The sequence below is a fragment of the Ranitomeya variabilis genome, chromosome 1, assembly GCF_051348905.1.
Source record: "Ranitomeya variabilis isolate aRanVar5 chromosome 1, aRanVar5.hap1, whole genome shotgun sequence".
NCBI classification, from domain to species: Eukaryota; Metazoa; Chordata; class Amphibia; order Anura; family Dendrobatidae; genus Ranitomeya; species Ranitomeya variabilis.
The window spans coordinates 3332134-3898347 of record NC_135232.1 but is presented as its reverse complement, the minus strand read 5'-3'; the positions used below and the strand labels follow the sequence as shown (position 1 = coordinate 3898347).

Sequence of the window (566214 nt, the reverse complement as noted above, 5' to 3'; positions counted from 1 at the left end):
GGTGGGAAAACCTTCTCTCCTCCAGACGCAAAGAATGCCCCCTTGTGCCCGTCACCTTCCTTGGTATAAACAGATCCTCGGAGAGATATTTGTATTGTCCCCTTATATACTTATACATTGTTATTAGATCGCCCCTCAGTCGTCTTTTTTCTAAACTAAATAATCCTAATTTTGCTAATCTCTCTGGGTATTGTAGTTGTCATGGATCGGGGTGACCTTTGGCCAGCACACGGCTATCACATGTGCAGGGGGGCTTATCTTAGTTATCCCTCCACTGCTACAATGTAATGAAAACACAAACAAGGCTATTGACCTATCAATTTACCGCAGGGGCTTATGTTAGTTATCCCACTGCTGCTACAGTATATCACGAACTGCAGGGATTTATGTATATCCCACTTTACAGTTCCACTTCGGAACTTGCAGCTCCCCCTTACCCTCAGGTCAATCAGGGAACTACACCTGGGATAATTAGTCGCCGGACAGGCCGCTTCACTGTGGACTGGCTAGCAGGCACTCTGCAGCGAGGGAATTATAAATGCTCAGGCCGCAGCCAGACAATAGCTTATAAAACCCTGTTCCGTCGCTGCCAGCGTCACCCATCTAGCCCAGAACACACTTCGCTGCCACCAGCTCAGATTTCTCACAGAGAGGGGTACGAGCCAACCCAAATTAGTAGCGTAATTCGCATAGAACATGAAGAAGACGAACTAGTAGTTTTATATTTTACTACGAAAAGGTAGGCAGTGTTTACAAAAGGTCTATTAAGGTTTTACAATATGAGACAAAGTATATACAAGGCAAACACAAAAGAAACAGGGATTAAAACAGAAATTAACACTCACATTTGCTCAGATCATCCTAGCTAACCATGCTGGTGGGCGGAGTCAAATGTCCCAGTTCATCAGAGAGTATTCGAGGTGTGAAGTCCCAGGCAAGAGTGAGTGCTGGACTCACTGGCAGTAACTTATACTGGTAGGCTGTGACATCACTAAAGGGGTTGAGTTACCCTGGCCCTCCCCTTTTCCTCCGAGTTATAGATTTATCAGCTGTAATTGGGTCTACCGTGCTGGAGTACCTCTTTCAGTACCACCCCATGTTTCAGGAGGTCCACTCTGCTTTGGCTGGAGTCTGAATGAAGGACGCAACGGGGTCTACCGTGCTGGAGTACCACTTTCAGTACCACCCCGTGTTTCAGGAGGTCCACTCTGCTTTGGCTGGAGGCTGAATGAAGAACGCTGGCTGGAATTGCTTGATTACATGGGCGCATATAAAAGATCACTGCTTCTCCACGTATTTCCAGTGTGGCAACACTTTACTCACAGGACACAGAATATATCACACAGATACAGAGGGCGGGCCAATTGAAAAGCGGCAGGCCAGACATACATTACAATAGCCGCAGGTGGCCGGAGCCTGCCGATATTTACTGTGGGAATTACAAAGGTGGGGGAGGTCAGAAGGGGGATATCTTGTCCCCTCTGCTCAGGGGCGCAGCCTGAGGGCTGATGCATTAGGGACATGCATATCACATGGAACCTATTATACATACATATAACTGCACAACATATTCTGGGTAGTGGGGGGTTCCGTAACACGGCTCCCCTTTTCAGCGACGCGATCGGCATAGACAGTCTGATCCTTAACGGATCGGTTTGGGGATGACCGAAGTTTATGGGGTTGGTACAAGTTCCGTTTGTCGACTTAGTCCATCGGCGTTACCATTTTGTTTGCCGGGTCTGTAGTGGATGGTGAAGTCCAGAGGTTGTAGGGCTAATCTCCACCGCAGTAATCTGGCGTTGTCTCCGGAGACCCGATTAAGCAGACTAGGGGATTATGGTCCGTTAGGAGGGAAAACTGTCGTCCATACAAATATGGTGGCAACTGTTTGAGTGCCCATACTACCGCCAGGCACTCCTCGATGGCCGCATAGCTTACGTCACGGGTCAGTAGTTTCCGACTTAGGTAAGCTACCGGGTGTTCTTGGCCGTCCGGCCCGACTTGGCTCAGTACTGCCCCAATCCAAACATAGAAGCGTCTGTGTGAACAAGGAAATGTTTAGTTGGATCGGGTGCGGCCAATACAGGGGTATTGGTGAGGACTAGGGTTGAGCGAAACGGATCGGTCATTTTCATAAGTCGCCGACTTTTGGCAAAGTCGGCGTCTCATGAAACCCGACCCGACCCCAGCGTGGGGTCGGCCATGCGGTACGCGATCTTGGCGCCAAAGTCGCGTTTTGAATGACGCCTTCCCCGCCATTTTTTCAGCCAATTAATTGTGGGCAGCGTGATGACATAGGTTCCGGCCCGGTTTCTGCGGCGTCATAGAGCCATATTACCGTTTGGGCTGCAGTGATTTCCGGAGTCAAATACAATATATGCATGGAGGGGAGAGAGAGAGAGAGAGAGATTTAAAAAAAAAAAAAATCTTCACTGGGTTTCGTGTTTCGGCCGAAACTCGAGTTTCCACTGTGGTCGGCCGATTTCACTCGACTCGACTTTTAAGACAGTCGGGTTTCACAAAACCCGACTCGACCCTAAAAAACTAAAGGTCGCTCAACCCTAGTGAGGACGTCCTTTAGCTGGCGGAAGGTTTCCTCACACTCAGGTCCAGGTTACCTGGCGGGGTTGGTTCTTACGGGTCAGATCAGTGAGGGGCTTGGCTACGCTGCTGTAATTGGGAACGAATTTCCTGTAATACCCCGCTGTCCCTAGAAACGCCATGACCTGGGTTTTAGTGCGCGGGGTGGGCCATTTGGCTATTGCCTCAATCTTGGCTGGTTCTGGTCGCTGTTTCCCACTTCCCACCCAATGCCCTAAATACTGAACCTCTGCTTTGCCCACGTGACACTTGTTTGGGTTCAGGGTGATTCCGGCCTTGTGGATCCTGTCCAATACTGTCTCTAGGTGATTTAGATGCTCTTCCCATGTCGCGCTGTAGATGGCGATGTCATCCAGGTAGGCACAAGCATAGTCCTGGAGACCATCTAGAAGCCGGTCAGCCAGCCTCTGGAAGGTCGCCGGGGCATTCTTCATCCCGAATGGCATAACTCGAAACTGGAATAAGCCGAACGGGGTGACAAATGCCGACTTGGGAATACCATCAGGACTAAGGGGAATCTGCCAGTAGCCTTTGCATAGATCGATGGTGGTCAAATACTTTGCCCCCGCCAGCCGGTCTAACAACTCATCCACACGCAGCTTGGGATACGCATCCGTCACCGTTTTCTCATTGAGCTTACGATAGTCTACACAAAACCGTGTAGTCCCATCCTTCTTGGGCACTAACACTATGGGGGATGCCCAGGGACTATCCAACTCTTCAATGACCCCTAAACGCAACATCTTGTATCTCTTGTCGCATCCCTTCTCGTACAGACTCAGGGACGCGGAAGGGGGGTTGTCGCAGGGGGGTCTGATCCTGGGTCTCAACCTTGTGTTGGGCCAGGCGAGTGTACCCTGGTCTCCCCGAAAACATCCTCTGTCACTGCCTCAACAACGCCTCCGCCTGCTGTCTCTCCCAGGGACCTAGGTCTTCAACCAAGTGTACCTGGTCCCATGTTTTAGACTGAGTCCATTCCCCTAAGACATCAGGCTAGGGAAGTCCGGCTAAATCCTCTGCTTCAGGTGCACAGATGGCCACTACCTCTTCAGGGCGCTCCCGGTAGGGCTTCAACATATTCACGTGGAACATGCAGATAACCCCAGGGTTGTCACAATCGGCAACATTATAGGTGGTGTCGGCTATTTTCCCCACTACCTGGTAGGGCCCCTGCCATGCAGCTTGGAACTTTTTCTGCCTAGTGGGCTCAAACACCAGGACCTTCTGTCCTTTTTCCAAGGTGCGTTCTCTGGCCCTCCGATCGTACCATACGCGCTGGCACCGCTGGGCCACCTGCATGTTCCCACATACAGCCTGGGTCAGCTCCTGTAGGCGGTCCCGGAATTCCAGCACATAGGGTACAATAGGTACCCCTTCTATGATGCCCTCCCCTTCCCAGTGTTCTAGCACTAAGTCTAGGAGACCCCTTACCCGCCTCCCATATACCAGTTCGAACGGGGAGAAGCCCGTGGATTTTTGGGGCACCTCCCGATAGGCAAACAGGAGGTGTGGCAAGAATTTCTCCCAGTCCTTGTAGGTCCTGGTAAAAGTCCCAATGAGTTGTTTTAACGTCCCGTTAAAGCATTCACACAACCCATTGGTTTGCAGGTGGTATGGGGCGCTTCTAATGGACTTTACGCCACACAGCTTCAACAGTTGTTTAGTCACCTCTGCTGTAAACTGGGTATCCTGGTCCGAGATAATCTCCCGGGTAAATCCAACCCGTGAGAAAACCTGGAGCAGGGCAGCCGCCACCGTCTCTGCCAGTATGTTAGGTAACGCAACTGCCTCTGGATACCATGTGGCATAATATACCACTGTCAATATATACCTTTTCCCTGACGGACTGGGTTTGGCTAACGGCCCTATCAGATCGACCGCTACTCAGCTAAATGGTCGCTCCACAATGGGGAGGGGGTGTAATTTGGCCTTGCATCGATCTCCCCTCTTGCCAATGCACTGGCAACTGTCACAGTGTGAAGGAAGAAATTAAGAAAGATTCTCCATTTTGTGCTTTTCGACTCCATTTTGTTGTTTTGATATAAATTTTGTTAGTAGGCTAAAGTTTACAGCTGTTATGAGACCTTGATTGTTGCAATCTAAATAGAACATGAGACTGAGGGTGTATTGTTCTACAAAACTTTGACGCACAGACTGTTCCTGTATTCTTATAGGTTAAGAACTGTGAGCATGTTCATATGCTGATTGGTTGAAGTATAATTTCTATGACTATGAAAAGTCATGCAGAATAAACGGGGGCCAGAGAGATCAGCTTGATCCCCCCCAAACAGAGACACACGTCTCCGTCTGGTCATTTTCAGTTGCCGGCAACACCTTGTAGATTAATTTGGAAATCACTGAGTTAACCGTGAAGGATCAATTTAGATCCTCCCTCAACAGTTGGCACCCGAAACGTGGGGCCCCAAGCAGGAACGACTCTGCCCCCCAGAGGACAACAAGACAAAGGACCCTCGGAGCGGATGCAGGCACTGGAAAATTGGGACTGATCATCCCCCACAACAACCACGGTAAGTTGGCAGTTATACTGTCCAGACTGACCGTTTGGTGTGGTTTTCCTGTGTTTGTTGCTGCAAAGAGGATCTGAGGTTTGTCCCCGAAGGTGGGATGATTTTTGGGTGGAATCATATAGAGGTGTAGTTCCGTTGGGAGCCCAGTGCTCGAACCGTACCTCATAAGGGACAGACACCCCGGATTGACCAGTGATGTAATTCTCTTTACAGTCAAAATATCCTGAATTCCTGATCACTGTTAGAATCAGGCGCGGTGAGGTGATCGAAGATTGGGTAGGATGCGTAACTCAGGTATATATTGATATAAATATATCCAGAGGTGTCCGGAGGGAAAGTCTGAGACGCCCTCCTCCTTTCGCTGAGTACCGCGATTTTGGGTTGTCCCAGCGGGGGACAGGTAAACCCTAGTGGAATAGACTACACGGCCGCTCTAGTACTATGCACGACTAAGTAAGGATATTTAGCTCTAAAGGAGAATCAGTTTCCGTGGAAGAAGAAGACTTTGAATTTGTGTGATGAATTTGATATTGTTAGCCCAAAGACAGGGAAAGAAATCTGTCAGGAATGCAGGGAAAATATTCTCAATCTGGCATGTGAATTGTGTGATGAAGATTTTGTAGAAATTAATTAAGTCTGAGAACTGCTGTATTCCGTTTCTGTGTGAGATTTCTGAGATACCCGATGGGAGGGGTCAAACAGCTGCGCTATTGCTTTCTCCTTTCTGTGCTGAGGAATGTTGCGATTTTCTTATCTATGCTGTGTCTCTGGTGTGGAGGGGGCATGTGGCTGCGCTCTTACGTTTCTCTGTATTTTCTTGGTGTAGTACGCGTTGGTAGATCTGTGTTTTGTTTAAAGCGACAATATTGTTTTGAAGTACAAAGAAATATTGTAAATTGAAAGTGAAATCTAGTGCCTAGTTTTAGAAGGAAACTTGCAAGTGATTGTTTGGTTATCAGTGTGATTGAAAGATTGGTAAAAGATTCTCCTGCTTCAAGTTGAGTGGTTGATATATAGCAAATTGAGGATCAACAGAGGAAGTGAATTCTGATTGTTTTTGTCACGTTGAAAAATGAAAGTTGTCTATTACTATGACAAAAAAACCTGAATGTTTTGTGGTGCAGGAAGGAATTGAGAAAGTGATTGAGGGTAATGTGTTAGAAAGACAAATAATTAAAAATAATAATCTGAAACAGGGGGGCTCCCTGTTAGATGATATGGTCCCTCCCCAGGAAATCAAGCCTCTCCTCCCGACTGTAAGTTCCGTGCCCCTCAATCCCAAAGCACCAATATATACTGGGTTGCCAAAACTTAGTGCGCCCCCACCCTATGATCCTGCCGGGTGGATTTTTGATGTATGCGGAGTTACTAATTCTCAGTGGAGAGAGGTCTGTTACAATTATGGAGCGAGGAGATCCGTGGTCGTAGTCCCCACCTTTCCCTTGCTAAACGCTGACGGTATCTATTATCGGCCACCGCCAGCACCAACTCCTGTTATGCCTAGTATTGCTAGTGGTTATGAGTATCCGCCCCCACCTACCTTAGTCACTCGGTCAGAGACAGGATATACAGAGGAGATAGAAGATTTCCAGGAAATGTATTCTAATGTTATTCCTGGACCCCACCGTCATGATGTGCTCTTTAGGATAGGGACAGGGGATCTCACAAAACAATATGTTGGGGCCATAGTAAATGCCGCAAATAATCAACTCCACCATGCTGGAGGACTGGCTGCAGTGATTTCACAGAAAGGTGGACCCATGATACAGGAAGAATTTAATTTATATATACAAACTTATGGCCAGGTAGAAACAGGACAGGTCGCAGCAACCAGAGCAGGACAGCTTTCGTGTCAATATGTAATACATGCAGTGGGGCCACGGTATAATCCTACCAACATTCCCAGGTTTTAACAGTTGCTTACTGGCTGTCCAGAACGCAATCCTGTATGCCTCCTCCGTTCCTCCCGGTACGTTGCCTCAACGTACAATGTCCATACCATTAATCTCTGCCGGTATCTTCCAATATCCCAGGAAGGATGCCGCCATGGTGATAGTATCAGCAATAGAGCGCTGTATACAGGAAAACCCCATAGAATTGGAGGAGGTCCGATTTGTCCTTGATAGCCGCCTAACGGCCCATCAGGCAATACAATCTCTAACTGTAGCAGAGCCTCCTGCCCTGCTTCCGCAGCAGATGCCTCTTGTGCCCGTACTACCGCCACCTCCTCCCGCCCCCGAGTCAGTAATATCAGAGTTTGAAGAAGATGATGTGAAAACTACTCCTGACGGGCCAAAGTATACCCCCTTTTCTCCGTCGCAGAAAGACACCCTTTGTAACCAATTACCCGACCCAGAAACCTCCCTCACAGATGTCACACAGGACAAGGGGGAGACTGCCGAGAAGTTTTATGGGCGTCTTATGGTAGTGTTTAAAGATTTGGGATTCTCATTGTATAATAAAGCCCATTCACACCTTTTTGTGGCAGCTTTAATGTCCGGCCTTAAATCTGAATTGAAAGAGGCAATAATGTCAGTCAGACCCGACACTGAGATTTCCACTCCAGACGATGCATTAAAAGTAATTAAAAGTTTTCAGAAGAATTTAGCACGTTCTGCATCAACAGGGAAATCAAAGGTTAAAACTGTAGCTGCAGCAATCTCTGCTCCAATTCCAGCCCCCACCCCAGGTACAAGCACGCAGCTGGTTCCTTATCAGTGGCCTGCCCAGCAGCAAACGCTAATTCCAGCCCTCCCACCTTATACGAATTCAGTCCCCTACTCAAATACTTCTTTTAACCCTATGTCTGGAGGTATCGCTCCCCAGCCCCGCAACACCAGTTCTCGCTTGCAGTGTTGGCGCTGTGGCCGGCCCGGTCACTTTCAGAGAGATTGTCACACCCCTGCTGACAGATGCTACCCACAAGTTCCCCCTTCCAGTCGCAACCTGAATACAGGGAACCCCATAGGATACCCCAATTACAGACAGCCTCAAAATCCTGATAATCGACCATACTGAAGGGGTGGCCAACCAGGGTCTGCCATCACAATGTCCTTCACCAAACCTGGGGCATGCTCATCTGTCACGCTTCCTGTTGGGGACACCCTTGTTAAGTTCATGGTAGACACTGGGGCGGCCATCTCTATAATCAGGTCATCAGAGGTACCTACGGATATCCCTTTTCAATTCTCAGACCAAGAGCTTGTTTTAATTGGAGCAGAAGGCAGACCCAATAAATATACTCTTATAAAACCTATCCCTGTGGGACCTTTCCCTGAAGTTACTGCTCAGTTCGTAATCTCTCCCTCATGTCCGGTAAATTTACTGGGGGCAGATTTATTATCACAGTTCCGCTCCAGAATATAATTCCAAGATGATGGTCAGATGGTCCTTACGTTATATAACCCCTATGCAGATGAACATAATGAGATGTGTATCCTACATGCCCTTCCTACGGTTATGATGGTCCTGATAGACCCAGATTCTCCCCCAATAATGCCTGTAGAACCAGTAAAAGTGTTTCTCAAACCTGGTGCCCCTTTTTCTAAAGTCCATCAATACCCTTTGAAACATGATCAGGAGCAGGGTCTCAAGGGGCAAATACAAACGTTATTCCATAATGGTGCCCTGGTACCCTGTGTTTCCCCATGTAACACGCCCTTGTTTCCCGTTAAGAAAAGCCCCCACCCGGCCAACCCCCTGTGTACCGGCTGGTACAAGATCTACGGGCAGTTAATGCAGCTACCGTTCTGGAAACTCCTGTGCCTAATCCACATACTCTTTTGTCCCAGATATCTCAGGATGCTGCTTGGTTCACAGTCATCGACCTTGCCAATGTCTTCTTCAGCATTCCATTACACCCAGATTGCCAGTTCTGTTTGCATTCACTTATCAGGGATGACAATTGACACGGACAGTTATGCCACAAGGGGCCCAAAATAGTCCCAATCAGTTTGCAAAAAATATAGGCGAGTGTCTTGTACCCTGGCAGTTAGAACACCCCTATGTTACGTTGTTTCAGTATGTGGCTGATCTTTTGTTGTGTGTACGAACAGAGCAGGAAGCCATTGTTGCCACTGTTAGCCTTCTCAAGTATCTGGCAGATCTGAACTGTCGGGTTTCGGCCTCGAAACTTCGGTTCTGCCTTGGTCATGTGATATTTTTGGGTCACTGTCTCCTTCAGGGTGTCAGACACCTCTCAAAAGAAAGAAAAATAGCCGTCAGCTCCCTTCCTTTTCCAAAAGATGAGACTGAACTCACAGCGTTTTCTTGGACTATGTACTTATTGTCGTCAGTGGATACCGGACGCATCCCGTATAATGCAACCTTTCTACAATGCCCTGAAAGACGGTTCAAGATATGCTGATGAGTTTGGCAGATTCCACACCGGATACGCTGTTACTACGGAAGACACTGTGGTGCCCGCAGCTGCACTCCCTCCCTCCCTCACTGTCAGCACAAGAAGTAGAACTTCAGGCTCTGCCTACTGCATGTGTTCTGGCCAAAGACAGGCGGGCTAATATATACACGTACTCACAGTATGCATTTGGTATTGCTCATGATTTCGGAGCCCTATGGGCCAATCGAGGGTTTATTACCACCGCTGGGACTCCAGTGAAGAATGCTGAGGCTGTTAAAAACCCTCATGGACTCAATCAAATTACCTACCCAGGTGGCCATTATCAAAGTTAAGGAGCACGGTCCTAGGAACAGTCCACAGACTGTTGGTAACGCCTTTGCAGATATGCAAGCAAAAGCTGCTGCTCTCCTACCCGTTGAACTGACCATACCATGGTGACCACACGCTCTCAGCGTAAACAGTTACAAGAAACACTGACTCTACAGGAAGCTGATGATCTACGCCAGACTGAGGTTTTCTGTCGGACCCCGCGAGACCGCTTAATGACGATGCAGAGAATGTCCCCAAAGGAAGAAGTGAAGCAGTGGAAGGCAGATGGAGCACGTATGGACATGGTCTCTGGAAAAGGACCAACTTGTGTGTCTCCCTAAGCGGATGTACCCTGCTATTGCTATGTGGGCACATGGGCCGCCCACACATCGAGGAAAAAACCAGGCCCTAGCCCTGGTACAAAAATTCTACTGGGCTCCAGGTATTTCTACAGTCCTGACAGCACTCAACCGTGCATGTAATATGTGTCAGACCTGCAATCCCGGTCAACTTCAACGTGTACCCCCGAGGCACCTTGCTAAGCCCGACTATCCTTTCCAAAGGCTTCAAGTGGACCACATCACGTTGCCTAAGTCTGGAAGGTATGAATCTTGTCTGGTGGTTGTCGACATGTTCTCCAGTTGCCCAGAAGCATTCCCCGTTACCAATATGACTGCAGAAACTACAGCAAAGAAACTGGTGATGGAAGTCATATGCAGATATGGTGTTCCAGAAGTCGTCGAAAGTGATCAAGGCCCGGCCTTTTCTTCTTATGTGTATCAGGTTTTGATAATGCTTGGATCCACTGTAGCCCTCCATACTCTGTACTATCCACAATCCAGTGGGAAAGTTGAAAGGCTGAATGGCACACTGAAGAGACAATTGACCAAAATGATGCAGGAGACTACGGCTCCATGGCCAGAGCTCCTACCCATTGTACTGTACCACATTCGTACTACCCCTAAGGCAAAACATGGCCTGTCCCCATATGAGATATTGTTTGGGGCCAGGCCCCCAGTTGCAAATTTCCAGTCTCAGTAGTTATCAGAAGAAACTGACCGTGCTGTTCAATATGTTATTCAGTTTAGTAAAAATCTTGCTAACATCTATGTTTTAGTTTTTTTCTTCCCTTCCAGATTCAGCAGAAACCGACACTTGTCACAATTTAAAGTCTGGTGGTTTCGTGGTCGTGAAAAGCCATGTCAGAAAACACGGACTAGAACCCTTGTATGACGGTCCCTACCAAGTCCTCCTCATCACCCCTATGTCAGTAAAGCTGGAAGGAAGGCCGACGTGGATCTACGCATCGCACTGCAAGCTGGTCAAACAGACTAGTAGCAAATAAGGGGACATAATGTTTTGGTTTTTCGTATTTCCATATAATAATATTGGTAACCACATGGGACAGCCTAAATTCCCCAATATCCTTGAATAATAAGTTTGTCCAATATCATGAAAGATTCGTAGTACAGATGGGTATAGCCAATAAAATTGTCAGTTCTATTTTAATTTACCCTATGATTACACAAATGTGGGATACATTGGTTAGGGCCACAGATTATTTAGATGATCAAATTTGGGATATATTGGATATACTTAATACTACTGTTGCTGTCCAAAACCAACTTATCATAGTCACTAATCAATATACTGTAGTACTGAATTATTTAACAGCAGCACAGGGTGGTATGTGTCTGGTTATTGGACCCGCATGCTGTCATTATATAGATCCCAATAGCACTATGAAGTTTAAGTTAGAGGATATTCAAAGACTCAGCGATCAATATGATAAAGACAATGACCATAATAAGGACAGTTGGTGGGCAGACACCTTCTCCTTTCTTAATCCAGCAAATTGGTTTAAGGGATTTGGGGGCTGGATAGCTGGAATCTTGCAAAGTTTGTTATATATTGTTGCCTTTATCCTTGTTATGTATGTAATACTAAAACTTGTTTTTTGGTGTATTTCTGTGTGTATTAGGAAATTCTGCACTAAGACAACTAATGATGAAACCAAAAGCGTTGCCACCCCTGCTCTTCTCTACACCGATTTCACAAAGTTATCTGACGAAGATGTTGAAGCCAAGTGCATGGCTATCTTCAAAAGATCCCCACTACTGTTATCAATAATTGTTATTCGTAAATTCTAGTATACAGGGGGGACGGGTACGCCGCAACAGCCATGGCTGGTAACAAGGCACCAGCCATGTAAAGACCAGTACCCCTCGAGCTTATAGCTTGGGATAGTACCTCTGATGCTGGACATTAATTACCAAAATTTATCTAGGGGGGAATGTGAAGGAAGAAATTAAGAAAGATTCTCCATTTTGTGCTTTTCGACTCCATTTTGTTGTTTTGATATAAATTGTGTTAGTAGGCTAAAGTTTACAGCTGTTATGAGACCTTGATTGTTGCAATCTAAATAGAACATGAGACTGAGGGTGTATTGTTCTACAAAACTTTGACGCACAGACTGTTCCTGTATTCTTATAGGTTAAGAACTGTGAGCGTGTTCTTATGCTGATTGGTTGAAGTATAATTTCTATGACTATGAAAAGTCATACAGAATAAACGGGGGCCAGAGATCTGCTCGATCCCCCATACAGAGGCACGTGTCTCCGTCTGGTCATTTTCAGTTGCCGGCAACACCTTGTAGATTAATTTGGAAATCACTGAGTTAACCGTGAAGGATCAATTTAGATCCTCCCTCAACAACAGGTCTGGCAGTACTAACGAACATCATAGGTTACCCCCGGCCAAAAGAAGTTTTGTGTCAGACGATGCCTGGTGCGACTGACGCCGAAGTGCCTGGCCAAGGGTATGTCATGAGAATTCGCAGTAACTCCTGCCTATACTTCTTGGGAACTACCAGCTGTCATTTTATAGTGGGGCTCGTCCCTGTGTGGTGCTGCTCTGTGATCCGGTAGAGGAGCCCCTGCTTCCATACAAACTGTTCCCCTTCCAGTACCCCTCTCCCCTCCTGTGCCTTCCCACGATATCCCTCCAATGAAGGATCCTCAAGTAACTCCCTCTTAAATTCAGCTGGGTTGGCCCAAGAAATGTGTCTAGCTATGGGAATACGTGTAGGGCTGGGATGTCTTACCTTAGCCTCCTCTGAGTGTGATTCCGCCTCCGCAGCTCGAGCTTGTCTCCGGGTGGTCACAGGATATGTCTCAGCCAGAGGGGCAACCGAGAAGGCAGACAACATGGGCCCCAAGTCATTTCCCAGCAAGACGTCTGCAGGCAAATCCTCCATCAAGCCGACCTCAACAAGGTCATCCCGACTCCCCAGTTCAGGTGAATCCTGGCAGTGGGCAGTCGATGTATTGCTCCCCCTGCTACACGGACTGCCACTGTCTGGTCCGTCTTCTTTTGGTCCCGGACGAGATGAGGCTTCACAAGGGTCAAAGTTGCCCCGGAATCTCTTAGTCCCTGCATACGTTTCCCATTAACCCACACAACCTGTCGATGCTGTTGTCGATTATCTGCCCGGGCTGCCTGCACGGGGTCTACTTCATGCAGCAGTTCCTCCATCTCTTCCACCCCGTGGTTAGTCGTAGCCCCCAATGCCGGGTCAGCTTTGCCTTGGTAGCAGTGTACAGCAGCCCGGCTGAAGTTAGCTGTTCCCGCCTTTGGCCACTGGGTATGCTGAGTCCGGTTGGGACATTGTCTTTGCAGGTGGCCCAGCTGATGGCAGGTGTGGCATCACGCCCCAGAGGGACTGTGGTAGGCCGGGTTTTTAGCTGGTCCCCTTACAATCTTCGGTGGTTTGGGGGCCTCCAGGTCCATGGGCGGTCCCCTAGTGACCATCTTTGATCTGGACAACTGAGGCCTCCTGGCATCATGATGTTCATCGGCCAGACGAGCGGCCTCCTCAAGAGTCGTTGGCCGCCTGTCCTGAAGCCATTCCTGTGTCTCGGGGGTTAGTCCATTAAAGAATCGTTCTAACAAGAAGAGCTGGAGGACGTCCTCGTTAGTGGTTGCTTGGCTCCCTTGTACCCACTGTAGCAGTGACTGCTGTAATTTACAGGCCCATTCAGCGTGGGTATCGGTTACTCGTTTTATAAGTCCGGGGAACTTTTGGCGGTATGCCTCTGGTGTCAGCGCATACCGGGCCAAGATCACGTCTTTGTTCCGCTCATAGTCCATATAGTCCTCATCAGGTACCGTGCGATAGGCGTCCGCTGCCCGGCCTGTCAGCTTGCTGGCCAGAATCTGAACCCGTTCCTCCGGCTTCACTTGATGAAGGGCACACTGCTGCTCAAAGTCCTGCAGAAAGCCATCAGTGTCTTCCTCTGCCTCTCCCAACTGTCGGAAGGCATTATACTGGATCTTTTTGTGGCTTACTGTTGAAGGTGTCTGGGCAGAGGACAGAGCTCCCCCTGCTCGCTGACTCTCCATCTTGGCCAGCTCCACTTTGGTCCGCTCTGCCAACTCTATCTTGGCTAGCTCTATCCTGGTCCGCTCGGCAATCTTTTCCTTCAGATCAGTACGCACATCAGCCATCACCTCTCTATGTTCTCTACTGCAGGGTTTGAGCCATAGAACGCCAGTCTATTCTTTACCTCCCTCTGGAATTCAGTCTCCTCCACATTCACATTGGGGGGCGCTGCACTGTCGTGTTCCATGATGGCTGCTTTTGTTTTGTTGCTGGCGATTAACCCTCGGGCTTCCACCAGATCTTTTAATGTAGTCCTCTTTAACTTCTGGTAGTTGTTTTCCATTCATTCCTTTCCTCCTGTAGACGGGGTATCACATCCTGCTGTCTGCCACCAGTGTAACGGTGTCTACCATGCTGGAGTACCTCTTTCAGTATCACCCCGGGTTTCAGGAGGTCCACTCTGCTTTGGCTGGAATCTGAATGAAGGACGCTGGCTGGAATTGCTTGGTTACATGGGCGCATATAAAAGATCACTGCTTCTCCACGTATTTCCAGTGTGACAACACTTTACTCACAGGACACAGAATATATCAAACAGATACAGAGGGAGGGCCAATTGAAAAGCGGCAGGCCAGACATACATTACAATAGCCGCAGGTGGCCGGAGCCTGCCGATATTTACTGTGGGAATTACAAAGGTGGGGGAGGTCAGAAGGGGGATATCTTGTCCCCTCTGCCCAGGCGTGGAGCCTGTGGGCTGCTGCATTAGGGTTATGCATCTCACATGGAACCTATTATACATACATATAACTGCACAACATATTCTGGGTGCTGGGGGGTTCCGTAACAGTCCTGCTGGAAAAAACAGTCCTCAGAGTTGGGGAACATTGCCTGAGCAGAAGGAATCAACTGTTTTTCCAGGATAACCTCATATGCAGCTTGATTCATATGTCCTTCACAAAGATTAACCTTCCCAATTCCAACCTTGCTGAAGCATCCCCAGGTCATCACCGATCCTCCACCAAATTTCACAGTGGGTGCAAGACACTGTGGCTTGTATGCCTCTCCAGATCTCCGTCTAACCATTAGACAACCAGGCGTTGGACAAAGCTGAAAATTAGACTCATCAGAGAAGATTAACTTACTCCAGTCCTCTATGGTGCAATCCTTATGGTCTTTGGCAAACTTCAGCCTGGTTCTCCTTTGCTTCTCATTGATGAAAGGCTTTTTTCTAGCTTTACATGACTTGAGTCCTGCCTCTTGGAGCCTATTACGAACTGTTCTTGCCATGCACTTCACCCCAGCTGCCATTTGCCATTCCTTTTGTAGGTCACTTGATGTCATCCTGAGGTTGCTGAGTGACATTCAAATAAGATCACGGTCATCCCGGTCAGTGAGGAGTCGATTTTGCCCTCTGCCAGTCTGTAGCTTTGTTGTCCCCAATGTCTGCTGCATGACCTTGTTGTAATGGACTGCCATATTAGAAATTTTAAAGATGGAGGCAACATGACACTCACTATGTCCCTCTGCTAGTAAAGCCAGAATTGAGCCCTTCTTTTCCTCACTCAAGACTTTTCTTTTCAACTCCTTTGGCATGGTTACAAGTTATTTTTTCATTCCTATTACTTTTGGGATATTCCTATCACTTGTTTTGCCATCCAGCTTGTCCTATTGCAAGAGGATTGTGAACACCACAGCAGTGTTTTTTATACTTTCCTTCGTTAAATAAGATTTGGTTCAGGTGATCACCTAATCAGAAGCACATTAGGTAGAATGAGGTGTACTCTGGTTGGAATTCAACTGACACTGGAATGGAATGGCTGTCAGACATGTAGTGAAGCTGATTTTTATAACTGTGCAGTGGTCTCTTCATTTTTGCCAGAGCTGGAGATGCATCCTGGGCCACCAGTAGTGCCGTCAAATCAGCTCCATGGCCCTCTTTAGCCCCGCATGACCAGCAAGCTTAGACAAATGTCCCCACAGAAGTACACTTTCCTGTCCGAGACAGGGACGAGCATCTTACCCGAAGGTGGTTGCAACAGCAAGACCGGTTCTACAGTGATCGTTTTAGACGGATCAATGATGTGGCGTGGTTCCTCATTCTGGTCATCGGAGATAAAAGACCTGGATAAAGCATCAGCCTTGATGTTGTTTTCAGCTGAATGGAAGTGGAGGCGGAAGTCGAACCGGGCGAAGAATAATGACTATAGAGCTTGACGAGGGTTGATGTTGTGAATTCCGCTATTGGGCTCCCTCCGGTGGTTATAAGTGGTAATGTTGTGAGTTCTGATCTTGGGCTCCCTCCGGTGGTTATAAGTGGTACTGCTGCTCCTTTGGATTTCAGCAATTATCAGGTGCGTCCACTTATTACCAGTTCTGATTGGGCTATTTAATCTGGCTAGACTCTTTCCTTAGTGCCAGTTGTCAATTGTTCTTTGGTGGATTCACATCTCTGCTTGGATTCTCCTGCTATTCTGACCAAATCATCAAAGATAAGTCCTGGCTTGGTTTTTTGCAGTCCACATGCTGTGGACTTAATAGTTCAGTGCATTTTATGTTTTCTCTTGTCCAGCTTTGTCAGTATGGATTTATTCAGTTAAGCTGGAAGCTCTGGAGAAGCAGATTTACCCTCCACACCTTTAGTCAGGTGTGGAGATTTTTGTAATCTCTGTGGTGGATTTTTCTAGTATTTTAATACTGACCGCACAGTATTCTGTCCTGTACTTTCTATCTAGCTAGAGTGGCCTCCTTTGCTAAATCCTGGTTTCATTCTGCATTTGTTATTTTCCTCTCCTCTCACAGTCAATATTTGTGGGGGGCTGTCTATCCTTTGGGGATTTTCTCTGAGGCAAGATAGCTTTCCTGTTTCTATCTTTAGGAGTATTTAGTCCTCAGGCTGTGACGAGGTGTCTAGGCAGTGTTAGGAACATCCCACGGCTACTTCTAGTTGTTGTGTTAAGTTCAGGGTCTGCGGTCAGTACAGGTACCACCTCCTCCAGAGCACGTCCCATGTTGCTCCTAAACCACCAGATCATAACAGTACAACTGGCCAACAATGAGTTAAATGCATCTCAAAAGAAGGAAAGAAAAGTTCTGAGCCATTTTTTTTTCTGCAGTCTGTTATGTCTTTCCTTTCCTCTTAATCTCTGGGTGGTTCAGGACTTTGGCGCTGGCATGGATGTTCAGGGTTTGTCTTCTCGTGTGGATCAACTTGCTGCAAGAGTACAGAGTATTCTAGATTATGTTGTTCAGACTCCGGCTTTAGAGCCTAGAATTCCTACTCCTGATTTGTTTTTTGGGGACAGGTCCAAGTTTTTGAACTTTAAAAATAACTGCAAACTGTTTTTTGCTCTGAAATCCCGTTCCTCTGGTGATCCCATTCAGCAGGTTAAAATTGTCATCTCTCTGCTGCATGGTGATCCTCAGGACTGGGCATTCTCCCTTGAATCAGGGAATCCGGCATTGCTTAATGTAGACGCATTTTTTCAAGCGCTAGGATTATTGTATGACGAACCTAATTCAGTGGATCATGCAGAAAAGACCTTGTTAACCCTGTGTCATGGTCAGGAAGTGGCAGAATTATACTGCCAGAAATTTAGAAAATGGTCTGTGCTCACTAAATGGAATGAGAATGCTTTGGCAGCAATTTTCAGAAAGGGTCTTTCTGAAGCCGTTAAAGATGTTATGGTGGGGTTCCCCACGCCTGCTGGTCTGAGTGATTCTATGTCTCTGGCCATTCAGATTGATCGACGCTTGCGGGAGCGCAGAGTTGTGCACACTATGGCGTTGTCCTCTGAGCAGAGTCCAGAGCCTATGCAGTGTGATAGGATTTTGACTAGAGCTGAGCGGCAGGGATTCAGATGTCAGAATAGGCTGTGTTTTTACTGTGGCGATTCTGCTCATGTTATTTCTGATTGCCCTAAGCGTACTAAGAGAGTCGCTAGGTCTGTTTCCATCAGTACTGTACAGCCTAAATTTCTCTTATCTGTGACCTTGATCTGCTCATTATCGTCATTTTCTGTCATGGCATTTGTGGATTCAGGCGCTGCTCTGAACGTAATGGACTTAGAATTCGCCAAGCATTGTGGTTTCTCCTTGCAGCCTTTGCAGAACCCTATTCCTTTGAGGGGTATTGATGCTACACCTTTGGCCAAAGATAAACCTCAGTTTTGGACACAGCTGACCATGTGCATGGCGCCAGGCCATCAGGAAGATTGTCGTTTTCTGGTGTTGCATAATTTGCATGATGTTGTTGTACTGGGTTTTCCATGGTTACAGGTACATAATCCGGTGCTGGATTGGAAATCTATGTCTGTGACTAGTTGGGGTTGTCAAGGGGTTCATAGTGATGTTCCTTTGATGTCAATTTCCTCTTCACCCTCTTCTGAAGTTCCTAAGTTTTTGTCGGATTTCCAGGATGTATTTGATGAGCCCAAGTCCAGTTCCCTTCCTCCACATAGGGACTGTGATTGTGCTATTAACTTGATTCCTGGCTGTAAGTTCCCTAAGGGCCGACTTTTCAATCTGTCTGTGCCAGAGCATGCCGCCATGCGGAGTTATGTTAAGGAGTCTTTGGAGAAAGGTCATATTCGGCCATCTTCGTCACCATTGGGAGCGGGATTCTTTTTTGTTGCCAAGAAGGATGGCTCCTTGAGACCCTGTATTGATTATCGCCTTCTTAATAAGATCACGGTCAAATTTCAATACCCTTTGCCTTTGCTTTCTGATTTGTTTGCTAGGATCAAGGGGGCTAGTTGGTTTACTAAGATTGACCTTCGAGGGGCGTATAATCTTGTTCGTATTAAACAGGGTAACGAATGGAAAACTGCGTTTAATACGCCCGAAGGCCATTTTGAATACCTTGTGATGCCTTTCGGGCTTTCTAATGCTCCATCTGTATTTCAGTCCTTCATGCATGATATTTTCCGCAATTATCTTGATAAATTCATGATTGTATATTTGGATGATATTTTGATTTTTTCCGATGATTGGGAGTCTCATGTGAAGCAGGTTAAAGGATGGTATTTCAGATCCTTCGTGATAATGCTTTATTTGTGAAGGGGTCTAAGTGCCTATTTGGAGTTCAGAAGGTTTCTTTTTTGGGTTTCATTTTTTCTCCCTCGTCTATAGAAATGGATCCTGTTAAGGTCCAGGCCATTCATGATTGGATTCAACCCACATCTGTGAAGAGCCTTCAGAAATTTTTGGGCTTTGCTAATTTTTATCGCCGTTTCATTGCCAACTTTTCCAGTGTGGTTAAGCCCCTGACCGATTTGACGAAGAAAGGCGCTGATGTGACGAATTGGTCCTCTGCGGCGGTTGCTGCCTTTCAGGAGCTTAAACGCCGATTTACTTCTGCCCCTGTGTTGCGTCAGCCGGATGTTTCTCTTCCTTTTCAGGTTGAGGTTGATGCTTCTGAGATTGGGGCAGGGGCCGTTTTGTCTCAGAGGAATTCTGATGGTTCTTTGATGAAACCGTGTGCCTTCTTTTCCAGAAAGTTTTCGCCTGTGGAGCGCAATTATGATGTCGGCAATCGGGAGTTGTTGGCTATGAAGAGGGCATTTGAGGAGTGGCGACATTGGCTTGAGGGAGCCAAGCACCGCGTTGTGGTCTTGACCGATCATAAGAATCTGATTTACCTCGAGTCTGCCAAGCGGCTGAATCCTAGACAGGCTCGATGGTCCCTGTTTTTCTCCCGTTTTGATTTTGTGGTCTCGTATCTTCCGGGTTCTAAGAATGTTAAGGCTGATGCCCTCTCTAGGAGTTTTTTGCCTGATTCTCCTGGAGTCCTTGAGCCGGTTGGCATTCTCAAGGAAGGGGTGATTCTTTCTGCCATCTCCCCTGATTTACGGCGGGTTCTTCAGGAATTTCAGGCTGATAAACCTGACCGCTGTCCAGTGGGGGAACTGTTTGTTCCTGATAGATGGACTAGTAAGGTAATTTCTGAGGTTCATTGTTCTGTGTTGGCTGGTCATCCTGGGATTTTTGGTACCAGAGATTTGGTTGCTAGGTCCTTTTGGTGGCCTTCCTTGTCGCGGGATGTGCATTATTTTGTGCAGTCCTGTGGGACTTGTGCGCGGGCCAAGCCTTGCTGTTCTCGCGCTAGTGGGTTGCTTTTGCCTTTGCCGGTCCCTGAGAGGCCTTGGACGCATATTTCCATGGATTTTATTTCAGATCTTCCTGTTTCCCAGAAGATGTCTGTTATCTGGGTGGTTTGTGATCGGTTTTTTAAGATGGTCCATTTGGTACCTTTGCCTAAATTGCCTTCCTCCTCTGATTTGGTTCCGTTGTTTTTTCAGCATGTGGTTCGTTTGCATGGCATTCCAGAGAATATTGTGTCTGACAGAGGTTCCCAGTTTGTTTCTAGGTTTTGGCGGGCCTTTTGTGCTAAGATGGGCATTGATTTATCTTTTTCTTCAGCATTTCATCCTCAGACAAATGGCCAAACTGAACGAACTAATCAGACCTTGGAAACCTATTTGAGATGCTTTGTGTCTGCTGATCAGGATGATTGGGTGGCTTTCTTGTCGTTGGCCGAGTTTGCCCTTAATAATCGGGCTAGTTCGGCTACTTTGGTTTCGCCCTTCTCTTGTAATTTTGGTTTTCATCCTCGTTTTTCTTCAGGGCAGGTTGAGCCTTCTGATTGTCCTGGTGTGGATTCTGTGGTGGACAGGTTACAGCAGATTTGGGCTCATGTGGTAGACAATTTGACGTTCTCTCAGGAGAAGGCTCAACGTTTTGCTAACCGTCGTCGGTGTGTTGGTCCCCGACTTCGGGTTGGGGATCTGGTCTGGTTATATTCTCGTCATGTTCCTATGAAGGTTTCTTCCCCTAAGTTCAAGCCTCGGTTTATTGGTCCTTATAAGATTTCTGAGATTATCAATCCTGTGTCTTTTCGTTTGGCCCTTCCAGCCTCTTTTGCCATCCATAATGTTTTCCATAGATCTTTGTTGCGGAGATATGTGATGCCTGTTGTTCCCTCTGCTGATCCTCCTGCCCCGGTGTTGGTTGAGGGGGAGTTGGAATATGTGGTTGAGAAAATTTTGGATTCTTGTTTTTCGAGGCGGAGGCTTCAGTATCTTGTCAAATGGAAGGGTTATGGCCAGGAGGATAATTCTTGGGTTGTTGCCTCCAATGTTCATGCTGCTGATTTGGTTCGTGCTTTTCACTTGGCTCGTCCTGATCGGCCTGGGGGCTCTGGTGAGGGTTCGGTGACCCCTCCTCAAGGGGGGGGTACTGTTGTGAATTCCGCTCTTGGGCTCCCTCCGGTGGTTATAAGTGGTAATGTTGTGAGTTCTGATCTTGGGCTCCCTCCGGTGGTCATAAGTGGTACTGCTGCTCCTTTGGATTTCAGCAATTATCAAGTGCGTCCACTTATTACCAGTTCTGATTGGGCTATTTAATCTGGCTAGACTCTTTCCTTAGTGCCAGTTGTCAATTGTTCTTTGGTGGATTCACATCTCTGCTTGGATTCTCCTGCTATTCTGACCAAATCATCAAAGATAAGTCCTGGCTTGGTTTTTTGCAGTCCACATGCTGTGGACTTAATAGTTCAGTGCATTTTATGTTTTCTCTTGTCCAGCTTTGTCAGTATGGATTTATTCAGTTAAGCTGGAAGCTCTGGAGAAGCAGATTTACCCTCCACACCTTTAGTCAGGTGTGGAGATTTTTGTAATCTCTGTGGTGGATTTTTCTAGTATTTTAATACTGACCGCACAGTATTCTGTCCTGTACTTTCTATCTAGCTAGAGTGGCCTCCTTTGCTAAATCCTGGTTTCATTCTGCGTTTGTTATTTTCCTCTCCTCTCACAGTCAATATTTGTGGGGGGCTGTCTATCCTTTGGGGATTTTCTCTGAGGCAAGATAGCTTTCCTGTTTCTATCTTTAGGGGTATTTAGTCCTCAGGCTGTGACGAGGTGTTGAGGCAGTGTTAGGAACATCCCACGGCTACTTCTAGTTGTTGTGTTAAGTTCAGGGTCTGCGGTCAGTACAGGTACCACCTCCTCCAGAGCACGTCCCATGTTGCTCCTAAACCACCAGATCATAACAGGTTGAGCCTCAGAGCCGACTGAAGGTAGGACAAGGTCTTATGATAGGTGTAGATAATAACCAGATGAACTGCACCCTTCAGAAGGTAACGCCATTCCTCCAAGGCCAATTTGACTGCCAACAACTCCCTATCACCAATAGAGTAATTACGTTCACAGGGCGAGAACGCTTTAGAGAAGAACTCACAAGTCACCATCCTCCCGGAAGGAATTTTCTGCTTGAGTATGGCTCCGGCTCCAGAAGAGGAAGCGTCCACCTCCACGAAGAACTGCTTATTGACCATCGGCCTATGGAGAGTGGGAGCAGTAGAGAAGGCCTGTTTAAGAGACAAAAAGGAAGACTCTGCTTCTGGAGGCCACTCCTTAGGATTGGATCCCTTTCGAGTCAGGGCGGTGAGAGGTTTGGTCAGATTGGCGAAGTGCGATATAAACTGCTGGTAGTAATTGGCAAACCCTAGGAATTGCTGAATAGCCTTAACTCCCACAAGATGTGGCCACTTGAGAACAGCAGACACCTTCTCAGGATCTATTTAGAGACTCGTGTCAGAGATGATGTAACCCAGGAAGGGCAGAGAGCTCCGCTCAAAGAGGCACTTCAAAAATTTGGCATGCAGACCATTCTCTCTCAGCTACTGGAGCTCCTGGCAGACATTTCTTCAATGAGTAGGAAGGTCCGGAGAAAACACCAGGATATCATCCAGATATACAACTACACAGACGTAGAGAAGGTCATGTGTTGTGATCCGCTTTTTGGGCTCCCCTAGTGGTGGCTGGTGGTACTGGAGACTTGTGTGTTCTTTTCTGCCTCAGCTCACCTGCTTCCATCAGTTTTGGGAGTTCCCTATTTAGCCTTGCTCTCCAGTCACTTCCTTGCCGGTCATCATTGTAACCTGAGTCTTTCAGTTGCATGTTCCTGCTACCAGTCTGCTGATCAGCTAAGTGGACTCTTGTCCTTTTTGTTTTGTATTTTTTGTCCAGTTTACAGTTTGTCATTTCCTGTTACTGGAAGCTCTTGTGGACTGAAATTGCCACTCCTGTGTCATGAGTTGACACAGGAGTCTTAAAGTAATTTCAGGATGGGTTTTTGAAAGGGTTTTTCAGCTGACCGTGAAGTCCTCTTTTGTATCCTTCCTCTATCTAGTAAGTGGACCTCGCTTTGCTAAATCTACCTTCATACTGTGTATGTCTTTTCCTCTGAACTCACCGTTAATATATGTGGGGGCTACTATCATCTTTGGGGAATTTCACTAGAGGTAAGCCAGGTCTGTTCCTTCCTCTTCCAGGCGTAGTTAGTTCTCCGGCTGGCGCATGGCATCTAGGCAGCCGTAGGAATGCTTCCTGGCTACTGTTAGTTGTGTGGTAGATTTAGGTCACGGTCAGCTTGAGTTTCCATCACCCGAGGGCTAGTCTGTTATTTTGTGTTTCTGATGTTCCCATGCCATTGGGGAATCATGACTGTTGTGAATTTGGATTCTGGGCTCCCCCGGTGGCTACTGGTGGAATTGAACTGGTGTCTTCATCTTCTCTGTTCACCTGTTCCCATCAAGATGTGGGAGTCGCTATATAACCTTGCTTCTCTGTTAGTTGCTTGCCGGTCATCAATGTTATCAGAAGCCTCTCTGTGCTTGTTCCTGCTCCTAGACAACTACTAGATAAGTTGGACTCTTGTCCATGTTTGTTTTTGCATTTTTGTTCCAGTTCACAGCTGTAGTTTCGTTACTGTGTCTGGAAAGCTCTTGTGAACAGGAATTGCCACTCTGGTGTTATGAGTTAATGCCAGAGTTTTAAGGTAATTTCTGGATGGTGTTTTGATAGGGTTTTCAGCTGACCATGAAAGTGTCCTTTCTGTCTTCTGCTATGTAGTAAGTGGACCTCAAATTTGCTAAACCTATTTTCATACTACGTTTGTTATTTCATCTTAATTCACCGCCAATACATGTGGGGGGCCTCTGTCTCCTTTCGGGGTATTTCTCTAGAGGTGAGCTAGGACTAATATTTTCCTCTTCTAGCATTATTTAGTCCTCCGGCTGGTGCTGGGCATCTAGAATCAACGTAGGCATGCTACCCGGCCACTGCTAGTTGTGCGTTAGGTTTAGTTCATGGTCAGCTCAGTTCCCATCTTCCAAGAGCTAGTTCCTATATATGCTTATGCTATGTTCTCTCGCCATTGAGATCATGACAGTTTGACCGGCCCACTAAAGGGTTAAAATCCTTGGCTGAGAAAGGAGAGAAATTAGAAGTCTGCTGAGATATTTTTTTTTTTTTTTTCTCCTTCTAATCTTTGAATGGCTCTGTGTCCACCTGTTTGTAATGGATCTTCAGAGTGTAACTGCAGGTTTGGAAAATCTCGCCACGAAGGTACAAAATTTGCAAGATTTTGTTTGTCATGCACCTGTATCTGAGCCGAGAATTCCTTTGCCGGAATTTTTCTCGGGGAATAGATCTGGGTTTCAGAATTTTCGAAATAATTGCAAATTATTTTTGTCCCTGAAATCTCGCTCTGCCGGAGACCCTGCACAGCAGGTCAGGATTGTGATTTCCTTGCTCCGGGGCGACCCTCAAGACTGGGCTTTTTCATTGACACCAGGGGATCCTGCGTTGCTCAATGTGGATGCGTTTTTTCTGGCCTTGGGGTTGCTTTATGACGAACCTCATTTGGAGCTTCAGGCAGAAAAAACTTTGATGTCCCTATCTCAGGGGCAAGATGAAGCGGAAGTTTACTGCCAAAGATTCCGTAAATGGTCTGTGCTTACTCAGTGGAATGAGTGCGCCCTGGCGGCGACTTTCAGAGAGGGTCTCTCTGATGCCATTAAGGATATTATGGTGGGGTTCCCTGTGCCTGCGGGTCTGAATGAGTCCATGACAATGGCTATTCAGATCGATAGGCGTTTGCGGGAGCGCAAACCAGTGCACCATCTGGCGGTGTCCACTGAGAAGTCGCCAGAGAGTATGCAATGTGATAGAATTCTGTCCCGAAGCGAGCGACAGAATTTTAGACGGAAAAATGGGTTGTGTTTCTATTGTGGTGATTCTACTCATGTTATATCAGCATGCTCTAAGCGCACTAAAAAGCTTGATAAATCTGTTTCCATTTGCACCTTACCGTCTAAGTTTATTCTATCTGTGACCCTGATTTGCTCTTTGTCATCTATTACCACGGACGCCTATGTTGACTCTGGCGCCGCTTTGAGTCTTATGGATTGGTCCTTTGCCAAACGCTGTGGGTATGATTTAGAGCCTTTGGAGACTCCTATTCCTCTGAAGGGGATTGACTCCACCCCATTGGCTAATAATAAACCACAATACTGGACACAAGTAACTATGCGTATTAATCCGGATCACCAGGAGATTATTCGCTTTCTGGTGCTGTATAATCTACATGATGATTTGGTGCTAGGATTGCCTTGGCTGCAATCTCACAACCCAGTCCTCGACTGGAGAGCTATGTCTGTGTTGAGCTGGGGATGTAAGGGGGCTCATGGGGATGAACCTGTGGTTTCCATTTCATCATCTATTCCCTCTGAAATTCCTGAGTTCCTGTCTGACTATCGTGACGTCTTTGAAGAATCCAAGCTTGGTTCGTTACCTCCGCACCGAGAGTGCGATTGTGCCATAGATTTAATTCCGGGTAGTAAATACCCAAAGGGTCGTTTATTTAATCTGTCTGTGCCTGAACATGCTGCTATGCGAGAATATATAAAGGAGTCCTTGGAAAAGGGACATATTCGTCCATCGTCATCTCCCTTAGGAGCCGGTTTTTTCTTTGTGTCAAAAAAAGACGGCTCTTTGAGACCATGTATTGATTATCGGCTTTTGAATAAAATCACTGTTAAATATCAATACCCATTGCCGTTGCTGACTGATTTGTTTGCTCGCATAAAGGGGGCCAAGTGGTTCTCTAAGATTGACCTTCGTGGGGCGTATAATTTGGTGCGAATCAGGCAGGGGGATGAGTGGAAAACCGCATTTAATACGCCCGAGGGCCACTTTGAGTATTTAGTGATGCCTTTTGGTCTTTCAAATGCTCCGTCAGTTTTCCAGTCCTTTATGCATGATATTTTTCGCGATTATTTGGATAAATTTATGATTGTGTATCTGGATGATATTCTGATTTTTTCGGATGACTGGGACTCTCATGTCCAGCAAGTCAGGAGGGTTTTTCAGGTTTTGCGGTCTAATTCTTTGTGTGTGAAGGGTTCTAAGTGTGTTTTTGGGGTACAGAGTATTTCCTTTTTGGGATATATTTTTTCTCCCTCTTCCATTGAAATGGATCCTGTCAAGGTTCAAGCTATTTGTGATTGGACGCAGCCCTCTTCTCTTAAGAGTCTTCAGAAATTTTTGGGCTTTGCTAACTTTTATCGTCGATTTATTGCTGGTTTTTCGGATATTGCTAAGCCATTGACCGATTTGACTAAGAAGGGTGCTGATGTTGCTGATTGGTCCCCTGATGCTGTGGAGGCCTTTCGGGAGCTTAAGCGCCGTTTTTCCTCTGCCCCTGTGTTGCGTCAGCCTGATGTTGCTCTACCTTTTCAGGTTGAGGTCGACGCTTCTGAGATCGGAGCTGGGGCAGTGTTGTCGCAGAAAAGTTCTGACTGCTCCGTGAGGAGGCCTTGTGCCTTCTTTTCCCGTAAATTTTCGCCCGCTGAGCGGAATTATGATATTGGGAATCGGGAGCTTTTGGCCATGAAGTGGGCTTTTGAGGAGTGGCGCCATTGGCTTGAGGGGGCCAGACATCAGGTGGTGGTATTGACTGACCACAAAAATTTGATTTATCTTGAGACCGCCAGGCGCCTGAATTCCAGACAGGCGCGCTGGTCATTATTTTTCTCTCGGTTTAATTTTGTGGTGTCATACCTACCGGGTTCTAAGAATGTTAAGGCAGATGCCCTTTCTAGGAGTTTTGAGCCTGACTCGCCTGGTAACTCTGAGCCCACAGGTATCCTTAAGGATGGAGTGGTATTGTCAGCCGTTTCTCCAGACCTGCGGCGGGCCTTGCAGGAGTTTCAGGCGGATAGACCGGATCGTTGCCCACCTGATAAACTGTTTGTTCCTGATGATTGGACCAGTAGAGTCATCTCTGAGGTTCATTCTTCTGCGTTGGCAGGTCATCCTGGCATTTTTGGTACCAGGGATTTGGTGGCGAGGTCCTTCTGGTGGCCTTCCCTGTCACGAGATGTGCGAGGCTTTGTGCAGTCTTGTGACGTTTGTGCTCGGGCCAAGCCTTGTTGTTCTCGGGCTAGTGGATTATTGTTGCCCTTGCCTATTCCTAAGAGGCCTTGGACGCACATCTCGATGGATTTTATTTCAGATCTGCCTGTTTCTCAGAAGATGTCTGTCATCTGGGTGGTGTGTGACCGTTTCTCTAAGATGGTCCATTTGGTTCCTCTGCCCAAGTTGCCTTCTTCTTCCGAGTTGGTTCCTCTGTTTTTTCAAAATGTTGTTCGTTTGCATGGTATTCCTGAGAATATCGTTTCTGACAGAGGGACCCAATTCGTGTCTAGATTTTGGCGGGCATTCTGTGCTAGGATGGGCATAGATTTATCTTTTTCGTCCGCTTTCCATCCTCAGACGAATGGCCAGACCGAGCGGACTAATCAGACCCTGGAGACATATCTGAGGTGTTTTGTGTCTGCTGACCAGGATGATTGGGTTGCTTTTTTGCCATTGGCGGAGTTCGCTCTCAATAATCGGGCCAGCTCTGCCACTTTGGTGTCCCCGTTTTTCTGTAATTCGGGGTTTCATCCTCGATTTTCCTCTGGTCAGGTGGAATCTTCGGATTGTCCTGGAGTGGATGCTGTGGTGGAGAGATTGCATCAGATCTGGGGGCAGGTGGTGGACAATTTGAGGTTGTCCCAGGAGAAGACTCAGCTTTTTGCCAACCGCCACCGTCGTGTTGGTCCTCGGCTTTGTGTTGGGGATTTGGTGTGGTTGTCTTCTCGTTTTGTCCCTATGAGGGTCTCTTCTCCTAAGTTTAAGCCTCGGTTCATCGGCCCGTATAAGATTTTGGAGATTCTTAACCCTGTTTCCTTCCGTTTGGACCTCCCTGCATCCTTTTCTATTCATAACGTTTTTCATCGGTCATTATTGCGCAGGTATGAGGTACCGGTTGTGCCTTCCGTTGAGCCTCCTGCTCCGGTGTTGGTTGAGGGTGAGTTGGAGTACGTTGTGGAGAAAATCTTAGACTCCCGTGTTTCCAGACGGAGACTCCAGTATCTGGTCAAGTGGAAGGGATACGGCCAGGAGGATAATTCTTGGGTGAATGCATCTGATGTTCATGCCTCTGATCTGGTTCGTGCCTTTCATAGGGCCCATCCTGATCGCCCTGGTGGTTCTGGTGAGGGTTCGGTGCCCCCTCCTTGAGGGGGGGGTACTGTTGTGAATTTGGATTCTGGGCTCCCCCGGTGGCTACTGGTGGAATTGAACTGGTGTCTTCATCTTCTCTGTTCACCTGTTCCCATCAAGATGTGGGAGTCGCTATATAACCTTGCTTCTCTGTTAGTTGCTTGCCGGTCATCAATGTTATCAGAAGCCTCTCTGTGCTTGTTCCTGCTCCTAGACAACTACTAGATAAGTTGGACTCTTGTCCATGTTTGTTTTTGCATTTTTGTTCCAGTTCACAGCTGTAGTTTCGTTACTGTGTCTGGAAAGCTCTTGTGAACAGGAATTGCCACTCTGGTGTTATGAGTTAATGCCAGAGTTTTAAGGTAATTTCTGGATGGTGTTTTGATAGGGTTTTCAGCTGACCATGAAAGTGTCCTTTCTGTCTTCTGCTATGTAGTAAGTGGACCTCAAATTTGCTAAACCTATTTTCATACTACGTTTGTTATTTCATCTTAATTCACCGCCAATACATGTGGGGGGCCTCTGTCTCCTTTCGGGGTATTTCTCTAGAGGTGAGCTAGGACTAATATTTTCCTCTTCTAGCATTATTTAGTCCTCCGGCTGGTGCTGGGCATCTAGAATCAACGTAGGCATGCTACCCGGCCACTGCTAGTTGTGCGTTAGGTTTAGTTCATGGTCAGCTCAGTTCCCATCTTCCAAGAGCTAGTTCCTATATATGCTTATGCTATGTTCTCTCGCCATTGAGATCATGACACATGACAGTATGACCGGCCGCTGTTGAAGTAATTGGCAGAAGAAAGGAGAGTAAAAGAAGTCTGTAGATTTTTTTATTTTTTTTTTTCCTCACATGTTTGCTACTTAGTTGGCTCAGTTGTATTTCTGCTCTATTTACAGCCTTGCCTTTCTCTCCTTCTAATCCTTGAATGGCTCTGATCTCTCCGGTTTAAGGATGGACTCTCAGAGTTTGGCTGCAGGTTTAAATAATCTTGCTACGAAGGTTCAGAATTTACAAGATTGTGTTATACGTACTCCTATTTCTGAACCTAAGATTCCTACACCAGAGGTATTTTCCGGAGATAGATCTCGGTTTCTGAATTTCAAATGTCATTGTAAATTATTCCTTTCTCTCAGACCTCACTCCTCTGGAGATCCTGTTCAGCAAGTTAAGATTGTGATTTCTTTGCTGCGAGGTGACCCTCAAAATTGGGCATTTTCATTGACACCAGGGGATCCTGCGTTGCTCAATGTGGATGCGTTTTTTCTGGCTTTAGGGTTGCTGTATGAGGAAGCTAATTTGGAGATTCAAGCTGAAAAAGCTTTGATAGCCCTGTCTTAAGGGCAAGATGAAGCTGAGATATACTGCCAAAAATTTCGTAGATGGTCTGTGCTTACTCAGTGGAATGAGTGTGCCCTAGCGGCAATTTTCAGAGAAGGCCTTTCTGATGCCGTTAAGGATGTCATGGTGGGGTTTCCTACGCCCACAGGTCTGAATGAGTCCATCACAATGGCGATTCAGATTGATCGGCGTTTGCGGGAGCGCAAACCCGTGCACCATTTGGCGGTATCTTCTGAAGGGACGCCAGAGAAAATGCAATGTGACAGAATTCTGTCAAGAAGCGAGCGGCAGAATTATAGGCGCAAAAATGGCTTGTGCTTCTACTGTGGTGATTCCGCGCATGTTATATCAGCATGCTCTAAACGTACTAGGAAGGTTGACAAGTCTGTTTCTATTGGCACTTTACAGTCTAAATTTCTTCTGTCTGTAACTCTGATTTGTTCATTATCAGTTATTACCGTGGATGCCTATGTGGACTCTGGCGCCGCTCTGAGTCTCATGGATTGGTCCTTCGCCAGGCGCTGTGGGTTTGATTTGGAGCCTCTGGAAGTTCCTATACCTCTGAAGGGTATTGATTCTACACCTCTGGCTTGTAATAGACCACAGTTCTGGACGCAAGTGACTATGCGTATGACTCCAGACCATCAGGAGATGATTCGCTTCCTCGTGTTGCATAATTTACATGATGTGTTAGTGCTTGGATTACCATGGTTGCAATCTCATAACCCAGTACTGGACTGGAAAACTATGTCTGTGTTAAGCTGGGGATGTCGGGGGGCTCATGGGGACATACCTTTGGTTTCTATCTCGTCATCTATTCCCTCTGAGGTTCCGGCATTTTTGTCGGATTTTGGGGATATTTTTGAAGAGCCTAAAATTGGTTCTCTCCCTCCCCACAGAGAGTGTGATTGCGCCATAGATCTGATTCCAGGCAGTAAATTTCCAAAGGGTCGTTTGTTTAACCTATCTGTACCTGAGCATGCTGCCATGCGAGAGTATGTTAAGGAGTCCCTGGAAAAGGGACATATTCGTCCTTCTTCATCACCTTTAGGAGCTGGGTTTTTCTTTGTCTCTAAAAAGGATGGCTCGCTGAGGCCTTGTATTGATTATCGACTCCTGAATAAAATTACTGTCAAATATCAGTATCCGTTGCCGCTGCTTACTGATTTGTTTGCTCGCATAAGGGGGGCTAAGTGGTTCTCCAAGATTGATCTCCGTGGGGCGTATAATTTGGTGCGAATTAAGCAAGGGGATGAGTGGAAAACCGCATTTAATACGCCTGAGGGCCACTTTGAGTATTTAGTAATGCCTTTCGGCCTTTCTAATGCACCTTCAGTTTTTCAGTCCTTTATGCATGATATTTTCCGTGAATATCTGGATAAATTTATGATTGTGTATTTGGACGATATTTTAATTTTTTCTGAGGACTGGGAGTCTCATGTTCAGCAGGTCAGGAGGGTTTTTCAGGTCTTGCGGGAGAATTCTCTGTGTGTAAAGGGTTCTAAGTGTGTTTTTGGGGTTCAGAAGATTTCCTTTTTGGGGTACATTTTTTCCCCTTCTTCTGTTGAGATGGACCCTGTCAAGGTTCGGGCTATTTGTGACTGGACGCAGCCTACTTTTCTAAAGGGTCTTCAGAAGTTCTTGGGCTTTGCTAATTTTTATCGTCGATTTATAACTGGTTTTTCTGGTGTTGCTAAGCCTCTTACGGATTTGACTAAGAAGGGTGCTGATGTTGCCAATTGGTCCTCTGCCGCTGTGGAGGCCTTTCGGGAACTTAAGCGCCGCTTTTCGTCTGCCCCTGTGTTGCGCCAGCCTGATGTCTCTCTCCCCTTTCAGGTTGAGGTCGATGCTTCCGAGATCGGAGCGGGGGCGGTTTTGTCACAGAAAAGTTCCGATTGCTCAGTGATGAGACCTTGTGCGTTCTTTTCTCGAAAATTTTCTGCCGCCGAAAGAAATTATGATGTCGGTAATCGGGAGCTTTTGGCCATGAAGTGGGCATTTGAAGAGTGGCGTCATTGGCTTGAGGGTGCTAGACATCAGGTGGTGGTTTTGACTGATCACAAGAATCTGATTTATCTTGAGTCTGCCAGGCGCCTGAATCCTAGACAGGCGCGCTGGTCGTTGTTTTTCTCTCGGTTTAATTTTGTGGTCTCATATCTACCAGGTTCTAAGAATGTGAAGGCAGATGCCCTTTCTAGGAGTTTTGAGCCTGATTCCCCTGGTGATTCGGAACCTACAGGTATCCTTAAGGATGGGGTGATATTATCCGCTATTTCCCCAGATCTGCGACGTGCTTTGCAAGAGTTTCAGGCGGATAGACCTGATCGCTGTCCACCTGGTAGACTGTTTGTTCCTGATGATTGGACCAGTAGAGTCATCTCGGAGGTTCATTCTTCTACGCTGGCGGGTCATCCTGGAATTTTTGGTACCAGGGATTTGGTGGCTAGATCCTTCTGGTGGCCATCTCTGTCTCGAGATGTGCGTGTTTTTGTGCAGTCTTGTGATGTGTGTGCTCGGGCCAAGCCTTGTTGTTCTAGGGCTAGCGGGTTGTTGTTGCCCTTGCCTATTCCGAAGAGGCCTTGGACGCACATCTCGATGGACTTTATTTCTGATCTTCCTGTCTCTCAGAGGATGTCTGTTATCTGGGTGGTGTGTGACCGTTTTTCTAAGATGGTTCATTTGGTACCATTGCAGAAGTTGCCTTCCTCGTCTGAGTTGGTTCCTTTGTTTTTTCAAAATGTGGTTCGCTTGCATGGTATTCCTGAAAATATCGTTTCTGATAGGGGTACCCAGTTCGTTTCTAGATTTTGGCGGGCATTCTGTGCCAGGTTGGGCATTGATTTGTCTTTTTCGTCTGCCTTCCATCCTCAGACTAATGGCCAGACGGAGCGAACTAATCAGACTTTGGAGACGTATTTGAGGTGTTTTGTGTCTGCGGATCAGGATGATTGGGTTGCCTTTTTGCCGTTGGCGGAGTTTGCTCTTAATAATCGGGCTAGTTCGGCCACTTTGGTTTCCCCTTTCTTTTGCAATTCGGGGTTTCATCCCCGTTTTTCTTCTGGTCAGGCGGAGTCTTCGGATTGTCCTGGAGTAGATGCTGTGGTGGATCGGTTGTATCGGATTTGGGAACAAGTGGTGGACAATTTGAATTTGTCCCAGGAGAGGACTCAGCGGTTTGCTAACCGCCAGCGTCGGGTTGGTCCTCGCCTTCGTGTTGGGGACTTGGTGTGGTTGTCTTCCCGTTTTGTCCCAATGAGGGTTTCTTCTTCTAAATTTAAGCCTCGGTTCATCGGTCCCTATAGGATTTTGGAGATTATTAAACCTGTTTCCTTTCGTTTGGACCTCCCGGCATCTTTCGCTATCCATAATGTGTTCCATCGGTCGTTGTTGCGGAGATACGAGGTGCCGGTGGTTCCTTCTGCTGAGCCTCCTGCTCCTGTGCTGGTTGAGGGTGAATTGGAGTACGTTATAGAGAAGATCTTGGACTCCCGTATTTCCAGGCGGAGACTCCAGTATCTGGTTAAATGGAAGGGCTATGGTCAGGAAGATAATTCTTGGGTAACTGCCTCTGATGTTCATGCCTCGGATTTGGTTCGTGCCTTTCATAGGGCTCATCCAGGTCGCCCTGGCGGTTCTTGTGAGGGTTCGGTGCCCTCTCCTTAAGGGGGGGGTACTGTTGTGATCCGCTTTTTGGGCTCCCCTAGTGGTGGCTGGTGGTACTGGAGACTTGTGTGTTCTTTTCTGCCTCAGCTCACCTGCTTCCATCAGTTTTGGGAGTTCCCTATTTAGCCTTGCTCTCCAGTCACTTCCTTGCCGGTCATCATTGTAACCTGAGTCTTTCAGTTGCATGTTCCTGCTACCAGTCTGCTGATCAGCTAAGTGGACTCTTGTCCTTTTTGTTTTGTATTTTTTGTCCAGTTTACAGTTTGTCATTTCCTGTTACTGGAAGCTCTTGTGGACTGAAATTGCCACTCCTGTGTCATGAGTTGACACAGGAGTCTTAAAGTAATTTCAGGATGGGTTTTTGAAAGGGTTTTTCAGCTGACCGTGAAGTCCTCTTTTGTATCCTTCCTCTATCTAGTAAGTGGACCTCGCTTTGCTAAATCTACCTTCATACTGTGTATGTCTTTTCCTCTGAACTCACCGTTAATATATGTGGGGGCTACTATCATCTTTGGGGAATTTCACTAGAGGTAAGCCAGGTCTGTTCCTTCCTCTTCCAGGCGTAGTTAGTTCTCCGGCTGGCGCATGGCATCTAGGCAGCCGTAGGAATGCTTCCTGGCTACTGTTAGTTGTGTGGTAGATTTAGGTCACGGTCAGCTTGAGTTTCCATCACCCGAGGGCTAGTCTGTTATTTTGTGTTTCTGATGTTCCCATGCCATTGGGGAATCATGACAGTCATGGAAGACGTCATTGACAAACTCTTGAAATACCACAGAGGCATTACGTAACACGGAAGGTATTGCCTGGTATTCATAGTGACTGTCACGAGTTTTGAAGACGGTCTTCCACTCGTCCCCGGAACGAATTCTAATGAGATTGTAGGCTCCTCGAAGGTCCAATTTGGTGAAGATCCTGGATCCCCGAAGGCGATCGAAGAGCTCTGGAATAAGAGGCAGAGGATACTTATTCTTCACTGTGATAGCATTGAGACCTCTGTGGTCGATGCATGGACCCAAAGCCCCGTCCTTCTTTTTCACAAAGAACAACTCTGCACCAGCCAGGGAAAAGGATTTCTGGATGATCCCCAGAGACAGTTTTTTAATGCAGTCGCTCATAGCTTGGGTCTCAACAGGCGACAGAGGGTAAATCCAACATCTGAGAGGAGTAGAACATGGAGTGAGATCAATGGGGCAGTCATAAAACCTATGTGGTGATAGAGTGTCTGCCTCACATTTGTCGAACACATCCACAAAGGACCAGTAGGTCAATGGTAACGCGAGCAGGGCTGAAGGAGGTCACGGAGTGTGACCTGGTTGCACAGGTGTGAGACAGGGATGATGACACGACGGACACCAATGAAGGAAGTCTCCTGTCCACCAATCCAGGACCGGTTCATGGGTACGAAACCAAGGAAGACCTAACAGAAACAAAGGAGAGAGGTTTGGTAGTACATAGAAGGCGATCTTCTGTTTATGGAGAGCCCCAATCTGAAATTCCACCTCCTCTATGATGCCTAGGATGGAATCTTGCAAGGGTCTTCCGTCCACGGAAGTGATGAAACGAGGATGCTGCAAAGGAACAACCTGAATCCCAAACTGATGAACCACAGCTTGTTGCGCAAAGTTACCTGCTGAACCGGAATCCAAATACACCATCTCAGGAAATCGCCTGACACCAGCCGACACCTGTATAGACACATTAAGGGATTTAGAGGATTCACTCAGCAAGACCTCTCTTTCCAGACCTAGGTGAAGTTTTCCAGCCTCTTGGGACATCGACAGCAAACATGGGTAGCACTCCCACAGTATAGACACAGCCTCCTGTCAAACCTTTCCTCACGTTCTCGTTCACCCAACTTGATGTGGTCGACCTCCATATGCTTGGGAACTGAGGTTGGGGCTGGATCAGACAAGATGAGGGGTCTTTGGAAAGATGGAGCTAAACGGGGAAATTGCCTCTCATGGCTCTCTCCTTGGTCCGTTCCTGAAGGTGGAGATCAATTCGGATGGCAAGGAAAATTAAGTCATCCAGGGTATCAGGAACATCCCAAACCACCAATTCATCCTTACGTCTCCCGGATAACCCCCGTCAGAAGACTCCAATTAAGGGTTCGTCGGACCACTGTAACTCAGAAGCCAGAGTACGGAACTGGATGGCATACAGCCCGACCGAGAGAGACCCTTGTTGTAGATTGAAGAGAGCTTCCATCGATTACGCCACTTGTCCTGGTTTGTCAAAGAAGTTGCGGAAGGTGTCCAGGAAATTTTGGAGATGGGACACAACAGGATCATTCTGCTCCGCTCTCTCTCCAAGTGGGGGGCAAGGAATGCCACTTTAGCTACGTCCGTCAGATACTGATGGGACAACAACCGAAAATGCAGCTGACACTGGTTCAGAACCCCCTGCACAACTTGGGATCACCAGAGTACCGAGTGGGTTTGCAGAGATGAGGAAAAGGACAGGATGCTGCTCCGACCTCCAGATGGAGCACTGGTACAGGTACAGGAGAAGGAGTGGGCACCCTTTGCATGCTGGTTAGGCATTCATCCACAGAAGTCAAGTAGTTCAACATCCGAGTTTGCATCTCACGTTGCCGGTCAAGTTCCTGATGCAGATCTGCAAGTTGTGTAGCGTTAGTGGGTTCGGCAGCCTGAAGAGAACTGAGATGGGCATCCAGAGTCTGCTGGAAAGTCACCAATTGGTCTTGACTTTGACAAAGACTGGCTAGTTCCCTTTAGGCGGAGAATCGGGTATCAGCAGGATCCATGGCATGGGCAAAATCTGTCACGCAAAGACAGGCAGAGCGAGGTTAGTGAATCCGCTTGAGCACAGAGGACACTGTGGAAGTTGAACCCTAGGAACCACCCGGACAAGGACCTCAGATGAATTGCAAGGCTTTATTTAGACTCTTAGCCAGGAGATTTTACAAGGGAGAACCCTCTGAACCGAAACACCAAATTCCCCCGAGGAAGCTCCGGCGAGCGAACCCCCTATAACAGGGATTGACCCTGAACAACCAGGGAGCCTCAAGTGCAACAGCTCCAAGACCAGAGGATCAGACCCAAGAGGAACAGTAGAACTGAGCGGAGGTGAGTGAGAGATCCAGGGAGCCGGAGTAGGTGAACCAGAAGATCCAGAGGGTACCGTCAGAGTCAGCAGGTAGATGGCAGGTAGGCAGAACCTCAGCACTAGAGGAAAACACTGGATATTAGTATAAAGCGAGACAAGGCAGAACATGCAGGCGCTGGTCTGGGATCTGAGAACAACAACATAGAACAAAGCACAAATATAGACAGGACTCTCAGTGATTGGCTGAGACGTGATTACAGGAAAAGGAAGCAGAGGTCCTTTAAATCATTTGACAGCTGCGCGCGTCCTATGCTCGCTCCTCCGCCACCTGGAAGTGAGGAGGCAGAGAAGACGACACAGCCCAAGGGAACATCGTGGGAGCGCGGACAGGGTAAGTAAGATTGCAGGAAACAGAGGAATGCTTGCAGACGGAGCCTGATCTCCCGCTGACCTGGTTGTTACAGTGATAGAGTGAGGGCATGTTATGGTAGCACTATGTGGAAGGAGTGATCGAGTGAGGGAACAGTATGGGGCATAATGTGAAAGGAGTGTTTCATGATCCAAACCGGGTTGTGAGTCCTGTCTTCCCCTTTTTCCGGTCTGGTCATGCCATGGGGTTAATTTATCCCCGCTGTTTCCTATAGCTTCTGCCTACGGCATGAGTAGCTGACTCCATTTGCCTAGAATTGTCCTGCTGCTTGCCTACTGAACCCTTGTCTGTTTATCCCCTCTTCCCTTTCCAACTCTGTGTTTCCCTTTCGTGTATTGACTTTCTGTTTTTTTTTTACCCTGACCTGTTGTTTTGTCTCTCATTTTTGGCATCGCTCCTGACTGGTACTGACCCATTTGGCTTGCTATTGACTCTGTGTTTGCTTATTCCTTTTGTACTGCGCTACAGTCTAATATTTGACCCGGCTTGTTTTGACTATTCTGCTGCCACCTGGTGGCTGCCTCACTGTTGCATTGCAGATCTGGTCCTGCTGTGTGCAGTCCACCCTCCACTCTATTGCCACCTAGTGGATCTTGCAATTACGTGTATTGCAGTGGCCTGACAGAGTGATAGTGTGAGGGCACAGTATTGGGGCAGTATGTGGAAGGAGTAATAGTGTGAAGGCAGAGTATGGGGCAGTATGTGGAAGGAGTGTGAGAGCACAGTATTGAGGCAGTTTGTGGAAGAAGTGATAGTGTGAGTGCACAATTTAGGGGAGTATATGGAAGGAGGGATTGTGTTAGGGTGCAGTATGGGGGCAGCATATAGGAGCGATAGTGTGAGGGCACAATATTGGGGCAGTTGTGGAAGTAGTGATAGTGTGAAAGCACAGTATGGAGTCAATATGTAGAAAGATTGATAGTGTGAAGGCCCAGTATGAGGGTAGTACAACCCCTGGCAAAAATTATGGAATCACCGGCCTTGGAGGATGTTCATTCAGTTGTTTAATTTTGTAGAAAAAAAGCAGATCACAGACATGGCACAAAACTAAAGTAATTTCAAATGGCAACTTTCTGGCTTTAAGAAACACTAAAAGAAATCAAGTACAAAAATGTGGTAGTCTGTAATGGTTACTTTTTTTAACCAAGCATAGGGAAAAAATTATGGAATCACTCAATTCTGAGGAAAAAATTCTGGAATCACCCTGTAAATTTAAAATCTCCAAACTAACACCTGCATCAAATTAGATCTGCTCGTTAGTCTGCATCTAAAAAGTAGTGCTCACACCTTGGAGAGATGTTGCACCAAGTGGACTGACATGAATCATGGCTCCAATGCGAGAGATGTCAATTGAAACAAAGGAGAGGATTCTCAAACTCTTAAAAGAGGGTAAATCATCACGCAATGTTGCAAAAGATGTTGGTTGTTCACAGTCAGATGTCTCTAAAATCTGGACCAAATACAAACAACATGGGAAGATTGTTAAAGGCAAACATACTGGTAGACCAAGGAAGACATCAAAGCGTCAAGACCAGAAACGTAAAGCAATATGCCTCTAAAACAGGAAATGCACAACAAAACAAATGAGGAACGAATGGGTGGAAACTGGAGTCAAAGTCTGTGACCGAACTGTAAGAAACCGCCAAATGGAAATGGGATTTACATACAGAAAATCTAAACGAATGCCATCATTAACACCTAAACAGAAAAAAAACAAGGTTACCATGGGCTAAGGAAAAGCCATCCTGGACTGTGGATGACTGGATGAAAGTCATATTCAGTGATGAATCGCGAATCTGCATTGGGCAAGGTGATGATGCTGGAACGTTTGGTGCCGTTCCAATGAGATTTATAAAGATGACTGCCTGAAGAGAACATGCAAATTTCCACAATCACTGATGATATGGGGCTGCATGTCAGGTAAAGGCACTGGGGAGATGGCTGTCATTACATCTTCAATAAATGCACAAGTTTATGTGGATATTTTGGATACTTTTCTTATGCCATCAATTGAAAGGATGTTTGCGGATGATGAGATCATTTTTCAAGATGATAATGCATCCTGCCCTAGAGCAAAAACTGTGCAAACATTCCTTGAAAAAAGACACAAGGTCAATGTCACGGCCTGCAAATAGTCCGGATCTCAATCCAATTGAAAATCTTTGGTGGAAGTTGAAGAAAATGGTCGATGACAAGGCTCCAACCTGCAAAGCTGATCTGGCAACAGCAACCGGAGAAAGGTGGAGGCAGATTGATGAAGAGTCCTGTGTGACCCTCATTAAGTCCAGGCCTCAGAGACTGCAAGCTGTAATAAAAGCCAGAGGTGGTGCAACAAAATACTAGTGATGTTTTAGAGTGTTTTTTTTTTTGTTTGTTTTTCATGATTTCATAATGTTTTCCTCAAAATTGAGTGATTCCATAATTTTTCCCTATGCTTGGTTAAAAAAAGTAACCATTACTGACTACAACATTTTTGTACTTGATTTCTTTTAGTGTTTCTTAAAGCCAGAGAGTTGTCATTTGAAATGACTTTAGTTTTGTGCCATGTCTGTGATCGGCTTTTTTTCTACAAAATTAAACAACTGAATGAACATCCTCCAAGGCCGGTGATTCCATCATTTTTGCCAGGGGTTGTATATGGAAGAAGTGATATTGTGAGAGCATAGTATGGGAGCACTATGTGGAAGGAGTGATAGTATAAGGGCACAGTATGTGTCAGTATGTGGAAGGAGTGATAGCGTGAGGACACAGCATGGGGCAGTACAGTGGGTACGGAAAGTATTCAGACCCCTTTACATTTTTAGCTCTTTGTTTCATTGCAGCCATTTGGTAAATTCAAAAAAGTTTTTTTTTCTCATTAATGTTCACTCTGCACCCCATCTAGGCTAAAAGAAAACAGAAATGTAGAAATTTTTGCAAATTTATTAAAAAAGAAAAACTGAACTATCCCATGGTCATAAGTCTTCAGCCCCTTTGCTCAGTATTGAGTAGAAGCACCTTTTGAGCTAGTACAGCCATGAGTCTTCTTGGGAATGATGCAACAAGTTTTTCACCCCTGGATTTGGGGATCCTCGGCCATTCCTCCTTGCAGATCCACTCCAGGTCCATCAGGTTGGATGGTGAACGTTGGTGGACGCCATTTTCAGGTCTTTCCAGAGATACTCAATTGGGTTTAGGTCAGGGCTTTGGCTGGGCCGGTCAGGAATGGTCACAGAGTTGTTCTGAAGTCGCTCCTTTGTTATTCTAGCTGTGTGCTTAGGGTCATTGTCTTGTTGGAAGGTGAACCTTCGGCCAAGTCTGAGGTCCAGAGCACTCTGGAAGTGGATTTCATCCATGATATCTCAGTACTTGGCCGCATTCATGTTTCCTTCAATGACAACCAGTGATCCTGTCCCTGCAGCTGAAAAACACCCCCATAGCATGATGCTGCCTCCACCATGTTTCACTGTGGGGATTGTATTGTGCAGGTGATGAGCACTGCCTGGTTTTCTCCACACATACCGCTTAGAATTATCACCAAAAAGGTCTATCTTCGTCTCATCAGACCAGAGAATCTTATTTCTCAGTCTGGGAGTCCTTCATGTGTTTTTTATTAAACTCTATGCGGGCTTTCATATGCCTTGCACTGAGGAGAGGCTTCCGTTGGGCCACTCTGCTATAAAGGCCCGACTGGTGGAGGGCTGCAGTGATAGTTGATGTGGCGACATCACATTTAATCTGAATTACCCAGATATATTATTTCAGTAGGCCCAGGGACATGAGCTAGAGTTCATGTGAAAATGACTGTTGGTCCTTATTGTAGTGAATTCACTGGTTGTCATTTATTGACTGTCTGCTGATTAGCTATTGTATCTGTCCTAGTATTGTTCTGCTATCTTTGGGAAACAAAGGTGCAGTGTTTGAATGTTAGTTAATATGTTAACAACCCATTGGTGCTCTGCAATATGAAGGACAATCTATGCATGTTGTTTACACACTCCTGCAGTGAGGGATGGCTTCCTACCTCCTTCCCCCAAGACTGTGGTGGAATGACTGAATGAGAAGTTGTGACCTATAAAAAGGAAGATCTGCCTGTGTTCAGAGAGTCTACATTACAGAAGTCATGGCATCATCACTCCAACTGAAGAAATTCAGAGCTGCTACATTTGATCATCTCTGAACCATGGATACGTTTGTAGAAAACTAGGATTGGGACCCGCTGGTCGCCTGGTTCCATGGAGACATTTAGAGAAGCCAGGTTGTGATTCTCGGATCAACTGGCCTTGTACCTTGTAATGATTCAGTGGCCTGTCATCTTCCTACGCTTGGTGTTACCTCCTCTCTGTGTGTGTGCCACGGGTGGGGTAGTGGCTCCACACTTGATGGCAACAAGTGGGATACTACTCAGCCTGCAGAAATCGGGGGAGCTGCAGGGGACTGGTGTTCATAGATACCGTCTAGGGCTCCACGACCAGGGAGGCATATAGACAGACCCAGCAGACCATTGATGAGGCATGCACAGCAGGTTTCGGATGCTACAATGTCCAACCCCACCAACACAGCCTTGGGAAGAGGACCAGAGTGGATGTATAGCCGCAACAAGAAACGTCATCTACAGGAGATGTGCCAGCTTCGACGGGTTGAATACCGGACCACCGTCACTCAGTCGAATTTGATCAAGGAATTGGGATGCCCAAAATGTCATGGATGATGATGAAAACTCCGCTGAAGTAGACCCAGTGGAATTAAGCTGCTTTCCAAATCCAGGATTCAGTGGTAGTCTGGAATCTAATACCCAGTCACCAGCAGCCCAAATCTAGGAATTGTTGATTGCATTGGGACCCAGAGCCTCAAGTAAGGAGAGTGCTTGTGTTATTGAAGCAGTTTTGGGAGTTCAAGTACCCCTACCACCAACACCGGATGCTATCTCCATGATGTCCCACCACCAAGGAAATCATCTTCGCTACAGAGACGTGCCAGTGTTTAATGAGTCCAACACAGAGGTTGATGAACATTTACAAGATTTTGAGACTCTAATGCTGATGCACTTGGTGCCCATAGATGACTGGGCTAAATACCTGTGGACTACTTTGGTCGGGCACGGGATGCTGCCTCAATACTGCCTGGACTATGGAACTATTAAGGACACCCTGCTGGCACTTTTTACCATCACCCTGAGAGATATTATTATTATTATTATTATTATTTATTGTTATAGCGCCATTTATTCCATGGCGCTTTACAAGTGAGGAGGGGTATACATAATAAAAACAAGTACAATAATCTTGAACAATACAAGTCATAACTGGTACAGGAGGAGTGAGGACCCTGCCCGCGAGGGCTCACAATCTACAAGGGATGGGTGAGAATACAGTAGGTGAGGATAGAGCTGATCGTGCAGCGGTTGGTTGATCGGTGGTTACTGCAGGTTGTAGGCTTGTCGGAAGTTCAAGTTCAAGTTCTGGACATTGTCTCGCCAGAGGGTCTCATGTAGAATTTGGCAGCCAACTTTGGAGACACTGCAACCGCTGGCTCGACGGTAGGGCTGCCCACTCCGCTGAAGCCCTTCGGGACATGATCGTGGTTGAGCAACTTATTGAGAAAATGGCCCCAGAAATTCGAGAGTGGGTAGCCGACCAGAAGCCCGACACCCCAGAGCAAGCAGTCCAATTGGCTGAAAAGTTTGCAGCCAACCGACCCCACTGGAGACCCAATATGCCCACCGATCCCAGAAGACTCATCAACCAAAGATTTGACCAGCCAACAGTTACTCATGCAGGATTTTCCCGCTTCCCAGCAGAAAACCCACCAGGACAAAGGGTTATTAACAGTACCAGTGATTTGCCTCACTCACAGTGCTGTTATACATGCGGGCTCCTTTGACACATTGCCAAAGATTGCTCCCAGGGTCGAGGCCCCATGCCTGGAGCCCATCTTCCAGCTAGTCCAGTCAATGTCTGTCAAGACGAGCCATCAGGGTCTGAGGGGCACTACCCTGGGATACACCAGCAAAGGATGAAGTGATATACCCTGTTCACATTATATGGCAGGTTGACCACTCTACACCAGCCAACCTCCATAGCCACCTCCAGTTAGTCAAGTTCAATGATATCAAGGCCCAGGTACCTCAGAACGCTGGGTCTTCCATCACCCTAGCCAGCCCAAATATTGTACAACCAGAACACCATTTACCAGGCAGCCAAGGGGCCTTTTCCAGGACTGGGGGTCAGCACTTGGGAAATGGGCGCATTTTTGTGGGCAATTTACCAGCCAATGTACGAGAGAAGCAGCTGGAGGAGCTGTTCCATAAGTATGGGAGGATCCGTACCATCGAGCTGAAGAATCATGGGGGAGGCGGTGCCACACCATTCGCCTTCATCACCTTCAAGTATACGCGGGCGGAGGAAAATGCCTTGAGTGGAAGCAATGGGTACGAGTTCGGTTCTCGTCGTTTACTTGTGGAGTTTCCCAGGTCAAGCAGAAGACCAGGAGGTGGTGATGGAGGACTCCACTAGAGGAACGGGTCACTTTCTCGGTGAACTGAATACAGAGTCCTTATCTCAGAGCTTCCCCCCTCGAGAAGTTGGCAGGATCTGAAAGATCATATGAGAGAAGCAGGAGATGTCTGCTAAGCTGATGTACACAAGGATGGCACCGGGATTGTGGAGTTTGTTCACAAGGGCGACGTGGAACATGCTTTGAGGAAACTGGATGAGCCAAAGTTTCATTCTCATGAAGATGAAACTCCTTACATACGTGTTTCTGCTTAAATACATTCTAACAGATTGTCCCCAATAAGTGGAGAAGGGTTATTGGAAGTCTATCATGTCTGTCTAATTAAGATGGGGGAGGTATGTGGTGACATCGCATTTAATCTGAATTATCTAGACATATTATTTCAGTAGGCCCAGGGACATGAGCTAGGGTTCATGTGAGAATGACTGCTGACCCTTAGGCTATGTGCACACTGAGCAAAACAGGACATTTTCTGCAAGAAATCCGCATGCGTTTTTCTCACGTTTTTACCGCGTTTTTGGTGCGGTTTTTTTTGCGGATTTTTTCGGAGGTTCCCAATGCAATAATATAGTGGGAAATCTGCAAAAAATCCGCAAAATTAATGAGCATGCTGCGTTTTTTTTACCGCGATGTGTTTTTTTTTTGCTGAAAAAAACGCATCATGTGCACAAAAATTGCGGAATGCATTTATTTATTGCTCAGCCTGGACGGCCAAGTCTAGGAAGACTTCTGGTGGTCCCAAACTTCTTCTATTTAAGAATTATGGAGGCCACTGTGCTCATAGGAAACTTGAGTACTGCAGAAATTCTGTTGTAACCTTGGCCAGATCTGTGCGTTGCCACAATTCTGTCTCTGAGCTCCTTGGCCAGTTCCTTTGGCCTCATGATTCTCATTTGGTCTGACATGCACTGTGAGCTGTGAGGTCTTATATAGACAGGTGTGAGCTGTGAGGTCTTATATAGACAGGTGTGCGCCTTTCCAAATCTAGTCCTATCAGTTTAATTAAACACAGCTGGACTCCAATGAAGGAGTAGAACATCTCAAGGAGGATCACAAGGAAATGGACAGCATGTGACTTAAATATGAGTGTCTGAGCAAAGGGGCTGAAGACTTATGACTATTTCAGTTTCTCTTTTTTAATAAATTTGCAAACATTTCTACATTTCTGTTTTTTTTCAGTCAAGAAGGGGTGCAGAGTGTACATTAATGAGAAAAAATTTACTTTTTTGAATTTACCAAATGTCTGCAATGAAACAGAGTGAAAAATGTAAAGGGGTCTGAATACTTTCCATAACCACTGTATGTGGAAGGAGAGATAGTATGAGGGCACCATGTACTAATGGTGGTTCAGATTCTGTAGTAATGTAGATGTAGTGATCTTTAATTTATCCGACTTGACAATACATCATTAGTCAGTGTCCTATTTATTGGACATATATATTTATTGACTAAAGCCCCCATATTATATACATAGCAATTGGTAAGCCATTATAACAGTTCAATCTGTGGAAACTTGGTATAATGGAAATCACATCACAAGAAAATACAGAGAAAGAAAGTGAGATAAGCAAAACGGATCATTTATTAAATCACAGAGAAACCCTAGTGATGTAGCTGATGTTATAGGAAGTGTCGGTCCTGAGCTCTATGACATCACAGTAATGATGTAAGGAGAGGGGTCGCTCGTGTGATCTATAATGTCACAGTACATAATGATGTCAAAACAGACATCAAATCAGGCACGTATGTCATCACATGTCAGTCCTGTGCTCTATGACATCACAGTGATGATGTAAGGAGAGGGGTCAGTCCTCTGCTCTATGACATCACAGTGATGATGTAAGGAGAGGGGTCAGTCCTGTGCTCTATGACATCACAGTGATGATGTAAGGAGAGGGGTCAGTCCTCTGCTCTATGACATCACAGTGATGATGTAAGGAGAGGGGTCAGTCCTGTGCTCTATGACATCACAGTGATGATGTAAGGAGAGGGGTCGGTCCTCTGCTCTATGACATCACGGTGATGATGTAAGGAGAGGGGTCGGTCCTGTGCTCTATGACATCACTGTGATGATGTAAGGAGAGGGGTCAATCCTGTATTCTATGACATCACAGTGATGATGTAAGGAGAGGGGTCAGTCCTGTGCTCTGACATCACAGTGATGATGTAAGGAGAGGGGTCAGTCCTGTGCTCTATGACATCACTGTGATGATGAAAGGAGAGGGGTCAGTCCTGTGCTCTGACATCACAGTGATGATGTAAGTAGAGGGGTCAGTCCTGTGCTCTATGACATCACGGTGATGATGTAAGGAGAGGGGTCAGTCCTGTGGTCTATGACATCATGGTGATGATGTAAGGAGAGGGGTCGGTCCTGTATTCTATGACATCACAGTGATGATGTAAGGAGAGGGGTCAGTACTGTGCTCTATGACATCACAGTGATGATGTAGGGAGAGGGGTCAGTCCTGTGCTCTATGACATCATGGTGATGATGTAGGGAGAGGGGTCGGTCCTGTGTTCTATAACATCACAGTGATGTAAGGAGAGGGGTCGGTCCTGTGCTCTATGACATCACAGTGATGATGTAGGGAGAGGGGTCAGTACTGTGCTCTATGACATCACAGTGATGATGTAGGGAGAGGGGTCAGTGTTCTGCTCTATGACATCATGGTGATGATGTAGGGAGAGGGGTCGGTCCTGTGCTCTATGACATCACTGTGATGATGTAAGGAGAGGGGTCGGTCCTGTGCTCTATGACATCACTGTGATGATGTAAGGAGAGGGGTCAATCCTGTATTCTATGACATCACAGTGATGATGTAAGGAGAGGTGTTATGGTTCTCAATGGCAAGAGAACATAGCCCAGCAAACATAAGTACTAGCTCTTGGAAGGATGGAAACTAAACTGACCATGAACTAAACCTGCCGCACAACTAACAGTAGCCGGGTAGCGTTGCCTACGTTTTTTATCCCTAGACGCCCAGCGCCGGCCGGAGGACTAACTAATCCTGGCAGAGGAAAATATAGTCCTGGCTCACCTCTAGAGAAATTTCCCCGATAGGCAGACAGAGGCCCCCACATATATTGGCGGTGATTTTAGATGAAATGACAAACGTAGTATGAAAATAGGTTTAGCAAAATTGAGGTCCGCTTACTAGATAGCAGGAAGACAGAAAGGGCACTTTCATGGTCAGCTGAAAACCCTATCAAAACGCCATCCTGAAATTACTTTAAGACTCTAGTATTAACTCATAACATCAGAGTGGCAATTTCAGATCACAAGAGCTTTCCAGACACAGAAACGAAACTACAGCTGTGAACTGGAACAAAATGCAAAAACAAACGAGGACTAAAGTCCAACTTAGCTGGGAGTTGTCTAGCAGCAGGAACATGCACAGAAAGGCTTCTGATTACAATGTTGACCGGCATGGAAGTGACAGAGGAGCAAGGTTAAATAGAGACTCCCACATCCTGATGGAAACAGGTGAACAGAGGGGATGATGCACACCAGTTCAATTCCACCAGTGGCCACCGGGGGAGCCCAAAATCCAATTTCACAACAGAGAGGGGTCAATACTGTGCTCTATGACATCACAGTGATGATGTAAGGAGAGGGGTCAGTCCTGTGGTCTATGACATCATGGTGATGTAAGGAGAGGGGTCAATCCTGTATTCTATGACATCACAGTGATGATGTAAGGAGAGGGGTCAGTCCTGTGCTTTATGACATCACGGTGATGATGTAAGGAGAGGGGTCAGTCCTGTGGTCTATGACATCACGGTGATGATGTAAGGAGAGGGGTCGGTCCTGTATTCTATGACATCACAGTGATGATGTAAGGAGAGGGGTCAATACTGTGCTCTATGACATCACAGTGATGATGTAGGGAGAGGGGTCAGTCCTGTGCTCTATGACATCATGGTGATGATGTAGGGAGAGGGGTCGGTCCTGTGTTCTATAACATCACAGTGATGTAAGGAGAGGGGTCGGTCCTGTGCTCTATGACATCACTGTGATGATGTAAGGAGAGGGGTCGGTCCTGTATTCTATGACATCACTGTGATGATGTAAGGAGAGGGGTCGGTCCTGTGCTCCGACATCACAGTGATGATGTAAGGAGAGGGGTCGGTCCTGTGCTCTGACATCACGGTGATGATATAAGGAAAGGGGTCGGTCCTGTGCTCTATGACATGACTGATGATGTAAGGAGAGGGGTCGGTCCTGTGCTCTATGACATCACAGTGATGATGTAGGGAGAGGGGTCAGTCCTGTGCTCTATGACATCACTGTGATGATGTAGGCAGAAGGGTCGGTCCTGTGTTCTATGACATCACGGTGATGATGTAAGGAGAGGGGTCGGTCCTGTGCTCTATGACATCACTGTGATGATGTAAGGAGAGGGGTCGGTCCTGTGTTCTATGACATCACGGTGATGATGTAAGGAGAGGGGTCAGTCCTGTGCTCTATGACATCACGGTGATGATGTAAGGAGAGGGGTCGGTCCTCTGCTCTATGACATCATGGTGATGATGTAAGGAGAGGGGTCGGTCCTCTGCTCTATGACATGACAATGATGATGTAAGGAGAGGGGTCAGTCCTGTGCTCTATGACATCACGGTGATGATGTAAGGAGAGGAGTCAGTCCTGTGCTCTATGACATCATGGTGATGATGTAAGGAGAGGGGTCAGTCCTCTGGTCTATGACATCATGGTGATGATGTAAGGAGAGGGGTCAGTCCTCTGGTCTATGACATCACGGTGATGATGTAAGGAGAGGGGTCAGTCCTCTGGTCTATGACATCATGGTGATGATGTAAGGAGAGGGGTCAGTCCTGTGCTCTGACATCACACTGATGATGTAAGGAGAGGGGTCTGTCCTGTGCTCTATGACATCACTGTGATGATGTAAGGAGAGGGGTCAGTCCTCTGGTCTATGACATCACATTGATGATGTAAGGAGAGGGGTCAGTCCTCTGGTCTATGACATCACGGTGATGTTGTAAGGAGAGGGGTCTGTCCTGTGCTCTATGACATCACGGTAATGATGTAAGGAGTGGGGTCAGTCCTGTGCTCTATGACATCACGGTGATGATGTAAGGAGAGGGGTCAGTCCTGTGCTCTGACATCACAGTAATGATGTAAGGAGAGGGGTCGGTCCTGTGCTCTATGACATCACGATAATGATGTAAGGAGAGGGATCGTGTTATGATCCGGTGACCTTGGAGCCGCATGAGAGACTTTCTCTGGAGTAGGTGGTACCTGTACTGACCGCAAACCCTAAACTGACACCGCAACTAGAAGTAGCCGTGGGGTATACCTAACACGTCCTAGACACCTCGACATAGCCGGAGGACTAAATACCCCTATAGATGGAAATGGGAATTCTATCTTGCCTCAGAGCAGAACCCCAAAGGATAGGCAGCCCCCCACATATATTGACTGTGAGTATAAGAGGAAAGACACACGCAGGCAGAAAACAGAGTTTAGCAAAAGAGGCACTTCTAGCTAAATAGAAAAGGACAGGACAGAATTCTAAGCGGTCAGTATTAAAACCCTAAAAATATCCACAGCAGATAATACAAATATTCTACATCTAACTAAAGACATAGAATGTATATCTGCATCTCCTGAGAATCCAGCATGACTGAAAAATCCAAACGAAGTCTAAGCTGGACAAAAACACAATGAATTGCACTGAATTGTAAAGCACACTGCATGTGCGCACAGAGACAAAAAAACAGACACTTATCTTAGCTGAATTGACAGCAGGGCATGAGGAGCCAGACAGAGATGCAATCCCTCCAAGAACAATGGACAACTGGCAAGGACTAATGGATCCTGCACACCTAAATACCTAGTAGAGCTGCAATCAGCAGAAACACCTGCCCTGGCTTACAACCCAGAGACAACTGCACTACCACCAACAACCACCGGAGGGAGCCCAAGAGCAGAATTCACAACAGGATCGGTCCTGTGCTCTGACATCACAGTGATGATGTAAGGAGAGGGGTCGGTCCTGTGCTCTATGACATCACAGTGATGATGTAATGAGAGGGGTTGGTCCAGTGCTCTATGACATCACGGTGATGATGTAAGGAGAGAGGTCGGTCCTCTGCTCTATGACATGACGGTGATGATGTAAGGAGAGGGGTCGGTCCTCTGCTCTATGACATCACGGTGATGATGTAAAGAGAGGGGTCGGTCCTCTGCTTTATGACATCACAGTGATGATGTAAGGAGAGGGGTTGGTCCTCTGCTCTATGACATCACAGTGATGATGTAAGGAGAGGGGTCGGTCCTGTGTTCTATGACATCACAGTTATGATGTAAGGAGAGGGGTCATTCCTGTGCTCTGACATCACGGTGATGATGTAAGGAGAGGGGTCGGTCCTGTATTCTATGACATCACAGTGATGATGTAAGGAAAGGGGTCAGTACTGTGCTCTATGACATCACAGTGATGATGTAGGGAGAGGGGTCAGTCCTGTGCTCTATGACATCATGGTGATGATGTAGGGAGAGGGGTCAGTCCTGTGTTCTATGACATCACAGTGATGTAAGGAGAGGGGTCGGTCCTGTGCTCTATGACATCACTGAGATGATGTAAGGAGAGGGGTCGGTCCTGTATTCTATGACATCACTGTGATGATGTAAGGAGAGGGGTCGGTCCTGTGCTCCGACATCACAGTGATGATGTAAGGAGAGGGGTCGGTCCTGTGCTCTGACATCACGGTGATGATGTAGGGAGAGGGGTCGGTCCTGTATTCTATGACATCACTGTGATGATGTAAGGAGAGGGGTCGGTCCTGTGCTCCGACATCACAGTGATGATGTAAGGAGAGGGGTCGGTCCTGTGCTCTGACATCACGGTGATGATGTAGGGAGAGGGGTCGGTCCTGTGCTCTATGACATGACTGTGATGATGTAAGGAGAGGGGTCGGTCCTGTGCTCTATGACATCACAGTGATGATGTAGGGAGAGGGGTCAGTCCTGTGCTCTATGACATCACTGTGATGATGTAGGGAGAGGGGTCGGTCCTGTGTTCTATGACATCACGGTGATGTAAGGAGAGGGGTCGGTCCTTTGCTCTATGATATCACTGTGATGATGTAAGGAGAGGGGTCGGTCCTGTATTCTATGACATCACGGTGATGATGTAAAAAGAGGGGTCAGTCCTGTGCTCTATGACATCACGGTGATGATGTAAGGAGAGGGGTCGGTTCTCTGCTCTATGACATCACAATGATGATGTAAGGAGAGGGGTCAGTCCTGTGCTCTATGACATCACGGTGATGATGTAAGGAGAGGGGTCGGTCCTCTGCTCTATGACATCACAATGATGATGTAAGGAGAGGGGTCAGTCCTGTGCTCTATGACATCACGATGATGATGTAAGGAGAGGAGTCAGTCCTGTGTTCTATGACATCACGGTGATGATGTAAGGAGAGGGGTCAGTCCTGTGCTCTGACATCACACTGATGTAAGGAGAGGGGTCTGTCCTGTGCTCTATGACATCACGGTGATGATGTAAGGAGAGGGGTCTGTCCTGTGCTCTATGACATCACAGTAATGATGTAAGGAGTGGGGTCAGTCCTGTGCTCTATGACATCACGGTGATGATGTAAGGAGAGGGGTCAGTCCTCTGGTCTATGACATCACGGTGATGATGTAAGGAGAGGGGTCAGTCCTCTGGTCTATGACATCACGGTGATGTTGTAAGGAGAGGGGTCGGTCCTGTGCTCTATGACATCACGGTTATGATGTAAGGAGAGGGGTCAGTCCTGTGCTCTATGACATCATAGTGATGATGTAATCAGAGGGGTCGGTCCAGTGCCCTATGACATCACGGTAATGATGTAAGGAGAGGGATCGGTCCTGTGCTCTGACATCACAGTGATGATGTAAGGAGAGGGGTCGGTCCTGTGCTCTATGACATCACAGTGATGATGTAATGAGAGGGGTTGGTCCAGTGCTCTATGACATCACGGTAATGATGTAAGGAGTGGGGTCAGTCCTGTGCTCTATGACATCACGGTAATGATGTAAGGAGAGGGGTCAGTCCTGTGCTCACACATCACAGTGATGATGTAAGGAGAGGGGTCGGTCCTGTGCTCTATGACATCATAGTGATGATGTAATGAGAGGGGTCGGTCCAGTGCCCTATGACATCACGGTAATGATGTAAGGAGAGGGATCGGTCCTGTGCTCTGACATCACAGTGATGATGTAAGGAGAGGGGTCGGTCCTGTGCTCTGACATCACAGTGATGATGTAATGAGAGGGGTCGGTCCTCTGCTCTATGACATCACGGTAATGATGTAAGGAGAGGGATCGGTCCTGTGCTCTGACATCACAGTGATGATGTAAGGAGAGGGGTTGGTCCTGTGCTCTATGACATCACGGTGATGATGTAAGGAGAGGGGTCGGTCCTCTGCTCTATGACATCACGGTGATGATGTAAGCAGAGGGGTCGGTGCTCTGCTTTATGACATCACAGTGATGATGTAAGGAGAGGGGTCAGTCCTGTGCTCTGACATCACAGTGATGATGTAAGGAGAGGGGTCAGTCCTGTGCTCTTTGACATCACAGTGATGATGTAATGAGAGGGGTCAGTCCTGTGCTCTTTGACATCACAGTGATGATGCAATGAGAGGGGTCGGTCCTGTGCTCTGACATCACAGTGATGATGTAAGGAGAGGGGTCAGTCCTGTGCTCTTTGACATCACAGTGATGATGTAAGGAGAGGGGTCTGTCCTCTGCTCTATGACATCACAGTGATGATGTAAGGAGAGGGGTCAGTCCTGTGCTCTGACATCACAGTGATGATGTAAGGAGAGGGGTCGGTCCTGTGCTCTGACATCACAGTGATGATGTAATGAGAGGGGTTGGTCCTGTGCTCTATGACATCACGGTGATGATGTAATGAGAGGGGTCAGTCCTGTGTTCTATGACATCACAGTGATGATGTAAGGAGAGGGGTCAGTCCTGTGCTCTATGACATCACAGTACATTATATTTTAAGGAGAGAGGACGGTCCTGTACTCTATGACATCACAGTACATTATAATTTAAGGAGAGGGGTCAATAACAAATGAAGTTTAGTTTTAAATCACAGCATTGATGATTCCAGGTGAAATTCTTATTTGGGGCTATGACAATGCACATATTGGTCGAAGGATCATCTGGCTCATTCTCTCCCCAGTTCATGTAGTCTGTTGGTTCCTTGTCTGTCCAATACAAGTGGCCCCAAATTCGGTGCCGGCGGAGTCCGATCCACAGGCCAGCAGTTTGTCCATTAATGTTGTCTAGTGCACTGGCCACCATGCGTTGGGTGCGGTTGTTTGGGACGCTGAATAAATCTGTGTAGTAATGGCGACAATATCGCAGGGCATCCCACCAGGTCAGAGACATCATCACCAAGTAAATATCTCCTGAGTCACCTGTCAAAGATAATACAGATATCCAACAGAGTTTCATGGCAGCAAATCAAACTGGTTATCAAGGCACACATTTTGGAGATGCAATTATCTAAGCATCCACTATTTCATACACATTTTGTGTAAATGTGTCACAACAGATCTAAAATTAATTAAAAATAGTGGAAGAAGAGCAAAGAAGTTGTAGAAAGGAAATAAAGGAAGGGAGGGAGGAGTCTTGAGGAGAGAGGTACATTGAAGACTCCAGGAGAGAGGAACTGTGGAGAATGGCTGTGGGAGAGACTCTGGAGACATGGAAAGGTAGAAAATGGAGAAGCCTGGATTAGGGAAGGAATGAGGAGTTGTGGGGAGAAAGGAACTGTAGAGACAGAGAGGCAGAGCCTGGAGGAGAAAAGGACATAGGAGCCTTGGGGAGAGAGGGACTGTGGAGACTGGGAGAGACTCTGAGAGGGAGGAGATGGAGGAGACTGGATGAGAGAAGGAATGAGGAGCTGTGGGCAGAAAGGGACTGTAGAGACAGAGAGGCAGAGCCTAGAGGAGGAAAGGACATGGGAGCCTTGGGGAGATATGGAGGAGCCTTGATGAGGAAAGTAATGAGGAGCTGTGTGAAGACAGGGACTTTAGAGACTGGGAGAGGTAGAGCCTGGAGGAGAAAAGGACATAGGAGCCTTGGGAAGAGAGGGACTGTGGAGACTGGGAGAGACTCTGAGAGGGAGGAGATGGAGGAGACTGGATGAGAGAAGGAATGAGGAGCTGTGGGCAGAAAGGGACTGTAGAGACTGGGAGAGGTAGAGCCTAGAGGAGGAAAGGACATGGGAGCCTTGGGGAGAGAGGGACTGTGGAGACTGGGAGAGGGAAGAGCCTGGACAAGGGAAGGAATGAGGAGCTGTGGGGAGAAAGGGACTGTAGAGACTGAGAGAGGGAGAGCCTGGAGGAAAAAAGGACATAGGAGCCTTGGGGAGAGAAGGAGAGACTGTGAGAGGGAGGAGATAGAGGAGCCTGGATGAGAGATGGAATGAGGAGCTGTGTGAAGAGAGGGACTTTAGAGACTGGGAGAGGTAGAGCCTGGAGGAGAAAAGGACATAGGAGTCTTGGGGAAAGAGGGACTGTGGAGACTGGGAGAGACTCTGAGAGGGAGGAGATGGAGGAGCCTGGATGAGAGAAGGAATGAGGAGCTGTGGGCAGAAAGGGACTGTAGAGACTGAGAGAGGTAGAGCCTGGAGGAGGAAAGGACATGGGAACCTTGGGGAGAGAGGGACTGTGGAGACTGGGAAAGGGAGGAGCCTGGACAAGGGAAGGAATGAGGAGCTGTGGGGAGAAAGGGACTGTAGAGACTGAGAGAGGTAGAGCCTGGAGGAGAAAAGGACATAGGAGCCTTGGGGAGAGAGGGACTGTGGAGACTGGGAGAGGTAGAACCTGGAGGAGGAAAGGACATAGGAGCCTTGGGGAGAGAGGGACTGTGGAGACTGGGAATGACTCTGAGAGGGAGGAGATGGAGGAGCCTGGACGAGAGAAGGAATGAGGAGCTGTGGGCAGAAAGGGACTGTAGAGACTGAGAGAGGTAGAGCCTGGAGGAAAGGACATGGGAGCCTTGGGGAGAGAGGGACTGTGGAGACTGGGAGAGGGAGGAGCCTGGACAAGGGAAGGAATGAGGAGCTGTGGGGAGAAAGGGACTGTAGAGACTGAGAAAGGGAGAGTCTGAACCATGAAAGGACATAGGAGCCTTGGGGAGAGAAGGACTGTGGAGACTGTGAGAGGGAAGAGATGGAGGAGCCTGGATGAGGGAAGTAATGAGGAGCTGTGTGAAGAAAGGGACTGTAGAAACTGGGAGAGGGACAGCGTGGAAGAGGAAAGAATATAGGAGCCTTGGGGGGAGAAAGGGTCTGTGGACACTCGGAGAGAGAGAGACTATGGAGACTGGGAGATGGAAGAGATAGAGGAGCCTGGATGAGGGAAGTAATGAGGAGCCATGGGGAGAATAGAACTGTAGAGACTGCGAGAGGGAGAGCCCGGAGGAGAAAAGGACATAGGAGCCTTGGGGAGAGAGCGACTGTGAAGACTGGGGGAAGGAGAGACTGTGAGAGGGAGGAGATGAAGGAACCTGGATGAGGGAAGTAATGAGGAGCTGTGTGAAGAAAGGGACTGTAGAAACTGGGAGAGGGACAGCTTGGAGGAGGAAAGAATATAGGAGCCTTGGGGGGAGAAAGTTTCTGTGGATACTCGGAGAGAAAGAGATTATGGAGACTGGGAGAGGGAGGAGATAGAGGAGCCTGGATGAAGGAAGTAATGAGGAGCTGTGGGGAGAATAGAACTGTAGAGATTGCGAGAGGGATCTGGCTAAGTAATGGTGGATGAACAGCGATTGCAGGGGTACATCCAGCTGCTGGAGGGCCGGTTGGCGTCTCTCGAGCGTGCAACCTCGGCGGTGGATGTTACTGCAATAGCTGCTCAGGCTGCTAGCGTAGCTGCAGCAGCTTTACCCACTGCCACCTCTGTTCCGACCTTATCTCACCTCCCGTTGCCTGAAAAATTCTCTGGGGACAGTAAGTCCTGTAGGGGTTTCGTGAGCCAGTGTGGTATAGATCTCGAGCTCCTGGCTGCACGTTTTCCCACAGAGTGGGCAAAGGTGGGATTCATAATTTCTCTCCTGTCGGACAGAGCTTTGGAGTGGGCTACGCCGCTGTGGGAGTGCAATGATCATGTGGTGCGGAGTGTTCCTCAGTTTCTGGGCACTCTGAAACAGGTCTTTGTAGGACCTCAAGTCACCCATGATACGGCGCTCCAACTGCTGGCATTGACTCAGGGTTCGACCATGGTCAGTCATTTTGCCGTCCACTTCCGGACGTTAGTGTCTGAGTTGGAGTGGCCAGATAAAGCCCTCATCCCTGTATTTTGGTGGGGGCTGGCTGACCATGTGAAGGACGCTTTGGCCACTAGGGAGATTCCCGCCACACTGGAGGAGCTCATAGCTGTATCAACTCGCATAGACCTTCGTTTTCACGAGCGAAGGTTGGAGCGAGCCCAGTGTAGGCAGAGGTTTTGGCTGGCTCCCACCTTTGCCAGACCTATGGAATCTCCGGTCCAGGCGCCCGAGTCACATGAGGCCATAGAGGTGTCACGAGCGGGGTCCAAGCCCCGTTCCGCTCGTGCACTTAAGGTCTGTCATGTTTGCCGGCAGTCAGGACATCTTGCCTCCAAGTGTCCTCAGCGGTCGGGGAAACGTCAGCGTCTAGTGGCAGTTGGAGGAGGTACACTAGACACGGCGACGTTTGCCTCTAAGTTGTCCTTCAAGGGGACAATTACCATAGGCCGATCCACTCTTATGGTAGAGCTATGCGTGGACTCTGGGGCGGAGGGCAATTTTATGTCATCCGCTTTCGCCCAGCGACACGCAATACCCCTGGTGATGCTCGCCAAACCAGTAACCGTTTGAGTGGTAAATGGGTCGACACTACCCTTACAGATTACACACCAAACCATTCCTTTCACTCTTTCTGTGTCTCCATCACATCAGATTATCTCTCTATGAGTCCTTCCTGAGGGAATTGATGAGGTCCTGTTGGGGATACCATGGCTACGCTATCATTCTCCTCATATAGAGTGGTCCTCAGGGAGAATTCTGGGATGGAGTAAATCATGTGAGGGTAGATGTCAGAGGGAGTGCATTCAGGTTGCTACAACAGAGGTTTTTCACAGAATTTTTTAGATGCAAGCGTCCTAATTTAAATAATTCACCAACAAAAGACACTAATATACGATAAAGTAAATGACACAATAAAACTTAACATTTACTTGCTATAAATAAAACAATCCAATACAACATACATGACCTAAAAACACGTATGGCTGCAGACAAAGATACAGGGTGCACTAACTCCCTAGAGGGCCCACTATCTGTGCCCTACCTTGCAGCAGAGGTTGGCACCCTATAAACCTTCGCAATGGCGCCCCTGCTCAACGTAGGCTCTCCCTAACTGTCCCTAATAGGCCCTACCGCGCAGAAGATAGAAAAACAACACTCAGCAGACCATACACTACAGACAGAAAGAACAGTGTCACTAGACAAAAATATGTGCAAAGTAGTGTGCCTTAAATATATCGCACACTTTATATGATATATTGCACATGTAACAGAAAATTGGGATATATAATATAATAATAAGGCCTGTGCAAAAAGTGTGTTTTCTAATTGATTAGCAATATACACACTGAAAGAATATATTGCACATTTATTAACGGCCTATATTGAGGCAAATTAGCCTATACCCCTGCACTGAACCTGGATACGCTCTACCTGCCTGCGGGGGTTGGCACCCTATGTTCCTGCGCAATTGGCGCCCCGCTCTAGCCGACTGTCCCAACCTCACCCTATATAAAAAAGGTTTGGACAATATAGCTAATGGCAAGAAAAAATCAAAACAGGAAAATAAGGCAACAGTAAAGTGCAAAAAACAGTGCAAAACAAATACACCTAGATGCCCAGTGACATAAAATTGCTCCGCTCATATAAAGAAATATGTACAGTTCATATAGACAAGTATGTTCAGCTCGACGCGTTTCCCCTTTGTAGGTTCATCAGGAGACATACTTATATTCTAGCCAGGTATAAAAGCATAGAGACTGATCTGACTGCAATCAGGGGATGATTCACTAGAGCGGTATGCCCACAATGTCCATCCAAAGACTGCCGGACTGTATCAGCCTTGTAGTAAGTGCGCTTACCATACTTTTTATATCCTCATGTGGCTCATGACCCACGCTAAAATAGAGCTTCCGGGTAACGGTTATAATCCATTGCGCGCCGGCTCAGAAGTGAGACGCAGATGCGTACCACATATCGCATGCGCAGTAATAATAAACCCGCGCATTGCTTCTATAATCCGGCTCAGAGGTGAGACGCTATGCGTTCCATTTAGCACCTGCGCGGAAGTATGCACACGCGCATTAGAGCGTTCCCTCACACAGGCGCAGTGCCGATAAAGCATTTCCACGCCGATTATAAGTCCAAGAATGTGCAAACCTTTGCGGTATGCTAATAACAATAAAGATGATTCTCCATTATGCTCCTTGTATGTTAAACACTTACTAACAAAACACTCCCTCATCCTTTATTGGGCCGTGGTAATGACAACGATATTTAAAAAAACATATATCATACTGTAGATCTAGATAATGACCTCATCCTATTCTGGACCAATGGGTCAACGGGTTTAAAAAGACCACCCGGGACTTTTCAGGGAATTAGAGGCAATATTATTAGACAAAGCAACCGAACTGCAGCTGATCATTAAGACCCTTTGGTTTACTGCTCTTCATTCGGAAAATCCTTTTTGCTTCCTTCTGAAGGATACGCCTATCCCAATCTCCACCTCTCACTGATGAGATAACCACCTCAATCACAGAGAAACTACAGCAATTCAAATCACCGCCATGCACACTGCTCACATGGTTAGAGATGGGGGTATCTCTTCCATTCAAAATATCCCCGATGTGTTCCCCCATCCTTCTACGCAGCTCCCGTTTAGTTTTACCCACATAATCCATGGGGCAACTGCATTGAAAGAGGTAGACAACACCCTCGGTTTTACAATTGGCAAAGTGTCTCATCTCATACGTCTTGTTCGTAGTGGAGCTTACAAAAGTACTGACCCTGGAGACATACACTATTGGCACTATGTACCAATTGGTCTCAGATCGACCTCCCCCTCCTATATGTAATAGATGGAACATCAGGGATTACATCATTTAAATCCTGTCCATCTTCAAAATACCCCAGTACTTTTTAATTGTCTCCCTAACTCGATGTGCCTGATCGTCAAATGTGCCTATAATTCTCAGATCATTTTTCTCCTCCTCCTTAGTCTTCTTTACAACCAATGAAGACCTTTCCTTTGCACTTGAATCTTTAAAAGCCTCATTCTGCACCCCCAAGGGATATCCTCTGTCTACAAATTTATCTCTCAAATCCCTCGCCTGAGGAAAAAAACTGGAATCAGTAGAACAATTTCTTCTCATCCGTAGGTACTGCCCCTTTGGGATACCTCTTTTTAAACTTTTTGGGTGATGGCTCTCCCAACGTAATAAATTGTTTGTTGCTGTTGGTTTATGGAAGGTTTCAGTCACTATATGACCGGTATTACTCCTTGAGATCCTCAAATCAAGGAAATTAATGAATTCATATCTGAACTCATGAGTCAGTCTTAGACCAATTTCATTGTTATTCAATTCCTCCACAAACCTTGAGAATGATGCCACATCCCCCGACCAGAGTATTAGTATGTCGTCTATATATCTGCCCCAGAATAATATCTGGGGCTTCCACTAATAGGCATCATCCTCACCAAACACTGACTGGTCCTCCCACCAGCCCAGGAACAGGTTTGCGTACGTGGGGGCACAGGGGCTCCCCATCGCAGTGCCCCTGAGCTGGTGGAAGAAACCGCCTCCAAATGCAAAATAGTTGTGTCTCAACACAAACTCAAGGAGTCCCAAAACACACTGATTATGTTGGAATAAGTGTGTACCCCTCGATCGCAAAAAATGATTGACTCCCTGTAGTCCCTTATCATGCGGTATATTACTATATAAAGCCTCAACATCTATGGAGGCAAAAAATACATCATCACTGAGGACTATGTCCTCCAATTTGAGAAGAAGATCAGAGGAGTCCGTTATGTAGGAGGGCAATGAGGTGACAAACAGTCTCAATATTCTATCAACATACACGCTTGTATTTTGAGTGATTGAGTCGATCCCGGCCACTATCGGGCGACCCTTCAGAGGATTAAGGCCCTTGTGCACCTTTGGCAGGGAGTAGAAAACCGGCACCACTTGAAAGACAGGCAACATGAAATCATATTCGTTTTTGGATATCAGGCCGTAATCTCTTGCCTCTACCAAAAGAATCTTAAGGGAGTCCAAAAAGTCCCCAGTAGGGTCCTTTTTTAATGGTTTGTATGTTGATGTATCCTTAACCCCTTTACCCCCAAGGGTGGTTTGCACGTTAATGACCGGGCCAATTTTTACAATTCTGACCACTGTCCTTTTATGAGGTTATAACTCTGGAACGCTTCAACGGATCCCGGTGATTCTGACATTGTTTTCTCGTGACATATTGTACTTCATGATAGAGGTAAAATTTCTTTGATATTACCTGCGTTTATTTGTGAGAAAAATGGAAATTTGGCGAAAATTTTGAAAATTTCGCAATTTTCAAACTTTGAATTTTTATGCAATTAAATAACAGAGATATGTCACACAAAATACTTAATTACTAACATTTCCCACATGTCTACTTTACATCAGCACAATTTTGGAACCAAAATTTTTTTTTTTAGGGAGTTACAAGGGTTAAAAGTTGACCAGCAATTTCTCATTTTTACAACACCATTTTTTTTTAGGGACCACATCTCATTTTAAGTCATTTTGAGGGGTCTATATGATAGAAAATACCCAAGTGTGACACCATTCTAAAAACTGCACCCCTCAAGGTGCTCAAAACCACATTCAAAAAGTTTATTAACCCTTCAGGTGTTTCACAGGAATTTTTGGAATGTTTAAATAAAAATGAACATTTAACTTTTTTTCACAAAAAATTTACTTCAGCTCCAATTTGTTTTATTTTTGCAAGGGTAACAGGAGAAAATGGACCCCAAACATTGTTGTACAATTTGTCCTGAGTACGCTGATACCACAAATGTGGGGGTAAACCACTGTTTGGGCGCATGGGAGAGCTTGGAAGGGAAGGAGCGCCGTTTGACTTTTCAATGCAAAATTGACAGGAATTGAGATGGGATGCCATGTTGCGTTTGGAGAGCCACTGATGTGCCTAAGCATTGAAACCCCCCACAAGTGACACCATTTTGGAAAGTAGACCCCCTAAGGAACTTATCTAGATGTGTGCTGAGCACTTTGACCCACCAAGGGCTTCACAGAAGTTTATAATGCAGAGCCGTAAAAATAAAACAAAAATTTTTTCCCACAAAAATTATTTTTTAGCCCCCAGTTTTGTATTTTTTGCGAGGGTAACAGGAGAAATTGGACCCCCAAGGTTGTTGTCCAATTTGTCCTGAGTGCGCTGATACCCCATATGTGGGGGGGAACCACCGTTTGGGCGCATGGGAGGGCTCGGAAGGGAAGGAGCGCCATTTGGAATGCAGACTTAGATGGAATGGTCTGCAGGCATCACATTGCGTTTGCAGAGCCCCTGATGTACCCAAACAGTAAAAAACCCCACAAGTGACACCATTTTGGAAAGTAAACTCCCTATGGAACTCATCTAGATGTGTTGTGAGAGCTTTGAACCCCCAAGTGTTTCACTACAGTTTATAACGCAGAGCCGTGCAAATAAAAAAAAAATTTTTTCCACAAAAATTATTTTTTAGCCCCCAGTTTTGTATTTTTCCAAGGGTAACAGGAGAAATTGGACCCTAAATATTGTTGTCCAATTTGTCCTGAGTACGCTGATACCCCATATGTGGGGGGGAACCACTGTTTGGGCGCATGGCAGAGCTCGGCAGGGAAGGAGCATCATTTGGAATGCAGCCTTAAATGGATTGGTCTGCAGGCGTCACATTGCGTTTGCAGAGCCCCTATTGTACCTAAACAGTAGAAACCCCCCACAAGTGACCCCATATTGGAAACTAGACCCCCCAAGGAACTTATCTAGATGTGTTGTGAGAACTTTGAGCCCCCAAGTGTTTCACTACAGTTTATAACGTAGAGCCGTGAAAATAAAAAAATCCTTTTTTTTCCACAAAAATTATGTTTTAGCCCCCAGTTTTGTATTTTCCCAAGGGTAACAGGAGAAATTGGACCCCAAGAGTTGTTGTCCAATTTGTCCTGAGTATGCTGATACCCCATATGTTGGGGTAAACCCCTGTGTGGGCGCATGGGAGAGCTCGGAAGGGAAGGAGCACTGTTTTACTTTTTCAACGCAGAATTGGCTGGAATTGAGATCGGATGCCATGTCGCGTTTGGAGAGCCCCTGATGTGCCTAAACAGTGGAAACCCCCCAATTATAACTGAAACCCTAATGCAAACACACCCCTAACCCTAATCCTAACGGTAACCCTAACCACACATCTAACCCAGACACACCCCTAACCCTAATCCCAGCCCTATTCCCAAACGTAAATGTAATCCAAACCCTAAACCTAACTTTAGCCCCAACCCTAACTTTAGCCCCAACCCTAACTGTAGCCTTAACCCTAGCCCCAACTCTAACCCTAGCCCTAACCCTAGCCCTAACCCTAGCCCTAACCCTAACCCTAGCCCTAGCGCTAACCCTAACCCTAGCCCTAACCCTAATCCTAACCCTAATTCTAACCCTAATCCTAACCCTAGCCCTAATGGGAAAATGGAAATAAATACATTTTTTACATTTTTTTTATTTTTCCCTAACTAAGGGGGTGATGAAGGGGGGTTTGATTTACTTTTATAGCGGGTCTTTTAGCGGATTTTTATGATTGGCAGCCGTCACACACTGAAAGACTTTTTATTGCAAAAATATTTTTTGCATTACCACATTTTGAGAGCTATAATTTTTCCATATTTGAGACCACAGAGTCATGTGAGATCTTGTTTTTTGCGGGATGAGTTGATGTTTTTATTGGTAACATTTTCGGGCACGTGACATTTTTTGATCGCTTTTTATTCCGATTTTTGTGAGGCAGAATGACCAAAAACCAGCTATTCATGAATTTCTTTTGGGGGAGGCGTTTATACCGTTCCGCGTTTGGTGAAATTGATAAAGCAGTTTTATTCTTCAGGTCAGTACGATTACAGCGATACCTCATTTATATCATTTTTTTATTTTTTGTCGCTTTTATACGATAAAAACTTTTATAGAAAAAATAATTATTTTGGCATCGCTTTATTCTGAGGACTATAACTTTTTTATTTTTTTGCTGATGATGCTGTATGGCAGCACTTTTTTTGCGGGACAAAATGACGCTTTCAGCGGTACCATGGTTATTTATATCTGTCTTTTTGATCGCGTTTTATTCCACTTTTTATTCGGCGGTATGATAATAAAGCGTTGTTTTTTGCCTCGTTTTTTTTTTCTTTTTCTTACGGTGTTTACTGAAGGGGTTAACTAGTGGGACAGTTTTATAGGTTGGGTGGTTACGGACGTGGTGATACTAAATATGTGTACTTTTATTGTTTGTTTTTTTTTATTTAGATAAAGAAATGTATTTATGGGAATAATATATTTTTTTATTTTTTCTTTATTTAGGAATTTTTATTTTTATTTTTACACATGTGGAAATTTTTTTTAAAACTTTTTTACTTTGTCCCAGGGGGGGACATCACAGATCGGTGATCTGACAGTGTGCACAGCACTCTGTCAGATCACCGATCTGACTTAGAGCACTGCAGGCTTACCAGCGCCTGCTCTGAGCAGGCACTTGGTAAGCCACCTCCCTCCCTGCAGGACCCGGATGCCGCGGCCATCTTGGATCCGGGACCTGCAGCGAGGAAGGAGGTAGGAGACCCTCGGAGCAACGCCATCACATCGCGTTGCTCCGGGGGTCTCAGGGAAGCCCGCAGGGAGCCCCCTCCCTGCGCGATGCTTCCCTATACCGCCGGCACACCGCGATCATGTTTGATCGTGGTGTGCCGGGGGTTAATGTGCCGGGGGCGGTCCATGACCGCTCCTGGCACATAGCGCCGGATGTCAGCTGCGATAGGCAGCTGACACCCGGCAGTGATCGGCGGCGCTCCCCCCGTGAGCGCCGCCGATCGCGCTGGACGTACTATTCCGTCCTTGGGAATTAGGGCCCACCCCACATGGACGGAATAGTACGTCCAATGACAGAAAGGGGTTAAGGATGTCCTCACACATCCTCTGGTATTGGCTCAAATTCAACACCACCAAATTACCCCCCTTGTCTGAGGGTTTAAATATACAATTTTTGTTTACGGCAAGACTTTCCAGGACTTTCCTTTCTTCTTTTGAAAGGTTGGAATGTTGCCCTCCACCCATGGTACCAATTCTCTCCAAATCCTCCACCACTAATTTCAGAAATACATCAATATTGTCATGGCCATCCTGAGGAGGCATCCTTCTACTCTTGGGCTTAAGGTCTGTAAACGGTCCTAATTCTGTAGGTCTCTCATTCTCCCTCAGGAGTTCAGTGAGGATTCTAACACTCGGTAAATCCTCCTCACTCACACCCAAGGATTCGCATTCTTCATGATCATGCGTCTTAAAAAACTTTTTCCATCTCACTTTTCTTATACACAAGTTAAGGTCTTTTACCCAACTGAATTCATCAAACTTGTTAGTAGGAACGAATGAGAGACCTCTGGACAATACATTCAATTCGATGTCATTTAGGGGATAGGAAGAAAGGTTAATGATTTTATTTTTAGCCATCACTTTTTGTTTTTGGTATCCTCCTTCCCCTTTGAAGGATCTGTCCCTAATGTTAGCTTCTTTTCTAAAAAAGATAAGGAGGAGGAAGAGGAAGCTCCCGAGGGAGACGCCTGCCTTCTGTAGCTATTTCTTGTCATCATATATTCTCTGCGTTCCTGTCTTACCCATTTTTGTCTGTTGTTTTTTCTACGTGTACCTCCAAAAATACCTCTTCCCTCCAAAAAACTCGGAGCCCCTCTGTACGTATCTGATGAATCAATATCAGAGGATGATATGTCCCTTATGGGTTGTGTCCCCCTACCTTCTTGCAGGAAAGTGCAAACCCTTTTCTCCTTGAATTCTTGAATGTCTCGGGTAAACTGCTTATGTTTCCTAGCCTTAATCTCACTTTGAAAATGCTCCACTGTTGTTTGAAGACTTGCTTCTCTCCTAGCAAAATCAGTATGTGTCTTAAATTTAAGCACCTCTTCAATCAGACCCGTTAATTTCTTAGAGGAGGCTTCAAAGGTTCTTTTCTCCTCCTCCAATAAAATTGTCATAAACCTCAAAGAGCTTTCTGTAAGTTCCACCTCCCACTTATTCAATAGCTCCTCTGATCTCGCTCTCCGTGCTGCTGTGATAGGAATTCTAAGTCCCTTAGGCACTATCTTATTCTTTATGTAGTTCTCTAGTGATTGTATTTCCCACCAGGATCGGATATTATCCTTATAGGATGCAGTTAGGCTATTAAATAAACTCTTCAAATCAGTATTTTTTGTATTACTCCCCTGCTCTACCTCTGAGAAGGCATCAAGAGCATCTGCTGCCCATGTTTCCCTATCTATCGTCCCGGATAGAAAACCCGCCATCAAAATAAGTTCAAAAAATTTTTCACTGAATTTTTTAGATGCAAGCGTCCTAATTTAAATAATTCACCGACAAAAGACACTAATATACGATAAAGTAAATGACACAATAAAACTTAACATTTACTTGCTATAAATAAAACAATCCAATACAACATACATGACCTAAAAACACGTATGGCTGCAGACAAAGATACAGGGTGCACTAACTCCCCAGAGGGCCCACTATCTGTGCCCTACCTTGCAGCAGAGGTTGGCACCCTATAAACCTGCGCAATGGTGCCCCTGCTCAACGTAGGCTCTCCCTAACTGTCCCTAATAGGCCCTATCGTGCAGAAGATAGAAAAACAACACTCAGCAGACCATACACTACAGACAGAAAGAACAGTGTCACTAGACAAAAATATGTGCAAAGTAGTGTGCCTTAAATATATCGCACACGTTATATGATATATTGCACATGTAACAGAAAATTGGGATATATAATATAATAATAAGGCCTGTGCAAAAAGTGTGTTTTCTAATTGATTAGCAATATACACACTTAAAGAATATATTGCACATTTATTAACGGCCTATATTGAGGCAAATTAGCCTATACCCCTGCACTGAGCCTGGATACGCTCTACCTGCCTGCGGGGGTGGGCACCCTATGTTCCTGCGCAATTGGCGCCCCGCTCTAGCCGACTGTCCCTAATGCACCCTATATAAAAAAGGTTTGGACAATATAGCTAATGGCAAGAAATATATATATATAGATATATAGACGACATACTAATACTCTGGTCGGGGGATGTGGCATCATTCTCAAGGTTTGTGGAGGAGTTGAATAACAATGGAATTGGTCTAAGACTGACTCATGAGTTCAGATATGAATTCATTAATTTCCTTGATTTGAGGATCTCAAGGAGTAATACCGGTCGTATAGTGACTGAAACCTTCCATAAACCAACAGCAACGAACAATTTATTACGTTGGGAGAGCCATCACCCAAAAAGTTTAAAAAGAGGTATCCCAAAGGGGCAGTACCTACGGACGAGAAGAAATTGTTCTACTGATTCCAGTTTTTTTCCTCAGGCGAGGGATTTGAGAGATAAATTTGTAGACAGAGGATATCCCTTGGGGGTGCTGAATGGGGCTTTTAAAGATTCAAGTGCAAAGGAAAGGTCTTCATTGGTTGTAAAGAAGACTAAGGAGGAGGAGAAAAATGATCTGAGAATTATAGGCACATTTGACGATCAGGCACATCGAGTTAGGGAGACAATTAAAAAGTACTGGGGTATTTTGAAGATGGACAGGATTTAAATGATGTAATCCCTGATGTTCCATCTATTACATATAGGAGGGGGAGGTCGATCCGAGACCAATTGGTACATAGTGCCAATAGTGTATGTCTCCAGGGTCAGTACTTTTGTAAGCTCCACTACGAACAAGACGTATGAGATGAGACACTTTGCCAATTGTAAAACCGAGGGTGTTGTCTACCTCTTTCAATGCAGTTGCCCCATGGATTATGTGGGTAAAACTAAACGGGAGCTGCGTAGAAGGATGGGGGAACACATCGGGGATATTTTGAATGGAAGAGATACCCCCATCTCTAACCATGTGAGCAGTGTGCATGGCGGTGATTTGAATTGCTGTAGTTTCTCTGTGATTGAGGTGGTTATCTCATCAGTGAGAGGTGGAGATTGGGATAGGCGTATCCTTCAGAAGGAAGCAAAAAGGATTTTCCGAATGAAGAGCAGTAAACCAAAGGGTCTTAATGATCAGCTGCAGTTCGGTTGCTTTGTCTAATAATATTGCCTCTAATTCCCTGAAAAGTCCCGGGTGGTCTTTTTAAACCCGTTGACCCATTGGTCCAGAATAGGATGAGGTCATTATCTAGATCTACAGTATGATATATGTTTTTTTAAATATCGTTGTCATTACCACGGCCCAATAAAGGATGAGGGAGTGTTTTGTTAGTAAGTGTTTAACATACAAGGAGCATAATGGAGAATCATCTTTATTGTTATTAGCATACCGCAAAGGTTTGCACATTCTTGGACTTATAATCGGCGTGGAAATGCTTTATCGGCACTGCGCCTGTGTGAGGGAACGCTCTAATGCGCGTGTGCATACTTCCGCGCAGGTGCTAAATGGAACGCATAGCGTCTCACCTCTGAGCCGGATTATAGAAGCAATGCGCGGGTTTATTATTGCTGCGCATGCGATATGTGGTACGCATCTGCGTCTCACTTCTGAGCCGGCGCGCAATGGATTATAACTGTTACCCGGAAGCTCTATTTTAGCGTGGGTCATGAGCCACATGAGGATATAAAAAGTATGGTAAGCGCACTTACTACAAGGCAGATACAGTCCGGCAGTCTTTGGATGGACATTGTGGGCATACCGCTCTAGTGAATCATCCCCTGATTGCAGTCAGATCAGTCTCTATGCTTTTATACCTGGCTAGAATATAAGTATGTCTCCTGATGAACCTACAAAGGGGAAACGCGTCGAGCTGAACATACTTGTCTATATGAACTGTACATATTTCTTTATATGAGCGGAGCAATTTTATGTCACTGGGCATCTATGTGTATTTGTTTTGCACTGTTTTTTGCACTTTACTGTTGCCTTATTTTCCTGTTTTGATTTTTTCTTGCCATTAGCTATATTGTCCAAACCTTTTTTATATAGGGTGAGGTTGGGACAGTCGGCTAGAGCGGGGCGCCAATTGCGCAGGAACATAGGGTGCCAACCCCCGCAGGCAGGTAGAGCGTATCCAGGTTCAGTGCAGGGGTATAGGCTAATTTGCCTCAATATAGGCCGTTAATAAATGTGCAATATATTCTTTCAGTGTGTATATTGCTAATCAATTAGAAAACACACTTTTTGCACAGGCCTTATTATTATATTATATATCCCAATTTTCTGTTACATGTGCAATATATCATATAAAGTGTGCGATATATTTAAGGCACACTACTTTGCACATATTTTTGTCTAGTGACACTGTTCTTTCTGTCTGTAGTGTATGGTCTGCTGAGTGTTGTTTTTCTATCTTCTGCACGGTAGGGCCTATTAGGGACAGTTAGGGAGAGCCTACGTTGAGCAGGGGCACCATTGCGCAGGTTTATAGGGTGCCAACCTCTGCTGCAAGGTAGGGCACAGATAGTGGGCCCTCTAGGGAGTTAGTGCACCCTGTATCTTTGTCTGCAGCCATACGTGTTTTTAGGTCATGTATGTTGTATTGGATTGTTTTATTTATAGCAAGTAAATGTTAAGTTTTATTGTGTCATTTACTTTATCGTATATTAGTGTCTTTTGTTGGTGAATTATTGCTACAACTGAGGTACCCGCAGATCTTTCCTCTCTCCCCAAGCACTATTGGCCCTATGCATACGTGTTCTCCAAAAGGGCTGCGGAGACCCTTCCGCCTCACCGCCCCTATGACTGTCCTATTGACCTCTTGCCTGGTGCTGAGCCTCCCCGGGGTCGAGTCTATCCATTATCTCTCCCAGAGACGAAGGCAATGTCTCAGTACATTCAAGAGAATCTGGCAAGAGGATTCATTAGGAAGTCAGTGTCACCTGCAGGGGCTGGGTGCTTGTTCGTGCAGAAGAAGAGTGGAGAGTTACGTCCATGCATAGACTACAGGGGTCTTAATGCCATCACCGTTAAGAACAAGTACCCACTACCCCTGATATCTGAGCTCTTTGATAGGCTACGGGGAGCAAGGGTATTTACTAAACTAGATCTGCGGGGTGCTTACAACCTGATTCGTATCCGTGAGGGGGACGAATGGAAGACAGCTTTTAACACCAGGGATGGGCACTATGAATATCTGGTGATGCCCTTCGGGCTCTGTAATGCCACAGCCATTTTCCAAGACTTTGTGAACGATATCTTCTGGGATATGCTCACCACCTCGGTCGTAGTCTATCTGGATGATATTCTCATCTACTCTCCAGATATTGACTCCCATCGGAGAGATGTTCACAAAGTCTTCGACCTCTTACGGGCAAACTCCCTCTACGCCTAGTTGAAGAAGTGTGTGTTTGAGCAGGAGTCCTTGCCTTTCCTTGGATATATCATCTCTGCCCAGGGTTTGGCTATGGATCCTGCCAAGCTACAGGCTATGATGGACTGGCAGGAACCCCATTCACTTAAAGCGCTGCAGCGCTTTATGGGGTTCATTAATTGCTATCGCCAGTTCATTCCACACTTCTCAACTTTGGTAGCTCCCTTGGTTGTCCTCACCAAGAAGGGAGCAAATCCCAAGTTGTGGATGGAGGATGTCTCCAAGACCTATCTCTCGATTAAGTCACACTTCGCTATCGCTCCCATTCTACATCGCCCCGATGTAGATAAGCCATTTATCATGGAGGTGGATGCCTCATCTGTTGGTGCTGGAGCAGCCCTTTTCCAAAAGGATGCTCAAGGTCGGAAGCATCCTTGCTTCTTCTTCTCCAAGACCTTCACACCGGCGGAGATGAATTATTCCATCGGGGACAGGGAGTTGCTAGCCATGAAGTTGGCTTTCTCAGAGTGGAGACATCTCTTGGAGGGTGCTCGCTTTCCCTTCCAGGTATTCACTGACCACAAGAACTTGGTATATCTACAGACGGCCCAGCGGCTGAATTCTCGCCAGGCTAGATGGTCCCCTGTTCTTCTCCCAGTTTCATTTTACTCTCCACTTTCTCTCCGTGGAGAAGAACATTCGTGCCGACGCTCTCTCCCGTTCCGTAGTGTCATCTGAGGAGGAGGAGGAGCCTCGGCTTATTGTGCCTTCTGAGAGCCTGAGAACTGTGGCTCCGGTTTCGCTAGAGTCCGTGCCCCCGGGCAAGACTTTCGTGCCAGCGAATTTGCAACCGGAGGTTCTCTCTTGGGCTCACTCGTCCAGAGTGGGTGGGCATTTTGGGACCAAAAGGACATCTGAGCTTTTGGCGAGGATGTACTGGTGGCCGCATATGGCCCGTGACGTCGGGGACTATATTCGGGCGTGCGTTTCCTACGCCCAGAATCAGTCTTCTCGGCAACGGCCTGCTGGGTTGCTTTACCCCCTGCCGGTGGCAGACAGGCCCTGGGAGATGGTCGGAATGGACTTCGTGGTGGGCTTACCCAAGTCTCATAGCTGCACCGTTATCTGGGTTGTCACCGATCATTTCTCTAAGATGGTGCACTTGGTGCCGCTTCCACGGTTACCTTCTGCACGGGCCTTGGCGGCATTATTCATTAAGCATATTTTCCGTTTACATGGAATGCCTGATAAAATTGTCAGTGACCGGGATCCCCAGTTCGCGTCTCAGTTTTGGAGAGAGCTCTGCCGTTTACTTAGCATAGAGTTGAATCTCTCCTCTGCATATCATCCCGAGACGAATGGGTTGGTAGAGAGAACATTTTGTCTCTGCTAGGCAGGATGACTGGGCATCTTTGCTACCTTGGGCGGAATTTGCCTTGAACAATGCCGTAGCCGATTCCACTGGGCATACTCCTTTTCTCCTTAATTATGGCCAGCTTCCGCGTGTCCCTGTGCCCATGCTCGTGTCTTCCACCGATTCTAGGGTGGCAGACTGGGCGGTGGAGGCATGCGACATTTGGGACCACACACAGGATGCCATCTGGGCCTCCGAGGAGAGAATGAAGGTTTCTGCTGATACACACCGGCGCCCCACTCTGACCTTTGCTCCTGGCGACTTAGTGTGGCTCTCCGCCCGTAATATCAGGCTGCGAGTTGAGTCCACTAAGTTTGCGCCTCGCTACATTGGCCCGTTCAAGGTTCTGGAACAGGTCAACCCTGTGGTCTACCGTTTGGCCATTCCTCCGCGCCTTGGTATCACCGACACTTTCCACGTCTCTCTCTTAAAGCTCGTCCATTTGTCCCGGTTTTCCGAGTCACCTGCCAGGACGTCGGGTTCATCCACGGATGAGTTTGAGGTGAATGCTATCATGGGGTGCAAGGTGGTACGTGGCAAGAAATTTTATCTGGTGGACTGGGTCACGGCCCAGAGGACAGAACCTGTGGAGCACATTCGGGCTCATTGCAGCTTTTGAGCGTAGCGAGGCTCAAGGAGGGGGGGCCCTAGGAGGGGGGGGGGTAATGTTAGGAGTCTAGTTCCCGCCACTGCACAGGGGGAATCTCGAGCCATGTCTGCTGCGGTTTCCCATTCTGCATCAGTTGCAGTGGAGCCTGCTCAGAGGAGACGTCGGTCCCAGCGTCTCACTGAATCTGGTACTGTGCTGGGTTACTGCTGCCTCTCCAGGCTCTGGTATTGTACCCTGCACTGGTCTGCGGTGAGCAGGCAATTCTGGGACTAAGTCCTGCTTTGCACACACTGAGCATGCCCAGGGTAAGATCTCTCAATGGAGATCAAGGGTCACATGCTCAGGTACTGCAACAACTTCCATTGGTCCTCCAGGAAGGTCATGTACCTGATCAAGTTCTGTGGAAGTCTTCCATTGGTCCTTCTTGGAAGGTCCTGAAGTTGCTGCAGCTATAAAAGGTTCTCATGACCGCACGGCCATGCGCTAGTGTCAATTTATGTATGAGCTCAGCGCCAGTGTGGTCATGTGTGTGTGTGTGTGTGTGTATTCAGGGACCCGGCTGAAATAAGCCCCTAGAATGCTGGCACCTCCGGTGAGGAGTTTCATGTGTGTGTATTCAGGGACCCGGCTGAAATAAGCCCCTAGAATGCTGGCAACTCCGGTGAGGAGTTTCATGTGTGTGTATTCAGGGACCTGGCTGAAATAAGCCCCTAGAATGCTGGCACCTCCGGTGAGGAGTTTCATGTGTGTGTATTCAGGGACCCAGCTGAAATAAGCCCCTAGAATGCTGGCACCTCCGGTGAGGAGTTTCATGGGTGTGTATTCAGGGACCCAGGTGAAATAAGCCCCTAGAATGCTGGCACCTCCGGTGAGGAGTTTCATGTGTGTGTATTCAGGGACCTGGCTGAAATAAGCCCCTAGAATGCTGGCACCTCCGGTGAGGAGTTTCATGTGTGTGTATTCAGGGACCTGGCTGAAATAAGCCCCTAGAATGCTGGCACCTCCGGTGAGGAGTTTCATGTGTGTGCATTCAGGGACCCGGCTGAAATAAGCCCCTAGAATGCTGGCACCTCCGGTGAGGAGTTTCATGTGTGTGTATTCTGGGACCTGGCTGAAATAAGCCCCTAGAATGCTGGCACCTCCGGCAAGGAGTTTCATGTGAGTTGATTCAGGGCTGGTGTATAGCCATAGAATTCCGGCTCCACCGGAGAGGAGCTGCGTGTTTGCATTTGACTGCATGAAAACCATCTGCTGTACTAATTAGCTGTGTTCCCCTGTGAAGCTAACAGGGTACTGCATTCTCTTTACTAACGGACTCTGTGAAGTAACAGAGTTAGTTTATACTACTATATTGTACCGCCATCTCTAGCAGCAGGTTCTTTCCTGCACGGTAGATCCCGGGTTGCGAACGCACCAACTACTTCTAATAAATATATATTCGGTGCGTTCCGCCAACCCTAACAGTAGATTTATAGATTTACTTCAGGAAATATAGGCAGTGTTTACAAAAATACAAAAGATGTTACAAAAAAGACAAAACACAGTATGTACAGATAGTTACAAAATAAAAGGGATTAAAATATGAAACTTATACATCTCAGTCACTGACATGCCATGTGGAGGAGGGGGAAGGGGAACCTTCCAAGAGCAACAGGTCAAAATGCACAACTTTCCATAGCCGATTCCCCAGGCAAAACTTCCTACTCCAGCACCCTGGTATTATACCTTTCCTCGGCTGACCTCACTGGGTGGGCGGAGCTAGGGAATGTACTCCCCTTTTGAGAGTTACTAAACACTTATAAGTGCCATAACTCTGATTGGAAACCTCACAATGAGACCACAGGAGTATCATTCATCTTATTACACAATTACCTTTCTTTTGATACCAAACATCATATATCATATATCTAACCATGCAGTTTCCAAATATATAAGTTTCCTGCCTATATGAATATTCTGTGTTATTATATTCGATCCTGAATGAACGAAGGAACTTTCAAATCTGTGTGCTACAGAACTGCCCTTAACCAGTTAGGGCCATAAACAGATCCTGTGTTGCTGGACCGACCATGGTCTCACATTACATCAGCTTGTAAAGCAGGAGGGAGGGGGCGAATGGACATTTCAATAGGGGGAGAAAAGAAGGGGGGGTCCGTGAGCTGAGCCTGCACAGGAAGCTTTGTGTGTGCACAAATGTAATGGGGAGAGGGGTAGCGTGCCATTCAAAAACCAAGGAGCTGCAGCCGATAACTCTGTATGAGTAATCAAAACCATGGAAAATGAGTCATATCTTCCTGACAACTGGCATCTGAAGACAATATAAGGCTAATACAAAACCAAAGAATCTGAAGAAAGGTAAGGACACCTGGTGAGGATAGAAGGAACACGAGAACAGAACAGTCTGAGGGTATATACATGGCACTGGAGGGGAATAGATGGTTGTACACAGTCTTGGACTGGGGTGCCAAGAGCCAACCAGTAACACTGATTTTTTTTTATTTTATTTTTTTTGGGGGGGCACTTTCCACCAGCATACAAATATTACACTACCCTATCACAAATTTACCTACATCTTTATAGAATAATGAACTGGGTGGTTTGATTAATGAATGATGAGATGCTGCTTTTTCTGTACAGAGTGAATGAAGTGAATTATGCTAAGTACTGCCTATATAGTGGGGTTGGGGGCCAAGATATTTACAGGGCCCACCGGGGGATTCCCGTTACCCTACAGACCAATCCGCGCCTGGTTGTACAGGAGAACAGAGGCACCTGCAGACAGCATTGGGATTTTAAATTGGTCAAGGGGATCTGAAAAGAATAAGAGATTTGTAAGGGGCTGTCATGAATCCACACCGCTGCCACCAATTGGTCACGATCCACACCGTGACCGTCACCCCTACGTCACGGATCGGGGTGACTTTAGGCCAACAGACGGCTATCACATGTGCAGGGGGGCTTATCTTAGTTATCCCTCCGCTGCTACAATGTGATGAAAAAACACACACAAGGTTATTGACCTCTTGATTTACAGCAGGGGCTTATTTTAGTTATCCCACTGCTCTTCAATATACCAGGAACTGCAGGGATTTGTGTATATCCCGCTTACAGTTCCATTTGAAACTTGCAGCTCTCTGGCGCCCCCCTTACTCTCAGGTCAGATTAGGTACTGCACCTGGGGTAATTAGTCGCCAGAAAGACTGCCTGCTATGTACTGGCTATTGGGCACGCTGCAGCGAGGCGATAACTACTCCCACTCAGGCAGGAACAATAATTATCAAAGCCGCAGTCGCTACAACGACATCCAAAGGCCCCGCACACGGTATGCTGCTACCAGCTTCGATTAAACGGGTCCGAAGCTAACCCAACACAGTAGCGTAATTCCCTTCAGAAGGCTTAAGGTACGTTTTAGAACAGGAGAACGAATCTAGTATTTTAAATATTTTACTCCATTAAAGATTAAGGCAGTGTTTATAAAAAGGTATAAAAGATGTTACAATATGAGACAATTGAAAATATGCAAGGTAATTATAAAATAAAGGGATTAAATGAGAAAAGGTAACACTCACATGTTCTCAGGACATTGCAGGCAAACCCATGCTGGCAGAGCAGAACTCCCAAAAGTCCCAGTGCATCAGGAGGTCTGGATAGAAACAGCTCCTCAAGTAAAACTCTGCTGACTACTGCCGGCTGGGTTAAGAGTAGAGACTTATATACTCTAGCCTCGGGGCATCACTAAAGGGCTGGTTAATTATATTCACTGAGGTCAGAGATCTTTATGTTCTGAGACTCCGGAGTCAAAGACATTCCTGACTGAGAAGGGAGCGACCACAGGTGGCTTTGCAGGATTGGTCACCTGCAGTTTAAAGCCACACCCTGCTCACACACTAGCTTCAAATTACCCAGTGTCTGCCATGTGTTTTTGGGACCATGGTCAGAAGTGCAAAAATCCGTCAGCTATGGTTTTTACATTATCGTGACATACATTTTCCTCACAGGGGCAAAGAAGACGATAAAGTACACCATAATGTATAAGGTCAAAGGAGCCGGAAGATGGACAGACCTGTACAGAGACAAAGCAGAAGCATTAATAGAGCAGAAGAGTCTGACAGACGAAAGAGGCATCTGGAGAGAATAAAAAGGGTCTAAAGGGGGACAGTCTTCCAAACATAACAAAGAAGGGGAGCTGTTGGGTTTTGTTGTCATAGCCCCTGCTAAGGGTATGGTGCAAGCAAGCACAAACCATCCTGAAAGCCGACATACACAGTGGACATCATGTGCGGATATTGAAATAAGGAATATTCCAATCTTATGGAAGCTCTTGACTGATAACCATAGCACAAAAAGTATATCAAATGGTTAAAGCCAGAATACAAGCAGAAGCATTGGCTGCAGATACTGCAGGAAACTGGGTGGAACATTTGTGCACTGTTTACCTTGGCAGAGTCTGCTGGTTGGGTTTGTATATGTGGAGGTCACAGTGGGGGTGCTGCTCATAGATAAAGAGACTTCACAGGAACAGGCCACACTTGGTCCATAGAAGTTAAAGTAGTCAGATGTGTTCCCAGCCGTGGTGTCAGTCACAGTAATATTACCTAAAGAAACAATAGAACAGTATCATTAGTCCTGGCAAGCATGTATGAGAAGGATCCCATCATCAGGGATCGCCATAAGCCATGTCTGGTATGTGGCAATCAGATGAAGTCATCAGAGGAGCTTCATCAGCTCAGCTAAGTGGCTGCAACAATCCCTGAAGAATTAAAGCCTGTAAGTCAAAATAAATTATACCACCATAAAAACAAAAATCCGAGCACTGACCAAAGGAGACCAAATGTTACATGAGCATTTCCTGGCTCAAAGATAAAAACTCATGGATATATGGAAAGTGTTAAAAACATTCACATACCTGAGATGGTGAAAAATAGCCTCAAAACTGAAGACAGTGATGAAAAAGGTATGAGAAGTGGGCTACGTCCCCTCCGATGACCTGTCCTACACATTCTTCTAACCTCCTCTTATCTGTCCTACACATTCTTCTAACCTCCTCCTATCTGTCCTACACGTTTGTAAAGAAACCAGATTGTATCTTAATTTCCCAGACAACCATGTTTTTGCAAACCAAAAGAACCAGCTTTTTATCTGTATATTGGCTTGTGAATTTAAGTGTTTATGTCTGGTGGGGGTCAAGAAGACAGACTTGCCAACTGATATACTATCTAACATACTGTGTAAGTCTGTAATAGTGACTGTACATAGAGTGTGATAAGCTTTGTTTATTGATGTGTGCTGATATGCTAATAGTGCTACCTTGATCCCATCACCATTGTTTACCTTATCTTGATGTTGGACTGAAGGACCCTGGGTAATTCTAAAAATAGCTTACATGCCTTGGGTATAAAAAGACTCAGAGATCACATCCTGGGAGACTGAAGTAACACAGAGCTACCTGCCAGACATTCTGCAAACCACCCAACAGACAAGAGAAAGGACTGCAGCCAATTCATCATGCACCATCTCGAGGGACACTGATCTATGATTCTATAGGAAACAACCTAGGGGTTTTCGGCTCCGGTTGGAAGGACACAGATCTGATTCAGTGACCATCTCTGAACCATGGATATGTTTGGAGAAAGCCAGGTTTGGGACCCGCTGGTCGCATGGTTCCATGGAGATGGTCAGATAAGCCAGGTGGTGACTCTCTTGTCAACTAGCTTTGGACCTTGTATGGACTGTTATGATCCGGTGGCCTTGGAGCCGCATGAGACCTTCTCTGGAGAAGGTGGTACCTGTACAGACCGCAACCCTAAACTGACACCGCAACTAGAAATAGCCGTGGGGTGTACCTAACACATCCTAGACACCTCGACACAGCCGGAGGACTAAATAACCCTATAGATGGAAATGGGAATTCTATCTTGCCTCAGAGCAGAAACCCCAAAGGATAGGCAGCCCCCCACAAATATTGACGGTGAATATAAGAGTAAAGACACACACAGGATGAAAACAGGATTTAGCAAAAGAGGCACTTCTAGCTAAATAGTAAAGGATAGGACAGAGTACTAAGCGGTCAGTATTAAAACTCTGAAAATATCCACAGCAGAAAATACAAAAATTCCACATCTAACTAAAGACATAGAATGTATATCTGCATCTCCAGAGAATCCAGCATGACTTAAAAAATCCAAACAAGTCTAAGCTGGACAAGACAAAACAATGAATTGTTCTGAACTGAAAAGCACACTGCATGTGTGCTGCAGGAAAATAAACCAGACACTTATCTTGGCTGAATTGGCAGCAGAGCAGAAGGAACCAGACAGGAATGTAAACCCTCCAAGAAGAATGGACAACTGACACTGACTAATGAATCCAGCACACCTAAATACCTAATAGAGCTGCAATCAGCAGAAACACCTGCCCTGGATTACAACCCAGAGACAACTGCACTATCACCAACAACCACCGGAGGGAGCCCAAGAGCAGAATTCACAACAGTACCCCCCCTTGAAGAGGGGTCACCGAACCCTCACTAGAGCCCCCAGGCCGATCAGGACGACGAGCCAGATGAAAGGCACGGACCAAATCGGCAGCATGGACATCAGAGGCAAAAACCCAAGAATTATCCTCCTGGCCATAACCCTTCCATTTGACAAGGTACTGAAGCCTCCGCCTCGAAAAGCGAGAATCCAAAATCTTCTCAACCACATACTCCAACTCCCCATCAACCAACACAGGGGCCAGAGGATCAACAGAGGGAACAACGGGCACCACATATTTCCGCAATAAAGATCTATGGAAGACATTATGGATAGCAAAAGAGGCCGGAAGGGCCAATCGAAAAGACACCGGATTAATAATCTCAGAAATCCTGTAAGGACCAATAAACCGAGGCTTAAACTTAGGGGAAGAAACCTTCATAGGAACATGACGGGAAGACAACCAGACCAGATCCCCAACCCGAAGCCGGGAACTAACATACCGACGACGGTTAGCAAAACGCTGAGCCTCCTCCTGAGACAACACCAAATTGTCCACCACATGAGCCCAAATCTGCTGCAACCTGTCCACCACAGAATCCACACCAGGACAGTCAGACGGCTCAACCTGCCCTGAAGAAAAACGAGGATGAAAACCAAAATTACAAAAGAAGGGCGAAACCAAGGTAGCCGAACTAGCCCGATTATTAAGGGCAAACTCGGCCAGAGGCAAGAAAGCCACCCAATCATCCTGATCAGCAGACACAAAGCATCTCAAATAAGTTTCCAAAGTCTGATTAGTTCGCTCGGTCTGGCCATTTGTCTGAGGATGAAATGCGGAGGAAAAAGACAAATGCCCAGCCTAGCACAAAAGGCTCGCCAAAATCTAGAAACAAACTGTGAGCCTCTGTCGGACACAATATTCTCCGGAATACCATGCAAACGAACCACATGCTGAAAAAACAACGGAACCAAATCAGAAGAGGAAGGCAATCTAGGCAAAGCCACCAAATGGACCATCTTAGAGAACCGGTCACAAACCACCCAGATAACCGGCATCCTATGGGAAACTGGAAGATCTGAAATAAAATCCATAGAAATATGCGTCCAGGGCCTCTCAGGGACCGGCAAAGGCAAAAGCAACCCACTAGCACGGGAAGAACAAGGCTTAGCCCGCGCACAAGTCCCACAGGACTGCACAAAAGAACGCACATCCCGCGACAAAGAAGGCCACAAAAAGGACCTACCAACCAAATCTCTGGTACCAAAAATACCAGGATGGCCAGCCAACACAGAACAATGAACCTCAGAAATCACTCTACTAGTCCATCTATCAGGAACAAACAGTTTCCTCACTGGACAGCGGTCAGGTTTGTCAGCCTGAAATTCCTGAAGAACCCATCGTAAATCAGGGGAAATGGCAGAAAGGACCACCCCTTCTTTCAGAATGCCGACCGGTTCAAGGACCTCAGGAGAATCAGGCAAAAAACTCCTAGAGAGGGCATCAGCCTTAATATTCTTAGAACCCGGAAGATACGAGACCACGAAATCAAAACGGGAAAAGAAAAGGGACCATCGAGCCTGTCTAGGATTCAGCCGCTTGGCAGACTCGAGGTAAATCAGATTTTTATGATCGGTCAAGACCACAATACGGTGCTTAGCTCCCTCAAGCCAATGTCGCCATTCCTCAAACGCCCACTTCATAGCCAACAACTCCCGATTGCCGACATCATAATTGCGTTCAGCAGGCGAAAATTTACGGGAAAAGAAGGCACACGGTTTCATCAAGGAACCATCAGAATTCCTCTGAGACAAAACGGCCCCTGCCCCAATCTCAGAAGCGTCAACCTCAACCTGAAACGGAAGAGAAACATCCAGTTGACGCAACACCGGGGCAGAAGTAAATCGGCGTTTAAGCTCCTGAAAGGCAGAGACAGCCGCAGAGGACCAATTCGTCACATCAGCGCCCTTCTTCGTCAAATCGGTCAAGGGTTTAACCACACTGGAGAAGTTAGCAATGAAACGGCGATAAAAATGAGCAAAGCCCAAAAATTTCTGAAGGCTCTTCACGGATGTGGGCTGAATCCAATCATGAATGGCCTGAACCTTAACCGGATCCATCTCAATAGATGAGGGAGAAAAAATGAAGCCCAAAAAAGAAACCTTCTGCACTCCAAAGAGACACTTAGACCCCTTCACAAACAAAGCATTATCATGAAGGATCTGAAATACCATCCTGACCTGTTCCACATGAGACTCCCAATCATCGGAAAAAATCAAAATGTCATCCAAATATACAATCATGAATTTATCAAGATAAGTCCGGAAGATGTCGCGCATGAAGGACTGAAAAACAGATGGAGCATTAGAGAGCCCGAATGGCATCACAAGGTATTCAAAATGGCCTTCGGGCGTATTAAACGCAGTTTTCCATTCATCACCATGCTTAATACGAACAAGATATGTCCCCCGAAGGTCAATCTTAGTAAACCAACTAGCCCCCTTAATCCTAGCAAACAAATCAGAAAGCAAAGGTAAAGGGTATTGAAACTTGACCGTGATCTTATTCAAGAGGCGATAATCAATACAGGGTCTTAAGGAGCCATCCTTCTTAGCAACAAAAAAGAATCCCGCTCCCAACGGTGAAGAAGATCGCCGAATATGCCCTTTCTCCAAAGACTCCTTAACATAACTCCGCATGGCGGTATGTTCAGGCACAGACAGGTTGAAAAGTCGGCCCCTAGGAAACTTACAGCCTGGAATCAAGTCAATAGCACAATCACAGTCCCTATGCGGTGGAAGGGAACTGGACTTGGGCTCATCGAATACATCCTGAAAATCAGACAAAAACTCAGGAATTTCAGAAGAGGAGGAAGAGGAGATTGACATCAAAGGAACGTCATTATGAACCCCCTGACAACCCCAACTAGTCACAGACATAGACTTCCAATCCAACACCAGATTATGTACCTGCAACCATGGAAAACCCAGCACAATAGCATCATGCAAATTATGCAACACCAGAAAACGACAATCTTCCTGATGGGCTGGCGCCATACACATGGTCACCTGTGTCCAAAACTGGGGTTTATTTTTAGCCAAAGGTGTAGCATCAATGCCCCTTAAAGGAATGGGATTCTGCAAAGACTGCAAGGGGAAACCACAACGCCTGGCAAACTCAAAGTCCATTAAGTTCAAAGCGGCGCCTGAATCTACAAACGCCATGACAGAAAATGATGACAATGAGCAGATCAGGGACACAGATAACAGAAATTTAGGTTGTACAGTACTGATGGTAACTGAACTAGCGATCCTCTTAGTACGCTTAGGGCAGACTGAAATGACATGAGAAGCATCGCCACAATAAAAACACAACCTATTCTGACATCTGAATCCTTGTTTTTGTGTTCTAGACAGAATCCTATCACACTGCACAGGCTCAGGCATCTGCTCTGAGGACAACGCCACAGCGCGCACAGCTCTGCGCTCACGCAAGCGCCGATCAATCTGAATGGCCAGAGACATAGAATCACTTAGACCGACATGCGTGGGGAAACCCCACCATAACATCTTTAACGGATTCAGAAAGACCCTTTCTGAAAATTGCCCCAAAGCATCATCATTCCATTTAGTTAGCACAGACCATTTTCTAAATTTCTGACAATACAATTCTGCCGCCTCTTGACCCTGAGACAGGGCCAACAAGGTCTTCTCCGCTTGATCCACAGAATTTGGTTCATCATATAATAATCCTAGAGCCTGAAAAAAGGCGTCTACATTAAGCAAGGCCGGATTCCCAGATTCCAGGGAAAATGCCCAATACTGAGGATCGCCACGTAGCAAGGAGATGACAATTTTAACCTGCTGAATGGGATCACCAGAGGAACGAGGTTTCAGAGCAAAAGACAGTTTACAGTTGTTCTTAAAACTCAAAAATTTGGACCTGTCCCCAAAAAACAAATCAGGAGTAGGAATCCTAGGCTCTAAAACCGGAGTCTGAACAATATAATCTGCAAAACCCTGTATTCTAGCAGCAAGCTGATCTACACGAGAAGCTAATCCCTGAACATCCATACTAGCACCAGACTCCACAGCCACCCAGAGGAAAAGAGGGAAGGAGAGACAAAGCAGACTACAGAAAAAAAAATGGCTCAACACCCTTCTTCCCTTCTTCTGAGATGCATTTAACTCATTGTTGGCCAGTTGTACTGTTATGATCCGGTGGCCTTGGAGCCGCATGAGACCTTCTCTGGAGAAGGTGGTACCTGTACAGACCGCAACCCTAAACTGACACCGCAACTAGAAGTAGCCGTGGGGTGTACCTAACACATCCTAGACACCTCGACACAGCCGGAAGACTAAATAACCCTATAGATGGAAATGGGAATTCTATCTTGCCTCAGAGCAGAACCCCAAAGGATAGGCAGCTCCCCACAAATATTGACTGTGAGTATTAGAGGAAAGACACACGCAGGCAGAAATCAGGATTTAGCAAAAGAGGCACTTCTAGCTAAATAGTAAAGAGCACCCACTGACCCCGTTTCTCCACAACGTTCATTTAACCTCCTCCTACCTGTCCTATAAGTTTTTGTAATCTCCAATTACCTGTCCTACACATTCTTCTAACATCCTCCTACCTGTCCTACACATTCTTCTTACCTCCTCATACCTGTCCTACACATTCTTGTAACATCCTCATACTTGTCCTACACTTTCTTCTAACCTCCTCCTACCTGATCTACACTTGCTTCTAACCTCCTCTTACCGGTCCTACAATTTCTTCTAACCTCACCCTACCTGTCCTACACTTTCTTCTAACCTCCTCCTACCTGTCCTACACATTCTTCTAACATCCTCCTACCTGTCCTACACATTCTTCTTACCTCCTCATACCTGTCCTACACATTCTTGTAACATCCTCATACTTGTCCTACACTTCTAACCTCCTCCTACCTGATCTACACTTGCTTCTAACCTCCTCTTACCGGTCCTACAATTTCTTCTAACCTCACCCTACCTGTCCTACACTTTCTTCTAACCTCCTCCTACCTGTTCTACGCTTTCTTATAACCTCCTCCTACCTGTCCTACACTTTCTTCTAACCTCCTCCTACCTATCCTACTTTTTGTTCTATCTTCCTCCTACCTGTCCTACACATTCTTCTAATTTCCTCATACTTGTGTGCATGTTCTTCTAACCTCCTCCAATTACCTTATCTTCACGTTCTTCTTACCTCCTCATACCTCATACCCGTCCAACATTTTCTTCTAACCTCCTCATACCTGTACTAGACTTTCTTCTAACATCCTTTTATCTGTCCTACACTTTCTTCTTCTTCCTCCTACCTGTCCTACATTTTCTTCTAACTTCCTCCAAATACCTGTCCTACACTTTCTTCTAACCTCCTTTTATCTGCCCTACATGTTCTTCTAACCTCCTCTTACCTGTCCAACCAATTCGTCTAACCTCCTCATACCTGTCCTACACTTCTAACCTCCTCCTACGTGTCCTACACTTTCTTCTAACCTTATCCTACCTGTCCTACACATTCTTCTAACCTACTCCTATCTGTCCTACAAGTTCATTTAACTTCCTACTACCTGTCCTACACGTTTTTCTAATCTCCTCCAATTACCTGTCCTACACGTTCTTCTTACCTCCTCTTGCCTGTCCTGCACATTCTTCTAACATCCTCATACTTGTCCCACGCTTTCTTCTACCTTCCTCCTACATGTTCTACACTTTTTTCTATCCTCCTCCTACCTGTCCTACACGTTCTTCTATCCTGCTCCTACCTATCCTACACTTTCTTCTAACCCCCTCCTCTTACCTGTCCTACACTTTCTTCTAATCTCCTCCTACCAGTCCTACATGTTTTTCTATCCTCCTCTTACCTGTCATACAATTTCTTCTATCCTCCTCCTACCTGTCCTGTTATGATCCGGTGGTAGGATCTCAAAACTGACCTGACACATATGACCAGAATATAGGACAAGTTCTGGGGATGTGGAAGCTATACTGACCGCAATCCTGATCCTATCCACAAACACTAAAGGCAGCTGTGGAGCGTTCCTAAAATCCTAGACGCCTCGTTCACAGCCTGAGAAACTGACTACCCCTAGAGAGAAAGCAAAGACCTCACTTGCCTCAGAGAAATAACCCCAAAGTTTAGATAGCCCCCCACAAATAATAATGGTGAGTTAAGGGGAAAACACAAACGTAGAAATGAAACAGGTTCAGCAAATGAGGCCCGCTAACACTAGATAGACTGAAAATAGATAGGAGTCTGTGCGGTCAGTACAAAAACTATCAAAAATAAACCACGCAGAGAATACAAGAACCCCCACACCGACTCACGATGTGAGGGGCGCACTCTGCACCCCAGAACTAACCAGCAAGCGAAAATCACATATAAGCAAGCTGGACTGAACTCATCATATACAGAGAAACGTTTTCAAGGAAATAATGAGCAAAATGAACAAACAAACTTAGCTTCTCCAGCAGGAGACTGGTCACAAGGAATATTCAGGAGAGCTCAATATCAGGACTGAATACACCGACAGCAGGCAACAAATGAAGGGCCAGGTGAATTAAATAGGCCCAGCCTAGCAGGAAATGAAGAAGCTGAGCCCAGCCAAGACCAGCCATATCGCTAAAGGCCACCAGAGGGAGCCCCAGAACAAACTCACACAATACCGCTCATGACCACAGGAGGGAGCCCGAGAACGGAATTCACAACACTGTCCTACATGTTCTTCTAACCTCCTGTTATCTGTCCTTCACATTCTTCTAACCTCCTCCTACCACAATGTGGGGTGGAAATATAAATGGGAGTTTTATCGGATAGACCAGAAGGAAGCAGAAATTAAACTACCCAAAAACAAAACATTTTTCAATAGAAATAACTCATCATTATTAGGTAAAATATAAAAGACACAAAATTTAAAAATGAATTAAATGGATTGTTGTACAGACATAGAAATAATTAGATAAATCCACAGTTCTACAGTATTAGATCATGAACAAATATATACAGAAAAGATATATATATCCTTGTACCATGTTAGCCAGTAGATAGAACAATATATACAATCATATCTGTGAGGCCTACTAAGAGATTCAGGCCGAAGTCAAGTGCTAGGGCTTCATCTAAAGGTCATGTGCAATAGTGTCATCAATTATGTATGTCCCATGAAAGTATGCCTATCAGGGTTAAAATGACAATAAGTGCAACATGTGCATAAAATATTACATTAATAAATATATATATAGCAGTGGTCCCCAACTCCGGTCCTCAAGAGCCACCAACAGGTCATATTTGCATCACATGGACAGAAAATAATTCCATCACCTGTGCAATACTCAGGAAATCCTGAAAACATGACCTGTTGGTGGCTCTTGAGGACCAGAGTTGGGAAACACTGACATGGAGCAAAATAAGTAGCCAACAGTGCATCTCATCCCAGCAATAAAGGTAAGAAGAAGATTATTGTGTAAGCAGCATAATCTAGAGGACTGGACATCCTAAATGAAAATGGAGGCTGCAAAGTGCTACCAAAGCCATGCCAGCAGGATATCGAGAGATTAAATATTTACCACTGTCCCCTCTTGCGCTCAGAGAGGATGGAGAAGTGCTTCCAAGTTTTATTGATAAGGGTTTCACACAAACCCGAGAGCTGCACTAATCAAGGCCTGGTGAGTAGTTCCAGGGTGAATGGAGGGTCTCTACAAGGGTGGAGCCCTCACAAGTGAAGTCTGAGGAGCACATGTCACATTCTGCCCAATAAACCAATGACACCGGTGGTTAATCTATGCGCCATCCTATTTCCCACCAAGGTTCATACTGATAGGGCGATAGGGACACACCCCTACTAAATCACTGGTCTACAAAGAAAAACCCGGGGTGTGTGCCAATCAGGGCTCAGAACAAGTGTACCCCACGTGGGTGGATGCATCTGTGACATCCCGGGAAAGGCGGGATCAAGAAAACAACATCCCGAGAAACTCCGCTCCCGGCACCTCGTATTGGTCGGCTCATTGTCAACAAGTGTACCCCACGTGGGTAGATGTACAGTACAGAGCAAAAGTTTGGACACACCTTCTCATTTAAAGATTTTTCTGTATTTTCACGACTATGAAAATTGTACATTCACACTGAAGGCATCAAAGCTATGAATTATCACATGTGGAATTATATACTTAACAAAAAAGTGTGAAACAACTGAAAATATGTCTTATATTCTAGGTTCTTCAAAGTAGCCACCTTTTGTTTTGATGACTGCTTTTGAGATGCAGATAAGAAGAGCGAGCCAGTGATCGGATGTGGGGGGTGAATGATAGCTCGGAATCAAGGATGACCCTAAGGCAGCGGGCATGTTGCTTTTGGAGTAATGGTGGAACCACACACGGAGATGGCAATGTCAGGCAAAGGTAGGTTAGTAGAGGGAGAGAACACGAGGAGTTCAGTTTTTGACAGGTTCAGTTTCAGATAGAGGGAGGACATGATGTTAGAGACAGCGGTAAGACAATCACTGGTGTTTTCTAAGAAGGTCGGAGTGAAAGCAGGAGAAGAGGTGTATAATTGGGTGTCGTCAGCGTAGAGATGGTACTGGAAACCAAATCTACTGATTGTTTGTCCAATAGGGGCGGTATACAAAGAGAAGAGGAGGGGGCCTAGGACTGATCCTTGAGGAACCCCAACAGTAAGGGGAAGGTGAGAGGAGGAGGAACCATCAAAAGATACAGTGAAGGATCGGTCAGAGAGATAGGAGGAGAACCAGGAGAGAACGGTGTCCTTGAGGCCGATGGAGCGGAGCATAGTGAGGAGGAGCTGATGATCCACAGTGTCGAATGCTGCGGAGAGATCCAATAGAATTAGCATGGAGTAGTGACCATTAGATTTAGCTGTTAGTAGGTCATTAGAGACTTTAGTGAGGGCAGTTTCAGTAGAGTGTAAAGAGCGGAAACCAGATTGAAGAGGGTTGAGAAGAGAGTTATCTGAGAGATAGCAGATAAGACGGGAGTGGACCAGGCGTTCGACTAGTTTAGAGATGAAGGGAAGATTAGAGACAGATCTATAATTAGGGGTACAGTTTTGATCGAGGGATGGTTTTTTAAGTAATGGATGTATGATGGCATGCTTAAATGAGGAGGGAAAGATACCGGAAGAGAGAGAAAGGTTGAATATTTTTGTTAGGTGAGAGGTGACAGCCAGGGATAGGGACTGGAGGAGAAGTGACGGACTGGGGTCACTGCTGCAAGTGGACAGGCGAGAAGATGTAAGGAGTCTGATTACTTCTTCTGTTACTGGTTCAAAGTCAGAGAGTGAACTAGATGCAGTGGGGGAGGGAGGACAGTGCATGGTATGAAGAGATTGGGAGATAATTTCCTGTTGAATGTGGTCAATTTTTTCTTTGAAGTAATTGGCCAGATCGTCAGCTCGGAGATCTGTGGTTGGGGCCTGCTCTCTTGGGTTGAGTAGGGACTGGAAAGTGTCAAAGAGACGTCTAGGGTTTATTGGACAGCGAGGTGATGAGGGTGTTGAAATAGGTTTGTTTGGAGAGGTGAAGGGCAGAGTTGTATGCTTTAAGTATGAACTTATAATGGATGAAATCTTCGGGTAGATTAGATTTTCTCCACAGACGTTCGGCGCACCTGGAGCACCGCTGCAGGAAATGTGTTTGCAGCGTGTGCCACGGTTGTCGCCATCTGTGCTGAGTTGTTCTATGTATAGGAGGTGCAGCTTCATCCAGGGCACTTTGCAGGGTTTCATTGTAATGCTTCAGAGCAGAATCAGGACATGAGATTGAGGAGATTGGGGCCAATGAGGACTGCAAGTTCTTCATAAGTTTCTGGGTGTTAATGGCCTGTATGTTTCTATAAGTGTGGAAAGTGGGGGTGACCTGAGCGGGATGGCAGTTCTTGATAGAGAATGAAAGAAGGTTGTGGTCAGAGAGCGGGAGAGGGGAGTTTGTGAAATCATCCAGTGAGCAAAGCCGGGAGAAGACCAAATCAAGGGAGTTTCCATCATCATGTGTTGGAGAGTTAGTATGCTGCGAGAGGCCGAAAGAGGAGGTTAGAGATAAAAGGTGAGAAGCAATGGGGATGTTGAAATCACCCATGATGAGGGTGGGGGTGTCACAGGAGAGAAAGTGTGGAAGCCAGGTGGCAAAGTGATCCAGGAACTGATGAGAGGGGCCGGGAAGACGATACACCACTGCCACTCGCTTGGAGAAGGGGATGTAGAGTCTGACAGCATGGACTTCAAAAGAAGGGAAGACAAATGAGGGTACTTGGGGGATAACTTGGAAGGTACATTTGGGTGAAAGGAACAGACCAACCCCTTCACCTGCTCTGTTGTCCGATCTTGGGGTATGAGAAAAGTGTAGTCCACCATATGAGAGAGCAGCAGCAGCGGTAGTGTCTGACTGCTGGATCCAGGCTTCAGTAAGAGCCAGGAGGTTAAGAGAATTAGAAAGGAAGAAGTCATGAATGAAGGAGAGTTTATTACACACAGAGCGAGAATTCCAAAGGGCACAATTGAAAGAGACAGAAGGCATGCAGGGGATATTAATAAGGTTAGAGGGGTTTCTGGGTGTAGCAATTGGGAGGTTTGACTGGCTATAACATGGGGGGTCGGGGTTGGGAGAGAAGTCTCCAGCGACTAGGAGAAGGAGGATAGAAAGAGTCAGCAGATGGTTAAGTGATTTGTGAGAGCGTCTCTTGTGTTGGATGGTGGGACTGAATGCATCTGCGCTGTTAAGCAATGTGAACAGAGCATGAGTGCTATACAGAGGAGAGGCAGGGACAGAGGGGCCGATATGGATGGAGTGTAGAGAGTTAATGCAAGGAGGGGGATGTGAGTGAATGCAGCAGCCAGGATATAGATTATACAAATACATATGGTGAGTATTTGTTCTGTTCCTAATGAACAGGGATTGGATTTAGATCGTCTTAAGGTACCGTCACACTCAGCGACGCTGCAGCGATATAGACAACGAGACGATCGCTGCAGCGTCGCTGTTTAGGTCGCTGTAGAGATGTCAAACACAGCAGCTCCACAACGATGCAGGAGCGATTCTGTGACGTAGCGGTGACTCACTTATCGTTCTCGCTGGTTGTTAGCTCCATGTAAAACATTGCTGCCATCGTTGCCTTTGCTGTCAAACACGACGATACACGCCGACCTGACGACCAAATAAAGTTCTGGCCTTCTAGCTCCGACCAGCGATGGCACAGCGGGATCCAGATCGCTGCTGCGTGTCAAACACGACGAGATCGCTATCCAGGACGCTGCAACGTCACGGATCGTTGTCGTTCTCGTTGTAAAGTTGTTTAGTGTGAAGGTACCTTTACCTGTCTCCTGCCCTGTCTAACTGCCATGTTATAACTACCAGTACTTAGAAAATGTATTTTGAATAATTGTACACGAATAATAGTGCACAAATGCGTCCCCAAAGTATGTCTACATTTATAGAAGGCTAGCTCTTAGATCTCACTTTTTTTTTTCCCTCTCGTTAGCAATCAATCTAACTCAGTTGAGACAGCAGGACACAATAAATGTAGTGAACAGACAAACAAATGTCCAGGTCTACATGGATCATAAACCACTTTGAAAACAGTTATGTGATCTCTCTGCATAAGGACAAGCAGAAGTGAGTTACATATCTATAAACACAAACAATTGCTTACTAAGATGGCTAACAAATCTAGAAACATGCAGAATTCAATGCCAAAGATAGAATGACTCAGATACCATTCGGGCTGCTTGCTGTCAGGGACTGGAGCAATAGACATGCAGGTTGTTTCAGTTCAGAGAATGAATGATAAGTTTATCATTCGGCCTGCTTGCTGTCAGGGACAGGCATCACTGCAGTGTGCCCATTAGCCAGTACATAGTAAGGCAGCCTTTCTGGCACCTAATTATCCTAGGTGCAAAACCCTGTCTAACCTGAGGGTAAGGGGGCGCCAGAGAGCTGCAAGTTCCAAACCGGAACTGGAAAGTGGGATATAGATAAATCTCCTTCAGAAAAGAACCGGGGCCAACCAAACACCCCTGGTTCATGACATATTGGTGTGAGCGGTGGGGATGATAAAGTTATCCCTCTGTGATTCGTGAGATCCTCCTCTTACCTGTCCTACACATTTTTATCTCCTCCTCTTACCTGTCCTACATATTTCAGGTCCTCCTCTTACCTGTCCTACACATTTTCATCTCTTCCTCTTACCTGTCCTTCACATTTTCAGCTCTTCCTCTTACCCATCCTACACATTTTTAACTCCTCCTCTTACCTGTCCTACACATTTTCATCTCCTTTTACCTGTCCTACACATTTTCATCTCTTTCTTTTACCTGTCCTACAGATTTTCACCTCTTCCTCTTACCCGTCCTATACATTTTTATCTCCTCCTTTTACCTGTCCTTCACATTTTCATCTCCTCCTCTTACCTGTCCTACACATTTTCATCTCTTCCTCTTACCTGCCCTACAAATTTTCACCTCTTCCTCTTACCTGTCCTTCACATTTTCATCTCCTTTTACCTGTCCTACAGATTTTCACCTCTTCCTCTTACCTGTCCTACACATTTTCATCTCCTTTTACCTGTCCTACAGATTTTCACCTCTTCCTCTTACCCGTCCTACACATTTTTATCTCCTCCTCTTACCTGTCCTACACATTTTCATCTCTTCCTCTTACCTGCCCTACAAATTTTCACCTCTTCCTCTTACCTGTCCTTCACATTTTTATCTCCTCCTCTTACCTGTCCTACACATTTTCATCTCTTCCTCTTACTTGTCCTACACATTTTCTTCTCCTCCTCTTACCTTCTTCTCCTCCTCTTACCTGTCCTACACATTTTCATCTCCTCCTCTTACTTGTCCTACACAGTTTCATCTACCTGTCCTACACATTTTCATCTCCTCCTCTTATCTGTACCTCCTATTTTCATCTCCACTCACATGTCCTACACATACTTTTGTGCTGTCCAGTCACTCAACAGTGAACATATGATTATTCAGGAACAAAGAGAACGCTGCTTACAACTGGTATTTCTTATAGCTTAGGATCTTAGCATCTGGTCTGCCAGCATGTAAAGTGAAAGTACAATGTTCTCCAGCTACACACAGTGAGCAGTTCATAGTTTCTTATTTTTTAACAGTGTTTTACTGACAGTATAACTACACAAGCGGCATCATGGCCGCTCATGGAAATGTTATGCTTGTGCGCGACTTACTCTGGCAGCGTTAGGTGTACGCTTCCTGGCTTCCGAGGAGAGCACTGTGCATGACCGGAAGTTTAGAATATGGTGCTCGCTTCTGAAGCTGGGAAGTGTACACCCGGCTTCAGATACGCAGCCAGAATTAGCGGCGCGCCTGAGTTGTATGAGCAGTGTTACACTGGCCACGGAACAGTTGTGTAAGCGCATGTTCACACTGGTCACTGTAAATAAATAAATAGCATAGTGCATGAAAATAATATACGGCACTTAGTTACTATGTTTTTATGCTGTTTATTTACTGCAGGGTATATAATCACTATTAGTGATGAGCGAACATGCTCGCCACTACTCGTTACTCGCCCGAGTATCCCTATGCTCGGCGTACTCGGCGAGCACAGAGCTTTTCCTGGATTATTCGGCGGTAACTGGTGTCTCCACCCAGCATTTTTGGTGGACTTTAGAGACCCAATCACGGTGCAGGGATTGTCTGCCAGGCCATGGAAGGCCGCAGCCATATTTGTTGTGGTCATGCAGTGATTGGCTGGCCGCACAGCATCATCCTGAGTATAAGAGACCTGGCGCCGCCCTGCTCGCCGCATTCAGCTCCGGATTCAGCGAGAGTAGGGAGAGCTGCTGCCGAGATCGGGTCAGAATCGTGGTTTTAGAGGTAGTGTAGGTCTGCAACTTACATCCACAACTCCTGAGAAGTCAACAGTCCTTTTTAGGGCTAATTTGTGGGTCCCGAGATTGCAGCACTAGGCAGGCAGGGCACAGCATATCCACATCAGTGCAAGGCCTGCAGGCACTGTATGTGCGTCCATTGCTCCCACTGCATCCCTCCCAAAGCTCCATAACTGCTGCTGCAGCTTCTTTACTATATACCTAGTTGCATTTTTTTTTTTCAAAAAATTAACCCCCCCAAAAAAATGATACAGTCTGTTCTGTCAGACTGAGGCCTGTTGAAAAATCATAGTCAGGCATACGTAGCATATTTGTGTGTGCTAGCCTTGTGCCATTTTTTTTGTGTGTGTGTTTTAAATTCACCGAAAAAGGCCTCATATCTGCGTTCTTCAACTTTGGCCATTGTAGGCCCTTGTACTACTTTTTTTGCTGTCTGATACTCTAATTCTTTACAGCACTATTTTGCATTTAAAAAAAAAACAAAAAAAAAAACAGGCCACATTTTTGCCAGTGTGGTATTTCTGTGACAGCCCTCATAGATCTGCGTGTTCCAAGTTTGGGCATTGTAGGCCGGCGGACCCCTTTTTTTGCTGTCTGTTACTCTACTTATATACAGCACTATTTTGCATAAATTCACTTCACAAAAAAGCCCCCAAAAATTGAATACAGTCTGTCATATCAGGCTAAGGCCTGCCTGGTGTTTGGGTTTGAAAAATCGTAGATTTGCAGGCATACTGATCAGATATTATTCTAATACTATATACTATTATTATTATTATTATTTATATAGCACCATTAATTCCATGGTGCTGTACATGAGAAATGGGTTACATACAGGGTTATAGATATCATTTACAGTAAACAGGTTTACAGTGACACACTGGTACAGAGGGGAGATGACCCTGTCCTTGCGGTCTTACAGTCTATGGGGTAGTGGGGAAGAGACAGAAGGTAGGGGTGAGGCGGCGGCTCTGGCGGTGGTGAGGCGGCGGCTCGGTTATTGTAGGCTGTAGGCTTTCCTGAAGAGATGGGTTTTCAGGTTCCGTCTGAAGGATCCGAGGGTGGTGGATAATCGGACGTGTTGAGGCATGGAATTCCAGAGGATGGGGGATATTCGGGAGAAATCTTGGAGGCGATTGTGTGAGGAACAAATAAGTGTTGAGGAGAGTAGGAGGTCTTGGGATGAACGAAGATTACGTGAGGGAAGATATTGGGAGATTAGTTCAGAGATATAGGGAGGGGACAGGTTGTGGATGGCTTTGTAGATCAGTGTTAGTAGTTTGAACTGGATTCGTTGGGAGATTGGGAGCCAGTGGAGGGATTTGCAGAGGGGAGAAGCAGGGGAGTAGCGAGGAGAGAGGTGGATTAGGCGGGCAGCAGAGTTGAGGACAGACTGGAGTGGTGCAAGAGAGTTGGTGGGGAGGCCACAGAAGAGGGTGTTGCAGTAATCGAGGCGGGAGATGATGAGAGCATGCACAAGCATTTTAGTAGATTGTGGGCTGAGGAAGGGACGGATTCTGGCAATATTTTTGAGTTGGAGGCGACAGGAGGTGGCAAGAGCTTGGACGTGAGGTTTGAAGGACAGGGCAGAGTCAAGAGTTACCCCGAGGCAGCGGATTTCAGGAGCGGGAGAGAGCGTGATGCCGTTTACCATAATAGATAGATCGGGTAGGGGGGATACGTGAGGTGGGAGAAAGATGATGAATTCAGTTTTGTCTACATTGAGTTTTAGGAAGTGAGAGGTGAAGAAGGAGGATATGGCTGACAGACACTTCGGGATTCTGGACAGCAGGGAGGTGACATCTGGGCCAGAGAGGTAGATCTGAGTGTCGTCTGCATACAGGTGGTACTGGAAGCAATGGGACTTTATGAGTTGTCCTAGGTCAAGGGTATAGATGGAAAAAAGTAGGGGTCCTAGGACAGAGCCTTGAGGGACTCCAACAGAGAGAGGGCGGGATGAGGAGGTAGTGTGGGAGTGGGAAACGCTAAATGTGCGGTTGGATAGGTATGAGGCAATCCAGGACAGGGCGAGGTCTTTGATGCCAAGGGAAGAAAGTACTATACTAATATATAATAAATAAATATATTTGTGTTGAGCATTTGAAATAGTGCAGTAGTCCATTTAAAATGGGAAAGGCAAGGGGCAAGGGACGGGGAAGTGGACATGATGATGATGGTGCATGCAGAGGATGAGGCCGTGGCCAAGGTGAAAGTGGGAAACAAAGGCCCATATCTTCTCGCTCGACCTTCCTGTCCCAGTTTCTAGGTGACTGCAGCACACCACTATTGAAGCCAGAGCATTGTGAAATGGTCGTTGGTTGGATAGCAGATAATGCTTCCAGTCACTTAGCCACCACCACCACCACCTTGTCTTCCACTCGATCAAGTCTGAGTAGCCGTGAGTGTAGCCCCGATATTCCTCACCCTGATCCTTCTTCCTCCCACCTGCCGAGTGCCCTGAGACAACTGATCCCACACTGGGACACTCTGAAGAGCTGTTCAGTTTTCCATTTCAAGATTCAGAACTCTCGGCTGGTCAACTTGAAGTGGGGACAGATGAGATCGCATGTAAAGATACCCAAAGCTTTGACTAGCCCCGGTCATGTGAAAGCGATGGTGGGAAAGTGTCAGAAGAGTTGGACGATGATGAGACACAATTGCCAGAAAGTCAGGAGGAGGAGCAGGGTGCGGATGTGGAAGACGAGGTGGTGGATGACTATGTGACTGACCCAACCTGGCAGGAGGACATGCAGAGCGAGGGCAGCAACACACATAGGGAAGGAGGCATATCACCCCAACAGGCAGGAAGAAGCCCTGTGGTGGCCACAGACAGAAGGCGTGGATCAGTTCCCCGTAACACCAACATGAGGGAAGTTGCCATTCCAACTGTTAGACCTTCCCGAGTCTGGCTATTTTTTAAAGACTCTGCCGATAACCCCAAACAGGCCATTTGCAGCACCTGCCATGCGCGCATCAGCAGGGGTAGCAAAACAACCAACCTGACCACCACCAGCACAGCATGCTCAGGCACATGGCAGCAAAGCACCCGACTTTGTGGGCCGAACCGCAGGCTCCAGGATCACTGCCTGCAGGTCACACCACTGATTCTTCCACTGTTTTGCATAGAAGACAATCCCCAGTACACCGTGCATGTGAAGATGCCTCTAGCCCTTCACCTGTTGTGGCTTACAGTCAAGCAGCACCATCATCAAGCCCATCCACATCCTTGTACCAGCACAGCCTTCAGTTGTCTTTAACCCAGTCTTTGGAACGCAAGCGGAAATACCCAGCCAACGCCCCACAGGCCACAGTCCTAAATTCTAATATCTCTCTTCTGCTTGCGCTAGAAATGCTGCCTTTTAGGCTCGTTGAGACGGAAGCTTTCCGCAACCTGATGGCGGCGGCCGTCCCAAGGTACTCTGTCCCCAGTTGCCACTATTTCTCCCGGTGTGCCATACTGGCATTACACCAGCATGTGTCCCACAGCATTACCCGTGTCCTCAACAATGCTGTACAACATTTCAGGTACAACCTCCACACTGCCTAACCAGCACCACAGATGAAGGGTGAGACAGGCTTGGACACAGGTGCACAATCAAACGAAGCCTAGAGCAGGGCAGGGCTGCTGTAAGTGTGTACATGAAATGTCTATGTCCACACCTGGTCGACCTTTATCTGTGCTGTAGTGTTCAGCATTCCGATACTGCAAATATCGGGTATCGGCCGATATTCGCTGTATCGGAATTTCGATACCGAGTTCCGATATTTTTGTGATATCGGAAATCGGAATCGGAAGTTCCTAGGCGTGTGCAGTGCATATGGTTCCCAGGGTCTGGAGGAGAGGAGACTCTCCTTCAGGCCCTGGGATCCATATTCATGTAAAAAATAAAGAATAAAAATAAAAAATATGGATATACTCACCCCTCCGATGGACCCTGGACCTCAGCGGTGCAACCGGCAGCCTCCGTTCCTAAGAATGCAGTGAGTGTATGACCTGTTGTGAATTCCGTTCTCGAACTCCCTCCTGTGGTCATGAATGGTACTTCGGTGAGTTCTGTCCTTGGACTCCCTCTGGTGGCTGTGAGTGGAGCTGCTGGTTCTGAGATTCCTTCCCCAGCTGCCCTCGTTTAGGGCTAGGCTAGGATTCTCTATTTAACTCCACTCAGATCGTTACTCCATGCCAGCTGTCAATGTTTTAGTACTGGTTCAGATCTCTCCTGGATCTTTCTGAGGACCTGTCTACTCCAGCAGAAGCTAAGTTCCTATTGTTCATTTGTTACATATGGTTTTTCTTGCTAAGTTCTAGTCCAGCTTGCTTTCATGAAACTGCCTGGCTAGCTGGAAGCTCTGGGGGTGCAGAGTGGCACCACCGCACCGTGAGTCGGTGCGGGGGTATTTTTTGCACACTCTGCGTGGTTTTTGTAGTTTGTTGTGTTGACCGCAAAGATCCCTTTTCTATCCTCAATCTGTTTAGTTAGAATGGCCTCCCTTTGCTAAAACCTATTTCATCCTGTGTTTGTGATTTCCTCTTAACTCACAGTCAATACTTGTGGGGGGCTGCTTTTACCTTTGGGGAAATTTCTCTGAGGCAAGTGAGGCTATGTTTCCTTTCTTTAGGGGTAGTTAGCTCTTAGGCTGTGAAGAGGCGTCTAGGCAGAGTCAGGCACGCTCCACGGCTATTTCTAGTTGTGTTGATAGGAGTAGGGTTTGCGGTCAGCGGAGTTCCCATTTCCCCAGCGCTCATCCCGATTCCGTGTTTAACTATCAGGTCATTCCTGGTGCACCTAACCACCAGGTCCATAACAGTACAGCTGGCCCACAAAGTGTTAATGCATCTCAATAGAGGGAAAAGAGAAGTTCTGAGACCATTTATTTTTTTCTCTGCAGTGTGTTTTGCCTTTCTTTTCCCCTTAAACTCTGGGTGGTTCAGAGCTCAGGTGTGGATATGGACATTCAAGGTCTGTCCTCTAGTGTAGATCAACTCGCTGCAAGGGTACAAAACATTCAAGATTATGTAGTTCAGAATCCTATGTTGGAGACTAGAATTCCAATTCCTGATTTGTTTTCTGGGGATAGATCTAAATTTCTGAATTTCAAAAACAATTGTAAACTGTTTCTTGCTCTGAAACCCCCGCTCTTCTGGTGACCCTTTTCAGCAAGTAAGAATCATTATTTCTTTGTTGCGTGGCAACCCTCAAGACTGGGCATTCGCCCTGGCGCCAGGAGATCCGGCATTGCGTAATGTAGATGCGTTTTTTCTGGCGCTAGGATTGCTTTATGATGAACCTAATTCTGTGGATCTGAGCAGAGGCCTGAGCCTATGCAATGTGATAGGACTTTGACCAGAGCTGAACGGCAAGAACACAGACGTCAGAAAGGGCTGTGTTTTTACTGTGGTGACTCCACTCATGCTATCTCTGATTGTCCTAAGCGCACTAAGCGATTCGCTAGGTCCATCACCATTGGTACTGTACAGCCTAAATTTATTTTGTCCGTTACTCTGATTTGCTCTTTGTCATCCTATTCTGTTATGGCATTTGTGGATTCAGGCGCTGCCCTGAATTTGATGGACTTAGAGTTTGCCAAGCGCTGTGGTTTTTTCTTGGAGCCCTTGCAGCATCCCATTCCTTTGAGGGGAATTGATGCTACGCCTTTGGCCAAGAATAAGCCTCAGTACTGGACCCAGTTGACCATGTGCATGGCTCCTGCGCATCAGGAGGAAATTCGCTTTTTGGTGTTGCATAATCTGCATGATGTGGTCGTGTTGGGTTTGCCATGGCTGCAGGTCCATAATCCAATATTGGATTGGAAATCAATGTCGGTGTCCAGTTGGGGTTGTCAAGGGGTACATGGGGATGTTTCATTGTTGTCAATTTCTTCCTCCACTCCTTCTGAAGTCCCTGAGTTTTTGTCAGATTACCGGGATGTATTTGATGAGCCCAAGTCTAGTACCCTACCTGTTGTGAATTCTGTTTGTGGGCTCCCCCGGTGGTGTTTTATGGTAGTGCCACTTATTTGCCTTCTTCTATCCTTGATCACCTGTTGACACCCATTAGGGGAGTTTCCTATTTAAGGCTGCTTGGCTGCTGGTCCGATGCCGGCCAACAATGTATCAGTAGCATTCTGTTGCATTCTCCTGCCTCAAGATCCTGTTCAGCTAAGTTGAATTTTGTTTCTAGTTTATTCTATTTTTGTCCAGCTATTTGCAATGTGACTCTCTGTAGCTGGAAGCTCTCGTGGACTGAAATTGCCACTCCAGTGGCATGAGTTGTCACTGGAGTTTTAAAGTAATTTCAGGATGGTGTTTTTGAGTAGTGTTTTGAAGTTGACCGTGAAGTGACTCTTTCCTGTACTTCTGCTATCTAGTAAGCGGACCTCACTGTGCTAAATCTGCTGTTCATCCTACGTATGTCTTTTCCTCTTGACTCACCGTCAATATCTGTGGGGGGCTGCTATCTCCTTTTGGGGTTCATCTCTGGAGGTAAGGCAGGCCTGTATATTCCTCTGATAGGGGTAGTTAGATCTCCCGCTGGCGCGTGGTGTCTAGGGCATCGTAGGAAACACTCCCCGGCTACTTCCAGTGTCGTGTCAGGTTCAGGTCACGGTCACTTTAGTTCCCATCACCCGAGAGCTAGTTCGTTGTTATTTTGATTTCCCTGCCATTGGGAAAATCATAACAGTTTGGCCGGCCCACATGTGTTAAAACTATGCACTAAAGCAGGAAAGGATATGAAAAGGTTTTTTTTTCCTTCTGTGTTTGGAAAGTGCACCTTAGTGCTTATTTGTACTCCTTGCTTAAACTGCAGTCTTCAGCCTTTTTTTTTTTTTTTTCCTCTCCTCTTAATCTCTGAATGGCTTTGGTTACACCTGTTTGAATCATGGATCCACAGAGTTTGGTTGCAGGTCTGAATAACCTGGCTACAAAGGTCCAGAACTTACAAGATTTTGTTATACGTGCTCCAATGTCTGAACCTAAGATCCCTATGCCTGAATTTTTTACCGGAGACAGATCCCGTTTTTTTAATTTCAGAGAGAATTGTAAATTGTTTTTGTCTCTGAAATCTCACTCTGCTGGTGATCCTGCGCAACAGGTTAAAATTGTTATTTCTCTATTGCGGGGTGACCCACAAAGTTGGGCATTTGCATTGTCGCCAGGGGATCCTGCGTTATTAAATGTAGATGCATTTTTTCTGGCTCTGGGGTTGCTTTATGAAGAACCTAATTTAGAGATTTTGGCTGAGAAAGCCTTGATAGCTCTTTCCCAAGGGCAAGATGAAGCTGAGATATACTGCCAAAAATTTCGTAAATGGTCGGTGCTTACTAAATGGAATGAGTGCGCTCTAGCAGCTAATTTCAGAGAAGGTCTCTCTGATGCCGTGAAGGATGTCATGGTGGGGTTCCCTGTGCCTACAGGTCTGAATGATGCCATGAAATTGGCTATCCAGATTGATCGGCGTTTACGGTAGCACAAATCTGTGCACCATATGGCGGTATCTTCTGAGCAAAAATCTGTGCACCATATGGCGGTATCTTTTGAGCAAAAACCTGTGCACCATATGGCGGTATCTTCTGAGCAAAAACCTGTGCACCATATGGCGGTATCTTCTGAGCAAAAACCTGTGCATCATTTGGCGGTGACCTCTGAAAAGGCACCAGAGCATATGCAATGCGATAGTGTATTGTCTAGAGGCGAACGACAGAATTACAGGCGCAAAAATGGGTTGTGCTTCTATTGTGGAGATCCAGCTCATGTTATATCAGCATGCTCTAAACGCATAAAGAAGGTTGATAAAGAGGTTGATAAATCTTTTTCTATGGGTACCTTGCAGTCTAAATTTCTTTTGTCCGTGACATTGATTTGTACTTTATCATCTGTTACTGTGGATGCTTATGTGGATTCTGGCGCCGCTCTGAGTCTCATGGATTGGTCCTTTGCCAAGCGTTGTGGGTTTGATTTAGAGCCTCTGGAGGTTTCTATTCCCTTAAAGGGTATTGATTCTACACCTTTGGCTAGCAATAAACCACAATATTGGACACAAGTGACTATGCATCTTTCCCCAGACCATCAGGAGATTATTCGTTTCCTTGTGTTATATAATCTACATGACGTATTAGTACTTGGATTACCATGGTTACAAATTCATAATCCAGTCTTGGACTGGAGATCTATGTCTGTGCTGAGTTGGGGATGTCGGGGGATTCATGGGGATGCACCTTTGGTTCCCATTTCTTCATCTACTCCCTCTGAGATCCCAGCATTTCTGTCAGATTTTTATGATGTCTTTCAGGAGCCTAAAACTGATTCTCTCCCCCCTCACAGAGAGTGTGACTGCGCTATTGAGTTGATTCCCGGTAGTAAATTTCCTAAGGGTCGCTTGTTTAATTTGTCTGTACCTGAACATACTGCTATGCGGGAGTATATCAGAGAATCTTTGGAAAAGGGTCATATTCGCCCCTCTTTGTCTCCACTGGGGGCAGGGTTTTTCTTTGTGGGTAAAAAGGATGGTTCATTGAGACCTTGTATCGACTATCGACTTCTGAATAAGATTACTGTTAAATACCAGTACCCGTTACCTTTACTGACTGATCTTTTTGCTCGCATAAAGGGGGCGAAGTGGTTCACTAAGATCGATCTACGTGGTGCGTATAATTTGGTGCGGATTAAGCAGGGGGATGAGTGGAAGACCGCATTTAATACGCCTGAAGGCCATTTTGAGTATTTGGTAATGCCTTTCGGTCTCGCGAATGCCCCTTCCGTTTTTCAGTCCTTTATGCACGATATTTTCCGTGAATATCTGGATAAATTTATGATTGTGTATTTGGATGATATTTTGATTTTTTCGGAGGACCGGGAATCTCATGTTCAACAGGTCAGGAGAGTTTTTCAGGTTTTACGAGCTAATTCTCTATTTGTGAAGGGCTCAAAGTGTATTTTTGGGGTTCAGAGAATTTCCTTTTTGGGATATATTTTTTCCCCTTCATCTATGGAGATGGACCCTGTTAAGGTTCAGGCTATTTGTGATTGGATACAACCTACTTCTCTAAAGAGTCTTCAGAAATTCTTGGGATTTGCTAATTTCTATCGCCGATTCATAGCGGGTTTTTCTGCCATTGCTAAACCTTTGACTGATTTGACCAAGAGGGGTGCTGATGTTGCTAATTGGTCCTCTGCGGCTGTGGAGGCCTTTCGGGAGCTTAAGCGCCGCTTTTCTTCTGCTCCTGTGTTGCGCCAGCCTGATGTTTCGCTCCCGTTCCAGGTTGAAGTAGATGCTTCCGAGATCGGAGCAGGTGCAGTTTTGTCGCAGAAAGGTCCTGACTGCTCAGTGATGAGACCATGTGCATTTTTCTCTCGAAAGTTTTCGCCCGCTGAGCGAAATTATGATGTTGGAAATCGGGAGCTCTTGGCCATGAAGTGGGCATTTGAGGAGTGGCGTCATTGGCTTGAGGGTGCTAGACACCAGGTGGTGGTCTTGCCTGACCACAAAAATCTAATTTATCTTGAGTCAGCCAGGCGTCTGAATCCTAGACAGGCGCGCTGGTCGTTGTTTTTCTCTCGATTTAACTTTGTGGTTTCATATCTGCCTGGGTCTAAGAATGTGAGGGCGGATGCCCTCTCTAGGAGTTTTGAGCCTGACTCGCCTGGTGATTCCGAACCTACTGGCATCCTGAAGGATGGGGTGATATTGTCAGCTGTCTCCCCAGACCTGCGGCGCTCTTTGCAGGAGTTTCAGGTGGATAGGCCTGATCGCTGTCCGCCTGGTAGACTGTTTGTCCCTGATGACTGGACCAGTAGAGTTATTTCGGAGGTTCACTCTTCCGCGTTGGCAGGTCATCCTGGAATTTTTGGCACCAGGGATCTGGTGTCTAGGTCCTTCTGGTGGCCTTCCTTGTCTCGAGATGTACGTATTTTTGTGCAGTCTTGTGATGTTTGTGCTCGGGCTAAGCCCTGCTGTTCCCGGGCCAGCGGGTTGTTGTTGCCCTTGCCTATTCCTAAGAGGCCTTGGACGCACATCTCTATGGACTTTATTTCTGACCTTCCTGTTTCTCGTAGGATGTCCGTCATCTGGGTGGTGTGTGACCGTTTTTCCAAGATGGTTCACTTGGTACCTTTGCCCAAATTGCCCTCCTCCTCTGAGCTGGTCCCTCTATTTTTTCAGAATGTTGTGCGTTTGCATGGTATTCCTGAGAATATAGTGTCTGACAGGGGTACTCAGTTTGTGTCTAGATTTTGGCGGGCGTTCTGTGCCAGGATGGGCATCGACTTGTCTTTTTCGTCTGCATTCCATCCTCAGACTAATGGCCAGACTTAGCGTACTAATCAGACCTTGGAGACTTACTTGAGGTGTTTTGTGTCCGCTGATCAGGACAATTGGCTTGATTTTTTGCCATTGGCAGAGTTTGCCCTTAACAATCGGGCCAGTTCTGCCACTTTGGTTTCTCCATTTTTTTGTAATTCAGGGTTTCACCCTCGCTTTTCGTCCGGTCAATTGGAGTCTTCGGATTGTCCTGGAGTAGATGCTGTGGTTGATAGAATGCATCAGATTTGGGGACAGGTTGTGGACAATCTGAAGTTGTCCCAGGAGAAGACTCAACAGTTCACTAATCGTCATCGGCGTGTCGGTCCTCGTCTTTGTGTTGGGGACCTGGTTTGGTTGTCTTCTCGATTTGTTCCTATGAAGGTCTCGTCTCCTAAGTTTAAGCCTCGGTTTATCGGCCCTTATAGGATTCTGGAGGTTCTCAATCCTGTGTCCTTTCGTTTGGACCTCCCAGCATCTTTTACTATTCATAATGTTTTTCATCGGTCATTGTTGCGGAGGTATGAGGTGCCGGTTGTTCCGTCTGCTGATCCTCCTGCTCCTGTGCTGGTTGAGGGTGAGTTGGAGTATGTGGTGGAAAAGATCTTGGACTCCCGTGTTTCCAGACGGAAACTTCAGTATCTGGTTAAGTGGAAAGGCTATGGTCAGGAGGATAATTCTTGGGTGACAGCATCTGATGTTCATGCTCCTGATTTGGTTCGTGCATTTCATAGTGCTCATCCAGATCGCCCTGGTGGTTCTGGTGAGGGTTCGGTGCCCCCTCCTTAAGGGGGGGGTACTGTTGTGAATTCTGTTTGTGGGCTCCCCCGGTGGTGTTTTATGGTAGTGCCACTTATTTGCCTTCTTCTATCCTTGATCACCTGTTGACACCCATTAGGGGAGTTTCCTATTTAAGGCTGCTTGGCTGCTGGTCTGATGCCGGCCAACAATGTATCAGTAGCATTCTGTTGCATTCTCCTGCCTTAAGATCCTGTTCAGCTAAGTTGAATTTTGTTTCTAGTTTATGCTATTTTTGTCCAGTTATTTGCAATGTGACTCTCTGTAGCTGGAAGCTCTCGTGGACTGAAATTGCCACTCCAGTGGCATGAGTTGTCACTGGAGTTTTAAAGTAATTTCAGGATGGTGTTTTTGAGTAGTGTTTTGAAGTTGACCGTGAAGTGACTCTTTCCTGTACTTCTGCTATCTAGTAAGCGGACCTCACTGTGCTAAATCTGCTGTTCATCCTACGTATGTCTTTTCCTCTTGACTCACCGTCAATATCTGTGGGGGGCTGCTATCTCCTTTTGGGGTTCATCTCTGGAGGTAAGGCAGGCCTGTATATTCCTCTGATAGGGGTAGTTAGATCTCCGGCTGGCGCGTGGTGTCTAGGGCATCGTAGGAAACACTCCCCGGCTACTTCCAGTGTCGTGTCAGGTTCAGGTCACGGTCACTTTAGTTCCCATCACCCGAGAGCTAGTTCGTTGTTATTTTGATTTCCCTGCCATTGGGAAAATCATAACACCTACCTCCTCATAGGGATTGTGATTGTGCTATTGATTTGATTCCTGGTAGCAAGTTCCCTAAGGGACGACTTTTCAATTTGTCTGTGCCAGAACACGCCGCTATGCGGAGTTATATAAAGGAGTCCTTGGAGAAAGGGCATATTCGCCCGTCGTCGTCACCATTGGGAGCAGGGTTCTTTTTTGTGGCCAAGAAGGATGGTTCTCTGAGACCATGTATAGATTACCGCCTTCTTAATAAAATCACGGTCAAATTTCAGTACCCTTTGCCTCTACTGTCTGATTTATTTGCTTGGATTAAGGGGGCTAGTTGGTTCACCAAGATAGACCTTCGAGGGGCGTATAATCTCGTGCGTATTAAACAGGGCGATGAATGGAAAACAGCATTTAATACGCCCGAGGGCCATTTTGAGTACCTGGTGATGCCATTCGGCCTTTCTAATGCTCTCTCTGTGTTTCAGTCCTTTATGCATGACATCTTCCGAAAGTATCTGGATAGATTCATGATCGTATATTTGGATGATATTTTGGTCTTTTCGGATGATTGGGAGTCCCATGTGAAGCAGGTCAGAATGGTGTTCCAGGTCCTTCGTGCTAATTCCTTGTTTGTGAAGGGATCTAAGTGTCTCTTTGGAGTTCAGAAGGTTTCCTTTTTGGGCTTCATTTTTTCCCCTTCTACTATCGAGATGGATCCTGTTAAAGTCCAAGCTATTTATGATTGGACTCGGCCTACATCTGTGAAGAGCCTTCAGAAATTTCTGGGCTTTGCCAATTTTTACCGTCGCTTCATCGCTAATTTTTCTAGTGTTGTTAAACCGTTGACTGATTTGACCAAGAAGGGTGCTGATGTGGTGAATTGGTCCTCTGCGGCCGCTGAAGCTTTTCAGGAGTTGAAACGTCGTTTCTCTTCGGCTCCTGTGTTGTGTCAGCCAGATGTTTCGCTCCCTTTTAAGGTCGAGGTTGATGCTTCTGAAATTGGAGCAGGGGCTGTTTTGTCTCAGAGAAGTTCTGATTGCTCTGTAATGAAGCCATGCGCTTTCTTTTCGAGAAAGTTTTCGCCTGCTGAGCGTAATTATGATGTGGGCATTCGAGGAGTGGCGACATTGGCTTGAAGGAGCCAAGCATCGCGTGGTGGTCTTGACAGATCACAAGAATCTGACTTATCTCGAGTCTGCCAAGCGGTTGAATCCTAGACAGGCTCGTTGGTCGCTGTTTTTCTCCCGTTTCAATTTTGTGGTTTCGTACCTTCCGGGTTCTAAGAATGTGAAGGCTGATGCCCTTTCAAGGAGTTTTATGCCTGATTCTCCTGGGGTTCCTGGGCCGGCTGGTATTCTCAGAGAGGGGGTAGTTCTGTCTGCCATCTCCCCTGATTTGCGGCGGGTGCTGCAGGAGTTCCAGGCTGATAGACCTGACCGTTGTCCAGCGGAGAAACTGTTTGTCCCTGATAGATGGACTAAGAGTTATCTCTGAGGTTCATTGTTCGGTGTTGGCTGGTCATCCTGGGATTTTTGGTACCAGAGATTTGGTGGCTAGGTCCTTTTGGTGGCCTTCCTTGTTGTGGGATGTGCGTTCTTTTGTGCAGTCTTGTGGGACTTGTGCTCGTGCTAAGCCCTGCTGTTCTCGTGCCAGTGGGTTACTTTTGCCCTTGCCGGTCCCGAAAAGGCCCTGGACGCATGTTTCCATGGATTTTATTTCAGATCTTCCTGTTTCTCAAAGGATGTCGGTCATCTGGGCGGTTTGTGATCGCTTCTCTAAAATGGTCCATTTGGTACCCTTGCCTTAATTGCCTTCTTCCTCTGATTTGGTTCCATTATTTTTCCAACATGTGGTTCGTTTGCATGGCATTCCGGAGAACATCATGTCTGACAGAGGTTCCCAGTTTGTTTCAAGGTTTTGGCGGTCCTTTTGTGCTAAGATGGGCATTGATTTGTCTTTTTCTTCGGCTTTCCATCCTCAGACAAATGGCCAAACCGAACGAACCAATCAGACTTTGGAAACTTATCTGAGATGCTTTGTTTCTGCGGATCAAGATGATTGGGTGACCTTCTAGCCATTGGCTGAGTTCGCCCTTAATAATCGGGCCAGTTCGGCTACTTTGGTTTCGCCTTTTTTTTGTAATTCTGGTTTTCATCCTCGTTTTTCTTCAGGGCAGGTTGAGCCTTCGGACTGTCCTGGTGTGGATTCTGTGGTGGACAGGTTGCAACAAATTTGGACTCATGTGGTGGACAATTTGACCTTGTCCCAAGAGAAGGCTCAACGTTTCGCTAACCACCGTCGCCGTGTTGGTCCCCGACTTCGTGTTGGGGATTTGGTTTGGTTATCATCTCGTTATGTTCCTATGAAGGTTTCTTCTCCTAAGTTTAAGCCTCGTTTCATTGGTCCTTATAAGATTTCTGAAATTCTTAATCCTGTATCATTTCGTTTGGCCCTTCCTGCTTCTTTTGCCATCCATAATGTGTTCCATAGGTCGTTGCTGCAGAGATATGTGGCGCCTATGGTTCCCTCCGTTGATCCTCCTGCTCCGGTGTTGGTTGAGGGGGAGTTGGAGTATGTGGTGGAGAAGATTTTGGATTCTCGTATTTCGAGACGGAGACTTCAGTACTTGGTCAAATGGAAGGGCTATGGTCAGGAGGATAATTCCTGGGTTGTTGCCTCTGATGTCCATGCTGCCGATTTAGTTCGTGCCTTTCATTTGGCTCATCCTGATCGGCCTGGGGGCTCTGGTGAGAGTTCGGTGACCCCTCCTCAAGGGGGGGGGGTACTGTTGTGAATTCCGTTCTCGAACTCCCTCCTGTGGTCATGAATGGTACTTCGGTGAGTTCTGTCCTTGGACTCCCTCTGGTGGCTGTGAGTGGAGCTGCTGGTTCTGAGATTCCTTCCCCAGCTGCCCTCGTTTAGGGCTAGGCTAGGATTCTCTATTTAACTCCACTCAGATCGTTACTCCATGCCAGCTGTCAATGTTTTAGTACTGGTTCAGATCTCGCCTGGATCTTTCTGAGGACCTGTCTACTCCAGCAGAAGCTAAGTTCCTATTGTTCATTTGTTACATATGGTTTTTCTTGCTAAGTTCTAGTCCAGCTTGCTTTCATGAAACTGCCTGGCTAGCTGGAAGCTCTGGGGGTGCAGAGTGGCACCACCGCACCGTGAGTCGGTGCGGGGGTATTTTTTGCACACTCTGCGTGGTTTTTGTAGTTTGTTGTGTTGACCGCAAAGATCCCTTTTCTATCCTCAATCTGTTTAGTTAGACTGGCTTCCCTTTGCTAAAACCTATTTCATCCTGTGTTTGTGATTTCCTCTTAACTCACAGTCAATACTTGTGGGGGGCTGCTTTTACCTTTGGGGAAATTTCTCTGAGGCAAGTGAGGCTTTGTTTCCTTTCTTTAGGGGTAGTTAGCTCTTAGGCTGTGAAGAGGCGTCTAGGCTGTGAAGAGGCGTCTAGGCAGAGTCAGGCACGCTCCACGGCTATTTCTAGTTGTGTTGATAGGAGTAGGGTTTGCGGTCAGCAGAGTTCCCATTTCCCCAGAGCTTGTCCCGATTCCGTGTTTAACTATCAGGTCATTCCTGGTGCACCTAACCACCAGGTCCATAACAAGGACCTGCGATGACGTCGCGGCTTGTGATTGGTCGCGTGACCACTCATGTGACCGCTCACGTGACCGCAACGTTATCGAAGGTCCTTCACTCTGCATTCTTAGGAACGGAGGCAGAAGCTTGCAGCGGTGACAGCCAGGGCTCGTCCAAGGGTGAGTATAACCATATTTTTTATTTTTATTCTTTATTTTTTACATGAATATGGATCCCAGGGCCTGAAGGAGAGTTTCCTGTCCTTCAGACCCTGGGAACCATCGAGGATCACTCCCTATTACGTTCTGATATTTGTGTCCCATTGACTTGTATTGGTATCGGGTATCGGTATCGGCGATATCCGATATTTTTGGGATATTGGCCAATCCAATCCGATACCGATACTTTCAAATATCGGAAGGTATCGCTCAACACTACTGTGCTGCTTTTTCTGGTGCCATGGGAGTGATTCAGAAATGCTTCAGGTACAGTTTGCATTGAATGTGGTCTTGCTTTTAATACATTTAGGAGGCCGTAATGGCACAGCGAATATAAAAAATGTAGAGTAGCCCTGCCCCATTATGAGAATGCCGTGACGAGGCGGCTCAAAGAATTGATCAATTGTTTGCTAAATATCTCATTTTTGAAATACAGTTAGAAATCAATATGTGCATGTGCACTTTATGTTTTGCGTTCTGACCATAAGCAGCGCTAGCTTCTCCCCTTTTTTACTTTGAGCTCACACATGTACCTTGCTTGGCCCATATGCTTAACCTTGTTGTTCAACGTTTTCTGAAAAGCTCCCCATTTTAGAAAGTCAGCTACAGCTTAAGCCGGCCTTGCCGTGCTTCAGCAGCGCTTGCAACTTCCAGATCACCGGCTGGTGTGTGATGTCCCCACGCGCTGGAACTCTACGCTGCATATGTTGGAAAGGATTTGTCAGCAGAAGAGGGCTGTTGTTGACTACCAACATCAACAAGGCCGTCAGTATTCAGTTCAGACTCCACACATAAGACCTCAGGAGTGGACATGGATGTCTGACATATGTACCATCCTCCAAAACTTTGAGGACTGCACCAAGATGGTGAGCGGCGATGACGCCATAATTTGCGTCACCATCCAACTTCTCAGCATTCTGAAAACCTCTCTGCTCACAATTAAAGAGGATGCATTGCAAGCAGAGCAGGAGGACATGGAGCAAGGAAACATACAGGGGGATTACACTCAGCCCAGCCTCATGTCTTCTCAACGTGAATTAGTAGGCAATGAGGAGCAGGAAGAACAGGGGCTACTTTCATGTGCTATAGATGGTACTACAAACACAGCTGTCATACTGTCTGTTCAGCGGGGATGGACGGAGGACTGGGAGGTGGAGGATGAGGAGGAGGAGGACAGCATGGTCAGTCGTCCTGTTGATGAGGACACGGAAGTCTTGCCTGTTAGCAGTCTGGCAAGCATAGATGACTTTATGTTGCGCTGCATTTCACGTGACCCTCGGATTATCAAAATTTTGGGTGACACTCATTACTGGTTGGTGACACTTCTAGACCCACGCTACAAGGAAAACTTTCAATCTCTTCTGCCTGAGGCAGAGATGTGTACAAAAATGTTGCAGTACCAGAGGGTCCTTGTAGTGGAATTACTTAGAAAATTCCTATGTGAGAATGCTGGCAGCAGACTTCAGAGTTTATTATACAGCCAAGGAGTCCAAGCGAGAAAGACAGAAGTACAACCCAGCTCAGGCAGGGGAACAATGGCAAAGCTCTGGGACAGTTTTCTCAGACCCTCCCATCGTGCCGGCAAAGAGGCAAGGGGTACTGTCACAAGAAGTGCAATGTTTATGAAGATGGTGAGGGAGTACGTTGCAGATCATACAAACGTCCTCCGGGATTCCTCTGTGACTTTTAATTATTGGGTATCCAAGCTGGACACGTGGCATGAACTGGCTCTCTACGCCTTGGAGGTCCTGGCCTGCACGGCTGCTAGCGTTCTGTCAATGCGGGTTTTTAGTGCCGCTGGGGGAATTATAACAGATGAGCACATCTGTTGTGAATTCCGCTCTTGGGCTCCCTCCGGTGGTTTTAAGTGGTACGGCTGCTCCTTGGATTTAGCAGTCAGCAGCTGCTTCCACTGATCGTCTATTCTGGCTCGGCTATATAGCCTGGCTCTATCCTTCAGCCAGTGCCAGTTGTCAATGGTTCCTGCTTGGATTCACATCTCTGCTTGGATTTCCCTGATATTCTGACCAGTTCTGCAAAGATAAGTCCTTGCTTGTTCTTTTGCTGTCCACATATTGTGGACTTAATCGTTCAGCACATTCTATGTTTTTTCTTGTCCAGCTTGTCACTATGGATTTATTCAGTTAAGCTGGAAGCTCTGGATAGCAGATTTACCCTCCACACCTTTAGTCAGGTGTGGAGATTTTTGTAAACTCTGTGGTGGATTTTTCTAGTTTTTATTACTGACCGCACAGTATTCTGTCCTGTACTATCTATCTAGCTAGACTGGCCTCTTTTGCTACATCCTGGTTTCATTCTGCGTATGTCATTTCCCTCTCCACTCACAGTCAATATTTGTGGGGGGCTGCCTATCCTTTGGGAATTTTCTCTGAAGCAAGATAGTTTTCCTGTTTCCATCTTTAGGGGTAGTTAGTCCTCTGGCTGTGACGAGGTGTCTAGGGAGTGACAGGAACATCCCACGGCTACTTCTAGTGTTGTGTTAAGCTCAGGAACTGTTGTCAGTACAGGTACCACCTCCTCCAGAGCTCGTCCCATGTTGCTCCTAAACCACCAGGTCATAACACACATCCGCCTGTCAACTGAAAATGCTGACAGGCTGACTCTTTTAAAAATGATTGGGAAAGACTTCTGTACACCACCAAGTGAAAACAGCGAAACATAACCTCAAATACATTCTCTCTTTTGGGGAGGTGTATTCTCATGCACCTCTTCACAACCACACATGTGTATACGCTTCCAGATTTGGTCTGTTTGCTGTTATCCTCCTCCTTATCCTCCTCCTCCTCATCCAGAACCACTCAATGACCAGGGTGAACGTGCTCTGTAAGGTGAATTTTGGGCACAGGGGTCTGTGATGGCACTATTTTATTTTGTAAAAAAGGACCCGACATTGGGGAATTGGGCATGACATTACATTGGGCCTACTTCTTAACTCTGTCTCCTCCAAAGTGTCCTTTACCTGCCACTAGATGACCAGGGTGAACGTGCTCTTTATGGTGCATTGGGGAATTGGGCATGACATTACATTGGGCTGACTTAAGGGTACCGTCACACAGTGCCATTTTCATCGCTACGACGGCACGATTCGTGACGTTCTAGCGATATCGTTACGATATCGTTGTGTCTGACACGCTACTGCGATCAGACATCACGCTGAGAATCGTACGTCGTAGCAGATCGTTTGGAACTTTCTTTCGTCGCTTGATCACCCGCTGACATCGCTGGATCGTTGTGTGTGTTGTGATCCTAGTGGTAGAGGATCTCAAATGTACAAACTAAGTCTGCTAACACAAAACTAGCTCATAGGGAGGTGGTAACTAGGCTGACCGAATATCTGATCCTAGCACACAACTAACAGTAGCCAGGGAACGTACCTACGTTGATTCTAGACGTCTCGCACCAGCCGGAGAACTAACTAACCCTTTCAGAGAAAATAAGACCTCACTTGCCTCCAGAGAAGGGACCCCAAAGATGAAATACAAGCCCCCAACAAATAATAACGGTGAGGTAAGAAGAAAAGACAAACGTAAGTATGAACTAGATTTAGCAAAGTGAGGCCCACTAAATAATAGCAGAAAATAGAAAGAGAACTTATTCGGTCAGCAAAAAACCCTATCAAAATATCCACGCTGAAAATCCAAGAACCCCCGCACCGACTAACGGTGCAGGGGGAGAATATCAGCCCCCTAGAGCTTCCAGCAAAAATCAGAATCACATTGTAACTAGCTGGAACAAAATATCAGAAATGCGGATAAACAAAAATAAGAAAGCAGGACTTAGCTTATCTTGCAAAAAGCAGGAGACAGGAGCCAAAAGACTAGACTGGTAACATCGATTCCAGGCACCATACTGAGTTTCCAGGAAGACTAAATAGGAACACCCAGGCCAAACGACCCAGGTGAGTAAAAACCTGGAGACAGACAATCCAAGTGTCATACCGCTAGAGAACACAAGAGGGAGCCAAGAAATACAATTCACAACAGTACCCCCCCTTTAAGGAGGGGACACCGAACCCTCACCACGACCACCAGGACGATCAGGATGAGCCGCGTGAAAAGCACGAACCAAATCGGCCGCATGAACATCAGAGGCGACCACCCAAGAATTATCCTCCTGACCATAGCCCTTCCATTTGACCAGATACTGAAGCCTCCGTCTAGAGAGACGAGAATCTAATATCTTCTCCACCACGTACTCCAACTCGCCCTCAACCAAGACCGGAGCAGGAGGGTCAACCGCAGGAACCACAGGCACAACATACCGCCGCAACAAAGACCTATGGAACACATTGTGAATGGCAAATGACACCGGAAGATCCAAACGAAAAGAAACTGGATTAAGGATTTCCAAAATTCTATACGGACCAATAAAGGGAGGCTTAAACTTAGGAGAGGAAACCTTAAGAGGGACATACCGAGAAGACAACCAAACCAAATCCCCAACACGAAGTTGGGGACCCACACCGCGGCGGCGGTTGGCAAAACGCTGAGCCTTCTCCTGTGACAATTTCAAGTTGTCCACCACATGACTCCAAATCCGCTGCAATCTATCCACCACGGAATCCACCCCAGGACAGTCAGAAGATTCAACATGCCCCGAGGAGAAACGAGGATGAAAACCAGAATTGCAGAAAAATGGCGAAACCAAAGTAGCGGAACTAGCCCGATTATTGAGGGCAAACTCAGCCAATGGCAAAAAGGTCACCCAATCATCCTGATCCGCAGAAACAAAACATCTCAAGTAAGCCTCCAGCGTCTGATTAGTTCGCTCCGTTTGGCCATTAGTCTGAGGATGAAAGGCAGATGAGAATGATCAATCAATGCCCATCTTAGCACAAAAAGATCGCCAGAACCTGGACACAAACTGGGACCCTCTATCAGACACGATATTCTCAGGAATGCCATGCAAACGAACCACGTTCTGAAAGAATAAAGGAACCAGATCGGAAGAGGAAGGCAACTTAGGCAAGGGCACCAAATGGACCATCTTGGAAAAGCGATCACACACCACCCAGATGACAGACATACCTTGAGAAACCGGAAGATCTGAAATGAAATTCATGGAAATGTGTGTCCAGGGCCTCTTCGGGACCGGCAAGGGCAAAAGCAACCCGCTGGCACGAGAACAGCAAGGCTTAGCCCGAGCACAAATCCCACAGGACTGCACAAAAGAACGCACATCCCGCGACAAGGAAGGCCACCAAAAGGACCTAGCCACCAAATCTCTGGTACCAAAAATCCCAGGATGCCCTGCCAACACCGAGGAATGAACCTCAGAGATAGCTCTGCTGGTCCATTTATCAGGAACAAACAGTCTATCAGGTGGGCAAGAGTCAGGTCTACCAGCCTGAAATCTCTGCAACACACGTCGCAAATCAGGAGAAATGGCCGACAAAATTACTCCCTCTTTAAGAATACCAGCTGGCTCTGAGACTCCCGGAGAGTCAGGCACAAAACTCCTAGAAAGAGCATCTGCCTTCACATTCTTCGAACCAGGCAGGTATGAAACCACAAAGTCAAAACGGGAGAAAAACAACGACCAACGAGCCTGTCTAGGATTCAGGCGCTTAGCAGACTCGAGATACATCAAATTCTTGTGATCAGTCAAGACCACCACACGATGCCTAGCTCCCTCGAGCCAATGACGCCACTCCTCAAATGCCCACTTCATGGCCAACAACTCCCGATTACCCACATCATAGTTCCGCTCCGCAGGCGAAAACTTCCTAGAAAAAAAAGCACGAGGTCTCATCACAGAACAACCAGAGCCTTTCTGCGACAAAACAGCCCCTGCACCGATCTCAGAAGCGTCTACTTCAACTTGAAAGGGAAGTGAAACATCAGGCTGGCACAAAACAGGCGCCGAAGTAAACCGGCGCTTCAGCTCCCGGAAAGCCTCTATGGCTGCCGGAGCCCAATTAGTCACATCAGAACCTTTCTTGGTCATATCTGTCAAAGGTTTCACAACGCTAGAGAAATTAGCAATAAAACGACGGTAGAAATTAGCACAACCCAAGAATTTCTGAAGACTCTTAACGGACGTAGGTTGGGTCCAATCATGAATAGCTTGGACCTTGACTGGGTCCATCTCCACTGTAGACGGGGAGAAAATGAAACCCAGAAAGGAGACCTTCTGTACTCCGAAGAGACACTTTGAGCCCTTCACGAACAAAGCATTATCACGCAAAACCTGAAACACCATCCTGACTTGCTTTACATGAGAATCCCAATCATCAGAAAAAACCAGAATATCATCCAGATAAACAATCATAAATTTATCTAGATACTTCCGGAAGATGTCATGCATAAAAGACTGAAACACAGAAGGGGCATTAGAGAGCCCAAAAGGCATCACCAAGTACTCAAAATGACCTTCGGGCGTATTGAACGCAGTTTTCCATTCATCTCCCTGCTTAATGCGCACAAGGTTGTACGCACCACGAAGATCTATCTTGGTGAACCACTTAGCACCCTTAATCCGAGCAAACAAGTCCGACAACAGTGGCAAAGGATACTGAAATTTGACCGTGATTTTATTCAGAAGTCGATAGTCTATACAAGGTCTCAAAGACCCGTCCTTTTTGGCTACAAAAAAAAATCCCGCACCAAGAGGGGAAGAGGATGGACGAATATGTCCCTTCTCTAAAGACTCCTTTATATAAGAACGCATTGCAGCATGTTCAGGTACAGATAAATTAAATAAACGTCCCTTAGGAAATTTACTACCCGGAATCAAATCTATAGCGCAGTCACAGTCCCTATGCGGAGGAAGAGCACTGGACCTGGACTCACTAAATACATCCTGATAGTCCAACAAATACTCCGGAACTTCAGAAGGAGTAGTAGAAGCAATAGACACCGACGGGGAATCACAATGAATTCCCTGACAACCCCAACTTGACACAGACATTGCCTTCCAATCTAAGACTGGATTATGGGTCTGTAACCATGGCAGACCTAAAACGACCAAATCATGCATTTTATGCAGAACAAGAAAACGAATCACCTCCCGATGTTCAGGAGTCATGCACATGGTCACTTGTGTCCAATACTGCGGCTTATTCTCCGCCAATGGCGTAGCATCAATTCCTCTAAGAGGAATGGAATTTTTTAAAGGCTCCAGGACAAAACCACAGCGCTTGGCAAATGACAAGTCCATAAGGCTCAGGGCAGCACCTGAATCCACAAGCGCCATAGCAGGGTAGGAAGACAATGAGCAAATTAGAGTCACAGACAAAATAAACTTAGGATTTAAATTACCAATGGTGACAGGACTAATCATCTTTGTTAGGCGTTTAGAGCATGCCGAGATAACATGTGTAGAATCACCACAGTAAAAACATAACCCATTCTGACGTCTATGATTTCTTCGTTCAGCTCTAGTCTGAATTCTATCACATAACATTGAGTCAGGTGCCTGTTCAGACAGCACTGCCAGAGGATTAGCAGTTTTGCGCTCCCGCAAACGCCGATCTATCTGAATGGCCAAAGCCATAGAATCACTCAGACTTGTAGGAATGGTAAAACCCACCATCACATTCTTAATGGCTTCAGAAAGGCCATTTCTGAAAATTGCGGCCAGAGCACACTCATTCCACTGAGTGAGCACGGACCATTTCCGAAATTTTTGGCAATACACTTCAGCCTCATCCTGGCCCTGAGAGATAGCCAGCAACGCTTTCTCTGCCTGAATTTCAAGATTGGGCTCCTCATAAAGTAAACCGAGCGCCAGAAAAAACGCATCAATGTTTGCCAATGCCGGATCTCCTGGCGCCAATGCAAAAGCCCAATCCTGAGGGTCGCCGCGCAAGAAAGAGATAACAATTTTAACTTGCTGAGCTGAGTCTCCAGACGAACGCGGTCTCAAAGATAGAAACAATTTACAATTATTCCTGAAATTCCTAAATTTAAATTGATCACCAGAGAAAAGTTCAGGAATAGGTATCTTAGGCTCTGACATAGGACTGCTAGTAACGAAATCCTGAATGCCCTGCACTCTTGCAGCAAGCTGATCCACACTAGTAATCAGAGTCTGAACATTCATGTCTACAGCAGAGCTTCAAGCCACTCAGAGAAAAAGGGGAAGAAGAAAAAAAAACAAAAACTCAGAACTTCTTTTCTTTTAATCCCGCTTCAGCAATGCATTAATGGCCTGGAATACTGTTGTGATCCTAGTGGTAGAGGATCTCAAATGTACAAACTAAGTCTGCTAACACAAAAACTAGCTCATAGGGAGGTGGTAACTAGGCTGACCGAATATCTGATCCTAGCACACAACTAACAGTAGCCAGGGAACGTACCTACGTTGATTCTAGACGTCTCGCACCAGCCGGAGAACTAACTAACCCTATCAGGGAAAATAAGACCTCACTTGCCTCAAGAGAAAGGACCCCAAAGATGAAATACAAGCCCCCAACAAATAATAACGGTGAGGTAAGAAGAAAAGACAAACGTAAGTATGAACTAGATTTAGCAAAGTGAGGCCCACTAAATAATAGCAGAAAATAGAAAGAGAACTTATTCGGTCAGCAAAAAACCCTATCAAAATATCCACGCTGAAAATCCAAGAACCCCCGCACCGACTAACGGTGCAGGGGGAGAATATCAGCCCCCTAGAGCTTCCAGCAAAAATCAGAATCACATTGTAACTAGCTGGAACAAAATATCAGAAATGCGGATAAACAAAAATAAGAAAGCAGGACTTAGCTTATCTTGCAAAAAGCAGGAGACAGGAGCCAAAAGACTAGACTGGTAACATCGATTCCAGGCACCATACTGAGTTTCCAGGAAGACTAAATAGGAACACCCAGGCCAAACGACCCAGGTGAGTAAAAACCTGGAGACAGACAATCCAAGTGTCATACCGCTAGAGAACACAAGAGGGAGCCAAGAAATACAATTCACAACAGTGTGACACCGATCCAGCGATGTGTTCGCTTGTAACCAGGGTAAACATCGGGTAACTAAGCGCAGGGCCGCGCTTAGTAACCCGATGTTTACCCTGGTTACCAGCGTAAACGTAAAAAAAACAAACAGTACATACTTACATTCCGGTGTCTGTCCTCCGGCGTCTCAGCTTCTCTGCACTGTGAGCGCCTGCCGGCCGGAAAGCGAGCACAGCGGTGACGTCACCGCTCTGCTTTCCGGCTATGGTGCTTACACAGTGCAGAGAAGCAGAACGCCGGGGGACAGACACCGGAATGTAAGTATGTACTGTTTGTTTATTTTACGTTTACGCTGGTAACCAGGGTAAACATCGGGTTACTATGCGCGGCCCTGCGCTTAGTAACCCGATGTTTACCCTGGTTACCCGGGGACTTCGGCATCGCTCCAGCGCCGTGATTGCAAAGTGTGACCGCAGTCTACGACGCTGGAGCGATAATCATACGATGCTGCGACGTCACGGATCGTGCCGTCGTAGCGATGAAAATGGCACTGTGTGACGGTACCCTAACTCTGTTTCCTGCAATGTCTCTTCCTTATCTCCGACAACATGACCTGGGTGAACATGCTTTGTATTGTTATAGGCCAGTAAAGTTTGGGTAAGGGAGGCTGTGATGGCAATAGTATATTTTTAAAAAAGGTACCCCCCATTGGTGAAACCACATCCTTGTTGGCAAAGACTTCATAACTTTTGTGTACCTTAAAGAGCTCACTTACAAAGCTCCTTTTTGTGTTGCCTGGTTGCTAACATTGGACACAATACACTTCATATAAATTTGATAAAGCAATGCTGTTAGTTTGGTTCAGTAGTTCATTAAAAATATTTCTTTGTCCACTATATTACTTGAGAGCCATAACTTTGGCTGCTTCAAATATACAAATGGCAAATATACCAATGGCAATTTGGAATCAAGATTGAAATACTGTATACTGAATGAATTCAGACAATCACATAGCTGCATTTCTTGTAAAACATTTACAGATGTGACAGATAGGGTTGAGCGACCTTAACTTTTATAGGATCGGGTCGGGTTTCACGAAACCCAACTTTCTCAAAAGTCAGGTCGAGTGAAATCGGCCGATCCTATAAAAAAGTCGGGGTCGGGGTCGGCCGAAACACAAAACCCAATGCACTGCAATGGGATACTATGGTTCACAGGGTCTGAAGGAGAGGAAACTCTCCTTCAGGCCCTGGGATCCATATTTAAGTGTAAAATAAAGAATTAAAATAAAAAATATTGATATACTCACCTGTCCGGTGCCCCCTGCAACTTACCGAGGGAACCGGCGGCCTGCTTTGGTTAAAATGAGCGCGTCCAGGGCCTTCCGTGACGTCACGGCTTTGTGATTGGTCGCGACGGCCCATGTGACCGCCACGCGACCAATCACAAGCCGCGGACGTCATTCTCAGGTCCTAAATTCCTAGAATTCTAAATTGTAGGAATTTAGGACCTGAGAATGACGTCCGCGGCTTCTGATTGGTCGCGTGGCGGTCACATGGGCCGTCGCGACCAATCACAAAGCCGTGACGTCATCTTAAGGTCCTTCACGCGCTGATTCTTAGGAAGGAAGGCTGCCGGAAAGAAGCAGGGCGCGTCCGAGGGTGAGTATATTCCTATTAGGTATATACTCACCCTCGGCTTCTTTCCGGCAGCCTTCCTTCCTAAGAATCAGCGCGTGAAGGACCTTAAGATGACGTCACGGCTTTGTGATTGGTCGCGACGGCCCATGTGACCGCCACGCGACCAATCACAAGCCTCGGACGTCATTCTCAGGTCCTAAATTCCTACAATTTAGAATTCTAGGAATTTAGGACCTGAGAATGACGTCCGCGGCTTGTGATTGGTCGCGTGGCGGTCACATGGGCCGTCGCGACCAATCACAAAGCCGTGACGTCACGGAAGGCCCTGGACGCGCTCATTTTAACCAAAGCAGGCCGCCGGTTCCCTCGGTAAGTTGCAGGGGGCGCCGGACAGGTGAGTATATCAATATTTTTTATTTTAATTCTTTATTTTACACTTAAATATGGATTCCGATACCGATTCCCGATATCACAAACATATCGGAACTCGGTATCGGAATTCCGATCCCAGATTCAGAAGATCGCCGACCTCATGGCCGACCCCACACAGGGGTCGGGTCAGGTTTCATGAAACCCGACTTTGCCAAAAGTCGGCGACTTCTGAAAATGGACGACCCGTTTCGCTCAACCCTAGTGACAGACAATGCTCATATTGACACAATCTTGATAAATGTTTGTTTATTTACTTCACAAACAGTTCGAAGCCTCTATATGTTTGCTGTTTGTCATTGTAAAACATTAAGGTTTACTGAAACTATGCCAGTGGTGGTTTCATCTAAATCCTTGTGGCTTTCATTTTCTAGGGGTTTATGGCCCCTCGTCTGATGAGTCCATGATATCTGATATCTCAGTTTCATCCAACCTTGAAAGCTGGCCACTTGAAGCTGTGGGTGAAACTAGAGTTACAACATAGTGTAAGTCACTATATAAGACCAGAGAAACATGACTAAGGGTAAGTTCACACAGGACTTTTTTGCTGCTTTTTTTTGCTGCTTTTTTTTATGCTAATTTAGGTGCGTTATTTTGGTGCGTATTTGGTGCGCTTTTTGCTGCAGATTTTTGCTGCAGATTTTTGCTGCAGATTTTTGCTGCTTTTTTTATGCCAATTTTCAGCTGCTAGGACACCTCACAATGGCTCTTCACACCTTACTACCAGGAACTCCCTCACAATAGATCACAATCAGGACACCTCACAATGGCTCACAATGGCTCTTCACACCTCACTAACCACACCCCTAAGCTCTTGGCTGTGAGATCACTTCCTGCTGGCCATGATTTTCTGCACAAAAAACTCAGCAAATAATGCTACATGCGTTTTTTCAGCGTTTTTGCAGCGTTTTTTTCATCACCCATTCAAGTCAATGGGTGAAAAAACGCTGCAAAAACGCAGCAAAAACGCTGAAAGAAGTGACATGCCCTATGTCCAAAAAAAGCAGCAAAGCAGAAAATACTGATCAAACAAAAAACCAACGTGTGTGCATGAGATTTCTGAAATCTCATAGGCTTTACTGGTACTATAAAAAGCAGCTGAAAATTAGCATAAAAAAAGCAGCAAAAAAAAGCAGCAAAAAAGTCCTGTGTGAACTTACCCTTAGACAGATGTCAAAACTGGGGTACCTGTACATGTACAGTGTGCTGATACCTGCATAATTGGGGACGCCCATGCAGTGTAGGTAATCTCCCAGGGGTTCTCTGTCTTGGTGTTACTTCTCTGATATTCCAAATGGATTATGTTTAAAAGCCTCTTGGTGATGATCTAAGTATACTGTATGTAGTTAATCTTCATATATACGTAATCAGTATATGTATTTAATCGTTATATGTACTTATTAACCTAAAACCTGACCTAACCTAGACCTAAACCTAACCTAAAATTGCATTGGATTGCAAGTATTAGCCTTATTTAAAGCCGTATCTGAACCTAGGGGCTCCTTCTCACTTGCGTGAAATACGGCCGAGTCTCGCAGGTTAAAACCCGGCTCTGCCGCCGGCACTCCAGAGCGGAGCATGCGGCCGCACAGCAATACATGGGGCTACACGCTCTGCTCCCAAGTGCTGGCGGCAGAGCCGGGTTTTAACCTGCGAGACTCGGCCGTATTTCACGCAAGTGAGAATGAGCCCTTAGTGTTAAAAACAGGGCAAATAAAATTGTCAAATTCTCATGTAAATAATTCTGCAAAGAGGGAACCATCATACCATTAAAAAATACGTGTGGATTTTCATGGGCACATCAAAAATGTGGATTCCAAGGCATAATGTGGTGCATATGACTATGCAGCAGGGCTCGCCTTGCTGCCAATGTGTAAAACAAAGGAGTACAGGAGTACAAAATGCACATTGTGAAGTGGATTTTCCTGTGGCCATCCAGTGCCTGGGTCCAAAGGCTTATTGAATGGCATATGACTTGATAGCAGGGCAGGCCTTGCATTCAATGCAACATTTTGTGAGGAAGCCTTCCTGTACTTCTCGTGAAAGGAGTATTGTGGTGCATCGTAATTCTTGGCAGCCCAGCCACTCACTGCATAGGCAATAACAGCTTAGGAGACCCACTGTGTAATAATGGCCCTTTAAGAAGATTAATGCCGCCTGATGCCCCTCTAAAAATAGGCTCTGTGACTTTAAAAGTCGCCCCTTCATAAATGAAACAAGATGGATGGGTCTGCGTATGTGTCACAGACCACATGGCCAGCTAAGGTTGTTAAATGTTTAAAGCCTTAAAGGTCTCCAGAATCCGACCTTTTCTCACCTTACTTACCTTTCGACTCTTACTGTCGCTCTTATTCATTCCCGTCTGGACTACTGCAACTCTCTTCTAATCGGTCTCCCTCTTACCAAACTTTCTCCTCTCCAATCCATCTTGAATGCGGCAGCCAGGGTCATATTTCTGTCCAGCGGCTTCACCGATGCCTCCATCTTGTGCCAGTCATTACACTGGCTACCCATTCGCTACAGGGTCCAGTATAAACTCATCTCTCTCACCCACAAAGCTCTCCACAGTTCTGCACCGCCTTATGTCTCCTCTCTCATCTCTGTCTATCGCCCTACACGTGCCCTCCGTTCTACAAATGACCTAAGGCTAACATCCCCCGTAATCTGAACCTCGCACCTCCGTCTCCAAGACTTCTCTCGTGCTGCGCCAGCTCTCTGGAATACACTTCCCCAGACGATCAGACTGATACCTAGCCCCGACCTATTCAAGCGCGCTCTAAAAACCCATCTCTTCAAACAAGCCTACCACACCAACTACTCAGTAAACTAACTGTGCCCAGTTCACTCCTTCCAAATATTATTCTAAATCTGCACCCTACTATTCATCTGTCTCCACACCCTCCATGCACATGATAACTATACTTGATACTTGACTATTGCACTTAACCACACGGGCTGATGACCGGATCATGCAGCTTTTATATGAAAATCCCTATTTATTATAATTGTCTAAGGGTACTTCCGTCTTTCTGTCACGGATATTCATTGGTCGCGGCCTCTGTCTGTCATAGAATCAAAGTCGCTGATTGGTCCTGGCAAAACAGCCACGACCAATCAGTGACGGGCACAGTCCGGCGGAAAAATGGCTGCTCCTTCCTCCCCGGAGTCAGTGCTCGCTCCATACTCCGCTCCAGTCTGCCCTCACACAGGGTTAGTGGCAGCGGTAACGGACCGCGTTATGCCGCGGTGTAATGCACTCCATTACCGCTGCTATTAACCCTGTGTGACCAACTTTTTACTATTCATGCTGCCTATGCGGCATGAATAGTAAAACAATCTAATGTTAAAAATAATTAAAAAAAATAAAAAATCGTTAGATACTCACCGTCCGTTGGCCCCCGGATCGACAACAGGCCTTTCCCGCTCCTCCCAAAGCTCCGGTGACCGCTCCATGCTGCGATCTCGCGAGATGATGATGTAGCGGTCGCGCGAGACCGCTACGTCATCATCTCGCGAGACCGCAATGCACTCTTGGGACCGGAGCGGGCGAGGAGCGTCGCTTGGATCCGGGGGCTCCGGAAGGTGAGTATATAACTATTTTTTATTTTATTTCTTTTTTTTAACAGGGATATGATGCCCACATTGCTATATACTGCGTGGGATGGGTAATATACTACATGGGCTGTGCTATATACTACTTGGCTGTGCAATATACTACATGGGCTGAGCAATATACTACATGGCTGGGCAATATACTACATGGGCTGTGCTATATACTACGTGGCTGGGCAATATACTACATGGGCTGTGCTATAGATGTGTCAATATAATACATGGGCTGTGCTATATACTACGTGGCTGGGCAATATTCTACGTGACTATACAACGAGGCCTGCGCAACATACAACATGGGCTGCGCAATATACAACGTGGGCTGCGCAATATACAACGTGGGCTGCGCAATATACAGCGTGGGCTGCGCAATGTACTGCGTGGGCTGCGCAATGTACTACGTGGGCTGCGCAATATACAATGTGGGCTGCGCAATATACAACGTGGGCTGCGCAATATACAGCGTGGGCTGCGCAATGTACTACGTGGGCTGCGCAATATACAATGTGGGCTGCGCAATATACAACGTGGGCTGCGCAATATACAACGTGGGCTGTGCAATGTACTGCGTGGGCTGCGCAATGTACTGCGTGGGCTGCACAATGTACTGCGTGGGCTGCACAATGTACAACGTTTGCTGCACAATGTACTATGTGGGCTGCACAATATACTGTGTGGGCTGCACAATGTACAACGTTTGCTGCACAATGTACTATGTGGGCTGTACAATGTACTGCGTGGGCTGCGCAATGTACAACGTTTGCTGCACAATGTACTATGTGGGCTGCACAATGTACTGCGTGGGCTGCACAATGTACTGCGTGGGCTGCACAATGTACAACGTTTGCTGCACAATGTACTATGTGGGCTGCACAATGTACTGCGTGGGCTGCGCAATGTACTGCGTGGGCTGCGCAATGTACTACGCATACATATTCTAGAATACCCGATGCGTTAGAATCGGGCCACCATCTAGTTTATTATAATTGCCAGACCTGAAATAACAAGCACTTTTCACCTATTGTGTCCCCCCATTTCCTTGTAGATTGTAAGCTTGCGAGCAGGGACCTCACCCCTAATGTCACTGTTTAAATTGTCTTAACCTGTATTGAATTTGTCTGTACAAGTCCCCGCTTAATTGTAAAGTGCTGCGGAATATGTTGGCGCTATATAAATAACAATTATTATTATTATTGTTATAAATGTTACAATGACATTTCCCAGTGAATGCATTTGTAGTGGTTGAATGCAATGTTAAAGTTGAAAAACGCTTCAAAAACGCTGCGTCTAAACTAAGCCTAAGAGGGAGAGGAAATGTTCGGTCTGGGGTGAAATATTCGGCCTTACAGGCAAGTCATGAACCTGCCATGGATGGACCTTGTCAGATTTTCAAGCAAAACCTGTTTTGGTATTGTTTTAGTATGGTTTTGTGGCACCGGGAAAGTTGGCCTGAATCTTGGAAAACAATGACTACAGCTGTGACCTAGGAGTCAGGAATGCTTCCAGGGGCGATCCCCATGAGGTCCCTGTGTCATTTCAGCAGTGTTTCCATCATTGTCAGACGTTTTTAGACCTTAAAAAGACCCCGAGGGGGGGATCGATCGTGGTAAAAATACTCGGGTCTCCCATAGACTTACATTGGGCTCGTTGTTCTGGCCGAGTACCCGAGGATTCCAATCTGCTCGACCCGAGCAACGAGCACCCGAGCATTTTAGTGCTCGCCCATCACTACTCATTAGGCTGTGTGCACACCATGCAGATTTGCTGCAGATCCGCACTGTCATTTACAGTACAATGTAAATCAATGTCTAAAAATAAAAGCTGTGCACATGGTGCAGAAAAATCAGTGCGGAATTGCTGCGGATTTCAAAGAAGTGCATGTCACTTCTTTTGGGCGCATCTGCAGCGTTTCAGCACCCCTCCATGATAGAAATCCGCAGTGGCAAAAAATCCGCACAAAATCTGCATCAATTCCGCGGAAAATCTGCGGCTGCGGATTCTGCCAGGAGATGCAGATTTTGTGCAGAAAATTCTGCACCACTTTTCCTACGTGTGCACATGCCCTTATGTTTCTGTCTTTGGTGTAATCTGAAGTCAGCATGAGGTAGGTGATAAAACACTGAATTCAGTGATGTGTCACTTACCAAGCTGTGTACTGTTATTTACTTACAATGAAGGTTTTATCACCAGGACCTTATCACTGCTTGGACTACAGCAGTGCATGAGACTTAGTCTAACTCCGCCACCTCTTGTGATAGGCAGCTCACGATCTATAGTCTATAGACAATGTACATACAGAGCTTGGTGTGGACGGGGTAAACTGTGGTGTGGACGGGTAAACTGTGGTGCAGACGGGGGCAACCTTCTGAGCTCTGCTTCATCCTATTTCTAAGAACAATGATTGTGTCACAACTTCTGCCCCCAAGAAACTAAGTGACACAGCCCTGGAATCATGGTGTGTATCTTGCAAACAACCGCCAAACTGGGCACATGGCGGGTGAAAGTTCAACTATGCCATGAGGATGAACGCGGGTGTCATGTAAAAGACAGCTATGCCTTACAGTCCCACCAGGTCTGTCCTGATGAAGAGGTCCGGCGTAACCTTGAAACACGTAGATTTCTAAACCTGTTACATAAATGTCTTGTTTTTAAGGATATTCCTCTCGGCAGCCCATTAGTGATACCGCCTCGATTTTCCTTTCACCAAGTGTCGTCTTCCCGACCGGTCACAGCAGCGGATGTATGCTATTCATGTGTTGCCATTAAGCATCTCAGCAAGGTGAGTGGATCTCTCCTTTCCCTGACACTCGTGTGTTCTGAGATAAGACCCTATTGCGCTTTGTTTCTTCCTAGCTCCTTTCCACAGCCCTGGAATCCTGGTCCCTCACCTTATATTATGCTACTGTGGCAGCCCAGGAGTTCAGGTACCACAGTGGTGCTGCCTTCCTCTCGGGGAGGGTAATGCCATGCCTGGAGACAGGAGGGATCCCTTTGGCAGGTAAGTTGTACATGCAATTCTGACTTCAGGCCAGGAGGGGGAGCTCAAAACCTGGTTTTAGGGGAACTTCCCTATATCTATCCTGGTCTGGAGGAGGAGTTAGTTTAGTCTGGGAGAGACATGAGAGAGTGAGGGAGCACAGAGGAGTGATTAGGAGCTTGAGGAGAGCCGTGATTGAGCCCCTCAGAGCTGAAGCGCAGAGGCCGGGCACCGGGAGCCCGAGGTCATGTTGTTCTCCAGGATGCACGGCAGAACCGGAGGGCATAGGACTATACGTAAATCGCCCACACCACACCTGAGGTACAGCAGCATTCTAGAGCCTGAAGTCACCGTACAAAGAGACCCCAGAGGAACGGCTCAAGCTGCCTACCATGCAGGCACTGTCCCAGGACAGGAGAGAACGAGGTCCTTGTTAGGACACTACAGATAGCAAGGCACTAAAAGACCAGCGCAAAGTGGAAGGCTCCCAAACTGACCTGTCAAGGGGGTTTCTACCTGTCTTCAGGCTGCCTGGACTCCATCTACACCTGTTGCCTGTACCCTGGTCTGCTACCATCAATAAACCAGGTAAAGACTGCAACCCTGTGTCCTTAGTTTATTTACTGGCAACCCACCATCCTTGCCCACTACACTGGGAGCCCTGGGGACCCCGCTTCACCTGTGGGAAGCATCACCATCTTGCTGCACTAACATCACCCCAGAGGACCCCATTAAGCAGCGTCGGTCCCCTCTGACCGAGAACCACAGGTGGCGTCATGAATACAGACTTTACTCACCAAACCCTTAAAAGACTATTCCCCTTTTAGCTTGAGTGCCCAGGGCACGGACCGGGTCGCAGTCACTGTGACATCCCCTTTAAGTGCGACCAGACCCGGTACCGAGTACCCCAAGCCCTGGTGGGTGACTCACTACCATCAGATTACATACCAAAAACCTGGAGACAGAATCCCTTTAAGGATCAGCTGAAATTGCGGGAATCTATGGTACACTCCTCAGGTGTATTATGGATCCTTGTGTATATTGAATGTAGGAATATAAAGCAAGACTTACCAGTAAAGCTGTAGGACATCGCCCAAACCTCTTTTTTCGAGAGCTGCTGGATGTAGTGAGATCCCATGGAAACTGTCACTTGCACCCAGGAATATTTCCAGGGTTTGAACATAGTGTCATCCCAGGTGGCATTTGGTGGGAATGAAAGTCCATCCATTGTCACTCCGCGTGTTTGACCAGAGATGGAAAGTACCTGCACCAAGGTGGTCAAACGTGAAGGAGCGTGCACCAGCTGGCTTGTTTGGAACATGGAGATCGGCATCACAATGGACATGAAGGGTTTAAGCAATGTTCCTCCATAATCAGCACTTCCAGAACAGATGATGACAACCATCACATCATGGTCACTGTCTATGTAGAGAGCAGAGGTGCTGATCGGCTGCGTTAATACCTCTCCCTGTCCTAGGCTCTTGCTGGCCACTACACCAGACGTGTTATAAACCTTCACACTAGTGGATTGAGAAGCGATAACATAGATGATATCGTCTTTTCGGAGTGGAACAGAAGGTGGAGGAACAAGATAGGACTTATCCCAGCTGGAGACTGGAAGCAGCTGCTCGTACATGTAGCCGTAGTTATACCGGGGATAACGCTGAAATATTTGATGTCCACTTAAAACCACAATAGGTTTGTCGGCCTGGATGAAGGATCCTGTAAGGTCGCCCCCATACATCTGGAATTGAGCAGCCTGGAACACTGGGAGTTTAAAGGTCATGGAGCTGCCAGAGGACAGGGACATTCCTCCGAACATTACTGGCCCACCTTGTAAAGTGACAGTCACCGAGGTTTCTGTGTTCAGGCTCAATATGGCAAATTGTGAGTTACCGGGAAGCGCAGAGTCAGGGGTGATGACATAGTACTGCAAATCTAGAAGCTCCACTGGGTACATGTAGGCATAGTCATAGCCATCAGTGGCCCACACCTCACTGATAACACAAATGCTGTCATTGGCAGAGATAAGAACGATCCCAGATGGGGAAATATCACTGCCAGCCAGCATGGCAGAGCTAGGCAGCGTGACATTCATCATCTCACCCTGCTGAAGGGTGTAGTTTTGGTAGAAGCTGGTGCCCTTCACTGTGATGTTCACCAATGTACAGCAACTGAGACCATGGAGGACAAGATTAAACTGGGTGTAGTAGGTTCCTACTGGTAGCACTTCCAGGAAACTGGTAACAAACTGCTCCCCCATGAAGACTGAAGATGAACCTGAAAAGAGAGAGCAGAAAGACACAACTGTGAACTGGATGCCATCAGCAGCCGAAAATCATCATCTGAATCTGCCATCACCACATTGCGCTGATCATTAATGTAAATGTCATTATGCAGTATGACATTAATCCTGAGACCCCGATCAATCGCACAAATCACCATTTTTCAGACCCTCACAGGAAATCAGTGACATGGAGGTCCATAACATCAGCCATATCCTCACAGGAGGTCAATAACATCAGCCATAATCTCACAGGAGGTCAATAACATCAGCCATAATCTCACAGGAGGTCCATAACATCAGCCATATCCTCACAGGAGGTCAGTAACATCAGCTATATCCTCACAGGAGGTCAATAACATCAGCCATATCCTCACAGGAGGTCCATAACATCAGCCATATCCTCACAGGAAGTCTATAACATCAGCCATATCCTCACAGGAGGTCAATAACATCAGCCATACCCTCACAGGAGGTCAATAACATCAGCCATATCCTCACAGGAGGTCCATAACATCAGCCATATCCTCACAGGAGGTCCATAACATCAGCCATATCCTCACAGGAGGTCAGTAACATCAGCCATATCCTCACAGGAGGTCCATAACATCAGCCATATCCTCACAGGAGGTCAATAACATCAGCCATAATCTCACAGGAGGTCAATAACATCAGCCATAATCTCACAAGAGGTCCATAACATCAGCCATATCCTCACAGGAGGTCCATAACATCAGCCATATCCTCACAGGAGGTCAATAACACCAGCCATATCCTCACAGGAGGTCCATAACATCAGCCATATCCTCACAGGAGGTCAATAACATCAGCCATATCCTCACAGGAGGTCAATAATATCAGCCATATCCTCACAGGAGGTCAATAACATCAGCCATATCCTCACAGGAGGTCAGTAACATCAGCCATATCCTCACAGGAGGTCTATAACATCAGCCATATCCTCACAGGAGGTCAATAACATCAGCTATATACTCACAGGAGGTCAATAACATCAGCTATATACTCACAGGAGGTCAAAAACATCAGCCATATACTCACAGGAGGTCAGTAACATCAGCCATATCCTAACAGGAGGTCAATAACATCAGCCATATCCTCACAGGAGGTCAATAACATCAGCCATATACTCACAGGAGGTCCATAACATCAGCCATATCCTCACAGGAGGTCCATAACATCAGCCATATCCTCACAGGAGGTCCATAACATCAGCCATATCCTCACAGGAGGTCCATAACATCAGCCATATCCTCACAGGAGGTCCATAACATCAGCCATATCCTCACAGGAGGTCCATAACATCAGCCATATCCTCACAGGAGGTCCATAACATCAGCCATATCCTCACAGGAGGTCTATAACATCAGCCATATCCTCACAGGAGGTCCATAACATCAGCTATATACTCACAGGAGGTCAATAACATCAGCTATATACTCACAGGAGGTCAAAAACATCAGCCATATACTCACAGGAGGTCAGTAACATCAGCCATATCCTAACAGGAGGTCAATAACATCAGCCATATCCTCACAGGAGGTCCATAACATCAGCCATATCCTCACAGGAGGTCAATAACATCAGCCATATCCTCACAGGAAGTCTATAACATCAGCCATATCCTCACAGGAGGTCAATAACATCAGCCATATCCTCACAGGAGGTCAATAACATCAGCCATATACTCACAGGAGGTCCATAACATCAGCCATATCCTCACAGGAGGTCAGTAACATCAGCCATATCCTCACAGGAGGTCTATAACATCAGCCATATCCTCACAGGAGGTCAATAACATCAGCTATATACTCACAGGAGGTCAATAACATCAGCTATATACTCACAGGAGGTCAAAAACATCAGCCATATACTCACAGGAGGTCAGTAACATCAGCCATATCCTAACAGGAGGTCAATAACATTAGCCATATCCTCACAGGAGGTCAATAACATCAGCCATATACTCACAGGAGGTCAGTAACATCAGCCATATCCTAACAGGAGGTCAATAACATTAGCCATATCCTCACAGGAGGTCAATAACATCAGCCATATACTCACAGGAGGTCAGTAACATCAGCCATATCCTCACAGGAGGTCAATAACATCAGCCATATCCTCACAGGAGGTCCATAACATCAGCCATATCCTCACAGGAGGTCCATAACATCAGCCATATCCTCACAGGAGGTCCATAACATCAGCCATATCCTCACAGGAGGTCCATAACATCAGCCATATCCTCACAGGAGGTCCATAACATCAGCCATATCCTCACAGGAGGTCCATAACATCAGCCATATCCTCACAGGAGGTCTATAACATCAGCCATATCCTCACAGGAGGTCAATAACATCAGCTATATACTCACAGGAGGTCAATAACATCAGCTATATACTCACAGGAGGTCAAAAACATCAGCCATATACTCACAGGAGGTCAGTAACATCAGCCATATCCTAACAGGAGGTCAATAACATCAGCCATATCCTCACAGGAGGTCCATAACATCAGCCATATCCTCACAGGAGGTCCATAACATCAGCCATATCCTCACAGGAGGTCCATAACATCAGCCATATCCTCACAGGAGGTCCATAACATCAGCCATATCCTCACAGGAGGTCCATAACATCAGCCATATCCTCACAGGAGGTCTATAACATCAGCCATATCCTCACAGGAGGTCAATAACATCAGCTATATACTCACAGGAGGTCAATAACATCAGCTATATACTCACAGGAGGTCAAAAACATCAGCCATATACTCACAGGAGGTCAGTAACATCAGCCATATCCTAACAGGAGGTCAATAACATCAGCCATATCCTCACAGGAGGTCAATAACATCAGCCATATCCTCACAGGAGGTCAATAACATCAGCCATATCCTCACAGGAGGTCAATAACATCAGCCATATCCTCACAGGAGGTCAATAACATCAGCCATATCCTCACAGGAGGTCAGTTACATCAGCCATATCCTCACAGGAGGTCAATAACATCAGCCATATCCTCACAGGAGGTCAATAACATCAGCCATATTGTCACAGGAGGTCAATAACATCAGCCATATACTCACAGGAGGTCAGTAACATCAGCCATATCCTCACAGGAGGTCTATAACATCAGCCATATTCTCACAGGAGGTCAGTAACATCAGCCATATCCTCACAGGAGGTCCATAACATCAGCCATATCCTCACAGGAGGTCAATAACATCAGCCATATCCTCACAGGAGGTCAATAACATCAGCCATATACTCACAGGAGGTCCATAACATCAGCCATATTCTCACAGGAGGTCTATAACATCAGACATATACTCACAGGAGGCCAATAACATCATCCATTTCCACACAGGAGGTCCATAACATCAGCCATTGTCATGTCGGACGCTGTTCAGACCAGGTCGTTCGACAGATAGCGGTAATTCCGCTTTTGACCACTATTTGCTCATTGGCGTCGGCTACATTTTGTCTAGCTGTTCCGGGGTTAATTTACCTGATCCTCGGATTGGAGGCTGGGCCATGCCCATTGCCTTTAAATAGTTCTCCTGATCATTGGGCGTCACCGATTATAGCTTCTGTCTTGTGCGTTGTTATCTCGGTCTGAAGTGGAGAGCTGGTTGGTGGAGATTCGTTGCTGGTGGTGTATTTTCCTTAGTCTTATTTACTCCTTCCTATATTTGTATTTATTTTGCCCTGCACATTTATAGTGTATTCCTGAGTGACTGCGGCGTGGTGTATATTTTCCTTTATCCTTGTCTGTGCTAACTGTGGGTATTGGTGTATTACTTCTTCACTGGGTGGTGGGCAGAGGTTTCAGCCTAGGGTTGAAACAGGAGACAGGGCGAGGGTCGAGGCCTAGACATGCACACCATCAGTGTAAGCTCCAGGTAGAGGGTCAGTCAGGATTTCCCTAGTCTGAGGGAAATTGCAGGGGCCCGGGTTATTAGCTCTCGCTCACCTAGTCTTCCCGTGACATTATAATCGGCCCAACAACAAAAAATAAAAAAAAAAAAAAAGGGATTTCTTTTTTTTTCTTTTGTCATGGATCCCATGACTTCCATAACCCGCCAGTTGGAGGCACTGTCCCTACAGGTCACTGAGTTGAGGGGGGCAGTTCAGCAACAGGGACTAGCAGTATCTAATGTGCAAGCTGGAGCGACAGGAAGAGTTGCTGAGCCTAAATTCCCTTTGCCTGAAAAATTTTGGTGGGGAACGCAGTAAATTTGTTTCTTTTCGTGAAGCTTGCAATTTATATTTCCGTATGCGCCCGATCTCCTCGGGTAATGAGGCTCAGCGTGTGGGCCTGGTGTTGTCATTGTTAAGTGGGGATCCCCAAGCATGGGCGTTTTCTTTGCCATCTGATTCTGCTGCATTTGACTCTGTGGAGAGTTTTTTTTCCTCTCTTGGAAAAATCTAGGATGAACCTGACAGAATGGCTCTAGCAGAATCTAAGATACGCACTATTCGCCAGGGTAGTGAAACCAACCACCAAAGATAGGCACCCACCAGAAAGTAAATGAGCATGGGAATGAGTTTAAAAAATGCCTTTATTAATACAATTGGCAACAATTACATAATAATAAAATATATATATTGTATAAAAATATATTAAAATTACATATAACTTGTATTCACACGGTCCAGGAAATATACGCTCTTAATTGCACAACCCCCAATGTAATAGTTTATCTTTCAGACTATGCATATCATAAAGTGCCAAAAGTAGAAAAATGGTGTTACACCCAATAAATAAATAAACTATGTGCAAAGGTGCTGTGCAAAAAAATGCAAAGGATGATACTTAAAAATGCTGTGCCATTAGTGCAAAAAAAGTGCCAAATAACGAGGGGTTAAAACAGCCCTATAAAAATGCTAAATGTGCCTGTCTGTGATCAGACCAGGTAGTGCCCAGCCTTTAGTAAATAATAAGTAACACAACAATGTGTGAGCAAAAATAGATTTTATATATACCTGGGGGTATGGAGACCTGGACCTGTGTGCGCCCGACGCGCGTTTCGGATTTGTATCCTTCGTCAGGGGTACAAATCCGAAACGCGCGTCGGGCGCACACAGGTCCAGGTCTCCATACCCCCAGGTATATATAAAATCTATTTTTGCTCACACATTGTTGTGTTACTTATTATTTACTAAAGGCTGGGCACTACCTGGTCTGATCACAGACAGGCACATTTAGCATTTTTATAGGGCTGTTTTAACCCCTCGTTATTTGGCACTTTTTTTGCACTAATGGCACAGCATTTTTAAGTATCATCCTTTGCATTTTTTTGCACAGCACCTTTGCACATAGTTTATTTATTTATTGGGTGTAACACCATTTTTCTACTTTTGGCACTTTATGATATGCATAGTCTGAAAGATAAACTATTACATTGGGGGTTGTGCAATTAAGAGCGTATATTTCCTGGACCGTGTGAATACAAGTTATATGTAATTTTAATATATTTTTATACAATATATATATTTTATTATTATGTAATTGTTGCCAATTGTATTAATAAAGGCATTTTTTAAACTCATTCCCATGCTCATTTACTTTCTGGTGGGTGCCTATCTTTGGTGGTTGGTTTCACTATTTTATTACAGTGGTTTCCACTGGTAATACTTCACGGTATACCCTGACCACGGTTATAATTTTATTGAGAATATTTTTTATAATTATTTAATTCTGTGGATCATTGAGGGGAGTCTGTGTTTAACAAACTATTCGCCAGGGGGAGCGAGTTGCAGAGGATTACTGTTCTGAATTTCGTCGCTGGGCGATCGATACACAATGGAATGATCCAGCATTGCGGAGTCAGTTTATTCATGGGGTTTCTGGAAGGGTTAAAAAAGCCCTTCTGATGTACGAGACTCCTGCTTCTCTAGATTCCGCTATGAGTCTGGTTGTCCGCATTGATCGCCGTTTGCATCAGGGGGAGCATGAGACACCGCCTATGGGAGAGGGTTTAGGTTCACGAGAGGTTGCTGCAGGTGAGCTCACGGAGCCTATGCAAATCGCAGGGGTGTCACATGTGAAGCGTCGAGCCCCTGAGCTCAGGAAGCAGGGAGCCTGTTTTTACTGTGGTAAAACTGGTCATTTTATTAACATCTGTCCTCTGCTGTCTAAGAAAAATGCAAAGGCGGAAAACTTCTAAGCTCAGAGGGTGTGGAGGAGACCAATCTGAGCTTATGTATATCCTCCATGGTTGTTTCTCAATACATGCTCCCTGCTAAGGTGTCACGATATGGTATGAAATATCATATAAGTTTAGTTCTCTTGCTAGCATGCGGTGGGCTAAGCCCCCCTTCTTGGAGTGATTCTGCAACAGCTTGTAGCTGCAAATTCCTGACTTTCAGCTCACAAGCCCTCATCCCCCTCGCCAAGGTATTTACGACTGGCATTTCCTGTAGTGGAAAGTGACCAGCTTTAACTGGATTAGAAACTTCCAGAATCCATGAAAGTCCTTTGTTCTGTTTTTGTAAGATATTAGGCCAACCATTTAAGATAGGAACACGAAAATATATATTCTTAATCTCCATCGGAGCATCTATCCAGCACTCTAAACATGAGCTTCTAACTCCATCAGGTAAAGAAGTAGGGATTTCTCTGTAAATATACATCCCAAATACGACATATTTCATCTCACTAGAATGCCAGCGATACTACGAGATGAATGCTGGGTGTGGTATGATTATGACATGTTCTGGAGCGAAGTTACGGGCCTCAGATATATTTAATGCACAGTTAGTAAAACTGAAGAGGTAGGAGGGTTTGGAAAAGCCAGCCCTTTCTGTGATGTCACAGGCTGTAGGTTTTAAGTTGCAACCAGGCTTCCAGGAGTCAGTTTTCCAGTTTTTTACCTGAGCTGTCTGTCTGCTGTCTATCCAGACCTACTGATGCATTTTGACGTATGGGAACTCCACTAGCCTGGTTGCCTGCAATGCTTTGAACACATGTAAGTGTTATTTCTCATGTAATCCTTGTTTTTTTATATAATTACTTTGTACATATTTGCAATTGTCTCATTTGTAACATCTTTGTAAAATATACCTTTTATAAACAGTGCATAAACTTTATGAGTATAATATTTCATACTAGTTCGTTCTTCCTGTTCTAAAACGTACCCTAAGTCTCTGAAGGGAATTACGCTACTGTTTTGGGTTAGCTTCGGATCCATTTAATCGAAGCTGGTGGCGGCACTACCGTGTGCAGGCCTTTGGGTGGCCTTGTAGCGACTGCGGCTTGATAATTATCATTCCTGCCTGAGCGGGAGTAGTTATCGCGTCGCTGCAGCGTGCCCAATAGCCAGTACATAGCAGGCAGCCTTTCTGGCGACTAATTACCCTAGGTGCAGTACCTAATCTGCCCTGAGTGTAAGGGGGGGCGCCAGAGAGCTGCAAGGTTTAATTGGAACTGTAAGCGGGATATTCATAGATCCCTGCAGTTCATGGTATATTGAGGAGCAGTGGGATACCTAAAATAAGCCCCTGCTGTAAACAAGAGGTCAATAGCCTTGTGTGTGTCTTTTTATCACACTGTGGAGTGGAGGGATCACTAAAATAAGCCCCCTGCACATGTGATAGCCGTCTGTTGGCCTAAAGTCACCCCGATCTATGACGTAGGGGTGACGGACACGGTGTGGATCCCAGACATATTGGTAGAAGCGGTCAGGGGTTCGTGACATAAGGTTTTTATCGCTGGCAGTGAGCTGCCAATTACTGTGTTTGTGGATAGTGGTCCAGCCACAAATCTCATTGATGAGGAGTTTGCGCGCACAGCAGGTTTTAGGATTGAAAAACTGTGTCATCCTATCCGCGTGGTCACCATCAATGTAGAACCAGAACACATGAGCTGCGCGCACAGTGAACAAGCCAGTAAAGACATGTTCACACCACCAAGAGACTTGAAAACACAAAAAAAGCACAGTAAAACCAAAACCACTCTGTTGCAAAAAAAATCACAGTGGACAGCAAGTGCTAGTAAAAAGATGGAAAAAACAGGGTATTTGGTTGATACGTTTTTTGCAAAAAATGTATATTAAGCCGCTGTACCAATCGCCAAGGTATACCCATATCACAGCAGTCCTAACTAATGAATGTAATCCCTATCTGATGTATTTAAAACCTGGTCATATGTACAATACCTGTATGAGCAGGATTCAGAAAAGGAATGTCCATGTGGACACGTTGGACAGAACGGCTCCTGTGCGCACAGCTCAAACAAGACTGGGGAGGCCTCCACCCCTCTTTTTTTGAGCTGTGCGCACAGGAGCCATTCTGTCCAACGTGTCCACATGGACATTCCTTTTCTGAATCCTGCTCATACAGGTATTGTACATATGACCAGGTTTTAAATACATCAGATAGGGATTACATTCATTAGTTAGGACTGCTGTGATATGGGTATACCTTGGCGATTGGTACAGCGGCTTAATATACATTTTTTGCAAAAAACGTATCAACCAAATACCCTGTTTTTTCCATCTTTTTACTAGCACTTGCTGTCCACTGTGATTTTTTTTGCAACAGAGTGGTTTTGGTTTTACTGTGCTTTTTTGTGTTTTGTGGTCACCATCAATGCTGCTCCTCTCTCTCAGGGGGAGATTACTGAATTTGTGGCTGAGGTGAAACTCCACATTGGGGTTCTACATTTCGAGCGGGTTACATGTAAGGTGCTCAGGAATCTTCCTGCCCAGGTGGTTTTGGGTTTTCCTTGGTTGTCCATGCACAACCCGGTAATTGACTGGAAAACTCAGGACATAATTCAGTGGAGCGAGTTCTGCCAAGAGAATTGCTTGGCCACATGTGTGGCTGCGGTGACTTCAAGCGTTCCGGAGTCACTTCTGGATTTTGTGGATGTGTTCTGTGAAAAGGGTTGTTCAGAGTTGCTGCCATATCGTCCCTATGACTGTTCTATCAGGTTTAAACCAGGGGCCAAGTTGCCAAAAGCAAGGATGTTTACCATCTCCGGTCCGGAGAGACAAGCGTTAAAAGATTATATTGCTGAAAGCTTGAGCAAAGGGCACATCAGGCCGTCATCCTCGCCGGTGGCAGCAGGGTTCTTCTTCGTGAAGAAGAAAGATGGCGGATTACGCCCGTGTTTGGATTTCAGGGAGTTGAACCAGATTACGGTTCGTGATCCTTACCCTATGCCACTGATACCAGATTTGTTCAACCAGGTGGCGGGTGCCAAGTGGTTTACCAAGCTTGACCTCAGGGGGGCGTACAACCTCATAAGAGTCCGTCAAGGTGATGAGTGGAAGACGGCTTTTAATACCCCTGAGTGTCATTTTGAAAATTTGGTGATGCCCTTTGGGTTATATTGTGTCTGCTTCTGGTTTTAAAATGGTCGCCGCTAAGGTGCAGGCGGTGCTGCATTGGGAACGTCCTGATAACATGAAAGCACTTCAGCGGTTCCTTGGGTTTTCTAACTACTATAGGAAATTTATCAAGGATTTTTCCATCATTGCTAAACCACTAAATGACTTGACTAAAAAGGGTACCAATTTCTCCGTTTGGCCTGAGGCTGCTGTGCGCGCATTTGAATTTCTTAAGAACAGTTTTGTTTCAGCCCCCATTCTTGTGCAGCCAGACGTATCAAAACCCTTTGTTGTGGAAGTCGATGCGTCTGAGGTTGGTGTGGGGGCGGTACTATCTCAAGGCTCATCTTTGAGTGGTTTGCGTCCGTGCGCCTATTTCTCCAAGAAACTGTCGTCCGCCGAACGTAACTACGATATCGGCAGCAGGGAGTTGTTGGCAATCAAGTTGGCCTTTGAGGAATGGCGACACTTCTTGGAGGGGTCGGTACATCAGGTTACTGTTATTACCGATCATAAGAATCTGCTGTATTTGGAGTCAGCCAAGCGTCTGTCCCCCAAGCAGACTCGCTGGGCATTGTTTTTCACGCGGTTCAATTTTGTTGTCACTTACAGACCAGGGTCTAAAAACACTAAGGCGGATGCTCTGTCCAGGTGTTTTCTGGGGGGTGAACCTCGGGAAGATCCAGTACCCATCCTCCAAAAGGGTGTTGTGGTTTCGGCTCTCACTACCGAGGTTGAGGCTGAGATTGCCGAGGCTCAGGAGGAGGTACCATCTGAGCTTCCCATCAACAAATCTTTTGTACCGCTTCATCTCCGCTTAAAGATTTTGGCGGAGCATCATGATGCTGTCCTGGCTGGACACCCAGGGGTTAGAGGTACCTTGGAGTTGGTGTCACGTCGGTTTTGGTGGCCCAAGATCCGACAGGACGTGGTCTCATACGTGTCAGCTTGTACCACGTGCGCTAGGGCTAAGACGCCCCGCTCCCGTCCTGTTGGCACACTACTTCCTCTTGAGGTACCTAGTAAGCCATGGACGGAAATCTCCATGGATTTCATCACTGATTTGTCCTCCTCAGCTGGAAACACGGTCATCTTGGTGATTGTTGATCGGTTTTCAAAAATGTTGCACTTTGTGTCTTTGCCTTCGTTGCCTAATGCTAAGACTCTGGCTCAGGTGTTTGTGCAGGAGGTGGTCAGACTTCATGGGGTTCCGTCTGACATCGTGTCTGATAGGGGTACTCAGTTTGAGGCAAAGTTTTGGAAAGCATTTTGCTCACGGCTGGGGATCAAGTTGTCTCATTCTTCGGCGTTCCATCCTCAGTTGAATGGTCAGACCGAGCGTATGAACCAAAATTTGGAACAGTACCTACGCTGCTTTGTCTCTGATAACCAGGAGGAGTGTTGTGAACTGTGTTTCTGGGCTACCTCTGGTGGTCACTAACGGTATTGTGTTAGGTATGTCTTGTTGCAGGCCTGAGCTCCAGCTGTGTCGTTAAGCAGCGGGTGTTTCCTATTTGAGTCTCCTCTGGACTCAGTCTCTTGCCTGGCATCGTTGTATCCAGACCTATTTGGTCTCCTCCGGATTCCTTTCAGTCTGCCTCATGCAAGAAAAGCTAAGTCTGTTTTGTACAATTTGGATCGTTTGCATTATTCAGTGTTTTTGTCCAGCTTGCTTTACATTTGATTTTTGACTCGCTGGAAGCTCTAGGGGGCTGATATTCTCCCTCCACACCGTCAGTCGATGTGGGGGTTCTTGAATGTTCAGCGTGGATGTTTTGTAGGGTTTTCTGGTAACCGCATAGTCCACTATCTATTTTCTGCTATCTAGACTATTGGGCCTCACTTTGCTGAATCTAGTTCATCTCTATGTTTGTGTTTTCCTCTTGCCTCACCGTTATTATTTGTTGGGGGCTTTCTATATCTTTGGGGTTCAATTTCTCTGGAGGCAAGCGAGGTCTTATTTTTTCCCTTTAGGGGTAGTCAGTTCTCCGGCTGGCTCGAGACGTCTAGAACCAATGTAGGCACGTTCACCGGCTACTTTTAGTTGTTTGTGTCAGGATCAGGTATGCGGTTAGCCCAGTTTCCACCTCCCTAGAGCAGTATTTATATTTTTGCTTTCTTGCCGGAATATCAGAGATCCTCTGCCATTGGGATCATAACAGAATGCCAGGCCAAAAGAAAATGTTTAATGCATCGCAGAAGCGGGATTAAAAAGAAGTTCTGAGTTTTTTTGTTTGTTTTTTTTTGCTGCAGTTTGCCTAGCTTCTTCCATCCCCTTTTTCTCTGAGTGGCTGAAACTCTGCTGCAGATATGAATATCCAGACTCTGACTTCTAGTGTGGATCAGCTTGCTGCTAGGGTGCAAAGCATTCAGGATTTTGTTATCCATAGCCCTATGTCTGAACCTAAAATACCTATTCCTGAGCCGTTTTTTGGAGATAGATCTAAATTCCTGAATTTTAGGAATAATTGTAAATTGTTTCTGTCTCTGAAACCTCGTTCCTCTGGTGATTCCGCTCAGCAAGTTAAGATTGTTATTTCCTTCTTGCGCGGCGACCCGCAGGATTGGGCCTTCTCTCTGGCGCCAGGAGATCCTGCATTGGTGAATGTTGATGCGTTTTTTCTGGCACTTGGACTGCTTTATGAGGAGCCTAATCTTGAAAATCAGGCTGAAAAGATGTTGCTGGTTATCTCTCAGGGTCAGGACGAAGCTGAGGTATATTGCCAAAAATTTCGGAAATGGTCCGTGCTTACTCAATGGAATGAGTGTGCACTGGCCGCAAATTTCAGAAATGGTCTTTCTGAAGCCATTAAGAATGTGATGGTGGGGTTTCCTATCCCTACAGGTCTGAATGATTCAATGGCTCTGGCCATTCAAATTGATCGGCGTTTGCGGGAGCGCAAATCTGTTAATCCTTTGGCGGTGCTGTCTGAACAAACACCTGATTCTATGCAATGTGACAGAATTCTGACCAGAGCCGAGCGGCAAAATCATAGACGTCAAAATGGGTTGTGTTTTTACTGTGGTGATTCAACACATGTTATCTCAGCATGCTCTAAACGTTTAAAAAAAGAAGTTAATCCTGTCGCCATTGGTACTTTTCAGCCTAAGTTTATTTTGTCTGTGACTTTAATTTGTTCATTATCTTCTTACTCAGTTATGGCTTTTGTGGATTCTGGTGCTGCTTTAAGTCTGATGGATTTGTCGTTTGCCAAGCGCTGCGGTTTTGTTCTGGAGCCTTTGGAAAATCCTATTCCTCTTAGAGGAATTGATTCTATGCCATTGGCAGAGAATAAACCTCAGTATTGGACGCAGGTGACCATGTGCATGACTCCTGTACATCAGGAGGTGATTCGTTTTTTGGTACTGCATAAAATGCATGATGTTGTCGTTTTGGGTCTGCCATGGTTACAGGCCCATAATCCAGTTTTAGATTGGAAAGCTATGACTGTGTCTAGTTGGGGGTGTCAGGGGATTCATGGCGATTCTCCATTGGTGTCTATTGCTTCTTCTACTCCTTCTGAGATCCCTGAGTTTTTGTCAGACTTTCAGGATGTATTTAATGAGGCCAGGTCCAGTGCCCTTCCTCCTCATAGGGACTGTGATTGTGCTATAGATTTGATTCCTGGTAGTAAGTTTCCTAAGGGACGACTCTTTAATTTATCTGTGCCAGAGCACGCCGCGATGCGGAGTTATATAAAGGAGTCTTTGGAGAAGGGACATATTCGCCCATCCTCGTCCCCTCTTGGTGCAGGATTCTTTTTTGTGGGCAAGAAAGACGGGTCTCTGAGACCTTGTATTGATTATCGTCTTCTGAATAAGATCACTGTTAAATTTCAGTATCCTTTGCCATTGTTGTCTAATTTGTTTGCTCGGATTAAGGGATCCAGTTGGTTCACCAAGATAGATCTTCGTGGTGCGTATAACCTTGTGCGCATAAAGCAGGGAGATGAATGGAAAACGGCATTTAATACGCCTGAGGGCCATTTTGAGTACCTGGTGATGCCTTTCGGATTATCTAATGCTCCTTCTGTGTTTCAGTCCTTCATGCATGACATCTTCCGGAAATATCTGGATAAATTTATGATTGTTTATCTGGATGATATTTTGTTTTTTTCTGATGATTGGGAGTCCCATGTGAACCAGGTCAGGATGGTGTTTCAGGTTCTGCGGGAGAATGCTCTATTTGTGAAGGGCTCAAAATGTATCTTTGGGGTACAGAAGGTTTCTTTTTTGGGTTTTATTTTTTCCCCTTCTACTGTGGAGATGGACCCAGTTAAGGTCCGTGCCATTCATGACTGGACTCAGCCCACGTCTGTTAAGAGCCTGCAGAAGTTCTTGGGCTTTGCTAATTTTTACCGTCGTTTTATCGCTAATTTCTCCAGCGTGGTTAAACCTTTGACGGATATGACCAAGAAGGGTTCTGATGTTGCGAATTGGTCTCCTGCGGCCGTGGAGGCCTTTCGGGAGCTGAAGCGTCGGTTTACTTCAGCACCAGTCTTGTGCCAGCCGGATGTCTCTCTTCCCTTCCAGGTTGAAGTTGATGCTTCTGAAATTGGTGCAGGGGCTGTTTTGTCGCAAAAAAGTTCTGATGGCTCCGTGATGAAGCCATGCGCCTTCTTTTCAAGGAAATTTTCGCCTGCTGAGCGGAACTACGATGTTGGTAATCGGGAGTTGTTGGCCATGAAGTGGGCATTTGAGGAGTGGCGACATTGGCTCGAGGGAGCTAGACATCGTGTGGTGGTCTTGACTGATCATAAAAATCTGATTTACCTCGAGTCTGCCAAGCGCCTGAATCCTAGACAGGCCCGTTGGTCGTTGTTTTTCTCCCGTTTTGACTTTGTGGTCTCATACCTGCCTGGTTCGAAGAACGTGAAGGCTGATGCACTTTCTAGGAGTTTTGTGCCTGATTCTCCGGGAGTCTCTGAGCCGGCTGGTATTCTCAGAGAGGGAGTAATTTTGTCTGCCATTTCCCCAGATTTGCGACGAGGGCTGCAAAAATTTCAGGCTGATAGGCCTGATCGTTGTCCATCAGAGAGATTGTTTGTCCCTGATGGATGGACCAACAGAGTTATTTCTGAGGTTCATTCTTCGGTGTTGGCGGGACATCCTGGGATTTTCGGTACCAGAGATTTGGTGGCCAGGTCCTTTTGGTGGCCTTCCTTGTCGCGGGATGTGCGTTCTTTTGTGCAGTCCTGTGGGATTTGTGCTCGGGCTAAGCCTTGCTGTTCTCGTGCCAGCGGGTTGCTTTTGCCCTTGCCTATCCCAAAGAGGCCTTGGATGCACATTTCCATGGATTTCATTTCGGATCTTCCGGGGTCTCGGAAGATGTCTGTCATCTGGGTGGTGTGCGATCGTTTTTCTAAAATGGTCCATTTGGTGCCCTTGCCTAAGTTGCCTTCCTCCTCTGATTTGGTGCCTTTGTTCTTTCAGAATGTGGTTCGTTTGCACGGCATTCCTGAGAATATTGTATCTGACAGAGGATCCCAGTTTGTGTCCAGATTCTGGCGATCCTTTTGTGCTAAGATGGGTATTGATTTGTCTTTTTCGTCGGCTTTTCATCCTCAGACTAATGGCCAGACCGAGCGAACTAATCAGACGTTGGAGACTTATTTGAGATGTTTTGTTTCTGCTGATCAGGATGACTGGGTTACCTTTTTGCCACTGGCCGAGTTTGCCCTTAATAATCGGGCTAGTTCTGCCACCTTGGTTTCGCCCTTTTTCTGCAACTCTGGTTTTCATCCTCGTTTCTCCTCGGGTCAGGTTGAACCTTCTGACTGTCCTGGGGTTGATTCTGTGGTGGATAGGTTGCAGCGGATTTGGAACCATGTGGTGGACAATTTGAGATTGTCACAAGACAAGGCCCAGCGGTTTGCCAACCGCCGCCGCGGTGTGGGTCCCCGACTTCGTGTTGGGGATTTGGTTTGGTTGTGTTCTCGGCATGTTCCTTTGAAAGTCTCCTCTCCTAAGTTCAAGCCTCGCTTTATCGGTCCTTATAAGATTTTGGAAATCCTTAACCCGGTGTCTTTTCGCTTGGACCTTCCAGCGTCTTTTGCTATTCATAATGTGTTCCATAGGTCCTTGTTGCGGCGGTACGTGGTGCCTATGGTTCCTGCTGTTGAGCCTCCTGCCCCGGTTTTGGTTGAGGGCGAGTTGGAGTACGTGGTGGAGAAGATTCTGGATTCTCGTATCTCTAGACGGAAACTCCAGTATTTAGTTAAGTGGAAAGGCTATGGTCAGGAGGATAATTCCTGGGTTGTCGCCTCTGATGTTCATGCGGCTGATTTGGTTCATGCCTTTCACGCTGCTCATCCTGATCGCCCTGGGGGTCTTGGTGAGGGTTCGGTGACCCCTCCTCAAGGGGGGGGGGGGTACTGTTGTGAACTGTGTTTCTGGGCTCCCTCTGGTGGTCACTAACAGTATTGTGTTAGGTATGTCTTGTTGCAGGCCTGAGCTCCAGCTGTGTCGTTAAGCAGCGGGTGTTTCCTATTTGAGTCTCCTCTGGACTCAGTCTCTTGCCTGGCATCGTTGTATCCAGACCTATTTGGTCTCCTCCGGATTCCTTTCAGTCTGCCTCATGCAAGAAAAGCTAAGTCTGTTTTGTACAATTTGGATCGTTTGCATTATTCAGTGTTTTTGTCCAGCTTGCTTTACATTTGATTTTTGACTCGCTGGAAGCTCTAGGGGGCTGATATTCTCCCTCCACACCGTCAGTCGATGTGGGGGTTCTTGAATGTTCAGCGTGGATGTTTTGTAGGGTTTTCTGGTAACCGCATAGTCCACTATCTATTTTCTGCTATCTAGACTATTGGGCCTCACTTTGCTGAATCTAGTTCATCTCTACGTTTGTGTTTTCCTCTTGCCTCACCGTTATTATTTGTTGGGGGCTTTCTATATCTTTGGGGTTCAATTTCTCTGGAGGCAAGCGAGGTCTTATTTTTTCCCTTTAGGGGTAGTCAGTTCTCCGGCTGGCTCGAGATGTCTAGAACCAACGTAGGCACGTTCACCGGCTACTTTTAGTTGTTTGTGTCAGGATCAGGTATGCGGTTAGCCCAGTTTCCACCTCCCTAGAGCAGTATTTATATTTTTGCTTTCTTGCCGTAATATCAGAGATCCTCTGCCATTGGGATCATAACAGAGGAGTGGTCTACCTTTCTTCCTTTGGCTGAGTTTGCCATCAATAATCACCGCCAGGAGTCGTCTGGGGAGTCTCCGTTTTTTTGTGTTTACGGGCTACATCCTCAATTTTGTACCTTGAGTCAGAGGGGCTCTTCCGGCGTTCCGGAGGAGGATCAGTTAGGAGCACAATTGTCATCAGTTTGGAGGAGAGTTAAACAGCGCCTGTTGAGTGTGGGTGCTAGGTACAAACGTGTGGCTGACAGTAGGCGTGTGCCAGGTCCGGACCTGAGTGTGGATGAATGGGTGTGGTTATCCACAAAAAATATAAGACTCAAAATACCGTCCCTTAAATTGGGTCCACGGTTTATTGGTCCATTTAGGGTCACCGCCATCATTAACCCAGTAGCGTACCGATTGGAGCTCCCTACGGTGTATAAGATACACGTGTTCCACAGGTCTCTTCTAAAGAAGGTGGTGGGTTCTGTGGACGCGGCGCCTATGCCACCTCCAGTCTTGGTGGATGGTAATTTGGAGTTTGAAGTCTCCAAGGTGGTTGACTCTCGTGTAGTGCGTCACACTTTACAGTACTTGGTACACTGGCGTGGTTATGGGCTTGAGGAGAGGTCCTGGGTAACAGCCTCGGACATTCATGCGGATCGGCTGGTCAGGTTTTTTCATCGTCGCCATCCAGACAAGCCGGGTCCTATAAGCTATGAGGGCCCTGGGGTCCCTCAGAGAAGGCAGGGTACTGTCATGTCGGACACTGTTCAGACCAGGTCGTTCGACAGACAGCAGTAATTCCGCTTTTGACCACTATTTGCTCATTGGCGTCGGCTAGATTTTATCTAGCTGTTCCAGGGTTAATTTACCTGATCCTCAGATTGGAAGCTGGGCCATGCCCATTGCCTTTAAATAGTTCTCCTGATCATTGGGCGTCGCTGATTATAGCTTCTGTCTTGTGCGTTGTTATCTCGGTCTGGAGTGGAGAGCTGGTTGTTGGAGATTCGTTGCTGGTGGTGTATTTTCCTTAGTCTTATTTACTCCTTCCTATATTTGTATTTATTTTGCCCTGCACATGTATAGTGTATTCCTGAGTGACTGCGGCGTGGTGTATATTTTCCTTTATCCTTGTCTGTGCTAACTGTGGGTATTGGTGTATTACCTCTTCACTGGGTGGTGGGCGGAGGTTTCAGCCTAGGGTTGAAACAGGAGACAGGGTGAGGTTCGAGGCCTGGACATGCACACCATCAGTGTAAACTCCAGGTAGAGGGTCAGTCAGGATTTCCCTAGTCTGAGGGAAATTACAGGGGCCCGGGTTATTAGCTCTCGCTCACCTAGTCTTCCCGTGACAGCCATATCCTCACAGGAGGTCAATAACATCAGCCATATACTCACAGGAGGTCAATAACATCAGCCATATTCTCACAGGAGGTCAATAACATCAGCCATATTCTCACAGGAGGTCAATAACATTAGCCATATACTCACAGAAGGTCAATAACATCAGCTATATACTCACAGCAGGTCAATAACATCAGCCATATCCTCACAGAAGGTCAATAACATCAGCCATATACTCACAGGAGGTCAGTAACATCAGCCATATCCTCACAGGAGGTCTATAACATCAGCCATATCCTCACAGGAGGTCAATAACATCAGTCATATCCTCACAGGAGGTCAATAACATCATCCATATCCTCACAGGAGGTCAAAAACATCAGCAATATACTCACAGGAGGTCAATATCAACAGCCATATTCTCACAGGAGGTCAATAACATCAGCTATATACTCACAGGAGGTCTATAACATCAGCCATATATTCACAGGAGGTCAGTAATATCAGCCATATACTCACAGGAGGTCTATAACATCAGCCATATCCTCACAGGAGGTCAATAACATCAGCCGTATCCTCACAGGACGTCCATAACATCAGCCATATTCTCACAGGAGGTCAATAACATCAGCCATATACTCACAGGAGGTCAATAACATCAGCCATATTCTCACAGGAGGTCAATAACATCAGCCATATTCTCACAGGAGGTCAATAACATTAGCCATATACTCACAGAAGGTCAATAACATCAGCTATATACTCACAGCAGGTCAATAACATCAGCCATATCCTCACAGAAGGTCAATAACATCAGCCATATACTCACAGGAGGTCAGTAACATCAGCCATATCCTCACAGGAGGTCTATAACATCAGCCATATCCTCACAGGAGGTCAATAACATCAGTCATATCCTCACAGGAGGTCAATAACATCATCCATATCCTCACAGGAGGTCAAAAACATCAGCAATATACTCACAGGAGGTCAATATCAACAGCCATATTCTCACAGGAGGTCAATAACATCAGCTATATACTCACAGGAGGTCTATAACATCAGCCATATATTCACAGGAGGTCAGTAATATCAGCCATATACTCACAGGAGGTCTATAACATCAGCCATATCCTCACAGGAGGTCCATAGCATCAGCCATATCCTCACAGGAGGTCAATAACATCAGCCATGTTCTCACAGGAGGTCAATACCATCAGTTATATCCTCACAGGAGGTCCATAACATCAGCCATATCCTCACAGGAGGTCTATAACATCAGACATATACTCACAGGAGGTCTATAACATCAGCCATATATTCACAGGAGGTCAGTAACATCAGCCATATCCTCACAGGAGGTCAATAACATCAGCCATGTTCTCACAGGAGGTCAATACCATCAGTTATATCCTCACAGGAGGTCCATAACATCAGCCATATCCTCACAGGAGGTCCATAACATCAGCCATATCCTCACAGGAGGTCAATACCAACAGCCATATCCTCACAGGAGGTCAATAACATCAGCCATATCCTCACAGGAGGTCAATACCATCAGTTATATCCTCTGTTGTGAATTTGGATTCTGGGCTCCCCCGGTGGCCGCTTGTGGAATTGGACTTGTCATCCTCTTTCCTGTTTCACCTGGTTCCATCAGTAGTGGGTGTCGCTATTTAAGCTCATTTCTCTGGTGGTTTCTTGCCGGTCAACAATGTTATCTGATGCCTCTCAGTGCTTGTTCCTGCCTCTGACAACTACTAGATAAGTTGGACTTTTGTCCATGTTTCGTTTTGCCTATTTGTTCCAGTTCACAGCTGAAGTTTTGTTACTGTGTCTGGAAAGCTCTCGTTGATCAGGGATTGCTACTCTGGCGTTATGAGTTAATGCCAGAGTTTAAGGTAATCTCTGGATGGTGTTTTGTTAGTGTTTTTCTGCTGACCATGAAAGTATACTATCTGTCTTCTGCTATCTAGTAAGCGGACCTCAAATTTGCTAAGACTATTTTCCTGCTGCGTTTGTTGTTTCATCTGAACTCACCGTCATTATATGTGGGGGGCTACTGTCTTCTTTGGAATATTTCTCTAGAGGTGAGCCAGGTCTTATATTTCCCTCTGCTAGCTATTTAGGTCTTAGGCCAGAGCTGGGCATCTAGCAATAAATAGGAAATGCTACCTGGCTATTTCTAGTTGCGCGGCAGGCTTAGTTCATGGTCAGTATAGTTCCATCTTCCGAGAGCTTGTCCCTCTATAGGCTTGCTATGATCTCTGCCTGCAGAGATCATGACAGTTTGACCGGCCAATAAAGTGTTAAAGACCCAGGTTGAGAAAGGAGAGTTATAAGAAGTCTGCTGGAATTTTTTTTTTTTTTTTTTTTCCTCCAGTTTGCCTTGTTGCAGTCTCACAATCCAGTCTTGGACTGGAGAGCAATGTCTGTGTTGAGCTGGGGATGTAAGGGTATTCATGGGGACTTACCTTTGGTTTCTATTTCGTCGTCCATTCCCTCTGAAGTCCCTGAGTTCCTCTCTGATTATCAAGACGTCTTTGACGAACCCAAGCTTGGGTCGTTACCTCCGCACCGTGAGTGCGATTGTGCCATAGATTTGATACCGGGTTGCAAATATCCAAAGGGTCGTTTGTTTAATCTGTCTGTGCCGGAACATGCTGCTATGCGGGAATATATAAAGGAGTCTTTGGAAAAGGGACATATTCGTCCATCTTCTTCTCCCTTGGGAGCTGGGTTTTTCTTTGTCTCAAAAAAGGACGGCTCTTTGAGACCATGTATTGATTATCGGCTTCTGAATAAGATCACTGTTAAGTACCAATACCCATTGCCATTGCTTACTGATTTGTTTGCTCGTATAGAGGGTGCTAAGTGGTTCTCTAAAATTGATCTTCGTGGGGCGTATAATTTGGTGCGGATCAGGCAGGGGGATGAGTGGAAGACCGCATTTAATACGCCCGAGGGCCACTTTGAGTATTTGGTCATGCCTTTTGGTCTTTCTAATGCCCCTTCAGTTTTCCAGTCTTTTATGCATGATATTTTCCGCGATTTTCTGGATAAATTTATGATAATATATCTGGATGATATTCTGATTTTTTCTGATGACTGGGACTCTCATGTCCAGCAGGTCAGGAGAGTTTTTCAGGTTCTGCGGTCTAATTCTTTATGTGTGAAGGGGTCTAAGTGCGTTTTTGGGGTCCAGAAAATTTCCTTTTTGGGGTATATTTTTTCTCCCTCTTCCATTGAGATGGATCCCGTCAAGGTGCAAGCTATTTGTGACTGGACTCAGCCCTCCTCTCTTAAGGGTCTTCAGAGATTTTTGGGCTTTGCCAACTTTTACCGCCGATTTATTGCTGGTTTTTCGGATGTCGTTAAACCACTGACTGATTTGACCAGACATGGCGCTGATGTTGCTAATTGGTCCCCTCATGCTGTAGAGGCCTTTCAGGAGCTTAAGCACCGTTTTGCCTCTGCCCCTGTGTTACGTCAGCCTGATGTGAATCTGCCTTTTCAGGTTGAGGTTGACGCTTCGGAGATCGGAGCTGGGGCAGTGTTGTCGCAGAAAGGTTCCGACTGCTCCGTCATTAGGCCTTGTGCTTTCTTTTCTCGCAAATTTTCACCCTCAGACTAATGGCCAGACCGAGCGGACTAATCAGACCCTGGAGACATATCTGAGGTGTTTTGTCTCTGCTGACCAGGATGATTGGGTTGCTTTTTTGCCATTGGCAGAGTTCGCCCTCAATAATCGGGCCAGCTCTTCCACCTTGGTGTCCCCGTTTTTCTGTAATTCGGGGTTTCACCCTCGATTTTCCTCCGGTCAGGTGGAATCCTCGGATTGTCCTGGAGTGGATGCGGTGGTGGAGAGATTGCATCACATCTGGGGGCAGGTTATGGACAATTTGAAGTTGTCCCAGGAGAAGACTCAGCGTTTTGCCAACCGTCATCGTCGTGTTGGTTCTCGGCTTTGTGTTGGAGATTTGGTGTGGTTGTCTTCTCGTTTTGTCCCTATGAGGGTCTCTTCTCCTAAGTTTAAACCTCGGTTCATCGGCCCTTATAGAATATTGGAGATTCTTAATCCTGTTTCTTTCCGTTTGGACCTCCCTGCGTCCTTTTCCATTCATAACGTTTTTCATCGGTCGTTATTGCGCAGGTATGAGGTACCTGTTGTACCTTCAGTTGAGCCTCCTGCTCCGGTGTTGGTTGAGGGTGAGTTGGAGTACGTTGTGGAGAAAATTTTGGACTCTCGTGTTTCCAGACGGAGACTCCAGTATCTGGTCAACTGGAAGGGTTACGGCCAGGAGGATAATTCTTGGGTCAATGCATCTGATGTTCATGCTTCTGATCTTGTTCGTGCCTTCCATAGGGCTCATCCTGGTCGCCCTGGTGGATCTGGTGAGGGTTCGGTGCCCCCTCCTTGAGGGGGGGGTACTGTTGTGAATTTGGATTCTGGGCTCCCCCGGTGGCCGCTTGTGGAATTGGACTTGTCATCCTCTTTCCTGTTTCACCTGGTTCCATCAGTAGTGGGTGTCGCTATTTAAGCTCATTTCTCTGGTGGTTTCTTGCCGGTCAACAATGTTATCTGATGCCTCTCAGTGCTTGTTCCTGCCTCTGACAACTACTAGATAAGTTGGACTTTTGTCCATGTTTCGTTTTGCCTATTTGTTCCAGTTCACAGCTGAAGTTTTGTTACTGTGTCTGGAAAGCTCTCGTTGATCAGGGATTGCTACTCTGGCGTTATGAGTTAATGCCAGAGTTTAAGGTAATCTCTGGATGGTGTTTTGTTAGTGTTTTTCTGCTGACCATGAAAGTATACTATCTGTCTTCTGCTATCTAGTAAGCGGACCTCAAATTTGCTAAGACTATTTTCCTGCTGCGTTTGTTGTTTCATCTGAACTCACCGTCATTATATGTGGGGGGCTACTGTCTTCTTTGGAATATTTCTCTAGAGGTGAGCCAGGTCTTATATTTCCCTCTGCTAGCTATTTAGGTCTTAGGCCAGAGCTGGGCATCTAGCAATAAATAGGAAATGCTACCTGGCTATTTCTAGTTGCGCGGCAGGCTTAGTTCATGGTCAGTATAGTTCCATCTTCCGAGAGCTTGTCCCTCTATAGGCTTGCTATGATCTCTGCCTGCAGAGATCATGACAATCCTCACAGGAGGTCAGTAACATCAGCCATATTCTCACAGGAGGTCAATACCATCAGTTATATCCTCACAGGAGGTCCATAACATCATCCATACACTCACATTGTATTTGACACAAGATTGTGCTGTGAATTTACCTTACTAGACTCTCACAGAAGTTCAGTGACATCAGTCAGACTCTCAAAGGAGGACAGTGGACCCATTCAAACTCTCACTGAACTTCAGTGATGCCACCAAGACGCTCCCTGGAGGTCAGTCACATCAGCCAGATCCTCACGTAGAAGGTCAGTGATGTCACCCAGCACTCACAGGAGGTCAGTAACTCTACCCTGACACTAAATAGAAGTCGGTGACATCATCTAGACCACATATGTCAACCTCTGGGCAGCAGCATATTTGGCTTATGATGCCAGGCAGGTCCCCTGAGTATATTTGACCAGCGAGGCCAGGGCAAGCCTCCCGCTCTGCATCGCATTTTCAGCTATATCGGCCTCCTAGATACCGATACAGGTGAAAGCAATGATGGAGGAGGGAGTGTCAACATACTGTGATGCGGTCACCATTCTTTGTCGGGGGATTAAGTGAGGGAGGTACAGCAGGGTCATCAAACCATGAATGGGGGGGGACGTTGGAGGAATTCACTCTGGGGGTATCATACTGCGTTTGGGGGCACTTTTGTTTACATCATACTTTATTATTCAAGTTTTTTATCCTTTATTATTACATATTTATATTAGTCCATTGGGCCATATGGTTATCACTGCTCTCATATAACATTGTATTATTCCAATATTTTACTCTAACATCTATTCATTACAATGGACGTTGCTCGTGGAATAACACCTTTAATTTTGTTTTCATATGAAAAAGGTCATGGTTATTTTTAGTGGTAAGGAAAAACTTCCTCAATTGTAGACATTTTTAAATAAATATCACGGTTGGCCAGGGACTTTGTCCAAGTTTGTAATTTTCTGTATTTGAGTTTGACACCCCTGACCTAGACCCTCACAGGAGGACAGTGAGATACCCAGACACTCTCAAGATGTCAGGGACATCCTCACAGGAGGAAAATGATGTCACCCAGTTCCAAGGGGGTCCGTGATGTCATAGAAAAGTCAAAGTCCCCCAAGGCCACTCCAGGGAGGGGGCATTAACACATCTCCTCTCTGGCACAAAATCCAAAGAAGGCGTTTACAGTAGAAAACCATTTTAGAAGTAGAATCACATGTCTAATATGAGGGAAAGAAACAAACTTAGTGGTAAGAAGTGGCAAAAGTACCTGATTTTTTTAATTCTAAAAGGCACTTTTTTTCCCCCAAATTTGGCACCAAGATCTTGGGAGATGAGATCTCAGCTCATCTGCTGAGATCTTGGTGCTGAGATCTCCATCTGCGAATGCGCCAGCCCTGCAGCCATTTTCCCAGGGTCCACCACACAGGAAACCATGTAACTGCGGGGGCTATGGGCTTTCACAAAATGTCAGCAGAGCTCCCGCACCACCGAACACCGGCGCACATCCAAACACCCCCTCATCCCGGCCTGCAGCAACGCTCCGCTCTTGCCTCCTCCAGCAGCGGCCCTGGGACCCCGCTTCACCGCAGCCACCGCCCCCAGTAACCAATAAGATGCATGGATCAGAAGAAGCACCACCATTTTATTCAAACAAAGTTGTTTTTTCTATTTTTCTCCTCAAAATTTGGGAGGCATCTTATAATCCGCAAAATATGCTAAATAAAATTCCCTTGAAATCCAGACTCCATGGGGTGGACAGGTAATTTGGAATGGTATGTAAGCTGGGCTTGGACCTGACGCCTGGGGTTTGTTCGTCTCCAGGCTGAGCTGCTATGGTGACAGAACTTCCTCAGACTTTGTGACTCCAATGTACAGTTACGAATATTGGAGACAGGATTGTTCATATTTATGGGATACGCATCTTCAATTTCAGGACTAGATGATTCATGCCAATACTGATACGTGCCAATCAGCCCCAAACCGATAGTGGCCAGATCGCTGACATCAGCCATACCATGTTTCTGCAGCGCCCCAGAGTCCTGGTCGTTGCAGTACTGTGGCTCCGCCGCTAAGGGGGGCTATGGTACGTCTGATGGCACTGAAGGAGTTCATCTGACCAGGTATCACATACACCAATACACTTCACAGTCTGGCCTCCAGGGGGAGCTAAGGGTGCTATGTATTAGGCCACTCCTCACAGTCTGGTAAAACTGGGGGTCAGGCAGGAAGTTAGGGAGAACGCTGACTGGGTTGGAACCAGGCAACACCTTGTGGCAGAGGGTGTTGCAGGGGGAAGATTCGGTAGGGTCTCTGTCAGGGGTGGGATCCTGACAGAGGCCTGGCAATCAGAGAGAAAGCTACGGGACCGCGCCTGCACTTCATAGCGGCGGTGCCCTAAGAAAGGACAAGAAGCGAGATTTATTGTGCTGAGTGAGAAACGAGATCAAAGCAAGAAGGAGAATACCAGTAGGAGTCGTGCTGTAAGATCGAGGCACAACATCCTACTGAGGTGCAAACAACCGGCGGCCGGAACGCCGAGGAGGTACAGAGCTCTAAGCCATACTTCAAACCAACGGCAGGACAGTCAGTCACAGGCGGGCTGTCTCACCTAAATCACCTACGCAGACATAGGGGGCAACCTTTGGAGATAGAGCTCCGAGCCTACCCGTCATACGGGTGCGTCCCAACCATAACACCAGGGAGGGACGGAGGATTAGCAGAAGATCATCTAATCGAGTTGTGAGGGAACACGAGAAACAGACACAACAGTTGTGGGGACTATCCCGTAAGCTCAGCAGGGGAGGACCACAACACATAGCGCTAGTAGGAAGGCACAGATTTCCACCTGCGAAGGGAACTCTGGAGGTGCCATCGGACCGGCCGGACTTGCGCAGCCTGGTTAACCGTATTCCGGATTGAGGACTTTGAGACCTTCAGTAAAGAGGTAAAGAGACTGCAACCTGGTGTCCTCGTTATTAACTGCGACCGGCACTACACCGCACTACCAACACCATCCACACCTATTCTCTATTTATTTGGGCGCCCCTCAGCAGGGTCACGGACCGGGCCTAGCCGCCGTGACAACCCCAGAGCAGAGACTCAGAGGCCCGGAACCGGGTACCCCTCGGCCCTGCGGCAGTGGGGGCGCTGCATTTCCTATCCATGAAAAGGTAAAAGGACAAAATGACGCAGATATCGAGTTCTTGGAGTGAAGGAATAGTGAATGTTGGGAATTTTCACCAGCCCTGGTCCGAGTCATCACGGGGAGGTGTGTGGCTGTATCTTAGGAGGTGATAAAAAGTCAAGACCAATAATGAGCTGTGTTCAATGTCAGAAGATACATCGCCATGTAGGCTCCATCCATGGTAACCAGACTTTTCCAGTCGGATTGCTTCCATCCACTAAGCTCTGATGATAATGCAGTGACGTCAGGTTTAGTCATGTTCTTTTGTTTATTCTTTTATTTTCTGTAATTGTATACCCTGTACTGTTTTGTCCCCTTTGTAAAATATTTTGTACATTTGTTTTTTATGATCACTGCCTATCTTTCTGGATTAAATATAACATTGAATAGTTCTGTTCTTTTTCTGTAAACTACAGTCCTAAAAGACATATGCTACCTGAAGCCAGGTGTCCAAGCGGCCTGTAAACGATTGGTGGTAGCAGCGAGTTGTTAGTTTTGTTATTGCAGAGCAGGCAGTGACTGTACCGGGGGTACACATATATTCCATGCGTTGGAATCGAGGTGTATATACCATATGCTATTAGTTCTCCAATAATCGGCCTATTAGTGGTAATAGTTGCAGTTTCCTCCATTAACCCCTTTACCCCCAAGGGTGGTTTGCACGTTAATGACCGGGCCAATTTTTACAATTCTGACCACTGTCCCTTTATGAGGTTATAACTCTGGAACGCTTCAACAAATCCCAGTGATTCTGACAATGTTTTCTCGTGACATATTGTACTTCATGATAGTGGTAACATTTCTTTGATATTACCTGCGTTTCTTTGTGAAAAAAATGGAAATTTGGCAAAAATTTTGAAAATTTCGCAATTTTCCAACTTTGAATTTTTATGCAATTAAATCACAGAGATATGTCACACAAAATACTTAATAAGTAACATTTCCCACATGTCTACTTTACATCAGCACAATTTTGGAACCAAAATTTTATTTTTTTTAGGGAGTTATAAGGATTAAAATTTGACCAGCGATTTCTCATTTTTACAACACCATTTTTTTTTTTTAGGGACCACATCACATTTGAAGTCATTTTGAGGGGTCTATATGATTGAAAATAACCAAGTGTGACACCATTCTAAAAACTGCACCCCTCAAGGTGCTCAAAACCACATTCAAGAAGTTTATTAACCCTTCAGATGTTTCACAGGAATTTTTGGAATGTTTAAATAAAAATGAACATTTAATATTTCTACACAAAAAATTTACTTCAGCTCCAATTTGTTCTATTTTACCAAGGATAACAAGAGAAATTGGACCCCAAAAGTTGTTGTACAATTTGTCCTGAGTACGCTGATACCCCATATGTGGGGGTAAACCACTGTTTGGGCGCATGGCAGAGCTCGGAATCGAAGGAGCGCCATTTGACTTTTCAATGCAAAATTGACTGGAATTGAGATGGGACGCCATGTTGCGTTTGGAGAGCCCCTGATGTGCGTAAACATTGAAACCCCCCACAAGTGACACCATTTTGTAAAGTAGACCCCCTAAGGAACTTATCTAGATGTGTGGTGAGCACTTTTACTCATTAAGTGATTCACAGAAGTTTATAATGTAGAGCCGTAAAAATAAAAAATCATATTTTTTCACAAAAATGATTTTTTGCCCCCAATTTTTTATTTTCCCAAGGGTAAGAGAAGAAATTGGACCCCAAAAGTTGTTGCCCAATTTTTCCTGAGTACGCTGATACCCCATATGTGGGGGTAAACCACTGTTTGGGCGCACGGCAGAGCTCGGAAGGGAAGGAGCGCCGTTTGACTTTTCAATGCAAAATTGACTGGAATTGAGATGGGACGCCATGTTGCGTTTGGAGAGCCCCTGATGTGCGTAAACATTGAAACCCCCCACAATTGACACCATTTTGGAAAGTAGACCCCCTAAGGAACTTATCTAGAGGTGTTGTGAGAACTTTGAACCCCCAAGTGTTTCACTACAGTTTATAACGCAGAGTCATGAAAATAAAAAATCCTTTTTTTTCACAAAAATTATTTTTTAGCCCCAAGTTTTGTATTTTTCCAAGAGTAACAGTTGAAATTGGACCCCAAAAGTTGTTGTCCAATTTGTCCTGAGTACGCTGATACCCCATATGTGGGGAGGAACCACCGTTTGAGCGCATGGCAGAGCTCGGAAGGGAAGGAGCGTCATTTGGAATGCAGACTTAGATGGATTGGTCTGCAGGCGTCACATTGCGTTTGCAGAGCCCCTAATGTACCTAAAGAGTAGAAACCCCCCACAAGTAACCCCATATTGGAAACTAGACCCCCAAGGAACTTATCCAGATGTGTTGTGAGAACTTTGAACCCCCAAATGTTTCACTACAGTTTATAACGCAGAGCCGTGAAAATAAAACATCTTTTTTTCCACAAAAATTATTTATTAGCCCCCTGTTTTGTATTTTCCCAAGGGTAACAGGAGAAATTGGACCCCAAAAGTTGTTGTACAATGTGTCCTGAGTACGCTGATACCCCATATGTTGGGGTGAACCCCTGTTTGGGCGCACGGGAGAGCTCGGAAGGGAAGGAGCACTGTTTTACTTTTTCAACGCAGAATTGGCTGGAATTGAGATCGGACGCCATGTCGCGTTTGGAGAGCCCCTGATGTGCCTAAACAGTGGAAACCCCCCAATTATAACTGAAACCCTAATCCAAACACACCCCTAACCCTAATCCTAACGGTAACCTTAACCACACCCCTAACCCTGACACACCCCTAACCCTTATTCCAACCCTATTCCCAACCGTAAATGTAATCCAAACCCTAACCCTAACTTTAGCCCCAACCCTAACCCTAACTTTAGCCCCAACCCTAACTGTAGCCTTAACCCTAGCCCCAACCCTAACCCTAACCCTAGCCCTAACCCTAGCCCTAACCCTTGCCCTAACCCTAGCCCTAACCCTAGCCCTAACCCTAACCCTAACCATAGCCCTAACCCTAACCCTAACCCTAACCCTAATGGGAAAATAGAAATAAATACATTATTTTAATTTTTAAATTTTTCACTAACTAAGGGGGTGATGAAGGGGGGTTTGATTTACTTTTATAGCGGGTTTTTTAGCGGATTTTTATGATTGGCAGCTGTCACACTCTGAAAGACGTTTATTGCAAAAAATATTTTTTGCGTTACCACATTTTGAGAGCTACAATTTTTCCATATTTTGGTCCACAGAGTCATTTGAGGTCTTGTTTTTTGTGAGACGAGTTGACGTTTTTATTGGTGACATTTTAGGGCACGTGACATTTTTTGGTCGCTTTTTATTCCGATTTTTGTGAGGCAGAATGACCAAAAACCAGCTATTCATGAATTTCTTTTGGGGGAGGCGTTTATACCGTTCTGCGCTTGGTAAAATTGATAAAGCAGTTTTATTCTTCGGGTCAGTACGATTACAGCGATACCTCATTTATATCATTTTTTTATGTTTTGGCGCTTTTATACGATAAAAACTATTTTATAGAAAAAATAATTATTTTTGCATCGCTTTATTCTGAGGACTATAACTTTTTTATTTTTTGCTGATGATGCTGTATGGTGGCTCATTTTTTGCGGGACAAGATGACGTTTTCAGCGGTACCATGGTTATTTATATGTCTTTTTGATCGCGTATTATTCCACTTTTTGCTTGGCGGTATGATAATAAAGCGTTGTTTTTTGCCTTGTATTTTTTTTTGCGGTGTTCACTGAAGGGGTTAACTAGTGGGATAGTTTTATAGGTCGGGTCGTTACGGACGCGGCGATACTAAATATGTGTACTTTTATTGTTTTTTTTATTTAGATAAAGAAATGTATTTATAGGAACAATATTTTTTTTTAGGGGGGGAAATTTTTTTGGGAATTTTTTTTATTTTTTTTACACATGTGAATATATATTTTTTTACACTATAACATTGCCCCGGGGGAGGGGCATCATGTTATAATGTAAGATCGCCGATCTGACACTTTGCTGTGCACTGTGTCAGATCGGCGATCTGACGTGTACTGATCCAGGCTTCCCGGCACCTGCTCTGAGCAGGCGCTGTGAAGCCACCTCCCTGCAGGACCCGGATGCTGCGGCCATTTTGGATCCAGGCCTGCTGCAGGGAGGAGGAGGTAAGAGACCCTCGGAGCAAAGCGATCACATCGCGTTGCTCCGGGGGTCTCAGGGAAGCACGCAGGGAGCCCCCTCCCTGCGCGATGCTTCTCTATACCGCCGAAACACTGCGATCATGTTTGATCGCAGTGTGCCGGGGGTTAATGTGCCGGGGGCGGTCCGTGACCGCTCCTGGCACATAGTGCCGGATGTCAGCTGCGATAGTCAGCTGACACCTGGCCGCGATCGGCCGCGCTCCCCCCGTGTGCGCGGCCGATCGCAGGTGACATACTATCCCGCCGGTGGTCAAACGGGCCCACCCCACCTCGACGGGATAGTACGTCTAATGTCAGAAAGGGGTTAAAACTCGGTCAATTGTGTAATTGTCAGGACAATTGGGGGCAGCAGAGGACTGTCCATCGCAAATAGGTGACAGCGTGGTGGGTTCAGCGTGGCCCCCTGGCTGTGATCTTAGGCTTAACTGAATAAGTCCTTACTGCTGAGAAAGAGTGTTGGCAGATATGCAACAGATACAGCCTTATTTGTGTGTGCAAGAGGAGTTTACACTTTTCTGACAGTAGATGGCGATGTTGTTACTGTTATATGCTTAGTTGAATGTAATGCATATACTTGTTGTACTTTGATTTCACTTTCTCTCTGGTAAAAAGGTCTTTTAGACTTCCTGTTGTGCTGTATTAAGAAGCTGATGCATGTACCTCATGTTCTGTGAAATTAAAAGTTGAATTACCCCATATAATCTACTCTCACAAGTTTCTTCTGTGACCAAACTGTGCAACAACCCAGACTCTCACAGGGGGTCAGTTAGATCAACCAGACCCTCATAGGAGGTCAGTGATGCAAACCAGACCCTCACACGAGGTCAGTGATGTCACCCAGATCATCAAAACAGGTCAGTCACGTCAGCCAAGTCCTCACTGGACAGTGATGCCACTCAGAATCTTGCAGGACCTTGCAAACATAAAATATGAAAATTGAACTACATTACTGCACTAGAAATATGAAAAATTGAGAGTGGTTAGTGCATAAATTGGCCAATTCATGTGTATCTGGCAGCCACGTTAAGGTGTTTCTCGTTGCCAGGACCTATTGCCAATCCTCTCTTAGACAGTCTACATTTCTCTGGGAACCTAATGTGAATCCTCACTTGGACTGAAGTCTATATCTCTGTGGAGGGGTAGAATCCTGCTGCAATTAAAAACACCTAATGCTAAGGGGCGGAGTGTTCAGTCAGAAGGCTAATACAAATATCAAAAAACCTGACCATCACAACCAAACATCAGTGACATCAGCCAGACCTTCGCATCACAGGAATATAGGGACATGAACCAGATTCTCAAAGAAGGTCAGTGATGTCACCCAGATCCTCCCAAGAGGATAGTGATGTCATTCAGATCCTCACAGAAAGTCAGTGATGGCAGCCTGATTCTCAAAGGGCTACTGTGATGTCAGTCATATCCTCACAGGTCAGTGATGTCATTCAGACTCTCACAGAAATACAGTGATGCCAGTCAAATCCTCAAAGAAGGTCAGTGATATCAGCCAGACCATCACAGGAGGACAGTGACTTCAGCCAGTTCCTCAGAAAAGGTCAGTGAAGTCAACCAGATGCTGACAAGAGAACAGTGATGTCAACCAGATCCTCCAGAAAGTCAGAGATTCCAGCCAGATCCTCACAGTACAGTGATGTTACCCAGACCCTCGCAGGAGGTGAATGATGTCACCTAGATTCTCACAGGAGGTCAGTAACATCACCCAGATCCTCACAGGAGATCAGTGACGTTACCTAGACACTTCCAGCAGGTCAGTGACATCAGACAGATCCTCAGAGGAGGTTAGTGATGCAAACCAGACCCTCAAATGACATCAGTAATGTCACCCAGTGCATTGCAGCAGGTCAATAACGTCAGCCAGATCCTCACAGAAGGTCAGTGATGCCATCCAGACCCTTGCACAAGGTAAGTTATGTAAGGTAAGTGACGAAAACCAGAACATTACATGAGGTCATTGGCATCACCTAGACCCTCATAGGAGGTCAGTGACATTAGCCAGATCTTCACAGGAGGACAGTGATAACAAGATCCTTGCAGGAGGTCAATGATGTCCACCTGACTCTCACAGGAGATCAGTGATCCTCATAGAGGGTCAGCCAGATCCTCACAGGAGGTACACTGCCTTGCGAAAGTATTCGGCCCCCTGGAACTTTTCAACCTTTTCCCACATATCATGCTTCAAACATAAAAGATACCAAATGTAAATTTTTAGTAAAGAATCAACAAGTGGAACACAATTGTGAAGTTGAACGAAATTTATTGGTTACTTAAAATTTTTGTGGAAATTCAAACACTGAAAAGTGGGGCGTGCAATATTATTCGGCCCCTTTACTTTAAGTGCAGCAAACTCCCTCCAGAAGTTTATTGTGGATCTCTGAATGATCCAATGTTGTCCTAAATGCCTAATGATGATAAATATAATCCACCTGTGTGTAATCAAGTCTCCGTATAAATGCACCTGCTCTGTGATTGTCTCAGGGTTCTGTTTGAAGCACAGAGAGCAACATGAAGACCAAGGAACACAACAGGCAGGTCCGTGATACTGTTGTGGAGAAGTTTAAAGCCGGATTTGGATACAAAATGATTTCCAAAACTTTAAACATCCCAAGGAGCACTGCGCAAGTGATCATATAGAAATGGAAGGAGTATCATACCACTGCAAATATGATACAATACGATACACTTTATTGATCCCGTGGGAAATTATGGTATCACAGCAGCACAACTTACATCATGAGAATCATAAAATGAATTACTTAATTGACATGACAGTTTGTTGACAGAAGAACATTATACATTAGAATAGGACATACACAACGAGTGGACTGAAATGTAGAGAAATAAAGTAGACAATCCCCTTTATGATTTAACCCTCATGTTATTGTTGTACATCCCCATAGCAGTTGGCACAAACGATTTCCTATATTTTTCCTTCTTACACCTCAGAAGTATTAGCCGGTTACTGAAGGTGCTCTTCTGTCTCATGAATAGCTCATATAGTGGACGTGCATTATTGTTCATGATTGTCATACACTTCCTCAGAGTTCTTCTCTCCACTACCTCCTCAGGAGTCCAGATTGCAGCCGACAGCAGAGCTTGCCTTTTTGATAAGCTTATTCAGCTTATTAGCATCAGAGGCCCGCACACTACTACCCCAGCATATGATTGCAAAAAAGATGGCACTTGCCACTACAGATTGGTAGAACATTTCTAACATTTTGCTGCACACATTAAAAGACCTCAGTTTCCTTAGGAAATACAGTCTGCTCATCCCCTTCTTGTAGACAGTCTCTGAGTGGCATCTCCAGTCCAGTTTGCTATCCAATGGACCCCCAAATATTTATAACTCTCCACCTGCTCTACCTCCTGACCAGCAATAGTGATCGGTAAGCATTCCGTCTTTATCCTGCTATAGTTGGCCACCAACTCCTTGGTTTTCTTAACATTTAGTTGTAGATAGTTACCATTGCACCAATCCACGAAATTCGACACCACCCTTCTGTATTCCTCATCCCCCTGATCTCCCCTAATATATCCCACAACCACGGAGTCATCCGAACATTTTTGAAGGTTTCAAAGTTCAGATTTATACTGAAAGTCCGATGTATACAGTGTGAAAAGAAAGGGCGCAAGCACCGTTCCCTGGGGGGCACCTACACTGCTCAATAATCTGCTCCCATCTGTACAAACTGTGGCCGATCTGATAGGTAGTCAGTTATCCAATTTCTCATCCCCACCTCCACTTTCATATCAGTCATCTTTTTGTGTAGTAAAAGTGGCTGCAGGGAGTTAAATGCACTCGAGAAATCAAAGAACATCGCTCGCACCATGGTTCCGTCAGTCTCCAGAAATGAATGTACACTATGTAGCAGGGAAAGAATAGCATCATCCACCCCCAATCTATGTCGGTAAGCAAACTGAAGGGGATCAATAAAAGCATTGACCCTTGGTCTTAAGGTACCTTCACACGAAACGACTCTACAACGAGAACAACAACGATCTGATCGCTGCAGCGTCGCTGTTTACATCGCTGTAGAGATGTCAAACACAGCAGCTCCAGAACGACGCAGGAGCGATCCTGTGACGTAGCGGTGACGCACTTATCGTTCTCACAGGTCGTTAGCTCCATGTTTAACATTGCTGCCATCGTTGCCTTTGCTGTCAAACACGACGATACACGCCGATCTGACGACCAAATAAAGTTCTGGACTTCTAGCTCCGACCAGCGATATCACAGCAGGATCCAGATCGCTGCTGCGTGTCAAACACAACGATATCGCTATCCAGGACGCTGCAACGTCACGGATCGTTGTCGTTCTCGTTGTAAAGTCGTTTCGTGTGAAGGTACCTTTAAGTGAGCAAGCACTAATCTTTCCAAGGCCTTCATAGCGTGAGATGTTAAGGCTACAGGACGATAGTCATTTAGGGTTGCAGGAGAAGAAGTCTTGGGTACCGGCACCAGACAGGAAGTTTTCCATAACACAGGTACCCTCTGTGTTTGTAGACTTCCATTAAATAGGAGTGTAAAGACAGTGCACAGCTGGTCTGCACACACTTTAAGGACACGTGGACTGAGTCCATCAGGTCCAGCAGCTTTACCAATGTTAAGTGACTTAAACTGCCTCCTCACATCATTTTCGGATACTCTAAAATTAGTCTGCTCCTCCTCCAATATTGATGTTGCAGAATTTGCACCCAATTCCCCTCCACTTCCAGTTGGCAGTGCACATGTACTGCTAAACCTATTGAAATACTCGTTCATCTCATTAGCCTTGTCCAGTTTTCCTCCCCCGTGATCAGACCTTACCTGAAGCCCAGTCAGTAATTTCATTCCTGACCAAACCTCCCTGGTATTATTGTGGGACAGTTTCTTTTCAAGTTTAATTCGGAAGGCTTTCTGGGCCTCCTTTATTTTATGCTTCAATTCATGCTGTATCATTTTAATTTCCTCTTTGTCGTCTAATTTAAATGCCTTTTTTTTCCTGTTGAGCAAATGCTTCAATTCCTTTGTTATCCATGGCTTGTTGTTTGCAAAACACCTAATCTTTTTAGCCGGCACCAACATATCAGTGCAGAAGTTAATGTAGTCAGTCACTCTACCAACCACTACACTAACATTTGTATACTCGTCCATTGTCCCAAGCAACACATCCCAGTCTGTAAGATGAAAGCAAAACTGCAAAGCCTGTTCATTTGTTGGATTCCACATTCTAAGGGTACCGTCACACAGTACCATTTTAATCGCTACGACGGCACGATTCGTGACGTCGCAGCGATCGTATGATTATCGCTCCAGCGTCGTAGACTGCGGTCACACGTTGCAATCACGGCGCTGGAGCGATGCCGAAGTCCCCGGGTAACCAGGGTAAACATCGGGTTACTAAGCGCAGGGCCGCGCTTAGTAACCCAATGTTTACCCTGGTTACCAGCGTAAACGTAAAAAAAACAAACAGCACATACTCACATTCCGGTGTCTGTCCCCGGCGTTCTGATTCTCTCCACTGTGTAAGCGCAGCGGCCGGAAAGCAGAGCGGTGACGTCAGACGTCACCGCTGTGCTCGCTTTCTGGCTGGCAGACGCTCACACAGTGCAGAGAAGCTGAGACGCCGGAGGACAGACACCGGAATGTGAGTATGTACTGTTTGTTTTTTTTACGTTTACGCTGGTAACCAGGGTAAACATCGGGTTACTAAGCGCGGCCCTGCGCTTAGTTACCCGATGTTTACCCTGGTTACAAGCGAACACATCGCTGGATCGCTGTCACACACAACGATCCAGCGATGTCAGCGGGTGATCAAGCGACGAAAGAAAGTTCCAAACGATCTGCTACGACGTACGATTCTCAGCAGGGTGTCTGATCGCTGCTGCGTGCCAGACACTGCGATATCGTAACGATATCGCTAGAACGTCACGAATCGTACCGTCGTAGCGATCAAAATGGCACTGTGTGACGGTACCCTAACTGTTTTAATCATAGCAGGCTGTTTTCTAACAACAGGTTGGTAGACTGGTGACAATAGTATAAGATTGTGATCAGACTTCCCCAAGGGCGGCAGGGTAGACGATGAATAAGCATTCTTGACATTCGCATAAATCTACCAAGACCCGGCCGTCCCTCTAAACTTTCATCTCAAACAAGGAGAAGACTGATCAGAGATGCAGCCAAGAGGCCCATGATCACTCTGGATGAACTGCAGAGATCTACAGCTGAGGTGGGACAGTCTGTCCATAGGACAACAATCAGTCGTACACTGCACAAATCTGGCCTTAATGGAAGAGTGGCCAGAAGAAAGCCATTTCTCAAAGATATCCATAAAAAGTGTCATTTAAAGTTTGCAACAAGCCACATGGGAGACACCAAACATGTGGAAGAAGGTGCTCTGGTCAGATGAAACCAAAATCGAACTTTTTGGAATCAATGCAAACAATATGTTTGGCGTAAAGGCAACACAGCTCATCACCCTGAACACACCATCCCCACTGTCAAATATGGTGGTGGCAGCATCATGGTTTGGGCCTGCTTTTCTTCAGCAGGGACAGCGCAGATGGTTAAAATTGATGGGAAGATGGATGGAGCCAAATACAGGACCATTCTTGAAGAAAACCTGTTGGAGTCTGCAAAAGACCTGAGACTGGGATGGAGATTTGTCTTCCAACAAGACAATGATCCCAAACATGGAATGGTTCACAAATATGACGATCTCCATCAAACCTCACTGAGCTCGAGCTGTTTGCCAAGGAAGAATGGGCAAGAATTTCAGTCTCTCGATGTACAAAACTGATAGAGACATACCCCAAGCGACTTGCAGCTGTAATCGCAGCAAAAGGTGGCGCAACAAAGTATTAAGTTAAAGAGGACAAATAATATTGCACACCCCACTTTTAGGTTTTTGAATTTCCACAAAAATTTAAAATAAACAATACATTTCGTTCAACTTCACAATTGTGTTCCACTTTTTGATTCTTCACCAAAAATTTACATTTGGTATCTTTATGTTTGAAGCATGATATGTGGGAAAAGGTTGAAAAGTTCTAGGGGGTCGAATATGTTCGCAAGGCAGTGTAAATGATGTAAACCAAACCCTCACAGGAGATCAGTGATGTCATCCAGGCCATCAATGCAGAAGAGTGACATCAGCCAAGTCCTCACAGATCAGTGATATCACTCAGAACCTTGCAGGAGGACAGAGATGTCTCTCAGACCTTCACAGGAGGTCAGTGACATTAGCCAGATGCTCACAGGAGGACAGTGATAACAAGATCCATACAAGAGGTCAATGAAGTCTCACAAACCCACACAGGAGATCAGTGATGTCATTCAAACTCTTGCATAAGGTAAGTGATGTAAGGTCAGTGACGAGTTCGCATCTCGGCTTCAGGAAAATGGCCGCCGCGATCTCCATCTGCGCACGCGTGGCATTCTGCGGCCATTTTCCTGAAGCCCCGTGCAGCAGAGCACTCCATCTGCGCACGCGCGGCCTCAGGAAGATGGCCTCCCCCACCGATCACCAGGGGAATAGTGCAGATCGCGCTCTTTTCCCTCAGCTGCGCAGTGGATTCGCCAGTTGGACATGCGCAAACCACTACGCCACCAACGGACAGATAAGCAAGATCTGGGGGAAGAAACAGCGATGTCACTACGCCCATTTGACCAGACCAGCATGAGTGACAGCCCAAAACGGCGACTTTACAAAGGTATTTCGGCAGCATAGCTGGGGAATAAAGGCACAAAAAAGACACTAATGTAAAGCCCAGCTCTGCCCCTATTTAACGCTATTTTTATCTCATCTTTAAAAAACGGGGTGACAGGTTCCCTTTAACCTGACCCTCGGAGCTAAACTGCCCAAGTCCACACTATACAATCTATCTGGTCCTGAGAGACAAGCCATGAAGGCTTTTTCCTCGTTAAAGAGTCATTTTGACACTGCACCTGTACTCAGTCAACCTGATGTTTCTCAATATTTTGTCGTAGAAGTGGATGCGCCTGAGGTCGGGGTTGGGGCTGTGTTGTCTCAGGGTCCATACCTTGGTAAATGGCATACGTGCACCATCTTTTCCAAAAATGTATCATTGCCTGAGAGAAATTATGATATGGGTAATAGGGAGCTTTTGGCAATTAAATTCGAGGAGTGGTGACATTGGTTGGAGGGGGCTGTCCATCCTATTTCTATTATCATGGACCACAAGACTTGTCATATCTTCAATCCGTTAAATGTCTCAACCTTAGACAAGCTACGTGGTCCCTGTTCTTTACTAGATTGAATTTTGTGATACTTTGTCCTGGATCTTCCCTGGTGGTGGTGACTAGAAGGACCCTGCCTCAATTTTGCAGAAGGGGGTAGTCGCCTTGGTCTTATACCCTGACCTCAAGGGTGAGGTGTTGGGGCCCAAGGGGACTCCCTGGCCTCCTGCCCTTTGGGGAGGTTATTTATACCATTTGATTTGCACCGTAAAGTAATTAGGGAACATCATAACTCTGTAATTGCTGGTCATACAGGTCGAAAAAGCAAGCATGGACCTCCTTTCTCCTTGTTTTTTGTGGCCGGGGTGTTGAACAGGTGTCTGCTTGCAGTGTTCTAAAGTATCGCATACCTGTCTGTCTGGTCCTCTTCTTCTACTACCCATTCCTAACAGACCACGGACACACTTGTCCATGGATTTTATTACTGACCCAGCGGTATCTGGAGACAAGACTATGGTTTTGGTGGTTGCAGATAGGCTCAGTTAAATGGTTCACATTACCGGCACTTCCAAATGCCAGGACTCTTTCTCAGGTTAATGAGATCGTGAAGCTTCAAGAGGTTCTCTCCGATGTGGTGTCAGGTCAACGGACCCAATTTATTGCTACATTTTAGAAAGTGTTCTGTACTCGACTGGGGATGCAACTGTCCTTTTCTTCTGCTTTCCATCTTCAGTCGAATGGACAAACCGAACACTTTAATCAGATTTTAGAGACTTACCTCAGGTGTTTTATCACTGAAAACCAGGAGGATTGGGCATCTTACTTACCGTTGGCCGAGTTTGCAATTAATAATCATCGCCAAGAATCTACCGGCAGATCACCATTCTTTGGTGCATTCGGTTACCATCATCCACAGTTTGGTACTTTTAGAGGAGAGGGGCTTCGGGAGTTCCTGAGAAGGAACGTTTTTCTTTGTAGCTCTCTTCAGTGTCATGGGGAGTTCAGAGCAATTTGAAGATCATGGGAGGCAGGTACAAACATATGGCTGACAGGAAACATTCGCCAGGTCTGCACCTAAGTGTGAATGAATATGTGTGGTTGTCTACCAGGAATATCAAGTTGTAGATTCCTTCCTGGAAACTGGGACCTAAGTTTATTGGTCCTTAAAAAATAACCGCCATCATTAACCCTGCAGCTTTTGGTCTTGAGTTACCCTAGGCTCTTATAATTCACAATGTATTCCACAGGTCTCTGGTCAAGAAGTATGTTAAACCTCTTCAGTGCTCTTCCCTGCGGCCGCCCTCAATCATTGTTCATGGTAATTTGGAGTTCCAGTTTTCAAGGATTGTTGATTCTCGTCTTCAGCGTCGTTTCCTGCAGTACTTGGTGCACTGGAGGGGTTATGGTCCAGAAGAGAGGATGTTGGTTTCACCATCAGAGGTGAATCACCCTAGACTGTTCAGTTCATTCCATACCTCCCTTCCTGAGAAACTGGGTCCTGGGTGTCCGGAGGCCACTCGTAGAAGGGGGCGTACTGTCATGCTTGTGTCAGGTGTGACATACAGTCATCCTGGATCCAGCTGTAGAAGGACTTTGCGATTAGCTCAAGCACCTTCTTGATATTTGCATCTTTGTTATGGAGCAATATCCCTCTCCTCCTAGGACCCAAAAGTTATCTCAATCTTCTGCTGCCAATTACACACCTGTGCTGGAAGCTTAAATACTGTCTAGTTGGAAATACGGGTAATCAATCTGGAAGTTACGTGGTTAGTATCCGTGCTGCTGAAAAGATGAATGTCCAGACGTATTGAAGATAAAGATGAAAGTTTATTCTCAACGCGTTTCGTAGTTACTAGGACTTTTTCCTCAGGAGATGAAGGAAGAAGTCCTAGTGACTTCGAAACACACTGAGAATAAACCTTCATCTTTATCTTGAATATGTCCGGATATTCATCTTTTCAGCAGCGCGGATACTAACCACGTAACATCCAGATTGATTACCCTGACTCGGTCACGAGCTAACCTAGTGCATCTGCGGCAGCTGTCCAAACTCTGATGAGTTTGTTATGTGGCTTTCTACAATAAGTAGGTGAGTGCAATCTTATTGTACTTTTGAAATGCTCCATCGGATAAGACCCTATTGCCCTTTTATTTTTTCCTGTACAGTGCCTTGTGAAAGTATTTAGCCCCCTGGAACTTTTCAACCTTTTCCCACATATCATGCTTCAAACATAAAGATAACAAATGTAATATTTTGGTGAAGAATCAACAACAAGTGGAACACAATTGTGAAGTTGAACGAAATTTATTGGTTATTTTACATTTTTGTGGAAATTCAAAAACTGAATAGAGGGGCGTGCAATATTATTCGGCCCCTGTAACTTAATACTTTGTTGCGCCACCTTTTGCTGCGATTACAAGTCGCTTGGGGTTTGTCTTTATCAGTTTTGTACATCGAGAGACTGAAATTCTCGCCCATTCTTCCTTGGCAAACAGCTCGAGCTCAGTGAGGTTTGATGGAGATCGTTTGTGAACAGCAGTTTTCAGCTCTTTCCACAGATTCTCGATTGGATTGAGGTCTGGACTCTGACTTGGCCATTCTAACGCCTGGATACGTTTATTTGTGAACCATTCCATTGTAGATTTTGCTTTATATATGGCATCATTGTCTTGTTTGAAGACAAATCTCCGTCCCAGTCTCAGGTCTTTTGCAGACTCCAACAGGTTTTCTTCAAGAATGGTCCTGTATTTGGCTCCATCCATCTTCCCATCAATTTTAACCATCTTCTCTGTCCCTGCTGAAGAAAAGCAGGCCCAAACCATGATGCTGCTACCACCATGTTTAACAGTGGGGATGGTGTGTTCAGGGTGATGAGCTGTGTTGCCTTTACGCCAAACATATCGTTTGGCATTGTTGCCAAAAAGTTAGATTTTTGTTTCATCTGACCAGAGCACCTTTTTCCACATGTTTGGTGTCTCTCCTAGGTGGCTTGCTGCAAACTTTAAACAATACTTTCTATGGATATCTTTGAGATATTTGGCTTTCTTCTTGGCACTCTTCCATAAAGACCAGATTTGTGCAGTGTACGACTGATTGTTGTCCTATGGGCAGACTGCCCCACCTCAGCTGTAGATCTCTGCAGTTCATCCAGAGTGATCATGGGCCTCTTGGCTGCATCTCTGATCAGTCTTGTCCTTGTTTGAGATGAAAGTTTAGAGGGACAGCCGGGTCCTGGTAGATTTGCAGTGGTAGGATACTCCTTCCATTTCAATATGATCGCTTGCACAGTGCTCTTTGGTTTAAAGTTTTGGAAATCATTTTGTATCCAAATCCGGCTTTAAACTTCTCCACAACAGTATCACGGACCTGCCTGTTGTGTTCCTTGGTCTTCATGTTGCTCTCTGTGCTTCAAAAAGGACCCTGAGACTCTCACAGAGCAGATGCATTTATACGGAGACTTGATTACACACAGGTGGATTATATTTATCATCATTAGGCATTTAGGACAACAACGGATCATTCAGAGATCCACAATGAACTTCTGGAGTGAGTTTGCTGCACTGAAAGTAAAGGGGCCGAATAATATTGCACGCCCCACTTTTCAGTTTTTGAATTTCCACAATAATTTAAAATAACCAATAAATTTTGTGCAACTTCACAATTGTGTTCCACTTGTTGTTGATTCTTCACCAAAAATTTACATTTGGTATCTTTATGTTTGAAGTATGATATGTGGGAAAAGGTTGAAAAGTTCCGGGAGGCCGGATACTTTTGCAAGGCACTGTCCTATATCTACAGCATTTCCCTGATCCACCCAGTCAGTGATTCTGTCATAGAAGAAAATTAAGTTAGTCTGACATAACTTATTAGCTACAAACCCATGCTGACTATTTAATCACTTCATTCTTATCCAATGTGATGCAGTGACCCCTGTGGCAGCTAGGGGGCGCTGTGTGTGCTCCTTGGGATATGCATGGAGGCATATCTGTTGTTATAATGGTGGTGAAACAGTGACTGGCAGTGTTGTGAATGGCCGATGTGTCGCAGAGGGAGTCTGTGTGGTAAGTCTGATGCAATGTTGTTGTTCTGGGACCTGTAGTCCCTCGAGTTTGGGTAGTTGTAAGGGAGACTTACTAGGCTAGTTATGTGAGATGGGAGGGACAAACTAGCCACACCCACACACCCCCACCCAGGGGAGTGGTTAATGGTATATAATGTGACCAGGGTGTGGGTCAAATGGTTCTTGTGTGGTTCCTGTGTTGGATTTCCTGGGAGTAGGAGTCCTGCGGAGCAGATGCCAGTGTGTTGGACGGTCCCATGTGGGATGGACGTCCTGAATAGCACACTGGGCAACCTGTGTTGGAAGACCTGGGAGTAGGCTTCCTGAAGAGCACAACCTGTGTTGGATTTCCTGGGAGTAGGAATCCTGAAAAGCACATGCCAGTGTGTTGGACGGTCCCATGTGGGATGGACGTCCTGAATAGCACACAATAAGACTATGGCTCTGGATGGTCTGTGTTGGGGAAGCTCTCGTCCTTCGGTGGCTCTGGACTGACTGATGTGTGCCACCCAGGCAAGTTGATGAACCCCGTAAAGGCAGTTTCCCCAGGTGAGAGGACTGACGAGGATTCAACAGATGGAGCAGGAGCTCCCATAAGGAACCATTGACTGTTGGTGCTTGTGTTAGTCTATGAACTATGTAGTCTCTGTTATGATCTGGTGACCTTGGAGCCGCATGTGACTTTCTCTGGAGTAGGTGGAACCTGTACTGACCGCAAACCCTAAACTGACACCGCAACTAGAAGTAGCCGTGGGGTGTAATTAACATGGCCTAGACACCTCGACACAGCCGGAGGACTAAATACCCCTATAGATGGAAATGGGAATTCTATCTTGCCTCAGAGCAGAACCCCAAAGGATAGGCAGCCCCCCCACAAATATTGACTGTGAGTATTAGAGGAAAGACACACGCAGGCAGAAAACAGGATTTAGCAAAAGAGGCCACGCTAGCTAAATAGGAAAGGATAGGACAGAATACTAAGCGGTCAGTATTAAAACCCTAAAAATATCCACAGCAGATAATACAAAAATTCCACCATCTAACTAAAGACATGGAATGTATATCTGCATCTCCTGAGAATCCAACTAGACTGAAAAAATCCAAACACAGTCTAAGCTGGACAAGAAAAAACAATGAATAGCACTGAATTGTAAAGCACACAGCATGTGTGCTGCAGAAACAAAAACCAGACACTTATCTTTGCTGATTTGGCAGCAGGGCAGGAGGAACCAGACAGAGAAGCAAAACCTCCAAGAACAATGGACAACTGGCAAGGGCTAATGAATCCTGCACACCTAAATACCCCAGAAAGAGCTGCAATCAGCAGGGACACCTGCCCAGGATTGCAACCCAGGGACAACTGTATTACCACCAACAACCACCGGAGGGAACACAAGGGCAGAATTCACAACAGTACCCCCCCCCCTTGAGGAGGGGTCACCGAACCCTCACCAGAGCCCCCAGGCCGATCAGGACGAGCCAGATGAAAGGCACAGACCAAATCAGCAGCATGGACATCAGAGGCAAAAACCCAAGAATTATCCTCCTGGCCATAACCCTTCCATTTGACAAGGTACTGAAGCCTCCGCCTCGAAAAGCGAGAATCCAAAATCTTCTCAACCACATACTCCAACTCCCCATCAACCAACACAGGGGCCGGAGGATCAACAGAGGGAACAACGGGCACCACATATTTCCGCAATAAAGATCTATGGAAGACATTATGGATAGCAAAAGAGGCCGGAAGGGCCAATCGAAAAGACACCGGATTAATAATCTCAGAAATCCTATAAGGACCAATAAACCGAGGCTTAAACTTAGGGGAAGAAACCTTCATGGGAACATGACGGGAAGACAACCAGACCAGATCCCCAACCCGAAGCCGGGAACCAACACACCGACGACGGTTAGCAAAACGTTGAGCCTCCTCCTGAGACAACACCAAATTGTCTACCACATGAGCCCAAATCTGCTGCAACCTGTCAACCACAGAATCCACACCAGGACAGTCAGAAGGCTCAACCTGCTCCGAAGAAAACCGAGGATGAAAACCAAAATTACAAAAGAAGGGCGAAATCAAGGTAGCCGAACTAGCCTGATTATTAAGGGCAAACTCGGCCAATGGCAAGAAAGCCACCCAATCATCCTGATCAGCAGACACAAAGCATCTCAAATAAGTTTCCAAAGTCTGATTAGTTCGCTCGGTCAGGCCATTTGTCTGAGGATGAAATGCGGAAGAAAAAGACAAATCAATGCCCAATCCTGAGGATCGCCACACAGCAGGGAGATGACAATTTTAACCTGCTGAATGGAATCACCAGAGGATCGAGGTTTCTGAGCAAAAAAGTTTACAGTTGTTTTTAAAACTCAAAAATGTGGACCTGTCCCCAAAAAACAAATCAGGAGTAGGAATCTTAGGCTCTAAAACTGGAGTCTGAACAATATAATCATAAATACCCTGTACCCTAGCAGCAAGCTGGTCTACACGAGAAGCTAATCCCTGAACATCCATGCTAGCACAAGACTCCTCAGCCACCCAGAGAAAAAGAGGGAAGTAAAGACAAAGCAGGCTACAGAAAAAAAAATGGCTCAACACCTTTCTTCCCTTCTTCTGAGATGCATTTAACTCATTGTTGGCCAGTTGTACTGTTATGATCCGGTGACCTTGGAGCAGCATGTGACTTTCTCTGGAGTAGGTGGAACCTGTACTGACCGCAAACCCTAAACTGACACCGCAACTAGAAGTAGCCGTGGGGTGTACCTAACATATCCTAGACACCTCGACACAGCCGGAGGACTAAATACCCCTATAGATGGAAATGGGAATTCTATCTTGCCTCAGAGCAGAACCCCAAAGGATAGGCAGCCCCCCACAAATATTGACTGTGAGTATTAGAGGAAAGACACACGCAGGCAGAAAACAGGATTTAGCAAAAGAGGCCACGCTAGCTAAATAGGAAAGGATAGGACAGAATACTAAGCGGTCAGTATTAAAACCCTAAAAATATCCACAGCAGATAATACAAAAATTCCACCATCTAACTAAAGACATGGAATGTATATCTGCATCTCCTGAGAATCCAACTAGACTGAAAAAATCCAAACACAGTCTAAGCTGGACAAGAAAAAACAATGAATAGCACTGAATTGTAAAGCACACAGCATGTGTGCTGCAGAAACAAAAACCAGACACTTATCTTTGCTGATTTGGCAGCAGGGCAGGAGGAACCAGACAGAGAAGCAAAACCTCCAAGAACAATGGACAACTGGCAAGGGCTAATGAATCCTGCACACCTAAATACCCCAGTCAGAGCTGCAATCAGCAGAGACACCTGCCCAGGATTGCAACCCAGGGACAACTGTATTACCACCAACAACCACCAGAGGGAACCCAAGAGCAGAATTCACTACAGGTATGGCAGATAAACACCAGAATTTGCCTCCCATGCTGCCTGTTCCCCATGATGGCTGACCTCGCACATTTCCCCGAGGCACAACACAAAGGATGTGATGTGTGCAGTGGGGTTGCAAAATTGGTGTGCCCCAGTATGTCTCGGTTGTGTGAAACATAACCCCGGCAGACCTATTTGAGTCACACAGAAGTGCACACCAAAACTAGATTACCCGTTTCAGAGACTGCAGGTGGACTACATACGGTTACCTAAGGTGGGTACTTATGAACATGTCCTAGTATGTATTGATATCTTCCCAAGATCATCTGAAGCTTGGCCCATGATTAAAGTTTACAAATAAATTGATCCGTGAAGTGATTTGTAGTTACAGGGTGCCCAAACTATAGAGAGTGACATAAAAACACACTTCACTGGAGAACTAGTGAAACAAATCATGGCCACTCTGGGGATAGAGCTGGCTTTCCATGTTCTCTATCGCCCACAGAGTAGTGGGAAGGTGGGACGCCTTAATGGTACCCTGAAATTAAAAATCCAGAAGGACTTGAAGTAAACACACTGGATCTGGGTAGATTGCTTGCCATTGCATTCAGTGAGGACCGCTCCAAGGTGTAGACATGCTGTCCCCATATTAAATACTGTTTAGTAGTGTCCCTAATACAGGGTTGTATTTCACACAGCAGTTGCAGGCCTCCTACAGTTCCCTCGCTGAATATATAATGGAGATGCACAAACATCTGACTCATAACCGTGTTCTTTCCTCCATCCCAGGTCCCAAATGTATAAGCGACACACACCCTGGTAACAAGAGACTGGGTCGTGGTCAAAGAGACATATGAGGAGACCACTGGGACCCAAAAACAGAGAGCCATTTCACATACTACTGACCACTGCCACTTATGTCAAGCTCCATGGCAAAGACACTTGGATCTATGCCAGACATGGAAAAAGGTCCTGAACACCGGCAGCAGTAAACATGATGACCACAACCCCTAGGTTGTTACCTGTAGAATGATAGATCCGTGTCCCTCTTGATGGAGTCAGTATGTATTGACAGCAGTCCTGTAGGGTCCTCTAGATGTTTGGATGTCTTGGCAGAATCTCTGGCTGTCTCTCTCCTTCTTTTTATACAGAGGCATGTAACCTATTTTTAGACTTAACAAGTGTCCCTCATTCAGTATTTACATAAAAGGTAATAATGGAGATGAGATCAAGTAGCGTTACTACATTATTTACTCTATTTGCATAGTTTTTCCCTCTCTGCTTTCGAAGTCAACAAACTGGCTCCATAATACAATGCATAGAGTGTATCAGCAACATCACTAGTCATCAAGGATAAGCACACAGTACGTCAATAATGTCAGTAATGCCTTACACAAAAAAAGTCTGTTTCTCTTGACCAACCAGAAATCAACACTTAAATTGGAAAGCGAACATACATTTAACACTCTATTATTCTTGGTTTGCTAAAAATAGTCGTCTGGGTAATTAAGATACACGTCTTCACAACGTCTATGACGTGATCATAGATATTTTCAGGAAATAACCATGGATATTTGGACAATATTGAGTTGTGGTTTACAGATTCTGCACAGATTTGTGAACAACTTGACCAATTTGTGGAGACGCGGTGGTCAAAAGGTGCTCTTGTCCGCTGGCCTGGCTGGCTTTAGCAAGACTGCATGGACAGGGCTTATACCACTGAACGCCTGCTCTCTCTCCCTGTGGGCAGAACACTACTCAGACAACACAGGACTAGGGTAAAACAGTGTGGCAATACTTTATGGAACCACAACACACAATAGCATACCGAACAGTCCCAGCAAATACCCAAGGTGGTGCAAATTACAGAGTCTCACCGTTCCGCTGACATGCCGAGATTAAACCCACTTCCAGAGTCGCATACCCCCACCAGTGGCTCCCCACTTTTGGTGGGCGCCCACCATGAGGAGGTAATGACTAGCTTAAGGGGCTAACCGAGAGCAGTGAGGTATGAGACCAGGTGAACCGATTGTCCCAACTTGGCTTCTTTAAGACATATCTGGGGTTTCAGGGATGGTCAATGAAGCAGTTCTGAGTCCTTCCAGCCGAGTCTGTAGTACCCTAAGCTGAGATACTGAAGAGTCATCACAGACCAGAAGAAAAGGTCTCTTTATGTAGTGGCATGTAACATATTTTTAGATCTAACAAGTGTCCTTCAGTCTAGCATCACATATAAGGGGAACAATGGTGATTAGATCAAGTATAAGTATATATTACTTGAATATTTAAACTATTTGCAGTTTTTTTCTTCTCTGCTTTCGAAGTCAACAAACTGGCTCCATAATACAATGCATAGTTAGCATATCAGCAAACATCATTGTTCGGTGGCCATGCCTCACTGTTTTACAAAGATAACAAAAGACAACCTGTAAGGGACAACTTCAGGGGCCAATATTCATCCCATAAGAGTCAACAGTTTATGATTCTGGGCCTACACAATGTACATCCGGCATGATTAAGAAAAAAATGTTGAGTCATCACACCATTTGATTACCTTTTGAGTCTGACATGTCAACTTAATGAGATCTTTTTCCAAAAAAGCCAAACTTGGTTATGCCAAACGGCCGATGTAAGGACTTCTGACCTCTATATGTTGTCTTGGGAGACCCACTGACCTCTGCATGCTGCCTGAGGAATTATAGCTAGTATGTGGTTACCAGGCCTATAAATGGCTTCTCCCGAGTGCAGAAGGAACACGCACCTTAGTACGCCTTACGCCTGCTACCTTCATACTTCTGTTGTGAATTTGGTTTTTGGGCTCCCCCGGTGGTCACTGGTGGTACTGGACTTGTGTGCTTCACTTTCTCTGTTCACCTGTTTCCATCAGGATATGGGAGTATCCTATTTAGCCTTGCTGCTCAGTTATTCTAGTGCCGGCCATCAATGTAACCAGAGCCTTTCTGTTGCATGTTCCTGCTTCTAGACTACTATCAGCTAAGTTGGACTCTTAGTCCTAAGTTTGTTTTGCATTTTTGTTCCAGTTCACAGTTATGTTATTTTTCTGTAGCTGGAAGCTCTTGTGGGCCGAAATTACCACTCCGGTGTCATGAGTTGACACATGAGTCTTAAAGTAATTTCTGGATGGTATTTTAATAGGGTTTTCAGCTGACCGTGAAGTTCCCTATTGTATCTTCTTACTATCTAGTAAGCGGACCTCGCTTTGCTGAACCTACCTTCATACTGCGTATGTCTTTTCCTCTGAACTCACCGTCAATATATGTGGGGGGCTTCTGTCTCCTTTTTGGGGGAATTTCCCTAGAGGTAAGCCAGGTCTGTTTTTTCCTCTATTAGGGTTAGTTAGTTCTCCGGCTGGCGCTGGGCGTCTAGGGATAAAACGTAGGTACGTCACCCGGCCACTGTTAGTTGTGTGGTAGGTTTAGCTCACGGTCAGCTCGAGATTCCATCACCCAAGAGCTAGTCTGTTATTTAAGTTCTCTACGTTCCCTTGCCATTGGGAACCATGACAGTATGGCCGGCCAAGGGTTAAAACCGTTGGCAGAAGAAAGGAGAGAAAAAGAAGTCTGCAGATTTTTTTTTTTTCTTCTGAGCTTGCTCTATAGTTTACTCAGTTGCATTTCTGCTCTAATTGCAGCCTTTGCCTCTCTCTCTCCTTCTAATCCTTGAATGGCTCTGATCTCACCTGATTAAAATGGATCCTCAGAGTTTGGCTACAGGTTTGAATAATCCTGCTACGAAGGTTCAAAATTTACAGGATTTTGTTATTCATGCTCCTATATCTGAACCTAGAATTCCTATACCAGAATTTTTCTCCGGGGATAGATCTCGTTTCCTGAATTTCAAATATAATTGTAAATTATTTCTTTCCCTGAGATCTCGCTCCGCTGGAGATCCCACACAGCAGGTTAAGATTGTAATTTCCTTGCTGCGGGGTGACCCTCAAGACTGGGCATTTGCATTGGCACCCGGGGATCCTGCATTGCTCAATGTGGATGCGTTTTTTCTGGCTTTGGGGTTGCTTTATGAGGAACCTAATTTAGAGATTCAGGCTGAAAAAACCTTGATGGCCCTATCTCAAGGGCAAGATGAAGCTGAAATATACTGCCAAAAATTTCGTAAATGGTCTGTGCTTACTCAGTGGAATGAGTGCGCCCTGGCGGCGAATTTCAGAGAGGGTCTCTCTGATGCCATTAAAGATGTTATGGTGGGGTTCCCTGCACCTACAGGTCTGAATGAGTCCATGACAATGGCTATTCAGATTGATCGGCGTTTGCGGGAGCGCAAACCTGTGCACCATTTGGCGGTGTCTTCTGAGAAGGCTCCAGAAAATATGCAATGTGATAGAATTCTGTCCAGAAGCGAACGGCAGAATTTTAGGCGAAAAAATGGGTTGTGCTTCTATTGTGGTGATTCATCTCATGTTATATCAGCATGCTCTAGACGCACAAAGAAGGTTGATAAGTCTGTTTCAATTGGCACTTTACAGTCTAAGTTTATTCTGTCTGTGACCTTGATTTGTTCATTATCGTCAATTACCGCGGATGCCTATGTCGACTCTGGCGCCGCTTTGAGTCTTATGGATTGGTCCTTTGCCAGGCGCTGTGGGTTTGATCTAGAGCCTTTGGAAGTTCCTATACCTCTGAAGGGTATTGACTCTACACCATTGGCTAGTAATAAACCACAATACTGGACACAAGTGACTATGCGTATGACTCCAGACCATCAGGAGGTGATTCGCTTCCTTGTGTTGTACAATCTACATGATGTTTTGGTGCTCGGATTGCCATGGTTACAATCTCATAACCCAGTTCTTGACTGGAAAGCAATGTCTGTGTTAAGCTGGGGATGTCAGGGGGCTCATGGGGACGTACCTTTGGTTTCCATTTCGTCATCTATTCCCTCTGAGATTCCGGAATTTTTATCTGATTATCGTGATGTTTTTGAGGAGCCTAAGCTTGGTTCACTACCTCCTCACAGAGATTGCGATTGTACCATAGATCTGATTCCGGGCAGTAAATTTCCAAAGGGTCGTTTATTTAATCTATCTGTACCTGAACATGCTGCTATGCGAGAATATATTAAGGAGTCACTGGAAAAGGGACATTTTCGTCCTTCTTCATCTCCCTTAGGAGCCGTTTTTTTCTTTGTATCTAAAAAAGATGGCTCTTTGAGGCCGTGTATTGATTATCGACTCTTGAATAAAATTACAGTCAGATATCAGTATCCTCTGCCACTGCTGACTGATTTGTTTGCTCGAATAAAAGGGGCTAAGTGGTTCTCTAAGATTGATCTCCGTGGGGCGTATAATTTGGTGCGAATTAAGCAGGGGGATGAGTGGAAAACCGCATTTAATACGCCCGAGGGCCATTTTGAGTATTTAGTAATGCCTTTTGGTCTTTCAAATGCCCCTTCAGTCTTTCAGTCCTTTATGCATGACATTTTCCGGGAATATTTGGATAAATTCATGATCGTGTATCTGGATGATATTTTGATTTTTTCGGATGACTGGGATTCTCATGTCCAACAGGTCAGGAGGGTTTTTCAGGTTTTGCGGGCTAATTCCTTGTGTGTGAAGGGTTCTAAGTGTATTTTTGGGGTTCAAAAGATTTCTTTTTTGGGGTACATTTTTTCCCCCTCTTCCATTGAGATGGATCCTGTCAAGGTTCGGGCTATTTGTGATTGGACGCAACCTTCTTCGCTTAAGAGCCTTCAGAAATTTTTGGGCTTTGCTAATTTTTATCGTCGATTTATAACTGGTTTTTCTGATGTTGCTAAACCTTTGACTGATTTGACCAAGAAGGGTGCTGATGTTGCTGATTGGTCCCCTGCTGCTGTGGAGGCCTTTCGGGAACTTAAGCGCCGCTTTTCTTCCGCCCCTGTGTTGCGTCAGCCTGATGTTACTCTTCCTTTTCAGGTTGAGGTCGATGCTTCCGAGATCGGAGCTGGGGCGGTCTTGTCGCAGAAAAGTTCCGATTGCTCCGTGATGAGACCTTGTGCGTTCTTTTCTCGAAAATTTTCGCCCGCCGAGCGAAATTATGATATTGGTAATCGGGAGCTTTTGGCTATGAAGTGGGCTTTTGAGGAGTGGCGTCATTGGCTTGAGGGGGCTAGACATCAGGTGGTGGTATTGACCGATCACAAGAATTTGATTTATCTTGAGTCTGCCAGGCGCCTGAATCCTAGACAGGCGCGCTGGTCGTTGTTTTTCTCTCGGTTTAATTTTGTGGTCTCATACTTACCAGGTTCTAAAAATGTGAAGGCGGATGCCCTTTCTAGGAGTTTTGAGCCTGATTTCCCTGGTGATTCTGAACCTACAGGTATCCTTAAGGATGGGGTGATATTATCTGCTGTTTCCCCAGACCTGCGACGGGCTTTGCAGGAGTTTCAGGCGGATAGACCTGATCGTTGCCCGCCTGGTAGACTGTTTGTTCCTGATGATTGGACCAGTAGAGTCATCTCGGAGGTTCATTCTTCTGCATTGGCAGGTCATCCCGGGATCTTTGGTACCAGGGATTTGGTGGCTAGGTCCTTCTGGTGGCCTTCTCTGTCTCGAGATGTACGAGTTTTTGTGCAGTCTTGTGATGTTTGTGCTCGGGCCAAACCTTGTTGTTCTCGGGCTAGCGGATTGTTGTTATCTTTGCCTATTCCAAAGAGGCCTTGGACTCACATCTCTATGGATTTTATTTCTGATCTCCCTGTTTCTCAGAAAATGTCTGTCATCTGGGTGGTGTGTGACAGTTTTTCAAAGATGGTTCATTTGGTGCCCTTGCCTAAGTTGCCGTCCTCTTCCGAGTTGGTTCCTCTGTTTTTTCAAAATGTGGTTCGCTTGCATGGTATTCCGGAGAATATCGTTTCTGACAGGGGGACCCAGTTCGTGTCTAGATTTTGGCGGGCGTTCTGTGCTAGGATGGGCATTGATTTGTCTTTTTCGTCTGCGTTCCATCCTCAGACTAATGGCCAGACTGAGCGAACTAATCAGACCTTGGAGACTTATTTGAGGTGTTTTGTGTCTGCGGATCAGGATGACTGGGTTGCCTTTTTGCCGTTGGCGGAGTTTGCCCTCAATAATCGGGCTAGTTCTGCCACTTTGGTTTCTCCTTTCTTTTGCAATTCGGGGTTTCATCCTCGCTTTTCTTCTGGTCAGGTGGAGTCTTCGGGTTGTCCTGGAGTGGATACTGTGGTGGATAGGTTGCATCGGATTTGGGGACAGGTGGTGGACAATTTGGAGTTGTCCCAGGAGAAGACTCGGCATTTTGCTAACCGCCGTCGTCGTGTTGGTCCTCGTCTTCGTGTTGGGGACTTGGTGTGGTTGTCTTCTCGTTTTGTCCCTATGAGGGTTTCTTCTCCTAAGTTTAAGCCTCGGTTCATCGGCCCGTATAAGATTTTGGAGATTCTTAACCCTGTGTCCTTTCGATTGGACCTCCTGGCATCTTTTTCTATCCATAATGTCTTCCATCGGTCATTATTGCGCAGGTATGAGGTACCGGTTGTGCCTTCCGTTGAGCCTCCCGCTCCGGTGTTGGTTGAGGGTGAATTGGAGTACGTTGTGGAGAAGATCTTGGACTCCCGTGTTTCCAGACGGAAACTTCAGTATCTGGTCAAGTGGAAGGGCTACGGTCAGGAGGATAATTCTTGGGTGACAGCCTCTGATGTTCATGCCTCTGATTTGGTCCGTGCCTTTCATAGGGCTCATCCTGATCGCCCTGGTGGTTCTTGTGAGGGTTCGGTGCCCCCTCCTTGAGGGGGGGGGTACTGTTGTGAATTTGGTTTTTGGGCTCCCCCGGTGGTCACTGGTGGTACTGGACTTGTGTGCTTCACTTTCTCTGTTCACCTGTTTCCATCAGGATATGGGAGTATCCTATTTAGCCTTGCTGCTCAGTTATTCTAGTGCCGGCCATCAATGTAACCAGAGCCTTTCTGTTGCATGTTCCTGCTTCTAGACTACTATCAGCTAAGTTGGACTCTTAGTCCTAAGTTTGTTTGCATTTTTGTTCCAGTTCACAGTTATGTTATGTTTCTGTAGCTGGAAGCTCTTGTGGGCCGAAATTACCACTCCGGTGTCATGAGTTGACACATGAGTCTTAAAGTAATTTCTGGATGGTATTTTAATAGGGTTTTCAGCTGACCGTGAAGTTCCCTATTGTATCTTCTTACTATCTAGTAAGCGGACCTCGCTTTGCTGAACCTACCTTCATACTGCGTATGTCTTTTCCTCTGAACTCACCGTCAATATATGTGGGGGGCTTCTGTCTCCTTTTTGGGGGAATTTCCCTAGAGGTAAGCCAGGTCTGTTTTTTCCTCTATTAGGGTTAGTTAGTTCTCCGGCTGGCGCTGGGCGTCTAGGGATAAAACGTAGGTACGCCACCCGGCCACTGTTAGTTGTGTGGTAGGTTTAGCTCACGGTCAGCTCGAGATTCCATCACCCAAGAGCTGTTCTGTTATTTAAGTTCTCTGACGTTCCCTTGCCATTGGGAACCATGACATACTTCTGTCTGGTGATCTAGATATAAATGCTGTCCTCAAACATTCCCTATATAAACGAGCTGCAGACAATCGCCCCGAATGTTAGACATCATAGTGGAAATGGGGATAGGGAATAAGAGTATATTCATTCACCCTTTCATTGCATGAATGTTGGTATTACCAATGTATGTAACCGCTAGAGCAAGTAGATTTGTTATAACGACACTACGCAAAGAGACGTAAGATCAGACATCAGAGACGTCAGTTATCACATCTGCAGACTATCACAGAGCTCCTCCACTAATCATATATGATGAGATTTACAGACAAGATGTCCGTCAGTGAGCGGGATTCATCCCCTCCAGGTTCTCATAGCACGGGGAAGTATCTGATGGATAAATGTCTATAATAATAAAAAGGAAGGAATTAATAAGGGAAATATTTCACCTTTATTATTACATCTCCCTCTAGATCTCTGATAATTCTGTGTTTTAGTATCAGCTTTATAAGTGTTATTGATAAAAGCAATAACCCAGGCTGTTGTCTCTGATATAGAGCTGTCTGTGTGTGAAGCTTTCTTTTACTGGTTTTGTAAGTCTAGTTCTTGGACAGATCTAGTGAAGGACTTGTGCGGAATTCATCATTTATGACTCTTGTTATTCCCAATTATTATAGCTTCTCTCTTAGGTAAGGTAGAAATTCCTATGTTTCTCATCTTTGTGGTTGTAATAAAGAGTTGTGACCGGGCGTCAGAGATCAGACAAGTCCGTATATTGACAGACACCGGTTGTGTGATCTTGTGTCCGATCGATCGACTCTCTGATTTGATCAAAACTGGCAAACGTGTCAAAACTTTTTGAGTTTCTCCTAAAACTTCCCATACAGGTTTCCACAGGTTGTAATTACCTGTGACACCTTTCATGCGGCTTAGAGAATAATTGCGTCTTTATTATTTCCTCCTGATTATCACTAATTGTTAGTAGCTCGTCTATTACATCATCTATTTAGTTTATTGAGCCTTCGGTCTTCTATCATCTTAGGGCGACCAATCAACCAGCTCCGATCATCCTAATTACAGTGGCACCATCTACGGTTATACATGCTCTCTGTGTAACGTATACAGGTTTAGGATCTGTCACGAATCCCACCAATAATCTGTCACGGTTCACGGGGAGGATGCCTTCATCTTCCCCACCACTCACATCAATTTGTCATGAACCGGGGTTGTTTGGCTGCCCCTGGTTCCTTTCTTAAGGAACACATATGATGCAATAGATGTCACATCTTACCCAGTGGTTGCAGGGAAGAGGCAATCTATGCCTTGTGCAGTGCCAATGATCTGGAGAGTGCCAACCCATTACTCTACCAAAGGCAAGGGTCTGGGTAATGTTACTGGCTTCCCGTGGGGGTCTCTATGATATCACTCCTCTACAATGTGCTCACTCATCTCTGCAGATAATATTTATAGTATTTGATGCAAATTTTTAGTGGTGATAACAGACAGGAGAAAAAACATCATTATGGAAATGATGAGGAAACGCTAACGACACCATAATGATTGGTAAAGAGCAGAGGTCGATTGCATGAGGGGCCAGACATATAGTGTACACAACCGTGTATCAATATGCAAACACTTCTGAGGTGTGAGCATAGAGCAAGCAGGCTGAACCCTGGGACCACTACACAGCATCTCCGTCACATATGTGTTATATCACCGTCACATATTGTCATGAACTTAGCAAGAACTTGCAGCTCTCTGGCGCCCCCTTACCCTGCTGGCCAATAAGGGTTTTGACAGAGGATAAGAAAAGGGGCGCAGCTGCTCCAATTTATGTTGAATATTGCAGCACGTGATGTGACGGGATGTATATATATATATATATATATATATATATATATATATATATATATATATATATATACACACACACCACAGGTTCCTGATAGGAACATATATATACATCGATCCAGTCACCACCAAGTCTCCAACACCATATAAATACGAAAACTATGCTGCCAACACCGACCTTTTATAGGTGGATGGACACCCATTTGGTAATGTGAATTTGCTCGGAGTATGTGGCGGATCACTCATAGAACAAGAACAATGAAGCTAGCAAATTTATAAGTTTACTCCCGAAAAAAATCGGCAGTGTTTACAAAAGATATAAATTGACATGGTTAATGTCCTGTTCTCTCAGGGTTAATTTTGCTGGCCTCCCTTTCGATCTGGGAGGGGTATTTATACTCACTCCAGACTAGGATTCCCTGTCAGCTATACGTTCATTCTAGCCTGTGTGCCTGACCCCTGCAGTGTGTGCCCGGTTTGGAATTGTTTTTCTTGCTCTCCGTGCTGTACTCTACTTGTTTGTTCTTTTGGATTTCTGACCTCTGGATTCACTTCTGACAATCCCCTGTCTCACCCCTTTGTTACCTCTTGATCTCCTGGCTCTGATCTTAGCTTGTTTGACTACTCTCCTGTGTTTATCTCTTCTCTGCACCCCGGCGTCTGGCTACGCCCTCGACCACCTCCTATTCTGTCACATGGTTCAGGTCCAGGTTGTTACCTGGTTAGTTACCCTGCGCTTTGCTCAGCTCCATTGCTGCTGTGTGCAGCTCTCCCCGTAGCAGTAATACTCGGAAGTCGTGACATGATATTACAAAAAAGACAAAATATAAGTATGTACAAACAGTTATGAAATAAAAGGGATAAAGGTACGAAACTTACTAAATCTCAGTCACAGGTATGACGTGTCGATAAAAGGGTGGAGAGATCCCAAAGAAATGATCCAGTACCACAGCATGGTGTTCAGCGGTCTCTCCTGGCTGAGAATGCATGCCAAAGATGGACATTCTGGTTTTATGCTTCTGTATGCATAGAACCAAGAACTCGCACTTTGCTGCCCTCACATATGGGCTGTTTTCTGGGAGGGACACATATCTTTGAAGCTATCGATAACTCCTTTTCTTCCCTTTGGAAGTGCATTGAGATGTAAGTTGGATTGCTGCTGAAGGGATGAAAAATAGGAAAAAAAAAACCCTACATTTTCTTCCTTAGTGAATGCGAAGGAGCTGAGTGTGACCGGAGCGTAAGTGTGAACGGCGGTAAGTGTGTGACTTGTGATTCAGTGACTTTGGATTCAGGGAGTTTACAAGGGAGGAATTACTGAATTGCTGTTTGTACAGCTCTGGCAAAAATTAAGAGACCACCGCATGAAATCCCTGTCATGGCCGCCCAATCTCCAGACCGGAACCCTATCGAAAACCTCTGGAATGTAATCAAGAGGAAGATGGATAGTCACAAGCCATCAAAGAAAGAAGAACTGCTGACATTATTGTACCAGGAGAGGCATAAGGTCCCCCAGGAGCAGAGTGAGAGACTGGAAGAAAGCTGCCAAGACGCAGGAAAGCTGGGATTAACAATCATGGTTATTCCACACAATATTGATTTCTGAACTCTTCCTGAGGTAAAACATTAGTATTGTTGTTTCTAAATGATTATGAACTTGTTTTCTTTGCATTATCTCAGGTGTGAAAGCACTGTTGTTTTTTGTTATTTTGACCATTTCTCATTTTCAGAAAAAAAATAAAAAATTTATTGCTTGGAACTTCGGAGACATGTTGTCAGTAGTTTATAGAATAAAAGAGCAATTTACATTTTACTCTAAAATATAAAGAGAAAAATCAGACAAACTGAACATTGTGCAGAGGTGTCTTTCATTTTTGCCAGAGATGTATGTTATTAATACTTTATATTTCGGTTTACTTAACGCTTCTGTCTGGTGCAATCCCTATTAGGAAATGTGCTTCACTATTGTTAATGCCATCCAGTGCACATCTTGCCACATGTATGCAGTCCTTGATCAGCCGGTCGAGGGTGCATACTGCTGTGTGAGATGTGAGCACGTTGTGCATTTGGAAGCCCAGATTCTGGATCTAAATGTGCAGCTGGCAACACTGAGATCCATAGACAATATGGAGAGGAGTCTTCTGCTTACTGACCAGACGCTCAATGGGATAGATGGGGGGGATGGTAGGATGGAGCTGCAGGACAGTGAAGCAGCTAGCTGGGTGACAGGAAGCGGGGTAGAGGGAAGAGTGCCAGGGAGGCTAGTCCTGATCTGGTACACCCTAACAAGTTGGCTAAGTTGGCAGATGAGGGGGGTGCCAGTACAGGGGTAGCACTGCTGCAGCCAGGCATGTCCTCTGAAAGCCGGAGGAGTGACTGCTCCATGACATTGCTATTGGTCGATCCCTAGAGGAAATACACCCCTTTTATACCTTGACATTCAGGTATTTGTCGCCGAATAACCCCACACCAAATAACGACAGACACAGAACTTGGATAATAATTGGCCACAGTGGCCTTTATTATAAACATACAACAATAATAAAATAACGTAGGGAGGAGTCCTTGAAGCTCCAAACTGGTGGTCAACCATAAAAGAGAGTGGACAGAAACATACCATAAATTTACTCCCAGCCGTAACCACCCAGGCTCGGGAGCACCAAAATACCCCAAAGGGTAAACCGTGTCCACTGCAAACCTAGGGATCCGGCCCACCGTTGCCCAGATCCCCCCCCCGGAACCACCAGACCCGAAACCAAAGTTTACACCAACTGAAGGATCCGTACCCCGACGGATCCCCCAGGCCAATTTAGCACCAACTCCAAGGACCCCTCCCACCGCCTCGAGCCACCATGACCCAAAACAACCACCCGAAAACGCAATAGTACAAAAACACAAAAAACTGGGTGGGAGGGCGGGATCTTCCTGAGGCTTCCAGAGCGGGAACTGGTAAGCCCCACCCCACCCTATCCCTATAAACCCCTGCCTCATGCATAAACCCCCCTCCCATAATTAACCCCCACCCCTCCTATCTCTCCACTCCCAAACCCCTGTCATGACGGCCTGCACGTACGCCGTCTGTGGGGGGGGGGGAGGGGACGGCTCGCTCCGGCCTGCTCTGTAAGGAGGGAAATAGGAGAGCAGGGCAGGCCAGACAGGTGCTGGTAGTGGGGGACTCCATTATTAGGGGAACAGATAGGGCAATCTGTCACAAAGACAGGGATCGTCGGACGGTGTGCTGCCTACCTGGCGCTCGAGTCCGACACATCGCTGATCGGGTGGACAGATTATTGGGAGGGGCTGGTGAGGACCCAGCGGTCATGGTGCACATTGCCACAAATGACAAAGTTAGAGGTAGGTGGAAGGTCCTTAACCCCTTCACCCCCAAGAGTGGTTTGCATGTTAATGACCAGGCCAATTTTTACACTTCTGACCACTGTCCCTTTATGAGGTTATAACTCTGGAACGCTTCAACGGATCCTGGTGATTCTGACATTGTTTTCTCGTGACATATTGTACTTCATGATAGTGGTAAAATTTCTTTGATATTACTTGCGTTTATTTGTAAAAAAAAACAGAAATTTGGCTAAAATTTTGAAAATTTCGCAATTTTCCAACTTTGAATTTTTATGCAATTAAATCACAGAGATATGTCACTCAAAATACTTAATAAGTAACATTTCCCACATGTCTACTTTACATCAGCACAATTTTGGAACCAAAATTTTTTTTGTTAGGGAGTTATAAGGGTTAAAAGTTGACCAGCAATTTCTCATTTTTACAACACCATTTTTTAAGGGACCACATCTCATTTGAAGTCATTTTGAGGGGTCTATATGATAGAATATACCCAACTGTGACACCATTCTAAAAACTGCACCCCTCAAGGTGCTCAAAACCACATTCAAGAAGTTTATTAACCCTTCAGGTGTTTCACAGGAATTTTTGGAATGTTTAAATAAAAATGAACATTTAACTTTTTTTTCACAAAAAATTTAATTCAGCTCCAATTTGTTTTATTTTACCAAGGGTAGCAGGAGAAAATAGACCCCAAAAGATGTTGTACAATTTGTCCTGAGTACGACGATACCCCATATGTGGGGGTAAACCACTGTTTGGGCGCATGGGAGAGCTCGGAAGGGAAGGAGCGCCGTTTGACTTTTCACTGCAAAATTGACTGGAATTGAGATGGGACGCCATGTTGCATTTGGAGAGCCACTGATGTGCCTAAACATTGAAACCCCCCACAAGTGACACCATTTTGGAAAGTAGACCCCCTAAGGAACTTATCTAGAGGTGCAGTGAGCACTTTGACCACCAAGTGCTTCACAGAAGTTTATAATGCAGAGACGTAAACATTTTTTTAAAGATTTTTTCCCACAAAAATTATTTTTTAGCCCCCAGTTTTGTATTTTTCCAAGGGTAACAGGAGAAATTGGACCCTAAATATTGTTGTCCAATTTGTCCTGAGTACGCTGATACCCCAAATGTGGGGGGGAACCACCGTTTGAGCGAATGGCAGAGCTCGGAAGGAAAGGAGCGCCATTTGCAATGCAGACTTAGATGGATTGGTCTGCAGGCATCACATTGCGTTTGCAGAGCCCCTAATGTACCTAAACAGTAGAAACCCCCCACAAGTGACCCAATATTGGAAACTAGACCCCCCAAGGAACTTATCTAGTTGTGTTGTGAGAACTTTGAACCCCCAAGTGTTTCACTACAGTTTATAACGCAGAGCCGTGCAAATAAAAAATATTTTTTTTCCACAAAAATTATTTTTTAGCCCCCAGTTTTGTATTTTCCCAAGGGTAACAGGAAAAATTGGACCCCAAAAGTTGTTCTACAATGTGTCCTGAGTACGCTGATACCCCATATGTTGGGGTAAACCCCTGTTTGGGCGCACGGGAGAGCTCGGAAGGGAAGGAGCACTATTTTACTTTTTTCAACGCAGAATTGGCTGGAATTGAGATCGGACGCCATGTCGCGTTTGGAGAGCCCCTGATGTGCCGAAACAGTGGAAAACCCCAAATTATAACTGAAACCCTAATCCAAACACACCCCTAACCCTAATCCCAACAGTAACCCTAACCACACCTCTAACCCAGACACACCCCTAACCCTAATCCCAACCCTATTCCCAACCGTAAATGTAATCCAAACCCTAACTTTAGCCCCAACCCTAACTGTAGCCTTAACCCTAGCCCCAACCCTAACCCTAGCTCTAACCCTAACCCTAGCCCTCACCCTAGCCATAACCCTAGCCCTAACCCTAATGGGAAAATGGAAATAAATACATTTTTTAAATTTTTTATTTTTTCCCTAACTAAGGGGGGTGATGAAGGGGGGTTTGATTTACTTTTATAGCGGGTTTTTAGCTGATTTTTATGATTGGCAGCCGTCAAACACTGAAAGACGCTTTTTATTGCAAAAAATATTTTTTGCGTTACCACATTTTGAGAGCTATAATTTTTCCATATTTGAGTCCACAGAGTCATGTGAGGTCTTGTTTTTTGCGGGACGAGTTGCCATTTTTATTATTAACATGCTCGGGCACGGGAGATTTTTTGATCGCTTTTTATTCCGATATTTGTGAGACAGAATGACCAAAAAACAGCTATTCATGAATTTCTTTTGGGGGAGGCGTTTATACCGTTCCGCGTTTGGTAAAATGGATAAAGCAGTTTTATTCTTCGGGTCAGTACGATTACAGCGATATCTCATTTATATCATTTTTTTATGTTTTGGCACTTTTATTCGATAAAAACTATTTTATAGAAAAAATAATTATTTTTGCATCGCTTTATTCTGAGGACTATAACTTTTTTATTTTTTCTCGTTTTTTGCGGGACAAGATGACGTTTTCAGTGGTACCATGGTTATTTATATCCGTCTTTTTGATCGCGTGTTATTCCACTTTTTGTTTGGCGGTATGAGAATAAAGAGTTGTTTTTTGCCTCTTTTTTTTTTTTTTTTTTACGGTGTTCACTGAAGGGGTTAACTAGTGATATAGTTTTATAGGTGGGGTCGTTACAGACATACTAAATATGTGTACTTTTATTGTTGGATTGTTTTTTATTTAAAGAAATGTTTTTATGGGAATATTTTTTTTTTTTTCTTTATTTAGGATTTTTTTTTCTATTTTTTTTTACACATGTGGAATTTTTTTTTTTACCTTTTTTACTTTGTCCCAGGGGGGGACATCACAGATCGCTGATCTGACAGTTTGCACAGCACTCTGTCAGATCGGCGATCGGACTTACAGTGCTGCAGGCTTACCAGCGCCTGCTCTGAGCAGGCACTTGGTAAGCCACCTCCCTCCCTGCAGGACCCGGATGCCGCAGCCATTTTGAATCCGGGCCTGCTGCAGGGAGGAGAGGAAGGAGACCCTCGCAGCAATGCGATCACATCGCGTTGCTCCGGGGGTCTCAGGGAAGCACGAAGGGAGCCCCCTCCCTGCACGATGCTTCCCTGTACCGCCGGCACACCGCGATCATGTTTGATCGTGGTGTGCCGGGGGTTAATGTGCCGGGGGCGGTCCGTGACCGCTCCTGGCACATAGTGCCGGATGTCAGCTGCGATAGGCAGCTGACACCCGGCCGCGCGCCCCACGTGAGTGCGGACGATCGCGCTGGACGTACTATTCCGTCCTTGGGAATTAGGGCCCACCTCACATGGACGGAATAGTACGTCCAATGGCAGAAAGGGGTTAAAGATGATTTCAGGGAATTAGGCTGCAAGCTGAAAGCAAGGACCTCCAACGTGGTATTTTCCGAAATCCTGCCTGTACCACGTGCCACGCCAGAGAGGCAACGGGAGGTTAATAAGTGGCTCAGGAATTGGTGTAGGAAGGAGGGGTTTGGGTTCCTGCAGAACTGGGCCGACTTCTCAGTGGGCTACAGGCTCTACGCTAGGGACGGGCTGCACCTCAATGGGGAAGGTGCAGCTGTGCTGGGGGAGAAAATGGCTAGAAGGTTGGAGGAGTGTTTAATCTAGGGATTGGGGGGGAGGGTATTCATTTTATAGGAGGGGAAGATAGTGCAGATAGAGACCTGGGCACAAATAAGGAAGTTGGGGGTGGCGGTGGCATGGGGGGTGGGGTTAGAACAGTTAGTAATTTAAGAAAGAATAGAGGTACAGAGAGTAACATCAAGTGCATGTATACTAATGCCAGAAGCCTCGCCAACAACATGGAGGAATTAGAACCAATGTTGTTGGAGCATAATTATGACATGCCTTTAGCAATACCCTTGTTTAGGGAAAGAGGAAAAAAAAGACAAGTGTGGTGCTTCCTCCGAGCGCAATACGTTTTTACCAACAGTAAAAAATCTTTTAGTTGTGGTTCTGCTCACCTTCAATCAGTATAAAATGCACGTTGAGATTCTCAATCCAATAAGGTGTGCAGCTCACTATGGAGAACTATGTGTAGATCCTGCTTCGGATCTACTGTACATAGGTGGTGAATTCAAAGGGAAAATAAACTGCAAATGAATGTGGCGCGGATCACCTTAGGATTTTTTGAATACATCCACTTCCAGTGAAAAACTATTACTAAAACATCATTTATTTTCTCAAAATAAAAAAAAACCAACATTTTTTTTTGTTAAAATACAGTACATTTTGACCCTTCTGATGCATGATATAAAGGAGATGCCCCAGTTATTGCTATTAAGGGAATCTATTAATTTACAGGCTTTATCCTCCATCCTGGCCCAGAAAATGATCAAATCATCTATATATCGACAGTATAGTAATATTTTTTCTTTGTATTCGGATACGTACAACAGCCATGAGGACTCGAAACGCCCCATGAAAAGATTAGGGGAACTTGGCGCTACGCGAGCCCCCATCGCTGTACCGAGGTGCTGTACTTAATGTTGTGTTACTATGAATTTCACCCCGTCCTCCCGCAATCCTGACATTAGTGATAATGATCTAGCGATCTGATCGTGTTGTCAGCAGCATTATTACACACAATACTTTGGATCTATCAGTAGGAAAACGGTCAGCATGCACATCAAAATATAGCATACATTGATTCACAAAGCCACGAAATTTGTCACGATCACCATTAAATCTGAATGGGGGCAACTTAGGTGGGCTAGCTGGTGGCGGTTGCCCAGAGGGTAAAGTCGCTTGTGCAGCTGTTTGCGTGCTTATGTCCTGAAAAGCCCGTCCATACTGAGACTATGCCAGCAAGTTTGTTTTCCTGGGCTGCCATGCAGGTGCTTAAGTCCTACAAAGTCTGTCCAAACACTTGTTGATTGAGTTCAAAGCTTCCGAACTTCTTTTGCAGACCTTCCACATCTTTCTGCAGTGATCTAATTATGGAAAACACCTGCTCTAGTCTGCTTTATGCTGTCATTGTTCCAGCAGTCTCCTTTTTTTTTTAGGCTAGAGTATCCTGTAATAATTATAGGGGATAACTCAGGAGACTGTGCGTGGAACAAGACAACTACAGGACACAGTTTTATAAGTGGTAAAGTCTATATTATCACACGGTGATTCAAACAGGTGCAGAGAGAAACTCAAGTCCACAACACTTGGTGCAAATATCAAATGCAGCTTAGCAGTCTATAGGAAACTTCAGAGGAAAATGCAATCACGCAGAAAGTCTATGAAGCACAGTTATTCTTGAGGATACTTGACATGAATAAGTTCTTGCTTAGTCCACAACACAGATAGATATTGTCATGCAGCTGCAGTGCAGTACAGCGCAACCTCCACCAGGGGGAGCTTGGTAGAGAAGAGAGACTGCACTCACAGAGCAGCTGAACAAACGCCACCTAGTGGCGAGAGAGAGAGAGGTCAGGATAGCCAAGTCAGAACACAAGATAGCACTACAGTACAAAATGATTAGACAGAATGGATAGTCAGGACATAGCAAGGGATCAGTAAACCAGGACGGGCAAAATACGGTACAATAGGGACAAGCTGAAACAGAGTCAAAACGCCAAGCCAGGAGGTCAGAAACAGGAAGTCAAGCAGATCTACAGACAAACAAAGAGACACTGGGAAAGGGCAGGCAGGGGGAGATAACATACACAGGACAAGTCAGGGTTCACAGCAGGACAAATCAAGAGCTTCCAGAGTCAGGTACACACGCCAAAGACAGAGCTATAGCTGACACCACCCTCAGGATACCTGGGAGCTAAATAGCAAACCCGAGCCCAAAATGAGGCAGAGCAAAGTTAACCCTAGACATGATCCACTCAGAGAATGAGCAGACAGGACTAAACTCCGGACTGGATCATGACAGTACCCTCCTCTCAAGGGGGGGCCACCGGACTCCCAGGTTTCCCAGGATAACGTGCATGAAATGCCCGGACCAGTCGATCAGCATGGACAGATCGTGCCGGGACCCAAGATCAATTCTCAGGACCGTAACCCCTTAAATGGACCAAGTACTGAATAGAACTACGGACCATGCGAGAATCTACAATCTGTTCCACTTCATACTCGGTCTGACCATCCAGAGACAGGAGGCGGAGGGGATGGAGGCTCAGCAGAGGATGGTAAAAATGACTTAAGAAGGGACTTATGGAACACATTGGGAATCTGAAGCGTTGGAGGAAGTCGTAAGCGAAAGGCAACTGGATTGATCACCTCAATGATCTCATAAGGACCAATAAACCTGGGACCTAGCTTAGCCAAAGGAACCTTGAGACGAATGTTCCTGGTAGACAACCACACTTTATCTCCCACCAGGAACATAGGTCCCACAGACCGTCACTTATCAGCGAAAAGTTGATGTTTGCCCTGAGCCTCTCCAATGTTTTTCTGGACCTACCTCCACACCTCCCCAATCGTTGCACTGCTGTATCAGCCCCTGGACATCCTGAATCCAGCCTAGAAAATTCACCAAAATGAGGGTGAAAACCGTAGTTACAGAAGAACGGGGAGGTGCCCGTGGACTGGTTAATCCGATTGTTAAATGCAAACTCAGCCAGGGGCAAAGAAGAACACCAATCATCCTGCCGAGATGTAGCAAGACACCTCAAAATCTGATCAAGAGACTGGTCCTCTCCGTCTGACCATTAGTCTCAGGATGGTAAGCAGAGGAGAACGTCAAACACCCAATTTTTTACAAAAAGCCCTCCAAAATTTGGACACAAATTGTACCCCTCTGTCAGAAACCACATTCAAAGGCACACCATGCAACCGTACAACATGCTCAATAAACAGCTTAGATAATGTTTCAGCATTAGGCAAACCTGCCAGAGGTACAAAATGCGCCTGTTTACTGAATCTGTCAACCGCTACCCAGATTACAGTTTTGTCATTAGAAGAAGGGAGGTCAGTGATAAAATCCATGGACAAATGAGTCCAAGGTCTATCTGGAATTGGCGATGGCACCAATTCCCCGGCCGGCCGGTTATGGGAGCTCTTAGCACGGGCACAGGTATCACAAGCAGACACAAACACAGTGACATCAGAGGTCATGGAGGACCACCAAAACAGCCTAGCGATGGCTTTCCGGGTGGCAGAGATCCCCAGGTGTCCACAGAGAGCAGAATCGTGGAACTCCTGGAGAACCCTCAATCGGTACTCAACTGGGACAAAAAGCTTATTGTCAGGCAAAGAGGGAGGAGCAAAAATAGAAAAATGAAAACGAGAGAAAAAAAGCGACCACCTAGCCTGTCTAGGAGTTAACCATTTGGAGGTTTCAATATAAGACAAGTTCTTGTGATCAGTAATAACCATGATCCGATGAACCGCCCCCCTCCAAAAAATGCCTCCATTCTTCAAAAGCCAATTTTATGGCCAATAACTCCCGGTTCCCAACATCATAGTTCTTCTCAGCAGAAGAAAACTTCCGGGAGAAAAAGGCACATGGTCTCAAATTGGTCAAAGTAATGGGTCCCTGACACAACACTGCCCCTACTCCCACCTCTGATGCGTCCACCTCCACAATGAATGGTTCAGATGAATCAGGCTGAACTAATACAGGAGCAGTCATAAAACGCTTTTTTAATGTAATAAATGCTTCAACAGCCAAGGATGACCAAACTTTGAGATCAGCCCCTTTGCGAGTGAGATCGGTGAGAGGCTTGACAACCTGAGAAAACCCCTTAATGAATTTCTGATAATAATTGGTGAAACCCAGAAAACGCTGCAACCCTTTGAGGTCTCTGGGTTGCACCCAATCAACAATGGCCTGTACCTTTCCGGGATCCATCCGAAACCCATTGGCAGAAAGGATGATCCCCAGAAAAGAAAGCTCCTGGACACAAAACAAACATTTCTCGGGTTTAGTGAACAAAGAATTTCCCTGTAACCTGTGAAGAACAGGACGTAAATGACCAATGTGGGATTCCTTGTCAGGCGAGAAAACAAGGATATCATCCAGGGATACAACCATAAAGCACCCGATAAAATCAGAAAATACATCATTCATGAAACTTTGAAACACCGCGGGCGCGTTAGTGAGAACAAAGGGCATGACCAAGTTCTCAAACAGACCCTCGGAGGTGAGAAATGCCGTTTTCCACTCATCCTCCTCCTGAATACGGATAAGGTTATATGCTCCTCTAAGATCCAGTTTGGAAAACCACTTAGCCCCAGACAATTGGTTATAGAGATCAGGAATGAGTGGGAGAGGGTAGGTATTTCTCACCGTAATTTTATTTAGTTCCCGAGGCATGGACGTAAACCACCATCTTTCTTCTTGACAAAAAAAAATCCCGCGGCCACAGGTGAGACAGAGGGACGGATGTGACCTTTGCGAAGACTTTCAGAGATATAGTTTTTCATGGCAGTACGTTCCGGGCCAGAAAGATTGTACAAACAGGCTTTGGGCAATTTAGCACCCGGAATAAGATTGATGGTACAATCATAAGAACGATGGGGTGGTAAGACCTCAGCCTCTTTTTCGGAGAACACGTCCCCAAAGTCCTTTAGGTACTCCGGAATACCCTCCGGACTAATGGCGGACACAAACACAGCAGAAAGACAACCATTGGAACAATTAGGACCCCATTTAAAATATCACGAGATCCCCAGTCTATAACAGGATTATGCCTCTGCAACCAGGGGAACCCCAACACCAGTCCCACAGGAAGATTATTCATAACATAACATGAGATTCGTTCCTGGTGCAAGGAACCCACCTTGAGGAGGAACTCCTCAGAGACACATTTAAGGATATTTTGAGCCAACAGTGTCTTGTCAATGGCAACGATATGGATGGGAGTCTCTAGCCTAACTGTCCCTAACTTTAACTTGGACACCAGACTAGAGTCAATGAAGTTCATGGAAGATCCACAGTCCACAAACGCTGAAGTGGATGCAAAACCAGCTCCAGAACACAGTTCCACCTCTTACAAAAATTTTTTAAATGACGAAAATGGTACCTTAGAGTCTGGATGGCCTCCAAGACCATCACCCAGACTCAGCAGCTTGTTACTCGATGGACAAGAGGGGCAGTCTTTCTTCCAATGTCCTGGATCTCCACAGTAAAAACATAATTTCCCATCACGTCGCCGTTTCCTTTCCTTCTCCTTGAAATTGTTGGCACCAACTTCCATTGTCTCATTGAATGAAATAGCCTCAGACTTAGCAGGTAAAACAGGAATCTCACGCTGAAAAATTCTTCTCTCCCGTAACCTCCGGTCCATACGAATGGTCTGGGTCATGGCCTCTCCCAGGGAACTAGGTGGTGTATGAAGGGCCAGCACGTCCTTGAGATGATCCGAAAGTCCTCTCTCAAACAGGCGCATCAGAGTCACCCCAAGACACCTCAACAGACTAAACTCAGAACAATACTGTTCAGCAGTGAGTTCATTCTGGGAGACTCATGATCATGTCCTCTGCTACCCTGACCCGGTCTGGTTCGTCATAAATTAGTCCCAAAGCCTCAAAGTATCTGTCCACAGACAAACGTTCAGGGGCAGAAGCAGGTAAAGAGAAAGCCCATGACTGAGGTCCCTCCCGCAGTAAGGAAATGATTATCCCCACCGCTGAGTCTCATCTCCAGAAGATCTGGGTCTAAGAGGAAAAAAAAGCTTGCAACTCTCCTTAAAAGTAAAAAAATCTCTCCTTCTCCTCAGAGAAGGTATCTGGGAGCTTGACTGTAGGTTCAGGAGAGTGCAAAGAGACATCAACAGTGTCAGAATGTTTACAGTCAGTCTGCAAAGATTTAGCTGTGTCAGAAAACTCCCTTTGCAGGTGGTTATGAGATGAGGACAAGGCCCTCTGTTCCACAAACAAGTCTTGTATCATAACTGTCAAACTATTCATTTGATCCGCCAAGGTATGGAGTGGATCCATAGCAAACAGAGCAGGGAAAAAAAATAAATAAATGCAGAGATCCCTTCAAATGTGTGGTCAGCTATAATGTCATGCAGCTGCAGTGCAGTACAGCGCAACCTCCACCAGGGGGAGCTTGGTAAAGAAGCAAGACTGCACTCACAGAGCAGCTGAACAAACGCCACCTAGTGGCGAGAGAGAGAGAGAGGTCAGGATAGCCAAGTCAGAACACAAGATAGCACTACAGTACAAAATGATTAGACAGAATGGATAGTCAGGACATAGCAAGGGATCAGTAAACCAGGACGGGCAAAATACGGTACAATAGGGACAAGCTGAAACAGAGTCAAAACGCCAAGCCAGGAGGTCAGAAACAGGAAGTCAAGCAGATCTACAGACAAACAAAGAGACACTGGGAAAGGGCAGGCAGGGGGAGATAACATACACAGGACAAGTCAGGGTTCACAGCAGGACAAATCAAGAGCTTCCAGAGTCAGGTACACACGCCAAAGATAGAGCTATAGCGGACACCACCCTCAGGATACCTGGGAGCTAAATAGCAAACCCGAGCCCAAAATGAGGCAGAGCAAAGTTAACCCTAGACATGATCCACTCAGAGAATGAGCAGACAGGACTAAACTCTGGACTGGATCATGACAGATATGCTTATAAGGCAGTTCAAGTAATATCTTAGCTCAACCAGGGAGGTCTGGGTAATAGTCTCAGGTTCCTGCAGAGCAGAAACAGCTTACATGTCCAGCAAATGGAGATGGAAGCAAACATGAGCAGCAGATGAAGGAGGATTACTGGAAACTGCTGTATGCAGCAGGAACTCAGAGCAGAGTAGCAGGATCACCCCACAGGTTCACAGGAGCAGGTATATAGCCATGGAGTCACCAGAGGTCAGGAGCTGGATGCAAGGCAGAATACTCTAGCACAGACTGAAGGCTGGAATGGAGTTTTATAGCAGGAAGACACAGTGCACATGAGACCAAAGACGCCATCTTGGAAAAGGGCAGTAATGCACAAAAAGGTAATAAAAAATGTTCAGAGTCCTGATAGCCGTCAATGATGCAGCTGGTGCATGAAAACATAGTACATACCCAGGCCAGCCAAAAGCTGTTGTACAATCGAAACACCGGGAGACAAAGTGGGTCAGAAAGTGACCTACCACAGAGGAGCTTGCCTCTATAGCAGTACGATTTTACCATTTAGTACAAGAAGGGTAGAGAACACGGCAATGCTGACAGGCTATCCTGGGATGCCAGCCACGACGTGTGCTTGGGAGACGATCTGTAAATCAGTCTCCCGTGACACCTCTAAAAGGAAGAGGTCTCATAAAAAGATTAAAATCCATTAGACATCTCCAGAAGGGAGAAGAGCTGACAATTTAAACTCTTTTTGGAAGTAGGACACCACATTGAACATATGGGGAAGAGAGGAAAGTAGTTATAGCTAGGGAGAGAAAAACAACAGGTGCATCTCACAAAATTAGAATATCAGTAGTGATGAGCGAATAGCATTGTTGCTCGCGTTTCCCTGAACACGCTCAGGTGTTCTCCGAGTATTTGTAAGTGCTCGGACATTTAGTTTTCGTCCACACAGCTGCATGATTTACGGCTGCTAGACAGGCTGAATACATGTTGGGATTCCCTAACAAACAGGCATTCCTCACATGTATTCAGCCTGTCTAGCAGCCATAAATCATGCAGCTGCCTCGACAAAAACTAAATCTCCGAGCACTAACAAATACTCGAAGACCACCAGAGCAACGAGTATACTCGCTCATCACTAAATATCATCAAAAAGTGAATTTATTTCAGTTCTTCAATACAAAAAGTAAATCTCCTATATTATATAGAGTTATTACACACAGAGTGATCTATTTCACGCGTTTATTTCTGTTAATGTTGATGATTATGGCTTACAGCCAATGAAAACTCAAAAGTCATTATCTCAGTAAATTAGAATTCTTTATAACACCAGCTTCAAAATGATTTTAACATCTGAAATGTTCCCTACTGAAATGTATGTTCAGTAAATGCACTCAATACTTGGTCGGGGCTCCTTTGGCATCAATTACTGCATCAATGCGGTGTGGCATGGAGGCGATCAGCCTGTGGCATGGCTGAGGGGTTATGGAAGCCCAGGTTGCTTTGATAACAGCCTTCAGCTCGTCTGCATTGTGGGGTCTGGTGTCTCTCATCTTCCTCCTGACAATACTCCATAGATTCTCTATGGGGTTAAGGTCAGGTGAGTTGGCTGCCAATGAAGCCCAGTGATACTGTTGTTTTTACACCAGGTATTGGTACTTGTGGCAGTGTGGACAGGGGCCAAGTCCTGCTGGAGAATGACATTTCCATCTCCAAAAGCTTGTCGGCAGAGGGAAGCATGAATTGCTCTACAATGTCCTGGTAGACGGCTGCGCTGACTTTGGTCTTGAGAAAACACAGTGGACCTACACCAGCAGATAACATGGCTCCCCAAACCATCACTGATTGTGGAGACTTCGCACTAAACCTCCTGCAGCTTGGATTGTGGCCTCTACACTTTTTCTCCAGACTCTGGGACCTTGATTTCCAAGGTCTAGTGTGAAGTTTCCACAATCAGTGATGGTTTAGGAAGAACTGAAATAAACTTTTTGATGATATTCTAATTTTGTGAGATGCACCTGTAATTACAACACACTTTGAAGTAGGGACCTCCTGTGGTGACCAAATGGTTACGGCAAGGAAATTTGCTGGGAAAAAGTCACAAAATCTGAGAAATATGTATTCAAGTGGCAGAAAAGTGCAGCATCTAACACCTTTAGAGGTAACTTGTTCTCTTTAGAGGAAACTGGACATCTGCAGCTAGATGGTTCAGCATCATTGGTAAGTGATGAATATTGGGGTTTGTATCGATCTGATCACTGTAGTGCCACTAGAATCCCTCCAACTTAATAAAGATCTGATAGATGATGCTATCCAGGTCATGTTTGATCCCTATGTAAAGGTAAAATCACCATGAAACTTAAGACGATATCTCTAACCTGAGACGTCCAGGGGCAAAGATGTCCTGTAAGTTGGGGACATCATAAAATTCTGAAGGGCTGAGCACATCTCACAACCAGCGCCCACATGAGGTCATCAGGGGGACGTATCAGGGCATAACCTTGAGCCTTGCTGTGAGTGTCCTTTTTCCATACCAGGAGAGCTTTCCTTCTGTAAGCTCGGAGCCATTGCCATGACAGGGTGAGGAAGTTTCTTTCATTATTCCTCTTTATTTTATGTAATTTATAAATTTTACTCACTATATTGCGCCAATAATAACTCATCGCTAGACAGACATGATCGGCACAGTCCTCATTGGGGCTCACAATCTAAATACTCTATCCCTAGTCCTCGCCCATCACTCATCCTGATGATTAGTGGCAGCAGGGGTATGCTCCCTGACGATTGGAGGAAGTGGGGGCATGTTCCCTGATTATTGGAGGCAGCGGGGGCATGCTCCCCAACGATTGGAGGAAGCGGGGGCATGTTCCCTGATGTTTGGAGGCAGCGGGGGCATGCTCCCCAATGATTGGAGGAAGCGGGGGCATGTTCCCTGATGATTGGAGGCAGCAGGGGCATGCTCCCCGATGATTGGAGGCAGAGGGGACATGCTCCCTGACGATTGGAAGAAGCCGGGGCATGCTCCCTGATGATTGGAGGAAGCAGTGGAATCTATATGACCCCCCACTGTGGATCTCTAACATTCTCATGTCTACAAGATTATTATTTTGTTTCTGCTGAGAACAATAAATCTTCTTTTTATTGCACATGTTTCTATGTGTGGAGGGGAGGGCGAAGCTCTGCAGCCCATAGTGTGGAGGGGAGGGCGAAGCTCTGCAGCCCATAGTGTGGAGGGGAGGGCGAAGCTCTGCAGCCCTTAGTGTGGAGGGGAGGGTGACGCTCTGCAGCTCCTCGTGTGGAGGGGAGGGTGACGCTATGCTGCCCCTCGTGCTTAGGGGAGGGTGACGTGTGGCACCCCAGGGGTTCGGGTATGACAGTGGTGCTGCCTTACCCTGAGGGAGGGTAATGCCATACCTTGAGACAGGAGGGATCCCTTTGGCAGGTAAGCTGTACACATGCAAAACATTCCAAATCCAGGCCAGAAGGGAGAGCTCTAAACCCAGTTTTAGGGGAGAGCTTCCCTCCATTTACATCCTGGTCTGGAGGAGGAGCTAGTTAGCTGGTCCAGAGAGAGCAGACGTCTCGTGCAGACGAGAGAGTGAGGGAGCACAGAGGAGTGAGTAGAAGCTTGAGGAGAGCTGTGACTGATCCCCTCAGAGCTGAAGCGCAGAAGTCGGGCACCGGGAGCCCGAGGCTGTGTGGAACTGCAAGTCCCACAGCAGAACCGGAGGGCATAGGACTGTCAAGGTGAAAATATACTTTTTGTACTTTTATATCTTATACTGTGAAACAATAAGTTTTTCCTATCTGCTTGCAAATGTAACTGTATTAAAGATGGCTGCCAGTGTTCATTCTTCACTTCAGTTTAGAATCTGAAAGGTTAAAGTTTCATTTCTTCTGAAATCGAAACTTGGAAATAGAAAGAAGAGGAGGAATCCACCAGAAGACGTCCGACGAATCAGAGAGAGAGAGACTGAGCACTAGACGTATACTGCTTAAACCCCGCCTATTGCATTCCTTTTTAGTACCGTGTATTTGGAAAATAAAGTTCAGTTGCTATGACCATGGCTGACACATATAGTCACATGAGCATGCACTGAGATTGAACCAGCTACCTGTCTGACTCATTCTTACCCGGTACCACATGCTTATAGTTTAATTTGGAATGACTGGTGAATGAGGATTTATTGTCGTTACGACCACGACAGGACTATACGTAAATCGCCCACACCACACCTGAGGTACAGCAGCATTCTAGAGCCTGGAGTCACCGTACAAAGAGACCCCAGAGGAACGGCTCAAGCTGCCTACCATGCAGGCACTGTCCCAGGACAGGAGAGAACGAGGACCTTGTTAGGACACTACAGATAGCAAGGCACTAAAAGACCAGCGCAAAGTGGAAGGCTCCCAAACTGACCTGTCAAGGGGGTTTCTACCTGTCTTCAGGCTGCCTGGACTCCATCTACACCTGTTGCCTGTACCCTGGTCTGCTACCATCAGTAAACCAGGTAAAGACTGCAACCCTGTGTCCTTCGTTTATTTACTGGCAACCCACCATCCTTGCCCACTACACTGGGAGCCCTGGGGACCCCACTTCACCAGTGGGAAGCGTCACCATCTTGCTGCAGTAACATCACCACAGAGGACCCCTTTAAGCAGCGTCGGTCCCCTCTGACCGAGAACCACAGGTGGCGTCACGAATACAGACTTTATTCACCAAACCCTTGAAGACCTTTCCATTTTAGCTTGAGTGCCCAGGGCACGGACTGCCTTACAGCCACCGTGACATCCCCTTTAATTGCGACCGGACCCGGTACCGAGTACCCCAAGCCCTGGCGGGTGACTCAACTTTGGAGTCACGAACAGGATTTCATGCCCTGGCATCGCCAGGTACTGTGTGCCAGAGACTGTGACAGTTTGCTAACAAGGCACCATTGCCGCGCTGTGTGAAGCGCGAGAGGAAGAAGGATGCCTACCTTCGTGGGTGGAGCCGTCAATAGAGCGCAAAGAAGGAAGCTGGTGCCGCGCTGCGAGAGGAGCCGCAAAGTGAGGACGTCTCGCAGCGGAGCCGTGAGTGAAGACGCTGTAAAGCCCTGGATGGAGGAACGGAAGGAGCGACTTACCACACACAGGAGGGATCGCTGCAGACTCTGGAGAGACGCCTCTACAAGGTTAGCACGGGTGAAGAGCCATGTCTGACCCGGGAGGGGAATTGTCGGTGGACGCAGCCGCAGGCCTGGTGATGCCCAGACCCCACGGTGGACGCAGCTGCAGGCCCCATGGTACCCCCAGGTCCCGCAGTGCCTGCAGCTCCTGTAAACAGGCCGGACCACACCGCAGTAACCGCTCCAATAATGCCGCTCTCCATGCCCTATATACCTGGAGCGGCCTGGCTACCCCAATATTTAGGAGAGTCCCATACGTTAAGTGACTTTAAGGAAAGGCTCTGCAGCCTATTTGGAGTATATCGCCTGACAGATCATCAAAAGGTCAGCATCCTAACTGGTCAACTGATTGGCGCAGCCCTAAGAGAGGTAAAATCCTGGTCGGATATGGAAAAATGAACTGTTCAGCAGATATTTGCCAAACTTAAAACCACTTTTGACACCCGCACCGCTGCAGAAATCAAAATGAGGTTTTTCGGCTGCAAGCATACTATGCCCTTAATCTCCAGGATGCACTAAGGGCCATTAAACAGGTTGACCCTAACAGCTTGAAGCATGGAGATAGGCTATTAATGGAACAGTTCATTGAGGGTCTCCTGTCCAGCACCCACAGGACACAGCTGCGCATCCTGGCCTTGCAAAACCCTGACCTGGACTTGCACAATTTAAAGACAGGGTGCTGCATGAACCACCGCCCAGCCGCACAGTGCCCCCTAGGCGTTCAGCAATCACGTACCACCAGGAGGTGGCACCATCATCAGGTCCCTGTTGAGGCCGACGCACAGATCCTGGATGATCATCCCTCCGCAGGACTGCGCCTCCAGGTCCAGGAACTGACTAAAACTGTTGCTGCAATTGCCAGGACCGTGCAGTCCCTACAGGAATCCCCAAAGGAGAAAATCAAGTTGGCTTCCAGTCTGGATGACGTCCCCTGGAGACGACAGAGGAGGATCCCGCCGATCAGAGGAAGAGAAAACGACCGCTATCATCAGGACGGACGAACCATCTGCTGCCGCTGTAACCAGGCAGGAAACATCGCAAGGTTCTGCCATTTAAATGAGTGACCCCTGGGGCAGATGGCCAACCCTCAGGAGTAGGACGACCAGTCCCACAAAACTGGCGAGCCAAATACAGTACAGACCAAAAGTTTGGACACACCTTCTCATTTAAAGATTTTTCTGTATTTTCATGACTATGAAAATTGTACATTCACACTGGAGGCATCAAAGCTATGAATTAACACATGTGGAATTATATACTTAACAAAAAAGTGTTAAACAACTGAAATTATGTCTTATATTCTAGGTTCTTCACAGTAGCCACCTTTTGCTTTGATGACTGCTTTGCACACTCTTGGCATTCTCTTGATGAGCTTCAAGAGGTAGTCACCGGAAATGGTCTTCCAACAATCTTGAAGGAGTTTCCAGAGATGCTTAGCACTTGTTGGCCCTTTTGCCTTCACTCTGCGGTCCAGCTCACCCCAAACCATCTCGATTGGGTTCAGGTCTGATAACTGTGGAAGCCAGGTCATCTGGTGTAGCACCCCATAACTCTCCTTCTTGGTCAAATAGCCCTTACACAGCCTGGAGGTGTGTTTGATGGTCCAACTAAATGCAAACCGGATGGAATAGCATGCCGCTGCAAGATGCTGTGGTAGCCATGCTGGTTCAGAATGCCTTCAATTTTGAATAAATCCCCAACAGTGTCACCAGCAAAGCCCCCCCACACCATCACACCTCCTCCTCCTCCATGCTTCACGGTGGGAACCAGGCGTGTAGAGTCCATCCGTTCACCTTTTCTGCGTCGCACAAAGACACAGAGTGGTTGGAACCAAAGATCTCAAATTTGGACTCATCAGACCAAAGCACAGATTTCCACTGGTCTAATGTCCATTCCTTGTGTTCTTTAGCCCAAACAAGTCTCTTCTGCTTGTTGCCTGTCCTTAGCAGTGGTTTCCTAGCAGCTATTTTACCATGAAGGCCTGCTGCACAAAGTCTCCTCTTAACAGTTGTTGTAGAGATGTGTCTGCTGCTAGAACTCTGTGTGGCATTGACCTGGTCTCTAATCTGAGCTGCTGTTAACCTGCGATTTCTGAGGCTGGTGACTCGGATAAACTTATCCTCAGAAGCAGAGGTGACTCTTGGTCTTCCTTTCCTGGGGCGGTCCTCATGTGAGCCAGTTTCTTTGTAGCGCTTGATGGTTTTTGCCACTGCACTTGGGGACACTTTCAAAGTTTTCCCAATTTTTCGGACTGACTGACCTTCATTTCTTAAAGTAATGATGGCCACTTGTTTTTCTTTACTTAGCTGCTTATTTCTTGCCATAATACAAATTCTAACAGTCTATTCAGTAGGACTATCAGCTGTGTATCCTCCAGACTTCTGCTCAACACAACTGATGGTCCCAACACCATTTATAAGGCAATAAATCCCACTCATTAAACCTGACAGGGCACACCTGTGAAGTGAAAACCATTCCCGGTGACCACCTCTTGAAGCTCATCAAGAGAATGCCAAGAGTGTGCAAAGCAGTCATCAAAGCAAAAGGTGGCTACTTTGAAGAACCTAGAATATAAGACATAATTTCAGTTGTTTCACACTTTTTTGTTAAATATATAATTCCACATGTGTTAATTCATAGTTTTGATGCCTGCAGTGTGAATGTACAATTTTCATAGTCATGAAAATACAGAAAAATCTTTAAATGAGGTGTGTCCAAACTTTTGGTCTGTACTGTACGCCGGAGGACGATAGGTCCTCCCCATCGTAATCGACGGTATCCCGATGAACGCTTTACTGGACACCGGCTCTCAGGTGACGACTATGCCTTACATTCTCTATAACCAGTATTGGGCAGACTCTGATATTACCCATGGCCCAGATAGTGATTTGACAATAGTAGCCAGTAATGGTCAGCCTTTGCCACAGGTGGGGTATAAGGAGGTCACCATTAAGGTGGGGCGGGTAGAATTGAAGGCCCAAGGACTGGTGATTGTTGATATTGACCATCATGAATGTATCCCCATGATGACATTAGGTACTAATGTCATAGAAAATTATCTTGCCGAGGTTATTGTCTTGTTACAACAGGTAGCTGAAACTGCTGGTTCCAGTGAGCAACGTATCCTGCAAAAAGAAATCAGAGCCCTGATGCAGAGACAACAGGTAGAATTTTCTGGTGGAGAAATTGTCTGTGTCACAGTGAGTGATCCGACCCCCATTGCAATACCCCCCAGGAGTGAAATGTTAATATGGTGTCAGGCAGAGATAGGCCTCAGAGGTAAAGACTACCAGGCCCTGGTAGAACCTGTATATTCAGATAGTAGGCCCACAATAATGACAGCCAGAGGGGTGGTTGATGTCAGCAAGGGGAAGGTACCGGTACGTGTTCTTAACTGTGGAGAGAAAGAGGTCTACTTACCCAGATATGCCACACTTGCCAAAATGTTTACTGTTAATGATAATGCAATAAAGGCAACAGAACCCTTGGTCCCATCCAACCAGGCGGAGGACAATGGATCTGCAGGACAGATGGAGGATTGGTGTCAGAAATTACACGCGAGCACTGATTCTACCCCTTCACACAAAAACATGGGGCTTACCGGGTAGTCCATGAGTATGAGCGGGTATTCATCAAAGACCGACTAGATTTTGGGCAGGTAAAATGGGTTCAACATCATATCCTCACAGGAGATCATCTGTCCATTAAAGAGAGATACCGGCCTGTACCACCAGCTCACTACCAATGTGCCAAGAGTATGTTACGAGAGATGAAGGAGGCTGGGGTAATCAGAGACAGTTGTAGCCCCTGGGAAGCTCCATTAGTCCTCGTCAGGAAAAAGGATGGTACAATGAGGATGTGTGTTGATTACAGGCAGATAAACCGCATTACCCACAAGGATGCATACCCATTACCCAGAATCGAAGCTGCTTTAAAATCCGCTAACTATTTCTCTACCTTGGATCTTACTAGTGGGTATTGGCAGGTTCCTGTGGCAGATAAGGAAAAGACTGCCTTCACGACACCGATGGGCCTCTCTGAATTCATTTACATGCCGTTTGGAATGTGCAACGCACCAGGAACATTCCAGAGGATGATGGAGTGCTGTCTCGGGCACAAGAATTTTGAAACAGTCATGTTGTACCTGGACGATGTCATCGTCTTCTCCAAGAGATATGAAGACCACCTGAAGCACCTGGCCGAGGTGTTTGAAGCACTGTCTAACTTTGAACTGAAGGTAAAGCCATCTAAGTGTCACCTGTTAAAGCCCAAAGTGCAGTACCTGGGCTATGTGGTAAGCACCGAAGGGATGGCTCCAGACCCTGACAAAGTCACCGTTTTCCGGGACTGGCCGAAACCCAGCAACATCCACAAAGTCCGTCAGTTCCTCGGGTTGGTAGGCTACTACCGAAGGTTCATTAGACTTCACAAAGATAGCTGCACTACTGCAAGACCTGTTAGTGGGCCAATCCAAGAAGACCAAGAACAAATGTCCTCCATTTGAGTGGAACGACAGGCTGGATGGATCCTTCGCTCAGTTGACGTTGGCTCTCACGGGAGATGAGGTACTGGCTTACCCTGACTATGACGAACCATTTGAGCTCTACACAGATGCCAGCAACGTGGGACTGGAAGCAGTGTTGTCCCAGGTGCAGAAAGGCAAAGAAAGAGTAATTGCCTACGCCAGCAGGAAGCTTCATACCATGGAAAGGAATCCCGAAAACTACAGTTCCTTCAAGCTGGAGTTCCTCGCCATAGTCTGGGCGGTAACAAAGCAGTTCAAGCATTACCTGGCCTCAGCAAGATTCGCTGTCTTCATGGACAACAATCTGCTGACTCACCTGGAGATGGCAAAACTAGGTGCATTGGAGCAGCGATGGATGGCCCGGTTGCCCAACCATGAATTCACCATCAGGTACCGTGCAGGGCACAAGAAAGCAAATGCCGATGCATTGTCCAGGATGCCCAATTTACCAGAGGTGGAAGAAGATCCAGAGGTGCTTGAAGAGATTGAGTTACCAGCTTTCCATCGCCCCGGGGCGACTCAGTTCACCCATTATGTGAGGAACAAATGCAAAGACAGGCAAGAAGCCACGCTGAACCCATTGCCTCATCATGGATGGGCGGAGATGCAGGACAGTGACCCCGCAGTCCGTCTGGTAAAAGAGTTGCTAACACAAGCAGATTCACACCCTGGTCCAGATGCTCCACAAGAGACTCAACAGCTGTGGAAGGAGAAGGGCAAACTGTTTATGTACGATGGTAAGCTGTGCCAGAGGAATATCGATCCACGCACTCATGAGTTGGTCTGGCAGGTGATGGTCCCAAGACAAGATGCAGCAATGGTTCTGGAAGCATACCATGATGGAGCAGGACACTTCGGATGAAAGAAGTTAGAGATCCTACTTCTTGGAAGGTTTTACTGGATTGGCATGAGAAAAGCCATCGAAAAGTGGTGCTGAGAGTGAGGCCCATTTAACCTGTGCAGAAAGGATCGTGACAGCCAGAGTGCTCCCCTACAGCCCATAGTCACCAAACAGCCACTTGAACTGGTAGCCTTAGACCATGTGAAGCTAACTCCAAGCCAGTCAGGCTATATCTATGCTCTGACCATTGTGGACCATTATTCCAGATTCCTGGTAGTCGTGCCTGTCAAGGACCAGACAGAGAAGACGGCAGCCAAGGCCTTCCAACAACACTTTTGTTGATCACACGGTTACCCTGAAAAGGTACTGACCTACCAAGGCCCAGCCTTTGAAGCAGAAGCATTTCTGGAATTCTGTCACCTGTACGGATGTAAGAAGATAAGAACAACACCGTACCATCCACAGACAAACAGTATGTGTGAAAAGATGAATCAAGTGGTAATCGACTTACTGAAGACCTTGTGTTGTGAATTTGGATTCTGGGCTCCCCCGGTGGCTGCTTGTGGAATTGGACTTGTCATCCTCTTTCCTGTTTCACCTGGTTCCATCAGTAGTGGGTGTCGCTATTTAAGCTCATTTCTCTGGTGGTTTCTTGCCGGTCAACAATGTTATCTGATGCCTCTCAGTGCTTGTTCCTGCTTCTGACAACTACTAGATAAGTTGGACTTTTGTCCATGTTTCGTTTTGCCTATTTGTTCCAGTTCACAGCTGAAGTTTTGTTACTGTGTCTGGAAAGCTCTCGTTGATCAGGGATTGCTACTCTGGTGTTATGAGTTAATGCCAGAGTTTAAGGTAATCTCTGGATGGTGTTTTGTTAGTGTTTTTCTGCTGACCATGAAAGTATACTATCTGTCTTCTGCTATCTAGTAAGCGGACCTCAAATTTGCTAAGACTATTTTCCTGCTGCGTTTGTTGTTTCATCTGAACTCACCGTCATTATATGTGGGGGGCTACTGTCTTCTTTGGAATATTTCTCTAGAGGTGAGCCAGGTCTTATATTTCCCTCTGCTAGCTATTTAGGTCTTAGGCCAGAGCTGGGCATCTAGCAATAAATAGGAAATGCTACCTGGCTATTTCTAGTTGCGCGGCAGGCTTAGTTCATGGTCAGTATAGTTCCATCTTCCGAGAGCTTGTCCCTCTATAGGCTTGCTATGATCTCTGCCTGCAGAGATCATGACAGTTTGACCGGCCAATAAAGTGTTAAACACCCAGGTTGAGAAAGGAGAGTTATAAGAAGTCTGCTGGAATTTTTTTTTTTTTTTTTTTCCCTCCAGTTTGCCTAGCTGCAGTCTTTTTTCTCTCTCTCCTCCTAATCTCTGTATTGCTCTGTGTGCACCTGACAATAATGGATCTTCAGAGTGTAACTGCGGGTTTGAATAATCTCATCACGAAAGTACAAAATTTACAAGATTTTGTGGTACATGCTCCTGTATCTGAGCCGAGAATTCCTTTGCCGGAGTTCTTCACAGGGAATAGAGCTAGCTTCCAGAATTTCCGAAATAATTGTAAGCTTTATTTGTCCCTGAAGTCTCGTTCAGCTGGAGACCCTGCTCAGCAGGTTAGGATTGTGATTTCCTTGCTCAGGGGTGACCCTCAAGATTGGGCCTTCTCATTGCCAGCAGGGGATCCTGCGTTGTGCGATGTGGATGCGTTTTTTCTGGCCTTGGGCTTGCTTTATGAGGAACCTCATTTGGAACTTCAGGCAGAAAAAACTTTGATGGCACTATCTCAGGGGCAAGACGAAGCTGAGGTTTACTGCCAAAAATTCCGTAAATGGTCTGTGCTTACTCAGTGGAATGAGTGCGCCTTGGCGGCAACTTTCAGAGAAGGTCTCTCTGATGCCGTTAAGGATGTTATGGTGGGGTTCCCTGTGCCTGCAGGTCTGAATGAGTCCATGACAATGGCTATTCAGATTGATAGGCGTCTGCGGGAGCGCAAACCGGTGCACCATCTGGCGGTGTCTATGGAAAAGACGCCAGAAAGTATGCAGTGTGATAGAATTCTGTCCAGGAGCGAGCGACAGAATTTTAGACGGAAGAATGGATTGTGCTTCTATTGTGGGGATTCTACTCATGTTATATCAGCATGCTCTAGGCGTACAAAGAAGCTTGATAAGTCTGTTTCCATTGGCACCATTCAGTCTAAGTTTATTTTGTCTGTAACCCTGATTTGCTCTTTGTCATCCATTGCCACGGACGCCTATGTTGACTCTGGCGCCGCTCTGAGTCTTATGGATTGGTCCTTTGCCAATCGTTGTGGTTTTGATTTAGAGCCTTTGGAGACTCTTATTCCTCTGAAGGGGATTGACTCCACCCCATTGGCTAATAATAAACCACAATACTGGACACAAGTAACCATGCGTATCAATCCGGATCACCAGGAGATTATTCGTTTCCTGGTGCTGTATAATTTACATGACGATTTGGTACTGGGATTGCCATGGTTGCAGTCTCACAATCCAGTCTTGGACTGGAGAGCAATGTCTGTGTTGAGCTGGGGATGTAAGGGTATTCATGGGGACTTACCTTTGGTTTCTATTTCGTCGTCCATTCCCTCTGAAGTCCCTGAGTTCCTCTCTGATTATCAAGACGTCTTTGACGAACCCAAGCTTGGGTCGTTACCTCCGCACCGTGAGTGCGATTGTGCCATAGATTTGATACCGGGTTGCAAATATCCAAAGGGTCGTTTGTTTAATCTGTCTGTGCCGGAACATGCTGCTATGCGGGAATATATAAAGGAGTCTTTGGAAAAGGGACATATTCGTCCATCTTCTTCTCCCTTGGGAGCTGGGTTTTTCTTTGTCTCAAAAAAGGACGGCTCTTTGAGACCATGTATTGATTATCGGCTTCTGAATAAGATCACTGTTAAGTACCAATACCCATTGCCATTGCTTACTGATTTGTTTGCTCGTATAGAGGGTGCTAAGTGGTTCTCTAAAATTGATCTTCGTGGGGCGTATAATTTGGTGCGGATCAGGCAGGGGGATGAGTGGAAGACCGCATTTAATACGCCCGAGGGCCACTTTGAGTATTTGGTCATGCCTTTTGGTCTTTCTAATGCCCCTTCAGTTTTCCAGTCTTTTATGCATGATATTTTCCGCGATTTTCTGGATAAATTTATGATAATATATCTGGATGATATTCTGATTTTTTCTGATGACTGGGACTCTCATGTCCAGCAGGTCAGGAGAGTTTTTCAGGTTCTGCGGTCTAATTCTTTATGTGTGAAGGGGTCTAAGTGCGTTTTTGGGGTCCAGAAAATTTCCTTTTTGGGGTATATTTTTTCTCCCTCTTCCATTGAGATGGATCCCGTCAAGGTGCAAGCTATTTGTGACTGGACTCAGCCCTCCTCTCTTAAGGGTCTTCAGAGATTTTTGGGCTTTGCCAACTTTTACCGCCGATTTATTGCTGGTTTTTCGGATGTCGTTAAACCACTGACTGATTTGACCAGACATGGCGCTGATGTTGCTAATTGGTCCCCTCATGCTGTAGAGGCCTTTCAGGAGCTTAAGCACCGTTTTGCCTCTGCCCCTGTGTTACGTCAGCCTGATGTGAATCTGCCTTTTCAGGTTGAGGTTGACGCTTCGGAGATCGGAGCTGGGGCAGTGTTGTCGCAGAAAGGTTCCGACTGCTCCGTCATTAGGCCTTGTGCTTTCTTTTCTCGCAAATTTTCGCCCGCAGAGCGGAATTATGATGTGGGGAATAGGGAGCTTTTGGCCATGAAGTGGGCGTTTGAGGAGTGGCGCCATTGGCTAGAGGGGGCTAAGCATCAGGTGGTGGTATTGACTGACCACAAAAATTTGATTTATCTTGAGACTGCCAGGCGCCTGAATCCTAGACAGGCGCGCTGGTCTTTATTTTTTTCTCGCTTTAATTTTGTGGTGTCATACCTACCGGGTTCTAAGAATGTTAAGGCAGATGCCCTTTCTAGGAGTTTTGACCCGGACTCTCCTGGTAATGCTGAACCCACAGGTATCCTTAGGGAGGGAGTAATTTTGTCGGCCGTTTCTCCTGATCTGCGGCGGTCCTTGCAAGAGTTTCAGGCGGATAGACCGGATCGTTGTCCGCCTGATAGACTGTTTGTTCCGGAGGATTGGACCAGTAGAGTCATCTCTGAGGTACATTCTTCTGCATTGGCAGGTCATCCCGGAATTTTTGGTACCAGGGATTTGGTGGCAAGATCCTTCTGGTGGCCTTCCCTGTCACGAGATGTGCGAGTCTTTGTGCAGTCATGTGACATTTGTGCTCGGGCCAAGTCTTGTAGTTCTCGGGCTAGCGGACTGCTGTTGCCCTTGCCTATTCCTAAGAGGCCTTGGACACACATCTCGATGGATTTTATTTCAGATCTGCCTGTTTCCCAGAAGATGTCTGTCATCTGGGTGGTCTGTGACCGTTTCTCTAAAATGGTCCATTTGGTTCCTCTGCCCAAGTTGCCTTCTTCTTCTGAGTTGGTTCCTCTGTTTTTTCAGAATGTTGTCCGATTGCACGGTATTCCTGAGAATATTGTTTCTGACAGAGGTACCCAATTTGTGTCTAGATTTTGGCGGGCATTCTGTGCTAGGATGGGCATAGATTTGTCTTTTTCATCTGCTTTTCACCCTCAGACTAATGGCCAGACCGAGCGGACTAATCAGACCCTGGAGACATATCTGAGGTGTTTTGTCTCTGCTGACCAGGATGATTGGGTTGCTTTTTTGCCATTGGCAGAGTTCGCCCTCAATAATCGGGCCAGCTCTTCCACCTTGGTGTCCCCGTTTTTCTGTAATTCGGGGTTTCACCCTCGATTTTCCTCCGGTCAGGTGGAATCCTCGGATTGTCCTGGAGTGGATGCGGTGGTGGAGAGATTGCATCACATCTGGGGGCAGGTTATGGACAATTTGAAGTTGTCCCAGGAGAGGACTCAGCGTTTTGCCAACCGTCATCGTCGTGTTGGTTCTCGGCTTTGTGTTGGAGATTTGGTGTGGTTGTCTTCTCGTTTTGTCCCTATGAGGGTCTCTTCTCCTAAGTTTAAACCTCGGTTCATCGGCCCTTATAGAATATTGGAGATTCTTAATCCTGTTTCTTTCCGTTTGGACCTCCCTGCGTCCTTTTCCATTCATAACGTTTTTCATCGGTCGTTATTGCGCAGGTATGAGGTACCTGTTGTACCTTCAGTTGAGCCTCCTGCTCCGGTGTTGGTTGAGGGTGAGTTGGAGTACGTTGTGGAGAAAATTTTGGACTCTCGTGTTTCCAGACGGAGACTCCAGTATCTGGTCAACTGGAAGGGTTACGGCCAGGAGGATAATTCTTGGGTCAATGCATCTGATGTTCATGCTTCTGATCTTGTTCGTGCCTTCCATAGGGCTCATCCTGGTCGCCCTGGTGGATCTGGTGAGGGTTCGGTGCCCCCTCCTTGAGGGGGGGGTACTGTTGTGAATTTGGATTCTGGGCTCCCCCGGTGGCCGCTTGTGGAATTGGACTTGTCATCCTCTTTCCTGTTTCACCTGGTTCCATCAGTAGTGGGTGTCGCTATTTAAGCTCATTTCTCTGGTGGTTTCTTGCCGGTCAACAATGTTATCTGATGCCTCTCAGTGCTTGTTCCTGCTTCTGACAACTACTAGATAAGTTGGACTTTTGTCCATGTTTCGTTTTGCCTATTTGTTCCAGTTCACAGCTGAAGTTTTGTTACTGTGTCTGGAAAGCTCTCGTTGATCAGGGATTGCTACTCTGGCGTTATGAGTTAATGCCAGAGTTTAAGGTAATCTCTGGATGGTGTTTTGTTAGTGTTTTTCTGCTGACCATGAAAGTATACTATCTGTCTTCTGCTATCTAGTAAGCGGACCTCAAATTTGCTAAGACTATTTTCCTGCTGCGTTTGTTGTTTCATCTGAACTCACCGTCATTATATGTGGGGGGCTACTGTCTTCTTTGGAATATTTCTCTAGAGGTGAGCCAGGTCTTATATTTCCCTCTGCTAGCTATTTAGGTCTTAGGCCAGAGCTGGGCATCTAGCAATAAATAGGAAATGCTACCTGGCTATTTCTAGTTGCGCGGCAGGCTTAGTTCATGGTCAGTATAGTTCCATCTTCCGAGAGCTTGTCCCTCTATAGGCTTGCTATGATCTCTGCCTGCAGAGATCATGACAACCTTGCCTTTGGGTGAAAGAAACTTATGGCCAGAAAAGTTACCTGATCTGGTAGAGCTGTACAATCACATCCCAGTGAATTCCACCAACTGCACTCCAGCATACCTGATGAGAGGAAGATCTAGAAAATTACCTGTTGATCTTGAAATGGGAGCCCTAACCCCAGAAACAGCCTGACCAGATGCACATTGGGATACTGAGCGACAACAGAAATACCGTCAAGTACAAGAGTGTGTGGAAAGAAGCTTGTCCCAAGCAAGACTAAAACAAGAGAGAAATTATAATCAGCGTGCCCCTGCAATTCCCTTGTCACCAGGTGAACAAGTGCTAAAGCGAAAATGGAGAATGCTTAAACATGATGACCAGTGGGAAGCAGAACCATATACCATCTTACCATCAAACTTTGACAATGCTAAAGTCTGTCTCATAAGCAAAGATGGAGGAGAAACCTCGACTGCAGTATCTAGAGATCACCTCAAAGTGTGCCCTGACAAACTCAGAGACAAGGAAAAAAACTCAGGTACTTCTCAAACCACGGAAGAAGAGGACAAGAAAATACATACTGTTCTTGGAGATTTTCCCCAGTCTTGGACTCAAGTACATCAAGCCATAGTGGTACCTGTTTTCACTTTTCCCCAGTTGGAAATACCAGAGAAAGCGGTAACTCCAAACCATCCTGACACAGAAGAGACTCTACACCAACGGGCTCAAGCAACAGAAGTCACACCAGCATTGGAACCAGAGAATCCACCCCTGCTATCGGTGAATCTGTCATGTCCACAGTGAGTAGAAGTAGTTCCAGAAGGTCTAGTATACCCGTGTTATGTAAACTCACTAGAAGTGTAGCCACAATAGAGTGCACAACACCAGTGGTAGCGACAATAGTGAACCCCGTTAGGTCACTATCAATCCCTGTACTGCGTAGGTCAACCCGTAGTACCAGAGGTCAAATACCAGCTCGTTACAGGGACTAAAGTGTAAAGTGTCAATAATTGCTGTTACCTGTTTTGAAATGTTTGCTTATGCTTATTATAGATTTAAAATGGACAGTGAATTACCAAAAAGTTTCCTGTAAATAGTTGGCACCTTCAAGGTGCACCCTTGTTTCTACCCACATTGCCAGCGTGGGTAGGGCCTTGTTTGTTCACAGACCTGAAGAAAAACTGTCTGGCGTAGCGAACACCGGGTCTGGATATACGCCTTGTAGCCCGCCCAAGCCTACGCAGGGGGTTTATGACGGATCCCTCACATCGGTACTTATATTTAGGAACAAGGACACCCTGGTATAAGACCAGTCGTACTTTTGTAGATATGTTTGCAACGTTCAAGAACTGTACCTCCCGTAAGGGAAGAAAAAGTTTATACCTGTTGAAATGTTTTTCAAAAATGTTTTGCATCTTTTCTAACCTGTTTGTTTATGCTTTCCTTTCCCCACTCTGGGAGTACTGGATTTAACGGGGGCGGAAGAATGTGGCACCCCAGGAGTTCGGGTACCACAGTGGTGCTGCCTTCCTCTCAGGGAGGATAATGCCATGCCTGGAGACAGGAGGGATCCCTTTGGCAGGTAAGCTGTACACATGCAACACATTCGGAATCCAGGCCAGAAGAGGGAGCTCTAAACCCAGTTTTAGGGGAGAGCTTCCCTCCATTTACATCCTGGTCTGGAGGAGGAGCTAGTTAGTTGGTCCAGGGAGACCAGACGTCTGGTGCAGACGAGAGAGTGAGGGAGCACAGAGGAGTGATTAAAAGCTTGAGGAGAGCTGTGATTGAGCCCCTCAGAGCTGAAGCGCAGAGGCCGGGCACAGGGAGTCCGAGGCTGTGTGGAACTGCAAGTCCCACAGCAGAACCGGAGGGCATAGGACTATACATAAATCGCCCACACCACACCTGAGGTACAGCAGCATTCTAGAGCCTGGAGTCACCGTACAAAGAGACCCCAGAGGAACGGCTCAAGCTGCCTACCATGCAGGCACTGTCCCAGGACAGGAGAGAACGAGGACCTTGTTAGGACACTACAGATAGCAAGGCACTAATAGACCAGCGCAAAGTGGAAGGTTCCCAAACTGACCTGTCAAGGGGGTTTCTACCTGTCTTCAGGCTGCCTGGACTCCATCTACACCTGTTGCCTGTACCCTGGTCTGCTACCATCAGTAAACCAGGTAAAGACTGCAACCCTGTGTCCTTCGTTTATTTACTGGCAACCCACCATCCTTGCCCACTCCACTGGGAGCCCTGATGACCCCGTGTCACCTGTGGGGAGCGTCACATTCTTGCTGCAGTAACATCACCCCAGAGGACCCCATTAAGCAGCATCGGTCCCTACTGACCGAGAACCACAGGTGGCGTCACAAATAGACTTTATTCACCAAACCCTTAAAGACCTTTCCCTTTTAGCTTGAGTGCCAGGGCATGGACCGGGTCAAAGCCACCGTGACATCCCCTTTAAGTGCGACCGGACCCGGTATCGAGTACCCCAAGCCCTGGCGGGTGACTCAGATGCTCTGCAGCCCCTCTTGAGGAGGTGAGGGCAATGATCTGTAGCCCCTCATGCGGAGGAGAGGATGACGCTCTGCAGACTCATGGGTAGAGGGGAGGGAGATGCTCTGCAGACCCACAGGTGGAGAGGAGGGAGACTCTCTGCAGCCCTTCATGTGGAGGGGAGGGAGAGATGCTCTGCAGACCCAAGTGTGGAGGGGAGGGAGAGAAGCTCTGCAGACCCAAGTGTGGAGGGGAGGGAGACGCTCTGCAGACCCAAGTGTGGAGGGGAGGAAGACGCTCTGCAGACCCAAGTGTGGAGGGGAGGGAGACGCTCTGCAGACCCAAGTGTGGAGGGGAGGGAGACGCTCTGCAGACCCAAGTGTGGAGGGGAGGAAGACGCTCTGCAGACCCAAGTGTGGAGGGGAGGGAGAGACGCTCTGCAGATCCAAGTGTGGAGGGGAGAGAGACGCTCTGCAGACCCAAGTGTGGAGGGGAGGAAGACGCTCTGCAGACCCAAGTGTGGAGGGGAGGGAGACGCTCTGCAGACCCAAGTGTGGAGGGGAGGAAGACGCTCTGCAGACCCAAGTGTGGAGGGGAGGGAGAGACGCTCTGCAGATCCAAGTGTGGAGGGGAGAGAGACGCTCTGCAGACCCAAGTGTGGAGGGGAGGAAGACGCTCTGCAGACCCAAGTGTGGAGGGGAGGGAGACGCTCTGCAGACCCAAGTGTGGAGGGGAGGGAGACGCTCTGCAGACCCAAGTGTGGAGTTGAGGGAGAGAAGCTCTGCAGAACCAAGTGTGGAGGGGAGAGAGACGCTCTGCAGACCCAAGTGTGGAGGGGAGGAAGACGCTCTGCAGACCCAAGTGTGGAGGGGAGGAAGACGCTCTGCAGACCCAAGTGTGGAGGGGAGGGAGAGAAGCTCTGCAGACCCAAGTGTGGAGGGGAGGGAGAGAAGCTCTGCAGAACCAAGTGTGGAGGGGAGGGAGAGAAGCTCTGCAGAACCAAGTGTGGAGGGGAGGGAGACGCTCTGCAGACCCAAGTGTGGAGGGGAGGGAGACGCTCTGCAGACCCAAGTGTGGAGGGGAGGGAGACGCTCTGCAGACCCAAGTGTGGAGGGGAGGGAGACGCTCTGCAGACCCAAGTGTGGAGGGGAGGAAGAGAAGCTCTGCAGAACCAAGTGTGGAGGGGAGGGAGACGCTCTGCAGACCCAAGTGTGGAGGGGAGGAAGACGCTCTGCAGACCCAAGTGTGGAGGGGAGGGAGACGCTCTGCAGACCCAAGTGTGGAGGGGAGGGAGACGCTCTGCAGACCCAAGTGTGGAGGGGAGGGAGAGACGCTCTGCAGACCCAAGTGTGGAGGGGAGAGAGACGCTCTGCAGACCCAAGTGTGGAGGGGAGGGAGAGACGCTCTGCAGATCCAAGTGTGGAGGGGAGAGAGACGCTCTGCAGACCCAAGTGTGGAGGGGAAAGAGACGCTCTGCAGACCCAAGTGTGGAGGGGAGGAAGACGCTCTGCAGACCCAAGTGTGGAGGGGAGGGAGACGCTCTGCAGACCCAAGTGTGGAGGGGAGGGAGAGAAGCTCTGCAGACCCAAGTGTGGAGGGGAGGGAGAGAAGCTCTGCAGACCCAAGTGTGGAGGGGAGGGAGAGACGCTCTGCAGATCCAAGTGTGGAGGGGAGAGAGACGCTCTGCAGACCCAAGTGTGGAGGGGAGGGAGACGCTCTGCAGACCCAAGTGTGGAGGGGAGAGAGACGCTCTGCAGACCCAAGTGTGGAGGGGAGGGAGAGACGCTCTGCAGATCCAAGTGTGGAGGGGAGAGAGACGCTCTGCAGACCCAAGTGTGGAGGGGAAAGAGACGCTCTGCAGACCCAAGTGTGGAGGGGAAAGAGACGCTCTGCAGACCCAAGTGTGGAGGGGAGAGAGACGCTCTGCAGACCCAAGTGTGGAGGGGAGAGAGACGCTCTGCAGACCCAAGTGTGGAGGGGAGGGAGAGACGCTCTGCAGATCCAAGTGTGGAGGGGAGAGAGACGCTCTGCAGACCCAAGTGTGGAGGGGAGGGAGACGCTCTGCAGACCCAAGTGTGGAGGGGAAAGAGACGCTCTGCAGACCCAAGTGTGGAGGGGAGAGAGACGCTCTGCAGACCCAAGTGTGGAGGGGAGAGAGACGCTCTGCAGACCCAAGTGTGGAGGGGAGAGAGACGCTCTGCAGACCCAAGTGTGGAGGGGAGAGAGATGCTCTGCAGACCCAAGTGTGGAGGGGAGAGAGACGCTCTGCAGATCCAAGTGTGGAGGGGAGGGAGAGAAGCTCTGCAGACCCAAGTGTGGAGGGGAGAGAGATGCTCTGCAGACCCAAGTGTGGAGGGGAGGGAGAGAAGCTCTGCAGACCCAAGTGTGGAGGGGAGGGAGAGAAGCTCTGCAGACCCAAGTGTGGAGGGGAGGGAGACGCTCTGCAGACCCAAGTGTGGAGGGGAGGGAGACGCTCTGCAGACCCAAGTGTGGAGGGGAGAGAGAAGCTCTGCAGAACCAAGTGTGGAGGGGAGGGAGACGCTCTGCAGCAAGTACCTTCGTGAGTCGGACTCAGCAGACTTTGCAGCAAGAGGAGGATCAGGATCTTCATGGTGTCGGCGTCCTGAACAGAATGGAGACAGGTGCGAAACTACAAGCAAATCATCCACAATGTACACAGCATGGAACATGCACCTGCACGGCCTGCCCCCCAGTGTTATATACACAGCCTGCCCCCCAGTGTTATATACACAGCCTGCTCCCAGTGTTATATACACAGCCTGCTCCCCAGTGTTATATACACAGCCTGCCCCCCAGTGTTATATACACAGCCTGCCCCCCAGTGTTATATACACAGCCTGCCCCCCAGTGTTATATACACAGCCTGCTCCCCAGTGTTATATACACAGCCTGCCCCCCAGTGTTATATACACAGCCTGCCCCCCAGTGTTATATACACAGCCTGCCCCCCAGTGTTATATACACAGCCTGCCCCCGAGTGTTATATACACAGCCTGCCCCCCAGTGTTATATACACAGCCTGCCCCCCAGTGTTATATACACAGCCTGCCCCCCAGTGTTATATACACAGCCTGCCCCCCAGTGTTATATACACAGCCTGCCCCCCAGTGTTATATACACAGCCTGCCCCCCAGTGTTATATACACAGCCTGCCCCCCAGTGTTATATACACAGCCTGCCCCCCAGTGTTATATACACAGCCTGCCCCCCAGTGTTATATACACAGCCTGCCCCCAGTGTTATATACACAGCCTGCTCCCCAGTGTTATATACACAGCCTGCCCCCCAGTGTTATATACACAGCCTGCCCCCCAGTGTTATATACACAGCCTGCCCCCCAGTGTTATATACACAGCCTGCCCCCCAGTGTTATATACACAGCCTGCCCCCCAGTGTTATATACACAGCCTGCTCCCCAGTGTTATATACACAGCCTGCCCCCCAGTGTTATATACACAGCCTGCTCCCCAGTGTTATATACACAGCCTGCTCCCCAGTGTTATATACACAGCCTGCCCCCCAGTGTTATATACACAGACTGCTCCTCAGTATATTGTCTTTCCTTTGAGCCAATCACACGATGTCCCGCCCGGTGACGTCACTGGACTGCAGAGGTGGGCGGGGCTCCGGTGCTCCCGGTAGAACAATGAGGCCGCCGGGAGGAGAAAGCTCCGGTCTTCGGTTCCCGCTTCTACAGATCATCACCGCCGCCTGCCTGGCTGCAACAGGTCATGTGACTGCATGTGTACATCTATATACTGACATGTGGGAGGGGCCAGAGATTATTATAGGGAGGAGGGGAAATATCCTCTGTATAATAACATCACACAGGACTACTCCTCCCATCATCACTATAGAGGTCTGCTGGGGGTCATCCCTGTATATTATAGGGGTAATATCCTCTGTATAATAACATCACACAGGACTACTCCTCCCATCATCACTATAGGGGTCTGCTGGGGGTCATCCCTGTATATTATAGGGGTAATATCCTCTGTATAATAACATCACACAGGACTACTCCTCCCATCATCACTATAGAGGTCTGCTGGGGGTCATCCCTGTATATTATAGGGGTAATATCCTCTGTATAATATTATCACACAGGACTACTCCTCCCATCATCACTATAGGGGTCTGCTGGGGGTCATCCCTGTATATTATAGGGGTAATATCCTCTGTATAATAACATCACACAGGACTACTCCTCCATCATCACTATAGGGGTCTGCTGGGGGTCATCCCTGTATATTATAGGGGTAATATCCTCTGTATAATAACATCACACAGGACTACTCCTCCCATCATCACTATAGGGGTCTGCTGGGGGTCATCCCTGTATATTATAGGGGTAATATCCTCTGTATAATAACATCACACAGGACTACTCCTCCATCATCACTATAGGGGTCTGCTGGGGGTCATCCCTGTATATTATAGGGGTAATATCCTCTGTATAATAACATCACACAGGACTACTCCTCCATCATCACTATAGGGGTCTGCTGGGGGTCATCCCTGTATATTATAGGGGTAATATCCTCTGTATAATAACATCACACAGGACTACTCCTCCCATCATCACTATAGGGGTCTGCTGGGGGTCATCCCTGTATATTATAGGGGTAATATCCTCTGTATAATATCACACAGGACTACTCCCCCATCATCACTATAGGGGTCTGCTGGGGGTCATCCCTGTATATTATAGGGGTAATATCCTCTGTATAATAACATCACACAGGACTACTCCTCCATCATCACTATAGAGGTCTGCTGGGGGTCATCCCTGTATATTATAGGGGGTAATATCCTCTGTATAATAACAGCACACAGGACTACTCCTCCCATCATCACTATAGGGGTCTGCTGGGGGTCATCCCTGTATATTATAGGGGGTAATATCCTCTGTATAATAACATCACACAGGACTACTCCTCCCATCATCACTATAGGGGTCTGCTGGGGGTCATCCCTGTATATTATAGGGGTAATATCCTCTGTATAATAACATCACACAGGACTACTCCTCCCATCATCACTATAGGGGTCTGCTGGGGGTCATCCCTGTATATTATAGGGGTAATATCCTCTGTATAATAACATCACACAGGACTACTCCTCCCATCATCACTATAGGGGTCTGCTGGGGGTCATCCCTGTATATTATAGGGGTAATATCCTCTGTATAATAACATCACACAGGACTACTCCTCCCATCATCACTATAGGGGTCTGCTGGGGGTCATCCCTGTATATTATAGGGGTAATATCCTCTGTATAATAACATCACACAGGACTACTCCTCCCATCATCACTATAGGGGTCTGCTGGGGGTCATCCCTGTATATTATAGGGGTAATATCCTCTGTATAATAACATCACACAGGACTACTCCTCCATCATCACTATAGAGGTCTGCTGGGGGTCATCCCTGTATATTATAGGGGTAATATCCTCTGTATAATAACATCACACAGGACTACTCCTCCATCATCACTATAGGGGTCTGCTGGGGGTCATCCCTGTATATTATAGGGGTAATATCCTCTGTATAATAACATCACACAGGACTACTCCTCCCATCATCACTATAGGGGTCTGCTGGGGGTCATCCCTGTATATTATAGGGGTAATATCCTCTGTATAATAACATCACACAGGACTACTCCTCCCATCATCACTATAGGGGTCTGCTGGGGGTCATCCCTGTATATTATAGGGGTAATATCCTCTGTATAATAACATCACACAGGACTACTCCTCCATCATCACTATAGAGGTCTGCTGGGGGTCATCCCTGTATATTATAGGGGTAATATCCTCTGTATAATAACATCACACAGGACTACTCCCCCATCATCACTATAGGGGTCTGCTGGGGGTCATCCCTGTATATTATAGGGGGTAATATCCTCTGTATAATAACATCACACAGGACTACTCCTCCCATCATCACTATAGGGGTCTGCTGGGGGTCATCCCTGTATATTATAGGGGTAATATCCTCTGTATAATATCACACAGGACTACTCCCCCATCATCACTATAGAGGTCTGCTGGGGGTCATCCCTGTATATTATAGGGGTAATATCCTCTGTATAATAACATCACACAGGACTACTCCTCCATCATCACTATAGAGGTCTGCTGGGGGTCATCCCTGTATATTATAGGGGGTAATATCCTCTGTATAATAACAGCACACAGGACTACTCCTCCCATCATCACTATAGGGGTCTGCTGGGGGTCATCCCTGTATATTATAGGGGGTAATATCCTCTGTATAATAACATCACACAGGACTACTCCTCCCATCATCACTATAGGGGTCTGCTGGGGGTCATCCCTGTATATTATAGGGGTAATATCCTCTGTATAATAACATCACACAGGACTACTCCTCCATCATCACTATAGGGGTCTGCTGGGGGTCATCCCTGTATATTATAGGGGTAATATCCTCTGTATAATAACATCACACAGGACTACTCCTCCCATCATCACTATAGGGGTCTGCTGGGGGTCATCCCTGTATATTATAGGGGTAATATCCTCTGTATAATAACATCACACAGGACTACTCCTCCCATCATCACTATAGGGGTCTGCTGGGGGTCATCCCTGTATATTATAGGGGTAATATCCTCTGTATAATAACATCACACAGGACTACTCCTCCATCATCACTATAGAGGTCTGCTGGGGGTCATCCCTGTATATTATAGGGGTAATATCCTCTGTATAATAACATCACACAGGACTACTCCCCCATCATCACTATAGGGGTCTGCTGGGGGTCATCCCTGTATATTATAGGGGGTAATATCCTCTGTATAATAACATCACACAGGACTACTCCTCCCATCATCACTATAGGGGTCTGCTGGGGGTCATCCCTGTATATTATAGGGGTAATATCCTCTGTATAATATCACACAGGACTACTCCCCCATCATCACTATAGAGGTCTGCTGGGGGTCATCCCTGTATATTATAGGGGTAATATCCTCTGTATAATAACATCACACAGGACTACTCCTCCATCATCACTATAGAGGTCTGCTGGGGGTCATCCCTGTATATTATAGGGGGTAATATCCTCTGTATAATAACATCACACAGGACTACTCCTCCATCATCACTATAGAGGTCTGCTGGGGGTCATCCCTGTATATTATAGGGGTAATATCCTCTGTATAATAACAGCACACAGGACTACTCCTCCCATCATCACTATAGGGGTCTGCTGGGGGTCATCCCTGTATATTATAGGGGTAATATCCTCTGTATAATAACATCACACAGGACTACTCCTCCATCATCACTATAGGGGTCTGCTGGGGGTCATCCCTGTATATTATAGGGGTAATATCCTCTGTATAATAACATCACACAGGACTACTCCTCCCATCATCACTATAGAGGTCTGCTGGGGGTCATCCCTGTATATTATAGGGGGTAATATCCTCTGTATAATAACATCACACAGGACTACTCCTCCCATCATCACTATAGGGGTCTGCTGGGGGTCATCCCTGTATATTATAGGGGTAATATCCTCTGTATAATAACATCACACAGGACTACTCCTCCATCATCACTATAGGGGTCTGCTGGGGGTCATCCCTGTATATTATAGGGGTAATATCCTCTGTATAATAACATCACACAGGACTACTCCTCCCATCATCACTATAGGGGTCTGCTGGGGGTCATCCCTGTATATTATAGGGGTAATATCCTCTGTATAATAACATCACACAGGACTACTCCTCCCATCATCACTATAGGGGTCTGCTGGGGGTCATCCCTGTATATTATAGGGGTAATATCCTCTGTATAATAACATCACACAGGACTACTCCTCCATCATCACTATAGAGGTCTGCTGGGGGTCATCCCTGTATATTATAGGGGTAATATCCTCTGTATAATAACATCACACAGGACTACTCCCCCATCATCACTATAGGGGTCTGCTGGGGGTCATCCCTGTATATTATAGGGGGTAATATCCTCTGTATAATAACATCACACAGGACTACTCCTCCCATCATCACTATAGGGGTCTGCTGGGGGTCATCCCTGTATATTATAGGGGTAATATCCTCTGTATAATATCACACAGGACTACTCCCCCATCATCACTATAGAGGTCTGCTGGGGGTCATCCCTGTATATTATAGGGGTAATATCCTCTGTATAATAACATCACACAGGACTACTCCTCCATCATCACTATAGAGGTCTGCTGGGGGTCATCCCTGTATATTATAGGGGGTAATATCCTCTGTATAATAACAGCACACAGGACTACTCCTCCCATCATCACTATAGGGGTCTGCTGGGGGTCATCCCTGTATATTATAGGGGGTAATATCCTCTGTATAATAACATCACACAGGACTACTCCTCCCATCATCACTATAGGGGTCTGCTGGGGGTCATCCCTGTATATTATAGGGGTAATATCCTCTGTATAATAACATCACACAGGACTACTCCTCCATCATCACTATAGGGGTCTGCTGGGGGTCATCCCTGTATATTATAGGGGGTAATATCCTCTGTATAATAACATCACACAGGACTACTCCTCCCATCATCACTATAGGGGTCTGCTGGGGGTCATCCCTGTATATTATAGGGGTAATATCCTCTGTATAATAACATCACACAGGACTACTCCTCCATCATCACTATAGAGGTCTGCTGGGGGTCATCCCTGTATATTATAGGGGTAATATCCTCTGTATAATAACATCACACAGGACTACTCCCCCATCATCACTATAGGGGTCTGCTGGGGGTCATCCCTGTATATTATAGGGGGTAATATCCTCTGTATAATAACATCACACAGGACTACTCCTCCCATCATCACTATAGGGGTCTGCTGGGGGTCATCCCTGTATATTATAGGGGTAATATCCTCTGTATAATAACATCACACAGGACTACTCCTCCCATCATCACTATAGGGGTCTGCTGGGGGTCATCCCTGTATATTATAGGGGTAATATCCTCTGTATAATAACATCACACAGGACTACTCCTCCATCATCACTATAGAGGTCTGCTGGGGGTCATCCCTGTATATTATAGGGGTAATATCCTCTGTATAATAACATCACACAGGACTACTCCTCCATCATCACTATAGAGGTCTGCTGGGGGTCATCCCTGTATATTATAGGGGGTAATATCCTCTGTATAATAACATCACACAGGACTACTCCCCCATCATCACTATAGGGGTCTGCTGGGGGTCATCCCTGTATATTATAGGGGTAATATCCTCTGTATAATAACATCACACAGGACTACTCCCCCATCATCACTATAGGGGTCTGCTGGGGGTCATCCCTGTATATTATAGGGGGGTAATATCCTCTGTATAATAACATCACACAGGACTACTCCCCCATCATCACTATAGAGGTCTGCTGGGGGTCATCCCTGTATATTATAGGGGTAATATCCTCTGTATAATAACATCACACAGGACTACTCCTCCATCATCACTATAGGGGTCTGCTGGGGGTCATCCCTGTATATTATAGGGGTAATATCCTCTGTATAATAACATCACACAGGACTACTCCTCCATCATCACTATAGGGGTCTGCTGGGGGTCATCCCTGTATATTATAGGGGTAATATCCTCTGTATAATAACATCACACAGGACTACTCCTCCCATCATCACTATAGGGGTCTGCTGGGGGTCATCCCTGTATATTATAGGGGTAATATCCTCTGTATAATAACATCACACAGGACTACTCCTCCATCGTCACTATAGAGGTCTGCTGGGGGTCATCCCTGTATATTATAGGGGTAATATCCTCTGTATAATAACATCACACAGGACTACTCCCCCATCATCACTATAGGGGTCTGCTGGGGGTCATCCCTGTATATTATAGGGGGTAATATCCTCTGTATAATAACATCACACAGGACTACTCCTCCCATCATCACTATAGGGGTCTGCTGGGGGTCATCCCTGTATATTATAGGGGTAATATCCTCTGTATAATAACATCACACAGGACTACTCCTCCCATCATCACTATAGGGGTCTGCTGGGGGTCATCCCTGTATATTATAGGGGTAATATCCTCTGTATAATAACATCACACAGGACTACTCCTCCATCATCACTATAGAGGTCTGCTGGGGGTCATCCCTGTATATTATAGGGGTAATATCCTCTGTATAATAACATCACACAGGACTACTCCTCCATCATCACTATAGAGGTCTGCTGGGGGTCATCCCTGTATATTATAGGGGGTAATATCCTCTGTATAATAACATCACACAGGACTACTCCTCCCATCATCACTATAGGGGTCTGCTGGGGGTCATCCCTGTATATTATAGGGGTAATATCCTCTGTATAATAACATCACACAGGACTACTCCCCCATCATCACTATAGGGGTCTGCTGGGGGTCATCCCTGTATATTATAGGGGTAATATCCTCTGTATAATAACATCACACAGGACTACTCCCCCATCATCACTATAGGGGTCTGCTGGGGGTCATCCCTGTATATTATAGGGGGGTAATATCCTCTGTATAATAACATCACACAGGACGACTCCTCCATCATCACTATAGGGGTCTGCTGGGGGTCATCCCTGTATATTATAGGGGTAATATCCTCTGTATAATAACATCACACAGGACTACTCCTCCCATCATCACTATAGGGGTCTGCTGGGGGTCATCCCTGTATATTATAGGGGTAATATCCTCTGTATAATAACATCACACAGGACTACTCCTCCATCATCACTATAGAGGTCTGCTGGGGGTCATCCCTGTATATTATAGGGGGTAATATCCTCTGTATAATAACATCACACAGGACTACTCCCCCATCATCACTATAGGGGTCTGCTGGGGGTCATCCCTGTATATTATAGGGGTAATATCCTCTGTATAATAACATCACACAGGACTACTCCTCCATCATCACTATAGAGGTCTGCTGGGGGTCATCCCTGTATATTATAGGGGGTAATATCCTCTGTATAATAACATCACACAGGACTACTCCCCCATCATCACTATAGGGGTCTGCTGGGGGTCATCCCTGTATATTATAGGGGGTAATATCCTCTGTATAATAACATCACACAGGACTACTCCTCCATCATCACTATAGAGGTCTGCTGGGGGTCATCCCTGTATATTATAGGGGTAATATCCTCTGTATAATAACATCACACAGGACTACTCCTCCATCATCACTATAGGGGTCTGCTGGGGGTCATCCCTGTATATTATAGGGGTAATATCCTCTGTATAATAACATCACACAGGACTACTCCTCCCATCATCACTATAGGGGTCTGCTGGGGGTCATCCCTGTATATTATAGGGGTAATATCCTCTGTATAATAACATCACACAGGACTACTCCTCCATCATCACTATAGGGGTCTGCTGGGGGTCATCCCTGTATATTATAGGGGTAATATCCTCTGTATAATAACATCACACAGGACTACTCCTCCATCATCACTATAGAGGTCTGCTGGGGGTCATCCCTGTATATTATAGGGGTAATATCCTCTGTATAATAACATCACACAGGACTACTCCTCCCATCATCACTATAGGGGTCTGCTGGGGGTCATCCCTGTATATTATAGGGGGTAATATCCTCTGTATAATAACATCACACAGGACTACTCCTCCATCATCACTATAGAGGTCTGCTGGGGGTCATCCCTGTATATTATAGGGGTAATATCCTCTGTATAATAACATCACACAGGACTACTCCTCCATCATCACTATAGAGGTCTGCTGGGGGTCATCCCTGTATATTATAGGGGTAATATCCTCTGTATAATAACATCACACAGGACTACTCCTCCCATCATCACTATAGGGGTCTGCTGGGGGTCATCCCTGTATATTATAGGGGGTAATATCCTCTGTATAATAACATCACACAGGACTACTCCTCCATCATCACTATAGGGGTCTGCTGGGGGTCATCCCTGTATATTATAGGGGTAATATCCTCTGTATAATAACATCACACAGGACTACTCCCCCATCATCACTATAGGGGTCTGCTGGGGGTCATCCCTGTATATTATAGGGGTAATATCCTCTGTATAATAACATCACACAGGACTACTCCTCCATCATCACTATAGAGGTCTGCTGGGGGTCATCCCTGTATATTATAGGGGTAATATCCTCTGTATAATAACATCACACAGGACTACTCCTCCATCATCACTATAGAGGTCTGCTGGGGGTCATCCCTGTATATTATAGGGGTAATATCCTCTGTATAATAACATCACACAGGACTACTCCTCCCATCATCACTATAGGGGTCTGCTGGGGGTCATCCCTGTATATTATAGGGGTAATATCCTCTGTATAATAACATCACACAGGACTACTCCTCCATCATCACTATAGAGGTCTGCTGGGGGTCATCCCTGTATATTATAGGGGTAATATCCTCTGTATAATAACATCACACAGGACTACTCCTCCATCATCACTATAGAGGTCTGCTGGGGGTCATCCCTGTATATTATAGGGGTAATATCCTCTGTATAATAACATCACACAGGACTACTCCTCCATCATCACTATAGAGGTCTGCTGGGGGTCATCCCTGTATATTATAGGGGTAATATCCTCTGTATAATAACATCACACAGGACTACTCCTCCATCATCACTATAGAGGTCTGCTGGGGGTCATCCCTGTATATTATAGGGGGTAATATCCTCTGTATAATAACATCACACAGGACTACTCCCCCATCATCACTATAGGGGGTCTGCTGGGGGTCATCCCTGTATATTATAGGGGGTAATATCCTCTGTATAATAACATCACACAGGACTACTCCCCCATCATCACTATAGGGGTCTGCTGGGGGTCATCCCTGTATATTATAGGGGGTAATATCCTCTGTATAATAACATCACACAGGACTACTCCCCCATCATCACTATAGGGGTCTGCTGGGGGTCATCCCTGTATATTATAGGGGTAATATCCTCTGTATAATAACATCACACAGGACTACTCCCCCATCATCACTATAGGGGTCTGCTGGGGGTCATCCCTGTATATTATAGGGGGGTAATATCCTCTGTATAATAACATCACACAGGACGACTCCTCCATCATCACTATAGGGGTCTGCTGGGGGTCATCCCTGTATATTATAGGGGTAATATCCTCTGTATAATAACATCACACAGGACTACTCCTCCCATCATCACTATAGGGGTCTGCTGGGGGTCATCCCTGTATATTATAGGGGGGTAATATCCTCTGTATAATAACATCACACAGGACGACTCCTCCATCATCACTATAGGGGTCTGCTGGGGGTCATCCCTGTATATTATAGGGGTAATATCCTCTGTATAATAACATCACACAGGACGACTCCTCCATCATCACTATAGGGGTCTGCTGGGGGTCATCCCTGTATATTATAGGGGTAATATCCTCTGTATAATAACATCACACAGGACTACTCCTCCATCATCACTATAGGGGTCTGCTGGGGGTCATCCCTGTATATTATAGGGGTAATATCCTCTGTATAATAACATCACACAGGACTACTCCTCCCATCATCACTATAGGGGTCTGCTGGGGGTCATCCCTGTATATTATAGGGGTAATATCCTCTGTATAATAACATCACACAGGACTACTCCTCCATCATCACTATAGAGGTCTGCTGGGGGTCATCCCTGTATATTATAGGGGGTAATATCCTCTGTATAATAACATCACACAGGACTACTCCTCCCATCATCACTATAGGGGTCTGCTGGGGGTCATCCCTGTATATTATAGGGGTAATATCCTCTGTATAATAACATCACACAGGACTACTCCCCCATCATCACTATAGGGGTCTGCTGGGGGTCATCCCTGTATATTATAGGGGTAATATCCTCTGTATAATAACATCACACAGGACTACTCCCCCATCATCACTATAGGGGTCTGCTGGGGGTCATCCCTGTATATTATAGGGGGGTAATATCCTCTGTATAATAACATCACACAGGACGACTCCTCCATCATCACTATAGGGGTCTGCTGGGGGTCATCCCTGTATATTATAGGGGTAATATCCTCTGTATAATAACATCACACAGGACTACTCCTCCATCATCACTATAGAGGTCTGCTGGGGGTCATCCCTGTATATTATAGGGGGTAATATCCTCTGTATAATAACATCACACAGGACTACTCCCCCATCATCACTATAGGGGTCTGCTGGGGGTCATCCCTGTATATTATAGGGGTAATATCCTCTGTATAATAACATCACACAGGACTACTCCTCCATCATCACTATAGAGGTCTGCTGGGGGTCATCCCTGTATATTATAGGGGGTAATATCCTCTGTATAATAACATCACACAGGACTACTCCCCCATCATCACTATAGGGGTCTGCTGGGGGTCATCCCTGTATATTATAGGGGTAATATCCTCTGTATAATAACATCACACAGGACTACTCCCCCATCATCACTATAGGGGTCTGCTGGGGGTCATCCCTGTATATTATAGGGGGTAATATCCTCTGTATAATAACATCACACAGGACGACTCCTCCATCATCACTATAGGGGTCTGCTGGGGGTCATCCCTGTATATTATAGGGGTAATATCCTCTGTATAATAACATCACACAGGACTACTCCTCCCATCATCACTATAGGGGTCTGCTGGGGGTCATCCCTGTATATTATAGGGGTAATATCCTGTGTATAATAACATCACACAGGACTACTCCTCCATCATCACTATAGAGGTCTGCTGGGGGTCATCCCTGTATATTATAGGGGTAATATCCTCTGTATAATAACATCACACAGGACTACTCCTCCCATCATCACTATAGGGGTCTGCTGGGGGTCATCCCTGTATATTATAGGGGTAATATCCTCTGTATAATAACATCACACAGGACTACTCCTCCCATCATCACTATAGGGGTCTGCTGGGGGTCATCCCTGTATATTATAGGGGGGTAATATCCTCTGTATAATAACATCACACAGGACTACTCCTCCCATCATCACTATAGAGGTCTGCTGGGGGTCATCCCTGTATATTATAGGGGTAATATCCTCTGTATAATAACATCACACAGGACTACTCCCCCATCATCACTATAGAGGTCTGCTGGGGGTCATCCCTGTATATTATAGGGGTAATATCCTCTGTATAATAACATCACACAGGACTACTCCTCCATCATCACTATAGGGGTCTGCTGGGGGTCATCCCTGTATATTATAGGGGTAATATCCTCTGTATAATAACATCACACAGGACTACTCCTCCATCATCACTATAGGGGTCTGCTGGGGGTCATCCCTGTATATTATAGGGGGTAATATCCTCTGTATAATAACATCACACAGGACTACTCCTCCATCATCACTATAGAGGTCTGCTGGGGGTCATCCCTGTATATTATAGGGGTAATATCCTCTGTATAATAACATCACACAGGACTACTCCTCCATCATCACTATAGGGGTCTGCTGGGGGTCATCCCTGTATATTATAGGGGGTAATATCCTCTGTATAATAACATCACACAGGACTACTCCTCCATCATCACTATAGAGGTCTGCTGGGGGTCATCCCTGTATATTATAGGGGGGTAATATCCTCTGTATAATAACAGCACACAGGACTACTCCTCCATCATCACTATAGGGGTCTGCTGGGGGTCATCCCTGTATATTATAGGGGGTAATATCCTCTGTATAATAACATCACACAGGACTACTCCTCCATCATCACTATAGAGGTCTGCTGGGGGTCATCCCTGTATATTATAGGGGTAATATCCTCTGTATAATAACATCACACAGGACTACTCCTCCATCATCACTATAGAGGTCTGCTGGGGGTCATCCCTGTATATTATAGGGGTAATATCCTCTGTATAATAACATCACACAGGACTACTCCTCCCATCATCACTATAGGGGTCTGCTGGGGGTCATCCCTGTATATTATAGGGGGTAATATCCTCTGTATAATAACATCACACAGGACTACTCCTCCATCATCACTATAGAGGTCTGCTGGGGGTCATCCCTGTATATTATAGGGGTAATATCCTATGTATAATAACATCACACAGGACTACTCCTCCATCATCACTATAGAGGTCTGCTGGGGGTCATCCCTGTATATTATAGGGGTAATATCCTCTGTATAATAACATCACACAGGACTACTCCTCCCATCATCACTATAGGGGTCTGCTGGGGGTCATCCCTGTATATTATAGGGGGTAATATCCTCTGTATAATAACATCACACAGGACTACTCCTCCATCATCACTATAGGGGTCTGCTGGGGGTCATCCCTGTATATTATAGGGGTAATATCCTCTGTATAATAACATCACACAGGACTACTCCCCCATCATCACTATAGGGGTCTGCTGGGGGTCATCCCTGTATATTATAGGGGTAATATCCTCTGTATAATAACATCACACAGGACTACTCCTCCATCATCACTATAGAGGTCTGCTGGGGGTCATCCCTGTATATTATAGGGGTAATATCCTCTGTATAATAACATCACACAGGACTACTCCTCCATCATCACTATAGAGGTCTGCTGGGGGTCATCCCTGTATATTATAGGGGTAATATCCTCTGTATAATAACATCACACAGGACTACTCCTCCCATCATCACTATAGGGGTCTGCTGGGGGTCATCCCTGTATATTATAGGGGTAATATCCTCTGTATAATAACATCACACAGGACTACTCCTCCATCATCACTATAGAGGTCTGCTGGGGGTCATCCCTGTATATTATAGGGGTAATATCCTCTGTATAATAACATCACACAGGACTACTCCTCCATCATCACTATAGAGGTCTGCTGGGGGTCATCCCTGTATATTATAGGGGGTAATATCCTCTGTATAATAACATCACACAGGACTACTCCTCCATCATCACTATAGAGGTCTGCTGGGGGTCATCCCTGTATATTATAGGGGTAATATCCTCTGTATAATAACATCACACAGGACTACTCCTCCATCATCACTATAGAGGTCTGCTGGGGGTCATCCCTGTATATTATAGGGGGTAATATCCTCTGTATAATAACATCACACAGGACTACTCCCCCATCATCACTATAGGGGTCTGCTGGGGGTCATCCCTGTATATTATAGGGGTAATATCCTCTGTATAATAACATCACACAGGACTACTCCTCCATCATCACTATAGAGGTCTGCTGGGGGTCATCCCTGTATATTATAGGGGTAATATCCTCTGTATAATAACATCACACAGGACTACTCCTCCCATCATCACTATAGGGGTCTGCTGGGGGTCATCCCTGTATATTATAGGGGTAATATCCTCTGTATAATAACATCACACAGGACTACTCCTCCATCATCACTATAGAGGTCTGCTGGGGGTCATCCCTGTATATTATAGGGGTAATATCCTCTGTATAATAACACCACACAGGACTACTCCTCCATCATCACTATAGAGGTCTGCTGGGGGTCATCCCTGTATATTATAGGGGGTAATATCCTCTGTATAATAACATCACACAGGACTACTCCTCCATCATCACTATAGAGGTCTGCTGGGGGTCATCCCTGTATATTATAGGGGTAATATCCTCTGTATAATAACATCACACAGGACTACTCCCCCATCATCACTATAGAGGTCTGCTGGGGGTCATCCCTGTATATTATAGGGGTAATATCCTCTGTATAATAACATCACACAGGACTACTCCTCCATCATCACTATAGAGGTCTGCTGGGGGTCATCCCTGTATATTATAGGGGGTAATATCCTCTGTATAATAACATCACACAGGACTACTCCCCCATCATCACTATAGAGGTCTGCTGGGGGTCATCCCTGTATATTATAGGGGTAATATCCTCTGTATAATAACATCACACAGGACTACTCCTCCATCATCACTATAGAGGTCTGCTGGGGGTCATCCCTGTATATTATAGGGGTAATATCCTCTGTATAATAACATCACACAGGACTACTCCTCCATCATCACTATAGAGGTCTGCTGGGGGTCATCCCTGTATATTATAGGGGGTAATATCCTCTGTATAATAACATCACACAGGACTACTCCCCCATCATCACTATAGGGGTCTGCTGGGGGTCATCCCTGTATATTATAGGGGTAATATCCTCTGTATAATAACATCACACAGGACTACTCCCCCATCATCACTATAGGGGTCTGGTGGGGGTCATCCCTGTATATTATAGGGGGGTAATATCCTCTGTATAATAACATCACACAGGACGACTCCTCCATCATCACTATAGGGGTCTGCTGGGGGTCATCCCTGTATATTATAGGGGTAATATCCTCTGTATAATAACATCACACAGGACTACTCCTCCCATCATCACTATAGGGGTCTGCTGGGGGTCATCCCTGTATATTATAGGGGTAATATCCTCTGTATAATAACATCACACAGGACTACTCCTCCATCATCACTATAGAGGTCTGCTGGGGGTCATCCCTGTATATTATAGGGGTAATATCCTCTGTATAATAACATCACACAGGACTACTCCTCCCATCATCACTATAGGGGTCTGCTGGGGGTCATCCCTGTATATTATAGGGGTAATATCCTCTGTATAATAACATCACACAGGACTACTCCTCCATCATCACTATAGAGGTCTGCTGGGGGTCATCCCTGTATATTATAGGGGTAATATCCTCTGTATAATAACATCACACAGGACTACTCCTCCCATCATCACTATAGGGGTCTGCTGGGGGTCATCCCTGTATATTATAGGGGGTAATATCCTCTGTATAATAACATCACACAGGACTACTCCTCCCATCATCACTATAGGGGTCTGCTGGGGGTCATCCCTGTATATTATAGGGGTAATATCCTCTGTATAATAACATTACACAGGACTACTCCTCCCATCATCACTATAGGGGGTCTGCTGGGGGTCATCCCTGTATATTATAGGGGTAATATCCTCTGTATAATAACATCACACAGGACTACTCCTCCATCATCACTATAGGGGTCTGCTGGGGGTCATCCCTGTATATTATAGGGGGTAATATCCTCTGTATAATAACATCACACAGGACTACTCCTCCATCATCACTATAGGGGTCTGCTGGGGGTCATCCCTGTATATTATAGGGGTAATATCCTCTGTATAATAACATCACACAGGACTACTCCCCCATCATCACTATAGGGGTCTGCTGGGGGTTATCCCTGTATATTATAGGGGTAATATCCTCTGTATAATAACATCACACAGGACTACTCCTCCCATCATCACTATAGGGGTCTGCTGGGGGTCATCCCTGTATATTATAGGAGTAATATCCTCTGTATAATAACATCACACAGGACTACTCCTCCCATCATCACTATAGGGGTCTGCTGGGGGTCATCCCTGTATATTATAGGGGTAATATCCTCTGTATAATAACATCACACAGGACTACTCCTCCATCATCACTATAGGGGTCTGCTGGGGGTCATCCCTGTATATTATAGGGGGGTAATATCCTCTGTATAATATCACACAGGACTACTCCTCCATCATCACTATAGAGGTCTGCTGGGGGTCATCCCTGTATATTATAGGGGGGTAATATCCTCTGTATAATAACATCACACAGGACTACTCCTCCCATCATCACTATAGGGGTCTGCTGAGGGTCATCCCTGTATATTATAGGGGTAATATCCTCTGTATAATAACATCACACAGGACTACTCCTCCATCATCACTATAGAGGTCTGCTGGGGGTCATCCCTGTATATTATAGGGGAAATATCCTCTGTATAATAACATCACACAGGACTACTCCTCCATCATCACTATAGGGGTCTGCTGGGGGTCATCCCTGTATATTATAGGGGTAATATCCTCTGTATAATAACATCACACAGGACTACTCCTCCCATCATCACTATAGGGGTCTGCTGGGGGTCATCCCTGTATATTATAGGGGTAATATCCTCTGTATAATAACATCACACAGGACTACTCCTCCATCATCACTATAGGGGTCTGCTGGGGGTCATCCCTGTATATTATAGGGGTAATATCCTCTGTATAATAACATCACACAGGACTACTCCTCCATCACTATAGGGGTCTGCTGGGGGTCATCCCTGTATATTATAGGGGTAATATCATCTGTATAATAACATCACACAGGACTACTCCTCCATCATCACTATAGAGGTCTGCTGGGGGTCATCCCTGTATATTATAGGGGTAATATCCTCTGTATAATAACATCACACAGGACTACTCCTCCCATCATCACTATAGGGGTCTGCTGGGGGTCATCCCTGTATATTATAGGAGTAATATCCTCTGTATAATAACATCACACAGGACTACTCCTCCCATCATCACTATAGGGGTCTGCTGGGGGTCATCCCTGTATATTATAGGGGTAATATCCTCTGTATAATAACATCACACAGGACTACTCCTCCCATCATCACTATAGGGGTCTGCTGGGGGTCATCCCTGTATATTATAGGAGTAATATCCTCTGTATAATAACATCACACAGGACTACTCCTCCCATCATCACTATAGGGGTCTGCTGGGGGTCATCCCTGTATATTATAGGGGGTAATATCCTCTGTATAATAACATCACACAGGACTACTCCTCCATCATCACTATAGAGGTCTGCTGGGGGTCATCCCTGTATATTATAGGGGTAATATCCTCTGTATAATAACATCACACAGGACGACTCCTCCATCATCACTATAGGGGTCTGCTGGGGGTCATCCCTGTATATTATAGGGGTAATATCCTCTGTATAATAACATTACACAGGACTACTCCTCCCATCATCACTATAGAGGTCTGCTGGGGGTCATCCCTGTATATTATAGGGGTAATATCCTCTGTATAATAACATCACACAGGACTACTCCTCCCATCATCACTATAGGGGTCTGCTGGGGGTCATCCCTGTATATTATAGGAGTAATATCCTCTGTATAATAACATCACACAGGACTACTCCTCCCATCATCACTATAGGGGGTCTGCTGGGGGTCATCCCTGTATATTATAGGGGTAATATCCTCTGTATAATAACATCACACAGGACTACTCCTCCATCATCACTATAGGGGTCTGCTGGGGGTCATCCCTGTATATTATAGGGGGTAATATCCTCTGTATAATAACATCACACAGGACTACTCCTCCATCATCACTATAGGGGTCTGCTGGGGGTCATCCCTGTATATTATAGGGGTAATATCCTCTGTATAATAACATCACACAGGACTACTCCCCCATCATCACTATAGGGGTCTGCTGGGGGTCATCCCTGTATATTATAGGGGTAATATCCTCTGTATAATAACATCACACAGGACTACTCCTCCCATCATCACTATAGGGGTCTGCTGGGGGTCATCCCTGTATATTATAGGAGTAATATCCTCTGTATAATAACATCACACAGGACTACTCCTCCATCATCACTATAGGGGGTCTGCTGGGGGTCATCCCTGTATATTATAGGGGTAATATCCTCTGTATAATAACATCACACAGGACTACTCCTCCATCATCACTATAGGGGTCTGCTGGGGGTCATCCCTGCATATTATAGGGGGGTAATATCCTCTGTATAATAACATCACACAGGACTACTCCTCCCATCATCACTATAGGGGTCTGCTGAGGGTCATCCCTGTATATTATAGGGGTAATATCCTCTGTATAATAACATCACACAGGACTACTCCTCCATCATCACTATAGAGGTCTGCTGGGGGTCATCCCTGTATATTATAGGGGGGTAATATCCTCTGTATAATAACATCACACAGGACTACTCCTCCCATCATCACTATAGGGGTCTGCTGAGGGTCATCCCTGTATATTATAGGGGTAATATCCTCTGTATAATAACATCACACAGGACTACTCCTCCATCATCACTATAGAGGTCTGCTGGGGGTCATCCCTGTATATTATAGGGGAAATATCCTCTGTATAATAACATCACACAGGACTACTCCTCCATCATCACTATAGGGGTCTGCTGGGGGTCATCCCTGTATATTATAGGGGTAATATCCTCTGTATAATAACATCACACAGGACTACTCCTCCCATCATCACTATAGGGGTCTGCTGGGGGTCATCCCTGTATATTATAGGGGTAATATCCTCTGTATAATAACATCACACAGGACTACTCCTCCATCATCACTATAGGGGTCTGCTGGGGGTCATCCCTGTATATTATAGGGGTAATATCCTCTGTATAATAACATCACACAGGACTACTCCTCCATCACTATAGGGGTCTGCTGGGGGTCATCCCTGTATATTATAGGGGTAATATCATCTGTATAATAACATCACACAGGACTACTCCTCCATCATCACTATAGAGGTCTGCTGGGGGTCATCCCTGTATATTATAGGGGTAATATCCTCTGTATAATAACATCACACAGGACTACTCCTCCCATCATCACTATAGGGGTCTGCTGGGGGTCATCCCTGTATATTATAGGAGTAATATCCTCTGTATAATAACATCACACAGGACTACTCCTCCCATCATCACTATAGGGGTCTGCTGGGGGTCATCCCTGTATATTATAGGGGTAATATCCTCTGTATAATAACATCACACAGGACTACTCCTCCCATCATCACTATAGGGGTCTGCTGGGGGTCATCCCTGTATATTATAGGAGTAATATCCTCTGTATAATAACATCACACAGGACTACTCCTCCCATCATCACTATAGGGGTCTGCTGGGGGTCATCCCTGTATATTATAGGGGGTAATATCCTCTGTATAATAACATCACACAGGACTACTCCTCCATCATCACTATAGAGGTCTGCTGGGGGTCATCCCTGTATATTATAGGGGTAATATCCTCTGTATAATAACATCACACAGGACTACTCCTCCATCATCACTATAGAGGTCTGCTGGGGGTCATCCCTGTATATTATAGGGGTAATATCCTCTGTATAATAACATCACACAGGACTACTCCTCCATCATCACTATAGGGGTCTGCTGGGGGTCATCCCTGTATATTATAGGGGTAATATCCTCTGTATAATAACATCACACAGGACTACTCCTCCATCATCACTATAGAGGTCTGCTGGGGGTCATCCCTGTATATTATAGGGGTAATATCCTCTGTATAATAACATCACACAGGACTACTCCTCCATCATCACTATAGGGGTCTGCTGGGGGTCATCCCTGTATATTATAGGGGGTAATATTCTCTGTATAATAACATCACACAGGACTACTCCCCCATCATCACTATAGGGGTCTGCTGGGGGTCATCCCTGTATATTATAGGGGTAATATCCTCTGTATAATAACATCACACAGGACGACTCCTCCATCATCACTATAGGGGTCTGCTGGGGGTCATCCCTGTATATTATAGGGGTAATATCCTCTGTATAATAACATTACACAGGACTACTCCTCCCATCATCACTATAGAGGTCTGCTGGGGGTCATCCCTGTATATTATAGGGGGTAATATCCTATGTATAATAACATCACACAGGACTACTCCTCCATCATCACTATAGGGGTCTGCTGGGGGTCATCCCTGTATATTATAGGGGTAATATCCTCTGTATAATAACATCACACAGGACTACTCCTCCCATCATCACTATAGGGGTCTGCTGGGGGTCATCCCTGTATATTATAGGGGTAATATCCTCTGTATAATAACATCACACAGGACTACTCCTCCATCATCACTATAGAGGTCTGCTGGGGGTCATCCCTGTATATTATAGGGGGTAATATCCTCTGTATAATAACATCACACAGGACTACTCCTCCATCATCACTATAGAGGTCTGCTGGGGGTCATCCCTGTATATTATAGGGGTAATATCCTCTGTATAATAACATCACACAGGACTACTCCTCCATCATCACTATAGGGGTCTGCTGGGGGTCATCCCTGTATATTATAGGGGTAATATCCTCTGTATAATAACATTACACAGGACTACTCCTCCCATCATCACTATAGGGGGTCTGCTGGGGGTCATCCCTGTATATTATAGGGGTAATATCCTCTGTATAATAACATCACACAGGACTACTCCTCCATCATCACTATAGGGGTCTGCTGGGGGTCATCCCTGTATATTATAGGGGTAATATCATCTGTATAATAACATCACACAGGACTACTCCTCCATCATCACTATAGGGGTCTGCTGGGGGTCATCCCTGTATATTATAGGGGTAATATCCTCTGTATAATAACATCACACAGGACTACTCCTCCCATCATCACTATAGGGGTCTGCTGGGGGTCATCCCTGTATATTATAGGGGAAATATCCTCTGTATAATAACATCACACAGGACTACTCCTCCCATCATCACTATAGGGGTCTGCTGGGGGTCATCCCTGTATATTATAGGGGTAATATCCTCTGTATAATAACATCACACAGGACTACTCCTCCCATCATCACTATAGGGGTCTGCTGGGGGTCATCCCTGTATATTATAGGAGTAATATCCTCTGTATAATAACATCACACAGGACTACTCCTCCCATCATCACTATAGGGGTCTGCTGGGGGTCATCCCTGTATATTATAGGGGTAATATCCTCTGTATAATAACATCACACAGGACTACTCCTCCCATCATCACTATAGGGGTCTGCTGGGGGTCATCCCTGTATATTATAGGGGGTAATATCCTCTGTATAATAACATCACACAGGACTACTCCTCCATCATCACTATAGGGGTCTGCTGGGGGTCATCCCTGTATATTATAGGGGTAATATCCTCTGTATAATAACATCACACAGGACTACTCCTCCCATCATCACTATAGGGGTCTGCTGGGGGTCATCCCTGTATATTATAGGGGTAATATCCTCTGTATAATAACATCACACAGGACTACTCCTCCATCATCACTATAGGGGTCTGCTGGGGGTCATCCCTGTATATTATAGGGGTAGTATCCTCTGTATAATAACATCACACAGGACTACTCCTCCATCATCACTATAGAGGTCTGCTGGGGGTCATCCCTGTATATTATAGGGGAAATATCCTCTGTATAATAACATCACACAGGACTACTCCTCCATCATCACTATAGGGGTCTGCTGGGGGTCATCCCTGTATATTATAGGGGTAATATCCTCTGTATAATAACATCACACAGGACTACTCCTCCCATCATCACTATAGGGGTCTGCTGGGGGTCATCCCTGTATATTATAGGGGTAATATCCTCTGTATAATAACATCACACAGGACTACTCCTCCATCATCACTATAGGGGTCTGCTGGGGGTCATCCCTGTATATTATAGGGGTAATATCCTCTGTATAATAACATTACACAGGACTACTCCTCCCATCATCACTATAGGGGGTCTGCTGGGGGTCATCCCTGTATATTATAGGGGTAATATCCTCTGTATAATAACATCACACAGGACTACTCCTCCATCATCACTATAGGGGTCTGCTGGGGGTCATCCCTGTATATTATAGGGGGTAATATCCTCTGTATAATAACATCACACAGGACTACTCCTACATCATCACTATAGGGGTCTGCTGGGGGTCATCCCTGTATATTATAGGGGTAATATCCTCTGTATAATAACATCACACAGGACTACTCCTCCCATCATCACTATAGGGGTCTGCTGGGGGTCATCCCTGTATATTATAGGGGTAATATCCTCTGTATAATAACATCACACAGGACTACTCCTCCCATCATCACTATAGGGGTCTGCTGGGGGTCATCCCTGTATATTATAGGAGTAATATCCTCTGTATAATAACATCACACAGGACTACTCCTCCCATCATCACTATAGGGGTCTGCTGGGGGTCATCCCTGTATATTATAGGGGGGTAATATCCTCTGTATAATAACATCACACAGGACTACTCCTCCATCATCACTATATGGGTCTGCTGGGGGTCATCCCTGTATATTATAGGGGGGTAATATCCTCTGTATAATAACATCACACAGGACTACTCCTCCCATCATCACTATAGGGGTCTGCTGAGGGTCATCCCTGTATATTATAGGGGTAATATCCTCTGTATAATAACATCACACAGGACTACTCCTCCATCATCACTATAGAGGTCTGCTGGGGGTCATCCCTGTATATTATAGGGGGGTAATATCCTCTGTATAATAACATCACACAGGACTACTCCTCCCATCATCACTATAGGGGTCTGCTGGGGGTCATCCCTGTATATTATAGGGGTAATATCCTCTGTATAATAACATCACACAGGACTACTCCTCCATCATCACTATAGAGGTCTGCTGGGGGTCATCCCTGTATATTATAGGGGAAATATCCTCTGTATAATAACATCACACAGGACTACTCCTCCATCATCACTATAGGGGTCTGCTGGGGGTCATCCCTGTATATTATAGGGGTAATATCCTCTGTATAATAACATCACACAGGACTACTCCTCCCATCATCACTATAGGGGTCTGCTGGGGGTCATCCCTGTATAGTATAGGGGTAATATCCTCTGTATAATAACATCACACAGGACTACTCCTCCATCATCACTATAGGGGTCTGCTGGGGGTCATCCCTGTATATTATAGGGGTAATATCCTCTGTATAATAACATCACACAGGACTACTCCTCCATCATCACTATAGGGGTCTGCTGGGGGTCATCCCTGTATATTATAGGGGTAATATCCTCTGTATAATAACATCACACAGGACTACTCCTCCCATCATCACTATAGAGGTCTGCTGGGGGTCATCCCTGTATATTATAGGGGGTAATATCCTCTGTATAATAACATCACACAGGACTACTCCTCCATCATCACTATAGAGGTCTGCTGGGGGTCATCCCTGTATATTATAGGGGAAATATCCTCTGTATAATAACATCACACAGGACTACTCCTCCATCATCACTATAGGGGTCTGCTGGGGGTCATCCCTGTATATTATAGGGGTAATATCCTCTGTATAATAACATCACACAGGAATACTCCTCCATCATCACTATAGAGGTCTGCTGGGGGTCATCCCTGTATATTATAGGGGAAATATCCTCTGTATAATAACATCACACAGGACTACTCCTCCATCATCACTATAGGGGTCTGCTGGGGGTCATCCCTGTATATTATAGGGGGTAATATCCTCTGTATAATAACATCACACAGGACTACTCCTCCCATCATCACTATAGGGGTCTGCTGGGGGTCATCCCTGCATATTATAGGGGGGTAATATCCTCTGTATAATAACATCACACAGGACTACTCCTCCCATCATCACTATAGGGGTCTGCTGAGGGTCATCCCTGTATATTATAGGGGTAATATCCTCTGTATAATAACATCACACAGGACTACTCCTCCATCATCACTATAGAGGTCTGCTGGGGGTCATCCCTGTATATTATAGGGGAAATATCCTCTGTATAATAACATCACACAGGACTACTCCTCCCATCATCACTATAGGGGTCTGCTGAGGGTCATCCCTGTATATTATAGGGGTAATATCCTCTGTATAATAACATCACACAGGACTACTCCTCCATCATCACTATAGAGGTCTGCTGGGGGTCATCCCTGTATATTATAGGGGAAATATCCTCTGTATAATAACATCACACAGGACTACTCCTCCATCATCACTATAGGGGTCTGCTGGGGGTCATCCCTGTATATTATAGGGGTAATATCCTCTGTATAATAACATCACACAGGACTACTCCTCCCATCATCACTATAGGGGTCTGCTGGGGGTCATCCCTGTATATTATAGGGGTAATATCCTCTGTATAATAACATCACACAGGACTACTCCTCCATCATCACTATAGGGGTCTGCTGGGGGTCATCCCTGTATATTATAGGGGTAATATCCTCTGTATAATAACATCACACAGGACTACTCCTCCATCACTATAGGGGTCTGCTGGGGGTCATCCCTGTATATTATAGGGGTAATATCATCTGTATAATAACATCACACAGGACTACTCCTCCATCATCACTATAGAGGTCTGCTGGGGGTCATCCCTGTATATTATAGGGGTAATATCCTCTGTATAATAACATCACACAGGACTACTCCTCCCATCATCACTATAGGGGTCTGCTGGGGGTCATCCCTGTATATTATAGGAGTAATATCCTCTGTATAATAACATCACACAGGACTACTCCTCCCATCATCACTATAGGGGTCTGCTGGGGGTCATCCCTGTATATTATAGGGGTAATATCCTCTGTATAATAACATCACACAGGACTACTCCTCCCATCATCACTATAGGGGTCTGCTGGGGGTCATCCCTGTATATTATAGGAGTAATATCCTCTGTATAATAACATCACACAGGACTACTCCTCCCATCATCACTATAGGGGTCTGCTGGGGGTCATCCCTGTATATTATAGGGGGTAATATCCTCTGTATAATAACATCACACAGGACTACTCCTCCATCATCACTATAGAGGTCTGCTGGGGGTCATCCCTGTATATTATAGGGGTAATATCCTCTGTATAATAACATCACACAGGACTACTCCTCCATCATCACTATAGAGGTCTGCTGGGGGTCATCCCTGTATATTATAGGGGTAATATCCTCTGTATAATAACATCACACAGGACTACTCCTCCATCATCACTATAGGGGTCTGCTGGGGGTCATCCCTGTATATTATAGGGGTAATATCCTCTGTATAATAACATCACACAGGACTACTCCTCCCATCATCACTATAGGGGTCTGCTGGGAGTCATCCCTGTATATTATAGGGGGGTAATATCCTCTGTATAATAACATCACACAGGACTACTCTCCCATCATCACTATAGGGGTCTGCTGAGGGTCATCCCTGTATATTATAGGGGTAATATCCTCTGTATAATAACATCACACAGGACTACTCCTCCATCATCACTATAGGGGTCTGCTGGGGGTCATCCCTGTATATTATAGGGGTAATATCCTCTGTATAATAACATCACACAGGACTACTCCTCCATCATCACTATAGAGGTCTGCTGGGGGTCATCCCTGTATATTATAGGGGTAATATCCTCTGTATAATAACATCACACAGGACTACTCCTCCATCATCACTATAGGGGTCTGCTGGGGGTCATCCCTGTATATTATAGGGGGTAATATTCTCTGTATAATAACATCACACAGGACTACTCCCCCATCATCACTATAGGGGTCTGCTGGGGGTCATCCCTGTATATTATAGGGGTAATATCCTCTGTATAATAACATCACACAGGACGACTCCTCCATCATCACTATAGGGGTCTGCTGGGGGTCATCCCTGTATATTATAGGGGTAATATCCTCTGTATAATAACATTACACAGGACTACTCCTCCCATCATCACTATAGAGGTCTGCTGGGGGTCATCCCTGTATATTATAGGGGGTAATATCCTATGTATAATAACATCACACAGGACTACTCCTCCATCATCACTATAGGGGTCTGCTGGGGGTCATCCCTGTATATTATAGGGGTAATATCCTCTGTATAATAACATCACACAGGACTACTCCTCCCATCATCACTATAGGGGTCTGCTGGGGGTCATCCCTGTATATTATAGGGGTAATATCCTCTGTATAATAACATCACACAGGACTACTCCTCCATCATCACTATAGAGGTCTGCTGGGGGTCATCCCTGTATATTATAGGGGGTAATATCCTCTGTATAATAACATCACACAGGACTACTCCTCCATCATCACTATAGAGGTCTGCTGGGGGTCATCCCTGTATATTATAGGGGTAATATCCTCTGTATAATAACATCACACAGGACTACTCCTCCATCATCACTATAGGGGTCTGCTGGGGGTCATCCCTGTATATTATAGGGGTAATATCCTCTGTATAATAACATTACACAGGACTACTCCTCCCATCATCACTATAGGGGGTCTGCTGGGGGTCATCCCTGTATATTATAGGGGTAATATCCTCTGTATAATAACATCACACAGGACTACTCCTCCATCATCACTATAGGGGTCTGCTGGGGGTCATCCCTGTATATTATAGGGGTAATATCATCTGTATAATAACATCACACAGGACTACTCCTCCATCATCACTATAGAGGTCTGCTGGGGGTCATCCCTGTATATTATAGGGGTAATATCCTCTGTATAATAACATCACACAGGACTACTCCTCCCATCATCACTATAGGGGTCTGCTGGGGGTCATCCCTGTATATTATAGGGGAAATATCCTCTGTATAATAACATCACACAGGACTACTCCTCCCATCATCACTATAGGGGTCTGCTGGGGGTCATCCCTGTATATTATAGGGGTAATATCCTCTGTATAATAACATCACACAGGACTACTCCTCCCATCATCACTATAGGGGTCTGCTGGGGGTCATCCCTGTATATTATAGGAGTAATATCCTCTGTATAATAACATCACACAGGACTACTCCTCCCATCATCACTATAGGGGTCTGCTGGGGGTCATCCCTGTATATTATAGGGGTAATATCCTCTGTATAATAACATCACACAGGACTACTCCTCCCATCATCACTATAGGGGTCTGCTGGGGGTCATCCCTGTATATTATAGGGGGTAATATCCTCTGTATAATAACATCACACAGGACTACTCCTCCATCATCACTATAGGGGTCTGCTGGGGGTCATCCCTGTATATTATAGGGGTAATATCCTCTGTATAATAACATCACACAGGACTACTCCTCCCATCATCACTATAGGGGTCTGCTGGGGGTCATCCCTGTATATTATAGGGGTAATATCCTCTGTATAATAACATCACACAGGACTACTCCTCCATCATCACTATAGGGGTCTGCTGGGGGTCATCCCTGTATATTATAGGGGTAATATCCTCTGTATAATAACATCACACAGGACTACTCCTCCATCATCACTATAGAGGTCTGCTGGGGGTCATCCCTGTATATTATAGGGGAAATATCCTCTGTATAATAACATCACACAGGACTACTCCTCCATCATCACTATAGGGGTCTGCTGGGGGTCATCCCTGTATATTATAGGGGTAATATCCTCTGTATAATAACATCACACAGGACTACTCCTCCCATCATCACTATAGGGGTCTGCTGGGGGTCATCCCTGTATATTATAGGGGTAATATCCTCTGTATAATAACATCACACAGGACTACTCCTCCATCATCACTATAGGGGTCTGCTGGGGGTCATCCCTGTATATTATAGGGGTAATATCCTCTGTATAATAACATTACACAGGACTACTCCTCCCATCATCACTATAGGGGTCTGCTGGGGGTCATCCCTGTATATTATAGGGGTAATATCCTCTGTATAATAACATCACACAGGACTACTCCTCCCATCATCACTATAGGGGTCTGCTGGGGGTCATCCCTGTATATTATAGGGGTAATATCCTCTGTATAATAACATCACACAGGACTACTCCTCCATCATCACTATAGGGGTCTGCTGGGGGTCATCCCTGTATATTATAGGGGTAATATCCTCTGTATAATAACATCACACAGGACTACTCCTCCATCATCACTATAGGGGTCTGCTGGGGGTCATCCCTGTATATTATAGGGGTAATATCCTCTGTATAATAACATCACACAGGACTACTCCTCCCATCATCACTATAGGGGTCTGCTGGGGGTCATCCCTGTATATTATAGGGGTAATATCCTCTGTATAATAACATCACACAGGACTACTCCTCCATCATCACTATAGGGGTCTGCTGGGGGTCATCCCTGTATATTATAGGGGTAATATCCTCTGTATAATAACATTACACAGGACTACTCCTCCCATCATCACTATAGGGGTCTGCTGGGGGTCATCCCTGTATATTATAGGGGTAATATCCTCTGTATAATAACATCACACAGGACTACTCCTCCCATCATCACTATAGGGGTCTGCTGGGGGTCATCCCTGTATATTATAGGGGTAATATCCTCTGTATAATAACATCACACAGGACTACTCCTCCATCATCACTATAGGGGTCTGCTGGGGGTCATCCCTGTATATTATAGGGGTAATATCCTCTGTATAATAACATCACACAGGACTACTCCTCCATCATCACTATAGAGGTCTGCTGGGGGTCATCCCTGTATATTATAGGGGAAATATCCTCTGTATAATAACATCACACAGGACTACTCCTCCATCATCACTATAGGGGTCTGCTGGGGGTCATCCCTGTATATTATAGGGGTAATATCCTCTGTATAATAACATCACACAGGACTACTCCTCCCATCATCACTATAGGGGTCTGCTGGGGGTCATCCCTGTATATTATAGGGGTAATATCCTCTGTATAATAACATCACACAGGACTACTCCTCCATCATCACTATAGGGGTCTGCTGGGGGTCATCCCTGTATATTATAGGGGGTAATATCCTCTGTATAATAACATCACACAGGACTACTCCTCCATCATCACTATAGGGGTCTGCTGGGGGTCATCCCTGTATATTATAGGGGTAATATCCTCTGTATAATAACATCACACAGGACTACTCCTCCCATCATCACTATAGGGGTCTGCTGGGGGTCATCCCTGTATATTATAGGGGTAATATCCTCTGTATAATAACATCACACAGGACTACTCCTCCCATCATCACTATAGGGGTCTGCTGGGGGTCATCCCTGTATATTATAGGAGTAATATCCTCTGTATAATAACATCACACAGGACTACTCCTCCCATCATCACTATAGGGGTCTGCTGGGGGTCATCCCTGTATATTATAGGGGGGTAATATCCTCTGTATAATAACATCACACAGGACTACTCCTCCATCATCACTATATGGGTCTGCTGGGGGTCATCCCTGTATATTATAGGGGGGTAATATCCTCTGTATAATAACATCACACAGGACTACTCCTCCCATCATCACTATAGGGGTCTGCTGAGGGTCATCCCTGTATATTATAGGGGTAATATCCTCTGTATAATAACATCACACAGGACTACTCCTCCATCATCACTATAGAGGTCTGCTGGGGGTCATCCCTGTATATTATAGGGGGGTAATATCCTCTGTATAATAACATCACACAGGACTACTCCTCCCATCATCACTATAGGGGTCTGCTGGGGGTCATCCCTGTATATTATAGGGGTAATATCCTCTGTATAATAACATCACACAGGACTACTCCTCCATCATCACTATAGAGGTCTGCTGGGGGTCATCCCTGTATATTATAGGGGAAATATCCTCTGTATAATAACATCACACAGGACTACTCCTCCATCATCACTATAGGGGTCTGCTGGGGGTCATCCCTGTATATTATAGGGGTAATATCCTCTGTATAATAACATCACACAGGACTACTCCTCCCATCATCACTATAGGGGTCTGCTGGGGGTCATCCCTGTATAGTATAGGGGTAATATCCTCTGTATAATAACATCACACAGGACTACTCCTCCATCATCACTATAGGGGTCTGCTGGGGGTCATCCCTGTATATTATAGGGGTAATATCCTCTGTATAATAACATCACACAGGACTACTCCTCCATCATCACTATAGGGGTCTGCTGGGGGTCATCCCTGTATATTATAGGGGTAATATCCTCTGTATAATAACATCACACAGGACTACTCCTCCCATCATCACTATAGAGGTCTGCTGGGGGTCATCCCTGTATATTATAGGGGGTAATATCCTCTGTATAATAACATCACACAGGACTACTCCTCCATCATCACTATAGAGGTCTGCTGGGGGTCATCCCTGTATATTATAGGGGAAATATCCTCTGTATAATAACATCACACAGGACTACTCCTCCATCATCACTATAGGGGTCTGCTGGGGGTCATCCCTGTATATTATAGGGGTAATATCCTCTGTATAATAACATCACACAGGAATACTCCTCCATCATCACTATAGAGGTCTGCTGGGGGTCATCCCTGTATATTATAGGGGAAATATCCTCTGTATAATAACATCACACAGGACTACTCCTCCCATCATCACTATAGGGGTCTGCTGGGGGTCATCCCTGTATATTATAGGGGTAATATCCTCTGTATAATAACATCACACAGGACTACTCCTCCATCATCACTATAGGGGTCTGCTGGGGGTCATCCCTGTATATTATAGGGGTAATATCCTCTGTATAATAACATCACACAGGACTACTCCTCCCATCATCACTATAGAGGTCTGCTGGGGGTCATCCCTGTATATTATAGGGGAAATATCCTCTGTATAATAACATCACACAGGACTACTCCTCCATCATCACTATAGGGGTCTGCTGGGGGTCATCCCTGTATATTATAGGGGTAATATCCTCTGTATAATAACATCACACAGGACTACTCCTCCATCATCACTATAGGGGTCTGCTGGGGGTCATCCCTGTATATTATAGGGGTAATATCCTCTGTATAATAACATCACACAGGACTACTCCTCCCATCATCACTATAGGGGTCTGCTGGGGGTCATCCCTGTATATTATAGGGGTAATATCCTCTGTATAATAACATCACACAGGACTACTCCTCCATCATCACTATAGGGGTCTGCTGGGGGTCATCCCTGTATATTATAGGGGGTAATATCCTCTGTATAATAACATCACACAGGACTACTCCTCCCATCATCACTATAGGGGGTCTGCTGGGGGTCATCCCTGTATATTATAGGGGTAATATCCTCTGTATAATAACATCACACAGGACTACTCCTCCATCATCACTATAGGGGTCTGCTGGGGGTCATCCCTGTATATTATAGGGGTAATATCCTCTGTATAATAACATCACACAGGACTACTCCTCCCATCATCACTATAGAGGTCTGCTGGGGGTCATCCCTGTATATTATAGGGGTAATATCCTCTGTATAATAACATCACACAGGACTACTCCTCCATCATCACTATAGAGGTCTGCTGGGGGTCATCCCTGTATATTATAGGGGGTAATATCCTCTGTATAATAACATCACACAGGACTACTCCTCCATCATCACTATAGAGGTCTGCTGGGGGTCATCCCTGTATATTATAGGGGTAATATCCTCTGTATAATAACATCACACAGGACTACTCCTCCATCATCACTATAGAGGTCTGCTGGGGGTCATCCCTGTATATTATAGGGGAAATATCCTCTGTATAATAACATCACACAGGACTACTCCTCCATCATCACTATAGGGGTCTGCTGGGGGTCATCCCTGTATATTATAGGGGGTAATATCCTCTGTATAATAACATCACACAGGACTACTCCTCCCATCATCACTATAGGGGTCTGCTGGGGGTCATCCCTGTATATTATAGGGGTAATATCCTCTGTATAATAACATCACACAGGACTACTCCTCCATCATCACTATAGGGGTCTGCTGGGGGTCATCCCTGTATATTATAGGGGTAATATCCTCTGTATAATAACATCACACAGGACTACTCCTCCCATCATCACTATAGAGGTCTGCTGGGGGTCATCCCTGTATATTATAGGGGAAATATCCTCTGTATAATAACATCACACAGGACTACTCCTCCATCATCACTATAGGGGTCTGCTGGGGGTCATCCCTGTATATTATAGGGGTAATATCCTCTGTATAATAACATCACACAGGACTACTCCTCCCATCATCACTATAGGGGTCTGCTGGGGGTCATCCCTGTATATTATAGGGGTAATATCCTCTGTATAATAACATCACACAGGACTACTCCTCCATCATCACTATAGGGGTCTGCTGGGGGTCATCCCTGTATATTATAGGGGGTAATATCCTCTGTATAATAACATCACACAGGACTACTCCTCCCATCATCACTATAGGGGGTCTGCTGGGGGTCATCCCTGTATATTATAGGGGTAATATCCTCTGTATAATAACATCACACAGGACTACTCCTCCATCATCACTATAGGGGTCTGCTGGGGGTCATCCCTGTATATTATAGGGGTAATATCCTCTGTATAATAACATCACACAGGACTACTCCTCCCATCATCACTATAGAGGTCTGCTGGGGGTCATCCCTGTATATTATAGGGGGTAATATCCTCTGTATAATAACATCACACAGGACTACTCCTCCATCATCACTATAGAGGTCTGCTGGGGGTCATCCCTGTATATTATAGGGGAAATATCCTCTGTATAATAACATCACACAGGACTACTCCTCCATCATCACTATAGGGGTCTGCTGGGGGTCATCCCTGTATATTATAGGGGGTAATATCCTCTGTATAATAACATCACACAGGACTACTCCTCCCATCATCACTATAGGGGTCTGCTGGGGGTCATCCCTGTATATTATAGGGGTAATATCCTCTGTATAATAACATCACACAGGACTACTCCTCCATCATCACTATAGGGGTCTGCTGGGGGTCATCCCTGTATATTATAGGGGTAATATCCTCTGTATAATAACATCACACAGGACTACTCCTCCATCATCACTATAGGGGGTCTGCTGGGGGTCATCCCTGTATATTATAGGGGTAATATCCTCTGTATAATAACATCACACAGGACTACTCCTCCCATCATCACTATAGAGGTCTGCTGGGGGTCATCCCTGTATATTATAGGGGAAATATCCTCTGTATAATAACATCACACAGGACTACGCCTCCCATCATCACTATAGGGGTCTGCTGGGGGTCATCCCTGTATATTATAGGGGAAATATCCTCTGTATAATAACATCACACAGGACTACGCCTCCCATCATCACTATAGAGGTCTGCTGGGGGTCATCCCTGTATATTATAGGGGTAATATCCTCTGTATAATAACATCACACAGGACTACTCCTCCCATCATCACTATAGAGGTCTGCTGGGGGTCATCCCTGTATATTATAGGGGAAATATCCTCTGTATAATAACATCACACAGGACTACTCCTCCATCATCACTATAGGGGTCTGCTGGGGGTCATCCCTGTATATTATAGGGGTAATATCCTCTGTATAATAACATCACACAGGACTACTCCTCCATCATCACTATAGAGGTCTGCTGGGGGTCATCCCTGTATATTATAGGGGGGTAATATCCTCTGTATAATAACATCACACAGGACTACTCCTCCATCATCACTATAGGGGTCTGCTGGGGGTCATCCCTGTATATTATAGGGGTAATATCCTCTGTATAATAACATCACACAGGACTACTCCTCCCATCATCACTATAGGGGTCTGCTGGGAGTCATCCCTGTATATTATAGGGGTAATATCCTCTGTATAATAACATCACACAGGACTACTCCTCCATCATCACTACAGGGGTCTGCTGGGGGTCATCCCTGTATATTATAGGGGAAATATCCTCTGTATAATAACATCACACAGGACTACTCCTCCATCATCACTATAGGGGTCTGCTGGGGGTCATCCCTGTATATTATAGGGGGTAATATCCTCTGTATAATAACATCACACAGGACTACTCCTCCCATCATCACTATAGGGGTCTGCTGGGGGTCATGCCTGTATATTATAGGGGTAGTATCCTCTGTATAATAACATCACACAGGACTACTCCTCCATCATCACTATAGGGGTCTGCTGGGGGTCATCCCTGTATATTATAGGGGTAATATCCTCTGTATAATAACATCACACAGGACTACTCCTCCCATCATCACTATAGAGGTCTGCTGGGGGTCATCCCTGTATATTATAGGGGAAATATCCTCTGTATAATAACATCACACAGGACTACTCCTCCATCATCACTATAGGGGTCTGCTGGGGGTCATCCCTGTATATTATAGGGGGTAATATCCTCTGTATAATAACATCACACAGGACTACTCCTCCATCATCACTATAGGGGTCTGCTGGGGGTCATCCCTGTATATTATAGGGGGTAATATCCTCTGTATAATAACATCACACAGGACTACTCCTCCCATCATCACTATAGAGGTCTGCTGGGGGTCATCCCTGTATATTATAGGGGTAATATCCTCTGTATAATAACATTACACAGGACTACTCCTCCATCATCACTATAGAGGTCTGCTGGGGGTCATCCCTGTATATTATAGGGGTAATATCCTCTGTATAATAACATCACACAGGACTACTCCCCCATCATCACTATAGGGGTCTGCTGGGGGTCATCCCTGTATATTATAGGGGTAATATCCTCTGTATAATAACATCACACAGGACTACTCCTCCATCATCACTATAGGGGTCTGCTGGGGGTCATCCCTGTATATTATAGGGGGTAATATCCTCTGTATAATAACATCACACAGGACTACTCCTCCATCATCACTATAGGGGTCTGCTGGGGGTCATCCCTGTATATTATAGGGGGTAATATCCTCTGTATAATAACATCACACAGGACTACTCCTCCATCATCACTATAGGGGTCTGCTGGGGGTCATCCCTGTATATTATAGGGGAAATATCCTCTGTATAATAACATCACACAGGACTACTCCTCCATCATCACTATAGGGGTCTGCTGGGGGTCATCCCTGTATATTATAGGGGTAATATCCTCTGTATAATAACATCACACAGGACTACTCCTCCATCATCACTATAGGGGTCTGCTGGGGGTCATGCCTGTATATTATAGGGGTAGTATCCTCTGTATAATAACATCACACAGGACTACTCCCCCATCATCACTATAGGGGTCTGCTGGGGGTCATCCCTGTATATTATAGGGGTAATATCCTCTGTATAATAACATCACACAGGACTACTCCTCCCATCATCACTATAGGGGTCTGCTGGGGGTCATCCCTGTATATTATAGGGGGGTAATATCCTCTGTATAATAACATCACACAGGACTACTCCCATCATCACTATAGGGGTCTGCTGGGGGTCATCCCTGTATATTATAGGGGGGTAATATCCTCTGTATAATAACATCACACAGGACTACTCCTCCATCATCACTATAGGGGTCTGCTGGGGGTCATCCCTGTATATTATAGGGGGGTAATATCCTCTGTATAATAACATCACACAGGACTACTCCTCCATCATCACTATAGGGGTCTGCTGGGGGTCATCCCTGTATATTATAGGGGTAATATCCTCTGTATAATAACATCACACAGGACTACTCTCCCATCATCACTATAGGGGTCTGCTGGGGGTCATCCCTGTATATTATAGGGGGTAATATTCTCTGTATAATAACATCACACAGGACTACGCCTCCCATCATCACTATAGGGGTCTGCTGGGGGTCATCCCTGTATATTATAGGGGTAATATCCTCTGTATAATAACATCACACAGGACTACTCCTCCATCATCACTATAAGGGTTTGCTGGGGGTCATCCCTGTATATTATAGGGGGTAATATCCTCTGTATAATAACATCACACAGGACTACTCCCCCATCATCACTATAGAGGTCTGCTGGGGGTCATCCCTGTATATTATAGGGGTAATATCCTCTGTATAATAACATCACACAGGACTACTCCTCCCATCATCACTATAGGGGTCTGCTGGGGGTCATCCCTGTATATTATAGGGGGTAATATCCTCTGTATAATAACATCACACAGGACTACTCCTCCCATCATCACTATAGAGGTCTGCTGGGGGTCATCCCTGTATATTATAGGGGGTAATATCCTCTGTATAATAACATCACACAGGACTACTCCTCCATCATCACTATAGGGGTCTGCTGGGGGTCATCCCTGTATATTATAGGGGTAATATCCTCTGTATAATAACATCACACAGGACTACTCCTCCCATCATCACTATAGGGGTCTGCTGGGGGTCATCCCTGTATATTATAGGGGTAATTTCCTCTGTATAATAACATCACACAGGACTACTCCTCCATCATCACTATAGGGGTCTGCTGGGGGTCATCCCTGTATATTATAGGGGTAATATCCTCTGAATAATAACATCACACAGGAATACTCCTCCCATCATCACTATAGGGGTCTGCTGGGGGTCATCCCTGTATATTATAGGGGGGTAATATCCTCTGTATAATAACATCACACAGGACTACTCCTCCATCATCACTATAGGGGTCTGCTGGGGGTCATCCCTGTATATTATAGGGGTAATATCCTCTGTATAATAACATCACACAGGACTACTCCTCCCATCATCACTATAGAGGTCTGCTGGGGGTCATCCCTGTATATTATAGGGGTAATATCCTGTGTATAATAACATCACACAGGAATACTCCTCCCATCATCACTATAGGGGTCTGCTGGGGGTCATCCCTGTATATTATAGGGGTAATATCCTCTGTATAATAACATCACACAGGACTACTCCTCCATCATCACTATAGGGGTCTGCTGGGGGTCATCCCTGTATATTATAGGGGTAATATCCTCTGTATAATAACATCACACAGGACTACTCCCCCATCATCACTATAGGGGTCTGCTGGGGGTCATCCCTGTATATTATAGGGGGGTAATATCCTCTGTATAATAACATCACACAGGACTACTCCCATCATCACTATAGGGGTCTGCTGGGGGTCATCCCTGTATATTATAGGGGGTAATATCCTCTGTATAATAACATCACACAGGACTACTCCTCCATCGTCACTATAGAGGTCTGCTGGGGGTCATCCCTGTATATTATAGGGGAAATATCCTCTGTATAATAACATCACACAGGACTACTCCTCCATCATCACTATAGGGGTCTGCTGGGGGTCATCCCTGTATATTATAGGGGTAATATCCTCTGTATAATAACATCACACAGGACTACTCCTCCATCATCACTATAGGGGTCTGCTGGGGGTCATCCCTGTATATTATAGGGGTAATATCCTCTGTATAATAACATCACACAGGACTACTCCTCCCATCATCACTATAGAGGTCTGCTGGGGGTCATCCCTGTATATTATAGGGGAAATATCCTCTGTATAATAACATCACACAGGACTACTCCTCCATCATCACTATAGGGGTCTGCTGGGGGTCATCCCTGTATATTATAGGGGTAATATCCTCTGTATAATAACATCACACAGGACTACTCCTCCATCATCACTATAGGGGTCTGCTGGGGGTCATCCCTGTATATTATAGGGGTAATATCCTCTGTATAATAACATCACACAGGACTACTCCTCCCATCATCACTATAGAGGTCTGCTGGGGGTCATCCCTGTATATTATAGGGGTAATATCCTCTGTATAATAACATCACACAGGACTACTCCTCCATCATCACTATAGGGGTCTGCTGGGGGTCATCCCTGTATATTATAGGGGGTAATATCCTCTGTATAATAACATCACACAGGACTACTCCTCCCATCATCACTATAGGGGGTCTGCTGGGGGTCATCCCTGTATATTATAGGGGTAATATCCTCTGTATAATAACATCACACAGGACTACTCCCCCATCATCACTATAGGGGTCTGCTGGGGGTCATCCCTGTATATTATAGGGGAAATATCCTCTGTATAAGAACATCACACAGGACTACGCCTCCCATCATCACTATAGAGGTCTGCTGGGGGTCATCCCTGTATATTATAGGGGTAATATCCTCTGTATAATAACATCACACAGGACTACTCCTCCCATCATCACTATAGAGGTCTGCTGGGGGTCATCCCTGTATATTATAGGGGAAATATCCTCTGTATAATAACATCACACAGGACTACTCCTCCATCATCACTATAGGGGTCTGCTGGGGGTCATCCCTGTATATTATAGGGGTAATATCCTCTGTATAATAACATCACACAGGACTACTCCTCCATCATCACTATAGAGGTCTGCTGGGGGTCATCCCTGTATATTATAGGGGAAATATCCTCTGTATAATAACGTCACACAGGACTACTCCTCCATCATCACTATAGGGGTCTGCTGGGGGTCATCCCTGTATATTATAGGGGGTAATATCCTCTGTATAATAACATCACACAGGACTACTCCTCCCATCATCACTATAGGGGTCTGCTGGGGGTCATCCCTGTATATTATAGGGGTAATATCCTCTGTATAATAACATCACACAGGACTACTCCTCCATCATCACTATAGGGGTCTGCTGGGGGTCATCCCTGTATATTATAGGGGTAATATCCTCTGTATAATAACATCACACAGGACTACTCCTCCATCATCACTATAGGGGGTCTGCTGGGGGTCATCCCTGTATATTATAGGGGTAATATCCTCTGTATAATAACATCACACAGGACTACTCCTCCCATCATCACTATAGAGGTCTGCTGGGGGTCATCCCTGTATATTATAGGGGAAATATCCTCTGTATAATAACATCACACAGGACTACGCCTCCCATCATCACTATAGGGGTCTGCTGGGGGTCATCCCTGTATATTATAGGGGAAATATCCTCTGTATAATAACATCACACAGGACTACTCCTCCATCATCACTATAGGGGTCTGCTGGGGGTCATCCCTGTATATTATAGGGGTAATATCATCTGTATAATAACATCACACAGGACTACTCCTCCATCATCACTATAGAGGTCTGCTGGGGGTCATCCCTGTATATTATAGGGGTAATATCCTCTGTATAATAACATCACACAGGACTACTCCTCCCATCATCACTATAGGGGTCTGCTGGGGGTCATCCCTGTATATTATAGGGGTAATATCCTCTGTATAATAACATCACACAGGACTACTCCTCCATCATCACTACAGGGGTCTGCTGGGGGTCATCCCTGTATATTATAGGGGTAATATCCTCTGTATAATAACATCACACAGGACTACTCCTCCATCATCACTATAGAGGTCTGCTGGGGGTCATCCCTGTATATTATAGGGGAAATATCCTCTGTATAATAACGTCACACAGGACTACTCCTCCATCATCACTATAGGGGTCTGCTGGGGGTCATCCCTGTATATTATAGGGGGTAATATCCTCTGTATAATAACATCACACAGGACTACTCCTCCCATCATCACTATAGGGGTCTGCTGGGGGTCATCCCTGTATATTATAGGGGGTAATATCCTCTGTATAATAACATCACACAGGACTACTCCTCCATCATCACTATAGGGGTCTGCTGGGGGTCATCCCTGTATATTATAGGGGGTAATATCCTCTGTATAATAACATCACACAGGACTACTCCTCCATCATCACTATAGAGGTCTGCTGGGGGTCATCCCTGTATATTATAGGGGAAATATCCTCTGTATAATAACGTCACACAGGACTACTCCTCCATCATCACTATAGGGGTCTGCTGGGGGTCATCCCTGTATATTATAGGGGGTAATATCCTCTGTATAATAACATCACACAGGACTACTCCTCCCATCATCACTATAGGGGTCTGCTGGGGGTCATCCCTGTATATTATAGGGGTAATATCCTCTGTATAATAACATCACACAGGACTACTCCTCCATCATCACTATAGGGGTCTGCTGGGGGTCATCCCTGTATATTATAGGGGATAATATCCTCTGTATAATAACATCACACAGGACTACTCCTCCCATCATCACTATAGGGGTCTGCTGGGGGTCATCCCTGTATATTATAGGGGTAATATCATCTGTATAATAACATCACACAGGACTACTCCTCCATCATCACTATAGAGGTCTGCTGGGGGTCATCCCTGTATATTATAGGGGTAATATCCTCTGTATAATAACATCACACAGGACTACTCCTCCCATCATCACTATAGGGGTCTGCTGGGGGTCATCCCTGTATATTATAGGGGTAATATCCTCTGTATAATAACATCACACAGGACTACTCCTCCATCATCACTACAGGGGTCTGCTGGGGGTCATCCCTGTATATTATAGGGGTAATATCCTCTGTATAATAACATCACACAGGACTACTCCTCCATCATCACTATAGAGGTCTGCTGGGGGTCATCCCTGTATATTATAGGGGAAATATCCTCTGTATAATAACGTCACACAGGACTACTCCTCCATCATCACTATAGGGGTCTGCTGGGGGTCATCCCTGTATATTATAGGGGGTAATATCCTCTGTATAATAACATCACACAGGACTACTCCTCCCATCATCACTATAGGGGTCTGCTGGGGGTCATCCCTGTATATTATAGGGGGTAATATCCTCTGTATAATAACATCACACAGGACTACTCCTCCATCATCACTATAGGGGTCTGCTGGGGGTCATCCCTGTATATTATAGGGGGTAATATCCTCTGTATAATAACATCACACAGGACTACTCCTCCATCATCACTATAGAGGTCTGCTGGGGGTCATCCCTGTATATTATAGGGGAAATATCCTCTGTATAATAACGTCACACAGGACTACTCCTCCATCATCACTATAGGGGTCTGCTGGGGGTCATCCCTGTATATTATAGGGGGTAATATCCTCTGTATAATAACATCACACAGGACTACTCCTCCCATCATCACTATAGGGGTCTGCTGGGGGTCATCCCTGTATATTATAGGGGTAATATCCTCTGTATAATAACATCACACAGGACTACTCCTCCATCATCACTATAGGGGTCTGCTGGGGGTCATCCCTGTATATTATAGGGGATAATATCCTCTGTATAATAACATCACACAGGACTACTCCTCCCATCATCACTATAGGGGTCTGCTGGGGGTCATCCCTGTATATTATAGGGGTAATATCCTCTGTATAATAACATCACACAGGACTACTCCTCCATCATCACTATAGAGGTCTGCTGGGGGTAATCCCTGTATATTATAGGGGAAATATCCTCTGTATAATAACATCACACAGGACTACGCCTCCCATCATCACTATAGGGGTCTGCTGGGGGTCATCCCTGTATATTATAGGGGAAATATCCTCTGTATAATAACATCACACAGGACTACTCCTCCATCATCACTATAGGGGTCTGCTGGGGGTCATCCCTGTATATTATAGGGGTAATATCATCTGTATAATAACATCACACAGGACTACTCCTCCATCATCACTATAGAGGTCTGCTGGGGGTCATCCCTGTATATTATAGGGGTAATATCCTCTGTATAATAACATCACACAGGACTACTCCTCCCATCATCACTATAGGGGTCTGCTGGGAGTCATCCCTGTATATTATAGGGGTAATATCCTCTGTATAATAACATCACACAGGACTACTCCTCCATCATCACTATAGGGGTCTGCTGGGGGTCATCCCTGTATATTATAGGGGTAATATCCTCTGTATAATAACATCACACAGGACTACTCCTCCCATCATCACTATAGAGGTCTGCTGGGGGTCATCCCTGTATATTATAGGGGTAATATCCTCTGTATAATAACATCACACAGGACTACTCCCCCCATCATCACTATAGAGGTCTGCTGGGGGTCATCCCTGTATATTATAGGGGAAATATCCTCTGTATAATAACATCACACAGGACTACTCCTCCCATCATCACTATAGAGGTCTGCTGGGGGTCATCCCTGTATATTATAGGGGAAATATCCTCTGTATAATAACATCACACAGGACTACTCCTCCATCATCACTATAGGGGTCTGCTGGGGGTCATCCCTGTATATTATAGGGGTAATATCCTCTGTATAATAACATTACACAGGACTACTCCTCCATCATCACTATAGAGGTCTGCTGGGGGTCATCCCTGTATATTATAGGGGTAATATCCTCTGTATAATAACATCACACAGGACTACTCCTCCATCATCACTATAGGGGTCTGCTGGGGGTCATCCCTGTATATTATAGGGGTAATATCCTCTGTATAATAACATCACACAGGACTACTCCCCCATCATCACTATAGGGGTCTGCTGGGGGTCATCCCTGTATATTATAGGGGTAATATCCTCTGTATAATAACATCACACAGGACTACTCCTCCATCATCACTATAGGGGTCTGCTGGGGGTCATCCCTGTATATTATAGGGGTAATATCCTCTGTATAATAACATCACACAGGACTACTCCTCCCATCATCACTATAGAGGTCTGCTGGGGGTCATCCCTGTATATTATAGGGGTAATATCCTCTGTATAATAACATCACACAGGACTACTCCTCCCATCATCACTATAGGGGTCTGCTGGGGGTCATCCCTGTATATTATAGGGGGTAATATCCTCTGTATAATAACATCACACAGGACTACTCCTCCATCATCACTATAGGGGTCTGCTGGGGGTCATCCCTGTATATTATAGGGGGTAATATCCTCTGTATAATAACATCACACAGGACTACTCCTCCATCATCACTATAGGGGTCTGCTGGGGGTCATCCCTGTATATTATAGGGGTAATATCCTCTGTATAATAACATCACACAGGACTACTCCTCCATCATCACTATAGGGGTCTGCTGGGGGTCATCCCTGTATATTATAGGGGTAATATCCTCTGTATAATAACATCACACAGGACTACTCCTCCATCATCACTATAGGGGTCTGCTGGGGGTCATCCCTGTATATTATAGGGGTAATATCCTCTGTATAATAACATCACACAGGACTACTCCTCCCATCATCACTATAGGGGTCTGCTGGGGGTCATCCCTGTATATTATAGGGGTAATATCCTCTGTATAATAACATCACACAGGACTACTCCTCCCATCATCACTATAGGGGGTCTGCTGGGGGTCATCCCTGTATATTATAGGGGTAATATCCTCTGTATAATAACATCACACAGGACTACTCCTCCATCATCACTATAGGGGTCTGCTGGGGGTCATCCCTGTATATTATAGGGGGTAATATCCTCTGTATAATAACATCACACAGGACTACTCCTCCCATCATCACTATAGGGGGTCTGCTGGGGGTCATCCCTGTATATTATAGGGGTAATATCCTCTGTATAATAACATCACACAGGACTACTCCTCCATCATCACTATAGGGGTCTGCTGGGGGTCATCCCTGTATATTATAGGGGTAATATCCTCTGTATAATAACATCACACAGGACTACTCCTCCCATCATCACTATAGAGGTCTGCTGGGGGTCATCCCTGTATATTATAGGGGTAATATCCTCTGTATAATAACATCACACAGGACTACTCCTCCATCATCACTATAGAGGTCTGCTGGGGGTCATCCCTGTATATTATAGGGGGTAATATCCTCTGTATAATAACATCACACAGGACTACTCCTCCATCATCACTATAGAGGTCTGCTGGGGGTCATCCCTGTATATTATAGGGGTAATATCCTCTGTATAATAACATCACACAGGACTACTCCTCCATCATCACTATAGAGGTCTGCTGGGGGTCATCCCTGTATATTATAGGGGAAATATCCTCTGTATAATAACATCACACAGGACTACTCCTCCATCATCACTATAGGGGTCTGCTGGGGGTCATCCCTGTATATTATAGGGGGTAATATCCTCTGTATAATAACATCACACAGGACTACTCCTCCCATCATCACTATAGGGGTCTGCTGGGGGTCATCCCTGTATATTATAGGGGTAATATCCTCTGTATAATAACATCACACAGGACTACTCCTCCATCATCACTATAGGGGTCTGCTGGGGGTCATCCCTGTATATTATAGGGGTAATATCCTCTGTATAATAACATCACACAGGACTACTCCTCCCATCATCACTATAGAGGTCTGCTGGGGGTCATCCCTGTATATTATAGGGGAAATATCCTCTGTATAATAACATCACACAGGACTACTCCTCCATCATCACTATAGGGGTCTGCTGGGGGTCATCCCTGTATATTATAGGGGTAATATCCTCTGTATAATAACATCACACAGGACTACTCCTCCCATCATCACTATAGGGGTCTGCTGGGGGTCATCCCTGTATATTATAGGGGTAATATCCTCTGTATAATAACATCACACAGGACTACTCCTCCATCATCACTATAGGGGTCTGCTGGGGGTCATCCCTGTATATTATAGGGGGTAATATCCTCTGTATAATAACATCACACAGGACTACTCCTCCCATAATCACTATAGGGGGTCTGCTGGGGGTCATCCCTGTATATTATAGGGGTAATATCCTCTGTATAATAACATCACACAGGACTACTCCTCCATCATCACTATAGGGGTCTGCTGGGGGTCATCCCTGTATATTATAGGGGTAATATCCTCTGTATAATAACATCACACAGGACTACTCCCCCATCATCACTATAGGGGTCTGCTGGGGGTCATCCCTGTATATTATAGGGGTAATATCCTCTGTATAATAACATCACACAGGACTACTCCTCCATCATCACTATAGAGGTCTGCTGGGGGTCATCCCTGTATATTATGGGGGTAATATCCTCTGTATAATAACATCACACAGGACTACTCCTCCCATCATCACTATAGAGGTCTGCTGGGGGTCATCCCTGTATATTATAGGGGGGTAATATCCTCTGTATAATAACATCACACAGGACTACTCCTCCATCATCACTATAGGGGTCTGCTGGGGGTCATCCCTGTATATTATAGGGGTAATATCCTCTGTATAATAACATCACACAGGACTACTCCTCCATCATCACTATAGAGGTCTGCTGGGGGTCATCCCTGTATATTATAGGGGAAATATCCTCTGTATAATAACGTCACACAGGACTACTCCTCCATCATCACTATAGGGGTCTGCTGGGGGTCATCCCTGTATATTATAGGGGGTAATATCCTCTGTATAATAACATCACACAGGACTACTCCTCCATCATCACTATAGGGGTCTGCTGGGGGTCATCCCTGTATATTATAGGGGTAATATCCTCTGTATAATAACATCACACAGGACTACTCCTCCCATCATCACTATAGGGGTCTGCTGGGGGTCATCCCTGTATATTATAGGGGGTAATATCCTGTGTATAATAACATCACACAGGACTACTCCTCCCATCATCACTATAGGGGTCTGCTGGGGGTCATCCCTGTATATTATAGGGGGGTAATATCCTCTGTATAATAACATCACACAGGACTACTCCTCCATCATCACTATAGGGGTCTGCTGGGGGTCATCCCTGTATATTATAGGGGTAATATCCTCTGTATAATAACATCACACAGGACTACTCCTCCATCATCACTATAGGGGGTCTGCTGGGGGTCATCCCTGTATATTATAGGGGTAATATCCTCTGTATAATAATATCACACAGGACTACTCCTCCCATCATCACTATAGAGGTCTGCTGGGGGTCATCCCTGTATATTATAGGGGAAATATCCTCTGTATAATAACATCACACAGGACTACGCCTCCCATCATCACTATAGGGGTCTGCTGGGGGTCATCCCTGTATATTATAGGGGAAATATCCTCTGTATAATAACATCACACAGGACTACGCCTCCCATCATCACTATAGAGGTCTGCTGGGGGTCATCCCTGTATATTATAGGGGTAATATCCTCTGTATAATAACATCACACAGGACTACTCCTCCCATCATCACTATAGAGGTCTGCTGGGGGTCATCCCTGTATATTATAGGGGGGTAATATCCTCTGTATAATAACATCACACAGGACTACTCCTCCATCATCACTATAGAGGTCTGCTGGGGGTCATCCCTGTATATTATAGGGGTAATATCCTCTGTATAATAACATCACACAGGACTACTCCTCCATCATCACTATAGGGGTCTGCTGGGGGTCATCCCTGTATATTATAGGGGAAATATCCTCTGTATAATAACATCACACAGGACTACTCCTCCCATCATCACTATAGGGGTCTGCTGGGAGTCATCCCTGTATATTATAGGGGTAATATCCTCTGTATAATAACATCACACAGGACTACTCCTCCATCATCACTACAGGGGTCTGCTGGGGGTCATCCCTGTATATTATAGGGGAAATATCCTCTGTATAATAACATCACACAGGACTACTCCTCCATCATCACTATAGGGGTCTGCTGGGGGTCATCCCTGTATATTATAGGGGGTAATATCCTCTGTATAATAACATCACACAGGACTACTCCTCCCATCATCACTATAGGGGTCTGCTGGGGGTCATGCCTGTATATTATAGGGGTAATATCCTCTGTATAATAACATCACACAGGACTACTCCTCCATCATCACTATAGGGGTCTGCTGGGGGTCATCCCTGTATATTATAGGGGTAATATCCTCTGTATAATAACATCACACAGGACTACTCCTCCCATCATCACTATAGGGGTCTGCTGGGGGTCATCCCTGTATATTATAGGGGTAATATCCTCTGTATAATAACATCACACAGGACTACTCCTCCATCATCACTATAGGGGTCTGCTGGGGGTCATCCCTGTATATTATAGGGGGTAATATCCTCTGTATAATAACATCACACAGGACTACTCCTCCCATCATCACTATAGGGGTCTGCTGGGGGTCATCCCTGTATATTATAGGGGAAATATCCTCTGTATAATAACATTACACAGGACTACTCCTCCATCATCACTATAGGGGTCTGCTGGGGGTCATCCCTGTATATTATAGGGGGTAATATCCTCTGTATAATAACATCACACAGGACTACTCCTCCATCATCACTATAGGGGTCTGCTGGGGGTCATCCCTGTATATTATAGGGGTAATATCCTCTGTATAATAACATCACACAGGACTACTCCTCCATCATCACTATAGAGGTCTGCTGGGGGTCATCCCTGTATATTATAGGGGAAATATCCTCTGTATAATAACATCACACAGGACTACTCCTCCCATCATCACTATAGGGGTCTGCTGGGGGTCATCCCTGTATATTATAGGGGTAATATCCTCTGTATAATAACATCACACAGGACTACTCCTCCATCATCACTATAGGGGTCTGCTGGGAGTCATCCCTGTATATTATAGGGGTAATATCCTCTGTATAATAACATCACACAGGACTACTCCTCCATCATCACTATAGGGGTCTGCTGGGGGTCATCCCTGTATATTATAGGGGAAATATCCTCTGTATAATAACATCACACAGGACTACTCCTCCATCATCACTATAGGGGTCTGCTGGGGGTCATCCCTGTATATTATAGGGGGTAATATCCTCTGTATAATAACATCACACAGGACTACTCCTCCATCATCACTATAGGGGTCTGCTGGGGGTCATGCCTGTATATTATAGGGGTAATATCCTCTGTATAATAACATCACACAGGACTACTCTCCCATCATCACTATAGGGGTCTGCTGGGGGTCATCCCTGTATATTATAGGGGTAATATCCTCTGTATAATAACATCACACAGGACTACTCCTCCCATCATCACTATAGGGGTCTGCTGGGGGTCATCCCTGTATATTATAGGGGGGTAATATCCTCTGTATAATAACATCACACAGGACTACTCCTCCATCATCACTATAGGGGTCTGCTGGGGGTCATCCCTGTATATTATAGGGGTAATATCCTCTGTATAATAACATCACACAGGACTACTCCTCCATCATCACTATAGAGGTCTGCTGGGGGTCATCCCTGTATATTATAGGGGGGTAATATCCTCTGTATAATAACATCACACAGGACTACTCCTCCCATCATCACTATAGGGGTCTGCTGGGGGTCATCTCTGTATATTATAGGGGGTAATATTCTCTGTATAATAACATCACACAGGACTACGCCTCCCATCATCACTATAGGGGTCTGCTGGGGGTCATCCCTGTATATTATAGGGGTAATATCCTCTATATAATAACATCACACAGGGCTTCTCCTCCCATCATCACTATAGGGGTCTGCTGGGGGTCATCCCTGTATATTATAGGGGGTAATATCCTCTGTATAATAACATCACACAGGACTACTCCTCCATCATCACTATAGGGGTCTGCTGGGGGTCATCCCTGTATATTATAGGGGAAATATCCTCTGTATAATAACAGCACACAGGACTACTCCTCCCATCATCACTATAGGGGTCTGCTGGGGGTCATCCCTGTATATTATAGGGGGTAATATCCTCTGTATAATAACATCACACAGGACTACTCCTCCATCATCACTATAGAGGTCTGCTGGGGGTCATCCCTGTATATTATAGGGGTAATATCCTCTGTATAATATCACACAGGACTACTCCTCCATCATCACTATAGGGGTCTGCTGGGGGTCATCCCTGTATATTATAGGGGGTAATATCCTCTGTATAATATCACACAGGACTACTCCTCCCATCATCACTATAGGGGTCTGCTGGGGGTCATCCCTGTATATTATAGGGGTAATATCCTCTGTATAATAACATCACACAGGACTACTCCTCCATCATCACTATAGAGGTCTGCTGGGGGTCATCCCTGTATATTATAGGGGGTAATATCCTCTGTATAATAACATCACACAGGACTACTCCTCCCATCATCACTATAGGGGTCTGCTGGGGGTCATCCCTGTATATTATAGGGGGGTAATATCCTCTGTATAATAACATCACACAGGACTACTCCTCCCATCATCACTATAGGGGTCTGCTGGGGGTCATCCCTGTATATTATAGGGGTAATATCCTCTGTATAATAACATCACACAGGACTACTCCTCCCATCATCACTATAGAGGTCTGCTGGGGGTCATCCCTGTATATTATAGGGGTAATATCCTCTGTATAATAACATCACACAGGACTACTCCTCCCATCATCACTATAGGGGTCTGCTGGGGGTCATCCCTGTATATTATAGGGGTAATATTCTCTGTATAATAACATCACACAGGACTACGCCTCCATCATCACTATAGGGGTCTGCTGGGGGTCATCCCTGTATATTATAGGGGGTAATATCCTCTGTATAATAACATCACACAGGACTACTCCTCCATCATCACTATAGGGGTCTGCTGGGGGTCATCCCTGTATATTATAGGGGTAATATCCTCTGTATAATAACATCACACAGGACTACTCCTCCCATCATCACTATAGAGGTCTGCTGGGGGTCATCCCTGTATATTATAGGGGGGTAATATCCTCTGTATAATAACAGCACACAGGACTACTCCTCCCATCATCACTATAGGGGTCTGCTGGGGGTCATCCCTGTACATTATAGGGGGTAATATCCTCTGTATAATAACATCACACAGGACTACTCCTCCATCATCACTATAGAGGTCTGCTGGGGGTCATCCCTGTATATTATAGGGGGTAATATCCTCTGTATAATAACATCACACAGGACTACTCCTCCATCATCACTATAGGGGTCTGCTGGGAGTCATCCCTGTATATTATAGGGGTAATATCCTCTGTATAATAACATCACACAGGACTACTCCTCCCATCATCACTATAGGGGTCTGCTGGGGGTCATCCCTGTATATTATAGGGGTAATATCCTCTGTATAATAACATCACACAGGACTACTCCTCCCATCATCACTATAGAGGTCTGCTGGGGGTCATCCCTGTATATTATAGGGGTAATATCCTCTGTATAATAACATCACACAGGACTACTCCTCCATCATCACTATAGGGGTCTGCTGGGGGTCATCCCTGTATATTATAGGGGGTAATATCCTCTGTATAATAACATCACACAGGACTACTCCTCCATCATCACTATAGGGGTCTGCTGGGGGTCATCCCTGTATATTATAGGGGTAATATCATCTGTATAATAACATCACACAGGACTACTCCTCCCATCATCACTATAGGGGTCTGCTGGGGGTCATCCCTGTATATTATAGGGGTAATATCCTCTGTATAATAACATCACACAGGACTACTCCTCCCATCATCACTATAGGGGTCTGCTGGGGGTCATCCCTGTATATTATAGGGGTAATATCCTCTGTATAATAACATCACACAGGACTACTCCTCCATCATCACTATAGGGGTCTGCTGGGGGTCATCCCTGTATATTATAGGGGTAATATCCTCTGTATAATAACATCACACAGGACTACTCCTCCATCATCACTATAGGGGTCTGCTGGGGGTCATCCCTGTATATTATAGGGGTAATATCCTCTGTATAATAACATCACACAGGACTACTCCTCCCATCATCACTATAGAGGTCTGCTGGGGGTCATCCCTGTATATTATAGGGGGGTAATATCCTCTGTATAATAACAGCACACAGGACTACTCCTCCCATCATCACTATAGGGGTCTGCTGGGGGTCATCCCTGTATATTATAGGGGGTAATATCCTCTGTATAATAACATCACACAGGACTACTCCTCCATCATCACTATAGGGGTCTGCTGGGGGTCATCCCTGTATATTATAGGGGGTAATATCCTCTGTATAATAACATCACACAGGACTACTCCTCCCATCATCACTATAGAGGTCTGCTGGGGGTCATCCCTGTATATTATAGGGGGGTAATATCCTCTGTATAATAACATCACACAAGACTACTCCTCCCATCATCACTATATAGGTCTGCTGGGGGTCATCCCTGTATATTATAGGGGTAATATCCTCTGTATAATAACATCACACAGGACTACTCCTCCATCATCACTATAGGGGTCTGCTGGGGGTCATCCCTGTATATTATAGGGGGTAATATCCTCTGTATAATAACATCACACAGGACTACTCCTCCATCATCACTATAGGGGTCTGCTGGGGGTCATCCCTGTATATTATAGGGGTAATATCATCTGTATAATAACATCACACAGGACTACTCCTCCCATCATCACTATAGAGGTCTGCTGGGGGTCATCCCTGTATATTATAGGGGTAATATCCTCTGTATAATAACATCACACAGGACTACTCCTCCATCATCACTATAGGGGTCTGCTGGGGGTCATCCCTGTATATTATAGGGGTAATATCATCTGTATAATAACATCACACAGGACTACTCCTCCCATCATCACTATAGGGGTCTGCTGGGGGTCATCCCTGTATATTATAGGGGTAATATCCTCTGTATAATAACATCACACAGGACTACTCCTCCCATCATCACTATAGGGGTCTGCTGGGGGTCATCCCTGTATATTATAGGGGTAATATCCTCTGTATAATAACATCACACAGGACTACTCCTCCATCATCACTATAGGGGTCTGCTGGGGGTCATCCCTGTATATTATAGGGGTAATATCCTCTGTATAATAACATCACACAGGACTACTCCTCCATCATCACTATAGGGGTCTGCTGGGGGTCATCCCTGTATATTATAGGGGTAATATCCTCTGTATAATAACATCACACAGGACTACTCCTCCCATCATCACTATAGAGGTCTGCTGGGGGTCATCCCTGTATATTATAGGGGGGTAATATCCTCTGTATAATAACAGCACACAGGACTACTCCTCCCATCATCACTATAGGGGTCTGCTGGGGGTCATCCCTGTATATTATAGGGGGTAATATCCTCTGTATAATAACATCACACAGGACTACTCCTCCATCATCACTATAGGGGTCTGCTGGGGGTCATCCCTGTATATTATAGGGGGTAATATCCTCTGTATAATAACATCACACAGGACTACTCCTCCATCATCACTATAGGGGTCTGCTGGGGGTCATCCCTGTATATTATAGGGGGTAATATCCTCTGTATAATAACATCACACAGGACTACTCCTCCCATCATCACTATAGAGGTCTGCTGGGGGTCATCCCTGTATATTATAGGGGGGTAATATCCTCTGTATAATAACATCACACAAGACTACTCCTCCCATCATCACTATATAGGTCTGCTGGGGGTCATCCCTGTATATTATAGGGGTAATATCCTCTGTATAATAACATCACACAGGACTACTCCTCCATCATCACTATAGGGGTCTGCTGGGGGTCATCCCTGTATATTATAGGGGGTAATATCCTCTGTATAATAACATCACACAGGACTACTCCTCCATCATCACTATAGGGGTCTGCTGGGGGTCATCCCTGTATATTATAGGGGTAATATCATCTGTATAATAACATCACACAGGACTACTCCTCCATCATCACTATAGAGGTCTGCTGGGGGTCATCCCTGTATATTATAGGGGTAATATCCTCTGTATAATAACATCACACAGGACTACTCCTCCCATCATCACTATAGGGGTCTGCTGGGGGTCATCCCTGTATATTATAGGGGTAATATCCTCTGTATAATAACATCACACAGGACTACTCCTCCATCATCACTATAGGGGTCTGCTGGGGGTCATCCCTGTATATTATAGGGGTAATATCCTCTGTATAATAACATCACACAGGACTACTCCTCCATCATCACTATAGGGGTCTGCTGGGGGTCATCCCTGTATATTATAGGGGTAATATCCTCTGTATAATAACATCACACAGGACTACTCCTCCATCATCACTATAGGGGTCTGCTGGGGGTCATCCCTGTATATTATAGGGGTAATATCATCTGTATAATAACATCACACAGGACTACTCCTCCATCATCACTATAGGGGTCTGCTTGGAGTCATCCCTGTATATTATAGGGGTAATATCCTCTGTATAATAACATCACACAGGACTACTCCTCCATCATCACTATAGGGGTCTGCTGGGGGTCATCCCTGTATATTATAGGGGTAATATCCTCTGTATAATAACATCACACAGGACTACTCCTCCCATCATCACTATAGGGGTCTGCTGGGGGTCATCCCTGTATATTATAGGGGTAATATCCTCTGTATAATAACATCACACAGGACTACTCCTCCATCATCACTATAGGGGTCTGCTGGGGGTCATCCCTGTATATTATAGGGGGGTAATATCCTCTGTATAATAACATTACACAGGACTACTCCTCCATCATCACTATAGGGGTCTGCTGGGGGTCATCCCTGTATATTATAGGGGGTAATATCCTGTGTATAATAACATCACACAGGACTACTCCTCCCATCATCACTATAGGGGTCTGCTGGGGGTCATCCCTGTATATTATAGGGGGGTAATATCCTCTGTATAATAACATCACACAGGACTACTCCTCCATCATCACTATAGGGGTCTGCTGGGGGTCATCCCTGTATATTATAGGGGGGTAATATCCTCTGTATAATAACATCACACAGGACTACTCCTCCCATCATCACTATAGAGGTCTGCTGGGGGTCATCCCTGTATATTATAGGGGTAATATCCTCTGTATAATAACATCACACAGGACTACTCTCCCATCATCACTATAGGGGTCTGCTGGGGGTCATCCCTGTATATTATAGGGGTAATATCATCTGTATAATAACATCACACAGGACTACTCCTCCATCATCACTATAGGGGTCTGCTGGGGGTCATCCCTGTATATTATAGGGGTAATATCCTCTGTATAATAACATCACACAGGACTACTCCTCCCATCATCACTATAGGGGTCTGCTGGGGGTCATCCCTGTATATTATAGGGGTAATATCCTCTGTATAATAACATCACACAGGACTACTCCTCCATCATCACTATAAGGGTCTGCTGGGGGTCATACCTGTATATTATAGGGGTAATATCCTCTGTATAATAACATCACACAGGACTACTCCTCCATCATCACTATAGGGGTCTGCTGGGGGTCATCCCTGTATATTATAGGGGGTAATATCCTCTGTATAATAACATCACACAGGACTACTCCTCCATCATCACTATAGGGGTCTGCTGGGGGTCATCCCTGTATATTATAGGGGGGTAATATCCTCTGTATAATAACATCACACAGGACTACTCCTCCATCATCACTATAGGGGTCTGCTGGGAGTCATCCCTGTATATTATAGGGGTAATATCCTCTGTATAATAACATCACACAGGACTACTCCTCCCATCATCACTATAGGGGTCTGCTGGGGGTCATCCCTGTATATTATAGGGGTAATATCCTCTGTATAATAACATTACACAGGACTACTCCTCCATCATCACTATAGGGGTCTGCTGGGGGTCATCCCTGTATATTATAGGGGTAATATCCTCTGTATAATAACATCACACAGGACTACTCCTCCATCATCACTATAGGGGTCTGCTGGGGGTCATCCCTGTATATTATAGGGGGTAATATCCTATGTATAATAACATCACACAGGACTACGCCTCCCATCATCACTATAGGGGTCTGCTGGGGGTCATCCCTGTATATTATAGGGGGGTAATATCCTCTGTATAATAACATCACACAGGACCACTCCTCCATCATCACTATAGGGGTCTGCTGGGGGTCATCCCTGTATATTATAGGGGTAATATCCTCTGTATAATAACATCACACAGGACCACTCCTCCCATCATCACTATAGGGGTCTGCTGGGGGTCATCCCTGTATATTATAGGGGGGTAATATCCTCTGTATAATAACATCACACAGGACTACTCCTCCCATCATCACTATAGGGGTCTGCTGGGGGTCATCCCTGTATATTATAGGGGGGTAATATCCTCTGTATAATAACATCACACAGGACTACTCCTTCATCATCACTATAGGGGTCTGCTGGGGGTCATCCCTGTATATTATAGGGGTAATATCCTCTGTATAATAACATCACACAGGACTACTCCTCCCATCATCACTATAGGGGTCTGCTGGGGGTCATCCCTGTATATTATAGGGGGGTAATATCCTCTGTATAATAACATCACACAGGACTACTCCTCCCATCATCACTATAGGGGTCTGCTGGGGGTCATCCCTGTATATTATAGGGGGGTAATATCCTCTGTATAATAACATCACACAGGACTACTCCTTCATCATCACTATAGGGGTCTGCTGAGGGTCATCCCTGTATATTATAGGGGTAATATCCTCTGTATAATAACATCACACAGGACTACTCCTCCATCATCACTATAGGGGTCTGCTGGGGGTCATCCCTGTATATTATAGGGGTAATATCCTCTGTATAATAACATCACACAGGACTACTCCTCCATCATCACTATAGAGGCCTGCTGGGGGTCATCCCTGTATATTATAGGGGTAATATCCTCTGTATAATAACATCACACAGGACTACTCCTCCATCATCACTATAGGGGTCTGCTGGGGGTCATCCCTGTATATTATAGGGGGGTAATATCCTCTGTATAATAACATCACACAGGACTACTCCTCCCATCATCACTATAGGGGTCTGCTGGGGGTCATCCCTGTATATTATAGGGGTAATATCCTCTGTATAATAACATCACACAGGACTACTCCTCCATCATCACTATAGAGGTCTGCTGGGGGTCATCCCTGTATATTATAGGGGTAATATCCTCTGTATAATAACATCACACAGGACTACTCCTCCCATCATCACTATAGGGGTCTGCTGGGGGTCATCCCTGTATATTATAGGGGTAATATCCTCTGTATAATAACATCACACAGGACTACTCCCCCATCATCACTATAGGGGTCTGCTGGGGGTCATCCCTGTATATTATAGGGGTAATATCCTCTGTGTAATAACATCACACAGGACTACGCCTCCCATCATCACTATAGGGGTCTGCTGGGGGTCATCCCTGTATATTATAGGGGGGTAATATCCTCTGTATAATAACATCACACAGGACTACTCCTCCCATCATCACTATAGGGGTCTGCTGGGGGTCATCCCTGTATATTATAGGGGTAATATCCTCTGTATAATAACATCACACAGGACTACTCCCCCATCATCACTATAGGGGTCTGCTGGGGGTCATCCCTGTATATTATAGGGGTAATATCCTCTGTGTAATAACATCACACAGGACTACTCCTCCCATCATCACTATAGGGGTCTGCTGGGGGTCATCCCTGTATATTATAGGGGGGTAATATCCTCTGTATAATAACATCACACAGGACTACTCCTCCCATCATCACTATAGGGGTCTGCTGGGGGTCATCCCTGTATATTATAGGGGTAATATCCTCTGTATAATAACATCACACAGGACTACTCCTCCATCATCACTATAGAGGTCTGCTGGGGGTCATCCCTGTATATTATAGGGGGTAATATCCTCTGTATAATAACATCACACAGGACTACTCCCCCATCATCACTATAGGGGTCTGCTGGGGGTCATCCCTGTATATTATAGGGGGTAATATCCTCTGTATAATAACATCACACAGGACTACTCCTCCATCATCACTATAGGGGTCTGCTGGGGGTCATCCCTGTATATTATAGGGCGTAATATCCTATGTATAATAACATCACACAGGACTACTCCTCCATCATCACTATAGGGGTCTGCTGGGGGTCATCCCTGTATATTATAGGGGTAATATCCTCTGTATAATAACATCACACAGGACTACTCCTCCATCATCACTATAGGGGTCTGCTGGGGGTCATCCCTGTATATTATAGGGGGTAATATCCTATGTATAATAACATCACACAGGACTACTCCTCCATCATCACTATAGGGGTCTGCTGGGGGTCATCCCTGTATATTATAGGGGTAATATCCTCTGTATAATAACATCACACAGGACTACTCCCCCATCATCACTATAGGGGTCTGCTGGGGGTCATCCCTGTATATTATAGGGGGTAATATCCTCTGTATAATAACATCACACAGGACTACTCCTCCATCATCACTATAGGGGTCTGCTGGGGGTCATCCCTGTATATTATAGGGGTAATATCCTCTGTATAATAACATCACACAGGACTACTCCTCCATCATCACTATAGGGGGTCTGCTGGGGGTCATCCCTGTATATTATAGGGGTAATATCCTCTGTATAATAACATCACACAGGACTACTCCTCCCATCATCACTATAGGGGTCTGCTGGGGGTCATCCCTGTATATTATAGGGGTAATATCCTCTGTATAATAACATCACACAGGACTACTCCTCCATCATCACTATAGGGGTCTGCTGGGGCTCATCCCTGTATATTATAGGGGTAATATCCTCTGTATAATAACATCACACAGGACTACTCCCCCATCATCACTATAGGGGTCTGCTGGGGGTCATCCCTGTATATTATAGGGGTAATATCCTCTGTATAATAACATCACACAGGACTACTCCTCCATCATCACTATAGGGGTCTGCTGGGGGTCATCCCTGTATATTATAGGGGTAATATCCTCTGTATAATAACATCACACAGGACTACTCCTCCATCATCACTATAGGGGTCTGCTGGGGGTCATCCCTGTATATTATAGGGGTAATATCCTCTGTATAATAACATCACACAGGACTACTCCTCCCATCATCACTATAGGGATCTGCTGGGGGTCATCCCTGTATATTATAGGGGTAATATCCTCTGTATAATAACATCACACAGGACTACTCCTCCCATCATCACTATAGGGGTCTGCTGGGGGTCATCCCTGTATATTATAGGGGGTAATATCCTCTGTATAATAACATCACACAGGACTACTCCTCCATCATCACTATAGGGGTCTGCTGGGGGTCATCCCTGTATATTATAGGGGTAATATCCTCTGTATAATAACATCACACAGGACTACTCTCCCATCATCACTATAGGGGTCTGCTGGGGGTCATCCCTGTATATTATAGGGGTAATATCCTCTGTATAATAACATCACACAGGACTACTCCTCCCATCATCACTATAGGGGTCTGCTGGGGGTCATCCCTGTATATTATAGGGGTAATATCCTCTGTATAATAACATCACACAGGACTACTCCTCCCATCATCACTATAGGGGTCTGCTGGGGGTCATCCCTGTATATTATAGGGGTAATATCCTCTGTATAATAACATCACACAGGACTACTCCTCCATCATCACTATAGGGGTCTGCTGGGGGTCATCCCTGTATATTATAGGGGTAATATCCTCTGTATAATAACATCACACAGGACGACTCCTCCCATCATCACTATAGGGGGTCTGCTGGGGGTCATCCCTGTATATTATAGGGGTAATATCCTCTGTATAATAACATCACACAGGACTACTCCTCCCATCATCACTATAGGGGTCTGCTGGGGGTCATCCCTGTATATTATAGGGGGTAATATCCTCTGTATAATAACATCACACAGGACTACTCCTCCATCATCACTATAGGGGTCTGCTGGGGGTCATCCCTGTATATTATAGGGGTAATATCCTCTGTATAATAACATCACACAGGACTACTCCTCCATCATCACTATAGGGGTCTGCTGGGGCTCATCCCTGTATATTATAGGGGTAATATCCTCTGTATAATAACATCACACAGGACTACTCCTCCATCATCACTATAGGGGTCTGCTGGGGGTCATCCCTGTATATTATAGGGGGTAATATCCTCTGTATAATAACATCACACAGGACTACTCCTCCATCATCACTATAGGGGTCTGCTGGGGGTCATCCCTGTATATTATAGGGGTAATATCCTCTGTATAATAACATCACACAGGACTACTCCGCCATCATCACTATAGAGGTCTGCTGGGGGTCATCCCTGTATATTATAGGGGTAATATCCTCTGTATAATAACATCACACAGGACTACTCCTCCCATCATCACTATAGAGGTCTGCTGGGGGTCATCCCTGTATATTATAGGGGTAATATCCTCTGTATAATAACATCACACAGGACTACTCCTCCATCATCACTATAGGGGTCTGCTGGGGGTCATCCCTGTATATTATAGGGGGGTAATATCCTCTGTATAATAACATCACACAGGACTACTCCTCCATCGTCACTATAGAGGTCTGCTGGGGGTCATCCCTGTATATTATAGGGGGGTAATATCCTCTGTATAATAACATCACACAGGACTACTCCTCCATCATCACTATAGAGGTCTGCTGGGGGTCATCCCTGTATATTATAGGGGGTAATATCCTCTGTATAATAACATCACACAGGACGACTCCTCCATCATCACTATAGGAGTCTGCTGGGGGTCATCCCTGTATATTATAGGGGGTAATATCCTCTGTATAATAACATCACACAGGACTACTCCTCCATCATCACTATAGGGGTCTGCTGGGGGTCATCCCTGTATATTATAGGGGGTAATATCCTCTGTATAATAACATCACACAGGACTACTCCTCCCATCATCACTATAGGGGTCTGCTGGGGGTCATCCCTGTATATTATAGGGGTAATATCCTCTGTATAATAACATCACACAGGACTACTCCTCCATCATCACTATAGGGGTCTGCTGGGAGTCATCCCTGTATATTATAGGGGTAATATCCTCTGTATAATAACATCACACAGGACTACTTCTCCATCATCACTATAGGGGTCTGCTGGGGGTCATCCCTGTATATTATAGGGGTAATATCCTCTGTATAATAACATCACACAGGACTACTCCTCCCATCATCACTATAGAGGTCTGCTGGGGGTCATCCCTGTATATTATAGGGGTAATATCCTCTGTATAATAACATCACACAGGACTACTCCTCCCATCATCACTATAGGGGTCTGCTGGGGGTCATCCCTGTATATTATAGGGGGTAATATCCTCTGTATAATAACATCACACAGGACTACTCCTCCATCATCACTATAGGGGTCTGCTGGGGGTCATCCCTGTATATTATAGGGGTAATATCCTCTGTATAATAACATCACACAGGACTACTCCTCCCATCATCACTATAGAGGTCTGCTGGGGATCATCCCTGTATATTATAGGGGTAATATCCTCTGCATAATAACATCACACAGGACTACTCCTCCCATCATCACTATAGAGGTCTGCTGGGGGTCATCCCTGTATATTATAGGGGGTAATATCCTCTGTATAATAACATCACACAGGACTACTCCTCCATCATCACTATAGGGGTCTGCTGGGGGTCATCCCTGTATATTATAGGGGGGTAATATCCTCTGTATAATAACATCACACAGGACTACTCCTCCATCATCACTATAGAGGTCTGCTGGGGGTCATCCCTGTATATTATAGGGGGTAATATTCTCTGTATAATAACATCACACAGGACTACTCCTCCATCATCACTATAGGGGTCTGCTGGGAGTCATCCCTGTATATTATAGGGTTAATATCCTCTGTATAATAACATCACACAGGACTACTCCTCCATCATCACTATAGGGGTCTGCTGGGGGTCATCCCTGTATATTATAGGGGTAATATCCTCTGTATAATAACATCACACAGGACTACTCCTCCCATCATCACTATAGGGGTCTGCTGGGGGTCATCCCTGTATATTATAGGGGGTAATATCCTCTGTATAATATTATCACACAGGACTACTCCTCCCATCATCACTATAGGGGTCTGCTGGGGGTCATCCCTGTATATTATAGGGGGTAATATCCTCTGTATAATAACATCACACAGGACTACTCCTCCATCATCACTGTAGGGGTCTGCTGGGGGTCATCCCTGTATATTATAGGGGTAATATCCTCTGTATAATAACATCACACAGGACTACTCTCCCATCATCACTATAGAGGTCTGCTGGGGGTCATCCCTGTATATTATAGGGGGGTAATATCCTCTGTATAATAACATCACACAGGACTACTCCTCCCATCATCACTATAGAGGTCTGCTGGGGGTCATCCCTGTATATTATAGGGGTAATATCCTCTGTATAATAACATCACACAGGACTACTCCTCCATCATCACTATAGAGGTCTGCTGGGGGTCATCCCTGTATATTATAGGGGTAATATCCTCTGTATAATAACATCACACAGGACTACTCCTCCCATCATCACTATAGAGGTCTGCTGGGGGTCATCCCTGTATATTATAGGGGTAATATCCTCTGTATAATAACATCACACAGGACTACTCTCCCATCATCACTATAGAGGTCTGCTGGGGGTCATCCCTGTATATTATAGGGGTAATATCCTCTGTATAATAACATCACACAGGACTACTCCTCCCATCATCACTATAGGGGTCTGCTGGGGGTCATCCCTGTATATTATAGGAGTAATATCATCTGTATAATAACATCACACAGGACTACTCTCCCATCATCACTATAGGGGTCTGCTGGGGGTCATCCCTGTATATTATAGGGGTAATATCCTCTGTATAATAACATCACACAGGACTACTCCTCCATCATCAAGATAGGGGTCTGCTGGGGGTCATCCCTGTGTATTATAGGGGGTAATATCCTCTGTATAATAACATCACACAGGACTACTCCTCCATCATCACTATAGGGGTCTGCTGGGGGTCATCCCTGTATATTATAGGGGTAATATCCTCTGTATAATAACATCACACAGGACTACTCCCCCATCATCACTATAGGGGTCTGCTGGGGGTCATCCCTGTATATTATAGGGGTAATATCCTCTGTGTAATAACATCACACAGGACTACTCCTCCCATCATCACTATAGGGGTCTGCTGGGGGTCATCCCTGTATATTATAGGGGGGTAATATCCTCTGTATAATAACATCACACAGGACTACTCCTCCCATCATCACTATAGGGGTCTGCTGGGGGTCATCCCTGTATATTATAGGGGTAATATCCTCTGTATAATAACATCACACAGGACTACTCCTCCATCATCACTATAGAGGTCTGCTGGGGGTCATCCCTGTATATTATAGGGGGTAATATCCTCTGTATAATAACATCACACAGGACTACTCCCCCATCATCACTATAGGGGTCTGCTGGGGGTCATCCCTGTATATTATAGGGCGTAATATCCTATGTATAATAACATCACACAGGACTACTCCTCCATCATCACTATAGGGGTCTGCTGGGGGTCATCCCTGTATATTATAGGGGTAATATCATCTGTATAATAACATCACACAGGACTACTCCTCCATCATCACTATAGAGGTCTGCTGGGGGTCATCCCTGTATATTATAGGGGGGTAATATCCTCTGTATAATAACATCACACAGGACTACTCCTCCATCATCACTATAGGGGTCTGCTGGGGGTCATCCCTGTATATTATAGGGGGTAATATCCTATGTATAATAACATCACACAGGACTACTCCTCCATCATCACTATAGGGGTCTGCTGGGGGTCATCCCTGTATATTATAGGGGTAATATCCTCTGTATAATAACATCACACAGGACTACTCCCCCATCATCACTATAGGGGTCTGCTGGGGGTCATCCCTGTATATTATAGGGGGTAATATCCTCTGTATAATAACATCACACAGGACTACTCCTCCATCATCACTATAGGGGTCTGCTGGGGGTCATCCCTGTATATTATAGGGGTAATATCCTCTGTATAATAACATCACACAGGACTACTCCTCCATCATCACTATAGGGGGTCTGCTGGGGGTCATCCCTGTATATTATAGGGGTAATATCCTCTGTATAATAACATCACACAGGACTACTCCTCCCATCATCACTATAGGGGTCTGCTGGGGGTCATCCCTGTATATTATAGGGGTAATATCCTCTGTATAATAACATCACACAGGACTACTCCTCCATCATCACTATAGGGGTCTGCTGGGGGTCATCCCTGTATATTATAGGGGTAATATCCTCTGTATAATAACATCACACAGGACTACTCCTCCCATCATCACTATAGGGATCTGCTGGGGGTCATCCCTGTATATTATAGGGGTAATATCCTCTGTATAATAACATCACACAGGACTACTCCTCCCATCATCACTATAGGGGTCTGCTGGGGGTCATCCCTGTATATTATAGGGGGTAATATCCTCTGTATAATAACACCACACAGGACTACTCCTCCATCATCACTATAGGGGTCTGCTGGGGGTCATCCCTGTATATTATAGGGGTAATATCCTCTGTATAATAACATCACACAGGACTACTCTCCCATCATCACTATAGGGGTCTGCTGGGGGTCATCCCTGTATATTATAGGGGTAATATCCTCTGTATAATAACATCACACAGGACTACTCCTCCCATCATCACTATAGGGGTCTGCTGGGGGTCATCCCTGTATATTATAGGGGTAATATCCTCTGTATAATAACATCACACAGGACTACTCCTCCCATCATCACTATAGGGGTCTGCTGGGGGTCATCCCTGTATATTATAGGGGTAATATCCTCTGTATAATAACATCACACAGGACTACTCCTCCATCATCACTATAGGGGTCTGCTGGGGGTCATCCCTGTATATTATAGGGGTAATATCCTCTGTATAATAACATCACACAGGACTACTCCTCCCATCATCACTATAGGGGGTCTGCTGGGGGTCATCCCTGTATATTATAGGGGTAATATCCTCTGTATAATAACATCACACAGGACTACTCCTCCCATCATCACTATAGGGGTCTGCTGGGGGTCATCCCTGTATATTATAGGGGTAATATCCTCTGTATAATAACATCACACAGGACTACTCCTCCATCATCACTATAGGGGGTCTGCTGGGGGTCATCCCTGTATATTATAGGGGTAATATCCTCTGTATAATAACATCACACAGGACTACTCCTCCCATCATCACTATAGGGGTCTGCTGGGGGTCATCCCTGTATATTATAGGGGTAATATCCTCTGTATAATAACATCACACAGGACTACTCCTCCATCATCACTATAGGGGTCTGCTGGGGCTCATCCCTGTATATTATAGGGGTAATATCCTCTGTATAATAACATCACACAGGACTACTCCTCCCATCATCACTATAGGGATCTGCTGGGGGTCATCCCTGTATATTATAGGGGTAATATCCTCTGTATAATAACATCACACAGGACTACTCCTCCCATCATCACTATAGGGGTCTGCTGGGGGTCATCCCTGTATATTATAGGGGGTAATATCCTCTGTATAATAACATCACACAGGACTACTCCTCCATCATCACTATAGGGGTCTGCTGGGGGTCATCCCTGTATATTATAGGGGTAATATCCTCTGTATAATAACATCACACAGGACTACTCTCCCATCATCACTATAGGGGTCTGCTGGGGGTCATCCCTGTATATTATAGGGGTAATATCCTCTGTATAATAACATCACACAGGACTACTCCTCCCATCATCACTATAGGGGTCTGCTGGGGGTCATCCCTGTATATTATAGGGGTAATATCCTCTGTATAATAACATCACACAGGACTACTCCTCCCATCATCACTATAGGGGTCTGCTGGGGGTCATCCCTGTATATTATAGGGGGGTAATATCCTCTGTATAATAACATCACACAGGACTACTCCTCCATCATCACTATAGAGGCCTGCTGGGGGTCATCCCTGTATATTATAGGGGGTAATATCCTCTGTATAATAACATCACACAGGACTACTCCTCCATCATCACTATAGGAGTCTGCTGGGGGTCATCCCTGTATATTATAGGGGGTAATATCCTCTGTATAATAACATCACACAGGACTACTCCTCCATCATCACTATAGGGGTCTGCTGGGGGTCATCCCTGTATATTATAGGGGGTAATATCCTCTGTATAATAACATCACACAGGACTACTCCTCCCATCATCACTATAGGGGTCTGCTGGGGGTCATCCCTGTATATTATAGGGGTAATATCCTCTGTATAATAACATCACACAGGACTACTCCTCCATCATCACTATAGGGGTCTGCTGGGGGTCATCCCTGTATATTATAGGGGTAATATCCTCTGTATAATAACATCACACAGGACTACTTCTCCATCATCACTATAGGGGTCTGCTGGGGGTCATCCCTGTATATTATAGGGGTAATATCCTCTGTATAATAACATCACACAGGACTACTCCTCCCATCATCACTATAGAGGTCTGCTGGGGGTCATCCCTGTATATTATAGGGGGTAATATCCTCTGTATAATAACATCACACAGGACTACTCCTCCATCATCACTATAGGGGTCTGCTGGGGGTCATCCCTGTATATTATAGGGGTAATATCCTCTGTATAATAACATCACACAGGACTACTCCTCCCATCATCACTATAGGGGTCTGCTGGGGGTCATCCCTGTATATTATAGGGGTAATATCCTCTGCATAATAACATCACACAGGACTACTCCTCCCATCATCACTATAGAGGTCTGCTGGGGGTCATCCCTGTATATTATAGGGGGTAATATCCTCTGTATAATAACATCACACAGGACTACTCCTCCATCATCACTATAGGGGTCTGCTGGGGGTCATCCCTGTATATTATAGGGGTAATATCCTCTGTATAATAACATCACACAGGACTACTCCTCCATCATCACTATAGAGGTCTGCTGGGGGTCATCCCTGTATATTATAGGGGGTAATATTCTCTGTATAATAACATCACACAGGACTACTCCTCCATCATCACTATAGGGGTCTGCTGGGAGTCATCCCTGTATATTATAGGGTTAATATCCTCTGTATAATAACATCACACAGGACTACTCCTCCATCATCACTATAGGGGTCTGCTGGGGGTCATCCCTGTATATTATAGGGGTAATATCCTCTGTATAATAACATCACACAGGACTACTCCTCCCATCATCACTATAGGGGTCTGCTGGGGGTCATCCCTGTATATTATAGGGGGAAACATCCTCTGTATAATATTATCACACAGGACTACTCCTCCCATCATCACTATAGGGGTCTGCTGGGGGTCATCCCTGTATATTATAGGGGGTAATATCCTCTATATAATAACATCACACAGGACTACTCCTCCATCATCACTGTAGGGGTCTGCTGGGGGTCATCCCTGTATATTATAGGGGTAATATCCTCTGTATAATAACATCACACAGGACTACTCTCCCATCATCACTATAGAGGTCTGCTGGGGGTCATCCCTGTATATTATAGGGGGGTAATATCCTCTGTATAATAACATCACACAGGACTACTCCTCCCATCATCACTATAGAGGTCTGCTGGGGGTCATCCCTGTATATTATAGGGGTAATATCCTCTGTATAATAACATCACACAGGACTACTCCTCCATCATCACTATAGAGGTCTGCTGGGGGTCATCCCTGTATATTATAGGGGTAATATCCTCTGTATAATAACATCACACAGGACTACTCCTCCCATCATCACTATAGAGGTCTGCTGGGGGTCATCCCTGTATATTATAGGGGTAATATCCTCTGTATAATAACATCACACAGGACTACTCTCCCATCATCACTATAGAGGTCTGCTGGGGGTCATCCCTGTATATTATAGGGGTAATATCATCTGTATAATAACATCACACAGGACTACTCTCCCATCATCACTATAGGGGTCTGCTGGGGGTCATCCCTGTATATTATAGGGGTAATATCCTCTGTATAATAACATCACACAGGACTACTCCTCCATCATCAAGATAGGGGTCTGCTGGGGGTCATCCCTGTGTATTATAGGGGGTAATATCCTCTGTATAATAACATCACACAGGACTACTCCTCCATCATCACTATAGGGGTCTGCTGGGGGTCATCCCTGTATATTATAGGGGTAATATCCTCTGTATAATAACATCACACAGGACTACTCCCCCATCATCACTATAGGGGTCTGCTGGGGGTCATCCCTGTATATTATAGGGGGGTAATATCCTCTGTATAATAACATCACACAGGACTACTCCCCCATCATCACTATAGAGGTCTGCTGGGGGTCATCCCTGTATATTATAGGGGTAATATCCTCTGTATAATAACATCACACAGGACTACTCCTCCATCATCACTATAGGGGTCTGCTGGGAGTCATCCCTGTATATTATAGGGTTAATATCCTCTGTATAATAACATCACACAGGACTACTCCTCCATCATCACTATAGGGGTCTGCTGGGGGTCATCCCTGTATATTATAGGGGTAATATCCTCTGTATAATAACATCACACAGGACTACTCCTCCATCATCACTATAGGGGTCTGCTGGGGGTCATCCCTGTATATTATAGGGGGTAATATCCTCTGTATAATAACATCACACAGGACTACTCCTCCATCATCACTATAGGGGTCTGCTGGGAGTCATCCCTGTATATTATAGGGTTAATATCCTCTGTATAATAACATCACACAGGACTACTCCTCCATCATCACTATAGGGGTCTGCTGGGGGTCATCCCTGTATATTATAGGGGTAATATCCTCTGTATAATAACATCACACAGGACTACTCCTCCCATCATCACTATAGGGGTCTGCTGGGGGTCATCCCTGTATATTATAGGGGTAATATCCTCTGTATAATAACATCACACAGGACTACTCCTCCATCATCAAGATAGGGGTCTGCTGGGGGTCATCCCTGTGTATTATAGGGGGTAATATCCTCTGTATAATAACATCACACAGGACTACTCCTCCATCATCACTATAGGGGTCTGCTGGGGGTCATCCCTGTATATTATAGGGGTAATATCCTCTGTATAATAACATCACACAGGACTACTCCCCCATCATCACTATAGGGGTCTGCTGGGGGTCATCCCTGTATATTATAGGGGGGTAATATCCTCTGTATAATAACATCACACAGGACTACTCCCCCATCATCACTATAGAGGTCTGCTGGGGGTCATCCCTGTATATTATAGGGGTAATATCCTCTGTATAATAACATCACACAGGACTACTCCTCCATCATCACTATAGGGGTCTGCTGGGAGTCATCCCTGTATATTATAGGGTTAATATCCTCTGTATAATAACATCACACAGGACTACTCCTCCATCATCACTATAGGGGTCTGCTGGGGGTCATCCCTGTATATTATAGGGGGTAATATCCTCTGTATAATAACATCACACAGGACTACTCCTCCATCATCACTATAGGGGTCTGCTGGGGGTCATCCCTGTATATTATAGGGGTAATATCCTCTGTATAATAATATCACACAGGACTACTCCTCCATCATCACTATAGGGGTCTGCTGGGGGTCATCCCTGTATATTATAGGGGAAATATCCTCTGTATAATAACATCACACAGGACTACTCCTCCCATCATCACTATAAGGGTCTGCTGGGGGTCATCCCTGTATATTATAGGGGGTAATATTCTCTGTATAATAACATCACACAGGACTACTCCTCCATCATCACTATAGGGGTCTGCTGGGGGTCATCCCTGTATATTATAGGGGTAATATCCTCTGTATAATAACATCACACAGGACTACTCCTCCATCATCACTATAGAGGTCTGCTGGGGGTCATCCCTGTATATTATAGGGGTAATATCCTCTGTATAATAACATCACACAGGACTACTCCTCCCATCATCACTATAGGGATCTGCTGGGGGTCATCCCTGTATATTATAGGGGGTAATATCCTCTGTATAATAACATCACACAGGACTACTCCTCCATCATCACTATAGGGGTCTGCTGGGGGTCATCCCTGTATATTATAGGGGGTAATATCCTCTGTATAATAACATCACACAGGACTACTCCTCCCATCATCACTATAGAGGTCTGCTGGGGGTCATCCCTGTGTATTATAGGGGGTAATATCCTCTGTATAATAACATCACACAGGACTACTCCCCCATCATCACTATAGGGGTCTGCTGGGGGTCATCCCTGTATATTATAGGGGTAATATCCTCTGTATAATAACATCACACAGGACTACTCCTCCATCATCACTATAGAGGTCTGCTGGGGGTCATCCCTGTATATTATAGGGGTAATATCCTCTGTATAATAACAACACACAGGACTACTCCTCCCATCATCACTATAGGGGTCTGCTGGGGGTCATCCCTGTATATTATAGGGGTAATATCCTCTGTATAATAACATCACACAGGACTACTCCTCCATCATCACTATAGGGGTCTGCTGGGGGTCATCCCTGTATATTATAGGGGGAAACATCCTCTGTATAATAACATCACACAGGACTACTCCTCCCATCATCACTATAGGGGTCTGCTGGGGGTCATCCCTGTATATTATAGGGGAAATATCCTCTGTATAATAACATCACACAGGACTACTCCTCCCATCATCACTATAGGGGTCTGCTGGGGGTCATCCCTGTATATTATAGGGGTAATATCCTCTGTATAATAACATCACACAGGACTACTCCTCCATCATCACTATAGGGGTCTGCTGGGGGTCATCCCTGTATATTATAGGGGAAATATCCTCTGTATAATAACATCACACAGGACTACTCCTCCATCATCACTATAGGGGTCTGCTGGGGGTCATCCCTGTATATTATAGGGGGTAATATCCTCTGTATAATAACATCACACAGGACTTCTCCTCCATCATCACTATAGGGGTCTGCTGGGGGTCATCCCTGTATATTATAGGGGTAATATCCTCTGTATAATAACATCACACAGGACTACTCCTCCATCATCACTATAGGGGTCTGCTGGGGGTCATCCCTGTATATTATAGGGGGTAATATCCTCTGTATAATAACATCACACAGGACTACTCCTCCATCATCACTATAGGGGTCTGCTGGGGGTCATCCCTGTATATTATAGGGGTAATATCCTCTGTATAATAACATCACACAGGACTACTCCTCCATCATCACTATAGGGGTCTGCTGGGGGTCATCCCTGTATATTATAGGGGTAATATCCTCTGTATAATAACATCACACAGGACTACTCCCCCATCATCACTATAGAGGTCTGCTGGGGGTCATCCCTGTATATTATAGGGGTAATATCCTCTGTATAATAACATCACACAGGACTACTCCTCCATCATCACTATAGGGGTCTGCTGGGGGTCATCCCTGTATATTATAGGGGTAATATCCTCTGTATAATAACATCACACAGGACTACTCCTCCATCATCACTATAGGGGTCTGCTGGGGGTCATCCCTGTATATTATAGGGGTAATATCCTCTGTATAATAACATCACACAGGACTACTCCTCCCATCATCACTATAGAGGTCTGCTGGGGGTCATCCCTGTATATTATAGGGGGAAACATCCTCTGTATAATAACATCACACAGGACTACTCCTCCCATCATCACTATAGAGGTCTGCTGGGGGTCATCCCTGTATATTATAGGGGGTAATATCCTCTGTATAATAACATCACACAGGACTACTCCTCCCATCATCACTATAGGGGTCTGCTGGGGGTCATCCCTGTATATTATAGGGGTAATATCCTCTGTATAATAACATCACACAGGACTACTCCTCCCATCATCACTATAGAGGTCTGCTGGGGGTCATCCCTGTATATTATAGGGGAAATATCCTCTGTATAATAACATCACACAGGACTACTCCTCCCATCATCACTATAGGGGTCTGCTGGGGGTCATCCCTGTATATTATAGGGGGTAATATCCTCTGTATAATAACATCACACAGGACTACTCCTCCATCATCACTATAGGGGTCTGCTGGGGGTCATCCCTGTATATTATAGGGGTAATATCATCTGTATAATAACATTACACAGGACTACTCCTCCCATCATCACTATAGGGGGTCTGCTGGGGGTCATCTCTGTATTTTATGGGGGTAATATCCTCTGTATAATAACATCACACAGGACTACTCCTCCCATCATCACTATAGGGGTCTGCTGGGGGTCATCCCTGTATATTATAGGGGGTAATATCCTCTGTATAATAACATCACACAGGACTACTCCTCCATCATCACTATAGGGGTCTGCTGGGGGTCATCCCTGTATATTATAGGGGTAATATCCTCTGTATAATAACATCACACAGGACTACTCCTCCATCATCACTATAGGGGTCTGCTGGGGGTCATCCCTGTATATTATAGGGGTAATATCCTCTGTATAATAACATCACACAGGACTACTCCTCCATCATCACTATAGGGGTCTGCTGGGGGTCATCCCTGTATATTATAGGGGGGTAATATCCTCTGTATAATAACATCACACAGGACTACTCCTCCCATCATCACTATAGAGGTCTGCTGGGGGTCATCCCTGTATATTATAGGGGTAATATCCTCTGTATAATAACATCACACAGGACTACTCCTCCCATCATCACTATAGGGGTCTGCTGGGGGTCATCCCTGTATATTATAGGGGTAATATCCTCTGTATAATAACATCACACAAGACTACTCCCCCATCATCACTATAGGGGTCTGCTGGGGGTCATCCCTGTATATTATAGGGGGTAATATCCTCTGTATAATAACATCACACAGGACTACTCCTCCAGCATCACTATAGGGGTCTGCTGGGGGTCATCCTGTATATTATAGGGGTAATATCCTCTGTATAATAACATCACACAGGACTACTCCCCCATCATCACTATAGGGGTCTGCTGGGGGTCATCCCTGTATATTATAGGGGTAATATCCTCTGTATAATAACATCACACAGGACTACTCCTCCCATCATCACTATAGGGGTCTGCTGGGGGTCATCCCTGTATATTATAGGGGTAATATCCTCTGTATAATAACATCACACAGGACTACTCCTCCATCATCACTATAGGGGTCTGCTGGGGGTCATCCCTGTATATTATAGGGGTAATATCCTCTATATAATAACATCACACAGGACTACGCCTCCCATCATCACTATAGGGGTCTGCTGGGGGTCATCCCTGTATATTATAGGGGGGTAATATCCTCTGTATAATAACATCACACAGGACTACGCCTCCATCATCACTATAGAGGTCTGCTGGGGGTCATCCCTGTATATTATAGGGGTAATATCCTCTGTATAATAACATCACACAGGACTACTCCTCCCATCATCACTATAGGGGTCTGCTGGGGGTCATCCCTGTATATTATAGGGGGGTAATATCCTCTGTATAATAACATCACACAGGACTACTCCTCCATCATCACTATAGGGGTCTGCTGGGGGTCATCCCTGTATATTATAGGGGGTAATATCCTCTGTATAATAACATCACACAGGACTACTCCTCCATCATCACTATAGGGGTCTGCTGGGGGTCATCCCTGTATATTATAGGGGGGTAATATCCTCTGTATAATAACATCACACAGGACTACTCCTCCATCATCACTATAGGGGTCTGCTGGGGGTCATCCCTGTATATTATAGGGGTAATATCCTCTGTATAATAACATCACACAGGACTACTCCTCCATCATCACTATAGGGGTCTGCTGGGGGTCATCCCTGTATATTATAGGGGTAATATCCTCTGTATAATAACATCACACAGGACTACTCCCCCATCATCACTATAGGGGTCTGCTGGGGGTCATCCCTGTATATTATAGGGGTAATATCCTCTGTATAATAACATCACACAGGACTACTCCTCCATCATCACTATAGGGGTCTGCTGGGGGTCATCCCTGTATATTATAGGGGTAATATCCTCTGTATAATAACATCACACAGGACTACTCCTCCATCATCACTATAGGGGTCTGCTGGGGGTCATCCCTGTATATTATAGGGGTAATATCCTCTGTATAATAACATCACACAGGACTACTCCCCCATCATCACTATAGGGGTCTGCTGGGGGTCATCCCTGTATATTATAGGGGTAATATCCTCTGTATAATAACATCACACAGGACTACTCCTCCATCATCACTATAGAGGTCTGCTGGGGGTCATCCCTGTATATTATAGGGGGGTAATATCCTCTGTATAATAACATCACACAGGACTACTCCTCCATCATCACTATAGGGGTCTGCTGGGGGTCATCCCTGTATATTATAGGGGTAATATCCTCTGTATAATAACATCACACAGGACTACTCCTCCATCATCACTATAGAGGTCTGCTGGGGGTCATCCCTGTATATTATAGGGGTAATATCCTCTGTATAATAACATCACACAGGACTACTCCTCCCATCATCACTATAGGGGTCTGCTGGGGGTCATCCCTGTATATTATAGGGGGTAATATCCTCTGTATAATAACATCACACAGGACTACTCCTCCATCATCACTATAGGGGTCTGCTGGGGGTCATCCCTGTATATTATAGGGGTAATATCCTCTGTATAATAACATCACACAGGACTACTCCTCCCATCATCACTATAGGGGTCTGCTGGGGGTCATCCCTGTATATTATAGGGGGGTAATATCCTCTGTATAATAACATCACACAGGACTACTCCTCCATCATCACTATAGGGGTCTGCTGGGGGTCATCCCTGTATATTATAGGGGGGTAATATCCTCTGTATAATAACATCACACAGGACTACTCCTCCATCATCACTATAGGGGTCTGCTGGGGGTCATCCCTGTATATTATAGGGGTAATATCCTCTGTATAATAACATCACACAGGACTACTCCTCCCATCATCACTATAGGGGTCTGCTGGGGGTCATCCCTGTATATTATAGGGGTAATATCCTCTGTATAATAACATCACACAGGACTACTCCTCCATCATCACTATAGGGGTCTGCTGGGGGTCATCCCTGTATATTATAGGGGTAATATCCTCTGTATAATAACATCACACAGGACTACTCCTCCATCATCACTATAGGGGTCTGCTGGGGGTCATCCCTGTATATTATAGGGGGTAATATCCTCTGTATAATAACATCACACAGGACTACTCCTCCATCATCACTATAGGGGTCTGCTGGGGGTCATCCCTGTATATTATAGGGGGTAATATCCTCTGTATAATAACATCACACAGGACTACTCCTCCATCATCACTATAGAGGTCTGCTGGGGGTCATCCCTGTATATTATAGGGGTAATATCCTCTGTATAATAACATCACACAGGACTACTCCTCCATCATCACTATAGGGGTCTGCTGGGGGTCATCCCTGTATATTATAGGGGGTAATATCCTCTGTATAATAACATCACACAGGACTACTCCTCCCATCATCACTATAGGGGTCTGCTGGGGGTCATCCCTGTATATTATAGGGGGTAATATCCTATGTATAATAACATCACACAGGACTACTCCTCCCATCATCACTATAGGGGTCTGCTGGGAGTCATCCCTGTATATTATAGGGGGGTAATATCCTCTGTATAATAACATCACACAGGACTACTCCTCCCATCATCACTATAGGGGTCTGCTGGGGTTCATCCCTGTATATTATAGGGGGGTAATATCCTCTGTATAATAACATCACACAGGACTACTCCCCCATCATCACTATAGAGGTCTGCTGGGGGTCATCCCTGTATATTATAGGGGGGTAATATCCTCTGTATAATAACATCACACAGGACTACTCCTCCCATCATCACTATAGGGGTCTGCTGGGAGTCATCCCTGTATATTATAGGGGGGTAATATCCTCTGTATAATAACATCACACAGGACTACTCCTCCCATCATCACTATAGGGGTCTGCTGGGGGTCATCCCTGTATATTATAGGGGTAATATCCTCTGTATAATAACATCACACAGGACTACTCCTCCATCATCACTATAGGGGTCTGCTGGGGGTCATCCCTGTATATTATAGGGGTAATATCCTCTGTATAATAACATCACACAGGACTACTCCTCCATCATCACTATAGGGGTCTGCTGGGGGTCATCCCTGTATATTATAGGGGTAATATCCTCTGTATAATAACATCACACAGGACTACTCCTCCATCATCACTATAGGGGTCTGCTGGGGGTCATCCCTGTATATTATAGGGGTAATATCCTCTGTATAATAACATTACACAGGACTACTCCTCCCATCATCACTATAGGGGGTCTGCTGGGGGTCATCCCTGTATATTATAGGGGGGTAATATCCTCTGTATAATTACATCACACAGGACTACTCCTCCCATCATCACTATAGGGGTCTGCTGGGGGTCATCCCTGTATATTATAGGGGGGTAATATCCTCTGTATAATAACATCACACAGGACTACTCCTCCATCATCACTATAGAGGTCTGCTGGGGGTCATCCCTGTATATTATAGGGGTAATATCCTCTGTATAATAACATCACACAGGACTACTCCTCCATCATCACTATAGGGGTCTGCTGGGGGTCATCCCTGTATATTATAGGGGGTAATATCCTCTGTATAATAACATCACACAGGACTACTCCTCCATCATCACTATAGGGGTCTGCTGGGGGTCATCCCTGTATATTATAGGGGTAATATCCTCTGTATAATAACATCACACAGGACTACTCCTCCCATCATCACTATAGGGGTCTGCTGGGGGTCATCCCTGTATATTATAGGGGGGTAATATCCTCTGTATAATAACATCACACAGGACTACTCCTCCATCATCACTATAGGGGTCTGCTGGGGGTCATCCCTGTATATTATAGGGGTAATATCCTCTGTATAATAACATCACACAGGACTACTCCTCCATCATCACTATAGGGGTCTGCTGGGGGTCATCCCTGTATATTATAGGGGTAATATCCTCTGTATAATAACATCACACAGGACTACTCCTCCCATCATCACTATAGGGGTCTGCTGGGGGTCATCCCTGTATATTATAGGGGTAATATCCTCTGTATAATAACATCACACAGGACTACTCCTCCATCATCACTATAGGGGTCTGCTGGGGGTCATCCCTGTATATTATAGGGGTAATATCCTCTGTATAATAACATCACACAGGACTACTCCTCCCATCATCACTATAGGGGTCTGCTGGGGGTCATCCCTGTATATTATAGGGGGGTAATATCCTCTGTATAATAACATCACACAGGACTACTCCTCCCATCATCACTATAGGGGTCTGCTGGGGGTCATCCCTGTATATTATAGGAGTAATATCCTCTGTATAATAACATCACACAGGACTACTCCTCCATCATCACTATAGGGGTCTGCTGGGGGTCATCCCTGTATATTATAGGGGTAATATCCTCTGTATAATAACATCACACAGGACTACTCCTCCCATCATCACTATAGGGGTCTGCTGGGGGTCATCCCTGTATATTATAGGGGGGTAATATCCTCTGTATAATAACATCACACAGGACTACTCCTCCCATCATCACTATAGGGGTCTGCTGGGGGTCATCCCTGTATATTATAGGGGGGTAATATCCTCTGTATAATAACATCACACAGGACTACTCCTCCATCATCACTATAGGGGTCTGCTGGGAGTCATCCCTGTATATTATAGGGGTAATATCCTCTGTATAATAACATCACACAGGACTACTCCTCCATCATCACTATAGGGGTCTGCTGGGGGTCATCCCTGTATATTATAGGAGGTAATATTCTCTGTATAATAACATCACACAGGACTACTCCTCCATCATCACTATAGGGGTCTGCTGGGGGTCATCCCTGTATATTATAGGGGAAATATCCTCTGTATAATAACATCACACAGGACTACTCCTCCATCATCACTATAGGGGTCTGCTGGGAGTCATCCCTGTATATTATAGGGTTAATATCCTCTGTATAATAACATCACACAGGACTACTCCTCCATCATCACTATAGGGGTCTGCTGGGGGTCATCCCTGTATATTATAGGGGGTAATATCCTCTGTATAATAACATCACACAGGACTACTCCTCCATCATCACTATAGGGGTCTGCTGGGGGTCATCCCTGTATATTATAGGGGTAATATCCTCTGTATAATAATATCACACAGGACTACTCCTCCATCATCACTATAGGGGTCTGCTGGGGGTCATCCCTGTATATTATAGGGGAAATATCCTCTGTATAATAACATCACACAGGACTACTCCTCCCATCATCACTATAAGGGTCTGCTGGGGGTCATCCCTGTATATTATAGGGGGGTAATATTCTCTGTATAATAACATCACACAGGACTACTCCTCCCATCATCACTATAGGGGTCTGCTGGGGGTCATCCCTGTATATTATAGGGGTAATATTCTCTGTATAATAACATCACACAGGACTACTCCTCCCATCATCACTATAGGGGTCTGCTGGGGGTCATCCCTGTATATTATAGGGGTAATATCCTCTGTATAATAACATCACACAGGACTACTCCTCCCATCATCACTATAGGGGTCTGCTGGAGGTCATCCCTGTATATTATAGGGGTAATATCCTCTGTATAATAACATCACACAGGACTACTCCTCCCATCATCACTATAGGGGTCTGCTGGGGGTCATCCCTGTATATTATAGGGGTAATATTCTCTGTATAATAACATCACACAGGACTACTCCTCCCATCATCACTATAGGGGTCTGCTGGGGGTCATCCCTGTATATTATAGGGGTAATATCCTCTGTATAATAACATCACACAGGACTACTCCTCCCATCATCACTATAGAGGTCTGCTGGGGGTCATCCCTGTATATTATAGGGGTAATATCCTCTGTATAATAACATCACACAGGACTACTCCTCCATCATCACTATAGGGGTCTGCTGGGGGTCATCCCTGTATATTATAGGAGTAATATCCTCTGTATAATAACATCACACAGGACTACTCCTCCATCATCACTATAGGGGTCTGCTGGGGGTCATCCCTGTATATTATAGGGGTAATATCCTCTGTATAATAACATCACACAGGACTACTCCTCCCATCATCACTATAGGGATCTGCTGGGGGTCATCCCTGTATATTATAGGGGGGTAATATCCTCTGTATAATAACATCACACAGGACTACTCCTCCCATCATCACTATAGGGGTCTGCTGGGGGTCATCCCTGTATATTATAGGGGGGTAATATCCTCTGTATAATAACATCACACAGGACTACTCCTCCATCATCACTATAGGGGTCTGCTGGGAGTCATCCCTGTATATTATAGGAGTAATATCCTCTGTATAATAACATCACACAGGACTACTCCTCCATCATCACTATAGGGGTCTGCTGGGGGTCATCCCTGTATATTATAGGAGGTAATATCCTCTGTATAATAACATCACACAGGACTACTCCTCCATCATCACTATAGGGGTCTGCTGGGGGTCATCCCTGTATATTATAGGGGAAATATCCTCTGTATAATAACATCACACAGGACTACTCCTCCATCATCACTATAGGGGTCTGCTGGGAGTCATCCCTGTATATTATAGGGTTAATATCCTCTGTATAATAACATCACACAGGACTACTCCTCCATCATCACTATAGGGGTCTGCTGGGGGTCATCCCTGTATATTATAGGGGGTAATATCCTCTGTATAATAACATCACACAGGACTACTCCTCCATCATCACTATAGGGGTCTGCTGGGGGTCATCCCTGTATATTATAGGGGTAATATCCTCTGTATAATAATATCACACAGGACTACTCCTCCATCATCACTATAGGGGTCTGCTGGGGGTCATCCCTGTATATTATAGGGGAAATATCCTCTGTATAATAACATCACACAGGACTACTCCTCCCATCATCACTATAAGGGTCTGCTGGGGGTCATCCCTGTATATTATAGGGGGTAATATTCTCTGTATAATAACATCACACAGGACTACTCCTCCATCATCACTATAGGGGTCTGCTGGGGGTCATCCCTGTATATTATAGGGGTAATATCCTCTGTATAATAACATCACACAGGACTACTCCTCCATCATCACTATAGAGGTCTGCTGGGGGTCATCCCTGTATATTATAGGGGTAATATCCTCTGTATAATAACATCACACAGGACTACTCCTCCCATCATCACTATAGGGATCTGCTGGGGGTCATCCCTGTATATTATAGGGGTAATATCCTCTGTATAATAACATCACACAGGACTACTCCTCCATCATCACTATAGGGGTCTGCTGGGGGTCATCCCTGTATATTATAGGGGGTAATATCCTCTGTATAATAACATCACACAGGACTACTCCTCCATCATCACTATAGGGGTCTGCTGGGGGTCATCCCTGTATATTATAGGGGGTAATATCCTCTGTATAATAACATCACACAGGACTACTCCTCCCATCATCACTATAGAGGTCTGCTGGGGGTCATCCCTGTGTATTATAGGGGGTAATATCCTCTGTATAATAACATCACACAGGACTACTCCTCCATCATCACTATAGGGGTCTGCTGGGGGTCATCCCTGTATATTATAGGGGTAATATCCTCTGTATAATAACATCACACAGGACTACTCCTCCATCATCACTATAGAGGTCTGCTGGGGGTCATCCCTGTATATTATAGGGGTAATATCCTCTGTATAATAACAACACACAGGACTACTCCTCCCATCATCACTATAGGGGTCTGCTGGGGGTCATCCCTGTATATTATAGGGGTAATATCCTCTGTATAATAACATCACACAGGACTACTCCTCCATCATCACTATAGGGGTCTGCTGGGGGTCATCCCTGTATATTATAGGGGTAATATCCTCTGTATAATAACATCACACAGGACTACTCCTCCCATCATCACTATAGGGGTCTGCTGGGGGTCATCCCTGTATATTATAGGGGGTAATATCCTCTGTATAATAACATCACACAGGACTACTCCTCCATCATCACTATAGAGGTCTGCTGGGGGTCATCCCTGTATATTATAGGGGTAATATCCTCTGTATAATAACATCACACAGGACTACTCCTCCATCATCACTATAGGGGTCTGCTGGGGGTCATCCCTGTATATTATAGGGGTAATATCCTCTGTATAATAACATCACACAGGACTACTCCTCCATCATCACTATAGGGGTCTGCTGGGGGTCATCCCTGTATATTATAGGGGTAATATCCTCTGTATAATAACATCACACAGGACTACTCCTCCCATCATCACTATAGGGGTCTGCTGGGGGTCATCCCTGTATATTATAGGGGTAATATCCTCTGTATAATAACATCACACAGGACTACTCCTCCATCATGACTATAGAGGTCTGCTGGGGGTCATCCCTGTATATTATAGGGGTAATATCCTCTGTATAATAACATCACACAGGACTACTCCTCCATCATGACTATAGAGGTCTGCTGGGGGTCATCCCTGTATATTATAGGGGTAATATCCTCTGTATAATAACATCACACAGGACTACTCCTCCATCATGACTATAGAGGTCTGCTGGGAGTCATCCCTGTATATTATAGGGGTAATATCCTCTGTATAATAACATCACACAGGACTACTCCTCCATCATCACTATAGGGGTCTGCTGGGGGTCATCCCTGTATATTATAGGGGGGTAATATCCTCTGTATAATAACATCACACAGGACTACTCCTCCATCATCACTATAGAGGTCTGCTGGGGGTCATCCCTGTATATTATAGGGGGTAATATCCTCTGTATAATAACATCACACAGGACTACTCCTCCATCATCACTATAGGGGTCTGCTGGGGGTCATCTCTGTATATTATAGGGGGTAATATCCTCTGTATAATAACATCACACAGGACTACTCCTCAATCATCACTATAGGGGTCTGCTGGGGGTCATCCCTGTATATTATAGGGGTAATATCCTCTGTATAATAACATCACACAGGACTACTCCTCCATCATCACTATAGGGGTCTGCTGGGGGTCATCCCTGTATATTATAGGGGTAATATCCTCTGTATAATAACATCACACAGGACTACTCCTCCATCATCACTATAGGGGTCTGCTGGGGGTCATCCCTGTATATTATAGGGGTAATATCCTCTGTATAATAACATCACACAGGACTACTCCTCCATCATCACTATAGGGGTCTGCTGGGGGTCATCCCTGTATATTATAGGGGGGTAATATCCTCTGTATAATAACATCACACAGGACTACTCCTCCCATCATCACTATAGGGGTCTGCTGGGGGTCATCCCTGTATATTATAGGGGTAATATCCTCTGTATAATAACATCACACAGGACTACTCCTCCCATCATCACTATAGAGGTCTGCTGGGGGTCATCCCTGTATATTATAGGGGTAATATCCTCTGTATAATAACATCACACAGGACTACTCCTCCCATCATCACTATAGAGGTCTGCTGGGGGTCATCCCTGTATATTATAGGGGGTAATATCCTCTGTATAATAACATCACACAGGACTACTCCTCCCATCATCACTATAGGGGTCTGCTGGGGGTCATCCCTGTATATTATAGGGGTAATATCCTCTGTATAATAACATCACACAGGACTACTCCTCCCATCATCACTATAGAGGTCTGCTGGGGGTCATCCCTGTATATTATAGGGGTAATATCCTCTGTATAATAACATCACACAGGACTACTCCTCCCATCATCACTATAGGGGTCTGCTGGGGGTCATCCCTGTATATTATAGGGGGTAATATCCTCTGTATAATAACATCACACAGGACTACTCCTCCATCATCACTATAGGGGTCTGCTGGGGGTCATCCCTGTATATTATAGGGGTAATATCCTCTGTATAATAACATTACACAGGACTACTCCTCCCATCATCACTATAGGGGGTCTGCTGGGGGTCATCTCTGTATTTTATAGGGGTAATATCCTCTGTATAATAACATCACACAGGACTACTCCTCCCATCATCACTATAGGGGTCTGCTGGGGGTCATCCCTGTATATTATAGGGGGTAATATCCTCTGTATAATAACATCACACAGGACTACTCCTCCATCATCACTATAGGGGTCTGCTGGGGGTCATCCCTGTATATTATAGGGGTAATATCCTCTGTATAATAATATCACACAGGACTACTCCTCCATCATCACTATAGGGGTCTGCTGGGGGTCATCCCTGTATATTATAGGGGTAATATCCTCTGTATAATAACATCACACAGGACTACTCCTCCATCATCACTATAGGGGTCTGCTGGGGGTCATCCCTGTATATTATAGGGGGGTAATATCCTCTGTATAATAACATCACACAGGACTACTCCTCCCATCATCACTATAGAGGTCTGCTGGGGGTCATCCCTGTATATTATAGGGGTAATATCCTCTGTATAATAACATCACACAGGACTACTCCTCCCATCATCACTATAGGGGTCTGCTGGGGGTCATCCCTGTATATTATAGGGGTAATATCCTCTGTATAATAACATCACACAAGACTACTCCCCCATCATCACTATAGGGGTCTGCTGGGGGTCATCCCTGTATATTATAGGGGGTAATATCCTCTGTATAATAACATCACACAGGACTACTCCTCCAGCATCACTTTAGGGGTCTGCTGGGGTTCATCCTGTATATTATAGGGGTAATATCCTCTGTATAATAACATCACACAGGACTACTCCCCCATCATCACTATAGGGGTCTGCTGGGGGTCATCCCTGTATATTATAGGGGTAATATCCTCTGTATAATAACATCACACAGGACTACTCCTCCCATCATCACTATAGGGGTCTGCTGGGGGTCATCCCTGTATATTATAGGGGTAATATCCTCTGTATAATAACATCACACAGGACTACTCCTCCATCATCACTATAGGGGTCTGCTGGGGGTCATCCCTGTATATTATAGGGGGTAATATCCTCTGTATAATAACATCACACAGGACTACTCCTCCATCATCACTATAGGGGTCTGCTGGGGGTCATCCCTGTATATTATAGGGGGTAATATCCTCTGTATAATAACATCACACAGGACTACGCCTCCATCATCACTATAGGGGTCTGCTGGGGGTCATCCCTGTATATTATAGGGGTAATATCCTCTGTATAATAACATCACACAGGACTACTCCTCCATCATCACTATAGGGGTCTGCTGGGGGTCATCCCTGTATATTATAGGGGGTAATATCCTCTGTATAATAACATCACACAGGACTACTCCTCCCATCATCACTATAGGGGTCTGCTGGGGGTCATCCCTGTATATTATAGGGGGTAATATCCTATGTATAATAACATCACACAGGACTACTCCTCCCATCATCACTATAGGGGTCTGCTGGGGGTCATCCCTGTATATTATAGGGGGGTAATATCCTCTGTATAATAACATCACACAGGACTACTCCTCCCATCATCACTATAGGGGTCTGCTGGGGGTCATCCCTGTATATTATAGGGGGGTAATATCCTCTGTATAATAACATCACACAGGACTACTCCTCCATCATCACTATAGAGGTCTGCTGGGGGTCATCCCTGTATATTATAGGGGGGTAATATCCTCTGTATAATAACATCACACAGGACTACTCCTCCCATCATCACTATAGGGGTCTGCTGGGAGTCATCCCTGTATATTATAGGGGGGTAATATCCTCTGTATAATAACATCACACAGGACTACTCCTCCATCATCACTATAGGGGTCTGCTGGGGGTCATCCCTGTATATTATAGGGGGGTAATATCCTCTGTATAATAACATCACACAGGACTACTCCTCCATCATCACTATAGGGGTCTGCTGGGGGTCATCCCTGTATATTATAGGGGTAATATCCTCTGTATAATAACATCACACAGGACTACTCCTCCATCATCACTATAGGGGTCTGCTGGGGGTCATCCCTGTATATTATAGGGGTAATATCCTCTGTATAATAACATCACACAGGACTACTCCTCCATCATCACTATAGGGGTCTGCTGGGGGTCATCCCTGTATATTATAGGGGTAATATCCTCTGTATAATAACATTACACAGGACTACTCCTCCCATCATCACTATAGGGGGTCTGCTGGGGGTCATCCCTGTATATTATAGGGGGGTAATATCCTCTGTATAATAACATCACACAGGACTACTCCTCCCATCATCACTATAGGGGTCTGCTGGGGGTCATCCCTGTATATTATAGGGGGGTAATATCCTCTGTATAATAACATCACACAGGACTACTCCTCCATCATCACTATAGAGGTCTGCTGGGGGTCATCCCTGTATATTATAGGGGTAATATCCTCTGTATAATAACATCACACAGGACTACTCCTCCATCATCACTATAGGGGTCTGCTGGGGGTCATCCCTGTATATTATAGGGGTAATATCCTCTGTATAATAACATCACACAGGACTACTCCTCCATCATCACTATAGGGGTCTGCTGGGGGTCATCCCTGTATATTATAGGGGTAATATCCTCTGTATAATAACATCACACAGGACTACTCCCCCATCATCACTATAGAGGTCTGCTGGGGGTCATCCCTGTATATTATAGGGGTAATATCCTCTGTATAATAACATCACACAGGACTACTCCTCCATCATCACTATAGGGGTCTGCTGGGGGTCATCCCTGTATATTATAGGGGTAATATCCTCTGTATAATAACATCACACAGGACTACTCCTCCATCATCACTATAGGGGTCTGCTGGGGGTCATCCCTGTATATTATAGGGGGTAATATCCTCTGTATAATAACATCACACAGGACTACTCCTCCATCATCACTATAGGGGTCTGCTGGGGGTCATCCCTGTATATTATAGGGGGTAATATCCTCTGTATAATAACATCACACAGGACTACTCCTCCATCATCACTATAGGGGTCTGCTGGGGGTCATCCCTGTATATTATAGGGGGTAATATCCTCTGTATAATAACATCACACAGGACTACTCCTCCATCATCACTATAGGGGTCTGCTGGGGGTCATCCCTGTATATTATAGGGGTAATATCCTCTGTATAATAACATCACACAGGACTACTCCTCCATCATCACTATAGGGGTCTGCTGGGGGTCATCCCTGTATATTATAGGGGGTAATATCCTCTGTATAATAACATCACACAGGACTACTCCTCCATCATCACTATAGGGGTCTGCTGGGGGTCATCCCTGTATATTATAGGGGTAATATCCTCTGTATAATAACATCACACAGGACTACTCCTCCATCATCACTATAGGGGTCTGCTGGGGGTCATCCCTGTATATTATAGGGGTAATATCCTCTGTATAATAACATCACACAGGACTACTCCCCCATCATCACTATAGAGGTCTGCTGGGGGTCATCCCTGTATATTATAGGGGTAATATCCTCTGTATAATAACATCACACAGGACTACTCCTCCATCATCACTATAGGGGTCTGCTGGGGGTCATCCCTGTATATTATAGGGGTAATATCCTCTGTATAATAACATCACACAGGACTACTCCTCCATCATCACTATAGGGGTCTGCTGGGGGTCATCCCTGTATATTATAGGGGTAATATCCTCTGTATAATAACATCACACAGGACTACTCCTCCCATCATCACTATAGAGGTCTGCTGGGGGTCATCCCTGTATATTATAGGGGGAAACATCCTCTGTATAATAACATCACACAGGACTACTCCTCCCATCATCACTATAGAGGTCTGCTGGGGGTCATCCCTGTATATTATAGGGGGTAATATCCTCTGTATAATAACATCACACAGGACTACTCCTCCCATCATCACTATAGGGGTCTGCTGGGGGTCATCCCTGTATATTATAGGGGTAATATCCTCTGTATAATAACATCACACAGGACTACTCCTCCCATCATCACTATAGAGGTCTGCTGGGGGTCATCCCTGTATATTATAGGGGAAATATCCTCTGTATAATAACATCACACAGGACTACTCCTCCCATCATCACTATAGGGGTCTGCTGGGGGTCATCCCTGTATATTATAGGGGGTAATATCCTCTGTATAATAACATCACACAGGACTACTCCTCCATCATCACTATAGGGGTCTGCTGGGGGTCATCCCTGTATATTATAGGGGTAATATCATCTGTATAATAACATTACACAGGACTACTCCTCCCATCATCACTATAGGGGGTCTGCTGGGGGTCATCTCTGTATTTTATGGGGGTAATATCCTCTGTATAATAACATCACACAGGACTACTCCTCCCATCATCACTATAGGGGTCTGCTGGGGGTCATCCCTGTATATTATAGGGGGTAATATCCTCTGTATAATAACATCACACAGGACTACTCCTCCATCATCACTATAGGGGTCTGCTGGGGGTCATCCCTGTATATTATAGGGGTAATATCCTCTGTATAATAACATCACACAGGACTACTCCTCCATCATCACTATAGGGGTCTGCTGGGGGTCATCCCTGTATATTATAGGGGTAATATCCTCTGTATAATAACATCACACAGGACTACTCCTCCATCATCACTATAGGGGTCTGCTGGGGGTCATCCCTGTATATTATAGGGGGGTAATATCCTCTGTATAATAACATCACACAGGACTACTCCTCCCATCATCACTATAGAGGTCTGCTGGGGGTCATCCCTGTATATTATAGGGGTAATATCCTCTGTATAATAACATCACACAGGACTACTCCTCCCATCATCACTATAGGGGTCTGCTGGGGGTCATCCCTGTATATTATAGGGGTAATATCCTCTGTATAATAACATCACACAAGACTACTCCCCCATCATCACTATAGGGGTCTGCTGGGGGTCATCCCTGTATATTATAGGGGGTAATATCCTCTGTATAATAACATCACACAGGACTACTCCTCCAGCATCACTATAGGGGTCTGCTGGGGGTCATCCTGTATATTATAGGGGTAATATCCTCTGTATAATAACATCACACAGGACTACTCCCCCATCATCACTATAGGGGTCTGCTGGGGGTCATCCCTGTATATTATAGGGGTAATATCCTCTGTATAATAACATCACACAGGACTACTCCTCCCATCATCACTATAGGGGTCTGCTGGGGGTCATCCCTGTATATTATAGGGGTAATATCCTCTGTATAATAACATCACACAGGACTACTCCTCCATCATCACTATAGGGGTCTGCTGGGGGTCATCCCTGTATATTATAGGGGTAATATCCTCTATATAATAACATCACACAGGACTACGCCTCCCATCATCACTATAGGGGTCTGCTGGGGGTCATCCCTGTATATTATAGGGGGGTAATATCCTCTGTATAATAACATCACACAGGACTACGCCTCCATCATCACTATAGAGGTCTGCTGGGGGTCATCCCTGTATATTATAGGGGTAATATCCTCTGTATAATAACATCACACAGGACTACTCCTCCCATCATCACTATAGGGGTCTGCTGGGGGTCATCCCTGTATATTATAGGGGGGTAATATCCTCTGTATAATAACATCACACAGGACTACTCCTCCATCATCACTATAGGGGTCTGCTGGGGGTCATCCCTGTATATTATAGGGGGTAATATCCTCTGTATAATAACATCACACAGGACTACTCCTCCATCATCACTATAGGGGTCTGCTGGGGGTCATCCCTGTATATTATAGGGGGGTAATATCCTCTGTATAATAACATCACACAGGACTACTCCTCCATCATCACTATAGGGGTCTGCTGGGGGTCATCCCTGTATATTATAGGGGTAATATCCTCTGTATAATAACATCACACAGGACTACTCCTCCATCATCACTATAGGGGTCTGCTGGGGGTCATCCCTGTATATTATAGGGGTAATATCCTCTGTATAATAACATCACACAGGACTACTCCCCCATCATCACTATAGGGGTCTGCTGGGGGTCATCCCTGTATATTATAGGGGTAATATCCTCTGTATAATAACATCACACAGGACTACTCCTCCATCATCACTATAGGGGTCTGCTGGGGGTCATCCCTGTATATTATAGGGGTAATATCCTCTGTATAATAACATCACACAGGACTACTCCTCCATCATCACTATAGGGGTCTGCTGGGGGTCATCCCTGTATATTATAGGGGTAATATCCTCTGTATAATAACATCACACAGGACTACTCCCCCATCATCACTATAGGGGTCTGCTGGGGGTCATCCCTGTATATTATAGGGGTAATATCCTCTGTATAATAACATCACACAGGACTACTCCTCCATCATCACTATAGAGGTCTGCTGGGGGTCATCCCTGTATATTATAGGGGGGTAATATCCTCTGTATAATAACATCACACAGGACTACTCCTCCATCATCACTATAGGGGTCTGCTGGGGGTCATCCCTGTATATTATAGGGGTAATATCCTCTGTATAATAACATCACACAGGACTACTCCTCCATCATCACTATAGAGGTCTGCTGGGGGTCATCCCTGTATATTATAGGGGTAATATCCTCTGTATAATAACATCACACAGGACTACTCCTCCCATCATCACTATAGGGGTCTGCTGGGGGTCATCCCTGTATATTATAGGGGGTAATATCCTCTGTATAATAACATCACACAGGACTACTCCTCCATCATCACTATAGGGGTCTGCTGGGGGTCATCCCTGTATATTATAGGGGTAATATCCTCTGTATAATAACATCACACAGGACTACTCCTCCCATCATCACTATAGGGGTCTGCTGGGGGTCATCCCTGTATATTATAGGGGGGTAATATCCTCTGTATAATAACATCACACAGGACTACTCCTCCATCATCACTATAGGGGTCTGCTGGGGGTCATCCCTGTATATTATAGGGGGGTAATATCCTCTGTATAATAACATCACACAGGACTACTCCTCCATCATCACTATAGGGGTCTGCTGGGGGTCATCCCTGTATATTATAGGGGTAATATCCTCTGTATAATAACATCACACAGGACTACTCCTCCCATCATCACTATAGGGGTCTGCTGGGGGTCATCCCTGTATATTATAGGGGTAATATCCTCTGTATAATAACATCACACAGGACTACTCCTCCATCATCACTATAGGGGTCTGCTGGGGGTCATCCCTGTATATTATAGGGGTAATATCCTCTGTATAATAACATCACACAGGACTACTCCTCCATCATCACTATAGGGGTCTGCTGGGGGTCATCCCTGTATATTATAGGGGGTAATATCCTCTGTATAATAACATCACACAGGACTACTCCTCCATCATCACTATAGGGGTCTGCTGGGGGTCATCCCTGTATATTATAGGGGGTAATATCCTCTGTATAATAACATCACACAGGACTACTCCTCCATCATCACTATAGAGGTCTGCTGGGGGTCATCCCTGTATATTATAGGGGTAATATCCTCTGTATAATAACATCACACAGGACTACTCCTCCATCATCACTATAGGGGTCTGCTGGGGGTCATCCCTGTATATTATAGGGGGTAATATCCTCTGTATAATAACATCACACAGGACTACTCCTCCCATCATCACTATAGGGGTCTGCTGGGGGTCATCCCTGTATATTATAGGGGGTAATATCCTATGTATAATAACATCACACAGGACTACTCCTCCCATCATCACTATAGGGGTCTGCTGGGAGTCATCCCTGTATATTATAGGGGGGTAATATCCTCTGTATAATAACATCACACAGGACTACTCCTCCCATCATCACTATAGGGGTCTGCTGGGGTTCATCCCTGTATATTATAGGGGGGTAATATCCTCTGTATAATAACATCACACAGGACTACTCCCCCATCATCACTATAGAGGTCTGCTGGGGGTCATCCCTGTATATTATAGGGGGGTAATATCCTCTGTATAATAACATCACACAGGACTACTCCTCCCATCATCACTATAGGGGTCTGCTGGGAGTCATCCCTGTATATTATAGGGGGGTAATATCCTCTGTATAATAACATCACACAGGACTACTCCTCCCATCATCACTATAGGGGTCTGCTGGGGGTCATCCCTGTATATTATAGGGGTAATATCCTCTGTATAATAACATCACACAGGACTACTCCTCCATCATCACTATAGGGGTCTGCTGGGGGTCATCCCTGTATATTATAGGGGTAATATCCTCTGTATAATAACATCACACAGGACTACTCCTCCATCATCACTATAGGGGTCTGCTGGGGGTCATCCCTGTATATTATAGGGGTAATATCCTCTGTATAATAACATCACACAGGACTACTCCTCCATCATCACTATAGGGGTCTGCTGGGGGTCATCCCTGTATATTATAGGGGTAATATCCTCTGTATAATAACATTACACAGGACTACTCCTCCCATCATCACTATAGGGGGTCTGCTGGGGGTCATCCCTGTATATTATAGGGGGGTAATATCCTCTGTATAATTACATCACACAGGACTACTCCTCCCATCATCACTATAGGGGTCTGCTGGGGGTCATCCCTGTATATTATAGGGGGGTAATATCCTCTGTATAATAACATCACACAGGACTACTCCTCCATCATCACTATAGAGGTCTGCTGGGGGTCATCCCTGTATATTATAGGGGTAATATCCTCTGTATAATAACATCACACAGGACTACTCCTCCATCATCACTATAGGGGTCTGCTGGGGGTCATCCCTGTATATTATAGGGGGTAATATCCTCTGTATAATAACATCACACAGGACTACTCCTCCATCATCACTATAGGGGTCTGCTGGGGGTCATCCCTGTATATTATAGGGGTAATATCCTCTGTATAATAACATCACACAGGACTACTCCTCCCATCATCACTATAGGGGTCTGCTGGGGGTCATCCCTGTATATTATAGGGGGGTAATATCCTCTGTATAATAACATCACACAGGACTACTCCTCCATCATCACTATAGGGGTCTGCTGGGGGTCATCCCTGTATATTATAGGGGTAATATCCTCTGTATAATAACATCACACAGGACTACTCCTCCATCATCACTATAGGGGTCTGCTGGGGGTCATCCCTGTATATTATAGGGGTAATATCCTCTGTATAATAACATCACACAGGACTACTCCTCCCATCATCACTATAGGGGTCTGCTGGGGGTCATCCCTGTATATTATAGGGGTAATATCCTCTGTATAATAACATCACACAGGACTACTCCTCCATCATCACTATAGGGGTCTGCTGGGGGTCATCCCTGTATATTATAGGGGTAATATCCTCTGTATAATAACATCACACAGGACTACTCCTCCCATCATCACTATAGGGGTCTGCTGGGGGTCATCCCTGTATATTATAGGGGGGTAATATCCTCTGTATAATAACATCACACAGGACTACTCCTCCCATCATCACTATAGGGGTCTGCTGGGGGTCATCCCTGTATATTATAGGAGTAATATCCTCTGTATAATAACATCACACAGGACTACTCCTCCATCATCACTATAGGGGTCTGCTGGGGGTCATCCCTGTATATTATAGGGGTAATATCCTCTGTATAATAACATCACACAGGACTACTCCTCCCATCATCACTATAGGGGTCTGCTGGGGGTCATCCCTGTATATTATAGGGGGGTAATATCCTCTGTATAATAACATCACACAGGACTACTCCTCCCATCATCACTATAGGGGTCTGCTGGGGGTCATCCCTGTATATTATAGGGGGGTAATATCCTCTGTATAATAACATCACACAGGACTACTCCTCCATCATCACTATAGGGGTCTGCTGGGAGTCATCCCTGTATATTATAGGGGTAATATCCTCTGTATAATAACATCACACAGGACTACTCCTCCATCATCACTATAGGGGTCTGCTGGGGGTCATCCCTGTATATTATAGGAGGTAATATTCTCTGTATAATAACATCACACAGGACTACTCCTCCATCATCACTATAGGGGTCTGCTGGGGGTCATCCCTGTATATTATAGGGGAAATATCCTCTGTATAATAACATCACACAGGACTACTCCTCCATCATCACTATAGGGGTCTGCTGGGAGTCATCCCTGTATATTATAGGGTTAATATCCTCTGTATAATAACATCACACAGGACTACTCCTCCATCATCACTATAGGGGTCTGCTGGGGGTCATCCCTGTATATTATAGGGGGTAATATCCTCTGTATAATAACATCACACAGGACTACTCCTCCATCATCACTATAGGGGTCTGCTGGGGGTCATCCCTGTATATTATAGGGGTAATATCCTCTGTATAATAATATCACACAGGACTACTCCTCCATCATCACTATAGGGGTCTGCTGGGGGTCATCCCTGTATATTATAGGGGAAATATCCTCTGTATAATAACATCACACAGGACTACTCCTCCCATCATCACTATAAGGGTCTGCTGGGGGTCATCCCTGTATATTATAGGGGGGTAATATTCTCTGTATAATAACATCACACAGGACTACTCCTCCCATCATCACTATAGGGGTCTGCTGGGGGTCATCCCTGTATATTATAGGGGTAATATTCTCTGTATAATAACATCACACAGGACTACTCCTCCCATCATCACTATAGGGGTCTGCTGGGGGTCATCCCTGTATATTATAGGGGTAATATCCTCTGTATAATAACATCACACAGGACTACTCCTCCCATCATCACTATAGGGGTCTGCTGGAGGTCATCCCTGTATATTATAGGGGTAATATCCTCTGTATAATAACATCACACAGGACTACTCCTCCCATCATCACTATAGGGGTCTGCTGGGGGTCATCCCTGTATATTATAGGGGTAATATTCTCTGTATAATAACATCACACAGGACTACTCCTCCCATCATCACTATAGGGGTCTGCTGGGGGTCATCCCTGTATATTATAGGGGTAATATCCTCTGTATAATAACATCACACAGGACTACTCCTCCCATCATCACTATAGAGGTCTGCTGGGGGTCATCCCTGTATATTATAGGGGTAATATCCTCTGTATAATAACATCACACAGGACTACTCCTCCATCATCACTATAGGGGTCTGCTGGGGGTCATCCCTGTATATTATAGGAGTAATATCCTCTGTATAATAACATCACACAGGACTACTCCTCCATCATCACTATAGGGGTCTGCTGGGGGTCATCCCTGTATATTATAGGGGTAATATCCTCTGTATAATAACATCACACAGGACTACTCCTCCCATCATCACTATAGGGATCTGCTGGGGGTCATCCCTGTATATTATAGGGGGGTAATATCCTCTGTATAATAACATCACACAGGACTACTCCTCCCATCATCACTATAGGGGTCTGCTGGGGGTCATCCCTGTATATTATAGGGGGGTAATATCCTCTGTATAATAACATCACACAGGACTACTCCTCCATCATCACTATAGGGGTCTGCTGGGAGTCATCCCTGTATATTATAGGAGTAATATCCTCTGTATAATAACATCACACAGGACTACTCCTCCATCATCACTATAGGGGTCTGCTGGGGGTCATCCCTGTATATTATAGGAGGTAATATCCTCTGTATAATAACATCACACAGGACTACTCCTCCATCATCACTATAGGGGTCTGCTGGGGGTCATCCCTGTATATTATAGGGGAAATATCCTCTGTATAATAACATCACACAGGACTACTCCTCCATCATCACTATAGGGGTCTGCTGGGAGTCATCCCTGTATATTATAGGGTTAATATCCTCTGTATAATAACATCACACAGGACTACTCCTCCATCATCACTATAGGGGTCTGCTGGGGGTCATCCCTGTATATTATAGGGGGTAATATCCTCTGTATAATAACATCACACAGGACTACTCCTCCATCATCACTATAGGGGTCTGCTGGGGGTCATCCCTGTATATTATAGGGGTAATATCCTCTGTATAATAATATCACACAGGACTACTCCTCCATCATCACTATAGGGGTCTGCTGGGGGTCATCCCTGTATATTATAGGGGAAATATCCTCTGTATAATAACATCACACAGGACTACTCCTCCCATCATCACTATAAGGGTCTGCTGGGGGTCATCCCTGTATATTATAGGGGGTAATATTCTCTGTATAATAACATCACACAGGACTACTCCTCCATCATCACTATAGGGGTCTGCTGGGGGTCATCCCTGTATATTATAGGGGTAATATCCTCTGTATAATAACATCACACAGGACTACTCCTCCATCATCACTATAGAGGTCTGCTGGGGGTCATCCCTGTATATTATAGGGGTAATATCCTCTGTATAATAACATCACACAGGACTACTCCTCCCATCATCACTATAGGGATCTGCTGGGGGTCATCCCTGTATATTATAGGGGTAATATCCTCTGTATAATAACATCACACAGGACTACTCCTCCATCATCACTATAGGGGTCTGCTGGGGGTCATCCCTGTATATTATAGGGGGTAATATCCTCTGTATAATAACATCACACAGGACTACTCCTCCATCATCACTATAGGGGTCTGCTGGGGGTCATCCCTGTATATTATAGGGGGTAATATCCTCTGTATAATAACATCACACAGGACTACTCCTCCCATCATCACTATAGAGGTCTGCTGGGGGTCATCCCTGTGTATTATAGGGGGTAATATCCTCTGTATAATAACATCACACAGGACTACTCCTCCATCATCACTATAGGGGTCTGCTGGGGGTCATCCCTGTATATTATAGGGGTAATATCCTCTGTATAATAACATCACACAGGACTACTCCTCCATCATCACTATAGAGGTCTGCTGGGGGTCATCCCTGTATATTATAGGGGTAATATCCTCTGTATAATAACAACACACAGGACTACTCCTCCCATCATCACTATAGGGGTCTGCTGGGGGTCATCCCTGTATATTATAGGGGTAATATCCTCTGTATAATAACATCACACAGGACTACTCCTCCATCATCACTATAGGGGTCTGCTGGGGGTCATCCCTGTATATTATAGGGGTAATATCCTCTGTATAATAACATCACACAGGACTACTCCTCCCATCATCACTATAGGGGTCTGCTGGGGGTCATCCCTGTATATTATAGGGGGTAATATCCTCTGTATAATAACATCACACAGGACTACTCCTCCATCATCACTATAGAGGTCTGCTGGGGGTCATCCCTGTATATTATAGGGGTAATATCCTCTGTATAATAACATCACACAGGACTACTCCTCCATCATCACTATAGGGGTCTGCTGGGGGTCATCCCTGTATATTATAGGGGTAATATCCTCTGTATAATAACATCACACAGGACTACTCCTCCATCATCACTATAGGGGTCTGCTGGGGGTCATCCCTGTATATTATAGGGGTAATATCCTCTGTATAATAACATCACACAGGACTACTCCTCCCATCATCACTATAGGGGTCTGCTGGGGGTCATCCCTGTATATTATAGGGGTAATATCCTCTGTATAATAACATCACACAGGACTACTCCTCCATCATGACTATAGAGGTCTGCTGGGGGTCATCCCTGTATATTATAGGGGTAATATCCTCTGTATAATAACATCACACAGGACTACTCCTCCATCATGACTATAGAGGTCTGCTGGGGGTCATCCCTGTATATTATAGGGGTAATATCCTCTGTATAATAACATCACACAGGACTACTCCTCCATCATGACTATAGAGGTCTGCTGGGAGTCATCCCTGTATATTATAGGGGTAATATCCTCTGTATAATAACATCACACAGGACTACTCCTCCATCATCACTATAGGGGTCTGCTGGGGGTCATCCCTGTATATTATAGGGGGGTAATATCCTCTGTATAATAACATCACACAGGACTACTCCTCCATCATCACTATAGAGGTCTGCTGGGGGTCATCCCTGTATATTATAGGGGGTAATATCCTCTGTATAATAACATCACACAGGACTACTCCTCCATCATCACTATAGGGGTCTGCTGGGGGTCATCTCTGTATATTATAGGGGGTAATATCCTCTGTATAATAACATCACACAGGACTACTCCTCAATCATCACTATAGGGGTCTGCTGGGGGTCATCCCTGTATATTATAGGGGTAATATCCTCTGTATAATAACATCACACAGGACTACTCCTCCATCATCACTATAGGGGTCTGCTGGGGGTCATCCCTGTATATTATAGGGGTAATATCCTCTGTATAATAACATCACACAGGACTACTCCTCCATCATCACTATAGGGGTCTGCTGGGGGTCATCCCTGTATATTATAGGGGTAATATCCTCTGTATAATAACATCACACAGGACTACTCCTCCATCATCACTATAGGGGTCTGCTGGGGGTCATCCCTGTATATTATAGGGGGGTAATATCCTCTGTATAATAACATCACACAGGACTACTCCTCCCATCATCACTATAGGGGTCTGCTGGGGGTCATCCCTGTATATTATAGGGGTAATATCCTCTGTATAATAACATCACACAGGACTACTCCTCCCATCATCACTATAGAGGTCTGCTGGGGGTCATCCCTGTATATTATAGGGGTAATATCCTCTGTATAATAACATCACACAGGACTACTCCTCCCATCATCACTATAGAGGTCTGCTGGGGGTCATCCCTGTATATTATAGGGGGTAATATCCTCTGTATAATAACATCACACAGGACTACTCCTCCCATCATCACTATAGGGGTCTGCTGGGGGTCATCCCTGTATATTATAGGGGTAATATCCTCTGTATAATAACATCACACAGGACTACTCCTCCCATCATCACTATAGAGGTCTGCTGGGGGTCATCCCTGTATATTATAGGGGTAATATCCTCTGTATAATAACATCACACAGGACTACTCCTCCCATCATCACTATAGGGGTCTGCTGGGGGTCATCCCTGTATATTATAGGGGGTAATATCCTCTGTATAATAACATCACACAGGACTACTCCTCCATCATCACTATAGGGGTCTGCTGGGGGTCATCCCTGTATATTATAGGGGTAATATCCTCTGTATAATAACATTACACAGGACTACTCCTCCCATCATCACTATAGGGGGTCTGCTGGGGGTCATCTCTGTATTTTATAGGGGTAATATCCTCTGTATAATAACATCACACAGGACTACTCCTCCCATCATCACTATAGGGGTCTGCTGGGGGTCATCCCTGTATATTATAGGGGGTAATATCCTCTGTATAATAACATCACACAGGACTACTCCTCCATCATCACTATAGGGGTCTGCTGGGGGTCATCCCTGTATATTATAGGGGTAATATCCTCTGTATAATAATATCACACAGGACTACTCCTCCATCATCACTATAGGGGTCTGCTGGGGGTCATCCCTGTATATTATAGGGGTAATATCCTCTGTATAATAACATCACACAGGACTACTCCTCCATCATCACTATAGGGGTCTGCTGGGGGTCATCCCTGTATATTATAGGGGGGTAATATCCTCTGTATAATAACATCACACAGGACTACTCCTCCCATCATCACTATAGAGGTCTGCTGGGGGTCATCCCTGTATATTATAGGGGTAATATCCTCTGTATAATAACATCACACAGGACTACTCCTCCCATCATCACTATAGGGGTCTGCTGGGGGTCATCCCTGTATATTATAGGGGTAATATCCTCTGTATAATAACATCACACAAGACTACTCCCCCATCATCACTATAGGGGTCTGCTGGGGGTCATCCCTGTATATTATAGGGGGTAATATCCTCTGTATAATAACATCACACAGGACTACTCCTCCAGCATCACTTTAGGGGTCTGCTGGGGGTCATCCTGTATATTATAGGGGTAATATCCTCTGTATAATAACATCACACAGGACTACTCCCCCATCATCACTATAGGGGTCTGCTGGGGGTCATCCCTGTATATTATAGGGGTAATATCCTCTGTATAATAACATCACACAGGACTACTCCTCCCATCATCACTATAGGGGTCTGCTGGGGGTCATCCCTGTATATTATAGGGGTAATATCCTCTGTATAATAACATCACACAGGACTACTCCTCCATCATCACTATAGGGGTCTGCTGGGGGTCATCCCTGTATATTATAGGGGGTAATATCCTCTGTATAATAACATCACACAGGACTACTCCTCCATCATCACTATAGGGGTCTGCTGGGGGTCATCCCTGTATATTATAGGGGGTAATATCCTCTGTATAATAACATCACACAGGACTACGCCTCCATCATCACTATAGGGGTCTGCTGGGGGTCATCCCTGTATATTATAGGGGTAATATCCTCTGTATAATAACATCACACAGGACTACTCCTCCATCATCACTATAGGGGTCTGCTGGGGGTCATCCCTGTATATTATAGGGGGTAATATCCTCTGTATAATAACATCACACAGGACTACTCCTCCCATCATCACTATAGGGGTCTGCTGGGGGTCATCCCTGTATATTATAGGGGGTAATATCCTATGTATAATAACATCACACAGGACTACTCCTCCCATCATCACTATAGGGGTCTGCTGGGGGTCATCCCTGTATATTATAGGGGGGTAATATCCTCTGTATAATAACATCACACAGGACTACTCCTCCCATCATCACTATAGGGGTCTGCTGGGGGTCATCCCTGTATATTATAGGGGGGTAATATCCTCTGTATAATAACATCACACAGGACTACTCCTCCATCATCACTATAGAGGTCTGCTGGGGGTCATCCCTGTATATTATAGGGGGGTAATATCCTCTGTATAATAACATCACACAGGACTACTCCTCCCATCATCACTATAGGGGTCTGCTGGGAGTCATCCCTGTATATTATAGGGGGGTAATATCCTCTGTATAATAACATCACACAGGACTACTCCTCCATCATCACTATAGGGGTCTGCTGGGGGTCATCCCTGTATATTATAGGGGGGTAATATCCTCTGTATAATAACATCACACAGGACTACTCCTCCATCATCACTATAGGGGTCTGCTGGGGGTCATCCCTGTATATTATAGGGGTAATATCCTCTGTATAATAACATCACACAGGACTACTCCTCCATCATCACTATAGGGGTCTGCTGGGGGTCATCCCTGTATATTATAGGGGTAATATCCTCTGTATAATAACATCACACAGGACTACTCCTCCATCATCACTATAGGGGTCTGCTGGGGGTCATCCCTGTATATTATAGGGGTAATATCCTCTGTATAATAACATTACACAGGACTACTCCTCCCATCATCACTATAGGGGGTCTGCTGGGGGTCATCCCTGTATATTATAGGGGGGTAATATCCTCTGTATAATAACATCACACAGGACTACTCCTCCCATCATCACTATAGGGGTCTGCTGGGGGTCATCCCTGTATATTATAGGGGGGTAATATCCTCTGTATAATAACATCACACAGGACTACTCCTCCATCATCACTATAGAGGTCTGCTGGGGGTCATCCCTGTATATTATAGGGGTAATATCCTCTGTATAATAACATCACACAGGACTACTCCTCCCATCATCACTATAGGGGTCTGCTGGGGGTCATCCCTGTATATTATAGGGGGTAATATCCTCTGTATAATAACAGCACACAGGACTACTCCTCCATCATCACTATAGGGGTCTGCTGGGGGTCATCCCTGTATATTATAGGGGGGTAATATCCTCTGTATAATAACATCACACAGGACTACTCCTCCATCATCACTATAGGGGTCTGCTGGGGGTCATCCCTGTATATTATAGGGGTAATATCCTCTGTATAATAACATCACACAGGACTACTCCTCCATCATCACTATAGGGGTCTGCTGGGGGTCATCCCTGTATATTATAGGGGTAATATCCTCTGTATAATAACATCACACAGGACTACTCCTCCCATCATCACTATAGGGGTCTGCTGGGAGTCATCCCTGTATATTATAGGGGTAATATCCTCTGTATAATAACATCACACAGGACTACTCCTCCCATCATCACTATAGGGGTCTGCTGGGGGTCATCCCTGTATATTATAGGGGGGTAATATCCTCTGTATAATAACATCACACAGGACTACTCCTCCATCATCACTATAGAGGTCTGCTGGGGGTCATCCCTGTATATTATAGGGGGGTAATATCCTCTGTATAATAACATCACACAGGACTACTCCTCCCATCATCACTATAGGGGTCTGCTGGGGGTCATCCCTGTATATTATAGGAGTAATATCCTCTGTATAATAACATCACACAGGACTACTCCTCCATCATCACTATAGGGGTCTGCTGGGGGTCATCCCTGTATATTATAGGGGTAATATCCTCTGTATAATAACATCACACAGGACTACTCCTCCCATCATCACTATAGGGGTCTGCTGGGGGTCATCCCTGTATATTATAGGGGGGTAATATCCTCTGTATAATAACATCACACAGGACTACTCCTCCCATCATCACTATAGGGGTCTGCTGGGGGTCATCCCTGTATATTATAGGGGGGTAATATCCTCTGTATAATAACATCACACAGGACTACTCCTCCATCATCACTATAGGGGTCTGCTGGGGGTCATCCCTGTATATTATAGGGGTAATATCCTCTGTATAATAACATCACACAGGACTACTCCTCCATCATCACTATAGGGGTCTGCTGGGGGTCATCCCTGTATATTATAGGGGGTAATATTCTCTGTATAATAACATCACACAGGACTACTCCTCCATCATCACTATAGGGGTCTGCTGGGGGTCATCCCTGTATATTATAGGGGGGTAATATCCTCTGTATAATAACATCACACAGGACTACTCCTCCATCATCACTATAGGGGTCTGCTGGGGGTCATCCCTGTATATTATAGGGGTAATATCCTCTGCATAATAACATCACACAGGACTACTCCTCCCATCATCACTATAGGGGTCTGCTGGGGGTCATCCCTGTATATTATAGGGGGGTAATATCCTCTGTATAATAACATCACACAGGACTACTCCTCCATCATCACTATAGGGGTCTGCTGGGGGTCATCCCTGTATATTATAGGGGTAATATCCTCTGTATAATAACATCACACAGGACTACTCCCCCCATCATCACTATAGGGGTCTGCTGGGGGTCATCCCTGTATATTATAGGGGTAATATCCTCTGTATAATAACATCACACAGGACTACTCCTCCATCATCACTATAGGGGTCTGCTGGGGGTCATCCCTGTATATTATAGGGGGTAATATCCTCTGTATAATAACATCACACAGGACTACTCCTCCATCATCACTATAGGGGTCTGCTGGGGGTCATCCCTGTATATTATAGGGGTAATATCCTCTGTATAATAACATCACACAGGACTACTCCTCCATCATCACTATAAGGGTCTGCTGGGGGTCATCCCTGTATATTATAGGGGTAATATCCTCTGTATAATAACATCACACAGGACTACTCCTCCCATCATCACTATAGGGGTCTGCTGGGGGTCATCCCTGTATATTATAGGGGGGTAATATCCTCTGTATAATAACATCACACAGGACTACTCCCCCCATCATCACTATAGGGGTCTGCTGGGGGTCATCCCTGTATATTATAGGGGGGTAATATCCTCTGTATAATAACATCACACAGGACTACTCCTCCCATCATCACTATAGGGGTCTGCTGGGAGTCATCCCTGTATATTATAGGGGTAATATCCTCTGTATAATAACATCACACAGGACTACTCCTCCATCATCACTATAGGGGTCTGCTGGGGGTCATCCCTGTATATTATAGGGGTAATATCCTCTGTATAATAACATCACACAGGACTACTCTCCCATCATCACTATAGGGGTCTGCTGGGGGTCATCCCTGTATATTATAGGGGTAATATCCTCTGTATAATAACATCACACAGGACTACTCCTCCATCATCACTATAGGGGTCTGCTGGGGGTCATCCCTGTATATTATAGGGGTAATATCCTCTGTATAATAACATCACACAGGACTACTCCTCCATCATCACTATAGGGGTCTGCTGGGGGTCATCCCTGTATATTATAGGGGTAATATCCTCTGTATAATAACATCACACAGGACTACTCCTCCCATCATCACTATAGGGGTCTGCTGGGGGTCATCCCTGTATATTATAGGGGGTAATATCCTCTGTTTAATAACATCACACAGGACTACTCCTCCATCATCACTATAGGGGTCTGCTGGGGGTCATCCCTGTATATTATAGGGGGTAATATCCTCTGTATAATAACATCACACAGGACTACTCCTCCCATCATCACTATAGGGGTCTGCTGGGGGTCATCCCTGTATATTATAGGGGTAATATTCTCTGTATAATAACATCACACAGGACTACTCCTCCCATCATCACTATAGAGGTCTGCTGGGGGTCATCCCTGTATATTATAGGGGGTAATATCCTCTGTATAATAACATCACACAGGACTACTCCTCCATCATCACTATAGGGGTCTGCTGGGGGTCATCCCTGTATATTATAGGGGTAATATCCTCTGTATAATAACATCACACAGGACTACTCCTCCCATCATCACTATAGAGGTCTGCTGGGGGTCATCCCTGTATATTATAGGGGGTTAATATCCTCTGTATAATAACATCACACAGGACTACTCCTCCCATCATCACTATAGGGGGTCTGCTGGGGGTCATCCCTGTATATTATAGGGGGGTAATATCCTCTGTATAATAACATCACACAGGACTACTCCTCCATCATCACTATAGGGGTCTGCTGGGGGTCATCCCTGTATATTATAGGGGTAATATCCTCTGTATAATAACATCACACAGGACTACTCCTCCCATCATCACTATAGGGGTCTGCTGGGGGTCATCCCTGTATATTATAGGGGTAATATCCTCTGTATAATAACATCACACAGGACTACTCCTCCATCATCACTATAGGGGTCTGCTGGGGGTCATCCCTGTATATTATAGGGGTAATATCCTCTGTATAATAACATCACACAGGACTACTCCTCCATCATCACTATAGGGGTCTGCTGGGGGTCATCCCTGTATATTATAGGGGTAATATCCTCTGTATAATAACATCACACAGGACTACTCCTCCATCATCACTATAGGGGTCTGCTGGGGGTCATCCCTGTATATTATAGGGGTAATATCCTCTGTATAATAACATCACACAGGACTACTCCTCCATCATCACTATAAGGGTCTGCTGGGGGTCATCCCTGTATATTATAGGGGGTAATATCCTCTGTATAATAACATCACACAGGACTACTCCTCCATCATCACTATAGGGGTCTGCTGGGGGTCATCCCTGTATATTATAGGGGTAATATCCTCTGTATAATAACATCACACAGGACTACTCCCCCATCATCACTATAGAGGTCTGCTGGGGGTCATCCCTGTATATTATAGGGGTAATATCCTCTGTATAATAACAGCACACAGGACTACTCCTCCATCATCACTATAGGGGTCTGCTGGGGGTCATCCCTGTATATTATAGGGGTAATATCCTCTGTTTAATAACATCACACAGGACTACTCCTCCATCATCACTATAGGGGTCTGCTGGGGGTCATCCCTGTATATTATAGGGGGGTAATATCCTCTGTATAATAACATCACACAGGACTACTCCTCCATCATCACTATAGGGGTCTGCTGGGGGTCATCCCTGTATATTATAGGGGTAATATCCTCTGTATAATAACATCACACAGGACTACTCCTCCCATCATCACTATAGGGGTCTGCTGGGGGTCATCCTTGTATATTATAGGGGTAATATCCTCTGTATAATAACATCACACAGGACTACTCCTCCATCATCACTATAGGGGTCTGCTGGGGGTCATCCCTGTATATTATAGGGGTAATATCCTCTGTATAATAACATCACACAGGACTACTCCTCCATCATCACTATAGGGGTCTGCTGGGGGTCATCCCTGTATATTATAGGGGTAATATCCTCTGTATAATAACATCACACAGGACTACTCCTCCCATCATCACTATAGAGGTCTGCTGGGGGTCATCCCTGTATATTATAGGGGGTAATATCCTCTGTATAATAACATCACACAGGACTACTCCTCCATCATCACTATAGGGGTCTGCTGGGGGTCATCCCTGTATATTATAGGGGTAATATCCTCTGTATAATAACATCACACAGGACTACTCCTCCATCATCACTATAGGGGTCTGCTGGGGGTCATCCCTGTATATTATAGGGGTAATATCCTCTGTATAATAACATCACACAGGACTACTCCTCCCATCATCACTATAGGGGTCTGCTGGGGGTCATCCCTGTATATTATAGGGGGTAATATCCTCTGTATAATAACATCACACAGGACTACTCCTCCATCATCACTATAGGGGTCTGCTGGGGGTCATCCCTGTATATTATAGGGGTAATATCCTCTGTATAATAACATCACACAGGACTACTCCTCCCATCATCACTATAGAGGTCTGCTGGGGGTCATCCCTGTATATTATAGGGGGTAATATCCTCTGTATAATAACATCACACAGGACTACTCCTCCATCATCACTATAGGGGTCTGCTGGGGGTCATCCCTGTATATTATAGGGGTAATATCCTCTGTATAATATCACACAGGACTACTCCTCCATCATCACTATAGGGGTCTGCTGGGGGTCATCCCTGTATATTATAGGGGTAATATCCTCTGTATAATAACATCACACAGGACTACTCCTCCCATCATCACTATAGGGGTCTGCTGGGGGTCATCCCTGTATATTATAGGGGTAATATCCTCTGTATAATAACATCACACAGGACTACTCCTCCATCATCACTATAGGGGGTCTGCTGGGGGTCATCCCTGTATATTATAGGGGTAATATCCTCTGTATAATAACATCACACAGGACTACTCCTCCCATCATCACTATAGGGGTCTGCTGGGGGTCATCCCTGTATATTATAGGAGTAATATCCTCTGTATAATAACATCACACAGGACTACTCCTCCCATCATCACTATAGGGGTCTGCTGGGGGTCATCCCTGTATATTATAGGGGTAATATCCTCTGTATAATAACATCACACAGGACTACTCCCCCATCATCACTATAGGGGTCTGCTGGGGGTCATCCCTGTATATTATAGGGGGATAATATCCTCTGTATAATAACAGCACACAGGACTACTCCTCCATCATCACTATAGAGGTCTGCTGGGGGTCATCCCTGTATATTATAGGGGTAATATCCTCTGTATAATAACATCACACAGGACTACTCCTCCATCATCACTATAGGGGGTCTGCTGGGGGTCATCCCTGTATATTATAGGGGTAATATCCTCTGTATAATAACATCACACAGGACTACTCCTCCCATCATCACTATAGGGGTCTGCTGGGGGTCATCCCTGTATATTATAGGAGTAATATCCTCTGTATAATAACATCACACAGGACTACTCCTCCCATCATCACTATAGGGGTCTGCTGGGGGTCATCCCTGTATATTATAGGGGTAATATCCTCTGTATAATAACATCACACAGGACTACTCCCCCATCATCACTATAGGGGTCTGCTGGGGGTCATCCCTGTATATTATAGGGGGATAATATCCTCTGTATAATAACAGCACACAGGACTACTCCTCCATCATCACTATAGAGGTCTGCTGGGGGTCATCCCTGTATATTATAGGGGTAATATCCTCTGTATAATAACATCACACAGGACTACTCCTCCATCATCACTATAGGGGTCTGCTGGGGGTCATCCCTGTATATTATAGGGGGTAATATCCTCTGTATAATAACATCACACAGGACTACTCCTCCATCATCACTATAGGGGTCTGCTGGGGGTCATCCCTGTATATTATAGGGGTAATATCCTCTGTATAATAACATCACACAGGACTACTCCTCCATCATCACTATAGGGGTCTGCTGGGGGTCATCCCTGTATATTATAGGGGGTAATATCCTCTGTATAATAACATCACACAGGACTACTCCTCCATCATCACTATAGAGGTCTGCTGGGGGTCATCCCTGTATATTATAGGGGTAATATCCTCTGTATAATAACATCACACAGGACTACTCCTCCATCATCACTATAGGGGTCTGCTGGGGGTCATCCCTGTATATTATAGGGGTAATATCCTCTGTATAATAACATCACACAGGACTACTCCTCCATCATCACTATAGGGGTCTGCTGGGGGTCATCCCTGTATATTATAGGGGGTAATATCCTCTGTATAATAACATCACACAGGACTACTCCTCCATCATCACTATAGAGGTCTGCTGGGGGTCATCCCTGTATATTATAGGGGTAATATCCTCTGTATAATAACATCACACAGGACTACTCCTCCATCATCACTATAGGGGTCTGCTGGGGGTCATCCCTGTATATTATAGGGGTAATATCCTCTGTATAATAACATCACACAGGACTACTCCTCCATCATCACTATAGGGGTCTGCTGGGGGTCATCCCTGTATATTATAGGGAGTAATATCCTCTGTATAATAACATCACACAGGACTACTCCTCCATCATCACTATAGGGGTCTGCTGGGGGTCATCCCTGTATATTATAGGGGGTAATATCCTCTGTATAATAACATCACACAGGACTACTCCTCCCATCATCACTATAGGGGGTCTGCTGGGGGTCATCCCTGTATATTATAGGGGTAATATCCTCTGTATAATAACATCACACAGGACTACTCCTCCATCATCACTATAGGGGTCTGCTGGGGGTCATCCCTGTATATTATAGGGGTAATATCCTCTGTATAATAACATCACACAGGACTACTCCTCCATCATCACTATAGGGGTCTGCTGGGGGTCATCCCTGTATATTATAGGGGTATAATGTCCGTCTCTTTCCCTCCGCAGACGGCCTCTTTGTCACAGATTACTTTACTCGGACTCCTCGGAAGCTCAGTCCTTTCCGTTCCGTGGGCAGTGTTGAGCTTTTTCACTTCCACATCCCAGAAGACACAGTTATTGCCGTGTGGAACCTCATTACCTTCAAGGAGCAGGGAGGAACGTTTGGTGACCACTGTCCAGACCGCAGCGTGACGGTGTAAGTGGCCGGAGTGGACGAGGGGACGGTGTCAGGGAGAGGCAGCAGAGCCATGGCCTCCTCAGAGAGGCCCCAAACTCTGAAGGTTGTCAGCTCAGTCAGTTTTGCAGGGTTGTCGTTGTTGGAGATAAACTGCTCTGTGTCGGTGTCGCGTTCCCCGGCCGGCAATTACCAGTGGAAATGCTGAGGGTGAGATGGTGACAGGTGTGCGGACCCATATGGTCCTGCTGGAGGGAGGTGTGCGGACTCATGCGACAGTGCCAGAGAAGGCAAAATGCGTACAGGTAGGTCCATATATATTTGGACAGAGACAACATTTTTCTAATTTTGGTTATAGACATTACCACAATGAATTTTAAACAAAACAATTCAGATGCAGTTGAAGTTCAGACTTTCAGCTTTCATTTGAGGGTATCCACATTAAAATTGGATGAAGGGTTTAGGAGTTTCAGCTCATTAACATGTGCCACCCTGTTTTGAAAGGGACCAAAAGTAATCGGACAGATTAAATAATTGTAAATAAAATGTTCATTTCTAGTACTTGGTTGAAAATCCTTTGTTGGCAATGACTGCCTGAAGTCTTGAACTCATGGACATCACCAGACGCTGTGTTTCCTCCTTTTTGATGCTCTCCAGGCCTTCACTGCGGTGGTTTTCAGTTGCTGTTTGTGGCCTTTCTGTCTGAAGTTTAGACTTTAACAAGTGAAATGCTGCTCAATTGGGTTGAGATCAGGTGACTGACTTGGCCATTCAAGAATATTCCACTTCTTTGCTTTAATAAACTCCTGGGTTGCTTTGGCTTTGTTTTGGGTCATTGTCCATCTGTAGGATGAAACGACGACCAATCAGTTTGGCTGATTCCGACACGACCAGCGATCTCACAGCAGGGGCCTGATCGCTGGTACGTGTCACACATAGCGAGATCGCTATGGAGGTCGCTGTTGCGTCACAAAACTTGTGACTCAGCAGCGATCTCGCTAGCGATCTCGCTATGTGAGACGGGGCCTTAAGGATGGCTTGTTTCACCTGCATGGAGAGCTCCTTTACCGCATGTTTACTTCACAGCAAAACCTTCCAAATGCAAACACCACATCTCAAATCAACTCTAGGCCTTTTATCTGCTTAATTGAGAATGACATAACGAACGGATTGCCCACAACTGTCCATGAAATAGCCTTGGAGTCAATTGTCCAATTACTTTTGGTCCCTTTAAATACAGGGTGTCACATGGTAAGGAGCTGAAACTCCTAAACCCTTCATCCAATTTTAATGTGGATACCCTCAAATGAAAGCTGAAAGTCTGAACTTCAACTGCATCTGAATTGTTTTGTTTAAAATTCATTGTGGTAATGTCTATAACCAAAATTACAAAAATGTTGTCCAAATATATATGGACGTAACTGTATAATGGTTCCTGGGGATGTGTAAATGGACTAGTATGATGGTGCCCGGGAAGGACAGTGTTGTGAATTCCGTTCTTGGAATCCCTCCTGTGGCTGTGAATGGTACTTTGGTGATTTCTGCTCTTGGGCCCACTCTGGTGGCTTTGAGTGGAACGGCTGTTCCTTGATGGTGCTTTCTCAGCTGGAAGCACTCATTGCTTCTGCTGGTCTTCTATTTAACTGGGCCTTGCTAGTTAATTGATGCCAGTTGTCAATGTCTCAGGACTGGTTCAGATCTCTCTTGGATTTCTCAGATGGCCTGTCCATTCCAGCAGAAGCTAAGTTTTTGCTTATGATTTTTGTGTTCATTTGCATCTGAGGTTATTCCTCTGTGTTAGGTATTTGTCTTGTCCAACTTGCATTATGATATTTGTTTGCTAGCTGGAAGCTCTGGGGTGCAGAGTTGCCCCCTCCGCACCGTGAGTCGGTGTGGAGGTCTTTTTGCATACTCTGCGTGGACTTTGAGTTTTTTGTACTGACCGCACAGTTCCCTTTGCTATTCTTTGTCTATCTAGTCTAGTTGTGGCCTCCTTTGCTAAATTCTGTTTTCATTTTTACGTTTGTTACTTCCCTCTTAACTCACAGTCAATATATGTGGGGGGCTACCTTTCCTTTGGGGAATTTCTCTGAGGCAAGGTAGTTTTCTATTTTCTTCTTTAGGGGTAGTTAGCTCTTAGGCTGTGAAGAGGCGTCTAGGGAGAGTTAGGAACGCTCCACGGCTACTTCTAGTGTTGGTGTCAGGATTAGTGATTGCGGTCAGTAGAGCAACCACTTCCCCAGAGCTTGTCTCAGGTTTTGTTTTGACCACCAGGTCATCTCTGTGTGCACCTAACCACCAGGTCATTCCAGTGTGCACCTAACCACCAGGTCAGTTCGCTGTGCACCTAACCACCAGGTCATTACAGTGTGCACCTTATTACCAGGTCTTCTCAGTGTGGACCTTACCACCAGGTCATAACAGTACAGCTGGCCCACAAAGTGTTAATGCATCTCAAAAGTGGGAAAAAAGAAGTTCTGAGTCAATTTTTTTTTCTCTGCAGCTTGTTTTGTCTTTTTTTTCCCCTTAATCTCTGGGTGGTTCAAGACTCAGGTGCTGATATGGACGTTCAGAGTTTATGTTCTCGTGTGGATCAACTTGCTGCAAGGGTACAGAGTATTCAGGATTATGTTGTCCAGACTCCGGTATTAGAGCCTAGAATTCCTATTCCTGATTTATTTTCTGGGGATAGATCTAAATTTTTGAACTTCAAAAATAATTGCAGATTGTTTTTTGCTCGGAAACCCCGTTCCTCTGGTGACCCCATTCAGCAGGTTAAGATTATAATTTCTTTGCTGTGTGGCGACCCGCAAGACTGGGCGTTCTCTCTTGAGCCAGGGAATCCTGCATTGCTCAATGTAGATGCATTTTTTCAAGCGCTCGGCTTGCTGTATGATGAACCCAATTCTGTGGATCAGGCGGAAAAGACTTTGCTGGCTTTGTGTCAGGGTCAGGAAGCGGCAGAATTATATTGCCAGAAGTTCAGAAAGTGGTCTGTGCTTACACAATGGAATGAGTACGCCCTGGCAGCAATTTTTAGAAAGGGTCTTTCTGAAGCCCTTAAAGATGTTATGGTGGGGTTCCCCACGCCTGCTGGTTTGAACGAATCAATGTCTTTGGCCATTCAGATTGATCGGCCTCTGCGTGAGCGCAAAACTGTGCACCATATGGCGGTGTTCTCTGAGCGGAGTCCTGAGCCTATGCAATGCGATAGGACTTTGACTAGAGATGAACGGCAAAAACTAAGACTTCAGAATGGGCTGTGTTTTTACTGTGGTGACTCTACTCATGCTATTTCTGATTGTCCTAAGCGTACTAAGAGGTTCGCTAGGTCTGTCACCATTAGTACTGTACAGCCTAAATTTCTTTTGTCTATTACTCTGATTTGCTCATTGTCGTCCTTTTCTGTTATGGCATTTGTGGATTCTGGCGCTGCCCTGAACTTGATGGACTTGGAATTTGCCAGGCGCTGTGGTTTTTCCTTGGAGCCTTTGCAGAGCCCTATTCCCTTAAGGGGGATTAATGCTACACCATTGGCCAAGAATAAACCTCAGTACTGGACACAGCTGACCATGTACATGGCTCCAGCACATCAGGAAGATATTCGTTTTTTGGTGTTGCATAATTTGCATGATGTTGTTGTGCTGGGTTTTCCATGGTTACAGGTACATAATCCAGTTTTGGATTGGAAGTCAATGTCTGTGACTAGTTGGGGTTGCCAAGGGGGTACATGGTGATGTTCCTTTGATGTCAATTTCCTCCTCCCCATCTTCTGAAGTTCCTGAATTTTTGTCGGATTTTCAGGATGTCTTTGACGAGCCCAAATCCAGTTCTCTACCTCCTCATAGGGACTGTGATTGCACTATTGATTTGATTCCTGGTAGTAAGTTCCCTAAGGGCCGACTCTTCAATCTGTCTGTGCCAGAGCATGCCGCTATGCGGAGTTATGTAAAGTAGTCCTTGGAGAAGGGGCATATTGGCCCGTCTTCGTCACCATTGGGAGCGGGGTTCTTTTTTGTTGCCAAGAAGGATGGCTCCTTGAGGCCCTGTAAAGATTATCACCTTCTCAATAAGATCACGGTCAAATTTCAGTACCCTTTACCTTTGCTTTCTGATTTGTTTGCTCGGATTAAGGGGGCTAGTTGGTTTACCTAGATTGACCTTCGAGGGGCGTATAATCTTCGCATAAAACAGGGCGATGAATGGAAAACAGCATTTAATACGCCCGAAGGCCATTTTGAGTATCTAGTGATGCCTTTCGGACTTTCTAATGCTCCATCTGTGTTTCAGTCTTTTATGCACGATATCTTCCGCAAGTATCTGGATAAATTCATGATTGTATATTTGGATGATATTTTGGTCTTTTTGGATGATTGGGAGTCTCATGTGAAGCAGGTCAGGATGGTGTTTCAGGTCCTTCGTGCTAATGCGCTATTTGTGAAGGGGTCTAAATGCCTCTTTGGAGTTCAGAAGGTTTATTTTTTGGGCTTCATTTTTTCTCCTTCAGCTATGGAAATGGACCCTGTTAAAGTTCAGGCTATTTATGATTGGACTCAACCTACGTCTGTGAAGAGTCTGCAGAAATTTTTGGGCTTTGCTAATTTTTATCGCCGCTTCATTGCTAATTTTTCCAGTGTGGTTAAGCCTTTGACTGATTTGACGAAGAAAGGCGCTGATGTGATGAATTGGTCCCCTGCGGACGTTGACGCCTTTCAGGAGCTTAAATGTCGTTTTACTTCTGCCCCTGTGTTGCGTCAGCCAGATGTTTCTCTCCCCTTTCAGGTGGAGGTTGACGCTTCTGAGATTGGGGCAGGGGCCGTTTTGTCTCAGAGAGGTTCTGATGGTTCCTCGATGAAACCGTGTGCTTTCTTCTCCAGAAAATGTTTGCCTGCTGAGCGTAATTATGATGTCGGCAATCGGGAGTTGTTGGCTATGAAGTGGGCATTTGAGGAGTGGCGACATTGGCTTGAAGGAGCCAGGCTTTGCGTGGTGGTCTTGGCTGATCATAAAAATCTGATTTACCTCGAGTCTGCCAAGCGATTGAATCCTAGACAGGCTTGATGGTCTTTGTTTTTCTCCCGTTTTGATTTTGTGGTCTCGTACCTCCCGGGATCTAAGAATGTGAAGGCTGATGCCCTTTCTAGGAGTTTTGTGCCTGATTCTCCGGGAGTCCTTGAGCCGGCTGGTATTCTCAAGGAGGGGGTGATTCTTTCTGCCATCTCCCCTGATTTGCGGCGGGTGCTTCAGGAGTTCCAAGCTGATAAACCTGACCGTTGTCCAGTGGGCAGACTGTTCGTTCCTGATAGATGGACTAGTAAGGTAATTTCTGAGGTTCATTGTTCAGTGTTGGCTGGTCATCCTGGGATTTTTGGTACCAGAGATTTGGTTGCTAGGTCCTTTTGGTGGCCTTCCTTGTCGCAGGATGTGTGTTCTTTTGTGCAGTCCTGTGTGATATGTGCTCGGGCCAAGCCTTGCTGTTCTCGTGCCAGTGGGTTGCTTTTGCTCTTGCCTATCCCGGAGAGGCCTTGGACGCATATTTCCATGGATTTTATTTCTGATCTTCCTGTTTCTCAGAAGATGTCTGTCATCTGGGTGGTTTGTGACCGGTTTTCTAAGATGGTCCATTTGGTACCCTTGCCAAGTTGCCTTCCTCCTCTGATTTGGTTCCATTATTTTTTCAGCATGTGGTTCGTTTACATGGCATTCCGGAGAACATTGTGTCCGACAGAGGTTCCCAGTTTGTTTCTAGGTTTTGGTGGTCCTTTTGTGCTAGGATGGGCATTGACTTGTCTTTTTCTTCAGCGTTCCATCCTCAGACAAATGGCCAAACTGAACGAACCAATCAGACCTTAGAAACCTATTTGAGGTGCTTTGTTTCTGCTGATCAGGATGATTGGGTGACCTTCTTGCCGTTGGCCGAGTTCGCCCTTAATAATCGGGCTAGTTCGGCTACGTTGGTTTCGCCTTTTTTTTGTAACTTTGTTTTTCATCCTCGTTTCTCTTCAGGGCAGGTTGAGCCCTCTGACTGTCCTGGTGTGGATTCTGTTGTGGACAGGTTGCAACAAATTTGGACTCATGTGGTGGACAATTTAACGCTGTCTCAGGAAAAGGCTCAGCGTTTTGCTAACCGCTGTCGCTGTGTTGGTCCCTGGCTTCGTGTTGGGGATTTGGTCTGGTTGTCTTCTCGTCATGTTCCTATGAAGGTTTCTTCTCCTAAGTTCAAGCCTCGTTTTATTGGTCCTTATAAGATTTCTGAAATTATCAATCCTGTGTCCTTTCGTTTAACCCTTCCAGCTTCTTTCTCCATCCATAATGTGTTCCATAGATCTTTGTTGCGGAGATATGTGGAGCCCATGCTCCCCTCCGTTGATCCTCCTGCTCCGGTGTTGGTTGAGGGCGAGTTGGAGTATGTGGTGGAGAAGATTTTGGATTCTCGTATTTCGAGGCGGAAGCTTCAGTACTTGGTTAAGTGGAAGGGTTATGGCCAGAAGGATAATTCTTGGGTTGTTGCCTCCGATGTCCATGCTGCCGATTTGGTTCGTGCCTTTCACTTGGCTCGTCCTGATCGGCCTGGGGGCTCTGGTGAGGGTTCGGTGACCCCTCCTCAAGGGGGGGGTACTTTTGTGAATTCCGTTCTTGGAATCCCTCCTGTGGCTGTGAATGGTACTTTGATGATTTCTGCTCTTGGGGCCCCTCTGGTGGCTTTGAGTGGAACGGCTGTTCCTTGATGGTGCTTTCTCAGCTGGAAGCACTCATTGCTTCTGCTGGTCTTCTATTTAACTGGGCCTTGCTAGTTAGTTGATGCCAGCTGTCAATGTCTCAGGACTGGTTCAGATCTCTCTTGGATTTCTCAGATGGCCTGTCCATTCCAGCAGAAGCTAAGTTTTTGCTTATGATTTTTGTGTTCATTTGCATCTGAGGTTATTCCTCTGTGTTAGGTATTTTTCTTGTCCAACTTGCATTATGATATTTGTTTGCTAGCTGGAAGCTCTGGGGTGCAGAGTTGCCCCCTCCGCACCGTGAGTCGGTGTGGAGGTCTTTTTGCATACTCTGCGTGGACTTTGAGTTTTTTGTACTGACCGCACAGTTCCCTTTGCTATTCTTTGTCTATCTAGTCTAGTTGTGGCCTCCTTTGCTAAATTCTGTTTTCATTCCTACGTTTGTTACTTCCCTCTTAACTCACAGTCAATATATGTGGGGGGCTACCTTTCCTTTGGGGAATTTCTCTGAGGCAAGGTAGTTTTCTATTTTCTTCTTTAGGGGTAGTTAGCTCTTAGGCTGTGAAGAGGCGTCTAGGGAGAGTTAGGAACGCTCCACGGCTACTTCTAGTGTTGGTGTCAGGATTAGGGATTGCGGTCAGTAGAGCAACCACTTCCCCAGAGCTTGTCTCAGGTTTTGTTTTGACCACCAGGTCATCTCTGTGTGCACCTAACCACCAAGTCATTCCAGTGTGCACCTAACCACCAGGTCAGTTCGCTGTGCACCTAACCACCAGGTCATTACAGTGTGCACCTTATTACCAGGTCTTCTCAGTGTGGACCTTACCACCAGGTCATAACAGGACAGACCCATGCGGTAGTTTCTGGGGGAGTGTGTGCGCGGACTCATATGATGGTGCCCGGAAAGGACGGACATATGCAGTCGTTTCGGGGGGAGTGTGCACGGACTCGTATGATGGTGCCTGGGAAGGACGTACCCATGCGATAGTTTCTGGGGGAGTGTGTGCGCGGACTCATGATGGTGCCCGGAAAAAACGGACGTATGCAGTCGTTTCTCGGGGAATGTGCACGGACTCGTATGATGGTGCCCGGGAAGGATAGACCCATGTGGTAGTTTCTGGGGCAGTGTGCACGGACTCGTATGATGGTGCCCGGGAAGGATGGACCCATGCGGTAGTTTCTGGGGCAGTGTGCGCGGACTCGTATGATGGTGCCCGGGAAGGACGGACCCATGCGGTAGTTTCTGGGGGAGTGTGTGCGCAGACTCGTATGATGGTGCCCGGAAAAGACAGACGTATGCAGTCGTTTATCGGGGAGTGTGTGCGCGGACTCGTATGATGGTGCCCGGGAAGGATGGACCCATGCGGTAGTTTCTGAGGGAGTGTGTGCGCGGACTCGTATGATGGTGCCCGGAAAAGACAGACGTATGTGGTAGTTTCTGGGGCAGTGTGCGCGGACTCGTATGATGGTGCCCGGGAAGGATGGACCCATGCAGTAGTTTCTGCGGGAGTGTGTGCGGACTTTTATGATGATGCCCAGGAAGGATGTTCCCATGTGGTACTTTTTGTGGGAGTGTGTGCGCAGACTCGTGTGATGGTGCCCGAGAAGGACGGACCCATGCGGTCATTTCTAGGGGAGTGCCACGATAATGTAAAATACCATGGTCTGAGGGATTTTTTTGCACATGTGACCATGGTCCTAGACACCCACACTGCAGTTTCGACCCCCTCTCTCTCCCCCCTCTGCACTCGCACAAAGCAAGCCCTAGGACGATACACTGTGCAACTCCATACTACTGTGTGAGCAGGGTGTAGCTGTTAAAGACCAATCCTGTAAAGCCCCTCATTCCCTCCTCCCCTTGGCAAAAGAATGCCTTTGTTAGACGGACTCTAAAACATCTGAGAAAAGCAGTGCATATCATTACTCAGCCCACTTAGTGATGTCACAACCAGAGGGCATATCTTTTACGCCTACTGAGTAGTGGTTTAGTTTTGGTCCAAGAAGCAAGCTAACAGCAGCTCAGCAAAGGCTCTGCTAATGCACCTGGATGTATCTCCTGAGCACATGGCCGCCATGCTGATTTGAAATGAGCTGAACGACCTGTAAGTGTGTTTTTCTTCCGTTAATACTATTTTATTTGGTAATCAGTAATGTATGCATATATTGTCTCCTTTATAATATCTTTTTAATACTTTGTAAACACTGCCTACCTCTTTATGGAGTAAAATAGAAAATTACTAGTTTGTCTCTTCCTGCTCTATAACGAACTGTGTGTCCTCTGAGGTAAATTACGCTACTGATTTGGGTTGGCTCCAGACCCGTAATCCATGGGTGAAAAGCGGAACTGGTGGCAGCATACTTTGTTCTGTGTGATTGGGAAGCTTTCTAGCGACGGCGGCGTTGTTAACTATTGTTCCCGCCTGTGTGGGAGTAGTTATATTGCCCTTGCTGCAGCGTGCCCAATAGCCAGTACATAGCAGGCAACCTTTCTGGCGACTAATTACCCTAGGAGGAGTACCTAATCTGACCTTAGGGTAAGGGGCTCGCCAGAAAGCTGCAAGTTCCAAACCGGAACTGGGAAGTAGGATATAGATAAATCCCCTTCAAAGAAGGAACCAGGGGGGCGTGGCTTGAGCCTGAAGCATGAGGATGTAGTTTCAGGAGCTCCAGAGACAATCATCCCAATCCGACTAAAAAAGCGACATTAATCAAGCCATCCAGCCCCAAAAGTGTTTGGGAATGGTCCAGGACACAGTCTAGCCCCTTTCTGGATGTCTATTTTCCAAATCTGAGGACTTTAGAAGCTGAGGCCTACAACGCTGGTGCAACATTGAGGCCGGGACCTAGATTTCCCCAGCTTGCCGGCTGCAGTGTAACCACGCCTCCTCACACACAGTGAGGCGCTTCTAATACTGAGAAGGTACATCGTAGCAAGTGGCCTAACTGGGTCCCCCTGACATCGGGACCGCCGAGACTGAGGTGAGACAGCCGCTGCAGAAGCGTCTTCCTCCCTTCTTCACAGCGCTCGGCAACGGCGAGATCAAAGGCTCCAGCCCGTGCCGCGGCTAGACATAGTGAGCGCTGAGCCTCCTGACCCGTACCGCGGCTGGGCGCGGTGAAGAAGCAGCTAACCGGAGGCTCCGACCGGAGCAAGAAGCTCTGCTGGACCCCTGCCACGCCGGAGTCCCCGACCCAAAAAGGAGACAACCGCTGCGAGGAACGCCGCCTCCTCCTTCCCTCCACTCGCTGTGACAGACAGCGCGGCAGTCACAGATCCTCGCTGCCTGCGCAGCGGCCAGGCACAGCGAGGAGACACAACACCGGAGCACCGGCTGGAGCTAGAAGCAGGAGCTGCAGAGAGCGGCGTCTCCTCTTCCCCCCGCTGTGACCGGCGGAGCTGCGCGGGGACCAAAGAGCCTACCAGCCCGTGCAGTACCTAAGCACGGTGAAGCAGCTGAAGTGCAGAGGCTGTATAAACATCGGCGAGGGTACTCACCGGAAGACACCCGCTATAAGAGGTCCGCAACCAGGCAGAGATGTCACCGGAGCCCTTGGAACCGGAGGTAAGAGCCCCTCCTCCCAGTCCTGGCACTCGGCTAATAGACCCTCCTCAGACTGATAGCTGTAGCGTCGCGCCCGCAGCCAACATCCACGACGCCCCAGCGCTTAACGACGCCCTAGCAATTTACAACGCTCCAGCGCTTTACGACGCTCCTGCGACTTATTTTACAACGCATCAGCGACTTATCCATGACGCTCCAGCAATTTTCCTAAAACGCATCAGCGCACTACTCCACTCCAGCGCTATACTTAGTACGCTACTACAGTTCAATTGGAGGTCTCCCTTCCCTCTCTCTACAGGCACATATAAGTGTCATTGAGCCATATTACAACCGCTAAGACTGCAGCAATAGCGGCGGCTCCCACACCGGGTCATCCGGTATCAACTTGTTATTTCACAACGTTTGTAGCAGAGAAAATACAATAACTGCCGCAGGATTGCCCTTAAGCTCATTCCTATAACACAAGAAGAAACCTACTGTCGACGACAATCACTATGAGATCCTGTAAAGCAAAAGGAGGTTCCCAACCCCAATACTCACCAAAATTGCAAAACACTGTCAAGCAGAATAAACTCTATAGCAGTTATAAGCCACACAGGGACCAAGCAAACCTTATCAGTCCTCTTAAATCTAGGTCTCCTCCAAGAGACATAAATCATCGTCCAGAAATTAATAGGAAAACTAAAATGGACGGAAATCCCCTCTCATCAGATAAAATGGATTCATCCTTTTCTTCTAAAAGAAGCATGCCGGGAGCAACTGGTGAAAAATATGAGGACCTAAAAGATCTTAGTGAGTCAGAGGACTCCTCAAACGACTATAGCCCTAATAGGAGCCCAGACAAACATAGAGCCAGAAGAGAGAGCCCTGTAAGAACTCAGTCTGCTACGAATCCGCAGATCCAAGACACCCCAACAGATCTCATCGACAGGTTCAGTATAATGCTAGATAAAAAATTTCAAATACAGAAGCAAGAAATTAATGAACAATTTGTGAAGTTTTGTGAGAAAGTCGATAAACAATTGGAAAGCCATGAAAAAAGGATTCAAAAATTAGAAAAAGGAGCTGCTGAATCATCAGTTGACTTAGAATATATTTCAGCAGAAGTCCATAAATTGAGAATAAAAATGGCAGACATCGAGGATAGGGGGCGCCGGAATAATATAAAGATCAGAGGGCTTCCGGAGACAATAACACAGGAAGATCTTTCAAACCATATCCAAGATATCTTCAAAACTGCAATTCCGGACCTGACTCCTTCTGACCTCATCATTGATAGGGCACACAGACTTCCTCGACCCCCTAGATTAGCATAGGACGTCCCAAGGGATACCATCTTGAGAATCCACTTTTACCATACTAAGGAGAAAATCCTTAATTACCTGAGAATAAATAAATTCTTCCCTGAACCGTACAAGGACTTAAAAGTTTTCCCGGACCTGTCTAAAGATACGTTAGAGGGCCGAAAGGAATTCAATAGAGTTACCTCGATCCTCAGGGAAGAAAAGATACCCTACAAGTGGGGCTTCCCCCTAAAACTGTTGGTGAACTTTAGAGGACGGACCATCCCAATCCATTCTCCAGGTGATGGAATGGACTTCATTCATTCGATTAAAGAAACTTTCACCAGAGACAAAGAATGAAAAAGCTGTTTATATCGCTACAAATGGGGATATGCTGGCTTTGATTTTCAGCTATTGGGATGTTGTCTCTGTTTTCCTTCCACAGGAGCTCCTTGCTGAGAGGCGGTAGTATCTCTTTGGGTCTACCTGAGCATCTGTTTTATATTACTATACATTGCTAATTATTTTTTCTTTGCAGGATATAGATTATATTGTTATATTCTGAGCACCAGGACAGTTGTAACTGTTTTTATTAACCTACTAATCTAAGCAACTTTACCACTGCTTATTTTTCAGTTATTTCACAGATAAGATAATGGAGCTGAACGTAGTTTCATATAACGTCAGGGGTCTTAACAATCCGAGGAAAAGACACGCCCTCTGGAAAGAGCTGATCAGGTCCAAGGCTAACATTATATGCATCCAGGAATCTAAATTTCTCGAAGGTAACCATCCATACTTCACACACCACAAATTCCCTCATATTTTTGAGGCATGCAATACAAAGAAAAAAGCAGGGGTACTAACAATAATAGAGAGCTCCACCCCATTCGAAGCATTAGATGAATATAAGGATAATAAGGGTCGTTTTCACATCCTGACATGCAAAATTAATAACCAGGAATGCACACTAGCCAACATCTACGCACCGAACACAGGCCAAATACCTTTCTTGAATAAGGTCATGAAGAAAATTGAGGAAGTCAGGAGAGGGTATTTGTTTCTGCTGGGTGATTTTAATATCACCCCAGACAACAAATTGGATTCATCTTCAAAAACTAGGCCTAATGCGGATTACCTCAATGCTTGGTTGGATAAGAATGAGGTAATTGACACCTTCAGGTGCCTAAATTCAAATTCCAGAGAGTACACTCACTTCTCAGATGTACACCAGACAGCCTCGCGAATCGACTTGATTCTTACCGATATTTATTCCTTGACCAAAATTAAACAAGTTTCAATCGGGGATAGAACAATATCTGATCATGCCCCAGTCACCGGTAAAACTATAATAGGTCCCCCTCTTCTAAATACTAAACTCTGGAGATGCAGTTCAAAAATCCTGCACAATCCAGTAAGTAAAACAATAATACAAAAAGCCATAACTAACTACTTTGATGACAACAAACCTGAAATGACAAACCCCTGCAATAACTGGTGTGCCCATAAGGCTGTAATTAGAGGAGTGATTATGGGCTTAGCCTCAAAAGAGAAAAAAGAGTCTAGGAAAAAAATTCAAAACTTATCAAACAAAATACGAGAAATGGAAAACAAGTCACTTAAATTTACCACCCCCCCCCCCAAAACTTTCAGTCTGAACTATCTAAACTGAGAACGGAACTTAGAGAGATACTATTCTCACCATATGATGCCATTGTGAAAATGTCGAACTACAAACATTACACTTCCCATAACAGACCAACTAAATTTATGGCCAACAAAATTAAAAAGAAAAGAATTAACAATAGGATTAACAGAATCAACAAATTGGACGGGACGGGAAAAATTTCACACCCAAAAGAAGTAGCAAATGAGTTCGCAAAATTCTACTCAAAACTCTATAGCATCAATCCCAAACAAAACGACCCCATAGATAAATTAGGAAAAATTAACAAAATCAAAACATTTTTGTCACAAATAAATCTTCCTACCCTAACATCAGACGAACTCACCTCCCTTAAAGCCCCAATTACCCCGGATGAGATAGAAAGTGTAATCAAGGAAATCGGCCTTCATAAATCTCCTGGCCCTGATGGGTTCACAAACGCTTATTATAAAGCCTTCCCAGGTGTTCTCTCACCACACTTGGCCGTGGTCTTTAACTATGTTTTTCAGGGAGGATCCTTTCCTCAGGAGATGCTGATGGCTACGGTGTCAGTTATTCCAAAATCCAAAGGTGATCCTGAGGCTATAGAAAATTTTAGACCTATTTCCTTGATTAACGTGGACTTAAAGATATACTCAAAAATTTTAGCAGACAGGATTAGCCTTATTCTTCCAAGACTGATACCCAATGATCAGATGGGATTTGTGAAAGGAAGGCAACCGGCAGATGCAACTAGGAGGATTATTAACATTATGAGCTGGGCTAGGAAAAACAAGATACCCCTAGCCCTATTGTCTCTTGACGCCGAGAAGGCCTTTGACAGGGTCGATTGGGACTTTCTGAGAGAGAGCTTAACTAAATTTGGGTTCGACGAATCTATGATATCATACATCATGGCCCTATACTCGGAGCCTAAGGCTAGCATCTGCTGCAATTGCCAAATCTCGGATCCCTTCTGTATCAACAATGGTACCAGACAGGGTTGCCCCCTCTCACCTATCCTATTTAATATAGCTATAGAACCCCTAGCTGAACTAATAAGATCTAACAAAAAAATTACGGGCATTTCCACCTACACTAGACACCATAAAATTACACTTTTCGCGGATGATTTAATTTTAACCTTGTCAAACCCAGAAACTTGTATCCCCGAGGTGTTACTAAATATCGAAAAATTCTCTACACTTTCAAATTTCAAAATAAATGAAGTCAAATCTAATATCCTACCCGTAGGCCTAGACAACGACCAAATTCAAACCATAAAAAACTCAACTATGTTGAACTGGTGTGATAAAGAATTTACATACTTAGGTATTTTGATAAACAAAACCATGAAAGGGACAATAAAATCAAATTTCAAACTTTTAAGCGAGATAATAAGCAAAGAGAACATCACTCATAGAGACAACACTTTATCATGGTGGGGAAGGACTCTTACAATGGGACTTTTCATCTTACCAAAACTCCTCTATGTTCTTAGGTGTATTCCCCTTCCATTCTCAGACACCGGCTTCACTCATCTACAAGCACAGATTAAGGCATTCATTTGGAATTCAAAACAAACCAAGAACAGCCACTCAAACCCTATACAAAAGGAAAACAAATGGTGGGATCAATATCCCAAACCTCAAAGCACATTACCACACCCTACTAATAAAGCAAAGTATCCACTGGCTCCAAAATACAGATCCTCCGGTAAGGATTGATTTAGAGATGGCAATAAACAACAACTGTCATCCAAAATCAGTCATTCACAAAGCTCTTTTTAACAACCTTCCAGACTCTGTATCACACCCCCTTTTTCAGGCGGTGGCCAAAGCTTGGAATAAACTATCTTACCAGAAAAAAGGCCTAAAACATTCAGATATCCTAAAAGACATTCCCATCTCCTTGGTATATTCTATAACCAATCAAATCCTCCCCAAGATATGGGCAAACTCAAAAATTAAAAAAATAGGAGATATATATTCGGACCGGACATTTGTAAATTTTCAAACCCTAAAAAGCAAATTTGGCATACACACATCCTCCTTTATGGAGTTCATGATTCTTAAAAAGAACATAGGGTCTTTCTTGGGAGACAAACCAAAATTCTCAGAATCTTCAATCAAATTACTTAATAACATCGGTCACCGTATATTTTGGAGCCATAAATTTATTTATAATAATTTCAATTCAGACTTTAATTTATCCAAAAGCCCCCCAATGATTAAGTGGGAACAAGACATAAAGGACACATATGAAATTGAGGATTGGGAGGAGGCTTTCGCCACTTCCTATCAATCAACTCTTTCCATGTCTCTCCAAGAAACCCATTTTAAGGTGATCTCGCGGTGGTACTACACCCCAAGCAGGTTAGCACACATAAGATCAATAAACTTCTCTCAATGTTGGAGAGGATGCGGTCAAAAAGGAGACATGATGCACGTATTCTGGAGCTGCCCAATGGTAAACCCTCTCTGGAAAAAACTTTCTAGAGAAGTCATCAGTAAACTTACCAACGCTCCTTTCACTTTACAACCTCAAAATGCTCTGCTGTCTATTGGACTTGATCAGCTCGATCATAACTTAAAATTAACTATAATTCATATATGTCTAGTGGTGAAAAACTATATTGCTTTTCATTGGAAGAGTCAACAATTACCATCATTAAAAGATATCATACTAAGAGTCGCTCAGCACAGATCTCATGAGTTCCATTTTTCAATAGCAAATAACCAGTGTTCAAAATTCATGGAAAAATGGTCCAGATGGGACAAAATATTTCCTACCCCGATTACTTGAAATGTTAAAGTTCAGGCTCTATTTATCATTCATTAAGAGATTATCTTGATTCCTGTTTTATATGGTTCTAATTTCCATTCTTGGTTTCATTCCAAGACGTTTATTAACATGCTTGAAAGAATCTGTATATAGCTCTTGTTATCATATTTGTTCTATACAATATCACTGTATGATCATCAATATACCCCATTGTTAGGGGTTTTGTTTTTCCTTACCTCCATACTCCTCCCCCTCCCCTCCTCCCCTTCCTGATTTATCCTTCCCGGTTAAAGTTTAAAATTTAATAAAATATTTTGAAAGCAAAGAAGGAACCAGGGGCAACCAAACAACCCCGCTTCGTGACAAACTGGTGTGAGTAGTGGGGACGATAAAGGTATCCTCCCCGGGATCCCTGACATATTGCTGGGATCAGTGACATAGTGTTGGCAGCACGGTGTGAACATATTGGTGGCCGAGCGGTGGGATAATAGAGTATTAGTGATCTGGTTTGAGCAATCATTCCTCTCACTAAAAACTTGCCCAGTTCTTGCGAGGACTCTGCGCAATAAGTTTGGAGAGCAAGCTCAGTGTTTACTAGTCCTGAGACGATACCGTGTGTACTTGCGATTTCCCCCTACCCTTCTCTTTGTTTTTCTATCCTATCTTTTATTTCGCAGTGATGGCCACAAGAGGAGAAGGCTGATATAAGCAGCATAACAAGGGCTAATAGGCAAAGCTCTGGAGGAGTTTGCTTCTCTCCAGCCACACCAAGATGATGACTATGAGGCCATCAAGCAGGCCCTGATAACCAATTACCAGCTCACACCTGAGGTTTACCGTAGAAAGTTCCGGAACATCCAACGTGGCCTATACGACAGCTACGGCGATGTGGCTCATGGACTCAGGACCCACTTTTACCAGTGGATCCAAGGACTGTCAGTGACCACCTTTGTGCAGCTGGGAGACCTGATGATCCAAGACCAATTTCTACACATGTGCCCAGCTGAGGTGCGACAGTTCGTGATGGACCAAGAGCCCAAAGACGTGACTAAAGCACTGCAGATTGCCGATGCCTATGAGGCCAAACGTAGATTGAAAGTGTGGAAGCCAGTCACCACCAGCTGGAGAGGGGGTAAGCCTGCAACCAACGCCAGTACCCCTGCCAGCCAACACACCAGAGGCACTGTCCTCATTGCCAACAGCACCAGACCTACCACCAACCTTCGCCATTGTTTTTCCTGCAAACGGACTGGTCATATCAGCGCCAACTGTCCAGAGAAGCAGAAGAACCCGCCAGCCAATGCCCCAGGGCCTAATGCACCAGTTCTTTTGCTGGGTGGGGCGGTTGGGAGGGTCTGTGACAACGTGCAGCACGTCACCGTGGGGGGGCCATGTTGCCACAGGCCTCAAGGACACCGGGGCTGAACGAATCCTCATCCGACCTGAACTGGCGGCCTCTGAAGAGATCATTCCGGGGAGACCCTGACTGTCACCGGGATTGGGGGCATCCGCTGTCCCCTGCCTATGGCCAGGGTGTATATAGATTGGGATGCAGGGAGAGGGGTGAAGGAAGTAGGGCTGTCCGATAACTTGCCCACTGATGTTTTATTGAGGACTGATATGGGGAGAATGGTTACATACTATGTCCCTGACTCCTCTCCCCGATCAAATGCTGATGGTAGCAACGGGAAATTGCATGTGTTACCTAACCTAACAATGCTTTACCAGTTAATGATGTACCTGATAATCATTTTTCTGAAAATGCAGAGGGTAATACTGATGAAGCTGCTGATGAAAATATGCGTGTTTTATCTGATAACCATTTGTTTCCTAGGAATAATGTGTTCACAGGTGTAGGAGTGCTCAGCCACGTCACTCTGCGGGGTGGGATGGCTGAGGAACCCCTAACATGAGCCAGCGATGGTGCTCAGGGAAATGGGGAGATGCATGGGAACCGTGAGGAAGGTGATGCCGTGCACCCGATCAGTGCCTCAGAGGAAGGTAACTGCCCCATAAGTAGCACTGCTCCAGGAATATTGGGGGTGGATGGGGAGGTAGTACCCATAACAGCGCCGGCTGATGGGTCTGTGGAAATCCCGGAACGCAGATAACATTCTGCCTTTGGGACCCTCCTCAGTCACAGGCGTGACTGAACCAGAGATGGACCCAGAGCAGGTCCCAGAGGGTTCCCGTGGGGAAGGGACCAAGACATCGCTTCTGGCTTCCCCTAGCCAGGAGTTTTAGGCCGTTCTGCACTCAGATGCGAGCGTGGAGAATTTGAGACACCTCGCCGAGACGCCCACCTCCGTGACGGATAAGGAGAGGGTGTTCTGGGAACGAGGGAGGTTGTACCGGGAGACAGTACCCGGAAATCCCAAAGGAGTGGTTGAGGGAAAGACAGCTGGTCGTCCCGCATCAATTCAGTGGTGAGTTGTTGCGGATTTCCCATGAGATCCCACTCGCTGGACACTTGGGGGTCAGCAAAACTAAGGCCCGGCTGTCTCAACACTTCTATTGGCTTAAGATGGGGACAGATGTGTCAAACTACTGCTGCTCTTGTATCGCCTGCCAAAGAGTGGGGAAGGCGGGGCCTGCTCTTAAGGCTCCCCTGATCCCTTTGCCAGTGATAGACCAGCCTTTCCAGAGGATTGCGGTGGACATTGTGGGCCCACTGGCCGTCCCCAGCAGCTCTGGAAAGCAATACATCCTTACTGTGGTAGACTACACTACCCGGTACCCAGAAGCAGTGGCACTGTCCTCAACTAGGGCAGATAAGGTGGCGGATGCACTGTTGGCTATCTTTTCACGTGTAGGATTTCCCAGGGACATGCTTACCGATCAAGGGACCCAATTCATGTCTCGCCTAATGGAGGCTCTTTGTAACAGAATGCAGATGAAGCGTCTGGTATCGAGTGCGTATTACCCACAGACCAATGGCTTGTGTGAGCGCTTCAATGGTACCCTTAAACAGATACTACGGATGCTGGTTGAGACCCAAGGACGTGATTGAGAGCGGTACCTCCCACACCTGCTATTCGCTTACCGAGAGGCTCCGCAGGCCTCGACGGGTTCTCCCCCTTCGAGCTCAAGTACAGCAGCGAGTCCGGGGAACCCTTGGATTGGTAAGGGAATCCTGGGAAGAGAAGCTGAACCCTTCTGAAGTGTCCGTAGTGGAGTATGTCATGCGCTTCCGTGACAAAATGCAAACCTTAACTCAGTTGGTGCATGACAACATGACTCAGGCTTACCAGAAGCACTGGAACAACCCGAACGCACGGGAGCGGACCTACCATGTGGGTCAAAAGGTGTGGGTGCTGGTCCCCGTACCAAAGGATAAGCTTCAGGCAACCTGCGAAGGACCGTACGTTGTCCACAAACAGCTCAGCCCAGTCACCTACGTGGTCACGCTTGACCACGCACGGGGTAGGCGAAAGGCTTTTCACGTCTACCTGATGAAGGCTCATCACGAACGTGAACCTTACGTCCTACCGGTCTGCAGCCTGCCTGAAGACGGGGAAGAAGACCACCTCCTGGACATTCTGGCCCAAGCCAAGGCTGGTGGGTCCATTGAGGACATGGAGGTAAGCACCTCGGTAACCGAACCCCTGCGGTCGCAGTTGCGGACCAAGCTGGAACCCTTCCGGGCCGTGTTCATCAACCGACCTGGAAGGACTGAGTTAGCGGTCCACGAGGTGGACACCGGGCATCATGCCCCACTACGGTGAACACCCTATTGGATCTCCGACGAGGTGCAGCAGGTTATGCGCCAGGAGATCGATGAGATGTTACAGCTGGGGGTGATTCAATGGTCAAAGAGCGCGTGGGCCTCACCTGTAGTTCTCGTGCCAAAGAAGGATCAGACCACCCGGTTCTGCGTGGACTACAGGGGGCTCAACACCATTACCGCCTCTGACACACACCCAATGTCGCGCATCGAGGAGCTGCTTGAGCGGTTAGCTGGTGCAGAATATTTGACCATAATGGATCTGAGTCGAGGATATTGGCAGATTCCCCTGAGCCCCGAGGCACAGGAGAAGTCCGACTTCATCACACCCTTCGGACTGTACGAGTCCACGGTCATGCCCTTCGGCATGAAGAATGCCCCTGCCACTTTCCAGCAGATGGTCAACCACCTGCTTCAGGGACGCGGTGGCGTACTTGGATGACATTGCCATCTTCAGTTCCTCCTGAGGTGACCACCTGCAGCATCTTGAGGAGGTGCTCAGGCGAATTCACCGAGCCGGTCAAACTATCAAGCCGGGAAAGTGTCAGATGGGCATGAGTGAGCTCCTCTACCTGGGGCACCGGGTAGGCGGGGGCTCCATAAAGTCAGAGCCTGGGAAAGTGGACGCAATCGTGTCCTGCCCACTCCCAGGACCAAGAAACAGGCGTTATCCTTCCTGGGCACTGCAAGGTACTATAGGCACTTCGTACAGCACTATAGTAGCCTGCCAAAACCCTTGACGGATCTCACCAGGAAGAAGCTACCCCACATAGTCAACTGGACCGACGGCTGTGAGGTGGCCTTCCAGGCATTGAAAACAGCACTGTGCAATGCCCCTGTGTTGAAAGCAGTCGACAGCAGTGCAGACTGATGCCAGCGAGTTTGGCCTCGGTGCTGTGCTCAGCCAGGTCGACTCTGGGAACCACGAGCACCCTGTGTTGTATCTGAGCTGGAAACTTCTGCCGAGGGAAGTGGCCTATTCCACCATCAAGAAGGAGTGCCTGGCCATAGTCTTGGCCCTGCAATGCTTGCAGCCCTACTTGTACGGTCGCACTTTCACTGTGGTGACCGATCACAACCCCCTTCCCTGGCTACACGCCATGTTTGGAACCAACGGAAGGTTGCTACGCTGGAACCTTGCCCTCCAGCAGTATGACTTTACCATCGAACACAAAACGGGCAGGGAACATGGCTATGCAGATGGGTTGTCCTGCCACGGTGAACCTACTGAGGTGCGCATGGAGGAGTACCAAGAGGTTCTGCCTCCGTAGCGCAGTCTAAAATGGGAAGGTGTCACGATAATGTAAAATACCATGGTCTGAGGGATTTTTGCACATGTGACTATGGTCTTAGACACACACGCTGCAGTTTCGACCCCCCCTTTCTCTCCCCCCTCTGCACTCGCACAAACAAAGCCCTATGGCGATACACTGTGCAACTCCATACTAGTGTGTGAGCAGGGAGTGGCTGTTAAACTGCAGGCGACCAATCCTGTAAAGCCCCTCATTCCCTCCTCCCCTTGGCAAAAGAATGCCTTTGGTAGATGACTCCAAAATGTAAATTCTGAGAAAAGCAGTGCACATCATTACTCAGCCCACTTAGTGATGTCACAACCAGAGGACATATATTTTACGCCTACTGAGTAGTGGTTTAGCTTTGGTCCAAGAAGCAAGCTAACAGCAGCTCAGCAAAGGCTCTGCTAATGCACCTGGATGTATCTCCTGAGCACACGGTCGCCATGCTGATTTGAAATGAGCTGAACGACCTGTAAGTGTGTTTTTCTTCCCTTAGTCCTATTTTATTTTGTAATTTGTAATGTATGCATGTATTGTCTCCTTTATAATATTTTTTTAATACTTTGTAAACACTGCCTACCTCTTTATGGAGTAAAATATAAAATTAGCTTGTCTCTTCCTGCTCTATAACGAACTGTGCATCCTCTGGGATGAATTACGCTACTGATTTGTTTTGGCTCCGGACCTATTAACCTTTGGTGAAAATCGGAGCTGGTGGCAGCATACTTTGTTCTGTTCGATTGGGAAGCTTTCTAGCGATGGCGGCATTGTTCATTATTGTTCCCGCCTGTGTGGGAGTAGTTAATTGCCCTCCCTGCAGTGAGCCCAATAGCCAGTACATAGCAGGTAGCCTTTCTGGCAACTAATTACCCTAGGTGCAGTACCTAATCTGACCTGAGGGTAAGGGGGCACCAGAGAGCTGCAAGTTCCAAAACGGAACTTGGAAGTGGGATATAGATAAATCCCCTTCAAAGAAGGAACCAGGGTCAATCAAACAACTGGTGTGAGTAGTGGGGATGATAAAGATATCCTTCCTGGGATCCCTGCTGGGATCCGTTGCATAGTGTTGGCAGCACGGTGTGAACCGTGACAGGGAGTGTGAGTGCGGACTCGTATGATGGTGCCTGGGAAGGACGGTCCCATGCGGTCGTTTCTGGGGGAGTGTGTGCGGACTCGTATGATGGTGCACGGGAAGGACGGACCCATGTGGTAGTTTCTGGAGGAGTGTGCACGGACTCATATGATGGTGCTCGGGAAAGACGGACCTATGCAGTCGTTTCTGTGGGAGTGTGTGTGTGGACTGGTATGATGGTGTCCGGGAACGACGGACCCATGTGGTAGTTTCTGGAGGAGTGTGGGCACGGACTCGTATGATGTTGCCTGAGAAGGATGGACCCATGCGGTAGTTTCTGGAGGAGAGTGGGCGCAGACTCGTATGATGGTGCCCAGGATGGACGGACTGATGTGGTCATTTCTTGGAGAGTGTGCGCGGACTCGTATGATGGTGCCCGAGAAGGATAGACCCATGTGGTAGTTTTTGGTGGAATGTGCGCGGACTCGTATGATAGTGCCCTGGTAGTACGGACCCATGTGGTGGTTTCTGGGGAAGTGTGTGCGCGGACTCGTATGATGGTGCCCGGAAAGGACGAACCCATGTGGTAATTTCTGGGGCAGTGTGCATGGACTCGTATGATGGTGCCCAGGAAAGTTGGACCCATGTGGTAGTTTCTGGTGGAGTGTGGGCACGGACTCGTATGATGCCCGGGATAAACGGACTGATGTGGTCATTTCTGGGGGAGTGTGCGCGGACTCGTATGATGGTGCCCGGGACAGACGGTCCCATGCGGTAGTTTCTGGGGGAGTGTGCATGGACTCGTATGATGGTGCCCAGGAAAGTTGGACCCATGTGGTAGTTTCTGGTGGAGTGTGGGCATGGACTCGTATGATGTTGCCCGAGAAGGATGTACCCATGCGGTAGTTTCTGGAGGAGTGTGGGCGCGGACTCGCATGATGGTGCCCGGGATAAACGGACTGATGCGGTCGTTTCTGGGGGAGTGTGCGCGGACTCGTATGATGGTGCCCGGGAAAGACGGTCCCATGCGGTAGTTTCTGGGGGAGTGTGTGCGTGGACTCGTATGATGGTGCCCGAGAAGGATAGACCCATGTGGTAGTTTTTTGTGGAATGTGCGCGGACTCGTATAATGGTGCCCTGGTAGGACAGCCCCATGTGGTGGTTTCTGGGGAAGTGTGTGCGCGGACTCGTATGATGGTGCCCGGAAAGCACAAACCCATGCGGTAATTTCTGGGGCAGTGTGCATGGACTCGAAAGATGGTGGCCGGGAAGGACGGACCCATGTGGTAGTTTGTGGGGGAGTGTGTGCGCGGTCTCGTATGATGGTGCCTGAGAAGGATGGAATCATGCGGTGGTTTCTGGGGAAGTGTGTGCAGACTCGTATGATGGTGCTCAGGAAGGACGGACCCATGTGGTAGTTTCTGGGGGAGTGTGTGCAGACTCGTATGATTGTGCCAGGGAAGCACGGACCCATGGGGTAATTTCTGCGGATTTGTGCGCGCGGATTCGTATGATGGTGCCCGGGAAGGTAGGACCCATGCGGTAGTTTTTGGAGGACTGTGCGTGGACTCGTATAATGGTGCCCGGGAAGGACGGACCTATGCAGTAGTTTCTGAGGGAGTGTGTGCTGACTCGTATGATGTTGCCCGGTAAGGATAGATCCATGCGGTAGTTTCTAGGGGAGTGTGGGCGTGGACTCGTATGATGGTGCCCGAGAAGAACTGACTCGTGTTTGTTTCTGAGAGAGTGCGTGTGAGGACTCGTATGATGGTGCCCGGGAAGGACAGACCCATGCGGTGGTTTCTGGGGGAGTGTGTGCAGACTCGTATGATGGTGCCCGGGAAGGACGGACCTATGCAGTAGTTTCTGAGGGAGTGTGTGTGCGTGGACTCATATGATGGTGCCCAGGAAGGACGGACCTATGCAGTAGTTTCTGAGGGAGTGTGTGCGTGGACTCGTATAATGGTGCCCAGGAAGGACGGACCTATGCAGTAGTTTCTGAGGGAGTGTGTGCGGGGACTCGTATGATGGTGCCCAGGAAGGACGGACCCATGCATTTGTTCCTGGGTGTGTGTGAATGGACTCGTATGATGGTGCCCGGGAAGGACGGACCTATGCAGTATTTTCTGAGGGAGTGTGTGCAGACTCGTATGATGTTGCCCGGTAAGGACAGACCCATGCGGTAGTTTCTAGGGGAGTGTGGGTGTGGACTCGTATGATGGTGCCCGGAAAGGACGAACCCATGTTGCAATTTCTGGGGCAGTGTGCATGGACTCGTATGATGGTGCCCAGGAAAGTTGGACCCATGTGGTAGTTTCTGGTGGAGTGTGTGCATAGACTCGTATGATGTTGCCCGGGATAAACGGACTGATGTGGTCGTTTCTGGGGGAGTGTGCGCGGACTCGTATGATGGTGCCCGGGACAGACGGTCCCATGCAGTAGTTTCTGGGGGAGTGTGCATGGACTCGTATGATGGTGCCCAGGAAAGTTGGACCCATGTGGTAGTTTCTGGTGGAGTGTGGGCATGGACTCGTATGATGTTGCCCGAGAAGGATGTACCCATGCGGTCGTTTCTGGAGGAGTGTGGGCGCAGACTCGTATGATGGTGCCCGGGATAAACGGACTGATGCGGTCGTTTCTGGGGGAGTGTGCGCGGACTCGTATGATGGTGCCCGGGAAAGACGGTCCCATGCGGTAGTTTCTGGGGGAGTGTGTGCGCGGACTCGTATGATGGTGCCCGAGAAGGATAGACCCATGTGGTAGTTTTTTGTGGAATGTGCGCGGACTCGTATAATGGTGCCCTGGTAGGACAGCCCCATGTGGTGGTTTCTGGGGAAGTGTGTGCGCGGACTCGTATGATGGTGCCCGGAAAGCACGAACCCATGCGGTAATTTCTGGGGCAGTGTGCATGGACTCGAAAGATGGTGCCCGGGAAGGACGGACCCATGTGGTAGTTTGTGGGGGAGTGTGTGCGCGGTCTCGTATGATGGTGCCTGAGAAGGATGGAACCATGCGGTGGTTTCTGGGAGAGTGTGTGCAGACTCATATGATGGTGCCCAGGAAGGACGGACCCATGTGGTAGTTTCTGGGGGAGTGTGTGCGCGGACTCGTATGATGGTGCCTGAGAAGGACGGACCCATGCGGTAGTTTCTGGGGGAGTGTGTGCAGACTCGTATGATGGTGCCAGGGAAGCATGGACCCATGGGGTAATTTCTGCGGGTTTGTGCGCGCGGATTCGTATGATGGTGCCCGGGAAGGTAGGACCCATGCGGTAGTTTTTGGAGGAGTGTGCGTGGACTCGTATAATGGTGCCCGGGAAGGACGGACCTATGCAGTAGTTTCTGAGGGAGTGTGTGCTGACTCGTATGATGTTGCCCGGTAAGGACAGACCCATGTGGTAGTTTCTAGGGGAGTGTGGGCGTGGACTCGTATGATGGTGCCCGAGAAGAACTGACTCGTGTTTGTTTCTGGGGGAGTGCGTGTGAGGACTCGTATGATGGTGCCCGGGAAGGACAGACCCATGCGGTGGTTTCTGGGGGAGTGTGTGCAGACTCATATGATGGTGCCCAGGAAGGACGGACCCATGTGGTAGTTTCTGGGGGAGTGTGTGCGCGGACTCGTATGATGGTGCCTGAGAAGGACGGACCCATGCGGTAGTTTCTGGGGGAGTGTGTGCAGACTCGTATGATGGTGCCAGGGAAGCATGGACCCATGGGGTAATTTCTGCGGGTTTGTGCGCGCGGATTCGTATGATGGTGCCCGGGAAGGTAGGACCCATGCGGTAGTTTTTGGAGGAGTGTGCGTGGACTCGTATAATGGTGCCCGGGAAGGACGGACCTATGCAGTAGTTTCTGAGGGAGTGTGTGCTGACTCGTATGATGTTGCCCGGTAAGGACAGACCCATGCGGTAGTTTCTAGGGGAGTGTGGGCGTGGACTCGTATGATGGTGCCCGAGAAGAACTGACTCGTGTTTGTTTCTGGGGGAGTGCGTGTGAGGACTCGTATGATGGTGCCCGGGAAGGACAGACCCATGCGGTGGTTTCTGGGGGAGTGTGTGCAGACTCGTATGATGGTGCCCGGGAAGGACGGACCTATGCAGTAGTTTCTGAGGGAGTGTGTGCGTGGACTCATATGATGGTGCCCAGGAAGGACGGACCTATGCAGTAGTTTCTGAGGGAGTGTGTGCGTGGACTCGTATGATGGTGCCCAGGAAGGACAGACCTATGCAGTAGTTTCTGAGGGAGTGTGTGCGTGGACTCGTATAATGGTGCCCAGGAAGGACGGACCTATGCAGTAGTTTCTGAGGGAGTGTGTGCGGGGACTCGTATGATGGTGCCCAGGAAGGACGGACCCATGCATTTGTTCCTGGGTGTGTGTGAATGGACTCGTATGATGGTGCCCGGGAAGGACGGACCTATGCAGTATTTTCTGAGGGAGTGTGTGCAGACTCGTATGATGTTGCCCGGTAAGGACAGACCCATGCGGTAGTTTCTAGGGGAGTGTGGGCACGGACTCGTATGATGGTGCCCGGGAAGGACAGACCCATGCGGTAGTTTCTGAGGGAGTGTGGGCGCGAACTCGTATGATGGTGCCCGGGAAGAAGTGACTCATGTGTTTGTTTTTGGGGGAGTGTGTGCGGGGACTCATATGATGGTGCCCGGGAAGGACGGACCTATGTAGTAGTTTCTAGGGGAGTGTGTGCAGACTCGTATGATGGTGCTAGGGAAGCACGGACCCATGCGGTAATTTCTGCGGGTTTGTGCGTGCAGACTCATATGATGCTGCCCGGGAAGGTCGGACCCATACGGTAGTTTCTAGGGGAGTGTGGGCGCGGACTCGTATGATGGTGCCCGAGAAGAACTGACTCATGTGTTTGTTCCTGGGGGAGTGTGTGCAGGGACTCGTATGATAGTGCCCGGGAAGGACAGACATATGCAGTAGTTTCTGAGGGAGTATGTGCGTGAACTCGTATGATGGTGCCCAGGAAGGACGGACCCATGCATTTGTTCCTGGGTGTGTGTGAATGGACTCATATGATGGTACCGGTGAAAGACGGAGCCATATGGCAGTTTTGTAGGGGGGAAAGACCTGCACAGCAATGTCAGTCGAGGGTGTGTGGCAACATACAACGGTGCTGGGAGTAGATGTGCAGAAATGTTTGTCATCGTCGAGATTTTGAAGACTGGGCTGCCGGCAGCCATTGTGGTGTGGATACGAGGCGCAGGTCTCTGATGCTCTGTCATTTCTGAGTGTTTTTTACATGAACCATTCCATCTCTTTCTTCTCATTTTGTAGATACTTCAGACCCGGCGCGCCCCCTGTGATTAACCCCCTGGGCGCACACTTCCCTCGTGACACTGCCGTTCCGGGGTCTTTCACACTGACGCTCACGTGGACTCTTCCCAACCGAACCACCGGAGTCTTTAACATCACTAGCCCCCTTCCCGGAGACTGGTTCCTGGCTGCCCACCTGCCAAAGGATGAGGGGAAAATCACAATCAAGGTGCGTCCTCCAGCCATGGTGGTGGCCGCACACAACAGCACTGATGTCATGGGTGTCTCACATATATTTGTATGTTTGCCTCCTAACCTATGGTGTACAGCACCCCCCCATTGTGTGCGGCCCGTCCTCTGAAGGTGCTGGGCAGTCAGACCCCTCTTACATGTAAAGGCTGCCCCCCCAGTGTGTGCGGCCCGTCCTGTGAAGGTGCTGGGTGGTCAGACCCCTCTTACATGTAAAGGCTGCCCCCGCAGTGTGTGCGGTTCGTCCTGTGAAGGTGCTGGGCGGTCAGACCCCTCTTACATGTAAAGGCTGCCCCCTCAGTGTGTGCGGCCCGTCCTCTGAAGGTGCTGGGCAGTCAGACCCCTCTTACATGTAAAGGCTGCCCCCCCAGTGTGTGCGGCCCGTCCTGTGAAGGTGCTGGGTGGTCAGACCCCTCTTACATGTAAAGGCTGCCCCCCCAGTGTGTGCGGCCCGTCCTGTGAAGGTGCTGGGTGGTCAGACCCCTCTTACATGTGAAGGCTGCCCCCCAGTGTGTGCGGCCCGTCCTGTGAAGGTGCTGGGCAGTCAGACCCCTCTTACATGTGAAGGCTGCCCCCCCAGTGTGTGCGGTCCGTCCTGTGAAGGTGCTGGGCGGTCAGACCCCTCTTACATGTGAAGGCTGCCCCCCAGTGTGTGCGGCCCGTCCTGTGAAGGTGCTGGGCAGTCAGACCCCTCTTACATGTAAAGGCTGCCCCCCCAGTGTGTGTGGCCCGTCCTATGAAGGTGCTGGGCGGTCAGACCCCTCTTACATGTAAAGGCTGCCCCCCCAGTGTGTGTGGCCCGTCCTATGAAGGTGCTGGGCGGTCAGACCCCTCTTACATGTAAAGGCTGCCCCCCCAGTGTGTGCGGTCCATCCTGTGAAGGTGCTGGGCGGTCAGACCCCTCTTACATATAAAGGCTGCCCCCCCAGTGTGTGCGGCCCATCCTGTGAAGGTGCTGGGCGGTCAGACCCCTCCTACATATAAAGGCTGCCCCCCCAGTGTGTGCGGCCCATCCTGTGAAGGTGCTGGGCGGTCAGACCCCTCTTACATGTAAAGGCTGCCTCCTCAGTGTGTGCGGCCCGTCCTGTGAAGGTGCTGGGCGGTCAGACCCCTCTTACATATAAAGGCTGCCCCCCCAGTGTGTGCGGTCCGTCCTGTGAAGGTGCTGGGCGGTCAGACCCCTCTTACATGTAAAGGCTGCCCCCCCAGTGTGTGCGGCCCATCCTGTGAAGGTGCTGGGCGGTCAGACCCCTCTTACATGTAAAGGCTGCCTCCTCAGTGTGTGCGGCCCGTCCTGTGAAGGTGCTGGGCGGTCAGACCCCTCTTACATGTGAAGGCTGCCCCCTCAGTGTGTGCGTCCCGTCCTGTGAAGGTGCTGGGCGGTCAGACCCCTCTTACATGTAAAGGCTGCCCCCCCAGTGTGTGCGGCCCGTCCTGTGAAGGTGCTGGGCGGTCAGACCCCTCTTACATGTGAAGGCTGCCCCCCCAGTGTGTGCGGCCCGTCCTGTGAAGGTGCTGGGTGGTCAGACCCCTCTTACATGTAAAGGCTGCCCCCCCAGTGTGTGCGGCCCATCCTGTGAAGGTGCTGGGCAGTCAGACCCCTCTTACATGTAAAGGCTGCCCCCTCAGTGTGTGCGGCCCGTCCTGTGAAGGTGCTGGGTGGTCAGACCCCTCTTACATGTAAAGGCTGCCCCCCCAGTGTGTGCGGCCCATCCTGTGAAGGTGCTGGGCAGTCAGACCCCTCTTACATGTGAAGGCTGCCCCCCCAGTGTGTGCGGCCCGTCCTGTGAAGGTGCTGGGTGGTCAGACCCCTCTTACATGTAAAGGCTGCCCCCCCAGTGTGTGCAGCCCGTCCTGTGAAGGTGCTGGGCGGTCAGACCCCTCTTACATGTGAAGGCTGCCCCCCCAGTGTGTGCGGTCCGTCCTGTGAAGGTGCTGGGCGGTCAGACCCCTATTACATATAAAGGCTGCCCCCGCAGTGTGTGCGGTTCGTCCTGTGAAGGTGCTGGGCGGTCAGACCCCTCTTACATGTAAAGGCTGCCCCCCCAGTGTGTGCGGCCCGTCCTGTGAAGGTGCTGGGTGGTCAGACCCCTCTTACATGTAAAGGCTGCCCCCCCAGTGTGTGCGGCCCGTCCTGTGAAGGTGCTGGGTGGTCAGACCCCTCTTACATGTGAAGGCTGCCCCCCAGTGTGTGCGGCCCGTCCTGTGAAGGTGCTGGGCAGTCAGACCCCTCTTACATGTGAAGGCTGCCCCCTCAGTGTGTGCGGTCCGTCCTGTGAAGGTGCTGGGTGGTCAGACCCCTCTTACATGTGAAGGCTGCCCCCCAGTGTGTGCGGCCCGTCCTGTGAAGGTGCTGGGCAGTCAGACCCCTCTTACATGTGAAGGCTGCCCCCCAGTGTGTGCGGCCCGTCCTGTGAAGGTGCTGGGCAGTCAGACCCCTCTTACATGTGAAGGCTGCCCCCCCAGTGTGTGCGGTCCGTCCTGTGAAGGTGCTGGGCGGTCAGACCCCTCTTACATGTAAAGGCTGCCCCCCCAGTGTGTGTGGCCCATCCTATGAAGGTGCTGGGCGGTCAGACCCCTCTTACATGTAAAGGCTGCCCCCCCAGTGTGTGCGGTCCATCCTGTGAAGGTGCTGGGCGGTCAGACCCCTCTTACATATAAAGGCTGCCCCCCCAGTGTGTGCGGCCCGTCCTGTGAAGGTGCTGGGCGGTCAGACCCCTCTTACATATAAAGGCTGCCCCCCCAGTGTGTGCGGCCCATCCTGTGAAGGTGCTGGGCGGTCAGACCCCTCTTACATATAAAGGCTGCCCCCCCCAGTGTGTGCGGCCCATCCTGTGAAGGTGCTGGGCGGTCAGACCCCTCCTACATATAAAGGCTGCCCCCCCAGTGTGTGCGGCCCGTCCTGTGAAGGTGCTGGGCGGTCAGACCCCTCTTACATGTAAAGGCTGCCCCCTCAGTGTGTGCGGCCCGTCCTGTGAAGGTGCTGGGCGGTCAGACCCCTCTTACATGTAAAGGCTGCCCCCCCAGTGTGTGCGGTCCATCCTGTGAAGGTGCTGGGCGGTCAGACCCCTCTTACATATAAAGGCTGCCCCCCCCAGTGTGTGCGGCCCATCCTGTGAAGGTGCTGGGCGGTCAGACCCCTCCTACATATAAAGGCTGCCCCCCCAGTGTGTGCGGCCCATCCTGTGAAGGTGCTGGGCGGTCAGACCCCTCTTACATGTAAAGGCTGCCCCCTCAGTGTGTGCGGCCCGTCCTGTGAAGGTGCTGGGCGGTCAGACCCCTCTTACATGTGAAGGCTGCCCCACCAGTGTGTGCGGCCCGTCCTGTGAAGGTGCTGGGCGGTCAGACCCCTCATGCATGTTATGTCTGGCCATCCCCACTATGTTGATTCTTGTCTGACATTCTGGTTGCTATGGACTCAGTCGGGGGGCTCCTCCCTAGTAACCAGTACTTTTCTTTCAGGGGCTCCACGATGAGTGTCAGTATCTCTTCCAGCCACAGCTCATTGTGCAGCGGGCAGTGGCGGTGCCCGTCCTGTACCCAGGATACGTCACCGAGCAGGTGCTGCCGCCTCACAACCGCTCAGCTCTGTACAAGTAAGTGCTACGGTGCTCGACTCGGGGAACCGGTCCGTGGGTGTAACAGGTGAATGATGGCTTGTGATAGTGCAGCAGGCATCTGATGGGTGTGGGACGGGTCAGGGTCAGTGATGGGTGTGTGACAGGTCAGGGTCAGTAATGGGTGTGTGACGGGTTAGGGTCAGTGTCAGGAAATAAGAAGAATTTCTTATTATTTCAATTACACATTCAGGGCTCTCAGCTGCAGTTTCCTCTGCCTGCATGTGCCTGTGTGCGATTTCACCTTCCCCCTCCCCCCGCTATTCAGCTATAATGTGAGACCAGCATGCCTGCAACGTTAACTGAGGAGGTTTTATGGATTTAAGCTGAAAACATGTCTGAAAACATGAGCTTCTTTGTGTATCAGAGAGTTATTCAAGATGGAATAATTCCACCCTAATTAGTGACAGAGATATGAAAGTTACATATTTGGTATGTGCGACAATAGGGCTACACACCGGTGCATTTTCTGAGTGCAGCACCTCGCAGGGACCGAGAGACGGATTGCAGTTTAAGCGGGTCATATATCTACCTCGTGTTTACACTTAAAGGAACCCCCATGACGCGGGGAGCATCATGATCATTGTGTCATCTTTCTACGAGGTTCATACGCCAAGATATGTGGGATGATGGTTTTTCATATTCTCACGAGAGAGGAGTGCATTCCATAACTCTGACCACCCCATGAGGTCGTCCGTGGGGGGAGAGACCCTTAGTTTTGGGCAAAGGCATAAAACTCAGAGGCCCAGACAAGGGGGTGTCTTTTGCTAGGGGATTCCGCTACTACAGGGTGTGCAATCTGACCTGAAGGTAAAAGGGGAAGGTCCCCTCCCCCGCCACAACATGGCTGTTGTGAATTTGGATTCTGGGCTCCCCCGGTGGCTACTGGTGGAATTGAACTGGTGTCTTCATCTTCTCTGTTCACCTGTTCCCATCAAGTTGTGGGAGTCGCTATATAACCTTGCTTCTCTGTTAGTTGCTTGCCGGTCAACAATGTTATCAGAAGCCTCTCTGTGCTTGTTCCTGCTCCTAGACAACTACTAGATAAGTTGGACTCTTGCCCATGTTTGTTTTTGCATTTTTGTTCCAGTTCACAGCTGTAGTTTCGTTACTGTGTCTGGAAAGCTCTTGTGAACAGGAATTGCCACTCTGGTGTTATGAGTTAATGCCAGAGTTTTAAAGTAATTTCTGGATGGTGTTTTGATAGGGTTTTCAGCTGACCATGAAAGTGTCCTTTCTGTCTTCTGCTATGTAGTAAGTGGACCTCAAATTTGCTAAACCTATTTTCATACTACGTTTGTTATTTCATCTTAACTCACCGCCAATACATGTGGGGGGCCTCTGTCTCCTTTCGGGGTATTTCTCTAGAGGTGAGCTAGGACTAATATTTTCCTCTGCTAGCTTTATTTAGTCCTCCGGCTGGTGCTGGGCATCTAGAATCAACGTAGGCATGCTACCCGGCCACTGCTAGTTGTGCGTTAGGTTTAGTTCATGGTCAGCTCAGTTTCCATCTTCCAAGAGCTAGTTCCTATATATGCTGATGCTATGTTCTCTTGCCATTGAGATCATGACATATGGCATACTATTGAATGATATGAAAGAACTCTAAGTGTTTTTTTCAACTTTAATCCCTTTTTATTTGTAATCGCCTGTATATTCAAAATCGTCTCATTTTATAATATCCTTTTACCCTTCTGTAAACACTGCCTATCTTTTTGGAGTAAAATATATAAAATTACTAGTTTCGTTTCTCCTTGTTATATAACGTATTGTCACGTCCTCTGAAGTGAATTACGCTACTAATTGGGGTTGGCTCCGGACCCTTTATTATTTAAGAATCGGAGCTGGTGGCAGCAGAAATTGTCCTGTTCTTTTGGGGAAAACTGGCAGCAACGGACGGCGTTGATAATTATTGTTCCCGCCTGAGTGGAAGTAGTTATATTGCCCTTGCTGCAGCGTGCCCATTATCCAGTACAAAGTAAAGGAGCCTTTCTGGCGACTAATTATCCTAGGTGCAGTACCCTGTCTTACCTGAAAGTTAGGGGGGCGCCAGAGAGCTGCAAGTTCCAAACCAGAACTGGGAAGTGGGATATAGATAAATCCCCTTCAGAAAAGAACTGGGCAACCAAACAACCCCGGTTCATGGCACATTAGTATGAGCGGCGTGGATGATAAGGATATCCTCCCTGGGATCCATGACAGTCAGTGATGGGTGTGTGATGGGTCAGGGTCAGTGATGGGTGGGTGTGTGATGGGTCAGGGTCAGTGATGGGTGTGTAACAGGTCAGGGTAAGTGATAGGTGTGTGACAGTGTCACGATAATGTAAAATACCATGGTCTGAAGGATTTTTGCAGATGTGACCATGGTCCTAGACGCACACTGCAGCTTCAACCCCCCTTCTCTCTCCCCGATCTGCTCTCTCACTTACCACAAACAAAGCCCTATGGCAGATACACTGTGCAACTTGATACTAATGTGTGAGCAGGGTGTGGCTTTTAAAATGCAGACGACCAATCCCCTCTTGCCACTCATTCCTCCTCCCTTCTCACTCAGGAATGCCTTTGTTAGATGGACTCCAAAACGTAAATTCTGAGGATAGGGTTCATATCATTACTCAGCCCACTTAGTGATGTCACGACGAGAGGGCATATTCTTTTATGCCTGCTAGGTAGTGGTTTAGTCTTGGTCCACGAAGCGAGCGAACACCAGCTCGGCAAAGCTGTGCTAAATGCACCTGGATGTATCTCCTGAGCACACGGCCTACATGCTGATATGAAATGATATAACAACCTGTAAGTATTCTCTTCTATTTTAATCCTCATTTTATTTGTAATTGCATCGTACACATGATTTTGTCTTCTTTATAATATCTGTTTAATACTTTGTAAGTACTGCCTAACTCTTTATGGAGTAAAATATACAATTTACTAGCTGTCTCTTCCTGCTCTATGAATGAAGCGACGAACTGTCGCTTCCTCTTAGGTGAATTACGCTACTGATTTGGGTTGGCTCTGGACCCGTTAACCTTTGGTGCAATCTGAGCTGGTGGCAGCATACTTTGTTCTGGGCGATTGGGAAGCTTTCTAGCGACGGCATCGTTGTTAATTATCGTTCCCGCCTGAGTGGGAGTAGTTAATCGCCCTCGCTGCAGTGAGCCCAATAGCCATTACATAGCAGGTAGCCTTTCCGGCGACTAATTACGTAGGTGCAGTACCTAATCGGACCTGAGGGTAAGGGGGGCGCCAGAGAGCTGCAAGTTCCAAACCGGAGCTGGAAAGTGGGATATAGATAAATCCCATTCAGAAAGAACCAGGGGCAATCAAACAACCCCAGTTCATGACAAATTGGTGTGAGTAGTGGGGACGATAAAGGTATCCTCCCCGGGATCCCTGACATATATGCTGAGATCCGTGTCATATTGTTGGAAGCATGGTGTGAACCGTGACAGGCAGGTCAGGGTAATTGATTGGTGTGTGACAGGTCAGGTTCAATGATGGGTGTGTAACAGGTCAGGTTCAATGATGGGTGTGTGACAGGTCAGGTTCAATGATGGGTGTGTGACAGGTCAGTGTAAATGATGATTCTGTGACAGGTCAGGGTAAGTGATGGGTGTGTGACTGGTCAGTGATGGGTGTGTGACAGGTCAAGGTAACTGATGAGTGTGACAGGTCAGGGTAAGTGATGGGTGTGTGACAGGTCAGGGTAAGTGATGGGTGTGTGACAGGTCAGTGTAAGTGATGATTCTGTGACAGGTCAGGGTAAGTGATGGGTGTGCGACTGGTCAGTGATGGGTGTGTGACAGGTCAGGGTAAGTGATGGGTGTGTGACAGGTCAGAGTAAGTGATGGGTGTGTGACAAATCAGTTCAGTGATGGGTGTGTAACAGGTTAGGGTCAGTGATGGGTGTGTGACAGGTCAGGGTAAGTGTCAGGAAAAAAGTAGAAGTTATGACTACTTCAATTACACATACAGGGCTCTCAGCTGCAGTTTCCTGTGCCTGTCAGCAGAAGGCTGGAATCCAAAACCCCTCATTTCCCCCTTCCTTCAAGAATTTTTATGGCTCTGTGCTGCAACAGACAAGTCTCCCTACCCTCCTCATTCCCCCCTCCCACCTGATACTGGCTAAAACTGGTACAGAAAGCATGGGATTCTATTGTTTCTCTTGTTCGTTTAAGGTTATGTATCTTGGCACCGATCAGGGCTAGAGATATAAGGATTATATATTCCAGATGTCCATCGAGAGATCTATAACTCCCTGAAATCGCTAGGAACTAAACCCAACGAGTGCAAGGAGCGGTTTCTCCGTAAGCGGGCCGTGTAACTACTGTTTACACTTAAAAGATTCCCCCTGACGTGATGCACATCCTAATCATTGTGTCTTTCGTATACGAGGTTCATATAGCGAGCTAGGTATAAAAAATTTTGCCATAACTTTAAGAAAAGGGGAGAATTCAGCCTCTAAGTGAGGTTACCACAGGGGAAGTGCCTTGGTTTTAGGTTGGGAAATAAGTGAGTGAAGCAGCAGTCTTCACTTGTCTTTTGTCTGGGGTCTAGCTGCTATACAAATGTGTCTATGCATCTTGATGTGTCTCCTGAGCACATGGTCCGCCATAAGATGAAAGGATCTGAATGAAATGTAAGTGTTCTTTCAACTTTAATCCAATTTTATTTGTAATTATACTGTACATATGATACTTGTCTTCTTTATAATATCTTTTTTTACTTCTGTAAACACTGCCTACCTTTTTTGGAGTAAAATATAAAATTACTAGCTTTGTCTCTCCTTACTCTATAATGAACTCTCACGTGCTCTGAGGTGAATTACGCTACTAATCTGGGTTGGCTCTGGACCCGTTAATAATTAAGGAATCGGAGCTGGTGGCAGCGGGATTTGTCCTGGGCGATTGGGAGGCGTTGTAGCGACTGGCGGCATTGATAATTATTGTTTCTGCCTGAATGGGAGTAGTTATATCGCCCTCACTACAGTGTGCCCATTAGCCAGTACAAAGTAAGGCAGCCTTTCTGGCTAGTAATCTTAGGTGCAATACCCGGTCTGACCTGAGGGTGGGGGGGTGTCAGAGAGCTGTAACTTCCAAACCGGAACTGGGAAGTGGGATATAGATAAATCTCCTTCAGAAAGAACCAGGGGCAGCCAAACAACCCTGGTTCATGACAAATTGAAGTGAGTGGTGGAGATGATAAATGTATCCTCCTGGTGAACCATGACATGGGAGTGTGACAGGTCAGGTCAGTGATGGGTGTGTGACTGGACAGGGTCAGTGGTGGGTGTGTGACAGGTCAGGGTAAGTGATAGGTGTGTGACAGGACAGGGTCAAGTGATGGATGTGTGACAGGTCAGGGTCAGTGATAGGTGTGTAACAAGTCAGGGTCAGTGATGGGTGTGTGAGGAGTCAGGGTCAGTGATGGGTGTGTGACGAATCAGGGTCAGTAATGGGTGTGTGACAGGTCAGTGATGGGTGTGTAACAGGACAGGGTCAGTGATGGGTGTGTGACAGGTCAGGGTAAGTGATAGGTGTGTGACGGGTCAGTGATGGGTGTGTGACGTGCTGGGGTCAGTGATGGGTGTGTAACAGGTCAGGGTCAGTGATGGGTGTGTGACAGGTCAGGGTCAATGATGGGTGTGTGACAGGTCTGGGTAAGTGATGGGTGTGTGACAGGTCAGTGATGGGTGTGTAACAGGACAGGGTCAGTGATGGGCATGTGACAGGTCAGTGATGGGTGTATAACAGGACAGGGTCAGTGATGGGTGTGTGACAGGTCAGGGTAAGTGATAGGTGTGTGACGGGTCAGTGATGGGTGTGTGACGTGCTGGGGTCAGTGATGGGTGTGTAACAGGTCAGGTCAGTGATGGGTGTGTGACAGGTCAGGGTCAATGATGGGTGTGTGACAGGTCTGGGTCAGTGATGGGTGTGTAACAGGACAGGGTCAGTGATGGGTGTGTGACAGGTCAGGGTCAGTAATGGGTGTGTGACAGGTCAGGGTCAGTGTCACGGTTCACAGGGAGGATACCTTTATCTTCCCCACCACCAGGGTGGTTATTAATGGAGCACACTCGGACTGGGTCGCGGTCAGTAGTGGGGTACCACAGGGGTCAGTATTGGGCCCTCTTCTTTATAACATATTTATTAATGACCTTGTAGGGGGCATTCAGAGTAGAATTTCAATATTTGCAGATGACACTAAACTCTGCAGGGTAATCAATACAGAGGAGGACAATTTTATATTACAGGATGATTTATGTAAACTAGAAGCTTGGGCGGATAAATGGCAAATGAGCTTTAATGGGGATAAATGTAAGGTCATGCACTTGGGTAGAAGTAATAAGATGTATAACTATGTGCTTAATTCTAAAACTCTGGGCAAAACCGTCAATGAAAAAGACCTGGGTGTATGGGTGGATGACAAACTCATATTCAGTGGCCAGTGTCAGGCAGCTGCTACAAAGGCAAATAAAATAATGGGATGTATTAAAAGAGGCATAGATGCTCATGAGGAGAACATAATTTTGCCTCTATACAAGTCACTAGTGCGACCACACTTAGAATACTGTGCACAGTTCTGGTCTCCGGTGTATAAGAAAGACATAGCTGAACTAGAGCGGGTGCAGAGAAGAGCGACCAAGGTTATTAGAGGACTGGGGGGTCTGCAATACCAAGATAGGTTATTACACTTGGAAATACGAAGGCTAAGGGGTGATCTTATGTTAATGTATAAATATATGAGGGGACAGTACAAAGACCTTTCTGATGATCTTTTTAATCATAGACCTGAGACAGGGACAAGGGGGCATCCTCTACGTCTGGAGGAAAGAAGGTTTAAGCATAATAACAGACGCGGATTCTTTACTGTAAGAGCAGTGAGACTATGGAACTCTCTGCCGTATGATGTTGTAATGAGTGATTCATTAATTAAATTTAAGAGGGGACTGGATGCCTTCCTGGAAAATTATAATGTTACAGGGTATATACACTAGATTCCTTGATAGGGCGTTGATCCAGGGAACTAGTTTGATTGCCGTATGTGGGGTCGGGAAGGAATTTTTTTCTCCATGGTGGAGCTTACTCTTACCACATGGGTTTTTTTTGCCTACCCCTGGATCAACATGTTAGGGCATGTTAGGCTATGGGTTGAACTAGATGGACTTAAAGTCTTCCTTCAACCTTAATAACTATGTAACTATGTAACTATGTAACTCACACCAATTTGTCATGAACCAGGGTTGTTTGGTTGCCCCGGTTCCTTTCTGAACAGGATTTATCTATATCCCACTTCCCAGTTCCGGTTTGGAACTTGAAGCTCTCTGGTGCCCCCCGTACCCCCCAGGTCAGACAGGGTACTGCACCTAGGATAATTAGTCGCCAGAATGGCTGCCTTACTTTGTACTGACTAATGCGCACACTGTAACGAGGGTGATATAACTACTCCCACTCAGGCAGGAACAATAATTATCAAGGCCGCCAGTTGCTACAAAGCCTCCCAAACGCACAGGGCAAATCCGCTGCCACCTGCTCCGATTTCTTAATTATTAATGGGTCCGGAGCCAACCCAAATTAGTAGCTTAATTCACTTCAGAGTACGTGACAGTACGTTATAGAGCGAGGAGAGACAGTCATTTTATATATTTTACTCCAAAAAAGGTAGATAGTGTTTACAGAAGTATAAAAAGATATTATAAAGAAGACAAGTATCGTATGTACAGCACAATTACAAATAAAATGGGATTAAAGTTGAAAGAACACTTACATTTAATTCAGATCATTTCATCTTATGGCAAACTATGTGCTCAGGAGACACATCAAGATACATTACACCCCTGTCTCGCAGCTAGACCCTGGACAAAAGACACATGTAGACTGCTGTCTCACTCACTTATCTCCCAGCCTAAAACCAAGGCACTCCCCCTGTGGTGACCTCACTCAGAGGCTGAATCCTCCCTTTTCTTAAAGTTATGACAAACCATATCTATACATAACTCCCTGTATGAACCTTGTATGAGAACGACACTATGATCAGGATGTTCACGTCAGGGGGGTTCTTTTAAGCATAAACACGGTGTAGATACATGACCCGGTTATGGAAAAATCCGCTCCTTGCATTTCGTTGGTTTATATCCTAGCAATTTCAATGAGGTGTAGATTTCTCAGTGGACATCTGGAATATGTAACTTGTATATCTCTGTCACCACCTGGGGTCGAATTATTCATCATGAAAACTCACACAAATCAGAAAGCGCATGGTTGCAAACAAAAGAGCTGAGCTCTGCTAATTAACATTCCTGAAGGAGGAGGGAAGGGGTATAGGATTACACACACAGGCAGAATGAGAAGGAGAAAAGCTGTTTTTTTTCTCAGGCGAAGGGGGCTGTTATCACCCACAGGCATGTGCCTGCCATAGGGCTTTTGTAACAGCAAATGCAGTGGAAAGTTCCAGAAGTGCAATTGGGACAACAAGACATTTTCCCGATTTCCTGACACCTCCCCCTTTTGGACTGCGCTACAGAGGCAGGACCTCTCGGTATTCCTCCATGCGCACCTCGGCAGGCTCACCCCAGCTGGACAGCCCATCCTCATTGCCATGCTCGACCTTTTGGGACACAAATTTCATGCAGGCTCAAGCAGCTCCTCGATGCTCGGTATTGGGTGCGCGTCCGAGGCTGTGATGGCGTTGAGCCACCTGTAATCCACGCAGAAGCGGGTGGTCCGATCCTTCTGGCATGAGAACTACAGGTGAGGCCCACGCGCTCTTTGACCATTGAATCACCCCAGCTGTAACATCTCATCAATCTGGCGCATAACCTGCTGCACTTCGTCGGAGATCCGATAGGGTGTTCGCCATAGTGGGGCATGATTCCCGGTGTCCACCTAGTGTACTGCTAACTCAGTCCTTCCAGGTTGGTTGGGGAACACGGCCGGAAGGGTTCCAGCATGGTCCGCAACTGCTACCGCTGGGGTTCTGTTAACAAGGCACTTCCACATCCACGATGGACGCAACGGCCTTGGCTTGGGCCAGCATGTCCAGTAGGGGGTCTTCCTCCCCGTTTTTGAGCAGGCTGCAGACCGGTAGGACGTAGGCTTCACGTTCGTTATGAGCCTTCATCATATTGACGTGAAAGGCCTTTCACGTACCCCGAGCGTGGTAAAGCGTGACCACCTGTCACAATCCATGTTTGGATCTGTGGCAGATCTGGTTTCCCTCTGATTTAAACCTTTTTTCCTTTGCTTTGTGGTCATTGGGGTTAATGCAGTTTTCTCCCCCTGGTGGCCGCTGGTGTTATTGCATTGCATTGCTGCTGGGTCAGCTGATGTTTGTGACCACTCCCACCATCCTTTATAAGGTCACCTGGTGCATCAGCTGACTGTTGGTTATACAGGTCCTTTTAGGTGACCAACCTCGCAGTAGCAGCTCCCTGGTGTCAGCCAAGTCTGGTGTTTGGAGCTCAGTTGCTGTACTATCTGTGTTGTGGAGTCTGCAGCGGCATGCACAAGCTAAGTTCTGAGTTTTTACTTTGTAGTTTGTACATTCACCTTTTGGTATTGTGTTCCCTTCACTCCCATATTGTTTATTCCTGTTTATTTGCTTTGTGGTGCTGTTTACACTGTTCATCTCCTGGGGTGGGGGTTGGGGGTTTAGTTCAGGGTTTAACAGGAGACAGGGTTAGGTCGGTGACTTGGGCCTCCCTACCTTCAAGGGTACCCCCAAGGTAAGGAAATACATGGCTTCCCCTAGCCTGAGGGGCAGTTCAGGGGCCCAGATTCTTAATCTCCTGTCTTCCTATTTTTGCCCCGTGACACCACCTATGTGACTGGGTTGAGCTGTTGGTGGATGACGTAAGGGCCTTCCCAGGATGCCTGAAGCTTATCCTTTGGTACAGGGACCAGCACCCACACCTTCTGATCCATCTGGTAGGTCCTCTCCCGAGTGTTCTGGTCAAGCAGGGGGGTCGGCCGGCTGAGGAGTACTGTTCAGAGTTCAGGAGGTGGGCCACTGACACACAGTGGAATGACCCGGCCCTTAGGAGCCATTTTGTGCAGGGTCTGTCCCCTAGGTTGCAAGATACTCTGGTGCAGTACGCAGCCCCCAGGTCGTTGGAGGCCGCTATGTCCCTTGCCATCCGGGTGGATAGACGCTTGAGGGAGAGGCATAATCCAAATGTCCAAAAAAGAAGAGAATGTCCAGCTTCACAGAATCCGTAAAAAAGAGTTTTCTTTATTCACATACTATTAAGCATAGAGGATACAGACTTCAGCACAAGCCGTATGGGTAAGAATCTCAACGCGTTTCAGGAGACTAAGCTCCCTTAATCATGACATCATTGATGTCATGATTAAGGGAGCTTAGTCTCCTGAAACGCGTTGAGATTCTTACCCATATGGCTTATGCTGAAGTCTGTATCCTCTATGCTTAATAGTATGTGAATAAAGAAAACACTTTTTTACGGATTCGGTGAAGTTGGACATTCTCTTCTTTTTTTGGACTCTATACACCTGAACACAGCGGGTCCGTGCTCCCGAGGATTGGTTTATGCATCACGGGTGAGCTGGTTTATATTCATACTCCAAATGTGCTCCCTGTAGTCCTTGCTAGGGAGGAGGACACACCTGGGCAGGCGGACGAACCCATGCAGGTGGGAGGAGTTGGTTCCCAAACTGGGTTACCTGTGGTTCGCTGTGGAGTGGCGGCATGTTTCTACTGTGGGCAGACCGGTAATTTTATCAATGTCAGCCCAGCGCGTGCCAAAGTACCTGCACCATCTAAAGAGGCGCGTCCCCCTGGTCGTGTAGAGGGAGGTGACCAGGGTGTGTATATTTCCTCCATTTTTTTGTCTCAGTGTACCTTACCTGCTGAGGTGGTTATTGGTGGGGTAACTGAGAATATTCCGGTGCTTATGGACAGTGGAGCAGGAGTCAATTTGGTGGATGCTCATTTTGTCCAGACCCATGGCCTGATGAGTAGGACGCTAGCGACACCCTTAAGCGTCCAGGCCATTGACTCTGCTCCGCTCAACCAGGGGAGCATTACACAAGTCGTAGACAATATACATTTGCGTATAGGGGCTTGTCATGAAGAGTCTTTATCATGCTACGTCTTGGAGGGCATACCAACTCCCATGGTTTTAGGACTCCCTTGGTTGAGAAGACATAACCCGGTCATAGACTGGCGGTCCAGGGAAGTAGTCAGCTGGGGTCAGTCGTGTAAGGACTGTTGCCCGGGAGCTACGATCTCTGCCGTTCTTCTAAAACCTACCCCTTCCCCTTCAGTGGGGGCAGCAGAGGTGCTGCCAGGGACTAGGCGCAAGACTTTACCCTCACTACAGGTTAACCTGGTGGGTCAGAGACCTCTTAGGAGGAGGGGTCAGATAAGGGTGGTGGTTCCCTCGGAGCATTGTGGGGGTGTGAGTGTAGTGACACAGGGGGACGCCTCTGTTGTCAATTCCTCAAAGAATTCTCTGTCCTGTGGCAAACGTTTGCATGGAAATAAACGTTCAGGTCTGGACCTGTGTGTGAATGAGTACGTATGGGTGTCCACCAAAAACATCAGGTGGAAGTGTGCTACTGGGTCCTGGAGTTCCAGGGTTATTGGGCCATATCGGGTGTCGGCCATTCTCAGCCCAGGGACTTTTCAGTTGGAGTTACCCCCAGTTATGCATGTACACAACTCATTCTCCAGGTCGGCGATCTGGAGATCTGTGGTGCCTCCGGAGCCTACGTTGCTGGCATTTTCATCAGGCCGCGTTTGCCATAAACCTGAGAGTCAGGTGCCTGACGAGGTGAACTCTGGTGGATCGAGGCGTCCTCACCGTAGGAAGGTCTGGTGAGGTCTGATGTTGAGTGTCCAGAGGCCACTCATTGAAAGGGGGGTACTGTCACGATCCATGTTTGGGTCTGTGGCAGATCTGGTTTGCCTTTGATTTAAACCTTTTTTCCTTTGTGGTCATCGGGGGTTAATGCAGTTTTCCCCCGGTGGCCACTGGTGTTATTGCATTACTGCTGGGTCAGCTGATGTTTGTGACCACTCCCCTCATCCTTTATAAGGTCACCTGGTGCATCAGCTGACTGTTGGTTATACAGGTCCTTCAGGAGACCAACCTCGCAGTAGCAGCTCCCTGGTGTCAGCCAAGTCTGGTGTTAGGAGCTCTGTTGCTGTACTATCTGTGTTGTGGAGTCAGCTGTGGCGTGCACAAGCTAAGTTCTGAGTTTTGTTACTTTGTAGTTTGTGCATTCACCTTTTGGTATCGTGTTCCCCTCACTCCCATATTGTTTATTCCTGTTTATTGCTTTGTGGTGCTGTTTACACTGTTCACCTCTTGGGGTGGGGGTTGGGGGTTTAGTTCAGGGTTTAACAGGAGACAGGGACAGGTCGGTGACTTGGGCCTCCCTACCTTCAAGGGTACCCCCAAGTTAAGGAAAGACAGGGCTTCCCCTAGCCTGAGGGGCAGTTCAGGGGCCCAGATTCTTAATCTCCTGTCTTCCTATTTTTGCCCCGTGACACCACCTATGTGACTGGGTTGAGCTGTTGGTGGATGACGTAAGGGCCTTCCCAGGATGCCTGAAGCTTATCCTTTGGTACGGGGACCAGCACCCACACCTTCTGATCCATCTGGTAGGTCCTCTCCCGAGTGTTCTGGTCATACCAGTGCTTCTGATTATGCTCCTACAAACACAATGGAAGCAGATGCCATAGTAGAAAGTGAAAATGTCTTTTTATTACACACTAGCTGAAGAGCCCGGCGTTGCCTGGGCATAGTAAATATCTGTGGTTAGTTATAGCACCTCACTTCTCTTATTTTCCCATCACGCCTCTCATTTTCCCCATCACATCTTTCATTTTCCCCCTCACATCTCTCATTTTCTCCCTCACACCTCTCATTTTCCCCCTCACTCCTCCTATTTTCCCCCTCACTCCTCTCATTCCCCCTAACACTTGTCATTTCGACCTCACATCTGTCATTTTCCGATCACTCCACTATTTTCCCTCACTCCTCTCATGTTGCACTCACACCTTTTCATTTTCACCTCACACCTCTCATTTTCACCTCAGTATATACATGTTTGTCATCTCCCTTATATATAGTATACACCTGTATGTCATCTCCTGTATATATTATATACCTGTATGTCATCTCCCCTGTATATAGTATATACCTGCTGTGTGTCATCTCCCCTGTATATAGTATATACCTGTATGTAATCTCCTCCTGTATATAGTATATACCTGTATGTCATCTCCTCCTATATATAGTATATATCTGTGTGTCATCTCCTCCTGTATATAGTATATACCTGTATGTCATCTCCTCCTATACATAGCATATACCTGTATGTCATCTCTCCTGTATATAGTATATACCTGTAGGTAATCTGCTCCTGTATATAGTATATACCTGTGTGTCATCTCCTCCTGTATATAGTATATACCTGTATGTCATCTCCTCCTATATATAGTATATACCTGTATGTAATCTCCTCCTGTATATAGTATATACCTGTGTGTCATCTCACCTATATATAGTATATATCTGTGTGTCATCTCCTCCTGTATATAGTATATACCTGTATGTCATCTCCTCCTATATATAGCATATACCTGTATGTCATCTCCTCCTGTATATACTATATACCTGTAGGTAATCTGCTCCTGTATATAGTATATACCTGTGTGTCATCTCCTCCTGTATATAGTATATACCTGTATGTCATCTCCTCCTGTATGTAGTATGTACCTGTATGTCATCTCCTCTATATAGTATATACCTGTATGTCATCTCCTCCTCTATGTAGTATGTACCTGTATGTCATCTCCTCCTCTATATAGTATATACCTGTGTGTCATCTCTCCTGTATATAGTATATACCTGTGTGTCATCTCCCCTGTAAATAGTAGATACCTGTATGTCATCTCCTCCTGTATATACTATATACCTGTAGGTAATCTGCTCCTGTATATAGTATATACCTTGGTGTCATCTCCTCCTGTATATAGTATATACCTGTATGTCATCTCCTCCTGTATGTAGTATGTACCTGTATGTCATCTCCTCCTCTATATAGTATATACCTGTGTGTCATCTCTCCTGTATATAGTATATACCTGTGTGTCATCTCCTCCTGTATATAGTATATATCTGTATGTCATCTCCTCCTGTATTAGACCTCGTTCACACGTTATTTGGTCAGTATTTTTACCTCAGTATTTGTAAGCTAAATTGGCAGCCTGATAAATCCCCAGCCAACAGTAAGTCCACCCCCTGGCAGTATATATTAGCTCACACATACACATAATAGACTGGTCATGTGACTGACAGCTGCCGGATTCCTATATGGTACATTTGTTGCTCTTGTAGTTTGTCTGCTTATTATTCAGATTTTATTTTTGAAGGATAATACCAGACTTGTGTGTGTTTTAGGGCGAGTTTCGTGTGTCAAGTTGTGTGTGTTGAGTTGCGTGTGGCGACATGCATGTAGCGACTTTTGTGAGATGAGTTTTGTGTGGCGACATGCGTGTAGCAACATTTTGTGTGTCGAGTTGCATGTGACAGGTTAGTGTAGCAAGTTGTGTGCAGCAAGTTTTGCGCATGGCGAGATTTGCGCGTGGCGAGTTTTATGTGTGGTGCCTTTTGAGTATGTGCAAGTTTTGTGTGAGGCAACTTTTGCATGTGTTGCAACTTTTGTGCATGTGGCAATTTTTCCGCATGTGCAAGTTTTGCGTGTGGCGAGTTTTCCATGAGGTGAGTTTTGCACGTGTGGCGAGTTTTGCATGTGGAGAGTTTTGCGCGTGGCGAGTTTTGAGCGGCGACTTTTGTGTTTCGACTTTTATGTGGCGAGGTTGGTGTGTGTGGTGAAATGTGCGCTGAGGGTGGTATATGTGTTCGAGCACGTGGTAGTGTGTGGCGCATTTTGTGTGTGTTCATATCCCCGTGGTGGTGTGGTGATTATCCCATGTCGGGGCCCCACCTTAGCAACTGTACAGTATATACTCTTAGGCGCCATCGCTCTCATTCTTTAAGTCCCCCTTGTTCACATCTGGCAGCTGTTAATTTGCCTCCAACACTTTTCCTTTCATTTTTTCCCCATTATGTAGATAGGGGCAAAATTGTTTGGTGAATTGGAAAGCGTGGGGTTAAAATTTCACCTCACAACATAGCCTATGACGCCCTCGGGGTCCAGACGTGTGACTGTGCAAAATTTTGTGGCTGTAGCTGTGACGGTTCAGATGCCAATCCCGGACATACATACATACATACGCACATTCAGCTTTATATATTAGATATATACATACATACACACATTCAGCTTTATATATTAGATATACGTACAATACAGAAAATCTATAAGAAGAGGTACAATACAAAATAGCTGCCAATACAGTGCCCTGCACTCCAACCAAATGCCAATTCAAGGTGTGTAATCCTATAAATTACTTTCAGCCCTCGTCAGATTTCTATTGTATATAAAGTTCAATACGTAGTTCCAAAGCTGTTTAATATAGTAATAATAATTCACATTTAATTAATAAAATAGTTAACCCAAGCCAAAAGGACAAAGAAACAAAAAACAAAAAACAAGGCTATGCTGAATACATCATGCAAGGTAATATTGCAAACTGCTACATGATGATTAAATTGATGACATCCTGTCAAATATAAGTACTCAAAACATTTACAATAATTAATATGGACCACAATGTAATAGCACACTGTCTTTTATAATGCTTAGACTGTATACCCCCAAGATTTAGAAATTCCTGAATACACAAATGAAATGCTACGTGACTAAATAAAACATTAATTAAGTGCAATTGATAGGACGGGGATAAAGTGTCAAGTGACAGAGGTATAGTAAATAGCCTATACTAGCAATAATGCACAGTGCAGCTATAATAAGTAAAAGAAAGCTAGGATAGGAGGCAATACACAACCTATAAGAGCAGCGCAGACCCCGATAGGATGGGGATAAAGTGCCAAGTGACCAAGGTTTAATAAGCCCCCTATACTAGCAGTGATGCACAGTGCAGCTATAAATATACATAAAGAGAGGCTAGGAAAAGAGGCAATACATGACCTGTAAGAGCAGCGCAGACCCCGACGCGCGTTTTGCGTTTAGCTTCTTCCAAGGGGGGATGTAGTATGAGTGTGAGATGTAATTAAGTCCTTATGGTGGCAGCGGCATATGTGCGGCGCTTCCGTTGTGTATAACCGGACGTGATGTCTGCATAGACCGGCGTCTCACGTCACTAGTCCACACCCCCCTCTGACGCATCAGAGAGGGAGGCGGTACACGCAACGAGCAGGACGCGTCGCCATGGAGACACACCGCTCGGCGACTCAGGAAGCGCACACCGCTAGTAATAAGAGGAGGAAGGAGGGCTTGACCGTAAATAACATAATACAGCCACAAGGAAGCGGAGTGAAGAGTTCATATATGTGAAGGAGATTACGTGCCCCAATTTTAACGCAAAAAGGATTAAATAAGTGATAAAGGTAAATAAGGTGAGGGGTAAATGCATCTGAATAGAAAGTGCTCATTCTTGAAAATAAGAAGAACGTGAAATTAACCATAAATAGCCTAATAGACCTAATACAGCACAATTAAACCTTCACATATAGAAGGGAACATTATGTGCTAAATACCAAAAAATGCATATTGTGACATATATAGATATCCAGCATCCATTACCAATAGGGAAGGTGACAGGTGTTATTTGATCATCATAAATAGCCAAGTAAATTTGATTGAAACATCAAACAATTACAAAACCAATATAGTGATAAATGAATGAAATACACAAGAGAACACATATATAAATTGAAGTGAAAGTGCAGTGCTTTGTTTCTTCTATTCCCAATAAAGAGGTCCTCTTAACACTCCTAGGCTATCCCAAAACGGCATATACAGTCCCCTCCAAGAAACGGATGTCCACAGGCCGAGAGACCAGCCAGAATACTCCTCAATAATATCGACAAGCCAGCCATCCTCCATATTGAATAGTGAGACGCCGGTCTATGCAGACGTCACGTCCGGTTATACACAACGGAAGCGCCGCACATATGCCGCTGCCACCATAAGGACTTAATTACATCTCACACTCATACTACATCCCCCCTTGGAAGAAGCTAAACGCGAAACGCGCGTCGGGGTCTGCGCTGCTCTTATACAGGTCCTTCTCAAAAAATTAGCATATAGTGTTAAATTTCATTATTTACCATAATGTAATGATTACAATTAAACTTTCATATATTATAGATTCATTATCCACCAACTGAAATTTGTTAGGTCTTTTATTGTTTTAATACTGATGATTTTGGCATACAACTCCTGATAACCCAAAAAACCTGTCTCAATAAATTAGCATATCAAGAAAAGGTTCTCTAAACGACCTATTACCCTAATCTTCTGAATCAACTAATTAACTCTAAACACATGCAAAAGATACCTGAGGCTTTTAAAAACTCCCTGCCTGGTTCATTACTCAAAACCCCCATCATGGGTAAGACTAGCGACCTGACAGATGTCAAGAAGGCCATCATTGACACCCTCAAGCAAGAGGGTAAGACCCAGAAAGAAATTTCTCAACAAATAGGCTGTTCCCAGAGTGCTGTATCAAGGCACCTCAATGGTAAGTCTGTTGGAAGGAAAGAATGTGGCAGAAAACGCTGTACAACGAGAAGAGGTGACCGGACCCTGAGGAAGATTGTGGAGAAGGACCGATTCCAGACCTTGGGGAACCTGAGGAAGCAGTGGACTGAGTCTGGTGTGGAAACATCCAGAGCCACCGTGCACAGGCGTGTGCAGGAAATGGGCTACAGGTGCCGCATTCCCCAGGTAAACAGCGGCAGAAGCGCCTGACCTGGGCTACAGAGAAGCAGCACTGGACTGTTGCTAAGTGGTCCCAAGTACTTTTTTCTGATGAAAGCAAATTTTGCATGTCATTCGGAAATCAAGGTGCCAGAGTCTGGAGGAAGACTGGGGAGAAGGAAATGCCAAGATGCCTGAAGTCCAGTGTCAAGTACCCGCAGTCAGTGATGGTGTGGGGTGCCATGTCAGCTGCTGGTGTTGGTCCACTGTGTTTCATCAAGGGCAGGGTCAATGCAGCTAGCTATCAGGAGATTTTGGAGCACTTCATGCTTCCCTCGGCTGAAATGCTTTATGGAGATGAAGATTTCATTTTTCAGCACGACCTGGCACCTGCTCACAGTGCCAAAACCACTGGTAAATGGTCTACTGACCATGGTATTACTGTGCTCAATTGGCCTGCCAACTCTCCTGACCTGAACCCCATAGAGAATCTGTGGGATATTGTGAAGAGAAAGTTGAGAGACGCAAGACCCAACACTCTGGATGAGCTTAAGGCCGCTATTGAAGCATCCTGGGCCTCCATAACATCTCAGCAGTGTCACAGGCTGATTGCCTCCATGCCACGCCGCATTGAAGCAGTCATTTCTGCCAAAGGATTCCCGACCAAGTATTGAGTGCATAACTGAACATTATTATTTGATGGTTTTTTTGTTTGTTATTAAAAAACACTTTTATTTGATTGGACGGGTGAAATATGCTAATTTATTGAGACAGGTTTTTTGGGTTATCAGGAGTTGTATGCCAAAATCATCAGTATTAAAACAATAAAAGACCTGACAAATTTCAGTTGGTGGATAATGAATCTATAATATATGAAAGTTTAATTGTAATCATTACATTATGGTAAATAATGAAAATTAACACTATATGCTAATTTTTTGAGAAGGACCTGTAGGTTGTGTATTGCCTCCTATCCTAGCTTTCTTTTACTTATTATAGCTGCACTGTGCATTATTGCTAGTATAGGCTATTTACTATACCTCTGTCACTTGACACTTTATCCCCGTCCTATCAATTGCACTTAATTAATATGTTTTATTTGGTCACGTAGCATTTCATTTGTGTATTCAGGAATTTCTAAATCTTGGGGGTATACAGTCTAAGCATTATAAAAGACAGTGTGCTATTACATTGTGGTCCATATTAATTATTGTAAATGTTTTGAGTACTTATATTTGACAGGATGTCATCAATTTAATCATCATGTAGCAGTTTGCAATATTACCTTGCATGATGTATTCAGCATAGCCTTGTTTTTTGTTTTTTGTTTCTTTGTCCTTTTGGCTTGGGTTAACTATTTTATTAATTAAATGTGAATTATTATTACTATATTAAACAGCTTTGGAACTACGTATTGAACTTTATATACAATAGAAATCTGACGAGGGCTGAAAGTAATTTATAGGATTACACACCTTGAATTGGCGTTTGGTTGGAGTGCAGGGCACTGTATTGGCAGCTATTTTGTTTTGTATCTCCTCTTATAGATTTTCTGTATTGTACGTATATGTGTAATAAAAATACATTTTAACTTTCTACTATGGCATCTGCTTCCATTGTGTTTGTAGGAGTATTATAATTGGAAGTGCCTTATATTAGGCCAGAGTATTTTTGGTTGAATCAGTGCTTCTGATCAGCCTGAGCCTGCGTCATGTTGTCATGCACCAACTGCGTCAAGGTCTGCATCTTGTCACGGAAGCGCATGACGTACTCCACTATGGACACGTCAGAAGGGTTCGGCTCCTCTTCCCAGGATTCTCTTACCAACCCAAGGGGTCCCCGGACTCGCCTGCCATACAGGAGCTCGAAGGGGGAGAACCCCGTCGAGGCCTGCGGAACCTCTCGGTAAGCGAACAGCAGGTGTGGGAGATACCGCTCCCAGTCGCGCCCTTGTGTCTCAACCAGCATGCGTAGCATCTGTTTGAGGGTACCATTGAAGCGTTCACACAAGCCATTGGTCTGTGGGTGATACGCACTCGATACCAGGTGCTTCACCTGCATTTTCTTACAGAGAGCCTCCATTAGGTGAGACATAAATTGGGTCCCTCGATCAGTAAGCATTTCCCTGGGAAATCCTACCCGTGCAAAGATGGCCAACAGGGCATCCGCCACCTTATCTGCCCTAGTTGACGACAGAGCTACTGCCTCTGGGTACCGGGTAGCGTAGTCTACCACAGTAAGAATAAATCGCTTTCCAGAGCTGCTGGAGACGGCCAGCGGGCCCACAATGTCCACCGCAATCCTCTGGAAAGGCTCCTCTATCACTGGCAAAGGGATCAGGGGAGCCTTAAGAGCAGGCCCCGCCTTCCCCACTCTTTGACAGGTGACACAGGAGCGGCAGTAGTTTGACACATCTGTCCCCATCTTAGGCCAATAGAAGTGTTGAGACAGCCGGGCCTTAGTTTTGCTGATCCCCAAGTGTCCAGCTAGCGGGATCTCATGGGCAATCCGCAACAACTCCCCCCGGAATTGCTGTGGGACGACCAGCTGTCTTTCCCTCAACCACTCCTTTTGTGATTCTCCGGGTACTGTCTCCCGGTACAACCTTCCTCCTTCCCAGAACACCTTCTCCTTATCAGTCTCGGAGAAGCGCGTCCCGGCGAATTGTCTCAAACTCTCTAGGCTCGCATCTGTGTGCAGAGCGGCCTGAAACTCCTGGCTAGGGGAGGCCAGCAGTGACGTCAGGGTCCCTTCCCCACGGGAGCCCTCTGGGACCTGCTCTGGGTCCACCTCTGGTTCAGTCATACTGATGACTGAGGAGGGTCCGGAAGGCAGACAGGTATCTGCGTTCCGGGCACTCTGACTGCGGGTAACAGCAGCTACGTAGGCTGTCTCTCCGGGGATTTCTACCGACCCATCAGCCGGCGCTGCTATGGGCTCTACCTCCCCATCCACCCCCATTACCTCAGGAGCATTGCTACTTATGGGCCAGTTACCTTCCTCGGTGGTCAGTAGCACGGCATCACCTTCCTCACGGTTCCCATGCATCTCCCCATTTCCCTGAGCACCATCGCTTGCTCCTGTTATCGGTTCCTCAGCCGTCTCACTCCGCAGAGCGACGTGGCTGAGCACTCCTGCACCTGTGAACACATCATTCTTAGGAAATAAATGGTTAGCAGGTAAAACATGCTTATTTACATAATAATATAATAATAATTTTTATTTATATAGCGCCAACATATTCCGCAGCGCTTTACAACTTATAGAGGGGACTTGTACAGACAATAGACATTACAGCATAACAGAAATCACAGTTCAAAACAGATACCAGGAGGAATGAGGGCCCTGCTGCTCGCAAGCTACAAACTATGAGGAAAAGGGGAGACACGAGAGGTGGATGGTAACAATTGCTTTAGTTATATGGACCAGCCATAGTGTAAGGCTCGGGTGTTCATGTAAAGCTGCATGAACCAGTTATCAGCCTAAGTATGTAGCAGTACAGACACAGAGGCTATTAACTGCATAAAGTGTATGAGAACATGATGGAGGAACGTGATTATGTTGTTGTTTTTTTAATGGGCCACACAGGGATAGTTAGGTTAATGCGTTGAGGCGGTAGGCCAATCTGAACAAATGCGTTTTTAGGGCACGCTTAAAACTGTGGGGATTGGGGATTAATCATATTAACCTAGGTAGTGCATTCCAAAGAATCGGCGCAGCACGTGTAAAGTCTTGGAGATGGGAGTGGGAGGTTCTGATTATTGAGGATGCTAACCTGAGGTCATTAGCGGAGCGGAGGGCACGGGTAGGGTGGTAGACTGAGACCAGAGAGGAGATGTAGGGTGGTGCTGAGCCATGGAGTGCTTTGTGGATGAGGGTAGTAGTTTTGTACTGGATTCTGGAGTGGATGGGTAACCAGTGTAATGACTGGCACAAGGTAGAGGCATCGGTGTAACGGTTGGTGAGGAATATGATCCTGGCAGCAGCATTCAGGACAGATTGGAGCGGGGAGAGTTTGGTAAGAGGGAGGCCGATTAGTAGAGAGTTACAATAGTCCAGACGAGAATGAATAAGTGAAACAGTAAGAGTTTTTGCAGAGTCGAAAGTAAGAAAAGGGCGAATTCTAGAAATGTTTTTGAGATGCAGATAAGAAGAGCGAGCCTGTGATCGGATGTGGGGGGTGAATGAAAGCTCATCATCAGCATCATCTGTATTACCCTCGGCATTTTCAGAAAAATGATTATCATGTACATCATTAAGCGGTAAAGCATTGTCAGGTAACACATGCAATTTTCCATCACTATCATCAGCATTAGTAGATTGGGGAGAGGAGTCAGGGACGTAGTATGCAACCATCCTCCCTAAATCAGTCACCAATAAAATGTCAGTGGCCAAATTATCACACAGCCCCACTTCCTTCACCTCTCTCCCGGGACCCCAATCTATATACACTCGGGCCATTGGCAGGGGACAGCGGATGCCCCCAATCCCGGTGACAGTCAGGGTTTTCCCCGGAATAATCTCTTCAGGGGCCGCCAGTTCAGGTCGGATGAGGGTTCATTCAGCCCCATTGTCTTTGAGGCCTTGAGCGACACGGCCTCCCACGGTGACGTACTGCAGTTTGTCATACACTCTCCTAACCACCCCACCCACCAAAAGAACAGCTGCATTAGGCCCTGGGGCCTTGGCTGGGGGGTTCTTCTGCTTCTCCGGACAGTTGGCGCTGATATGATCAGTCCGTTTGCAGGAAAAACACTGCTGAAGGTCGGTGGTAGGTCTGGACCTGTTGGCAACAGGGACAGGGCCTCTGGTGTGTTGGCTGGCAGGGGTACTGATCTTGCTTGCAGGCTTACTCCCTCTCCAGCTGGTGGTGACTGGCTTCCGCACTTCCGATTTACGGTTGGCCTCATAGGCATCGGCAATCTGCGCTGCTTTAGTCAAGCCTAGTCTCTCTGTCCATCACGAACTGTCACACCTCAGCTGGGCAAAGATGTAAGAACTGGTCTTTGATTATCAGGTCTCCCAGCTGCTAAACGGTGGTCACTGACAGTCCTTGGATCCACTGGTTAAAGTGTGTCCTGAGTCCATGTGCCACATCGCCATAGCTGTCATGTGGGCGATGCTGGAGGTTCCGGAATTTTCTACGGTAAACCTCAGATGTAAGCTGGCACTTTGTTATCAGGGCCTACTTGATGGCCTCATAGTCTTCATCTTGGTCTGGCGGGAGAAAAGCAAACGCCTCCAGATCTTTGCCTTTTAGCCCTGGGGTCAGGTATCTGGCCCATTCATTCCCAGGCAGTTGTTACTGTCTACAGGCTTTCTCAAATGCCCGCAGAAAAGTGTTCTAGTCCCTGTCCTTTTCCATCACAGGAAAAGTGCTCTGCCCGGGGTTTAGGGGTCTGAGCGCTGTTGGGCTCGCCTCTGGACTGGGACGACCTCGACCCCTGGAGTCGGGCTAACTCCAACCGGTGCTCCCGCTCCGCTTGCCGCTCGGCTCTCTGCTTACCGGTCGGCTCTCTCCGCCTCCCGCTGGGCCTTCGCTTTCACTTGCAATTGCTGAATCAGCCTCAGACATCCATCCCGGTCGTCGGCGGGGAGTTGTTCCCAGGCCATCGGCAGGTGGGGGTCCATTCTGTTGTGGTTCCAAGTAGGGCCGGCATTCAGTGGTTGGAACTCGGCCACAGCACCACATGCGCCAGTGCTGGCTTCTCCGTCCACTGCGCTCTGAGAGCGGTCTTGAGCGGCTTCCCATTGCACCAGATCCGCAACCAGTTGGTCTTTGTTTTTGCCCGCAGAGTCAATCTGCTTCAATATGCACAAGACCGTAAGAGCATCCTTGGTCTGCTTCTTATAAAAGGTTTCTCCCAGCATAGCCATGGTTGCCAAATAAGAGAGAGGACAGAAAAACGAAGAGAAGGGAGGGAGTAATCGCGAGTACACACTATTATCTCAGAACTAGTTAACACTGAGCTTGTTCTCCAAAACTTTTTTGCACCAAGCCCCCGATTACTAATGCTCTATGATCCCACCTCTCTACCACCAATATGTCATGGATCACGGGGAGGATACCTTTATCTTCCCCACCACTCACACCAATTTGTCATGAACCAGGGTTGATTGGTTCCCCCTGGTTCCTTTCTGAAGGGGATTTATCTATATCCCACTTCCCCGTTCCGGTTTGGATCTTGCATCTCTCTGGCGCCCCCCTTACCCTCAGTTCAGACTAGGTACTGCACCTAGGATAGTCACTAGAAAGCCTTACTTTGTACTGACTAATGGTCACACTGTAGCGAGGGCGATATAACTACTCCCACTCAGGCGGAAGCAATAATTATCAACGCCGCCAGTTGCTACAAAGCCTCCCAAACGCACAGGACAAATCCGCTGCCACCAGTTCCGATTCCTTAATTATTAACGGGTCCGGAGCCAACCCAAATTAGTAGCGTAATTCACTTCAGAGGATGTGACCATACATTATAGAGCAAGGAGAGACCAAGCTAGTAATTTTATATATTTTACTGCAAAAAAGGTAGGCAGTGTTTACAGAAGCTGACTTAGATTACCTAACGAGGTATGAAGTGACACATTAGTGAATAGAAGTAAAAAAAATCTTTATTAACATATAGTTTTAAAATTACAATTCTTAAAAAGACAGGATGATGTAAACAATTGGACCTCCAAAGCACAAACAGGGGGTGACCCACAATCCCCAGTTGCAATATATTTTTGGGGATTAAATATATATATATATATATATATATATATATATATATATATATATATATATATATATATATATATATATATATATATATATAGTGTTGCTATGCCGGAATTAGTATCCCTATAGAAAAACAAGGCTGTCTATGTGGATGGACGTAAGACGTCTCTTTACAAATACCGCATGACGGTCTACTATCTAATTAAAGGGTATAACTGAAGAATAGACAAGCGGTGATATATATGTATATTTAGCAATGCCCTAACATCAGGAAATAAAGAATGGCTTTGGTGGCAGTAACGATAGATTTTATAATAATATACAGGTGGAACTGGTATTTACTGCTGTGCATAAGAAGGTAATGGCAATGAAGCCATAAAGGAAATTGGCCACTAGATGGCAGTGTGATGTGTGAAGGAGGAAAACTTAATTTCCTAAGGAGGACGGCCAGAAGAAAGAGGGAACAAGGAGAAAATAGTCACAGAGCCATAAGGTATTTACCTGACGATGAGTGGAGATGGGTAAAGATGGGGGTGGGAAGGCAGGTCACCTCCTGTGCCTGACGAGCGCCGTTTCGCCTTTTGGCTTCTTCAAAACAAGAGGGGCATTGCCTTTACCTTCATTGCCATTACCTTCTTATGCACAGCAGTAAATACCATTTCCACCTGTATATTATTATAAAATCTATCGTTACTGTCACCAAAGCCATTCTTTATTTCCTGATGTGAGGGCATTGCTAAATATACATATATATCACCGCTTGTCTATTCTTCAGTTATACCCTTTAATTAGATAGTAGACCGTCGTGCGGTATTTGTAAAGAGACGTCTTACGTCCATCCACATAGACAGCCTTGTTTTTCTATAGGGATACTAATTCCGGCATAGCAACACTATATATATATATATATATATATATATATATATATATATATATATATATATATATATATATATATATATATATATGTATATTTAATCCCCAAAAATATATTGCAACTGGGGATTGTGGGTCACCCCCTGTTTGTGCTTTGGAGGTCCAATTGTTTACATCATCCTGTCTTTTTAAGAATTGTAATTTTAAAACTGTCACGATTCACACCGTGACCGTCACCCCTACGTCACGGATCGGGGGTGACCTTTGGCCAACAGACGGCTATCACATGTGCAGGGGGCTTTGTCATGATCTGTACTTTTGCCCTGTCCTGTATTTGAATCATATGTATTTTCTTGTGCTTTGAGTTAATTTGTAACAAAATGTCTCCTTCCCCCAATACTTGCAGCCCTAAGCTATAATGTAATTAAGCTTTGTCAACATCACTAGGAAGGAATAGCCATTGTTCCTCACAGCAGGTGGCTAGTCAAATGTACATATTACTTAGACTATGTGGAGCTGACCAAAATAGAATCTTCTGGTGAACTCAACCATTGAACAGAAGGTGTGACCCCTACCCCTTCATGGGCGGATCCCAGGAGCTCAGACAATCCATTCTTATGTTGAGATCAGATGTGAGTCGATGCTGGAAGGAGAAGGAGTGGGGATTCTTAGCTGAGGCAAGACCCTACGTTCATCTGTGACTGCGGAAGCGAATGGGACGAGACTTGAGCTGAGGACATATCTCGTCGTTCGTGGGATTGTTTTGGGATCCCTTGGACTCGTGTGGACTATTGTTTTGTTAGCTGGCACAAGGATTATCGGGAGGTGCCCCCGAACCTGTTCCGTTGGACTAATTGTGGACTCTGTAGATCTACCTGCCTGTGTTGTTCCAGCGTTCTTGATAATAAATCTGTGGAATCATCCCTTGGCCTGTTGTCCCTTCTTGCTCTGCCGTACACCCCGTCACAAACTGGTGGCAGCAGTGGGATCAGAGCAGAAGGAATGGAGGACAATGGCCCAACATCGGGAACCAGCACCGCAGAGTACAAGAACTGGACTGTGGTGAACTTACAAACAAAGGCCCGTGAACTGGGAGTCAGCTACAAGGGGCTCTCCAAGGAGCAGCTAATTGAGGCTTTGGAAGGAGTTCGCCTGCAAGATGACGCTGAGGAAGGATCCTCACAACAAATGGAGGAAAGACTGCAGCCGTAGGTAAATACCCAAAAAAGTCAGTGGGTTGTATGGTACCAGGAGGAGTTGGCATTGCTGGGAGAGGAGCTCACCATCGCCGATAAGAAGGAGGCCATTCACAGAGCTCAGGAGAGGGAGAGGGAGGCCATTCACAGAGCCGAGGAGAGGGAGGCCATTCACAGAGCCGAGGAGAGGGAGGCCATTCACAGAGCCGAGGACAGAGCTCAGGAGATGGCATTGCTGGAGAGGCAGATCGCTTTGGAAGCAGCTAGAAGCTCCAGACAGAATGTAACCCCCGCACCCACCATGAGGGAACTCCCCAGAGTGTCCCGCAAAGACTTCAAGCCGTTTAATGAGGCTTCAGGAGACATCGAGGGCTTCTTCCAGGACTTTGAGCATCAGTGTCGATTAATGGAAGTCCCGGACAGAGAGCGAGTCCGACATCTGGTGGGGCTCTTAGAGGGTGGAGCTGCCGCAGCCTATAGAGCTATGGGCCCTCGAGAGAACTGTGAGTATGCGGAGATTAAACTGACTATTCTAGAACATTATGCTGTGACACCAGACACTTACAGGACTCAGTTCCGTACTTTAGCCTGCGACGAGGAAGTGTCTTTCAAGATGTATGCCCACAGACTCAAACAAATATGTAATCGCTGGCTGGAAGCAGAGGAGTCCTGTTGTGAATTTGGATTCTGGGCTCCCCCGGTGGCCGCTTGTGGAATTGGACTTGTCATCCTCTTTCCTGTTTCACCTGGTTCCATCAGTAGTGGGTGTCGCTATTTAAGCTCATTTCTCTGGTGGTTTCTTGCCGGTCAACAATGTTATCTGATGCCTCTCAGTGCTTGTTCCTGCTTCTAGACAACTACTAGATAAGTTGGACTTTTGTCCATGTTTTGTTTTGCCTATTTGTTCCAGTTCACAGCTGAAGTTTTGTTACTGTGTCTGGAAAGCTCTCGTTGATCAGGGATTGCTACTCTGGCGTTATGAGTTAATGCCAGAGTTTAAGGTAATCTCTGGATGGTGTTTTGTTAGTGTTTTTCTGCTGACCATGAAAGTATACTATCTGTCTTCTGCTATCTAGTAAGCGGACCTCAAATTTGCTAAGACTATTTTCCTGCTGCGTTTGTTGTTTCATCTGAACTCACCGTCATTATATGTGGGGGGCTACTGTCTTCTTTGGAATATTTCTCTAGAGGTGAGCCAGGTCTTATATTTCCCTCTGCTAGCTATTTAGGTCTTAGGCCAGAGCTGGGCATCTAGCGATAAATAGGAAATGCTACCTGGCTATTTCTAGTTGCGCGGCAGGCTTAGTTCATGGTCAGTATAGTTCCATCTTCCGAGAGCTTGTCCCTCTATAGGCTTGCTATGATCTCTGCCTGCAGAGATCATGACAGTTTGACCGGCCCATAAAGTGTTAAAGACCCAGGTTGAGAAAGGAGAGTTATAACAAGTCTGCTGGAATTTTTTTTTTTTTTTTTTTTTTTTTTCCTCCAGTCTGCCTTGCTGCAGTCTTTTTTCTCTCTCTCCTCCTAATCTCTGTATGCTCTGTGTGCACCTGACAATAATGGATCTTCAGAGTGTAACTGCGGGTTTGAATAATCTCATCACGAAAGTACAAAATTTACAAGATTTTGTGGTACATGCTCCGGTATCTGAGCCGAGAATTCCTTTGCCGGAGTTCTTCACAGGGAATAGAGCTAGCTTCCAGAATTTCCGAAATAATTGTAAGCTTTATTTGTCCCTGAAGTCTCGTTCAGCTGGAGACCCTGCTCAGCAGGTTAGGATTGTGATTTCCTTGCTCAGGGGTGACCCTCAAGATTGGGCCTTCTCATTGCCAGCAGGGGATCCTGCGTTACGCGATGTGGATGCGTTTTTTCTGGCCTTGGGCTTGCTTTATGAGGAACCTCATTTGGAACTTCAGGCAGAAAAAACTTTGATGGCACTATCTCAGGGGCAAGACGAAGCTGAAGTTTTCTGCCAAAAATTCCGTAAATGGTCTGTGCTTACTCAGTGGAATGAGTGCGCCTTGGCGGCAACTTTCAGAGAAGGTCTCTCTGATGCCGTTAAGGATGTTATGGTGGGGTTCCCTGTGCCTGCAGGTCTGAATGAGTCCATGACAATGGCTATTCAGATTGATAGGCGTCTGCGGGAGCGCAAACCGGTGCACCATCTGGCGGTGTCTATGGAAAAGACGCCAGAAAGTATGCAGTGTGATAGAATTCTGTCCAGGAGCGAGCGACAGAATTTTAGACGGAAGAATGGATTGTGTTTCTATTGTGGGGATTCTACTCATGTTATATCAGCATGCTCTAGGCGTACAAAGAAGCTTGATAAGTCTGTTTCCATTGGCACCATTCAGTCTAAGTTTATTTTGTCTGTAACCCTGATTTGCTCTTTGTCATCCATTGCCACGGACGCCTATGTTGACTCTGGCGCCGCTCTGAGTCTTATGGATTGGTCCTTTGCCAATCGTTGTGGTTTTTATTTAGAGCCTTTGGAGACTCTTATTCCTCTGAAGGGGATTGACTCCACCCCATTGGCTAATAATAAACCACAATACTGGACACAAGTAACCATGCGTATCAATCCGGATCACCAGGAGATTATTCGTTTCCTGGTGCTGTATAATTTACATGACGATTTGGTACTGGGATTGCCATGGTTGCAGTCTCATAACCCAGTCTTGGACTGGAGAGCAATGTCTGTGTTGAGCTGGGGATGTAAGGGTATTCATGGGGACTTACCTTTGGTTTCTATTTCGTCGTCCATTCCCTCTGAAGTCCCTGAGTTCCTCTCTGATTATCAAGACGTCTTTGACGAACCCAAGCTTGGGTCGTTACCTCCGCACCGTGAGTGCGATTGTGCCATAGATTTGATACCGGGTTGTAAATATCCAAAAGGTCGTTTGTTTAATCTGTCTGTGCCGGAACATGCTGCTATGCGGGAATATATAAAGGAGTCTTTGGAAAAGGGACATATTCGTCCATCTTCTTCTCCCTTGGGAGCTGGGTTTTTCTTTGTCTCAAAAAAAGACGGCTCTTTGAGACCATGTATTGATTATCGGCTTCTGAATAAGATCACTGTTAAGTATCAATACCCATTGCCATTGCTTACTGATTTGTTTGCTCGTATAGAGGGTGCTAAGTGGTTCTCTAAAATTGATCTTCGTGGGGCGTATAATTTGGTGCGGATCAGGCAGGGGGATGAGTGGAAGACCGCATTTAATACGCCCGAGGGCCACTTTGAGTATTTGGTCATGCCTTTTGGTCTTTCTAATGCCCCTTCAGTTTTCCAGTCTTTTATGCATGATATTTTCCGCGATTTTCTGGATAAATTTATGATAATATATCTGGATGATATTCTGATTTTTTCTGATGACTGGGACTCTCATGTCCAGCAGGTCAGGAGAGTTTTTCAGGTTCTGCGGTCTAATTCTTTATGTGTGAAGGGGTCTAAGTGCGTTTTTGGGGTCCAGAAAATTTCCTTTTTGGGGTATATTTTTTCTCCCTCTTCCATTGAGATGGATCCCGTCAAGGTGCAAGCTATTTGTGACTGGACTCAGCCCTCCTCTCTTAAGGGTCTTCAGAGATTTTTGGGCTTTGCCAACTTTTACCGCCGATTTATTGCTGGTTTTTCGGATGTCGTTAGACCACTGACTGATTTGACCAGACAAGGCGCTGATGTTGCTAATTGGTCCCCTCATGCTGTAGAGGCCTTTCAGGAGCTTAAGCGCCGTTTTGCCTCTGCCCCTGTGTTGCGTCAGCCTGATGTGAATCTGCCTTTTCAGGTTGAGGTTGACGCTTCGGAGATCGGAGCTGGGGCAGTGTTGTCGCAGAAAGGTTCCGACTGCTCCGTCATTAGGCCGTGTGCCTTCTTTTCTCGCAAATTTTCGCCCGCAGAGCGGAATTATGATGTTGGGAATCGGGAGCTTTTGGCCATGAAGTGGGCGTTTGAGGAGTGGCGCCATTGGCTCGAGGGGGCTAGGCATCAGGTGGTGGTATTGACTGACCACAAAAATTTGATTTATCTTGAGACTGCCAGACGCCTGAATCCTAGACAGGCGCGCTGGTCTTTATTTTTTTCTCGCTTTAATTTTGTGGTGTCATACCTACCGGGTTCTAAGAATGTTAAGGCAGATGCCCTTTCTAGGAGTTTTGACCCGGACTCTCCTGGTAATTCTGAACCCACAGGTATCCTTAGGGAGGGAGTAATTTTGTCGGCCGTTTCTCCTGATCTGCGGCGGTCCTTGCAAGAGTTTCAGGCGGATAGACCGGATCGTTGTCCGCCTGATAGACTGTTTGTTCCGGATGATTGGACCAGCAGAGTCATCTCTGAGGTACATTCTTCTGCATTGGCAGGTCATCCCGGAATTTTTGGTACCAGGGATTTGGTGGCAAGATCCTTCTGGTGGCCTTCCCTGTCACGAGATGTGCGAGTCTTTGTGCAGTCATGTGACGTTTGTGCTCGGGCCAAGTCTTGTAGTTCTCGGGCTAGCGGACTGCTGTTGCCCTTGCCTGTTCCTAAGAGGCCTTGGACACACATCTCGATGGATTTTATTTCAGATCTGCCTGTTTCCCAGAAGATGTCTGTCATCTGGGTGGTCTGTGACCGTTTCTCTAAAATGGTCCATTTGGTTCCTCTGCCCAAGTTGCCTTCTTCTTCTGAGTTGGTTCCTCTGTTTTTTCAGAATGTTGTCCGATTGCACGGTATTCCTGAGAATATTGTTTCTGACAGAGGTACTCAATTTGTGTCTAGATTTTGGCGGGCATTCTGTGCTAGGATGGGCATAGATTTGTCTTTTTCATCTGCTTTTCACCCTCAGACTAATGGCCAGACCGAGCGGACTAATCAGACCCTGGAGACATATCTGAGGTGTTTTGTCTCTGCTGACCAGGATGATTGGGTTGCTTTTTTGCCATTGGCAGAGTTCGCCCTCAATAATCGGGCCAGCTCTTCCACCTTGGTGTCCCCGTTTTTCTGTAATTCGGGGTTTCACCCTCGATTTTCCTCCGGTCAGGTGGAATCCTCGGATTGTCCTGGAGTGGATGCGGTGGTGGAGAGATTGCATCACATCTGGGGGCAGGTTATGGACAATTTGAAGTTGTCCCAGGAGAAGACTCAGCGTTTTGCCAACCGTCATCGTCGTGTTGGTTCTCGGCTTTGTGTTGGAGATTTGGTGTGGTTGTCTTCTCGTTTTGTCCCTATGAGGGTCTCTTCTCCTAAGTTTAAACCTCGGTTCATCGGCCCTTATAGAATATTGGAGATTCTTAATCCTGTTTCTTTCCGTTTGGACCTCCCTGCGTCCTTTTCCATTCATAACGTTTTTCATCGGTCGTTATTGCGCAGGTATGAGGTACCTGTTGTACCTTCAGTTGAGCCTCCTGCTCCGGTGTTGGTTGAGGGTGAGTTGGAGTACGTTGTGGAGAAAATTTTGGACTCTCGTGTTTCCAGACGGAGACTCCAGTATCTTGTCAACTGGAAGGGTTACGGCCAGGAGGATAATTCTTGGGTCAATGCATCTGATGTTCATGCTTCTGATCTTGTTCGTGCCTTTCATAGGGCTCATCCTGGTCGCCCTGGTGGATCTGGTGAGGGTTCGGTGCCCCCTCCTTGAGGGGGGGGTACTGTTGTGAATTTGGATTCTGGGCTCCCCCGGTGGCCGCTTGTGGAATTGGACTTGTCATCCTCTTTCCTGTTTCACCTGGTTCCATCAGTAGTGGGTGTCGCTATTTAAGCTCATTTCTCTGGTGGTTTCTTGCCGGTCAACAATGTTATCTGATGCCTCTCAGTGCTTGTTCCTGCTTCTAGACAACTACTAGATAAGTTGGACTTTTGTCCATGTTTTGTTTTGCCTATTTGTTCCAGTTCACAGCTGAAGTTTTGCTACTGTGTCTGGAAAGCTCTCGTTGATCAGGGATTGCTACTCTGGCGTTATGAGTTAATGCCAGAGTTTAAGGTAATCTCTGGATGGTGTTTTGTTAGTGTTTTTCTGCTGACCATGAAAGTATACTATCTGTCTTCTGCTATCTAGTAAGCGGACCTCAAATTTGCTAAGACTATTTTCCTGCTGCGTTTGTTGTTTCATCTGAACTCACCGTCATTATATGTGGGGGGCTACTGTCTTCTTTGGAATATTTCTCTAGAGGTGAGCCAGGTCTTATATTTCCCTCTGCTAGCTATTTAGGTCTTAGGCCAGAGCTGGGCATCTAGCGATAAATAGGAAATGCTACCTGGCTATTTCTAGTTGCGCGGCAGGCTTAGTTCATGGTCAGTATAGTTCCATCTTCCGAGAGCTTGTCCCTCTATAGGCTTGCTATGATCTCTGCCTGCAGAGATCATGACAGAGTCCTTAACCTGGGAGACCTTTCTCCAGGTTATCCTAAAAGAGCAGTTTTACTTCAAGTGCCCTGCTGAGATCCGGGAATGGGTGCGTGAGAGGAGACCAGCCACTGTGGAGGAAGCTGCAGCTCTAGCTGATGAGGTTCTCACCATCAAGCCTCAGTGGAAAAAACTATTACTCAGTGAAAAAAAAACTACCAGCCCCCCAACGCTGGCAGCCCCTGGTCCTTCGGCCTCCAATATTTACCATCCCACTAGACCCCCCACTCATGGTGACCTTCGTGTGACTGTGCCTCGCACTACTCCTGCTCCACCTTTGGGAATACGACATGGAGGAAGAATCCCAGAGCGCAGATGTTATGGATGTGGGCAGCCTGGGCATCTGCAATTCCAATGTCCAGGTGTTCGGAGGCAGAACCGCTACAGACTGCCTTTGCCCGTTCATTATCTACAGACCCCCTCACCAGGAGAAGGGCTGGATATAGTCCCTGATGACTTGCCAAGTGACTCGGATACCCTGGATCCCCTACCAGGAGTCTATGGGGTGCGAGCCCCAGCCACCTGTTCTTCTGAGCTTCAGCACAAGCATCTACAGGAGGTCGTGCTGGATGGCCAAAAAGTTGTTGGCTTCTGTGACACTGGGGCTTTCCTCACCATAGCCGATCCCCGAGTAATTCAACCAGAAGCAATTCAAAAGGGACCAGGAATTGCTATTGAATTGGATGGAGGCACCCAGAGATATATTCCAAGAGCGAGTGTGACCCTGGATTATGGCTTTGGGGCCAAACAATGTATGGTCGGTGTGATGAGCGGCCTCCCTGCAGATGTTCTTCTGGGAAATGATGTGGGAAATCTTCAATGCCACTTTGTCGGTGCGGTAACCAGAAGTCAAGCCAAGAGGGCAGCGGATGTGGACGTGTACAACCCATCCATGGAAATGAGGCCACCAGAAATGCCGTCACCGCCGGTGAGTGATTCTTCTTGTGGGGATAATATGAATGTTACTTGGGATAAAGTTCAGTTTAGACAAGAGGTAGAGACTGACCCCACCCTTGCTAGTTTTAGAGCTCGAGCTGAGATAGGGCAGCTAGGGGAGAACGGGGAAAGAATTATCAGAGAAAATGGACTTCTATATCGGGTTACCAATGCCGACTCCCTAGATAAGCCCTGGACATATAGCAAACAGCTGATTATTCCTCAGAAGTACAGAATTCCCCTATTACACCTTGCTCATGACATTCCTACGGCTGGCCATCAAGGCAAAACTCGCACGGAGAGACGATTGACTCAAACTTTCTATTGGCCGGGGATTTCCCAAGCCGTAGCGCATTTCTGCCCAAGTTGTGACATATGTCAGCGTAGAGGGCGACCCGGAGATCACCCAAAGGCACCCCTGCAACCGCTGCCTATAATAGAAGAACCCTTTCAAAGAGTAGCTGTCGATATCATTGGACCTCTTGCTAAGCCAAGTAAATCTGGGAAGCAGTACATTCTCACTGTCGTGGACTATGCCACCCGATATCCAGAAGCTGTGGCCTTGTCAAGTATTTCTGCAGCCAAGGTGGCCGAGGCCTTGGTTACCATCTTTACCCGAGTAGGATTCCCCAGTGAGATCTTGTCAGACCAAGGCTCCCATTTCATGTCAGAGCTGGTCCAGTGCCTGTGGCGCACTTGTGGAGTACGAGCGATCCGAACGACCCCGTATCATCCCCAAACAAATGGACTTTGTGAACGATTCAATGGCACTCTGAAGAATATGCTAAGGGCCTTCACGGACAGAGATTCAGACTGGGAGAAGTACCTACCCCATCTCTTGTTTGCCTATCGGGAAGTTCCCCAGGAGTCCACTGGGTTTTCCCCCTTTGAACTACTCTATGGAAGAAAGGTCCGAGGACCCTTAACCCTGCTCAAGGAATACTGGGAGGGGCAAGTTGAGGATACAGGAGCCCCTGTTGTCCCGTATGTCCTAAAGCTGCGAGAAACCCTGGCTCAACTTGCTAGTTTTGCCCAGAGTCATGTGCGGATGGCTCAAACCAGACAGAAGACATGGTATGACCGTAAAGCACGCTATCGGGAGTTTGTAGAAGGGCAACAGGTCTTAATGATTGTTCCCCATCGGCAGAATAACCTGCAGACCACATGGGAGGGTCCCTTCCGGGTTCTCAGAAAACTAAATGACACCAATTATCTTCTTGCTTTAGATGATCAGGGGCTAAGACAAAAGACTGTCCATGTAAATATGATTAAGGAGTACCATGACCGGAACATTCCAATGATAGCAAGCTGCCAGCTGGCTTCAGAAGATGGTCAAGAGGATGAGGACTCCCTACCTGATCTCGTGGAAGCAGCGAGAGCCCCATCCACTGTGGAACAGGTTCCACTGGGAGATCACCTGGATTCCTTACAGAAAAAAACAGATGCTGGGAGTGCTTCAACAGAGACGGGCTGCTTTCTCATCCCAACCAGGTCGAACCACCATCACCCAACATCATGTGGACACTCAGGGTATCCGTCCCATACAACAGGCTCCTTACCGGGTACCTGAATCAGTTCGACACACCATGCAGCACGAACTGGAGGAGATGTTACAGCTTGGGGTAATCCAGGCCTCCCATAGCCCTTGGGCCTCTCCTGTGGTGTTAGTACCCAAGAAGGATGGGAGTACTCTGTTTTGTGTGGACTATCGACGACTAAACGACCATACCGTCAGTGATCCGTACCCAATGCCCCGTATTGACGAACTTCTAGACCGCCTGGCTGGGTCCCGATATGTCACTACCTTGGATCTCAGTAACGGCTACTGGCAAATTCCTCTGACGGAGGAAGGGAGAGAACGGTCCGCTTTTATAACCCCCTTTGGTCTGTATGAATTTCTAAACATGCCCTTTGGAATGAAGACTGCCCCTGCAACCTTCCAGAGAATGGTGGACCAGATCCTCCGGGGATGTGGTGACTTTGCTTGTGCCTACTTGGATGATATCGCAATCTTCAGCCAGACGTGGGAAGAACATCTGAGCCAAGTAGCCATTATTCTTGACCTGCTTCTTGCAGCAGGCCTAACCATTCGACCAGATAAATGCCAATTGGGGATGGGTGAAGTTCAGTACCTAGGGCATAGAGTGGGAGGAGGGAAGCTCCGTCCTGAACCTGCCAAAATCCAAGCTATTAGAGACTGGCCTGTACCCCAAACTAAGAAACAAGTTATGGCTTTTTTGGGCACTGCCGGTTATTACCGAAAATTTGTTTCTCATTTCAGCACGGTGGCCAAGCCTCTTACCGACCTGACCAAGAAAACGATGCCCCGGCTGGTGGTCTGGACTCCAGCCTGTGATGAGGCTTTTAACAGGCTGAAGGACACTCTGGTCTGCGACCCTGTTCTGGCTGCTCCAGACTACAAGAGGAGATTCATTGTGCAGACTGACGCCTCTGCTTATGGACTGGGAGCTGTACTCAGCCAGGTGAATGCAGCTGGGGATGAGCACCCCATTGCTTACCTCAGCCGGAAATTGGTGGACCGAGAATTGGCCTATGCAACTGTTGAAAAAGAATGTCTGGCTGTAGTGTGGGCCCTCAGGAAACTAAGACCGTATCTGTATGGACGAGAATTCACTGTGGTTACTGATCACAATCCCCTCATCTGGCTGAACAGAGTCTCTGGGGACAATGGACGCTTACTACGATGGAGCCTGGCTCTGCAGCCCTATAACTTTACCATACAGTATAGAAGAGGCAGCCAACACCAAAATGCAGATGGACTGTCCAGGCAAGAGGAGCCCTGAGCCCGGTCAGCCATGCCTGTGTGTACTTAACCAGCGACCTGTGGAGGTCCCTAGTACGTACACAAATTGGGAGGGGAAGGGATTGTCATGATCTGTACTTTTGCCCTGTCCTGTATTTGAATCATATGTATTTTCTTGTGCTTTGAGTTAATTTGTAACAAAATGTCTCCTTCCCCCAATACTTGCAGCCCTAAGCTATAATGTAATTAAGCTTTGTCAACATCACTAGGAAGGAATAGCCATTGTTCCTCACAGCAGGTGGCTAGTCAAATGTACATATTACTTAGACTATGTGGAGCTGACCAAAATAGAATCTTCTGGTGAACTCAACCATTGAACAGAAGGTGTGACCTCTACCCCTTCATGGGCGGATCCCAGGAGCTCAGACAATCCATTCTTATGTTGAGATCAGATGTGAGTCGATGCTGGAAGGAGAAGGAGTAGGGATTCTTAGCTGAGGCAAGACCCTACGTTCATCTGTGACTGCGGAAGCGAGACTTGAGCTGAGGCCATATCTCGTCGTTCGTGAGATTGTTTGGGATCTCTTGGACTCATGTGGACTATAATTTTGTTAGCTGGCACAAGGATTATCGGGAGGTGCCCCCGAACCTGTTCCGTTGGACTAATTGTGGACTCTGTAGATCTACCTGCCTGTGTTGTTCCAGCGTTCTTGATAATAAATCTGTGGAATCATCCCTTGGCCTGTTGTCCCTTCTTGCTCTGCCGTACACCCCGTCACAGGCTTATCTTAGTTATCCCTCCACTGCTACAATGTGATGAAAAAACACACACAAGGCTATTGACCTCTTAGTTTACAGCAGGGGCTTATTTTAGTTATCCCACTGCTCTTCAATATACCATGAACTGCAGGGATTTGTGTATATCCCGCTTACAGTTCCGCTTGAACTTGCAGCTCTCTGGCGCCCCCCTTACTCTCAGGTCAGATTAGGTACTACACCTAGGGTAATTAGTCGCCAGAAAGGCTGCCTGCTTTGTACTGGCTATTGGGCACGCTGCAGCGAGGCGATATAAATACTCCCACTCAGGCAGGAACAATAATTATCAACGCCGCAGTCGCTACAACAACACCCAACGGCCTGCACGGTATCGCTGCCACCAGCTTTGATTAAACGGGTCCGAAGCTAACCCAACACAGTAGCGTAATTCCCTTCAAGAGACATGGTACGTTTTAGAGCAGGAGAACGAATCTAGTATTAATTATTATACTCCATAATGTTTAGGCAGTGCTTTATCAAAATATTTTACAAAGATGTTACAAGAAGAGACAATTGGAAATATGTACAAAGTAATTATAACATAAAGGGATTAAAGGAGAAAAGATAACACTCACATGTACTCAGAGCATTGCAGGCAACCAGGCTAGTGGAGTTTCCATACGTCCCAGTGCATTAGGACTTGCTCAGGGCTCTTCAGGTAAAAAACTGAACTCACTGCTGGAAGCCTGCCAGAAACTTATAACCTGCAGCCTGTGACATCACAGAATGGGCTGGCTTATCCGGACCCTCCTCTCTCTTCAGTCTGAGTAATTAAACCTTAAATTTGTCTCATTTCTATAATTCCGCTACAAAACATGTCATAGTCATAACCAACCCAGCATTCATCTCGTATTAACGTTGGCATTCTAATGAGATCAAATATGTCCTATCTGTGATGCATATTCACAGAGAAATCCCTACTTCTTTACCAGATGGAGTTAGAAGCCCGTGTTTAGAGTGATGGATAGATGCTCCGACGGACTTTAGCAATCTCTTTCTAGGATTCTCTTAGCCCCAGTCCTTGGCCCAATATCTTACAATAATGGAACAAAGGACTTCCATAGATTTTGGAGCCATTTTTTTCCAATTCCAGCTAGAAGAGTTGGGAGGGGGCGAGTAACTTTCCTCGAGCCTGGAATTTATGGCCCGGGCCATAAAACCCCCTTCTACCATACATTCCGAAGCACACAGAGAAACAAGGAGAGCCAGAGAGAGAAGGGGGGTTTAGCCCACAGCATGGGCTGAAGAGCAACTAAACTTATATGATATTTCATACAATATCGTGACAAAAACTGTATGTTAATAAAGATATTTTTTTACTTCTATTCACTAATGTGTCACTTCATACCTCGTTAGGTAATCTAAGTCAGCATCTATAATCGAAGTGCTAATGTTCTGCCTATATTAAACCCCTCTTTTCGGATTATGGGATTAAAGTATTTACAGAAGTATAAAAAGATGTTCTAAAGAAGACAAGTATCATATGTACAGTACATTTACAAATAAAATGTAATTAAAGTTGAAAAAACACTTACATTGCACTCAGATCATTTAATCTCATGGCTGACCATGTGCTCAGTGGACACATCAAGATGCATTACACCCCAGTCTCAAAGCTAGACCCTGGACAAAAGACACGTGTAGACTGCTGTCTCACTCACTTATCTCCCAGCCTAAAACCAAGGCGCTCCCCCTGTGGTGACCTCACTCAGAGGCTAAATACTCCCTTTTCTTAGAGTTATGACAAACCATTTGTATACATAACTCGCTGTATGAACCTTGTTTGAGAACGACGCTATGATCAGGAAGTTCATCACGTCAGGGGGGTTCTTTTATGTATAAACTCGGTGTAGGTACATGACCTACTTACAGAGAAATCCGCTCCTTGCATTTCGTTGTTTTAGATCCTAGTAATTTCAGTGAGTTATAGATTTCTCGGTGGACATCCGGAATATGTAACTTGTATATCTCTGTCACCACCTGGGGTCGAATTATTCATGAAAAACTCACACAAATCAGAAAGCGCATGGCTGCAAACAATTAACATTACTGAAGGAGGGGGAAGGGGTATAGGATTACACACACAGGCAGAGTGAGTAGGAGAAAAGCTATTTTTTTCCTCAGGCGAAGGGGTGCTGTCATCACCCACAGGTGTGTGCCTGCCATAGGGCTTTGCTTTTGTAACAGCAAATGCAGTGGAAAGTTCCAGAAGTGCAATTGGGATAAGTCATTCTCCCGATTTCCTGACAGTCAGTGATATGTGTGTGACAGGTCAGGGTAAGTGATGGGTGTGTGACAGTTTAGGGTAAGTGATGGGTGTGTGACAGGTCAGGGTCAGTGATGGGTGTGTGACAGGTCAGGGTAAGTGATATGTGTGTGACAGGTCAGGGTCAGTGATGGGTGTGTGACAGGTCAGGGTCAGTGATGGATGTGTGACAGGTCAGGGTCAGTGATGGATGTGTGACAGGTCAGGGTCAGTGATGGGTGTGTAACAGGTCAGGGTAAGCGATGGGTGTGTGACAGGTCAGGGTCAGTGATGGGTGTGTGACAGGTCAGGGTCAGTGATGGGTGTGACAGGTCAGGGTAAGTGATGGGTGTGTGATAGGTCAGGGTCAGTGATGGGTGTGTGACAGGTCAGGGTCAGTGATGGGTGTGTGACAGGTCAGGGTCAGTGATGGGTGTGTGACAGGTCAGTGATGGGTGTGTGACAGGTCAGGGTCAGTGATGGGTGTGTGACAGGTCAGGGTCAGTGATGGGTGTGTGACAGGTCAGGGTAAGTGATGGGTGTGTGATAGGTCAGGGTCAGTGATGGGTGTGTGACAGGTCAGGGTCAGTGATGGGTGTGTGATAGGTCAGGGTAAGTGATGGGTGTGTGACTGGTCAGTGATGGGTGTGTGACAGGTCAGGGTCAGTGATGGGTGTGACAGGTCAGGGTCAGTGATGGGTGTGACAGGTCAGGGTCAGTGATGGGTGTGTGACAGGTCAGGGTCAGTGATGGGTGTGTGACAGGTCAGGGTCAGTGATGGCTGTGTGACAGGTCAGGGTCAGTGATGGGTGTGTGAGACGGGTCAGTGATATGTGTGTGACAGGTCAGGGTCAGTGATGGGTGTGTGACAGGTCAGGGTCAGTGATGGGTGTGTGACAGGTCAGGGTCAGTGATGGGTGTGTGAGACGGGTCAGTGATGGGTGTGTGACAGGTCAGGGTCAGTGATGGGTGTGTGACAGGTCAGGGTCAGTGATGGGTGTGTGACAGGTCAGGGTAAGTGATGGGTGTGACAGGTCAGGGTCAGTGTTGGGTGTGTGACAGGTCAGGGTCAGTGATGGGTGTGTGACAGGTCAGGGTCAGTGATGGGTGTGTGACAGGTCAGGGTCAGTGATGGGTGTGTGACAGGTCAGGGTCAGTGATGGGTGTGTGACAGGTCAGGGTCAGTGATGGGTGCGTGACAGGTCAGGGTCAGTAATGGGTGTGACAGGTCAGGGTCAGTGATGGGTGTGTGACAGGTCAGGGTCAGTGATGGGTGTGACAGGTCAGGGTCAGTGATGGGTGTGACAGGTCAGGGTCAGTGATGGGTGTGTGACAGGTCAGGGTAAGTGATGGGTGTGTGATAGGTCAGGGTCAGTGATGGGTGTGTGACAGGTCAGGGTCAGTGATGGGTGTGTGACAGGTCAGGGTCAGTGATGGGTGTGACAGGTCAGGGTCAGTGATGGGTGTGTGAGACGGGTCAGTGATATGTGTGTGACAGGTCAGGGTCAGTGATGGGTGTGTGACAGGTCAGGGTCAGTGATGGGTGTGTGACAGGTCAGGGTCAGTGATGGGTGTGTGACAGGTCAGGGTCAGTGATGGGTGTGTGACAGGTCAGGGTCAGTGATGGGTGTGTGACTGGTCAGTGATGGGTGTGTGACAGGTCAGGGTCAGTGATGGGTGTGTGACAGGTCAGGGTAAGTGATGGGTGTGTGACAGGTCAGGGTAAGTGATGGGTGTGACAGGTCAGGGTCAGTGATGGGTGTGTGACAGGTCAGTGTCAGTGATGGGTGTGTGACAGGTCAGGGTCAGTGATGGGTGTGACAGGTCAGGGTCAGTGATGGGTGTGTGACAGGTCAGGGTCAGTGATGGGTGTGTGACCGGTCAGGGTCAGTAATGGGTGTGACAGGTCAGGGTCAGTGATGGGTGTGTGACAGGTCAGGGTCAGTGATGGGTGTGTGACAGGTCAGGGTCAGTGATGGGTGTGTGACAGGTCAGGGTCAGTGATGGGTGTGTGACAGGTCAGGGTAAGTGATGGGTGTGTGACTGGTCAGTGATGGGTGTGTGACGGGTCAGGGTCAGTGATATGTGTGTGACAGGTCAGGGTAAGTGATGGGTGTGTGACTGGTCAGTGATGGGTGTGTGACAGGTCAGGGTCAGTAATGGGTGTGACAGGTCAGGTCAGTGATGGGTGTGTGACAGGTCAGGGTCAGTGATGGGTGTGTGACAGGTCAGGCTAAGTGATGGGTGTGTGACAGGTCAGGGTCTGTGATGGGTGTGTGACAGGTCAGGGTCTGTGATGGGTGTGTGACAGGTCAGGGTAAGTGATGGGTGTGTGACAGGTCACGGTCAGTGATGGGTGTGTGACAGGTCAGGGTCAGTGATGGGTGTGTGACAGGTCAGGGTCAGTGATGGATGTGTGACAGGTCAGGATAAGTGATGGGTGTGTGACAGGTCAGGGTAAGTGATGGGTGTGTGACAGGTCAGGGTCAGTGATGGGTGTGTGACAGGTCAGGGTCAGTGATTGGTGTGTGACAGGTCAGGGTCAGTGATTGGTATGTGACAGGTCAGGGTCAGTGATGGGTGTGTGACAGGTCAGGGTCAGTGATGGGTGTGTGACAGGTCAGGGTCAGTGATGGGTGTGTGACAGGTCAGGGTCAGTGATGGGTGTGTGACAGGTCAGGGTCAGTGATTGGTGTGTGACAGGTCAGGGTCAGTGATTGGTGTGTGACAGGTCAGGGTAAGTGATGGGTGTGTGACAGTTCAGGGTAAGTGATGGGTGTGACAGGTCAGGGTCAGTGATGGGTGTGTGACAGGTCAGTGTCAGTGATGGGTGTGTGACAGGTCAGGGTCAGTGATGGGTGTGTGACAGGTCAGGGTCAGTGATGGGTGTGTGACAGGTCAGGGTCAGTAATGGGTGTGACAGGTCAGGGTCAGTGATGGGTGTGTGACAGGTCAGGGTCAGTGATGGGTGTGTGACAGGTCAGGGTCAGTGATGGGTGTGTGACAGGTCAGGGTAAGTGATGGGTGTGTGACTGGTCAGTGATGGGTGTGTGACGGGTCAGGGTCAGTGATATGTGTGTGACAGGTCAGGGTAAGTGATGGGTGTGTGACAGGTCAGGGTCAGTGATGGGTTTGTGACAGGTCAGGGTCAGTGATGGGTGTGTGACAGGTCAGGGTCAGTGATGGGTGTGTGACAGGTCAGGGTCAGTGATGGGTGTGTGACAGGTCAGGCTAAGTGATGGGTGTGTGACAGGTCAGGGTCTGTGATGGGTGTGTGACAGGTCAGGGTCTGTGATGGGTGTGTGACAGGTCAGGGTAAGTGATGGGTGTGTGACAGGTCACGGTCAGTGATGCGTGTGTGACAGGTCAGGGTCAGTGATGGGTGTGTGACAGGTCAGGGTCAGTGATGGATGTGTGACAGGTCAGGGTAAGTGATGGGTGTGTGACAGGTCAGGGTCAGTGATGGGTGTGTGACAGGTCAGGGTCAGTGATGGGTGTGACAGGTCAGGGTCAGTGATTGGTGTGTGACAGGTCAGGGTCAGTGATGGGTGTGTGACAGGTCAGGGTCAGTGATGGGTGTGTGACAGGTCAGGGTCAGTGATGGGTGTGTGACAGGTCAGGGTCAGTGATGGGTGTGTGACTGGTCAGTGATGGGTGTGTGACAGGTCAGGGTCAGTGATGGGTGTGTGACAGGTCAGGGTAAGTGATGGGTGTGTGACAGGTCAGGGTAAGTGATGGGTGTGACAGGTCAGGGTCAGTGATGGGTGTGTGACAGGTCAGTGTCAGTGATGGGTGTGTGACAGGTCAGGGTCAGTGATGGGTGTGACAGGTCAGGGTCAGTGATGGGTGTGTGACAGGTCAGTGTCAGTGATGGGTGTGTGACAGGTCAGGGTCAGTGATGGGTGTGTGACAGGTCAGGGTCAGTAATGGGTGTGACAGGTCAGGGTCAGTGATGGGTGTGTGACAGGTCAGGGTCAGTGATGGGTGTGTGACAGGTCAGGGTCAGTGATGGGTGTGTGACAGGTCAGGGTAAGTGATGGGTGTGTGACTGGTCAGTGATGGGTGTGTGACGGGTCAGGGTCAGTGATATGTGTGTGACAGGTCAGGGTAAGTGATGGGTGTGTGACTGGTCAGTGATGGGTGTGTGACAGGTCAGGGTCAGTAATGGGTGTGACAGGTCAGGGTCAGTGATGGGTGTGTGACAGGTCAGGGTCAGTGATGGGTGTGTGACTGGTCAGTGATGGGTGTGTGACAGGTCAGGTCAGTGATGGGTGTGTGACAGGTCAGGGTCAGTGATGGGTGTGTGACAGGTCAGGCTAAGTGATGGGTGTGTGACAGGTCAGGGTCTGTGATGGGTGTGTGACAGGTCAGGGTCTGTGATGGGTGTGTGACAGGTCAGGGTAAGTGATGGGTGTGTGACAGGTCACGGTCAGTGATGGGTGTGTGACAGGTCAGGGTCAGTGATGGGTGTGTGACAGGTCAGGGTCAGTGATGGATGTGTGACAGGTCAGGATAAGTGATGGGTGTGTGACAGGTCAGGGTAAGTGATGGGTGTGTGACAGGTCAGGGTCAGTGATGGGTGTGTGACAGGTCAGGGTAAGTGATGGGTGTGTGACAGGTCAGGGTAAGTGATGGGTGTGTGACAGGTCAGGGTAAGTGATGAGTGTGTGACAGGTCAGGGTAAGTGATGGGTGTGTGACAGGTCAGGGTAAGTGATGGGTGTGTGACAGGTCAGGGTCAGTGATGGGTGTGTGACAGGTCAGGGTCAGTGATTGGTGTGTGACAGGTCAGGGTCAGTGATTGGTATGTGACAGGTCAGGGTCAGTGATGGGTGTGTGACAGGTCAGGGTCAGTGATGGGTGTGTGACAGGTCAGGGTCAGTGATTGGTGTGTGACAGGTCAGGGTCAGTGATGGGTGTGTGACAGGTCAGGGTCAGTGATTGGTGTGTGACAGGTCAGGGTCAGTGATTGGTGTGTGACAGGTCAGGGTAAGTGATGGGTGTGTGACAAGTCAGGGTAAGTGATGGGTGTGTGACAGTTCAGGGTAAGTGATGGGTGTGACAGGTCAGGGTCAGTGATGGGTGTGTGACAGGTCAGTGTCAGTGATGGGTGTGTGACAGGTCAGGGTCAGTGATGGGTGTGTGACAGGTCAGGGTCAGTGATGGGTGTGTGACAGGTCAGGGTCAGTAATGGGTGTGACAGGTCAGGGTCAGTGATGGGTGTGTGACAGGTCAGGGTCAGTGATGGGTGTGTGACAGGTCAGGGTCAGTGATGGGTGTGTGACAGGTCAGGGTAAGTGATGGGTGTGTGACTGGTCAGTGATGGGTGTGTGACGGGTCAGGGTCAGTGATATGTGTGTGACAGGTCAGGGTAAGTGATGGGTGTGTGACAGGTCAGGGTCAGTGATGGGTGTGTGACAGGTCAGGGTCAGTGATGGGTGTGTGACAGGTCAGGGTCAGTGATGGGTGTGTGACAGGTCAGGGTCAGTGATGGGTGTGTGACAGGTCAGGCTAAGTGATGGGTGTGTGACAGGTCAGGGTCTGTGATGGGTGTGTGACAGGTCAGGGTCTGTGATGGGTGTGTGACAGGTCAGGGTAAGTGATGGGTGTGTGACAGGTCACGGTCAGTGATGGGTGTGTGACAGGTCAGGGTCAGTGATGGGTGTGTGACAGGTCAGGGTCAGTGATGGATGTGTGACAGGTCAGGGTAAGTGATGGGTGTGTGACAGGTCAGGGTAAGTGATGGGTGTGTGACAGGTCAGGGTAAGTGATGGGTGTGTGACAGGTCAGGGTCAGTGATGGGTGTGTGACAGGTCAGGGTCAGTGATGGGTGTGTGACAGGTCAGGGTCAGTGATGGGTGTGTGACAGGTCAGGGTCAGTGATTGGTATGTGACAGGTCAGGGTCAGTGATGGGTGTGTGACAGGTCAGGGTCAGTGATGGGTGTGTGACAGGTCAGGGTCAGTGATTGGTGTGTGACAGGTCAGGGTCAGTGATGGGTGTGTGACAGGTCAGGGTCAGTGATTGGTGTGTGACAGGTCAGGGTCAGTGATTGGTGTGTGACAGGTCAGGGTAAGTGATGGGTGTGTGACAGGTCAGGGTAAGTGATGGGTGTGTGACAGGTCAGGGTAAGTGATGGGTGTGACAGGTCAGGGTCAGTGATGGGTGTGTGACAGGTCAGGGTCTGTGATTGGTGTGTGACAGGTCAGGGTCAGTGATGGGTGTGTGACATGTCAGTGATGGGTGTGTGACAGGTCAGGGTCTGTGATGGGTGTGTGACAGGTCAGGGTCAGCGATTGGTATGTGACAGGTCAGGGTCAGTGATGGGTGTGTGACAGGTCAGGGTCAGTGATGGGTGTGTGACAGGTCAGGGTCAGTGATTGGTGTGTGATAGGTCAGGGTAAGTGATGGGTGTGTGACAGGTCAGGGTAAGTGATGGGTGTGTGACAGGTCAGGGTCAGTGATGGGTGTGTGACAGGTCAGGGTCAGTGATTGGTGTGTGATAGGTCAGGGTCAGTGATTGGTGTGTGATAGGTCAGGGTAAGTGATGGGTATGTGACAGGTCAGGGTCAGTGATGGGTGTGTGACAGGTCAGGGTAAGTGATGGGTGTGTGACAGGTCAGGGTCTGTGATGGGTGTGTGACAGGTCAGGGTCAGTGATTGGTGTGTGACAAGTCAGGGTAAGTGATGGGTGTGTGACAAGTCAGTGATGGGTGTGTGACAGGTCAGGGTCTGTGATGGGTGTGTGACAGGTCAGGGTCAGTGATTGGTATGTGACAGGTCAGGGTCAGTGATGGGTGTGTGACAGGTCAGGGTCAGTGATGGGTGTGTGACAGGTCAGGGTCAGTGATTGGTGTGTGATAGGTCAGGGTAAGTGATGGGTGTGTGACAGGTCAGGGTCAGTAATGGGTGTGACAGGTCAGGGTCAGTGATGGGTGTGTGACAGGTCAGGGTCAGTGATGGGTGTGTGACAAGTCAGGGTAAGTGATGGGTGTGTGACAAGTCAGGGTAAGTGATGGGTGTGTGACAAGTCAGTGATGGGTGTGTGACAGGTCAGGGTCAGTGATTGGTGTGTGACAGGTCAGGGTCAGTGATGGGTGTGACAGGTCAGGGTCAGTGATTGGTGTGTGACAGGTCAGGGTAAGTGATGGGTGTGTGACAGGTCAGGGTCAGTGATGGGTGTGACAGGTCAGGGTCAGTGATTGGTGTGTGACAGGTCAGGGTCAGTGATGGGTGTGTGACAGGTCAGGGTCAGTGATTGGTGTGTGACAGGTCAGGGTCAGTGATTGGTGTGTGACAGGTCAGGGTCAGTGATTGGTGTGTGACAGGTCAGGGTAAGTGATGGGTGTGTGACAAGTCAGGGTAAGTGATGGGTGTGTGACAGGTCAGGGTCTGTGATGGGTGTGTGACAGGTCAGGGTCAGTGATGGGTGTGTGACAGGTCAGGGTAAGTGATGGGTGTGTGACAGGTCAGGGTCAGTGATGGGTGTGTGACAAGTCAGTGATGGGTGTGTGACAGGTCAGGGTCAGTGATGGGTGTGTGACAGGTCAGGGTCAGTGATGGGTGTGTGACAGGTCAGGGTCAGTGATTGGTGTGTGATAGGTCAGGGTAAGTGATGGGTGTGTGACAGGTCAGGGTAAGTGATGGGTGTGTGACAGGTCAGGGTCAGTGATGGGTGTGTGACAGGTCAGGGTCAGTGATTGGTGTGTGACAGGTCAGGGTCAGTGATTGGTATGTGACAGGTCAGGGTCAGTGATGGGTGTGTGACAGGTCAGGGTCAGTGATGGGTGTGTGACAGGTCAGGGTAAGTGATGGGTGTGTGACAAGTCAGGGTAAGTGATGGGTGTGTGACAAGTCAGTGATGGGTGTGTGACAGGTCAGGGTCAGTGATTGGTGTGTGACAGGTCAGGGTCAGTGATGGGTGTGTGACAAGTCAGTGATGGGTGTGTGACAGGTCAGGGTCAGTGATTGGTGTGTGACAGGTCAGGGTCAGTGATGGGTGTGTGACAGGTCAGGGTCTGTGATGGGTGTGTGACAGGTCAGGGTCAGTGATTGGTGTGTGACAGGTCAGGGTAAGTGATTGGTGTGTGACAGGTCAGGGTAAGTGATGGGTGTGTGACAGGTCAGGGTAAGTGATGGGTGTGTGACAGGTCAGGGTAAGTGATGGGTGTGTGACAGGTCAGGGTCTGTGATGGGTGTGTGACAGGTCAGGGTCAGTGATTGGTGTGTGACAGGTCAGGGTAAGTGATGGGTGTGTGACAAGTCAGTGATGGGTGTGTGACAGGTCAGGGTCAGTGATGGGTGTGTGACAGGTCAGGGTCAGTGATGGGTGTGTGACAGGTCAGGGTCTGTGATGGGTGTGTGACAGGTCAGGGTCAGTGATTGGTGTGTGACAGGTCAGGGTAAGTGATGGGTGTGTGACAGGTCAGGGTCTGTGATGGGTGTGTGACAGGTCAGGGTAAGTGATTGGTGTGTGACAGGTCAGGGTAAGTGATGGGTGTGTGACAGGTCAGGGTAAGTGATGGGTGTGTGACAGGTCAGGGTCTGTGATGGGTGTGTGACAGGTCAGGGTCAGTGATTGGTGTGTGACAGGTCAGGGTAAGTGATTGGTGTGTGACAGGTCAGGGTAAGTGATGGGTGTGTGACAGGTCAGGGTAAGTGATGGGTGTGTGACAGGTCAGGGTCTGTGATGGGTGTGTGACAGGTCAGGGTCAGTGATTGGTGTGTGACAGGTCAGGGTAAGTGATGGGTGTGTGACAAGTCAGTGATGGGTGTGTGACAGGTCAGGGTCTGTGATGGGTGTGTGACAGGTCAGGGTCAGTGATTGGTATGTGACAGGTCAGGGTCAGTGATGGGTGTGTGACAGGTCAGGGTCAGTGATGGGTGTGTGACAGGTCAGGGTCAGTGATTGGTGTGTGATAGGTCAGGGTAAGTGATGGGTGTGTGACAAGTCAGGGTAAGTGATGGGTGTGTGACAAGTCAGGGTAAGTGATGGGTGTGTGACAGGTCAGGGTCTGTGATGGGTGTGTGATGAATGTGGTGGCTTTGTATGCAGTGGATGTGTGTGACAGGTGTTTGGATTGTGGCCACTTTGCCCGTGCTCCGTCCCCTCTCTCTAGTCCTGAATAAACAGTGCTGTGCAGTGATAAGGAAAAAATTGTCGCCTCCATCTTCAGTATCTGGTGACTGTCCTTCACTTCCATCATCAATATCTGGTGACCGCCCTTCACCTCCATCATCAGTATCTGGTTACCTCCTGTCGCCTCCATCATCAGTATCTGGTGACCGCCTGTCGCCTCCATCATCAGTATCTGGTGACTGCCCGTCGCCTCCATCATCAGTATCTGGTGACTGCTCGTCGCCTCCATCTTCAGTATCTAATGACTGCCCATCTCCTCCATCATCAGTATCTGGTGACCGCCCTTCACCTCCATCATCAGTATCTGGTAACCGCCCTTCGCCTCCATCATCAGTATCTGGTGACCGCCCTTTGCCTCCATCATCAGTATCTGGTGACCGCCCTTCGCCTCCATCATCAGTATCTGGTGACCGCCCTTCGCCTCCATCATCAGTATCTGGTGACCACTCGCCTCCATCATCAGTATCTGGTGACCGCCCTTTGCCTCCATCATCAGTATCTGGTGACCGCCCTTCGCCTCCATCATCAGTATCTGGTGACCGCCCTTTGCCTCCATCATCAGTATCTGGTGACCACTCGCCTCCATCATCAGTATCTGGTGACCACTCGTCTCCATCATCAGTATCTGGTGACCGCCCTTCGCCTCCATCATCAGTGTCTGGTGACCACCCGTCTCCTCCATCATCAGTATCTGGTGACCGCCCTTCGCCTCCATCATCAGTATCTGGTGACCGCCGTTTCCTCCATCATCAGTATCTGGTGACCGCCCGTCTCCTCCATCGTCAGTATCTGGTGACCCCGTCTCCTCCATCATCAGTATTTGGTGTCCCCCATCACATTCATCAACAGGAGGTTGCTCCAAAAATCTTGACCCCAGATCTTCTGTTTATGAGGCATCTATAGATCCTTTTGTCTCTTCATGTGATCCCACACAGACTGGATGAAGAAACAGAAGGATCTGCACGAGCTTCATACACAGAAGATCTGGGGTTAGTTCTCCAAGATATTTAGGACAACCTCCCTGCTGAGGTTCTTCATAAGAAATGTACAAGTACAAAGAAGAAGTGATGAAGGCGACAGGTGGTCATCAGGCGCATGTCTTTTTTGTTAAATCATTTTGTTGATAAAATAAATAACTTCTTATTTGGAAGATTTTCCTCCTCCTTACTTCCTCCTTCCCTCCCTCTCTCCTCCCTCCCTGTCTTCTCCCTCTATCCTTCCTCCCTCCCTCTCTCCTTCCTCCCTCTCTCCTTCCTCCCTCCCTCTCCCTTCTCTCTCCCTGTCCTGTCTCTCCTTCCACCCCCTCTCTCTCTTTCCTCCCTCACTTTCTCCTTCCTTCCTCTCTTCTTCCTCCCTCCCTTCTTCCTTCCTCCCTCTCTCCTTCCTCCCTCTCCCCCTCCTTCTCCCCTCTCTTATCCCTTCCTCTCTCTCATCCCTCACTCTCTCTCCTCCCTCCCTTCTCCCTATACCCTCTCTCTCTCTTCTCAATCACTCCTTCCTCCCTCTCTCCTTCCTATCTCTCTCCTTCCTCCCCCTCTCCCTTCTCCATCCCTCACCCCTCTCATTCCCCTCTCCTTCCTCCCTCTGTCCATACTCCCTCCTTCCTCTCTCCTTCCTCCCTCTCTCCTTCCTCCATCCATCTCCCCTCTCATCCCTCCCTCTCTCCTCTCTCATCCCTCCCTCTCTCTCCCCCCTCTCTCCTCCATATATCCTCTTTCTCTCCTCAATCTCTCCTCCCTCTCCCTCTCCTATTCCTCCGTCTCCTTTTCCTCCCTGTCTCCTTTTCCTCCCTCTCTCCTCTCCCTCCCTCCCTCCCTCTCCTCTTCCTCCCTCCCTCCCTCTCCTCTTCCTCCCTGTTTCCCTCTCCATTTCCCCTCTCTCTCCTCTTACTCCCTCCCTCCGTCATCCATCCCTCTGCTCTTCCTCCCTCCCTCTCTGCTGTCCCTCTCTCCTCTTCCTCTCATCCTTCCTTCATCTTTCCCTCTCTCTTCCTCCCTCCCTCTTTCCCTCTCTCCTCTTTCCCTCTCTTCGTCTCTTTCCCTCTCTTCTTCCTCCCTCTTTCCCTCTCTCCGCTTTCCCTCTCTTCATCTTTCCCTCTCTTCTTCCTCCCTCTTTCCCTCTCTCCTTTTTCTCCCTCTCTCTCTCTCCTCTTCCTCCACCACTCCCTCCTCTCCTTTCCCCACTCCCTCCTCTTCTCTCCTTTTCTAAAATCTCCCTCTCTTCTTTCTCTCCCTCTCTCCTCCCTCACCCCTCTCCCATCCCTCCCCTCATCCCTCCCCTCATCCCTCCCCTCTCTCTCCTTCCTCCCTATCCCCTCTCCCTCCCACTCCCCTCTCTTTTATCCCTCTCTCCTCTCATCCCTCCCTCTTTCCTCCCTCCTTCCTCTCCCTCCTTCCCTTCCTCTTCTTCCTCTTCTTCCTCCCTCCCTCCTCTTCCTCCTGCCTCCCTGTCTCCTTTTCCTCCGTTTCCTTTTTCTCCCTGTTCCCTTTTCCTCCCTGCCTCCTTTTCCTCCCCCCTCTCTCCTCTTCCTCCTTTTTGCACTCTCTCCTCTTCCTCCCTTTTCCCCTCTCTCCTCTTGCCCCCTCTTCCTCTCCTCCCTCTGTCATCCCTCTCTCTCTCTCTCCTCTTCCTCCCTCCCTCTCTGCTCTTCCTCCCTCCCTCTCATCCTTCCTCCATCTTTCCCTCTCTCCTCTTCCTCCCTCCCTCTTTCCTTCTCTCTTCCTCCCTATTTCTCTCCCTCCTCTTCCTCCGTCACTCCCTCCTCTTCCTTCCTCACTCCCTCTTCTTCCTTCCTCCTCTCTCCTTTTCCCCCTCCCGCTCTCCTTTTCCTCCCTCCTCTTCTTCCCTCACCCCCTCCTTTTCCTCAATCCTTCTACTCCCTCCACCTCTTTCTTCCCTCCCCTTTTGTCAGCCTGACCTAAAGCAGGCCATTAGTGTGATAACTGATATGATCTGGTGACCTTGGAGCCGCATGAAACTTTCTCTGGAGTCGGTGGAACCTGTACTGACCGCAAATCCTGAACTAACACAGCAACTAGAAGTAGCCGTGGGGTGTGCCTAACATACCCTAGACACCTCGACACAGCCGGAGGACTAAATACCCCTATAGATGGAAATAGGAATGCTACCTTGCCTCAGAGCAGACCCCCAAAGGATAGGCAGCCCCCCACGAATAATGACTGTGAGTAGAAGAAGAATAGACACACGCAGGTAGAAAACAGGATTTAGCAAAAGAGGCCACTCTAGCTAAATAGGAAAGGATAGGACAGATTACTAGGCGGTCAGTATTAAAACCCTTCCAAAAATATCCACAGCAGATAATACAAAAAGTTCCACAATCTAACTAAAGACATGGAATGTATATCTGCCACTCCAGAGAATCCAACAAGACTGAGAAAATACTGACACAATCTAAGCTGGACAAGAAAACACAAAGAATAGCACTGAATTGTGAAGCACATAGCATGTGTGCCACAGGAAAAAAAAAAAAACAGACACTTCTCTTTGCTGATTTGGCAGAAAGGCAGGAGGAACCAAGCAGAGGTCCAACACCTCCCAACAACAATTGACAACTGGCAAGGACTAATGAATCCTGCACGCCTAAATACCCCAGTCAGAACTGCAATCAGCAGATACACCTGACCAGGACTGCAACTCAGGGGCAACTGCATTACCACCTACAACCACCGGAGGGAGCCCAAAAGCAGAATTCACAACAGTACCCCCCCCTTGAGGAGGGGTCACCGAACCCTCACCAGAGCCCCCAGGCCGATCAGGACGAGCCAAATGAAAAGCATGAACCAAATCAGCAGCATGGACATCAGAAGCAAAAACCCAAGAATTATCCTCCTGGCCATAACCCTTCCATTTGACAAGGTACTGAAGCCTCTGCCTCGAAAAATGAGAATCCAAAATCTTCTCAACCACATACTCCAACTCCCCATCAACCAAAACAGGGGCCGGAGGATCAACAGAGGGAACAACGGGCACCACATATTTCCGCAATAAAGATCTATGGAAGACATTATGGATAGCAAAAGAGGCCGGAAGCGCCAATCGAAGAGACACCGGATTAATAATCTCAGAAATCCTATAAGGACCAATAAACCGAGGCTTAAACTTAGGGGAAGAGACCTTCATAGGAACATGACGGGAAGACAACCAAACCAAATCCCCAACCTGAAGCCGGGAACCAACACACCGACGACGGTTAGCAAAACGTTGAGCCTCCTCCTGAGACAACACCAAATCTGCTGCAACCTGTCAACCACAGAATCCACACCAGGACAGTCAGAAGGCTCAACCTGCCCAGAAGAAAAACGAGGATGAAAACCAAAATTACAAAAAAAAGGCGAAACCAAAGTAGCCGAACTAGCCCGATTATTAAGGGCAACCTCGGCCAATGGCAAAAAGGCCACCCAATCATCCTGATCGGCAGACACAAAGCATCTCAAATAAGTCTCCAAAGTCTGATTAGTTCGCTCGGTCTGGCCATTTGTCTGAGGATGAAATGCAGAAGAAAAAGACAAATCAATGCCCAGCTTAGCACAAAAGGCCCGCCAAAACCTAGAAACAAACTGGGAACCTCTGTCGGACACAATATTCTCCGGAATACCATGCAAACGAACCACATGCTGAAAAAACAACGGAACCAACTCTGAAGAGGAAGGCAATTTAGGCAAAGGCACCAAATGAACCATCTTAGAAAACCAGTCACAAACAACCCAGATAACCGACATCCTCTGGGAAACCGGAAGATCAGAAATAAAATCCATAGAAATATGTGTCCAGGGCCTCTCAGGGACCGGCAATTGCAAAAGTAACCCACTAGCACGGGAACAACAAGGCTTGGCCCGCGCACACGTCCCACAGGACTGCACAAAAGAATGCACATCACGTGACAAAGAAGGCCACCAAAAGGACCTACCAACCAAATCTCTGGTACCAAAAATACCGGGATGACCAGCCAACACAGAACAGTGAACCTCAGAAATCACTTTACTAGTCCATCTGTCAGGAACAAACAATTTCCCCACAGGACAGCGGTCAGGTCTATCAGCCTGAAATTCCTTAAGAACCCGCCGTAAATCAGGGGAAATGGCAGAAAGGACCACCCCTTCTTTCAGAATGCCGGCCGGTTCAAGGACCTCAGGAGAATCAGGCAAAAAACTCCTAGAAAGGGCATCAGCCTTAATATTCTTAGAACCCGGAAGATACGAAACCACAAAATCAAAACGGGAAAAAAACAAGGACCATCGAGCCTGTCTAGGACTCAGCCGTTTGGCAGAGTCGAGGTAAATCAAATTCTTATGATCGGTCAGGACCACAATACGGTGCTTAGCTCCCTCAAGCCAATGTCGCCACTCCTCAAACGCCCACTTCATAGCCAACAACTCCCGATTGCTGACATCATAATTGCATTCAGCAGGCGAAAATTTGCGGGAGAAGGCGGCACACGGTTTCATCAAAGAACCAACAGAATCCCTCTGAGACAAAACGGCCCCTGCCCCAATCTCAGAAGCATCAATCTCAACCTGAAACGGAAGAGAAACATCTGGTTGGCGCAACACCGGAGCAGAAGTAAATCGGCGTTTAAGCTCATAAAAGGCAGAGACAGCCACAGAGGACCAATTCGCCACATCAGCGCCTTTTTTCGTCAAATCAGTCAAGGGTTTAACCACGCTGGAGAAGTTAGCAATGAAACGGTGATAAAAATTTGCAAAACCCAAACATTTCTGAAGGCTCTTCACAGATGTGGGTTGAATCCAATCATGAATGGCCTGAACCTTAACCGGATCCATCTCCATAGATGAGGGAGAAAAAATAAAGCCCAAAAAAGAAACCTTCTGCACCCCAAAGAGACACTTAGACCCCTTCACAAACAAGGCATTGTCAAGAAGGATCTGAAATACCATCCTGACCTGTTCCACATGAGACTTCCAAGCATCGGAAAAAATCAAAATATCGTCCAAATATACAATCAAGAATTTATCAATATAAGTCCGGAAGATATCATGCATGAAGGATTGAAAAACAGATGGAGCGTTAGTTTGCCCGAATGGCATCACAGGGTATTCAAAATGGCCTTCGGGCGTATTAAACGCAGTTTTCCATTCATCACCCTGCTTAATACGAACAAGATTATATGCCCCCCGAAGGTCAATCTTCGTAAACCAACTAGCCCCCTTAATCCTAGCAAACAAATCGGAAAGCAAAGGTAAAGGGTATTGAAACTTGACCGTGATCTTATTCAAGAGGCGATAATCAATACAAGGTCTCAAGGAGCCATCCTTGTTAGCAACAAAAAAAAAACCTGCTCCCAACGGTGAAGAAGATGGCCGAATATGCCCTTTCTCCAAAGACTCCTTAACATAACTCCGCATGGCGGTATGTTCAGGCACAGACAGGTTGAAAAGTCGGCCCTTAGGAAACTTACTGCCTGGAATCAAGTCAATCGCACAATCACAGTCCCTGTGCGGTGGAAGGGAACTGGACTTGGGCTCATCGAATACATCCTGAAAATCAGACAAAAACTCTGGAATTTCAGAAGAGGAAGAAGAGGAGATTGACATCAAAGGAACATCATTATGAACCCCCTGACAACCCCAACTAGTCACAGACATAGATTTCCAATCCAACACAGGATTATGTACCTGCAACCACGGGAAACCCAGCACGATAACATCATGCAAATTATGTAACACCAGAAATCGACAATCTTCCTGATGGGTTGGCGCCATACACATGGTCACCTGTGTCCAAAACTGGGGCTTTTTTTTAGCCAAAGGTGTAGCATCAATCCCCCTTAAAGGAATAGGGTTCTGCAAAGGCTGCAAGGGAAAACCACAACGCCTGGCAAACTCAAAATCCATTAAGTTCAAGGCGGCGCCTGAATCCACAAACGCCATGACAGAAAATGATGACAATGAGCAGATCAAGGACACCGATAACAGAAATTTAGGTTGTACAGTACTGATAGTAAATGAACTAACGATACTTTTTGTCCGCTTAGGGCAGACTGAAATGACATGAGAAGCGTCGCCACAATGACAGTTTGACGATCCCGCAAGCGCCGATCAATCTTAATGGCCAGAGACATAGAATCACTCAGACCGGAAGGCGTGGGAAACCCCACCATAACATCTTTAACGGATTCAGAAAGACCCTTTCTGAAAATTGCCACCAAAGCATCATCATTCCATTTAGTCAACACAGACCATTTTCTAAATTTCTGACAATACAATTCTGCCGCCTCTTGACCCTGAGACAGGGCCAACAAGGTTTTCTCCGCTTGATCCACAGAATTTGGTTCATCATATAATAATCCTAAAGCCTGAAAAAAGGAATCTACATTAAACAAGGCCGGATTCCCAGATTCCAGGGAAAATGCCCAATCCTGTGGATCGCCACACAGCAGGGAGATGACAATTTTAACCTGCTGAATGGAATCACCGGAGGATCGCGGTCTCAGAGCAAAAAACAGTTTACAATTGTTTTTAAAACCCCAAAATTTGGACCTATCACCAAATAACAAATCAGGAGTAGGAATCTTCGGCTCTAAAGCAGGAGTCTGAACAATATAATCAGAAATACCCTGTACCCTAGCAGCAAGCTGGTCTACACGAGAAGCTAATTCCTGAACATCCATGCTGGCACAAGACTCCTCAGCCACCCATAAATAAAGAGGGAAGAAAAGACAAAACAGAATACAGAAGAAAAAATGGCTCAACACCTTTCTTCCCTTCTTCTGAGATGCATTTAACTCATTATGGGCCAGTTGTACTGTTATGATCTGGTGGCCTTGGAGCCGCATGAAACTTTCTCTGGAGTCGGTGGAACCTGTACTGACTGCAAATCCTGAACTAACACCGCAACTAGAAGTAGCCGTGGGGTGTGCCTAACATACCCTAGACACCTCGACACAGCCGGAGGACTAAATACCCCTATAGATGGAAATAGGAATGCTACCTTGCCTCAGAGCAGACCCCCAAAGGATAGGCAGCCCCCCACGAATAATGACTGTGAGTAGGAGAAGAATAGACACACGCAGGTAGAAAACAGGATTTAGCAAAAGAGGCCACTCTAGCTAAATAGGAAAGGATAGGACAGAATACTAGGCGGTCAGTATTAAAACCCTTCCAAAAATATCCACAGCAGATAATACAAAAAGTTCCACAATCTAACTAAAGACATGGAATGTATATCTGCCACTCCAGAGAATCCAACAAGACTGAGAAAATACTGACACAATCTAAGCTGGACAAGAAAACACAAAGAATAGCACTGAATTGTGAAGCACATAGCATGTGTGCCACAGGAAAAAAAAAACAGACACTTATCTTTGCTGATTTGGCAGAAAGGCAGGAGGAACCAAGCAGAGGTCCAACACCTCCCAACAACAATTGACAACTGGCAAGGACTAATGAATCCTGCACGCCTAAATACCCCAGTCGGAACTGCAATCAGCAGATACACCTGACCAGGACTGCAACTCAGGGGCAACTGCATTACCACCTACAACCACCGGAGGGAGCCCAAAAGCAGAATTCACAACAGATAACTGTACAGAGACAGACTAAAAGCAATAATAATTAGAATAATGGTCCTATAGTAATAAAGATAATAACATAGAACATGTGAGATCAATAGTGACTTGTGCTAATTTTTAAGTTGGAAAAACCCATGATGTAATGTACTAAGACCTTTTAAAGACCTATATTTGGTGGCGCTAAGTATCAATGTGCTAAAGTCCCTGCTGCGACACCAACAAACCTCCACAAATGGTTTGTAAAAAGTATGTAGCAATTATAATAGTATACACCTAGATGCATACAGGTACGCGCTGGACAATAGCAGATAGAAAGGAAAGGCTGATGATGATAATGGATATCTTATAAACAGAGTATATACTAAAATGCCAAAAGATAGCCTAGTATGATAATTAAATAAATGTCACTTGTCACAGAGATCGCCTAGCTAGATTCCAATAGCTAGGAAGGAGAGGGCTGTATGCACGGAGATCACCTGGCTAAGTTGCAGTAACTAGGAGGGAAAGGAGTGCATACGCATTTGCCTACCTCCAGTATTAAGTCCTTAGAGCGCTGAAAAGCTGTATAGGTGCTGCCATGTTTCTGAGAGGAGTCCGGATGAATCGGGAAAAGTCCAAGCAGGTGGCTGCTCCGGCCGGTAGCAGCCGCCTTGAAACTAACCTCCGGGAGGGAGCGGAATCCTATGGGTCCAGACGCCGCGTGTAGTAGGAGCGGTGAGTCCGGATAGTATGCAGGACCTTCCTGACGTCACAGAGCACGTGACCGCTTCCCCCAACCCGAGAGTGAAAGTGAAAGTGAGCGCGAGTACGGGGTGCAGTGAGGATCAATCTCTACGTGTTTCGGAGACGGCTTTCTCCTTCCTCAGGCAGGCATTTTAGTATATACTCTATTTATAAGATATCCATTATCATCATCAGCCTTTCCTTTCTATCTGCTATTGTCCAGCGCGTACCTGTATGCATCTAGGTGTATACTATTATAATTGCTAATGTACTAAGACCGCCTGATTTTTCTTATAAAAGAGCTGTATTCGCCAGGCAATAAATCAGAAATAATTTGAGACACGATTTCTTGCATTTGTACTCTGATTTCTCTGGCCATAAACCTCACATTCAATTTGGCAGCAGACTATTAAGATGAGAACACGCGCATCCCGTGTGCCCTAACACTCCCTCCTCTCCCTCTCTCCTTCTCTAATCTCACTCTTTTCTCTCCCTCTCCTCCCTCCCTCAATCTCTCTCCTCCCTCCCTCTGTTTCCTCCCCTCTCTCCTCCTCACTCTTCTACTCAACTCCACACCCTCTCTCCCTCCCTCACCCTCTCTCTCCTCTCTTCCCCACTCTACTCTTCCTCCTTTCCCTTTCTGTCCTCCCTCCTTCTCTCCTCTTCCTCCCCCTCCCTCTCCCTCCTTCTCTCCTCTTCCTCCCTCCTCTTCCTCCCTCTCTCCTCTTCCTCCTCTTCCTCCCTTCCTTCTCTTTATTTTATATATATATATATATATATATATATATATATATATATATATATACACACACACGCACATGTGGCATGTATATGGTGGGGTAATTATACGTGGCTTATTTTCCAGGGTCTTCGTTCCTCAGTTTACATCTGGGCTGCGGGTCCAGCTTCTCAGTTGTCACATTGGTCAGCGATCTGTTGAGAGCTGCCCCCTTCTCCTGAAACTCCGCGCCAAGGCTCCCCCTTTACATAACTCCTCCAGCCAGGAGTGCTCTGCCCTCATGCCATGTCAGCTGCTGGTGGCTTTGCCCTTGTGGCAGCACTGGTATTACGTGCTGGTGGAGCGGGCGGCCCTCTCTGCTGCTGCCGTTTACTTCCAGCTGACTGCACAGTTACAAGGTGGGTACGGTATTCTGTGCGATGTGGGTTGGGTCGGGCTGTCTCACATTCATGTTGTCTCTTTCTAGACTGCTCTCGGCCTGGGCTGTTTCGTTCCTCCGGCTCTTCTCTGAACATGCCGCAGTCTTTTGGTGCTGCGGGTGGGCTTTCCTCACTAGATGGCCTTCCTGCCCCTGGCTTCTCTCTCTCGGCAGTGAACATGTCATGGGCTGACCCCGTCCCCCTGCGCTCCTGCTGGCCAGTGCGCCCCACCTTGAGGAATGAGCTGGACACTTTCTCCGTTCACTTCTACATCTTTTTTGGGCCTAATGTGGCCGTTCCACCCGATCGGCCAGCAGTGTTTAGTATTAATCTGCTGCCAGTACTGGACAGTGGTGGGGTGCTGAATATGGAGCTGCGTCTCAATGTCGTGAGTAAGGGATGGGGAAGAGGTAGGGGTATGGAATGGGGCAAGATGGGATGAGAATGGGAGAAGGGCAAGATTAAAAAAAGGAAGCGAACAAAATGCAGGAGGGGCACGGAAAGAATTAGGAGATGAATAGGGTTTTGTGTAAGGAATAAGGAAGGGATAAGAAAAGAAATGGTGGAGAGAAGGGGGTAGGTGTAGTTATGTGGGAGGGACAAGTAATGGGAAAAAGCAATGAACGTTATAGGGGAGGGACGATGGAAGGAATGTGAGAGAAACGAGAATGGACGGGGCGAGGAAATGAATAGGCCCTACTGTGACTTGGGATAGCAGCAACACTGAGCCAGGATTGCTGAGATTATGGGGTTCTTCTCTGGTTGTTTGAGATTGTTGTGTTTGGTGGATTCCAACTCTCTTGTCTTGTAGACATCGGCTCAAGGTGAGAATATGACCATTTTTGGGTGTCTGAACCATGGAGTCCCACTGATTTCTGGAGATTACTTGTCTATCAACTGCCAATCAGGTCAGTCAACACAATGGCTAGACAGCCTGCAACCGTCTATCTAGTATCAAGACCACAGGAAGAATGAAAATAAGTTTGTACTGCTGATTCCTGCTGTCCCTAGGATTACTGCTGGTTCCTGCCCCCCTCCTGGGGTCTCCACTGGTTCCCGCCCTCATTCTCTAGTTCCTGCCCTCCTCTTGGGGTCTCTGGTGGTATCCGCACTGCTCCTGGGGGTTCCACTGGTTCTCGCCCTTCAACTCGGGTTCCAGCCCCCTCTTCGTGTTGCCTTTTGGTTCTCGCCCTCCTCGGATCTCCGCTAGTACCTGCCTCCTCTTCTGGTTTAGACCTCTTCCAGTGCTCTCAGCTGGTTGCTATCCACCTTATCAGGTCCCCAGTGGTTTCTGCCCTTCTCTGGTTCTTGCCTCCTCTGTTCTCTCTGATACCCGCCCTTGTTTTTGGGTTCCTACTTTCCTCATCGGCATCCCACCTTTCACATAAGTTTCCTGCCCTCTTCTGCTTCCTGGCCTCCTCCTCGGGTCCCTGCTAGTTCTTCCCCTCCTCCCCGGTCCACGCTGTTACTTGCCCTCCTCCTCAGATCTCTGCTCGTTCCCACCATATTCTTCAGGTCCCCGCTGGTTCCTGCCCTCCTCCTTGGGTGTCCGCTTGTTCCCGCCTTTCCTCTTGGGCCTCCTCTGGTTTCTGCTCTCCTCCTTGGGTCTCTGCTGATTTCTGCCCTCCTCCTTGGTTTCCTGCTGTTTCCCCCCTCCCTTTCTGGTTCCCCCCACTTCCCATTCTCCTCTTGGGTTCCGTACTTGTTCCTTCCTTCCTCAAAGGTTTCCTGCTGGTTCCTGCCCTCCTCCTGGAGTCGTTTACTTGAGGTTCCTGCTGGTTCCCGTCCTCTAATCGGGTCCCTGCTGGTTCCTACACTTCCTGGGATTCTGACCCTCCTCCTCGGGTCCCCACTAGTTCCCATCTTTCACCTCAGTTCCATGCTGACTCTCATCCTCCACTGGTCCCCACTGGTTCCCTTCCTCCTCCTCTTCTGGTTCCCTTCCTCCTCCTCCTCTGTTTTCCTTCCTCCTCCCTCTCTTGTCCCCGCTGGTTCCTTTCCTCCTCTGGTCCCCGATGGTTCCTTTCCTCCTCTGGTTCCCTTCCTCCTCTTTCTCTCATCCCCACTGGTTCCCTTCCTTTTCCTCCTCTGGTTCACTTCCTCCTCCTCTTCTGCTCCCCTGCTGGTTCCCTTACTCCTCCTCTGGTTCCCTTTATCTCCTCCTCTGGTCCCTGCTGGTTCCCTTCCTCCTCTTTTCATCCCCACTGGTTCCCTTCCTCCTAATTCTCTCTTCCCCGCTGGTTCCCTTCCTCTTCCTCTGGTCCCCACTGGTTCCTGTCCTCTCCCTATGGTCCCTGATTCAGTCCTCCTCCTCTGTGCTCAGCTGGCTTTCACCCTCCTTCTCTGAGCTTCGCTGGTTCCCGCCCATCTCCTTGGGTCCCTGCTGGATCTCACTCTTTGTCCTCTGGTCCCTGTCCTGCTCCTCGAGTTCCTGCTGGATCTCACCTTTATCCTTGAGTCCTCGCTCTGCTCCTCGGGTCCCTGCTGGATCTCGCCTTTGTCTCGGATCCTTGCCCTTCTCCTGTGGTCCTGCTCATGCTTGGAGCTTCTCTCATGTCCATGTGATGCTTTTCTCTTTAGCTTCACTGTCTGGCTTTTCCTTATCGGTAAACACAACAAATGGCATCAGCCGCTTGCGAATCCCGTACCCCCAGACCGGCACCTGGTACCTGAGCCTGCACTCCCTCTGCAGCTCCGAGCATGGGTGAGGACTCCGGACACGCTCATCATGGACTGCTCCCCTGTGGGATGCTGACTCTCATGGTGGACTTTTTCTGTTTTGGTAGGTGGCGACAGTGCGGTAACATCAGTGCTGAACTCAGCCTTCGCACCTTCCTGTCTCCGTGTATCAGTGAATGTGGCCCGTACGGACAGTGCAAACTGCTGCGCACCAACAACTACCTGTTCGCTGCCTGCGAGTGTCGAGCAGGTAAAAGTTGGTTAAACCAGGAGGTTGTGATGTCACAGAGAAGTAATGATGTCAAGACTAGTGTGTGGGGTTGCTGGATGCAGGCATCTGTGGGACGCGGGCAGTCTGGGGGCCGGGGGATTCGGGCGGTCTGTGGCCCGGGAAATGCAGGTGGTCTGTGGGCTAGGGAATGCAGGCGGTCTGTGGGCCAGGGAACGCAGGCGGTCTGTGAGTCCAGGGGACAGCAGGTGGTCTGGGGGACCGCGGTCAGTGGGTCCGGGGGACCGTGGGCGGTCTGTGAAGACTGCGGGTGGTCTGTGGGTCCGAGGGACTGCGGGCGGTCTGTGGGGACAGCAGGCGGTCTGTGGGCCTGAGAACACAGGTGACCTGTGGGTCCAGGGGACCGCAGGTGGTCTGTAGGACCATGGGCGGTCTTTTGGTCCTCGGGTGACCTGTGGGGATTGCGGGCGGCATGTGGGTCTGGGGGACCATGAGCGGTCTGTGAAGACTGTGAGTGGTCTGTGGATTCGGGGGACCGCAGGCGGTCTGTGAGTCTGGGGGAACCACAGGCGCAGTCAGTCTATGGGCTGGTCTCAGAGGAGCAAGCGGGCAGTCTGGGGGCCTGTGGACACGGGCGGTCTGGGAGCCAGGTTGGGGGTGCAGGCAGTGACTCCCTCATTGTGTATCGCAGGTTGGAGTGGCTGGGGCTGCACAGATAACTCTCAAGCCTTCACTTATGGCTTCCAGCTTCTGTCCACACTGCTTCTCTGCCTCAGTAACCTGATGTTCCTCCCACCCGTTCTCATCGCCCTGCGTGGTCGTTACCTCCTGGAAGCCTCCGTCTACATTTTCACCATGTTCTTTTCCACAGTGGGTATTAGACAATGGTCACATCTCCAGTGTCCCCTGAGCAGTATGGTCACCGCCATCATCCTCTTCCTCTCTTGCAGTTCTATCACGCTTGTGACCAGCCGGGCATCGTTGTCTTCTGTATAATGGAGTATGACGTGCTGCAGTTCTGTGATTTCCTCGGTTCCCTCATGTCTGTGTGGGTGACGGTCATCAGCATGGCGCGGCTACAACCAATCATCAAACAGGTAATGAGCTGTGTATATGTGTGTGCACCTGTATGTAGGGAATGTGCATATGTGTGTGCACCCGTATGTAGGGAGTGTGCATACGTGTGTTGTAGTGCGACGGTGTTCATACAGTGCGGTAATGAGGTAATGACCCAGTTTAGTTCAAAGCAAAATGTCTTTAATGTCCAAAAACTCACAAATGAAAAGCAAACGGTATCCTCTGGATCGCATCCGGGGCATCAAAACAGTCCGTATCCGAGACCGGTTGCCATGGGCGACTGCACCACCGTGTCATGCTGAGGGGGCGCCAGGCATTCCCTACCCTTGGCTCTGTGTTGATTGCACACATAAGCCGGATGTTGCAGAGTCACCTGCTTTACAGTTTGCAAACCAACACTGACACACCCAACCCTTTGCTGCAGGGTTTTTAAATGGAATCTATGACCATGGGCCATGTGTAAGACCCGGCTGGAGGGAGCAAACCGCGCCACTACCATCATGTAGTTCACTCCAAAAATAAAATCCCATACCAGGTTATCTTAAATCTTCCTTGGGCAAATAGCTTGTCCAAGACCAAACTTACTTTTCTCTGCACTTCAACCGGCCTCAATACATTTCTATGTGCATCCTGGGGGATGCATACCTTCCCTCGCATATGACCCCACTCACTGCCTCACATATCCTCCCCTCTGTTCAAACTTGTGGGGTTGAACACTTGTCACCTTACAGGGGGCCCGTGACAGGGCATCCGCATTTCCCTGCGACTTTCCTGCCCGATGTTCCACCGAAAAACTAAAATTTTGTAGAGACAGGAACCATCTGGTGACCCGTGCATTGCTCTTCTTTGCATTATTCATCCAGACGAGGGGTGAATGGTCCGTTACCAAACAAAACGAACGCCTGAGTCAAAAGTAGCGTAGAGACTCCAAAGCCCACTTAATCGACAAGCTCTCCTTCTCCACTACGCTATAATTTTTCTTGGCTGGGGTCAGTTTCCAGCTCAAGTAGATGAATTGGGTTGTTATTGTTTATGGGTTGGGGTACTGCGGTTCACAGTGTTTATGGGTGGAGGGCACTGTGGTTGTTATTGTATATGGGTTGGGGCACTGTGGTTGTTATTGTTTATGGGTGGAGGGCACTGTGGTTGTTATTGTATATGGGTTGGGGCACTGTGGTTGTTATTGTTTATGGGTGGAGGGCACTGTGGTTGTTATTGTATATGGGTTGGGGCACTGTGGTTGTTATTGTATATGGGTTGGGGCACTGTGGTTGTTATTGTTTATGGGTGGAGGGCACTGTGGTTGTTATTGTATATGGGTTGGGGCACTGTGGTTGTTATTGTTTATGGGTGTAGGGCACTGTGGTTGTTATTGTTTATGGGTTGAGGGCACTGTGGTTGTTATTGTTTATGGGTTGGGGCACTGTGGTTATTCTTTTTGGGTTGGGGCACTGTGGTTGTTATTGTTTATGGGTTGGGGCACTGTGGTTATTGTTTATGGGTGGGAGGCAATGTGGTTGTTATTGTTTATGGGTTGGGGCACTGTGGTTATTCTTTTTGGGTTGGGGCACTGTGGTTGTTATTGTTTATGGGTTGGGGCACTGTGGTTATTGTTTATGGGTGGGAGGCACTGTGGTTGTTATTGTTTATGGGTTGAGGGCACTGTGGTTGTTATTGATTATGGGTTGGGGCATTGTGGTTATTCTTTTTGGGTTGGGGCACTGTGGTTGTTATTGTTTATGGGTGTAGGGCACTGTGGTTGTTATTGTTTATGGGTTGGGGCACTGTGGTTATTCTTTTTGGGTTGGGGCACTGTGGTTGTTATTGTTTATGGGTTGGGGCACTGTGGTTGTTGTTGTTTATGGGTGGAGGGCACTGTGGCTGTTTATGGGTTGACGGCACTGTGGTTATTATTGTTTATGGGTGGGAGGCACTGTGGCTGTTGTTTATGGGTTGACGGCACTGTGATTGTTGTTGTTTATGCATGGAGGGCACTGTGGTTGTTATTTATGGGTTGATGGCACTGTGGTTGTTGTTGTTTATGCGTGGAGGGCACTGTGGTTGTTATTGTTTATAGGTGGGAGGCACTGTGGTTGTTGTTCTTTTTGGGTTGGGGCACTGTGGTTGTAATTGTTTATGGGTTGGGGCACTGTGGTGGTTATTGTTTATGGGTGGGAGGCACTGTGGTTGTTATTGTTTATGGGTGGGAGGCACTGTGGTTGTTATTGTTTATGGGTGGGAGGCACTGTGGTTGTTATTGTTTATGGGTGGGAGGCACTGTGGCTGTTATTGTTTATGGGTGGGAGGCACTGTGGTTGTTGTTTATAGGTGGAGAGCACTGTGGTTGTTATTCTTTATGGGTGGAGGGCACTGTGGTTGTTACTTATGGGTGTGGGGCACTTTGGTTGTTATCGTTTATGGGTTGGGGCACTGTGGTTGTTATTGTTTATGGGTGGAGGGCACTGTGGCTGTTATTGTTTATGGGTGGAGGGCACTGTGGTTGTTATTGTTTATGGGTGGAGGGCACTGTGGTTGTTATTGTTTATGGGTGGAGGGCACTGTGGTTGTTATTGTTTATGGGTGGAGGGCACTGTGGTTGTTATTGTTTATGGGTTGTGGCACTGTGGTTGTTATCGTTTATGGGTTGGGGCACTGTGGTTGTTATTGTTTATGGGTGGAGGGCACTGTGGCTGTTATTGTTTATGGGTGGAGGGCACTGTGGTTGTTATTGTTTATGGGTGGAGGGCACTGTGGTTGTTATTGTTTATGCGTGGACGGCACTGTGGTTGTTATTGTTTATGGGTTGGGGCACTGTGGTTGTAATTGTTTATGGGTGGAAGGCACTGTGGTTGTAATTGTTTATGGGTGGAGGACACTCTGGTTGTTGTTGTTTATGGGTGGAGGGCACTGTGGCTGTTATTGTTTATGGGTTGATGGCACTGTGGTTGTTGTTGTTTATGCGTGGAGCGCACTGTGGTTGTTATTGTTTATGAGTGGAGGGCACTTTGGTTGTTGTTGTTTATGGGTGGGGGCACTGTGGTTGTTATTGTTTATGGGTGGGAGGCACTGTGGTTGTTATTGTTTATGGGTTGGGGTACTGTGGTTGTTATTGTTTATGGGTGGAGTGCACTTTGGTTGTTATCGTTTATGGGTTGGGGCACTGTGGTTGTTATTCTTTTTGGGTTGGGGCACTGTGGGTGTTATTGTTTATAGGTGGCAGGCACTGTGGTTGTAATTGTTTATAGGTTGGGGCACTCTGGTGGTTATTGTTTATGGGTGGGAGGCACTGTGGTTGTTATTGTTTATGGGTGGGAGGCACTGTGGCTGTTATTGTTTATGGGTGGAGGGCACTGTGGTTGTTATTGTTTATGGGTGGAGGGCACTATGGTTGTTATTGTTTATGGGTGGAGGGCACTGTGGTTGTTATTGTTTATGGGTGGAGGGCACTGTGGTTGTTATTGTTTATGGGTGGAGGGCACTGTGGTTATTATTGTTTATAGGTGGAGAGCACTGTGGTTGTTATTGTTTATGGGTGGAGGGCACTGTGGTTGTTATTGTTTATGGGTGGCGGGCACTGTGGTTGTTATTGTTTATGGGTGGAGGGCAGTGTGGTTGTAATTGTTTATGGGTGGAGGGCACTGTGGTTGCTTTTCTTTTTGGGTTGGGGAACTGCGGTGGTTATTGTTTATGGGTGGAGAGCACTGTGGTTGTTATTGTATGTGGGTGCGGGCACTGTGGTTGTTATTGTTTATGGGTGGAGGGCACTGTGGTTGTTATTGTTTATGGGTGAAGGGCACTGTGGCTACTATTGTTAATGGGTTGGGGCACTGTGGTGGTTATTGTTTATGGGTGGAGGGCACTGTAATTGTTATTGTTCATGGGTTGGGGCACTGTGGTTGTTATTGTTTATGGGTGGAGGGCACTGTGGTTGTTATTGTTTATGGGTTGGGGCACTGTGGTTGTTAATGTTTAGGGGTGTGGGGCACTGTTAGGGGTGGTGTAGTTGTTATTGTTTATGGGTGTGGGGCACTGGTTGTTATTGTTTATGGGTGGAGGGCACTTTGGTTGTTATTGTTTATGGGTGGGGGCACTGTGGTTGTTATTGTTTATGGGTGGGAGGCACTGTGGTTGTTATTGTTTATGGGTTGGGGTACTGTGGTTGTTATTGTTTATGGGTGGAGTGCACTTTGGTTGTTATCGTTTATGGGTTGGGGCACTGTGGTTGTTATTCTTTTTGGGTTGGGGCACTGTGGGTGTTATTGTTTATAGGTGGCAGGCACTGTGGTTGTAATTGTTTATAGGTTGGGGCACTCTGGTGGTTATTGTTTATGGGTGGGAGGCACTGTGGTTGTTATTGTTTATGGGTGGGAGGCACTGTGGCTGTTATTGTTTATGGGTGGAGGGCACTGTGGTTGTTATTGTTTATGGGTGGAGGGCACTGTGGTTGTTATTGTTTATGGGTGGAGGGCACTGTGGTTGTTATTGTTTATGGGTGGAGGGCACTGTGGCTGTTATTGTTTATGGGTGGAGGGCACTGTGGTTGTTATTGTTTATGGGTGGAGGGCACTGTGGTTATTATTGTTTATAGGTGGAGAGCACTGTGGCTGTTATTGTTTATGGGTGGGGGCACTGTGGTTGTTATTGTTTATGGGTGGGGGCACTGTGGTTGTTGTTTATGGGTGGAGGGCACTGTGGTTGTTATTGTTTATGGGTGGAGGGCACTGTGGTTGTTATTGTTTATGGGTGGAGGGCACTGTGGTTGTTATTGTTTATGGGTGGCGGGCACTGTGGTTGTTATTGTTTATGGGTGGCGGGCACTGTGGTTGTTATTGTTTATGGGTGGCGGGCACTGTGGTTGTTATTGTTTATGGGTGGAGGGCAGTGTGGTTGTAATTATGGGTGGAGGGCACTGTGGTTGCTTTTCTTTTTGGGTTGGGGAACTGCGGTGGTTATTGTTTATGGGTGGAGAGCACTGTGGTTGTTATTGTATGTGGGTGCGGGCACTGTGGTTGTTATTGTTTATGGGTGGAGGGCACTGTGGTTGTTATTGTTTATGGGTGAAGGGCACTGTGGCTACTATTGTTAATGGGTTGGGGCACTGTGGTGGTTATTGTTTATGGGTGGAGGGCACTGTAATTGTTATTGTTCATGGGTTGGGGCACTGTGGTTGTTATTGTTTATGGGTGGAGGGCACTGTGGTTGTTATTGTTTATGGGTTGGGGCACTGTGGTTGTTAATGTTTAGGGGTGTGGGGCACTGTTAGGGGTGGTGTTGTTGTTGTTTATGGGTGTGGGGCACTGTGGTTGTTATTGTTTATGGGTGGAGGGCACTTTGGTTGTTATTGTTTATGGGTGGGGGCACTGTGGTTGTTATTGTTTATGGGTGGGAGGCACTGTGGTTGTTATTGTTTATGGGTTGGGGTACTGTGGTTGTTATTGTTTATGGGTGGAGTGCACTTTGGTTGTTATCGTTTATGGGTTGGGGCACTGTGGTTGTTATTGTTTATGGGTTGGGGCGCTGTGGCTGTAATTGTTTTTGGGTTGGGGCACTGTGGTTGTAATTGTTTTTGGGTTGGGGCACTGTGGTTGTTATTGTTTGTGGGTTTGGTACTGTGGTTGTTATTGTTTATGGTGTGGGGCACTGTGGCTGTAATTGTTTTTGGGTTGGGGCACTGTCGCTGTAATTGATTTTGGGTTGGGGCACTGTGGTTGTTGTTTGTGGGTTTGGCACTGTGGTTGTTATTGTTTATAGATTGGGGCACTGTGGCTGTAATTGTTTATGGGTTGGCACTGTGGTTGTTATTGTTTATGGGTTGGGCACTGTGGTTGTTATTGTTTATGGGTTGGGGCACTGTGGATGTTATTGTTTGTGGGTTGGGCACTGTGGTTGTTATTGTTTATGGGTGGAGGGCACTGTGGCTGTAATTGTTTTTGGGTTGGGGCACTGTGGTTGTTATTGTTTTTGGGTTGGGGCACTGTGGTTGTTATTGTTTATGGGTTGGGGCACTGTGGTTGTTATTGTTTATGGGTGGAGGGCACTGTGGCTGTAATTGTTTTTGGGTTTGGGGCACTGTGGTTGTTATTGTTTATGGGTTGGGGCACTGTGGTTGTTATTGTTTATGGGATGGGGCACTGTGGCTGTTATTGTTTAAGGGTTGGAGCACTGTGGCTGTAATTGCTTTTGGGTTAGGGCACTGTGGTTGTTATTGTTTATGGGTTGGGGCACTTTGACTGTAATTGTTTATGGGTTGGGCACTGTGGTTGTTATTGTTTATGGGTTGGGGCACTGTGGTTGTAATTGTTTATGGGTGGAGGGCACTGTGGTTGTTATTGTTTATGGGTTGGGCACTGTGGTTATTTATGGGTTGGGGCACTGTGGTTGTTGTTTATGGGTTGGGGCACTGTGGTTGTTATTGTTTATAGGTTGGGCACTGTGGTTGTTATTGTTTATGGGTTGGGGTACTGTGGTTGTTATTGTTTATGGGTTGGGGCACTGTGGTTGTTATTGTTCATGGGTTGGGGCACTGTGGTTATTGTTTATGGGTTGGGGCACTGTGGTTGTTATTGTTTATGGGTAGGTCACTGTGGTTGTTATTGTTTATTGGTTGGGCACTGTGGTTGTTATTGTTTATGGGTTGGGGCACTGTGGTTGTTATTGTTTATGGGTTGGGGCACTGTGGTTGTTATTGTTTATGGGTTGGGGCACTGTGGTTGTTATTGTTTATGGGTGGAGGGCACTGTGGTTGTTATTGTTTATGGGTTGGGGCACTGTGGTTGTTATTGTTTATGGGTTGGGGCACTGTGGTTGTTATTGTTTATGGGTTGGGGCACTGTGGCTGTAATTGTTTTTGGGTTGGGGCACTGTGGCTGTTGTTTGTGGGTTTGGCACTGTGGTTGTTATTGTTTATGGGTTGGGGCAGTGTGGATGTTATTGTTTGTGGGTTAGGCACTGTGGTTGTTATTGTTTATGGGTGGAGGGCACTGTGGCTGTAATTGTTTTTGGGTTGGGGCACTGTGGTTGTAATTGTTTTTGGTTTGGGGCACTGTGGTTGTTATTGTTTGTGGGTTTGGTACTGTGGTTGTTATTGTTTATGGTGTGGGGCACTGTGGCTGTAATTGTTTTTGGGTTGGGGCACTGTCGCTGTAATTGATTTTGGGTTGGGGCACTGTGGTTGTTTGTGGGTTTGGCACTGTGGTTGTTATTGTTTATAGATTGGGGCACTGTGGCTGTAATTGTTTATGGGTTGGCACTGTGGTTGTTATTGTTTATGGGTTGGGCACTGTGGTTGTTATTGTTTATGGGTTGGGGCACTGTGGATGTTATTGTTTGTGGGTTGGGCACTGTGGTTGTTATTGTTTATGGGTGGAGGGCACTGTGGCTGTAATTGTTTTTGGGTTGGGGCACTGTGGTTGTTATTGTTTTTGGGTTGGGGCACTGTGGTTGTTATTGTTTATGGGTTGGGGCACTGTTGTTGTTATTGTTTATGGGTGGAGGGCACTGTGGCTGTAATTGTTTTTGGGTTGGGGCACTGTGGTTGTTGTTTATGGGTTGGGGCAATGTGGCTGTTATTGTTTATGGGTTGGGGCACTGTGGCTGTTATTGTTTAAGGGTTGGAGCACTGTGGCTGTAATTGCTTTTGGGTTAGGGCACTGTGGTTGTTATTGTTTATGGGTTGGGCACTGTGGTTGTTATTGTTTATGGGTTGGGGCACTGTGGTTGTAATTGTTTATGGGTGGAGGGCACTGTGGTTGTTATTGTTTATGGGTTGGGCACTGTGGTTATTTATGGGTTGGGGCACTGTGGTTGTTGTTTATGGGTTGGGGCACTGTGGTTGTTATTGTTTATAGGTTGGGCACTGTGGTTGTTATTGTTTATGGGTTGGGGCACTGTGGTTGTTATTGTTTATGGGTTGGGGCCCTGTGGTTATTATTTATGGGTTGGGGCACTGTGGTTGTTATTGTTTATGGGTTGGGCACTGTGGTTGTTATTGTTTATGGGTTGGGGCACTGTGGTTGTTATTGTTTATGGGTTGGGGCACTGTGGTTGTTATTGTTTATGGGTTGGGGCACTGTGGTTGTTATTGTTTATGGGTGGAGGGCACTGTGGTTGTTATTGTTTATGGGTTGGGGCACTGTGGTTGTTATTGTTTATGGGTTGGGGCACTGTGGTTGTTATTGTTTATGGGTTGGGGCACTGTGGCTGTAATTGTTTTTGGGTTGGGGCACTGGCTGTTATTGTTTATGGGTTGGAGCACTGTGGTTGTTATTGTTTATGGGTGGGAGGCACTGTGGTTGTTATTGTTTATGGGTGGAGGGCACTGTGGTTGTTATTGTTTATGGGTGGAGGGCACTGTGGTTGTTATTGTTTATGGGTGGAGGGCACTGTGGTTGTTATTGTATGTGGGTGCGGGCACTGTGGTTGTTATTGTTTATGGGTGGAGGGCACTGTGGTTGTTATTGTTTATGGGTTGGGGCACTGTGGTTGTTAATGTTTAGGGGTGTGGGGCACTGTTAGGGGTGGTGTAGTTGTTATTGTTTATGGGTGTGGGGCACTGTGGTTGTTATTGTTTATGGGTGGAGGGCACTTTGGTTGTTATTGTTTATGGGTGGGGGCACTGTGGTTGTTATTGTTTATGGGTGGGAGGCACTGTGGTTTTTATTGTTTATGGGTTGGGGTACTGTGGTTGTTATTGTTTATGGGTGGAGTGCACTTTGGTTATCGTTTATGGGTTGGGGCACTGTGGTTGTTATTCTTTTTGGGTTGGGGCACTGTGGGTGTTATTGTTTATAGGTGGCAGGCACTGTGGTTGTAATTGTTTATAGGTTGGGGCACTCTGGTGGTTATGGTTTATGGGTGGGAGGCACTGTGGTTGTTATTGTTTATGGGTGGGAGGCACTGTGGCTGTTATTGTTTATGGGTGGAGGGCACTGTGGTTGTTATTGTTTATGGGTGGGGGGCACTATGGTTGTTATTGTTTATGGGTTGAGGGCACTGTGGTTGTTATTGTTTATGGGTGGAGGGCACTGTGGCTGTTATTGTTTATGGGTGGAGGGCACCGTGGTTGTTATTGTTTATGGGTGGAGGGCACTGTGGTTATTATTGTTTATAGGTGGAGAGCACTGTGGCTGTTATTGTTTATGGGTGGGGGCACTGTGGATGTTATTGTTTATGGGTGGAGGGCACTGTGGTTGTTATTGTTTATGGGTGGAGGGCACTGTGGTTGTTATTGTTTATGGGTGGAGGGCACTGTGGTTGTTATTGTTTATGGGTGGAGTGCACTGTGGTTATTATTGTTTATAGGTGGAGAGCACTGTGGCTGTTATTGTTTATGGGTGGAGGGCACTGTGGTTATTATTGTTTATAGGTGGAGAGCACTGTGGCTGTTATTGTTTATGGGTGGGGGCACTGTGGTTGTTATTGTTTATGGGTGGAGGGCACTGTGGTTGTTATTGTTTATGGGTGGAGGGCACTGTGGTTGTTATTGTTTATGGGTGGAGGGCACTGTGGTTGTTATTGTTTATGGGTGGAGTGCACTTTGGTTGTTATCGTTTATGGGTTGGGGCACTGTGGTTGTTATTCTTTTTGGGTTGGGGCACTGTGGGTGTTATTGTTTATAGGTGGCAGGCACTGTGGTTGTAATTGTTTATAGGTTGGGGCACTCTGGTGGTTATTGTTTATGGGTGGGAGGCACTGTGGTTGTTATTGTTTATGGGTGGGAGGCACTGTGGCTGTTATTGTTTATGGGTGGAGGGCACTGTGGTTGTTATTGTTTATGGGTGGAGGGCACTATGGTTGTTATTGTTTATGGGTGGAGGGCACTGTGGTTGTTATTGTTTATGGGTGGAGGGCACTGTGGCTGTTATTGTTTATGGGTGGAGGGCACCGTGGTTGTTATTGTTTATGGGTGGAGGGCACTGTGGTTATTATTGTTTATAGGTGGAGAGCACTGTGGCTGTTATTGTTTATGGGTGGGGGCACTGTGGTTGTTATTGTTTATGGGTGGAGGGCACTGTGGTTGTTATTGTTTATGGGTGGAGGGCACTGTGGTTGTTATTGTTTATGGGTGGAGGGCACTGTGGTTGTTATTGTTTATGGGTGGAGGGCACTGTGGTTGTTATTGTTTATGGGTGGCGGGCACTGTGGTTGTTATTGTTTATGGGTGGCGGGCACTGTGGTTGTTATTGTTTATGGGTGGTGGGCACTGTGGTTGTTATTGTTTATGGGTGGAGGGCAGTGTGGTTGTAATTGTTTATGGGTGGAGGGCACTGTGGTTGCTTTTCTTTTTGGGTTGGGGAACTGTGGTGGTTATTGTTTATGGGTGGAGAGCACTGTGGTTGTTATTGTATGTGGGTGCGGGCACTGTGGTTGTTATTGTTTATGGGTGGAGGGCACTGTGGTTGTAATTGTTTATGGATGAAGGGCACTGTGGCTACTATTGTTAATGGGTTGGGGCACTGTGGTGGTTATTGTTTATGGGTGGAGGGCACTGTAATTGTTATTGTTCATGGGTTGGGGCACTGTGGTTGTTATTGTTTATGGGTGGAGGGCACTGTGGTTGTTATTGTTTATGGGTTGGGGCACTGTGGTTGTTAATGTTTAGGGGTGTGGGGCACTGTTAGGGGTGGTGTAGTTGTTATTGTTTATGGGTGTGGGGCACTGTGGTTGTTATTGTTTATGGGTGGAGGGCACTTTGGTTGTTATTGTTTATGGGTGGGGGCACTGTGGTTGTTTTTGTTTATGGGTGGGAGGCACTGTGGTTGTTATTGTTTATGGGTTGGGGTACTGTGGTTGTTATTGTTTATGGGTGGAGTGCACTTTGGTTGTTATCGTTTATGGGTTGGGGCACTGTGGTTGTTATTGTTTATGGGTTGGGGCGCTGTGGCTGTAATTGTTTTTGGGTTGGGGCACTGTGGTTGTAATTGTTTTTGGGTTGGGGCACTGTGGTTGTTATTGTTTGTGGGTTTGGTACTGTGGTTGTTATTGTTTATGGTGTGGGGCACTGTGGCTGTAATTGTTTTTGGGTTGTGGCACTGTCGCTGTAATTGATTTTGGGTTGGGGCACTGTGGTTGTTATTGTTTATGGGTTGGGCACTGTGGTTGTTATTGTTTATGGGTTGGGGCACTGTGGATGTTATTGTTTGTGGGTTGGGCACTGTGGTTGTTATTGTTTATGGGTGGAGGGCACTGTGGCTGTAATTGTTTTTGGGTTGGGGCACTGTGGTTGTTATTGTTTTTGGGTTGGGGCACTGTGGTGGTTATTGTTTATGGGTGGAGGGCACTGTAATTGTTATTGTTCATGGGTTGGGGCACTGTGGTTGTTATTGTTTATGGGTGGAGGGCACTGTGGTTGTTATTGTTTATGGGTTGGGGCACTGTGGTTGTTAATGTTTAGGGGTGTTGGGCACTGTTAGGGGTGGTGTAGTTGTTATTGTTTATGGGTGTGGGGCACTGTGTTTGTTATTGTTTATGGGTGGAGGGCACTTTGGTTGTTATTGTTTATGGGTGGGGGCACTGTGGTTGTTTTTGTTTATGGGTGGGAGGCACTGTGGTTGTTATTGTTTATGGGTTGGGGTACTGTGTTTGTTATTGTTTATGGGTGGAGTGCACTTTGGTTGTTATCGTTTATGGGTTGGGGCACTGTGGTTGTTATTGTTTATGGGTTGGGGCGCTGTGGCTGTAATTGTTTTTGGGTTGGGGCACTGTGGTTGTAATTGTTTTTGGGTTGGGGCACTGTGGTTGTTATTGTTTGTGGGTTTGGTACTGTGGTTGTTATTGTTTATGGTGTGGGGCACTGTGGCTGTAATTGTTTTTGGGTTGTGGCACTGTCGCTGTAATTGATTTTGGGTTGGGGCACTGTGGTTGTTATTGTTTATGGGTTGGGCACTGTGGTTGCTATTGTTTATGGGTTGGGGCACTGTGGATGTTATTGTTTGTGGGTTGGGCACTGTGGTTGTTATTGTTTATGGGTGGAGGGCACTGTGGCTGTAATTGTTTTTGGGTTGGGGCACTGTGGTTGTTATTGTTTTTGGGTTGGGGCACTGTGGTTGTTATTGTTTATGGGTTGGGGCACTGTGGCTGTTATTGTTTAAGGGTTGGAGCACTGTGGCTGTAATTGCTTTTGGGTTAGGGCACTGTGGTTGTAATTGTTTATGGGTTGGGCACTGTGGTTGTAATTGTTTATGGGTTGGGGCACTGTGGTTGTAATTGTTTATGGGTTGGGCACTGTGGTTGTAATTGTTTATGGGTTGGGGCACTGTGGTTGTTATTGTTTATGGGTTGGGCACTGTGGTTATTTATGGGTTGGGGCACTGTGGTTGTTGTTTATGGGTTGGGGCACTGTAGTTGTTATTGTTTATAGGTTGGGCACTGTGGTTGTTATTGTTTATGGGTTGGGGCACTGTGGTTGTTATTGTTTATGGGTTGGGGCACTGTGGTTATTGTTTATGGGTTGGGGCACTGTGGTTGTTATTGTTTATGGGTAGGTCACTGTGGTTGTTATTGTTTATGGGTTGGGCACTGTGGTTGTTATTGTTTATGGGTTGGGGCACTGTGGTTGTTATTGTTTATGGGTTGGGGCACTGTGGTTGTTATTGTTTATGGGTTGGGGCACTGTGGTTGTTATTGTTTATGGGTGGAGGGCACTGTGGTTGTTATTGTTTATGGGTTGGGGTACTGTGGTTGTTATTGTTTATGGGTGGAGTGCACTTTGGTTGTTATCGTTTATGGGTTGGGTCACTGTGGTTGTTATTGTTTATGGGTTGGGGCACTGTGGTTGTTATCGTTTATGGGTTGGGGCACTGTGGTTGTTATTGTTTATGGGTTGGGGCACTGTGGTTGTTATTGTTTATGGGTGGAGGGCACTGTGGTTGTTATTGTTTATGGGTTGGGGCACTGTGGTTGTTATTGTTTATGGGTTGGGGCACTGTGGTTGTTATTGTTTATGGGTTGGGGCACTGTGGCTGTTTGTGGGTTTGGCACTGTGGTTGTTATTGTTTATGGGTTGGGGCACTGTGGATGTTATTGTTTGTGGGTTGGGCACTGTGGTTGTTATTGTTTATGGGTGGAGGGCACTGTGGCTGTAATTGTTTTTGGGTTGGGGCACTGTGGTTGTAATTGTTTTTAGGTTGGGGCACTGTGGTTGTTATTGTTTGTGGGTTTGGTACTGTGGTTGTTATTGTTTATGGTGTGGGGCACTGTGGCTGTAATTGTTTTTGGGTTGGGGCACTGTCGCTGTAATTGATTTTGGGTTGGGGCACTGTGGTTGTTGTTTGTGGGTTTGGCACTGTGGTTGTTATTGTTTATAGATTGGGGCACTGTGGCTGTAATTGTTTATGGGTTGGCACTGTGGTTGTTATTGTTTATGGGTTGGGCACTGTGGTTGTTATTGTTTATGGGTTGGGGCACTGTGGATGTTATTGTTTGTGGGTTGGGCACTGTGGTTGTTATTGTTTATGGGTGGAGGGCACTGTGGCTGTAATTGTTTTTGGGTTGGGGCACTGTGGTTGTTATTGTTTTTGGGTTGGGGCACTGTGGTTGTTATTGTTTATGGGTTGGGGCACTGTTGTTGTTATTGTTTATGGGTGGAGGGCACTGTGGCTGTAATTGTTTTTGGGTTGGGGCACTGTGGTTGTTATTGTTTATGGGTTGGGGCAATGTGGCTGTTATTGTTTAAGGGTTGGAGCACTGTGGCTGTAATTGCTTTTGGGTTAGGGCACTGTGGTTGTTATTGTTTATGGGTTGGGCACTGTGGTTGTTATTGTTTATGGGTTGGGGCACTGTGGTTGTAATTGTTTATGGGTGGAGGGCACTGTGGTTATTGTTTATGGGTTGGGGCACTGTGGCTGTTATTGTTTAAGGGTTGGAGCACTGTGGCTGTAATTGCTTTTGGGTTAGGGCACTGTGGTTGTTATTGTTTATGGGTTGGGCACTGTGGTTGTTATTGTTTATGGGTTGGGGCACTGTGGTTGTAATTGTTTATGGGTGGAGGGCACTGTGGTTGTTATTGTTTATGGGTTGGGCACTGTGGTTATTTATGGGTTGGGGCACTGTGGTTGTTGTTTATGGGTTGGGGCACTGTGGTTGTTATTGTTTATAGGTTGGGCACTGTGGTTGTTATTGTTTATGGGTTGGGGCACTGTGGTTGTTATTGTTTATGGGTTGGGGCCCTGTGGTTATTATTTATGGGTTGGGGCACTGTGGTTGTTATTGTTTATGGGTTGGTCACTGTGGTTGTTATTGTTTATGGGTTGGGCACTGTGGTTGTTATTGTTTATGGGTTGGGGCACTGTGGTTGTTATTGTTTATGGGTTGGGGCACTGTGGTTGTTATTGTTTATGGGTGGAGGGCACTGTGGTTGTTATTGTTTATGGGTTGGGGCACTGTGGTTGTTATTGTTTATGGGTTGGGGCACTGTGGTTGTTATTGTTTATGGGTTGGGGCACTGTGGCTGTAATTGTTTTTGGGTTGGGGCACTGGCTGTTATTGTTTATGGGTTGGAGCACTGTGGTTGTTATTGTTTATGGGTGGGAGGCACTGTGGTTGTTATTGTTTATGGGTGGAGGGCACTGTGGTTGTTATTGTTTATGGGTGGAGGGCACTGTGGTTGTTATTGTTTATGGGTGGAGGGCACTGGTTGTTACTGTATGTGGGTGCGGGCACTGTGGTTGTTATTGTTTATGGGTGGAGGGCACTGTGGTTGTTATTGTTTATGAGTTGGGGCACTGTGGTTGTTAATGTTTAGGGGTGTGGGGCACTGTTAGGGGTGGTGTAGTTGTTATTGTTTATGGGTGTGGGGCACTGTGGTTGTTATTGTTTATGGGTGGAGGGCACTTTGGTTGTTATTGTTTATGGGTGGGGGCACTGTGGTTGTTATTGTTTATGGGTGGGAGGCACTGTGGTTTTTATTGTTTATGGGTTGGGGTACTGTGGTTGTTATTGTTTATGGGTGGAGTGCACTTTGGTTGTTATCGTTTATGGGTTGGGGCACTGTGGTTGTTATTCTTTTTGGGTTGGGGCACTGTGGGTGTTATTGTTTATAGGTGGCAGGCACTGTGGTTGTAATTGTTTATAGGTTGGGGCACTCTGGTGGTTATTGTTTATGGGTGGGAGGCACTGTGGTTGTTATTGTTTATGGGTGGGAGGCACTGTGGCTGTTATTGTTTATGGGTGGAGGGCACTGTGGTTGTTATTGTTTATGGGTGGAGGGCACTATGGTTGTTATTGTTTATGGGTGGAGGGCACTGTGGTTGTTATTGTTTATGGGTGGAGGGCACTGTGGCTGTTATTGTTTATGGGTGGAGGGCACCGTGGTTGTTATTGTTTATGGGTGGAGGGCACTGTGGTTATTATTGTTTATAGGTGGAGAGCACTGTGGCTGTTATTGTTTATGGGTGGGGGCACTGTGGTTGTTATTGTTTATGGGTGGAGGGCACTGTGGTTGTTATTGTTTATGGGTGGAGGGCACTGTGGTCGTTATTGTTTATGGGTGGGGGCACTGTGGTTGTTATTGTTTATGGGTGGAGGGCACTGTGGTTGTTATTGTTTATGGGTGGAGGGCACTGTGGTTGTTATTGTTTATGGGTGGCGGGCACTGTGGTTGTTATTGTTTATGGGTGGCGGGCACTGTGGTTGTTATTGTTTATGGGTGGCGGGCACTGTGGTTGTTATTGTTTATGGGTGGAGGGCAGTGTGGTTGTAATTGTTTATGGGTGGAGGGCACTGTGGTTGCTTTTCTTTTTGGGTTGGGGAACTGTGGTGGTTATTGTTTATGGGTGGAGAGCACTGTGGTTGTTATTGTATGTGGGTGCGGGCACTGTGGTTGTTATTGTTTATGGGTGGAGGGCACTGTGGTTGTAATTGTTTATGGGTGAAGGGCACTGTGGCTACTATTGTTAATGGGTTGGGGCACTGTGGTGGTTATTGTTTATGGGTGGAGGGCACTGTAATTGTTATTGTTCATGGGTTGGGGCACTGTGGTTGTTATTGTTTATGGGTGGAGGGCACTGTGGTTGTTATTGTTTATGGGTTGGGGCACTGTGGTTGTTAATGTTTAGGGGTGTGGGGCACTGTTAGGGGTGGTGTAGTTGTTATTGTTTATGGGTGTGGGGCACTGTGGTTGTTATTGTTTATGGGTGGAGGGCACTTTGGTTGTTATTGTTTATGGGTGGGGGCACTGTGGTTGTTTTTGTTTATGGGTGGGAGGCACTGTGGTTGTTATTGTTTATGGGTTGGGGTACTGTGGTTGTTATTGTTTATGGGTGGAGTGCACTTTGGTTGTTATCGTTTATGGGTTGGGGCACTGTGGTTGTTATTGTTTATGGGTTGGGGCGCTGTGGCTGTAATTGATTTTGGGTTGGGGCACTGTGGTTGTAATTGTTTTTGGGTTGGGGCACTGTGGTTGTTATTGTTTGTGGGTTTGGTACTGTGGTTGTTATTGTTTATGGTGTGGGGCACTGTGGCTGTAATTGTTTTTGGGTTGTGGCACTGTCGCTGTAATTGATTTTGGGTTGGGGCACTGTGGTTGTTATTGTTTATGGGTTGGGCACTGTGGTTGTTATTGTTTATGGGTTGGGGCACTGTGGATGTTATTGTTTGTGGGTTGGGCACTGTGGTTGTTATTGTTTATGGGTGGAGGGCACTGTGGCTGTAATTGTTTTTGGGTTGGGGCACTGTGGTTGTTATTGTTTTTGGGTTGGGGCACTGTGGTGGTTATTGTTTATGGGTGGAGGGCACTGTAATTGTTATTGTTCATGGGTTGGGGCACTGTGGTTGTTATTGTTTATGGGTGGAGGGCACTGTGGTTGTTATTGTTTATGGGTTGGGGCACTGTGGTTGTTAATGTTTAGGGATGTTGGGCACTGTTAGGGGTGGTGTAGTTGTTATTGTTTATGGGTGTGGGGCACTGTGGTTGTTATTGTTTATGGGTGGAGGGCACTTTGGTTGTTATTGTTTATGGGTGGGGGCACTGTGGTTGTTTTTGTTTATGGGTGGGAGGCACTGTGGTTGTTATTGTTTATGGGTTGGGGTACTGTGGTTGTTATTGTTTATGGGTGGAGTGCACTTTGGTTGTTATCGTTTATGGGTTGGGGCACTGTGGTTGTTATTGTTTATGGGTTGGGGCGCTGTGGCTGTAATTGTTTTTGGGTTGGGGCACTGTGGTTGTAATTGTTTTTGGGTTGGGGCACTGTGGTTGTTATTGTTTGTGGGTTTGGTACTGTGGTTGTTATTGTTTATGGTGTGGGGCACTGTGGCTGTAATTGTTTTTGGGTTGTGGCACTGTCGCTGTAATTGATTTTGGGTTGGGGCACTGTGGTTGTTATTGTTTATGGGTTGGGCACTGTGGTTGCTATTGTTTATGGGTTGGGGCACTGTGGATGTTATTGTTTGTGGGTTGGGCACTGTGGTTGTTATTGTTTATGGGTGGAGGGCACTGTGGCTGTAATTGTTTTTGGGTTGGGGCACTGTGGTTGTTATTGTTTTTGGGTTGGGGCACTGTGGTTGTTATTGTTTATGGGTTGGGGCACTGTGGCTGTTATTGTTTAAGGGTTGGAGCACTGTGGCTGTAATTGCTTTTGGGTTAGGGCACTGTGGTTGTTATTGTTTATGGGTTGGGGCACTTTGACTGTAATTGTTTATGGGTTGGGCACTGTGGTTGTTATTGTTTATGGGTTGGGGCACTGTGGTTGTAATTGTTTATGGGTTGGGCACTGTGGTTGTTATTGTTTATGGGTTGGGGCACTGTGGTTGTAATTGTTTATGGGTTGGGCACTGTGGTTGTAATTGTTTATGGGTTGGGCACTGTGGTTATTTATGGGTTGGGGCACTGTGGTTGTTGTTTATGGGTTGGGGCACTGTGGTTGTTATTGTTTATAGGTTGGGCACTGTGGTTGCTATTGTTTATGGGTTGGGGCTCTGTGGTTGTTATTGTTTATGGGTTGGGGCACTGTGGTTATTGTTTATGGGTTGGGGCACTGTGGTTGTTATTGTTTATGGGTAGGTCACTGTGGTTGTTATTGTTTATGGGTTGGGCACTGTGGTTGTTATTGTTTATGGGTTGGGGCACTGTGGTTGTTATTGTTTATGGGTTGGGGCACTGTGGTTGTTATTGTTTATGGGTTGGGGCACTGTGGTTGTTATTGTTTATGGGTGGAGGGCACTGTGGTTGTTATTGTTTATGGGTTGGGGTACTGTGGTTGTTATTGTTTATGGGTGGAGTGCACTTTGGTTGTTATCGTTTATGGGTTGGGGCACTGTGGTTGTTATTGTTTATGGGTTGGGGCACTGTGGTTGTTATCGTTTATGGGTTGGGGCACTGTGGTTGTTATTGTTTATGGGTGGAGGGCACTGTGGTTGTTATTGTTTATGGGTTGGGGCACTGTGGTTGTTATTGTTTATGGGTGGAGGGCACTGTGGTTGTTATTGTTTATGGGTTGGGGCACTGTGGTTGTTATTGTTTATGGGTTGGGGCACTGTGGTTGTTATTGTTTATGGGTTGGGGCACTGTGGCTGTTTGTGGGTTTGGCACTGTGGTTGTTATTGTTTATGGGTTGGGGCACTGTGGATGTTATTGTTTGTGGGTTGGGCACTGTGGTTGTTATTGTTTATGGGTGGAGGGCACTGTGGCTGTAATTGTTTTTGGGTTGGGGCACTGTGGTTGTAATTGTTTTTGGGTTGGGGCACTGTGGTTGTTATTGTTTGTGGGTTTGGTACTGTGGTTGTTATTGTTTATGGTGTGGGGCACTGTGGCTGTAATTGTTTTTGGGTTGGGGCACTGTCGCTGTAATTGATTTTGGGTTGGGGCACTGTGGTTGTTGTTTGTGGGTTTGGCACTGTGGTTGTTATTGTTTATAGATTGGGGCACTGTGGCTGTAATTGTTTATGGGTTGGCACTGTGGTTGTTATTGTTTATGGGTTGGGCACTGTGGTTGTTATTGTTTATGGGTTGGGGCACTGTGGATGTTATTGTTTGTGGGTTGGGCACTGTGGTTGTTATTGTTTATAGATTGGGGCACTGTGGCTGTAATTGTTTATGGGTTGGCACTGTGGTTGTTATTGTTTATGGGTTGGGCACTGTGGTTGTTATTGTTTATGGGTTGGGGCACTGTGGATGTTATTGTTTGTGGGTTGGGCACTGTGGTTGTTATTGTTTATGGGTGGAGGGCACAGTGGCTGTAATTGTTTTTGGGCTGGGGCACTGTGGTTGTTATTGTTTTTGGGTTGGGGCACTGTGGTTGTTATTGTTTATGGGTTGGGGCACTGTTGTTGTTATTGTTTATGGGTGGAGGGCACTGTGGCTGTAATTGTTTTTGGGTTGGGGCACTGTGGTTGTTATTGTTTATGGGTTGGGGCAATGTGGTTGTTATTGTTTATGGGTTGGGGCACTGTGGCTGTTATTGTTTAAGGGTTGGAGCACTGTGGCTGTAATTGCTTTTGGGTTAGGGCACTGTGGTTGTTATTGTTTATGGTTGGGCACTGTGGTTGTTATTGTTTATGGGTTGGGGCACTGTGGTTGTAATTGTTTATGGGTGGAGGGCACTGTGGTTGTTATTGTTTATGGGTTGGGCACTGTGGTTATTTATGGGTTGGGGCACTGTGGTTGTTGTTTATGGGTTGGGGCACTGTGGTTGTTATTGTTTATAGGTTGGGCACTGTGGTTGTTATTGTTTATGGGTTGGGGCACTGTGGTTGTTATTGTTTATGGGTTGGGGCACTGTGGTTATTGTTTATGGGTTGGGGCACTGTGGTTGTTATTTTTTATGGGTTGGTCACTGTGGTTGTTATTGTTTATGGGTTGGGCACTGTGGTTGTTATTGTTTATGGGTTGGGGCACTGTGGTAGTTATTGTTTATGGGTTGGGGCACTGTGGTTGTTATTGTTTATGGGTTGGGGCACTGTGGTTGTTATCGTTTATGGGTTGGGGCACTGTGGTTGTTATTGTTTATGGGTGGAGGGCACTGTGGTTGTTATCGTTTATGGGTTGGGGCACTGTGGTTGTTATTGTTTATGGGTTGGGGCACTGTGGTTGTTATCGTTTATGGGTTGGGGCACTGTGGTTGTTATTGTTTATGCGTGGAGGGCACTGTGGTTGTTATTGTTTATGGGTTGGGGCACTGTGGTTGTTATTGTTTATGGGTTGGGGCACTGTGGCTGTAATTGTTTTTGGGTTGGGGCACTGGCTGTTATTGTTTATGGGTGGGGGCACTGTGGTTGTTATTGTTTATGGGTTGGAGCACTGTGGTTGTTATTGTTTATGGGTGGGAGGCACTGTGGTTGTTATTGTTTATGGGTGGAGGGCACTGTGGTTGTTATTGTTTATGGGTGGAGGGCACTGTGGTTGTTATTGTTTTGGGGTTGGGGCACTGTGGTTGTTATTGTTCATGGGTTGGGGCACTGTGGTTGTTATTGTTCATGGGTTGGGGCACTGTGGTTGTTATTGTTTATGGGTTGGGGCACTGTGGTTGTTATTGTTTATGGGTGGAGGGCACTGTGGTTGTTATTGTTTATGGGTTGGGGCACTGTGGTTGTTATTGTTTATGGGTTGGGGCACTGTGGTTGTTATTGTTTATGGGTGGAGGGCACTGTGGTTGTTATTGTTTATGGGTTGGGGCACTGTGGTTGTTATTGATTATGGGTTGGGGCACTGTGGTTGTTATTGTTTATGGGTGGAGGGCACTGTGGTTGTTGTTTATGGGTTGGGGCACTGTGGTTGTTATTGTTTATGGGTTGGGGTACTGTGGTTGTTATTGTTTATGGGTGGAGGGCACTGTGGTTATTATTGTTTATGGGTTGGGGCACTGTGGTTGTTATTGTTTATGGGTTGGAGCACGGTGGCTGTAATTGCTTTTGGGTTGGGGTACTGTGGTTATTATTGTTTGTGGGTCGGGCACTGTGATTGTTATTGTTTGTGGGTGGGGGTACTGTGATTCAGTGTTTATGGGTATGGGGCACTCTGGTGGTACAGGAGGTGCCATGCAGTTGTGTGACCGGATGCCAGTGTGGGTGTTCTTGTCTTTCTCGTTTTTGGACAGGTGTTTTGTCGCTCAGTTACTGATAAAAATCCGATTGCTTCTTCTCTTTTTGTTCCAGGTTCTTTACCTCCTTGGGGCCATGTTGTTGTCCATGGCTCTCCAGCTGGATCGACATGGCTTGTGGAACCTCCTGGGGCCCAGTTTGTTTGCTGTGGGCATCATGGCCATTGCTTGGGTAAGTGAATCACTTTTCCTGGTCAGACATTTGGGCAAATGAGTGGGGTCACCTGGAATTACCTGTAGTCGGAGTGATTGAAGGGACCCACATTGCCAGGTGTCAGAATCAGGACAAAGTCTGCACCACAACTGTAGGAACCAGCAGGTTTCATTCCGTAACCTTTATTCCTTCATTTTCATCGCACCTGACCCAAGTTTCAGATTTCTCTCTTGTGCCGGAGTCTGCCCAAGTGATATAGGCTGGATGTAAGGCCTGTGTGTTTCTGCTAGTAAAATAGGTGAGACTGGAGCTCATTAGTATATACAGTAGATATAAAAAGTCTTCACGCCCCAGGTAAAATTCCAGGAATTTGTCACGTAAAATATAATCCTACAAGAAGAATCATTTCACAACTTTTTCACCCATTAATGTTGTCCAACGTGTGTATAGATCCATTGAGAAATAAACTGAAATCATTTTAGGAGGGAGGGGGAGGTAACAATACTACAATAATGTGGTTGCATAAGTTTTAACACCCTCTTGTAATTGGGAATGTGGTTGTGCTCAGAATCGGCTGATCACATTTCCCCTTATGCTACATAGTAGTCAGCACTCAGCTGCCGTCATTTACAGCCATTCTGATAAAGTGTCGCTGCTCTAGTAGGATTTTCCTGACATTTTCTGGTCCATAAACAGCTGGCAACACAGCAAAGGATCTCATTTTGCAAAGTTATCAGGAGCAGGTAGAAAAACATCACACCTACTATGGACACTGAGGTTATCAAGAAGGGGCTGAAATTTGCCACGACAGCGACATTACCTAGAGCTAGACGCCCTTAACAAAATTGGTTCGGGTGGCTGTCAAGAGGTGACAGCAACATTAAACGAACTGTAGGAATATTTGGCAGTTACTGATTACGTGTGACAACAAACTCCCGTATTCAATTGTCCTGTCTGTGTGGTCAGGGGGGCAAGACAAAAACCTTTTCTTACAAGGAGAAACATCCAACACCAACAATGTTTTACCAAGACCTCCATAAAGTCAGCCAAAAATATCTGGGGAAACATGTTATGTTTGATGAGACCAAGCAGGAACTATTTGGCCATAATTTCAAAAGGTGCAAAGCCAATACTGTTCATTACTATAAGGTCACCATCCCCACAGTGAGGCATGGTGGGGGCAACATTGTGCTCTGTGGATGTTTTTCAGCAGCTTGAACTGGGGCTTTGGGTAAGGGGGTGGCAATTATGAACAGAATAAATATCAATCAAATTTACCCTTCTGGCCTCTGCTGAAAAGCTGAAGATGAGGAGGAATTTCACCTTTCAGTGCAACAATGACCCTAAGTGACCTCCAAATTACCAAAAGAATGGCTTCTCTAGAAGAAGATGGAAGTTCTGGAACAGCCGAGCCCAACCCAGACCTGAACTTATGTGACAATCTGTGGTGACCTGAAGAGGGCGCTGTACATGGGAGATGCCCCTGCAATCTGACACGTGGAGCTACTACAAGGAGAAGCCAGCGAAAATCACCATTTCTAGATGTGCTGCGATGGTAAATTCTGACCCAAAAAGACTGAACACTGCCAGAAATTCACAGGAGACTGCAACAAAGTATTAGTGTAAGGTTTTGCAGATTTATGCTACCACATTATTTTACAAAATTTTTCTTTCTTCGCCTGAAAAGATTTCAATTTAATTTTTAATCGAATTGTACAGATTATGGGGCATATCAAAGGAGGAAAAGAAGATCTGAAATTATTCTTCTTTGTAGTGTTTTTTTCCATGACAAAAATATCAGGAACAGCACTCCGGTCAGTTTACGTATCCAGCTGGGTGCAAGACAAGTGGCGCTCGTAGCTCATGGAAAGTCGGCCGGGTTGGGACGCAACTGCCGACGTGCAGGACCTGCAGCACCTGACCGCAGATGGAGGGACCGGGGTGGAGCCAGCCAACGCATTCCCGAAGGAGGTAGTGGAGAGCGGCAGGGACCGGCAGGACAGAAGGGAGGTCGGGAGAGCTGAGGTCAATACCGGGAGGACAGCGAGGTACAAGCGCGAGATACAGAAGAGAGGTCAGGTACAAGCCAAGTGTCAGAAACCATGGAGGGCAGCAGAGGTAACAGGGGAATACGCAAAACGGGCAGTCAAGGCGGAGCAGAAACCAGGTAAACAAACAGACAATACCGACTCAACAGACAAAAGCCAAACAGGGAGACAGACCGGGTCAGAAACAGGAGATCATACCAGAAGCATGCACAAGCACACAGGGGTCAACTAACTCAGCCGAGGGCAGAAGTATAACTGACAAGGAACGAAGCCCAATAGAGGCTATTAAAGCCCTCACATAACCAGAAAGAGGCCAGCAGCATTAACCCCTGACACACAAGCCAAGAACTTTCACATAAACCATGACAAAAAATCTTTGATTTTATCAAAAGGGGTGTAGATTTTTTATATCCACTGTAGGCTGGACATCACCCTTTGTGTCTCTCCTAGTGATGTAGGCTGAACATAAACCTTGTGTGTCCCTCTCTCAGTAATATAGGCTGGATGAAAGGCATTCATGTCTCCCTCCCAGTAATGTAGCCTGGATGTGAGACCTGTGTTTCTACCAGTAATATAGACTGGATGTGAGGCTATGTCTATCTGACAGCAATATAGATAGGACAAGAGTTCTGTGTCTTTCACAGTAATACAGGCTGGATGTGAGATCTGTGTGTTTTTCTCAGTAATACAGGCTGGATGTGAGATCTGTGTTTTTCTCAGTAATACAGGCTGGATGTGAGATCTGTGTTTTTCTCAGTAATATAGACTGGATGTGAGGCCTGTGTCTCTCCCAGTAATGTGGACGGAATGTGAGGTATGTGTGTCTCTCTCTTAGTAATATAGGCTGTATGTGAGACCTCTATACCAGTATAACAGGCTGGATGTGAGGTGTGTGTAATATAGACTAGATGTGAGGCCTGTCTCACATCCAGCCTATATTACTAGGAGAGACACACACCTCACATCCAACCTATATTACTATGAGAGAGGCATGTGTGTCTCTCCCAGGAATATAGACTGGATGTGAGGCTGTCTCTCTCCTAGTACCATAGGCTGGATGTAAGGGTTATGTCTCTCCCAGTAATAATACAGGCTGGATGCGAGGCCCGTGTATCTCGCTGTAAAAATACAGGATGGATGTGAGGCCCGTGTATCTCCCGGTAATAATACAGGATGGATGTGAGGCCCGAGTATCTCCCGGTAATAATACCAGATGGATGTGACGCCCGTGTATCCCGCGGTAATAATACAGGATGGATGTGAGGCCCGCGTATCTCCCGGTAATAATACAGGATGGATGTGAGGCCCGCGTATCTCCCGGTAATAATACAGGATGGATGTGATGCCCGTGTATCTTCTGGTAATAATACAGGATGGATGTGAGGCCCGTGTATCTTCTGGTAATAATACAGGATGGATGTGAGGCCCGTGTATCTCCCGGTAATAATGCAGGATGGATGTGAGGCCCGTGTATCTTCTGGTAATAATACAGGATGGATGTGAGGCCTGTGTATCTCCCGGTAATAATACAGGATGGATGTGAGGCCCGTGTATCTCCCGGTAATAATACAGGATGGATGTGAGGCCTGTGTATCTTCTGGTAATAATACAGGATGGATGTGAGGCCCGTGTATCTCCCGGTAATAATACAGGATGGATGTGAGGCCTGTGTATCTTCTGGTAATAATACAGGATGGATGTGAGGCCCGTGTATCTTCTGGTAATAATACAGGATGGATGTGAGGCCTGTGTATCTCCCGGTAATAATACAGGATGGATGTGAGGCCCGTGTATCTCCCGGTAATAATACAGGATGGATGTGAGGCCCGTGTATCTTCTGGTAATAATACAGGATGGATGTGAGGCCCGTGTATCTCCCGGTAATAATACAGGATGGATGTGAGGCCCGTGTATCTCCTGGTAATAATACAGGATGGATGTGAGGCCCGTGTATCTTCTGGTAATAATACAGGATGGATGTGAGGCCCGTGTATCTTCTGGTAATAATACAGGATGGATGTGAGGCCCGTGTATCTCCCGGTAATAATACAGGATGGATGTGAGGCCCGTGTATCTCCCGGTAATAATACAGGATGGATGTGAGGCCCGTGTATCTCCCGGTAATAATACAGGATGGATGTGAGGCCCGTGTATCTTCTGGTAATAATACAGGATAGATGTGAGGCCCGTGTATCTCCCGGTAATAATACAGGATGGATGTGAGGCCCGTGTATCTCCCGGTAATAATACAGGATGGATGTGATGCCCGTGTATCTTCTGGTAATAATACAGGATGGATGTGAGGCCCGTGTATCTTCTGGTAATAATACAGGATGGATGTGAGGCCCGAGTATCTTCTGATAATAATACAGGATGGATGTGAGGCCCGTGTATCTTCTGTTAATAATACAGGATGGATGTGAGGCCTGTGTATGTCCCGGTAATAATACAGGATGGATGTGAGGCCTGTGTATCTCCCGGTAATAATACAGGATGGATGTGAGGCCCGTGTATCTCCCGGTAATAATACAGGATGGATGTGAGGCCCGTGTATCTTCTGGTAATAATACAGGATGGATGTGAGGCCTGTGTATCTCCCGGTAATAATACAGGATGGATGTGATGCCCGTGTATCTTCTGGTAATAATACAGGATGGATGTGAGGCCCGTGTATCTTCTGGTAATAATACAGGATGGATGTGATGCCCGTGTATCTTCTGGTAATAATACAGGATGGATGTGAGGCCCGTGTATCTTCTGGTAATAATACAGGATGGATGTGAGGCCCGTGTATCTTCTGGTAATAATACAGGATGGATGTGAGGCCTGTGTATCTCCCGGTAATAATACAGGATGGATGTGAGGCCCGTGTATCTTCTGGTAATAATACAGGATGGATGTGAGGCCCGTGTATCTCCCGGTAATAATACAGGATGGATGTGAGGCCCGTGTATCTTCTGGTAATAATACAGGATGGATGTGAGGCCCGTGTATCTCCCGGTAATAATACAGGATGGATGTGAGGCCCGTGTATCTTCTGGTAATAATACAGGATGGATGTGAGGCCCGTGTATCTCCCGGTAATAATACAGGATGGATGTGAGGCCCGTGTATCTTCTGGTAATAATACAGGATGGATGTGAGGCCCGTGTATCTTCTGGTAATAATACAGGATGGATGTGAGGCCTGTGTATCTCCCGGTAATAATACAGGATGGATGTGAGGCCCGTGTATCTTCTGGTAATAATACAGGATGGATGTGAGGCCCGTGTATCTTCTGGTAATAATACAGGATGGATGTGAGGCCTGTGTATCTTCTGGTAATAATACAGGATGGATGTGAGGCCCGTGTATCTTCTGGTAATAATACAGGATGGATGTGAGGCCTGTGTATCTCCCGGTAATAATACAGGATGGATGTGAGGCCCGTGTATCTCCCGGTAATAATACAGGATGGATGTGAGGCCCGTGTATCTTCTGGTAATAATACAGGATGGATGTGAGGCCTGTGTATCTCCCGGTAATAATACAGGATGGATGTGAGGCCTGTGTATCTTCTGGTAATAATACAGGATAGATGTGAGGCCCGTGTATCTCCCGGTAATAATACAGGATGGATGTGAGGCCTGTGTATCTCCCGGTAATAATACAGGATGGATGTGAGGCCCGTATATCTTCTGGTAATAATACAGGATGGATGTGAGGCCCGTGTATCTCGCGGTAATAATACAGGATGGATGTGAGGCCCGTGTATCTCGCGGTAATAATACAGGATGGATGTGAGGCCCGTGTATCTCACGGTAATAATACAGGATGGATGTGAGGCCCGTGTATCTTCTGGTAATAATACAGGATGGATGTGAGGCCTGTGTATCTCCCGGTAATAATACAGGATGGATGTGAGGCCTGTGTATCTCCCGGTAATAATACAGGATGGATGTGAGGCCCGAGTATCTCCCGGTAATAATACCAGATGGATGTGACGCCCGTGTATCCTGCGGTAATAATACAGGATGGATGTGAGGCCCGCGTATCTCCCGGTAATAATACAGGATGGATGTGAGGCCCGCGTATCTCCCGGTAATAATACAGGATGGATGTGAGGCCCGTGTATCTTCTGGTAATAATACAGGATGGATGTGAGGCCTGTGTATCTCCCGGTAATAATACAGGATGGATGTGATGCCCGTGTATCTTCTGGTAATAATACAGGATGGATGTGAGGCCCGTGTATCTTCTGGTAATAATACAGGATGGATGTGAGGCCCGTGTATCTTCTGGTAATAATACAGGATAGATGTGAGGCCCGTGTATCTTCTGGTAATAATACAGGATGGATGTGAGGCCTGTGTATCTCCCGGTAATAATACAGGATGGATGTGATGCCCGTGTATCTCCCGGTAATAATACAGGATGGATGTGAGGCCCGTGTATCTCCCGGTAATAATACAGGATGGATGTGAGGCCCGTGTATCTTCTGTTAATAATACAGGATGGATGTGAGGCCTGTGTATGTCCCGGTAATAATACAGGATGGATGTGAGGCCTGTGTATCTCCCGGTAATAATACAGGATGGATGTGAGGCCCGTGTATCTCCCGGTAATAATACAGGATGGATGTGATGCCCGTGTAGCTTCTGGTAATAATACCGGATGGATGTGAGGCCTGTGTATCTTCTGGTAATAATACAGGATGGATGTGAGGCCCGTGTATCTTCTGGTAATAATACAGGATGGATGTGAGGCCTGTGTATCTCCCGGTAATAATACAGGATGGATGTGATGCCCGTGTATCTTCTGGTAATAATACAGGATGGATGTGAGGCCCGTGTATCTTCTGGTAATAATACAGGATGGATGTGATGCCCGTGTATCTTCTGGTAATAATACAGGATGGATGTGAGGCCTGTGTATCTCCCGGTAATAATACAGGATGGATGTGAGGCCCGTGTATCTTCTGGTAATAATACAGGATGGATGTGAGGCCCGTGTATCTCCCGGTAATAATACAGGATGGATGTGAGGCCCGTGTATCTTCTGGTAATAATACAGGATGGATGTGAGGCCCGTGTATCTTCTGGTAATAATACAGGATGGATGTGAGGCCTGTGTATCTCCCGGTAATAATACAGGATGGATGTGAGGCCCGTGTATCTTCTGGTAATAATACAGGATGGATGTGAGGCCCGTGTATCTTCTGGTAATAATACAGGATGGATGTGAGGCCTGTGTATCTCCCGGTAATAATACAGGATGGATGTGAGGCCTGTGTATCTCCCGGTAATAATACAGGATGGATGTGAGGCCCGTATATCTTCTGGTAATAATACAGGATGGATGTGAGGCCTGTGTATCTCCCGGTAATAATACAGGATGGATGTGAGGCCTGTGTATCTCCCGGTAATAATACAGGATGGATGTGAGGCCCGAGTATCTCCCGGTAATAATACCAGATGGATGTGACGCCCGTGTATCCTGCGGTAATAATACAGGATGGATGTGAGGCCCGCGTATCTCCCGGTAATAATACAGGATGGATGTGAGGCCCGCGTATCTCCCGGTAATAATACAGGATGGATGTGAGGCCCGTGTATCTTCTGGTAATAATACAGGATGGATGTGAGGCCTGTGTATCTCCCGGTAATAATACAGGATGGATGTGAGGCCCGTATATCTTCTGGTAATAATACAGGATGGATGTGAGGCCTGTGTATCTCCCGGTAATAATACAGGATGGATGTGAGGCCCGTGTATCTTCTGGTAATAATACAGGATGGATGTGAGGCCTGTGTATCTCCCGGTAATAATACAGGATGGATGTGAGGCCCGTGTATCTTCTGGTAATAATACAGGATGGATGTGAGGCCCGTGTATCTTCTGGTAATAATACAGGATGGATGTGAGGCCCGTGTATCTTCTGGTAATAATACAGGATAGATGTGAGGCCCGTGTATCTTCTGGTAATAATACAGGATGGATGTGAGGCCTGTGTATCTCCCGGTAATAATACAGGATGGATGTGATGCCCGTGTATCTCCCGGTAATAATACAGGATGGATGTGAGGCCCGTGTATCTCCCGGTAATAATACAGGATGGATGTGAGGCCCGTGTATCTTCTGTTAATAATACAGGATGGATGTGAGGCCTGTGTATGTCCCGGTAATAATACAGGATGGATGTGAGGCCTGTGTATCTCCCGGTAATAATACAGGATGGATGTGAGGCCCGTGTATCTCCCGGTAATAATACAGGATGGATGTGATGCCCGTGTAGCTTCTGGTAATAATACCGGATGGATGTGAGGCCCGTGTATCTCGCGGTACTAATACCGGATGGATGTGAGGCCCGTGTATCTTCTGGTAATAATACAGGATGGATGTGAGGCCCGTGTATCTCCCGGTAATAATGCAGGATGGATGTGAGGCCCGTGTATCTCGCGGTAATAATACAGGATGGATGTGAGGCCCGTATATCTTCTGGTAATAATACAGGATGGATGTGAGGCCCGTGTATCTTCTGATAATAATACAGGATGGATGTGAGGCCCGTGTATCTTCTGGTAATAATACAGGATAGATGTGAGGCCCGTGTATCTTCTGGTAATAATACAGGATGGATGTGAGGCCCGTGTATCTTCTGATAATAATACAGGATGGATGTGAGGCCCGTGTATCTTCTGGTAATAATACAGGATAGATGTGAGGCCCGTATATCTTCTGGTAATAATACAGGATGGATGTGAGGCCCGTGTATCTTCTGATAATAATACAGGATAGATGTGAGGCCCGTGTATCTTCTGGTAATAATACAGGATGGATGTGAGGCCTGTGTATCTCCCGGTATTAATACAGGATGGATGTGAGGCCCGTGTATTTCGCGGTAATAATACAGGATGGATGTGAGGCCTGTGTATCTCCCGGTAATAATACAGGATGGATGTGAGGCCCGTGTATCTTCTGGTAATAATACAGGATGGATGTGAGGCCCGTGTATCTTCTGATAATAATACAGGATGGATGTGAGGCCCGTGTATCTTCTGGTAATAATACAGGATGGATGTGAGGCCCGTGTATCTTCTGGTAATAATACAGGATAGATGTGAGGCCCGTGTATCTTCTGGTAATAATACAGGATGGATGTGAGGCCCGTGTATCTCCCGGTAATACAGGATGGATGTGAGGCCCGTGTATCTCCCGGTATTAATACAGGATGGATGTGAGGCCCGTGTATCTTCTGGTAATAATACAGGATGGATGTGAGGCCCGTGTATTTCGCGGTAATAATACAGGATGGATGTGAGGCTCGGCTATCTTCTGGTAATAATACAGGATGGATGTGAGGCCCGTGTATATTCTGGTAATAATACAGGATGGATATGAGGCCCGTGTATCTCCCGGTAATAATACAGGATGGATGTGAGGCCCGTGTATCTCGCGGTAATAATACAGGATGGATGTGAGGCCCGTGTATCTCCCGGTAATAATACAGGATGGATGTGAGGCCTGTGTATCTCCCGGTAATAATACAGGATGGATGTGAGGCCCGTGTATCTCGCGGTAATAATACAGGATGGATTTGAGGCCCGTGTATCTCACGGTAATAATACAGGATGGATATGAGGCCCGTGTATCTTCTGGTAATAATACAGGATGGATATGAGGCCCGTGTATCTCCCGGTAATAATGCCGGATGGATGTGAGGCCCGTGTATCTCGTGGTAATAATACTGGATGGACACGAGGCCAGTGCATATGGCAGTAATAATACCAGATGGACGTGAGGCCCGAGTATCTTGCGATAATAATACAGGATAGATATGAGGCCCGCATATCTCGTGGTAATAATACCGGATGGACATGAGGCCAGCGCATCTTGCGGTAATAATACAGGATGGATGTGAGGCCCGTGTATCTCCCGGTAATACAGGATGGATGTGAGGCCCGTGTATCTCCCGGTATTAATACAGGATGGATGTGAGGCCCGTGTATCTTCTGGTAATAATACAGGATGGATGTGAGGCCCGTGTATCTCCCGGTAATAATACAGGATGGATGTGATGCCCGTGTATCTTCTGGTAATAATACAGGATGGATGTGAGGCCCGTGTATCTCCCGGTAATACAGGATGGATGTGAGGCCCGTGTATCTTTCGGTATTAATACAGGATGGATGTGAGGCCCGTGTATCTTCTGGTAATAATACAGGATGGATGTGAGGCCCGTGTATCTCCCGGTAATACAGGATGGATGTGAGGCCCGTGTATCTCCCGGTATTAATACAGGATGGATGTGAGGCCCGTGTATATTCTGGTAATAATACAGGATGGATGTGAGGCCCGTGTATCTCCCGGTAATACAGGATGGATGTGAGGCCCGTGTATCTCCCGGTATTAATACAGGATGGATGTGAGGCCCGTGTATCTTCTGGTAATAATACAGGATAGATGTGAGGCCCGTGTATCTCCCGGTAATAATGCAGGATGGATGTGAGGCCCGTGTATCTCCCGGTAATAATACAGGATGGATGTGAGGCCCGTGTATCTTCTGGTAATAATACAGGATAGATGTGAGGCCCGTGTATCTTCTGGTAATAATACAGGATGGATGTGAGGCCCGTGCAGATGGCAGTAATAATACCGGATGGACATGAGGCCCGTGTATCTTGCGGTAATAATACCGGTAATGATACTGGATGAACGTGAGGCCCGAGTATCTCGTGGTAATAAAACCAGATGGACGCGAGTCCCATGTATCTCGTGGTAATAATACTGGATGGACGTGAGGCCCGAGTATCTTGCGGTAATAATACAGGATAGATATGAGGCCCGCATATCTCGTGGTAATAATACCGGATGGACATGAGGCCAGCGCATTTTGCGGTAATAATACAGGATGGATGTGAGGCCCGTGTATCTTCTGGTAATAATACAGGATGGATGTGAGGACCGTGTATCTCGCGGTAAGAATACAGGATGGATGTGAGGCCCGTGTATCTTCTGTTAATAATACAGGATGGATGTGAGGCCCATGTATCTCCCGGTAATAATACAGGATGGATGTGAGGACCGTGTATCTTCTGGTAATAATACAGGATGGATGTGAGGCCCGTGTATCTCGCGGTAAGAATACAGGATGGATGTGAGGCCCGTGTATCTTCTGTTAATAATACATGATGGATGTGAGGACCGTGTATCTCCCGGTATTAATACAGGATGGATGTGAGGCCCGTGTATCTTCTGTTAATAATACAGGATGGATGTGCGGACCATGTATCTTCTGGTAATAATACAGGATGGATGTGAGGCCTGCGTATTTTGTGGTAATAATACAGGATGGATGCGAGGACCGTGTATCTCCCGGTAATAATACAGGATGGATGTGAGGCTCACGTATCTCGTAGTAATTCGTGATGGATGTGAGGCCCGCATATCTCACGGTAATACATGATGGATGTGAGGCCCATGTATCTTGTGGTAATACATGATGGATGTGAGGCCCATGTATCTCGGGGTAATACATGATGGATGTGAGGCCCGCATATCTCGGGGTAATACATGATGGATGTGAGGCCCATGTATCTCACGGTAATACATGATGGATGTGAGGCCCATGTATCTTGTGGTAATATATGAAGGATGCGAGGCCCATGTATCTCCTGGTAATACATGAAGGATGCGAGGCCCATGTATCTCCTGGTAATACATGATGGACGTGAGGCCCGCATATCGCGCAATAATGCATGATGGGTGTGAGACCCAGGTATCTCCCGGTAATACAGGATGGATGCGAGGCCCACGTATCTCGCGGTATGTCACGAATCCCACCGTGCTGCCACCAATGTCACGGATCGTGGGTGACGTTTGGCCAGCACATGGCTATCACATCTGCAGGGGGCTTATCTTAGTTATCCCACCACTGCTAACGTGATGAAAACACAATCAAGGCTATTGACCTACCAATTTACCACAGGGGCTTATTTTAGTTATACCACTGCTGCTACAACATAACACGAACTGCAGGGATTTATGTATATCCCGCTTTCCAGTTCCGCTTCGGAACTTGCAGCTCTCCGGTGCCCCCCTTACCCTCAGGTCAGTCAGGGAACTACACCTAGGATAATTGGTCGCCGGATGGGCCGCTTCACTGTGGACTGGCTAGCACGCGCGCTGCAGCGAGGGAATTATAAATGCTCAGGCTGCAGTCAGACAATAGCTTATAAAACCCCATTCCGTCGCTGCCAGCTCACCTGCCTAGCCCAGAACACACTTTGCTGCCACCAGCTCAGATTTCTCCAGAGGGGTTCAGAGCCAACCCAAATTAGTAGCGTAATTTAGAAGACTTGGGGTACGTTTTAGAGCAAGGTAACAAAGGTAGTAAATATTTAACTTTTACTCCATAAAAAGATTAGGCAGTGTTTATAAAAGGTATATCAAGATTTTACAAGATGAGAATTTAAAGTATGTACAGCAATTATAAAAAACAGGGATTAAAACAGAAAGTAACACTCACATGTGCTCAGATCATTTCAACTAACCAGGCTGTAACAGCTCCTCAGGCAAGACTGAAGGTTGGGTTGAGTGCCGTGCCTAATACTTGCAGGCCTGTGACATCACTAAAGGGGCTGGTTTACCTGCACCCTCCCCTCTCCTCAAAGTTACAGATTTTACCAGCAATACTTATAATTCTCAAAACTTGGCTCGCGTGTCTAGCAGAGTAATGGCACACACCTCACTCATCTTATTTTGAAATTAGCTTTCTAATGACACCACATTTGTACTAGGTGTTCCACATGGTTGAGGAGAAATCAGCACTTTGTATTCGTTGTGTTTAGCTGCTAGCACTTACAGTGGTTGACAGATCAGATGGAAATTCGCAATATGTACTCCTTATTTTTCTAGCCCAAATCGGTGGCCCAATATCTTACTATAATAGAACAAAGAGCCTCATGCCTTTTGAGAGAGACTATACCAGTTTTAGCTGGTACTAGATGGGAGAATTGTCTACCGCAGCTACAGGGGCAATAAACATTCTTTTGGTGGGAGGGACTGAGAGGTTTGGGATTCACACACACACACAGCAGCAGAAGTGAAGAGAGACAGGGGGGTCAGAGCCCACAGCATGTGTGATAACAGGGGGAAAATGAAAAATCCTACTCCATTTTATACATTAACATCACAATTCATGATGGATGTGAGGCCCATGTATCTCCCGGTAATACATGATGGATGAGAGGCCTGCGTATCTCACGGTAATACATGATGAATGTGAGGCACGCGAATCTCACGGTAATACAGGAAAGACACGAAGCCCGCATCTCTCCTGGTAATACAGGATGGATTTGAGACCCCTGTATCTCCCGGTAATACATGATGGATGCAAGGCCCACGTATCTCCCAGTATTGCATGATGGATGAGAGGCCCGCGTATCTCACGGTAATACATGATGGATGTGAGGCCCAAGTATGTTGGGATAATAATACAGGATGGATGTGAGGGCTGCGTGTCTTCTGTTAATACATGATGGATGTGAGGCCCATGTATCTTGTGGTAATATATGATAGATGCGAGGTCCATGTATCTCCTGGAAATACATGTTGGTTGTGAAGCCCGCGTATCTCGCATGATACATGATGGATGTGAAGCCCATGTATCTCCCAGTAAAACATGATCGAGGAGGGGCCCGCGTATCTCACAGTAATAATACAGGATGGACGCGAGGCCCGCATGTCTCGCAATAATGCATAATGAATATGAGGCCCATGTATCTCGCTATAACAATACAGGATGGATGTGAGGCCCGCGTATCTCGTAGTAATTCATGATGGATGTGAGGCCCGCGTATCTCGTAGTAATTCATGATGGATGTGAGGCCCGCGTATCTCGTAGTAATTCATGATGGATGTGAGGCCCGCGTATCTCGTAGTAATTCATGATGGATGTGAGGCCCTCGTATCTCACAGTAATACAGGATGGATGTGAGGCCCGTGTATCTAACGGTAATAATACAGGATGGATGTGAGGCCCGTGTATCTAACGGTAATAATACAGGATGGATGTGAGGCCCGTATATCTTGCGGTAATATATGATGGATGCAAGGCCTGTATATCTCCCGGTAATAATGCAGGATGGATGTGAGGCCCGTGTATCTTCTGGTAATAATACATGATGGATGTGAGGCCCGTGTATCTCGTAGTAATTCATGATGGATGTGAGGCCCGTATATCTCCCGGTAATAATACAGGATGGATGTGAGGCCCGTGTATCTCGTAGTAATTCATGATGGATGTGAGGCCCGTATATCTTGCGGTAATATATGATGGATGCAAGGCCTGTATATCTCCCGGTAATAATACAGGATGGATGTGAGGCCCGCGTATCTCGTAGTAATTCATGATGGATGTGAGGCCCTCGTATCTCACAGTAATACAGGATGGATGTGAGGCCCGTGTATCTTCTGGTAATAATACAGGATGGATGTGAGGCCTGTGTATCTCCCGGTAATAATACAGGATGGATGTGAGGCCCGTGTATCTAACGGTAATAATACAGGATGGATGTGAGGCCCGTATATCTTGCGGTAATATATGATGGATGCAAGGCCTGTATATCTCCCGGTAATAATACATGATGGATGTGAGGCCCGTATATCTCCCGGTAATAATACAGGATGGATGTGAGGCCCGTGTATCTCGTAGTAATTCATGATGGATGTGAGGCCCGTGTATCTCGTAGTAATTCATGATGGATGTGAGGCCCGTATATCTTGCGGTAATATATGATGGATGCAAGGCCTGTATATCTCCCGGTAATAATACAGGATGGATGTGAGGCCCTCGTATCTCACAGTAATACAGGATGGATGTGAGGCCCGTGTATCTTCTGGTAATAATACAGGATGGATGTGAGGCCTGTGTATCTCCCGGTAATAATACAGGATGGATGTGAGGCCCGTGTATCTAACGGTAATAATACAGGATGGATGTGAGGCCCGTATATCTTGCGGTAATATGTGATGGATGCAAGGCCTGTATATCTCCCGGTAATAATACATGATGGATGTGAGGCCCTCATATCTCCCGGTAATAATACAGGATGGATGTGAGGCCCGTGTATCTCGTAGTAATTCATGATGGATGTGAGGCCCGTATATCTCCCGGTAATAATACAGGATGGATGTGAGGCCCGTGTATCTCGTAGTAATTCATGATGGATGTGAGGCCCGTATATCTTGCGGTAATATATGATGGATGCAAGGCCTGTATATCTCCCGGTAATAATACAGGATGGATGTGAGGCCCGTGTATCTCACAGTAATTCATGATGGATGTGAGGCCCGCGTATCTCACAGTAATACATGATGGATGTGAGGCCCGTATATCTTGCGGTAATATATGATGGATGCAAGGCCTGTATATCTCCCGGTAATAATACATGATGGATGTGAGGCCCGAGTATGTCGGGATAATAATACATGATGGATGTGAGGCCCGAGTATGTCGGGATAATAATACATGATGGATGAGAGGCCCGCGTATCTCGCTGTAATACATGATGGATGTAAGACCAGGGTATCTCCCGGTAATACGTGATGGATGTGAGGCCCGAGTATGTCGGGATAATAATACAGGATGGATGTGAGGCCCGAGTATGTCGGGATAATAATACAGGATGGATGTGAGGCCCGAGTATGTCGGGATAATAATACATGATGGATGTGAGACCAGGGTATCTCGCTGTAATACATGATGGATGTAAGACCAGGGTATCTCCCGGTAATACGTGATGGATGTGAGGCCCGTATATCTTGCGGTAATATATGATGGATGCAAGGCCTGTATATCTCCCGGTAATAATACAGGATGGATGTGAGGCCTGAGTATGTCGGGATAATAATACACGATGGATGTGAGGCCCGTGTATCTCACAGTAATACATGATGGATGTAAGACAAGGGTATCTCCCGGTAATACGTGATGGATGTGAGGCCCGTATATCTTGCGGTAATATATGATGGATGCAAGGCCTGTATATCTCCCGGTAATAATACAGGATGGATGTGAGGCCTGAGTATGTCGGGATAATAATACACGATGGATGTGAGGCCCGTATATCTCACAGTAATACATGATGGATGTAAGACAAGGGTATCTCCCGGTAATACATGATGGATGTGAGGCCCGAGTATGTCGGGATAATAATACATGATGGATGAGAGGCCCGCGTATCTCGCTGTAATACATGATGGATGAGAGGCCCGCGTATCTCACAGTAATACATGATGGATGTGAGGCCTTTCTGTCATGTGAACTGTGTGTGAATCCAGGGCACTGTTGTTACTGTTAGTTTATGTAACACCACTCCTTCTACCCTGTACCTACCTTCTGTGCTTTTCTCCTTGTCCATTGCGTATTTGGTTCATCCACCCTGCAATACTTTCTCCCCTCTCCACTATCTCATCACAGAGAGCAGTCAGGCCTGGGCAGGAGTTGTGACAGATTAGCATTCGACTTCAAAACTCTATCCACAAAACAGTAGAACATTTTTAATGAAGACAATCTAGAAAGTTGCTTAAAGGAGTTGCCCAGTATGTGGAGAAACGTTTTAAAATTCTTTTTTACTTCTTGTAAAATAAAAAAGTGAGTACTCACCACCCTATTATTGCTGTTCCAGCAACGTTGGGTTTCCTGGCATTTGTGTGACATTTATATGCCATGTGAACAGTGCAGTGCGAGAGCTGCAGGCCATTAGAGGTCACTGATCGTCTGCAGCGCTCGTGTGACATTTCAGGAGTGTCTGGAGCCCCCTGCACCCAATGCCAGAGGGGTGGGCTCATTTGCTGTGGGGGGAATACATCATCTAAGAAGGGGTTGACCAAGTAGTGGACAATCCTCTGAACCGTGCCTTTAAGGCTCATGTACATTTGTGTAATTCGGGCCATAGATTCCTTTGCCGAGATCCCCACTCTCAGCACTACGCAGTATAATGAGCAGGACCCTTCATCTAGAGCTCGGGGGTCTCACGGATATGTCAGGAGGTAGCGGGACCAATAATGCTCTTCTCTTTCAGACTTTCCGCACCATCCGGAGACGGCACTGTTACCCACCCACCTGGAAGCGATGGCTCTTCTACCTTTGCCCAGGGACCCTCATTGCCAGCTCCGCTGTTGCACTCTATGCCTTTGTGGAGACAGAGGAGAACTACTTCTACATCCACAGCATCTGGCACATGCTGATCGCAGGCAGCGTGGGCTTCCTTCTGCCTCCACGGGCCAAGCCTGATGGGAGGGTGGCCCCCTTGGCTCGCAGGAAGGGCTGTGGGTACCAGCTGTGTGTCAATGAGCAGGAGGAGCTAGGACTGGTGGACCCCGGCGCCGTCTCCATCAACAGCATCTGCACCAGCTGACATGTGCGGAGTGAGGACACGTGTGATGTCAGTGCCACAGATGGCGCTCCGCCATCAGTATTACCTCATTCCGGCTGTGCCTGGTGGCAGAGGACATCGGAGGGATGCGCTGCGCCTGTGACAGACCTGAACTCTTCATCTCTTCCACATTTACTTGAATAGAAGGCTCCATAGACTCCAGGTCTTCATGTCCTGCACACGGCTGGTGGTCGGGGTCCACCAGTGCCAGACACGGTCTTGTGTGACACTCGGACGAGCCGCATGTTGGGGCAAATGTTTACATTTTACAATAAAACCAGACAGTGTAATAAATGGCGGCAGCGCCTTTAATTGTGTTCTGCTCACCCTTGCACATACCCGTTGTGGCGTCATTAGTGGGGAAAGCAGCTGCAGGGTAAGAAATGGGGGATTGTGCTGTCGGGCAGGGTAAGTAATGGGAAACTGTGCTGTCGGGCAGGGTAAGTAATGGGAAACTGTGCTGTCGGGCAGGCATGGTAAGTAATGGGAGACTGTGCTGTCGGGCAGGCATGGTAAGTAATGGGAGACTGTGCTGTCGGGCAGGGTAAGTAATGGGAGACTGTGCTGTCGGGCAGGCATGGTAAGTAATGGGAGACTGTTCTGTCGGGCAGGCATGGTAAGTAATGGGAGACTGTGCTGTCGGGCAGGGTGAGTAATGGGAGACTGTGCTGTCGGGCAGGCATGGTAAGTAATGGGAGACTGTGCTGTCGGGCAGGGTAAGTAATGGGAAACTGTGCTGTCGGGCAGGCATGGTAAGTAATGGGAGACTGTGCTGTCGGGCAAGCATGGTAAGTAATGGGAGACTGCTGTCGGGCAGGGTAAGTAATGGGAGACTGTGCTGTCGGGCAAGCATGGTAAGTAATGGGAGACTGTGCTGTCGGGCAAGCATGGTAAGTAATGGGAGACTGTGCTGTCTGGCAGGGTAAGTAATGGGAAACTGTGCTGTCGGGCAGGCATGGTAAGTAATGGGAGACTGTGCTGTCTGGCAGGGTAAGTAATGGGAAACTGTGCTGTCGGGCAGGCATGGTAAGTAATGGGAGACACTGCTGTCGTGCAGGCATGGTAAGTAATGGGAAACTGTGCTGTCGGGCAGGCATGGTAAGTAATGGGAGACACTGCTGTCGTGCAGGCATGGTAAGTAATGGGAGACTGTGCTGTCGGGCAGGCATGGTAAGTAATGGGAGACTGCTGTCGGGCAGGCATGGTAAGTAATGGGAGACTGTGCTGTCGGGCAGGCATGGTAAGTAATGGGAGACTGCTGTCGGGCAGGCATGGTAAGTAATGGGAGACTGTGCTGTCGGGCAGGCATGGTAAGTAATGGGAGACTGCTGTCGGTCAGGGTAAGTAATGGGAGACTGTGCTGTCGGGCAGGCATGGTAAGTAATGGGAAACTGCTATCGGGCAGGCATGATAAATAATGGGAAATTGTGCTGTCGGGCAGGCATGGTAAGTAATGGGAGACTGCTGTCGGGCAGGGTAAGTAATGGGAGACTGTGCTGTCGGGCAGGCATGGTAAGTAATGGGAAACTGCTATCGGGCAGGCATGATAAATAATGGGAAATTGTGCTGTCGGGCAGGCATGGTAAGTAATGGTGGACTGTGCTGTCGGGCAGGCATGGTAAGAAATGGTGGACTGTGCTGTCGGGCAGGATAAGTAATGGTGGACTGTGCTATCGAGCAGGCATGGTAAGTAAAATGGGAGACTGATGTCGGGCAGGCATGGTAAGTAATGGGAGACTGTGCTGTCGGGCAGGATAAGTAATGGTGGACTGTGCTATCGGGCAGGCATGGTAAGTAATGGGAGACTGTGCTGTCGGGCAGGCATGGTAAGTAATGGGAGACTGTGCTGTCGAGCAGGATAAGTAATGGTGGACTGCGCTATCGGGCAGGCATGGTAAGTAATGGGAGACTGTGCTGTCAGGCAGGCATGGTAAGTAATGGTGGACTGTGCTATCGGGCAGGCATGGTAAGTAATGGGAGACTGTGATGTCGGGCAGGCATGGCAAGTAATGGGAGACTGTGCTGTCGGGCAGGATAAGTAATGGTGGACTGTGCTATCGGGCAGGCATGGTAAGTAATGGGAGACTGTGATGTCGGGCAGGCATGGTAAGTAATGGGAGACTGTGATGTCGGGCAGGCATGGTAAGTAATGGGAGACTGATGTCGGGCAGGCATGGGAAGTAATGGGAGACTGTGATGTCGGGCAGGCATGGTAAGTAATGGGAGACTGTGATGTCGGGCAGGCATGGTAAGTAATGGTAGACTGTGCTGTCGGGCAGGCATGGTAAGTAATGGGAGACTGTGCTGTCAGGCAGGCATGGTAAGTAATGGTGGACTGTGCTATCGGGCAGGCATGGTAAGTAATGGGAGACTGTGCTGTCGGGCATGCATGGTAAGTAATGGGAGACTGTGCTGTCGGGCAGGGTAAATGATGGTGGACTGTGCTGTCGGGCAGGGTAAGTGATGGTGGACTGTGCTGTCGGGCAGGGTAAGTAATGGGAGACTGCTGTCGGGCAGGGTAATTAATGGGGGACTGTGGTGTTGGGCAGGGTAAGTAATGGTGGACTGTGCTGTCGGGCAGGGTAAGTAATGGTGGACTGTGCTGTCGGGCAGGGTAAGGAATGGAGGACTGTGCTGTCGGGCAGGGTAAGTAATGGGAGACTGTGCTGTCGGGCAGGGTAAGTAATGGGGACTGCTGTCGGGCAGGCATGGTAAGTAATGGTGGACTGCTGTCGGGCAGGGTAAGTGATGGACTGTGCTGTCAGGCAGAGTAAGTAATGGTGGACTGTGCTGTCGGGCAGGGTATGTAATGGGGGACTGTGCTCTCGGGCAGGCATGGTAAGTAATGGTGGACTGTGGTGTCGGGCAGGGTTAGTAATGGTGGACTGTGGTGTCGGGCAGGGTTAGTAATGGTGGACTGTGGTGTTGGGCAGGGTAAGTAATGGTGGACTGTGGTGTCGGGCAGGGTAAGTAATGGTGGACTGTGGTGTCGGACAGGATAAGTAATGGTGGACTGTGGTGTCGGGCAGGGTTAGTTATGGTGGACTGTGGTGTCGGGCAGGGTTAGTTATGGTGGACTGTGGTGTCGGGCAGGGTTAGTTATGGTGGACTGTGGTGTCGGGCAGGGTAAGTAATGGTGGACTGTGGTGTCGGGCATGGTTAGCAGTAGCGTAGCTACCGGGGGGGCAGAGGGGGCCATCGCCCCGGGCCCCGCGCTCTGAGGGGGCCCACCCGGAGCTACGCTACTGTAACTGCATCGGCGCTCGCAGCGCGCCGATGCAGTTACATTCTGCGGCAGAGCAGGGAGAATCGATCCCCTGCTCTGCCGCTATGGGGCCCCTGAGCAGGCGGCGGGGGCCCGATGCCAGCAGTGGGCCCCCCGCCTGTCATTGCACGGTGAGCTGTATCGCCATCTAGCCGATACAGCTCACCGCAGTGATGAGGGAAGGAGCGCTGCGCTGCGCTCCTCCCATCATCCCCCACACTGTCTGACAGCGGGCGCGATGACGTCACCACCCAGCGCCCACTGTCAGATGAGCGGGAGCAGGAGCAGGGAGCGCCGCTGGAACAAGGAGGAAGAGAGGTGAGTATTTCTTTACTGTGTTTTATATGGGGGCTGCTTGATCTGCCTGGGGGGCTGCCTTATTCTACAGGATCTGCCTATAGGGGGGAGTGCTGCCTTATGCATAGGATCTGCCTATAGGGGGGGGAGTGCTGCCTTATACACAGGATCTGCCTATAGGGGGGAGTGCTGCCTTATACACAGGATCTGCCTATAGGGGGGGGAGTGCTGCCTTATACACAGGATCTGCCTATAGGGGGGGAGTGCTGCCTTATATACAGGATTTGCCTATGGGGGGGAGTGCAGCCTTATTCTACAGTATCTGTCTATAGGGGGGGAGTGCTGCCTTATATACAGGATATGCCTATGGGGAGGGAGTGCTGCCTTCTACACACGATCTGCCTATAGGGGGGAGTGCTGCCTTATTCTACAGGATCTGCCTATGGGGGGGGGAGGGCTGCCTTATTCTACAGGATCTGCCTATGGGGGGAGTGCTGCCTTATTCTACAGGATCTGCCTATGGGGGGAGTGCTGCCTTATTCTACAGGATCTGCCTATGGGGGGAGTGCTGCCTTATTCTACAGGATCTGCCTTTGGGGGGTGCTGCCTTATTCTACCGGATCTGCCTATGGGGGGTGCTGCCTTATACTACAGGGTCTGCCTATAGGGGTGCTGCCTTGTGCTATATTGAGGACTATCTGGCACATTATACTATATGGAGGTTGGGCCATCATACAGTGTGGGGATTACAGTGTTGGAGCCATCAGTTTGAAGGCTACTAACGGGTCAGTATACTGTGTGGGTGGTACTATACAGTTAGGGGGCATTATACTGTGTATAGGTGAGCTGTACAGGGGGGAGACTCAGGACATTATTAAATGTAAAGTGGGCACTTATTGTAATAGGGGAACTCAGGTTACTGTGACTATCAAAGGGGCACACAGAGGGCATTATTATTTTCTAGGGGGCAAAATGTGGGCTCTGTTTTCTACGGCACTTGCACCCGGCATTACTATATTATAGAGGGGTGCTTTAGATTTTAGAGGGTACAGAGAACCACAGAGTAGGTGCAATAATAGGGTCACATAGGGCAGCAGCGGTTCAGTATTGGGGTATCAGGTGCAGTAATAAGGACACATACGGCAGCAGCGGCTCAGTATTGGGGTATCAGGTGCAGGAATAGGGTCACATGGCAGCAGCGGCTCCGTATTGGGGTATCAGGGGCAGTAATAGGGACAGATACAGCAGCAGAGGCTCAGTATTGGGGTATCAGGAGCAGTAATAGGGGCACATACGGCAGCAGAGGCTCAGTATTGGGGTATCAGGGGCAGTAATAGGGACACATATGGCAGCAGCGGCTCAGTATTGGGGTATCAGGAGCAGTAATAAGGACACAGGGCAGCAGCGGCTCAGTATTGGGGTATCAGGAGCAGTAATAGGGGCACATATGGCAGCAGCGGCTCAGTATTGGGGTATCAGGAGCAGTAATAAGGACACAGGGCAGCAGCGGCTCAGTATTGGGGTATCAGGTGCAGTAATAGGGTCACATATGGCAGCAGCGGCTCAGTATTGGGGTATCAGCAGGATGAGGAGTTTGTGCAGGTTGGGAATAGATGGTGATGGCTGGAATGTGAGAAGTGAAATGTGTCTTTGTTGTATTCCCTGCAGCTGAGTCCTTGCCGGAAGAAGTTGTCATGTCGGTCTGGGCCAGATGGAAAAGACGGGAAAAGTGACGATTCCATCAGAAAGAACGTCAACGGTAAGACATTATCTGTAACTGTGCTGTGATCTCTTATATGTTCTGAAGGGCTGGTATTTACCACTGACCATATGGCGGTAATATCGATGTTGGTCGTTATATAGAGATTTATCTTCAGTAACAGCGCGGTCATCTGCTGAGGTCTCCTCCACTATTAGGGTGCGTCATCGAGTTGTAATCAAGGTTACCTGGTTAGGGGCCCACTCAGAAGCTTCGCCCCCCCTGGACCAAAACCCTAGCTACGCCTCTGATGGTTAGTAATGGTGGACTGTGCTGTCGGGCAGGGTAAGTAATGGGGGACTGTGCAGTCGGGCAGGGTCTGCTTCTCAACATAACATTCTACTGTTCCTGTTTTCGAAGACAAGCAGATATGTGAAGACAGCGCCCCCCCCATGGTCCGGGTTGTAACAGAGTAGAATGGTACTAGAGGAAAGCGAGAGGGGGAAGTAGGTGACACCATCGAGGAGAGACTGGTAGGAGGTGGCTAATAGCAGCGAGAGCGGTGTGGATAAACCTGGTGGTGGTTGACCTCTGAGGAGGAGGGGGAGTCAGCAGTCTCACAGGTGGGATTAGTATTATATGCTTGTGGACCATATAAATGAGCGTCATGGTCTTTTATATCAGTTCCTACAGCCCTGAGAAGATGATGGGAGTGGTTGTACAGTTTAGCACCCAGACGCCTTCAGTACCAGCAGCCACATCCAGTCCCTCACAGTCCTGAGGAGATGATGGGAGTGGTTGTACAGTTTAGCACCCAGACACCCTCAGTACCAGCAGCCACATCCAGTCCCTCACAGCACTGAGAAGATGATGGGAGTGGTTGTACAGTTTAGCACCCAGACGCCCTCAGTACCAGCAGCCACATCCAGTCCCTCACAGTCCTGAGGAGATGATGAGAGTGGTTGTACAGTTTAGCACCCAGATGCCATCTGTACCAGCAGCCACATCCAGCCGCCTTCCTCACAGTCCAGCATGATGGCAGGAGCAGCTTGGTGCCGTCACCACGTGTATATGCTCTGCCCGCACCTCTATGGCTATACGTGCCTCGGGTTCACTGCCCTGCAGACCAAAGTACCTCAGCCATGGGTCAGAGTCTGCAGGGGTAACATCCGGCACAGTCCTGTTGATGGATTCTGGAAGGTCTGTCTGCAGTAGAATCTGACTTAAAAGGACTTGTGCCAAAGAGAAAGGCAGAGAGCTTCCCCCTCGCCCGGCCAGGCCCATCACCTCATTATCGCTTCCTAATAACACTGAGGGACAGGCCCAGAACGAGACGGTGGGTGACGCCACAGAAGCTGCCCCCTGCACAAAGTCACTGAGAAGGATTCCTGTGGATGGAGACACAAATCCAGAACCAAAGGTGCTGTTGAGTGTGAGGGAAATCACCAGAATGTCTCCATGAGAGTCTGCTACTAGGACATTACTTCCCACAGGGGCCATGTCCTGCTGCCTCCGTACCCCCGCCGAGCCATTGTCAGTAGTGCCTGGAGGCCACGCACCGGCCACCCTGTACATGGTCTTCAAGGTATTGATGAGAATCTCGGAGATGGTGGCAGAAGACATATTCTTGTGTTTCTGGTACACGTCCTGGACAGAACTGGAGAGTATTCCCCCTGATGTGGGCACAGAGGAGCTGAATAGCGTCATCCCATCGAGATGAAGCCCTATCGGATCTGAACTCATTGGGTGCACCATGGAAAGAGTCTCTCGGAACATCTCTTTGTCGGTGACAGTAATGTCACTCAGTAATTTCTGGATGAGTGTGTCAGGCAGGGCCGCATCAACCATGGTGCGGGCAATCTCCAGTACATTTGCCAGCTGAACATTTGTTACTGATGCACCAACACTTTTGAGGCCATTATGATCATAGAAGAGATGCTGCAGACCCTTAGATGACGTGGTCTTCATCTGATTCTTCTCCAATGCAGCATGTAAGTTGTTGTCCATCAAGAAGCCCTCACTGGCCAGATGGACTGCTGGACTAAACAGCTCTGACCACGGCATCCTGCCATGTGCCTGGTGGAGCGACCACAGACCCTGGAGCACAGTGGGAATCCCATATGGAATGGGTGAGGCATCAATGGGAATTGCATTCAATACCGATGCATTCTGGGTTATTCCATTAAAATAAATGGAGGTGAAAACACCACCTGTAATGAAAAATAAAGAAGAAACTTGGAATCAGAAGCAAAACTTGTAGGTGATGAAACCGCTAATCTCTGCTTGGGCTACTAACCTCATCTAATAAGGAGCCACTGTCTAAGAACCCAAAGTCCGGAGGAATAAAAGACATCAGAAAAAGTGATGACTCTGGGCGGGATGGGCGGTCTACTGCCAAGGAAGGTAGTGAAGATAAAACTTATTAGGCAATGTGTTTCAGAGGAGAATGGTAATGGTGTAGGATGCCTGTGGACCTCCGACAACTACAGCCAATCTATGCACTTATCTGTACAGGGAAATGTGATCCTACAGAAAGTGAAGACCCTAAAAACTCATCTGTGCAATGACGAGGATCGGATACATTATATAATAAACCTCTATTAATATGGAGAAGCTTGTCTGCCCCTGAACTGTCCTGTCACCAACCTGCTCTTCTACTGGGTCAGACGTGTTCCATATTCAATCTCGGATAAGCCGAGTGGATCACATTTGCTGTAGATCAGTGTTCTGTGCAGTAAGGATCCACTCCTCAGATAGGATCATTCCGATACTTCTCCATATTAACATCAGGATTCTGATCTTATCTTTATCACTCAAACAATAACGAGGTATATGAAGATCGTTCCAGTACAAACCATGGAGAGACCGTCTCAGCCAGAGATCGCACCAATGTGAATGCCGCTCTACGGGACTTCATATTTTGGATGGATTCCTTGTAACCGGGTGGACCCTCTCTCAGAGATAGCAGTAGTGTGACCACAGGTCTGTACAATCTGCCTCTTCTCTAGCATTGAACGGACTCAACGGTTTAATTCAATGGAAATGAGACCTTGAGAAGAGGAGAATCTTCTCGGATATTTATCACATTGTGATGGCCTCATGTTCTTGTATCTGCTCGATCGGAGTTACAGTGATATTAGAAAAGTCTTCATTGTGATCAGTCGTTACATGTTTAGGTAACAGAACCCTCTCCCGTACTAGTTCTCAGCTTTCCAATTCGTGCCCGTACAGTCTTCCCGGGGCATCCACTGTATGTAGTCTGCAGCGGCCATAACTGGACCACACACTGCGATCGCCATCCATCTAGGACTTCCAGGTCTATATGTGGGTCAGGTTGCCATCTACAGCCCACATTGGTGGTAGATGCTCTTGCAGTTCCTGGAGTTACATTTATAAGACCATTTCCCTCGGCGTTGTGCTTTACACTAGCGTCGTACGACGCACGTCGCAATGCGTCATTTTGGAGAAAAAACGCATCCTGCAAAGTTGCCCGCAGGATGTGTTTTTTTCTCCATAGGGTGGCATTAGCGACGCATTGCCACACGTCGCATCAGTCGTGCGATGGATGCGTCGTGTTTTGGCGGACCGTCAGCACAAAAAAAGTTACATGTAACTTTTTTTGTGCGTCGTGTCCGCCATTTCCGACCGCGCATGTGCGGCCGGAACTCCGCCCCTGCCTCCCCAGACATCACAATGGGGCAGCGGATGCATTGAAAAACTGCATCTGTTGCCCCCGTTGTGCTTTTTTTTTCACAGCATGCGTCGGCACGACGCTAGTGTGAAAGTAGCCTTAGGCGACTAGTAGCATCTGTACATTGGCTGCTCTGTCGGTTACTCTGGGGTTTGGTTTCACAATCTGCTTTAATAATGGCTCCTTTAGGATTAGTGACCAATGTTATTTTTTCATTATTGCAGATATATTCGTGTGCAGAATTTAATGTGGTAACAAAATTACAAGTATAATCCGATCGTATCAGGTTAATGATTTTGTATTTCTCCATTTATACCTCCCTGGATAATCCCTTTGCTTTATGATCGGCTCCTTCTACCAGTTTTTTAGGGTACTTTTGTTCATTAGCTAATTCCTGATAATTTTCACTCAAGTTTCAAAACCCTGCCCTCGGGAAGAATTCTTACAGATATACTGGAGTTGCCTCAATGGTTTATTATTTATCCGAGGCTTATAATGTGCCCTTGTAAATTTCATATCACTAGTCGCATCCAACTCCTTTAAATGGGTCTTAGAAAGGATTTTAAATCCTGGAATATTTCCTGATCAAGATATAATTCAGTCTTGCAACATACCATGTGAATGCTGGACCCCAGTTAATTTACATTCAATTCTACCAGGAATGTTTCCAGTTCTATCTGTTGTCTTCTCCAAGTCAAGAAGAGGTCATCTCTGAACCTCCAATAATAAATTGTGCCATGAGTAAAGAAGAAGGTTTTTAATGGAGGGACTTGAAACGCTTCATAAACAAGTTTTCAAAGCGAGTCCCCATCGCTGTCCCACAAGTCCCCACATGTCCATTTGTAAAGATGGGACTGAACAGAAAATGTATTGCGTTAATGACGTGAATACACTTTAACAGAAATTCGGACACGAATGGATACTGATCCAAAAGATATGCCACTGCTTCTATGCCTTGGATATGTGAAATATTTGAATAGCGTGCTGCCATATCTACTGTGACACACGGCATGTCCGCTAACTCGTAGATAAACTGAATACTAATTTTTAGGTAAGAAGATAGTCCCCCAAAATAGTCTCGTAGTTATAAATCTACAAAATTGTGGAGGTTACTGCTCATGGAATTAATTCCTGAAATAATAGGGCACCCTGGAAAGTTAGATTAGACTGTTATAGAGTTTTAGGAGGTGGTAGAAAAAGGCTAGCAGAGGTCCCAGTATTATCAAGAAAATGGAGTTAATTCTTATTAAAGAGAAACTGTCAGCAATATTTGTAATCTGAGAGCAGAATAATATAGGGATGTGTCACTTAAGAGGCTGCATGTGGTAGTTTCAATACAATCACCTTGTTTGGAGAGCGTGCTTCATTCCCTGGGCCCACCTTGTTTGGAGCGCACACTTCGTTCCATGGGCACACCTTGTTTGGAGCGCACACTTCGTACCACGGGCACACCTTTTTGGATCGTGCTTCATTCCCTGGGCCCACCTTGTTTGGAGCGCACACTTCGTTCCACGGGCACACCTTGTTTGGAGCGCGCTTCATTCACAGGCCCGCCTTGTTTGGAGCGCGTGCTTCGTTCCACGGGCTCACCTTGTTTAAAGCGCACTTCGTTCCACGGGCCCATCTTGTTTGGAGCGCACACTTCGTTCCACGGGGCCACCTTGTTTGGAGCGCACACTTCGTTCCATGGGCCCACCTTGTTTGGAACGCACACTTCGTTCCACGGGCCCACCTTGTTTGGAGCGCACACTTCGTTCCATGGGCCCACCTTGTTTGGAGCAAGCTTCGTTCCATGGGCCCACCTTGTTTGGAGCACACACTTCGTTCCATGGGCCCACCTTGTTTGAAGCGCACACTTCGTTCCACGGGCCCACCTTGTTTGGAGCGCACACTTCATTCCATGGGCCCACCTTGTTTGGAGCAAGCTTCGTTCCATGGGCCCACCTTGTTTGGAGCACACACTTCGTTCCACGGGCACACCTTGTTTGGAGCACGTTTCGTTGATGGGCCCGCCTTGTTGGAGCGCGTGCTTCGTTCCATGGGCACACCTTGTTTGGAGCAAGCTTCGTTCCATGGGCCCACCTTGTTTGGAGCACACACTTCGTTCCACGGGCACACCTTGTTTGGAGCACGTTTCGTTCATGGGCCCGCCTTGTTGGAGCGCGTGCTTCGTTCCATAGGCACACCTTGTTTGGAGTGCGCTTCGTTCACGGGCCCACCTTGTTTGGAGCGCACACTTCGTTCCACGGGCCCACCTTGTTTGGAGCGCACACTTCGTTCCATGGGCCCACCTTGTTTGGAGCGCACACTTCGTTCCACGGGCCCACCTTGTTTGGAGCGCACACTTCGTTCCATGGGCCCACCTTGTTTGGAGCAAGCTTCGTTCCATGGGCCCACCTTGTTTGGAGCACACACTTCGTTCCACGGGCCCGCCTTGTTTGGAGCACGCTTCGTTCACGGGCCCGCCTTGTTGGAGCGCGCTTCGTTCAGTCTCACCTTGTCTGGAGCACATGCTTCATTCCATGGGCTCACCTTGTCTGGAGTGCACGCTTCATTCCACGGGCCCACCTTGTTTCGATCGTGCACTGCGTTCCAGAGCATATTAAGTATATGTGTCATTCGGTGACGTTGCAGAAAGGACATCACTTCCACAGCATGTCATTGTATCTCCTTGCGGCCATAGGAAAATACATTCTTACGGACAGCACTTCTCTATTCATTAGTCCTCTGATGAACTCAGATTCTTGGGGGAGGGAGGAAACGTCGGGACGAGGGACATAAGGAATATGCATTATTTCAGATCACATTGGTGCGATTTCCGGCTGAGACGGTCTCTCCACGGTTTGAACTAGAACGATCTTCATAAACCTCCTTGTTTTTGAGTGATAAAGATTAGATCAGAATCCCGATGTTAATATGGAGAACTAACGGAATGATCCTATCTGGTGAGTGGATCCTTACTGCACAGAACACTGATCCGGTGATCCACTCAGATTATTAGAGATTGAAGATGGAACTTATCGAATCCAGCAGAAGAGCAGGATGGTGACGGGACATACTAGAACCGTCTACATATTAATATTGATTTAACCCCTGAGTGACCAATAACTTTGGAAGGTTTCAGGACACATTGTATTTTATGTTAATGGTAGAATTAGGTTGATATGTTTTGCATTTATTTATAAAAACATCAGAAATTTGACAAATTCCTAAAAATTAGTTTAATAATTATCACTTTTGTCCAGACAGTCAGAATACAAAATAGTTAATCCCATTTCCCTCATGTCGGCTTCACATCGGCACCATCTGTAAAAAGTTCTTTGATGTTGCTAGGATAAAAACATAATGAGAAAAGACCCTGCAGTAAATAAAAAGCAATAGTACATGGAAATAATATAGGGGGCTTAGTTAACAGAATTTTGATAGAAAAAAATGTAAAAGCCATCCCACCCCATCACGGTGACCCTATTTGGGGTAATCCTGACCTCTAGTATTAAAACCTTATTATTTGTCAAGTGACGCACATGTGAATAAGGGCCGAGCAGGACTGAGACCCGGCTAATGAACCCCCAGTCATGGGGAACTAGATGAACGGAATGTCCAGCTCAAAAAAAAAAAAGGCAGGCACCATGGTCCTAAATAGGGTCACCGTGACGTGGTGGGATGGCTTTTACATTTTTTGGTTAAATTATGCTAACTAAGCCCCCTATATTATTTTCATGCACTATTGCTGTTTGGTTACTGCAGCATGTTTGCTTATTATGTTGTTAGCTTAGGTTTCGTCTGTTTATTTGCCAGTGTGAACATGCACCTACACTCTGAATGCATACCAACTTATATTCCAGCTCATCTCTTTAGGTTTTCTATTTTGTTAGGATGACAAATGCTTTAAAATTGTAGCAGCATTATTTCATTTTTTTCAAGGAAATGTACAAAACTTATTTTTCTATGGACCATTTCAGCTTCGAAGTAAAATTGGGGTCCTATATATTGGAAAACCCCCAAAGTGATTCAATTTTACTAACCATTTAGGGGCTTTTTAGGAATTAATGCAAAGTGGTATGAAGGGAATGATAAATGTTATTTTTACCACCAAAGTGTTGCTAATGTCTGAACAGGTCCCTACAGCTGGCACACTCTAAGGCCGGTCTTTAGCCAGGAATTGCCATGATAGCCATCAGAACCAGACAGTCATGATCTCAGGGTGCCGATGGATGCTGTAGCCACTATTGACAGCAGCATCTAAGTGGTTAAACAGCCATGGTCCGTGCTAACATTCATCGTGGCCGATGCAGCAAGATGTCGGATACAGTGGACAGCCGCTGCATTTGCACCCATCTGGGGCACTATTAGGTCAGTAAAAAGACGCATTGGTCGTCATTAAGGGGTTAAAAGATACTTCTTTGACACTGATGTCTTTCCAATAACGATGATCGGATATATAATGGTTTTTAGGATTCGAACTCTCTGTATAACCACATTGCCTAATAAGTTTTATCTTCATTACCTTCCTTTGGAAACAGACATGGAGGACATTGGAATCTGTTTTTTCTCTATTCCACATCTCTTGTCATTACGGGGTTGAAAGCGACCACTGGATTCCCCGAGTCGGAGCTTCCACCAGCTGTGTTCAATGGAACTTTTTTAACTGTAAATAACTTGGTCAGATAAGCGGTAAACCACCGCACCTTGCTATATACAGTATCCGGTCTACTACCTTAGAAAAGAGCTGCAGCTTTGATTGGGGGGGAAAGCTGTAAAGACAACTACAACTCCACCACATACGAGAAACAACATCACCAGCTCTCTAGACTCTGCCCATCATGTCAGTCACCTCCCGCTATACTCAACCCATAATGTCACTGTCACCTCCCCTTTCCCTCTAGACTAGGCCCATCACGTCAGTCACCACTCCCCCTCCCCTCCAGACGACTCGGCCCATCACATCGCCGTCACCTCCCCGCTCCCTCCAGACTCGGCCCATCACATCACAGTCACCTCCCCCTCACTCTAGACTCTGCCCATCATGTCAGTCACCTCCCGCTATACTCAACCCATAATGTCACTGTCACCTCCCCTCTCCCTCTAGACTAGGCCCATCACGTCAGTCACCACTCCCCCTCCCTCCAGACTCTGCCCATCACATCGCCGTCACCTCCCCACTCCCTCCAGACTCGGCCCATCACATCACAGTCACCTCCCCACTCCCTCCAGACTCGGTCCATCAAGTCACCGTCACCTCCTTCCTCTACACTCCCTGACAGAAGTTATGTCGCTTATCCATGTTATGTAAATAAAAGCTTATAACCGGATGTTAAATTCATCCATTGGTTGTATAAATTATTTTTTTTGAAAGCTGAAACCCTCCGAAATTTGGTTTAGGTTAAGAAAATAAATTGGCAGAAATATTGATCATTTAATGGACACTGAATGGTCAGATTTTGGCAAGACAAAAGTTTTGTTGCCTGGTCATATAATGCACCCAATCCTAGTTTACATCCTCACCTGTGCTCAGTAAATGATCAGTTAATTAGTGTGGGTGTATAAAAAGAAACCCAGCACCCAAGACCTTCACTTGAACTGCAACTTGAGCGCTGGCGACATGCCAAAATTCCACCCTGAACCAAAGCCTGGATTATCAAGAGGATGAAGACCAGATCCACTGCAGAGGTGGCGGGCAGCTTTAATTTTTCTCAAGAGTCAAGTACAAAGAATTAAAAAAAGATTTGAAGAGACTGGAGATGTGTTTGACAAGCCCAGGTCCGGCAGAACCCGCAAGACAACTGCTCAAGACGAACGTTTGCTGGTTAGAAAATCCAAAGCAAGCCCCTCTTCCACTGCAGCAGAGCTCCAACAGGCCTGGTCATCTCAAGTCCCTGTGTCAACTAGAACAGTTTGTAGGATTCTGTCTTGAAATGGTCTCCATGGTTCAATAAGTGCCCAGAAGCCGGCACTAAACAAAAGGCAAATAAAAATCCGTGTGGCATTTGCAAAGTCCCACAGCCTGCTAAGCAGATGGATCCTGGAAAAGTGGCAGAAGGTGGCTTTCTCTGATGAATCTTCAGTACAATTACACCACAGCCGACGCAAATACTGCAGGAGACCTACTGGCAGGGCCGGCTCCAGGTTTTTGAGGGCCCCGGGCGAAAGAGTCTCAGTGGGCCCCCCCCCCCTTTAAAATATATCACGATTCATGATGCCCAGATACAGCGGAGAAATATAGGTATAGTACAATGCCAGATTTCACTTCTTACATGAGTGATAGCTATTGTAAATTCTGCAGTGTATATATACAGGGGAGAGGTACTGTGCAGTGTATATATACAGGAGGAGTGGTACTGTGCAGTGTATATATACAGGAGGAGAGGTACTGTGCAGTGTATATATACAGGGGAGAGGTACTGTGCAGTGTATATATACAGGAGGAGCGGTACTGTGCAGTGTATATATACAGGGGAGAGGTACTGTACAGTGTATATATACAGGAGGAGAGGTACTGTGCAGTGTATATATACAGGAGGAGTGGTACTGTACAGTGTATATATACAGGAGGAGTGGTACTGTGCAGTGTATATATACAGGGGAGAGGTACTGTGCAGTGTATATATACAGGAGGAGCGGTACTGTGCAGTGTATATATACAGGAGGAGAGGTAATGTGCGGTGTATATATAGAGGGGAGTGGTACTGTGCAGTGTATATATACAGGAGGAGTGGTACTGTGCAGTGTATATATACAGGGGAGTGGTACTGTGCAGTGTATATATACAGGAGGAGTGGTACTGTGCAGTGTATATATACAGGAGGAGTGGTACTGTGCAGTGTATATATACAGGAGGAGTGGTACTGTGCGGTATATATATACAGGAGGAGTGGTACTGTGCAGTGTATATATACAGGAGGAGCGGTACTGTGCAGTGTATATATACAGGAGGAGAGGTAATGTGCGGTGTATATATAGAGGGGAGTGGTACTGTGCAGTGTATATATACAGGAGGAGTGGTACTGTGCAGTGTATATATACAGGGGAGTGGTACTGTGCAGTGTATATATACAGGAGGAGTGGTACTGTGCGGTATATATATACAGGAGGAGTGGTACTGTGCAGTGTATATATACAGGAGGAGTGGTACTGTGCAGTGTATATATACAGGAGGAGTGGTACTGTACAGTGTATATATACAGGAGGAGTGGTACTGTACAGTGTATATATACAGGAGGAGTGGTACTGTACAGTGTATATATACAGGAGGAGTGGTGCTGTGCAGTGTATATATACAGGACAGGAGGAGTGGTACTGTGCAGTGTATATATACAGGAGGAGTGGTACTGTACAGTGTATATATACAGGACAGGAGTGGTACTGTGCAGTGTATATATACAGGAGGAGTGGTACTGTGCAGTGTATATATACAGGAGGAGTGGTACTGTGCAGTGTATATATACAGGACAGGAGGAGTGGTACTGTGTGGTGTATATATACAGGAGGAGCGGTACTGTGCGGTGTATATATACAGGAGGAGTGGTACTGTGCAGTGTATATATACAGGAGGAGTGGTACTGTGCAGTGTATATATACAGGGGAGTGGTACTGTGCGGTATATATATACAGGAGGAGTGGTACTGTGCAGTGTATATATACAGGAGGAGTGGTACTGTACAGTGTATATATACAGGAGGAGTGGTACTGTACAGTGTATATATACAGGAGGAGTGGTACTGTACAGTGTATATATACAGGAGGAGTGGTGCTGTGCAGTGTATATATACAGGAGGAGTGGTACTGTGCAGTGTATATATACAGGAGGAGTGGTACTGTACAGTGTATATATACAGGAGGAGTGGTGCTATGCAGTGTATATATACAGGAGGAGTGGTACTGTACAGTGTATATATACAGGAGGAGTGGTACTGTACAGTGTATATATACAGGAGGAGTGGTGCTATGCAGTGTATATATACAGGAGGAGTGGTACTGTACAGTGTATATATACAGGAGGAGTGGTACTGTGCAGTGTATATATACAGGAGGAGTGTTACTGTACAGTGTATATATACAGGAGGAGAGGTACTGTGCAGTGTATATATACAGGACAGGAGGAGTGGTACTGTGCAGTGTATATAAACAGGGCAGGAGGAGTGGTACTGTGCAGTGTATATATACAGGAGGAGTGGTGCTATGCAGTGTATATATACAGGACAGGAGGAGAGGTACTGTGCAGTGTATATATACAGGACAGGAGGAGTGGTACTGTGCAGTGTATATATACAGGAGGAGTGGTACTGTGCAGTGTATATATACAGGAGGAGTGGTACTGTGCAGTGTATATATACAGGGGAGTGGTACTGTGCAGTGTATATATACAGGAGGAGAGGTACTGTGCAGTGTATATATACAGGACAGGAGGAGAGGTACTGTGCAGTGTATATATACAGGACAGGAGGAGTGGTACTGTGCAGTGTATATAAACAGGGCAGGAGGAGTGGTACTGTGCAGTGTATATATACAGGAGGAGTGGTGCTATGCAGTGTATATATACAGGAGGAGTGGTACTGTGCAGTGTATATATACAGGGGAGTGGTACTGTGCAGTGTATATATACAGGACAGGAGGAGAGGTACTGTGCAGTGTATATATACAGGACAGGAGGAGTGGTACTGTGCAGTGTATATAAACAGGGCAGGAGGAGTGGTACTGTGCAGTGTATATATACAGGAGGAGTGGTGCTATGCAGTGTATATATACAGGAGGAGTGGTACTGTGCAGTGTATATATACAGGGGAGTGGTACTGTGCAGTGTATATATACAGGACAGGAGGAGAGGTACTGTGCAGTGTATATATACAGGACAGGTGGAGTGGTACTGTGCAGTGTATATATACAGGACAGGAGGAGTGGTACTGTGCAGTGTATATATACAGGAGGAGTGGTGCTATGCAGTGTATATATACAGGACAGGAGGAGTGGTACTGTGCAGTGTATATATACAGGAGGAGTGGTACTGTGCAGTGTATATATACAGGAGGAGTGGTGCTATGCAGTGTATATATACAGGAGGAGTGGTACTGTGCAGTGTATATATACAGGGGAGTGGTACTGTGCAGTGTATATATACAGGACAGGAGGAGAGGTACTGTGCAGTGTATATATACAGGACAGGAGGAGTGGTACTGTGCAGTGTATATAAACAGGGCAGGAGGAGTGGTACTGTGCAGTGTATATATACAGGAGGAGTGGTGCTATGCAGTGTATATATACAGGACAGGAGTGGTACTGTACAGTGTATATATACAGGGGAGTGGTACTGTGCAGTGTATATACTTCAACAGCCGCCCAGCCCAGGCCCCCAGCACCTGTCCTGTATATATATTATATACACTGTAGCTATACAGGCTGTGCTGGGGGCCTGGGCTGGGAGGCTGCTGTAGTATATATATATATCAGCTGCAGCCGCCCAGCCCATGGCCGCCCCAGGTCACCCAGTCCCAGACTGTCAGAACATACAGCGATATAGCATTGCACTCACTCAGGTGCTGGTAGGAGCTCGGTCTCCTTGATAAGTTCAGGAGTGCACACAGTCAGGAGATACAGAGCAGGAGAACTCTCCGCCCACAATGTCACGCTGGCTGTGTCCTTAATTAACCCCTATGTGTGCCTGGCCCTGCACTGACAGTGAGAAGATGCTTGTGCCAGCGCAAATTGAAAGGGTAGAAAGGGTTAAAGCAGCCAGATGGCTCTATGACTGTGTGAGTGGGCCCCCCTGTCTCGTCAGGGCCCCGGCAATTGCCCGGCTAGGCCGGGTGTTGACGCCGGCCCTGCCTACTGGAGCCTATATGGGTTCAAAATACACCCAGAAAACAGTTAAATTTGGTGGTGGAAAGATCATGGTCTGGGGTTACATTCAGTATGGGGGTGTGCAAAACATTTGCAAGGTGGAAGGCAATATCAATAGCCTAAAATATCAAGAAGGCAAAAAAGATCAAGGTGCTCAAGGACTGGCCAGCCCAGTCACCAGACATGAACATCATTGAGCATGTTTTGGGTAGGATGAAAGAGGAAGCTTGGAAGACAAAACTCTGGGAGGCATGGAAGACTGCATTCTTTGCTAATATGACTAATAGCACCACAACTTCATTCAACAATGTTATACAACATATATTTGCATTTTAATTTAATTATTTGTTTGGATATCACATTACTTTCTGTGGGCGACAAAACTTTTGTCTTTCCAAAATCTGACCATTCTGTGTCCACTAAATGATCAATATTTCTGCATTGATGCCAATTTTCTTAACCTAAACCACTGTGAAGAAACCAGATTGTATCTTAATTTCCCAGACAACCATGTTTTTGTAAACTGATTTTTTATCTGTTTATTGGCTTGTGAATTTAAGTGTTTATGTCTGGTGGGTCAAGAAGACAGACTTGCCAACTGATATACTATTTAATATACTGTGTAAGTCTGTAATAGTGACTGTACATAGGGTGTGTTAAGTTTTGTTTATTGATGTGTGCTGATATGCTAATAGTGCATTATATTCTGGAACCAGCTTGGTAACTTCGAAAGCAGAGAGGGAAAGACTGTACAAATAGATTGAATGGATCTCATCACCATTGTTTACCTTATCTTGATGTTGGTCTGAAGGACCATGGGTAATTCTAAAAATAGCTTACAGGCCTTGGGTATAAAAGAGACTTCTTTTCTTCTGGTAGGAGACTCTTCAGGATCTTAGCCTAGGGTTTGTCGGACCCGGCTGAAGAAAACAGGACTGCTGTCGGATATCTCCCTACGCTTGTCGTTACCTCCTCTCTGCGTGCATACCACAGATGGAGTAGCGACCCTGGAAGCTCTGACATAACATCTACCATTATCTCGGCGAGTCAGCGGAAGGGTGAGGCCCTGTAATGTGCACCATCTCGGGGTAATTGCTGGGATTGTTCTGTTTGCTATTGTGTGTTGTGGTTCAGTAAAGTATTGCCACACTGTTTTACCTTAACCCTGTGTTGTCTGTGTAGTGTATTGCCCACCGGGAGATAGAGCGGGCGTTCAGTGGTATGAGCCTGGTCCATGCAGTCTTGCTAAAGACAGCCGGGCCAGCAGACGAGAGCACCCACTGACCCTGTTCCTCCACAACCACATTTCGGATGGTTTCAGCCTTCAAAAGAATAATTTATACAACCAATGGATGAATTTAACGTCCGGTTATAAGCTTTTATTTACAAAACATGGATAAGCGACATAACTTCTGTCAGGGAGTGTAGGCTAGGCCCATCAAGTCACCGTCACCTCCTTCCATACTCAGCCCATCATGTCACCGTCACCTCCCCTCCCCTCCTCCCTCTAGACTCAGCCCATGTCACAGTCACTTCCACCCTCCCCTCCAGACTCTGTCCATCACATCACCATCACCTCCCGCTATACTCAGCCCATCATGTCACCATCACCTCCCTCTAGACTAGGCCCATCACATCAATGTTACCACTCCCCCTCCCTCCAGACTCTGCCCATCACATCACCTCCCCCCTCCCTCCAGACTTGGCCCATCATGTCACCATCACCTCCTCCCTCTAGGCTAGGCCCATCAAGTTATCTCCCTCCCGACTCGGCCCATCACGTCACTGTCACCACTCCCCCCAGACTCTGCTCATTACATCACCGTCACCACTCCCCTCCCGCTATGCTCAGCCTGTTGTGTCAGTCGCCTCCCTCTAGACTCTGCCCATTAAGTCACCGTCACCAGTCCTCTGCCGCTATACTCAGCCTTTGTCAGTCACCTCCCTCTAGGCTCTGCCCATCAAGTCACCGTCACCTTGCTCCACTCGGCCCAGCACATCACCGTCAACCCTCCCTCTATACTTGGCCCATCAAAGCACCATCACCTCCCTCCAGACTCGATCCATCACGTGACCGTCACCTCCTCCCTCTAGACTCGGCCCATCAAATCATCATCACCACTCCCCTCCCACTATACTCAGCCCATCATGTCACCGTCACCTCCCCCATCCCTCTAGACTTGGCTCATCAAGTCTCTGTCACCACTCCCCTCCCACTATACTCAGCCTATTATGTCACCATCACCTCCCCCTAGACTTAGCCCATCAAGTCACCGTCACCAGTTCCCTCCCTCTAGACTCGGCCCATCAAGTCACCATCACCACTCCCCTCCTGCTATACTCAGCCCATCATGTCACCGTCACCTTCCCCCTCCCTCTAGACTTCGCCCATCAAGTCACCATCACCACTCCCGCTATACTCAGCCTATCATGTCACCTCCCCCTCCCTCTAGACTCGGCCCATCAAGTCACCATCACCACTCCCCTCCTGCTATACTCGGCCCATCACATCACTGTCACCTTCCCCCTCCCTCTAGACTCGGCCCATCAAGTCACCATCACCACTCCCCTCCTGCTATACTCGGCCCATCACATCACTGTCACCACTCCCCTCCCTCTAGACTCGGCCCATCACGTCAAGATTAGCATTGAGCGAATTTTTTCGCATTCGGTTGCCAAATCTGAATTTGTCATATTCGTGCCATATTGGTTCCCTATTCATGCAAAATGTATGTTTGTTGATCAGTTCCGAACATATTCGGTAATTTCTACTCCCATTGATTCTAATGACGTTCGGCTGTGTTCGACAAATATTGCAAAAAATTGAATTATTCTTACCGTTAATTCGGTTTCTAGTAACCCACGACGACAGCACACCTGGAGGATGTTACCCCTTTCCTAATAGGGACAGGAAATGACAAAGAGGTTAAATAACCCCTCCCTCATCCTCCCCTCAGTGTTATTATAAAGGACCACAGGAGAAGGAATGCTTCAAATTATATTTATTCTTTCCAGAACGTATATTAAGCAAAGGGAGGGATTACTCCTGCTGTCGTGGTGGGTTACTAGAAACCGAATTAACGGTAAGAATAATTCTATTTTCTCTAGTAACCCCCCACGACCGCACACCTGGAGCAGTACCCAAGAGTAATCTCTATGGGGGGACTATAGCTCTAAGGACTTTTTCTCCGAAGGCTAAGTCTTCCTTTGACATCAGGTCTAGCCTGTATTGTTTGGAAAATGTATGGACCGAGGACCATGTAGCAGCTCTGCAAATTTGCTCAATGGAAGCACTGGCTTTCTCGGCCCAGGAGACAGCTGTTGCTCTGGTAGAATGAGCCGTGAATTTTTCTGGTGGTGGAAGGCCCTGGATCTGATAGGCCTCATAGATTGCTCTCTTGATCCAATTGGCAATTGTAGATTTGGAAATCTTCTTCCCCTTATTCTGTCCGTGAAGATGGATAAACAAATTCTGATCCTTCCTAATTTTGTCTGAAACTTGAAGGTAATAAAGTACGGTTCTCCGAACGTCTAAAGTATGGAACTGTTCCTCTTCTTCATTCTTTGGTTCCTGATAAAAGGAAGGGAGAATTATCTCCTGCGACTTGTGGAAGTCAGAGACGACCTTTGGGAGAAAGGATGGATCCAATCGCAGAATAAGTCTATCTTGTAGAATCTTCATGTATGGCTCATTGATTGATTGACAGGGCCTGTAGTTCACCTACTCTTCTGGCTGTAGTTATTGCTATCAGGAAGGTGGTTTTCCAGGCGAGTCTATCCATTCCTATTGATGACAAAGGTTCAAAAGGAGGGAATGTAAGTCCCTTCAGGACTATATTGAGGTCCCAGGATGGGACTATATTTATGGATCTTGGAGATATGCGGGATGCTGCCCTCATAAATTTTCTTATCCATCTGTGTTCGGCTAAAGGCTGGTCAAAATACGAGCTCAGGGCCGCCACCTGTGCCTTGAGGGTGCTGGGTCTGAGACCTTTTCTAGCCCTTCTTGTAAAAAATCCAAGATCCTGGCTAGGTTTGGCCGGTCTGGGTTAGGCCGTTCAGGAGCACTCCATGTGATAAAGGTCTTCCATACTTTCTGATAGATGGAATTGGTTACTGGTTTTCGGCTTTTCTGTAGCGTTCTAATGACGTTTTTTGATAGCCCTCTGGTCCTCAGAATTGAGAATTCAGAAGCCAGGCATTCAGGTGTAATCTCTCGGGATATGGATGAAGTATTGGCCCCTGATAGAGAAGGTTCTTGACCGGGGGTAGTGCTATCGGTCCATCTACTCTTAGGCTGATGAGAGTCCCAAACCAGCTTCTTTTGGGCCAAAATGGAGCCACTAGGATTACCCTGATCTTTTCTGTCCTTATCTTTTGTAGGACCTTTGGTAGAATTGGTAACGGCGGAAAAGCATATGCCAGTGAGAATGTCCATGGTTGGGCCAATGCGTCTACACCTAGCCCCGGATTGGTTGGATCTAGCGAGAAAAATTGGTCCACCTTTGTGTTCTGACTGTTTGCGAACAGGTCCACTTCTGGCTGTCCCCACTTTCTGGCCAAAATTTGAAAAATTTCCGGGTCTAGACCCCATTCTCCTGGATGGATTCTTTCCCAGCTCAGGAAGTCGGCCTGTATATTTATTTCTCCCTTTATGTGTAGGGCCGAAAGTGAGAGAACATGTTCTTCGGCCCAGGAAAATATTCTGGTTGATATGGCCTTTAGATCCTCGTGTCTTGTGGTTCCCTGATGGCGAAGGTGGGCAACTGTTGTCATATTGTCCGAGTAGATTTTGATATGGGAATTTTGAACAAGCGTTACTGCTGCTTTGAGAACTTCCTCCACAGCTTTTAGTTCTCTGAAGTTCGAGGATCGTTGACTTATTTCGTCTGGCCAGTCCCCTTGAAATATGTGTTGGGCCACCGTAGCTCCCCAACCTCTTTTGCTGGCATCTACGGTTATAGAGATTGCTGGATCCTGAGACCAGGGAACTCCTTTGATTAAGTTCTCCTTTCGTAGCCACCACGTCAAAGAGGACTTTAACTGCGGTGGTATTCTGATCTTTTTGTCCAGAGAATTTGGGGATCCGTCCCAGCTTGACAGAATATGAGTCTGGAGTATTCTGGTGTGGGCTTGTGCCCATGACACCATCTGGATGCATGATGTCATGGTGCCGAGGACTGACATGGCCCATCTTAGAGAGACTATCTTCTTGTCCCGGAACGTTCTTATTTTTGCTGTAAGCAAGGTCCGTTTTTGTTCTGGTAAGAAAGATGTTTGGCTGTGAGAGTCCAGTAGGACCCCTAAAAAGACCTTTGTTGTTGACGGAACCATATCCAATTTCTTGTGGTTCACTGTCCAGCCTAGGGACGATAAGATCTGGACTGTCTTTTGAAGGTGTTCTTGTAGAATGGGAACTGAGGGAGCCACTATCAGGAGGTCGTCGAGGTATGGAATTATGCATATTTGTTGACCTCTGATGTAGGCCATTACTTCGGACATGATCTTTCTGAAGATCCTTGGGGCTGAAGATAGACCAAAAGGGAGGACATTGAATTGAAAATGGTCTATGTCTTCTCCCTTGGCGACTGCAAATCTTAGGAATTTTCGATAAGTTGGATGGATTGGGACGTGGTAATATGCGTCCTGTAGATCTATAGTCACCATGACGAAATCTTGTCCTATGAGGGGTACTGTAGATTTTACTGATTCCATCTTGAACCTTCTGTAGGCGACGTATCGATTCAGAGGTTTTAGGTTGATTATCACTCAATGGGACCCATTTGGTTTCTTTATTAGAAACAAATTTGAATAATGTCCTCTGTTCCTTTCGTTCTCCGGGACTGAGGAGATCATTGTTGACTGGGAGATCTTGAATTCCCGCTATCAATGTGGATTGTAGCTTTGGTGTGGATAAAGATGTTGTATTTGACATCTTTTGAGGATATGATATCAACTATTTTTATTCCATCTCTGACTGATGTTAAGGTCCATTGGTCTGAGCAGATTGTTTGCCAGTATGGGAGGAAGTTTGAGATACGACCCCCTACCATGGTGGCGTCATTGCTTTCTTTGATTTTGGGGTTGGGAAAGAAAAAGATTTCTGTCTTTCCCTCCTTTTGGATAACTCCAACGCCCCGACTTGCCCTTACCTCTCTATTGAGGAGTATGCTCTTGTTGAGAGCGAAAGGGTCTTTTTCTAGGGTTTCTAGGTTCTGGCAATGTCTTCTTTTTGTCTGAAGCCTTCTCCAGTAGATCATCCAGGGCAGGCCCAAACATATATTTTCCTTTAAAAGGAATAGAACACAGCCTCATCTTCGAAGTCATGTCCCCAGACCAAGATCTCAGCCAGAGTGCTCGCCTTACGGAATTTGACAACCCTGATGATCTTGCTGCCACCCTCACTGATTCAGCCGAGGCATCTGCTAGCAATCCTGTCGCTTTCTGGAAGATAGGTAGAGAGGCTAGAATATCCTCTCTGGGAGTGCCTGAGGATAGGTGCTCTTCTAGTTGTCCCAGCCAGCGGTGCATTGATCTAGCCACACAGGTAGATACCGAATTGATATTCAGTAAGGACGCTGACGTCTCCCATGATTTTCTTAGTAGCCCATCCATTTTACGTTCCAGAGGATCTTTCAACTGGGAGGCATCTTCAAATGGTAGCGTGGTCTTCTTAGCTACCCTAGCGAACTGGACGTCCACCTTTGGAATCTCCGACCAGCATGAAGCAGTGTCGTCATCTACCGGAAACCGATCCTTAATTTCTGCTGAGCTGGTCAACCTCTTTTCTGGGAATTCCCATTCTTCTAGAACTAAGTCACGGATATTTTTGTGAATGGGAAATACTTGTTTCTTCTTAGAACGGAGACCCTCAAACATCTCTTCCTGTACTGACTGAGCCGTTTTTTCTTCTTCAATCTCCATAGTGTTCCTCACTGCTGTGAGGAGTTCTTCTATGTCACTGGAGGAGAAGTAATATCTCTCCTGCTGAGAAGCCTCTGAGTCTAAAGGTACCGTCACACTAGGCGATATCGCCAGCGATCCGTGACGTTGCAGCGACCTGGATAGCGATATCGCTGTATTTGACACGCAGCAGCGATCTGGATCCCGCTGTGAAATTGCTGGTCGCTGCTAGAAGGTCTGCACTATATTTGGTCGCTAGGTCGCCGTGCAGCAAAAGCAAGGATACCAGCGATATTTTACACTGGTAGCCAGAGTACTAGAAGGCCCAAACAGGGGTACACAGGTCCGACGTCTCCCATTCTGGTAATTATACTATTAATCCCAGTACTATTGGTGTGCAATTTTATGCAAGACTTTGTTCTGCTTGCTACAAAAGCATTGTTATCTTCGCATGTAGGCTTTCTCTGCTGCAGCACTTCCTGATATTATACTTACACCCTAGAGGCAAGGAGGCAGCATTGAATACCGTAACGAACATTGATGTTTATATCTGGCCCTTCTAGTACTGGAGATACATTAGTGGCCAAGTACATCTATCAGTACATCACAGGAAATCAGCTGCGGGTATAGATATATAACAATACAAGCACCGTGCACTGTAACTTGTTATGCCGTTGTATATAAACCAATAGCCACTAGGTGGCATACGTGAAGCATGGAATTGCACCATAGTGGGATTTAGTTTTCTTAGGGATTATGCACCGGACTTTTGTTAGATTGGAGGCATTTTTTAACCGTATAATTCTGTATATATGAATATGATACCTTTGTTTTTTGGTTTGAAATAAAAATTTGCATTTGTTAACAAAACATTCTTGTGGCCTATCTTCATAGGTTCTTTAGAGAGGTCTTTGTGTTGTCTAGTATCAATGAATGTGTTATTCCAAATATTTATGGACTAATTATGTATACCCTTATATACTTACTAGCTATTGAACCCGTTCTACGCCCGGGTGGCGAGCATTTATATTGGTATATGGTCTCCATCCTGGTATATGCTGCTCCCATCTTGCTCTCCCATCCTGTCATGTGCTGCTCCATCCTGTCATGTGCTCCCATCCTGCGTCCCCATCCTGTCATGTGGTGCTCCCATCCTGCGTCCCCATCCTGTCATGTGCTCCCATCCTGCGCCCCCATCCTGTCATGTGGTGCTCCATCCTGCGCCCCCATCCTGTCATGTGGTGCTCCATCCTGTGTCCCCATCCTGTCATGTGCTGTTCCATCCGTCGCCCCCATCCTGTCATGTGGTGCTCCATCTTGTGTCCCCATCCTGTCATGTGGTGCTCCCATCCTGCGTCCCCATCCTGTCATGTGCTCCCATCCTGCGTCCCCATCCTGTCATGTGCTCCCATCCTGCGCCCCCATCCTGTCATGTGGTGCTCCATCCTGTGTCCCCATCCTGTCATGTGCTGCTCCCATCCGTCGCCCCCATCCTATCATGTGCTGCTCCCATCCTGCGCGCAGAGTGCGGGCGGCTGTGCAGAGTGCGGGCGGCTGTGCAGAGTGCGGGCGGCTGCGCGTGGCTGTGCTGAATGCGGGCGGCTGCGCGTGGCGGTGCTGAGTGCGGGCGGCTGTGCTGAGTGCGGGCGGCTGCGCGTGGCGGTGGTGAGTGTGGGCGGCTGCGTGTGGCTGTGCTGGGCGCCGAGTGCTGGCGGCCTGAGCAGGCGGGGACACCGGCGCGCTGGGGGGGGTCAGGTGCCGGAGTCGCCGCTAGCTCAGGCCCCCGGCACTTGCTATATTTACCTGTCCCCCGTTCCACTGCTACGCGCCGCTCCATCTTCCGGGTCCTCTGCCTGTTCAGTCAGAGGGCGGCGCGCATTAAGCGCGTCATCGCGCCCTCTGAACCATTCAGTTCAGAGGGCGCGATGACGCGTTAATGCGCGCCGTCCTCTGACTGAACAGTCGCAGGCGGAGGATGGAGCAGCGCGCATCACTGGAACAGTGTGTAATGGTGATATTGATTCCTTCTTCCTTACATTTATCATTGTTAAACCTCATCTGCCACCTCTCAGCCAAAGTTTCCAACTTATCCAGATCCATCTGTAGCAGAATACGATCTTCTCTTGTATTGACTGCTTTACATAGTTTTGTCTCATCTGCAGATATTGATATTTTTCTGTGTAAACCTTCTACCAGATCGTTAATATGTTGAAGAGAACAGGTCCCAACACCGACCCCTGCGGTCCCCACCGGTCACAGCGACCCAGTTAGAGGGTGGTTATAAATGGTAGATTCTCTGCTTTATCACTAAGCCAGTTTCTTACTCATTTACACACATTTTCCCCCAGAGCCAGCATTCTCATTTTGTGTACCAATCTCTTGTGTGGCACGGTATCTCTCCCAATCGCATCCATGGGAGTCGGCCAACATCTTAAGCATTTGCAGCAGGGTGCCATTGAACCGTTCGACTCTATCAGCTATGACATTAGCATTTCCTGGGGAAAACCTGCAGTAAGGCGGTGGCCACCTTGCTGGCCTAAATGGATGACAAGGCTACCGATTCCGGGGTCCAGGTGGCCCAAGCCTGCCTGTCTGGGGGGATGGGCAGGTGTTGAGTGGCCCACTGCAGGACCAACTGCCAGCGACAGACTTCTTGTGGATCCTGGGCTGAACTCCCCCTCTGTTTGAGCAACATCGACTTTCATCTCCTCTCCACCGCTCATGGCATTGGCCATCTCCCTGGCTTTGACCTTGGTGCCACTGGCCATCCTTGCACTGGTTACTGACACAGAGTTGCAACCTGATGCACCATCACACCTTACAGTATTTGCACTCGGACTGTCTAGTGCTGAGCAGACCTTGAGAACCCAGCGGCAAAAGCTTCTGCTGTTAGTCCTTAGTGTCTAGGAGTATGGGTCACACACACTATTCTCTTGATCCCATCATGCTGCCACCACTTGTGAAGGAGCCACACCTCGCCACCCCGCCTGACGTCAATATTACATCAGCAGAATCACGTGGTGAGATCTCCCCAACTTGTACCAACATGACGTTCCACACCCCCTAGGGATACCTAAGGTCAGCTTGGAACAGTTTTACACAGTCACCCCCCTGTCCAAACGCACCCAGGGAGGGATGGAGAGTGAGAAGGTGGCCCACACAGTCACTGATGTGGCACCACTCTCGCCCACAACCCTGGCAGGCTGAGAGGCCCTTTGCACTAGCCCCAATAAGACTGCCACCAGTTCCACGTTCAATATATGCCTGATCCGCTAACGTGGTTATATCGGGCCAGGAACCAGCCCCCAGTAACATGCGAGATTAGGCCGAGAAACAGACATGTGGATTAGTGGATAGAGATAAAACAGCAGCCCCATGATAAATTATATATTTAATTGCCTTAGGGTACCGTCTCACAAAACGATTTACCAACGATCACGACCAGCGATACGACCTGGCCGTGATCGTTGGTAAGTCGCTGTTTGGTCCCTGGAGAGCTGTCACACAGACCGCTCTCTCCAGCGACCAACGATGCCGAGGTCCCCGGGTAACCAGGGTAAACATCGGGTTACTAAGCGCAGGGCCGTGCTTAGTAACCCGATGTTTACCCTGGTTACCGTCGTAAATGTAAAAAAAAAAAAACCGTACATACTCACATTCCGGTGCCCGTCAGGTCCCTTGCCGTCTGCTTCCCGCTCTGACTGAGTGCCGCCGTAAAGTCAAAGCAGATCACAGCGGTGACGTCACCGCTGTGCTCTGCTTACTTTCTGGCCAGCCGGCAATCAGAGCGGGAAGCAGACGGCAAGGGACCTGACGGGCACCGGAATGTGAGTAGGTACTGTTTGTTTTTTTTACATTTATGACGGTAACCAGGGTAAACATCGGGTTACTAAGCGCGGCCCTGCGCTTAGTAACCCGATGTTTACCCTGGTTACAAGCGAACGCATCGTTGGATCGGTGTCACAAACACCGATCCAGCGATGACAGCGGGAGATCCAGCGACGAAAGAAAGTTCCAAACGATCTGCTACGACGTACGATTCTCAGCAGGATCCCTGATCGCTGCTGCGTGTCAGACACAGCGATATCGTATGGATATCGCTGGAACGTCACGGATCGTACCGTCGTAGCGACAAAAGTGCCACTGTGAGACGGTACCCTTAAGGGCACACTAGATAATACACTACATGCACAATGGCTATACGTATATAATGGTCAGATATGCAAATACAATGGTGGTAGGACAAAAGGAATAAACAGAACATATAGTCAGTTACCAGTTAGATGAAAGGCCTGGCTTGCAGGGGAGAGGCTGCCACATAGGAGGCTTGTGTTCCCCTCGGTGTGTCCTCACATTATGTCCTCGTGTCTGCAAACTTCTTCACAACATGTATATGGGCCTCACTTAGCATTACCATTGATTTCTGCATTGGTGATGTAATCCGGTATGGATGGTGGTTGTGGTCACGTGTTCATGTACTGATGATGGTACTGGTGTTGTATTTATTTATTGACAGTGCTGGATGTGATGTATTCATGTATCGATAGAGGTTCTGGTGATGCATTTATCTACTGTTGGTGATTCTAGTGACCTATTAATTTACAGATGCTGGCTCTTGTTCAGTTCTTATACACTGTTGATGGCTCTAGTGATGTATTCACATAGTGATGGTGGTTTTGGTGCTGTATTCATCACCAGAACCATCATTAGTACATGAATACAGGGCACAAACAACCATCAGTACATTAAGATGTCACCACAACCACCATCAGTACAGGAATAAGAGACCAGAACCACTATCAGTACATGATTATGTCACCAAAACAACTATCCATACAGGAATATGGCACCAGAACCCCCATCAGTTTTGTTACAAACCGTATTTGTTGAATGACTGACATAGGCAAACTTATGTTTTTGTTTTTTTTTTTATAATGGGGTCGCTTCCATTAGGATATCCGCCAAATGTATACCCATAAGGAAACAGCCTTACCAAAACCTGTCAGATGACAAATGTACTAGCCGGATGCAACAGGCCCCCACTAGTGAAGGCAGCGGCAGCACAGGTTTAAACTACTGATAGAAACAGCCACCCACACACCTACCAGATTATGAAGGAGTTGGCTGCCTAGTAGAAAAAATGCACACAAATGAGGCTTGCGTAGAATGCCAGTCACACAGGCATGTGTGATGCAAAGTGTCCGGCTTACAGCCTATTGATGACGCCCTAGTACACCAAGCCAACAAAAAATGCTACATCTTTTACTGCACTTTTTGCAGGATGCAGCCAGGCCCCTTATTGTTGGCTTGGTGTACTGGGGCATCTGTCCCTGTTGGGTGCATGTATATAGTGCTGGTAGGCCGTCTGATAATATTATGGGTGTCATCAATAGGCTGTAAGCCAGACAGTTTGCACCGCACATACCTGTGTGACTAGCGTTCTACGCAAGCCCTACCTGTGTGCAATTTTTCTACTGGGCAGCCAACCCCTCCATTATCTGGTAGGTGTGTGGGTGGCTGTTCCTATCAGTAGTTTGCTTCTGTACTGCCCCGGCCTTTATTAGTGGGGGCTGCTGCATCCTGCTAGGAGTGCATTTGTCATCTAATAATACTAATCTTTATTTTTATATAGCGCTAACATATTCCGCAGCGCTTTACAGGTTGCACACATTATCATCGCTGTCCCCGATGGGGCTCACAATCTAAATTCCCCATCAGTATGTCTTTGGAATGTGGGAAGAACCCGGAGGAAACCCACACAAACACGGGGAGAACATACAAACTCTTTGCAGATGTTGTCCAAGGTGGGATTTGAACCCAGGACCCAAGTGCTGCAAGACTGCTGTGCTAACCACTGAGCCACCGTATAGTGCTAACCACTGAGCCACCGTGCTGCCCTGACAGGTTTTGGGAAGGCTGTTTCCTTATGGTAGGTTTTTCTCAATTTTTGCTATGTTAGATATCCGCCAAATACTGCACAACTTAAATGGAATCAAACAGCCCCTTTATATAGTTACGCAATAGCAGTTTCCATGACTGTCCTTTGGTTTGATATTTAAAACACAGGATATCAGGGATGAATTTTGCTATTTCTCGCTAGAATCATGTAAACGGTCTGCAACCAATGAAAACACACTTATTGTGCCTCGCCTATAAAATACTCACCTCCCCCACCCTATAGCCTTGGCCCGTCAAGTCACCTCCCCCACCCTATAGCCTTGGCCCATCAAGTCACCTCCCCCCCACCACCACCCTATAGCCTTGGCCCGTCAAGTCACCTCCCCCACCCTATAGCCTTGGCCCATCAAGTCACCTCCCCCCCACCACCCTATAGCCTTGGCCCATCAACTCACCTCCCCCCTACCACCACCCTATAGCCTTGGCCCATCAACTCACCTCCCCCCTACCACCACCCTATAGCCTTGGCCCATCAAGTCACCTCCCCCCCACCACCACCCTATAGCCTTGGCCCGTCAAGTCACCTCCCCCACCCTATAGCCTTGGCCCGTCAAGTCACCTCCCCCACCCTATAGCCTTGACCCATCAAGTCACCTCCCCCCACCACCACCCTATAGCCTTGGCCCATCAAGTCACCTCCCCCCCACCACCCTATAGCCTTGGCCCATCAAGTCACCTCCCCCCGCCCTATAGCCTTGGCCCGTCAAGTCACCTCCCCCACCCTATAGCCTTGACCCATCAAGTCACCTCCCCCACCCTATAGCCTTGACCCATCAAGTCACCTCCCCCCCACCACCCTATAGCCTTGGCCCATCAAGTCACCTCCCCCCCACCACCCTATAGCCTTGGCCCATCAAGTCACCTCCCCCCCACCACCCTATAGCCTTGGCCCATCAAGTCACCTCCCCCCCACCACCCTATAGCCTTGGCCCATCAAGTCACCTCCCCCCCACCACCCTATAGCCTTGGCCCATCAAGTCACCTCCCCCCCACCGCCCTATAGCCTTGGCCCATCACGTCACCTCCCCCCGCCCTATAGCCTTGGCCCATCAAGTCACCTCCCCCCCACCACCCTATAGCCTTGGCCCATCACGTCACCTCCCCCCGCCCTATAGCCTTGGCCCATCACGTCAGTCATCTCCCCTGCACCCTAGACTCGGCCCATGCAGTCACCATTACATACCCCTCCCCATCACATTTCCACACAATACACCCATCCTTTATATGTTTAGTAACCATCCACTGTGGTTACTGTAATCTAACAATGGGATTCTGTAGACAACTTACCTAAACTTACGGAGTGTGAATGCAAAACAGCAAGACACAGGACGGCAGCAACACCAGCGTCAACCACTGAGCCTTCAGACTCCAAGACATCTCGAGCCACCAGGGAACATGACTCTGTGATCAAGGAACATAAGAGGAGACATCACTATACAATACAGAGCTAGGTCAAATTCCTGACTATTCATATACAAGTTATGGGGGCACCATGGAAAAATAACTACTGGGATCCAACCTTGACCGATGAGAGTGGGAATGTGCGACACAAAAGAGAAAGCAACGGCCATAAAAAACGGGGCTCACCAGACAGCAGGATATAATGCAAAAAAGGATCACACAGCTTTATTGAGGTATAACATAGATACTGAAACGGTTAAAAGCATTTAAAAACAGTAAGAAACAAACTTCTGCCCCAAATGAGGCACATGCCTGAAACCAAGTTTATAGGGAACAATAAGAAATACATAAATCCATAAATACTTGTGCACCTGGTCATACGAATCCTATATGGACAGCATATATATCCAGTTATGAGGTATAACAAATTCACCTTAAACCCCCAATAGATGTGAATGTGAGCAATTGGAACTCTAGACAAGACTAAGAAAATATAACGAAAACCCGATGCGTGTCGCCACAAGAGTGGCTTCATCAGGGGATACCCTGGTTAAACCACTCTTGTGGCGACACGCGTCGGGTTTTCGTTGTCTTTCCATGTCTGGTACTATCTGAGGGGTATCATACCCGTTTGTCTTATGGGGGAAATATTGATGTGCTGACTCTGGTCATAGCGCTTGTATGGGTTATCAGCCCACTCAGCATGTTATACGTTTGATTCTACATGCTGTAGGTTTACTATGTCTATAGGACTTGTGGGGTTATCATCTCAGCCTTTTTCTCATACGCTAAATATATTTACATGGCTTAATGTTCTCTAGCATGTTGACACCTATAACGTATGATTGCTTATTCTAAGCTCTTATTATAGAAAATATATTTTCTTAGTCTTGTCTAGAGTTCCAATTGCTCACATTCACATCTATTGGGGGTTTAAGGTGAATTTGTTATACCTCATAACTGGATATATATGCTGTCCATATAGGATTCGTATGACCAGGTGCACAAGTATTTCTGGATTTATGTACTTATTATTGTTCCCTATAAACTTGGTTTCAGGCATGTGCCTCATTTTGGGCAGAAGTTTGTTTCTTACTGTTTTTAAATGTTTTTAACCGTTTCAGTATCTATGTTATACCTCAATAAAGCTGTGTGATCCTTTTTTGCATTATATCCTGCTGTCTGGTGAGCCCCGTTTTTTATGGCCGTTGCTTTCTCTTTTGTGTCGCAAATTCCTGACTATTAGCACTTAAGATCTAGAGATACACGAGGAGTCCTGACCACAGGAGTATGCAAGCTGTAGACACAGGAGGAGGAGGAGGAGTCCTGACCACAGGAGTATGCAAGCTGTAGACACAGGAGGAGGAGGAGGAGTCCTGACCACAGGAGTATGCAAGCTGTAGACACAGGAGGAGGAGGAGGAGTCCTGACCACAGGAGTATGCAAGCTGTAGACACAGGAGGAGGAGGAGGAGTCCTGACCACAGGAGTATGCAAGCTGTAGACACAGGAGGAGGAGGAGGAGTCCTGACCACAGGAGTATGCAAGCTGTAGACACAGGAGGAGGAGGAGGAGTCCTGACCACAGGAGTATGCAAGCTGTAGACACAGGAGGAGGAGGAGGAGTCCTGACCACAGGAGTATGCAAGCTGTAGACACAGGAGGAGGAGGAGGAGTCCTGACCACAGGAGTATGCAAGCTGTAGACACAGGAGGAGGAGGAGGAGTCCTGACCACAGGAGTATGCAAGCTGTAGACACAGGAGGAGGAGGAGGAGTCCTGACCACAGGAGTATGCAAGCTGTAGACACAGGAGGAGGAGGAGGAGTCCTGACCACAGGAGTATGCAAGCTGTAGACACAGGAGGAGGAGGAGGAGTCCTGACCACAGGAGTATGCAAGCTGTAGACACAGGAGGAGGAGGAGGAGTCCTGACCACAGGAGTATGCAAGCTGTAGACACAGGAGGAGGAGGAGGAGTCCTGACCACAGGAGTATGCAAGCTGTAGACACAGGAGGAGGAGGAGGAGTCCTGACCACAGGAGTATGCAAGCTGTAGACACAGGAGGAGGAGGAGGAGTCCTGACCACAGGAGTATGCAAGCTGTAGACACAGGAGGAGGAGGAGGAGTCCTGACCACAGGAGTATGCAAGCTGTAGACACAGGAGGAGGAGGAGGAGTCCTGACCACAGGAGTATGCAAGCTGTAGACACAGGAGGAGGAGGAGGAGTCCTGACCACAGGAGTATGCAAGCTGTAGACACAGGAGGAGGAGGAGGAGTCCTGACCACAGGAGTATGCAAGCTGTAGACACAGGAGGAGGAGGAGGAGTCCTGACCACAGGAGTATGCAAGCTGTAGACACAGGAGGAGGAGGAGGAGTCCTGACCACAGGAGTATGCAAGCTGTAGACACAGGAGGAGGAGGAGGAGTCCTGACCACAGGAGTATGCAAGCTGTAGACACAGGAGGAGGAGGAGGAGTCCTGACCACAGGAGTATGCAAGCTGTAGACACAGGAGGAGGAGGAGGAGTCCTGACCACAGGAGTATGCAAGCTGTAGACACAGGAGGAGGAGGAGGAGTCCTGACCACAGGAGTATGCAAGCTGTAGACACAGGAGGAGGAGGAGGAGTCCTGACCACAGGAGTATGCAAGCTGTAGACACAGGAGGAGGAGGAGTCCTGACCACAGGAGTATGCAAGCTGTAGACACAGGAGGAGGAGGAGTCCTGACCACAGGAGTATGCAAGCTGTAGACACAGGAGGAGGAGGAGGAGTCCTGACCACAGGAGTATGCAAGCTGTAGACACAGGAGGAGGAGGAGGAGTCCTGACCACAGGAGTATGCAAGCTGTAGACACAGGAGGAGGAGGAGGAGTCCTGACCACAGGAGTAAGCAAGCTGTAGACACAGGAGGAGGAGGAGTCCTGACCACAGGAGTATGCAAGCTGTAGACACAGGAGGAGGAGGAGGAGTCCTGACCACAGGAGTATGCAAGCTGTAGACACAGGAGGAGGAGGAGGAGTCCTGACCACAGGAGTATGCAAGCTGTAGACACAGGAGGAGGAGGAGGAGTCCTGACCACAGGAGTATGCAAGCTGTAGACACAGGAGGAGGAGGAGGAGTCCTGACCACAGGAGTATGCAAGCTGTAGACACAGGAGGAGGAGGAGGAGTCCTGACCACAGGAGTATGCAAGCTGTAGACACAGGAGGAGGAGGAGGAGTCCTGACCACAGGAGTATGCAAGCTGTAGACACAGGAGGAGGAGGAGTCCTGACCACAGGAGTATGCAAGCTGTAGACACAGGAGGAGGAGGAGGAGTCCTGACCACAGGAGTATGCAAGCTGTAGACACAGGAGGAGGAGTCCTGACCACAGGAGTATGCAAGCTGTAGACACAGGAGGAGGAGGAGTCCTGACCACAGGAGTATGCAAGCTGTAGACACAGGAGGAGGAGGAGTCCTGACCACAGGAGTATGCAAGCTGTAGACACAGGAGGAGGAGGAGTCCTGACCACAGGAGTATGCAAGCTGTAGACACAGGAGGAGGAGGAGTCCTGACCACAGGAGTATGCAAGCTGTAGACACAGGAGGAGGAGGAGTCCTGACCACAGGAGTATGCAAGCTGTAGACACAGGAGGAGGAGGAGGAGTCCTGACCACAGGAGTATGCAAGCTGTAGACACAGGAGGAGGAGGAGTCCTGACCACAGGAGTATGCAAGCTGTAGACACAGGAGGAGGAGGAGTCCTGACCACAGGAGTATGCAAGCTGTAGACACAGGAGGAGGAGGAGTCCTGACCACAGGAGTATGCAAGCTGTAGACACAGGAGGAGGAGGAGTCCTGACCACAGGAGTATGCAAGCTGTAGACACAGGAGGAGGAGGAGTCCTGACCACAGGAGTATGCAAGCTGTAGACACAGGAGGAGGAGGAGTCCTGACCACAGGAGTATGCAAGCTGTAGACACAGGAGGAGGAGGAGTCCTGACCACAGGAGTATGCAAGCTGTAGACACAGGAGGAGGAGGAGTCCTGACCACAGGAGTATGCAAGCTGTAGACACAGGAGGAGTCCTGACCACATGAGTATGCAAGCTGTAGACACAGGAGGAGGAGGAGGAGTCCTGACCACATGAGTATGCAAGCTGTAGACACAGAAGGAGGAGGAGTCCTGACCACATGAGTATGCAAGCTGTAGACACAGGAGGAGTCCTGACCACATGAGTATGCAAGCTGTAGACACAGAAGGAGGAGGAGTCCTGACCACATGAGTATGCAAGCTGTAGACACAGGAGGAGTCCTGACCACATGAGTATGCAAGCTGTAGACACAGAAGGAGGAGGAGTCCTGACCACATGAGTATGCAAGCTGTAGACACAGGAGGAGGAGGAGTCCTGACCACAGGAGTATGCAAGCTGTAGACACAGGAGGAGGAGGACTCCTGACCACAGGAGTATGCAAGCTGTAGACACAGGAGGAGGAGGAGTCCTGACCACAGGAGTATGCAAGCTGTAGACACAGGAGGAGGAGGAGGAGGAGTCCTGACCACAGGAGTATGCAAGCTGTAGACACAGGAGGAGGAGGAGTCCTGACCACAGGAGCTTACACTCTATAGATACAGGAGGAGGAGGAGTCCTGACCACAGGAGCTTACACTCTATAGATACAGGAGGAGGAGCAGTCCTGACCACAGGAGCTTACACTCTATAGATACAGGAGGAGGAGGAGGAGTCCTGACCACAGGAGCTTACACTCTATAGATACAGGAGGAGGAGGAGTCCTGACCACAGGAGCTAACACTCTATAGATGAAGGAGTAGGAGGAGCCCTGACCACAGGAGCTTACACTCTATAGATACAAGAGGAGGAGGAGTCCTGACCACAGGAGCTTACACTCTATAGATACAGGAGGAGGAGGAGTCCTGACCACAGGAGCTAACACTCTATAGATGAAGGAGTAGGAGGAGCCCTGACCACAGGAGCTTACACTCTATAGATACAAGAGGAGGAGGAGTCCTGACCGGAGGAGCTTACACTCTATAGATACAGGAGGAGGAGCCCTGACCACAGGAGCTTACACTCTATAGATGCAGGAGTAGGAAGAGTCCTGACCACAGGAGCTTACACTCTATAGATACAGGAGGAGTCCTGACCACAGGAGCTAACACTCTATAGATACAAGAGGAGGAGTCCTGACCACAGGAGCTTACACTCTATAGATACAGGAGGAGTCCTGACCACAGAAGCTTACACTCTATAGATACAGGAGGAGGAGTCCTGACCACAAGAGCTAACACTCTATAGATGAAGGAGTAGGAGGAGCCCTGACCACAGGAGCTTACACTCTATAGATACAAGAGGAGTCCTGACCACAGGAGCTTACACTCTATAGATACAGGAGGAGGAGGAGTCCTGACCACAGGAGCTTACACTCTATAGATACAGGAGGAGGAGTCCTGACCACAAGAGCTAACACTCTATAGATGAAGGAGTAGGAGGAGCCCTGACCACAGGAGCTTACACTCTATAGATACAGGAGGAGGAGTCCTGACCACAGGAGCTTACACTCTATAGATACAGGAGGAGGAGGAGTCCTGACCACAGGAGCTTACACTCTATAGATACAGGAGGAGGAGGAGTCCTGACCACAGGAGCTTACACTCTATAGATACAGGAGGAGGAGTCCTGACCACAGGAGCTTACACTCTATAGATACAGGAGGAGGAGGAGTCCTGACCACAGGAGCTTACACTCTATAGATACAGGAGGAGGAGGAGTCCTGACCACAGGAGCTTACACTCTATAGATACAGGAGGAGGAGGAGTCCTGACCACAGGAGCTTACACTCTATAGATACAGGAGGAGGAGTCCTGACCACAGGAGCTTACACTCTATAGATACAGGAGGAGGAGGAGTCCTGACCACAGGAGCTTACACTCTATAGATACAGGAGGAGGAGGAGTCCTGACCACAGGAGCTTACACTCTATAGATACAGGAGGCGGAGGAGTCCTGACCACAGGAGCTTACACTCTATAGATACAGGAGGAGGAGGAGTCCTGACCACAGGAGCTTACACTCTATAGATACAAGAGGAGTCCTGACCACAGGAGCTTACACTCTATGAGTCCTGACCACAGGAGCTTACACTCTAGTCTATAGATACAGAAGGAGATAATAGTCTTCAAGGATTGGGGATGGACCTGGAGGTATGTAAAGCAGGAGGTACTGAGATAAGTTGAATACTGGTCTGGAGATGCAGCCATGATAAAGGTTGATTGTGAGGCAAGTATGGCATAGTGATCCCTATAGTGTTATCCTTAGGGTTGTAACAAAATCTAATTAGTATCCTTAAAAGATGCGACACAAGATGATGTACAATCATTTCATAAGATGAAAGTAAGGAAATACCCGCATCCAAAATACAGGACTATATATATCTATATATATATATATATATATATATATACGGAAAAATGTATAATGAACAAAGTAGAACATTTTTTTGGTAACAAGAACTGTAAATACAAAGATAGTAAGTTAAAAAGTAGCCAATGGTGCCTGAAAAAAAGTCAAACAGATTTTAGTGGCACCACCCTGGGCTGGCAAGTCTGGAAGTAACTACTAGATGGCATGAAGTAACAGCGCTGAATTAAATGTCCATACCAAGCCACGTGCATAGACCGGGAAACTACTAGTCCATAGCATTAAATTGAGCACGCCGCCGAAACGCGTGTAGGGGAAGTGGCACCACCACCTGGGCTTAGGTAAGTTGTTTCTACATGTATTGTTAGGGGTTTGTTTAAACCTTTCTTTTGGCAGTTTCGGTGCTTTTCCTTATTATTACCTATTGAATTTATACAGGCACGCTACATGACCAATTGCTCAGGCACCATTGGCTGCTTTTTAACTTACCATCTTTGTATTTACTGTTCTTGTTACCAATAAAATTTTCTACTTTGTTCATTATACGTTTTTTCGTTCATATGTTTCTATCCTTAGGATTGTGTAGTCACATCAGGGCGCACTGTGCGGTCATTGCATAAAGTAAAGCAATAGGTTCCATTAGGGTAATTGAATTCTTGCTACTTTGTAATGGACATTAGACCGCTGACCCTTAGTAAAGGCCAGAGCTCAGTTTTTGTGGATCAGTTTCAGTGTGAATTCACATTAGAAAAGGAAACTTAAGTTTGCAGCATGACTTGGAACGCAACATCATCATTGGTGCTAGACTAGCCGGGGCCAGGGTTTTATTGCCAACCACGCTCGGATTTGTGGTGCTACAGTACCTAGAGAATGGGGAGACTGAGTAAAACATCCAGATCAAGGGGATTCTGTGGACAACATAATCGTTCTGATGAAAGGATCATAGGAGGATATGAAGAATTGGTCTGATATAAGGATCAGAGTCGAATAGCTAGAATTAATGGTTCATACGAGCCACGAGAAAATTCTCGTATACAAGATAAACACTAGTGACCCAAGATCGAGCCCGATGATGAACGATCTGATTGATCTTCTGTAAGCCTAAAGATAAACATAAGGAAGGAGAAGCAAGGGTTGTGTCCTGAGGGATTTCCGGAAAACAAATTACCGGTAGGTCTACTTCTCTTTTTCCAGTCCATCTCTCCGGACAGCACACCAAGAGTAATACCAAAGAAGTAGCACCAGGGTGGGCACGGAAGCAATAAAGAACCGAAGTCCTGGGCAAGAAACGGGCTAGATACAGAAACAATCTTTAAAATCAGAAGAAAATAAAGACAATTCTAGAAATCTGCAGTGATAAATCACCGTAGTGAGTGCCTGATATATGTCTATAATGACAGAAGAAGTCTGATGATTGCCAGTGCCAAAACACCATGAGGATCGCTGCAGACCAATACACTACGTCACTCAGGACTGGTCCTTCACCGCTCCTCTGGACTTGGACCAACTCACCATACACACGGAGTCTGCAGGACAGAGGCCCTGGATTGCCGGAAGATCAAACCAATCCTTTAACATATGGAGCACGAGTCACAAAGTCCGGAGCCTGCGTCTGGAGGCATGATGCCAGTGGCACAAGGGCTGAAGCCAGCGGCCCAAGGCACAGAGACACTATGAAGCGCTGGGAGGCACAGAGGCACTATGAAGCGCTGGGAGGCACCAGGCACGAGACCAGACTCAGACTTACATTTAAGAAGGTAATCCATCCGAATTCAGGATAAACCTTCACTTTGAGCGGTACATGAATGGTAAAGCCTAGCCCCACTCGAAGGAGCCAATTAATGAGGAAGAAGCATGGAGGGCACCACCACAATTGTATGTATAAAGGATCAACCCAAAACATGTAGAACTGAATTAAAAATAGTAATAAGAAAAAGACATGCCAGAGAGGATGCAGCTTTAAGAAACCAAAATTTATTAGTTAAATGCACAGGAGGACAGAAAACACGTACAGTAACTATAAAAACCAAAAATGGGAATCACCATAACATGGTCTTTACCTGCTCATGATAAAGCCTAATACCTAAGTGCTACCATATATCTCAAAATATCTTTTATATGACCTTATATAAGAGTATGGTGCAGAGTCTCAGATACAAACATCCCCAAGTGACTTAGTGGTAAATGAACACAACATGAAGGTGGAAAACAATGGTACAAATATATTGGTCAAATGTCAAAAGAAGACCTATCAAAGCTATTCAAAAAGACAAATACTCTAGAGTCTCTAAAAGATGTATACTACCAGCACTATATAAGGGTACAAGCAGTCGTGGATATCCTGGACTATCTATATATATAATTGTCTAAGAGGTACTTCCGTCTGTTTGTCTGTCTGTAACGGAAATCCTGCGTCGCTGATTGGTCGTGGCCGGCCGCAACCAATCAGCAACGGGCACAGTCCGGCCACGAATTCGTCCTTCCCTACTCCCCTCCAGTCAGTGCCCCCATAGAGTTTTAGCAGTTCGTTAAACAGGCTGCGTTAACCCTGTGTGACCAACATTTTACTATTGATGCTGCCTATGCAGCATCAATAGTAAAAAGATCTAATGTTAAAAATAAAAAATCATTATATTCTCAACTTCCGGCGCCTTTCCCGCTCCTCGCGACGCTCCGATCCCAAGAATGCATTGCAGCAACGACTCGCGGTCTCGCGAGACCGCTACATCATCACGTGTTATTGCCGCAATGCATTCTTGGGACCGGAGCGTCACGAGGAGCATCGCTAAACGCCTGGGCGGGATCCGGGGGCAGCCGGAAGGTGAGTATATAACTATTTTTTATTTTAATTCTTTTTTTTAACAGGGATATGGTGCCCACATTGCTATATACTACGTAGGCTGTGTTATATACTGCGTGGGCTGTGTTATATACTACGTCTCTGTGCTATATACTACGTGGGCTGTACTATATACTGCGTGGCTGTGTTATATACTGCATGAGCTGTGCTATATACTACGTTGCTGTGCTATATACTACGTGGCTATGCAATATACTATGTGGCCTGTGTTCTATACTACGTCGATATGCTATATACTATGTGGCTGTGTTATATACTATGTCGCTATGCTATATACTACGTGGCTATCCAATATACTACGTGGCTGGACAATATACTACGTGGCTGTGCTATATACAACGTGGCCTGTGTTATATACTACGTTGCCTGTGCTATATACTGCATGGGCTGTGCTATATACTACTATACATATTCTAGAATACCTGATGCGTTAAAATCGGGCCACCATCTAGTGAATATATAAAACCCAAACAAGGAGGTGGGAGAAGGGACCCACAGGTTTCGCCAATGTTATGGCTTCCTCAGGAGCGACCTGATGGTGTAATCTGTTACATATACACACACATATAATTCAAGAATCATTACCAGTTGGAGGGAGAGCATCAGCAGTGGCACCAATGAAGATGTGTATGAAACTGGGTAAAGTTTTATTGGCAATACAGACTTTGTGTGCCCGGTGTTCATTTGGATAAACCTCGTGTGTGTAACTTGGTCTGATTGCTGCCCTGGTTACAGAAGAAGGATTCCTGGAGTCAGGAGAGGCCTACAGGCCAGAAGTACGTGGGAAGCCCCACATACACAGAAGCACACCAGGACTGGCACACACCTTGTCTGTAGGCTGCCAGAGTGAGTGAGGCCCAAAGCTTGCCCATGACTACCTCACTTGGGCATCTTACAATAGGTCAAGGAAGGACGACCTCCTCGTTTGATGCCTGGAGGGACGGACTGGAAATAGATGTTGCAATATAAGGTAGAATGTGAAGGAACCGGGGAAAAGCCATGGCGATGCAGCACAAGGTGAGTCAATCACATACAGCAGTGTTTCCCAAACTCCAGTGCTCACGGACCCCAGCAAGGCAGGTTTACATGATCTCCTTAATATTGGGCAGGGTATTGAATTTATTATCAAGGTATTATAAAACATTACATCTGTTGGGGACCACGAGGACTGACATTTGAGAAACACTGACCTTCAGCCTGCAAAGAACTCCACCCCCGCTGAAGTATCAGCCAAAAAACTGGAAATGTTTCACAAGGGTTACCCCACAAGGGGTAGGGTTGGGATTAGGGGTAGGGTTGGGATTAGAGTTGGGATTAGGGGTAGGGTTAGGATTAGGGTTGGGATTAGGGGTAGGGTTAGGGGTGTGTTGGGGTTAGGGTTGGAGTTAGAATTGGGGGGTTTCCACTGTTTAGGTACATAAGGGGGGTCTCCAAACGCGACATAACGCCCGCAAACCATTCCATCAAAGTCTGCATTCCAAAATGTCACTACTTCCCTTCCGAGCCCCGACGTGTGCCCAAACAGTGGTTTACCCCCACACATGGGGTATCGGCGTACTCAGGACAAACTGGACAGCAACGTTTGGGGTCCAATTTCTCCTGTTACTTTTGTGAAAATAAAAAATTGCGGGTTAAAAAATATTTTTTGAGAAAAAAAATGATTTTTTTATTTTCACGGCTCTGCGTTATAAACTTCTGTGTAGCACTTGGGAATAAAAAGTGCTCACCACACATCTAGATAAGTTCCTTGGGGGGTCTAGTTTCCAAAATGGGGTCACTTGTGGGGGTTTCTACTGTTTAGGTACATCAGGGGCTGTGCAAACGTAACATGACGCCCGCAGACCATTCCATCAAAGTCTGCATTTCAAAATGTCACTAGCTCCCTTCCGAGCCCCGACGTGTGCCCAAACAGTGGTTTACCCCCACATGTGGGGTACCAACTTACTCAGTACAAAGTGGACAACAACTTTTGGTGTCCAATTTCTCCTGTTCCCCTTGTGAAAATAAAAAATTGTGGGCTAAAAATAATTTTTGAGGAAAAACAAAAGATTTTTTATTTTCACTGCTCTGCGTTATAAACTTCTGTGAAGCACCTAGGGGTTGAAAGTGCTCATCACACATCTAGATTAGTTCCTTGGGGGGTCTAGTTTCCAAAATTTGGTCACTTGTGGGGGAGCTCCAATGTTTAGGCACACGGGGGCTCTCCAAACGCGACATGGTGTCCGCTAACGATTGGAGCTAATTTTTCATTCAAAAAATCAAATAGCGCTCCTTCCCTTCCGAGCCCTGCCGTGTGCCCAAACAGTGGTTTACCCCCACATATGGGGTTTCAGTGTGCTCAGGACAAATTGCACAACAACTTTTGGGGTCCACTGTCTCCTTTTACTCTTGCGAAAATAAAAAAAATTGTTGCTAAAAGATCATTTTTGTGACTAAAAAGTTAAATGTTCATTTTTCTCTTCCTGCTGTGAAACACATGAAGGATTAAAAACTTCTTGAATGTGGTTTTGAGCACCTTGAGGGGTGCAGTTTTTAGAATGGTGTCACTTTTAGGTATTCTCTGTCATATAGACCCCTCAAACTGACTTCAAATGTGAGGTGGTCCCTAAAAAAAGTTTTGTAAATTTTGTTGTAAAAATGAGAAATCGCTGATCATCTTTTAACCCTTATAGCTTCCTAACAAAAAAAAATAAGTTTGTTTCCAAAATTGTGCTGATGTAAAGCAGACATATGGGAAATGTTATTTATTAACTATTTTGTGTGACATAACTCTCTGGTTTAAAGGGAACCTGTCACCCCCAAAATCGATGGTAAGGTAAGCTCACCATCATCAGGGGCTTATCTCCAGCATTCTGTAATGCATTCTGTAACGCTGTAGATAAGCCCCCGATGTATCCTGAAAGAGAAGAAAAAGAGGTTAGATTATACTCACCCAGGGGCGGTCCCGCTGCGGTCCGGTCAAATGGGTGTCTCAGGTCCGCTCCGGCACCTCCTATCTTCATTCCATGACGTCCTCTTCTGGTCTTGACGCCTCGGCTCCGGTGCAGGCAGACTTTGTCTGCCCTGTTGAGGGCAGAGCAAAGTACTGCAGTGCGCAGGTGCTGGGTGTTGTGAATTCCGTTCTCGAACTCCCTCCTGTGGTCATGACTGGTACTTCGGCGAGTTCTGTCCATGGACTCCCTCTGGTGGCTGTGAGTGGAGCTGCTGGTTCTTGAGGTTGCTTCCTCAGCTGCCCTCGTTTATTGCTAGGCTGGCTTCTCTATTTAACTCCACTCAGATCGTTACTTCATGCCAGCTGTCAATGTTCTAGTACTGGTTCAGATCTCTCTTGGATCTTTCTGATGACCTGTCTACTCCAGCAGAAGCCAAGTCCCTGCTAGTTCATTTGTTGTTCATTGTGTACTGAATATATTTCTTAGTACTTGCTAAGTTCTAGTCCAGCTTGCTATCATGATATTGCCTTGCTAGCTGGAACCTCTGGGGTGCAGAGTGGCACCTCCGCACCGTGAGTCGGTGCGGGGGTCTTTTTGCACACTCTGCGTGGTTTTTTGTAGTTTTTTGTGCTGACCGCAAAGATCCCTTTTCTATCCTGTCTGTTTAGTGAAGACTGGCCTCCTTTGCTAAAACCTGTTTTATTCCTGTGTTTGTGACTTTCCTCTTAACTCACAGTCAATATTTGTGGGGGGCTGCCTTTTCCTTTGGGGAATTTCTCTGAGGCAAGGTAAGGCTTCCATTTCTATCTCTAGGGGTAGTTAGCTCTTAGGCTGTGAAGAGGCGTCTAGGCAGAGTTAGGTACGCTCCACGGCTATTTCTAGTGTGTGTGATAGGATTAGGGTTTGCGGTCAGCAGAGCTCCCGCTTCCCAGAGCTTGTCCTGTCTAATAGTTTAACCATCAGGTCATTCCGGGTGCTCCTAACCACCAGGTCCATAACAGCTGGGCCTCTCTGACCTTTCCGGCGCCTGCGCACTGCAGTACTTTGTTCTGCCCTCAACAGGGAGATGAAGTACGCCTGCGCCGCGGCGTGAAGACCAGAAGAGGACGTCATGGAATTTAGATGGGAGGCGCTGTACCGGACCTGAGACACCCATCGGAGCGGGACCGCCCCTGGGTGAGTATAATCTAACGTCTTTTTCTCCTCTTTCAGGTAACATCGGCAGCTTATCTACAGCATTACAGAATGCTGTAGATAAGCCCCTGATGACGGTGAGCTTACCTCACCATCGATTTTGGGGGTGACAGGTTCCCTTTAACAGAATAAAAATAAAAAATTTGAAAATTGCAAAATTTTCGCCAAATTTCCAATTTTTTAAAAAATAAACGCAAAAATTATCGACGAAAATTCACCACTAACATGAAGCCCAATATGTCACGAAAAAACAACCTCAAACGCTAGGATCCGTTGAAGCGTTTCTGAGTTATTACGTCATAAAGGGACACTGGTCAGAATTGAAAAAAATGGCCAGGTCATTAAGGTCAAAATAGGCTGGGTCATGAAGGGGTTAAACATGGGAGAGTTGCACGGGGCTGTTTTCAATGCCTGGAAGGCTCCCTCACAGCCATCAGTCCAGTCAACTAATTGGGGTGGCTTCTTCCTGGTGAGGTCCGTCAAGGGCTTTGCCAGGCTACTATAGTTCTGTACGAAGCGCCTATTGTACCCTGCAGTGCCCAGGAAGGACTTCACCTGTTTCCTAGTCCTGGGGGTGGGCCAGGACGCGATCCTGTCCACTTTCCTAGGCTCTTGCTTTATGGCGTTCCCACCTACCCTTTTCCCCAGGTAGTGGACCTCTCTCACGCCCATCTGGCACTTTCCCGGCTTGTTGGTCAGACCGCCTTGGTGAATTCGCCTGAGCACCTCCTCAAGATGCTGCAGGGGTTCATCCCAGGAGGAAGTGAAGATAGCAATGTCATCCAAGTACGCCACCGCGTACTTCTCCAGTTCCTGAAACAGGTAGTTGACCTTCCGCTGGAAAATGGCGGGGGCATTCTTCATGCCGAAGGGCATGACCGTGGACTCGTACAGTTCGAAGGATGTGATAAAGGTGGACTTCTCCTGCGCCTCGGGGCTCAGGGGAATCTGCCAGTATCCTTGACTCAGATCCATTATGGTCAGATATTCTGCGCCAGCTAACCGCTCAAGCAGCTCCTTGATGCGCGGCACTGGGTGTGTGTCAGAGGCTGTGATGGCGTTGAGCCCCCTGTAGTCCAAGCAGAACCGGGTGTTCCGATCCTTCTTTGGCACGAGAACAACAGGTGAGGCCCACGCGCTCTTTGACCGTTGAATCACCCCCAGCTGTAACATCTCATCGATCTCCTGGCACATAACCTGCTGCACCTTGTCGGAGTTCAGATAGGGTGTTCGCAGTAGTGGGGCATGATTCCTGGTGTCCACCTCGTGGACTGCTAACTCAGTCCTTCCAGGTCAGTTGGAGAACACAGCCCGGAAGGGTTCCAGCATGGTCCGCAACTGCAACCGCTGGGGTTCGGTTAACAAGGCGCTTACTTCCACGTCCTCGATGGACCCACTGACCTAGGATTGGGCCAGCATGTCCAAGAGGGAGTCTTCCTCCCTGTTTTTGGGCAGGCAGCAGACCAGTAGGACATAGGCTTCACGTTCGTGATGAGCCTTCATCATATAGACGTGAAAGGCCTTTCACCTACTCCGAGCATGGTCAAGCGTGACCACATAGGTGACCGGGTTGTGCTGTAGGTAGACGACATACGGGCCTTCCCAGGCTGCCTGAAGCTTATCCTTTGGTACAGGGACCAGCACCCACACCTTTTGATCCACCTGGTAGGTCAGCTCCCGGGCGTTCTGGTCGTAACAGTGCTTCTGATGGGGTGGCGGGGACCACCTGTTTCCAGCACCTTGCCAGCTTATACTTCGTAAGTATATCATGTCTGTCTCTTATTAGCCTGATTTCATATTGTTATGGTCTGTTTTGGCCCGTATGTACTATGCACTATATATATATATATATATATATATATATATATATGGAAAATCAAAGCTAAATCTACATCTATATGTATGGACGCTCAATGTCCAGCTCTTATTTATATGTGATTAGAGAGACGGTGATTAACAACTATTTTGATTTATATCTCAAACATTGGCTAATTGTGCTGGTCACAGTGTGTCCTTGAGTATTGGTTTCCAGTGGTTCTTATTTTATTGTTGTTACGTAGATTAAATTCTTTTGTGAATTTTTTTTGCAATAAACGCTAATTTAAGGGTTATACTCGTCTGTGGTCTGTAGATACCGATGTTTTGTTGTGACTATATTATTTGGAGTTTTTTGTCCTTTCTATATTTCTGGGACATCTGTTTGGTGTTAGTGCTTATGATCAGCCTGAGCCTGCGTCATGTTGTCATGCACCATCTGCGTCAAGGTCTGCATTTTGTCACGGAAGCGCATGACATACTCCACTATGGACACTTCAGAAGGGTTCAGCTCCTCTTCCCAGGATTCTCTTACCAACCCATGGGTTCCCAGGACTCGCTTGCTGTACAGGAGCTCGAAGGGGAAAACCCCGCCGAGGCCTGCAGAACCTCTCGGTAGGCAAATAGCAGATGTGGGAGGTACCGCTCCCATTCGCGTCCTTGGGTCTCAACCGGCATGCGTAGCATCTGTTTGAGGGTACCATTGAAGCGTTCACAAGAGCCATTGGTCTGTGGGTGATACGCACTCAATACCAGACGCTTCACCTGCATTCTCTTACAGGGAGCCTCCATTAGGTGAAACATGAATTGGGTCCCTTGATCGGTAAGCATCTCCCTGGGAAATCCTACCAGTGAAAAGATGGCCAAGAGTGCATCCGCCACCATATGTGCCCTAGTTGAAGACAGCCACTGCCTCTGGGTATCGGGTAGCGTAGTCTACCACAGTGAGAATGTATTGCTTTCCAGAGCTGCTGGGGATGGCGAGCGGGTCCACAATGTCCACCGCGATCCTCTGAAAAGGCTCCTCTATCACTGGCAAAGGGATCAGGGGAGCATTAAGAGCAATCTGCGCTGCTTTCGTCACGTCTTTGGGCTATCTGTCCATTATGAACTGTAGCACCTCAGCTGGGCAAAGATGTAAGAACTGGTCTTTGATCATCAGGTACCCCAGCTGCTCAAAGGTGGTCGCTGACAGTCCTTGGATCCACTGGTTAAAGTGGGTCCTAAGTCCATGCGCCACATCGCCGTAGCTGTTGTGTGGGCCACGTTGGAGGTTCCGGAACCTTCTACGGTAAACCTCAGGTGTAAGCTGGCACTTGATTATCAGGGCCTGTTTGATGGCCTCAGTCGTCTTCTTGGTCTGGCGGTAGAGAAGCAAACGCCTCCAGAGCTTTGTCTTTTAGCCCTGGGGTCAGGTATCGGGCCCCTTGGTTCCAAGGCAGCCGATACTGTCTGCAGGCTTTCTCAAATGCCCGCAGAAAAGTGTCCAAGTCCCCGTCCTTTTCCATCACAGGAAAGTGCTCTGGCCCGGCTTTAGGGATCTGAGCGCTGTTGGGCTCACGGTTCCGCGTGGTAGATGGTACTGCCCCAAGTTGGGCCATCTGCAGTTCATGGTCCCTCTGAGCTTGGGCCTCCCGCACAGCTCCCCTTGGAATTGCAGGACCAGCTGCAGATGTCTGTGTCATCTGCAGAGCATTGTTGCAGAGCCAGCTGCAGGCGGGGGTCCAATCCGCCCTGGTTTCCGGTAGGGCCGGCATTCAGTGGTTGGACCTCTGCTGCAGCACCATTTTCGCTTGTGCTGCCTTCTGCGGCCACTGGGCTCTGAGACCGGGCTTGGTCAGCTTCAAATTGCACCAGGTCCGTGACCAATTGAGCCTTGGTTTTGCCATGGGGGTCCAGGCCGTGGTACGTGCATACGCCAACAAGAGTGTCCCTCTTCTGCTGGGTGTACCAGGCTTCTCCTTTTGCGGCCCACATTGCCAAATAAAATATAGGATGGAAAAACAAAGAGAAAGGGAGAGCGTAATCACAAGTACACACAATTGTCTCAGGACTAGTAAACACTGAGCTTATTCTCCAAAACTTTTTTGCGACAAGTCCTCGCAAGAACTGTGCAAGTTTTTAGTGAGAGGAATGATTGCTCAAACCAGATCACTAATACTCTATTATCCCACCGCTGCCACCAATATGTCACGGTTCACAGGGAGGATACCTTTATCATCCCCACCACTCACACCAATTTGTCATGAACCGGGGTTGTTTGGTTGCCCTTGGTTCTTTCTGAAGGGGATTTATCTATATCCCACTTCCCAGTTCCAGTTTGGAACTTGAAGCTCTCTGGCACCCCCCTTACCCTCAGGTCAGACCGGGTACTGCACCTAGGATAATTAGTTGCCAGAAAGGCTGCCTTACTTTGTACTGGCTAAGGGGCACATGGCAGCGAGGGCGATATAACTACTCCCACTCAGGCGGGAACAATAATTACCAACGCCGCCAGTCGCTACAAAGACTCCCAACCGCACAGGACAAATCCGTGGCCACCAGCTCCGATTTCTTAATTATTAACGGGTCCGGAGCCAACCCAGATTAGTAGGGTAGTTCACTTCAAAGGACGAGACCGTGCGCTATAGAGCAAGGAAAAACAAGCTAGTAATTTTAGTCTATAAAAGGTTGCCGCGCTGAAAGGCACTTACAGATCAATATGTAGTCCTATAAACGGAATGTCCACTTGCGTATCGGTTTCTTCCCCCACTGTCCAGTAGTGCTTGGCGATGGGAGCGTCCTCCCCAAGGTCGCAATCCCCCGTGGAAACCCGCCGCCGCAACTCAGCGGTAGCCTCGGCCGATGGCGCCGCTGTCGGCATAGCGAGGTGAACGGGGGGCATGGTTAGTTGGTGACGTCACCCAGGGCCGGCTCCAGGTTTTTGAGGGCCCCGGGCGAAAGAGTCTCAGTGGGCCCCCCCCCCCTTTAAAATATATCACGATTCATGATGCCCAGATACAGCGGAGAAATATAGGTATAGTACAATGCCAGATTTCACTTCTTACATGAGTGATAGCTATTGTAAATTCTGCAGTGTATATATACAGGGGAGAGGTACTGTGCAGTGTATATATACAGGAGGAGTGGTACTGTGCAGTGTATATATACAGGAGGAGAGGTACTGTGCAGTGTATATATACAGGGGAGAGGTACTGTGCAGTGTATATATACAGGAGGAGCGGTACTGTGCAGTGTATATATACAGGGGAGAGGTACTGTACAGTGTATATATACAGGAGGAGAGGTACTGTGCAGTGTATATATACAGGAGGAGTGGTACTGTACAGTGTATATATACAGGAGGAGTGGTACTGTGCAGTGTATATATACAGGGGAGAGGTACTGTGCAGTGTATATATACAGGAGGAGCGGTACTGTGCAGTGTATATATACAGGAGGAGAGGTAATGTGCGGTGTATATATAGAGGGGAGTGGTACTGTGCAGTGTATATATACAGGAGGAGTGGTACTGTGCAGTGTATATATACAGGGGAGTGGTACTGTGCAGTGTATATATACAGGAGGAGTGGTACTGTGCAGTGTATATATACAGGAGGAGTGGTACTGTGCAGTGTATATATACAGGAGGAGTGGTACTGTGCGGTATATATATACAGGAGGAGTGGTACTGTGCAGTGTATATATACAGGAGGAGCGGTACTGTGCAGTGTATATATACAGGAGGAGAGGTAATGTGCGGTGTATATATAGAGGGGAGTGGTACTGTGCAGTGTATATATACAGGAGGAGTGGTACTGTGCAGTGTATATATACAGGGGAGTGGTACTGTGCAGTGTATATATACAGGAGGAGTGGTACTGTGCGGTATATATATACAGGAGGAGTGGTACTGTGCAGTGTATATATACAGGAGGAGTGGTACTGTGCAGTGTATATATACAGGAGGAGTGGTACTGTACAGTGTATATATACAGGAGGAGTGGTACTGTACAGTGTATATATACAGGAGGAGTGGTACTGTACAGTGTATATATACAGGAGGAGTGGTGCTGTGCAGTGTATATATACAGGACAGGAGGAGTGGTACTGTGCAGTGTATATATACAGGAGGAGTGGTACTGTACAGTGTATATATACAGGACAGGAGTGGTACTGTGCAGTGTATATATACAGGAGGAGTGGTACTGTGCAGTGTATATATACAGGAGGAGTGGTACTGTGCAGTGTATATATACAGGACAGGAGGAGTGGTACTGTGTGGTGTATATATACAGGAGGAGCGGTACTGTGCGGTGTATATATACAGGAGGAGTGGTACTGTGCAGTGTATATATACAGGAGGAGTGGTACTGTGCAGTGTATATATACAGGGGAGTGGTACTGTGCGGTATATATATACAGGAGGAGTGGTACTGTGCAGTGTATATATACAGGAGGAGTGGTACTGTACAGTGTATATATACAGGAGGAGTGGTACTGTACAGTGTATATATACAGGAGGAGTGGTACTGTACAGTGTATATATACAGGAGGAGTGGTGCTGTGCAGTGTATATATACAGGAGGAGTGGTACTGTGCAGTGTATATATACAGGAGGAGTGGTACTGTACAGTGTATATATACAGGAGGAGTGGTGCTATGCAGTGTATATATACAGGAGGAGTGTTACTGTACAGTGTATATATACAGGAGGAGAGGTACTGTGCAGTGTATATATACAGGACAGGAGGAGTGGTACTGTGCAGTGTATATAAACAGGGCAGGAGGAGTGGTACTGTGCAGTGTATATATACAGGAGGAGTGGTGCTATGCAGTGTATATATACAGGACAGGAGGAGAGGTACTGTGCAGTGTATATATACAGGACAGGAGGAGTGGTACTGTGCAGTGTATATATACAGGAGGAGTGGTACTGTGCAGTGTATATATACAGGAGGAGTGGTACTGTGCAGTGTATATATACAGGGGAGTGGTACTGTGCAGTGTATATATACAGGAGGAGAGGTACTGTGCAGTGTATATATACAGGACAGGAGGAGAGGTACTGTGCAGTGTATATATACAGGACAGGAGGAGTGGTACTGTGCAGTGTATATAAACAGGGCAGGAGGAGTGGTACTGTGCAGTGTATATATACAGGAGGAGTGGTGCTATGCAGTGTATATATACAGGAGGAGTGGTACTGTGCAGTGTATATATACAGGGGAGTGGTACTGTGCAGTGTATATATACAGGACAGGAGGAGAGGTACTGTGCAGTGTATATATACAGGACAGGAGGAGTGGTACTGTGCAGTGTATATAAACAGGGCAGGAGGAGTGGTACTGTGCAGTGTATATATACAGGAGGAGTGGTGCTATGCAGTGTATATATACAGGAGGAGTGGTACTGTGCAGTGTATATATACAGGGGAGTGGTACTGTGCAGTGTATATATACAGGACAGGAGGAGAGGTACTGTGCAGTGTATATATACAGGACAGGTGGAGTGGTACTGTGCAGTGTATATATACAGGACAGGAGGAGTGGTACTGTGCAGTGTATATATACAGGAGGAGTGGTGCTATGCAGTGTATATATACAGGACAGGAGGAGTGGTACTGTGCAGTGTATATATACAGGAGGAGTGGTACTGTGCAGTGTATATATACAGGAGGAGTGGTGCTATGCAGTGTATATATACAGGAGGAGTGGTACTGTGCAGTGTATATATACAGGGGAGTGGTACTGTGCAGTGTATATATACAGGACAGGAGGAGAGGTACTGTGCAGTGTATATATACAGGACAGGAGGAGTGGTACTGTGCAGTGTATATAAACAGGGCAGGAGGAGTGGTACTGTGCAGTGTATATATACAGGAGGAGTGGTGCTATGCAGTGTATATATACAGGACAGGAGTGGTACTGTACAGTGTATATATACAGGGGAGTGGTACTGTGCAGTGTATATACTTCAACAGCCGCCCAGCCCAGGCCCCCAGCACCTGTCCTGTATATATATTATATACACTGTAGCTATACAGGCTGTGCTGGGGGCCTGGGCTGGGAGGCTGCTGTAGTATATATATATATCAGCTGCAGCCGCCCAGCCCATGGCCGCCCCAGGTCACCCAGTCCCAGACTGTCAGAACATACAGCGATATAGCATTGCACTCACTCAGGTGCTGGTAGGAGCTCGGTCTCCTTGATAAGTTCAGGAGTGCACACAGTCAGGAGATACAGAGCAGGAGAACTCTCCGCCCACAATGTCACGCTGGCTGTGTCCTTAATTAACCCCTATGTGTGCCTGGCCCTGCACTGACAGTGAGAAGATGCTTGTGCCAGCGCAAATTGAAAGGGTAGAAAGGGTTAAAGCAGCCAGATGGCTCTATGACTGTGTGAGTGGGCCCCCCTGTCTCGTCAGGGCCCCGGCAATTGCCCGGCTAGGCCGGGTGTTGACGCCGGCCCTGACGTCACCTGTCCATGTATGACGGACGTGTGTAGGGGCCAATCCCGACGCGTTTCGAGGGAAACGTCCCTCTTCCTCAAGGTTAGACTTTGATTATCTTTGGGCAGTTACACACACCTTACTGGCTGGTTTTGCCTGCTGCTGTTCTTTCAGGCACACGTGTTTAGCGCCAGTGTGATCTACAGATATACTACTTTGCAAGCTAGTAATTTTATATTTTACTGCAAAAAAAGTAGGCAGTGTTTACAGAAGTATAAAAAGATATTATAAAGACAAGTATCGTATGTACAGTACAATTACAAATAAAATGGCATTAAAGTTGAAAAGAACACTTACATTTCATTATGTCATCTTATCTCATGGCTGTGTTGTGGGGGAGGGACACCTCAAGATGCATCACACATCTGTATAGCAGCTAGACCCCGGAAAAAGACACCTGAAACCTGCAGTTTCACTCACTTATTTCCTAGCCTAAAACCAAAGCACTTCCCCTGTGGTGACATCACTTAGATGCTGAATCCTCCCCTTTCCTTAGAGTTATGGCAACCATTTTTATGTCTAGCTCGCTGTATGAACCTCGTATATGAAAGAACCAATGATCAGGAGGTGCACCACGTCGGGGCGATTCTTTTAAGTGTAAACACGGTGAAGTTACACGACCTGCTTTTGGAGAAACCCGCTCTTTGCACTCATTGGGTTTAGATTCTAGCGATTTCAGGGAGTCATAGATCCCTCGATGGACATCCGGAATATATAATCCTTATATCTCTAGCCCTGATCGGAGCCTATATATAACCTTAAAAGAACAATAGAAGTTCATGCTTTCTATACCAGTTTTAGCCAGTATCAGATGGGAGGGGTGGGGGAATGAGGAGTGCTGGGAGACCTGCTTGCAGCTCAAAGCCATAAAAATTCTTGAGGGAGGGGGGAAAATGTATAGGATTACACAGAAAAATATTTAGAATTGAGAGTCCTCAGTGGTTGATACCTTTTACCTTGCAGGTTTAGGATTACACAGGCAGACTGAGAAAGAGTGGCTTAGATTTCCAGCCTTGTGTTGGCAGGCAGAGGAAACTGCAGCTGAGAGCACTGTATGTGTAAGTGAAGTAATCAGAACTTTCCTATTTCCTAACAGGGCCCATTCTGTACGGAGCAATATACGGGGCTCATTCTGTACATAGCAATATATGGGGCCCATACTGTAGGGAGATTATATGAGGTCTATTCTGTATGGAGAATTACATGTGGCTCATTCTGTATGGATCAATATATGGGGCCCATTATTCTGTACAGAGCAATATATGGGGCTCATCCTGTATGGAGCATTATATGGGGGCCATACTGTATGGAGCATTATATGGGGTCTATTCTGTATGGAGCATTACATGGGGCACATGCTGTATGGAGCATTACATGAGGCACATTCTGCATGGAGCAATGTACAGTGAAGAGCAAAAGGGTAACATTCTTTTGACGACCTGACCTTCAGGCTCCATATCTCACCATCCACTACTGCTTTGATCATGAGACGACCATCATTTTATAGACAATCATCTTCACCATCTCATACATAAATGTGACGTGCAGCTATTTAGCATATGATTAGTTGTGCAGATTCTCGTCATGTCGCTGCATTGTTACGGTTTTGCTCCTGGTGGTGGAAAAATATTTTTGCTTCCTGAATACTACAAATTACAACCTGTTCTCACATTCCCTAATAGCTCAGTGTGCTATAAGGTTGATTCCTAAGTTAAAGTCCACTGGTTGGAATCAAGGAGCTGCCATGAAAATGATTTCCCAAGAAAAAAGAAACAGAATCATCCAGCTCATCGATAGCAGCCTCTCAGCCAAGAAAATTGCCGAACTGCATCATGTGAGTGCCATGACAGGTGGCTGAATACAAAATTAAGTCCGTACATCCATTCAGAAGCCAAAAGGTGGTCGTCCAGTTAACAAGTCGGCTCATCATAAGGTCTATCAATTCTGGAGACAAACACAGCAACACAGCAGTGGCTCGTATGCTTCGTAATAGTGAGATTATAGACGTCGATGCAAAAGCGTGCGATGCACAACACACAAAAGTGGAATGGGGGCCCGAAAAAAGGTGAAGAAGGTGAAGAAGCCTCAACTTCAATAGTCATAAGAGTTGGTTTGAGTTTGTAAACCAGTACGAAAAGTGGAAGATTAGAAACGGGTGATTTGGAGGAATGACACAAAAGTCAATAGACTAGGCTCTGAGGAGCGTAAATGGGTCTGGACGAAACAAAGGGAAAAAGGAGCCAACGGATCGAGAAATTGAAGGAATTGTCAAGGTCGGCGGAGGAAACCTGAAAATATGGGGATGTTTCACAGCCAAAGCCATTAGATACTTGGCCAGGATCAATGGTGGTCTTACTGCTGAGCTATATGTGAAAGTCCACAAGTAGAAACAAGCAATCCGCACCGCTGTACCACACAAACTAGTCTGCCCGGCTCCGGGATCATAAACACTGTAGGCATATGTGCCTGGACTCATCGATGCTCACACAAGAAACCGTCATCGCCAAAAGTCCAATACGAAGGAAAAGATGAGGATGGCTCTCACCGTCCTGTAAAAATCCATGCTTTATTCAGACAATTAAAACATCTCCAGCAGGAGAATAATGTGTGGGATACAAAGGAGGACGGCCGTTTCGCTTCTATGGAACCCATGGCTTTTCCCACACCCCTTAGGCTACTTTCACACTTGTGTTTTTAGCAATCCATCGTTTTGGGCAAAAAAGGGATCCTGCAAATGTGCCCACAGGATGCGTTTTTTGCCCATAGACTTGTATCAGCGATAGATCGTGGCGGATGGCCACACGTAACGTCCGTCATGCAACGGATCCGTCGTATTTTGGCGGACCGTCGGCATGAAAAAACATTCAATGTAACGTTTTTTCGTACGTCGCGTCTGCCATTTACTACCACGCATGCGCGGCCGGAACTCCACCCCCTCCTCCCTGGACTTCATAATGGGCAGCGGATGCGTCAAAAAACTGCATCCGCTGCCCACGTTGTGCACAAATTTCACAACGTGCGTCAGTACGTCGGCCCGACACTTAGCGACGGACCCGGACCGACGCTAGTGTGAAAGTAGCCTTATTCACTGGGTTTTTATGCTTACTTCGGCTCTATACATGAGCCTCTCCTGAACCGACCAGGCAGCGGCGACAGACAGCCAGCTACCGTTCCCTTTTACCTTCTGCTTCACCTTCAGATTATACACCACAGGTTGTATACACCATATAGCTTTGGGATTTTGTACCATCTACATCTGACCAGGCTTTCCAGACCAGGAGATGGACACATGCCTTGTGGTCTGGATCTAAATCCACTGTTCAAATTACATCTCACCTATGCCCAGAGCATGTGCACAGCTATTTGGGGTTAATACTATTGGGAGGATGATGTTCCAGTTTATTCACTATACTTGTTCACGTGTTTTCTAATCGTCATCATGCCCCGTTTTGTGAATGTGTCTGTTCCGCTTTGCATGTTATGCTGTGGATATCTTGCGGCTCATTTATAGCATATGTGCTTTTCATTACTTAGTCCTTCTGGTTCATTGTTTATTATGTCCCACACTTTTCCACCTTCAGGTTTCTGGTTATTCTGCCATGTTCTTATACATGTTTTTTTTAAGTGGTATTAACATTTGCTGTGTCTCAGATCCGCGGGGCTGAGTAGCATCTCGCAGCTGCCACCAAGTCTGGAGACATGGGGGTCAGCAGGTGCTCTAGTCCGATAGCCGAACCCGCATGGACCAGGGATCATCCCACCAAACTCCCGCTATTCTTCTACTGTAGAAGTATTACTACTGAGACAACAAAGGGTGAGAGTAAAACAGTGTGGCAATACTTTATATAACCACAAAACAGTCAAATCACACAGTCCCAGCAAAACACCTCAAGATGGAGCAAATCACAGAGTCTCACCCTTCCGCTGACTCGCTGAGATAAGAGCAGCCGTTACTTCAGAGCTTCCAGGGCCAACTACCCCACCGGTGGCATGCACAGAGGAGGTAACAACAAGCTTAGGAAGAGGACAGTCCATTGAGGTACGTGGTCAGTTGACCGCATTGTCCCAACCTGGATTCTCTAAACATCTTTGAGGGTTCAGTGATGGTCAATGAAGCAGCTGTTTTTCTTCAGTTGGAGCCATGATAACATGATTTCTGTAATGTAGAGTCTCTCTGAGCACAGACAGATACTCCTTTTTATAGCTCACAACTTTTCACTCATTCCTCCATATGGAGGACTATGTGGCGCCCATAGAACCGTATGGAGGACTATGTGGCACCCACAGTACCGAATGGTGGACTATGTGGCGCCCATAGTACCGTATGAAAGACTATGTGGCGCCCATAGTACCGTATGGAGGACTATGTGGCACCCATGGTACCGTATGGAGGACTATGTGGCACCCATAGTACTGTATGAAAGACTCTGTGGCGCCCATAGTACTGCATGGAGGACTATGTGGTGTCCACAGAACCGAATGGAGGACTATGTGGTGCCCATAGTACCGTATGGAGGACTATACTGTCCGGTCTAAAATTAAAAAACCTTTGAATCCCCACCGGGACATGCGCTGCGACAATTCGCCGGTTCCTAAGCTATTGTAGAATTTACAAAAGATATCACTCATGTAATGTAAGAAGTGAAATCTTTGGCATTGTTCTATACCTACATTTCGGATCTGTGAATCATGTCCCACTGAGACATACTCATCTGGGGCCCACGAAAACCTGGAGCCGGCCTAGTATACACGTAACAACTTTTTTTTTTTTTTTAATATGTCACCAGACATGTCCTTTTAACGTTTTTAAAAAGAATAGTACAGCAGTGAAATCCTGAAGCGATAAAATAAAACAGTATGAACTAGTCTTACCCAATTAATAGTCTTTACACTGAGCTAATATCATGAATTTGTCCCTTCTACTGGGTGACATATAATCTTGTCCTCAATCTCTTATAAAAACGGCAGTTTCCTGGTGTCCGTGTATCCAGCTGGGATGGTGTTTGGCTCCACAAGAGTTGATTTTTGGTGGCTGTTATAATGTCTGGTTTTCTTGGATACACGAAGGACGGTGATGGACCATAAGGTGCAGATAAGTCACTTCTACTTCTTCATAATCTTTGGAGAGTCCATTAGCCAGCTGTGCCGATCATATTCACAGGCCCCAGAAGCAGTTCTGCCACCCATTGCCAATACTACATGGAATAAGTGTGGTATTGCCGAGTCCCGGTGATGGGCTCTGCTTTCTGTAACCGGTGATGACACAACATCTCCTCTTCTTCGTATGTTAGGAATAGGTTTTGAACTTCAGATAACAAGTTGCATGGGTGTTAAGAGTTGGTGTGAATACGGCCTCTGGAGGCTAGCCCGAGCTGCAAGACGTTTCACGGGGCCTCCTAAACCATTCAGCTTCTACTCCAAAGTCTTCTTGTGATGGCAGACATTAAGGTTTTCATGTTATACTGTGCAGAAGAGCCTTCCGAGAAGTAGTAGACCTTGCTCAAACCTTGTAGGATGTCAGATTTTATCACCAAAATACATTTTTTGGAACAAATGAACATCTATCAAATCATGAGGTAAGAGCTCAGATATCAGAACTTCAGTATTTGATTTTATTTTTTTTCACTGTGCTTTGTCCTGAATGCTAAAGGAAAAGTTCTCTGAAAGTCTAAGCTGATGACACTTCAGGGAACCAAGGGGAGTGTGGGGAAGTCGCAGCCACTGCCCCTTCGTTTCAGGGCGGAAAGGGCAGTGACAGCAGTGTCAGTCAGCAGATGAGGACTCATGGGAGTATCCCATCATGCACTGGGATGACGCCATATAAACAGAACCCGGAGTGAATGGTGCGGAATTTTACCAGATATTCGTGTTTAAAGATTTATTAATTGAAATTACTTTAGGGTTTCGGATTAATCCTTTAACCCCTTTACCCCCGAGGGTTGTTTGCGCGTTAATGAGCGGGCCAATTTTTACAATTCTGACCACTGTCCCTTTATGAGGTTATAACTCTGGAACGCTTCAACGGATCCTGGTGATTTTGTGACATTGTACTTTATGATCAGGAACATAAATTGGGCGGGCACCATCAAACTCAAATGAAGTACAAGGGGGATCACCTGATGTAGTATACAACTACACCACATAAAGACAAGTATCTGCATCATAAAGATGGGATCACCACACCGATAATTGGAATACAAAATATGACAATTTGTATTTAAACACCACCACACAAAAACTGTGATTAAAAACACTTAAAAACTCCCATAGACAAAAGGGAGGTAAGGGTCCATACAATACATGAGTTACATGCTCAAGAAAAACATTGCATAGTCTATTAAATATCAGATCTGTAAATACAAACCAGTGTGACCCCACACAAAATGGTGCGGGTCGGATGATAGAAGCATGTTGTGTCCCAGACCAGTTCAACAATTTGGGTGAGCTACAAATCACATACAGGCTTGTCTAGCAACCCCCTACAAATCAGAGAGACCTCACTGCTTTAGTCGGCTTGGTTACTAACGGAGGTGACCGGTCTTATGGTGTAAGACCCTGGGGCTTCATAGGTGGCTCTTTCCAAGAGCTGCTTGTTCCCCGGGACTTTTTGATATTCCTAATGATTTGTAGGGGGGTTGCTAGATAAGCCTGTATGTGATTTGTAGCTCACCCAAATTGTTGAACTGGTCTGGGACACAACATGCTTCTATCATCTGCCCCGCACCATTTTGTATGGGGTCACCCTTGTTTGTATTTACATACCGTATATACTCGAGTACAAGCCGACCCGAGTATAAGCCGACCCCCCGAATTTTGCCACAAAAAACTGGGAAAACTTAATGACTCAAGTATAAACCTAGGGTGGGAAATGCAGCAGCTACCGGTGAATGTCAAAAGTAAAAATAGATCCCAATAAAAGTAAAATTAATTGAGACATCAGTAGGTTGTGTTTTTGAATATCCATATTGAATCAGGAGCCCCATATAATGCTCCATAAAGTTTGATGGGCCCCATTAGATGCTCCATATTAAAATATGCCCCATATAATCCTGCATAAAGGGTAATAAGGGCCCCATAAGATGCTCCATAGAGATATTTGCCCCTTATAGTGCTGCACAAACGTTATGGCCCCATAAGATGCTCTGCACAGACACTTGCCCCATTTGCTTTTGCTGCCATAAAAAAAAAAAAAAAAAAAAAAAAAATCACATACCTCTCCGTCGCTCAGGACCCCGGCACTTTTACCTGCTCCTCGTGTGGCTCCGTCTTCGGCACTGACGTTCAGCAGAGGGCGCGCACTGACTACGTCACCGCGCCCTCTGACCTGTGCGTCACTGCCAGAGGACGATGAAGACAGAGCCGCACTGGAACGAGGAGGGGTAAACATAGCGCTGTGCTCCCCCTCCCCGTATACTTACCTGCTCCCGGCGCGGTCCCTGGACGTCCCTGCTTCTTCCCCAGCGCTGCATCTTCTTCCTGTATTGAGCGGTCACCGTTACCGCTCATACATTAATCAATATGCGGCTCCACCTCTATGGGAGGTGGAGCCGCATATTCATTTCTGTAATGAGCGGGACCATGTGACCGCTCAGTACAGGAAGAAGCTGCAGCGCTGGGGAAGAAGCAGGGACGTCCAGGGACCGCGCCGGGAGCAGGTAAGTATAATTACACAGCCCCCGCCCCCCTCACCTGCCGACCCCCGGGTATGACTCGAGTATAAGCCGAGGGGGGACTTTCAGCCCCAAAAAATGGGCTGAAAATCTCGGCTTATACTCGAGTATATACGGTATTTGATATTTAATAGACTATGCAATGTTTTTCTTGAGCATTTAACTCATGTATTGTATGGACCCTTACCTCCCTTTTGTCTATGGGAGTTTTTAATCACAGTTTTTGTGTGGTGTTGTTTAAATAAAAATTGTCATATTTTGTATTCAAATTATCGGTGTGGTGATCCCATTTTTATGATGCAGATACTTGTCTTTATGTGATGTAATTGTACTAAAAAAATTTCGATATGACTTGCGTTTATTTGTGAAAATAATTGAAATTTGGTAAAAATGTAGCAATTTTTAAACTTTTAATTTTCATGCCCTTAAATCACAGATATGTCGACAAAATAGTTAATAAATAACATTTCCCACATGTCTACTTTACAGCAGCACAATTTTGGAACCCACTTTTTTTTCGTTAGAAAGTTATAAGGGTTCAAAGGGGACAAGCGATTTCTCATTTTTACACCTTTTTTTAGGGACCACCTCACACTTGAAGTCACTTTGAGGGGTCTATATGATAGAAAATACCCAAAAGTGACACCATTCTAAAAACTGCACCCCTCAAGGTGCTCAAAACCACATTCAAGAAGTTTATTAACCCTTCAGGTGTTTCACAGGAAATTTTGGAACGTGGAAAATTAAAATTTAACTTTTTTTTCACAAAAAATTTACTTCAGAGGCAATTTTTTTTTTATTTTGACAAGGGTATCAGGAAAAAATGGACCCCAAAATTTGTTGTGTAATTTCTCCTAAACATGCCCACATGTTGGGGAATACTACTGTTTGAGCACTCAGCAGAGAGCGCCATTTGACTTTTTAAATGCAAAATTTGCTGGAACAATTGGCGGACGCCATGTCGTATTTGGAGAGCCCCTGATGTGCTTAAATAGTGAAACCCCCCCCAGTTATACAATATTGGAAACTAGTCCCCTCAGGGAACTTATCTGGATGTGTGGTGAGCACACTGAACCCTCAGGTGCTTCACAGAAGTTTATAACGTTGAGCCGTGGGAAAAAACAAACAAATTTTCCCCACAAATATTTTTAGCCCCAAGTGTTAAATTTTCATAAGGGTATACAGCGCTGCAAAACTTAAGAGACCTCTGCACAATGTTCAGTTTGTCTGATTTTTCTCTTTATATTTTTGAGTAAAATGTAAATTGTTCTTTTATTCTATAAACTTCTGACATGTCTCCGCAGTTCCAAGCAATATACTTAGCATTTTCTAAAAATGAGAAATGGTCAAAATAACAAAAAAATGCAGACCTCAAATAATGGAAAAAAAAAACAAAACAAGTTCATAATCATTTAGAAACAATTCTCATGTTTTACCTCTGGAAGAGTTCAGAAATCAATATTGTGTGGAATAACCATGACTGTTAATCCCAGCTTTCCTGCGTCTTGGCAGCTTTCCACCAGTCTCTCACACGGCTCCTGATACAATAATGTCAGCCGTTCTTCTGTGTTTGATGGCTTGTGACTATCCATCTTCTTCTTGATTACATTCCAGAGGTTTTCAATGGGGTTCAGGTCTGGAGATTGGGCGGCCATGACAGGGATTTGATGTGGTGGTCCTTCATCCACACCTTGATTGACCTAGCTGTGTGGCATAGCGCATTGTCCTGCTGGATAAACCAGTCCTCAGAGTTGGGGAACATTGCCTGAGCAGAAGGAATCAACTGTTTTTTCCAGGATAACCTTGTATGCGGCTTGGTTCAAATGTCCTTCACAAAGATTAACCTTCCCAATTCCAGCTTTGCTGAAGCATCCCCAGATCATCACCGATCCTCCACCAAATTTCACAGTGGGTGCAAGACACTGTGGCTTCTACGACTCTCCAGGTCTCCGTCTAACCATTAGATGACCAAGTGTTGGGCAAAGCTGAAAATTAGACTCATCAGAGAAGAAGATTACCTTACTCCAGTCCTCTATGGTCCAACCCTTATGGTCTTTGGCAAACTTCAGCCTGGCTCTCCTTTGCTTCTCATTGATGAAAGGCTTTTTTCTAGCTTTACATGACTTGAGTCCTGCCTCTTGGAGCCTGTTACGTACTGTTCTTGCCCGTTCACTTCACCCCAGCTGCCATTCCTTTTGTAGATCACTTGATGTCATCCTGCGGTTGCTGAGTGACATTCGAATAACATGATGGTCATCCCGGTCAGTGGAGTCATTTTCGCCCTCTGCCGGTCTGTAGCTTTGTTGTCCCCAGTGTCTGCTGCTTGACCTTATTGTAATGGACTGCAGTCTTAGAAATTTTAAGGATGGAGGCAACATGATGCTCACTGTGTCCCTCTGCTAGTAAAGCCAGAATTGAGCCCTTCTTTTCCTCACTCCAGACTTTTCTTTTCGGCTCCTTTGGCATGGTAAAAAGTTAGTTTTACATTCCTATTACTTTTGGGATATTACTAGCACTTGTTTGGCCATCCAGCTCGTCCTATTGCAGGAGGATTGTGAACACCACAGCAGGTTTTTTTATACTTTCCTAAGGCTACTTTCACACTTCCCATCTTTTTGTGTCCGTCGTAGTGCAGCAAAATGACGGATCGACGGATGTCATGAAAATAGTGAAAAACGTGTGTGACGCATCCAGTGTAATGACGGATGCGTCGTACACAAATTCTGGGAAAATAAATGTCCGGGACGAGAGAGAGAGATTTCCCGGACTTGAAAATCCTTCCGGGCATGCTCAGAGGGGAAAAACTGGATCCGTCGCTGGATTCCAGTGTGCGACGGATCCTGCGTCCATAGGCTTCCATTCTAGTGAATGACGTATGACGCAAGATCCGGCGCTACACGTTTTCCCGATGCAGAAAAAAAAAGTTACATTGAACGTTTTTTTCCAGACGACGGTCCGCCAAAACACGACGGATCCGCCGCACGACGGATGCGACTTGTGGCCATCCGTCATGATCCGTCGCTAATACAAGTCTATGGGAAAATGCAGGATCCTGCATTCTAAAAAAATCGATGGATTGTGACAGGAGCTGAAAGACGGAAGTGTGAAAGTAGCCTTAGGCTACTTTCACACAAGCGTCGTACAATGCACGACGAATTGCGTCGTTGCGATGTACCGACGCAAACAGTGAAAGCGCCGCACAACGGGGGCAGCGGATGCTGTTTTGCAACGCATCCGCTGCTCCATTGTGAGGTGCGGGGAGGAGGGGGCGGAGTTCCGGCCGCGCATGCGCAGTCGGAAATGGCGGACACGACGCACCAATAAACGTTACATGCAACGTTTTTTGGTGCCGACGCAACATGACACAACCATTGCGACGTGTGGCAATGCGTCGCTAATGTTAGTCTATGGACAAAAAACGCATCCTGCAAGCAATTTTGCAGGATGCGTCTTTTAGCCACAACTACGCATTGCGACGTGCAGTGCACAACACTAGTGTGAAAGTAGCCTTAGTTAAATAAGATTTGGTTCAGGTGATCGCCTAATCAGAAGCACATTAGGTAGAATGAGGTGAGGTGTACTCTACTTGGAATTCAACGGACACTGGAATGGAAGTCAGACATGGAGAGAAGCGGATTGTATCCAACCGTGCAGTGGGCTCTTCATTTTTGCCAGAGGTGTGTATGTGTATGTAAATATACACATATTATAAAATTATATATATACACATATTTTATATAGATATACACATACATATATACACGTATATATATATATATATATATATATATATATATATATATATATATATATATATATATATATATATATATATGTATACATATACATACATACATACACACCATATATACTCGAGTATAAGCCGAGATTTTTGGGCTGAAAGTGCCCCTCTCGGCTTATACTCGAGTCACGGTCTGTGGTAGGGTCGGCGGGTGAGGGGGAGAGGGCGCTGAGGCATACTTACCTAGTCCCAGCGATCCTGACGCTCCCCCTGCCCGTCCCACGGTCTCCGGGTGCCGCAGCTCTTCCCCTGTTCAGCGGTCACCGGCACCGCTCATTAGAGAAATGAATAGGCGGCTCCACTCCCATAGGGGCGGAGCCACATAATTCATTTCTCTAATCAGCGGTGCCGGTGACCGCTGACAGAGGAAGAGGCTGCGGCACCGAAGACCAGCTGTCCGGGGGAAGGAGCGGGACGCCGGGAGAAGGTAAGTATTACATATTCACATGTCCGCGTTCCACACGCCGGGCGTCGCGCCATCTTCCCGGCGTCTCTCCTCACTGACTGTTCAGGTCATTGGGCGCGATGATGCAACTAGTGTGCGCGCCGCCCTCTGCCTGATCAGTCAGTGCCGAGAGACGTCGGGACGGGACGCTGAGGAGCTGCAAGCAAGAGAGGTGAGTATGTGTTTTTTTTTTTTATTGCAGCAGCAGCAATGGCACAGATTTATGTGGAGCATCTATGGGGCAACGGTGCAGAGCACTATATATAAGGCACAGCTTTATGTGGAGCATCTATGGGGCAACGGTGCAGAGCATTATATATAAGGCACAGCTTTATGTGGGGCATCTATGGGGCAACGGTGCAGAGCACTATATATAAGGCACAGCTTTATGTGGAGCATCTATGGGGCAACGGTGCAGAGCATTATATATAAGGCACAGCTTTATGTGGAGCATCTATGGGGCAACGGTGCAGAGCATTATATATAAGGCACAGCTTTATGTGGGGCATCTATGGGGCAACGGTGCAGAGCACTATATATAAGGCACAGCTTTATGTGGAGCATCTATGGGGCAACGGTGCAGAGCACTATATATAAGGCACAGCTTTATGTGGGGCATCTATGGGGCAACGGTGCAGAGCATTATATATAAGGCACAGCTTTATGTGGGGCATCTATGGGGCAACGGTGCAGAGCACTATATATAAGGCACAGCTTTATGTGGGGCATCTATGGGGCAACGGTGCAGAGCATTATATATAAGGCACAGCTTTATGTGGAGCATCTATGGGGCAACGGTGCAGAGCATTATATATAAGGCACAGCTTTATGTGGAGCATCTATGGGGCAACGGTGCAGAGCACTATATATAAGGCACAGCTTTATGTGGGGCATCTATGGGGCAACGGTGCAGAGCATTATATATAAGGCACAGCTTTATGTGGAGCATCTATGGGGCAACGGTGCAGAGCATTATATATAAGGCACAGCTTTATGTGGAGCATCTATGGGGCAACGGTGCAGAGCATTATATATAAGGCACAGCTTTATGTGGAGCATCTATGGGGCAACGGTGCAGAGTATTATATATGGCACAGCTTTATGTGGAGCATCTATGGGGCAACGGTGCAGAGCATTATATATAAGGCACAGCTTTATGTGGAGCATCTATGGGGCAACGGTGCAGAGCATTATATATAAGGCACAGCTTTATGTGGAGCATCTATGGGGCAACGGTGCAGAGCACTATATATAAGGCACAGCTTTATGTGGAGCATCTATGGGGCAACGGTGCAGAGCACTATATATAAGGCACAGCTTTATGTGGAGCATCTATGGGGCAACGGTGCAGAGCATTATATATAAGGCACAGCTTTATGTGGAGCATCTATGGGGCAACGGTGCAGAGCATTATATATAAGGCACAGCTTTATGTGGAGCATCTATGGGGCAACGGTGCAGAGCACTATATATAAGGCACAGCTTTATGTGGAGCATCTATGGGGCAACGGTGCAGAGCACTATATATAAGGCACAGCTTTATGTGGAGCATCTATGGGGCAACGGTGCAGAGCACTATATATAAGGCACAGCTTTATGTGGAGCATCTATGGGGCAACGGTGCAGAGCACTATATATAAGGCACAGCTTTATGTGGAGCATCTATGGGGCCATAATCAAAGGTGCAGAGCATTATATGTAAGGCACAGCTTTATGTGGAGCATCTATGGGGCAACGGTGCAGAGCACTATATATATGGCACAGCTTTATGTGGAGCATCTATGGGGCCATAATGAACAGTATGGAGCATCTATTTTTAATTTTGAATTTCACCGGTAGCTGCTGTATTTTCCACCCTAGGCTTATACTCGAGTCAATAAGTTTTCCCAGTTTTTTGTGGCAAAATTAGGGGGGTCGGCTTATACTCGGGTCGGCTTATACTCGAGTATATACGGTATATATATATATATATATATATATATATATATATATATATATATTTATTACACACACACACACACATATACACACATACATATATATATACACACATACATATTCTGGAAAAAAAAGCGATTTAAGTACACGTATTTGGTATAAAACTGTCCCACTAATTAACCCCTTTAGTGAACACAGTAAAAAAAAAAAAGGAAAACCGAGGCAAAAAAGAATGCTTTATCATTATACCGCCAGACAAAACGTAAAATAAAATGCGTCCAAAAAGACTAATGTAAATAAGTATACCGCCGAAAACGTGATATCTCACAAAAATAAAGCAGCCATAGTTACATCAGAAGAAAAATAAAAAAAAAAGTTATAGCTCTCAGAATCAAGTGACGAAAAAATAATTTTTTCTATTTAATATTTTTTATTGTGTAAAAGCGCCAAAACATAAAAAATAAATATAAAATGGAGGTATCGCTGTAATCGTACTGACCTGAAGAATAGACCGGCCTTATCAATTTTACCACACACGGAACAGTATAACAAAAACCAAAAAAACTATTCCTGAATTGCTGCTTTTTGTTAATTTTATAACCCAAAAATTGGAATAGAAAGTGATAAAAAATAAGAAGTCATGTGCCCGAAAATGGTACCAATAAAAAATGCAAAAAACAAGCCCTCACATGACCGTCTGCTGAAATATGGAAAAATTCTAGCTCTCAAAATATGGTGATGCAAAAACTGTTTTTTGCAATACAAAGCGTCTTTTAGTGTGTAATAGCAGCCAAACATAAAAGCCCGAAATAAATCTGGTAATCTCACCGACCCGAAGAATAAAGTCGCCTAATCACTTATACCACATGAGGAGCGGTGTAAGAAATACATACAACCAATTCTTCACCTGTTTTGTTCATTTTGCCTCCCAAAGGCTCGTCGCACATTTATCCTGCACTCTGCGCTGAGCGCTTACATTGGGGTTTCCATGTAAATCTCTGAAATAACTCATTCAGACGGAACCCCATGCAGAAGATTGCCTACAATGAGGCAGATTCAGACACAAAAAAAAGGAAAAAGAATCCATAGGCTGGATATGACTAAAGGTACCTTCACACTAAACGATTTACCAACGATCACGACCAGCGATACGACCTAGCCGTGATCGTTGGTAAGTCGTTGTGTGGTCGCTGGGGAGCTGTCACACAGACAGCTCTCCAGCGACCAACGATGCCGAGGTCCCGGGTAACCAGGGTAAACATCGGGTTATTAAGTGCAGGGCCGCGCTTAGTAACCCGATGTTTACCCTGGTTACCATTGTAAATGTAAAAAAAAAAAAAACAGTACATACTCACCTTCTGCTGTCTGTCACACGTCCCTCGCCGTCTGCTTCCCGCACTGACTGAGTGCCGGCCGTAAAGCACAGCACAGCGGTGACGTCACCGCTGTGATCTGCTTTTACTTTACGGCCGGCGCTGACACAGTCAGTGCGGGAAGCGGACGGCGAGGGACCTGACGGACACCGGAATGTGAGTATGTACTGTTTTTTTTTTTTTTTACATTTACAATGGTAACCAGGGTAAACATCGGGTTACTAAGCGCGGCCCTGCGCTTAGTAACCCGATGTTTACCCTGGTTACCAGTGAACACATCGCTGGATCGGTGTCACACACACCGATCCAACAATGTCTACGGGAGATCCAGCGACGAAATAAAGTTCTGGCCTTTCTGCTCCGACCAACGATGGCACAGCGGGATCCTGATCGCTGCTGCCTGTCAAACACAACGATATCGCTATCCAGGACGCTGCAACGTCACGGATCGCTAGCGATATCGTTTAGTGTGAAGGTACCTTAAATGTGAACATGCCACGCTTGGGTATCTGGTTGGGATATGATATGTGGATATCATTTTATTTATATTACTATTTTACTGATTATCATGGTGTTCTCTTGTAGGATGAGTTGTTATTTGCCATCTGATATTCTCCCCACAGTTTTGTATTGTTGTCTTCTCACAGGGTCAGTGAATAATCCTGTTTGCTAATATGCTAATGACATGTTGACCTAGTTTCTTGAAAAAGAGCCCCTGCGACCTTCCCCCCTTGACCTGTGAATGAGAAGAGGGACTTTTAGGCTATGTGCACACATCAGGATTTTCTGCAGAATTTTCCTGAACAAAACCAGACTTTCTGCAGGAAATCCGCATGCGTTTTTTTGTGCGTTTTTTGTGCATTTTTTCCGGAGGTTCCCAATGCATAAAACAGTGGCAAAAAAACGAAAAATCCGCAAAATTAATGAACATGATGTGATTTTTACCGCGATGTGCTTTTTTTGCGGAAAAAAACGCATCATGTGCACAAAAATTGCAGAATGCATTAAAAATTATGGGATGCTTATGTATGCGTTTTTCCCGCGGAAAAATCCTGAACATGTGCACATAGCCTCAAAATATCAGGGAGGTGAGACAGATCAGATCCTGTGTGGAACCATGATGTGAACACAGCACCTCAGAGAGAAAGAAGAGTATATGGACTGTTATCTTCTGTCTGCTGGATTGTTGGACTCATCTCCCAGGGCTTTTATCCTCTTACTGAACTGCATTCCTATTCTGGACTATTTTATCCTTTGTGCGGTGGATCGTTTATGGACCTTTCGTATTTTTGCCTAAATAAAAGGTCTTGGAATTGTTTTCTATACTCTAGCTCTGTTCATTGTGTGATACCGGAGAAGGACCCCGTGACACTACCTAAAAGTGCCGTACATTGGCTTTTCAGACACACGCTGTGGCCTTTCTGGCCCCCCTCTTCCCACTCTGCCTGTGTGTGTAACCCAAAACCCCTCATTTCCCCCCCTCCCTCAAGAAAGTATATGGCTTCAAAATGAAAGTTCAAGTAGAAGCACATGGGGGAAAAAAACCCAAGTTTCTTTGTCTTTGATAATGTAAATATCATAGCACAGATTAATGATAGAAGTGGGACAAATACATTTTTGACATGTGCCTCGGTAGAACTATCAGCCAGTGAGTTTTCTAGGTTCCAGAACCAGCACAATTGAGAAACGGATTACTACGGAACTGGGTCACCCAGCCACCCCATGTCTATACTTAGAACGAATCCCTATGGCACGCTGAGCATAACAACATGGGTGTCGTCTTTCTATGAGGTTTCTACGCCAAGATATGTGGGATGATGATTTTTCATACTGCTAAGACAGAGGAGTATCCAGCCTCTAAGTGAGGTCACCACAGGGGGAGGGCTTTGGTTTTAGGCTAGGAAATAATGGAGTGAAGCAGCAGTCTTCACGTGTCTTTGTCTGGGGTCTAGCTGCTATACAGGATGCATATGCATTTGGATATATGCTCGTCCTTCCCCCACAGCACACGGTTGGCCAGAAGATGATATGACATAACGAAATGTAAGTGTGTTCCAACCTTAATCCCATTTTATTTGTAATTGTATTGTATAAATTATATTTGTCTTCATTATTATATCTTTTATACCTCTGTAACCAATGCCGACCTTTTTTGGAGTAAAATATAAAATTACTAGCTTGTCTCTCCCTGCTTAATAACGAACGGTCACGTCCTCTGAAGTGAATGACGCTACTAATCTGGGTTGGCTCCGGACCCGTTAATAATTAAGAAAACGAATCTGGTGGCAGCAGAATTTGTCCTGTGCAGTTGGGAGGCTTTGTAGTGACTGGAGGCGTTCTGTCCGGGGTCTTGCTATTGTGCATCAGATGTATGATACATCTGGATATATGGAAGTCCTTTCTCCTCCATAGCACACGGCCAGTCACAAGCTGAGATGATCTGAACGCTACATAAGTGTTTTTCAATTTTAATCCTTTTTTTATTTGTAATCTGTAATATACACGATTTTGTCTTCCTTATAATATCATTTATACTTTGTAAACACTGCCTATCTTTTTACGGAGTAAAATATATAATTTACTAGCTTTTCTCTCCCTGCTCTATAAACAAACTGTCACTTCCTCTGAAGTGAATTACGCTACTGATTTGGATTGGCTCCGGACCCGTTAATCCTTAGGAAATCGGAGCTGGATGCAGCATACATACATGTCTTTGTTCTTTGTCCTTTGCAGCGACAGCAGCGTTGATAATTATTGTTCCTGCCTGAGTGGGAGTAGTTACATCGCCCTCGCTGCAGTGTGCCAATAGCCAGTACATACAGTCATGGCCAAAAGTATTCACACCCCTGCAATTCTGTCAGATAATACTCAGCTTCTTCCTGAAAACGATTGCAAACACGAATTCTTTGGTATTATTATCTTCATTTAATTTGTCTTAAATGAAAAAACACAAAAGAGAATGAAGCAAAAAGCAAAACATTGATCATTTCACACAAAACTCCAAAAATGGGCCAGACAAAAGTATTGGCACCCTCAGCCTAATACTTGGTTGCACAACCTTTAGCCAAAATAACTGCGACCAACCGCTTCCGGTAACCATCAATGAGTTTCTTACAATGCTCTGCTGGAATTTTAGACCATTCTTCTTTGGCAAACTGCTCCAGGTCCCTGATATTTGAAGGGTGCCTTCTCCAAACTGCCATTTTTAGATCTCTCCACAGGTGTTCTATGGGATTCAGGTCTGGACTCATTGCTGGCCACCTTAGAAGTCTCCAGTGCTTTCTCTCAAACCATTTTCTAGTGCTTTTTGAAGTGTGTTTTGGGTCATTGTCCTGCTGGAAGACCCATGACCTCTGAGGGAGACCCAGCTTTCTCACACTGGGCCCTACATTATGCTGCAAAATTTGTTGGTAGTCTTCAGACTTCATAATGCCATGCACACGGTCAAGCAGTCCAGTGCCAGAGGCAGCAAAGCAACCCCAAAACATCAGGGAACCTCCGCCATGTTTGACTGTAGGGTGTTATGGTTCTCAATGGCAAGAGAACATAGCCCAGCATACATAAGAACAAGCTCTTGGAAGGATGGAAACTATAACTGACCATGAACTAAACCTGCCGCACAACTAACAGTAGCCGGGTAGCGTGCCTACGTTTTATCCCTAGACGCTCAGCGCCAGCCGGAGGACTAACTAATCCTGGCAGAGGAAAATACAGTCCTGGCTCACCTCTAGAGAAATTTCCCCGAAAGGCAGACAGAGGCCCCCACATATATTGGCGGTGATTTTAGATGAAAATGACAAACGTAGTATGAAAATAGGTTTAGCAAAATCGAGGTCCGCTTACTAGATAGCAGGAAGACAGAAAGGGCACTTTCATGGTCAGCTGAAAACCCTATCAAAACACCATCCTGAAATTACTTTAAGACTCTAGTATTAACTCATAACATCAGAGTGGCAATTTCAGATCACAAGAGCTTTCCAGACACAGAAACGAAACTGCAGCTGTGAACTGGAACAAAATGCAAAAAACAAACAAGGACAAAAGTCCGACTTAGCTGGGAGTTGTCTAGAAGCAGGAACATGCACAGAAAGGCTTCTGATTACAATGTTGACCGGCATGGAAATGACAGAGGAGCAAGGTTAAATAGCGACTCCCACATCCTGATGGGAACAGGTGAACAGAGGGGATGATGCACACAAGTTCAATTCCACCAGTGGCCACCGGGGGAGCCCAAAATCCAATTTCACAACAGTAGGGACCGTGTTCTTTTCTTTGAATGCCTCTTTTTTTCTCCTGTAAACTCTATGTTGATGCCTTTGCCCAAAAAGCTCTACTTTTGTCTCATCTGACCAGAGAACATTCTTCCAAAACGTTTTAGGGTTTTTCAGGTAAGTTTTGGCAAACTCCAGCCTGGCTTTTTTTTGTCTCGGGGTAAGAAGTGGGGTCTTCCTGGGTTTCCTACCATACAGCCCCTTTTCATTCAGACACCGACGGATAGTACGGGTTGACACTGTTGTACCCTCGGACTGCAGGGCAGCTTGAACTTGTTTGGATGTTAGTCGAGGTTCTTTATCCAACATCCGCACAATCTTGCGTTGAAATCTCTTGTAAATTTTTCTTTTCCGTCCACATCTAGGGCGGTTAGCCACAGTGCCATGGGCTTTACACTTCTTGGTGACACTGCGCACGGTAGACACAGGAACATTCAGGTCTTTGGAGATGGACTCGTAGCCTTGAGATTGCTCATGCTTCCTCACAATTTGGTTTCTCAAGTCCTCAGACAGTTCTTTGGTCTTTTCTTTTCTCCATGCTCAATGTGGTGCACACAAGGACACAGGACAGAGGTTGAGTCAACTTTAATCCATGTCAACTGGCTGCAAGTGTGATTTAGTTATTGCCAACACCTGTTAGGTGCCACAGGTAAGTTACAGGTGCTGTTAATTACACTAATTAGAGAAGCATCACATGATTTTTCAAACAGTGCCAATACTTTTGTCCACCTCCTTTTTTATGTTTGGTGTGGAATTATATCCAATTTGGCTTTAGGACAATTCTTTTTGTGTTTTTTTCATTTAAGACAAATTAAATGAAGATAATAATACCAAAGAATTTGTGTTTGCAATCATTTTCAGGAAGAAACTGAGTATTATCTGACAGAATTGCAGGGGTGTCAATACTTTTGGCCATGACTGTAGCAGGCAGCCTTTCTGGCCACTAATTAGCCTAGGTGCAGTACCCTGACTGACCTGAGGGTAAGGGGGGCTCCAGAGAGCTGCAAGTTCCAAACCGGAAGTGGGATATAAATAAATCCCCTTCAGAAAGAACCGGGGCAACCAGACAACCCCGGTTCATGACAAATTGGTGTGAGTGGTGGGGATGAACCGTGAGATATTGTTGGCAGAGCGGTGGGATTTCTGACACCTTAATCTGCTCAAAGAAAAAAAAGTAAGACACTAGACGCTGTCTGACCTGTGATCCGGCGAGGTCTTTTTTTTTTTTTTTTAATTAGGAGTGCATAAAAATGCGGTCTGCACAGTTTTGAGCACCTCTGAGGAAAAAAAGAAAAAAAAAAAATACACCGCTGACCAGAGGCAAGACAGGAGTCCACAGTAACTCTGCTGCCTCATTATGTGAGTGGCTCCCTTGGGGTTTCATCTGCATTACGTCACTCGAAGATTTAAAGGGAAACCTCGATGTGAGTGCTCAGCGTAGAGTGCCAGATAAATGTGATCCAAATGGTTAGGTAAAGTGTTCCCAACAAAAGAAAGTCCGTCATCAGTTAACGGATATATAGAGGACTTCCATGTCACTGGTAGCACAAAGACTCTGGAAAAGCGAAATGGCTCCTCGACCCCCAAAAGAGATTCAGCAAATTCTGTGATCCCAAATCCAAATGCTCTCCTCCTTCTGAGCCCCAGTGTGTCTAAACCACATTTAGTGCCCACATGTTTGGAATTTCTGTAGCTATGATAGGGCACCTAATCTACAGGTGCATGAGCTGGGCACAATGTGCGGGCACTACAATGTACTGTGCAGGGGCAGACATGCAGCCGATGCAACTGCTCCGGGGCCCGGAGGTGGAGGGGGGCTCCTGCAGGCAGCGGCCAAGTATGTAGCCGCTATGGGGCCACTGAATCAAGTGAGAGGGGCCCAGTGTCTTGCAGCATCGCGCCACTGTCAATCCCTCCATTACTCAAGCGAATACTCCGAGCCGGGGAGAGAGCGGTGCGCAGAGTGCAAGGAGTTCAAAAAGGGGGCATGTCATGCAGGGAGAGACGCTGACCAATGAACGCTTTCCTCACCAGACTGAAGAGAGCGCTCACTGGCTGCCGTCTGTCCTCCTGCATGTTGCGTCCCAATGGTGAGTACTCATCTCTAGTCAGGGGCTGCACAGCACAGAAGAGACAGAAGTGGAGGAAAAGCAAGACTTACAGGGGGCCCGAGCCGCACAGCACACAGGGACAGAAGTGGAGGAAGAGCAGGACTTACAGGAGGCCCGAGCCGCACAGCACACAGGGGACAACAGTGGAGGAAGAGCAGGACTTACAGGGGGCCCGAGCCGCACAGCACACAGGGACAGAAGTGGAGGAAGAGCAGGGCTTACAGGGGGCCCGAGCCGCACAGCACACAGGGACAGAAGTGGAGGAAGAGCAGGGCTTACAGGGGGCCCGGGCCGCACAGCACACAGGGACAGAAGTGGAGGAAGAGCAGGGCTTACAGGGGGCCCGAGCCGCACAGCACACAGGGACAGAAGTGGAGGAAGAGTAGGACTTACAGGGGGCCCGAGCCGCACAGCACACAGGGACAGAAGTGGAGGAAGAGCAGGGCTTACAGGGGGCCCGGGCCGCACAGCACACAGGGACAGAAGTGGAGGAAGAGCAGGGCTTACAGGGGGCCCGGGCCGCACAGCACACAGGGACAGAAGTGGAGGAAGAGCAGGGCTTACAGGGGGCCCGAGCCGCACAGCACACAGGGACAGAAGTGGAGGAAGAGCAGGACTTACAGGGGGCCCGAGCCGCACAGCACACAGGGACAGAAGTGGAGGAAGAGCAGGGCTTACAGGGGGCCCGAGCCGCACAGCACACAGGGACAGAAGTGGAGGAAGAGCAGGGCTTACAGGGGGCCCGAGCCGCACAGCACACAGGGACAGAAGTGGAGGAAGAGCAGGACTTACAGGGGGCCCGAGCCGCACAGCACACAGGGACAGAAGTGGAGGAAGAGCAGGGCTTACAGGGGGCCCGAGCCGCACAGCACACAGGGACAGAAGTGGAGGAAGAGCAGGACTTACAGGGGGCCCGAGCCGCACAGCACACAGGGACAGAAGTGGAGGAAGAGCAGGGCTTACAGGGGGCCCGAGCCGCACAGCACACAGGGACAGAAGTGGAGGAAGAGCAGGACTTACAGGGGGCCCGAGCCGCACAGCACACAGGGACAGAAGTGGAGGAAGAGCAGGGCTTACAGGGGGCCCGAGCCGCACAGCACACAGGGACAGAAGTGGAGGAAGAGCAGGGCTTACAGGGGGCCCGAGCCGCACAGCACACAGGGACAGAAGTGGAGGAAGAGCAAGACTTACAGGGGGCCCGAGCCGCACAGCACACAGGGACAGAAGTGGAGGAAGAGCAGGACTTACAGGGGGCCCGAGCCGCACAGCACACAGGGTACAATAGTGGAGGAAGAGCAGGGCTTACAGGGGGCCCGAGCCGCACAGCACACAGGGACAGAAGTGGAGGAAGAGCAAGACTTGCAGGAGGCCCGGGCTGCACAGCACACAGGGACAGAAGTGGAGGAAGAGCAAGACTTACAGGAGGCCCGGGCTGCACAACACACAGGGACAGAAGTGGAGGAAGAGCAGGACTTACACGGGGCCTGGGCCGCACAGCACAGAGGGGACAACAGTGGAGGAACAGCAGGACTTACAGGGGGCCCAGGCCGCACAGCACACAGGGGACAACAGTGGAGGAAGAGCAGGAGTTACAGGGGGCCCGGGCCGCACAGCACACAGGGGACAACAGTGGAGGAAGAGCAGGGCTTACAGGGGGCCCGAGCCGCACAGCACACAGGGACAGAAGTGGAGGAAGAGTAGGACTTACAGGGGGCCCGGGTCGCACAGCACACAGGGTACAACAGTGGAAGAGCAGGACTTACAGGAGGCCCGGGTCGCACAGCACAGAGGAGACAGAAGTGGAGGAAGAGCAGGACTTACAGGAGGCCCGGGCAGCACAGCACACAGGGGACAACAGTGGAGGAAGAGCAAGACTTACAGGGGGCCCGAGCCGCACAGCACACAGGGACAGAAGTGGAGGAAGAGTAGGACTTACAGGGGGCCCGAGCCGCACAGCACACAGGAGACAACAGTGGAGGAAGAGCAAGACTTACAGGGGGCCCGGGCCGCACAGCACACAGGGGACAGCAGTGGAGGAAGAGCAGGACTAAGGGTACTGTCACACAGTGGCATTTTCATCGCTATGACGGCACGATCCGTGACGTTCTAGCGATATCGTTACGATCTCGCAGTGTCTGACACGCAGCAGCGATCAGGGACCCTGCTGAGAATCGTACGTCGTAGCAGATCGTTTGGAACTTTCTTTCGTCGCTGGATCTCCCGCTGTCATCGCTGGATCGTTGTGTGTGACAGCGATCCAGCGATGCATTCGCTGGTAACCAGGGTAAACATCGGGTAACTAAGCGCAGGGCCGCGCTTAGTAACCCGATGTTTACCGTGGTTACCAGCGTAAAAGTAAAAAAAAAAAACGTACATACTTACCATCTGATGTCCGTCAGGTCCCTTGCCGTCCGCTTCCCGCTCTGACTGTCTGCCGGCCGGAAAGTGAGAGCAGAGCGCAGCGGTGACGTCACCGCTGCGCTCTGCTCTCACTGTACGGCGGCACTCAGTCAGAGCGGGAAGCGGACGGCAAGGGACCTGACGGACATCAGATGGTGAGTATGTACAGTTTTTTTTTTTTTTACTTTTACGCTGGTAACCACGGTAAACATCGGGTTACTAAGCGCGGCCCTGCGCTTAGTAACCCGATGTTTACCCTGGTTACCAGCGAACCTCGGCATCGTTGGTCGCTGGAGAGCTGTCTGTGTGACAGCTCCCCAGCGACCACACAACGACTTACCAACGATCACGGCCAGGTCGTATCGCAGGTCGTGATCGTTGGTAAATCGCATAGTGAGACGGTACCCTTACAGGGGGCCCGGGCCGCACAGCACAGAGGAGACAGAAGTGGAGGAAAAGCAAGACTTACAGGGGGCCCGGGCTGCACAGCACACAGGGGACAACAGTGGAGGAAGAGCAAGACTTACAGGGGGCCCGGGCTGCACAGCACACAGGGACAGAAGTGGAGGAAGAGCAGGAGTTACAGGAGGCCCGGGCCGCACAGCACACAGGGGACAACAGTGGAGGAAGAGCAGGGCTTACAGGGGGCCCGGGCCGCACAGCACACAGGGACAGAAGTGGAGGAAGAGCAGGGCTTACAGGGGGCCTGGGCTGCACAGCACACAGGGACAGAAGTGGAGGAAGAGCAGGACTTACAGGAGGCCCGAGCCGCACAGCACACAGGGACAGAAGTGGAGGAAGAGCAGGACTTACAGGGGGCCCGAGCCGCACAGCACACAGGGGACAACAGTGGAGGAAGAGCAGGGCTTACAGGGGGCCCGGGCCGCACAGCACACAGGGACAGAAGTGGAGGAAGAGCAGGGCTTACAGGGGGCCCGTGGTGCACAGCACACAGGGACAGAAGTGGAGGAAGAGCAGGGCTTACAGGGGGCCCGGGCTGCACAGCACACAGGGACAGAAGTGGAGGAAGAGCAGGGCTTACAGGGGGCCCGGGCCGCACAGCACACAGGGGACAACAGTGGAGGAAGAGCAGGGCTTACAGGGGGCCCGAGCTGCACAGCACACAGGGGACAACAGTGGGGCTCACTGCACTGGACCGCACAGCAGCAGCAGGGAGCCGATATCAATCCTCTCTGCTGTGTCACCATCCCCCACAGTGGGCCCTACAGTCCTCTCCAGGTGATCTCTGCACTATGTGGCTGACCTCCTCCATAGCTCACCTGATCACCTGATATCAAAGATTAGTATATGTATGTGCTTGTGTGTATGTACAGTATGTGTGTATATCTATGTGTATGTTTCTGTGTATGTATGTACAGTATATGTGTATGTATGGTATATAATCTATTTTTATATAGCGCTAACATATTCCGCAGCGCTTTACAGTTTTTGCACACATTTGTATGTCTGTGTATGCACGCACAGTAAATGTGTATGTTTATGTGTGTATATAGTTATATAGTTACATAGTTATTAAGGTTGAAGGAAGACTTAGGCTACGTTCACATTTGCGTTGTGCGACGCAACGCACAACGCAAATGTAAACGCATGCACAACGCAGCGTTTTGTGACGCATGCGTCCTTTTTTTGCTTGATTTTGGATGCACAAAAAATGCAACTTGCTGCGTCCTCTGCGCCCTGACGCGTGCGCCGCAGTGACGCATGCATCACAAAACGCAAGTGCAACACATGTCAAATGCGCCCCCATGTTAAATATAGGGGCGCATGACGCATGCGTCGTGGCCGCGGCACCCGACACTGCGTCGCACAACGCTAATGTGAACGTAGCCTAAGTCCATCTAGTTCACCCCATAACATGCCCTAACATATTGATCCAGAGGAAGGCAAAAAAAAAACCCCATGTGGCAAAGAGTAACTCCATCATGGGGAAAAAAATTCCTTCCCGACTCCAAATACGGCAATCAGACTAGTTCCCTGGATCAACGCCTTATCAAGGAATCTAGTGTATATACCCTGTAACATTATACTTTTCCAGAAAGGTATCCAGTCCCCTCTTAAATTTAATTAATGAATCACTCATTACAACATCATACGGCAGAGAGTTCCATAGTCTCACTGCTCTTACAGTAAAGAATCCGCGTCTGTTATTATGCTTAAACCTTCTTTCCTCCAGACGTAGAGGATGCCCCCTTGTCCCTGTCTCAGGTCTATGATTAAAAAGATCATCAGAAAGGTCTTTGTACTGTCCCCTCATATATTTATACATTAACATAAGATCACCCCTTAGTCTTCGTTTTTCCAAGTGTAATAACCTATCTTGGTATTGCAGACCCCCCAGTCCTCTAATAACCTTGGTCGCTCTTCTCTGCACCCGCTCTAGTTCAGCTATGTCTTTCTTATACACCGGAGACCAGAACTGTGCACAGTATTCTAAGTGTGGTCGCACTAGTGACTTGTATAGAGGTAAAATTATGTTCTCCTCATGAGCATCTATGCCTCTTTTACTGCATCCCATTATTTTATTTGCCTTTGTCGCAGCTGCCTGACACTGGCCACTGAATATGAGTTTGTCATCCACCCATACACCCAGGTCTTTTTCATTGATGGTTTTGCCCAGAGTATTAGAATTAAGCACATAGTTATACATCTTATTACTTCTACCCAAGTGCATGACATGTATGTATGTACAGTAGGTGTGTATTTGAGTATGTATGGTATATTTGTAAGTATATATGGTATATATGTTTGTATGGTAAATATGTGTGTACGGTATGTGTGTATGTACATGTGTGTACGTATGTATACTATAGGTGTATATAACTGTACAGTTTGTGCGTGTATGCATGTATGGTATATGTATGTATATCTGTATGTACGGTATATGTGTGCACCGTATATGTATGGACGGTGTATGTACGGTGCATGTATTTACGGTATGTGTATGTGCGTGTATGTATGGTATATGTGTGTATGTATGGTGTATGTATGTATGGTATATGTACGGAATGTGTGTACAGTATATCTGTGTATGTATGTATGGTATATGTATGTGTATGTACAGAATATGTGTGTACAGTATATCTGTGTGCGTACGGTATATGTATGTACGGCATAGGTGTGTACAGTATATCTGTGTGCACGGTATATGTATGTACGGCATAGGTGTGTACAGTATATGCGTGTGTGTGTGCGTACGGTATATGCATGTACGGTGCATGTTTGAACACTGGGGATTCGACGACTGGGCCCCCCAGAGATTCTGAGAACAGGGGTCTGCAGTCTTGTTCTAGATGAAGCAGGTGCTCGGCCTCTGCTCTATTCATTATCTGTAGAGCGTTGCACTGGGCTATTTCCATCAGTTCCATAGACAATGAATAGAGCAGATACCAGACATATAATGTAATAGAATATATGCATGGTCGGGCTCCGCCGGATCCAGCAGTAACCACGAGGAGGCGCTCTGCAGGTGGGTCTGCAGTGTTCATTCACACAGCGAACACTAGTTGTCACTGGACTGCAAGTATGACTGCGCTGGAGCCAGCAGAGCCGAATGCTAAAGAATATCACACACACACACAGACACGCACACAGACACAGACACAGACACACACAGACACACACACACAGACACACACACACACAGACACACACACACACACACACACACACACACACACACACACACACACACACACACACACACACACACAGACACAGACACAGACACACACACACAGGGGTTGGTCAAAATAATGGAAACACCTAACGTTTTGGCATCATAATCTTCGAACATGTGATAAACATGCAAACCGTGACATATGGTAATGTTTTGTAGTTGATTATTTGTGTTCTGTGATATGTGTATGTAAATTAACTGCTTGTTTTGCATAATTGTAAGAACATTGAAAATCCGAGAGGTCTGCCCTTGGTATCAGGTTCTCTTCAAAGAGGCCAAATTGTTGGTGCTCGAATGGCAGGCGCTAGTGTAACAGAAAGTGCCCGAATGTTTGGCGTGCCAAGAGGTACTGTCTCCAAAGTAATGACTGCGTTTGAAGAGAAGGAAAAACGTCCGCAGCAAAGCACAGGTCCGGCCGAAAGTCAAAGTCGACTGAGAGAGACCGTCGGACTCTAAAGGTACCTTCACACGAAACGACATCGCTAGCGATCCGTGACGTTGCAGCGTCCTGGCTAGCGATATCATTGTGTTTGACACGCAGCAGCGATCAGGATCCTGCTGTGATATCGCTGGTCGCTGAATAAAGTCCAGAACTTTATTTGGTCGTCCGATCGCCGTGTATCATTGTGTTTCAAAGCAAAAGCAACGATACCAGCGATGTTTTACAATGGTAACCAGGGTAAACATCGGGTTACCAAGCGCAGGGCCGCGCTTAGTAACCTGATGTTTACCCTGGTTACCAGCGTAAAAGTAAAAAAAACAAACAGCACATACTTACATGCGTCCCCCAGCCTCTGCTTCCTGACACTTACTGAGCGCCGGCCCTAAAGTGAAAGTGAAACCGCTGTGCTGTTAGGGCCGGAGCTCAGTCAGTGTCAGGAAGCGGACGCCGGGGGACGCGCAGGTGAGCATGTGCTGTTTGTTTTTTTTACTTTTACGCTGGTAACCAGGGTAAACATCGGGTTACTAAGCGCGGCCCTGCGCTTAGTAACCCGATGTTTACCCTGGTTACCTGGGGACCTCGGCATCGTTGGTCGCTGGAGAGCGGTCTGTGTGACAGCTCTCCAGCGACCAAACAGCGACGCTGCAGCGATCGGCATCGTTGTCGCTATCGCTGCAGCGTCGCTTAATGTGAAGGTACCTTAAAGCGAATTGTGAGAGAGGATCACAAGACCACGGCTCCGAAAATCAGTGCTGAGCTCAATGAACACCTACAGAACTCAGTTCCACAAAAACTGTTCGTCTGGAGCCACACAAATCTGGATTCCACGGAAGAGCTGCAATTAGAAAACCGCTGCTCTCAATGAGAAATGTTTCCAAGTGTATAGAGTTACATAGTTATTAAGGTTGAAGGAAGACTGTAAGTCCATCTAGTTCACCCCATAGCCTAACCTAACATGCCCTAACATGTTGATCCAGAGGAAGGCAAAAAACCCCATGTGGCAAAGAGTAACTCCACCATGGGGAAAAAAAATTCCTTCCCGACTCCACATACGGCAATCAGACTAGTTCCCTGGATCAACGCCTTATCAAGGAATCTAGTGTATATCCCTGTAACATTATACTTTTCCAGAAAGGCATCCAGTCCGCTCTTAAATTTAATTAATGAATCACTCATTACAACATCATACGGCAGAGAGTTCCATAGTCTCACTGCTCTTACAGTAAAGAACCCGCGTCTGTTATTATGCTTAAACCTTCTTTCCTCCAGACGTAGAGTGGTGAAGAAACCTCCAGAATTGGCCCCTCGAGCAGTGGAAACATGTAATATTCTCAGACGAATCATCGTTTCCTCCGGCCGAGTGAACGTTTGGAGACAGCCGAAAGAAGCATTCCATCCAGACTGCCTTCTCCCAACCGTAAAACATGGCAGAGGTTCTGTGATGATCTGGGGCACTATTTCGTGGAGATCTGCCGGGCCAATGATATCCCTTCATGGAAGAATTAACAGCCGAGATTATTTAGGCATTTTGGGGCGACCAAGTGCATCCAATGGTTCAAGCACTGTTCCCGGGGGGGAACGCCATCTTTCAGGATGATAACGCACCAATTCATACAGCTAGAATCAATAAACCATGGCACGAGGAACATTCTAATGAAGTTGAGCATCTCATCTGGCCCCCACAGTCCCCAGACCTCAACATTATTGAGCATTTATGGTCCATTTTAGAGATTCAAGTTAGACGTCCATTTCCGCCGCCATCATCACTCAAACAACTAGAGGGTGTCTTAACTGCAGAATGGGCTAAAATTCCTTTGGAAACAATTCACACCTTGTATGAATCCATACCTCGGAGAATTGAGGCTGTAATCACCGCTAAAGGTGGACCTACACCAGATTAAACTAACCTTTGTTGATGTTTCCATTATTTGGTCTAATATACACTCACCGGCCACTTTATTAGGTACACCTGTCCAACTTCTTGTTAACACTTAATTTCTAATCAGCCAATCACATGGCGGCAACTCAGTGCATTTAGGCATGTAGACATGGTCAAGACAATCTCCTGCAGTTCAAACCGAGCATCAGTATGGGGAAGAAAGGTGATTTGAGTGCCTTTGAACATGGCATGGTTGTTGGTGCCAGAAGGGCTGGTCTGAGTATTTCAGAAACTGCTGATCTACTGGGATTTTCACGCACAACCATCTCTAGGGTTTACAGAGAATGGTCCGAAAAAGAAAAAAAATCCAGTGAGCGGCAGTTCTGTGGGCGGAAATGCCTTGTTGATGCCAGAGGTCAGAGGAGAATGGGCAGACTGGTTCGAGCTGATAGAAAGGCAACAGTGACTCAAATCGCCACCCGTTACAACCAAGGTAGGCCTAAGAGCATCTCTGAACGCACAGTGCGTCGAACTTTGAGGCAGATGGGCTACAGCAGCAGAAGACCACACCGGGTACCACTCCTTTCAGCTAAGAACAGGAAACTGAGGCTACAATTTGTACAAGCTCATCGAAATTGGACAGTAGAAGATTGGAAAAACGTTGCTTGGTCTGATGAGTCTCGATTTCTGCTGCGACATTCGGATGGTAGGGTCAGAATTTGGCGTAAACAACATGAAAGCATGGATCCATCCTGCCTTGTATGGAGCATCTTTGGGATGTGCAGCCGACAAATCTGCGGCAACTGTGTGATGCCATCATGTCAATATGGACCAAAATCTCTGAGGAATGCTTCCAGCACCTTGTTGAATCTATGCCACGAAGAATTGAGGCAGTTCTGAAGGCAAAAGGGGGTCCAACCCGTTACTAGCATGGTGTACCTAATAAAGTGGCCGGTGAGTGTATATAATTGTCTAAGGGTTTTTCCGTCTGCCTGCCTGTTTGCCTGCCTGTCTGTCCTGGAAATCCCGCGTCTCTGATTGGTCGAGGCCGCCAGGCCTCGACCAATCAGAGACGGGCACAGCATGGCGACGATGATGTCATAATGGAAATCCCACGTCTGATTGGTCGAGGCCACCAGGCCTCGACCAATCAGCGACGGGCACAGTATCGACGTAGATGTCATAATGGTTGCCATGGCGACGATGATGTCATAAAGGTTGCCTCGACCAATCAGAGACGGGCACAGCATGGCGACGATGATGTCATAATGGAAATCCCACGTCTGATTGGTCGAGGCCACCAGGCCTCGACCAATCAGCAACGGGCACAGTATCGACGTAGATGTCATAATGGTTGCCATGGCGACGATGATGTCATAAAGGTTGCCTCGACCAATCAGAGACGGGCACAGCATGGCGACGATGTCATAATGGAAATCCCACGTCTGATTGGTCGAGGCCACCAGGCCTCGACCAATCAGCGACGGGCACAGTATCGACGTAGATGTCATAATGGTTGCCATGGCGACGATGATGTCATAAAGGTTGCCTCGACCAATCAGCGACGGGCACAGTCTGCCGCGAATTCTGGAATCATCATTGTCCATATACTACGGGGACATGCATATTCTACAATACCCGATGCGTTAGAATCGGGCCACAGTCTAGTATATATATATATATAATAATATATATTATACACAGTGCCATTGCCAGATTGTCCTCATCATAAGCAGCGTACCAAGCAGGGAGGGGGCCCAGACATTTCTTGCACCGGGGCCCCAAGGTGCAATTTTCACCCAACATCCACTGCTGCGTGTTTCTGGAAAGCTCCAAAATCATCAAGACCCCCTATAGATAAATTACAAAGGGGTATCATTTTCAAAATGGGGTCACTTGAAGGGGGCTTCTGCTCTTCCAGCACTTAGGGGCTCTGTATATGGAGTCCATAGACTATTCTAGAACATTGTGCGCTCCTGTATACGGCTTAGCCATCCGGTGAGACTCAGGGGGACAGAGCGCTACCTGCCGCATGGCTAAGCAGTACTGTACAGTCACATGTGGGGGATCTCTACAGTCAGCAGAAATTGTGGGACAAACTTTGGTGACATTTTTACCCATTTCCCCATGTGCAAATGTAAAATCTGCGGTTAAAATAAAATTTTTGTGGTAAAAATATTTTTTTCCTTTATTGCCCAAAAGTATAAAATTCTGTGTCCCACCCGTGGTGTCAATATGATCACTGCACCCCTAGATCAAGTCATTGGGGTGTGTAGTTTGTAAGATGGGGTCACATATAGGGGGTTTCTGTTGTTCTGGCCCCTCAGGGGCTCTGCCAATGTGACATGGCCCCTTCAAACCATTCCAGCAAAATCTGAACTCCAATATGGCCCCTCTTCCCTTCTGAGCTTTGCACTGTGCCTCAAAAGTAGTTTCCCCCCACATATGGGGTATCGACGTGTTCAGGAGAAATTGCACAACAAATTGTATGGCGCAACTTCTCCTGTTACCCTTATGAAAAAGCAAAATTTGGGGCTAAAAATAATTTTTGTGGGGAAAATCTGATTTTCTTATTTTCATGGCTCTACGTTATAAACGTCTGTGAAGCACCTGGGGGTTTAAGGTGCTCACAACACATCTAGCTAAGCTCTCTGAGGGGGTCCAATTTCCAAAATGGGGTCACTTATGGGGGCATTTCCACTATTTATGTACATCAGGGTCTCTCCAAACAACATGGTGTCCGCTAATTATTCCAGCAAATTTTACATTCAAAACGTCAAACGGTGCTCCTTCCCTTTCAGGCTCTGCTGTGCGCCCAAACAGTGGTTTACCCCACATACGGGGTATCTGCATGCTCAGGAGAAACTGCTCAACAAATTTTGGGGTCCATTTTTTCCGGTTACACTTACAAAAATAAAACATTTGGGGTCTAAAATAAAATGTTTCTGACAAAGTTAACTGTCCAGTTTTCTTTTCACATTTCAAAAATTCCTGTGAAGCACTTGAAGGGTTAATAAACTTGAGGGGTGCAGTTTTTAGTGGCGTCACTATTGGGTATTCTCTGTCATATAGACCCCTCAGACTCACTTCAAATGTGAGGTGGTCCCCACAAAAATGGTTTTGTAAGTTTTGTTGGAAAAATGAGAAATCTCTGGTCAAGTTTTAACCCTTCTAGCTTCCTAACAAAAAATGATGTTTCAAAAATTGTGCGGATGTAAAGTAGACCTGTGGGAAATGTTATTTATTAACGATTTTGTGTGACATTTCGCTCTTATTTAAGGGCATAAAAAAAGAAGTTTGAAAATTGCAAAATGTTCAAAATTTTCACCAAATTTCTGATTTTTTCACAAATAAACAAGTTATATCACTGAAATTTGACGGCTATCATAAAGTACAAGATGTCACCAAAAAACAATCACCAGGATGCGTGGAAGCTGCAGAGTTATGACCTCAAAGTGACAGTGGTCAGAATTGTAAAAGGTCATGAAGGTGAAAACAAACTTGGGGTGAAGGAGTTCGCACTTATTGGGACACATCGGGTGGAAGCCTCACAGTTCTGAGTGGAATGGTGCTTCTTCCATTTCTCCATCTTTCTTGCCCGAGTTATGAGGCATGCAACACAGAAATTCACATTTAAAAAATCCAAATAACTTTAATCTTTTTTTTATTAATTTTCATTCTCTAACACAGTATCACCAGAGAACAAAATCTCAAAAGAATAAAAATAGAGAGCAAAATGCATTGGCTCACCTGAAATGGCATGACCAGCATGTCAGTATTCACATTACACAATTTGTTTTCTTCAGGGGCAAGGGGGGCACACAGTCGCCGTGCTCAGACGGGCAAGGGGGGCACACACTCGCCGTGCTCAGACGGGCAAGGGGGGCACACACTCGCCGTGCTCAGACGGGCAAGGGGGGGCACACACTCGCCGTGCTCAGATGGGCGGGGGCGGCACACTGCGTGCTCAGACGGGCGGGGGGCACACTCGCCGTGCTCAGATGGGGGGGCACACTGCGTGCTCGGACAGGCGAGGGGGCACACTGCGTGCTCAGACGGGCGGGGGGCACACACTCGCCGTGCTCAGATGGGGGGGCACACTGCGTGCTCGGACAGGCGAGGGGGCACACTGTGTGCTCGGACGGGCGGGGGCACACACTCGCCGTGCTCAGACGGGCGGGGGCGGCACACTGCGTGCTCAGACGGGCGGGGGGCACACTCGCCGTGCTCAGATGGGGGGGCACACTGCGTGCTCGGACAGGCGAGGGGGCACACTGCGTGCTCAGACGGGCGGGGGGCACACACTCGCCGTGCTCAGATGGGGGGGCACACTGCGTGCTCGGACAGGCGAGGGGGCACACTGCGTGCTCGGACGGGCGGGGGCACACACTCGCCGTGCTCAGATGGGGGGGCACACTGCGTGCTCGGACAGGCGAGGGGGCACACTGTGCTCGGACGGGCGGGGGCACACACTCGCCGTGCTCAGACGGGCGGGGGCGGCACACTGCGTGCTCAGACGGGCGGGGGGCACACTCGCCGTGCTCAGATGGGGGGGCACACTGCGTGCTCGGACAGGCGAGGGGGCACACTGCGTGCTCAGACGGGCGGGGGGCACACACTCGCCGTGCTCAGATGGGGGGGCACACTGCGTGCTTGGACGGGCAGGGGCACACACTCGCCGGGCTCAGACGGGCGGGGGCACACATATGAACAGTCATATTGATGAACAAGTGATGCAAAGTCAAGAAAACCCAAAACCAAATATCACCCTTGTGACCCGCTCATGTATACGAGCAGCTAGGTGTACAGTCGGACGGGCGACAACAGTGAGCATCAACATAGGGAAAGGGAAAAAGGATTTACTCAGTGCTCACCAGAGTATCACAGGACCACGGGTGCCAGGTTCAATGTGGCTGGAATCCACATACGTGTCATTAAATGTCAAGGGGCAAACATACCCCGCACGCCTGACGCGTTTCAGACTTCATGTCCTTACTCATAGGCGTCTGACAACAGCAAGCACCAAGATCCAGTGCCATTAATGTCTCAGGGAAAAACAAGGTTTGCTCTCTGGAGTCATCCTTGCCATCACTGCGTGGTGGAGAAACATCACTTGGTGTGAGATGGTTCCACATTTGCTGCAAGCGGCTGATGGGAAGACTAGCAGGATAAGTAGATCACCTCTTCCTGTAATGGTTGGCTGAGGTGGAGTAATGGTGGAGCAAGGTTATCTTCATACTGCGCTACCATCAATAATATGTGACACCTGCAATCACAGCCTGTGACCAGACTCTTATTTTATTTTGCCCAGGCCACAAAGAAAATGTTCAAAACTGATGGACAGCCGTTTAAAATGTTACTGCTAAAATCTTCCGTTCTCCTGCCCCATTAAAGAAATAAGCAATGGGGACAGATCCATCATTAGACACAGGCCAGTGGAGCCTGGCTGTCCCTACTGACTAATGAGCTCTAGCAACTTTGTCAAGATTCCTATTACAGTTCACATTTAAGTTCTTGCTTACATCTCCAACCCTCGGGCCGTCTCCTCGGTGCCCCTCTCCGACCCTCGGGCCGTCTCCTCGGTGCCCCTCTCCGACCCTCGGGCCGTCTCCTTGGCGCTCCTCGGGCCGTCTCCTCAGAGCCCCTCTCCGACCCTCGGGCCGTCTCCTCAGAGCCCCTCTCCGACCCTCGGGCCGTCTCCTCAGAGCCCCTCTCCGACCCTCGGGCCGTCTCCTCAGAGCCCCTCTCCGACCCTCGGGCCGTCTCCTCAGAGCCCCTCTCCGACCCTCGGGCCGTCTCCTCAGAGCCCCTCTCCGACCCTCGGGCCGTCTCCTCAGAGCCCCTCTCCGACCCTCGGGCCGTCTCCTCAGAGCCCCTCTCCGACCCTCGGGCCGTCTCCTCAGAGCCCCTCTCCGACCCTCGGGCCGTCTCCTCAGAGCCCCTCTCCGACCCTCGGGCCGTCTCCTCAGAGCCCCTCTCCGACCCTCGGGCCGTCTCCTCAGAGCCCCTCTCCGACCCTCGGGCCGTCTCCTCAGAGCCCCTCTCCGACCCTCGGGCCGTCTCCTCAGAGCCCCTCTCCGACCCTCGGGCCGTCTCCTCAGAGCCCCTCTCCGACCCTCGGGCCGTCTCCTCAGAGCCCCTCTCCGACCCTCGGGCCGTCTCCTCAGAGCCCCTCTCCGACCCTCGGGCCGTCTCCTCAGAGCCCCTCTCCGACCCTCGGGCCGTCTCCTCAGAGCCCCTCTCCGACCCTCGGGCCGTCTCCTCAGAGCCCCTCTCCGACCCTCGGGCCGTCTCCTCAGAGCCCCTCTCCGACCCTCGGGCCGTCTCCTCAGAGCCCCTCTCCGACCCTCGGGCCGTCTCCTCAGAGCCCCTCTCCGACCCTCGGGCCGTCTCCTCAGAGCCCCTCTCCGACCCTCGGGCCGTCTCCTCAGAGCCCCTCTCCGACCCTCGGGCCGTCTCCTCAGAGCCCCTCTCCGACCCTCGGGCCGTCTCCTCAGAGCCCCTCTCCGACCCTCGGGCCGTCTCCTCAGAGCCCCTCTCCGACCCTCGGGCCGTCTCCTCAGAGCCCCTCTCCGACCCTCGGGCCGTCTCCTCAGAGCCCCTCTCCGACCCTCGGGCCGTCTCCTCAGAGCCCCTCTCCGACCCTCGGGCCGTCTCCTCAGAGCCCCTCTCCGACCCTCGGGCCGTCTCCTCAGAGCCCCTCTCCGACCCTCGGGCCGTCTCCTCAGAGCCCCTCTCCGACCCTCGGGCCGTCTCCTCAGAGCCCCTCTCCGACCCTCGGGCCGTCTCCTCAGAGCCCCTCTCCGACCCTCGGGCCGTCTCCTCAGAGCCCCTCTCCGACCCTCGGGCCGTCTCCTCAGAGCCCCTCTCCGACCCTCGGGCCGTCTCCTCAGAGCCCCTCTCCGACCCTCGGGCCGTCTCCTCAGAGCCCCTCTCCGACCCTCGGGCCGTCTCCTCAGAGCCCCTCTCCGACCCTCGGGCCGTCTCCTCAGAGCCCCTCTCCGACCCTCGGGCCGTCTCCTCAGAGCCCCTCTCCGACCCTCGGGCCGTCTCCTCAGAGCCCCTCTCCGACCCTCGGGCTGTCTCCTCAGAGCCCCTCTCCGACCCTCGGGCTGTCTCCTCAGAGCCCCTCTCCGACCCTCGGGCTGTCTCCTCAGAGCCCCTCTCCGACCCTCGGGCTGTCTCCTCAGAGCCCCTCTCCGACCCTCGGGCTGTCTCCTCAGAGCCCCTCTCCGACCCTCGGGCTGTCTCCTCAGAGCCCCTCTCCGACCCTCGGGCTGTCTCCTCAGAGCCCCTCTCCGACCCTCGGGCTGTCTCCTCAGAGCCCCTCTCCGACCCTCGGGCTGTCTCCTCAGAGCCCCTCTCCGACCCTCGGGCTGTCTCCTCAGAGCCCCTCTCCGACCCTCGGGCTGTCTCCTCAGAGCCCCTCTCCGACCCTCGGGCTGTCTCCTCAGAGCCCCTCTCCGACCCTCGGGCTGTCTCCTCAGAGCCCCTCTCCGACCCTCGGGCTGTCTCCTCAGAGCCCCTCTCCGACCCTCGGGCTGTCTCCTCAGAGCCCCTCTCCGACCCTCGGGCTGTCTCCTCAGAGCCCCTCTCCGACCCTCGGGCTGTCTCCTCAGAGCCCCTCTCCGACCCTCGGGCTGTCTCCTCAGAGCCCCTCTCCGACCCTCGGGCTGTCTCCTCAGAGCCCCTCTCCGACCCTCGGGCTGTCTCCTCAGAGCCCCTCTCCGACCCTCGGGCTGTCTCCTCAGAGCCCCTCTCCGACCCTCGGGCTGTCTCCTCAGAGCCCCTCTCCGACCCTCGGGCTGTCTCCTCAGAGCCCCTCTCCGACCCTCGGGCTGTCTCCTCAGAGCCCCTCTCCGACCCTCGGGCTGTCTCCTCAGAGCCCCTCTCCGACCCTCGGGCTGTCTCCTCAGAGCCCCTCTCCGACCCTCGGGCTGTCTCCTCAGAGCCCCTCTCCGACCCTCGGGCTGTCTCCTCAGAGCCCCTCTCCGACCCTCGGGCTGTCTCCTCAGAGCCCCTCTCCGACCCTCGGGCTGTCTCCTCAGAGCCCCTCTCCGACCCTCGGGCTGTCTCCTCAGAGCCCCTCTCCGACCCTCGGGCTGTCTCCTCAGAGCCCCTCTCCGACCCTCGGGCTGTCTCCTCAGAGCCCCTCTCCGACCCTCGGGCTGTCTCCTCAGAGCCCCTCTCCGACCCTCGGGCTGTCTCCTCAGAGCCCCTCTCCGACCCTCGGGCTGTCTCCTCAGAGCCCCTCTCCGACCCTCGGGCTGTCTCCTCAGAGCCCCTCTCCGACCCTCGGGCTGTCTCCTCAGAGCCCCTCTCCGACCCTCGGGCTGTCTCCTCAGAGCCCCTCTCCGACCCTCGGGCCATCTCCTCAGCGCCCATCTCTGACCGTCAGGTCGTCTCCTCAGAGCCCCTCTCCAGCCCTAGGGCCATCTCCTCGGTGCCCCTCTCCGACAGTCGAGCCATCTCCTCGGCACCCCTTAGGCCATCTCCTCAGCACCCGTCTCTGACCCTCGTGCCATCTCCTCAGAGCCCCTCTCCGGCCCTCGTGCAGTCTCCTCGGTGCCCCTCTCCGGCCATCTCATCGACCCTCTCCGACCCCCGGGCCATCTCCTCGGCGCCCCTATACGACTTCATACCAAGACATGTCTGAGGGTGGAGGAGCATCCTAAAAGGGTCTATCTTTATAGTTAAGCTCTCTTTAAATCTTCTGTACACCATAAGCATGCCTGTGTTCCTGACCTTCTTGTACTCCAGTGCCAGCACTCTGCGGCTGCACCAGTCTGTTTTCTGGCTGTAAAGTTGACATGTCTGTAGCGCATGTGACTGCTGCAGGCAATCACTGAGTTCATTCGATCATGTTGACTAGAATGCCATCAGTGCTGAGCTCAGTGACTGGCTACAGCAGTCTCATGTGCTATAGACATCAGGTCACCTGCGCTATAAAAAGTCACATTGGGGCACGTATAATATAAAAATTCTGTTTGAACATTTTTTTCCCACGAAAAGAAATTAAAACATATCTGGAACAGTCACAACAGTAGAAGCCCAAATGATCAAAACAGAACATTAACCCTAAAGAGAAAAAAAGTGAAAACACTTGAAGTTTGCTCTTTGGGGAGGTGACATTACTAAAACCGTCAGGTCTCGGACAATGGGGACAAGCCACAAAGGTTTTCTTTTACAAACTTGCGATTTCTTTTTCGCCTCTTCACTAAAAAATAATTGTGGAAAGTTTAGTATCAGCACAGTTGTAACGGAGCTGGAGAATCGCGTTGGGTCATTTCACCATACAACGAATACTGGAAAATAAAACTGCGGGAATTGATTTTTTCGCCCTTTAACCCCACATGGAAGTTTTCTCCCCCGTTTTTAGTACAGTGAATGGAAAAATGGAAGATGTCATTTCAAAGCATAACGCGGCCTGCAAAAATCAAGACGTCAGAGCTATAGCAATGGAAAAACAAAAGAAATAAAAAAGAAAAGATTTTGGAATAAGGGAAAGAAAGTTGAAACACAAAGGAAAATTGGCAAGGGGTTAATATATGCTAAATGTTTTTCTAAGATACATTTTTTTTCTCTCTTTTTTTTTGGGGGGGGGCGGGGGGGGGGGGGGAGGGCTCTATTTCACTATTTTCCTTATAGCCACAGTGTATTTTGAGATTGATACACTGTGCCATGTGTGTATATAGATTTATATACTCTGTGTATCTGTATCAATCTCAAAAAACACTGGAAAGTTGCAAAAAAAAAAAAAAAAAAAAGTGAAATCTATAAATACATATTTAGTATATAGAGATGTGCGGATATATAAAGTAGGCAAAGCAGTGACATCTCCTGTCCTTGCCAGTTCAGCCTGTGGCTCACAGCAAACCTGCCGCCTGCCATGCAAGTGGCTGCGAGTTCTACTTCCAGAAATAGTGTATGCATGTAATATACAAAGCACAGAAAGATGTCGGCCCCTGCCCCAAGGTCCGGTGTCACAGGAGGAGGCACCCTGGCTCCTCTGCTACCTGTGAATGGTTGAGCCTTTTTGTCAGGCTGCTGGAGGAAGGTTTGCTGGTTGCACCCTGGCTCCTGTGCTGCCTGTGAATGGCTGAGCCTTTTTATTAGGATACTGGAGGAAGGTTTTCTTGGTGCACCCTGGCTCCTGTGCTGCCTGTGGATGGCTGAGCCTTTTTATTAGGCTGCTGGAGGAAGGTTTGCTGGTTGCACCCTGGCTCCTGTGCTGCCAGTGAATGGCTTAGCCTTTTTATTAGGCTGCTGGAGGAAGGTTTCTTGGTGCACCGTGGCTCCTCTGGTGCCTGTGGATGGCTAAGCCTTTTTGTCAGGCTGCTGGAGGAAGGTTTTCTTGGTGCACCGTGGCTCCTCTGGTGCCTGTGGATGGCTGAGCCTTTTTATTAGGCTGCTGGAGGAAGGCTTGCTTGGTGCACTCTGGCTCCTCTGCTGCCTGTGGATGGCTGAGCCTTTTTATTAGGATACTGGAGGAAGGTTTGCTGGTTGCACCCTGGCTCCTGTGCTGCCAGTGAATGGCTTAGCCTTTTAATTAGGCTGCTGGAGGAAGGTTTCTTGGTGCACCGTGGCTCCTCTGGTGGCTGTGGATGGCTAAGCCTTTTTGTCAGGCTGCTGGAGGAAGGTTTCTTGGTGCACCGTGGCTCCTCTGGTGCCTGTGGATGGCTAAGCCTTTTTGTCAGGCTGCTGGAGGAAGGTTTTCTTGGTGCACCGTGGCTCCTCTGGTGCCTGTGGATGGCTGAGCCTTTTTATTAGGCTGCTGGAGGAAGGTTTGCTTGCTGCACCATGGCTCTTCTGCTGCCTGTGGATGGTGGAGCCTTTTTGTCAGGCTGCTGGAGGAAGGTTTGCTTGGTGCACCCTGGCTCCTCGGATATCTGGATGGATGATGCTTTCTCCTCTGCTTCCTTTGATAATGGAGGATGGCGATTTGGAAAGTAGGGCTATCCTACAAGTTAGAGCAATATGGCTGAAGGACAATGCCTCATCTTAGATATGAAGCTATAGTCATTGATTGCTTCAAAGAACACTATAGTTTTCCTTCCTTACCCAGCTTTCTATAGGGTTAGGGCTAGGACTATGACTGAGGACTATGGTCATCTCTGGGATGATGTAGATGGGGCTGTTCACACCACCTCAGTACCTCCAACTCATGATCCTCTAACCCCAAGGGTCTCATCACTCAGTGGAATCTAAGCAACAACGAACCGCTGAGGGTTTGGGGGTCAGAGAATCAAGCACATTACTGGGGGGCTCTAACAAAAGGGAAATTCAGTTCATTGGGTGGCTACAGGCAGCGAGTAGGATACTCATGTGGGCTCTGAGTGTTATAGACTAATTGGACTTTACTTACATATAGTTTGCTTAAAATGTCTACTGCTCTATAGGGTAGGCTACAGATCCCATATTAAGTTTCAGATAATTCCATGCCTTGTTCACTACTGGGCACTCTCCTCTTGTCTGGTCTCCCATCTTCAGGTGACCTTACCTTGTCAACCTAAGGTGATTTTGCCTTGTCCACTTGTGGGGTCTCTCCTGCTCCCTGGTCTCCTCACCTCCTGGTGATTTTGCCTTTTCCACTTGTGGGGACTCATGCTCCCTGGTCTCCTCATCTCCAGGTGATTTTGCCTTGTCCACTTGTGGGGACTCTCCTGCTCCCTGGTCTCCTCATCTCCAGGTGATTTTGCCTTGTCCACTTGTGGGGTCTCTCCTGCTCCCTGGTCTCCTCATCTCCAGGTGATTTTGCCTTGTCCACTTGTGGGGTCTCTCCTGCTCCCTGGTCTCCTCATCTCCAGGTGATTTTGCCTTGTCCAATTGTGGGGACTCTCCTGCTCCCTGGTCTCCTCATCTCCAGGTGATTTTGCCTTGTCCACTTGTGGGGACTCTCCTGCTCCCTGGTCTCCTCATCTCCAGGTGATTTTGCCTTGTCCACTTGTGGGGTCTCTCCTGCTCCCTGGTCTCCTCATCTCCAGGTGATTTTGTCTTGTCCAATTGTGGGGTCTCTCCTGCTCCCTGGTCTCCTCATCTCCAGGTGATTTTGCCTTGTCCAATTGTGGGGTCTCTCCTGCTGCCTAGTTTCCTCTCATCTCCAGATAAAGCACTGGCTTCACTGTGTATGGGTTCACTCACTGGCACTGAAATCTGTAGTGTCATTTTTCCTGACAATTTCATCAGGGACGTTTGGCTACTTCTAGGGGTGATGGTGTCACGAATCACAGGGGGATAACTTTATCATCCCACCCCGCTGACCCCAATATGTCATGAACCGGGATTGTTTGGTTGCCCCAGTTCTTTTCTGAATGGGATTTATCTATATCCCAGTTCCGGTTTGGAACTTGCAGCTCTCTGGCTCCCCCTTACCCTCTGGTCAGACAGGGTACTGCACCTAGGATAATTAGTCACCAGAAAGGCTGCCTGCTATGTAATGGCTAATGGGCACGCTGCAGCAAGGGCGATATAACTACTCCCACTTAGGCGGGAACAATAATTATCAACGCTGTCCGTTGCTACCAGGTTTCCCAAAAGCGCAGGACAAATACGCTTCCACCAGCTCCAATTTCTTAATTAATAACGGGTCCGGAGCCAACCCAATTAGTAGCGTAATTAACTTCAGAGGATGTGACAGCACGTTCTAGAGTAAGGAGAAACAAAGCTAGTCATTTGATATCTTTTACTCCAAAAAGATAGGCAGTGTTTACAAAAGGGTAAAAAGATATTATAAAATGAGACAAGTATCGTATGTACAGCCAATTATAAATAAAAAGGGATTATACGGAAGACAATAGACTTACAGTTTTCATATCATTTCATAGCAGACCATGTGGCTCGGGGGAAGGGCAATACCAAGATGCATTACAGATGTATCTCGCAGCTAGACTCTGGACAAAAGACTAGTGAAGAAGGAGGTCTCACTCACTTATCCCTGTGCCCAAAACCAAGGCACTCCCCCTGTGGTGACCTCACTCAGAGGGTGAATACTCCCCTTTCTTAACGTTATGACAAGCCACTTCTATTTATATCTTGGCGTATGAACCTCAAAGAAGAAAGACAAAAGTTATCACTATGCTCATCGAGACCTGGAGGATAATTCAAGTATAAACACGTCTTGGCTATGAGCCCCAGCTAAGAAGTAAGGAGTTTCTCAATTTCTGCTAAGCGCTGAGCTCCCAAAACCCACCAGTTGGGAGCCCTGTCCCTGCGGTTTCCGGAAATATGAACTGCCTGCCTATTTCTGTGAACACCATGTTTTGATATATTTGGTCTGTAAGGACCACTGTAGCTACACAAAGGGATTGCCATGGGTTGCTACTCCTTACTTTCGGTTTCACAGCTGTGAACAAAGACATTCCTGGGGGGGGGTGGCTTAGAAGTTCGCTGTGCCGACAGGCAGAGAGAAGGGGGGGGGGGGGGGTCAGAGGGCCCACAGCGTGTCTGGAACAATGGCACAGGGGGGTCAGAGTGTCCATAGAGTGTGTCTGGAACAATGGCACGGGGGGGGGGGGGGGGTCAGAGGGCCCACAGCGTGTCTGGAACAATGGCACAGGGGGGTCAGAGGGCCCACAGCGTGTCTGGAACAATGGCACGGGGAGGGGGTCAGAGGGCCCACAGCATGTGTTTGGAACAATGGAACGGGGGGGTCAGAGGGCCCACAGCATGTGTCTGGAACAATGGCACAGGGGGGTCAGAGGGCCCACAGCGTGTCTGGAACAATGGCACGGGGAGGGGGTCAGAGGGCCCACAGCGCGTGTCTGGAACAATGGCACGGGGGGGGGGGGGGTCAGAGGGCCCACAGCATGTGTCTGGAACAATGGCATGGGGGGGGGGCCAGAGGGCCCACAGCGTGTGTCTGGAACAATGGAACGGGGGGGTCAGAGGGCCCACAGCATGTGTTTGGAACAATGGAACGGGGGGGTCAGAGGGCCCACAGCATGTGTCTGGAACAATGGCACAGGGGGGTCAGAGTGTCCATAGAGTGTGTCTGGAACAATGGCACGGGGGGGGTCAGAGGGCCCACAGCATGTGTCTGGAACAATGGCACAGGGGGGTCAGAGGGCCCACAGCGTGTCTGGAACAATGGCACGGGGAGGGGGTCAGAGGGCCCACAGCATGTGTTTGGAACAATGGAACGGGGGGGTCAGAGGGCCCACAGCATGTGTCTGGAACAATGGCACAGGGGGGTCAGAGGGCCCACAGCGTGTCTGGAACAATGGCACGGGGAGGGGGTCAGAGGGCCCACAGCGCGTGTCTGGAACAATGGCACGGGGGGGGGGGGGGGGGGGGGGGGTCAGAGGGCCCACAGCATGTGTCTGGAACAATGGCATGGGGGGGGGGGCCAGAGGGCCCACAGCGTGTGTCTGGAACAATGGAACGGGGGGGTCAGAGGGCCCACAGCATGTGTTTGGAACAATGGAACGGGGGGGTCAGAGGGCCCACAGCATGTGTCTGGAACAATGGCACAGGGGGGTCAGAGTGTCCATAGAGTGTGTCTGGGACAATGGCACGGGGGGGGGGTCAGAGGGCCCACAGCATGTGTCTGGAACAATGGCACCTTCTGGAAGTTACTCAGACCATAGCCTTTCTACATTATCGTGACAGATGGGTCCCCGGTGTCCTTTATAGGACATTAGTTGAGTGATGCCTTAGGCAAGCAGTTAATTCAGGGAATAAAGAACAATCTTCCCGTTTACCTCCACAGCCTGGCACCAATCTTGGATCTTCTGCCCTACTACTATACCTTCTCTTTCTGGATATTTCAACTCTGTTTTTAATATTCCTATCAATATGATTTATTATTCTGTTAGGATTTTAGTTATCACACAATTTTACTGGCATGATTTAGGATTATATATACATCTCAGTGACTCTGCTGTGTGCCGTGGTCACACAGTGTGGGGTGAAGAGGTTGTCACTGGCGCCGACCCGCTGTCGATAAGAAAACGGTCCCCCTGTAAAATCTGGTGAATGATGACATAAGAAAAAAGTGGGAATGGCACCGGAAGGGGAAGACAAGTCACATGGTCCGTATGATGGGGGACTCACCAGAATCTGTGACGGCTGCAGCACGGTGGTATGTGCCCGCAGAATGACTGTGCTCACCGTCTCCATGCTGATGGTCCTCTTCTTCAGAATGATGATGATGGGAGGTAGGATTTATGGTTACAGTGGAGGAGCTTTCCAAGTCGCTGATGTTCCAGGGTGCGCCCTTGTGGCCATAAAAGCTTGGCTGTGCCGAGTGAGCAGCAAAAGCCCCATATTCTAGTTCATACAGAACAAAACCAATGGCTACAGCCAAAAGGAGCAAAGAAGAGCAGATCCGAAGACTGGCATCTCTGCAGTGGGCACCAGCAACAGGGCGTGATGAAGGACTGAAAAAAAAAATACAATGAACGGGTATTAGAAGCTGCCCGATGGGATCACGTATGTAGGAAGGTGGGCACCACATGATATTTAAATATATTAACTATACAGCTTGGTGCAACAATACGCTGAAATATGAAAGTGGGACAAGAGAAAGACAAAGAGCGCAAAATAGTGCATGAATGGTGAATAAAAAAGGCTTTATTTAACCAAAAGTGCCAAGAAAGGAGACGAGCATTAAAAACAATTAAAACCATAGATGGAATGACATGCAGATGAAAAAATGCACCTCATGTTCAATATAGAAACAATCCTTATACGAATAAATAAATCACCCCACGAAGCAATGATGAAAGATCATGAATAATGCAATGAGTGCACCATTAGGGGGAATAATGAAGCCGAGTATCTAACGACAATGAAACCGAAGTAAAAAATAACACAGTAAGGCAAAAATCTGTACAGGATCTGAAAAAATGCACTCTTATTCCTCATAAAGGTCCTATAACCAGGCAAAAGACGCTAACAATCATATTTACCCAGTGGAGTGCAACACTGTTCGCTCTACCCAACGCGCGTCGCTGCCTATAGCAGCTTCGTCAGGGGAAGTCATCATGGTCATTGTCAGGCGACTATAAATACCTTGCAAGTGCACTTGCTTAACACATGGAAGTACTGACACCTGTGTGCGGCATTAGCTGCGTGTTCCGGTCCGGAAGAGTCAGAACACAGGTGGTACATTGTGCTTGCGCAGACATACTATAAGCGTTCCAAATCACAGGAGAGGTCGTCCTTGCGTTCCACAAACCATAAGGAACGTCTGGATTCAAGCTGGACAGGTGCAGACATACTATATGCGTTCCAAATCACAGGAGAGGTCGTCCTTGCGTTCCACAAAATGGAAGGAACGTCTGGATTCAAGCTGGACAGGTGCAGACGTGCTATATGCGTTCCAAATCACAGGAGAGGTCGTCCTTGCGTTCCACAAACCATAAGGAACGTCTGGATTCAAGCTGGACAGGTGCAGACGTGCTATATGCGTTCCAAATCACAGGAGAGGTCGTCCTTGCGTTCCACAAACCATAAGGAACGTCTGGATTCAAGCTGGACAGGTGCAGACGTGCTATATGCGTTCCAAATCACAGGAGAGGTCGTCCTTGCGTTCCACAAACCATAAGGAACGTCTGGATTCAAGCTGGACAGGTGCAGACGTGCTATATGCGTTCCAAATCACAGGAGAGGTCGTCCTTGCGTTCCACAAACCATAAGGAACGTCTGGATTCAAGCTGGACAGGTGCAGACGTGCTATATGCGTTCCAAATCACAGGAGAGGTCGTCCTTGCGTTCCACAAACCATAAGGAACGTCTGGATTCAAGCTGGACAGGTGCAGACGTGCTATATGCGTTCCAAATCACAGGAGAGGTCGTCCTTGCGTTCCACAAACCATAAGGAACGTCTGGATTCAAGCTGGACAGGTGCAGACGTGCTATATGCGTTCCAAATCACAGGAGAGGTCGTCCTTGCGTTCCACAAACCATAAGGAACGTCTGGATTCAAGCTGGACAGGTGCAGACGTGCTATATGCGTTCCAAATCACAGGAGATGCCATGTTTGCGTTCCAGATGCCGGGAGTGGCGTGTACCACCATCTCCAAGGATACGCATCACATCAGAAAGCATGAAGATTTCAACTGCGCATAAATAAAACATACACCAATCATAAAACAACAAACGTTAAGTAGATATGGGGCACATGAATGGTATATAAATATGCCCAATGCGCTTCACACCGTCGGGGATAGGGTGTCAACGTTCCATATGCGGTAAATCATTACCAGAGTTACACCACAGAACTGAAACCTATGTGTCACGATAATGTGAATATGCCAGGTTTGAGTATCTACCTAAAAGGGCATTGGCTTTTCAGACACACGCTGTGGGCCTTTACGACCCCACTCTTCCCACTCTGCCTGTGTGTGTAACCCAAAACCCCTCATTTCCCCCCTCCCTCAAGATTTTATATGGCTTCAAAGTGAAAGTACAAGTAGAAGCACATGGGGAAAAAAAAGCAAGTTTCTTTGTCTTTGCTAATGTAAATATCATAGCACTGATTAATGACAGAAGTGGGACAAATACATTTTTTGACATGGGCTTCAGTAGAACTATCAGCCAGTGAGTTTCCTAGGTTCTAGAACAAGCACAATTGAGAAAAGGATTACTACAGAACTGGGTCATCCAGCAACCCCATATACTTAAACGAATCCCTATGGCACGCTGAGCACAACGATACGGACGTCGTCTTTTTACTAGGTTTCTACGCCAAGTTGTGTGTGATGAGGATTTTTCATACTGCTAAGACAGGGGAGTATCCAGCCTCTAAGTGAGGTCACCACAGGGGGAGGGCTTTGGTTTTAGGCTGAGAGATAACTGAGCGAAGCAGCAGTCTTCACGTGTCTTTGTCCAGGGTCTAACTGCTATACAGATGTGCTATGCATCTAGATGTGTGTCCCCTCCTCCACAGCACACGGTCGGCCATGAGATAAGATGACATAACGAAATGTGTTTATTTTTAACCTTAATCCAATATTATTTGTAATTGTATTGTACATATGATATTTGTCTTTATAATATCTGTTTATACTTCTGTAAACACTGCCTACCTTTTTTGGAGCAAAATATAAAATTACTAGCTGGTCTCTCCTTGTTCTATAATGGACGGTTGGCTCTGGACCCGTTAATAAATTAGGAAATCTGAGCTGGTGGCAGCATAATTTGTCATGTGCAATTGGGAGTCTGTCCGGAGGCGTTGACAATTATTGTTCCCGCCTGAGTGGGAGTAGGTATATCGCCCTCGCTGCAGCGTGCCCAGTAGCCAGTACATAGCAGGCAGCCTTTCTGGCGACTACCGTATATACTCAAGTATAAGCCGAGATTTTCAGCCCATTTTTTTTAGGCTCAAAGTGTCCCTCTCGGCTTATACTCGAGTCATTGTCCCAGGGGGGTCGGCGGGGGAGGGGGAGCAGTGGCTGTCACATACTCACCTTCTCCTGGTGCGGTCCCTGCATCTCCGATGGTCTCCGGGCGCTGACAGATTCTTCCAGCATTGAGCGATCACATGGTACCGCTCATTAGAGTAATGAATATGGACGCGACTGCACTCCCATAGGGGTGGAGCCGCATATTCATTACTGTAATGAGCGGTACCGGAGACCGCTCAACACTGGAAGAAGCTTCCGGCGCTGGAGACCATCAGGGAAGCTGCCAGGGACCGCGCCAGGAGCAGGTGAGTATAATGGGGAGGGCGAGCAGCATTGCACAATATTCACCTGTCCTCGTTCCACCGCCAGGCGCCGCTCCGTCTTCCCCGTCCTCTGCTGTGACGCTCAGGTCAGAGGGCGCGATGATGTGGTTAGTGCGTGCCCTCTGCCTTAACGTCAGTGCAGAGAGCCGAAGACACAGCGACAAGGTGAGTGTTTTGGGGTTTTTTTAATCGCAGCAAAAGAATATGGGGCAAATCTCTATGGAGAATCTTATGGGGCCATAATCAGCATTTGTGCAGCATTATATGGGGCAAATCTCTCTATGGAGCATCTTATGGGGCCCTTATTAACCTATGTGCAGCATTATATGGGGCATATTTTAATGTATAGCATCTTATGGGGCCCATCAAACTTCATGGAGCATTATATGGGGCTCCTGATTCAATATGGATATCTAAAACACAACCTACTGATGTCTCAATTAATTTTACTTTTATTGGTACCTATTTTTATTTTTGAAATTTACCAGTAGCTGCAGCATTTTCCACCCTAGGCTTATACTCGAGTCATTAAGTTTTCCCAGTTTTTTGTGGCAAAGTTAGGGATCTCTGCTTATACTCGAGTATATACGGTAATTACCCTAGGTGCAGTACCCTGACTGACCTGAGGGTAAGGGGGGTGCCATAGAGCAGCAAGCTCCAAACCTTAACTGGGAAGTTCCACCACTCATACCAATTTGTCATGAACCGGGGTTGTTTGGTTGCCCCTGGTTCTTCCTGAAGGGGATCTATATCCCACTTCCGGTTTGGAACTTGCAGCTCCCTGGCGCCCCTCTTACCCTTAGGTCAGACCGGGTACTGCACCTAGGATAATTAGTCACCAGAAAGGTTGCCTACTTTTTACTGGCTAATGGGCACACTGCAGCGAGGGCGATATAACTACTCCCACTCAAGCGGGAACAATAATTATCAACACCGTCCGTCGCTACAAAGTCTCCTAAACGCCCAGGACAAATTTGCTGCCACCATCTCCGATTTCTTAATAACAGGTCTGGAGCCCACCCAGATTAGTAGCGTAATTCACTTCAGATGACGTGACAGTACGTTATAGAGCAAGGAGAGACAAAGCTAGTAATTTTATATATTTTACTCCAAAAACGTAGGCAGTGTTTACAGAAGTATAAAAATGTATTATAAAATTAGACAAGTATCGCATGTACAGTACAATTACTAATAAAATGGGATTAAAGTTGAAAAACATTTACAGTTCGTTCATTTCTCATCTCATGGCTGACCATGTGCTGTGGGGGATGGGCACACATCTAGATGCATCACATATGTCTCGCAGCTAGACCCGGGACAAAAGACTAGTGAAGACTGAGGTCTCACTCAGTTATCTCCATGCCCAAAACCAAGGCACTCCCCCTGTGGTGACCTCACTCACAGGCTGAACACTCCCTTTCTTAGTTATGACAAGCCATTTCTATACATAACTCGCTGTATGAACCTCAGAGACGAAAGACACTGATTATGATACACTGATTATGATGCTCACCACGTCATGGGGGTTCATTTAAGTATAAACACGGCATTGATATATGACCTGCTTAAGGAGAAATCCGTTCCTTGCATTTCGCTGGCTTAGATCCTAGCGATTTCAGTGAGTTATAGATTTCTCGGCAGACATTCGGAATATGTAACCCTTATAATCGCCATCCCTGATCGGTGCCCTCGTACATAACTTTTCAAGAACAAAAGAGTCCCATACGGTTTGAAGTTGCTATACAAGTTATAGCTAGTATCAGGAGGGGGGGGATGAGGGGTTTAGGGAGAGCACTTGGCTTTCGCAGCACAAAGCCATAAAAATTCCTCAGTGGAGTTGGCACCCTGGTCTCACATTACAGCCATATAGTAGGGGGGAGGGAGATGCCTGAACGCTAAGCGAGAAGAGCTTTCTAGGCACAGTGAAGGGGGGGGGTCGGAAAAGCCCACAGCGTGTCTGAAAAGCCTTGGACCTTTTAGATATATACTCAAAACATGGCATATTCATATTATCGTGACAGACAGGAACAAATTAAGGCATGTATCACATTGTGCATCTTACAATTTA

General features: G+C 46.8%; 3 protein-coding genes and 1 pseudogene across 5 annotated transcripts in view; 2 read left to right on the top strand and 2 right to left on the bottom strand.

Moving 5' to 3' along the window:
* The first annotated feature begins 42620 nt into the window (after window positions 1-42620).
* Window positions 42621-43816, top strand: LOC143762971 (serine/arginine-rich splicing factor 9 pseudogene; annotated as a pseudogene).
* Window positions 43817-124915: 81099 nt separating this feature from the next.
* LOC143761061 (IgGFc-binding protein-like) lies at window positions 124916-219171 on the bottom strand. The gene is made up of 3 exons (XM_077249079.1): window positions 219036-219171; window positions 125862-127070; window positions 124916-124920 (listed from the first exon to the last, which is right to left on the bottom strand). Exons 1-3 carry the CDS (start codon window positions 219088-219090, stop codon window positions 124916-124918), a joined length of 1269 nt encoding a protein of 422 aa, XP_077105194.1. The 5' UTR covers window positions 219091-219171.
* Window positions 219172-220055: 884 nt separating this feature from the next.
* On the top strand, window positions 220056-461572 carry TMEM8B (transmembrane protein 8B). 2 transcript variants are annotated; one of them, XM_077281255.1, is made up of 14 exons: window positions 220056-220228; window positions 327366-327555; window positions 354915-355122; window positions 358605-358738; window positions 417773-418044; window positions 418113-418453; window positions 418877-418973; window positions 420646-420769; window positions 420852-420994; window positions 421665-421843; window positions 421924-422070; window positions 443135-443251; window positions 460347-461140; window positions 461485-461572. In XM_077281255.1, exons 1-13 carry the CDS (start codon window positions 220081-220083, stop codon window positions 460680-460682), a joined length of 2436 nt encoding a protein of 811 aa, XP_077137370.1. In that variant the 5' UTR covers window positions 220056-220080; the 3' UTR covers window positions 460683-461140; window positions 461485-461572. The 2 variants fall into 2 exon arrangements, with proteins under 2 accessions (XP_077137370.1, XP_077137371.1); XM_077281256.1 differs by lacking the exons at window positions 420646-420769; window positions 421665-421843; window positions 461485-461572 and having other exon boundaries at window positions 460347-460972.
* Window positions 461573-466277: 4705 nt separating this feature from the next.
* Window positions 466278-566214, bottom strand: part of GGT6 (gamma-glutamyltransferase 6) — a 140366-nt gene continuing 40429 nt past the window's right edge. Inside the window, exons 2-4 of one of the 2 annotated variants that reach the window (XM_077281253.1) lie at window positions 560585-560853; window positions 493635-493748; window positions 466278-468171 (exon numbers count right to left, since the gene is read on the bottom strand). In XM_077281253.1, the coding sequence (XP_077137368.1) occupies window positions 466982-468171; window positions 493635-493748; window positions 560585-560853 (1573 nt within the window). In that variant the 3' untranslated portion in view covers window positions 466278-466981. Of the gene's footprint in view, window positions 468172-493634; window positions 493749-560527; window positions 560854-566214 lie in introns of both variants that reach the window. The other variant, XM_077281252.1, reaches the window with a different exon arrangement.

What these genes read in the sequence shown, in the direction of transcription:
- TMEM8B (XM_077281255.1), top strand. Translation starts at nt 220,081, where the DNA reads ATGTCCCGCCCGGTGACGTCACTGGACTGCAGAGGTGGGCGGGGCTCC. An exon ending in CGCCTGCCTGGCTGCAACAG is followed by an intron (nt 220,229 to 327,365) that starts GTCATGTGACTG and finishes TTCCCTCCGCAG; the next exon opens with ACGGCCTCTTTGTCACAGAT. An exon ending in AACCGCTCAGCTCTGTACAA is followed by an intron (nt 358,739 to 417,772) that starts GTAAGTGCTACG and finishes CTTATTTTCCAG; the next exon opens with GGTCTTCGTTCCTCAGTTTA.
- LOC143761061 (XM_077249079.1), bottom strand. Translation starts at nt 219,090, where the DNA reads ATGAAGATCCTGATCCTCCTCTTGCTGCAAAGTCTGCTGAGTCCGACT. An exon ending in GCTGAGTCCGACTCACGAAG is followed by an intron (nt 127,071 to 219,035) that starts GTACTTGCTGCA and finishes CTCTCTTTTCAG; the next exon opens with GTTCATCTTCAGTCTTCATG.